At 40.4% G+C, this 494,938-nt stretch overlaps 28 protein-coding genes and 6 long non-coding RNA genes across 62 annotated transcripts in view; 15 read left to right on the forward strand and 19 right to left on the reverse strand.

Annotated features, from left to right (window-relative positions):
- The window catches only part of LOC122410302 (synaptosomal-associated protein 25), a 23,904-nt gene extending 16,061 nt beyond the window's left edge, over positions 1–7,843 (reverse strand). For 3 of the 4 annotated variants that reach the window (XM_043418465.1, XM_043418464.1, XM_043418463.1), the window contains exons 1-3: positions 6,987–7,110; positions 4,373–4,688; positions 3,504–3,545 (exon numbers count right to left, since the gene is read on the reverse strand). In XM_043418465.1, the coding sequence (XP_043274400.1) occupies positions 3,504–3,545; positions 4,373–4,483 (153 nt within the window). In that variant the 5' untranslated portion in view covers positions 4,484–4,688; positions 6,987–7,110. Of the gene's footprint in view, positions 1–3,503; positions 3,546–4,372; positions 4,689–6,986; positions 7,111–7,675 lie in introns of those variants that run through there. The other variant, XM_043418467.1, reaches the window with a different exon arrangement.
- Positions 7,844–10,413: 2,570 nt separating this feature from the next.
- Positions 10,414–21,683, reverse strand: LOC122408968 (centrosomal and chromosomal factor corto). The gene has a single exon (XM_043416115.1). It carries the CDS (start codon positions 18,494–18,496, stop codon positions 16,523–16,525), a length of 1,974 nt encoding a protein of 657 aa, XP_043272050.1. The 5' UTR covers positions 18,497–21,683; the 3' UTR covers positions 10,414–16,522.
- Positions 21,684–30,837: 9,154 nt separating this feature from the next.
- Positions 30,838–34,465, forward strand: LOC122409740 (uncharacterized). The gene is made up of 3 exons (XR_006260750.1): positions 30,838–32,196; positions 32,259–32,461; positions 33,251–34,465. It is a non-coding gene; the product is annotated as an uncharacterized lncRNA (long non-coding RNA).
- Positions 34,466–46,884: 12,419 nt separating this feature from the next.
- On the reverse strand, positions 46,885–51,886 carry LOC122408900 (forkhead box protein D3-like). Its single transcript, XM_043415996.1, has one exon. It carries the CDS (start codon positions 50,307–50,309, stop codon positions 49,086–49,088), a length of 1,224 nt encoding a protein of 407 aa, XP_043271931.1. The 5' UTR covers positions 50,310–51,886; the 3' UTR covers positions 46,885–49,085.
- Positions 51,887–68,115: 16,229 nt separating this feature from the next.
- Positions 68,116–70,779, reverse strand: LOC122408899 (uncharacterized). The gene is made up of 4 exons (XM_043415994.1): positions 70,704–70,779; positions 69,495–70,628; positions 68,953–69,201; positions 68,116–68,713 (listed from the first exon to the last, which is right to left on the reverse strand). Exons 1-4 carry the CDS (start codon positions 70,750–70,752, stop codon positions 68,274–68,276), a joined length of 1,872 nt encoding a protein of 623 aa, XP_043271929.1. The 5' UTR covers positions 70,753–70,779; the 3' UTR covers positions 68,116–68,273.
- Positions 70,780–72,164: 1,385 nt separating this feature from the next.
- Dab (DAB adaptor protein) lies at positions 72,165–87,059 on the reverse strand. 2 transcript variants are annotated; one of them, XM_043415991.1, is made up of 7 exons: positions 86,923–87,059; positions 81,761–81,975; positions 81,523–81,666; positions 80,922–81,065; positions 80,569–80,832; positions 80,191–80,448; positions 72,165–78,816 (listed from the first exon to the last, which is right to left on the reverse strand). In XM_043415991.1, exons 1-7 carry the CDS (start codon positions 86,957–86,959, stop codon positions 74,098–74,100), a joined length of 5,781 nt encoding a protein of 1,926 aa, XP_043271926.1. In that variant the 5' UTR covers positions 86,960–87,059; the 3' UTR covers positions 72,165–74,097. The 2 variants fall into 2 exon arrangements, with proteins under 2 accessions (XP_043271926.1, XP_043271925.1); XM_043415990.1 differs by having other exon boundaries at positions 80,191–80,460.
- A 362-nt stretch (positions 87,060–87,421) lies between these two features.
- On the forward strand, positions 87,422–92,280 carry LOC122408898 (mitochondrial potassium channel ATP-binding subunit). Of its 2 annotated transcripts, none has more exons than XM_043415993.1 (10): positions 87,422–87,541; positions 88,925–89,261; positions 89,349–89,531; positions 89,952–90,365; positions 90,580–90,891; positions 90,988–91,211; positions 91,282–91,456; positions 91,564–91,742; positions 91,886–92,033; positions 92,120–92,280. In XM_043415993.1, the coding sequence occupies exons 2-10, from the start codon at positions 89,109–89,111 to the stop codon at positions 92,198–92,200; spliced, it is 1,869 nt and encodes a 622-aa protein (XP_043271928.1). In that variant the 5' UTR covers positions 87,422–87,541; positions 88,925–89,108; the 3' UTR covers positions 92,201–92,280. The 2 variants fall into 2 exon arrangements, with proteins under 2 accessions (XP_043271928.1, XP_043271927.1); XM_043415992.1 differs by lacking the exon at positions 87,422–87,541 and adding an exon at positions 88,662–88,812.
- Positions 92,281–92,784: 504 nt separating this feature from the next.
- Positions 92,785–98,371, forward strand: Sec15 (exocyst complex component Sec15). Of its 2 annotated transcripts, none has more exons than XM_043416681.1 (13): positions 92,785–92,990; positions 93,496–93,661; positions 94,031–94,317; positions 94,385–94,487; positions 94,614–94,853; positions 95,083–95,250; positions 95,321–95,392; positions 95,474–95,608; positions 95,686–96,056; positions 96,399–96,633; positions 96,994–97,135; positions 97,221–97,407; positions 97,716–98,371. In XM_043416681.1, exons 1-13 carry the CDS (start codon positions 92,923–92,925, stop codon positions 97,837–97,839), a joined length of 2,298 nt encoding a protein of 765 aa, XP_043272616.1. In that variant the 5' UTR covers positions 92,785–92,922; the 3' UTR covers positions 97,840–98,371. The 2 variants fall into 2 exon arrangements, with proteins under 2 accessions (XP_043272616.1, XP_043272615.1); XM_043416680.1 differs by lacking the exon at positions 92,785–92,990 and adding an exon at positions 93,176–93,376.
- A 13-nt stretch (positions 98,372–98,384) lies between these two features.
- On the reverse strand, positions 98,385–104,086 carry LOC122409270 (eukaryotic translation initiation factor 4B-like). Its single transcript, XM_043416682.1, has 12 exons — positions 103,952–104,086; positions 103,572–103,703; positions 103,017–103,198; positions 102,394–102,501; positions 102,057–102,282; positions 100,857–101,207; positions 100,430–100,670; positions 100,062–100,149; positions 99,791–99,908; positions 99,578–99,674; positions 99,420–99,486; positions 98,385–99,081 (listed from the first exon to the last, which is right to left on the reverse strand). The coding sequence occupies exons 1-12, from the start codon at positions 103,959–103,961 to the stop codon at positions 99,013–99,015; spliced, it is 1,689 nt and encodes a 562-aa protein (XP_043272617.1). The 5' UTR covers positions 103,962–104,086; the 3' UTR covers positions 98,385–99,012.
- Positions 104,087–104,503: 417 nt separating this feature from the next.
- Positions 104,504–118,021, forward strand: LOC122410273 (coronin-2B-like). 3 transcript variants are annotated; one of them, XM_043418417.1, is made up of 11 exons: positions 108,118–108,505; positions 108,973–109,223; positions 110,985–111,182; positions 112,078–112,194; positions 112,912–113,226; positions 113,591–113,815; positions 113,985–114,194; positions 114,286–114,403; positions 114,558–114,802; positions 115,221–115,292; positions 115,826–118,021. In XM_043418417.1, exons 2-11 carry the CDS (start codon positions 109,206–109,208, stop codon positions 116,018–116,020), a joined length of 1,713 nt encoding a protein of 570 aa, XP_043274352.1. In that variant the 5' UTR covers positions 108,118–108,505; positions 108,973–109,205; the 3' UTR covers positions 116,021–118,021. The 3 variants fall into 3 exon arrangements, with proteins under 3 accessions (XP_043274350.1, XP_043274351.1, XP_043274352.1); XM_043418415.1 differs by lacking the exons at positions 108,118–108,505; positions 108,973–109,223 and adding an exon at positions 104,504–104,770; XM_043418416.1 differs by lacking the exons at positions 108,118–108,505; positions 108,973–109,223; positions 115,221–115,292 and adding an exon at positions 104,507–104,770.
- bou (boudin) lies at positions 117,315–122,783 on the reverse strand. Of its 2 annotated transcripts, XM_043418419.1 has the most exons (4): positions 122,068–122,783; positions 120,044–120,199; positions 119,264–119,410; positions 117,315–118,823 (listed from the first exon to the last, which is right to left on the reverse strand). In XM_043418419.1, exons 1-4 carry the CDS (start codon positions 122,135–122,137, stop codon positions 118,615–118,617), a joined length of 582 nt encoding a protein of 193 aa, XP_043274354.1. In that variant the 5' UTR covers positions 122,138–122,783; the 3' UTR covers positions 117,315–118,614. The 2 variants fall into 2 exon arrangements, with proteins under 2 accessions (XP_043274354.1, XP_043274353.1); XM_043418418.1 differs by lacking the exon at positions 119,264–119,410.
- Positions 122,784–122,923: 140 nt separating this feature from the next.
- Positions 122,924–130,594, reverse strand: LOC122410272 (cytosolic carboxypeptidase-like protein 5). The gene is made up of 9 exons (XM_043418414.1): positions 130,278–130,594; positions 129,809–129,987; positions 129,005–129,294; positions 128,320–128,930; positions 127,709–127,871; positions 127,060–127,439; positions 126,744–126,951; positions 126,242–126,403; positions 122,924–124,468 (listed from the first exon to the last, which is right to left on the reverse strand). Exons 2-9 carry the CDS (start codon positions 129,921–129,923, stop codon positions 123,746–123,748), a joined length of 2,652 nt encoding a protein of 883 aa, XP_043274349.1. The 5' UTR covers positions 129,924–129,987; positions 130,278–130,594; the 3' UTR covers positions 122,924–123,745.
- Positions 130,595–133,847: 3,253 nt separating this feature from the next.
- nompA (no mechanoreceptor potential A) lies at positions 133,848–148,871 on the reverse strand. 4 transcript variants are annotated; one of them, XM_043416988.1, is made up of 19 exons: positions 148,098–148,871; positions 145,848–145,980; positions 145,251–145,336; positions 144,922–145,183; positions 143,906–144,035; positions 143,683–143,834; positions 143,324–143,599; positions 141,010–141,324; positions 140,734–140,826; positions 139,839–140,640; positions 138,502–139,109; positions 137,708–137,886; positions 137,342–137,481; positions 136,850–136,996; positions 136,687–136,776; positions 136,141–136,498; positions 135,798–135,967; positions 135,028–135,174; positions 133,848–134,920 (listed from the first exon to the last, which is right to left on the reverse strand). In XM_043416988.1, the coding sequence occupies exons 2-19, from the start codon at positions 145,921–145,923 to the stop codon at positions 134,725–134,727; spliced, it is 4,227 nt and encodes a 1,408-aa protein (XP_043272923.1). In that variant the 5' UTR covers positions 145,924–145,980; positions 148,098–148,871; the 3' UTR covers positions 133,848–134,724. The 4 variants fall into 4 exon arrangements, with proteins under 4 accessions (XP_043272923.1, XP_043272925.1, XP_043272924.1 ...); XM_043416990.1 differs by having other exon boundaries at positions 141,010–141,309; positions 148,098–148,870; XM_043416989.1 differs by having other exon boundaries at positions 136,850–136,999; positions 141,010–141,309; positions 148,098–148,870.
- Positions 148,872–151,907: 3,036 nt separating this feature from the next.
- Positions 151,908–185,541, reverse strand: Rpb8 (DNA-directed RNA polymerases I, II, and III subunit Rpb8). Of its 5 annotated transcripts, none has more exons than XM_043416906.1 (4): positions 185,424–185,541; positions 171,707–171,790; positions 165,332–165,512; positions 151,908–152,770 (listed from the first exon to the last, which is right to left on the reverse strand). In XM_043416906.1, exons 1-4 carry the CDS (start codon positions 185,494–185,496, stop codon positions 152,653–152,655), a joined length of 456 nt encoding a protein of 151 aa, XP_043272841.1. In that variant the 5' UTR covers positions 185,497–185,541; the 3' UTR covers positions 151,908–152,652. The 5 variants fall into 5 exon arrangements, with proteins under 5 accessions (XP_043272841.1, XP_043272842.1, XP_043272845.1 ...); XM_043416907.1 differs by lacking the exon at positions 185,424–185,541 and adding an exon at positions 183,267–183,515; XM_043416910.1 differs by lacking the exon at positions 185,424–185,541 and adding an exon at positions 181,834–182,040.
- Positions 157,845–163,543, reverse strand: LOC122409392 (uncharacterized). Of its 2 annotated transcripts, none has more exons than XR_006260673.1 (2): positions 163,038–163,543; positions 157,845–162,782 (listed from the first exon to the last, which is right to left on the reverse strand). It is a non-coding gene; the product is annotated as an uncharacterized lncRNA (long non-coding RNA). The 2 variants fall into 2 exon arrangements; XR_006260672.1 differs by having other exon boundaries at positions 157,845–162,786.
- Positions 167,761–186,838, forward strand: LOC122409391 (uncharacterized). 3 transcript variants are annotated; one of them, XR_006260671.1, is made up of 4 exons: positions 167,761–170,484; positions 170,549–170,646; positions 186,391–186,552; positions 186,743–186,838. It is a non-coding gene; the product is annotated as an uncharacterized lncRNA (long non-coding RNA). The 3 variants fall into 3 exon arrangements; XR_006260670.1 differs by lacking the exons at positions 167,761–170,484; positions 170,549–170,646 and adding an exon at positions 185,435–185,555; XR_006260669.1 differs by lacking the exons at positions 167,761–170,484; positions 170,549–170,646 and adding an exon at positions 185,457–185,594.
- On the reverse strand, positions 185,719–188,171 carry Wdr92 (WD repeat domain 92). The gene is made up of 4 exons (XM_043416905.1): positions 187,752–188,171; positions 187,055–187,555; positions 186,732–186,829; positions 185,719–186,559 (listed from the first exon to the last, which is right to left on the reverse strand). Exons 1-4 carry the CDS (start codon positions 188,016–188,018, stop codon positions 186,352–186,354), a joined length of 1,074 nt encoding a protein of 357 aa, XP_043272840.1. The 5' UTR covers positions 188,019–188,171; the 3' UTR covers positions 185,719–186,351.
- Positions 188,172–190,088: 1,917 nt separating this feature from the next.
- On the forward strand, positions 190,089–194,515 carry LOC122409387 (endonuclease/exonuclease/phosphatase family domain-containing protein 1-like). Of its 2 annotated transcripts, none has more exons than XM_043416904.1 (7): positions 190,089–190,287; positions 190,692–190,933; positions 191,521–191,844; positions 192,451–192,731; positions 192,845–193,084; positions 193,265–193,514; positions 193,600–194,515. In XM_043416904.1, exons 2-7 carry the CDS (start codon positions 190,787–190,789, stop codon positions 193,969–193,971), a joined length of 1,614 nt encoding a protein of 537 aa, XP_043272839.1. In that variant the 5' UTR covers positions 190,089–190,287; positions 190,692–190,786; the 3' UTR covers positions 193,972–194,515. The 2 variants fall into 2 exon arrangements, with proteins under 2 accessions (XP_043272839.1, XP_043272838.1); XM_043416903.1 differs by having other exon boundaries at positions 190,091–190,287; positions 191,503–191,844.
- Positions 194,516–194,825: 310 nt separating this feature from the next.
- On the reverse strand, positions 194,826–203,127 carry LOC122409384 (transcription factor Sp4-like). 2 transcript variants are annotated; one of them, XM_043416896.1, is made up of 8 exons: positions 200,423–203,127; positions 198,758–199,105; positions 198,089–198,506; positions 197,324–197,508; positions 196,818–197,231; positions 196,419–196,662; positions 195,456–196,249; positions 194,826–195,344 (listed from the first exon to the last, which is right to left on the reverse strand). In XM_043416896.1, exons 1-8 carry the CDS (start codon positions 200,453–200,455, stop codon positions 195,183–195,185), a joined length of 2,598 nt encoding a protein of 865 aa, XP_043272831.1. In that variant the 5' UTR covers positions 200,456–203,127; the 3' UTR covers positions 194,826–195,182. The 2 variants fall into 2 exon arrangements, with proteins under 2 accessions (XP_043272831.1, XP_043272830.1); XM_043416895.1 differs by having other exon boundaries at positions 197,324–197,535.
- Positions 203,128–203,264: 137 nt separating this feature from the next.
- Gpo1 (glycerophosphate oxidase 1) lies at positions 203,265–214,741 on the reverse strand. Of its 2 annotated transcripts, none has more exons than XM_043416902.1 (11): positions 214,589–214,741; positions 209,842–209,969; positions 209,410–209,563; positions 209,074–209,296; positions 208,547–208,710; positions 208,289–208,401; positions 207,487–208,069; positions 206,985–207,235; positions 206,507–206,854; positions 206,139–206,237; positions 203,265–205,080 (listed from the first exon to the last, which is right to left on the reverse strand). In XM_043416902.1, exons 2-11 carry the CDS (start codon positions 209,926–209,928, stop codon positions 204,946–204,948), a joined length of 2,157 nt encoding a protein of 718 aa, XP_043272837.1. In that variant the 5' UTR covers positions 209,929–209,969; positions 214,589–214,741; the 3' UTR covers positions 203,265–204,945. The 2 variants fall into 2 exon arrangements, with proteins under 2 accessions (XP_043272837.1, XP_043272836.1); XM_043416901.1 differs by lacking the exon at positions 206,139–206,237 and adding an exon at positions 205,980–206,081 and having other exon boundaries at positions 214,589–214,739.
- Positions 214,742–215,786: 1,045 nt separating this feature from the next.
- Cul3 (cullin 3) lies at positions 215,787–223,212 on the reverse strand. Of its 3 annotated transcripts, none has more exons than XM_043416899.1 (14): positions 223,117–223,212; positions 222,580–222,791; positions 220,798–221,181; positions 220,294–220,497; positions 219,978–220,157; positions 219,510–219,884; positions 219,261–219,431; positions 218,465–218,572; positions 217,933–218,349; positions 217,442–217,611; positions 217,086–217,224; positions 216,872–216,999; positions 216,711–216,767; positions 215,787–216,396 (listed from the first exon to the last, which is right to left on the reverse strand). In XM_043416899.1, exons 2-13 carry the CDS (start codon positions 222,637–222,639, stop codon positions 216,743–216,745), a joined length of 2,361 nt encoding a protein of 786 aa, XP_043272834.1. In that variant the 5' UTR covers positions 222,640–222,791; positions 223,117–223,212; the 3' UTR covers positions 215,787–216,396; positions 216,711–216,742. The 3 variants fall into 3 exon arrangements, with proteins under 3 accessions (XP_043272834.1, XP_043272833.1, XP_043272832.1); XM_043416898.1 differs by having other exon boundaries at positions 222,939–223,182; XM_043416897.1 differs by having other exon boundaries at positions 222,580–223,182.
- A 12,549-nt stretch (positions 223,213–235,761) lies between these two features.
- LOC122409079 (serine-arginine protein 55-like) lies at positions 235,762–237,775 on the reverse strand. The gene is made up of 4 exons (XM_043416325.1): positions 237,733–237,775; positions 237,328–237,456; positions 236,685–237,045; positions 235,762–236,179 (listed from the first exon to the last, which is right to left on the reverse strand). Exons 1-4 carry the CDS (start codon positions 237,773–237,775, stop codon positions 235,762–235,764), a joined length of 951 nt encoding a protein of 316 aa, XP_043272260.1.
- Positions 237,776–240,455: 2,680 nt separating this feature from the next.
- Positions 240,456–300,052, forward strand: LOC122410193 (uncharacterized). The gene is made up of 6 exons (XM_043418292.1): positions 240,456–240,693; positions 285,037–285,724; positions 286,425–286,732; positions 292,899–293,154; positions 294,157–295,611; positions 296,926–300,052. Exons 2-6 carry the CDS (start codon positions 285,455–285,457, stop codon positions 297,895–297,897), a joined length of 3,261 nt encoding a protein of 1,086 aa, XP_043274227.1. The 5' UTR covers positions 240,456–240,693; positions 285,037–285,454; the 3' UTR covers positions 297,898–300,052.
- LOC122410197 (uncharacterized) lies at positions 291,537–297,024 on the reverse strand. Its single transcript, XR_006260874.1, has 2 exons — positions 296,892–297,024; positions 291,537–292,219 (listed from the first exon to the last, which is right to left on the reverse strand). It is a non-coding gene; the product is annotated as an uncharacterized lncRNA (long non-coding RNA).
- A 4,964-nt stretch (positions 300,053–305,016) lies between the features above and the next one.
- LOC122410195 (solute carrier family 52, riboflavin transporter, member 3-A-like) lies at positions 305,017–310,691 on the forward strand. 4 transcript variants are annotated; one of them, XM_043418296.1, is made up of 4 exons: positions 305,017–305,493; positions 305,667–305,684; positions 305,772–306,065; positions 307,047–310,691. In XM_043418296.1, the coding sequence occupies exons 3-4, from the start codon at positions 305,845–305,847 to the stop codon at positions 308,131–308,133; spliced, it is 1,308 nt and encodes a 435-aa protein (XP_043274231.1). In that variant the 5' UTR covers positions 305,017–305,493; positions 305,667–305,684; positions 305,772–305,844; the 3' UTR covers positions 308,134–310,691. The 4 variants fall into 4 exon arrangements, with proteins under 4 accessions (XP_043274231.1, XP_043274232.1, XP_043274233.1 ...); XM_043418297.1 differs by having other exon boundaries at positions 305,017–305,408; XM_043418298.1 differs by having other exon boundaries at positions 305,017–305,305.
- LOC122410194 (solute carrier family 52, riboflavin transporter, member 3-A-like) lies at positions 308,167–313,160 on the forward strand. The gene is made up of 2 exons (XM_043418294.1): positions 308,167–310,414; positions 310,720–313,160. The coding sequence occupies exon 2, from the start codon at positions 310,740–310,742 to the stop codon at positions 312,117–312,119; it is 1,380 nt and encodes a 459-aa protein (XP_043274229.1). The 5' UTR covers positions 308,167–310,414; positions 310,720–310,739; the 3' UTR covers positions 312,120–313,160.
- A 935-nt stretch (positions 313,161–314,095) lies between these two features.
- LOC122410196 (F-box/WD repeat-containing protein 9-like) lies at positions 314,096–317,765 on the forward strand. Its single transcript, XM_043418299.1, has 7 exons — positions 314,096–314,523; positions 314,960–315,119; positions 315,727–315,869; positions 316,152–316,381; positions 316,519–316,768; positions 317,045–317,320; positions 317,502–317,765. Exons 1-7 carry the CDS (start codon positions 314,440–314,442, stop codon positions 317,571–317,573), a joined length of 1,215 nt encoding a protein of 404 aa, XP_043274234.1. The 5' UTR covers positions 314,096–314,439; the 3' UTR covers positions 317,574–317,765.
- A 6,651-nt stretch (positions 317,766–324,416) lies between these two features.
- Positions 324,417–336,268, forward strand: Tnpo (transportin 1). Its single transcript, XM_043416894.1, has 13 exons — positions 324,417–324,603; positions 325,734–325,809; positions 326,663–326,842; positions 326,980–327,924; positions 328,561–328,872; positions 328,996–329,233; positions 329,393–329,682; positions 330,194–330,292; positions 330,419–330,514; positions 332,724–332,799; positions 334,481–334,655; positions 334,752–334,878; positions 336,014–336,268. The coding sequence occupies exons 1-12, from the start codon at positions 324,499–324,501 to the stop codon at positions 334,857–334,859; spliced, it is 2,700 nt and encodes an 899-aa protein (XP_043272829.1). The 5' UTR covers positions 324,417–324,498; the 3' UTR covers positions 334,860–334,878; positions 336,014–336,268.
- Positions 336,269–347,523: 11,255 nt separating this feature from the next.
- Positions 347,524–362,073, reverse strand: LOC122408937 (homeobox protein vnd-like). Its single transcript, XM_043416068.1, has 4 exons — positions 361,628–362,073; positions 360,538–361,008; positions 349,695–349,943; positions 347,524–348,770 (listed from the first exon to the last, which is right to left on the reverse strand). Exons 1-4 carry the CDS (start codon positions 361,995–361,997, stop codon positions 348,424–348,426), a joined length of 1,437 nt encoding a protein of 478 aa, XP_043272003.1. The 5' UTR covers positions 361,998–362,073; the 3' UTR covers positions 347,524–348,423.
- Positions 362,074–368,287: 6,214 nt separating this feature from the next.
- On the forward strand, positions 368,288–379,509 carry LOC122409024 (uncharacterized). 2 transcript variants are annotated; one of them, XM_043416220.1, is made up of 7 exons: positions 368,288–368,477; positions 368,600–369,314; positions 370,300–370,438; positions 370,789–370,907; positions 375,031–375,125; positions 376,382–377,593; positions 379,314–379,509. In XM_043416220.1, exons 1-6 carry the CDS (start codon positions 368,467–368,469, stop codon positions 377,436–377,438), a joined length of 2,136 nt encoding a protein of 711 aa, XP_043272155.1. In that variant the 5' UTR covers positions 368,288–368,466; the 3' UTR covers positions 377,439–377,593; positions 379,314–379,509. The 2 variants fall into 2 exon arrangements, with proteins under 2 accessions (XP_043272155.1, XP_043272156.1); XM_043416221.1 differs by having other exon boundaries at positions 379,376–379,503.
- A 750-nt stretch (positions 379,510–380,259) lies between these two features.
- On the reverse strand, positions 380,260–402,490 carry LOC122409025 (uncharacterized). The gene is made up of 3 exons (XR_006260588.1): positions 401,948–402,490; positions 401,648–401,761; positions 380,260–382,850 (listed from the first exon to the last, which is right to left on the reverse strand). It is a non-coding gene; the product is annotated as an uncharacterized lncRNA (long non-coding RNA).
- Positions 402,491–402,969: 479 nt separating this feature from the next.
- Positions 402,970–407,882, forward strand: LOC122409464 (silk gland factor 1-like). Its single transcript, XM_043417050.1, has one exon. It carries the CDS (start codon positions 404,050–404,052, stop codon positions 405,568–405,570), a length of 1,521 nt encoding a protein of 506 aa, XP_043272985.1. The 5' UTR covers positions 402,970–404,049; the 3' UTR covers positions 405,571–407,882.
- Positions 407,883–465,373: 57,491 nt separating this feature from the next.
- Positions 465,374–466,593, forward strand: LOC122409354 (uncharacterized). Its single transcript, XR_006260666.1, has 3 exons — positions 465,374–465,495; positions 465,673–465,897; positions 466,194–466,593. It is a non-coding gene; the product is annotated as an uncharacterized lncRNA (long non-coding RNA).
- Positions 466,594–483,237: 16,644 nt separating this feature from the next.
- Positions 483,238–483,853, forward strand: LOC122409082 (uncharacterized). Its single transcript, XM_043416326.1, has 2 exons — positions 483,238–483,437; positions 483,511–483,853. The coding sequence occupies exons 1-2, from the start codon at positions 483,238–483,240 to the stop codon at positions 483,851–483,853; spliced, it is 543 nt and encodes a 180-aa protein (XP_043272261.1).
- Positions 483,854–494,938: the final 11,085 nt, after the last annotated feature.

Here is a 494,938-nt window from a genome sequence, read left to right on the forward strand (position 1 = left end):
TGAATAAAAAGTTTTGCTGAAATGAAAATTTGAGACTTTGCTCTTTTTACGAAATATCGATGTCCGAATTTTCTTGATTTTTCTCGAATGTTCAGTTATTTCATTTTGTTTTGTTTAATTCTCGAATTGTGCTCATTCACGATTCGATCGGTGGTCAGCATCATTTCGTAATGTGCTTTGGTCGCGAGCACGAAAGATTTTGAACGGGATAATAAAACGTTGACACCGAAGACTCGCCTGTTTTAAGCTCTGTCTTTAATGCGATTTTTTGTTCCTTCCCGCCCCTCCACCCCCATCCCTCCGATTTTGGGATTTTTGTCAGTGTCCATATTGTGTCGTTTATCTATGCCTACTAATATTCATCGATCGGCACTGCATGCTGCCAACGTTTAGCTACTCGTTGCTTTGCTTTTCGTTATTTTTTTATATTAGGCATCGCAGTTGCTGTTTTTATTATCTCGGGAAAATTGTATTTTCACATAAATCCTGCTGTGCTCCGAGTCTCTCAGGCTTTCTATCGCGTTTTATTTCATTCGGGTTTGCACTTTCAGTGCTTGTCGAAAATTAGACCGAAAATTCTTCTGGAAAAAATGTTGTCATAAAAAAATTCTTTTCACTGCTATTTTATCCTCGGAATATCGGAATAAAATTACCAGCTCGGTTAAATGGACCCACAAGGAAAAAACGAAAAATGAATGTTGACTGAAAGAACCGCGAAAAAATGCGACCCAGTGTCATCGTAAAAATCGTCGAAAGATTATTATCAAATTAAAATCGTTTAATCAAGTCGATAATAAATTTAGAAGAATTTTTTAAAGCGCAGCAACGCCAGACGAGAAAATCGGTAAGACGAACGATTTTTGGGAACCGATCGTATCAACGAAATCCCGAAAATTGCGGAAACAATCACGACCGATTGGATTTCCAGTGGTAAAAGAGACGAAAACACAAAAATGCCCGAGAATTGTTTAAAAATTCAAAAAATATGAAATAAATCAAACTTTTTATCAAAGCGATCGATAAGAAATTTGAAAATAACGAAAAATTCTATGTTCAATCCGGTCGATGTACTTCGCAATGAAATAAGTGAGAAATTCCGATAGTCGAATAGTCGAAAAACATCGCGATGGCTCTGAGACTTTCCAAATTTCATCAACGAGCAGTAGAGATATTGAAATAATTTTGTTTCGTTTAATAATTAATAAGTGACCGCACGATGCACCATTAAACGAGCCAACGAGACCGCTAACACCAACAGCAGCTGTAACAGTCATTAATCACAAACACCGACAACAACAACACATCAACAGCAGCAACAACAACACCAAGGCGTAGACAGCGATGGCAGTATTTTTTTCGTTTTAAATTATTCAATTTTATTCAATTTATTATTTATCCATTCATTTATTTAAGATTCTGGACCGCAGGAGAGTCGAAAAAGTTGTCGAGTCTCGTTCGTTTCAATACTCGAAGAATTTAATCCGTTTTTACGATCATTAATATACACAAAAGAATAAACCGAATTTCAAAGCTGAAGAACACCCGAGTAACGATCAAAACAAAATGGATTATAAAAAATTTTCATATAAATTACGGAACGAAATACAAATTATTATCATCTTAATTCAATTGTCCAAAAAAAATCGATCAAAGTATTGAGATCTGACACCGAGGCTGACATTAATTATTATAAATATTTAGAATAGATAACAACAGTTTCAACAATAAATTATATTTGCCGATCTTCTTTTTTTTTCTTCTTTTTCCTATTCTTATATTTCATTTTTTTCGCCTGGTGTGAACACACCTGCTTCTTCCACTATCAGTTTAATTTAGCGCGAAACTACTGATGTTAATTAATATGTTTTCATGAGCGACGGAGCCCGGTAATGGTTTGAAAATTCAACACCAAATGTCTCAAAAATGTTGTCAGACCCCAATATTGTTCTCGTTAAATGTAAAAAAGAACGAACGAATAAACAGAATGAGAAAAATTCGTAAAAATATTGAAAAATAGCCCGTCTGTAACCGACCGAATAAATGCCACGTCACGTGCAACGTAATTGTACAAAAAAAAAAGAAAGAAAAGAGTCGACAAAAAACCGTCGCACTGTCCGACGACAAAACTGTCCCGAATCCCCCAGACACGAGTCGATAATTTAATGCGAGAGCTTTTTAAAATATTGATTAATTGATTAAAACTACGTTAGAGGAGCTACTGCACGAAAATATTCCAAGTTAGAGACAAATGTCAGCGTATTATCTGCGGAGTGTCGACGAGAGTATATGCAATTGCGAGATAGAGTCGCGTTTGTATTGAGAGAGAGAGAGAGAGAAGAGAGAGACGCGAATCTAAAGAACAAATTAGCCAGACAGAATTAAATCAGATAAGACATAGGAGAGACAGTCACGATACGAGATAAGGTTTTCAGGGTTGAGGGGACTGTCAGAAAGGTTAAGTGAGAGAATATATATATAGATCAAGTTCGAAATATTGTCGAGAAAACCATTTAATGTGCTTATATGGGCCCATTCTCCTAGAGACATACGCATCCTTCGACAGACAGAAATATAGAGATAAACACAGTATACAGAGACGTCAGGTTGAGAGACAATAAATGACATTGAAAAATAAAAAGCATGATTTCGATGTTTAAAAGGTCAAACAGAACAAGAACCATCGAAACATACACACAGCTATGAGTATACTTGATTTTATTTGTGCAGTGCATCGGATGGCTTCTAAATGCATATATATTTATATATTATCTTTAATATATATAAATATTTATATTTATTAATAATAAAACAGTGTTGATGATGAGAAAGCTACGATAGATCGCAGGAGATCGCGAATCGCGACATCAAAATCAAGCTGAATGAACGAACGAACCGGAATGAAACGAGTGACGTCATCACCCGAGCCATACGTGAACGCCACGGGGCGATTGCGATTAACTGAACTCAATGTGAAAAATCATAAAATACATACGAACGTCTAGTTTCTCGGGAATTCACCCACGGAGAGCTACTCTCGTTTATCATCCCCGAGTCCCTCAGCTAGTATCAGGGTCGTCGAGAGTCTCGCATCTTCGGTACAAACGACGCGAAATAAATGGTGGAAACAAAGAAATGGAGATCTCGCTATTCTGCAATGAACTTTGATCGAAAAAAAGAACAGAAGAGAAAATAATTTCCTATCGTCCTCGACGGTCCGTTGCTACGACACGTACCCTGCACATGCTTTCCCTACTTCCTTTTGCATTTTCCTTCCTTCGTAGGGGACTGTGTCGACTCCGCAAGGGATTCTTTATCAAAAAATAACCGTTCCTTTCCCTGTACACCCGAGGATAGGGGCATTTTCTTTTCTCGCTTCTTTTTTCTCATTCGCTTTTTTCCAGATAGACGGATCAATGGGAATAGACAGACGGAGAGATACAGATGGGTTTTCAAAGACAAAGAGTATGAGAACGCGAGGAATAATGGAAACTGGGCAAACTTACCTCCTCGCATAACGCCAACATTCTCCTCGTGCTCTCCAGCGACTGAAAGACAAAATTGAACCCGTTATTCCAGCAAAGCTGTATCGTCGTCGTTCTCGTGGTGAATTAAACTTTAAATCGTCCGTCACGAATGCTCGATAGCTCAAAAAAAGTCGGGAAAAAGTTAATGAAACATACAAATACAAGATTAAACAAATTGATGCGAGTAGTCGAAGCAAAAGTCTTCAAACTCGTTTCGTCCACGGGTTGCAACAACTTCTGCTTCTCAATGGTACTTTTTTACTTATTTCCAATCTGCAAAGTTTTCACAAAATGGAAAGGTACACTCAACATTACTCTCAACACAATATGCCACTGCGACAATTACTTTTATAGCAACATCGTGCAAAATGTCAAATAATAATCGACGTTTTATACTCATCCCATACTTACTATAGCTCACTTTCGGACGGAACAACTAAGAGACATTTTTAAAAATTCCCTACGAACTATTCCTAACTCAAAGGAAGTTAAAGGAAATTCATTTTCTCGTCATTTTTCGAGTTCTTCAACGAATTACTTCAAATATGAAAACTCGAAAATATTATTCGCATCTCCATACTGCACGAGGAAACGTTTTGTTTTTGTATTGGTTTTATCATAAGTTGAGCATACAAACTTGAGCTTGAATAGTTGAGCAAATTTTAGTCTGCGATTTGAAACGATTTTTCTGAAGTATTTAGAGGGTTGAAAATGGAAAAGAATGGTGGAAAAAAGTTTCGTTTAATCGAAAAAAAAAATACAAATTCAGCTGCGTTCGAATAAATAATTATTAACAACGTAATTGTTTATATTTTCAGTGTGAACCGACGATGAAAATGAATGCTCACCTCGTCTGTAGTTTGACCGGCCTTGAGCTGAAGTTCTTGCAGTTCTGTTCGAGGCGGGCCCCCGGCCTCGGGGCCCCCCGTTGCCGCCGCATCGGACGTTGGTGCCGGCATCGTGCTCTATACGAGAAAAAAATGCCAAATCTCCGTGGGATTATCTATCCGGAAATCCTGCCAACTTCGTTGACTCCGCAAAACCTTCGTTGACCTCGAAAAGTCTCGGTGTGGCAACAGACGTGGATGTCGGTCCCAGTCGATAAGAAGAACGGGGGGCGCAGGTTTTTTTCTGTTACGATCTCCGTCTCTGGTACCTGTAAATCTGAAGGGTCACCAAAATTTAAGATCGCCTTTGATTTTCAACTCAATCATTTTTTTTCTATGATTTGACCAAAATGAGCTTTGTCAGCCAACTTTTATCTCGATTTTTCATTTAAGGAGGCTCGATCGCGACGATACAATGCTGCCGTGCTAAATCATGTTAAAAATATTAAGAATTTCATAAGATTTGATAAATGTATTATTTAAAAATATATAAGACGATATAAATTTTTTTAGATTTTTCTACCACCAGCTGTCGAGTAATAATTGAACACTAAAGTTCACGTGTATAAGCATAGAATTTACATATATACAGTTATACATCTCGTGCATAAGAAGTTGGATTTAACGCGCTCAATTGTTCGATAACCGTGTGGTAAAAAAATTTGATGAAATTGTGATTATTTTGATTTCGTGATGCACGCTCCTTAATTTTTTTATCAATTTTCTACTAAAAAATTTATATTTTTTACAATTTATTGAAAATTTTATTCAAATATAATTTTCTATTAAAATGATGCTGAACTTTGCAACGTTGGAGTCCAACGAAATGATCTAAAAAAAACTCTCGAACAATTCCAGTAAATCTCCAATTTTGTTCCCCGCCGAATTAGCAATTCGTAATTTTTCAACCCACATCAATGATTCGTGAAGTTGAAAAATGATGAATTACAAATATTTTTTTCGGTGGAGCCTAACGTTGCGAACTTCAGCGTCGTCTATTAAAAGTTTTTTTATTTAAATGTCAAATCGAGAGGGGACGAAACAATCGGTCATCAAAATAATTAATTGTGCTTGGGTTGTTTAAATTTCACGAAGCTCGCTACGCTCATTAAGGGGGATTCTCTCCGACGGTTGACAGTTATTGCTGTGTCACATTTCCATGCAACTATGTAGCATCGACCAACGCGCATACGACTGACGCCTACTTTTCTGTATACCCAACCCTTTCACCAATATCTATGTATATTCGCGTTGACGTATAGATATATCGAGGATATCGCTGGCCTGACCCCGGAAGGAAAATTCACGACAAAATCAATAGGTAGAATCGCGCGCACTTGTCCACGTGCTTTACGACCCATCCCGCTTCTGCTTGCACTTGAATATCTATATCTCACTTGTGTACACATATATTGACGTTTTGTGTCAAAACGACGTTAGCAAAAATCCAATAAATTCGGAGGGATCGCGAGCCTTACTGCGCCTCGATAAAGACTTTTGGGAAACGCCATTTTCTCGATTCACCACCGCGCAACGCCCTCCATGTCGAAAAAGTTCTTTCCCTTGTTCACTTTACCGCATTTTCGTGTGAGAACGTTTTCGACGGTTTTCAGCTACGCCCTGACGCCCCGACAGGCTTTTGTTTCGTGTTCTTCTGAATATTCGATTTACGAGGGCTACGTAGAAATTAAAATTTCAATACCAAAGTCGAAGCCGAGAATATTTTCTGAGAAAACAAATCGATTGTTTTGACGAACACCCACTTCGTGGTTCACCTACGAAACGTTCGTCGTACCAAGACACAAAATGTGGTGGTACGTGACTCGCGAGGAGAAAAGCGCCCCCTGTGGGGGTTTTAAAAACTTCAAGATTTCGATAATGATCGCACTAGAAGAAGAAAAAAAAATACACGACAAAAAATAATCAGTCGAAAGTAATGAATATTCCGACTCGATTAACGCAATAATGTAACAGTGACATTTTCAAGTTGTCAAGAAAAAAAAGCGCTCGCAAAAACTGGTGAAATCGAGAAAAAATCATCTCTCGTCAGAAATAATGTGAGATCTCGATGCTCGAGAGGTGGCGCGCGGTAAGGAAAAAGTCTGAAAGCTTTGTACCCGGGAATCCAGAGACTTATACTCATGAATACGTCATTGGATCGTTAGAAGAGCGATGGCTGTTTTGACTCCATCAACGATCCGACACAAACTACATGCAAAATCGACCACGAGTGTCTTTGCTTCGTGTTTTTTTACAAAATTGCAAAACCCGCGGAAACGGTTATTAACAGGGAGGATGAAAAGCGGAGGGATGATTTATGGCGCGCTTGCACGCCCTCTGTCAAGTGTCAACCGTTTCCGAGCCATCATACGTTAACATGTACGCTGTAACTACGAACTATTATCGCGGAGCCGAACTGACAGCAGCACGCTTCGAATCAACCGCGCACTTTCTTTCGTTATTTTTTTCTCTAAAACTTCACGAAATACACCGAACGCAGTAGAATCGCAATGAAAAACGCATGAAAATAAATTAACGTATGAAAAATACCCTCGTTCCGAGTGAATATTCTTACACAGTTTAGGCTCTGAGCTTGCGACGAACGAACGAGCCGAGTCCAACGACGACTGCTCGGGGACTGCCCTTTTCGACGACTGACCGAATATAAAATCAATATAAGCGAACGGGCGAGCCGCTGCGTCGGTGCGTCGCGCCGTTCACCACCCACCCTCGACGTTGCGGATTAAAGCGAGGGAAATTTCGCCGCGATTTCGATCGGAAGTAATGTATTGGAAAAATGTTGAATGCGTTTAATAGATTAGAATGATTTGTCATGTTTTTTAACTCGGAAATGTATTCACGTAGATAACGTATAGCGGCGGTACGAATTATTGATTAGAATACATCGTAAAAATGCTTCCTGCCAGTCGCACATGCTAGATAAACGGAGACGATTGTTGGCAGCACTTATCGGGGAGTGAGCAGCGGTGAACTCGATATTACCATGGAAAATAGTTATCTTTGGTCGATACGTCATAACCTCACAAAAAAACACGTAGCCTTTGCAATGTATAGACATAGATCGGCGTATAATAAACGCGATACGTGTTGCATTTGCTGTGCAGATCGCGAGATCAATAAAGCGAGTATCCCATGGAAAGACTCGGGGAAGGAAATCCTTTCACACGGAGTGTATAATCTTAAAATCATGCTGAACGAGCGAAGCCCACATAAGAAAGCATTCTTACAAATTAGGCCACTTACCGAGAGCGAAACAAAATTCCTCGACAACACTGACCGAACGAAGCAACAATAAAACGAAACTCGCGTGTTTTTAATAAACGGTGAATAACAGTTTAAAAATGCCGATGATGAGACAGCACCGGTGAACACGCCTATTCCTCAGTTTGACGGCAACATAATGAGTACGCTAAGCGTGCAACAGTAAAATTGTAATATTGTATGATTTACTATCGCACATAGGAACGACAGCAGCGCCGAACGTGTGGGCAACGAACGAACAGCCACAGAAGCTACGAGCTGTTTTTTCGATTGATCATTCCTCGGAATGTGACTCGGAATGTCGGATTCGCTGCTTGTTTTTATTTCGTCGTAATTTTTTTTATTTTTGCTTTCCATTGGAAATGTCGAACTACGAAGAAATGAACGCGGTCGCGCAGTGTGAACTGTGCGAAAAACCACGATCATTACTATTTTTAACAGTCGGTAATGAAGGAAATTGCTCCTCAGGCGCTGTGTTCGGTGGCGCCCTTCAGCGGACACTCGTCCAATTTATGCGTTGTGCTTTTATGCTTCTTTTTTTCGGAAGAAGCACATAATCATCGTAAAAAAATACCTTAAGAATTCATCCTTCTAATTTGATTACCCACTTACCTCCAGTTCTTTGACGGCCTCAGAGTGCATAAACACTGATAATTTCAAAAGCTCGCTAAATTTATTGCTTCGCGAGCAACATCTATGTGAAACGACTCAACGTACAATTTTTTCCCTCGCAGTGGCTCCAAGATCTCCGGGCACCTGAAAGAAATGACTGTTTTCGCATGGTGATGCACGCGCGCGCGCGCGTATGTTTGGAGAATTTTTTATTATTTCCTGTTAGCATATTGCCGGAGTGTATGCCTTTGTAGAGCGGATGGAGACGGGACTTGGCATATGACGTCGCCAGTATACCTCCCTCGCAACGTTCCCTTGTGTTATATATCTACGCAGAGCTCGCTCTTTCCGTTGAATATGTGTCATTGAAAACACTAACGTCTCTTTCATGTTTTTTTTTTTTCCCCCTGGTGTGTCTGCGACCAGGCTCAGAAGCTTTTCACGCCCTAAATTTTTCTAGCATACGAACAAAATAATTGACGAAAAAGGAAAATACAAATGTGCCTTTATTGGCTGGTGCAATTTTTCTCACGCGTATGAACAGCGCCATTAACGAAAAAAAATAAAAAAGATAAAAAGAAACGAGGCCACGTTATTCGGTGCTGCTGAAACGTACCCGCAGCATGCATCTCAAGTCGCTCTAGTTTTTCTTATTCATAAATGTGTAAAGTGCCCAAAGGCGAATAACGCACAAGAAAAAAAAACGTATTTTTGAATAATGCTCGAACTCGTTAATTTTAACATCAGAATTGCTTTATCTGAGAATAATAACAGAACCCAACGTCGCGTTTTTTCAAGCGAAAGCAATTGTGCTGATCGAGCAAATAATTGTCCACGTGAATACGGAAAATATTGAATCATTTCTCACACGCCATTGACGAAATATAAGAGCCTCGCATATATTTTATTCAGTCCATATACAGTTTGGCCTTCTGGTTTTCATTAGGGACACAAATAGTTTATCTTACCTCGGGCTTTTCAATATCCAAACCGCGCACGTCGTACTTGGAACGAGGAAAACAATATACGCATTGAAATAATCAAGCGGGAGCGCTGTCATCGGTATTTGACACGAGGCGACACCGAATTTGCCTTTTATTGAGGAAAAACTTTCGTCGACAGAAAATACGACGCTTTTACAGTGAATAATTCTCATCGTTCGCAATCTTCGCAACAATGAACATAGCAAAAATTCCATTGACTTTAGCCTTTAAGCACGGGGATTTTTGCGTCAAAATCGACCACGTTTTTTACACAAAATTTGTGCACAATATCGAGGAATTTTTAAAGTCGAGTACCCGATCAAACTATAGTGCTCGATATTTCGAAAATGTCTGCGAATTTTGGAAAATTTTCATACGACAAAAGACGACGCTGCCGAAGATATATTTACCAAGAAACCGAACCCAATGGCGTAAATTCAACTCGTTCGAGCAAATTCTTAGGAAATTCGTGAAATTTTTCTCCAGTCATTTAATCGTCACAATAAATCGAGCCTGGTTCGGGATTTCGGGAAACTTTTCGTTCACAACAATTGAAATATTCCCGAAGGGGGAGGGGCGGGGGGGGGGGGGGGGCCGAGTGTCCCAGAAAAAAGTATGATCCAAATTTGAATAGCAGGGGTCGCGTCGTTAATCCTCACGGCCCAGCGGGCCCAGCACCTAGTTAAATCCCCAGGGTGATTCCAGGTATTGTATTAACAGCCTTGGCGAGTTGTACCGAAGGCGAAGCTAAGTGTACCTACTTTAAGAGTTAAAGCAATGTGAAAAAGAACGGTTTTAGCAGCGGCCATGGACAGCGTATTTCGAGCGAATACCGAGAACCATTTTATTCGTTTTCTGAGGGAGCAGTAGGTGGTGTTTTTCTCCTTTCCCAAATGTCCGATTTTCAAGGAAAAAATGTGCGGAATGACACAACAACAGTAGCACGGCTCTGGAGGTCACGGCGACTTGAGTCGCCGTCGCATGGTCCTCCGCTTCGAGTATGTTTCGAATTGTTAATAAAAACATTTAGTTATTGTAAGAGCGCGAAGGGGTGTGAGAGTTTCGGGAACGTTTTTCGTGGAATTGGTAAAAATATGAAGACGAATATTTTCATCGGGATCATTGTTAACATGAAATATAAATATATTTTGGTGATATTGTACAGTCAGTGAATGTTTTTTTGTTTTTTGCTTTTTTTTCCTCGTTTTATGTATATATACAACAGCTATGTACACGTGAGAGACTTGGTTTCATTGTTTTCCCCGTATCAACGAATTATTTTTCCTCGCTAGAATTATCAAATAATAATAACTTTAATAATAGTAATAATAATAATAATGATAATAATAATAATGATGATAGTATGAATAATAATAATGACGATGATAGTCATCATCTCACCCCATGATCGTCAACAATTGACGTGTCGTGAGAGAGAAATACAAGCCGTGTCCCTCTGACGGACGAATCAAGAACGCACACAGCACACATACGCACTTATACATACTTGCAGACGCATACAATCGCTTATAAGGTGGGTAGGTCAGCGGGGTCGAATTATCGTCGCGAATATACATTTGAAAATGAAATATAACTGGTAAACAAATTCGATAGAGCGTTCTCTCTCTCCCTCTCTTTCTCTCTTTCGCAATCTCACACATCCAATTATTTCTGTTGACAGTCCAATCCTTCGTTTTCTTTTCGTTTTTTTCTCTTAATTCCTTCGGAGTGTCTCTCGCTTTTTTTGCGTTTTTCTTTTTTCGCGCTTAGCCTTATCCGATATTACGCTAAAAGGACTGCAGAATCCGCGGCTACATCCGCATCTCATGACTTGACACTTTTACATTCTACTTAAAGACTATATAGTCGGAGAATAAGCGTAGAAATGTATCACACTAGAAACTTGTACGTTAATATTTAAATGCGCAGGTATTAGGTGATTTTCTTTATTTCTTTTTGTTTTTTTCTGTTTCTGTTTTTTTTTCCCCTCCCTTTCTCTGCTTTCATTTTCCACAATGTGAGGATATAGTTTATGCTTTCTTTTCTTTAATTCTGTATTATTTTTTTCACCCCGTGGTTAGTTTATAGGCAGATGGTAAAATGGCGCGAGGCTCTCGACGAGTCGATGGAAGTACTTTATTTTGCGTTTTTTTTCTTTTTTTTTACTTATTTCTGTCATTCGCTCAGCTGGATGCTACACGATGACTAATGCTAAGCTCCCGTTAACCAATAAACTTGACTTATTTATCAAAGTAGGCTAGGTTACGACACACTCCTCTCAGGCTTCGAAAGCTTTTTCCTCTCCTCCTCCCTCCGCCACCCTCTTCATCACTTTTCACTCCTAATAACACGTGTATCAGGGCTTTACGAACAAGGCCGTCGATTCTTTATTTATTTTTCTTCTCTCTCTCTCTCTCACTCTCTATTTCTTTTACTCTTTGTCTTCTTTTTCATACGCAGCCAACTTCAAGTTAGCACACACAGGCACACACACGCACGCACTCGTCGTCAGCGGCAAACTTCGTTAATTTTTTATATTCGTTTTTTTTATTTTCAGTGATGTAAAACAGCGATGGCATCATCCGTCGAATGATCGTCACGACAAACACGATGAGACTTCACTGCCAATGTGTACTCGGAATTGACAAATTTTCTCGGCAACGTTGAAACAGATGCTCGAGAATTTATACGTTTTCTTCGATACGCGCGCAGTTACGCGGGTCTGTAAACGGACAACGAACAAAAATGGCGGCAACGAATCGCTGCTTCGATGTTGCTCGGTGTGTCGCTTCCAAACTCGACGATCTTTCTCGAATGATGAATAAATCGTGTCATGAAATTCAACGGATTTAACCGTGAATGGATAAATTTTCTTTGCGAATTGAGATTAATCGTGGTAAAAATACGGCGAATATATTTTGTTGAGGTTATGTTCGATGCTGAGTTTTTCGAGCGCGGCTGCTTTCGAATTTGTTCGTCTTTTATTGTTAGACACGCTCAAGTCCTGACGTAACGAACGAACGTCGAAAGAAAACAGTTTCAAAGTGCATCAATCACTGAGTTTGAATAATTTTCGCGATGCAGGATTGCATTGCAGTGAGAATAAATAAAATTGGCGATAATTCAGCGCCAAGAAGCAGCGCGATTTCCTCGTCGCATTGACTGACGTAACGTCGGTGCATTTAGCGTGCAAAATTGATTTCGAATAATCATCGAACGGATGACATTGGCAAAAGCACAATTCCGAAGGACGAACGACGAAAGAAAAGTATGAAGAAAGCAGGCCGCCGTTAGCGATTCGACTGACTTTTTGACACTCCAATTTTTTTTTTTTTTCGCCTTTCGAAGAAAACGAACCTCGCGAAAGAACAACGGTCAAAGTGTGTTTGAAATTCGTAGTAAAATAGAGTGAAAAAAAAAACGATGAAACGACGGTGACACGAAGGCGATTTTACATCACTGTTATGTCTGTTACTCTCTCTCCGTGATTCTCCCTTCATCCGCACGACGGTTGGAGGGGCGGGAGAGAGATATACGTTTTTTTGTACAGTCTGGAAGAGGATAACCTCGTGTCGCGTCAAGTTGCTGTATCCCTCGTACGTAGTAGTACAGTATCAGGTTATAAATTGTAGCGTGGTTAGGACACGTACGTATGTGTGAGTGCGTATGGCAGAATAGTCGGGTTGTGTCGGTCGTAACTCCTCCCCTTGCCCCTCCACGTCGTGGGCAGTCGTTGCGCTCACCTTTCCGAATCATAACCTCTTTCTATCGTTCTCTTTTCTCCTCGCGAGGCCTCCTAATACATTGACACGCTGTCTTGTCATCGTAATTGTTGGCCGTTACATCGCGGAATATTCGATCGATGCTTCAGCACGCGAAGGGCTCGTTGCGAAGGTTCTCGCTCTTTCTCTACTCTCTGGCGAGAAGAGCCTCGATATACGAGCTCATTCGGGTGTGGCCCTTGGCGAATACAGTCGCGGGGCATGCCAATGAGACGATAAATTCTCGTCGAGAGAAGAGCCCAACAGAGATTCTTCCCTTCGAGGACTGTAGCACGACGACGAACAAACGCCGATATAAATGTGTGTGTGTATATATATATATATATATAGACTTTTTCATTCACCCAAGATCGATAAAAACGGCCACCCGGACGTCACGAGTCGAGGCTATAAATGATTGAAAATTTCTAGCAATGAAAATACGATCGAGCATTTTTAGCTCCAGTGAAAATCGACATAAAACGGAATTAAATAGAAATGAAAGAAAATAAAATAAAAAAAATAAGCGGTTTACGACGATACGAACGAACGGAGAACGATCCAGTCTAAATTCATAACGCGTTCTCACTCAAGTCTGTCAATGACGAGTTTGCCCCTCTCTCCTAAATATGCATTCCAAACATAATAGTAATAATAATAATAATAGCAATAATAATAATAATCGTAATAATATACATTCTATGCGTGAGAATGCGTCCGCTAGCAGAATCTATAAAGTTAATTATACAATCCGTGCATTCATAAATCGTAATCTTTTATCATCGCGTATTCTCATATTTGCCTTTGCTATTTTTCTTCATTCCTCTCTCCTTACTTTGTTTCTTTTAAATAAATGGTGGTTATTGTCGCGCGTCAGTACAAGCGTTCGAGCTAAGACCCTGAGCGTGGCACAACCAGCGGAAGACGAAAGTTGTGTAAGTTCGTATGATGTGTATTCGCGTTTGTCCGATCGTTTGAACGCAACTGAGAGAGTTGAATAAATCGTTTGTTCCTCGGGACTCTCAACGTTTCGTAACACTTTCTTCGCCCAAATGAAGTTTTGCATTTATCAATATAATCCCGATCGAAAGAGTGCTTCGAAGTTGGAATCGATTAAATAAAATTTCGTTGCGTCCGATCGATCCGAACTGTGGTGTGTCGTCGCGTAATATCAGTGGCAATTTACTTCTCCGTTATGGCCCTAAGTTCGTTTTTCGTGTGTGTGTGTGTGTGTGTGTGTGTGTGTGTTCCGGTCTATTGACGCGTGTCTCGTGTCAATGTGCGTGCATGTCCTCATGCACGGTGTAGTTTTTCGTGGTGGCTGCAGTCGCGCAGGGTAGCATTTATAGTATGCGTAAGTAATAAATAGTTATTGGATTAGTTCCGTGATTAAGTATCGTAAAAGTTAGGCATGGTAGTCAGTGACACGCTGGGTCCTTAAATCTACAATTACCGACGGAGCTATACAAACACACGCACACACGCGCACACGCATCGTTTCACTTTTAATCCTCTCGCTACGCGTATAATTTCGCTCGGTTCTTTATATCTTCCTTCGTCATCGGCTCACACTCGCGTTCCTTTTTTATTTCATCTTTTCTTTCTCTTTTTGTCTATCTTCTCGTCTCTTTTCGATCTAAGGCTTCTGGGCTGGAGCAGCTGTTTATATATGTGAGTATTGAAATAGAGCGCGGTATATACGTAGTTACAATAATTCAACTATGTAATACGTACGCACAATATACATATGTAAATGGAGCATTCGTTACATATGAATACGCGGCATAGTATAGTCAAAGCAAAGATTTTGTATTTTTATCGTGTTTTTTTTTTCTCTCTCTTCATTTTCGTTACCTTTTTTTCGTTTTCTTTAAATACGTTACTTTAATTTATTATTCTTGTTTGTTCGAGTGTCTTCTTATATACCGCGTCTCTATGCTCAAACACGATATTTCTCTAACGTACGCTGGTATATAGTTCTGCTCTACTGTACATGATCCTTGTTTTTTTTTTAAGTTTTTTTTTTATTTTTAAATGATTTTTCGCATTTTTTTCTTCCAATGGATTTTTCGATCTTTTCATATGTTAATGTGTATGCTTTCGATGGTGTTTATGTGGATTACGGAATTTGTTTTAACCTCTCGAATCTTTCAGTCAGTTGTTGAAAACAATTTAATATATTTGTTTGTTTCTTTCTCAATCGTTTTTGCGTTTTTCGTATATACATATACAAGCTAATCATCGTATTTAGGAATGTCGTTTGGTGTTGTTCGTGAGTGTCTCCGTGTACGTGTGTTCTTTTTTAACGTAATTGTATGAGGCAGTTTGAGAGTTACCTTTCTTTCTTCTTCTCTCTCTCACTCTCTCTCTCTCTTTCGTTTTTCTTTTTTAAGGCCGAGGTAGGGAGGTAGGATCGCGATATCGTCGTCATGTCTTGGCTCATTGTATACCTATGCTAACGTACAGTCGTTGACAAGAGTCCGCAGCTATATTAAAAGTGGTCGTTTCTATTTATTTTCTCATATTTCGTACGGTTTTGTAAAGCGAAGCGATATATTATTCTCTGAAATGAATAAAAATACTTGATCGGGCTCATCGTTTACTGCGGACCCTTGATCTCGAATGCGAATAATACTACTCGTAGTTTCGTTTGTTTTTTCTTTCTTTCTTTCTTTCTTTTATTTTCTTTAAATATTTGTAGGAACTAGACTCGCGGAATCGAGATTAAAATAGTGGCTGTAACGAGGAAAAGAAAATTTCATAAGTACAAACGTCCTTTGAAATAACAAAGCAACGTGGACACGTGCTCGAATGAACAATCAACAGGCGTATATTTATATAAATTTATAAATATATATATATGAGAATATATACGTCGTACAGAAATATACGCAAGCCGAAGATCAACCGAGGACGCAAGTTGATGAAAGATTGAACTGCGGAATCGGCGGTGGGTATGACGTGAACAAGAGTTGGATAAGCTATGGACAAAAATAAAAGAGGGGCGGGGGCGAGGGTGAACCGGGAGGTTGAAGCACGAGCCGTGCGAGCGTCCGACTTTAATACCCAAATCGAGGTCAACGGAGCAGCCATAAGAGAAGCCTGAACAATAAGTTCGGACGATAAAAGCGAGAGGGGCTAAAAAGTTGAGAGAAAATAAGAAAGAATTAGGAGCAAAGTACGCGTCGAAATTTTATTCGAAATCGGTAAATAAAGATTGACCATTTGTTTCATGATTTTCAGGCGGGCTACGTCGACGAGAGGCAATGAAAAGAAAAGAAGAAAAAAATGAGGAAGTAGTCCATGAGCCAAGAAGTGAACGCGCAACCGGGCTACGGGGGCGGTGGAGGAACTGGAGGGATTTATCACGAGCCTATACAAAGCAAAGGGGAGAGTCGGAGGCACAATTAAAATGGGAATAGACGAATGGTGCGTGGACAGGACGCGGGGGAGATTTTGGCGTTGTTCGAACCCTAGCTCTGCGGCAAAAGTGCGTGATAGGCGGGTGCAGCCTCGTAGAAGCCCGCCGCTGCTTGGAGAGCCTGAAGGGATGCTGCGTGATGCCTGTGCATCGCAGTCGCGTAGACACTCGAGACTTCGGTGGACGAGGGTATCCCGGCGGAGGCGGAAACTCCGGTGGTAGTTTGATGCGGAAGATGGGAAGTGGAACGCAAGGAGGATGCGCCGGTTGTTGGTCGTCGATAAGGATGATGCGAGACTAAACCGCCGGTGGTGTGGTGGTGCATCGCGTGCCTCGTCAGGGACGAAGAACTTGTCGAGGAAGATCCGGTCAAAGAAGAATTTCTCGAGGAAGTTGCTGCCGCGGCGGCGGCTGCAGCGGCGGCGGCGGCAGCGGCGTCGTACACCTGTTGATAACTCTGCACCGCGCGTAACGGGGTGGCGATGTTAGTTATCCTCGGGACGCTCGAAGCTTGGCTGGCCGATCCATTAACGGCGGACAATCGATGACTCGGCTGACGATGCGAATCCCCCCCGATTTGCTGTTGGCGTTGATTGGATCGAGTCGGAGGTTGGGGCTGTTGTTGCTGTTGTTGCTCGGGGTTATGGTGATGATGATGGTGATGGTGATGGTGATGATGGGCTCGCTGCATCGCTCTAAAGTAGTGCTGATAAATACCTGATATGACGGCTTTCTCGTCTGCCGTAATGAGGGAATTGGTACTCGCCCCGGTCGCGTTCAAGTGTTTAGCACTGGTAACGGCCGCACTCGGTGCTCGATTATTTTGGGCCGCCGTCGAGTGGGAGCTCGGGGTTGGAGCGACGAGACTCGTCGTCACGCTCGCCTCGATGCTCCCCGTGTTACGAGGGTTCTTCGAGTTCATATCGAGCGGTATGACCGCGTTGCCGCTCGGATTGGAGGTCCTTGCGTCCGTATTAGAGCTCGCGAGCAATGTGTTTGACGTTTTCGCGTTGTACGACGAGGTCAGGGCCGCCGTACCGATCGAGCAAATCGAGATGGCAGCCGGTGCAGGTGGCAGGGCAGCTTGAGGCGCTATCGCGGCGACGGTTGCACAATTAATCATGGTGGATTCGCTCGACCTCAGACTCGACGGCGCAATGGGATTGGTCGCCAAGGCGACCACCGAAGAGCTCGCGTTCAAGTTCGTTCTCGCGCGGCTCGCATTCTTCACCGGGCGCAACGAGGACGAGCTCGACATCGTCGAGTTCGCGGCTAAACTCGAGGACGAGACGCTACGCGGAGCGTGTGTACCGCCGAGAACAACGCCCGTCGAGCCGATACCACCGCTCGTCCCGGAGATACCGGACGATGCGCTCGAGGATCCACCGCCGCTCGATGGCAAGTTATTGACGAACAGGCTTCGTCGCTCGCGCTCCGCACGCCTGTAATAACAAGGATGTATCATTAAGAGTGGCTCACCCCCGCCTGGCGGGGGTTTCGCCTGGCTCGGCAGCTCGTATTCTACGCTACAATCGACGTGCAGCGGCTGAGCGTAATCCTTGAAGCTGCTCACTACGCTATCCTTGTAATCCTTGTACGGGCTCGAGGCTGACATCGGACCGATCGAACTCGTAGGCAATTGAGCCCCGGTACTCACGCTCGTCGGTGAACCGAGTATGGACTGTACTATACCCGAAACTAGCGAACCGGCCGCGCTGCTGGGCTCTTCTTTGACGATGGAGTTACTCGGTGCGACGGATGCTGCGCCTCGATGATGATGTACATTGTGCAGATGGAGCTGCTGCTGCTGCTGCTGCTGTTGGGACTGTTGTTGTTGCTGTTGCTGTTGCTGCTGCTGCTGCTGCTGGAGTTGTTGCTGCTGCTGCAGCAAGACTTGATGACGTGTCCGAGGCGGATGGTGCTGTTGTTGCTGGTGGTGAAGATGATGATGATGATGATGCTGATGAAGACTGCTCGGGGCTGGAACCGCGGCGATTTCTTTCTCGTAGCATATACTCGCGGCCATTTCGATATCGTTATCCCGATTCCTTTGATTGTTATCGTTATCGCATATACTATTATTATTATTATTATTATTATTGTAATAAGCGTTATTATAGTCGTGGTGTTTTTGATGAATGGAGGCCGCTCGTTGTATCGGTGTACGAGCGCATGCGTCCCACGTGACGGACAGCCAAATAACGAAAATAACGTGAAACGTGAGGAGGCTTGAGACGACGCCCTTGGAGGCTAAAAAACCTCGGCGAATGCGTAACGCTGCGCTATCATCGTTACGTTTGCAGGAAGAGCGTAGCTGCTCTTGCGGCGTATTAAGCAGCAATAGCAGCACAAGTGACACAAGGGACTCCGTGGTAGAGGAGCTTCGTTGTCACCGTTGGTTAAATTCTTGCTGCTGCTCTCCTTCCTTCTTTCCTAGTTTCTCGCTCGTTGTTGTCGTCGTTCTTACTCCTGATTCTTCTAGCTCTATTGTTACCGTCGTTACCGTCGCCGTCGTCCTCGTCGCTGCTTACCGACGACGAGTTCGCCACCTTTCTCACAATCTTAGCCTCTCAGCGGCTCTCCTTTCGCGATCAACGCTTAGCTCTGTTGCACAAGACGGAGAAGAAGACGAAGAAAAAATGAATTCTCGGTCTTATCGACGATCGCGCCAGCCTCTTGCGAATACGATCTCACTGCGGGATCTTCGCCTCTCCGGTGATCCAGCGAAATCGATTAAGCTTACCCACCACCACCACCACCACGGTTAAGGGGGTTAAGACACTAAGAGTGAGAGAGAGAGAGAGAGAGTTTGAAAGAGCGACAGAAAGAGGCCCTTCTCTCTTCGAACGTGCCGGAACACAAAGAATAATCTCGTGAGAAAGAGAGCCTCGCTCGGGAAGCCCGGTTAGGGTAATTTCCGCTAGGCTTTTGCACACGCACACGCGCTTACTCCTGGTCAGTCAGGGACACACACATACATATGCACATACAAGGTTCGTTCGGCTTCAGTCTTCAGGATCTCTCCTTTTACGTTCCTCCCTTCTTGCTTCTCCAGTCTCGCTCTCCTCAGCCTCCAATTTTCGTATTCTTTTTATTCAAAATTTCCTCCTCGTACGCACAACACGCTCGCAACGTCTCCGAGTTGCCGTGGGGCAATCAACAATGACGTTGGACGAATTAACAAACGCGGTGGAAAATGAACAATTTTCGTTGGTCGTCGCCGTCGCCGTGCTTTATTTCCTCGCTCACAGCTTTCCCTTTCTCTCATTCGGCTTCTCCTTTTCCTTCCCCCTTTACCGAAATGACGTTTCGACCCTTCCTCACGGGTCTGTGCTTCCTCTTCGCGCGTGACGAACACCAATTTTTAACGTCCTTTTCTCGACGAATGATCAACGCTTTATTTCCACTCTCATCGATCGCAGATTTTCCAATGAAAGAGAGGAGACGGGATTTATATCATCACTCGAGATTCCAGAGGCGACCAAGGCTCGGACCAATGTTTTGTATATCCAACGCCAAGGAATGCCTCACTTTTACGCACCACGAAATTACGGGGGCTTGCGTCAGAGCGAAAGAGGAAAGCGATCGAGTGGGAGGGAAAATTAAGGAGAGAACGCGAATTGGTGAGACAGAAAGGACAGAGACAGAGAGCGTGTATGAAGAATGAACGTACGTCGCTTAAGGTATTAGTAACGGCGAACGCAGAGAGAACCAACAGTCTCTCTTCCACCGTGAATCGTACTTCCTCCTCCCTTTCGAGGTTCGTGCCGCTGCTCGATCCTTCTTCCTTTCTTCTTCTTCTTTCCGAAGGGTACACCACCACCGTCCAATTCACACATATAGAACAGCGAGGTAGGCACAGTCGCACAGCCCGGCGACACGCGCACAACACCTACGGGCGAATGGGAACGAGTGAGACGGCAGATAATCCGACTGGCCAACAGCGACGAAGATGAAGACAATGATGGTAATGATGACGATGATTGTGACAATGCTGACGACGACGACGACGACGACGACGACGACGACGACGAATTTTCACGACTGCGAGCCCGTGTCGCACACCGAGACACACCAAACCGCAAACTTCCACTAAAATTCTGTCTCCTTCACCTTCGAGCACCACTCGTCTGATTCACCGTCGCACAATACTAAATTCACACATTGTTAAACTTTTCACCGGGTTGTACACGCACCTCGAGCGATTCGTGACTAAAGAAAAAAAAGGGAGAAAAAAAACGGGGGGAGGGGGGGAGGAGGGGGGGAATGAAGAAAACGATTTAACGAAACCAGAGTTCTCGATGGGAACCGTACGAAATTTGCACATAAAGCCTTCCCCTTCCACTCGCCGATACACGGGCTTCAATCAACGCACACGAGGCTCGCGATCACGGCTGTTCGCATCGACAAATCCATAGTAACTTCGTGTTTTTTTTTTTCTCACACCGACGTACAGCGACTCACTGTATTCCTCGTTGCAAACGAAACGCACACTCGCATTTTTTCATCGCTCAAGTCCACGTACATTTGGGTTAATCTTTCAGTTATTGTTTAATTGACACTTAACACGTCCCTCCGCGTGAACTCGCTTTTTAAACGCACGGAGAGATATACACGCGCAACGAAACGAGACGGGGCCTCGGTGTGACGTTCGATATTTGGATAAAAAGAGGCAGAGATCCTTCCTATTCAAGACATCTTTTCTTCACGTTTCCTTCGTCTTTCTTTCTTCTTTTCTATCCCCCCTCCTCGAGCTTCCAGTCCATTCGATCGTTTCGACTGTGCTCCGGGTTTCTTTATGTTTCTCGCCTATTATTTTTCGAGCTTTAAGGCCATTATTTCGTACGTAGCTCTCTTAGATTTTTCAGCGAAATATATGCTGACACTCACACGACCGCAATTACATCGCGCATCTATGTACACTTAATCACCGATCCGATCGGTTTTTTTACACAGCACTTTTGCGAATATGCTCGAAAGCCTGGACTAACATTAATGTCGAATTAACAAAAAGGTCCGATAACCCGCAAGAGAACACGAACAGTTCGAGCGACAAGGTGTGCCGGGCAAAATGCCTGCCCTGGCCCCTCTCTTTATAATGTTATATGAACTTTCGTTATCGATCGTGCTTGTCGCTCGACCCTCTCGCGGCGGAAGTCGAGCTGCGACTGGCGCTCTCTCTCTCTCACACCTCCAATGTCTGAACGGTTGCTGGCTACGCCTTGCCAGCTTGCGACTGGATCCCGGCTGCTGCGCTCCTAGCGGCCGACGCTAGTGATGCTGCTGCTTCGACTCCCCGTTTCGTCACGAGTTTCTTCCCCTTCTCCTACAGGCCTCGCGTCATTCTCATGCTTCGTGCCGCTGCCGCAGGCTAGACCCTCGTGTATACAGTTTAACCTCCGACAAGTTTCAATTCCTGCACATTTTTTTCTCTTCAAACAAAAATTACGGTGCTATACGAATGAAAGAGGCTTGGTCAACGAACGTTGATTACTAAAGTGTTGTTAAAAGTCACGGGAAACGTGACGGAGAGTCGTCAGGTTAGAATTGTTGACGTGTATTGAAAAAAAAATAATAAGAAAATTTAACTTTTCCATTAACCATAGCGAATAAAGTTTTGATCGCCCGATTAAAATCGGGATCAAAAGCGGATTCGATTAAAATCGTAGCAAGTATTAATGCAATCTCTCCCACCATATGCCGCACGAATTGAGAATAATCGAAATATTAATCCATGGAACAGGGCTCTATCGATTATGACGATTTTCGTACTCGCCAGCAGTATCGTTGCCAACATTTATTTCAGCTCAGAAAAAACGTTAAGCTCCTACGACGGGTGGCATGAACATACGAATATCAGTTTTGCATGCCTTCCGCAATAATCACGAAACAACTGTAAAATTCTTTAATTGCAACGGAAAAGCGAATTTTCAACGTCGAACATTCGCTTGTTCTGAAACGTTCACGACTCCCCCCCCCCCCCCCCACAACGTCATTCCGAATGTTCCCCGAACAGGGAAACCTTCGAGACAAGATACCGTTAAAAAATGTTCTGTCAAGCAGCATTCATTGAGCTTCATTGTTTCGATGGTGGATATAAAGATGCCTGTTATATCAGCCCAAATAGTAGACCACAATAAAATGCTGTTTAAACGTCCGAATTAATAAAATTCTTCATAAGATACGAGACGAAAAATAATCAAGAGGAAAGTTAGCTGATAACTCGAAGGCTTAAAAAATCGAAGCTTTCGTAACTCGTTCGAAGTTATACTGTACGCTACATGCACCGTGTATAGCTATATCCAACGCATATGTGCGCCCCTTGACGTGCTTCCGCTTTTGCTGCTGCTGGCGCAACACTACTACACAGATGAGCGAACCACCACACAGAGACTCGCCCTATGTCAGTTTCGGTCCCTTCGTGGGTAGAGAATTGGCCGCCCTTTTGAGCCTCCCCCTCCTCTCCTGCTGTCTCTAGCTCTCTCTCTCTCTCTCTCTCTCTCTCGCCCTTTTCCCCTCTCTCTTTCTCGCTCCCGCAGTTCAGCAATCTCCGCTCTTCCTCTCCCCTTCCAATTCGGCTCGTCGGTCTCCGTCACACCGAAAACCATTACGCTACCATATAACCGCGATCTGAGGCTCCATCCGTACGTATACCCGCCGTTCTGGGCCTGTGTGTACGAAAATACACGTATATTTTGTGAGTTAGTATACGTGCTCGCAGATATATCTACTAGGTTATAATACATCGTCGAGCCCCCGTTCTCTGTGTTCGCCGCCCCACGGGTATATGCGCCATAGCCGTCGCGACTCGACCATTCTATCCTGGGCCCCCATGTCTCTCTGTCATCCGACGTTTGCTTTGCCCACGTTCAGTAACGTATTTGGCACACCGGCAACGTTGCCTTCCATTCCGCTCGTTCAATCCATTTCTTTCTCTTCCACCTAACCCTTCCTCCCGGCTCGGCGCCATATTAACGATTCTTTCCGAAACATAACCTCCAACTGTCTCCGCGACGACACCGGCTGAACTCTCTAATCTTCGAATAATCCCAAAAATACCCATTTGACTCGATTTCTCAGTAGACACGTTCAAAAAAAAACAACCCTTCTCATCATTCCGCATAAATCTGATGACCAAAGTCCTCATTTTTCTCGAGCAATCGTATCGGCGCGTTCTCGTAAGTACAGCCCTGTCGAACGAACTCTGCTGCTGCCTCTTCGCTGAGCTCCTGAGCGGCTTATACGCGCATTCGTGTTCGTAGATTCGTTTTATACGCTCTATACCTATGTATAGACACTTTCCGCTCAGTTGTATCATCGCACGTTCTATCGTATATGCGAGCACACATAACCATACTCACGCGTCTATAGATATAAGGGGATATCGCGACGATGGCCAACTGTGCCCAATTGTGCCGAACCGACGGGCTTAGTTGCACCCCTGTGAACACTGCTGTAACGACGAGCCAGACCCGCACACAGGCCCTTCTCATATCTCCTCCTCGTACTACGAACACACATCGTGCGGGCACTTTGTGCTTTCATTTTTCCGCCTCCCCTCCATTTCTTATCGAGCGTTTATCGAAATTTTTTAAAATCTTCTCACAAATCGTACGTGTCGTCCTGGCCCGACTCGACGCTGCTCACTTCATTTGTACATCTTCCTCTTCGAGTTCCTCGCCATATACGCTTATTATACACGTACTTACTAATCGGCTCCGTCGACTCCCTTCGAGCTCGGATCGAAGAAACCCTAGGCATACGCTTTAGCGTGGGTGACCGCGTATACATATGCACACGCATCCATCCAGTTATATACGTATATGTGACACTTGTTACCAGACCGTCAACGTTACTCGATTATCAAGCTTCTACGTATACGCACACGAGCAGCTGCTACGCGCTCTTGGCACACGCAGGTTATGTGTTTGTACGTGCGTACATGAGTTCGCGTTTAGCATTGTGCAATTAGGAAATAATAACAGTCGAAGTTGTGTGTTGGCGTGCATTTTGAATTCGGTGGGAAGAAGTCGAATGAATTTCGATTTCATGGCTCTTTCCGTAGTCTAATGAACTTTTCGACGACTCGCGTTCCGTTGAATGCCATTGATCGCGTATCGCTCTACACGCTCTTCGAAAACAAAGGTTTTCGCTCGGTGCCGAGCCTCGATCGGTGTAAATACGATTCTCTACGGGCTGGAATACCAACGACTCGAAAATCACTCTTGTTATTATGCAGAGTTGCGAGGGAAACGAATCGACTGAAAACTCGAGTTTTGAGGTTAAAAAGCGTGACGCACCAGATGAAAACGTACTTTTTTAATCGCTCGAGAACCTTCGTAATGGGTTCGAACGATTCGCACTCATTTTAGGAATGTTTGGTTACTACTACGAAATTTTTCGGGCCGGAGATTTTCGTTTTTTTTTTTTCCTTTTATTGGGAAAATCGTAAGCGTACAGAAACATCTGGTCTCGCACTTAGAAATCGTTTTTCAACGCTCTAAAGTCAAATGGTTTTACAGCTTCAACGTCCGAGGTTTTATTCGTACTTAAAGTGAACAGGTCACGAGAGCGAGAGAGCTCTCAGTAATTTTGATGCTCATCTGAAATTCACCGGCTTTATATCATGTTGAGCACCTCCCGCAGTTATAGGCCCCAATTATATAGACCCGGCCATGGGAATACCGTTATGCCGAATTCACAAAAGTTCGTCGTTCAGCCCATCTTCGAACCCGAGCGCATTGCAGCAACCGTATCGAGGAAAATCATAGCTCGGTTCAAACTTTTCGGGGGGGAATGAAATTTTGGTAGCAAAAACTAATTTGCTGCAGCTCCGAGCTACGTTCGTTTGCCATTCGATGCTGGGATTCCAACACTTTGTCACAACTTGACGTAAACAATGATTGGAAAAAAGCGAAAAGTTCAGAAATTCTGAAAAATAGTCGATTACGCCGAGGACTGGGAAAAAAGTTCATTCGTGCGCTTTCTGCGCTTCGTGACTGCGAACGTCAATAGATAATTATCAGTCACCGCGTATACGTGTTTGGGGAAAAAAAACGGAATGCTCGGAGTGGAGATTGTGCGAGCGAACGCACGACAACGCGTGGCGCACTCTGACGTTCCCAACAATCCCAACATGCTGTTTCTCTCCTCACACTTCGCTCTCTCGACCCCCTCCCTGCCCGCCCCCGCAGAAACAAATGTGCGTAGAGTGTGCGTAGGCTCACAGAATATCGTGTGTGTAAAATAAATATTTCATTTGAGTGGGGAAATACGTGGCTTGGTACGAAAAAGTGCTTATTCGTAAAAACACGAAGCGTCAATAACAGTAACGGCTTTCAAAGAATTCAAATTCACTCGCGCATTTTCGGCTTTCGACGAGGTCCGTTTTCTTACGAAAAGCTTCGACGATCGTCGAGGATCCATTTTTCGATGCGATCGTTTAAAAAAAATATTAAGAGAATTTTCCACGATGAAAAAAAACGCTGTATCATCCGGCCCAATGAGTGGATTCGATCGCACAGGAAAAAAACTCGAACATGCCTGCTTTCGATGTACGGGAGGCTATCTCAAAGTCACAAGAAAATCTGAGACCGCGGGGTTCTGTGAGGTGTCAGTTTTCTGAATAATCACCCATACGTAACCTGTATACACAGACGTAAAAAATGCGCGTGTGTAAGAACGTGACTGCAGCGCGACCACCGAGCTGCTACCCCGCCACGGAAAGCATCCTAAAATACATTTTTTCTGCACGCACCAATGACACCGGTTTCAAGTTATAATTTGTGTAACTCTAGCTTCTTTAGCTACCGAAAAGAAGATGCTTCGAAAATAATGACAACGAGAATTATAAGGGGGGACGGGAAATTAGACCGAAGGCGCATGGAGCACGGCGAATACTAGAGTCACTTCCGTTCGTCCAGACGCGTGAAAGGATAACTATTAACCTCACTTCCATTTCGATGTGGAGATTATTTTTAATACCCATAAACCCGCAGCGGATAGAAATAACATGGCGAAAAAAATCGTCATCGAAGCTCAATAAATTTTTATAGCTCCCTGTGCAGTCGTGGAACAACGAAATCATGAAAAACTTTCAACGATCCGAGTAGCGATGCATCGCACAAAATTTGTGCACGGGGACATTTTTTTTCTCGCAGCACATAGGGGCTAAATGGAAAGAAAAGAAAGGAGGAGGGAAGGGAAAGCGAAATATCAGGCGAAGTACATATGTATGTAGAGAGAGCTTTGTATACATATATTTGTGTTAGGCTTCGTTTCTCGGATGTTATACGTCGGCGAGTGTGTGTAAGAGGATTCGCGTGATGCTTTCGTACGCGGAGGCTTCCCATCCGCAAGAACTCGACGACCCGCTTTTCTCCTTTCGGAGAGCCCCCGGGAGACCCTTGAAAAATATTATCCCCGGTCATTCGAACCTCTGCCGGGGTCTGCTATATATTTTTTAAATTCTTTTCACAGACCTACGTCAGTCAAAGTTTTCATTTCTTTTTTTCCCTCGTCTTTTCTACCTTCGCTTTTACTAGTCGTCTTCTATACAATCGACGATACGTGCGTGTGTATATATAGCTACAGAAAATATTGGACGGTAGTTGGATACTTTATGACGATTGTAATATTACTTTCGTATAAAAATTGTTTTACGTTCCAACAAATATAATATACAAATAAAGAAATAAAAAGGAAAAAAATACGAAAAAATAACGATCGCGACTGTTAACGCGGGAGGCAGAGAGGAGAGACTTCGCAGGGCTTAGAGCACTAACGACATTCGGTGTCGTTTCGTGCATTAATGGCAGTGTACAACAGTTTACTCGGTTCGAAATTAAAAAAAAAAAAAAACACTACATTTCTTTCCACAGCTCGACCGGTTCGAGTGGGATTTAGCTTAACGCTCGCGTACTTACGGCTAAAACGGTCTAATTGCTTTACTTTTTTCGAGACATAACGATATGCCATTTTTAACTACGTCGCTGCTCTCATTCGTTCCACAAATGTTTGATATTGCCATACGGCGCTTCGTGTAGCGAACTGTACGGCCCAACTCTAGCAGGCAGTACACTTGCGATTTTGTAGGTTAGAAAAGTGGTGGGGCTAAGACTCGCGGTTGACTGATGACTACAGAGAATTTCACGGTTTGCTTCGGTCTCAAATATACATTTATCCATGTGTTCGAGTCTCCTACGCACGGATACGTCCGTACGGAGCACGTGTTGAGTTCTTGGGAAGCGAAATTGTTGTATGTGTACACCCGAAAGTGTAGACACACTCTAAAGATCCCGTCCAGCTTCGCTCCGCCACGGCTCGCACAACTGGTGGCTGCTGCCCGAGCAGAGCGGCCCGGGCTTTCAAGACGATCTCGCGGACTTATATTTACCGGCTAGAGGGAGCCATTTAGTATTTGAGAAGGCTCCAGGTAAACCTCGCAGCAGCGAGAACCCCGAGAGCAGGTATATCGTGTACCTGTCTTCTCTATACAATCTATACAATTTACGGATCGTTTTCTCTGGAAGCGAACAGAAAACGAGCGGAGCAGACGGCCCGAGAAAGAGACGCCCTCTTCGAGAGAGACAGCAAATGCTCACGCCGACCCACACGCGCCGACCATAACCTCTCTTCCCCAAATTCGTACCGTACAATGCGAATTAACGATTTAAGGTGGGATATGATGAACAAAAAAGACGACGACACTGTCTCCATCATTTTATGACCGAATTATTCCAATCGATTGTAACCGCGGCTCGGATATAAAACCCCAATTTGCGGTATTTCAGAGACTATGCACATTTTTCACATTTCACTATTATTCATAAGAATCGGCTCTTTCTTAATCGGTTTTGTTCTCGATTCTTTTACGAGCTTAACCCGGTTTTAGGAGAAAATATGCTAAAACTGTTCCTCCCCCATTCTACGGATAACTAGAGCTTGCCCCGGGTAAAAAGGCCAAATTACGGTTTATTTTTGCTAGAGGAGTCGGAGGTCTTTATGTGTGGTCTTGATTCAACTTAGCTCAAATTGGCCTCGAACTTTGTTGGATTGATCCGTATATACTGGAATTCTGAAAATTCAGGAATTTTGTATTTTTCACCGAAACTTCTTTCCCTGACATTTGTACAATTAATACAAATTTCTGTAGCATTTCGTCTTTTGAACGTTGATCACTAATTTTATAACTCATACCTTCAGATCATTGTTTAGTTTTGCTGTCATACTATTCCCACGAATACAGCGAGGCAGTGAAAATTCGTCTGATCGTGATTTTTCATTTGGTGAAATCTTTTTGCTTCCTCATAGAGGAAGCTTTGTGACGATGAAAAATTTTTGTTTCCAGTTTTCAATGTCAACGTGCTCAAAATATTCCAAAACATCGAAAAATCATATCTAGAAAAAATGTCCGGAGTGTGCGCGCGCGCGCGCGCGCGCGCGTGTGTGTGTGTGTGTGTGTGTGTGTGTGTGTGTGTGTGTGTGTGTGTGTGTGTGTGTGTGTGTGTGTGTGTGTGTGCGTGCGTGCGTGCGTATGCATGACACTGCAAAATTCAAACGGTTATAACTCGGAAACGGTTTGAGATACAGGGCTACCGTTTTGAGCGTCAAGGCTCTAACTTTCGAAAATTTAGAGATTTATTAATAATTTTTTTTTTTTTATAAATAGACTATCATAATAGGAAGGTTGGTATTAAATTTGGGGAATATCGGTTGAGCGGTTTAAATTTTATGACATTTCGAATTTTACGAAAATATGAGTTTTTCAAAAAATCGTCTAACCGCTTCAATTTTCGGAAATTTTTTAAAATATTCTGTATAAGTCTGTACTTTCTCTATACTCCCCAGCAAAATTGTCGGAATTATTTAACTTTAATGTAAATAGAAAAACGATGAAGATTGAAAGTTGCAAACTGTTTTTTCTGATGGCTCGTCATTCAGTTGTTTTTTATGGATTTAAACAAAGAATAAAATTAAAGTTCGTAAAAAAAAGTAGAGAAAATACATTATTTCTTTGTATACAAAAAAAATGCTGCAAATTAAAATTTGCAAATTGCTTCCTCAAGATGGTCAAGATGCACGATGCTCAAAGCTTACTCTATGAGGAAGCCAAAATGAAAAATATATCACGTCATAGAGTAAGCTTTGAGCATCGTGCATCTTGACCACCTTGAGGAAGCAATTTGCAGCATTTTTTCTATCAGAAAATATCGAGCGATAATGATGGGGGAAAAAAAAGTTTCGCACGGTACCATTCGCCGGTAAGACTTCAATCAGTTTTGACTTTTTTCTCGAAACGTTTCACATTGATGATAAACCGAATCCCTACTTTATCGAACATGGCTGTGGGTAAATTTTTCGAAAATATAATTTAGATGAAAGCGTGTTCAGATTAAAATTGTCTTGCAGAGATTTCCTTTCTCAACTAAGTATCCAGTTTCTAATTGACTGCAATATTTTGTTGTTCAAAATTGGAATGAATTAGTCGCTGGTATGATTTCTCTCATGATGGTAAGAAGGAACAGAGCAAAGAAATTGTCATTCAATATCCATCGATTAAGTTCTCATCTACGTTTTACTCATCATGTTGTATTTTAAAAGTTATCTAACAATTGAATTGTCTCAGAGTCATTGTTGATAAAAAAAGAACAAATACCATCCGAAGGTAACAAAGTTTCCTCGCAGTACGATCGATAAATACGACTCATACGTCTACACGAGAAAAATAATGAAAAGTTTTACGATTTGAAAAGAAATAAGTCAATACAGCCATTCCGGGGGCGAAGCGATTCGTGGGGATAAATTTTCCCTTGCGTAGGACCACTGCGTACTGCACAGTGCTGCCAAATAATTGTAAGAAGTGTTTTAGAAACTCTGTGTTTATCTGTATGAGAAAAATTTCTACCAAAATGGCGTTTTTATTTTTAAAACTGAAGAATTAAGAAACCTTAATTAAGAAGCGATAAGTCTAGCGTTCTAATTGGGGTTAGTATTTTTGACAAAAGTTATTAACAGAGAAAACTTCCTTACCGGCGTAAGTGCTAGTTGTGTGCTGTCAAAATTAAATTTATTTTTCAAAATGAGTTTTCACATTCGGTAAAGTTGTTACGGGGTAGTGTTTGATGCATTTTGTACTTTAAATGAACAAAAATGTGCTTTACCATCGATCGGCACGATATCGACGTGTTCGATGAAATTCTAGTCGCGAGCAATGACAATTTTTTTTTCGCTGCAAGTTTGCTCGTCACATATTTCGAATCTGCTGTCCTTTCGGTATACAGTTTTCCTCAATGATTGTTCTTCAAATTGCGAAGTTACCTTACAAGAATCTCTTCGTTATCGAATTACGATAAGAGCAGTCTAAAATCGAACGTAGTTATCACACGTGAAGGAATTCAATGCTGAAGGAAAAACGGTGATGATTTTCGACTTCATAGTAGACTGTGAGAATCTGAAACAAAAGGTTAATGGTTAACGACTGCGATACGATGCGCTCTCGTGACGAGTCACGGAACTACGGAAAGGATGAGAACTAGAAAAGAAATGTAAGCACATCGCGAGTGAAAGAAAACTGAGTGTTCTGTTTGTGATTCGAAGGGGGGAGTTGTTGGCTCGACTGGGCAACCAAGTGTTCCGAACAATGCATCCTCAAAACCATAATTAACCTGATGAATGCAGTGAGGTGAACGAATACAACAAATTCTGGTACAAAAGCAAATGAAAATGTTGTTCATGTTGAAGAAGAATATCAACATTGTGCGACTCATGAAACACCGTAATTTTTCCATACAAAATCTTTCTGCTGCGAGTGCTCTACATTTTAAAATCAAACGAACAACTTTGTGTCTCCGCTGGCTCCTTCGTTGGAAGAGTCCATAAAGATCGAGAAAAACGTCGTTAAAACCAGAAAATTCACTTACCATATTAAACCATATGAAAAAACCTTTTGATTAGCACAATTGTTGATACGGTAAAATAATGAAAAAAAGAGGTTATGAATAATTTACAAAATCTGGATCACTTCGATTACTGAGAGGATTGAAAGTTGAAAGTGACAGTCAAGAAAATAGAAACAAAGGTCAACCTCTCGGATGAGTGTAAATTTTGACAGTGCATGTACAAGCTTTCACGAAATCAAAATGAAACAAAAATTGCAGGAGGAAATTTTGTTACATTCCTACAAATATTGTGCACTTTACATCTGAAATTTCTAAAATTTCGAATTTTTTCTACATCACAGAACATTCTTTCTCAATTTTATGAAAATTTGAACTTGGAACAATGAACATTTAGGTTATCTTCAGTTTCCACTGCCATAACCCTAATTTTGACCTTCCAATTCTTGTCACGTTTATGAATTTTATAACTCTAACGATAAGCCCTGAGCCTGAAGCTCGCAAAGTACATACGAAGAGCACTAAAACTGAAAAATTATCGCGTTCTCGAAGAAATGAAGAAAACATTAAAACTTTCGAGATTATTACCAAGTAGGATGAAAACTTTGATGGAAGCAGACGAAATCTCTGTTACGCAACGGACTTTTTCTCGTGCGTCTATAATTTTCTCAGTGCACCCGAATCGATCCGATCAGAATCCAAACATTCTAAGCGAGCTTGAAAAAGTATAATAGAATAGAATAATTTGTTTGCATTCGGGAACGTGTCCATTTTTGAGTGTTGCTCATAACTGTCACTGACATGCGAAAATCATCGGAAGAAACAATCGGTAAGTACACATCGCAGCGAAAAATTTCAGATGCTCATTATTAAATTCATTTCGTCTTGCAGGAAACAATTGAAAAGACGGTCGATTGGTTGACCCCACCGCTCGTCAAACCAAAAGAGGAAAAGACGCGTGTGATTCCTGAGAGACTCTGAGACAAAGCGGAAGTCACGAACGCTCGTGCTGCGTAGGAAAACGCAAATTGGTGCTCGCACACAAATGTATTCGTATGAACGTACACTCGAGGCATACACAGCGCGGAAAAGAGGTAGAGAGTGAGAAGGGAGAGAGGGCGAGCGAGGAAGAGCGAACTGTCAGAATGTCGTTTATTTTCTTGCTATATCGTGGCCACCCGTGCCCCTTTCACGCCTCTATTTATCCACGTAGCGGTATGATATTACACCCTGAGGCACACTCGGGGGCCAACTCGCCGTTCACGCTACCGCGCACACGTAACCGTCAATTTTGCCTCTCCCTCGGTCTCTCTTCTCTCTTTCTTTCCTCGATTCTACCCCCTCCGTCTGCCACTTTCCAAACGGCCCTCTTGTGCTCTACTCGACCGATCGCTTAGCCACGCCCAATAATAGCCCCCAACACTCCGTCAAACGACTAGTTCATTGGCCCACAGTGACTTTGCTTTACCACACAAGCCGCCCACCTCCGTTTCTCTTTCTCTCTTCTCTCTCCTCTCTCTCGCTCTCTTCTCCCCCCTTTTCTCCTTCCCTCCGTTCTCTCTGTCAATCTTTTTGCCTCCTTTCCCGATTTGTTTCTCTCTCTCTCTCTCTCTCCGTATTTTTCTTTGTTCTCGTTCCAGGAAAACAAAAAAATTAGCAATTTTCCCCAAGTGTCATATACGCCCGGATTCAAATGAGTCGTCAAAGATTTTCAAACGGACGTACGCACAATTCAATTTCCGATCGCTTCCCTCTTTCCATTAGTCGCACGGAGCTTCATATTGATCAAAGACGACTGTGCGAGCGCACGTAGAAAAGCTTTTCAAGACTGTCGAATCTCTGCGCGGATCTCACTCATTTGGACAATTTCATTTAATTCGCAGAGTATTCAGCTCCCTGCGACGATTCCACGTGGCCTGAGCCGAGCCTCATTCAGCTCCACGAAGGCTTTCGAAATCCACGGATTTCCGAATTTCAAACTTCAAAGTTCCTGGATCAACGGTGCTTCCAAAGTTTGACGAATACCGCCAAAAAGCCTGGCGATTTTTACTACATCCACGCTCTTCGCTCGCTCGAATGCTCCTTGCCCATTCGAGCCCCGAGTTTATCCGACACTTCGAGTTCCATTGATTGAAACTAACCGATTGTTATTCTGCGCCACAACGAATTGAAAAACGTCACGCTCACGGGACCAAGAACTGGAGAAACAATGATAAAAAAGCAAATTTCAAAAGACGAAACTTACTTTAGAATAATAATTTTATTATTTTAGAAATACAATCGATAGAGAAGCAACATTTTTGTACAAGTAGTAATACTAATGAGTTTTATTTGCACGACCTTTGTGGCCTTTTACTAAATTTACGTCGGTTACATGCATCCTTAATGATACAATAATTACAGTACTTTTCTTCTCTTTTTTATTACATTCTTTTTCTACATATTAATTCTATTTCTCTAAAAAACTGACACAGTTGCGCATTCATTTATCCTCTCAGCGTCTTTATCAACTCTTCCCTGGTACCCCTCCCATCTTTAGCCTCTTTTGTCCATGCCTTCCATATATTCATTCGTTTCCTCTGTTATTGACTGTCTTCCTTTTTCGCAAATGATCAGATCTTCCAGTATTTAATTTTCATGCCTGCACGTCCTTTCTTTCCACCTTTGCCAATATTTCCACCCTTATCTTTGCCCACATTTCTTTATCTTTCTTTATCTTTATACTTGCGAGGTTTTTTTTTTCATTTTCAATTATTTCTTTATACACACTGCTGTATACGTCGAATTTGATTTATACAATTTTATTATTGAAAAAACGTTTGAAGACTGCCGCTGCTGTCGATGTCACGCTGTCAGTTTTGTTTACAAATTTTATAGCTTATGAAGCGAGTTTACTGTCCAAACTAGTATTGCAGTGGATAAAAATGGTCGTTTTGTAAAAACTGACAAAACATGATCAAAAGGTCGAACTGCGAGGTCACGTGTGAACATATATTGAACGCAGCGTTGCCAAACGTTCAAATTTTTCCAAATCTAAAAAAAAGTCATTGGAACAAGGAAATGTGGCAATGAAATGTATGATCATCACTAAACATCATTAAACGACGAACAAAATACTTTTAGATCAAACTGCAGATTCATTAATTTTTGCCCACAAAAAATATCATCGCCTAATCTCGGATAGTGAATATTCTCCCACCTTAATACGAGCAGCATTGCAAACGTGACGGTGAATACAACCACAACGATGATGCCGGTGCGATGAAATACAGTCGCTAATATATTGAGTGCCATCAGGGAGTTCGGTGTCAAATATCTTTTATAAACCTCTTAATGCCGCGCGCATCATTGAATAATAGAAATAATTCCCTCGGCGCGAGGTCCGCACTGGGCGAACGTACGAGCGGGGAGTTATCGGAGCATCTGTTCGTGGCGAGCAGGTGCGCAGCTCAAATCGCTTTTCGAGACCCCAAGTGGATTAAAGAATTGTCAAACGTTTTTGTAGGGTCACGTGCGACGTGTCAAAATAAATCGTAACACAGGATTAGCGATATCGCGAAGAACCTTTTTACCCTCGTATCAATTTGTATTTAGTACGACGGGGCTGAATCAATAAGAAATAAACTTCTGAAAACGCCCGTAAATATTGTTCCATCGAAAGGCACAAACAGCTCCTCGAATATGGCGTGACGAAATCTTTAGATTTCGGTCACCTGAAGTTTTTCACTTCAAGCTGTCAACCTGACTCTAGGGCCAAGTCGACTCCTTTCTCGTGGGCTTTGGAAACGAATTAAAGAATGCGAAAAAATTCAGTCACTTGTGGGTACCCGAAACTTTGGGGACTCTTCATTCAAACGATGTCATCACTCCTTGGACAATCAACTTATGGGGACTGCTCTAAATTTCTTAGACTGTCGTCGATGTTGCACTGACTTTGATGAGGAGTTGGTGACTTTTATGTCCATCGAGGAAAGATTTTCTTGTTCTGTAGTGTTCAAGGAAGTATTTGAACTAGACAAATTGCTTTTTTCTGTCAAAATCAGTCTGGTGGAAACAGTCTGATGAGAATTGAAATGAGTATGATCAGTTTTTCAGTTGATTCGGCGATGACAGTTACCTCAATGGTAAAATTGAGTCCAATAACTCGGTCTCGACTAATCAAGACTCTTTTCGTTATTTCTATCGATTTTGAAGTCAACTTCCCTAGGATATTTTTTACGAAGCTGTTATTTCTTTGCCAAACCTCAAAAATGTGACGTTGGATTATTTCGTGTTCAGAATCAGAAAAGGTTGACCTCGCAAGCGTTTCGACAGAGTCGTTTGAAAAAAAATTGATCGGAATGAAAGTCCTTGAAATTTCTAGCGATGTACTCGATTATCGATCGTGCAAAAGTCTCGAATTAGATATCGCCAAAAGCGTGGAAACTTTGAAAGAAAATAAGGTGGAAATAAAATCCACAAAGTTTGAGGTTTGTCGGCGAGTATTCACGAAACAGGCAAAATAAAATAACTCCGGAAGCTGGAGCTTGTATGTATAAATGAAATGGAGCAGAACTATTTGAGGAACGAAAGAAGCAGCAGCATCTTTTTTCGTCTTATGTTGGAACGAAAAAAAAGTTTGGTCGACAGTTTACCAATGAAAGAAGTTGCAACAGCTTGATATGAATTTTCAGAGATACCAAACTTGGTGAGTGTATATAGAAGGTTTGAAATTTTAGTAAAAGTTAATAAAAATGTTATCAGGTCTTCCATTATCCGGCATTTAAGTTCTCGCCTGGGGTATCCGCGGAGAGTGGCGAAACAGCAATATCCACGTTATATATAAACGGGTAAACGGTTAATTGCAAAGTTTTCTCCATTTACTTCGATATTTCTTTGGAGTGTACAGCAGCAGCAGCGGCACGTATTAAAATACTGGGAAAGTGTGTGCCTCGCAATGAAACCCTTCGAGCTAAAGGAACGAAGATTGAAGAAAAAATAAAAAAAACTATGTCGTCCGAATAAAAGAGGCGAAACACAGTCCAAGAGTCGTCGTGCAACGCCCCGGGATACAAACTTCTTGAAAAAGTAAAAATCCCTCCGAGACTAGAGAAATGCTTATAGTTGAGCCAAAGAGGAGCCAACGATTTACTTCAACCTTCCCTAAATTTGCGCATAAGAAACGAATATAAATGTGCTGACAATAAAAAATATACATTCGCACCGAGTCGTTGATAGCCGCTTCCCTGTACTTTTCTTCCTCCTAAATGGCTCATCACATGTCACGTGCTCGTATATTTTTAGTATTTTGCTTATAATTAATGATCCATTGTTTGACACAGTTTGACCGATTAAAAAAAGGCGCTGTCAGCCCACTTTTGCCAGCGCCCTGCATAGGCTGGGAGCCTCTTTTTAATCGGTCAAACCGTGTCAACTGTGTAAAGCAGCAATTTTCCCATTATTTAGCATCGAATTTTAAATTCAATTTTAGTCACTTCGAGTAGTCGGCTCATAAATAAAAAAAGCCTCAATAGAGATTTATGAACGCAAATTACCAAGACTATTCCAGTTACGAAAGAAATGCACTAGTCTCAGATGCAACGGAACTTGAAATAAGTCAGTCCATTAGCGAACAAATCCTCACGTTGACCTTCGGACGAAAAGATTCAGTTGACTTAGCTAAATATCAATGAAATGTCTGACGAGCGAAACGAACTCTCCTTAAGGCTCGACACACAATCGTCATGCCACTTCATAGCTAGCCATACAAATGTGTAATCATGTAGACAAGGTTATATACCTGGATTACGAGAGAGGAATTAAATAGTTCTGGCAGTCGATCCTGATGACGATCTTGATAACATTTAATCAAGCATAATATCGAAACTTGAAGATGAAACAACTGTTATTTTATTTTTTCGATTCATTACGACAGATACAGAAAGTTCTTCTTTTGAGGATAACAAAAAGACACACAAAATCAAGAAAAACAGAAAACTTGGTAAAACAAGCTCATTTGAATTTTCTTTTGTTTTTTTCAATATTGCCAATCTAAATTTGGTAACTACATTCACTTTCTTTAAGGTGTTCTTTTCGCATGACCGTATTTTTTGGTGACGCTCATTGGGGTACTCTGCTTCTGCCATTTTTCCAACTGCTATCGTTTATATCTCTTTTAAGGATTCGGTAACCCTTTATTTTAATCGTCGCTATGGATTTCTTATATTTTTTTTCTATCTATGAGACAATTTGTATGAGTAATTTAGAATTATAGTTAGTTTATGAATTATTTAATAGAAATGTGGTGATGATGGAATTTCCATAAGCTACCGTATAAATTTTACGATTTTTGAAGATTTAATTATTTATTAAATGTTGGATAACCTGACCTGAAATATGGTCGAAATTTATCAAGAAAAATCGTCGAATTCGATACGAGTTTTCGAAAATAACAATTTCTACTTGAGCGAAAATTTTCTACAACGAAATGCTGACAATTTTTTCAGCATTTATTGTGAAACGAAACTTCAGGATGAACACAATACACAAAGCTGGCAAAGCTGCGTGCCGAGTATACTGTTCATTTGCTATACGATTGACGAAAAATATCCACTCGCTCGTCATTCATTGTGAATCAGATATTTTTCCACCGAATTTTTAACTTCAAATTCATTTTTTAATGATTTTCATCACCGGATGCGAAATCTAAGAATTCCGAATACCACTTATCGGCCCTCGAGCCAAACTTTCGAGAACGCAACCAGCCTGTTCGAATTTGCACTCTTCTTTCTCTGGCACCACCGACAAGAAAAGGTTTCAGAGGCAAAATAGAGCTGCAGTTGAACGACATTGAATATCGAAGTAATACGGGTTGATTGAGCACGCAGGGTTGTTGCGATGCTCAAGTGTGCATCGCACAATCCCCCGAATCGTTTATTCCCCGGATTGCCACCCCATCAAACTCCTTTTTATTTCTCCACTGCCCGCCAGCCAAAAAGATGAGGGCTAAGCGACGATCAGCTGATTTCTGCCATTTCCTTTGTGCAGAGCTTTGTGTTTGTCCATGAGGCAAAAATTACTCGCACTAAATTTGCTGCTCGCGATCCCATCAATTAAAACGTGTTTCGATAATCGAAGACGTTCAACGACGAATAAAAAGGCCAATTATTTTGCAAAATAACTCTCTACGCGTCTGTTATGTATTTACACATTCTTCGGACGCAAAATTATTTCCAGACGCGTCCGCGTTATGTTGGAATGCCTCGCTTATCCAGACTACCAGATCTTCGAGCTCCTATTTCTCGCGTGCTTTCATTCGGTTTACCACACTCGCCATCCCTACAAATTCTCCTCATCTTCCATCGAGAAAACATACTTCACGCATTCCGAGCTACAGTCCTTATCGACGAATTATTATTATTATTCGATTCATATCAAACTACGATGGTCGACAGAATATCAAACTGAGGATATTCTCGTTTCGAACTCGCGTACCGGCGATGATCGCTCCTATTTCACTAAATTTTATTTCAGGCAGAAAGTTTGACCATTTTTTCGGAGGACAAGTTTCAACGAATATTTAAAAACAGTTTTTTCGCCCAATCCAATCGAATTGGGTGAATAAAAATTGTAAATATTTGTCGACCAATTTTTTTCGTTCCAATGTTGCTACGAACGAAAAGCACGACTGAAAAGTTCGTCCTCGCGGCCAATAAATTAAACGCAGAATCTCAGTTTTTCTCACTCCCTAAAATAAATAATTGATTAATCCAAATAATGTAATTTTTCATTGCTAAAAAATGTCTGGTTTCAATAGCGACGAGCCTTAATAAAAATAGTGTTTGATACAAGTATGAGGGGAAATAATGTGAGAGCGCAAACGATGTACAATTGTCGACAAATAGTGGATAGGGAAGGACATGCGTAACCTCCCTCGATCTTGTCATTGTCCACCGGGAATCCTCGTGGGAATGAACAGTGCACAGGAACACTCATTTAGCCATGGAGCCCGCTCCGCTGCCACGCTACACTTACTTACTCAGTGCACGGGCTCTATTTTAACGCAGTGTTTGCTGTTTACACTTGGCACTAATGGCTCGGCTTAGGGAGATTTAAATTTGTCAGTTCATAGCGCTCGAAACACACCGGCGCGCTCGATCCGATTCTGTGACCGAGCAATGAAAAACTTTTTCTCTCTTTTTTTCCTTCTCCGCGTTCGCGCCGGTCTCCCTCGATATTGCTCTATGATGTTTTGTATCGCGCATCGACACACTCCAATTTCACGAGTTAATTTCGTTCCTCGATTTTTTATATCCGTTGGCGTTTTTATCCAACATGCTCAAATTATTTACCATACGCCAGCAGTTTTGCCTCGTCCTATTTATTCAAAAGTACTATATTTTTCTCTCCGTTCCCGAACACCTTTCTGTGCATCCCCGATAATAACCGTCGACGTGATGAGAAAAAATTCATTCAGGAAAAGCTTCATCATCCAGAAAATCGATCGAAAAAAAAAACGTTATTTTTTAAAATTCATTATTACATTTGGTGCAAACAAATTCCCATTGGAGCCGTGTCTCAATGAGAGTGACGAACCTCAGTGTCAGACAAGCCCTATCAAAAGTCGTTTTCTCTTTTTTTCGCAAATGAGTTACAGCTCTCGTAGAGCAAACGAGGTTTCAATCGAAAAAAAGTTTCCAATCATATTACAACATAAATCAAATAGTAACCGAGCATTTTACAAAGCATCGTTTCGACTGGCTCCTTCCATACGATCCATGGATATATTTCGTCTCAACTCCATGGGTTACAAGATATTCATATTTTTAAATTCATGCCATGTTCAGCTACCAAGTTGAATATTTAAGTACAGACTTGATCGTTACAACTGTCATTCGCACGAAAGCTCATGGATTCGTGATTAAGTCTCTAAAAATCAAGGATAAATGAGCTAAAAAAATGATCAGAAATTGGCACAACAGTTTTTTTTTTCATATTCGTCACAATTTTAGTAACAAACGATTAATGAATGGGTAAAAAAGGGGGAGCAACGGAAGATGGTACGTTGGAGGATAACGATGGGCTTGTTAACAACTGGAAGTTTCGTATGTACGATGAAACAGAATGCAGTGAAAGCGAATAGAGCATTTATGTAGTACGTAACATGAATACGCCAAACGTAGATTCTCCTAGCATAGACAAATATGAATTTGCTCGTGTATGTAGAGAGCATCCGGGCATGTACGTGGAGACATAGGCACGAAAATGTGTATATAAACCGAGTGGAACGGTATATAGGTGAGCCTGTGTTGAACGGCGATCTCGACCGTGCTTCGACCATGCGAAAACTTTGTCCAAGAATCTAATATTATCCCTGGTACACACACATTCTGGAGATTCCGGAGGAGCTAAGGTTTTCGATGTAGTGCTTCGGTGTGTATATATCGGCGAGCATGGGCAGCGCCCTCCCTCTCCCGGCGTTTGTACCACGCCCGAAACCTTCCGCACGCATGTTTAACCCCGACGTATATATGGGACATTTCGTTCCAGTTGCAAAAAGCTTCTGAGTCGCTTATTTTTCGCCCGATACTTTTGCTGCTCCTGATGAAAGTTTGTTAAACTGTTGCAGTATTGTTAGGCCCCGATGCTGGCCCATTGGCAGTGCACCGAGACGAAAGCGGACTCGATTTTTGAAAAGCTCCAAAATGTATATTTGGGCCAACGATCTTCATGAGTTTCGGTGGTGCCTACAAACAAAAATTTGTTAAGGATGATCGATCACTTAGTTGTTTTGTAATTAAATTGCAAAGTCGAGCATTTTGAGGCACCGAATATACAGCACGTCGCTTGTGGAAAAAGATCGACTGGAAGTGTCACGAAGACGGTTTTTCTCGCCCACGATCCAAGATTATTCATTAAAAAACCCATCTTAGAATAAACGGGTCACCAAGAATTTGGTAAAAAATTGAAAAATTTTACCTCACCGAGTTTTTGACAAAATAATCTTACAAACAAGTTTCGATATTGTGAGAACGACGAAGCAGTATTCACAAATGTGGGCAACGTAACAACTAACGGATGATGGCGCCAGCGGTCATAACCTAGCTTCACTTCAAACACCAATACAGGATATTACGAGCGCAACCTCGCCAAGTGTCTTTTCTCCACAATTCTTATGGCCGTTTTCTCCGACGCGGTTTAAACTCAGTTCAATTTTTTTCATACAGTTTCGAGATAGGATTAACCGAGTTTAAACTCAGATTAACGTTGGAGAAAACGGGCATTATATGGAGAAAACTATAGAGTCGTTGACGATATATAATCTAAGGCCCGCTACACACAGTCAATAATATTGCACAATAAGTTTGTATGGTGTGGAGTGCGCCATTTAAGGTCCGCTACACACGGTCAATAATATTGCGCAATATAGGTGATTGCATAATATTATTGAACGTGTAGACTGTACTATTGAAACATTGTGCAATCATTGAACAGAAGTTTGAGCGATCTTAAATTTACGGCGCACTACGCACCATACAAACTTATTGTGCAATATGTGTGTAGCGGGCCTAAGATCGTTCAAACTTCTGTTCAATTATTGCTCAATGTTTCAATACTGCATCTACTACACGTTCAATAATATTGTGCAATATTATTGACCGTGTGTAGCGGGCCTAATGCGGAGAATACTGCAAAGTCGACGATGTAACTTTTTCATTTTCCACGAATTACTGTACTACTAAATACTTACGTACCCATAATGACGCTCCTCAAAATCGCTAACACGAATATTCAACACACCGGTAAACGTAAATCGGACCAGAAAATAATTTCGGTTTCTTTTTTGACTCCGAAGTACGTAGTGATCGATCAACTCGTGCAACAACCGCGTTGAAAGGTTTCCTCGACAGGTAAGTTTGCATTGATAATCGAGCTGTTTTCTCGTAATAATTCGAACAGGTTCAATGGACCGGAGCCCAAAATATCGTCACCGTGATCTAACGAAAAGAAAAAGTGTCCCTCCGCAGTCTCAGTTTAATCGACATTTGTTCCTGGCTACTGAAGCTGCATAATAATAATAAAAGAAGAATATAACGAATTGAGGATTATTAACAGAGTGGCTTTGATGCTCGGAGCGTGGGATGGTCCAACAACGCGAAAAAGGCTCGACGTACGTCGAATATGTACAGAGTTGAAACAATTTTAGTACACAACGAGAGAGATATATTTAGGCAGGGCGCCTTTATATTCGAGTGTATAGGCCACTGTCAGCGTAAGTTTTACAATGTGTGGGGATAGGGCAAAGAAGAAAAGAGGGAATCGCGGTCGTATAGCGAGCAGAAGGGGGGAGGGGGGATGAAAGGGAAGAGGGCCGAGGGTGGGGCTGGTGTGAGGGACCCGAGAGAGAGAGGGAGAGACGGTGCGTCTAATCGAGAACGGCAGTAAAGGGAGAGGAAAGGATAGCGGGAGAGAGGGAGTTGCTATCTTAGCCGCCACAAAGCAGTGATAACATTTTCCCTCCCGGACAGAAGCCTAGCAACCCTGTAGGCGACGCGGTCGCCTACCCGCAGATCGATATTTCCGCAGATAACGCGCTAACACAGCGTATCCATGGGCAACCACGTTTATCGCCACGCCTCCCCCCGTAATAAACATGGCCGACGCACGATCAACGAATTCTCTCGCAAACACCGATTCCCACTCACACTCGGACAGGTTTACCTCCATTAATGGAGAATGAGCCGTCGTGTGTGTGTGTGTGTGTGTGTGTGTGTGTGTGTGTGTGTGTGTGTGTGTGTGTGTGGATAAATGAAAAATAAATAAATTTCAAAGATCGGGTTCTCTTAGCAGTTGCCGCTGCAGAATACAGTTCCGCACCGTTGGGACGAGACGCTTCGTATTCCTCGTTCCACTTCAACTGTCATAATATTGCTGGTCATTAGAGGGCGTCCTCGCAAATTACGTCGTGACGAAACGCGCTGTCTGCCGTGCAGCGACCTCTCTCTGCAATCGGCTCTACTAACCGCGCTCTCTTCCATAATTCTTCAACGTTTTTTTCCCCACTTTCTCTCATATTATTTCAAACACTCGCAATTCCGTACCGATTATCAATCCACATTATCCAACTCGCGCATTCTTTCACTTTCACTCTCAATTTTCTCCGGCTTTTAACTCGTTTACGCTGCTTCATCGTCGCACGAGTCTCATCGCCAGCGACGAATTTTCTTTCAACTTTACGCACTTCTTCCTCCAGCGACTCTTTTCACCAGAGAATTTACTCGACTCCTGAATATCGAGTTTTCTCATTCTTCTGCTCCAGTCCCGATTAGCAGCGATCAGGTTTTTAGTGAGCAACGAAATTTCCCCGCGACCGTGGCTCCCCTCGACGGATACCTTCCAAACCAACCGCACTCGCTGACGCTTCGTTATCGAGTCGGCTCCCTCGAACATTGTTACTCGAAGCTTCAGCTTCGTCCGTCAACCGTTGAAATCGATCATCGTCAATTATTACAACGAAATCGATCAGACGACCGTTACCGTTTGAATTAGAAAAATCAATTAGTCGGCAGTTTCACGTCGTTTATAACGCTCGGCATGAGGTCCGAGCGAAGCGAGGGCTCAGCTGTATAGAAAGAATTGAGAAAGTAAGGTGTTTGGTGAAGCTTGTACAAAGTGGAGATCGTTAGAAGGTATTAATTCTCGTTGGAGAAAAAAAATGAGACGACACAATCCTCGAGCTCGTTCAGGATCCTCTATTTTATATACGTATCTCGTGTGATGAGCCAGCTCCGTGTCCCTGTGCGCGAACACCCCTTTAATCGTTCGCTCGTCAAGTGTGTGTGCTTACGGAATGTAATATATCGCTGGATTCATGGCACGTGACTGGTCGCGTGCCGGTAAGTGTTTGTTTCGGTTTGTATTGTCACCACTGCGATATTAAACTGCACGGCTATATCTATAGATATTTATTTTTACTCATGCTTGACTATTTCGAGCTGTTTAGCCAAACGCTTTCCCAGCATACCCGAAAAACATTCTCGTCTCCCCCCGCCCCCATGTAAACAATTTTCTTCTTTTATCTGTCCTTGAGGTAAATAAAGTTTAACGAGGCCCTCCTACAATGCTCGGATTGAGATTTAGAATCAAGGGTCTCGCTTGAAAACTCGAAAGCAGTAAAAAAGTTGAAGAAAAACGACTTTTTTTCGTCTTCGAAAAATTTTCGAAAAATGCTTGTTTTTTTGACAAACAACTTTTTTGCCTATTTTTTAGCTACTATCTAGAGTCGCGGCAGCAACTCGGAGACAAGTATATTTATGTATGACGAGTCGCTGTCAGAGAGTCTCTACAGAAGCGACAGTGTTTTTTCAGCTGTTTTCGACAACATTTGAAATTTATTTCGTTAATAATTTAATAATTACAGTAGTTCAGGGAACACTGCAAGTTGACGTATTTTTTATTTTCCCTTTTTTCGATCGCGACCTCTTTGAACTCTGTAGCTTAACACATTGAAAAAATATGAATTATTTATTTTATAATTTCATGAAAAAATGTTGCATTTTTCATTGTCCCGTCCCTGAGAATACTCGAGGGCTCAGTGGAGGAACTTAATATGATAATATTTCATGCAAATTTCGGAGCCCGAAAAAAATGCTGGGAAGGTCTAATCGGTTGTAAAAAAAAAATATTCATTATTGAAAGAAGAAGGAAAAAGTTCGATTGTTTCATCCGCCGACCCAAATACTTGAATCGTGTGCCAGCAATGTTCTTCGTTTCCATTTTTTTTCGAGATTCGCGCCGAAATAATTGGAAAATGAAACGAAGCAATACAAAAAGGCGAAGAAATAGTGGCACAAAAAATTCAGGCTTCTCGATCGACTGATTAAAATGCCGAGTATTTAGGGACGTTTGGGAACAAGTAGCTGAGAATTTCGTTAGGGTAAAGAATGAAGGAGATGCAAGGATATACGAAAGTCAACAGCTTTGTCTATGGCAGACTCGCTGCTACATGATACAGGGATGCGATTATTATCGAAGTGTGGAGTGGCGCGGTGGGAGTGTCTGTTATCTCCACATCACGATCGAGGAATGCAATATCGTCACCCCATGCGACAAAAGTTTCCTCCGTATCATCACGCTCGCGATCCAGCGGCCCCCTCCCCTGCTCTACAGGATGAGAGGATTAAAGCGCAATGAAAATCCACTCATACTCTTCGCCCTCGTTCCGCCCCATGAAAGAGATCAAGAAAATAGTTTCTTTCCAGCGGAAAGCAACTTTCGAGTCTCGTGGTTTCTGCGACGCTTTTTTTTCCGCTGTGTTGCCGCTTTTTTGCTTTTGAATTTACATGCTCCAAACTATTTGAAAATTTGGTTGAAAAACCCCAAGGAAACGAATTCGAATAACAATTACGAATTTCCGGACTCACCAATTAGAGCTACTACGTGATTATTTTAGATGGGGGAATTTCAGTTTTTTCTTGAGATTGTTACAAAACGTTTTGGTTATAAACAAACGGGGTACTTACCATTTTGACATTCGCTTTTCGACAACGGGATATTACACCTTTTTTGAAAACTGTTTTTCAAATCAATCCTGAGATCGTAACGGACCAGTAGAATTCTCATTTTTATTTCTCAACACCGAAAAGTTTCTTGAAAACTATTTTTTATTTATTGTTTTGAATTTTCCCGCGGAAATGGTAGTCGCCATGCTGTTTCGGTTTGTGACGTCACTCCGTTGATAAACGATACGACTGCGAGAGACCAAGTAACAGGATTTGTGAAAATAATGAGTTATGATACACATCGTTGGTGTCTTGTGCCTGAATGGAATAATACAAGTGTAAAAACGCCACAAAATAGTGGATTCATCGCCACCATCAACGTATTCATCATTGGTAGATTTGTACTTTCTGCTTTTCACAAAACCGCCTTCCACGATGCGATTTTAATAAAATGAATGATAAAAGTTCGCACACGTGATAATAACTTGTAAAATTTCCAAGTAACACAGAGCGCACGATGAAAATCTAGATTGTTTACTACCGGAGTGACGTCACGTTGGAATCCGATATGGCGGATGGCGATTTAGACATTTGAAAAACAGATGAAAAAAGACGATTTTAAAAATTGAATTATAAAATTTACATTGCATTTTTATGAATAAGTATTGACGTTTCTCGTTTACTTTTTACGGAACTATTCCGAGCCTCGATTTTTCAAACTTCTGTCACATTTTCAAAGCTCACGCGGACAACAACCTCGAGAATTGAATTGACTAAGAAAATTATTTCATCATCATCGAATGAGATACTTTCAATTTAAAAACCATGAAAAATGATGCTCCAAGCAAAACAACAGAACGTATAATCAAATTTCTGTCAAAAAGTTAATTTTTCACGTGCGTTAAATTGAAGAGAAAATAAGATTATTTGATTGTGTGCATATGGCTGCGATCGTGGGACCAGGTTCGATCAAATTCGCTAATATGGCAATCGAAGAAAGGAAGGTAAAAGAAATAAACGCTCGCATAGGCATCGAGTGAGATGAATATACACTTAAGTACAATTTATTATAATTTTACTTAATAAATCTATTGTTTTGACACAGAGTATTTACTATACGTTGGAATGGTTGGTGTAGTCAGGGGTAGTATCGAGCCCTGTCCAATCAACGTTCTTTGGCCTCCGTTTATTCGAATGTTTGTTATCCCTCGTGAATAATATCAATCGATATACATATAGAAAGTACGTTAACTAAGAAGAAATTGCACGGTGGATTTAGGACATAATAATAACAGAGTGGCTTTTCGAAGAGCCTCTAGCTTCGTTTCCAATCACATTGGTTTTCATTCTTGCATTCCTTTTAAAGTCCTTTAGTAAATTTCGAACTGTAACACCGGAAAATTACGAAGGGAGCAGTCTCGTGACATTAATCGCTTTTCGTTAAGAAATCTTATTTCGTTATTCTTCGTTTCATCTCGCGTCTATCTATACACTTTTATTCGATCCACAATATTATTCATGTTCCTTTCTGTTCTCCATTTTACTTTCAGATATTTTTAACGTGTGCATAATAAGTGTAGTGAGGGTCGGGTGGGACAAGACGGAAAACGTTCAATGTCACCTCGCACAGGTATTCCGGCGCAGCCGAACGCAAATCATTGAAAAAAAAAAAAAAAAAAAAAAAAAAAATCCTTTTCTCGGTGACTCGTTAAAATGTACAGTGCAAACTTACAAAGTGCAAAAATACAATGAACATCGCAAAGCTTTTTTCATCAACGACAGATAAAAAGAACGAGAAAACTTTTTTTTTTTTTTTTTTCAAAAAAACAAACTCGGTTATTCGACTCGATCGAATTAGTCGTCTCGTCATCTCGACTGAACTTAAATTTATCCTTGTATCAACTCATCTGCAAACTACAAGCAGCAACACACGTTCCTCAGTTTTCTTTCTTCCGTCAGTTTTTTTTTTTAAATTTCTTGCACTTATTCATTCATTCAAATCTTAGTGTAGTTTGACTTTTGTATTATTTATCTTTAATTCCTAGACCTGTACATGTACGTATAAAATACCGCATCATAGCAATGACGAGTTTCGTTTGTTTAATTTTTTATTCAAGTTTTTCATTATTTTTTTTACATCTTGTCATAGCTTCCTGTCGCGTGTCGTCTTGCCCCACCTTAACATCAGTACGTGAATGTTCTCTATGTGTGTGTGTGTGTGTGTGTGTGTGTGTGTGTGTGTGTGTTTCTCGTACGTTTCGTTGTGTATAATAGGAGCCTATGAACTAACGCATCTTCATACCTTATCATCGTATTATGTACACTAAGCATGCTGGCGCAGTAGACATGCCGGTCCGGGGCCTTTTTTTCTTCAGCCGATAAATATATACTCGTACATATTCAAAGGTACGCACGCGCGCGCGCGCGCAAACAACAATACAAAGGATCATACCGGCAACCCTCGGCAACCCCCCTTTTGCCTGAGCTCTTTATTCAACACCAAGGGAGAATGCCAATGGACCAAAGAAGAAAAAAGGAGAATCCTCCTCCCACCCTCAAAATCAAGTGGTATGCACACACACGTGAAATCGTGGTTGCTGTATTTACAATGCTGTTATTGCTCTGTGCTGGCTTCATCGATAAAACTTACGACGAAAATCGAGTAACCTGCTCTTCCCCATCGCTTATGGGTACACGAACCCAGCGGTGCATTCGAGTCTCACGTACATTCTCTATTCCGCTGTCATTTTTACCCTCTAGAAATCCTTTCCATGAATTTTTTGTTGCTTGCCAATCGCGTGGTGTACGGCGAGTATAAAAATGAGGATTCAATGCCAAAGTTTGGGTCAAGTGTTTTCAGTGACCCACTGGAAAGCGAATCTCGCGGTATCGACTTTCGAAAAAAAACCATTATTTGCCTCAATTTATGCTTTCGAGCCAGGGAATATAATATTCAAGGTTTCTCGTCCTTTACAATGCTGTTTAACCTGAATATATCGAGTCGTTTTAACATCTTTGACAACGATGAGGTACAACGAAAATATCATTTTCAAAGGACAAAGGCAAAGACGCGCTTGTCCCCAGGATTGGCCAACTTCTTCTCACTTCAGAGTCGCCATCGGAAGAAGCTTTTGAGAATGCAGTGGACAGTTGTGACATTCCTCACGGCTTGGAGGCCGCCTAGGTCCAGGTGTTCCGATCAGAGTCTCGCGATGGATGATTGCACGGTGGTGGTGGATTAGACGAGAGGAGAAAACGCCGAGGTCTGACTCCTTATTTCGCGGTGCTCCGACGGGCTGAGGTCGAGCAATCCGCCGACGATCGTGTGCTCGGTAGTTACGGCTTGTTTCCCGATGAGCGCGTCTATGCTGAAGCTCTGTTTCTTCTCGAGGGAAGTTGAGCTTCTGCCGGACACGAAGCTCATCCTTCCCGTGGGTGATGCGATGCTCTGTTGCTGCTGGTGATGCTGCTGTTGCTGGTGATGATGATGATGGTCGTGGTAGTGATGATTTTGGGCTTGTCTCATCGGAGGCGCCGCTATGGCGACGGGTTTGTAGAGCGACGGCGGTGGCTCGGGGAACCCGCCGAGTTTGAGGGCTTCCAGGGCCGATGGTGGGAAGTTGAGAAGCGGCAGGCCCGGGGGTCCTTGCTGCGAGAGATAAGCAGCGGCGGCGGCGGCCGCCGCCGCCGGATAGTGAATACCCGCTGAGCCCGGGTGGCCGAGACCGGCGGGGCAGACGCCTCGTTCGCCACCGCCGACGGCTCCGGGACCGCCGCAAATCGCAAAAGTAGCCATTATCGCTCGATCCCGTAAAACGTAGTGAGGCGGTGGCCTTTTGTACCTCTTGCGACGCCTGAGAAAGCTCCCGTTGTCGAACATGTCTTCTGCGAGAGGATCCAGCGTCCAGTAGTTCCCTTTGCCCGGGTTACCCGGCTCCCGCGGTATCTTGACGAAACAATCGTTCAGCGACAAATTGTGCCTTATGGAGTTTTGCCACGCTGGAAATTTGTCGTGGTAGTAAGGAAACCTCGCCATTATGAACTCGCAGATACCGCTCAGGGTTAGCTTCTTCTGGGGCGATTGCAGTATCGCCATGGTTATTAACGCTATGTACGAATAAGGTGGCTTTATGTGTGTGCCGGGCAACTTCCCCTCGTTGGGGGGGTACGAAGAAGTTTGGGGGTTTGCGGAACACTTTGCTCCCGACGACGCGCTCGAGGATGTCGATATCATCGAGTACTTTCTCTTTACGCTTTTGCTACGATTCCGCGGCAGACCCGGCGACAAGGGCAGAATAGGATGCGCCGAGCGTCCTATGTTCACGTGCTTGTCGAGGCTCACGGGATCGACGATCATACCGCTGCTGTCCGAGTCCCGATCACTGTCGGCGCATCCGTCGCACGAGGCGTTAGAGCCGATCATCGAATTTACGTCCATTTTCATTGGCGTTAGATCAAACATTTATCAAGCTTCCGTAACTCGATTCCATTTATTTATCTCACAATCACCCGGTTCACGCTGTTCGCAATGACGATACGCGGGCTCCGACGCGCTCGCGCCAACCTTCACCCCGTTTTATCGATGCGACACCCAAGAAACGACGCTCGAATTAACGAGTCACTGGAGATTCGACACTTTCTTCGATTCGCATTAACGAAATGGTACGACCTTGCTTACGACCTTGGACATTGCCATCGTTCTTGTTAACGATCCCGTTTCACGCTTTAACCGATCGCGTCTACTAAGCACCGGTGTGTCTATTTATTTTTACCAGTATCGAGCACTTCGAACTGCGACTCTCTCCTTGGCCTCGTACACACTGTCGCGATTGCTCTTAATGCAAACTCATTTGGTGTCAGACGCCAAAGTTATCTTCCCACCGAACGCTATCTCGTCTTAGGCTAATAGTTTTGTATCCTCAACCGAGATTGTTTGTTTGTTGTCAAGAGATAACGATTGCGAGCGAGAGTTTTCTTTCTTTACGCGTGACTCTCTCCGTCTCCCTCGCTCCTTCGCTTCCGAGGCTCTTTCATCTCGCACGTTTTCTTTCTTTCCTTGGGCTTCCTCTCGCTCTGATCTGTCACTCAACGACGGAATGCCGCTCATCCGATGCCTCGAAATAATTCTGGATCAGTACACGCTATTTCCGCGTCGTTAATCACCTGGCACTTGTTTGCTAAGATTTTCTCGTACGTTCCAATCACTCTCGCCGCCTTACGGCCAATCAGGAAGCTCCAGCTGATGACGGGGACTCATCGTCGTCATTGGGAGCTGGCGCAATCCCGTCGCAAAGGAATTCTTCTCATCGCGCGTCTTCTTCTTCTTGAATTATTACTTAATACACCACTTTCAGTTAAACCTCTTATTTCAACACAACCGTGACGATTCCGTTTGCCCTTCGCACACGTGCAACTCGCTATTTACCCGATAAATTGCATCTTTGTCCTCGTAGTGTCACTTCATGATGAATTGGCCAGGTAAACGCGGCGACTTTTCTCGGTACATCTCGAAAATTATTCTTATCTCAAGTCCTTCGAGGGAATGAAGAATTTTTACGCACTAAAAACTAAACTTCAGAATCCTAATCCCAGCGAATTTTCACGGAGGTATTGTTCCTCGCTTCGGTCAGCATTGTGCAGTTCTTTCCAGAAAATAATCAACAGACGAGAGGGCTGTCAACGTATTTGTCCCGAGACTCTCTACCGAGTCTTTTGATCAAACTTTTCCACGGGGATTCGAACGTCGATCAAGAGCGGATTCGCGAAATTTTCATTGTTCTCACATGCTCGTAGCTTCGGAATTCCATCCAAGTGGGGACACGAAAGCGCCGCGTTTTTTAGACCCTCGTTGTTTATTTGAGCTCTGCAGAGCGTCATTATTGTTTTTCTTTTCAAATCGTTTTCATTATTGCCACGTAAAAACAATGGTCGAACAGCTCCGGCGTCGAAGGATAATCCGCGACACTAAAAATCTGGTAAACGAACTCGCGTGACTTGATAAACTCGTTAAAAGTGTCAAGTGCCGAGAGCGGCGTCGATGCAGCGTGGCGCGAGAGATGGACTGCCGCACGGGGTCCTCGCGGATTGATTTGGAAGGCTCCTTCGTTGAGGGGGCGGGCTCAAAGGGCGGGGATTTCCCCCTCCAGCCGAGCAACCGCTGTCTACTCGTTTGACGACCCTCTCTCCCGGAAGAGGGCTTTACTGTGGCGCCAGTGTAGTCAAGATGAGTACATTCGGGGTCATCTAAAGGGCATTCCTATGTTTCTCCCGTAAACAAACGTTTTTCGGGAAAACGAAGCTTCGGGTAAATCTCGTTGAAACTCACCAACCTTGTAAATGTTCGATTTCATTTAAACCTTTGACTTCTTTCCTTGTTCAACAAATTATTTCGAAAAACATATTATTCAGCTGTTCTAATGAACTATAAATTACGAACAACTTTTCAAAACGTATTTCAACGCCTACGACACTTCCCATTTACGAAACTTTGATTGTCGAAAATTTTAAGTCGAATGAGAAATCAACATTTTTCCAACTATAATTTGATCAATGTTTATGCTGACCATTTATTGCGTTCTTGGTCTCATAAATTCCGAGAAAAAAAGGTGTTTTAAAGTCATAATTATTGAATAGCTTTTTTACGAAAATCTTCGCCGAGAAAAGTTATTTGTCGTCGCGTAACTAGCGGTAGGTATACAAGAAAAGGACTACAATTTTCATTTTTATGTAGATTTAAATTCTTGTGAACGCGGACGTAAAAAATGGTGCGTTTTCGAAAGCCTTTGCGTAAACGTACTTATTTTTGTGAATGAATGTGGAACTTTGGTATGAGCTTTATTACTCCGGCCTGGAATAAACACGAGAGAATACGAAGGACGCGACAAGAACAAGCGACATTCTCGTTCGGCATAGGAGGAGGAGACGAGCCTCGCTGCACGCCCGAGCGTAGCGCCGGGAGTCCGCAAAATAGCGAGATAGATAAAGGGGCCCAGAATGCCGGAGGGTGAAATTGTAACACTCGAGCAGAGCGAACAACCAGAAGCGCGCGACTTTGCTTTGTACCGGAGTCTCGAGAATCTCAGGAGAGTTTGCCTCGCTCGACGAGCGAATGCCGTCACCCCGTAAGGAGATGTCCCCCCTCTCTGCTCACTTTCCCGAAGCAAACCGCCCCTCTCATCAATGGACGCGTACCACGACCGCCGTGCTGTGGAGAGTCGAACATTTATTACGAAAAATTTCGTATAGCGGATAAACGCGTGTTTTTTTTTGTTTTATTGTATATAAACGATATCGAAAAATTTAACGAGTGGAGTGGTACGAGTTCTTTTGGAAACGACAACGCGATGAAAATTCGACTGAGCGCAAAGTGAGGTTAGGAAAGACGAAACAACGAAGAATCAACGAACAACTCGTGAAACTTCCGTTACGATTCGCAAGCAATTTTTGTTTCGGATTAGCTAAAGAAAATTATTGTTTCGTTCACGCGTCACTGCGATCTTTTTCGCCAGGATTTATGTGTTAAAAATAATACGACGGCGCATTCGAGACCAAAATGAAAGGTCGCGTTCGACTTCGACGAGAGGTTCGCGACAGTGCCGCACAGGAGCCGAGTGGCCATGCGGCGAAAGGTCAAAAAGTCTTAATTTGTCGAGACTCGAGCTCCAAGCGTCGAGATGGACAATAGAAACTAGTGACACAGCCAAGCCAGTGGTCGGACGCTCCGCAGATTTTCATCAATTCCCTTTCTCTCTCGCTCTCTCCTCTCCGTATCTGTCTTTCGGTCTGCGCGAAGGGGGAGCCGAGCATTCTCGTAAACGTAGCCCATTTTCACGCCAATTTAATCACGAGATACGAATGATTCAGTCACGGTGCAATTACCTACTCGACTCTCCGGGGTCCACGGTAGAAACCAACAATGCCAATGACGTATACACACTTCACAAACTGAAAGCATCGTGCACGATTATATTCGATGCATACAAAAACGAAATTATATCGAACCAAATCTTTTCTTTTTTTAAATGCCCTTTTGTCTTTTACTTTTCATCCGCGTACGTAGCTTTCTAGGCCAAATTGAGTGAGGCCTGTCAGCAAAGATCATTTCTCGTTTAATTGCTTTTAACGATTTTTTCACGAATGGGGCTTCATCGGATATTCGTGCGAAATCGTCGTCTTTTGCGTCGATCCAACGAGGTCAATTTTTTCGTGTTTCAACCGCATTTTCCGTGATTTTTCGGCACCACTCGACTTCTTTCCACGCGTTAGATTCAACCTAGATTTTCAGAATCGCATCTTTCATAAACTTGGACACTACGAAATTCGCTCAAGCATCACGCACGTCAGTGTAATTGACCAAGACGTCAAATATCCGGGCTCGGGTTTGAATTTATTCGCCAAAACAATATAAATCCGAAAATTCCATCATTCGAAGTTTTCCCTTAAAGTTGCATCATTAGAAAAATAAGTCGGTGAGCATTGTCAAGAATCGGTAAAAAATGTGCGCGTACGTGACAAAAAATGAGGACGTTACGGCGATACGTTCGAGGCCGGGAAGAGCGAGGGATAAAAAAAAAATTTGAGGATTTCGTGTTATATATACGGTGAAATTGATTCTAATTTCGAACGAGTTGGGAAGAGCCGGAACGGCGACGGGCGGGGATCGGGAATTGCCTCGTAGGTTCACAGAAACATAGCTTCAGCGTACGCATGACAATTTAACGTACCTGCGAGGCAGCTCAAACAGATTCGGTATTACGTGGCTGCAAAGCACACAGGAATATATAGGAGGATGCTGCTTTGCCTGCGGGAGAATAGCGTGGCTCCCTCTGTCTTGTCTGTACCGCGGGAGCCCTCTGTGACACTCGTGTGTTTCGAGTTCTCTGTGTTGTACGGGTTGTATGTAGATAGGCAAAGGACAAAGCGACATTTGAAGAGCGACGGGGAGAGCAGAGGCAATAGGGGGTTCCCAAAAACGCACGAAAGCTTTGTGACGCGGACTAGCGTGGCTGCGCGACATTTAGTCGCCGGGCATGGTTTGGATCTTCGATTTTAAAAAATACTGTCGAATTCCACACTGCAATTGAGCTCGAAAAATAACGCTTCGCGGTGGATCCGATGAATGCGGATGCGACTGATTTTTATTTCGGACTTTTTTTCCGGCATGCCGGAAGTCAATGAACGTATTTTTCACTCTGACCTATAAAATGCGCGAATTTCAACTCGCCCGTGCAGCAGGAAGTGGACGACGGAAATGTATTGGACTTTTTCATCGATTTTTATGCATTCTGTATAGCGATTTGATCGAAAAATGAAATTTTGCTGTCCGGGTATCGAAATATCGTCAGTGAGCAAACTTTGGACCGCTTTTCGCTTCCTCAGAGGAAGCTATGCGACGATGACATTTTTTTTTCCAGTTTTCAATGTCAATGTCCTCAAAATGTCCAAAAACATCAAAAAATCATATCTGGAAAAAATGTCAGCATGTGCGTGCGTGTGTTGTGGCACTGCAAAATTCAAACGCTTATAACTCGAAAACGATTTGAGATACAAGACTACCTTTTTGCATAGATGTTGATCTGAACAAGCTCTTAATTCTCTGATAATTTTGTCAGAATTTGAAAAAAATACGAATCCTACGACGTTTCGAAATTTTAAAAAAGAGTGTCGACGCTCTAACTTCCGGAGATTTTAAGATTTATTACTAATTCTTTTTTTTATAAATAGATTATCATGATACGAAGGTTGGTATTGAGTTTGGGAAATATCGGTTGAGCGGTTTAAATTTTATGATTTTTGTAATTTTACGAAAATATGAGTTTTTTTTAAAAATCCGCTTTAATATTTGGTAATTAATTTGGAAAAGTTAAAAGTCGGTGAATAAGTAAAAATGTTATTTAAAAAAAAATTAAAAGTGACAAATTGCTTTCTCAAGCTTTTAGATGAATGCTTGAAGCTTCCTCTACGAGGAAGCCAAAATGAAAAATATAGCACCTCGCAGAGCAAGCTTTGTGCACCGATCATCCTGACCATCCTGAGGAAGCAATTTGCAAATTTCAATTTCCACCGTTTTTTCAAAGATGATTATTTTCGAAGCTATTTTTCTCAGTTTTGTCGTGCACACCGATCGATCATTGATGCCTCTCCAAAATTTTGCTCTGCCCATCCCGAATTCTCGTGCTCATTCGCCTCGTGGGAATCGCGCCTCCATTTTCATAATTTTCCCTCACTTTCCAAGTACATCAAATCTCCGGAGAGCGCGCGTAACAGATTTCAGGAGCGATTCCGGGGCCCGTCACATCTCTGACTTTATCACCGCGCTTGGTTTACACGATCGGCAAATTTCTGTGTGTTCGCGCTTCCAGCAGAGACCGAGGAAAAGAGAGGAAGAGAGAGAGCCCTCGTATACGCCTGCGTGAGATCGCGTAAAGCGGAGCGACGATGCGCGGGAGTGAGAGAAATGGCGCGAGAGGGACGCTGCGCGCGCCAGGGGTCGGCTCGTATACACATGTTTGCAATCGTGCGGTGGTGGTAAATAGGTGCTCGGGAAACGTATACATATGTATGTGAAGAGGAGCGAGACCGCGAGGGGGGAAGCGCGTAGCGGTGTGCCGGTTGGAATCGGTTCACGGACTTGGCATTCGCGAGGAGAGCGAATATTATGTTTACCCGTACACATGGCTTTGCGATGCAAATAATCCGGTATTATTGCACTTACTCGGCAATCTCGCTCTCTTCCTCGCTGTGAATCTCTCTCGAATCTATCCTGCCACCTGGAATGCTTGCGCGAATCTCGTCACCCGCAGCCACGAGTGAAAACGCTTTCGCGAACTAAAATTCTTTCCACTTGTGTTTCTTCATTTCTTCTCGGCTTTTTCATCACCTTGTTGTATCACGAGACGATTTTTCGGGACTGTTTCTTTGACGATTTTGATAACTTATCTATCCGCTTGCGCGAGAGCTTGCTCGTTCGCTTGTTTACGTAACGCGGCCTCGACGCTTCTTCGATGTAACGTGCGCTTTGACGAACCTTAACTTTCATTGCTTTATTGGCCGAAGTAGTTTTCAACCGCGAACAGCTCCAACGGCCTCTTTTTCCTTATCGCTTCTCATCTCCCGCACACGGACTCTCTTGACGTTGAACTTTTGCCGTGCATCTTCGTTCCTCGTCGCATGTTTTTGAGGCAAAACTGAAGCTTTTTTGTCGTTTAACAAAAATCACCCTTTTCGTCGCTCCATTTTTAATTCCATCATGTAAAATGACGGTTTTCTAGAAAATCATCGTTCCTCGAACGTTCATGAAGCATTGGCACGTGCGCAAAGCTCGCTCGAGTAAAATCTTCAAGGCTCGTCCGAATCTGAAGATTCCGCAATCGCGAATTCAATTTTCCCATCGGCCAATATTGTTTCGTTTAGAGGATGGATCAGTCGGCAGATCCTAACCACGAGTGCGAGAGAGATGTTGCAAATTTCGAAATCGAAATTCTTTGACACAGTTTGACCGATTAAAAAAAGGTTCTGTTCAGGCTGACAGAGCCTTTTTTTAATCGATCAAACCGTGTCAAAGAATTTCGATTTCGAGAATTTCAAGTGGGGTTAGTCGACTGGTTAACGGGTTGAAAACCGTGCCCGAGGAGCACGTACGCAGAGCTCGGAGCCGGGTTTATATTATCCACATTTACCTTTTTATCGTTCTAGCAAAGGAAACTTGGTCAAACGACAAAAGAAACGGCGTGCTACCGTTGAAACAAAGGAGGTTCTCCGGAGGCTGGGACTCTCCTAGCGGAGCGTTACCGCTCCTTTTTTCCCTCCAAACATTCTTGCTCGCCGTTTCTCGAGGTTTCATAGCGAGCGTGAGGCAGCAGAGGGCGCATGCTTCTGTCCCGTGTTCCCTTTAGCCGTCGACAATAGCGGAGTTCGCGAGCGCAGTGAGGCCCGCAATATTACAGAGGAAATCGTGGAGCGCGTGCGGAGTTGGCGGTGAGCGGAAGGGACCGAGGGTGGTCGAGCTTGGTTATCGGCGTACGCGTCAGATCTGAAGGTACAAAAATTTGAAAGATCGCGAGTCCCTGTGGCAATAATCGAAGCCCGATCCGCGCAGGCGATCGGGAATTCTGTTTCGGGGACTTCCTCGATATAACTGGCTCGAAGACTCGAGCCGCCATCTTGACTGTTGGTAAATATTCCGGCAGGGAAAGAGAGCGGCTTGTAAAGCTCCGGAGAAGGGAGTCGGCGGGGCGGGAGGAGAATGTCGCGGCGCGGGGGGTCGTAAGGGAGAGGCCGATGGAGGCGCAAGGAGGGAGACGCGACGTGTGGAAGCGGACGCGAAAGCCGAGGCTCGACCGCGGGACAAAGACTCGGAAGAGAAAGAGAAAAGAGAGTGTGCGAGATTCGGAGGATACGAACACTGACGCGGATGTGTACCGGCAGGCCGGAGCTCGGGCTCCGGGGAGGAGGCCACGGGAGGGGGGAGCTGAGGCAAAGAAGTGCCAAGTGGTGCTCGACGGAGCCCAAGGCGGTTATAGGCCGGCTACAAAGAATACTGTCGGCTTTGCACCTTTCCAAGATGTCGCGTGGCGCCCACTTAACTCCGCGTCTCTCTTTTTTCTCTCATTCTTCTTCTTCTTCTTCTTCTTCGTTTCCTCCTCTGTGCCGACTCGCCGTATAATATATCTCTAAACTGCACTCAAACTCTTCCTTTTTGCCTCGTCCAATGCTTCTTCCCACCACAACTCGCGTTCTCGAGTTTCTTTGCTGGCGCACTCGTTTTTTTCTCCTTTCCCCGGACCAGCAGCTTCTAATTCTTCTCCCGCCTGCCACCCCGGGGACTCGGTTCTCTCATTATATTCGTCAGCCCATGTACTCTCACCGGCAACTGTTAAATATTCATAAATGCTTCATTATCATCTACTATTTCGTAGTCTCTCTTCTTTGAAGTTTGCGTACCCATATTGCCGTTTTTACGCGCTTCAGCCTGCCGCGCGCACCACTCGTCGAACATCCTCGTTTTCCAATTTCAAACTTTTTATTCCTTCAGTTTCATAGAACCTCACTTCTGGCATGGATATTTAGGGAATTCTTTGTAGCGGCGAATGCCATTCGTAATTATGGTGCAACTCGATTATTTCGATCGAAACGATCGATCGCCTGATTCCGCCCATAGTTGTGCTTCCGTCAACCTCCGACGGAACTTTCCTTCGACGTATTTCTCGCCCACGAGTACATCATTCGAGTAGCGATCCAAAATAACCTGTCATTTTCCACTTTTCGCTTTCACGACGATCTCCGAGTCGCTCGAGACGCCGGGAACAGCCGGCGCCTTTCCAAGTCCCCAAGTCCCGAGGCAGTGACGGGCTTCGGGTTATCGTTAAACAGGAAAATTCATTGGCTCTGAGCCCCGTGCAGCAACGTTGCTCGAGTGAAACGAGCAGAAAGTGGAAAAAAATTGCGCTCCCTTCAATTGTACCGAGGAGTAGTCTCTTGAGTAAAAATGAGCGATTTCGCTTCACTTTTTTCCATCGATCGATCCGTTCCCGTCGCCGCGAACAAGTTTTCGATCGCCTCGGATAAATTTATTCAAAAATCGAGAAAAATCCGAGCGTCGACTCAATTGAATTAAAACTCGATAGCACATCTCCGGAGATATCCACGTGCACGCAAGAAGCAATAGCCAGTAAAACGAACGGAAGATCGAGGAGCGTTGACAAGGGAGAGCGCATGATCGAATCGAAGCTCTGCCACGGCTGGTTGCCTCCGAGAATACAGAGCTCGGATACTCTCCTCGTTTGCGTTTGAAGCCGAGTGTTAAAATCGATAACGTTCTCGACTCGACGATACGAGCAGGCTTTTGTACCTACGCCGGTTGATTCGATGGTATTTTTTTGTCGAGCGTGAGCGGTAGCGCGCGGTCGTATCGTCCCGCTGATGATCTCGGAGCTTTAGTTTCTTGCCCAATGAATTTAGTCAACTGAGTTAAAAAACATTGGGCGAACCGTTGCAACTTCGATTTTGCAGTTTAAACAACTTTTGTTTCTATCTACGTTAAAACAAGGAACGAAGCATCGGTTTAATGGCCACAGAGAAGTTTGCAGCATTCCAACGTTTTACCAATGAGAATCCGACGGGTTGAGCACACTCACGGGTTCCCCACACTTCCGGAACTCTAATGGCGTGTCACGTGCGCGTCGACAAAGGCTACCGAGGCGGCACTTTGCATCGCCGAACGGTGCTTCATTTGGCTTACTTGTTTTCGCAGATAAGATAGATTTCTCTTTACCAACTTATGCGATACATTCGCCTGATGTATTTGTTGCGCATGCAGCCTTTCCAGAGCGAAATGCCGCGTTGGCTCGCTCATAATTTATGTCCTTGGAACATTAGGGGCGCATAGAACGTTGATGAAACTATTCATTGCAATTTCCATCAGAGAATTCGCCTTTGCGATCGTTCGTTTTTGGCTTTCGAGAATGTCGAAGAAACTTTTTCAATGGACAGTCCCACGTTTTGATTTTCATTTGTCAGGTTTTTTGAGCAAACATAGCTAATTTGAAAAAATAACTGACAAAAACCTCTTTCTGAGACGATTTTTCAACAAGATCTCAGTGATTGGTCGTCATATTGATTATTTTCAGATTTTAAAAAACATACAAACCTTTTGTCCGAACAACAGGACGAAACTGTTAAGGAGGGTGCATGTTAAAAATATTAAGAATTTCATAAAATTTGGTAAATATATTCTTTCAAAATATATGAGACAATATAAATTTTTTTAGATTTTTCTACCACATAGCTCTCGAGTAATTGAGCACTAAAGTTCACGTGTATAAGCATAAAGTTTACATACATAGAGTTATACATCTCGTGAATGAGAACTTGGATTTAATGCTCAATTATTCGATAACCATGTGGTAAAAAAATTTGAAAAAAATTGTATTTGTATACTTGATGTCAAAGAACGTTATCACGAAATTTGATCAAATTGTGATTATTTCGATTTCGTCATCCACCCTCCTTAAAAACGTCCGTACAGTTAATTAACTGACTTATTTTTCTTTGGTAATTATTCAGTAGAAGAGAAAAATGAATTTCAAACCGCATTTAGTTCAATGAAGCATCGTAAAGTCACGTGCAATAATAAATTTCTTCATTTGATGATAAAATATGTTACAGCAATTTTGAGTGTTAGCTTCCGGAGCACCCGCCTCGACGTCCCATCGTAGTTTAAATCTCCAATTTACCAATTAGAAAAACTTAGACAGTGCGCGGGGGTAATTTTCGTCTATTTTTGTGCGTTTTGCGCAACCTCAACACCGTGAAGGGGCCGAGGAGAAGAAAAATTTGATGAGCTAAGCCAGGAAAATCTCGATCCGGGGATTCATAGTCGCCTATAAGTTTTTTGCTGTTTGCGCGCAGAGTGAAGTTGCTAGCGGAGGTAGCGATCATCGATATTAAAATATTCCGGCGAGCTCTCACGGCGGTTGGCCCCGAGTCTCGGCGACAAACAGCGCCCGGGGAATCGGTACTGTATTAATAATTTCATTTCGTTATGAGCAACGCTCGAAGCGACAGTCGAGTGGGCAGCGGCGATACAGGAACGGAGCGGCGTACAACGTACGGTGCACTTGTTTAAAATTCAATGGGATGCAAATCCGTTTGAGTAGAAGTGGCAGCGGCAGCACCGCCTGCCAGCGGCGCTGCGATCGCCACCACTCCGGCGACGCGCGCTTTATCTGTATATATTTCTTTCCTGCTATCCTATGCATATCGTATTTCCAATAAAACATAATATACTGGGAAGACCGTGGCGAAACGGGCTACTTGGAAAATAACTCCATTTTTTTTTTCATTCCTTCTAATTTTCATATTTTTCCAAAAATTACGAAAACAAAAGAAATTCTTTTGAATTTCTTCTTCTCTTTTTCACTTCTTATTCTCATTTGTCTCAAAACGTTATTTTTCTTCCCATTTTTATACTTTTATAGAATTGACGTTTTTTTTTTATATAATGCACCACTGGAATGCTTCTTGAATTATGCAGTCGAGTCCATTGGTTTACAGTAGTTTATGCACCAAACGATTTTCTTGAAAGTCTTGAAATTTAGTCGACTGACACGCATATTAAATTTTAAAGGATTCGTCATATGGCTATTAAGATAAACGTGTTTAAATATGAAGAAAAACACACAGTCTTGTAGAGACTGTGCGTAAAAAATCGTTCATTTTTCCATATAAGGAATGAACGCCTCTTACGAAGTTTATGGAAAAGTGCACAAAAACAATGAAGTATATAACGAAGATTTGGGAAAATATTCGAGACGATTGTCTCACCAGCAATAAAAATATATTAACACTTTTGTCGTAGCCTTCTGTCTTTTTATTAATGCTTTGCGATTTTAACATAAAAAACTGTAGTATTTTCGCCAGGGACGAATGAAATTTGGCGTTGAGTGAGTGAGAGATCCCCGATTAATCGACGGCTTGTAATTTCATTCGCCAAAAGTTAAGTTGAAAAAATGTATATACTATTTCGAATGAATAAATCTGACATTAATTTAAAGTGATTACATCTGCAGGAAGTTAAAATTGTAATTAAAAAAAAAAGTTGAAAAATTTCTCCAGGGCATTGCCCCGAGAAATTTTTTTTAATTACAAAATTACCGTGAATTTCTTGAAGTTGAAAGGAAAGTAAAATATTTAGGTATTCTGCTTTGCTTCGGTTTCCCGTGTATATGAGGGGGGAGGCGGAGTACGCGGCCCTTCTCGCCTGTAAACACTTGATTCTTTTTTTACGAAGCTTATGGAATATTGATAAACCCCAGTGGCTTATACGAAACCTTAGGTGCAACGTATACGGGCACTTTACAACTCAGCAGCTAATAGTTCAATCATTCGATCAAACTTTGCACTATCAGCATCGTCCATCAATTATCTTTCCTTTTTTCCTTTGAATTAACCGTCATGTGGCTCAGCCGTGAAGCGAATCCGGAAAATGTATGCACGAGAAGTTTTCGTCTAAAAAATCTTAGGGGTTTTGATTTCCTTGATTTTTTATGGTATTTCAGATTTTATTGATGGTATTTGATCGATCGATCGTAACTGGTGAAATCAGTGATGATCGTAATCGCTCGCCGTTCCATCACGGTATTTCGATCAATCCCGAAACCCCGAGGGTGCATTTAATGCTCGGTTTTTCATCGAACCGAAGCAGCTCTCATTCGCGCGTTCGGAAAACAGTGGAAAGTTTTACGAAGCCGAGATTTTTTTTGAATTCCGAAAAGTTGATTGTTCCGTTGAACGAGTGCGGCCTTAACGCGATGGTGTCACGACGTAAATCTTATTAGTACCGTTGCCGAACAAAAAAGTGCTCGGAGGGGTTGAAACACAGCCCAGACGGACTCGAGTACCCGTGTAGCTGATCCACGCAGTCGCTTGATACATTCTGGCTTTGGGAAACATTCGGGCTTACTCCGACAAGTGTGTGGGCCGCGGTTGTACCGACGTTCTTGAGGCTATACGTATGTGCAGAGTATTGCAACAGAAGCGGCCTCTTCCGGCTGTGGACTTTAGTACGTACGCACGTTTCTCTTTCCACCGAAAAGCTCAGTGCATATGCGCAGCTGGCTCTTGAAAAAAATGTGCTCCCATTGAAAGTTCGAAACAACGGAGCCGACAATCCAAATTATAAACACTGCGCGGTGGCCTTTCCGAGCAGTTCCATTTTCCTGAGTGCATCGTTCATTTGCAAATTTTTTTCTCTCTGTTTTTCCCTCGCTCTTTTTCTTTCCCTCCAATCTTTTTGATCCTCCGGCTCTTTCTCTCTCTCTCTCTCTCTCTCTCTCTCTCTCTCTCTCTCTCTCACTCCGCGCTCGTCACCTCGATCGCACACCGCTTTTTTCATCCACGAGCAAAAGTACTCTTCGCGCATTCAAGTGGTACATGCGGGCTAGATCGTCGCTCGCACTCCCTCTACGCGCGTTGCAAATCCACGGGATCGCCCTCGCCCAATATTCTCTCGTTTTTGGCCCCCTGAACTCGGAACCCCAAATTTTTCGGCTACACGTAAAAACCCCTGAAACGTAGCGGGCTCCGTTCACTACCGTACAAAAGAAAACCGAAAGCAAATAAGTAGCGAAATCGCCGAGTCGATCTTCTGTCATGATTTGAACAATTTTTCATAAACGAAGAGAGACAGTAGGGTGTGCGGAAAAAAAACGATATTTTTTTTTTACTTTGCATCCAGCCGAAAAAGGTGATTCAAGGTGAAAAAAAAGAATCTCAGAAGGAGAGCTCACCAAAAATTTTTTTCAAATGGCGCTTCGCGTTTGAAGATTTTCCATAAGAATAACCCAGGAAATTATTGAGACCTCCGATCATTGCATCATAACTCTTCACAAAAAAATCATACAAAAACGATAATTATATATTTTTATAGAAAATCGATTGCCCCACAAAAAAAGTCCTTATGAACATTCAGCTTGGAGCAACCATTCTCGTGCTATCACCCTTCGAAGTTGGATCGATAGAAAAAAAATTTTCATAAAACTGTCGAAATCAAATTTTTCGTTTCACAAACAAACGTAGAAAATTACTTGCTCTTTTAGAAAATCGTTATTAATCTCGAGTAAAATCTAAAATTCTTTCAAAGCGAGTAATCATTGAAAAAAGTGATTACAAAACGTTGCTTTCAAAGGATATAAGCTATTGCGTCACACGAGAATCCTTATTCCTTTTCAACCAAATTAATTTACCCCATGACTAAGGGTAAATATGGACTTATGGCCTGAAAATGCCAGTTATTTAAACTGATTGGATTTTTTTTTTTAATTTGAAAATTGTCAATGACATGGCTAATGGCATCGCTTTGATAGAAGCCTACAACGATTCATTGACCAAAAACGAAGAGCAGTTACAATATTTATTGAAAATAATGCAAGCTCATCGTCAAAAATACTCCAATTGCAATAAACGCACACTTAAAAATAGCAATGGGTATTATTTAATCTTACCTCGTGTAAGCAAAAGGGTTAATTTGTAATTTTATATATACCTCATTTGTAATTTTATGTATGATACCGGGTGAAAAAAAATCATGGCAAAAAGTAAAAACTTTTGAAACCCGATTATTGATAAACGTCGTTTCTTTTACTATTTCGTTTCATACCCAATTCTAATGAAAACGAGATGGAAAGTTTATATTTAAGAGTTTTTTTAGTGGTAATCATTGTTATCCTATGGAAACCAAGCATGAAACATGTTTACAATAATTTAATGAAAATCATAAAAAATGAGTAATTTTATTCAAATTATAAAATTCGAATAATAATAACGATTTTCTAAAAGAGCAAGTAATTTTCTACGAAAAAGTTCGCAGAAGTTTGTTTGTGAAACGAAAAATTTGATTTCGACAGTTTTATGAAAATTTTTTTTCTATCGATCCAACTTCGAAGGGTGATAGCACGAGAATGGTTGCTCCAAGCTGAATGTTCATAAGGACTTTTTTTGTAGGGGAATCGATTTTCTATAAAAATATATAATTATCGTTTTTGTACGATTTTTTTGTGAAGAGTTATGATGCAATGATCGGAGGTCTCAATCATTTCCTGGGTTATTCTTATGGAAAATCTTCAAACGCAAAGCGCCATTCGAAAAAATTTTTTGGTGAGCTCTCCTTCTGGGATTCTTTTTTTTTCACCTTGAATCACCTTTTTCGGCTGGATGCAAAGTAAAAAAAAAAATATCGTTTTTTTTCCGCACACCCTAATGGACAGTGATTTTTGGTGAAGCGAGAACTCGATGAAAATTCATCTGTCATAGACCAAAACAAATTTGCATTGTGCAAGCGCGAATTGAATTGTACCGTATTAGTAAATTTCTTCTCAAATTTTATCGTCGAGTCAACGTAAATTTTACAATGTTTCCTCGGTGAAATTCGAGCTTTTGGAATTTTACTATGCTCAACCGTAAAATAAGCTATTGAGAAATTTTTATTTGGAAACGACACGAAAATTACAACGTTTTAGGTAAAAACCTCCAAAATGGACCCTCAAACTGTGGCGGCATAGTAATTCTTACTATTTTTTTTTATCTCATTTTTTCAAGCCTACTTTTCTGTTTCTGTTTCTTTGTATAGAAGCCTAAACCCCCGGAGCTTTGCCCGTAGGAATTCCAATGAATTTCTGTATCGCCTTGGACGAGGGCCGAGGGAAACTGTGGAAAACACGGTCGCGATACGGGCGACTGGATTTTCTGCGGCGAGTTTTATTTTCTAAGTTATTTTTTTAATGATCTCGCGAATTGAAGCAGTTTTTCGACTGGTGCGAAGTAACTACTTTTATAAATAGGAAGAAAAACGTTTTCAATTACTATTTCCACGATATTATGACCTAAAAAATGATTGGGGGAGAAATTCTTCAGGAACATATACAGAGGAAAAAAAAGGATGATTCGTTGGAATGAAAAGGCGGCCTAAATGCGCGTAATCCTGACTTTGCTTCTCTAGTAAGAATGAGGGGTGGAAATCCATTGTTTCCTTGTTTGCCAGGTGTTTCGAGTGCCCGTACACGAACGGTCGACGAGTACTCGAGATCCATAGATTGAGCCGCGACAGCACACGGCTGAGCATTGTTGCCAAACGCGACGACAAGTCCCACCGAGAACTCACCCTCTAACAAAGGCGGCAATCTAATGCTCTTTTATTGTGCATTGTCCACAGGCCACGTCAAAGCTTGTCCTGCGAGTTTCTTGCCAAAAAGCAGATTCCCGAGAATCCGAATGGGAGAGAGCTTGCCGAATAACATTTTTTAAAAAGCCCAAATAATCGAGCGTCGAATAGAAGAAAAACGTTCCACGCTTGATGAAACTGAAATTCCCTTGTCTCAACGTTCAGATCGCCATTTTAAGGTAGATCATGCCCGTAGGATCGTATTTTATGCGTTTCTTAATTGAATCGATTTTCACTCCCTAATTAAAGATATAATCACTTTAAATTAATGTCAGAGTTATTTATTCGAAATTGTAAATACATTTTTACAACTTATCTTTTGGCGAATGAAATTACAAGCCGTTAATTAATCCATCACTGACCGAACCCCAAATTTCATTCGTCCCTGGCTAAAATACTATAATATAGTTTTTTATGTAAAAAACCGCATTAGAGCGCAAAAGGAAAATACAAAGGGAAATGAATGAAGAAAAAAGTTAATAAAAAGACAGAAGGCTGTGACAGGAATGGCCAAGCCAGGAAGAAACAAAATGCTGAAATAAGCAAACGTGAGGTTGTTACCAATTGCGTTCAATCTTTAAGGTAATATCTTTATTACTGGTAAGACAATCGTCTCGAATTTTTTCCCAAATCTTCGTTACATGCTTCATTGTTATTGTTAACTTTTTCATAAACTTTGTAAGAAGCGTTCATTGAAAAGATAAACAATTTTTTACGCATAGTTAAACACGTTTATCTCAATAGCCAATATGACGAACCCTTTAAAATTTGATATGCGTATGAGTCGACTATCTATTTAAGGAGGGTGACAGTCAAAATAGTTGTAACATATTTTATCATCAAGTGAAGAAATTAATTATTGCATATGTCTTTACGATGAAATACTTCATTGAACTAAATGCGGTTTGAAATTCATTTTTCTCTTCTACTGAATAATTACCAAAGAAAAATAAGATAGTTAATTAACTGTACTCACGTTTTTAAGGAGGGTGAATCACGAAATCAAAATAATCACAATTTTTAATGTATTTAACATGGTTTAGCATGGCAACATTGTACGTCGCGATCCACCCTCCTTAAACTTTGTGTAAATTTGAAGATTTTCTTAAGAAAGTCGTTTCGTGCATGAACTACCTTAAGGAGGGTGGCTACACTCATCAAAATGATAAGAAATTGATCAAATTTGGTGATAATATTCTTCAACATCAAGTGCGAAGACACCATTTTTTTCAAAATTTTCTTCTGCTTAGTTATCGAGTAATTACGCATTGAAGCAGATTTCTTATGCCCGGAATGTATACCTATATATATGGAAACGCTATGCTTATACACTTGAACTTTAGTGATCAATTATTCGATAACTGTACAGAAGAAAAATCTTGAAAAATTTGTATTGTCAAATTTGGCCCTAAAGAATATGTTCACCAAATTTTATTAAATTCTTATCATTTTGAAATTTTTTATGTATTTAACATGGTTTATTAGCATGGCAACATTGTATCGTCGGTAGGCACCCTCCTTAAAGAAGCTAGTAAAAAAATCAGCAACCATGTAAAATTGAAATGATCTTTCTTTATTATTCATTAAAATGATCCCTTTTGTTCTGGAACCGTTCGGAGGGCTGGAATTCCATGGTCGAAAGGCTCGTAAAAAATCGATTTTGTATTTTCAGCGTCCCAATATTTTTCAGCACTTAACTCAACAAACTTCTCAATGTTTATATGCCTTTTTGGTCATCAGCATCGCATAAGGCTGGACGTCGGTAGTTTTGAGATAAAAAACTCCGCTCGTCGGACTTTGATTCGTGTCGCGTCCGCCCATTCTGCCAACCGGACCGCTGCATTCACCGCTCGATAAATTTTCTCCAATTTCGCATCTCACGGCATCGAAACCAAGACTCGGATTGAGCGATTCCGCGAAGAGGTAATAAGCTCGGCCATGAGAACAAGCACCATTCGAGGAAGTGTCGTAGTTTTCACAACCCGGTTGAGACACTCCACCGTTGGGATAGAAGTCCGAATGGCCCAGAGGTTCGAACAGACCCTGCTCGTGTCCATTCGTATGAATCACTTGCACGTTCTTTGCACTCTTTTTTGTTAGACGGTACACGGAATTCGCGTCTTCGAACAATTTACGTGCTGGGTCCAATGCTGAGTCGGGAAAGACGAATGAAATGTTTAGAAAAGAAACAAAAACATTTTTGATGGATTAGAAAAAAAAACAAACTTTTTTGAATTTTATTCCCAAGCCACTTTGAACTCTGATTTCGGTAATTTAAATTCGTAAATGTTGAAGTACGTGAAAAATCGATCAGTCGTCGAATGGGAGTTAAATTTTCACTTCACCAACAAAATCTTAATTGACGCAACAAACTTTATTGATAAATTACCAAAAATTTGTTGAACCTCGCCGTCCGTGTATCTGCCAGCAACTCCCATCACATGAGCACCCATCGAGTGGCCAACGAGCGTGGTAAGTTCGAGCTTCAATTTAGCCTCCTTTTTCAAAAAATTGATCATTCGAGCTATTCGTTGACCAATCACCGAGACTCTTGTAACCGAGTTGTAACGAAGCTTCATATTGAATGGGTTAAAATCCACCATTATCACGTTCACATCCTTCGGGCCTGCCAAGTACGCTGTTCGTTGGAAGGAACAATGTTGATTAACATTTTTATGACCACGCGATACTATGCACAAATTTTGGATATAAAAGGTCAATTTGAACTTGAAAATCCTCGTCCTTGAAAGGTTGAATTTGCTACTCCTCGTTGATTAACTAATCAATTTTATTGTTCATTTTCTTTGGAGCTTTCCATCACGAAAATCGTCGGAGGAATAATTCGAGAATTTGGACTTTAGCATTTCTCTGAAGCTGCTAATGTAAGTAAAAAAAGGAAAATGCGGTGCTGTTGGGAAGCTGGAAACTCACCGTCTCGGAGGGTCGTGCAAGATGCGACACTGAAACCATTGAGCCATCGATGAGTTATGAAGACCGTTGGGTTGGATGAGTTGAAAAAGCTGCGTCTTATAGATTCTGTTGAACCGATCAAGAGTCGTTGAAATTGAGAATAATTTTCTTTCGTGAAGAGATAAAACAAAGCTTCGTTCCGACCAATTTGCTTGACACGTTCATTCGTAAGGTCAAGTTTGTCGAGAACAGTGTCGACAAGTTCGGGGGAAATAACGACTCTCGAGTTTGTCACATTCTGAGGGAGCCAATCCCAACCGTTGGTTTTATTCCCGAGGATCAAACGCGAAGTTTCAGTCACATTTCCATGGGTTTCCGAGAAGCTGTGTTCCCGTGAATCTGCACTAGCTTCGTTGCCACTATGAGAAAGCTGCGGAGCAATACTCAGATCTTTGTCGCTCTCAGGAACTTCCGAGGAGTTGTGTTTCGTTGAATCAGCGTTAGATTTATTTCTGTCAACGGACAATGGCGAAAGAGTCCTGAACGCTTCTTCTTCTTCTTCTCCTTGAGTGGCTATCTCCCCTCTGGGGAATGTGCCATTAGTCCTCAACGCTGTTTCATTTGCATGGATGATCAACGGGTCGTCATATCTCGAATCAGCATGAGCTCCATTTTCATGAGCAAACAGAGGAGAACTGCTGTGGTCTTCTTCATTTTCATCCGTTACCGAAGAGTTCTGTTTCGGTAAATCGGCATCAGATTCACTTTCAGCATTGAAAAACGCTGCTAAATCACTCAGACCAGTCTCATTTTCGTGAATCGCCGACGAATCCTGTTCTCTCGAATCAGCATGAGTTTCATTTTCACGAGTAAACGACGGTGAGGTACTACCGTGATTTTCTTCATTTCCATCCGTTACCGAAGAGTTCTGATTCGGTAAATCGGCGTCAGATTTACTTTCAGCATTGAAAAACGTTGCAAAATCACTCAGATCAGTTTCATTTTCATAAAACGCCGGAATATTTTCTATCGTTGAATCATCACGAGATTCGTTTATTTCAAGGGGAAACGGTGAAGAAGAACCGAAGTCTGTCTCACTGCCGTCGATCAACGACGAATAGTGTTCCGGTAGGCCAGCACCGTCGCTACATAAAGCTGCGGAAGAAGAATTTTTATTTCATATCCGTTGAACGGTTGGATTTATCAAAATATTTCAATTGTTTTACGTACCGAAGTAAACGCTGAGGACGTAACAGCCGATCGACGCACGGAGCTTCATTTCTTGGAGAGTGTAACCTCCGCTAGTTTTTTTCATCTTTATATACAAGTCGCCAAATGATTAGCGAAGAGGCTGCGACGAGTTCCATCCGAAATATTGAGGCCATTGATAAAGGACGTCGTTTACGACAAACATCACGTTGTTAGTTTCGTCTTTTGGGGCTTCCGAAACTTTGAAAATATCACTGTTGACGAATACGTCACATCCAAATCAGCGCAAAAACAACGACGGTGATTATTCATCGGAACACAATGTTTTCTTATCTAATCTAATTATAATCACTCGCACGAGTGTCATACTTTCGAAAAGTGATTTGATTAATTTTTTTCGTTTTATGCACGTACATATCAGTAACGATAAAGCGTGGCAAGAGCTTTGCCTCAAACAACGGTAAAGAGATAAGCACAGCGACGATCGAATTTTTCAGGCTTTTTTATCGAATCGCAAAAAATGTTGATGATCAGCCTGCTCCGAGCAGCTTGGTAGTATTCCTTTTTGGGAAAATAACAAAAATACTTTTCCTGAGCTGTTTTTGGAGAGGCGTACTCGGTTCAAAGAGTCAACGATTCAAAAAAACTGGAGTTGGTCAAAAAATGTTTTATTCGATGAATTTTTCTTCAATTTTTGTTACTTTTGTTGTAGTCTCCGAATCGTTTTACTTGGAGCATAAAATTTGAAATTTTCAATTGAATCGATTGAACGGTTACGATGATAGAGAAAAAAAAAGAAACAAGTTATGCGAGGCATTCTTTCAATTTTTTCGAGACTGACAATATTTTATAAGATTCATGATTCCATGGAACACTGATACTTTCTGCTGTAACTAAAAAAATGTTTGCTTTTCGCGATTTTTGAGGAAAAAACAGGAAAATATCGAAAAGTGGCTTGAGCGCTATCCAACATTTTTTTTTAATCCGAAATTTTGGGAAAATTACTTTTTTTTGGTGTACCATTTCCGTTGGAGCTCCGAGAGAAAAAAATGTCGACTTTTTCACCCTAATCAACATACGTAAAAACAACTTGGCATTCCAAAGATCATTTGAGTAGGAAAAACAATGAGTTGTGACGCTAATTTTGCACAGAAAAACTGCGGTTGTTCCAAAAAAAATACGTCAACTTGCAGTACTCTCTGAACTGCTGCAATTATTTCATTATAAAGAAACAAATTTTGAAAATTTTTCGACTTGTCTCACAGTCGCTGCTGGGACTCTACATTTATTGAAAGAAAAAACGTATAACTGCGTTCGCAATCGAAAAACTCTGCAAAATATGGCAGATCGAGCAAATGAAGTGTCGTAAAAGTTTTGAGGGGATTGGAGCTCTGCGTCGTTCAGAGGGAAGCTGGAACCACGAAGACCCCTTTGGCTTTGACGGCCTGGAATAAAAACGAATGACCACGGACACGGGTGACGTAGACTTTGGTATTTCCTATTTATTCAGTCCAATAATAAACAAATGAGATCAATACAATGGATAATAAATATTAACAGACATTTAGGACGGTCGAGAAACGAGTTTGAGAAGATAAATAAACGCACTCTCGATACCCGAGAACGAAAAATGACGAAAGTGAGTGAATAAAAGGACACTTGAGGCCGACCACCTCTTTATCCTACGAGTAGCATTTGTTACACCGTGATTCAACGAGGTCAGTTAATTGTTCGCTACGCGACGATGGCGCAGGCTCTGGGCCCGTGGGGACCGAAGATTTCGTCCAATAATAAAAATCTGTCTAGTGCATCCAACGAGCATAAATCGTATCGGTTGGAGCACGCATCGTTGATCGTCGGTTTAATTGAAAAACTTGAAAAACCGCAGTAACGTCAACCTCGCCGTGTAAATTCGACTACGTAAGAAACGATAAAATAATCGTCGACGCGATGCAGCATCGATACTCGTAGGATCGCACTCACTCGTTCGAGGATCACAACAAATGCGGCGAACGAACGTAACAAGCTCGAGGAACGTTGACGATCGAGCGGGGGGGAATTGCGTTCGACGACGACAAAAATGAAATACTTTTCGTCAAAAAGTGTTCCCTCGTTGTAGCAGATAAGGAATTACTAACCTAACAATGGTACAGTGAATCGTGTGTATACGGTTTATGCTCATACTACATTATAGTAACGGGGTAAGGAGACGGGGATGAGAGGCAAGCGGGTAGAGGTAGCATCGACGTCCTCGGTTTAACGAGCAGCGTCGGAGTTCCCATAAAGCTTCTGCAAGGAGATCGATCCCCGTGTATCCAAGCGGTGTCTTTACACTCGGTAGAAGATAAACGGACGAGCACACGGAGAGACTTTTATGCGAAAAATTACCATGTTTTTTTAGTAACGTCGGTCCACATCGATTTACAGTAATCATCGAAAAGAGAAAAATCGAAAAAAATCGTCACCAATTTTCAGATTTTTAACTGCATGGTTTGTCTGTGAGAACGGTTTGAAAAACGTCATGACGTCGTAAATCGACATATTCGCGTATATAAGAGTTGTTTTAATAAATACGGTAGTAAATAAGGCGCTGCGCCTTATAAAAAATGGATACCGACGAAATTTCGACTAAAAACAAGGTAAATAGTGAAATGGTTTGATGAAAATTTAGGGGACAACACAGCAATCTCTGTGCTGCGCGAAAAATTGAATTTTCATATTTTCCTTTTTACCACACTGAATTTTGCTGAATAACAGCAAAATTCATGCGCCCGCCAAATGTTTGAGCAGCCGCTTCGTTTATAAGGGGACTTTGTGTTCGGGAATGTGTTTAAAATTTTAGTATCATCGAGGTGCACCGTCCCGGAAAGAAGTAAATCTTTGTCGACAAGAACTTTATTTCGGGCGCGGTGGAGCTCAACGATACAAAGAATTGAAACATTTCACCAATTACTAGTCCAGTCCAATTGAGCAATTTAAAAAATTTCACCAAAGGCACGAGCGACGTTCAGATATCGACGGACCGTTCGATCCAAGAACGTCACAGACCTAAATTTTGCCTGGCCTAAATAGTAAAATTTGAGAGACATGCTCTCCGCGCGTCAATATTTCAATGTACTTCGGTGGAATGTAATAGAACGGCGCTGCTTCATAACATAGCAAGTATTCGTATAAAAGTGTCTCCGTGCAGTGGGCTTTGGTCTGACCTCGAAGAGATACCGGACGCGACTGTACATGCGGGCACGCGTCAGACGGTATCGAGGCGTCTGTCGCGCAGTGGTGAAATTTTGATTAAACGTCTGGCACGTTTATCTCTCGAGGCACGTTCCGTTGGATGAGTGTCGGCGGAGGTGGGTCTCCTCGAAGAGGCTTCGTGGAAGCGAGATGAAGATGAGCCGCGTCGAGCGGAGGGAGATCACTTGAAAAAGTCATCGTCGTCGAACGGATCGCTTTCCCTAACGAAAATATTAACGGACTCAGACTTTTTAATATCGTGGTCGTTCTTAATCTTGTTATTGCCATACTTAATTTGTCTAGAATTTTTTAGGGAGGCGGCACCGGGCGCGCTCGTCGTTTCGGGCACGCTGTCGGCCATTTCGGATTTGAATGCGAAGGCGTCGTCCTCGAAGCGCGGACTAGGATCCCCGTTGTAAAAGGAATCTCTACTTTCGTTGTCCTCGGTGGTCAGTCCCTCGAGGGTGCCGGCCAAGACTTTGTCCACGTCGGGTGTCAAGTCTTCGGGGGTTGATTTAAACTCGGCGGAATTTCTCGCGCGTTCGTTCGGCGGCTCGCTCGCGATGGTTTCGTTGTCGAAGTAGCCGGAGCCGCGAGTCCCGCTCGTGCTTCCCGAGGGCTTCGCGTATCTGGCGAGGCGTTGATCCTTCCTCAAGTGTTCCTTGACGTTCCTCGGGGTCGTAGCCTGCTGTTGGCCCTCCATTTCTGGTATGACGCCGTGGGACGGTTCCGCGAGCGGGGACTCGAAGGCCGCCTCGCTCGGCTCGACCGGCTCCGTGAAATCGTCCTCGAACGGGGAGTTCTGGCTCTTCTGCGAGGCGGGACGATTCGACTTGTGTCGGTTCATCCTACGGCGATGGAGAGTTTCGCTTTTGGCGTCCGGGCCCTCGGACCAGTAGAGGCGCTCGCTCGTGCTCCCGCCGGCCGGCCAGCTCTCGAACTCCTGGTCGCTGCCCCCCCAGTAGCTTTCGCGGCTCCTCGATCTGTAGGGTCGGTGGTAGAGGCTCGAGTCGTTGTCGCTGCATTCGGACCTGGACATGCCGTATTTGAAGCGCGGATCGGCGTAGACCGGCTCCGAAATATTTCTCTCGTCGTTCGCGCTGTTGGGCCTCTTGGGCCAGTGACGCTTGCGGGTCAAGTATCGCGGGGAGTTCTCCGGGCGATCGGACAACGGGAGCGAGTACTCGTCCTCGGGCCAGCAACCCGTCGGACCGAGCGATCCAGGAACGTAGAGATCGTGACCGGCTGGACGGTCCCGCAGTTCCCTGGCGTCGGCGCGACAGTAGTGCTGCTTTCTGTACACGTCGATCGGCGGTCCGTACTCGTTCCTGGGGTCCAGCCTCGGGTCTACCCGCGAATCGGCTTCCCCGGGTATCCTCCTCGGCCAGAATCTCCCTGGAGCGCTCCCTTCGTCGTCCCACCTTTCTCGCCTTCTCTCGTATTCCCTCCGCGACCATCTCTCCTCGTCTTCGTAGGCCATGCTCTCCTGACTGCTGAAACGATCCCTGTCGCGATCCTCCTCGCTCCAGAGTATCATTCTTCTCTTGGTACGATCTTCCTCGTAGAACATGGGCTCCGGGACGAAGTGGGGAGCTTGTTGGAGCCCGGGCTGAGGCGGTTGAGGCTGAGGGGCGTTCCTGAAGGCCTCTCGATCGCCGTTCCAAGCCCTCTGCTTGCTCCTGCACTTCCAGTAGCCCTTGGACGGCTCGTCGATCTCCTCTTTGTACGAAGTAGCCATTTGCTTTCGATTTATTTGATATCTGCTTCGTTGGAGGCCGTGGTGTTCGTCCTCTTCCCTGGACCAGCCCCGGCCCGAGGGCTCCTCGTGCCACGGCGACGAGTCCCGAGTTCTGTGCCCGCTTCCCTGCTTCGGCCAGGCCGCTCCGCGCGGTTTCCGCGAGCCCCGTTCCCGGAAGTGCCGCTCTTTGTCGCCGCGTTCGCTCCGCTCTTCGTAATACGAAATGCCCTCTTCGGTTATTTCGTAACGCGGATGTCTGCCGCACCAGAAATCGCTGTCGCCGCGGAACTGCCTCTTGCCGTTGCTCTCCTCGCTCTCCTCCTCGTCCTTCCACTCGTTGTCGCTCTCCCCGGAGTGCAATCTCGGCTGGTAGTGCTGCTTCGGCGTCAGCTTGACTCCCCCGCCGCCGCCGCCGCCGCCGCCGCTCTCCGTCTGAAAGTCCTTCTCGTCCGGCGACCAGGGCGAGGTTCCGCCCACGGAACCTTGCCCCTCGTACGACGATTTGTCCGAATGAAAGACGACGGAACTCTCGAACTTGGCCCAGTTGCTTTCGTCCTTAACGCTGCCCGCCGAGTCCCGCCCGTCCTTGCTCAGCTCCGGCTTCGCCTCGGGAAACGGGCAGAAAACATCTTCGAATCCGGTACTCGGGGCCGGCCCGGCGTTGCTCTTGGCCAAGCCGCAGCTCACGGCGCACTGGTCGCTCGCGCTGTTCAGCATCCTTATCTCCTCGAAAATATCCGCCGTCACCGCTTTGAGCTCCTCCTCGTTCCTCGTCCCAGCTTTCCTCGGGCTGGGACTATCGGCTCCTGGTTCCGAAAATATCTTCAACAGATTCAACAGAGTTTGCTGTTGCACCGGCGACGTTACGGACGGACTCGGGAGTTTGTCTTCGCCCGTCGTCCCGTCTTTGGCCAACGTCACGGGCTCCGCGTGATCGTCAACGATTTCCCGCAGTGCCGCATATCTGTCCTTCGTCTCACTCGCCAGAGTCGAAATTTGTACAGTCGTCGGTGTCTTCGGGGCTCCGGTACACGGGGGGGCTTCGTCCTCTTCCTCTTCTTCGTCCTCTTCCTCCTCGTCCTCGTCTTCTTCCTCCTCGTAAATATCTTCTTCGCGGTTACCTTGCTCCTCGGCAAGGTCGGTGTCCTCCCTCGCCAATTTGACTCGCGGGCTTTTCACACTTGGAGCAATCTCGTGAGACTGCTTTTCGAATGACTTGCCACCGCTGACCTCCTGCTTGTCGCTTCCTCTCGGATCATCGTCGTCCTCGTTACTTTCCTCAATTACGGCTTCTCTCGGTGAGGTTACCTTACCATCTTTGTCAGCGTCGTCACCGAGGTCCGCGAGGTCCGCTTCGACTTCCGGTCGGGAGAGACGCTCACCCCGAGCGGGTAGTTCCACGCTCAGTTCGCAAGTTGCCAAAAGATTCGTCATCCGAGCGAGTTCGTCTTTGGGCTCGTTGCTATCCGTCTCAATTAAGAGGGGCTCGGGTCCGGCGGGACGATCCGGAGATTCTTGGTGGTCGATCGTTTCGATGGAATCGTTCGCTCGCCCGTTGTCGTCCTGCTTATCTTCCATCTCCAGGAGTTCCCTGAACACCGCGTACTTGTCGTAGACCGGTTGTTCCTCGGATCGCTGGGGTTGGGGTCTCGCGTCTTGGTCAAAGTCCGCCTTGAAGAGCGGTTTGTTCGAGACGAAGCAAGTTTCTGCGAGTTGGCCGGAGGCCGAAGGAATTTTGGGGAATCCGGGGGGCGGGAATCGGGCCACGGGCGAGCCAGCGCTCGCTCGGGGAGTCGAGGAATCGTTGACTTCCCGAGCGGACAGTTTGGCCAGACACTCGGTCAACTGCTGCAAGGTCAAGCTCGTGAGCTCGGACACGCTCATGTTGAGGCTCGTCGCGAATTCGGCGAGGTTCGAAGAGGTCAATTGGCTGAGCGTGATGTCGAGGGATGGCCGAGTCGTCACCGCGGAGTTGGTAGTCGTCGTTACTCTTTTCGACTCCCCGGAAACGTTGCTCATGTAGGGGTTCCGGAAAAGAGTGGAGAGCGTGGTGGGCGTCATCGTTTCGAACCTCGAAGACGACGTTCCCCCGCTGACGGTAGAGCCGTCGCTCTGCCTCAGGGTGAGGGGCGAGGGCGGACTGAAATTGTCGTCGAAACGTTGCTTATTGTCGTCGACGCGAGCCGGGCTCATGGTGCGTTCGCGCTTCGTCGGCGACGGCGAGCTTTCCTCGCGCTCGATGAAGTCGTAGTGCAGGTGGGTGTCCGTGTGAGGGGGCCGCGGCGGGGGCTTGCTCCCTCCTCGGGCGCCTTGTTTCTTCGGGGGCAAAGGAGGTGGATTTATGAGGATGCTGCCCGCGCCTCTGGGCGGCGGCTCCGGCACGATGTCCAACTCGGCACTGGAGCTGGAGAGCCTCGAGTTGGCCTCGGACGAACAGGAGCGCAACGGAGAGCCCGGCGCGTCGTTCGTGCTGGAAAAATCGACTGGGAAGGGTTTGTCGATCGATTTACGGAGCCTCGACATGCTCGACAAGTCCGAATCGAATTCTTTCTTCCTCAGTTGCCGATACTTCTTCGGACTCGGTATCCTCATCAACGACTGCGCCGAATCGTTGGGTTCTTTGTCCATCCGAGGCGTCGATGAAGAACTGGTCGGTGCGGTGTTATTGAAGCTAAAGGATTTCTCGTGAATCGGCGAATCCTCGGGGGGAAGCGACACGGAGAGCGGCTGATGGTGGATCAACCTCTGATTCAGTCTGTTGCTGGCTTGTTGACTCGATTCTATTTTCGACGGTAAACTCGTCGCTCCCGAAGCTCCACTCGATTCAGCTACCTCCCCAACCAACTCATTCCTGCTTTCGAACTTTTCGAAATTCGCGAAATCCCCGTCCTCGAATATCTCCCTCGATTTATGATCCCCTCCGTTTCCCACCTTCATAGGATCCAATGAGTCTAAGCTTATGTCAAAATTCGTTGGGAAAGTCTCCCCTGAATTGGTCGTAACGAGATCCTTCAGTACCTTCTTCGGCGGATTCTTCAAATGTTGGAAAAAGTCTTTTTTGTCTATGTAAGGCTTGCTCAGTCCAGTCCCGAGGGGATCCAATTCCGTGAACACGTCTATCTGCGGACTCTTCCGAATGTTGCCTCCTCCCCCGCTCGAACCCTGCCAATTTCAATTCGTTAGAACCACAGCGACAAGCGTTTATTTAACCCTTAATAGTCACACGGGGTACATTGGACTCCAGCCGTTTTTCGACCGACGATACCAAACAGAAATTCCGAGAAAATGGGACTCTTGGTGCCCTCGGTCGATAGTTCGAACCTTTGAGAAGAGAGCCTCATCGTTATTATTTTAAAGGGCCCGTTAGTTTAGTTTTTATAGTCGATCAAATCAGACCGTGCGAAGATCCGGGGTCCGATCCACCCCAGCGTGACAAATTTAACTAATACTACCTGAAAGCGTGATTTCTCAGGTTTATAGAACGAGTTGATTTTTTTTTTTTTTTTTTTTTTTTTTTTTTTAATTGAAAATTACCATTTCTACATCAATTTTTGTGAAAAAAGTCATTTTTCCTGCCATTCTTTTCAAGTCATTCTTTTCTTTGACATTTTTTTTAATATTAAAAATAACACGAATAGAATAAAATCGTTATGGTCGTTTCTTGAAGGTTCAAAATACATTGCAGTATTTTTATTTTATTTTTTTTTTTTACAGTTTGTCAATTATTTATCGACCCCCAAAGTGAGTGGGGTACTTCGGACCCCGTGTGACTGTTACGGTGAAACTTGAGGCGTGACTAGTAAGGGTTAAGCTACTAGCTCGTGCACGAAACGATTTTCTTGACAAAGTCTTCAAATTTACAGAGTTTAAATGGATAGTCGACTCACACGCACGCATATCAAATTTTTAAGTCCTCGTCTTATTCGTTATTTAGATAAACGATATGAATAAAAATACGCAGACTTTTAGGAACTGTGCAAAAAAAATCGTTCATCTTTCCATATAACGAATGAGCCTTTCTTACGAAGTTTATGAAAAACGTACACAATAACGACGAATTATATAATCAAGATTTAGGAAAAAATTCGAGACGATTGTCTTACTAAATAGTAATAAAGAAATGTTACGTTAAAGATTGAACGAAATTCACGATGAGCGTTCGTAACCTCACATTTGCTTATTTCCCCATTTTGTTTATTAACTTTATTCTTTGTATTTTTCCTTTGCGCCTAATGCGTTTTTTGAGATAAAAAACTGTAGTATTTTCGCCAGGGACGAATGAAATTTGGGTTTCGGTCAGTGATGGATCCCCGATTAATTGAGGCTTGTAATTTCATTGGGCAAAAAAGTAAATTGTAAAAATGTGTTTACAATTTTGAATTAATAACTCTGACATTAATTTAGAGCGATAATATTTTTAAGTGGGAAGTAAAAATCGTCACAATGTAGACACCCATAAAATACAATCCTGCCGGAATGATCTATCGCGCGCTTCCAAACTCGAGATTTAGAACACTAAATTGAGATTCCACTTACGTTTTCCTTCTCATCATCGCCATTTCCAGTGTTTGTTAAACTAGCGATTTCATCGTCACTGAACCGCTTCTCGCTGTCGTTATCCAACCACTGAATGGACTCTTGAGGCGGCGGAGTTTTTGTGCTCAAGGTTGCTTGCGTAGCTGGGCTCGAGGTGACCGACGGTGGGGTGACCGGAATCGTTTGCTGGCGCTCCAGGTGGCCCCTCTTCGAGGTCGAGGGCGGTGGAGGCAAAATAGGTTGAACGCTCGTCGTCACCTGCGGAAAGTCCTTTAATAATGGGCCAATGTAAAGAGCTCTTTGCATCCTCAATATCAGAGTTTGAGGCAGTTATCTGGAGCGGAGTCGAAGAAGTAACTCGAAACGAAGGAGCCTCACCTTGATGTTCGCGAAGGAATCTCCGAAGGGATCAGTCTCGAAGGGATCCTCCGAAGACGGTCTCGGATTCTCCGGCGTTATTTTGTCCATCTGGTGGATTCCTTGCTGCAAGGAGTTGAGCTCGAACTGGAGATCGAGGAGATCGGCTATGACGCCGGTTTGGCTGTCGTTTTTTTTCTCGTTGATGCTACTGATGCTCGGGACCCTGTCAACGAGACTGGAGCTTCGCACGCGTTGGGAACAGCTCTCCATGCCCGCAGCGCCCTGAGCGTCGATCGGAGTGGAAAGACGCGAATAATTGAGCGAATATGAGAGCAGCTTCTTCGAGCTCGCCGTCCGAGTTTCCAACTCACCTTCGTGTCTGGCGCTGGCTCGACGAAGATCCCGCTGATATGAAACTTGATGGCGTTTTGCTCGATGTTTTGTTTCGTCAATTCGATCTCTTTTTTCTTCAACTCGAAAACAACTTGGAAAAGATCCCGCATCGCAATCACCACCTGAATTAAGGGGGACGATTTCATTAGCATTTTCAAAGTGGAAAAATAGAGAGGGAGCTTCTCCCCCTCGAGCGAATCAGTCTCGTCGTCCAACCGACAATAATTCGATCCTCTTGACCAAATGTGTGACCCCGGAGAAACTGGCTACCGTAATACAATTATTCACGTACGACCCTCCGGTTATGAAACTTTGAAGCGAGACCTCGCTTCGTCACGATATCGCCCACCGGCACTCGACTACGCGGGAATCGGCATTGGATCGCTTCACGGAAAACCGAAAAAATGCGATTTCAATCTTTGACCGATTTTATTTTAGGCGAACGCTCGACTCGCAAACTCGCGCAAACTTCTACGAGAGCCCTCGAAAAAGTTCCCTTTACCACTTGTTTTGTTCACCGTGCCAACGGCTTCGCGGTCTCGATGCCACGCTCGAATGTGTAACTCATCGTCGACTTACTTGATTGGCAGCCTTGTCGGTTTTAATGCCAAAAAAGCGATGGCCTGTGTCCGGGGAACCAAAAATGTAACCGAAAGCTCGAGAGTCGCTCATGTCTTGAGCGATGAAGGATATTTTGTGGACCGGATGGTGGTAGAGGCACTCCTAAAATTCGAGCGAAACGAGGATTATAAGAGTTTTGAGGAACGAGGATTTCCGTAGAAATTTATTGATTTTTAGAATATAAACGATCGAGTACCCCGGTCTTTTCGTCTCGCAATCGAAGTCCATCGATGCTGACTTGCACAGCGATCCGTTGTTTGTGCTCGCCGGCCGCTCTGATCGCCATTTTGAGATCGGCAAGAGCAGCTTGGCACATCCGATCGCCACGAGCTTCGGAAACCTCGAGGATGCCGATGAGTTTGGCCTTGAAGGAAACGCCCTCGCCAAGGAATCGTGTCGGCTCTTTTTTGACTGCAACACACGCGCAAACACCTTTTTATCAAATGCATTCACAAAATCGTTTGGCAATTTGTTCGGATACGTTTGGAGCCCGGTACAAAAGACGGATCATGCGCGGGGAACAAGGATTCGTAATGGAGTGAAAGGGGCTCGGCGATCTGTATTCATCGCTCCGCGGGGTTCCCACCCGCAGAGCTAAATCCACACCGACCGACGACAATCGTTTCGAGCGCGGGGGTCCCCGATTGAATTTGTATCTCGTCGCACGAGCTCCAGCCCCGTCGAATGATCCACCGCGCGCGCGCCTGCAAACTCAGCCGGCAGCATCCACTCGAACGTTTCTACAGGACGCCCTAAAATTACGCCGGAATAGTTGAAAAAATTCAACGGAACGACGGGACGAGTCCAAAGCTTTTTTCTACTCGATCCAACGTCGAGAAAATATTAAATTACTGCGACGCTCGTGGGACAAAACGCCTCCGGATTTTCCGCCTTCGAATATGCACCGAGGTCCAAAGAAATTTTGACTCGCTCTGTACAGTTTTTGCTTGACAAACTTCGAGCTCCCTGTCAATCGGGTTTTTGCGTTCACTCTCTTTGCGGATATCAATAACACTTCGATAATCTCGATCCGAAGTAATTGAGTGAATGTTTAACGAAATCATCGAATCTCCACGAGAGTTCGGTTGGGCGGTCCAAATGGACTCGGTTCCGAACCTCCTTTCGTATCCGAGGAGCCTAAATACATCAATCTCGCTTATCGCTTATTTTTTTGTAAACGACTGACATCCGCTTTCGCAACGTCAAAAACCAAAGTTTTTTCATCTTTTCTTTCTTAAAAGCCCCGCAACGTAATGTTTTCTTTTGAGAAACGGAATCTGCGCGATAAATTTCCTTCGCGAGACAAACTTTTCCGAAGCTCGAAATCGCGAATGAAATAATTCCAAATTTTCAAATTTTCCCCCGTAAGACGCCCCGAGCTGTGCTTATCGTTGTCGGGGGACCTTTTAAACTCTCATTCACCGCAAAAAAATTGAACCTTCACTTTATTAGACACTTTATAGAATCGTTGAAAGTCTCAAGTTACTTTTCTCGTCGAATTTTCTAATATCTGGTAACCGTAGTTTGTAATTGTTTAACAAAAGCATGATTTTAAGACAGCAAGCAAACCCGCGGCTGGGTCGAGACCATCAGTGAGCCACCGCAATCCGATTAATCTCTGTGTCTTCGATTAACTCGATTGAGCATTGATCATGATCATGAGTGTGCCATGAATTTTAATGTAAACTTGATTCGTCTTGCTTTAACTTCGTTTCACGAGCTAAACTAGTCAAGCTCGTGCGATCATTCCACAATGATATTTACTTTTGTCCAAACTCATAAACCGATTATTATATTCGTTAAAATGTGCTGGATAAATAAAATAAAGTTGTTAGCCAAAACCAGGCAATATTTGTTCAAACAATCAGGGTGGATTAGAAAATTGGGAATTTGTGTGGCCGAATTTCTGCCGTTATTTGAGGCCGGGTGAGCCGAGCTCTTGAAAAAGATTCGAAATATTTCCAAGTGCTTGTAATCGGGGCATTCTCCTCGGAACGATGCCTCCAATCAGCATCCCACGAACGACAAGTGCATGCAGCAAACAAAATATTCTTCGATTGTTAAGCTTCATTTTTTCCAGCGCGTACACATTGGTTTTCCTTTTTTCTTTGGCCCTTTTATTTCTTCATTGTTGAACGCAGCGGCTAAGCGAAAGTGTACTTTAAGCGATCCAGCCCTTCCATTAATGAGCGGGGCTGTACGACGTTGGGATCGAATCCCGCACTCTCGCCCACTCGAGTGTCTAGCGCCAACTGTCGATACTTGAAAATCAAGCGGCACGGGGGGGCAGGCGGGGTGCGACTGGAGATTTTTTTCTGAGGAGCTTTCTACGCGAAGAAAAAAGAAGCTGGAGAATCGTGCATGAAAATGTGTTTGAGGGTAAAAGACCCAGGGAAACGACGAGTTTCCATAAAAATCGGGAGCTTTGAAAAAAAAAACCTAAAAAAAAAAATACCGGCTCGAGCTGCGAATGGAACGAAAGGTTTTCGCGCGCCTGTTCGTTGATGCACGAAGCCTTAGGATAAAATGAGAAATCGAAATATTGGAGGATTCCGACGTTCATTAATTCTGTGGGGCTGGGAAATTGGGGGGTCAGTAATTTTCCTAGGCTCCAATGGTTATTGCTGTTTGCGGTGGGCCAGCGTGAAAAATGAGGGCGCGTTAGCCCGGAATGAATCGGAGGCAGGCGGGCTCAGAATTCTCGTCTGATCTCAATAAACGTGCAATAAATGCGGGATGAAAATATTTTTACGGGCTCGAGCTGGCTGCGCGGGAAATCGGGAGACGATTTATTTAGAGCTTGTATCTGTAGGTTGAGCTTGAACATTTGCAGAGTGAGTTTCGTCGAATCATCTGTGCAAACAGAAGCATTAGCTCGATCGTGAAATTTTACGAGGGTCAACATCGAGAGCCATCGCGATGGGCAATAAATATGGATTTGTGGAGAAAGTGAAGGATTGGACAATGCCAAGAAATGGGATGATTGCTGGGCTTATGTTCCAGACACGAGTCATATTTTATGCGCGAATTATATAGCAAATGAGAAAACTCATGCCTCGGACGACTGTCCCGCGTGCTTTTGTCCTTGCCCACGAGACTTTTCTGGTGCTGAAAATTCCCTGGGCAATCCCAAATCTATGAATTTTCGATCATTTCTTCCAGCGATCGACGATTTTTTCTCATTGAGCGTGGTGGATCACGAAATAAATATAATCAGAATTTCATCAAATTTCGTGATAACATTCTTTGGCATCAAGTATAAAAATACAATTTTTTTCAAATTTTTTTACCACACGGTTATCGAACAATTGAGCGTTAAATCGAACTTCTTATGCACGAGATGTATAACTGTATATATGTAAATTATACACGCTTATGCACGTGAACATTAGTGTTCAATTACTCGAGAGCTATGTGGTAGAAAAATCTAAAAAAAATTCTATTTTTTATAACCTTTTAAAGAATACATTTAGCAAATTTTATTAAATTTTTATAATATTGAAGTTTTTAATGTATTTAACATGGTTTAGCATGGCAACATTGTATCGTCGCGATTCACCCTGTACTGCATGCTAGTCAAATGAGTGTTAAATTTTAAAAACGCTTTTAGATCAAGTTTAACGTACCGATTAAATGTATTGTTAGTGGATTTGTATTACAGCATATCTCATTAACATGTGAAAATATTAAAAAGGCTAGTTTTGCAAAACCATCAACTGATTAATGCAAAATTCCACGCTGTCACATTTTCACAGATATTTTTAAAAGAATTATCTCCGTTTTTTCATCGATTTTATTGCAACAAGTCTCATTTTGTTGGTCAACTGGTCCTCTATGAATTCACCATGTAGTTGTTTTTTTTAACTCGATCGTTTCACCGTTGCAGCTAATTGTTCATTGAGTGAAAAAACTTTTTCATTCATAATTTCTGAAGTAATGAGTTTAAAGGATAATCTACGTGGTCGATTCGTAGAGGATCAGTTGAGGAACAAAATGAGACTTGGTGCAATAAAATCGGTTAAAAAATACAGATGATTCTTTGAAAAATAACTGTGAAAATATGTCACCAGGGAAATTTGCATCTATCAGTTGATAGTTTTGCAAAACTATCGTTTCAAATATTTTTTCACGTTAATAAAATATGCTCGAATACGTATCTACTAACAATAAGTTTAATCGGTACGTTGAGCTTGGTCTAAAAGCGTTTTGAAAATTTAGCACTCGTTTGACTAGCATGCAGTACAGGAGTTACCTTAAATATCATTTCCTCGTGTCCAATTTCGACCCTGACACTTTCCTACAATTTCAAATAAATATTTCAATTATTCTCCATGTTCCAGTGATCACAAACTCAAAGGTCACTTCGTACGACGATTGTTATTTTCGATAGTTAATTTTGATTGTTATTTTGAGCAAAGTTATTTACGTCGGACACTGTTTAAGAAAAAAAAAACGATTTTTTATTTAAAAAAAAAAACCCTAACTCTGGGATTGGTTTAACCAGCTTCCTCGGGCGCCAATAATTTAGAAATTCTGGATTAAAGTTGTTGTTCGGGTAATTTTGACTCCTGGCGAGCACAGAGGATTAGATTCCCACGATTGGGGACGAAAACGCAGCTTCAAATCGTTTCGTTTCTTCGTTAGAGAAGTTCGTACCAAGGTGGAAAGTGTTTTCCTTTCTGAACAATTGACGAATTTCATGGAGTGAGGAAAATTTGGATTGATAATGATGAAAAAAGCACATTTTCGTTGAAATGCATAAATGATAAGCCGCAAATGCCACCGGATTTTCCGCCTTTTCGAAACAGCAGCCGTCATCTCGACAATTGTTTATAAATTGCTGTGAAAATGCAGAAATTTTGACTCCGTCAAAACGATCGAGCAGAGCCCACGATTCGGGAGGCTTCGGAGCGACAAGTGGTGCCATCTGCTCGGGGGGTGGGAGAACGACGTCGAACGCAACAATAGATCGAACCTGTTGTGTCGACGGCAGGGTTACTCCGAGCGACGGGTTCGAGGGTGAATGGATTTCAATTCGCGATGTATTTAACGTGACTGTAGTGAGTGGAAGACTCCTACAGTGGACGTACCAAAGGATGAAATATGTATATGCGTAAACAACGTTAAAACACTGATTTTTGGTTAAATATGTTCGATGGAACCCGAAATCCCGATTTTGAGAAGAAAAATTGGAGCGGGTGTAAACGTCAAGTGGGAATTAGTGGAATTTGTGCATTTCGAGGGGTAAATTTGTAAAAAAATGTTAAATTTCAAGGTCGTTCGTACGTGCTGATTAGCACGAATGATGAGTAAGAAATTTGGATGGAACGACGGCGAGAAAGTGGTCGGGATACTCACACTTGCATGGGCTGTTTTTTTTGCGTAAGGTCTGCATCGGTGTGATGTAAAGTGGCAAAGCTTGTGGTATCGAAAATCTTGATATCTAGGGACGGCTGAATAGCCGAAATATTATTTCCGGTGGCGGTTGAACGAACGGTGTGTTTTGAAGTCTTCGTCGTCTTCGTCTTTGTTTTCGTCGTTTTCTTCGTCCCCGTGGTCGATCGCGTCGAGGATCTCGAAACATCAACACAGACACATTAGCCTTGGAGGAGCCAACTGACGGGCGTGTATTGCACTATGAACGTTGACTCGCCACTCTCCGGAGACTCAATAACACACACACGGACGCACGCTTTCTCTCTCGCTCTCGCTCGCTCGTCTGCTCTTGCTTCGACCTTCGCTGGCTCTCGCTGCACTAACTCCGTCGATGTTTTCCAGGCGAGAACGCGAAAAGGAACATTCACACTACGCGGACGCTCGAGTTATCGCATATTTTTATGTTTAACACGCGAATGCGAACTGACCGAACGGAATCGGGAAGGAAAAAGGGGAATTTATAATCGTACAGCGGTCTTTCCGGAGTTTCCCTGCCTCGCGTGTGTACGAAAGGACCCCGTCGAGGTGTAAAAATACAGGGGTAAGAACAGCTGCCTCCGCCGGCACAGTTCGCCCATGCCAGCTTCTCTTATTGATCAATAATACACAGTTCCTAGTACGCGGTGGCGTCGCTCACGGCCCACCCAGGCATTTCCCTTTTTCGCTGCCAACGTTTCGCTTCACTCGCCCCACCGAATCGCACTTTTTTTTTATTTCGTTCATCATTCACATCCGTTATTTTCGAAACTTGATTTAAAACTCGCCACTTTTATTTCATTTTTGCTACTTCATTACTTTCGGGAGTATTTTTCAAACTTTGTCTCTCATTCCGTCGGTGCAGAACGTCAGAGTCACTCCTGACGTTTGTCCAGAAACTCTTTCTCGTACTCAACTCCGTTCTCATGATTTTCAACTTTGTGATAATATTTGAAGAGCTCCAACCTCACTTATATTTGTGGAAATGAAATGCTGGTCCGCTCCTGACTTCCGGTCCCGGTCGACGCTCTGCCGGAAAAACTCAAACGATTATATCGTCCGTTCGCTTTCAATTCGAATCCGTCATCATTGTCGTTTGTTTACCCGTGTACGCCACCTATTTTTATCCTTTCGAATATAACTGCCATCCAAGTTTAACTAACCTATCAAAAACGGTACTGCACTTCATTTTTAAAGAGTGTTGAAACATTCAGTTTTCTGTTATTTTTCTTGCATTAACCAAATTTGTAAAAAAATGCATCGATTTTGAAATTAAAAAATCTTAGTGATGTTTCCAACTGTCAGATTTTTAGTCGATTATACACTCAGATTTTTTATTATTAGAGTGACGAACGAAAAATCGATAATCCGTGCATGTTTTTTCAAAATCACTGTGACAAAAAAGTTTGGAGTAATGCGTACGTCCATCGATTCTACATAAAACGAATGGATTCATTTACTCCAAAATCAATTGACGTTAACGTTACTGGAATCTACTCCGGTATTGTCAATAAATATGTTCTCCCGCTCAGTCAATCGTAAAAATGGTTAACGAACTTGAACGAATGATAAAAAAAGTCTCTGCTGATGAAAGAAAGAATTTCAACTCCTGTAATTGTTCATTCGAACAAATTCCTTGGGAATCGTGACGCGGGTACATATTCTCGCGAATAGAAAGTTCAAAGTTCGATCACGTCAGGCGCTGCAGTTACGAAAGCCATGCGCGAATCACGATAGTCAACGACGCAAAGTCAATTTAAAACTAATTAATAAAATGTCTCTCTTACGTTTTGTCATAGCATCTCGATATTCTTTTCATAACAGTGAAATAACAAGGTATTCAAAAAATACGTAGTGAATGATTTCAAGCTTGCAAAACAATGCAAAAATCCCAGGCGTTTTCACTCACTATTTTGAGGTTAAAAGGGACGTGTATATGACATTCCAGGCATTATTCTTGGAGAAACGTTGTCGAAGCAAGGAATAAATTATTGGACACAATCAAACGAAGTCCGCGAATAAATCTGTCAAGATGCATCTATCACACTGCCAAAGCGCCCAAAGGAAAAACGCGATTCCCAGTTCTCGGCAAACTAAGCTTAGCTGCACTAAGCATTACGGGTACTTCTGCCATGCGCTTGTTTTATTCGCGCCCCGTCCTTTGCAGCTCGGACCCTGCTGTCCTCGGAATTATACAAAACACCGCGCCTGAAGAGCATTTTTTATTGCGTCGCCTAATTAAATATCTCTTACCTCATTTATGCTTTTTTCTAATTGCTCTTGCGGTAAGTTGTAGTATATATTGCAATTGGAATTCAATCAATGTTTTTTTCAATGAAAACTCAAAGAGAATCGCATTTTATTATTCTCAGAGTGCTTTTGTTGTTGCCATGTTGAATATATGGATACCGCAATGCGTCGGACAAGTCATTAACGTCATAACCAAAGTAAGACAAGATGTCAAGACTGGCTACGAAGATAGTTATTCCCTGACCAGTGTATTTCAACAACTTGCCAATCCTGCTCTCAAGCTGGCTCGCATGTACGTAGCTCAAGTATGTAAATTATGTATATGTATGTAACTCTCGGACTTTCCTTAAAAGATATTGAAATTTATGTCATTAATGCAATGAAGATGATTTTTTTTTATGTTCACAAACTTTGCGAATCACTCCTAATTTGTGTGCCATTTTCAAATATTAAGAATCATTGTACATTATGCTTATAAATCTTTTGATAGAAAATGTCCTACTTTCAATTTTTATAAGTTTAACAGCATTCCATTTCAACTGAAAAAAGATCAACTTCGGTATATTTGAAAGCAAACTTAGAAATTGTTTCATAACACAATGCCATAGTACTGTAAATTATTCCAAATTCGAGACTAACTTGCAATCAGTCGATTTAGCAATAAAAATGAATTTAATCATTTTACAACTTATCATGTACTGACGTAACAATTGATATATTTCCAGGCTCTCTTCACTTTTGCATACATTTATACTCTCTCGTGTGTGGGCGAAAGGGTAGCAGTGCAATTGCGCCAGGACCTATTCAAATCAATTATAATGCAGGATATTGCGTTCTTCGATAAGCACCGTACAGGAGAGATTGTAAGCCGATTAACGAGTGACATTCAAGAATTAAAGAGTTCGTTTAAAACACTCATTTCTCAAGGTTTACGAAGTGTAACACAAATCGTTGGTTGCGTCGTATCAGTTATCGTGATATCGCCTCAGTTAACCGGGGTCATGGTTTTGTGCATGCCAAGCATTATATTTGTTGGCACTCTGTTGGGAAGAAGTTTGAGGAAACTGTCCAACGAAGCACAGGAACAGATTTCAAAATCGACTGCAGTATGCGAGGAAGCAATTCACAACATGCGAACGGTAACAACACAATATTTTTTTATTCCGCAATCAATCGAGTGCAAGCGAGCTCCACAAAATTAATCGGGAGAAAGGAATATTTTAAAATTTGATGATTGAATCAGTAAACATATGGTCAATTTTAACGAGACAAAGTTACAAACAAGTACATTCCAGGAGAGTGCCGAAAAAGAAGAAAAATCACGAATATACGGAGAAACTTCATTGTTCGCAGGTCAGAGCATTCGCCGGTGAAGAAAAAGAGATGGAATCATTTAGTTTAGAGGTTGAGAAAGCGTCAACGTTATATGAGAGGCTAGGCCTAGGAATCGGTCTGTTTCAGGCCGGAACAAATCTCTTTTTGAATGGAATAATTTTGTCGACACTATATTTCGGTGGTCATTTGATGTCGAGTGGGCAATTGTCAGCAGGGGATTTAATGGCATTTTTAATGGCAACTCAAACGATACAGAGGTCACTGACACAGTTGTCTTTATTATTCGGAACTTACGTGAGAGGATCGAGCGCAGCGTCTCGCGTATTCGAAGTATGTTTGCTCCAAATGAAGGATTGTTCATGTCTCATGTATCAGACGTATTAATCGAATGTGAAAAGATATTTTATAGTGTTGAAACACGTACAGTATTTAGACATGCCACCGGCATCCATGATGGTTGGAGGTCAGAACGTAGACGCCGGTTCATTCGTTGGTAACATCGAGTTCAGAGACGTCACATTCAAATATCCAACTCGACCAGATGTGAGCGTTCTCAGCGGCTTCGACCTTACTATTCCAGCAGGAAAAACCGTCGCAATCGTTGGTTCTAGTGGAAACGGAAAATCTACTGTTGCTGCTTTGCTAGAACGGTCAGTTATGGGAAGAAAATATGAAATTATTTACCGAATTCATTCTTATGCGAATTCCTTCATTTTACAGAATGTACGATGTTGACGGCGGCGCGATTACGATCGACGGCAAAGATATTCGCTCGGTCAATTCAAGAGATTTACGGGGCCGTGTTTTGGGCTATATCGATCAGGAACCTGTTCTATTTTCTACGAGCATTATGGAAAATATAAGATATGGTCAAAACGGAGCAACCGACGACGAGGTCTCAGTTCTCATTTTATTTCATTCGCAATAAACGATATATCATTCAGGTTGCATCAACTAATTCGATAATCTTAATTTCATCATTTCTGTTATATCCACGATTAGGTCATCAAAGCTGCCAAAGAGGCAAATGCCCACGATTTTATCACCGGTTTCCCACAAGGCTACGAAACACTCGTTGGTGAACGTGGAACGCAACTTTCCGGGGGTCAAAAACAACGGATAGCGATCGCCAGAGCGCTCATCAAGAAACCCACGATTTTAATTCTCGACGAAGCTACAAGGTCATTGTTTTCGACGTTTTTCAACTTTAATATTTTACGATTCCACTACTCACGAATGTGCAGGAACCAGAGTTTTCCTATCATACCGATCATACATTGAAACATTTTTTTATTGATTTGTTTTTATTTTGTTGTCCGAACAGTGCCTTGGATTACGAAAGTGAACGAGTCGTGCAAAAGGCTCTGGAAAACGCAACAAAGGGCCGAACTGTTTTAATAATTGCTCATAGATTGAGTACTGTTATGGGTGCAGATATGATTGTTGTTCTGCAGCGCGGAAACATAGTAGAAGTAATGCACTCCCGTTAAATATTTTATTATTAAAATATCAGTTGAATGTTATGCTTTGTTGTAACAACGTTTTTCTTCCTGTTCAGATGGGAACTCACGCCGACCTGATTGAGAAAAAAGGAGCTTATTTTAATCTCGTAAGACAAGAAGAAAATGAGAAACAATGACTGGAACGAATTTGAGACAATAGAGATATATTGTATAAGAATTTGCTATGAGAGAATTAAATCAGCAGTTCAATATTTAATAGATAATTTCCTTATCCTTTTCCTGCACTTACCATGTGGAGGGAGTTAAAATATAAGAAATTTCGGAATATCGAGTTAAAAACCGTTTATATTATTGTAGTTGCAAGTTTTTATATGTATTCATAATTTTTGTTTTTCCATCCCAAATTACAATGATTAATAATGACATGCATAAAACTGCAGTTATTCAACACGTGATAAATAAACTAAATCAAATATAAACAAAAAGTTATTTTCATAGGATTGAAAATATGAAAAATTGAAGAAACGAATTTTTCCAATTCTTGCCTAAGATGTGTGTGATATTGCACCATTTATCGATTAGAAGTAAAAATTAAAATGACCAATGATTTCTTTCGTGATCACAGCCGTTCCTATCGGCCTATTTTTATTTCTTCATATGAGCTACGATACGAGCATCAATGGACGTAAAGTAGCGTAACTCAACCCGTAAAGGAATGTTATTGTCCGGTCTCGCGGCAGTGGTTCTCACTTGGCATGTTCCCAAACACTATCAAAATAGCCGCGCGTACAATTTTTCTTTTGGAACGGATTTATTCCGCGGGGCGTTTTTCGGCAGGGATTTACGCGAGTGATGACAAAAGTAGTCGTGTCGTAGAAAAAGAAATAAGTGGAAAAAAATGCAAAATTACGATATACTGATTCAGGAGATCGAAGCAATTGATGATTATTTGGGTCCAACATTCAGGTGAGATTTAATTATGGGAAATATGCTCAATAACAGTACGTAGGTTATAAGTTTTTGCTTGCTGCTGTCAAAATACGCGGGGGTGGTTAAATAAACCTCTTTACGCAGATGCATCGGCCGCGTGTGCGCAATTCAAGGGTTGTTCCAGTTAGGGGTAGTTTTTCGCGTTCCCGGCAACGTAACAAGGCACACGAAATTTTGTTTTTTTTTTTTTCATTCTTCCAACTCGGAGCGCCCCCGTAAAAGATTGTCATTTGACACAAAAACATGTCAAAATTGACACTTGCTCAGATACAGAATGTTTTGCCAGCCGCTGCACCCAAACACGAACATTTGTTACTCGAAATTGAATCCTCCGACCCTAGTAGTTTAGGCTTGGTTATTAGGTAGCGTTGAAGTTTCTTGATTGCCAATGACATTTTTTGTTATTTTGTCACATGGATAATAACTATTTTTATTTTATTAATTCATCTCGGTGAGAACAATTTTGTCAATTCCATTACAGAGCTATTTACGATGGACACGAACACCAAAAGTTTATGGAAAAATTGGATGAACGGGTCAAAACCCATGACAAGGACATCGAACGCATGTGCAATCATCATTATCAAGGATTCATTGATTCTATACGTGAACTTCTTCAAGTGCGCTCCCAAGCACAAGAGCTCAATGTAAGTTGACACGATACTATATTTTTTCAATGTCACAGTTTTTTCCACAAATAGTTTTAATATCTTACTTTCGAAGATTTGTCCATATCAAAATGCAGGCATTTGCAAATTCCACAAACACTGAAATTATTTTTTTGATTTTTCTCATACGTAACGGTCATCATCTTTGTTTAATCTCTACTGAATCTGTTTAAATATGGATTTATTGTATCTACAATCCGAATTTAGTTATTTAAACTTTTTCATCTGATTGTGAATTTCAATGTATCCAAAATTGATGACAAAATACTCAATAAAAATCTGATTATTGATCTCATTGTGGTTCTGAAATTTTTGATGTTCTCTAATACTACAATGCTACATTTTTAGAGTGAAATTCTCGAGTTGGATAAACGTATCAGCGCCTCGACTACAAAAGTGATAACACAGGGTGAAGAACTTGTAAAAGCTCGAAAAGTTGAAAGCAACATGGCAGCGGCAGTGGATAGTCTGACAATGTGTTTACCAGTTCTTGCTGCTTACGCAAAACTTCAGCGACAGCTGAAAGACAAACGTTACTATCCTGCTCTTAAAACTCTTGAACAATTGGAGAACCATGATTTGCCAAAAGTTACGAATTACAGATTTTCCTCACAAATTACCGAGCAAATACCTTTGTAAGTGGCTTTTATCAATTCAATAAACCTTTTTTGTATTCCAATGATTCCAAGTTTTTCCCTATAGGTTGCGCGAGAATATCAAAGAAGCATCAATGTCTGATTTGAGAGATTTCCTAGAAAATATACGAAAATACTCTCCCAAAATTGGAGAAGTCGCTATGCGACATGTAAGTGCACAAGAAATTTTGCATAATACATTCATCGGAAGATTCAGAATGTTTCAAGAGGGCTCATATTAAATCTATTAAAAATATAGAAACTTTTTTCTGTAACCATAATAATTATTATTCCAGACAGCCGAGCAGCTTGTAAGTGAAGCTGAAATTATCGGTAGAAAGAAGAAAAAGCTTCAGACAAGTTCGTCGACCACTGAAGAAGAAGAATTGAGTGCTCAAGACCTCATGGATTTTAGTCCTGTATATCGTTGTATGCATATTTACACAGTCCTTCGCGAGGGAGAAACGTTCAAAGCTTATTATCAACAGCAACGAAAACAACAAGCACGGTTGGTTTTACAACCACCTATAAATATGGTGAGCTTTCTATTTCGCATAAATGTAAAAATAAATGACAAAGTAAAAAATGAGTGTTTCATTTTTATGCTTTCATGAACATATTTATCTAGTTTCTCCTTTTTGAAGTAAAATTGATTCTTCAGACCAGTTGGTCATCAGATGGATCAAAATAAAAAATCAATGCATTCCTTTCATTTTTCTTTTTCACTAGATACTTGATGATTAACGTTTCTATGTATAATTGCAGCACGAAAGTATCGTCGGATACCAAACTTACGTTCACGGAATCTTGGGTTTTTTTGTGGTCGAGGATCATATCTTAAATACCGGAAATGGTTTAGCGACTCGTTCGTATCTCGAGGAACTCTGGGCAATGGCATTATCGAAAATTGTTAACGCTTTGAGAACGCACTCGGTAAGTAAATACGCCGCTTTTCTGCAAAATAATTCAAATTCCATTTTCTTATGATTTAATTTCTTCTTAGGCCTACTGCACAGACGCTATGTTAATTTTGAAGATAAAAAATCTCATAATGCTCTTCAATACAACGCTCAGGGTTAGTATCTCAAACTCTCGCTTTCGCTGGGAATATATCCAATTACAATCAAACCATTTTTTCATAATTTTTCATGTTTAGAATTATGGGTATCCGGTCGGTCAACTTTGGGAATTACTTCAAGAGATTCGAGTCCATTACAACGAGGTCCTCATGCAACACTGGGTTCAAGTTTTCCGCGATATTTTGGACGAAGATAATTTTCTACCGATTCAAGTAATATTTTATTTTACCCCGAAAGGAAAAATGAATTTTCTGTTTTTCCTGCTGTAAACCAAATAGCCTTTTCGCAGGTTACGACTCAGGCCGACTACGACCAAGTTCTTCAATCGTTTCCTTGTCACGACGAGGAATTGCAAAAGGCAAATTTCCCAAAAAAATTTCCATTCTCCGCCATGGTACCAAAAGTTTATCATCAAGTCAAGGAGTTCATTTACGCCTGCCTGAAATTTTCGGAAGATCTTAATCTCACGCAGAATGAAATTGACGAAATGATTTGCAAATCTACGAATTTGCTGCTTACGAGAACCTTCAGCGGTTGCCTTTCTTCTTTGTTTCGAAAACCTTCGCTGGCTCTCTTACAAGTTGTACAAATTATTATCAATACCGGCTATCTTGAAAATTCAACCAAGTACTTGGAAGAATTTGTCTCCAATATTACCGGGTGAGAAATTTTCATCAACCTTCGAGAAATACTTCACACATAAAGTTCCTAAGCAATAAGTGCTTTGCTGAGCTTGAGCGTTTTGAATTTAAAAAACTTCTTGGTTAGCGATTGCAACACTTTGGAAATGTTTTGGTGGGCGTTTGTTTTTCATCAAAATATAAAAAAAATAGAATGACTGGTTATCCATTTCATTAGTATTATTGAAAACATTGAAGCCAGAAAAACAACGAATATGCAGAAAATGTCGCTCAAGTTCCCAACCCGTTAGAAAAGAAGTGTTGCAAATCGTTAAATATTTTTGGTAAATCAGACGTCTGAAAAAAAAGTGTATTTTAACAGAACTCCTCACGAGGGTCAGCTGAGCTGCGGAGGTGTGAAATCAGCGATGTTTAGAGTAGCAAGGGACGACGCTGAGAAACAAATTTGTGATAAGCTAAAACGAAAACTGGATGAATTTTTGGAACTCGAGAATTACGATTGGAACTTGGCCGAACCACAAGGTCACGCTTCGGGTTTCATCACGGATTTAATAGCTTTTCTTCAAAGCACATTCACCTGTTTCACCAATTTGCCTGTAAGCATCATTCCAATTCAGGATCATTCAGGAATTTTTAATCTCACCATGCTTGCTTTGCCTTAGCGTCAAGACGTTGCCACGTCTCCAATTATCAGATGTGTTAATACCTAAATAATTATTTTTCCGATCATTTGAGCTTCTTTTTGCTTAACTGGTTTGTCATTTCTTGGCAAAACATTTGTCCACGAATTGGTTACTTATATGAATATTTACTGGAATTAATCGTCTTTCGACTTTAGCAAAGAAATTTATAGTGAGAACCTAAAGCTTCATGAAAACCGAAATAAAAACTGGTGGTCCAAACCTCGCTAATTTGCATACCTTTCAAAAATTCTGCAATTCACTTTTTATTTGCAGGCCGAGGTTGCTCAAGTCGCTTGCAGATCGGCGTGTTCCCACATTGCGAAATCTATTTTAGGTATATTAATTAGCGAGGATTTGAAACAAATATCTATGGGCGCCCTTCAACAAGTAAATTTAGATACGATACAGTGCGAACGTAAGTACAAAAAATGAAAGAGGAGAAATCAGCCATTCATAAATTTGGTAGGCATTCTCTTGGAAAATGTATTATTTAATTATAGAATTTGCGGCCTCGGAACCAGTGGTGGGTCTACCCGAAGGTGCTTTATTACAGTATTTCGCGCAATTGCGTCAATTGCTCGATTTATTTATGAGTTGGGACTGGCCTACTTATTTTCACGATTATGGCCACGAATCCAGCAAGTACAACTTAGTGACGCCAAATATGGCTGTACTTCTGCTCGAAAAGTGAGTAACGTCTCTGTAAAAAAATACCGTTAATTGACCTAACGAAAGTATTTGTGATATGATCCATCCGACGGGTTTGGATTTCATCGAGGAATAATATTCAATTTCATTTGGAAGAGAAACTTTTCAAAAATATAATGCGGAAAGAGGAAACAATTTTTACTATTAGTCTAATATTTTAGTATTTTACGGACTTTTTATCTACAATTTCTTAGTGGAATATACTTTTCGTTTCTTTTTCGACAAACTAAAGGTATTGCAAAGTAAAGATTCTATTTTTAATCACTTTTTTTTAATTTGTTTTCTAGATTGCGTGAATCGGACAAGAAGACTGTATTCTCTGTACTGAAGAAAAGCGAAAGGGACAAAAAGAAGTTGCTTGAGACGGTATTGAAGCAATTGCGCCAATTGGCACAGACGACACAGCAGTGAAAAAACTCTAATGCGATAATTCGAGTTTGATCGATTATGAGCAACGATTAAATCAGTTTCATAGTTTTAATTATATTTTTAGTAACACGTTGAAGGATCTTTTATTGGTGAATTATAGCAAAAAGTGTGACATTCGCTGAAAATTCCATAACTTCATAACATACCGTTTGAAAAAACTGACTATCTAAAAATTATCGAAATTGATTTTTTTCTAATAAAGCAAATACTTCAATAAATTGCTTAACGAAACTTTCAATCGTGATTTTTCCATATCGTAAAATTAAATAATTCATTTCTCTTTACAATTAAGAAACTTTTAGCTAAAATTATCCGATGAAAGATCTTTAAAAGAAGAACGTTATTTAATCATGTGTAAATAACTGTAACATATTTTGTGACAATGCACAGTGATAAGTCTCAGAGAATTGAGGCCCATAGATGAATCATTGATTATTCGATACGGCACGAAATGTCTTGTAAAAAGACTGTGAAAAGTATATTTATTTGATTAAAAAAAAAATGGGATAAGTAAACAAAATTTGTCCTTTTTTCCGTTCCTGGTACATTGATCATTTTAATCGTTCGTTTTCGTCGGCATCATTATATTACATTCATATGACTTGCATATTGTACAATATTTGCAGAGAAAATGATTTGTTTTCGATTTTTTTTCTTTTTTTCCTTTTCATTTTATTATCGGTTAAAGTATAAAGTTCCCCAAATGAGTGTGGCCACCACACAGGTTCTGGACTCAAGTGTGTCGCGTTGTTTTTTTTTTTTTTTTTCATTTTTTTTTATTTCGTACTTATATTTCAAATCCCCCGTTTATATACCCTACAATTTGACAAACTTAGTACATCGAGCATTCGAAATACCAAGTGAACATCGGTATGCAGGTAATTAATTATATTAGGAATCGTAAAATTGATTAAATACAAATCAGCAATGTTTCTTCATCTTCCTTCTCATTAAAAAATGGCGCCGGTTATGGGTTCTGTTGTTGTTATTGTTGAGTTTTTTTTTGTTTCATCTCGATAATCGAATAAATCGCCTAAACATTTTTTTTTCACGTAGGTAGAACGAATCGTTAATAATATGTGTGTGTGTTTATGTTTACCAATCATGATGCATGTGGCACAATTTAATTGCAGATATAAATTATAATGAGCGGAACTAATCGTAGCTTATGTCCGTGTCCACGTCCTCGTGTAGCATGGAATACTTGTTGGAAGCTACAAAATTCTGTGGACCATGAAAAACATGAGAATGAGACATTCATTTCTCTTTACTTATCATTGAAAGTAAATTTTACTCGCAAACTCTTCTCAATTAAGAATTTGCAGTTACTGCCCAGCCCGATCCCCAGAGATATTTCAGCTTAAGGTTACAGCCTTCTGCAAAGTTTTTTTTATTGTCTTATAATTGCACAAACACCCCTCAAAATACGAAACGGAAATTCAAAACTTCATCTTCCTAGAAGATCAGGCTAAGCAGCAACCGCAAATTCTTCTCAATCAACTTATCAGCGACAACTTTATTAACTTTGCGAGCTTTTAAAATTAATATACATAGTTTCTTACCGGAACTGGGTCATCGGTGGCTTTTGGCATCGGAGGAACACCGTCCTCCCTGCGTTCCTTGCGTTCCCTGAACAAATGTTATTTTAGAAAACGATTGAAGCCATTTTTAGAAGGATAGTTATATCTCGGGATTCAAGTCAAATGATAAATCTTTCTACCTTTCCATTCCACGAGACTCGCTGGGTTTTGGACCACCGCGTGGGGCTGACGAACCAGTTCGCGCAGACGGAGGCCCGCGCGATTCGTTGCGTCCATCTGGTCAACATTAAAAAAATATCGTTTATTTAGATTCAAAATGAGCCAAAACATCGTGAAGTGATAAAGCTAACTTTCATTTTTCAGAAATAACGATTTTGTTTAAAAATTCTCACCAGAACGTCCAGAACCGGGAGGATGACGAACTCCAGGTCTGTCAACCTGTCGTTCTCTGTCCTCTTCCGAACGCCATGCTGGACGAGGCCTGTCTCTGTCGTTCTCGCTGCGTCCCTCCTGAAACAATTCTTACGTTTTAGCCGTTCGCCAGTAAAAATATGGATGTAATTCCACAGGTAAACATTAATAATCCATGAAAATTGTATGCTTCCATGTTTACATTTTCATTTCGTTGAACGAGTTGCTACTAAGATTATAAAGTACACTCACCCCGTTGCGTTTTACCCAACCTCCCCGCTCTCCTCTTTCCCCTCGTTCGCCTCTTTCTCCTCCTTCCCTTGGCGGAACTTTGCGTTCTCTGTTTATATACAAGAATGTATAAATCAATATACGATTTTTGATAGTACAATATCAATTTTCAAAATACATCATGATATCAAAGATCCGAATTCCTCATTCGTGCATGTATTATCATAAATTATACGAGCCCATGTTTTCGTTCATGTAATTGAAAAAAAAAAATTACGTAAAAATTCAAAATGCTTGCAGACAATTTTTCATCTATAACATCATTAGATCACGTCAGATTTTCATGAAATTGAAATAATATTACTTTTTTTTCATACTGAAAATCATACCCTTCTTCAGCCTTCTTTGCAAGACGTTCTTCAATCTCACGCTCGCGTGCTGTAGTATCGACTGGTTTAGCAGCACCGAAGATATTGGCGGCTGGAACCGGTGTCGGTGCCGGAGCTGCAGCTGGTGTGTCCCCTTCTGATCCTGCCTTTCCCTCCGCCCCATCGTCTTTAATGACCAGTGGATCAATGGGCTTCGTTCTTGGTTGCAAGTTCAACTTTACACGTGTACGTGGTTCAGCAGCTGTGAAAAAAATCATGAGCATTTTGTTCAAAGCTAGTTTTTGCACGTCCCATAATTATTCAGGTTTTTTCGAGGATATCATTTTATTGATCTTTTACAACTATAGCTATAAAGAAAAAGTTAAGCTCTTTGGTAAAACTATCTTATTACAATGATTTTTTAAAAATCGGTGAGTGGCAAACTTACGAGCAGCAGGTTCTGCAGTGGGCGGACGAGATGAGAGTCGGCTGCCCCAATCGGATTCGCGATCACCGCCATAGTTGCGATCTCGATCACGGTCACGATCGCCGCCGTAATTACGACGAGGGCCAAAGCCGCTACCGCCGCCCCGATCACCTCGATCTCCTCCTCGATCGCCTCGATCAGAACCCTCGCGATCTCTGCTGCCGCGATCCCCGTAACGTGAAAATTCGCGGTCTCTGTCGTCACTGCGGAAACCGCGGCGATCGCTGAAAGACGAACCACCGCGATCGGGAAGATCTGGAAGAGGAGTACGACCCTCTCGCCAAGCACCAGGTCTGTTGTCACTCGCGGAGCCTGTGTCGATAAGAATTCATAACGAATAATTTCGTTGGACATTTCATAACTCAAAAAGTCATATCAAATCAGAGATATTCAATAAAAAAAAAAAAAATGACGAAAATTCCTATCTTAGGGACGTTCAAAGTGCAATATCGTTTGAAAATTTAGACGAAATAGAATTTTTCAAAGAATAATCGTTTCATCGCTTATGCAGGATTCCATCAATATGAGCAATCCTTCTTGAACACCTACTTCAAGACAAACTACAGCTGACGAATGTAATGCAGGCAACCCTTTTTCCGAAACTTCAATTAATATGAAAGATCTAAGAGTACTCAATATTATTTGATCGTTTGTCTTCTGATTTTGAAACTCTTTTTCGTAGAGTTATATTTTGTATATTTAGATTGGAAAAGTTATTTTTATCCAGTCTATGAGAGGCTGTGAATGCACCTTGATTCGTTTTTTTTATTCAAGGATTTTTCTTTGTAAAGAGGATTTCGAATATATTCTTTTCAAAGCCTGAAAGCTTAACTGATAAGGTGCAGTCGGTAGCTTTCGTTCAATAAACCTTGAGAATAAATTGCTGGAAAACACACACCTCCTTTCATGTTAAATTCGTGTGTCAGTTTCAAAATTTGCGATCAAGATTAACTCATATTTCTCAAGTTCTGCATAGCAACGCTTTTATCTCAAAACTTAGCCATCGAAATAGATGGAGAAGAACCAAAAAATACTGCACGGTTTTACTTGATTTTTATGAAATTTCTTATATATAAAATGAAATACTTTTGAATCCAAAGACTTCTGCATAATTGACTCTTCGATTGATACTGAAATATGTGTAAAATTCAATGTACTAACTGTCGCGTTCTTCGCGACGATCTTTATCGAAGCCACCGCGACGACTACGGAAACGATCATTGTCGCCAGAGGGCTCGTCACGAGGCCCACTTCTCCAATCCGAGTTACGATCGGCATCGTCGTAATTATCACGACGACCGTAATCTCGATTCATTCCCATACGACCACGTCGATCCTCACTGTTGCTGTTGGAGACCTCGATTCTTACGCGTCTCCCTTTGATGGTCTTAAAAATATCATTTTTTTTTTTATTTTTTACCGATATTTGTGAACTTATATTTGGTCATATTTGATAAATTTTTTCCATTCGTTAGAAAATTGAATAACTGAAAAATACCGTATTTGTCAATGACAGAGCGTCGATCAGACTCTGACGATCCTCGAAATCGACGTAGCCATATCCCTTGGGCCTGTTTGTGTCCTTGGGAAGACGCATATTTGTCACCTGCAATTATAATTAACGTCATCAGTGGAATCAATTGTAAACTAAAAAATTAATTCCCGACCCTCATGTTCTATTTTTCCAGAAGCAAACCTTATAACAAAGTCGAAAAGAACCACAATCTTTTGTTAAATGTAACATTCTTCATGGACAATAACTAGATTTTATTGAAGGCTATCTTTTTCTAGTCATGAAGAAAAGTGTTATAAATCACAGATAGTGAACATTTACTGATAAAAAAATGAATAATAGCTTTAAAGTAGTGCTAGTGGACAGTTTGATACAAAACATATTTGAATCTTTTGTACCCCTGCTGTTGCTATCTTTCCGTTTGAAGTTTCTTTTGAAATGGTATTTCAAAGGTTTTCATAGACAAGTTGTCAATCTGACAAGAACCTCTAAGAAAATTTCAACCTGATGCAATATTACACTTTTTGTCATCATGCGTGATATTGTTTCTATAAAGAATGTTTGGGGACATAAAACCAAGTGCCAAGAATATTTCTGCTGATAGTAACCTGCATATCAGCGAAAAACTGTTCGAGATCCTCTTCGAGCACGTCGTACGGCAAATTGGAAACATAAGCGACGAACGGTGGATTAGTTGGAATATTCTCTTCATCAACGCCAGGACCACGAGCAGCTCGAGGAGCAGTTGGTAAAACGACAGGCTCCTGAGGTTTTCTCGAAGTGTAAATGTCTGGTGGTATATGAAAATTAGTTAATTTAATGATTGTCGTGAGTTTTCTGCAGTTTTTAGTAATTCGTGTATTTTCTTTCCAATAGCATATGTTTTTATGGTTGAATATTGTTCAGACGATTATAAACATTATGCTTTTACATCGATTCTGTACTAATAAACTCAGAATAGAATAACAAGAAATCGATTCAGAATTTTTGTTTGTAAACAAATAAATTTGCTGTTTTTTTATTGCATGCTTGCTTTCAGGTGATATGGTATGTGAAATTTGGGAACAAAATTGTTGATTTGAACGATCTTGTAACATCAGTATTAATTTGAGTAAAAAACAGCACTGAGTGAGCTGAAGCGTTCAATAATGATGAAAACTCACCATTGTCGTCGTCAATTTCGTCGGCCCAGCTTGTAACTTTGATAGGCACGGCAGGCATGCCACTAGGAGTCTCCGATATCAAATCTGTCAGCGCAATCTTTTCCCACCTGCTTTTTTTCCCCTTTTTGCCTTCTGTAAAAAACGAAGAAAAATAATCATTTTAATGGGCGATTGAATGAGAAAAGAAAGAAGGGTTATATTATTGGTACGAAATGAATGGCTGTACTGAAAAAGCATGACCAGTCCAAATGCCATGGGTGTTTGGTTATGCGAAAATTAAAGCGTGAAATCGGTTATAAATAAAGAGCTCTACCGGACAAATTGATCTACAAAATACCGGCGCCATTACAATTTAAAACGTGAACAATGTTATTACTTACTCGAAGCCATGATTTCTGGCTTGAAATTTGAAAAACCCAAACGAGTTCGCAAGTCGGTACTGCACACGACCAACTCCTGGTTCCGTAAGGCATGAATTGCAGCTCGAAAAGAAGTATGTGTCAGATCATTGAAAAAGACAATTTCCTACAGTGTTTATAGGTAAAATCACAAGATGGCGCAAAAAGCAGAAAAAAGATTCGATTATGTTACAACGGAACCTTTCTAGCGAAAGGAGTATCCGATTGGTCGAGAGTGCTGAGAAAGATAAAACACGATCAAGTTTTGGTTAATTTTTAATTCAACAGATGGCGCCATTGGGTCAGTGGAGAAGGTTTTTCTTTATGGAAAGGATTTTTGATCATCGAGTATCATGAAAACTGCGTAAATAAATGAAAATAAAAAAAGGAAGTGCTACAAATGTAAGTATAGCTAAAACCTTAGTAAGCGAAAACAAACGTTTCGAAAACCGGAAAAGCACCAAAACGCGCAAGAAATCGAATCAATCGTCGGACTTTACATAGTGGCCGAGAGAGGGAGTCACGTGGCATCATAAATCCCACGTCCCCGAATAGCAGCGCAACGAGTCTAGAAGCACAAACGAATAAAAAGCCGACAAAAAACGAGCACCCTCTTTTATAAAATTTTATACACTAATATACAGATAAATATTTTTTATGGGATACAGTATTTCTGATTGTGCTATGATACGTATAAAGGAACAATTCGAGGCTAAATTTGGGCTAGAGATCAAGGATGATCCTCACAACTTGTTGAACAATATGGTCGACGCTAGAGCGTGCTATAAACCCAGCGAGAGAGTAAGAACATGCTTTCGACACCATTTTTTTATTTTTTTTTTGTCGGATTATTTTTCGTGTGTGATATTCGATGGCTATTTTTATATTTAGATGTGCATTTTCATTGTCAAATATGACTCTTGAGAAAAAACAGCATATGTCTAGTTTTATTATATTTCTTTTATTTATTTATGCTGCTTAGTATTATTTCAATTTTCTGTACGTTTTTATACATTATGTAGGAAATGCAATTATTTATATAGTTCGTAAGACCGAATTAGTGAATGTTCGCAAATAAGTATACATCGTACGCTGCATCTGGCATATATTTTCTATTCAATTTGAATATTATTATTTCAGCACGTTTCACTTATTATCGTTGATGTCAATATTATTTATGTAAATTTTTAAATACAAGATTTTCGTTAAAAATATCTGAATATTAAATACAACGCTTGTTACGACCATTCTGTCATTATATCCTATCTCCCTTTGTCCCCTGGACAAATAAAACAAATATATCGTATCTGCCATACACACAATCGTTGACTGGCTCGCGTCTTCATAAATTTGTCTCCCAGACTCTTCATTACCGCGGAGTGAACTACCTCATTTTTTTGTTATTTTCCATGTGAGCTTAGAACGAGCTGTACCGACAGTTCGAAGACCTTATTTTCTTTTGTAGAACGTCCATTCTTCATAAGATATTCTACCCTCGTACAGCAGTGTCGTAGACGCGGTCGCCCTTCGTTCACAACGCGTGTTTTTGTCCTTCGATCCCACGTCCTATAAGCGCGTAACACAAGCTGGAAAATAGATACACGCTTCGGTGCTTACAATTCTTCAATCTTTTGTACTCGAATGGAATTTTTCCTTTTTTTTTTATCGTGTCCCCCTATTTCCTTTAATGACCTCTATGAGACGAACGGAGCAACGGATCGGGAACGCGAGTACCGGAATACAGTAATTAGGACGAATTAACGCAGTGGACTTTTAATCAGTCAATCAGTGAGCTCGTCCGAGTGCATCGTACGATAAGGTACGACGTTTTGAAAAATGTGATTTTTCTCCGCTATCGAAGTAACGTTGCGTGTTATATTTACGTTTTGAATATCAACTTGCGCGGTTCGACACTCGATTTGAGTTTTTTTTAGTTGCATCGATTAATTTTCTAAATAAAAGGTATTTTATTACACAAGTGCCGAGGCAATCAAACTTGATATAATTTGATTTTTATTGCTGCCAGGGGAGATTATTTTTTATTGTTTTTACATAAGAGCCCGAAAAAACCGACGCAGAATAACCCGTGTCGTATGAAAACGTGGACAAAATGGAGTATGAAAAATAAAAATTTGTCTCAGTTATGAAAATATGAAAAAAAAAAATAAGAAAATATTGAAATCGTAATTTGACGCCACGTCAAAATTCAATTTTGATCGACCTCAAAACTTTCATTTTCTAACGGAGGTTATTCCATTTTCATTCATCCATCAATAACAACGAGAATCACGAGGACTAAAAAGCAATAGAAAAGGGGCAGAGGATTGTGCTTCCTCAGGTTTCGATCTACTTTCACAATAAAAGGCCTGAGGCATGCGAACTCGATCGATTGATGGTTAAATGCACCTCGAGCTTCCGATCGAGACACACACCGGGCAAAGGGGCTGAATTTCTATAAATATATATAACACCTTCGCCCTCGTTGGCGTAAGTTTCTATCGTTTCGGGGTTCGTGGACCATTTTACGCTTGTTCTGGCTACGTAACGGCAAAATACCTTGACAAACACGCGCACGTGTAGTGTATAATTAAAACGTTTTTGGGACTCGAGAATTGCCGGGATGCGGGACAAGCGTGTGCAATTCTTAGAAACGCCATTCTATATCTGCCGACAATAGCCGTCATTTCGAATATCTATATAAACACCCACAATGAATTTTTCATTTTGAGAAGACCCGTCACGGTGTGTCGAGTTTGACAGTATGTCAAATTCCGTAGTTTTTATCAATTTACATATTGGTATGGAAAGAGTAGAGGATTTCTCGTTGCGTGAAAGTCGTAGCTTTTGTCAACATAACCACACTTTTTTGCCGCTTGCAATTCGCACTCGCGTTTCCCTCGAGTTTCTTTTCAATAGTAGAATTCTTGAGCCTGTCAAAGTTGTGAATTCCTTAAGCAGGAAATCAGAAATGTTTTCTTATTTCCTTCATTTTCTCTGAGGTGAAATCTGTCTCGTACACGCCCGGTAGAATGTCAGTTAACCGAGTTTTTAAGCGGTGAAAATAAACATGATGTGCGCGATTAAACGCATGCTTAGATCATTTGCGGTTCGACCGGTACGAAAAACCGCTTCTTTATCATATTGTATATACACTGCACAACATTTATCGATAATCATGAATCAATGGAAAATCTGAAAGCCGTATTTATAGGTTTCCGGTTCGAATGATAACGCCGATACGATTTTTACACCATTTCTTCAAAATCAACTTCTGTAATATTATTCCGACGCATATAACTAATTGAAAAATTTCATGCCAAACGTTCTTCGACGAGAATATTATGAAAAAATCCACATAATTTATTTCTTTTTTTTTTTAATTTAGTATTCACGGGGAAAAAACTGTTCAAAAATACAAAAGGTTCGCAGGTTTTGGTACATCTCATCAAAATGATTTCAATTAGTCTACTGTTCGGTATCACGAACAATAGAGGGGTACATTAAAAAAATTAATTAATGTCCAGGCGTACGTTTTTCCAGAGCTTGTTATTATGACGTGTGGACAGTTTTATCTGTTCGATACAATGGGAGGGCGCACGATAAGTCGCAACGTTCGCGCCTGCTTCTAATCAAATGAAAACAAACATTATTCTTCGAATTAGTGAGAAATAATCAATCAAACATTACGGATATACATACAATCACGAAACACTACAACAGTAGCGTAAAAAAACACTGAAGCAAAAAAAATTGGTACGAAAGTAAAAATAAAAAAGTGCGTTCCCACAAGCAGTCTCGTCGGTACTCCACTGCGAAAAGGAATTTTCGTGTAACACGTACCATGCACGTAACATGCGTTTTAACGGAGTTTCGAGAGGAAGAAGAAAAAGAAGAGGACGAGGGCTCAAGAAAAAGGAATAAAATCGTTCCTCGACTGTACTCTATACGCGACTCGCTTGGAGGCCTTCTCCGATGCCTCGTGTTTACACTACGCCGCTATAGTGTGTGTCGGGTTTGTGGCGCGTTCCGCTTCTTGCTATAGTCACGTGTTTCTCGTACATCTCTCGTGGTATAAGCGCCGAGCGAACGACGCAAAGTCTTTTGCGGGCTTAGGCTCTTTCAGTGAGAGCTCAACAGCTCGCCTAAGCGCGCGCGTTCTTCTTTCGCGGAATCTTTTCGCCCGTTTATACACGCGTACACAAACATTCGTCTTAAAGTGAATACCCTGCGCGGTGTTCCTGCCATTATTTGTTGTTGTTTTTTTTCCATGAACCACTCAACTAGCACGCACTCTAGGCCTTTGAGCAGTATTTCACGTATTTTCGTGATGAAAACGAAAAAAATTTAGTCTCGTCGAAACGTCGCCGCAGTTTCAATATTTCAATGAAATTCCGCTGTACTTCCGGTTTAATAGCTCGTTATAACGCTACTATTCCCGCTTGGATTCGTTATCGATGGAATGATCTATACGCGTGACATCGCATCGTAATTGTGTAGCGTACACACACGTATATATACACACGTATTTCTTCGAAGGTAGCCTCACTGAACTTCGTATTATCGCATGTTCCCTTCCACAATATACCATTGACTTTTTGTTATTTCAATTTCATTATCGTTATTATTTCCATTTACTTGATTATTTTCTATCGAAGCTCTACAGTTCATTATTCTAGATTACAATTCATTTCGATTTCGTTCAATACCGCTATTGCATTTGGGCCAAGACTTTTATCGTCGTTGACCCTTCGCGGACGGCACCGCTCCGTCGAAGCCTGGAAAGTTCCGATGCTCGCCCTCCTGCTCGCTTTTTTCGGGCCTTTTTTCAATTATTTTCTCATATCAATAAAAGATCGTTAAAAAAGTTTATTGAAACGAGAAGAGGCGTGACGGTTAATTTTGAAGTTGAAATTGCAGACGAGTCCCTCGAACACATTCTCACTTATATTGTTCATCGAATATTTTTAGTTTCACATTTTTTGGTTCTTTTCTCTTCCTTACAGATAAAACGACGATTATTGTGACAGTTACACTGTGACGAATCCGGGGAGGCACACTTTTCAGGGATTGAGTTTTATCTCCTTCTCTGTCTCTTTCTCGCTCTGTTTTTCTTTTACCTCTTTGCATGGACTTGCTTGTCAATTACGTCGGTCATTGTCGTCGCACATGAGCCCCCTCCCTCCCCTGGCCTGCACCTTCTCTACTTCCGAAACCGACGATCGGCAGACAGTCGAACATGACCAACGACAAGCAGGTGAGCGCTTGGTGTTATCGTTTTTTGTTCTTCGCTTCGATTTACGAGAGTATAGTATTCCGGTATTTTTGGACGAGCCGTGGATTTCTCTCGATCTGATGATCGAAAAAACGAGCCACTCTCACCGCGCCCGTGTTATTTTTCAAGGGGCGTTTTAAAAAAATTCTAATTAGAAGATCCTTTTATTTTTGGTGCTGCACGCTTCGAAGGTATTTCGATTAAAAAGCAAAGTGAAGATAAAGAAATGGCAATTAGACACGCATGGACTGTCGTAAAAGTTAAGACGTGTTGTAGATCCGAAGTAGAACTCGAATAAAACAGTGCATACATATATCTACGCTCGAATGTTTATATTCGTCTATCTTTATATACACATATATTTTATGCGTGCGCGGGAGGTCCGTCTTTCATTCGAGATGCACATAATTGCGCGAAACGCGCGGCTACACTTTGCAGCAGTTTCCAGACGCGAAAACCGTGTCTTTATGCAGCTAATATACCGCAAATCCGACGCGAATGGCTCTCACGTTCCACCACGTGGCACAAAAAAATAAAAGAGCGCTCTTGTCACTTTGAAAGCTCGGAATCAGTTTTTCGTTTCATTTTGAGGTTATAAATAAACTTACGACCGGCCGTATCGATTTTTTTCTTTTCCGACTGCGGCGCTATGCACTTTTTTTCGATGTTTTGAGTGTTTCAAATGTTTCGGAACAATGTGAATTTCAGTAGATTTCTGAGAATCGTCACCATTCTATTTTGCACGTTGAAATTCTGATTCACTTATTTACTGGAGGTGACTTGATCACGCCCTTTCTCGGCCTGTCATGAAATAAAAATAAAAAGTCCAGCACCTCATCGATTACGAAGAGATCGATGAAGCGATGCACAATGCTCGCGGTATTAAGTTTTAATGTTAGCCTCCTTTTACCAAGATAGACAAATCGCTGGTGAATCCATTTTTCAACGATTCGCATCCGATATTGAATTCAGTAGCGTGTTCCTTGTACAGTTTTTATACCAGGAAATGGCTCGCGTATTAGCCAGCACTGACGTCATATTTTGGATGAGTTCATGCGACAGACGGTAAAAAAAAAAACACGCGCTTTGTCTTCAATAATAAGCATATATTTTGAAGGAATTTTCCTCTCGCCCACGAGTTACTTGAAAATTTATGAATCCACAGACGTTTTTACGTATAAAAAGAAGTTTTGCAAATACTGGAAAAACTTCATTAATTTTTCCCCAAATAAATACCTATATAAATACACTTCGAACAGCCTCTACATAAGCGTACATTTTGCAATTAAGTATTGTTTGCCGATCGATACGTCTCACCACGTTGCAACAACATGTGAGACTCACTGTTGTGACCCGTCGCGTTATGTCGAACGACCTTTGCAGCTCTATTCCTCGGACTCGTTTTCTCATACGCTTATATACTTTATACAAAACGAAAAGGTATCGAGCGCAGTGGCGCCGGTGGCGGGACTTTGTATTATTGTAGGCGTTCACGGAAGTAAAATTGAAAACTTTCCGTTTTCTTGTTACGAATTCAACGACACAAAAAACAATGCAAATTGCTCAACTGTGAATTGAACAATTACTGCACGTAATTCATTTCGAATTTATTTCATAAATCATAATCTTATAAGTATCTCGTACGATGATTCGAGGTTATGAACATTAATACGACACCATGATTATACTAATCTCAGTTAACTCCCACATCAAAAATATAAGTTTATTTCATTTGTGTTACAGTCATGGTTCCGTGGCGTTCGGAGCAGTAAGTTTCGGCACGTTTACGGTGTACCAGCGAAACGCGACAAATGCTACGACAATATAAAAATCACAAAAAACGCCCACGATTCACAGTTCTGTGCGGTCAATCCGAAGTTCCTCGCAATCGTAACAGAGGTCGCGGGAGGCGGTGCGTTCATAGTTCTACCGTTGGATCACGTGAGTGGTGTTTTTAGGTTAAGTATTTGTTGAACGAACAAAAAAAACATTGAGCACGAGCGAGGAAAACGTGACTTTCGAAATAAACAACTGACTTTCCCGCTACAAAAGATTCATTCCCGGAAATCTTTAATTTCAAACTCCTTCCGGTAAATTTCTCCAGAATGACGAATCCTCGGAAATTTGGATGACAAACGGGCAGCGTCCGATCTTTTACTTTTTCCAGAGGAAAATCGGAGGCACGCTTCCGCGAAACTTCGTATATATTCGTCCCTCGTTAAATGTGCATCGCAAGCGTTCATTACGAGTAACGAATGTGTACGAGAGTAAATGTGGTTTAGATGTGCGGACAAAGAGGGAACTTGTGCCACTGCTCGGAGAGAGAGTATGAAGACGGCTAATGCATTAAGACACCGCCTTACTTTCGCTGCTATTTCTCGATGTTAATTGCCTCTCGTAAATCCGACCGAAACTCCTCCATCATTCTCATTGTCCAATTTCTCAGTAGATCCATTTACACTCAATATAGCACTTTCGTTGCAACTAATGGCCGCACCAGGGGTGCATGAAATTCGTAACGAAACATTTTCAATGATGGAAAAATTATACGCTGATACGCAAAATTATCGAAAAAATTGTTGAGACACCGATGAACTGAAAAAATTTTTTTCTTTATTAAAAATCGAAAAATATTCGAGAAAAAAAAATTCGAGGATCAAAATACTTTCGAAAAAATTTGAGTGACGTCAACCGCGACCAATCCATAGAATTCTCGTTCCCCGAAATGGGGAAAAAATGAACGGGACTTGCTCGAAACACTAAATATTCATGGACAATTTTTTTGTCAACTTCTTTTCCGTCGATTCGTATGTATTTTTAATCTTTTTTCCCGCAGACTGGTAGATTGGACTTCAACGCAAACAGGGTCACCGGGCACACAGGACCCGTTCTCGATATCAAGTGGAACCCGTTCAACGACAACGTAATCGCCTCTTGCTCCGACGATTGCACCGTGAGTTTCGGTCCATTGGTTTTTTCTACGTTTTTCTATTTTTAATTGCAGCTCATTTTTTTTTTAATTTCTTTGAGTGCATTGCTACTTTTATCATGCGACGAAATTCTGCGATTGGAATTCTCCATGTTTTTGCATATTATTATAAATTGAAATCAACGATAGAGCAACTTCTAAATTGTCTCGAAACTTTTATCGTTAAATTGAACCTTTTTTCATCAAAAATAAATATCAAACAAAATTAAACACGATCAATTCGATTTCAGGAATTTAGCCATTTAGTTATTGGAAGATGAAAGTAAAAACCGATAATTTTCTGTCAATTTGTAAATTTTCTCGTGAAATTGAACTTTTTTCATCCGAAATAAATATCAAACAAAATTTAACACTATTAATTCGATTTTGGGAATTTAGCCATTTAGTTATTGGAGGATGAAAGTAAAAATCGATGATTTTCTGTCAAATTGGAAGAAAGGTTTAATTTTTTTACTACTTTGGTCGCAATTCAATTTGAGTCTACAAGATTTCCGAGCATTTCAATCTAAAATGTAATTTCAAAAGATTTTCGAGTCGGTACACCAGAGACTCGGAAAAAAATGTGATTGAGATTGACATCGATTTTGAAATTTTTTGAATAATTTGCTAAATGAATTTTTAAGATTTTTCGACAGCTGGCTACAATGTTTCCGCAATTTAATGGAATCTTTTTCGGTTCAGGTGAAATTATGGCATATACCAGACGGCGGACTTTCCAGAAACTTGACAGACTGGCTCGTCGAATTGCAGGGCCACAAGAGAAGAGTGGCCTACATAGAGTGGCATCCCGTAGCCGAGAACGTCTTGTTCAGCGCTGGTTTCGACCATCTCGTTATCGTATGGGATATCAATCGTGGCGAGGCAATAAGCGTCATCGATCGGCATCCTGACGTTATTTATAGTATGTCATTGAATCGCGATGGCAGTCTATTAGCAACTACTTGCAAGGACAAGAAGTTGAGGATCTTCGAACCTCGTTCGGGACTCGTAGTTGAGGTTCGTTGCGTGCATATAAATAAATCCCTTGCTACCACTCGTGAATTCTCTCAGCGTCTTGTTTATTCCAACGAGAATGATTCGAGTGAAATTCTTTTTTTCGAAAGCTATGTTTTTCATCGTAAAATTTGAACTTTGAAAAAAAAAAAATAGCACAAGCTCTGAGATGATTTTGATTTTTTATCGATTTTATTGGAATGGTCAATAACAGAGGGTCAACGAAGACTGACAGCCAAAATTTTATTGAGAAGATCGAAAAACTAGGAAATTTGCATAAAAAATGGGGGGACACTCGAACGGTGTAGACTCCATCGTCTATTTTATTATCGTTATTGCATTATCCGTATTTTCATATTTTTTCTAGGAAGGCACGTGTCACGCTGGAACGAAAGCAAGCAAAGTCGTTTTTCTCGGAGGCTCTGGGCGTTTACTGACTACCGGTTTTAGCAGGCACTCCGATCGTCAATATGCCGTTTGGAGTCAGCTTGATCTTTCCGCACCTCTTACATGCGAGACAATCGATTCTTCGAGTGGTATTGTCTTTCCCTATTGCGACAACGATACCAACATGGTTTACTTAGCTGGAAAGGTAAAGCACGAGCTTATAAGAATATTGAAAGAAAGACTGTTGGAACGATTGGAAGATTAAATCTTTGGTTACACGTTGAAAAAATACGACAAATTTTTCGACCGCGGTGAGAGAATGACGAGAGGAGGAAAATGAAAAAATTGAATGAGATTGAATTTTATTTTTGCAGGGTGACGGAAACATCCGTTACTACGAGGTCGTAAACGAAGCGCCATGGCTGCACTATTTGAGTCAGTTTATATCAGGAAATCCTCAGAGAGGATTGGGAGTGATGCCGAAGCGCGGCATCAACACATCCGCTTGTGAAGTTTTCAGGTTTTATAAGCTCCATGCGACTCGAGGAATGTGCGAACCGATTTCAATGATAGTGCCGAGAAAAGTAAGTTCCCAGGCTCCGAACACGAGATAAGCTTCGTCAAGATTTTTTAGTTCTTTTCTTAACGTCTTGCTTTAATTGTTCGTATTATCAGAGCGATCAGTTCCAAGAGGATTTATACCCCGACACGGTGGGAACAACGCCAGGACTCTCGGCTAAAGATTGGATCAGTGGAATGAACAGTCCACCGATTTTAATATCTCTCAAAACAGGTTATTTATTTTCCTCGTATTTACAAAAACAAGTCATTCATGATTGTGCAGCCAACATTTTGTTTCGACTTCGGCGAAAACGAGAAAATGTGGAATCAGGAAGCCGTTGCCGAGTTAATTTTCCTCAAATTATTTTTTATTTTTTAATAATTAGGTGGCGGAATAACAACGCACAAGCCCCGTGTTTACAAGCCAGGTCAACTTACGGGGTCGACGAAAAATCAAAATGGTTGTGATGTCAACACTAAAAAGAAATTCGCATTCTTGTCGACTGAGACTGTACCTGATTATCGATCCGTCGATTTGTTGGATATTTCGGAAAAGAGTCAAAAAACATCGAGCAATCAAAGCACCAAAATTCATCAGTTGCAACAGCGATTTGGTCACGTGAGCATTCAGGTAAATAATCTAAAACTTATTCGATAACAGTATATTCATAGGACGAAATAAATGATTCATACATTATTATTTGTAGCGTGGCACGTCTTTGCATTGACAAATTATAGTTCTTTCGAGTTGTGGGTTATTTCATTAATTTTTTGTCGAAAGAATGTCAATAACCCGACAACCACTGTGTTGTTTCTTTACGTTTTTTTTAATCGTTTACTTTAGTTTGATGAAAACGTTAATTAACACGATAAAAATAAATATACGAGTGCCTTGTTGCCTGATTTGCTAATATTTTTTTGATTTTTCATACGCTTTGCATATAACTCGTTAATTCGAAGCTAGATTTTGTTTTTCTTCTTATTCGTGTTTGAAAAATTTGAATAGTTTGTCTATAACACACACTAACGCTTCGCATGGTCCTCTCAAGCCATCAAGATGTAGCACCCAATTCTATGAGCTCGTTTGCAAGTTCGGAACGTATTCCCATTATTACAACAAGGTAGGTATAGTTCGGAAGATCCGTTTGTGGTTTTCTGTGATTTTTCAAGAATATGAGAAAATGGAGTTTTCATGGTTAGAATAGGCATCATTCGCTAAATCCATACGATATCCTTCCAGCTCGTTTACGAGCTCAGACTCTATGCAAAGACTATCCGTGGATGCATTTTCAATGACTGGTAGGGGACGGGATTATGCCTGAGTAATGCATGGTTTTTGGCTCGTTGCTTCTGTTTTTATGAGTGATGAAAGTCGGTGCGGGAATTGCAATATTAAAAGATGAAAAAAGGTAATGTTTTTCAACTCGATAAGAGGAAGCTGGAATTTCTGCATGCGATCGTTCTAGCAAAATCCCATACAAAACTGACGCCTCCGTTAACTTGACGTAAAGAAGAAAATCTTGTGAAAATTCGGTTCAACATTAGCACAATATTTCATCGCTTGCACTCACTAGGAATGGAAATTCATGATCGTTGTATGTAAAAAAAAAGTATTTGTGTTGTTAATGACTTGAAATGTATTCTTATAATTCAGAACAATATCGTCAGCACGACCATGAACGACAATAAAGTCCTGGAATCCGTCGATATTCCAAACAACGAGGCTGAATTGAGGCTCGCTTATGCTCGTCAAACGGACGAACTCAGACTGGTTCGACGTCAACTTGCCAACAGTCAATTACGCGTCAAGGAACTTGAAGAACAACTGAGAAAAGCTCAGAGTCATTAAGCTTCGTGATGGTGTGTGCTTGACAGTTTTTGTCACATCGCAAAACTAAAGTTTTTCATAACGAACATAACGAAAATTCTACGCCACACACGTATAAAGAAACGATGAATTTTTGTCGTTTTATTGGCATCAGCTTAAAAAGTATTATCGTGTTTATATTCAACGCGAAATTTCCGCAACGCCTTTTGGTTGACAGAATGAACAAAAAATACGTTAATTATGCTTCGTAATGCAATTAATGCGAGAGTGCTCGAATAATCGATGCTCATGAGTAGCGCGGATTATATTTTTTTTCGAGTTTAATCAATTTGTCTCGCTTGGAACGATCGATCAATTTTTCATGAGCCTTGACCAAGAAAATTCTGTGATTTCATTCCTGTATTCTCGTATCTTCTCACTATTTGTTTCTTTCCTCATTCATCATTTTTTCGTTATTATAAAAATCTCTTGGAAGGAGCAAAAGTATTGGAAAAACTTTTTGTTTTGTTCATTGACTTTGTTACAATTGTGTTAGAGAATAATTTTTCGATTGTACTATAATCATGTGAACTTGAGACATCATTTGTTGTATAAACGCACAATAATTATGTACCGGGTAAAATTTATGCGTTGCACAGTCAAAAAAACGTTCTCCCGAGCAAGTGTATCGAGCAGAGAAGTCAATTCCGCGTACCAATCATTTCTTCAGTTCGAAGAGGATTTTCAGTGGGAATCTTCGCAATGCTCGACGGGCCCGAAAATCGTACGTTAATTAAACTATCAAAAAAATCGTATTCGTATGGATAGGAAGAAGAAAAAAGTTTAGAAATTCCATGAAAACGAGCGTAGTGAAAATGTTCTACAAATATTCGCTAATGCATGGAGGATTATCCTCCAGGACTGGAAAATATTTATGAAATTATTTGTACGATATTTATATGTATTTTCATACCTCATTCATCCCAGATCTTTGCAAAAGTATCGTGACGCTTAAGAAAAAGACAATCTTGGATGAACGTCAACAAAAAAAAATAAAAATATAACGAAGCAGTTGAATAACGAGTAAAAAGTGATATTGTTCGCTAGCGAACGATCTTTGCTACTCTCTAGGTATAGCACTCGTACAACACTCGCTGTCACTCCGTTTGAGCGTGTTCAGCGTGCTTTTGGAGTAACGAAAAACCACAAAACGAAATAATTCGAAAACTGCCTTTTTCCCCCAGATTTCCTACGAACAGAGCGACCCTAAAAAGAGGAGTGTGCCAGGAACTTAGTAAAAGTGATCGCACCGAGTTGCCAATAACACGAGAGAAAATATTTATACGTAGCATATTTTTATTAAAAAAAACGAATAGCCCCTCTGTTCTTTCCCATTTTCGTTTGATTTCTACAAATATCATGCGAACCTTTGGCGTGCTTATCGCGTACATAAATTTTCGTATTCCGCTCGGAAACAACGGAACAAAATCGTCTTTACGTTTCGCTTGTTCAATCTCATTCCACACAAATTCATACTAGTGGTGCGCTACCAATATTGCAATGTCAATATCATTCGTTTGAAAAGGCAAGTTAAACGATCTATATCTATATACATTCACATACATAAATATATGTATAAATCTTTACGAAATATTAAATGAACAAATCGTTGGTCGATATACCTTAAGATTGCCTTCAATACATATGCGACATATATGTAATGCCAAAGATACGTGCTACGCTGAAATACGAGATAATAGTGTAATTCGAGTGTTATTTTTGTCCTGGTAAATCGAAATATTGTGCCTGCACACCCCGACACGAACGTATTATTGAAAACTAAACGAAAAACAAATTGAAACAACAAGAAAAAAAGGAAGAAACTACCGGAGTACATTTTTGATCGTAATTCGAATCTAAGATGAATAATCTTTGTAACGTTATTTGTAATCGTAGTGGTATACACGTCGTAGGATTGAGATATTTGGAGAACTTTTTTATCTTACTGTAGCTTGTTTAAATAAACGCAGAAATATTATCGGACAATGGAGTGTTTTTTTTCTCGCTTTTCTCCGTATCGACAACACTTCTTCGACTCTTTAAACGTTGATCGAACTTCGGGAGATTTTCGTAGAGTTTTGAGTGCTCGATTTCATGAACAGAAACTTCAAAGCAACTTGTCATAGCCATTGCGACTTTCGAACTTTTCTATTCGTTAAAAGTCATAAATACAATGATCGTTTACGCTCGAACAGATTTCAAAATTTAACGAGGTACTCAAACAAAAATATTTTCCATCGTACAAATAAAAATACATTTAAAAATCGAAAAAGTTATAAATGCGTGGGCTAAGAAAGTATTGCTACTCTAGTTTTAGTCTTATTTTTCTAAAATACAAATACAAAAAAAGATAAAAAAAAAAGCGCTTTCTTTCGCGAGATTCAGGTATTTGCATTACATTGGGACGGAATAATTAGAAATAACTAATACATGGACGTTTGCTTTTTACGATCTACGATGAAAAATCTCGTAATTGGAATGTTCGACTCTTGGAGCCGCGTGAATATGCTAATGGGACGGAATAATCTCTTTGCAAAAGAGAATAATTTACTTTCTTTCGCTTTTTCACGAGTCGCTCATCTCGTCCATCTCAGCAGGAATAACAACGTCAAACTGATTGCTGTCGTTATGGAATTCGGCTTTGGCATCGAGCCTGGATTGCAACCGTCGGTATTACAAGTGTAGAGGCACGTTCTGTAGGGCCTCTCATCCCCGACTTGCTGCACGGTCTGACAGTAATTTCCCAAATCAGCTGACGAACAGAATCTCTTCGTTCCCACGCCATCTAGGAAAATATCGATCAAGTTCGTTTTAAATAAAAACTGTTTTTCTTCAACTCATGAATCATCTACTTTTTGGTGAATTCAGACAAAAATTATTGAGCTTAATGTAACGTAAAAAGCGATTTGAATGAGCGCAGTTGCGAGCACTCATTACACCGTGAAAATGAGACGCTGAAGAGAAAAGTAAAAGAAAATTCTAAAAGCAAAAATGGCATGCTTCGAGTTCGAAAAACATTAAAAACTCTAGAAAGCTTTGGTTTTATGTTTTCATGCTCGTCATTAAACTTGTTGGTTGAGTGACCGACAGATGGTCGTAAAAAGCAGAAAATTTTGAAAGCTTCTAAACACCAAATATTTTTGAGTCAACGATCAGCGAAAAATCATGCACTTCACAACGAGGGACGACAGTTAATTCTCTTTGGTTTTTCAAGTTTACAAAGACCTCCGTATCTCCCGATCGTCTTGATACAGTACTGCGCCTCGAAAACGTGATCGCAGCTTTTCAATTCCAATGAATTTTCCACCAGTTCGCTGTCCATGCATTTCCATTCGTTGGCTGATGTACATTGGTAGCAATTTATGCCCAGCACTTGGAATCCATCCGGGTTATGAGAGGTGATTAGTAAAGCAATTATTGCAATTGTGTTTTTGTAAAAATAATTGTTAATCGTTTTTCGGTGTGACGTTTGCTCAGGATGAGTGTCAAGACGGAGCAAAAAGAGGGTATCCAAAAGGGGATAATTCAGGAAAAAGTGAAAAAAAAATTTTCCAACTTCATGAAATTTCAAAGAACAAGATTTACTGGAATAAAATGCCATGGAAAGGTGCAATTTTGTCTGTGAAATTTCAAATTGTAGCTTGTAATATTTCCTCGTTTACGGGAAATACTTCTCAATAAAATGACGTCAAATTTTTTTTTAAACCAACGAACAATTCTTCAAATTGGATAATTTTTTTTTCGATACCACATTTCGTTCTCTAGAAAAAAATACCAACGAACCGGAGTCAGAGCAACGATACAATTATGAAGAATTGAGTTTAAACAGTTCGAAGCTGGTTAGGGTGTTTGGCGATTTATGAGCTGAAATAAAAGCATTTGTGTTGAGTTCGAGGACAGTTAGTAATGATTCGCAGCTAATTTGTGAAGAAAAAATTATGGCGATGGAGGAAGAGAAAGAAGTGAAATTCGTTCGGACAACTCGTCGATTCTCTCCATTTTTACCCTCGAATCTTCCAACGTGTTTGACGCAAAATTTGGCCCCGTGAACCGCGTCGCACGACTTTGGCTCCATGTCAATATCGCTCGTCAAAAACTCGTTGCACTGAAAGGGGTATTCGTTGTTCGTACTAACGCACTGATAGCAATAGATGCCAGCGGCTAACACAAGAAAAAAAAAGAACAATGTAAATAAAAACATAACGAAGAAAAATAAGTGATGGAAAAAAAGAGCAACAGAAGGGATAACATTTGGCCTGTGCACTCGCTAATCTCATCTACTTCGTAGAGCAGCTCTGAGCGCTCGATCGTTATACGAATTTTGACTGGACCGAGTCAACCGAAAGAGATAAGGCCGGATCGTCAACGTATAAATGATTTCAAAGTGTTTAATCAACCGTGCCACGATTGATGTTCGCTCGAATCGGTTTTTCCAAAACGACGCTGAAGTTTACAACGTTGGAGTCCAACGAAATGAAGGAAAAAAACATTTGACACTGAGAGATTTTTTAATTTCACAAAGTATCGATGCTAGTTGAAAAACTACGAATTGCCAATTCGAGAGGGAACGAAATTGAAGAATTACTGGAATTATTGGAGGATTTTTTAAAATCATTTCGTTGAACTCCAACGTTGCAAACTTCAGTGTCATTTTTCCAAAACAAAGATAACTCGAATAGTCCAAAGCGTTTTTATACATAAAAGGAGAAATGATTTTTTCAAACTTTGACAGTCTGAACGGTTTTTACGATTGAAACTCGCATTCAGCGATAATTCGATATTTTGCTAATTTTTCAACATTTTTTAAATTTAGTCAAATCAATCAAAAAAGAACAATCAGCGTTGGGCTGGTTGAGGGAATTTTTAATAAACGATCAAACGAGTTCTGAAGGTGAGGATGAATTTTGAGAAACACATTTTTAACGCTTGTTCATTTTTTGACTTGAAAAGTAAATGAATGAAAACAATGAGCTTAAAAATAGTAATTATTCAAAAATTAAAAAATTTATTGAGTTTGAGAAAGCTTAAATTTCTCATTGACCAAGGCGGATGGAAAATAAATTTGGATTAGAAATAACTCGAGAATCAAGTGTTCGGAGATGGAACGTTATTGGGGCCTCTCGCTAAAATGCACTTGTCAACTTTCGATGAGCCTGCGTCGATCGAAGCTAATTTCCGCGACTGGAATGTAATTACGGAAATTCCGGCGCGAGAACTGAGTGCTGGAGAAGATGGGAAAGGCAATCCACGAGGGTTGGGTTAATCATAAATCCATCGATGTTCAGGACGAAAGTCCACAATATATACGTAGAGAAAGCTACAATTTTTTTGCTATTAAAAAACCGCCGTTTGTGAAACAGAAATTAGGCATAAAAGTGTAAAAACAATGAATCAATGAATACTTTGGAAGGAGAGATTTTTCACTTTACTTTGTCAATCGACTTGAGATAGGTAAACTGCACGGCCGTGTTATGAAAGAATTCCGGAATTGAAAAAACTTTCGAAAATGCGTCACGAGCTCCCGTGCGATGTTTTTTTTCACGAATATGAGCCACGTTTTCGTAAGAAAGGAATATAGGTCGCTTCTTCTGTGCGGAGATAAAAATAAATGGCATTTTTTACTTCCGCAAAGAGTAACTAGCGCCCTAAACCGATTTCATCGTGATCCACAACAATTCGCGAGCTCCGCCTATAGGGCGAGCGACGTATTAATTGACGTTTCACAATACGAGTCATCCAACGAACAATACACGCGGTGTAGAAGAAACAGTTTACAAGACTCGCGCGCCCCGCCCAAACAGAATGCACGAAGCGAGTTTCTGATTTTCGTTGGAAAAAAAAAATCGCGTTTTGTAACATTTAGTCGATGATTCCTCGAAGAATGTTGGACATTAGTGGTGTGCGGAATAAATCATGAAAGTCCACGAAGGCTGGGTACAATTTGTTCCACTTCAGCGTGGTATACGAACGTTGTTCTTTGGGCGAGGTGTGGAATGAATGTACACAGTGGATTTGGAACAGTGTCTTACCTGGTACGACAAAAAGTGTTGATACGATGAAAAGAGTGAAACACTCGAAAACGATTTTCGCAGATGCCATTTTGAAAAAATCCAAATAGCTCCGTGTCGATGTTTTGTTCTTAATAAAAATGGCGCACACGTTTATTGTAGTGATGAAAAAAACGAAGTAACAACACGCGGTCGTTAAACCGCCACGAGCACACAAACACACCTGTTCAGGTAGAGACGCGGGCGCGTGAGCCGTGGTAAACGAGCTCCTGTGGCGTCGACGTTTCGACACTGCTTAAAGGGTGTGTAGTGTATAGTGCGGCCAGACAACCCAACGAGCAGGGAAGCCGCCGATTCGTGCCCACTGTGACGTCAACGCAATATCGACAAGAGTGGGGCCGATCTCTGCCTATGGCGGTCTCTGTGCGATACGCTTCCCTCCTCAAACTCTCGACGTTCTGTTCTATACTCGCGTCGTAAAAGAGTATAATACAGCATTTTCGTTCTACCTTTTGAATTATTCGTGCCGCAGTGTCCTACGTGTGTCCTACGCTATATACTTTCGACGCCATCTCTGGCAGTATTTATATACTTTTGAATAATATTTCATTACGTAACCATTCCAGCAAGGAAATTGCTTTCTCAGAACTATGGGAAAACTTGTCGCGTTTGATTTTTTATCACTTTACGAAGAAAACGAAATAGCACGAATTTATACGATTAGAAATTGCAGCGTTTTTGAAAAATCGGTCAATTCAGTTCCACTCGACTCGAACGATACCATTAAAATGGCGTTCCAATTAATTTCGCAAGTTTCCTCAGCAGCACTTCTGGACGAGTTCAAGAATATTTTTGGATTGGAAAAACAAATATTTGATTGATTGTATAAACAATTTTATTGCGCAGGAAATGTGCATTTCGAATATTCACTAAAAGAGAGTCACCGATTTTTATCGGAGTCCAGAACGAGTGAAAATCACCTTTTCCGACCACTTCGAATATACTCGTTGCTTCGAAAGTTTCGATAATGAAAAAAGGAAGATTGTAACGATGAACCTTTCAGCTCGCCAGCGAAATCCGATGCTCCCAATATGGCGGCAGGTCGAATTTTTGGATCGAAAAATCTCGTAGAGTTTCACTCGTTTCTGGTCGTGACTTCGTACTTGCGTACTACACGTCGCTTTTTTGTACACTTATAAAAAACGATCATATAGACGTGAGAGAAAAGAATCTCAATTCCATCGCACCGAAGTTTCCACCGATTATATACTAAATATATATATTTATATTAACAAAGTAAGCTATTTGTAAATTCGAAAAAAGTGCTTCCTACCCGAGTCTACTTTAAGTAGCGCACACGAAGCGTACAGTTTCTGTCCAATGATTAAAAGCACCGTGATTTCGATTAAAGTTATTCCGAGATTCGTACTTTACCGAAATTCTCAATATTCGCGATTGACAATGATGAAAACACACGTGAAATGTAAACGATTATCTAATGCTTTCTGAGCGCACCTGTTGAATCGACCAGGATACGTATCACAGTTATCAAACTCCTCTATTATTCGTGTCGACCGAATTAATGATCGGGACGCGATACGGACCGCAAGTAAATAATATCGATGAAAACTATTTGAGAAAAGAGAAACTACGAAAACGAAAGAAGACTATTATAAGCAGCGAGAGACGGACGTTGGGTTTATATTTTCGTTTTGAGTTTGCAACTTTTTCGCGTTTTCGTTTTGACCTCGGTTTTGGAGCTGGGTTTGCGACACCGTACGAAGCCTTTGGTCGTTTGTTTGTTGCGAAATTTAACGATGCCAGCGCTTTCGTTCTCGTCGCTCGCCGCTGTTGTTTGGGTTTGAATGGAAGCTTTTGAGGACTCCCCAATTTCCGGTCGGGTCTTTACGATCCTCGGTGAAAGAATTTTTAGCCGTTTCGAGCCCTGCTTAACCGCGGTCGTCGACTCGGTGTTCGAGCTTTGATCGATCAGCGAGAATTTCGTCGTTTTTTTTTCTTGCTTCTTACCGCGCGGAGAGGAAGCGGTATTGATGTTCTGCAAATTCGTCTGAACCCCTACGCGGTATCCAGTGCTAATCGGCTTCAAAAGACCTGCTTTAACGCCGTGATTCGACGATCTCAACGTCTTCACCATCGGCCCGTTCTCCAGATTGATTTTACGCTGATTTTTCAGGCACTTCCGATTCGCAACTTGACGCGATTTCTTGGTGCTCTTCATTCTCTTGATCGCGGCGTACAAGGAACCCGTACGTCTAACGATCCGTGGCTTCATCGCTACATTCGTCTCGCCACTCGGCGCGTTGTCCTCTTCGCTGACCTTCGTTACAACGTAATTCATCGGGCTCACTATCTCATCCAGACGCAAGCTTTCTTTTACCATTGTTCCACCGACACTATTATCCTGCGGGAGAAAACGCTTATTTGTATATACATTGTATTTCAATGCCTTCATATTTACCTGCTCGCGACGTTGACATTGTCCAACGTACGTGTACCGAGCTAAATACTTTCAAAGCCTTTTTTTCACATTTTCTCTCATTATTCGAGTCGCTCGTTGCGACGAGTGCCAAATAAACTATTAGCGATCGATCTACGCAATTCTCTATGTTTATTGTCGTCAAAAAACATCGAATCTCCAAATAACTGGAATAATTATTCAGCAGAACATTTTCAACGTGATTTTCCACTCAATTCGATCCCGGAAATAATCTCTATCGCGAATTTACGGATTTTTAAATCGAGCACTAAATATTCCCAGCACGAATGAGTCGTAGCTAACAAGCAACTTACCCTGCCGATATACGACGTGGTTAAACGATTACATTTTCGTACACACCCCATTCGTATTATTATTTTCAGAAGGATCGGCCGAGAGGACAAGCGGGAGCAAAAATAAAAAATAAATTGTGTGCTAAAAGACTTTGAATTTATTAACACAGATATAGATATTTATATATTCATATATATATACGTGGATTTGTATATATGAATATAAATAAATTTCATATTTCATAATATTGTACAATTTGCAACATCGTACTACATTGAAATGAATTTTAAATTGTACTCTGATATATCGCTTCATTAAATCAGCGTCGGAAGTATCGAAGTTCAATGATAAATCGCAGTATGAAAATCTTCAATCGTTAACAATTCGCCAGAAGTCAATGTGCAATGGAAAACACACGGATTTCTTCAATGTGCGATTAAGTATGGCAAGAAATGCTTTAGTCTGAGTTAATTCTTACTTCGTCGTCGCACCTCTATGAGATTAGACGAATTTTTCGTTTTTTGTTACTTCCAAATGAGTCACGCACGTCGGGATATGATTCAACAATTCTACATTGAATTTTACGACATTTATGGAATCTGAAAGTTTCTTGTTACGATTATTACATGAATTCTCGTTTGGGCTATAAATGCGATGGGAAAAATGAACGAATAACCAATTATTCGCGCTCGATAAGTCGTCTACCTTCATTTTGTCTCGCACTCGCTCAATAAACGTCATCCTTTTTTTATATCGGTATATACATATATATTTGGACATATACGTATATCTATATACTATAAATCACAACCAGGAATTAATAGCTCTTGACTTGATATAACATCGATCAATAGTTTTTTGTTTTTTTTTTTTTTTTTTATTTTCTTAAGCGCACTTTATTTCTTGTGAAATGCTTCGAAATCGTCAGAGCTCACATTATCGTTAACTACGTTCTTTCCAATTTTTTCACAAATTTACGGGGAAAAATGTACGCACAAGGATCGAACCGGAATTCAATTTGTTTGTCGAAATGAAGTCTGATTTTCTTAAAGGATAATGGAGAAGTAAATTTGAGTTTTGATTTTTTTCTCGTAAATAATCGTAATCGAAGACTGAACGACAGGAATCGCAAAATTGAATGGTCACATTCATCGACTCGCGTAAACTCTATCACTCCCGAATATTATTGTCACAAGTATGATTCGACGACACATTTTCACAATGAAATTCGTTCTCGCCAATACGAATATGAACAAATTCAATCGACAGAGGTAACGACAAGGAATTAGAGAGACTCAATACAATTCATGACTTATGCTGCGAACGATGATCAGTTCTAGCCTCTCAAGACAACGAACACTGCTTTATCTCGATATTTATAAGATTTTCGGTACTGTCATTTACCTTGTTGCGTTGCCTGTTGATCGACGCGCTGTGATTGTTCACGCACGTTAGTTTTAAGAAAGATTTAACTCCTCGCAGTGAACGATATTGGCTGTTTGGCAGACGGCTATTTGGGTTGCTATTCGTCAGATCGAGGATCGATGGACCTAGAGCCGCTCCGACCTGTGTCAAAATTACATTACTCACAAAATAATCGATGTAATTATTCATAATTATCGTAATTCTAAAACTCAACTGAAAAGAAAAAATGTAATGCGTAGATTCACACGTGATACTGGAAAATTCGAAGGTTTTTGAGTAGCTCAAAAGTTTGAGAAATCAACAATGACAGGAGGCCATCGCTCAGTTATTCGTAGGAAATTATGTGTTCTGCAGAGATATACTGAATGTATGCAAGGAAGTCTTGATTCAAATTTAAGAGAAGCCTTACTTGTGATTTGAGGAGTTGAATTTATTGTACCCATGGAGAGAGCATAAAAATATGGGTAAGAATAAATTTTACCTCCTCGAAGACCGTCGGTGTGTATTTTGGTGGAACAAACATGTGGCTAGGAGTTTTGTTGTTAGCATCGCGAAGTCTGGCTGGCAAAGTGTTGACTAAACGTCCAGAATTGTAATTGCATTCGAGAGTGTAGCTACGAACGAGCCCTGTTAATTTGTAAACTGCAACACGACCGGATCCCTCTCGAGACATGCCATCTCTCTTGTCACTAGAATTGGAGGAAAAAACACGAGGATGTGAATTTCCAATTGCATCTGGGCCCATCGAAATTCGTTCCCAATTGATATTTTTGGTGGTTTTCTGTTTTCAAACTTACATTAGGTACATATTTCGCTCGGCGAAACTGCACGAGGTAAAGTGAAAATTCGGATTGTTCATGGACATGAGTTTGGGCAAAAGCATACACATTATTGTGTCCTCGGAATCGTCGAAATAATTTCCGTACATGAAAACGCCTTTTTTCGATGCGTGTCCGTGCATATCAATGTACAAAAACAAACCCGAATCCTCGGAGTTACGGGACAACGGAGAGACTTCGGAATTTCCACGAGTTTTTTTATTGCACGTATCTTCGTTCTCGGTCAATTTTTCGTCGACGTCGAAAATTTCCTTGGTCAATTTTTCATCCGAATCCCCGGACACTCGTTGTGACTCTTGCTCTCGCTTTTTCGTCTCGTCCAACGTCATCGAAGTCACCTAAAGCATAATGAGAAAGGAAATGCCTTTCGGACGGTAAGAGTCAAACGAAAAAATAAACAAGAACAAACATAATTCTGCGAACACAAGTCAACCAAATTGAACTGTTTTTTATTCCCAGACTATGAAAAGTTTTTTCAAATTTTGTTCAAAAGTAAAGGGAAAAAAGTTTTAATACAATCCCTAACATATTGTTCCCTGGAGCATAGAAATCACGTTGACTTGTGTAATTAATGAGAAATGTCAGGAGCAGGCGTCATTCAATGTACCTGTTGCAGTAATTTATTCGTCGTGTCTCTCACGACATTCGTAACTAGACTCGGATGTGCCAAACTAGAATCTTTGCCAACTTCAAGGTTTATTTTATCCGAAACATCCGAAACTTCTCGGGGCGCGACCTCATCCACGATTTCATAGTGATTGTGATAGTATCTGTACAACAATTGGACAAGGTTGAAATACATTTTATTTTAGTATGTGATCATCAATCTCGATATTCATGAATTGAAATTTATCTATCAATACTTCTTTTCACGTGTTTCATATTTTAAATATTAATACTCTCTGCACATCGCAATTGAAAAAAAAAAAATCAGACCGATGTCGACAAAGATCGTCATACAAATTTAAATAGGATCACAAATTTCCAGCTCGAACGATTTGAAAATTTCTGTAAATTCGGTTATCTGCATTCGTTAATTCATCAATTCGTTTAACAATAATCGAATATTGTATCAATTTTTTGGGCAATGGTGAATATTTGTTCGTTCAAGTCTGCATGAAGGACTCGAAATGCAAAATAAAAATGATAAAAATTGAATATCTCAAAGCAAATGGCAATAACGATATGGAAGCGACTCAAAATATGTGAAAAATATACCTGATCAATGATCGTGCAGCAAAAATAGTTGGATGGTCTTTGATCGATGGTTCCAGATAAACCCTGTTGAGATTAACACCCCTGGTATCCATGCGATAATGGCCACGTGCCACACCGTCTGGATTAAGCATCGGTATTAATTTGAACACATAATTTCGTCTGAGTATAACGGCCGTGGGATCATCTCGGTTGAGCAGAAAATTGAGGAAACCGTTGAATACAAAGCTGGACGGTGTTTCGCCGGGATGAACACGAGCGCTCATGAACACAACTTGTTTACCACGGAATTTGAAAGATCTCTCATCTTCAGTGTCAGGGAACATGCCATTCAATCGATCCTCTCTTTCAGTCAAAATATTGTGGAAGGAACTTATAGTCAAAATATCAAGCCTGCGTCCTTCCAATGATTTTATCGCGCATTCGCGATGATAATAGATATCGTCAGGATGCAGAAGAATTCTTTTGGCCATTCGGTTGTCTATTCTGTTGAGATAATTCTGCAGATCTTGGTACGTGAATGGATACGTAAAGGCCAGATAACTAATGGCTTTGGGATTCTCTGGTGTCCGATAAACGAAAGAAAGAGTAAATTCACTGCCTTTTTGATCCATCTGAAATTTTTTTTTAAATGTTAGAGCCTTGAGGTTATCCTCAGAGGGATAGAAGAAAGTTGATGCATCCTTACAGAATACGTTGGCTTGTCACGGATCCTCTCCCAATGCGGATGACCTGGTATTGTTTTAAATACTGGACACATTCCTTGACTGAACATTTTCGACTGACGGTTCAGATTAACAACGTTGAACTTGATGCATACTCCAGGATTATTCGGTTTTATACCAAAGTAAAACCAGGTTCTGTTGTTATTCTGATATTCCGTACCGTGACAGTCGTGTTTTGTCCAGACATTAAACTCGCAGTCCGGCTTCTCCTCCGTGCTGTTGGATAAATATTTAACCTCTCCTTCTCGATTCTCTGAGAAAGGAAAATGCAGTTATTAAAGTGAGGTACAATTTATTCTGGTTCTTTATTCATAGTGCATCATATTTGTCTTGAATAATTTTGTTTTCCATGTGTGTGCAGATACGTTCTCAATACGTTTGAAAAGAATTTTCATTGGATACTTTCATAGCAATACTTTGACAGAATAGATATTAGATAAATATTTATGGAAGTCATAAAAAAATTAGTATATTCTTAATCTCTAGAATCTGCATTGGTATGAATTGTTTTTCAAATATCATTTCTGTTCGCTTACATGTAGAGATACAACAAACCTAAGTAACCCAAAATATTCTCTCATTGATAATCTAAACATTGAAATTTCTATAAACCCAACAACAAATCAATTTTTCATTAAATTTTTATACTTTTCTCAGCATTTGTAATTTAATTTTGAATCTAAATGTGAAAAATGCTGTTTTAATGTATTTGAGCATTTTATTTTCATTTGTAGTAAAATTGCAAGAGGGAAATTGTGGATTTTTACCATTTTCAGGTGCATCGTTGACCTTGACTTGTTCCACTCTAGCCAAATTGGCCGAATCAAAGTGATTGTAAAACACACAGTTACCGCAAGTGACATATTGTGTTGCGGTAGCCATGACCTGGCTCACCGTTTGATTCAACACTTCAATCACTGCGCAGTGTAAATTTTCAAGCGATTTTCTGCAGAAAAGAAATTCGAGGCTACAGAGTATCGTTATGTCACTGACAACAAAAGATTAAAACGATATTGCAGGATATTAGATTGCAGGATAGAATAATTTCCACGAACTCCTGTTATTGATCGTTTGTCAAATCCTTATTGCATCAGGACACGCGACATTTGTCGTGCCGAAAAACGACATTTCGGGGACGTTTGACTGATAGGCAAGGACGATCGCGCTCTGTTTTTAGTCTCTACTCACGATATCAGTGGGTCAATATATTCTGACAGTTATCCGTATAGTTCTTACCTTTGAGTAAACCGAATCCATATTTTTTCTTGTCATTCCAAAAATCGTTTCACTTATTAAGATGGTTGCGAGTTTTTAAATCGCTACAAAAGGTTGTCCTTTACGATTGGCGTTATTGTACATTAGTTGACACTTCATCTCCGTCCTTGGCAAGACACGAGTAAAAAAACAAATGCACTTATATACAACAAAGAGGCACATCAGAGGAGGATCGTGTCGTGTGTGACAACGAAAAAAATACCCTCAAACGTTGGACGTTGGACCACATAACTCGACGTAAATAAAGCGAGAAGCGAGAAGCGCCACTACTCGGTGTGGTTGTCGCCTTCATGAATAAAGCTACAAAAGCTTGAAGCGCATGCGCGGTTCATTGTATTTCCATCTGTATATAGCATCTCTATAGTCACGTTTGTATATTTCTTTACATACCTTTATCATCACAAATGGCTTCAAGCAACCTTTCGGCTAGGGGAGCAAGAAAAAGACATTTTTTTCCCAAAAAAATCATGATAGTATTATAAATAAAGAGTCTTACAAATAAAGGTGAAATCAAAATAGAAACAAAAACTATTCGATGAGGGCAAAACAAAATAATAGCGCCTTCGTGAATTCCGGGAGCGAAGGTACGAGGCTTGCAAAAATGCAAAAATAAATCAGTGCTCGCATGCCCGAGTGCGGACGGGGCTCGCTTTTCATATGCGTCGTAGGGCGGATATATGAGCTTATAATAATAATAATAATTTATTTTAATGAGCTTATAATAATTTACTCTAGATTCCAAAACTGCCCTTCAATTTTCTGTACGAGCAATAGGTTGGCAATAGATGCGGAAATATCGGTGGTTGAAGGGAAAAGGATGCTTTTTGATTCAAAATTCGATATCTCAAGCTAAATAAATAGGCTATTTGACCCACGTATTGGCTTAGCTTGACATTTTTTTTTTTTCATGCTCGTGGACCAAAAAAAAGTCAATGAAAATTTTCGAATTTTTTTCTCTTGAAATTCTCCAAAATTTCGTGACAACAGCAGTTCCAAATTTTTTTTTGCTAAAAGATCTGAAAAGAAGAACCTTCAAGCTACAAAATGCTTTTTTTTTATCGTCTCTACGACCATTTCTCACTGAAATACAGCCCGTCAAAAAACACCGAAAAATTTGGAAATTTTTTTGTTTCTTTAATTTGCCCCTATTGTAGTATCGCAAAGTATTATGAAAACACTGCACTGTTTCAGATTTCGTCGACCCCCGATTGCGTTGAAAATTTCTCCCCTACCCCTACCTTCGGACAATCTCCACCCTACCATAATGATGGACGGTACCTAACATCCACGTGATCCGAACAAACGCTCCATCAACCTGAAGTCCTTTCGAGTCATAGGCTCTCGCTCGCATTTACGTGCCTCGCTTTCTCACGCCTTTCCAGGCATTACGCTCTACTAGAGCACAAGCGTCATTACGCCTTTCTGACTCTCACTTCGCTCAATACGAGCACGACTTCGAAGCTTCTTCACCCAACTATACACGTATATCGCTGTCACTGGGGGGAGAGTACTGTGGGCTCCCCCGAAGCTTCTCATCACCGCCACTACGCGGTAAATCCGTCGAACAGTTTCTCGTAAGCGGATGGTTAGGTCTGCGTTTCAATATAATACGCAAGGACAATCATCGAAGGCACATTGAATGGGGTCCGATTTTTATTATCGCTACCATAGACGTCGCCTACGTTTATCGTAGCCTCGCTTTCTCACGTTAATCGTATCACATTTATAAAGAATATTGTTCACCGAATTTTATTAAATTCTTATCATTTTGAAATTTTTGATGTATTTAACATGGTTTAGCATGGCAACATTGTATCGTCGGTAGCCACCCTCCTTAAAAAAAATAAATTTTTTCCTAAGATGAAAAAGATTTATCTTAAAAAATGTGAGAAGAAAGAAAAATCGCCCTCAGTGCGGAAAGCTATAAGAGCGAAAATGATGCCATGATGTTCCCAACGCATAACAGCTATGAGAGCAAAAAGGACGTCCTATGTCCCCAGCAGCACATAACAGCTGTAAGAGCAGAAAGGATGCCATGATGTCCCCAGCACATAACAGCTGTAAGAGCAGAAAGGATGCCATGATGACCCCGCATATAAGCCTACGGGAGGAAGTGAGGGCGAGAGTAAAACGCGCCACTAACGCCGGCACATTTCAGAACTAACGCTGGGGACATGTCCCCACTAAAGTCGGCAACATAAGATTCTTATGGACTACTCTTCTATGTATGTATACGTCTGAATTCGTTGCTTCAAGTAATGGATCGGTTACTCATCATCCCCCTCCAAATTTCGAAAGTTAAATTTTTCTACATCGTTTGTTCAATCGGAACAAAAAAAAGTTTTAGTCTGACTAAATAAAAAGGGCTTGAATGGGGCGAAACAGTAGGAAAGTTTTCGCTTTCGAAATTTTTGTCGTTCGCAGCGTTATATATATTCACGTAGACTGTGTGACCACCTCGAATTTTTGGAAGGAACATTTTTTATACGGTCATATAACATAAAATAAAGTTGTGGCCCATATATATTTTCCGCGTTGCAGAGAAGAGAACAGAACGAAGATATAGGTGGAAATTTTTCGTTATTTTTGTTCGTCCCATTGTTGCATTCTTCGGTGTCTCGAAAATCGAAACTGCAGTGACCTCAATTTTTAATTGCTTTTGCTGTGATAATTCTGCTGCGATTTAGAAGAACCTCGCTATTTAAGTACATACCGATGCATCAACGACGATTGAGCCGATGATACGAGCTCAAATTTTTTAGTCGCAATGTTTTTGTTTTTCCCTTCACGTGCTGGAGTTGAATGAGATTCCGTGGAAAGTGATAATCGAATATTTGAGCTGAAATTTGATACGAAAGTTGTTTCGGCCGAATCTTACTGATTTATCATGTCTCAAAATCAATGTTTTTGTACACGTTTTTTTATACAATTACAAACAATGGCGACCTTCCGTCTGACACGTTCTTATTTACTAATCCAGCTAAACCAAATTATACGTGCGAGCGAAACCGACGACAGTAAAAGCCGAACGATAAGTATACTTACGATTTAACACGCTGCCACGTAATTATTTCGTGATTATTCCACTCTCACGTTATTTTATCTGCATTACAATGAGTAAAAAAAATGCTAAGAGCATATTTGGGACCGATTTTAAATTGTAAAAAAGCACGTTTCGTCACTCGAATAAATCGTAATGATGAGCTATTTAATTCGTATCCACTTTTCAACGCGGAAAAATCGCTCTTTTTTGAAAATCCCATTTTCCCCCAAATCTCTGTTGGCTACGCGAGCAAAACGAGATTACACCTGGGGTGTTAAAAGACGAAAACAAAATGAGTATTTGAGCGACTCGACACTTTAAATGAAAAAAGCATATTTTGTCATTTTAACGGAAAAATTAAGGACTGCGTTTCTCGTTGTTTTTATTTATAGGCGCCCTTCCGGTTTTTTTTTTTTTTTTTTTTAATGTTCTCAAGGACAAATCCGGAAGAGACGATTATATTTTTGGTGATAAAAATGAAAAATCGATTTGATTTTTGGCATTTCTTATATTTTTATGAAAATCTACATCGTCATAAACGAAATGATCAGCTTCCAAGCTGACAACGATTCAAGAATCGTATATAGCCATATTTTTTGTAAATAACTGACTTGTTCGAACCGGGAATACAACGAGTCTTGTAAACAGGAAATGTGCACATTTATTGCTGGGTGAATTCGTTATAATTATAAAAAGTATAGCTTCGGCGAGCCTCGGACCAGCAGACGACAGAGCTGTCGATGCACCGTCCCGAGACTCTACCGAGTCTCTTGGTCGTGGAAAAATTGAACTACAATGGACGTGGGAAATAAAAAAAATGGCGCAAAACTGTACTTGAGCGACATTTTTAAGCGATAGCGTAACTGAGAAAAAAATTGTTCCGTAAAACAGCACATTTAGAGATACAATCTTGACTTTTGATTCGGCTGGTCGGAAAGATCGATGGGAAATAAAATCATCGATTAGTCGAGGTAAAAAATTCAATGTTTTTTCAAACTCTCCCTTCAAGAAATCACTTTTCATTTAGTTTCTAACGTTAAATACTGTGGCAGTGAATACTAAATTTTCCCTCAGGAAGGAATGGAGTATTACTAAATAGGATTCGCTCAACGGAGCCGTCCGACAGTTGTCAAAATATTTGAAAAATGGTAATTTTTCAATGGAAGAAAATCTATCCCAAACACGAAATTAATCTCTACCGTAGTAAATACTTCACTTTGGCCAGTAGCTGACGTAACAATGCTTTCGACAGACGCGACGCACAAAGTTCGATTGTCATGTTGCAATATTCTATCGATAAAAAATTCCGTTTACGATCGCTTGTCAGTTAATTTGTGAAACATTAATTACAACAAAAAATTGGACTCATATCAAATGAACGTTTTCATTGCGGACAGAATTTCCTTGATGCATCGACGATCGAGCTACCTCGAAAAGCGATGGGTCCGTGTAGATCGGCTCGCTGGGGTCGAAACCGTTTCTTCGACTCGTTCCCTCGAGCCTCATTGCAGCTTCCAATGCTCCGGATGGCATGCGATGCATGACATTACCCAGCGACGACCTGTGGGACAGTTTCACCTTGTTCATTACTTTCGCTCATTTTTCAAGATTTTTTCAATGATTTTTATTCTCTTCTCGTCGATTACAGAGAAAAATGAGAGCACTCACGAATTTTGGAAGGGCTTTTGTAGGCCGGATCGCATGAACGAAAAATTATTAGCTCGAGTGCTGCACGTTCCAACCGGGCTGCTGCTATGGGTCGCCGTCATCTTGTCAACTATTCTGTTCTTCCGCATTATCGAATATCCATATTTTCTGAAATAAACATTCACGCAGTTAGAGGAATCGAGATATTGCCGCGAACATATGAAAACAGGAAAGAGAAGATAGCAATGGAAGAATGTTGGGAGATGGGGGACACACGAATGGAAATAAAAGAAACATGGGCGAGGATGAGGTGTGGGAATTTAGGAAGGGAAAGGCCCAAAGGGTACAGGGAAAGCAAATGCCGAAAATGTGAGAGGGAAGAGGAAACTTTAGCACACATTTGCGAGTGCAGCGAAATAAAAGCGGACATGAGGAAGGCAGAGGTAGAAGGACTAGAAAGATCGCTGGAGAAAACAGTAGGAGAAGGAGTGGAAGAGGTAATAAATAGAGCGCTAACAGGAAAAATGGGTAAAGAGCTGTGTGAGTATGTGAGAGGATACGAATGGATGACGAGGAAAAATGTAAGTGAAAAGAATAATTGAAGAAAAGATAAGGAAAGGAAAAAGAAAGATATCTACTAAGTAAGCGAGGACTTTTGTAAATCGGGGGGGGGGGGGGGGAGGGGGGATTATATAAAAGCCCTTAAGGGTATACTTGGAAATAAACTGCTAATACTACTACAGCTGTTATTGACAGAATTTTTTACGCGCGTTCATGTTGTAATTTTTTACCTATAAATCAGTAGAGAAAGCATAACAACTGATGTGAGAAGTACGACGAGTCCAACAACCGACGTGACGAGTCCGTAATATTCGTTCGGCGTAATACAAACGGTCTCGGGAATCGCTACACGTTTTTCGATGACATTTTCTTCGTACATTTCCATCCTTGAGTCTAGTACCTAGTGTAAAAGAAAAATCGAGTTTATAACATAAGCGTGGTTCAAAATGATTCGAGAGGAGCATCAGAAGACGAAGATTTTGTCATGTGAATTTCATTCTGTTATTTTCAATATTCGATTTTTCGCATGGTTTAATATTTCTTGTGTCGAAGGTAAACTTCGAAGTTATTTACCTCGATCATTTCCCGCACTCGTTCTTCCTCGCCCTCTTCGTCTCCTTCGACCGTGTTCTCCGAAGCATCGCTGGTATTGTTTTTCAAGCTCAATTTTTTAAGTTTTTCAATGTTTTCCTCACTCGTATCAGTTTCGTTGAGTGCCGATCTTCGTCTGCGTTTTCCGAAAGAAGGTTCGCTCCTTCCAGCGCCTCCGGAACAGTAAGCAGGCTGACATCCGTCTCTGCAGGACCTTACTGTGGCTTCGAACACGAGGAAATTCGATTCTGGTATTTTGAAGGCGTTGAAACGGGCCTCCAGACTGTCGCCATCTCTCAGACGATCCAGACCAGGGAACACATAGTTGTCGACGGGGCAGCTAGTGAGAAAGAGCCAAAGTTCCAAAATGCAAATTTGTTTTTTTCATTTTTCGTATTTTCAAATGAAAAGATTTCACGTAACAGCAAAAAATGTGACGTCACATGACGATTCGAAAGTTGGAGAGATAAAAATTGCATGAACAATGATTCGAGTACTGACAAGCTGTGAAAATTTTGCGATCTTTACCCGTAACGATCGATCAGCTGAACGCTCCGTCCGGAGTATGGGTCTCGGGCGATGACGTTCGTGGCGAAGATGTCAGTGGCGTAGTTATACCTGAAAAAAATCGTTTTTCATATCTGTAGGAAACGTGTTCGCAAACGTTGGTCCAAAATTCAAAAGAACTTACCCATCTTGAGCCTCGAGCCTGAAGGTCAACGGATCACCAACAGCGATCGTTGTCGTTGGTCTGCCTTGGTACAGAATCATCAAACGCACTCTGGAGCTCAGGGTGTTCTCAGCTGGGAGATACTCGATCGGTATCGGCGAACCGGATCTGCTGAATTTTTACAGAATTCTATTAGAACTTGAGTTCACAATAACGCATCGAATTTATCAGCAAACTCATTTTTTTCAATCCAAATATCAATCTCCAGCTCACTCGACTTTGATCTTGCCTTGAATTTTTTTTAAATTCAACAGAAAGCAAGAGCCATGGACAACAATTTTTAACTCTGATGAAATATACTCAAAAATAAAAATCGAAATTCGAATCAAATCTGTTTCCAACCCGGAAAACAGGGACTGTAGATTAAAAGTTTTGATGTAATCAACAAATTTGACTCCCAATTGCCCGGAACACAGCACAAAGGTGCATTCGAGTGAAATTAAACTGGCGTACCCCGCACCGATGTAGCCGGAAGTGACGACAGCTTCCCCGGGTCCCCGGAACAAGCACGTCAGATTGAACCGTTTGTCTCTTCCGGTCTGAACGTAATCGGAAAATTGGACAACCACGATGTTCGTCATTGTATCTCCGTACTGGAAAATCCGTGAAATAGTTTTCGTTATTCATGCAATTGGTCGTCTCTAAATAATTGATTATTTAAAATTGATTGGGTTGTTTTGTTTTGTTTGGGTTAAAATTAAAATTGATTAATTAAAATAATTGACATTCCATGGACGATTCGACTGGCCCGAACCCAGAGGAATGGCTTCTAGTTCAATGCAACGATGATTCTGGCTGATGAAGAAAGCTCTGTCTCACCCTTTGCGTACCGCACTCCGGATAACCTTGAGCCCCGCTGATCCGTAAAACGTTGACAGTGCCGCCGTTTCCCCGGAAGAAACAGCGATCGTAATAGCCGTAAGTATAAATTCGACCGATGAATCCGTCCGGAGTTCTCAACGTGAATTCCATCCCGTCTTCACTGCACACTTGGCTCACTGGCGAAAAAAATTATGGAAAAATTGGATTAATCGTATTTTGATTCCGCGTACGGTAATCGTACACGACTATAATTAACCCGTTACACGGAGAGAATTGAATTTAAATTGAATTTTCTTATAAATTAAATAAAATTTATTGTTCCAAGTAGGAACTTTTACCGGAGTATTTAGAAAATTTTGACGTTCTACAGTGCGTTACAGGAATGAATACTTTTCGTTAACTTGTCCCCGGAGTCGACTGTATCACAGTAAATTTTAGAGTGAATTTCACGCTAAATATAATCGGTCAAAAATTCAATTGCTTGATTCGATTAAAAAAAATGTGAACATAATTCCGGTGCAGTAATTGACGTTTCGACGATTCGAATGAGTGAACGAATAGAAAATGGACTCAAAAATAAAAATCTCACGCATACAAATAACGAATTTGTCGACAATACAAAAAATTTTGAATGTTTCTGGCTTTCGAGCTGCCGCAGTTATTGTGAAAGTGTGAGAAAAAATCTCGTGAGACGAGCGCCGAAGGGTTTGGATAATAAATAAAATTGGTAAGACGTTTTCTCGGTGCTTTTGATCGAGCAGATTTTCTGGCAGGAGAAACCAAGATCTCACCATCGAGACACTCCCCATCGGCGCCTTGTCTCCCGTTGTTTCTTTCATAAAAATCATAGTCGGATCCGGTATCATAATAGACGGGATTGCCCATGTCCATATCCCGGGAGTCGCGATCGCTGAGTTCGCAGTTGTCCCGTTCGGCGCCGAAGGGTGCGGCGTAGGGTCGATAATTGAACGATCGACAGACGAAGTCCCGAGCATCGGCGCACTCGCGCTCGCAGGCAGGTAAATTCGAGGCGGTCGTGTACCTCCTGACGAAGGGCTTGCGGACCCGGGTTCTCTGGCCGACCTGACGGAAGTTTTCCTGCTCGTCGCACCTCGAGAGAAGAGGAGGTCGGCCGATAATCGGACCTCCAGCGTTGCCGACAGGCCGTGAAACGTAGGGGTCACCGTCGTATCCTCCGTCCAACATGCCAGGGTCGCCGTACGGCCCCGATCCTGGAGCGGCTGCGACCCCGCCAGCAGGCCCGTAACCGAGTGGCCGAACTGCCAACGAGCCTGATCCGCCGTAGTAAGGACGATCGACGTGGCTGCCTTTCGTCCCTCTCGTGTCATCGTCGAATCCACCGGATGGGTACAGACCGTTGCTACCAACGCTGGGATATCTGCGGTGAAAAAAGTTGAAAATTATTTTATGGATTAAAGTAATTTGCACAGGGGATTGATCGTGGAACGGGGGAAACTAAGAAGCAAGTTGCGAACCGTGAATTTTTAAACTTGCAGGAGATTTTAGTTCGTTCGTAGGAAATCGATTCGATTTTCTCATTACAATTTGATAAAACCCTACAAATTTTCGCTCCATCGGACAATGAACTCGATCGCGATCGGTTGAATCGGCATCGAACAAGGACTCTTGCACAGTGTTTTAAAAAAACATAAAAACTCCCGATTGCAAAACTAACTCCTCCACGTAAGAGAATAGCAGTAAACTTTAAAAGGTCTGAAATAAAACAGATGTCGGGATTTTCGTCGGGAGATATTTTGACTTCTTATTCAAGATTCGATCAGAGTCTCCCCCGACGAAAATCCCGACATCTGTTTTATTTCAGACCTTTTAAACTTCATATGGGGAAAGAAATTCGTACATAAATATTAGTTTTCTAAGAGAGTTCGCCACAAATTTTCACCAACTGTGTCCAAGAACACTGTCCGTCGCTGTGGAAAAGACAAGCATAAATTCGTCAAGACAAATGTGACCGTTCCAGAGAAAATTTGCTTCAAAGAAATCCCCCCGTCAGCTGATCGCAGTGAAACTCATATAAGACTTGACGGAAAAATCGCTCAATCGATCTCAAGTCAAATAACGCAATCCGAGTAAACAGTTCAGGACCAACCTGTCTCGAGTCGGATACAAATCCTTATCGGGATATCTGTCAACGTGCGGATACCTCGCAGGAGCTATGCCGCTGACGCCGGGGACAGGGTACCGGTTGACAGGATCGAGATCAGACGGTGGGAGTGGATAGCGATTGGTGTTGACGTAGGGATCGTCTCTGACGGGATACCGATCGATCGGTGGGTAGCGATTCGCCGGTCCTGCCGGATAGCGGTGCGAGATCGGCGGATACCGACTCGGTCCGGCACCACCCACGGGATAGTGGTCCCCGCCGAGCGGATAGCGATCGAGTGGTGGGACGCGGACGGGATACCGACCTGCGGGAGTGCCTCCGAGGGGGTAACGCTCTCCGCTTACAGGGTACCGATCTCCACCGATCGGGTATCGATCGCTCGTCGGATAACGATCCCCACCGATTGGATAGCGATCCCCGCTCATTGGGTACCGATCGCTCGCTGGATATCGATCTCCATTGATCAGGTAGCGATCCCCGTTTGTTGGATTTGCTGGGTAGCGATCGGGTCGGTCCGGGTAGCGGTCAGGTCGGTCCGGATAGCGGTCAGGTCGGTCCGGGTACCGATCAGGTCGGTCCGGGTACCGATCAGGTCGGTCCGGATAGCGGTCAGGTCGGTCCGGGTACCGATCTGGTCTCGTGCCTGGCAATCGATCTGGTCTCTCCGGATAACGATCATCCATTCCTCCCGAGGGATACTTGTTCGGGTACCGGTCATCGGGGTATTGATCTGGAAACCGATCGCTCGAGCCGCCACCGTAACCCTTGTCATAGTCGTCCGGATAACCTGTAAAACACCCCGAGAAAGTGAATTTTACAATCGACGGACTAAATACTCGATCATGGCATCAACGGCGATGAATTTTTATTGATATTTTACCCGGTCTTCCCACGGGTGGTCCGTAGTTCGTGCCCTGGCCCAGGGGATCGGGTCTGTACGCCGCTGGGTCTCGGTTGCCATCCAAATATTGATCTAAATGAGAATCGTAGTGGAACGTGAGCTTGAATCTTGGCCAAATTTTTATTCAACGCTAGCTTTCGATGTTTTTTTTTTGTAAATTCAATCTCAGCGCGAAATACTCGGCAGTATCGAGTGCTGCCGCGTTCATAGACATTTATTTGGAGTGCCAATGAAATGCGACGAAAGTGTACTCACGCATGAGATTCTCGTAATAGTCGTAATCCGCGTCGTAAATAATTCGGTGTCCATCACGTTGGTTGAAACGACTCAACCGGCAGGTGTGATAGTGCTCGGAATAGACGGCACTCCGACATTGAAAGCTCGTCTGTCTGAGACACTCGTCCAAACACTCGCTCAAACTTCGGCCTGTGATCTCCGAATGGAATTCACCGCTCAAGCGGGAATTGCGGTAACGTTGGAACGCTGTATCCGGGCGACGACCGTCCGCGTAGTGATGGGGACTCGCACTGTTGTCCGGATACTCCGAGCCTCGTGCTAATAAAGTTTGTTCTACTTTTTATAAGCGAGTTGATATTGCGGGATTAACGCTTCTGGGGATCGATCGTTCGGGTACGTTGCACGCGAAGCCGAATGCAAAGTCGAGCAAAGAATTCTGGAGCCCCCAAACTCGATGAGGTAGGTCATGCCCGAAAGATCGTATTTCGTGGGTGTCTAAATTACATCGATTTTTACTCCCTAATTAAAGATACAATCATTTTCAATTAATGTCGGAGTTATTAATTCGAAATTGTAAATACATTTTGTCAATTCATCTTTTGGCGAATGAAATTCAAGCCAATTATTAACGATGTACGGTACAAAAGTCTAAATAATTAGAAATTTATCGAATTTAGTGATAATGCTCGTCAACATCGAGCGCGAAATCACAATTTTTTTCAATATTTTCTTCTGCTTAGTTATCGATTAAGGAGTTTCGGTACAGAAGTCTAAATATTAAGGAATTGAACAAATTTGGTGATAACGTTCTTCAACATCGAGTGCGAAAACACAAATTTTTTCAAAATTTTCTTCTACTTAATTATCGAGTAATTACGCATTAAGGAGGTTCCTCCACGAGACAGTTAAATTAGGAAATCATTTAAATTTGGCATACGTATTGTTTAACATATGAACAACACCTCTACAAAATTTTAACAAGTTTCACCATCCCGAACCCGAGATATATGTAATTGAAGTTGACTCAATTAACACGTAACATATGGACCATGCATAGGCAAACAGCACATTATTAATTCTACCGCTAGTACTAAAATTAGGAAGTTTACAAAAAACGAGGAGGAGCTAGAGCAGGATATCACAGATATTGTGAAAAAAAATCAAGGTGATCGACCATCTAGTTTGACAGATATAGTCTCGAGAAGTACGAAGGTTTAGGCTGCATACGATATATTTTGCAAGCGAACAAGCGAATGTCGTCTGTATGGGCAATCTTTTCTGTGTGTTGAAGCGTAGCCCGGATAGTTCCGTCAAAAAATTTATTCGCGACGTCAGATCAAAAATACCTTTAGAATAAATTTTACGAAAGCAAATGATATTTGTACTATATCTGCTGGCACCGAGTACGTATATATAGGGTCATTACAAAGTTATTGATTACGATCCGAACGAATTATCAACCCTTTTAATATGCAGACGGTACATAACTTTTGATTGGGGTTGTCGTAGGGGATCGACCTTAAAGCAGATTTGGAAACGCTATGCTTATACACGTGAACTTTAGTGATCAATTGCTCGCGAGTTATGTGGGCAGAAAAATCTAAAAAAATGTATATTTTTTTATATCCTTTTAAGGAGGGTGGATCGCGACGATACGATGTTGCCATGCTAAACCATGTTAAATACATAAAAAATTTCAAAATGATAAGAATTTCATAAAATTTGGTAAATGTATTCTTTAAAAGGATATAAAAAATAGAAATTTTTTTAGATTTTTCTACCACGTAGCTCTCGAGTAATCGAACACTAAAGTTCACGTGTATAAGCATAGAGTTTACACAAATACAGTTGTACATCTCGCGCATAAGAAGTTCGACTTAACGCTCAATTATGCGACAACCATGTTGTAAAAACATTTGAAAAAAATTGTATTCGTATACTTGATGCCAAAGAATATCACGAAATTTGATGAAGTTCTGATTATTTTTATTTCGTGATCAACCCTCCTTAATTCGTTGCATGGAAAGATAAACGATTTTTTGGGCATAGTCCCTGCTGCGAGCCTGTGTATTTTTCTTCATATTTAAACACGTTAATCTCAATAACGAATGAGACGAATCCTTTAAAAATTGGAAGTAAGTCTATCCATTTAAACTCTGCACAAATTTCAAGAGTTCCTTAAGAAAATCGTTTCGTGGATGAACTAACTTAAAGCACGGAAAAAAGGGCTTCCGCGACTCGATCGAACGAGGCGATTCACGTCGAAAAAGTTTTTATAATCGTTGGAAACATTATCCATACAAAAAGTATGAAAAAACGTTAAGGAACTTACGGTTGTCGAGACAAACGAGATCGTAAAAGTGGTAACTCGGGCTACTGCTAATGCCGATGTCGTCTTTCTGCGACACCGAATCCTCTTCCGAAATGACGCATTGGCGTGTCTGCTCGTCGAACTCGACGCTCCGGCAGAAGTATTTATCAGCCCGAAGACAGAGCGCTTGACACTCGTCGAGGGTCAAATTCGTGTATATGTCGACTTCGAACGGCCCTCGTAGACGCTTGTTTTCTTCTTTGACGAACACGGCGAGCCCGTCGCAACGTCGTTCCGCTGTTTTTAAAAACGATTCAAATTTCAATCTTTTTTCTCTTTCAATTTTATCACTTTTTTCACGATTTTGGCAAATAATCTACCGTTGAGACAAGTGTTTTCGAGGTAATCGGAATTAGGGTCATCCTCCAAGAGCTCCGGGTGTGTTCGTCTCGTGAACCGACTCAGAAGGCAGCTTCTCGCCGAGGCGTCGTACGTCGCGGAGCGACAGACGAAACTGAACTCGTTCAGGCAACTGCAACATTTTATGACGCTTCGTTTCAGCACTTTTCAAAACTGCGGCAGCACAAATCGTTTTTATTTTACCGATCCTCGCAGACGGTCCTGTTCGCGGCGCTCACTTCCTTCACATCGGTCATCGGTAACTTCAGCTTTTTTCTCGGGTGTCTCTCAAACACGTATCTCCGATTGGGACAGTCCCGCTCGATTCTGTTCGCTGTCAAGTCCAAACAAAACGGCTTTTTAATTGACAATATTTTTACAAACGTTTGCCATTTTTGGAAGAAGCGAAACATTATTTTTTCAGTCACTCAGAATTCATCGTTTCCATCGATAAAAATCTGACAGCGGTGAGCGGGGAATAAACGGGGGCGCCTTGGGAAAAATTGTAAGAAATCTTGCCCATTGCTTTATCCGAATGGCAATTTTTTGCAATTTTCAAAAAAAAATATCTCTTCGTCAAAGCCCTTAAAAATTTGTGGATATTTTTTCCCACTTCAAACCAATGTAAGTAAAAGAAAAGGAAAGGGAAAAAGAAAATATTAAAAAATGAGAAATTTTGAAAGAATTTTACTGTTTTTTCACTTTTCGAAAAATATGGGAAACTGAAAGGAGAACAAATAAAATTTCGTCGTTTTTGGTACACCCTTTACCGGAGACTCAAAATTTGGCCTTCAATAAAACACTGTAAATTGTAAAATCAGGAGGAATTTAAAAAAAAATCGAAGCTGGGGAATCAAAATCTGTTGAAAGGAATTCGACGACGTTTTGACAGGAAAAAGTAAAAAAGTGTATAAAAGAAATGGAAAAAAATATAATTTGATCGATCACTGCGATAAAATATCAAGAAATGAGAAATTTTGAAGGAATTTTACTGTTTTTTCACTTTTTGAAAAATATGGGAAACTGAAAGAAGAATAAAAAAATTTCGTCATTTTTGATGCACCCTCGTCAAATCGGGACGAATTTTAAAAAAAAATCGAAGCTGGGGATTCAAAATCTGTTGAAAGGAATTCGACGACGTTTTGACAGGAAAAAGTAAAAAAGTATAAAAAAATGGGAAAAAATATAACTTGCTCGATCACCGCGATAAAGTGACTTACATGTTAAACAAATTTCGGTGAAGTGAACGCTGTTCGGAACGAGCATGAGATTGCCGATGCCCTCGGGTTGTGCCTGTTCCCGGGTGAGGTAGCACGTGCTTTCCTCGTACTCGGCAGCACCGCTGAACGAGGCGATTCTACTGCCGGGCTGGAAGTCGAAACTGGTGCAGGGCCGAACGAGATTGTTGGCGGTTGTTCTGTCCCGCAAACAGAGATCCTGGCATTTTTCCAGCACTCGAAACGGCGGGGCCGAATCTCGGACCTCCAAAATTCCAAGTTTTTCAAACCGAAATTTCAGCCGAAATGCATCATTTTTTTTCTTCACTTACCACTTCATCGTCGAATCCCTGCAACTGCTGATCGGGCAATCTCTCGTAAACGGTTCTTCCCGTCCCTCCGTTACACGCTATTTGGGCTATGAAGAGAATCGAAGTTGTTCAACGTTTAATTATTCATTGAATGAACGAAAAGCTTTTCATTTCCTCTCGACGTAAAATTTATTGTCGTCCGTCATGAATTCGAATAAAATTTCAATCGATTCTCTGTTCGTTCAAGCGATTTTTTAAATGATAAATCAAGTTTTTGTTCCGTCGACCAAACACTGATTCCGAGGCGACAGATTTTTGCTAAAATAAAATGATTTCAAGCTAAAGTGTTAAAGTTCGAATAACTTTTTCATTCGATACGATCTCGCGATGATAAAAATTAAAGATAAAATCCACGAGTTTCATCAACGGATGCCAAATAATTTTTTAACACAAACAATTTCATGATTAATCTTAACGAGCCAAAGTCCGCGATTACGATCAGCGGGTGCACACCGGAAGTGGCGGCTCCGAGTTGGCTCGACTCGAGTCACGTCACATAGAAAAAAATCATCGATAGAAAAGATAAATAATTGAGTACGCACATAATCGTCGACTTACCGTTTGCGAGCATTTTCAAAATAGTGAGGACCGTTATAGCTTGAACCATACTGAACATGTTATGAATCCTTTTCATTTTGAGCACAGGATGCACCGCGCACTATCGGGTGGTCATACCACTTGACCAGTGTTTCTGAAACCCCACCATTGTGCAAAATTCTTCAATTATATCGAATTAGTCAAATAACAAAACAAGAGGAAGAAAAAAGTTTTTTTATAGTGCTAGTTTTTCGTACAACTGCAGAATTGTTCTGTCGTTAAATTCAAACTGTGCGGAACCTTTCCGCAGAGAGACTGAAACCGTTTCTGTCAGGATGGAACGAAAAGGGCAATCGAAGGATTGACCAATCGTACACGCGCGGTATACCTGAGCTATCCCCATCCGATCAGAAACTACCATTTTTTCAGTCACTGTGTTTGCCTCTGAGTGTACTGAAAATTTCCACCATTTCGTTTGATCGATTCACACGTCAAAATTCAATCCGACTCGATTTTTATCAACAAAATGTTACATAGAGATCATTATTTTTACAGAGAAACTCAAAAAATTCCGAAAGTAAACTCAATTGAAAAAAAAAACAACTGAAAAATCTTTTCCGTTTTGCTAATTTTCATCGGTATCGAATGAAGGCTTGCAGTACTTTCCAATCGTATGTTCAAGCTTTTTTCGAGGGGTGCCGACAAAATACTTTTCATCCGTCCACATTCTTATGTATGTATTTTGTGTCGAACATAATTTTGTAGTTTTTCATTTAAAAAATGACTTAAAATGATTTTGTATTTCTCAACTTTTGAAAATTCCGTTAAAACTCTTTTTATTTGTATACAAAATTAGACACGCAGCCACCGCTCATTTTCTTTGCTTTAAAAAAACACCTTCGAATCGACGATGCAACAAAAAACTTAACCTCATTCCCTCACGTTTTCGTAAGAATATCGGAATTCGGTAAAACAAGGAACAAAAAGTTTGAATAATTTGTGATAATCCCGAGAAAGGTTAATCGTCGATTGTCGATTACTTTGATCAGTACGGAAATTCGTGCCATTTCCAGGCGGTTTGCGAGGTGAGAAAAATGTCGCAATTGATGTGATTTGTGGATCGGGTTAATAACTCGTCACGTTAGTTGGGGTCTGTGGAGGCGCCACGAGCGCGTACGTGTCGCGAGTCGCGACGCCGATGGGGAGCATCCAGTGATGGATGCGAGTCTGGAAGTTGGAACTACGCTCGGGTGGTCTTGCGGGCGTGTGTAGTTAACATATGCATCCGTATTTGACTCGTTTTTATTTTTTAAGGGCAACAGAACGTCGTGTATGTGTGTGCGTGTGTGTGAGTTCACACAGCGATAATACCTGCCGTTGAAAATGTTCAGGGTGAGTGCTCATTTGGAATCCCATAACCCTCTTGTTCCGAAGCTCGTACACGGTGGACAATGTACCAACTACGAATCTCGAACAACAATGTACGTCCGGCTTTCCGGTCGTCGTCGAATCGGTCTCGCATGCTTTTTGCTCGAGCGTATGACTCATCCCGTAGAAATTCATCCCGAAAATCTCGTTTGTTTCAATCTTTTTTTATCACGAAATGACTTCGGATGAAGCGATTTTACGAAAATGTGTGAAAACGAACTGCAGCTCCGTGACTGAATTCGAGAATCTTTTCGAACTGAAAATCCTTTTTCATTGTTATTGAATCTCGATATCTTTCGAACTTTCGATGATTTAAACTCAAGTAATGACAATTGAAGGAGAAAAAGATGGTGATCGACAAGCTAATTCTGAACAGTGGCATCGAAAGGCGTCGCGGGAACCTGAATATTGTTAAGACGATGAGAAATTTCGTTGACGATGCAGACGCAACTTATCGGACGTTTTTATAGGGATGACGTTAAATGGTAACTCGGTTGATACGTAGGAAAAGTGACCAACCGGAGCAAAGTAAAACAGTGCATGACATAAAAGAAGGAAAGAATTTCCAGGAGGTTTTACGTTTTGAAAAAAATAGGATAAACTCGAAGTTTCAAAAACCCCGATGAGAGTCTCTCGAAGGAATGAATTCAAAGATCGATCTTGAATTTTCGAAATTTCGAGATACGAACCGCTGCTAAGAGAAGCGAAAGTGGTTCGCACGATTAATTTCTCCAGAGAAAAAGAGTCTGCCACCAACGCGAATGACAGTGAGTTATTGAGCAAGGGTGCAAAACAGCAAGTGACTAAAAGTGACAGTTGATGCGTGCGAATCGATAAGCTTACCCTGTGTTAGAACGCTGTAGGATAATCCGACGTAACGAGGCAAAATGTTGTCCGACTAATCGCCGTTGGATTCCCATCCGTTTTGAGTAACCGGGTAAAGTTTTTTGGGGAGAAAAATCCCGAGGTTCGAATCAGTGGTTTTTCTCCGGTTTTCAAAAAATAAATATGGGTGTGCGATTGGGGCTGGCGAACGCACGACCAGACCGAATCACACCTGTAATCAAACTGAGGTTGAAAAACGGTGTGAACAGTAATGATAGGGAAAGAGCATTTGTTGCTCGTGTCCGGTGCTCGACACCGAGAGAGCCGGAGTGAGAAAAAGAGAGAAAGAGAGCGTTGGGGTTTGTCGATTCAAATGGAATTTTCATTGGGTGGAAAGAGTGCAGATGTAAATTTGACGAAACAGGCGTTGCGGGGGGGCCACCCGAGAGGCTCCCCTCCCTCAAAACCGAAAAGGTGCAACATGCCCGTAGCGTCACCGTCCTCCCGTTTTACCAGGCTCTAATACACGCCAAGTGCTGCCAGGGGAGGGAGACGGCTTTGGCAATAGGAATAACTTTGCGTAGAGAACAAAAAACTCGATCGCGTTGCCGCTGGCCTTGCTTCCACCAGCGGAAGTACGTAGCGCTCATTGTTTTCAGCTTCCGCAGAGCATCCGGGAAAACGTCAAGAGCGATCGCCGAACAAGAGTTCGAGATGTACAGATATACGTTTGTGTACATTTTGTGCTCGCTACCGCGATGGACGCGGTCGACACTAGCTGACGAAATATCCCGCAGGGGGGCATCTCTCACGCTCCGACGGAATCATGGGTTACAGACTTCGAGCGAGCAGCCTCGTTCCCCTTTTTATCTTCTACTATTTTCATTATAATCGCCGACGCGTCGATGGAAATTCAGGGGGGAGAACGAACCGATTGTGTTCGGATGTATCGTTTAATGTAGCAACGGCACGACCACTGTTAAAACGGAACACAATTTCATCTGCGAGATTTTCTAATTGAAAATACACGGCCCCTGCTTTCGCGCACGTGGAGTTTGTTTCTCAGTGTTCGTTTCGATGCCCCGCTTCTCATCACAAAAAGTAGGTCTCACTCTGTAGATTGTTTATTAAACTATGGAAAGCTGTAGAAATGATTTTTATTCAGAACTGTGACCAACACACTGTGGAGATTAAAAATAGTCACAGTGCCCTAATCGGGACAAGTACCGGAAGCACACTATCGTCGGTCAATGAAAAAACATCGCGTCTGATTTTGAGATACGTGTGAAACCACGCGACTTATAAACCCAAAGGGAATCGGCGCGAAGCATCATTTTTTCGCGTGCCTACACAGCATTTGGAAACTGCTTTATTGCGAGTTAATTTCGTCGGAATAAATACACGAAGGCTCATTCCGTTTCGCATTCGTTACAACGGAAAATTGACTTTCGAGAACACCACTGTTTTTGTAAAAACGGTTGCGCCTTCCAATTGTACGTTCGCCCGAGAGCTCCGGGCCCGAAAACCGTTATTTTCGAAACACGATTTTTTCGTGAAGAAAGTGCTAATCAATTGCCTGTTGGCAGAGTTCAACGATGGGTAACGAAGTATGACAACACTGAAATCGAGTCCGTTAACGAAACACGGGTGGAATGCGAGTTATTAATGATCGAGATCTCGCACAAGGGGTTGAAACGTGAAAGCGCGTGAAAATTTACCGGGTGCCGTTGATAAAAACGTCAGCGAACAGGGTTCGCGGGATAATGACGCTGCATTCGTCGACAGTAGTTCGCGAAGAATCCGCACAGATGTCGCCATTTTACGGTCGCACAAGCTTCGTAGTGTCAGGGATCGCCACCAGATGCCTGGAGCCTCGCGAATCGAAAGCTAAAACCTAAAACTTAGCTGTGCAGACTATTTCCATCAGCAGCAATGAATCGATCACGATGAATAAGCTCATTAATTCACAACGCTAAATGGATAAAACTATCAATTAAGTATGCAGAAGCGTACACATTTGAGAATGCTCGATTGATAGCAATCGCTATAATCTGTCTCGTGTGCACCTTATCTCGACACTATATCAAATTAGGTTGAATCGATCGTAACGACTTGACGCGTGTAACCTGCATTTTTCGTCCCGTGTGAAAAAAATATTTGACAAAATCGAACAAAAAGCTTTAAAGTAGCGCGATGCAAACGATACGAGACGCGAGCTCGAGCTGTGACGGAAAAATTTCGACAACGATATAATCTCATATGGGGGGTTCGTTAGTGCAGATCCGAAATCTGTACACGAGACCCGGGGACCGTTGTGCAATCACGGTGAAGTCACTGTCGTCGTCGATCTGCATAGATAAGAGAGAATAATATGTCATTGGGGCAGTCTATTTAGGATCGGAGGCACTTATTAAGTATCAGAGCGATTTCGATGTTGCGCAACGTGTATAAGTGACGGTTGGGACGGACGAGGCTCGGCCATTTTGTTGTGAGCTCGGTAAATTCATTTTATATGCATTTTATGCACGAGCAGCATCAGCAGCAGTATTTAAAGTTGCATCTTTTATCGGAGCTCGAATATACCGACGGGAGCACAGCAGCCCACGCGTTCGCTGACTAGATGACTACGAGAATTGCAACGCAACACGTGTAACCGTTGACGATATGCACATAGCTAGAGTCATATTAGTGCATATAGATATAAAAGCGTAACGACGCGGCTATTCGTTCAATCGTACAAGGTCACGCAAGTGCCACGAGTATAATTACATAAATTAGCTCGTTCCCCGTTGCCCTCTCGCCCCTTCCGCTTTTCTAGCGTTGAAGCTGCTCTCGCGCGGTCGCCGATACGTTCACGAGGGAGCGCGCGGCGCGTTGGCAGAGTTCCCTTCTTTCGTCGTTCATGCACGTTACCAATGGCGCATCAACGAAAAGTGACGCGCGACACTTAACCGTCTCTAGCATGTATTTCTCGCATTAAACGAGCGCATTGCCGTAATCTCTGAGTCACGTATATTCCGTAGCACATTAAAACGGAGCCCCGAATACGGAAGCTCTCTCATGAATAAATAAATATGCATGCACGTATATTTTTCTTTCGCTCAAGCCCCCTCCCGACCTCCCTCTGCCGTCTTCCCAGCGCCTTTGCAGTTTTTAAGCAAGCGCGCCCTACCGGACGCTTCCCGAATCGACTTGAAAATAATAATCGTACGTTAATAACGCTGCTTTTGTGTGTGTGTGTGTGTGTGTGCGTCGAGCGATATTTGTGCACTGCTACAATCTAGCCGAGGTGTTGCCTCATTCCAACGTCGGGCGACATTCGTTCGTGAGGCTGAGCTCGCGTTGTGTGCCCTGGCTCCTATTTTTAGTCCATCAGGTTCCTATTTAAAGTGAGGCAAACCGCGAGGCACCGTCGCACCATCACACCGTTACCTTTCATTGCATCCATCGGCACACGTATATCCTTTTTACCCCCTCCCGCATCTCGTGCTAAAAGATCGCTTTGCAAGTTTGAAAATCTTTGATACTTACCGTGACTTTGAAAATTCGTGAATTCTTCGATTCCGTTGACGAAATTGGGCTCGAAAAATGAAACACTTCGGAATCGAAATCTCCGGTTCTGCAGTCGCCATCTTGATTTAATGCTGTCGACGACGAGAGTCTGTATTCGAGGTTGTTCGCCATTTTTTTAGGTTATGAAATATTTTTCTCATTCTTCCGTGATACGAAGCAAATTTACCATCGAGTTTCGATCTCGTGAGAGACGAAACAAAACCTAAAACTAGAGAGGAAGAAAAGGTCGAAATAAATCAGACTGACGGTTGAAAATTTGTATTTAAAAAATGCGTTTATTCATTCGTACGGTGGTGAACATGTCGAGATTGCACAATGCGACTCGATTGGCACATTGGCAGTGAAAATGGAGTTTTGACGCGGTCGAAGGAATGTCTTGCTGAAAAGAGGGCGAAGGAAGGGCGTTCGTTATCGATGTAACTTTCTCGCTTGGTGTGTGTACCAAAGAGCGGATCATACGTACACGCTACACAAATAAACGCGAGTTTCGTTCAGAGCGTAGCTTGAATATAGACACGCAATAGTTGTTAGGACAGGGGAAGTGACGTTTCGTATCGGGTCTAACGTGGCGCTGTCTGCACCGTACCACGACGTTGTTTACGATGGAGTAACATCGACGACCTTGAGCGTTTTCCCCACCACGAAAAATTCCAAGGAGCATAGTAACGCCCATTTGACGGTATGCTTTATAGTACACGCTCGCCCGTCGTCAAAGTTGCGTTCTAATCGTTTCTTTGATGAATATCTATCACGCATCTCGACATTGAAATAATAATGATGATAATCCAGTAGAAAATCAGTAACGCTTGCGTGAATAAAGCTTCCCACGTTTTTCAACAGTTTCGAAACCGAACGAGCTACTTTTCTCTCACCCTTTCTTAACTTTCTTTGTAAAAATGGTTTCCGTGTACACGGACGAAATGTATGCAACATCATGAAGTGTGCGTTGACGTTTTTTCTTATCGAACGACCGCGCGCGGGAATTGTACATTAGGCGAGTCTAAAAAGCTAATTTCTTCATGAGCAGGTACATGTGTTGATCGATCTCGAATCCGTGAAGATTGTTGGCGTCGCCCTGCAGCCTCATGAGCAGCCCACCGAAGGAAACGTACGCCGATCTGCAACGAGAAGAACAAAGGAGGTTATGTTAATCCACTGTCCGGGGTTTAAGGTCCTTTTACGAGGTTTCGGGGCTCAGAAAATACTGAAAAACGTTATAAAAGTAGTTGTTAATAATCTGGAAGGAGGAGAGCTACGAATGAGGTGCACGAGTGAGAACAACGGTGGCTGCGGGTCCGCGCAAAGTCGACGGGGACGAGCAGCTTGCGACGTTATATCCCCGGAGATCGTGAGATTGCTTCTCCTGATGATTTTTTGCGACCGTCGTAAATGCAGTGTTGATAGCGGTCGTGCAGAACGTTAAGCACACAACCAGCTAACCACACTGCCAACACGCCGGTCGCCTCGTGAACCGAGAAATATTGGCTGGCTGTTGAGAGGAAAAGAAGAATTTTGATCGGCCGAGAAAGCGCCGGTGGCGCCACGGTCGAGCGTCTTTTGTGGCTTCCCTCCTCCCTTTTTCGTACGATTTGGAAAAACATATTCGAGGTTATCCCATGTTATCGGCGGCACCGTGGAAGGCTTGTGCGCACGGTAAACGGCGGACCCTAAAATGAGAGTGGGACGAGCGCCGCAACGACGGCGGAGGCTCTTTCTCAATCGACGATCAATCCTACGACTCGACTCGTATCTATTCGTCCATTTTTTTGACTTCGCGCAAACTTTTCCCCCCACTTTTTTCCTCCCACAATTCGACGAATCTCCGAATTCCTTCTGCTTCGTCTTGCGGCCTTCCGCGTCTCCGTTTACTCGCTTGATTTTCATCACCTTCGTCGCGTCCATGCGGCCCGCGCTGTGGCGCCTCGTTCGATTCATCGCGATATTTGAGGCCGCCTCGGACGAGAATAATCGGCGGATATTTAGCAACCTTATTTCATCGGGGTTCCATTATGATCGATAGTTAAAATCAAATCGTTCTTCCCCACTGCGTCAAAGTCTAGGACTCCGTTTTGGGAGCGCTTCCAACGAAACCTCGTCAAATTTTTATCATTTTTAGAACCTCGTACAACTCGGACGCTCGTACCCTAATCGAGGTACTTTCATTTTAATTCCGCAGAGAATTTGAATCATGAATATTCGAGGTGAAGGAGACGAGGGATGAAAAATACTTAAAAAAAATGTTCTCTCACAATTTTTATTCGCATCAAACAATCTCGTCATCTTTACAAACACATTTGAAGCATCGTATTAAAACATTCTTAAGTGACTATCTCTGAATCCAGCGTCATCCTCCGGTAGCGGCTGCAATTCCTCGAATCCAGATAGCCCAGCTAGTTGCAGATGACGTGGGTTGAGAAATGCGCCGGGATCGAAACGAAATGATTCTCATAGAATTTAGGGGGGGCGGCCGAGCGAGCACAGCTCTTCAGCGAGCTCTTTCCGAGCATTATATTTTTCTCGTACAATATTATCGAATTAAACGCTACACTTTGTGATTTCAAGACGAAGAAAAACAATGAGTAAAACAATTGATCGACGAGTTAATTAAAAAGTGGGAGGGGATAAAACGAGGAAAGATTTATCCTTTGAAACGGTTTCCCAAGAGTACGTCAAACATGACAAACGCAACAACGCTTTAGCTTGCGGCCGTATCTTTATTTTTTCATTCTCTCTCTCTCTCTCTCTGTCTTGCACGCGCTCTAACGAAACGTCTAAGAGGTTGAACGTTGCGGGTTTATCGGGCAGTCGGAAAACGATGGAGGTGACAGAAGAGATGTCGTACCAGATAGTGCATTTACAGTATTCAGGGCCCGTGTAAACGCGCATCTGGCACGAGCCCCAACTGCCTTCATTTAGATAAGTATATACATATATATGTGGAATATTTCAGTGTACAAACACATATACATATATGCGTATTTATTTTTAAGGCTCTTTATCGCGCGAGCTTGTTCTCCAGTCTCTGTAGTGCGATAATGCGACGTCTGACGCCGCGGAAGAAGACGAACGAGGCGCGAGAATGCGCAAGAGGTTATGTCGGCGTACTAAAGTTACGAGAAAATGGGGACGGAGGTGGTGTCCGCGCGGAGAGCGAGCAGTCACCGAATGCGGGACAAGTTAAAGAGCGACGGCAAGAGCTCATTTCCGCAGGAGCATTCCTCGTTTTTACGGTTCGTTTGACGTTTCAAATGTATATCGGCACTTTTGGCTTAGGAGACTCGATCGTTGCCGAGGTCGCGCGACGCGTTTGGCTCGAGGACCGAACTACTTTTAGGTTATAATTTATAACCGGTAATAGATCGCGCAACTTTGAATTTATTGGCGTTAATGCTCTCTTATATCTGCGTCGATGAAACTTTAATCTTTTTTTTAGTAACGCGATTGAACCCCAGCCCGGTTTACGGCCTTGAGCTTATTCCGTTATTTTATTCTCTCTCTCTTTCGCCGCACGAAGATACTACTTTTGTTGTTCGATCGATTTTGCCGGTCGGGGAGTTTTCGGGCGCGGTTTAATCGGTCGTCCGTGTACACAAAGAGATCGTAAAACAACGGAGAGCGAACGGTTGATCGACGCCGACGTTTGCGCGATCCTAAACCGGTCGAACTACGCTAATGAGGAGAGAAGCGGAGCGTCCGAAGCGTTACGGAGCGCCATCTTTCGTGCTCCTCCCCTTCTTCGTCCGCAAGCTCACTGCAGCCGGGGCGCGCGCGCTTCTTTCTCGGGTCACGTCCTCGGCGCCTATTTAAATCGAGTTACGAACGGGCAGAAAGAGAAGAATCCCGGATGAAGAGATATACTTTCGAATGAAAACAGCGTCTCGCGTTGGAGGAGCGCGGGTCCCTTTGGGCGATTGTGAAAAACTCGGGAGCACGAGAGCGAGAAAAAGGCTCGAGATGAGAACGAGTGGGGATTGCGTAAGAGTCACATTCTGTTTTATCACTCGATAAATATGGCGGTGTTTAAAGTTCTGGTTCGACGACTCGACAACACGCGTTTACGGTCAAGTCCCGTTGCACCGACCGTTGAAGAGGAAGAAACGCGATGAAAAAAGAAACCAATGAATAAAAAAATAACTCCGCGTAACTGCGGCGAAGCACGGGCCCGAGATCGCGCATCGTCGATGAACGATCGCAGCACGAGTTCTACACGCGGACTGTCCAAGATGAAGACGTAAAAAAGCAGAGGCCAAGAGAAAAACGACGAGAGACGAAATACATTGTGTTTCGACGAGAGAAAATACACGAAGCTCGTCGCTCGGTGACTATTCGCTAACTAACTGTGACTAGCTCGCTCTCGTACGTGCTACTGTCCCAACGACGGACGACGCGACGACGTTCATCACACGACTGTACACACGAGCGCGCGTGAAAACAGTGCAACAGAAGCAGCAGCGGCCAACAGTGCGCGCGCGAGACAGACCCGCTGGCCGCTACGAGACCCAATACTAGATGAAGAAAAAAAGGAAAAGAAGCAACAAGAAGAAAAATGTTGAAACGAACACGAGTACGCGCGCGCGTTCGGCTGCGTTCTCTGGCCAAGCCCGAGGCCGTACATAGCCGACTACGTTATTACACAACCCGCGGTTTCGCCTAGGAAAAACTCTTGCCAAGTGTTAACCCTCAACTGTGACAAACTGCCGAGACCAGGTGAGCTCTCCGCGGGCGCGCGCGGCACGTCATCCTACTTTTTATTTCCGGTTGCGTTTCTCCGTGGGAGTTGCAGCAGCAGCGCTAATATAAATTAGGAGGGACACGAAAAAACGTCGAAGAATCCACGGATTCGACGGAAACGCGACACAGGCGACGAGGACGATTTTTCAAACGCTTTCGTCGTTGCATCGACGATTACTCCGACCGCGATCAAGCAACATCGGAACATCGATCACCAGGAATTTTACTGACTTCATTGCTTCACATCAATTAAGCACACACGGACGATTGTACGAACGACCAACCTTTGAATACCGCACAAATCAATCCTTTTCCCCTCCCCGTTATGCGACTGTGACTCCCGACGATTAAAAAATAGTCTCCGATCGAATCCCCGAGCACAGAGACGCGGGGGCGGTGAAAAAAACATGGACGAAGAATCGGGACGCGTGGAGGAGCGACGGCGAATGTGATGTCGAGCTCAAATGTCCTTGCCGCGTGGCGATTCGTATTCGAAGGGACAAGAGTCGAGCGGAAGACCTCGAGCAATGCATTACTGTGCAGGGCAACGACGATGGGACTCTGCTGCTCAACGAGAACTCATCGGTTTGGAACAAAAGCAATTATTCAAGTTCCAATACGTGTATTCGGTCGAGTATGTATCAATCAACAATGTCAATGGGAAAATGAATATTCAAGAAGGAGAGGGGAGCATGTCAAAGGGCACGATGATAAAAAACAAAGGAGCGCTTGACAACGTTCAGCAGGGGGAATTTTTTGTTTTTACAAAGCAAAAATTTCGTCTGTCAAATTCGATAAATTGCGGTACGAAATTGTATGAATTGAAAAGCAGATTGGCAGATCGGTAATCGTACGTGTTCCAAAATTAGCGAGCAACGAAACAGGACCTGTTTGTACGGGCGGAGAGAGAACGCTGCGAAAAAATTGTCGCGTATTGCACAAGGGATCGCGCGCGTCACAGCTGCGAGGCGAGAGCTGGGCTTGCCAAAGCCCAGCTCTCGCCTCCTGATTATAACGCGCGTCCAGACTGTTGCATATTGCCCTGCTGATCTCAAAGTACAATTCGAAATCTGGCCACGTTGCCCACCAACGCGGGGGCACACAGGCGCAGAACCTTGTCGCAGCACACAGCCTCCGTTGAGGAATAAACAGAAATGAAAAAGGAAAAACAGCCTGCTCTTGAAAGCAACGGAGAGCAGAGAGGCTAGGAGAATATCATGTGGGAGAGGGAGATGGACTGGGATTCGATCTAGAGCGAACGTTAGAGCGATCCTAAACTTCTAGCTGCACCAGTTTTTACGGACGAAAATAAATTCGAGCGTTGCATAACCGGGAGACGAGCCACCGACGTTAAGTATATTATACACCAATATATACGTGCTTAAATACGCGTATAAATGCATTCATGCAGCGACAGGGTGTCCTGAGATTCGTTTATTGAATTCAGTCTCGATAATTGTGTACGAGGATCGTCAGAAGCTCATATTTATTATTTAAGGAGGGTGGATCACCAAATCAAAATAATCAGAATTTCATCAAATTTCGTGATAACATACTTTGGCATCCAGTTTACAAATACAATTTTTTTCACGTGTCTTTTACCACATGGTTATCGCATAATTGAGCGTTAAATCCAAGTTTTATGCACGAGATGTGTAACTGTATGTGTGTAAACTCTGTGCTTATACACGGGAACTTTAGTGTTCGATTACTCGAGAGCTACGAGGTAGAAAAATCGAAAAAAATTTCTATTGTCTTATATTATTTAAAAACATACATTTACCAAATTTTATGAAATTGTTTATATTTTTAACGTGGTTTAGCATGGCAACATTGTATCGTCGCGATCCAGCCTCCAATGAACTTTAGTCATTTTTATATTTTTGTGAGGCACCCCGAAAAAGTGTTGACAGAAATGAAATTTGAAAATTTTCATCGCGCAGTGTGAGAAAAACTTGGTCGCGTTAAGAAAGCCCGGGATCGAAATCCTGTTTTTAGGAGAGATACTCAATCCGGTTTTCCGACACGAAAAATTGTCGGTCCGTTATTGCCTCCTCGTCCGACTGAACGTGACTTCGTTCGAATATATTTTTTCTCAGTAGGCTCGCAGGTAATCTGTCACCCATCCAAATACCGGTTACATCCAGAACACTACTGACAGTGTTTCATTCATCAGTTTATTCTCGATTTTGAAAAACATAAATTTAAGTCACGGAGATTCGAAAGGGAAAAGTCCATGGAGTAGGAAAATTTTAAATGACTTTTCTCGTGAAGATTTTCCATGTGACTTTTGGGACATCCCGTACGTGTGATTTTGCCGCACGCGCAGATACCGATTGGTAGAAGGAAAGAATTTCGTGTACGCGTCGAAAAATGGAGGAACTTTAGTTGCGTTATTTTGTAAATAAAAGAAAAAGGTTGAACCTCGAACCGTAAATTTCTGCAGCGTCGCACGCTGCGTGTCCGCTGTGCTCAAAATTCAATGAAGAATTAGTTGCTGAAAGTGAGCGCCACTGCAGTGCCATCAAGTGTCGACGTCGTTTTAGGCTCAACCCCCCCCCCCCCGTGTTTCGCATATTTCTCCGTAATTCTGTACAGCGTTGAAATTGCACTCGAGCACCGGGGCCTGGAGGAAGCGAGGTCGATAAAGGACGACCTTTCGGAACAATTTCCAAGAGCGGCAATGAGGCAACTCGGGAGGAGGCTCTCTATAACCTCATTCGCGCGGGGAATTCTGCTTCAGGAGGGATCGGGAAATCGATGCTCTAATTAAATTCGCAGGATTTCAGCATTGCTCCCATCGAGCGATTATTTTTTTCTTCACTTTTTTATTCCGAGGCGCAAAGAGAATAAATGGCCACAAAGAAAAACAGCGATTGCGACGATCGCGCCCTCTCCGTGCCCCAGCCAAATGTACGTTCCCGAATTTTCAAGGCAGGCGAGCGAATATCTCCGTTTCTTTTTCGGTAGCTATGCCAAAAGTTTCGAGCCAACACCGATAGGTGTCTGCACACGTAAGAGAGACCGCGCCGCGATGTTAGAATTGCCCAGTCTCGTCTCGCCCGGACTAATTTTGATATTTAATTGGCACGAGTTGGAAATTTAAGTTCACCCCGTTACCACTGATAATTGTGCAAGCGCGCGCTACCACATTGTTTTGATCCTCTGACCTCGAGAAGGAACACACCGAGCTGTTGAAAATCTTCCGGAAATATATACACACACATAGTAATATAGCATAGTACTCACGTCACTGGGCACGACTAGAGAATTCGAAAAATAAATAAAATGCGAACATACAAAGATCACTGTGATTCTCACGTCGTGCGAAATGAGAACGAGGAACGTGTAGAACAACGCGAGAACAATGATTTCATTGTGGATGGGAGAATTCGTTTCGAACAGAAGGAGAGCGAAATGAAGAATGAAGAGCGATAGAAGTGATTCCGACGTGAAGAAATAGTGAGTATCGTGTGTGCGCGCGCGCTTGGAGATTCAAGCCTGCAAAGGCGCAAAAAGAGGAATAAACAATAAACGAAAAACGACAAAATAGAGAAAGACGTTAAGCGAGGCTCGAACTGTCGTGTAGTTAACACGATTACAACGCGATTACTACACAGTTCAAGGCAACGATGCTCCCGCGCTTGTAGCGCTCGACTGGAACGGCTGTAGAACCAATTCGCTGCTGCCCCCTCGCGTCTCTCCTGCGTAGCGCTCGCGCCCCTCCCGCCCCGCCGCCAGTGACGTCCTCTTGATGGCCCCGCGCGCAACCCTTTCACGCTCTTCGCTGCCGCCTCCATCGACCCGAGCATCGAATTCGCCTCGATTTTTCCCCACTTTTCCTAAACGCGTCATACATCAAACGAACGCCTGTCAAGCTTATTAATTCGCCAGAAAAAAAAAGCAGAAGTGTCGTACGAAGGGAAGAACGGAAATAAAACAACGGGAAAAAACGATTCCAAATTTTCGAGCAAATTAAAACGGACGAAAACGCCAATTGACCGTTTCGGGAATTTTTCATTACGATTCATGCAGATCGTTATTTCAATGTTATTCCTCAACAAAGCTTCGTCGAGGTTATGTAATTCGTGCGAATTTACATTGAAGCATTAATTTTTCAAATCATCATTAAAAATTACTTTTTTTGTGACGTCCGAGGCGGTTGTTAAATTTTTCGAGCACGCGAATCCACAACTTTACGTAAAACTTCTTTTACCCGGAGAATTTATACTCGAAGAAAAAAAAATCAATTAATAATGCGTAATTAAAAAGGTCGACGTTGAGTATGAAATAAAAGTTCCTCCTTTCGTCGGAGAATCAGACTTGACTTTTTTCCCGGAAAATCGAGCATTTCCGATAAAAATGTGCTCTGCATCACAGCCGTCTTTCAGTCACAAGCTGCTCGCGTCGTACGCAAGAGCGCGGCACGATGGCTAAGCCAGCCGATTCCAATATTTCCCAGAAAAGTTTCGATATTCCAGGAAAAATAAAAGTTACGCACAACATTTAAGTGGAAAAAATTCCAACGCGGAACTTTCTTTTCCACGAAAATCAAACGCTTCCGGAGAAAAATGAATAAACTTGGATGAGCTCGTGGATTATTACAAAACGATTATGAATGGAGAGTGCTAGTGAGAGAGAGAGGAAAAAGGCTAAAAAAAGGGCACAGAATATTGCCTCCAAGGCGCGTCTCTATGAGCGCACTTTTACCGTCGGCAGACCGGAGAAGACAAGTGTCGCGAGCAACACGTGTTTTTACACGCACACAAAATAACAGAGTCCCGAGAAGCAGCGGAGCATGCAACCAAGGCCTCAATGTCACGGCATGAAGCGGGCATGCAACAGTCACGATTCTCGGATCTCCGAGAAAAACTGGCAAATAATGCTAAACACGACGCAAGCTAAAAAGGCTGTTGTCATAATTCGTTTCTTGTCTTCCAGTTATTCGTTCGGAAGTTCGTTATGGCGAACAACGAAATTTTGTAAACTTGATCAAGTTTGCTTCTGAAAATTCACTAAAAACGCAAATTACTGGAATAAATATTCGACATCCAGGAAAATCAGGAGGCAGGAAGATCCGACTTCAGATTGGATCGCCCGAAGCGCGTTCTCATCCCCGAACCGCGCGAGCTTCCAAGTATTCGAATGCCCATAAAATAGAGGAATTTCTGTTTCAATAAAAACCCGAATTCGACTTGCAAACTGCCTACGAGTTCGACGAATGTCGATGGTTGTTTCTCCTCTTTTGTCACGTTAACATTTGTTCGATAATCGAAAGCGGGAGGGTGCTTGGATTAAGCACTTTTATGGGTAGAGGGCAGCACTTGACTTCACTCTCGTTGTTCCCGCACGCCTATATATGCTCCAGAGGTGACCCACATTCAGCGACACCGGGCCTAGATTCAATCTGATTTGACCTTCCCCTGGTTCCCGGATTGCTCGCCCGGTTCTACTTTCACCCCTTTCTTCCTGCCCCTTGTATCGTGCACATGCACGAGGAGAAATAGTCATATTTTCTCCTCGTTTTCCTACAAGTTGACGTCCAGATTATCCGTCAAACCGAAAATTCCAGGGTTCGAAAAATCTCTTTTCCGACATCCGAATGGTCGGAGAACCGACAATAATTGAAACGATTTCTGTCAATAGTCGATCCAAAGATCAGGAACACGAGGATTGAAAATATAAAGAATTTCATCAAATTTGGTAAATTTATTATTTTTAAATATATAAAACAATGTAAGTTTTTTTAGATTTTTCTACCACGTAGCTCTCGAGTAATCGAACACAAAAGTTCACGTGTACAAGCATAGAGTTTGCACATATACAGTTATACATCTCGTGCATAAAACTTGGATTTAACGTTCAATTATGCGACAACCAGGTGGTAAAAAAATTTGAAAAAAACTGTATTCGTATACTTGATGCCAAAGAATATCACGAAACTTGATGAAATTCTGATTATTTTTATTTCGCGATCCACCCTCCTTGAATATTTTCTGGGAAGAAAACTCGAGGAAAAGTTAAAAAATGATGAGCCCCACTTTTTTTCTGTTTCGTTTATCTTTTGCGGAGCAGAGAACCGACGATTCTGTCAAAATTTAACGACAAGAGCGAAAGTTTCGACACCAAAAAAAAATCACCATAAATCGAATGTCGGATTTCTCAACGGTTGTGTTCGATGGATGAATTTCGAGAGGGATGTGGGCGAGGGGAGGGGAAGAGGGCGCGAAGAATATTCTCCGGGCACCCCTCGTTCGGCCTCGACGTAGCGCAGTCATGGGTGACGCAGGTGTCTGTACATGGGGCCGACTACGCAAACTGGGTCACTCCTGGGGTCGAGCAGGAGGATTCCCAGCCCATAAGCGATGCATCCCAGGACCTCGAGGCTCGGAGCGAAGCCTTTCTTCGCGTGTGCGCAATGTCACGTATACAACATGAATAAATAGACGTTCATGAATATGTGAAGGGTCACGAGAGCGAAGTGGATTTGAAAAATGTCAAGAGATTTTTTGAGACGAAAATTTCGGGTTTTTTAAAAATAAATTCGGGAGTTTTTATCGCGGGAAAAGAAACGTGGACGAAAAGAAAAAATACAATGGGAAGGATTGTGATGAGAAATTTTGCGAATAGGTTTCAAATGAAATTCGTATTTACAGCAATGCCCACGAGGCGTCGCGAGCTCAATTCTTTACTTCTCGATCACGAAGCCCCCTCTGCATCCCTGGCGCAAGCGGAGATGTGCCATCGAGATGACGCACGCGAAGTTACCTCCGGGCGGTTTTTTTTCAAGTCACCGTGTTTGCTGCGAGCACACACGCTTCTACCCGACCACCCACCAGTCCTTTGTGCCGTTGATTTTTTTCTCGTTTCTTCTTCCGTCACATCCGTTGCGTAAGACCGCGCGAGTGCGTTGACGAAGGCACGATTATTGCCGAGGCGGCTTTGTTCTCGTTGCTGCTCGCTCGACTTATTTTTCACTGCACTGAAGGTAATTCGAAATGAAACTGAAAAAAGCGCGCTTCCGAGAGGAGAAAACGAATTTTTTTGGAAGGATTTGACGTCCCGATCAAAGCGGAAGAATATTTTCCGGCGAGTGCGACTGAGGGGATTCGAAAAAATCACAAAAGCGTATCTGTGGCACGTCTGAGACACCGCGGCACGCATACCTTTATCGAATTGCTACGCATTCAGCTACGAAAATTGATTTATGCAGGTGGAATGACATATTTTTCGATCTTGAACGAGACTCGCATCAGCTGATCGCCCGAGACGAGCGTCAGCTGATTTTGACAGAAAGTCTCGCGCCGAGACGTCTCAGGCACTCGTCGACGCGTCCTTGGCCAACGCGGGGAAACTCAGGCCGATGCGCGATCCACCAATGGGCGAGCGACTCTCGTACCCGGAAGAAGGGAAAAGCTCCTCGCGCCAGACGCTTCTTCATTTTTCCCCTTCCCTTCCCCACGCGAATCTCGCTCGTCTCCTCCTCGCCCCTCCTCCCTTTCTTCTCTCGCCTTTCCTCCTTTTGGCGTGCATCAACTCGTCCCTCCTCGCTCCTCGTTCTCTCGTGTGTTTTACAAGCTCAATTTTGACAGCGCGTTCTCAGGGAATCGATAAATTCCATTTTCCCCTCTTCGCTACGGTGGATCGACGACTGGACGTTTTTTCGGTCGGCCGGTTTCCCAGGGTTCGATTTACCTGTCGTTTCGCACTGCACAATTCCCATTTTTCATTCACTGCTTTTCGTTTTATCGTGGAGAAACACTTTTGGACCGATCGAAAGCGAAATCGCTTCGGCGAGAACTCACCAAATTATACGATTCCGCTGAAAGCTAGCTTCGAACACGGAAATACGTAAAATGTCAACTTTACATATTTCTGAGACGCTGTCATCGAAGGTACTTTCAAGTTTCTCGTATAAACGACTTTTTCGTTGCGTTTGAGGTTAAGAAATCAACTTGGAACGAAAAAAATGGAAAAAGGTCAGACTCGTGTATCGCTTTGTTTTTTCGAGACTGACATTTTCACGCGGGGGGGAAGAATTGACCGGTAAAACCTGTAAAACAGCTGCAAAAATTCTAGAATGACGCGATGTCACGAAAGATTCACGCCTGTCTCAAAAGTAATTCCGCACTTTTCGGAAGTCCATATTCCAGTGGTTGGGCAGATCGTTTTCCGATTTCCGTCATCCGCAACAGCATCGTTCACGCAGCGAGAGGATTTATTATCCACAAGGAAAGTTGCGTTCGTGGGACGTTCGGCGACTGGGAGTTGCAAAAGCCCTCAGAAAATTAAGTAACCACCAGCTGTGTTCACTCGCTTCTTTACCTACAGAGTGAACGCAGAGTGGCTCCCTGTTCACCGAGAGCTAAGCAAAATCTCTCTTCCCCTTTTTCTTAATCTCTCACAGTCTTGCGGCGTTGTTTCAAAGGATTGCGTCATTTTCTTCAACTTTTTTTTTTCTCAGCGCGATACTCGAGCGCGGGATTGCGAGTGTTTCAGCGCTGCAGAAACTTTCGTTCTCGACGCGGCTTTCGGCGAATTCGTCGGCGAGTGCTGCCATCTGTCCGGGCGGGAGTGGACTCGCGCGCGAAATAATTTAGTTGCGTCGGTAAGACAGGAGTCTCGTGACAAAGACTGGAACTTCGTCTCGTCCCGATTTTTCGTTGACACTTGTCGCAGCGAGTCAACTACAAGGACGGAGAGCTGGGGAAAAATGTGCTCTTTTTCAAAACAACGATGACGGGGCTAATTTCAAATTGAACGCTCTTCGAGGCTGCTCAGAGCCACGAGCGAGCAATTGTGCGGATACGCGGCGAACACGATGAGACAACGGGCAGAATATTTCAACGGGACTTGAGAAAACACTTTTATTATTCCTCCCTCTAACCAGGTGCTTCCGTTATATCGATTATATTTGTATGTAAGAGGAAATGATGAGCTCGACTCACAGTCTACTGCTGGGCTCGTTGCTCGCCTCGTCACCCTCGATCCGATAAACCTTGCCCGACATTACGTACTCGAAACTATCAGCCCTCGAACCACCCTCCTGCTCGATCGCGTTCCAATCCCCACCGTCCGGATATCCATCTTCCCTCAAGGTCGTCGATAACACCAGGCGGAATTTGTCACCTGGAACATTGAATTTTCACCCAAAATATTTACGAACGTTTTTTATGGCGAACGAAACTTGCTTTTTCTTTCTAATTCGAGGAGTTATTTTCGAAATGTGCAAGTGCAATTTTCTGTCACGAATAATCAACGTTCACGCTTCAAGTTTATGCGAGTCAGTTTTTCTTATCACTGATTCCGATTAATTCATTTTTCCGAAGATGTCAATCGTGCCTTGATTGAAGTCGCTCTCAAGATCGGAATAACGTTCGATTGCGATTTATCTAATAATTTCTCTCGACGCATTGATTCTTCGGACCAATTTTCCAAAAATTTATTACGATCGTTATTCGCCGTCGCACTGTTTCTGCGACGTATGCTGACGTCACGAGGCGGATTAAAAATAATTCTGGCATGTCGTTGAGCTTCGTTCGAAAGATCTGAACTCGTGGATGGTTTATAGTTTTTTTCGTAAACATCAATGAATATGCTCAAACCCTTATTTTTCACGTGCGTCGAAATAATTTTCAAAATTAGTCCATCATTTAAGGAGCGTAATCGAAAATGCATTGAAAACAAAAATTGGAGAGAGCGTTTTCGAAATTCGCTGACGCAAATCCTATTCTGGACTCCCAGGGCGAGAGAATTTCCGGGCGAGGGAAGTTTGAGAGGCGATTGGAGTCGCGTGTACGAAAAAGAGTAGTTCGTGGGCGAATTCGTTGAAATTCCGTACTTAAGCGATAAACGGTTTTTGTAATCGCATTAGAGCTCAGCTGACCTTGAAGTTTCAATGCGAGAGGTAGAACAAAAAGAAGCAAATGTTTTTTAATCATCGACATCGTCGAGCTGAAAAAATGTTTTTTCGATCGTGTCGTCTGATCTTGAGAATTGCTCGACTCGGATGGTGAGAGACAGCTGTACGTGTTTGCAAGTGTGTTCCGAATCGAGCGACCGTACGGGACAGCCGGTGAGTGTGTGTGTGAGAAGCGAGATGAAAGAGAGGGAGAGAGAATTTACCCAAGTCGATCGATAATAACGCCGGTCCTGCGGAGCTTCCAAGTAAAAAAGAGCGAGCGAGAGAGAAACAGTGGCGACGAATTACGCAGTATCGCGACCCAGAGACCCCAAAATGGCCGCCCGTTTCGAAGTACTTTTTTCTACACAACAAATGGGCTTAAAAACTCGGGCTTTTCAGCACTTTTTTCGCCATTTTAACAGCGGATAAAAAACAATGCTCGAGCCAGCGAGGGAGGGGGACGGAAAGCTGTATAGAGTTTCGCTCGAATAGAATATTGTATTTTAACGAGTAACAAGAGACGAGAAAGTGAAAAATAGATATTGAAACTGGAGCCGGGTTCAAGTGGAGGAATTTAATTGGTCAAAGCGCCGGTTAGTACGCGACGTTGGTATACAACGTCGTTACGGACGTCGTGACAACCGTCGAGGTATCGATCCGCTCGGACTATCCGATTTAAAGTGGCTCGCGCGACCTTGACGAAGGTGTTATCAATAATGTTGGATATATGCGTGAAAAGCAAGCGTGTTCGTTCGATCAAGTTCGATTGATCGTTGGGTTTGACATTACACTTATTACGGCAGGAATAAATGAAAAGGGGAGGGGGAAAACATCAGATTTTTGCAAATCCAATCACAAGGCGTAGCAGGGATTCAAACATGGCCGTTATTCCCGCCAAAACTTAACCATATGTTATTCCTTCGTCTCCGTTCGGGCCGCTCGCTCTGCCGGCTTATTGACGCTCGAGAGAAAAAAAACAGGTTACGCAACGCAGGCTCGTGCGAGATCGAGAGGAATCGCTTGAGGAAGTTTTCCCCGAATTTTAGTGAGGAAAATGAACAAGTACGAAATACTCACGTGAATGTGAGGCTTGCCGTTTTGAGGAGGAGTCCGCCGTCGAGAGCGGGGATGCGATATGAAAAACGGTCCATTTCCGAGGTGCTATTTCGAATACTTGTCACGTTCTTTCGGCGCGAGAAGCCCGAAAAAATGTGGAAAAACCGGGAAAATCCCGCAGCGCATTTCGGGAGCTCGCGCTGTCCGATTGCGCAATAATACGTCGAAACGTGGATCGTCGGTGTGTCTTCTCACTGATTTTTTCACTCTTTTCGACGATTTTGTCGATCGGGCGGTTGCTCAATGATCGGACGAGATACGAGGGAGCGAGGGTGACACGTAAGCACGGCGATTTCGCAAAAAACGCGGCCGACTGTCTTTATTCATTTTAATATTCTTCGACGTCGTACGCGCCGACTGTAATTTCCGATACGGAAGCGCGAAACGCGAACACATTTCCGACGAGCACGGACTCGGCGCGACACGAGCGCGGTTCGAGGAAACACGAAAGTAAGAAAGAACGAGGAGGAAAAGAAAAAAAACGTTGGAAGAAGGAACGAAACGGAAGAGGAAGAAGAGAAGAAAATACGATCGGTTGACGTATAGCTCCGAGTGTATACGTAATGTAACGAGGAGCAATCGCGTTGTCGGACGACCCGGAGCGAGTACCGCGGTCGACAGCGAGTCGTGCCAGTTCTGACCTTGGCATTGAACTTGCGGCAGCGCCCGAGAGAGAAGGGAGAGCCGAGCCGCACCGAAAAAGAGGGGGAAGCTCCCAACGCGACGCGAGCGCGGGGCTACGTATACAGATATTTCCCGGTACATACATGCAACGCATATACTCTCGAGTTCTGAACGGAAAAAAAGAACAGAAAACACAGAGATATACGAATGTGCCTCGGGGTCTCGAAAATAAAGAAAAAAGTCGGCGGAGGCACAATATGAAATTTCATGCGGACTACGCCATTTTTATTCTCAGTTCCGAACCCAAACAAAACAGATAAATCGAGAGAGAGAGAAATAAATGTGCTGACGCGTATGGAACTAGCGAGATATGGATTTTAAACACACCCGTGTATTTCGTCGGTAGAGAAAACGTCGCAATTCGGGGGACCCAGAACCCGAAACGTAATTACGGCTGTTAGTCGTCAGCGGTTTCCGTAACGTAGGTGGATTCAAATGCAGTGAGAGAGCGATGGAAGTGGTGGAGAATACACGTCGAGGCACACGCATGACAGAAAGGCGTCTTCGTCTCGAGCCTGACGCAGTATTTTTCGGGCCTTTCGTACAGTCGAATATTTATTGAATGAATGAAAAAGGGGAGGGGCGGATCGAGAGGGGCCCTCATGACCGCAAATACGATGGAGTGGAATAAAAAATTTTATGAAATAGAAGTGAGCCTGTGAAATTTAGTGGGTTACGCCTTTTTGCTTGCCAACTGCAGATTTATGTACGGAACGAGAGGAAGGAGAGAACGTTTTGCAAGGTGAAGCGGAGGGGGGAGTGGAGGGAAATGTTGCGTCACCTCGCGCAAGCCTAAACGCCACGCGTCAATACAGCCATGATACGCGCGCGCATACAGCTTTTTCTACTGCCACCGAAAGACCACCACCACCGCCGCACGAGCACTACGATCGGCCATCATCGGATAGGACAGCGCGAACGCGGCTACGCGCAACTGTAACCTTCGCCGTTGCCTGTCGCTTCGATCGACTCGGCAGATTATGCCATATATCGTGCTTGCATATAAATATATTTATACACGTACATAAATATATCGGTGTACCTGGACTCCGCTGCTCACGTACAAACGTATTTATACACCTACGGATAATGCCTATAGATCCATCGACGTGCCTATCTCTTCCATTTTTGAGCCAGCGACGAACGCACACTACGAGCTCGAAAATTTATTCGTACTTTTTTGTCTTAACCTCAAAAATCATGCTTTCGATTTCTTTTTCTTGTCACATGCTCTTCGAAACATATGCTAACGTAAGACGCTCGAGAATACGTGCCAAAGTGCGCTCCCAAGTTGCTCGGAGAACGGCAGCGGGTTGCTTCGTCTCACGAAACTCTTGGAAATTTTGGACAACATTTTTGTGGACTGTTCAACGACTTGGAAGCTGACGCTGTGAAAGTCCGCACACGATAATGGCGGGAAGGGTTTCCCAACGAACTCGATGGGAAAATGAACATTTATATTTTGCTATTTTCTCCATCACGCTCCGAACGATAAAAACGTCCCGCGCTTTATGTTTTCACGTTTTGACGCGGTATTGGTTAACGAGGCTCACCGAACCGGAAACTCTGGGCAAACTTTCAGCCGCACACTATAAAAGGGTCGATTGCTTTTTCAGTGTATATCGGGGAGGAAAAAACGTTGACAAGTGACGCGAAGGCTTCATAAAATATGCAGAGCAAAATCGATTATTCCGACAATACAAATTTGTGAGTGACAACGAAAGTGACGACATCTACCGGCGAATTGTGGAAACTCGTCTCGCTTTTTTTTACTCTCGTGGAATTCGGCAAGTGAATCATTCTTTGTGCTCTTCATTAAGCACCCAAGTTTCAGCCAAGTTTTATTCAGATTTTTGCGTTGTTGTCATTTTTAAAATACAATTTGTGACTCTCGTCAACGCATTATTGAGTGACGTGAATTTAAAAATTTTGTCAAACTTTCGATCGAAAATAAAGAAAATTCCTGAAAAATATTTGACTCAACGGCTTCCCGAGACACTTGTATATACGCTGAACTCCAGCTGCCTCTTACGAAAGCACGTTCTTATCGCTCGGCGAGCTGGTAAAATAAAAACATACAAGAATGCAGCAAGTGGACGCTTTTGTTGGTTTGTTCCATTCGACGCGAGTTCGGAGCAGGATAATTATTGCTCGACTCTGGAGGGGGAAGGAGAGGAACTGAAAATTCGACGTTAGATTTTCTCGCTCGAGTGTTAAACGTTTTCTTCTGAACGAATCGCCGAATTTTCTTCACGGCTTTGCCATCTCATTGCTTCAAGACTTTGCAATCATTGCGAGTTGAACGAAAGTTGAAATTCTTTCGAAAAAAATTGGAATTTTAAGTACTACAAAAGATACTTGGAAATGAGAAATTCTATTTCCTCTTACAGAAATAAGGTACTGTAAAAAAAAAGTTTCTGTACGTTGGAACAAAGCAACGTCTTGAAGTCCTCACTTTCAGTGAACAGCCTCGCAAAACACTTGGAAACTGGATCCTACGATTACGATTTCGTTGTGTATTTATGGAAATGGACGTAAGGACAGGGAAATATTGAATCGGTAAGTGCTAAAAAATCTTTGAGGCCAGAGACTGCCTCATGGTTCGGCACGCAGTAAAAATTCGAAGATTTTTCGTTCACGAATTTTTTGCTGTTGCGCTGTAAAGTGAAGTGGGACGTGCGAGGATGTCTGACTAAAATCTTGACGAAAATTATTCGATACAATCATTTTTAACGTTAAAATGAATTCTTCGCTAAAATTTCTTCACTTTCGCGCCACGAACGATGCTTCCGTTTCCGATTTAAACGCAGCCTCGTTATTTAGAAATAATCGATAATTCTAACGCGCGAAAGAACTTTGAAAGGAAGTTGCGACGATGGCAAATAAAATGTCAGTGAAGTAGAATTTCTAGGAAAAACCGATTGTGATTATTTCGTCGGAGGTCAGAGGCGTGATCTCACTCGAAAAAGCCGATCCCCGAACCCGGGGATTGAAAGCCTTCGGAGTCATAGTTCGAGGATGATATGAAAGAATGAAATGAAAAAGCGAGGAGGGAAGAGGGAAGAGTGTGGAAGTAGATTGGGACGCGACTGTACGTCGTCGAGTGCGAGGGAGAGTGAATGCGAGAGAGAAGGAGAGAGGAAGGGAAAAAAGAAAGAGAGAGAAATTGCGACGAGCGCTCTACAGGCGGACCGCCGTCCCCGGGTATTCTGGCCGTGACCTTGAATCTCGGAATATCGCATGGAGTGGTTTCTCTGCGAGATCAGAATGGTAATTTGCGACTGTTCGAGTTAGATCTATCGCATTACGCGGAGCTATTTTGACGAGACGGAGACGATAATTCACGATTTTCAATAATCTTCCTACGCTCGGTTTATGCTAATGAGTGACCCATTACGATGTCAACAAACTCGTTTTTACCAACACGTGAAACCATTCGTTTCTTCACCGTTCGTTCCAACCTCGTTTATCAAGGGGTTTTTAAACTTTCGCTACGTCAAAATGAATTTTTTACTCGGAATCATAGTTTTTGTTCTCTGTACGAACCTCGTCGAGGCTGATCGATATCAAGGTTTTATTATCAAGCTCGAAAACAATTTTCAGACGATAGTAAACTCACCGATCTCCATGGGATAGAGCCAGCTGTTGATGTCGAGAATGAGGTCCATCTTGAAGGACTCGGACTCGCAGTGAAGCCGACTCACTGCAAAAGAAAGAGGAGAAAAAACGTTGAGACATTTTCGTTAAGGGTTTGGGAAATTCGTAAAAAAACGTGTTCAATTTTCGAGTCTTGAATAATGCGCATCGAGGCAATACAATCGACGGCGTTTACGACTCTTTCGTTTATCGGGGGAAAAAATTCGTCGCCGAGTCAGACCCGGCGTGTGCTCCGAATCTTTCCGGGCTGGACGATAACGTTAATATTCCGGTGACTAAAACCGAAGGTTTTTCGTATTCGCGGAGGATCTTCAGTCTGGGATTTATGAAGATCCCGCTGGAAATGGCTTCACGAAATTCTATTCCTCCAAAATTGACTTTCCAATATTTTACTACGACATTTTCCTTCTTTACGGAAAATATCGAAGTATCTTTACAGCCAAGGAAAGCGTTCAGGCAAATGTTGAAGGACGAAGGGAGCTCAATATTTTCACGAAAACAGTGAGCTCGCTCTCCAAGTCCCCGGACATTTTCAACCTTTCGAATTGAACGTTTACACATGGCGGAATCGTAAATGAAATGAGATTTTAGTGCTATCGTAGATTCGAGCTCAAGTCATCTCACAAAACGATGTGGGAGAGAAAAAATGAAGACGATATATGAAGCAGGAGAGAAAACAATGGCGCGATAGCACATACCCGAAAATACGTGGCTGCTACAGTCGTGGGTATACGCTCGTGAATATACATGTGGAGGGAAGTAAGTGTGGAGTTGAATCACAGAGCACGCGCCGCGCGACAGTGACCTTGAAACGAGTTGAACTACTTTCGTCGACACAGAAGAGAGGGATATTATGAACGTGCCTCGATAATTCCTTGTGCCTCGGTTTCTTCTCTCCGGAATGTTCGCTGTTTAATATCGAGCAGGCTGGCAGTGTAATATTTCATTTTGGCGTTGACTTTTTGTAGTATTTGCGGTGTTTCGTAGCTTAAAAGTGAGTCGGCATAGCGAGTTATTCCGAGGGGAAAGCGTTGGCGAGTGCGTAAGAGAGCCAGTACGAGTCAAGCGAATCGTGGAGTCGGAATATTTATTGAACAATTCTTGGCGGAATCGCGATCGCAGTGTCCCGAGCGCGTACTCATCGTCGCGGGATTTGACACGAGAATTTCCCAGCGTTGTCAGCTATCGTCGAAAGAGGACTGCTTTCGCTCTCCTCTCACGACTTTTCTCCCCTCCATTAGTTTCCCGCGACGAAGCCCTCTGGAGGGACGCCCACGCACGAGGTTCGCCCTCCCCCCCGGCTGAGGAGAATCGAGGATGCGCGATGCCAGCAACTCCTGGGGGATGATAATGCAACCCTTAAGCAATATTTTTCTCTCTCTCTCTCTCTCTCTCCCGCTCAATGGCAAAGGATCCAATTCCGAGCGCATGTCCGCTCGCACACAAAGTGCCCCGGTCACTTTTCCTACTTTTCTTCCTGTTTTTATCTTCCTTCTCACCTCTCGCTCTCATCGACTACCCTTTTTCTTATGCCCATTTGCACTCTCCGTCCCCGCTCGAGGCCGTTGTTTACAGACTCTGAACTCATTCCCCGCCGGATCCTCTGGCCCCGGTAATTCCTCGGGTTTGCTATTGCATTAGCTGGGCGAATGTTCTCGATTACGTGCGCCTGAAAAAAACGTCGGGCTCCTCGTCTCCAACAGCTTTTTTAAGGTCGAGGCTTCTAATTTTATTTGGTGGACGGGAATCTGGCCTCGTTGATCCGGTCCAGGATGCTCGGGCCTCGAAGCCTCGAAAAGACGTAAGAAAGGAGGGCGAGGAAGCGAACCGATATATTTCGGGGAACAAATTGTAACTTGGAGCGCTGTCAATGAGCGGTTGAACGTAGATCGATATATGCTGATTCGAGGATATTAATAAGTCGGTTAAGGGACTCCGGGGCTTTTGGTGCTCGAGAAACGCCGAGCCGAATAAGCCCAGAGCCGGTTATCGTCCATCGCGGAGGATCGTGTGTTAGTGGAATACTCGGAATTGATCGTACATGCAAATGGAGGGAAGCACGGATGCGGACGGTCTCATAAACGCCCGCGTGCTCTCGCTGTGCAATCGGAAGGACTCGCCAATCCGAAATACAGAGTCTAGTGCTGCGCAGTGACGCTGCTCTATTCGGTATCGATCGGGAGCGTGGACTCGCGCTCAGAACACGCTATAAATACCCCCCGAGCTCAAGCCGCACCCCCGATGATTACGACGACGAGAAAGAGAAAGAGGGAAGCAGCGAGGGTTGAGCTGGCGAGAAAGAGAGGCGGCTCCTATCCAACATCCTTCAACTCTCTCGCCGCCCCGCTCCCCGTGTGGGACCAGGCAACGATTCTCGGGGGAAACCGCATCGTCCACCCTTTCGCCGGCTTCCCGCGAACCCTTTCCACCTTTCGTGTGCCATTCGACGTTCCCCGGATCCCGGGAAACCTCGGACAACTTCGCGATCTCATCCCCCCCGGCGGCTCTCGCCCCTCCGGTGGCCGGGCCGAGAGCAGCGGAAAAGTGCATTTTCTTTCTGTTTTTTGAATTTTTTTAACCGGGGAAAACGCGGCCGTTTTTCCTGGAGGGAAAACGGCGGGAACGCCAGCTGCCCGGACGACTCTCGGCCAAGTTCCCCGCCGTTCCAGGGCCAGAAGCTCGCACACGCGAGCTCCCCCAGCGCCCGGAGAGGGGACGCCACGTTAGGAGCCCCCGACAACCTTGACCTTCGAAGAGCAAACGCCGCGCTTGCACACAACGACGACTTCTCCTCGTAGCTTATATACTCCGACGCGAAACTACCCGCCGCGAGACGCCCACCCTTTCACCAGCAACCAACCCCGCCGAGATAACTCCAGGGTTAGGCGGTGCAAGCTCCCCTTCTTTTTCGCCTCGTATCATGATTGGCACTCTCCACAGATCCGGACAGGTGCGCCCGGCCTCGAAAGAACCGGCCCGGCTTTTTATTCCCGTTGATTAACCGATTAATGGAACAGCTTTTACCGCACTCGCGTACACCCGCCGTTTTCTTCGCTAATAAGCTTCCCCGCGAACTCCACTTTTCCTCTCGTCCCCTGTTGATGTCATTTTGGGTCTCATTTATTTCAGTTAATTGCGGCTATTATTTCGCTGCCTGAATCCACATCGAGACCCCAATGTCGACCGAACCCCCTTAACGTGCCCTGGCCATTACGAATTCAGGGTTTCTCGGAAGCTCCGAAATGCTTGGAAGCTTCTTCGTCCTTGGACACGGTCCGCTCCTCGTTTTCAGCGATCAACGATTCCTCGCGATCTTCGCTTTCATTCGAATTACGATTTTCATCAGCTTCAGACTTTGCCTCCATTTTCATCCGCTCGAATCCCACGCTTGTCTTCGAAATTCCCGACGTTACGAGAGGCTTTGGTCGACGAGGATCCGGAAAGTAGAGAAACCAAAAGCGCCGTTCGGCTCGAGGACACAGCGACGAAAACGCCGAAGCGATAGCTCACGCTTATCTCCGCTGTCCCGGCGACACGTGTGCGGAGACGACTCGAACCAGCACCGCTCGCCTGTGCACAACTCGGCCCGCTGAATTTTCCCACCGAATATATTGTTTCCTAGTTTTCACCGAGTCCATCCGCTCCCTCAGGACTCTAAATCCTCCGGAGCACACTTTATTTATTTCCAGCTTTGTCGTTCGTTATCCCAGATGATCATGAATCAATTGACGCCCAGCCTTCCGGCCAGGGGACGAGCTCACGATAACACAAGTGCACGCGGAAAAAACGCCTCGTCGATTGTCCGCGGGCTGCACTTCAAAAAAGTCGAGCGCAGTTGGACTACCACCGAGTACAAACTGGGTACAACAAATTTTCGAATATTATCCCAGATTATTGTGCCATCAGGAGAAAAAATCGAGTTTGCACTCTCGGCACGAATATGACGTTGAATATGACTCGATGGAGGCAGAATATTAATTTTTAGAAACGAACGTTGACAGCTCCCTTCATTCGTATCGTCGAACGTCCTGTTTTTTCACTTTTTCCCCCATCATCTTCGATGGTTTTCTCTGTCCAGTTTGTTTTTAAAAAATGCACTTTTCGAAATTTCTTCAGTTTCTTTCAAAACAATTTTGTTTTTTTGGTTATTTAAGGTTGCTGCTTGAAATTTTTGAGGTGAATAGATGGCTATAAAAATGTTTCTATTTGTTGATGAAAATCTCTTGAATGTACTGTGCTTCAAGAAAAACTGAGGTTACAGAACTCATTTTGGAGAAATTAAATGTCGCGAAATTGAGTAAAAATGTTATTCCATTGCACCGGTTGAATGGAACGAAGTCGTGGCCTTCACACTTTTTTGCTTATATCACTCTTATTAATGAAGAAATTCATTTGAAAAAACGACAGTTCGAATCAGGACGATTCATAAAATGATTAAACTGAAAAGAACAGATAGTTTACCGACTTAAATTACGACAAATCGTCGAAAATATGTGACTGCATCGCGATCACATCGGGTTAACTGAGAACTGAGACTGCGGCGTAGAAATGCGGCAGTGTTGCAATTATGAGCCCAACGGGAGGCATTCCTTGACAGGCAGTTGTTGACATAATAACCTTTAAAAAAGTTGGGCGAGACAAGTAACACGTACACTGAGGCATAGGGCTCAGTGCATTTAACCCAAGTACAAAGAAATTACTCGACGTTGCCAAACTTTGTTTTTATTTCAACGCAATTTTCAATTACCGATAATAAATTTTCCATCAGTCATTAAAATAAATAAATGTATTTCTGAATAATAATTAATATTATCAAGTACAATATTCCTTCGAGTTGCATTTTTGTTCCTTAAGATGATGGATCAGTCGGTAATCACACCTCGAATTTTTGATATTGAAACTCTTTGACATCTTTCGTCCGATTAAAATAATAAAAATGTCATCGTACGCAGCACGATCGCAAAAATCCGATGACATTTTTATTTTTTCGATCAGACGAACGATGTGGACAAATTTCCTTTTCAAAATTTGCAGCTATCTCTCTCGCACTCACGGTTGTCATTACCGACTGATCCATCATCTTAATAGTAAAAAGAAAAATTATTATTGAGACTAGCGTAGTCGTTCCAGTGAGTTTGGCAACGCCGCGACCTGCTCGTAACCTGTGCTGTCTGTATACAGCTGTTATTTAATGGAAATAAAAGAAACATGGGCGAGGATGCGGTGTGGGAATATAGGAAGGGAAAGATCCAAAGGGTACAGGGAAAGCAAATGCAGAAAATGTGAGAGGGAAGAGGAAACTTTAGCACACATCTGCGAGTGCAGCGAAATAAAAGCGGACATGAGGAAGGCAGAGGTAGAAGGGGACTAGAAAGATCGCTGGAGAAAACAGTAGGAGAATTAGTGGAAGAGGTAATAAATAGAGCGCTAACAGGAAAAACGAGTAAAGAGTTGTGTGAGTATGTGAGAGGATACGAATGGATGACGAGGAAAAATGTAAGTGAAAAGAATAATTGAAGAAAAGATAGGGAAAGGAAAAAGAAAGATATCTACTCAGTAAGCGGGGACTTTTGTAACGCGGGGGGGGGGGGGGGATTATATAAAAACCCTTAAGGGTATACTTGGAAATAAACTGCTAATACTACTACAGCTGTTATTGACAGAATTTTTTACGCACGTTCATGTCGTAATCAGAGTTCAAACGTTTGGCATTATTAAAACATACCATAAATGTCTAAAAAAACAAGTTTTTATTAATTACATAAATATTTTTTCACCGGTCCTTCATATTTTGTTGCAAGGCCCTAGTGCGAGTTGCGTCGATCGGAAAACGTAATCTCTGGTTTAAAAAACCGCGCAGTTGCAACGTTTCCATTGTGAAAGTAAGGTATGGGTTAACGTCCCAATAGCCACTATTTTTCGAGAAAAAAATCATTGATTGTGCATTTTATAAGTATTGAATGGATTTTACGAAGTGTCAATGCCTGCAAATTTGATCTATAAAGACGGGAAAGGCACGGAAACCCGTAAGAAACCGTGTCAATTTGGAGAAACCGTCTTAATGTTTAATGTCCTCACGTATAAAGTATCCTCGGGCCTTAAAGTTCTTTAAGGCCAGAACATTTTTTTTATTATTATTCATTACTGTATTCAAATTTTTTTTTTTACCGAAATCTTATTGTTAATTCGATTACCAGACGAGCTTCCTTAAATTCAAAGAAAATTATTTCACGTATTGGAGAATATTTGGATTCTCTTTTATTCTGCAGTGTTCAAGATATTAAGGATATATTGCACAGGCGATACAATGTTGCCATGCTAAACCATGCTAAAAACATAAAAAAATTCAAAATGATCAGAATTTTATAAAATTTGGTGAACATATTCTTTAGTGCCAAATTTGACAATACAAATTTTTTAAGATTTTTCTTCTGTACGTTTATCGAGTAATTGATCACTAAAGTTCGCGTGTATAAGCATAGCGTTTCCATATATATAGGTATACATTCCAGGCATAAGAAATCTGCTTTAATGCGTAATTACTCGATAACTAAACAGAAGAAAATTTTGAAAAAATTTGTGTTTTCGCACTTGATGTTGAAGAACATTATCACCAAATTTGATCAATTTCTAATTATTTCGACTTTTGTATCATTCACCCTTAACCGTTAAAAATACATTGCGGCTGCAGGAGATCGCGGACCGCAAGAAAGCTTGGAACTGTCAGTTGGATAACACTCTGAAATTAGATTCACGACCCACGCGACGAACTTTTCACTCTGAATTACGACACGTGAAACATCTTTGAGGAGAGATCGATGTGGATTCACTGTACAACCATTAAAAAAATCACGAATAAGAGTACACGCAATAGTAACTAAAAAAATTGATCTTCTTGCCCATTGCGTGTTTCTAAAGCTTCGAGGGAACGTTCGTTTGATTGTTCTTTTCAAAGAAACTACCTGAAAACCCTCGTAATTTCTTCGACTCACGGAATATTCGACTTTAAGGATGTACATGTGCGTCGTACTAGTCAGTTTTCGACATTTTTTAAAAATAATTATCCCGGTCACTCATACACAGCACAATATTAGTAAAAAAGCGTTATCTTAATTTTTTAATCGTAAATAATGCTTGAGTTGAGTTGGTTGCAGAACATATTGCATTCCGAGTCTTTCGCATGATTCGATAGTACATTGCGACAAGGCAACGCTCGACAAAGTTGGACGTAGTCAGTTGACAGATTAGATCAGAGACCACCATATTTGTCGGAACGGAACATGAAAGAGAAGACGTATTCGAAACGTGATATGTTCACATTGTAAAAAACAATGATAAAAAGAACAACTCTTGAAGTGACAGTTTTGTTTGTGAACCTCGAAGAACGAAGTCGTTTAAAAAAAAATATTGTAATTCGTTTGAGATTGAATTTGAAAATAAAGAATTTCGAATTTATTGTATCCGATGATCCTATACATAAAATCCTAAAAAGTCCAGCTGTCACTTCCATTAACAATATGACATAAGTTGCGCTATATATTATGACCAGTGACGTATAGGCCTTCAAAATTTTTAAATTCTGTAACCATTTGTCGTCTTCGACTCAATATTTCTAATTCAGGTGGCCGTTGACCCCCCTTTTTTAACAATTCAATTCATATAAGTAAATGATGCTGAAGTTTGCAACGTTGGAGTCCAACGAAATGATGTAAGAAAAGGCCTCCAATAATTCCAGTAATTCGTCAATTTCGTTCCCTGTCGAATTTGCAATTCGTAGTTTTTCAAGCTGCGCCGATACTTCGTGAAATAAAAAATTGGTGAATTGCAAATGTCTTTTTTCCTTCATTTCGTTGGACCCCAACGTTGCAAACTTCAGTGCCGTGTAAGAAATGTTTTTAATCTTTGCGACATCTAATTTAGAAATTTATGAAATTTTGAGTTGAAGATGCTTGAAGGACCGGTAAGCCATAAGCGGCATGTTAATTTCTGTACTTTTCGACTGTTAATATTTCAAGCAAACAGTCGATAAGGAGTCCTGAAATTTCACAGGCATAGAAGTGATTGTAAGACATAAAAAAATTGCGAGTGCTATCTAAAAACAGCCCTCGCGCCTGTACGTCCTTAATATGGTCAGGAATTATTCTGCAGATCATAAAAAAAAACTACTGAAATAGTAAACAATATGAACGTGCGTTATCTCGCTTGGTTCGTAATATGCATGTCCGTAGCGCGATTCGTTTGTGAGAAACGCCTGAACGCTTTGCACCTCACGCAGCGGCGGGAGCGAGAAGCTTGAGCGCGGTAACCCAAAAAGCATCAGCCGCTTGACATCAAATAAATTTTCTAGCCGAAGAGAGTGTAATTTTTGTCGATTCGAAAAATAAATTAGGCCAATGAAGAATCTCCAAAAAAAATGTTCATTTGAGCGTCGAAAATGTAACTCTCTCGAGTGAGGCTACGCGGAAATGTTGTCGATGATGAGGCCGGAAGAATGAATTTAAAAAAAACTATTCGAACAATCGAATAAAGTTGTTTATTCAATTCCAACTGGGGCGGAACGTGCTTCGAATCCTGTTTCTCTGCTTTGCACGATCGGGGCTTATTGCTTTTTAATACTTTTCGCTCTCCTCTAGTTTCACGATCTCTCATGGTTGCTCACATTCCTAATTCACCACGCGCTTCTTTTATTGCTCGCTCTTTCAAGTATTTTTCCGCCTTATCACTCTTTCCTCGTTGACCTATCGATTGTACCAAGGCACTCGAAGTTTCCCGATCTTTTGTGGGCTCGACGCGATGTTTTTTACCTTCAATATTCAGCGTGTAAACTAATGGAATTACGAATGACTGCGAATTAATTGTCGTTCTCAAACGCTCGCTCTATACTTTCTCGGAGACTGAGCGATGGCTCTTTCGTTTCTCAGTCATACAGCGATGTAAACGTTTCGCTCAGTGTGTATGAAACTTAACACTAATAGCGAATCAATTATTCACGAGACAAAGTAGTTTATTCGAACCGGATAAACGGCGAAAATAACAAAATCGTATATTCGAACGTGTTGACGACGAGTGACGAAGCACTATTTTCAACAGTGACCGTTTATAATTCAATTTACTTATCAAGAAGAATCAGTCTCGAGTTTTTGAGAATTGAAAACTTTTCAAAAGCCAATTTCACTTCCGGAAGGAATTTTTTTAAGAATTGCTCATTTTCAGCCGATCAATAGTTGAAAAAAATCGATTGTTTTTTCCGTCGTTGAATAAACTTTGGAAAACGAAAACGATTGGACACCGGATATTAACGAAGCTTTGAAAAAAACTGACGAAAAGCCTGATTTATAGATAATTTTTTCGTGAAAGCTCAAGTTCGATAAAAAATATTAGTATTTCCAGTGTTCCTTCAAATCCGTTGGTCGAAATCCATTCAACAATTTTTCGTTTCCCTGACGCATTTCAATATACGGGGACAAAGAAACGAATTTGAATTCAAGGATCGTGTCGTTTCGCGTTTGAGTACAGAAGACGAAAAACATGCTTACAGATTTATAAATTAAAAAATGAAAAGAAAGATGCGTCCAAGTGATTGGACGAGAGCAAATACGATGAAAAATAAAAGCGTTGATAACGAAACCGGTTAACAACAAAATAATCGTAAATTGTTAAATAATAAAAGAAAATATTTGGTGAGAAGGAAAACTATGAGCGGAGAAACAACGAGTAGAAAATGCAGCGAAGCTATGGTGGTTGTCCGGCCAAGTGCGAGAGGTGCGGTTTGCACAGAGAGCAGCTGCCTGACTGCCTTGGCACTGACAGTGGCCCTCTCGTAGCACGAGAGCTTGGCCTCGCGCCTAGCAACACGAGAGAGCACACTTCGATTCTCTACGACAACGAGACAACAACGGAGCGACGGGAGGACCTGAGGCAACGATCTCCGTCTCGTTTCTGCAATATTTCTTTTCCTCTCTCCCTCCCTTCCGCACGAGCCTCTTGTACAGCTCGAACATTGTTATAACACAGCTCTTTGGAGATCGCGTGATTCATATTCGCTTATCAATATTGTCTGTGCACACAGCCGAAACAAAGCATACTTACGTACTCGACGGGAGAGCAATATTGAGACGTTCCGATGCGAGTATTATTGCAGTTGGAAGCTTTCCAGGTTTCCTAAATTCCCTCACCGTGCGCCAATCCGTCGCAGATTTTCTAACCTCATCAGCGGAAACGTGTCACAAGGCGATCATTTTCGGGACATATTTTTTCCCGACAAAGACCGATTTATCGAGTGATTTTATCATCGACGACGTCCCGCAGTGTGTGAGAGAGAATTTTCAATGCTCGAGATGAGCTATTGCGTTTCAGCGATCTCGAATTTGCTTTATCTAATCCCGTTTCGAAGGAAAAATCGCGCCATCTACGGTTGCGCTCGCAGTCGTCGAATGACGTAAACTCTGCTCGGGCTATCGAATTTCATCCCACATCGTTGCACCAGTTTTCCTCCTCGCCAGTTCCCCCGCCGCTTTTCTCGTTGTTCTTTTAATCAGATTTCCATCGGCGGGCATCACGTTACATGATCTTTCGACAAGCGAAATACTGGAATATTCGGGAAAACGACGATCGAGCACAGAAATACTCGGGTTTCGAAAGGATAAAAAGAGAAGCTCTCCTCGCAGCGAAAACGTAGCGTGACGATGTTCGACGACAAACTTCCTAACGATATTTCAGTGCCTGATGCCTGGCTAAGTTGAAGTTTTTCGCGTCATCGAGTAGAGTCGATTTTTCGACGTGGACGCGCCGCGTACCGGTCACGGGGGAAAATAAAGAGGGCTCGAGCGCAAGGGCCTCTATGGGCGATTGCGAACATTTCGTGCGGACTGGGCGTCCCATCGGTCAGTTCGGTACCGTCAAAAACGAGGCTATGCAAAAAAGAAAACGAAAAAAAGCGTCGAAAAGATGATAGCAAAGCGGTACGTAACCCGAATTGGGCAACTGGAAGCGCGTTTTGTGTCAGTAATCGTTAGTTTCGTTCAAGGTCGTGTCTTCGCGTATACGAATTAGAGGCGCGCGCGTGTGTGCATGTGCGTGTTGAGTTTTGTCCGGGAAGGAGGAGGCGCAACGGAGGCACGTGACTCACTCTCATGCTCTCTCGCTCTCGCTGACGTATTAAAGGCTTGAAGAGAAGGTGGATGATGCTCTCGTGTGTATCGTGGCTGCTCGAGCTTACCGGGAACAAGTAAATTACGACGTAGCACGATAACGTTCGTAAACACACGTACGAATTAAAATCGACATAATCTGTGCGTAGTAAAAGCCCAACGACAGCGGCAGGGTGGGGAGAGATTGTTTTTGACAATTGAAAAAGGAAAAAAAAAAAAAAAAAAGAATATTCGGGGTAAAAACCGATTGCGAACTCGAAGGAAGCTCGATAAAAGCTCGCTTCGTTTCATCGACGCGTAAAACGTAACGGAATTCCATTAAATTAACCACTATTTTTATTATAGTTACGGAAAAAAGAACGGCACACAAACCTATATGTGCAGTAAGTATGTAGAACGAGGGAGAAACGAATGGAGGGAGCGCGGCGCAGCTTTCCCTCGAGATGACATCTCCGTTGGCGACCTTGAGGCCAAGCCTGACCTTGACCGTGTCAGGACTTGTGGCGCCCCTCTGTCGGTACACTACGCGGCGTCATGTTGCGCGACGTATATACTTATATATACATGAATCTTTCTCTTTCTCTCACTCGCTCTTTTCCCAACGTCGCATCCGCCACCAGGCATACCAATGCTGGTACTGCTGGTGCGGCTGCGGAGATCGCTGGATCGACCGGCTGCACCGAGCCCCACCCCCCTCTCCTCCCGCCGCCATCTTCGTCATCGCTCCCCTCCGCCCCTCCGTACGGCACGTTCCTTCGATCCCTCTCACGGCCAACACTTCAGCCCCTCCTCGCCTGGCCTTATCATCCTCCCAACACCCCTCTCGCGACCTCGACTCTTTTCGTTTCTCCCCCTTGCCTGGCCACCACCCACGTCAAAATCAACACACACCTATGTATATCATCCATCTTCCATTACGAAATGTTCGCGAAAAATCTCATATTCCTTTTCCCTATTCTCTCGCCAAATTGGAAAAATATAATCTCACGAGTTTCCAGATTATTCTTAGGCTCGTTTCGGGCTTCTTGTTTCGCTGATTCTTTTTATGAAACGATGATTTTTTTGGCCATTTTTGTAATCCGAGGCAAAATGGCCAAATTTTTTCTATCTGTTTCATGGGGATTTTTAACTCATGTCGACCGCGTGTTATCGATTATTGTGTCAAAATCACGTAGCACGATGACAGAGACCCGCTTGTTTATTTGGATATTTTTTTGTTAATTTGTAGTGTGCCAATCCGTTCGCGAGAAATCTCGGGACGCGCAGTGACATCTGGTGAGCGGATTATTTTGTTTCGTCAAAAACACTCGGCGCTTCGAAATAAAAAATTGAACAAACTTCTCGCATATCATTGGCTATCGTGTGAACAACGATTAGTTTTAGATAAAAATTTTAGATAACCATTTTCTTCCCCCAAGTCCTCTTGTTGATATTTACCTGATGATGAAACACGTTTAGAGAAAATATTGGAGAAATGCCCCAAAAAAATTGAAAACATCGACGAAAGAGGTGTGAAAATTTCGTGTTTTTCATCAATTTCTCTCAACTTTTGTTGAAAAACCTTTGAAAAACTGAATTATTAAAAGAGGAATAATTTTTCACAAAAATACTCGTATCTCAATTTGCTATTGTGAATTTTCAATGGAGCGGAAAAAAATCCACCCAGATTTTCAGTTTGTGTGGGTAACTGGTACATGCGTTGCGTAAGATCGATTGTTTTTCATTGCGATTGCGTCAGGTTTTCAGCGCTGCTCTAATGTAATAGTTCAATATCATTAGGAATCTATAAAAAAAAAACCAGCCAAACGAAATAAAGAGGGCTGAATTACTTGATCCACTAAATTTCATACGATGAACAAGCACGTGTTTTCAAGCTAAGTAAATAACGAACGATATTCTCTATTGAACTGCTTCGGTTCGAAGGTCAAGGGTAAAGTAGGATGAAGGAAGGCATTATTACGTTTGGCTCCGAGTTTTGTTGCTGCAGTTATTCTACCGTGACGCAGGACGGCAGTGCAGTCCTGTTATGCATTGTCCATATGTCAGAATTAGAAACGAAGCTTAATAAAAAAATTCGACGATTTAGTTTCGACACTTTCTAATAATAAATACACGAGGTTATAAATACGTGATCGAAAAATGCCGAGTTCACTGAATGTTGTCGCGAGTGTGCGTGTGAATTGGTAAACGTGCCATTAATCGTGACCAAAATCAACCCTCGATATCTATTCACGTCTTTTCTACTTTAATCCTGTGGAATATCACGCTCAAAGCAAAAGAAAGAAAAATTAAAAATAAAGATGAACTCTTCATATTTTCATTCATGAAACAAATTTGGCGCCATGACCAGCTGTAGCACCATGTGCTTTCCGGTTTGTATGGAGACGCAACCGCCGTAGCCGGCTACGATTTGCAACGTCGTCACTGCGCTTTGAAAATTGATAAAAAATTTCCAACATCTTATCGATTTTTGAGACAATCCTACGGGTCAAATAATAGTTTATGAGATCATTTATCGGATAACCCTACCTCGATCGAACTTTTTTCCCTCCGGATCGGTGTCTTTGACGTTGAAAATATCCTCGAAGAGCACACCCGCCATTTTAACGTATAACACTACTGCGTATGCGGCACTAGCGGCGTGTGGAGTAAGCTTTCTCGGTCAGTAGCGTATCACATTGACGTGGAGCCATGAGGGTAGTGAGTTTTTGTTTAGTGAAATTACGAACAATTCCAGTCTTGCATCATGAAAATACGAGTTTCATTACATAATTTCGAAATCTTGCATCTTTGCTTTCGACAAATAATTTCATAACTTAATGCATTCATTATTAACGTTTCCTTTATTTGTACCTAGTCCGAAATACGTGATCAATTTGCATCCTGTCCATCCTGAACGTTTAACAGTCTCATAAATCTATTTTTAAGGCGATGTTTGAAACTTTTGGCACAAACACAAAAATTCTGTGCATTCAATATATTTTGATAGTTAAATACTGTTTTTATTGTTGCAGCAAGAATTTTATTGCGTCAGTACTCACACAAAGTTATCAGCATCGAAAAAATAAATAACACTATGGAATACGTTTTTATCTCAATACAAATAGATGAAGATAAGAGTAAAAATCGTACTTTTCCATTATATAAATATATTAAGATGGTGATAAAGCTATAATTCATTTCTATCGAAGTTTATTAAATAAGAAATGCTCAGAACATGTTCCGAATCAATTGACTATTCAAACTAGTACTTCCGCTTGGATAAATCAACTATAATTAGCTCCTTCATTGAATATTAAGGTTTTCATTAGATCTACGTTACGTTCAAAGTGGCTTTCAGGACGGTTTATTCTTTAAGCAGATTTTTAGGATGAACTCTTTTAGTCGGAAAATTGAGTTTTTTCTGAAATCAGATTACGGTGCTGAAATACATATATTCCTTATATTTATATGCTAATCAATATGTGTTGAGCTTTGTGGCAATTATAACACGCAGGCACTGGTCGAAAGATGTGCATACGGCTAAACCCTGTTTGTCTGGACTCCAATCCAAAGAGCTGACCGGCTGAGACGATAGTGTGCTGTTTTGTAATAAGCTAAGATTCCCTACAACACCCTGGAAAATTCCTTCTGCATCTGCGAGTCTTCTTTTATCAGGGTAATTGCTGAAATATAACAAACATTTTTTCAAGTTTCGTTTTCTCACTTCAACGTACTATTCGAGTTCAGTCGACGAAACATGAGAAAGTATATAAAAAACATAACAAATGAGTTTTCTCCATTTGAAAAATCTGAATGAATGATTGGTGGATTTTAATAATTTCATTATTTTCTTACTATTTCCATAGACACAGAGAACCTGCACCTCCACAAGTCATGAATATGTCCCGATTTTGGGGCAAATGCCGGACCAACCAGACTGTTGATTTGTGAGCCTTCAAAAAGAAAAAAAATATGACTTGAATTGTTCATATTCAAAAGGAGCCGGATTTATTTGTTGTGATTAATGTTCTCATTTGAGTTAAAATTGCGCCGAGAAAATGACGGATTTCGAATTTTGTTTGCCGTGATTATGAAAAGTTTGATAATTTCAGCCAAATTTTATAGAACTTTTTGGGTAACTTTAATCTATCTATTTTCTCTATCAAGTTTCAGCTGACCTTTTCGTTCAAATAAGCGAATCCTTTTTTGGGATGTTGCGTTCGCAAATCAAAGACATAAAATTTGGATTCTAAAGTTGTGGCAATGAGTTTGTTCATTGCAATGTCTTTCCTATCGAATTCTAAACAACAGACACCATTTTTGAGATTTGTTTCCCATCTCAGAGACATCGCACGCAGGTCAAACATTTTGACATCTCCATTGTCATATCCTGCTGCAACGATTCTTTCTTCAGAGTTGTAGGAATTTCCAAATGCAACGGTCCAACAGTCACGTCGAGCCTCTCCAGCTTTTGGCTCCATGATCGCTACGGGTCGACCTTTCTCACGAGGATCCCATACTTTTACACTTCCATCTCTGGATCCGGTGACTATTTCTGGGGCACCGCAACCAACGCTTTCGCCTGCAACACCATCTATCCCATTGATTATTTCATTGTGCGCATTGGCTGTATAAACAGGAACTGACGGATCTTCCAAATTGTAAATATTCAATTTTCCCTGCAATAAATAAATGTTCAAATGCATTCCATATTTTCTATGGTTTTGATGATTGGAGCCATGGCAATAATAGTTTGATTAAAACAATGTAAAATTATTGTTGATTAGTCATTTTCGGAGATAATTATTTCGGTACTTTGAACCAAATAACATGAAATCAATAGGAAATCGTATATCGAATTTCGTAATCGCAAACCTTGAAATCACCAGTTGCCAAGTGCCGATTCCGGAGACTGGAAGACTTGAATGTGCCGCACTTAATAGGATTCGAGCGTGGAATGTCCTTAACAAGTTTAAGTTCGCCATTTGAAATCTCGTAAACTTGAATGACTCCGGTACCTCGAGGTTTCGAGCCCATAACCACAAATTTCGTACTGCACGGTATCCATTTTGTATCAAAAAGAGAATAATCAACGGATTTTTCAATATGAATTATTATTTGGGGTTTCGACAATTTTTCCATAATTATCTTCGTAGATTGAACTGTCAAATTTCTCTTGGAAATTCTCGTCGTCAGGCCGTGTTTGCTTTCACAGCTCCCTGGGCAACATTCCGCTGTTTTCTTCTTGACCCCTTTTTTTTTTTACTGGTTTCGCCACTTGGCGGCGCTGGTAGTAAATTATCTCCAGCTCTGGAGAAAAGGTTTTTATGAATTTCTCCTAGAGAACGTGGTAAGGTAACTGGGATTATAGAGAGAAAGCTTTGTTGCTTTATATCTTCTATCTTCGCTTCCGTAGGCAGTTTTCTGTTCCGCTCCGGCTCCTTGGGTCGTCCAGCTGTTTATTGGTATAGGAAAGGTCGGTCATGTAGGACTCGCCACAGCTATGGAGTGATAAGAATGGTTTAGGATTGCGTTTCGTCTCGGGTACAGTGGCAGACTCATCAGTGGGGCTGTGCCTTTTGTACTCTACCCCAGACGCTTGTTGATGAAGGGTTTTGGGATGGACGTTGTATATATTTGATGAGAGCCTGTCGAAGTGTATACGAAAAAGTTGTAGCCTCGTAGCGGTTGTTGCGCGAACTAACTGGAACGCCACAGGATCTGGGACAAGGAGACTATAGGGAAGGAGTCCAATCTCCGTATTGGGTGCCTGTTAGAAAAACGTCCGTGAAAATGTCGGGAACCCGGGTTCGAGGAACGGCCACTCGCGTCGCATTGTCGTTTGTGTACGGATATATATAGTAATAAAATCAATGTCGTTGGTGAAACTGACCGCCATGGCGGCGGAATCGTGGATTTAAAGAGCTTTCGCGCCTGTCAAAAATTGTTGAATCAACGATTATGAGTGCTCGTAATCGAAAATACTAATATATATTGTAATAACATTCTCCAGCAACGTAAAACCCTGTGCTTTACACATTCCAAGTATCAGCTTATCTCCCCTCGTATGTCGCGCTGCTAAGAAAACCATAGCATCCGGGAAATTGCCGGTTCACATACTCATGTCGAAAGAAATTTTTTGTCACAAATTTTTTTTTGCATGATATTTATGAATATTTTAAAATTATATTGATAACTATAGCTTTTGTGACCATAGTTACTGTTTCATAAAACCTTAAAATATCAAGCGGCCCGGATGAGCCAGTAGCATTTTCTGCCATTTAGGATACCACTAGCTTACGTGGTGTAATGGTTCAATGACGGGCTGATACTCGTGGAGTCCACGGTTCAAATCCTCCTTTGTTTTATTTTTTTTTTCATCATAGATAGTTATTGTTCTGACTATAGCAGAAATTTAAAAAAATCAATTGATTTTGTTGAATTATGTTTTTTTTTATTCATTCATATAAAAAATAACTGCAATATGTTAATTTATTTTAACAGCAATAGCTACTGTGTCAGTGTATTCCATTTTACAAAGATAGGTTAGACCCACAAAAACTATCAACAGCATCAACAGTGTCAGCTGGCAGCAACGCATGCGCGTATATAACGCGCACATAATGCGCATGCGTTAACCCGTACACTACCTGCAACAGCGCCGCTCGAGAGGAACCCTCTTTCCCGACACTTTTACGGACGTGCCCGATTGCCGAGATTGGACTCCTTCCCTATAGTCTCCTTGATCTGGGATATATCGCTATACGCCCGTGTATACGCCTGCCTAGCCTGTGGCGGAGAGACTAGACTGAGATGGGCAACTCGATGGTGACTCGCGAGCGGTGAGCGGCCCGTTGGTAAGTCAGGAGCTGTGTGTTGAGAGACGCCACACAGCCCGCGCACATTATGAACCATCCGTGGTACCAAATTCGTTACATTCGGAGTATATAGCTTTCAGGCTTTTAGTTAAAAAATAGAAACCCGTAAAACTACCGGATTTGGTCTATTTGCAACAAAATGTTTAAAGCTAAGGGAATATTTTTCAATCAAACCAATAAATTTAAAAAATATACTTTATTTTGCGTTTAACATATATAAACATATATACAGCAGCTTACGTCCCGCAATGTTTCGAGAGCTTTTTTTTCAGTTGATATGAAAAGGAAAATAAAAACGAGAAAAAATTCATGTTACGTGACAAAATTAACAGATGTCGCGTGTGTTACCCAGATTTCGCAAGGTTATGTCGAACCAAAACAATCGACGGCCGTTGTTAGTCCTAGCCATATAAGATTCGATAGTTTTATTTCTAATTCGTGTGACCAAGGCCCTAATCCAGCATTCCAGCGAGACTTGACGAACTTTGCGCAATCACACGTGAATAAGATGACTGAACAAATGATAGAATCGAGTGAGTGTTAAATCTTTTATCCATAATCGCGCCGTTTATTCGGGTTTTTGTGACGTTTTATCAATTAATTTGATCGATTCACAGCATTTACGCTTATTTACACTAGTCTGACGGAAGAACTTCGATATAGTAACCTTGCACTTTGATCTCAGGAGATATAGTACGATTGGCACATTCAAGTATAATGAATACTTTTGTCATCTATAGTCTGTAATAACTTCATTTTTTGCTTTTTTTCGTCTTTTGAATTTTTCTTCACTTGCTCTCTCTGAAAAATAATTACCTCATTATATTAATTTTATGCTGAGACTGCATTTTTTCTGAACTGTGTCAAACGTGTTCTATCTCTGAATATCAGTGGAAAAATACTTAATGTGTCATTTAATTGAAGTCTTCTCTTTCAGCAAAGTCCATAGATGACTTCCAGAATCAAACCACTCCAATTGGCGCTTGATAGCACAACGCATACTCCTGAGGAAAACCTTGGAACGCTTGTAAAATGGGACAGTCTGCCAGTTCACATTCCGGCCACCGTACTAGACGCCCCAGCTTGAAACAAATAACCTTTTCCAGTATGGGTAAAAGAAAGTGCAACAACTCCAAAAATCTTTCACATACTTTTTCCTTTCCTGATGAGACACTCAAGGTATTCTTACTATAATAGTACAAAACATGGGGACTGGCAAAGTTGAATCATAATTGTCTACAATTGTCTGAATTTTGGCAAATACTTGCTTGAATCAATTAAATTTTGAACTTTAAATGAGAATAACTTTCTCCAAACTAGTATTTTTAAGGATTTTTTCAAATATTTGGAACATTTTTATTACGACTTTGTTGGCCTGTCTTAGATATATATGGGAGAAATTCAATTTACTTTAAATTTCATCTCGATACAAGTTGCAAATTATTGAAGTGACAAAATTTATTTGATAAAGAGAAGAAAAATCTTGAAAATATTGCTTTTGGTAAGTGATTTTTCATTTTTATCTTTTTTTTCCAATAGTCTAAAATTAATATTTGAGGTCGTTAATAATGAAAAAAATGAATTTCCATTGATAAAATTTCCTTTCATGCATACCTGATTAAAGACTCGACGATTTACATTCAGATTGTCCAGGATTCTAATGACAATAGAGTTATATGAAATTTTGATCTAGTCCCCATGAATATTATTTTTCATAGTATGGAAGTACATTACACGTGGTGATAAAGTCTTCGCATTGTTACCAGATAGAACAGTTGAACGTGAATATAGCAACGGAAGAGGAATTAATGACTCTACCTGGAATAAGTCGAAATTTGGCATCTAACATAGTTAGTCATAGACAAATGATAGGACGTTTCAATAGAGTCGAAGATCTTGCTCTTGTGTCAGGAGTTGGTGCTCACAAACTTGAGCTTTTTAAGCTCGAGGTTTATGTTCCTTCCACAAGTGCCAGCGGCACTTCATCCAGAGCGTCCATTAGTATGGATTCAGTAGGTAACAGCGAGAATATCGTTGACGTTAATGGTGCCAGTATATTTGCCCTTCAAGGAGTTCCAGGTGTTAATCAGGTGAGCGAGCAGTTGAAATGATATTTTTATTACAATTGTATATCAAACTCAAAAAAAAAATAGAAATAAGCACTACGAAAATTATTAACTCTAACATGTAAAAAAAAAAAATGAACTGCTATTTCTAAATCAGACATTCCACATGAATTTTGATAAATTGCACAACTTTATTGAATTATTCATTTTTGCCTTCACGTTCCGCTGGATCATCGTTGTTTTATTACAAAAATTTTCTCGTTAACTATTTTCTTGGTAGTTTTGCTTTTTTATTATTTACTCAAATACTTTAATAAGTGATCCTTTATTCCAAAGGTTCCAGCATCCTGTAAACAAATTACAAGAGTCCATCTCTTCCCTCCAAATCCAGAAACTACTCGACAATCAAAGTTGGCCGTGCAAGCATTTTTTTTTCACCAGTAAAGAGATATGATTGACATGCTGTGATTTTGTTCAAGACCCAATAATAATTGTACAGTAATTTGCTCGATTCTTTTTGTTTTAATTATAATTTAATTTGATAAAAAGCTCATTTTATCAATTGACATTCGTTACATAAGTTTTTTAAAAGAAAAAAGAATTCTTCAACGTATTTTATTGTGCCCACAGGAATTAGCATCGAAAATCGTTGAGAGACGGTTGAAACACGGACCTTATCGCTCGTTAGACGAGCTGGCCAAATTAGGGGGTATGGGAAAGCATCGTTTCGCTATGATCAAGCCGTACCTGAAAATAAACGGGATATCGAATGGTTCGGTAACTCCAACACCGAGTAATGGAAGCAGCTTGCTACCGTGGAACGGACCGCAGGCTTCCAGTACTCCTAAAGTCAATAATACATCGAGACAGACACCTCAAATTAATCGGAATAAGACGTCACTCGCGGAAATGTAAAAATCTATTAATATTTGAAAGTACATTTACTACAAAATTACATTTTCTTTGACTTTGGTTAATTAAATTCCAATTCTATCAAATTTTCTAACAAAATCGTTGGTTATAGTTATCGCAATGACGAAGACAAGAGAAGTGTCGAATTCAATGCTGGCATATCCGAAGATGAGATTTGGGAGTTGCTCAGTGTCGCAAGCCCACGTCCGAGCGTTTATCCGGAATTCTCGAACGAAACATTCTATAGGTCATCGATAAGAATTGCGACGTGGAACTTGACTGGTTTCAATAGTGACAAAGCTGGTAATCCCGGTGTCATGGAAGTTATTTGCCGAACTATTTTGGAAAATCGGTGAGTGCTTTTTGGATTTTGAACGATGTTTTGCATGTGATCGGAGCCAAAATTTTGATTCGAAAAGAGTTGCTAAGAAATTCTGATTGAATCGAATTTTATACTGAAAAATATTCGTGACACATTCCCGATGAATGATCGATTGAGAAATGCGTTAATGAATTGTCGATTCGTCTTCAGACTGGCCTTATTAGCCCTCCAGGAGGTAAAAAGTCCAGAAGCTTTGGATAAATTGACGAGGGAATTGAACACTCCTAGTTTAAAACGTGTTCGTGATTGGCGAGAAAATCAACGTTCGTGGCGATCGATACATTTGGGCGCAGGTTTAGCTGTGTTGTGGGATTCGAATCCAGATAAGTGTATAACACTGAAAGAACAACCACCTGCGACGACGGTGTTGTTACCGGTTCTTGCCTCTTGCATCTTCCACGTAAGTACTCTCGAAAAGCAATTAATTTGAGTAAGGAGAAAAAAAAATGAATTTTCGTAACTTTTCCTATGCGGATCGATTTCAGGTGAACAAAGTTGATCTGACCCTGATTAATGTACACGTGCACGATATGGAAGATAACAGAATAATCGAACGTTTTACGGATACGAAAAATGCGATATTTCTTGGTGACTTTACGCTTGCCGACGATACTTCGAACAGTTACAACGAGGCACTTAAGGAGAGCAATACCGCTGTGTATTCAGAGAAATTTATCTACAAAGATAAGATTATTTGGGGAAAAGGCTCAAAGAAGTTGTTCAATACCGATTTAGCTCGAGTGGTGAGACTGGGGCTCACACATTTGGGAATTCCATACGGTTGGCGATGGGGCGGTCCTGCCTCAAATCACTGCCCAATCTGGTGCGAAATATTCACTGAACCGATCGAAGCTTGACGGATGCTCTCAACTTAGTACCGAATTAAATAAGCAATCATGTGACGCGTGCAAAGAACAACGAAATGTCAAACATAATCAAGAATTTTTGCACGCTTGATTCTAAGCAATATTTTTTGGTTTGCAAGTGTGTGCTCTATCGTTTGTTTGTTATTTTCTTCCACGGGATTGCGTTGAAAATCCATTTTCTTCTTGAAATTAACAGACTTCTCTCTGTAATATACAATTAAATTTAGAGTTACGCGTGCATCCAAAAGATGATGAATCAATGAAGATTTAATATATAAAACGAATTGATCGTGTAATGTACATAATGTCAGAAATCCACCGTTCACACGGAGATTAACTATGTAATTACAGTCCCATTTGTCTTATACATATTATTTAACGACGACGATGTATACAAATATCTTGGAACAGAATCCTTTGTAGAAGGAACAAGACTGACTACTTCCATTTGTAATAAACGATGCGGTGCTGGCATGTCGCATCGTGAATGTATCCAGTGCATAATAACGTTAAATATAATGAAATATTTTGCGTAGTTCACGTTTCTCGCTTTTTCTTCTTTCTTTCCATTTTTTCAAGCTGAACCTCATTCTTTTTATTTTCTATTCGACCGATGGATATCATCAGATCCTTCATGCAGTAACTCTCCAGTGGCATCTGAAAATGTGAATCTGACAATAATTTTTAACTTTGTTTAGGGAGTGTGCGTACTTGAATTGCATTTCATAATGTTTCAATTTTCGAATGGGCGATTAGATGATATTTTGTGAGAGTGGAATTCCAAATTATCCTGTTTCTTAGAAAACGTGGGTAAGATTTCCCTCCTCGAGTTTTTCTTCATCATATAATGATCACATACTTTTATTGTAACGTTCAAAAACGTTCAAGTGTAAAATTTTTTTTCTATAAAAGTTTTTTTTACATCATATACAATATATACATTTTTACATACGGTTGATAAAAAAATATAGATACATTCGACACAAACTAATTCGCGAAAATTTTCGAGATATTTATCAATAATCATGATTAGATGTAAAATTTATCGTGCGCGTAACACATATCGCAGTTCGTATAATCCGTGGTGAACAACTTTGCGGTATACATTCAAGTGAGTAAGTTATACTTCACTGTTGCGCATCAACAATAAGTCCTTTGTTCTATTATGTTACATAGATTGACAGCATTCGACGTTTCTAAGATTAATCGTTAGGAACGAGAGTTGCAGTGGGGCCCTCGATCGCATCCATTTCTTCGGGAATCACCATTTCCGAATTGTCGGATTCTTTGTGTATAGCTATGATGATTTTTTCACTGGAGGATTGACTATCGGAGGAGCCTTCTTGCGTTGAAGTTGCGGCTTCCTATAATAATTTATAAAAACGTTTTGACGCATTAGTAATTTTCAAGATTTCGACATCTAAGAAACCATTGAGTAGCGAAAAAATAGAAAAGTGTTGGTTCGAAAGACTTACCGTACTGCGAATTTTAGTGTGAGTTTTGATGTGTTTTGTAAGATGATCGGATCGCATGAATTTTTTCGTGCATTCAGGACACTGAAACCTCTTTTCTCCGGTGTGAGTTCTTCTGTGTCGCTGAAGTTCGTCCGATCTCGTGAATTTTTTGCCGCAAAATATCCAACTGCAAACGAAAGGTCGTTCTCCAGTGTGCCATCTAAGATGGGCTCTCAAGTGGCTCGTTTTTCCATAGACTTTGTTACATCCAGCGATGTGACAAACGTGTTGCCTCTTGCGGCTGAGATCGCGATTACGATCGCCTTCGCCGCAATTGGGACAGGTACAAGCGACGCGACGTCGATGTTGTTTACTCGTGTCAGGCTCGCCGCTAGCGCTCGGAGTTGAGGGAGATTGATGTTGATGCTGTTGAGGCGTTGGTGTACTACTCGATAATCCACCGTTCGATTGTATTGTTTGTAGAATTTGCCATTTTGGTGAATCTACGGAATCTATGTGGACGTTTGGCGAAGCGACGATTGGCGCTCCGGGTGTACTTGCGCTCGCTGCCGGCATTGTTTGGACTGCTGGCTGTAATGCACTCGCCGGTATCACTTGGACGTTACCCAAGCCTGGAATATTTTGTACGGGAATCGATTGGAGAAATCCGTTCGTTGTGTTCATCGCGTTCGCCGGTTGGAGCTGCATTATACCACCGTTTCCCACATTTATCCCTCTCATCATTCCACCCTGTTGAGCTGTTATGTTCGCCAATGCTGAAGCTGGTATGAGAGTCAGCTGTTGACCTTGAGCACCTGGAAGAGGTTTGAAATTGAAGAAAATCTTTTTCAAACGACAAATCTTGATTATAAAAACTTCAATTTTTAAAATTATTCCGACTTTTCATTGCTATTTACACGGGGACCCGATTTCCTACGAGAAAGGTTGAATACAATTTGTCAATTGGAACAAAGGTTTATTTACCTGTGATGGTGATGGGTTGTATCGTCTGCTGTTGCGACTGAGCAGCGGGTATGTGAATGACTTGACCACTGGCCAGTTGACTCGCGTCTATACTAGTAAGTTTTATGTCGCCTCCTTCCTCCGAAGGTCTAGTGAGAGCGGACAGGGTTTGAACGTCGATTTTCTGACCGTCTTTTGTGGTAAGAACGGCTCCGCCAGCGCCACCAGCTCCAACGGGTCTTCCGAGTGAACCAATGCCCACGACCTAATAAAATTACGGATTGCAGTAGTGATGATTGTGAAACAGGAATATTTCACATAGAAAAGTGTGTTCGTATCAGAACAACCCAGTATGTGAACAGCGAGTTACAGGGAGCAAATTCGTGGTGGTTATTGTTTTCACGAAATTTTCTTTTGTACCTGAACATTTCCACCAGGCCCAGCGACACTCGTTGTCCAAGTCGTGCTGGACGTTGGTGTCGAAGCAACAACCTGTTGGGCCTGAACTTGTTGCTGCTGCTGTTGTTGTTGTTGTTGCTGCTGTTGCTGCTGCTGTTGTATAACTTGTTGTACGACTTGTTGAACCTGTTGTTGTTGTTGTACCTGAGCATCAGTAACTTGTTGCTGCTGTTGTTGAACGACCTGTTGCTGTGATTGGTGCTGGGCGGCAACTTGCTGCACAACTTGTTGTTGCGCTTGTTGTTGGGCGACCTGTTGCGCAACGTGTTGCGCAACCTGTTGGCCCTGCAAACCTTGCAACTGCGGTAAATTGGCTATTTGTACCTGTTGTATTTGACCATTGGGAGTTATGATCTGAGCCATTTGTGGCATTTGCTGAAACAGTGGAGAAAATAAAGAAAGTTTATTACATTGTTGTTTCTTTGTGAATACAAAATTATTCATAGACGAATCGTTGCAGCCCTTACTTGTGTTATCTGCGGTATCATTTGTGTCGCACCCATATTAAAAACATTGGATAAGGCTTGAATGGGAAAGTGTACGGTTTGGTAAACGGTCTGACCGTTTCCAGCGTTCACCGGTACCTGAACCGGCACAGTTTGCTGCACATGTTGCATTGGAAATTGCAACGGCCTCACCTGTACACTCTGACCTGAAACATCGAGGGTAGCCTTGGAATCTGCCCGTTCGTTTTCGATTTCAGGCGTAAAAGAAGGCAGTGGTTAATCGGTGAAAGCGGTGGCATTAAAAGTTTTGCAGATTCTAAGTAGTTATTGTGCAATTTAATTTTCTCGAAATCTAATCGAAAAATACTACAATAGATTCGACGATTCAAGAAAACCGGCTCAATAGAGTTAAACCCAGTTTAAAAGAAGCGGAAAACTATTAAAATGGTTGTCATTTGGAGTGTTATTTGAGATTATTGAAAGATGTTCCTTAGGATATTATTTATAAATGTATAAATTCAACCGAAAGATTCCTCCGAAGATCCAGCGTCTCAATTGAATCTACGCCCATTGGAAGCGTAGGAATTAGAATCCAGAATAAGAACAACTCAATATTTAAAATAATTCATTTTTAAGCGCAAAATATCACACACCAAATTATTAGATTGCAAAACTAGCGAGTTATAGCACGATGAAAAATGCGTAACATTCACGAATGAATAATTGCGTGGAAGCGAGATTAATGGAAAAAGAAGTATGTAAAAACAGAAAACAATCAATTAATACCTGTTGGTAATTGAACCGTTTGGCCACCGATGCTTTGAATGATTGAAGTTGGAAATACATGTGGCGCTCTTATGAGACTGACCGGATGGGGTGTGATGATTGTTTGACCATTTGAAAGTTGAACTTGTTGACCACCCGCAGCAGTGAATTGCATCGCTGGTTGAGGTTGGTGCTGCGTACCGGTGGTTGACATCGCCGACGACGGTATAAAAAGGGCCTCCTGTCCATCGATATTAACTGTTTGCATTTGCGGTATGACACTGTAACTAAGCTGCTGTTGCTGCGGTTGTTGTTGCTGGGCTTGTTGCTGAACCTGTTGTTGTTGTTGATTCTGTTGCTGTTGTTGTTGCTGTTGCTGCTGCTGCTGTTGTTGTTGCTGCTGCTGCAGTACTGCCTGATTACTGATCAACTGGGCGCCCTGAAATTTTCATTTATTTTTCACTACTTTACTTCTACTATATTTATTCATACTTATTTCATGCCAAATATTGAAATGGGATACAGAAGTTGTTCACAACATATTGAGAATACCGCTCGAAGAATCTTTTTTCACTATAAATTGAGTTAATAAGTTTCAACTCGTTCAATTATCAGCTATGCAGATTTATTGTTCAAAATTTGATGTAAATCTAAATGTTTTACAACGGATAAAGGAATAATTTTTTTCACCTGCAGAAATTGTTGTTGTAACGCCTGAACGGAAATAGTCTGGGTTCTTTGTTGATCGTGTTGATGTTGTTGAGTTGCTTGGAGCGGCATAAAATTTTGTAATTGCTGAAGTGTGATAACTTGAGGTTGTTGATGTTGGTGAATTTGCTGTTGTTGAACATCGTGCTGATGTTGTTGATGCTGTTGTTGTTGTTGGGCCTGTTGTTGTTGCAATTGTTGCAACACATTGGCGCTCACAAAGCGAATTTGTGGTTGAGCTATTTGTTGTTGCTCCAGTTGTTGCTGTTGTTGTTCCTCTTGAACTTGAGACTGATTTTGTAATTGTTCGTGGGGATCCTCTATCTCTTGCTACAATTCAAACATTTCTTTTAGTCAATGGAACTTGTTGAATTTAATGAATAAATAAGTGAAAAGTGGCTATATGGAAAAAAAAAATATTAACTAACGATTTCCTTCCAATTTTCTATTTAATTGAACTTAGTTTATGCACAGTAAGTACCTGACTCCCGTGTCGTTAAGTAGAAAAATTGCTTAAAAACTCAAAATTGAGTATGCGATCGCACCTTAATATTTACAATAACTAGCATCTACAGACGATTATTTTTCTAACTCATTAAAATCAGTGTTGAAAATCATCTTTATTAAATACAAAATAAAAGTAACAAAAGAAAAGAAAAACTGAATGTTTTTCAACCATAAAAGTCATGTAAGTAAAATTCGACGTCGACAGTCGATGAGAATTGAGAATAGGATAGTTCCAATGTCACGTGGAAAAGAGATTTTCGCGCGTTAGAGAACAGAGGCCCAGCCTCGAGGACCCAAGAAGAGAACCGCCTCCTACGCCCCTGAGAGCCGAGCCCCACCCGCGGAGTTTTCGCCGTGAGCCCATGAGATGGCGTGTGAGTATAAATAGATTGGAAAGTTAAAAGCCAGAAGGGAGTGGGAAAATACAATTAGAAGGGTAAATTGAGAAAAGCTACGCCTTTATGTTAAAAAAGTGTTGAAACGAAAGGGGAACATATATTTGTATATAAATACATGCATTTGAAGTCTATAGGTTAGAGTTTAGAGAGGATGCGCGGACAGTCTCGTGAGCGCGTAACAGGCCATGGGGCGAACTCTGAAGCGGAGAGAAAGAGCGAGAGAATGTACAAACGCGATAGAACGACATCGCCACACCCGCCCACTCGTGTGGCTCACGCGGCCTCCTCGAGCCCGATATAACCGCGCGTCGGGTTTCTCTTTCTCGCTCACGAGCACACATACACACAGGGTCGTATCCCTTGGTTCAGCCTCCACCCACTTTGATGCTTCGGAGACTCCACCTAACGCGAGCACGTTGTAACCGTACAAACACGTGCTTACTATCCTATCTCTCTTTTTCCACGATTTCTGTATCCCCCTCTGGAATCTTACCCTTTAGCACACCTTGTCAGGATTCCTCCTTGTGCTGGAAACACGAGAAACATGCTTCCCCTCCTATTTTTCAACGCAAATTGTGTGGCTTGGCGCGTTTTGTGTGTGAACTTAAGCTAAAACTTCTCTGAGCTCGTCTCTGAGATTTTAGTGATTCTCGGAGCGCCGCGAAACAACGTTGAACGCAAAAATGCGGTTCACGCTTCCGGTGGTTGCTTTGGACTCATAAAAATACAATTTTTACTGTACCTTGGGTTCTTGGAGGATCTTCGTATCAGCCATAGCCCAGAGCTGATTCGCCTACGCTTTTTTCCTAGTGCGATCGAGAGCTCTCCTCCGTTTCACTCGCTCGTCGTGTGGTCCCTGAAATAACAACTCTCTCCCCCGCTCGTCTCGTCCGACAGGCGTAACTTTACGCTACCCGAATATTTTCAGTAAAAAAAAACAATTCGTTTCTATCTTTTTATACTCCGTTATTTGTTACCACTTCACGTTTTGTTGGCAACGGCAATGTCCAAACGGCCTCGTAACATCGTTCAAGCGGGACCGTTTACACTCCGTCGTATCGTATATATCTGTATATATTCCACCAAGCGGTTTACTGTACGCGTCTTTCCCGAAGAACGTCTCGAAACATTCGCTCTTCGTCGGAGACGAGAAACGATGGAAACAAGGACGCGCGGGCGCGAGAGAGAGTTGGCTTTGCACGCAGCCGAGCGTGTTTTCACTGTATGTGTACTCGAAAAGTATACATACGTGCAATGTACACGTACATATATTTGGATTCACGATTTGTGGTGTGTAGTATATATGATAGGAGATCTCACGCCCGCGCACTGAGGTTTCACGTGTTATATACGTTTTTATTCGATGGTATACGACGGCTTTTATTCACGTCCACAGTCCTTTCGTTTTTCGATCGATGCGGTATATATGTGCATATTATATATGTGTGCGAGCGTATACATTGACTTCAAGTTTATCGTATAAATTGTATGCTTGATCGTTACGAATATTCACTTAAATTTGATCTGGCGCACACGTTGAATAAACACGCACACCGCACTTTCGTTCTCTTTATTTCTCTCTCACGTTTAGAGAAACACGCTGCAGTGTCTTCTCCCACTCCAGTGCTTTCGTCAGCAGTAAAGACAGTTCAGAGCGTTGCTCGAGTATGCTGGTACAATAACTACAAAAATGCTTCTCAGTAAAGTGAACTTTTTTTAATTTTCGTTTCTGTCTTGTAAGATTCCCTCCTTATTTTATTTCCGTGTGTGTACGTTTGAATAATAACAAAGGAAAAAAGGAGTGCGGTGAGTTGGCCGTGATAAAAGAGAGCCGGGGCCGATAGAAGTTTGGTAGGAAGATCGCGGCGAAAGCGCAAACACACGCCCAGTTGGGCGAAAGAAGCGACGAACGGGGCGCGCGCGGGGCGAGAACGCGAGGAAGATAGCGCGCGGAAGAGGCGAGATTTCCCACCGTGTGTCAAAATTCCACTCGAACCGTAGATAGGCGTCCGCGAGGCGTATACACGGATATCGCGCACTCTTCGGGGGCTCTCAAGGTCCGCCTGTAATGCCTTTTCGCTCTGTACCACCACACATATAACTCCACGTATATATATAGGCTCTTTCCTTTACAAGTATACGTATATACTGGTATATACACGGAACACGGCTGAATCGAGAGCTCGTAAAACGTACTTGTAGACTAGCTCGTAGCCAACTGATTGCTCGTAGTGGGGCGGTGCGCGCGACGCCACTGAACGCGTTCCCTTCTTCCCCAAACCCCCCTTTACCGATGCTCAACCTCGCGGAGGATAATCGTCAAGCTGCATGTCCTCTACCATTGGTCGCTCCCTGTTACCGCGGCCCGGCCTCGGTTTAGCAGGGGCGTACGCGGGGGCTGCTCTCGACCTAGCCGCCCACCCCGTTGAACGAGAGAACCCCCTAATCTACCCTTCTCCTACTTTCCTATATATTATATATAATATCTAACCTTTCTACGGCTATATACATATATATAAGTGATGTTTGATGCTACACTGTGGAGAAGCGATGCGCGTCCCTCGAAACAAAACACTGCTGGGTCTTGATATTTCCTCAATATCGTATTTTCGATTTCGAGCCCCTATGCGCGCTCCCCGCTGGATGTTTGATTCATCGGCCTAGCAGCAGATGCTGCTATAGCCGGCCGCCCAAACTCCACGAAAAAAAATATATATATAACTACCGTTGCTGCAGGCTTGGACGACTCGCTTTACCCAAAAAGGGGGGAGGAGCCGCTCGCCAACGCCCCTTCGAGGGTCGACTTTGTTTGAGGATTTTATGTGTGCGACCCGCCGCTTCGTACCATCTGTAGAACAGGCATTCTGTACACGAAATTTTCGCTGCAGGCTTCCGAAAAGTTTTAAAACTCGCTATTCACTTCTCGATTCTCAACGTTAGGACTTCAGCCCAAAATTCCAATATCAAGTTTTTCACAAATTTTCACGAATAACGAAACGACCGATGGATTTATTGATGATTTTTTTGTCACATCGACTTTTGGGACGCATCAAACTTAATCCGGAGAACGCTCGAATTCGAAAAGTACTTTTTACCCAAGATTTTGAAGACTTCCAAGGTCGATGTGCATTGGCGTGGAACACGCTTGACCAACACGGTCCTCCAAAGTGACCCGGAGCCTTTTTATTAGGATTGAAAATGTGGCCCACCGATAGTATACGAAATTTCGTATTCAAAATGAAAACTCTAGGAATTTTAACGGATACCCGAATTATTGTGCTTCACTATATCTTTATATTTACTGCCGGCTCGACTCGGTCGGTCAAAAAATTGTACCGGTAAAAATCTTCCCCACAACACACGAATTTCCGAAAGATATCAGCCACTTATCTTAAAACGTCAAAAAAATCAAAAACGTTCGACAAAAGTACGTGAAATGTTATTTCGTCTCCTGGAAAAAGGATTTGTGAGGGGATTTACATATTGTTGAATTCCGAAGCATTATTTTGTGTTTTAAATTCGACTACTCGTTGAAATGAATTAAACATTTTAAAACTGGAAGATTTGCAGCTTTTCATAGCGTGTTCGGAAAAAAATGATTTAATGACAATTCCATTTTTGTACAATTGTTACTGAGAAGTATATCGGCAGTACAAAAACTCCACTCTCCATTTCTTCACTCCATGTAACCCTCCTCTCGAATATTTCTTGCGGCCCTATTCTACCGTGTAACTGACAGCACTGTCAGTAAATACCGAAACACACCCAAATTTGCACTTGCTCTTTTTCTGATTACAGTATTTTTATTTAAAAAATAAGCACTCCAATGCACTGGTCAAACGTTTACAAATGTTCACTTCCATCGAAATCTTAATCATTCACGCAGCTAGTTTCGTACACGCAACATTCTCATTTTTTTAATTTTGACAATTTGTTTTTTTCAAGGGAAGTATATGTTGGGCGAAAAATACGAATGTTAACGTTAACGAAAAAAATTATAGTCATTCTGAAGGGAAGAGTCGTTCCGGACCAGAAAAACGGGGAGTAGAGTTGTTGTGCCTTGAGCCGAAAAATTCTACCAGCTTCTCAACGAGTAGATTTCCCCATTACATTCGTTTCAACCGAGTCGAGTCTAATAGTTCGAATCAAAATTGATACAATTTTGATATATTTTCTTAAGAGTATGGATCAGTCACACTTGAAATTTTCAAAAACGAAATTCTTCGACACAGTTTAACCGATTAAAAAAGGCTCTGTTAGCCCATGCAGGGCAGTGGCAAAAATGGGCTGACATTTTTATTATTTCGATCGGGCGAAGGGTGTGGCAAAATTTGCAGCTATCACTCTCGCATTCACAGTTACGATATACCGACTGATGCATGCTCTTAAATTCTTTTTTGGTCCGAAAGAAATGAGAAGTTGTCAAAAAATGTTCGAGCAGAAAAATATAATGGTTTCTGTCGATAAAACAGATCCTGAGATGGCCAAGCGTGTAATAACGCGAATGATACATATGAATATTCGAATATCTCTTCAAATCGTTTATTCATCCGACACGATTGATAGTTGAATAAATAAATTGTAAAATCGACGAGATGAATAATATTGAGATAGTTTGGTGAGACAGCGTACGATGAGATTATTTACACATTCAAATTGTCTATTCGTAGATTGAGATTTTATAAACGTCTTGTTTCTTTTGTTTTGTTATTCGTCGTTAAATCGTGCGTCCGGTGTGTGACCTCGTGTGTAGCTGGTAAAAATACGCAGAAAACGAGTATTTCGAAAAAACGCGTACAAATATTATCCCTGTGCAAACGCGGGTGGGTTTTGCGCCGTTGACTTATTCGCATGATTTTAAAAGTGACAGTCGCAGTACCAGACTCGTTCGAAAGTCAGGATGCTGATTAAAAAAAAAAAATCAATTAAATTAAGATCGAAATCAGATTCGGTGACACTGCCAGAGTGTCTTATCGTTTGCCATTTCGTGGCTTCGAAAATCCGACGATAATCGCGTCGATTTTGGAGGCTGCTTTCTTCTTCAAGCAATTCGCTACGTGGAAAGCGTCTATGCTTGTAACGAGTGACGAAATTCGCTCGTGAAAAAAAATTAATTAGTTCCTACAATGACAAATAGATCGTGTATCGAGGGGGTGAATTAGCTAAAAGGGGCGAGGATGCATTTGCGAAGAACGATCTGTCATCATGACTTGCTTCGCGAGGACTCTTCTTTTTTCATAAATCGTATGATTTTTTTTGTGCTTTTTAAAGTCCACCACCGGATCTGTCGACGCTGATGTGTTTCTTAAGCACGTCTTTCTCGTGTTGAGCCTCCTCCATTTCCGCCATTCGAGCAAATCGCGAATATGCTACGTGGCCAGATTTTATTGCGGACATCATCTGAAAAGGCAAATAAAAATATAAAAATTAGGTTTTTGTATGAATACGTTTTGAAATTTTCGTAAACAGATTTCACCACCTCTCAATGTTACACATTGTTACCAATGTTACATTTTACAGTAGTATCGACTAGTTGGAAATATTATCAAATCAAAGACACTTATGCACGTGTGAAATAATTTTTCAACAGCTCGAGCTTTGAATATTTATTTTTTTACTGACGTCAACAGTTTTCCACATTTTTCGTCTATTATTGAAAACTTTAAAGCTGTTGAAATTTCATCTTTCACGCGTGCTCAAGAGAGCGAAGTTTCTTGAGACGAAGATCGTCTCAGTAAAACGAGATTATTGGAGAAAATGTTGAGCTTTTTTTCTACGGTATTAGCAATTGACATGCCAAGTGCAAGTTCACTGGGCACCATCGAAAAGAGCCAAGGATCGATGGTTTGGTCTACGAGAAATGTTAACGTGTAAAAATATTTTTTTTCCCCGAGCACTGTCGAATGGCCGGTTCTCGGATGTAACATGCGAAATCCGAAGATGATAACCTGCTTACAGGGTTTAAATCGAGCTATGGATGAAATAGCTTTCGTCACTACTGCAATAACGGTGTTCGTGCTGTTACCAAAGAAAAGCGTAGCGTCATCGAATATGCATTGAGACAGAAAGCAGTAATTCTGTGTAGCAAATTTCTGCGTATTCTGTGCATACTTCGTGCCACGTATTAGCGAAAATTAATAAACGCACAATATAAATCGAGCACGAGAGACTCTCTGGCAAAATAATATCAGTATAAGATGCAGTTTTAAAAACGAAACGAAAAATAAAACAGAATCAAAGTGGTGGTCGGTTCAGCAAACAAACTCTTGAAACTTGGCTATAATGTTTGTCCGACAGACCTGAAGATATTCGTCCAGTTCGACCTGACCGTTCATATTAGTGTCGATTTCACGAAGAATTTCGTGAAGTTCCTCACCCGGAACATCCTTGTCACCGAAGAGCTATTTTCGAAAATCAGAAAAAATGAAATTCGATTAATATTGAAACGATTGAATTACCTGCAAATAATCTGGGAGCTCCATCTGTCCGTTGTAGCTTAGATCGATTTCGTTCAGTAAGCAGTGCAACTCGTTCTCGTTCAGTTTTATACCGAGAGCCTGAATAATCATTGACGAGAAATAAAAACAAAAAAAATACGAGACAAGAATAAGGTCCATTAATTGTCAAGTCGCTGTCGTTGAATGTTATGCTCGGTCTAATCAGTTGTAGATATTATAAGTGGAATATTTTAGCTCGGATATTTAGATCGGTAATTATATAATTCTGTCTTTTTCAATGATGTCAATATAGTTTGTAATATAATTCATGTTTGTCGATTTAGAAAAAAAATGTTTGAACATTCGAAGCAAATGGAACGAGTCCAAACCTTGAGTCCTCGTCGTATGTCGTTGATCGAAACGTATCCCTTGCGATCTTTGTCGATAATCGTGAAACGCTTGATGTAAAGCTGTATTTCATCCTTGGTAAGATTGATCGGAATTTTGTCGCGTGACGCGCGGTTCACCATCTGTCCCATCTCGTTGGCTAAAAATTCACTGGCCATTTTGTGCTGTTTCGCTTTCTCGTCGGCCGACCAGTGAAGCTCTTCGGCCATGATATCGATTATACCAGGAAGAGCCTCGTTAGCGGCTTGAACGTTGAGGAAAGCGAGCCTCAAACGGCGGGCGATCATATCGATAGCCGTTCTCGCATATTCACGGCATCCGTAACGAATCTGAAATTCACATGGACATTAGAGAAGATCTCGTGGCTGTAAGCATCAAAATTCAGTCTTTAATAAGACTCGACGGAACATTGGAACACTCCTGTAACAAAATACTCAGAAAAAAGTAAATTTTCAAAACCTCTGCATCGATGTACGGGAACTCGGGATGCACTTTTTTTCCAATTATCGGCCACCTTTTGCCAGTGAGTGATGCCATTTTTGCAACAGCGAAGGCACGATCCCCGTAGCTTTTCGCTAGATGCTGAGCAACTTCGCACTCCAATCCAAAATCTTGTACCAAACGAATGTACATCGTTGGGCTCCAGCCATGAGCTCCTTCCAAGAGCATACCGTCGGTCTGACAAAGTGATGTAGGCTCGAGTCCACAAGCTATCGAAGAAAATGAAAATTTAATGAGCCGTATCGTTTCTAGTGGTTTATTTACAATAAAAAATCTTGCATCGATGCCTACAAATCCGAGGAAATCCAACGCTTTGAATAAAATTGTTCCAACTCAATTTTTTAATGAATCTACGAATAATTCTAAAAGATTGTGTCACCTTAATCGCTACAATCCCCTCACCAGGTTTTGACAATCGGAAAATATAAAAATATTCAGAGCGTGAAGAAAAATTACAAACCATTAATGGCTGCTTCAACAGCTTCTTCAGCCATGGCACGATAAGTCGTCCATTTGCCACCAGCAATGGTGACGAGATTCGTAGGGCTAACGTGAACGATGTGATTGCGAGCGAGCGATTGGGTGTTCGGTTTGTTGGGATCGGATACGAGTGGTCGAATACCGCTCCAAGCGGACAGGACATCGCCGCGACGCACCTCAACGTCGGGATTGAGATAATTTTTGACTTCCTGAAGGATGAACATGATTTCGTCCTCGGTAGGCCTTGGATTGTGGGTCACCTGACACGGCAAGTCCGTCGTACCGGCGATCGTTTGTTTTTGCCAGGGTAAAAAGAAGATTACACGACCATCGCTGGTCGCTGGATCAAGAAGACCCATTTGATCCGGACTGTAATAGCCTGGTAAAACGATGTGTACTCCCGACGAAGGGCAACATATTTCTTGGACATTTTGATCGTCCATTTTGCGAATGCTGTCGGTGAATGGACCCGTAGCGTTGATTATTGCTTTCGCCTTGACGTCCCACTCCTCGCCCGTAAGCTCATCGCGTAAATGAGCACCGGTAAGAACGCGTTTTCCATCCTTCAAATAAGCAACTCATTCAAACAACATTCTATCGATTTATAGCTTGTCTAAAATTCATGGGTATTTATACAAATTCGACTTAACGACAGGCTCTACCAACTCTGTAATCTTTCAGTAAATTGAATTGTAAACGAAAAGACCCAAGAATTTGTAATTCAATTTGCAAATGAGAAAATTTCCATTATTTGGGAATATAAATTTTTATACCAAACGTACTTTGTCAAGACCTTTGAGGAGATTAACAACGGTCACGTGATTTGCCACCGTTGCACCTAGTCGCGAGGCTGTTAATGCTACTGCCAAATTCATTCTGGCATCGTCTTGCTGTCCTGCAAAGCGAATTCAAAACAAAGATCAGTTTTGCACTATTTTTAATTCGAATAATCTGGACAGTTTCAGGTTCTTGCTCGAAAAATTCAGGATTTAGATGAAAAATCACGAACGATTGGAACAAACGAATTTGGCGAAACTCACCGTCGTAATATACAATAGCGCCAGTAAGTTTGTCGCCCTTGAGCATGGGGAAGAGTTCAAGTGCGTTTGATTTGCTGAGGTAGTACGACGACTTGACGGTTTTGCTGCCAGCTACAAGGTCGTACATCTTAATACCAAACCAGTAATAAGGTATTTGCCACCACCTGTAAAAAAACGATAATGAAAAATCTTCAATAATAATTTAAAATTGCCGAATAAAGCACAAAATCAAGAGATGAACATAAAATTAAAAAAAAAAAAGCAAAATATTCATTTCATATTTTCTAGCAGTTGCAGAAATTAAGATAAAAAAAATCTTTCCCTGGACGACAGAAAATTTTTGTTGCACTAAAAAAGACTGGAATCAACGATCATGCGTAACAGAAGGGGGCATAAAATTGTGGCTCTATTTCTTAGAAAGTGCAGCACAATTGTATTCAGGACATCAAGGTGCAGATGAATTATGGAGGAATCACGAAATAAAAATTGTACGTGCATTCAGCATGCTCGTTATTACAGATACGTACGTGTAAACAGGTAGCATAATGGGAAGCGGATGAGCCAGGTGAGGAGCACTGTGAAGCATCGAAGCTCTTTCGTGCAGTGCTTCTTTCACCATTTTATATTGCTCAACATCGAGTTGCATTATGGCTTTTTGAAGATATCTCACGCCTCCGTGAATCAGTTTTGTACTTCGTGACGATGTGCCCGATGCAAAATCGTCGCCTTCGATGAGCGCCGTCTTCAGGCCTGTTTCATAATTTCAACATTTCAATGAATATTAGAAATTGTAGAAGCAATTTCAATCTAGGTGCACATTGATTTTAACTAATTTTGGATTCTTGAAAAGGAAATTTGTTTACCCCTTGTGCAAGCATCCAAAGCGCATCCTGAGCCGGTAGCGCCACCTCCTATGATGAGAATATCATAATCCTGACTCTTGAGAGCTTTAACTTGATCCTCTCTCGAGGGTAGAGGTCGTTTAACTGGTTTGACGACTGCCTTATCAGCATATACCTGAAAAAACAAGAGGATTTTTGCTTCTTTTTCTTGTTACAGGGGGTGCAACTCAGATTTGTCATTCAACGCATCTGTCAATAAATTTCTCCATCATGAGATCCTTTGAATCGACACATCGGATGATAAGAAAAAAACTTTAATCACTCAGGGCTGATTTTTTTGCATATGTGAAACAGCTGAATTGAATTCTTACTAGGCATGAAAATCTGAATACATGGGTCTACCAGATCCAGTTTGTCGTTTAATTACAACGTCATTGACAAATAATAACTTACAGTCGAGTCCGAAAGCATAAGATAGGATGATATGGCACCAGCTCCGATAGCACTGGCTCCAGCAGCGAGATATCTGAGCGACGCCATCCTCAATCCTTGGTGATTAACAGTCGATCTTCTTTAAAAGCCTACAATGATATTGAAGATTATTGTAAGAGATTGTAACTATGTTGTTGAATATTAGAATCAAAATTGCAGAAATTAGAAAAAATAGTTCATAGTCATTGAATAAACAGGGAAAGCAGAATTTCATCTTTCTTTTTTTTTAGCCAAAGATGACAAAATTCAAAGACAAAAAATACATTTAGTTGACTATTTTGAACGTCATTTACTTAATTTTATCACATATTTTAAGACAGCTAAAAAAAATATTTCATACATTTTGAAACTCATAGAAATACTAACGGTTGATGAAAAAAAAACAATTTTTTTTCAAACGAGTAACGCAGCGAAATAGAATGAAATGACGGAGATAAACAGTGTGAGGATAATCTCACTATTTTTAGAGGTGAGAATATATAATCATTGTGGAGACTCTTAACAATGAGTAACGACATGATCAATGATGCAACATAGAATTACGACTGGTCTACGCATACTATATGTGTGCAATGATTAGAATGGTATTAGAGCCTTACAAGCTTGCACATACCAGGGACGTCAAATCTATTATACACACATTGTATAACTTGTTATGCGAAATAGTTTGCGAAACATTTGGGCACCTGCGAATGAACGAGTTGAAGAATAAATTTGTAGGGGTCATTTCACGTTTAATGAATTGTCATTTTGATTATAGAACTCAAAAAAATGTAATTCATTGAATAAGAACGCTGTTTTCTTGTTTTTTTTTTGCTTTTTTCCATCTATATTGTCCATGTGTTGAACCTTGAGGTTTCACGAGCTCTAGTCATCATCACTGTCCTCCCTCCACTTCACTGTTTCTGATCCTGTAACACCCCCTCGCGCCCCCTAACGTTCAGTATTACCCACACATTCTTTCCGAACCACTGTATCGCGTATCGCGTTGGCTCAAGGGCCGAGGGAAACTGTGGGATACCCGACCGATATGAGCAGCTGTATTTTTTACTGAGTCAGCTTATAATATATAGTCGGGAGCATCAAAAATTCAGAGAAACTGTTCCTTCGTACGTGATAGATGCGCGCGCCGGTGCTTGGCCCAACGGTCATCCATTCGAAAATTCGCATCGCCCGATGCTACTGGACTTCGCAGATTGCTGATGCCGTATAACGTAAGTTCACTCATCGCCATCGGTTGTTTTTTTTCCATAAAATTACTTCAAATGATTGGAGGGCAATAATTATGCTTTTATGGGCAAAGTTCGTATCAGGTCAACTTTAAGTAAATTGAGTCGAATCGAATGCAGTTGAACGGGTTAAATCTAATTAAGTTAAGAGGGTGAAACATGGTCAAGTTAAATAAGCTAAGGCACAAGCCCGGTTTATTCTCAGCGGCGAGATATATATAAACAACTCTTCACTCATGCGTCCGAGACCTACAGAGGACAATGGCCTCGATTCGGGATTTCTTGCACAATAGTCTTTTTTCAAACAGCCCGATGGGCTTTGCACGTACAACGTTCAATATTTTCCCCCGAAAATAACACTTTTGGAGCGGGCATCGTTGAAACGCTGCATTATTTCGTTTGGACCTATCTCGACTTCCATTTTTTAAAAACTTTTCTTCGAATTACTCGAAGACCTAAAAAATCAAAAAATTGGATATTCCCAAATTTTTAAACTAATTTCGGAATCCAGAGACACTGCGCTGCTCTCGCAAACACCGACTCTGCGTCTTCTTGAGCTGTCGTCAAATCATAATCGCTGTACCGATCTGGTGTTGAATATTTACAGTGACGATTTGAAGAAAAAAAATGATGTCTGCGGCCGAATTTCAAAGTTTTCGACATATTATTTACTCTCGTTAGTAACTCGAATTTCTTACTGGGCACAAAAATTCGTTCCGAAAATACCGAAATACGAGCCAAGTAATGCGAGAAAACTCATTAAAAAGTATCGCAATCTGTTATTTTCCACAACGGATATAGTTTCCCTCGTCCCAAACAAGATAATACGAAAAAAATCCATTTTTTCTCCTAGTACACACGAGTTGATAAGATAGAAGCAGGGAAGTTTTTTAAAAACTGTGAAAATAACTTCGGAAAAGTGAAAGAAAAACCGAAAACGAGTAATTTCGCATTATGTGTTTTGATATGATAAAAGTTAAAGAATCCACGCTCTTCATTTTTTGCTCAATTGCATTCCACTTATTTAGTGGTATAAAGGAAATGGCTGAAAAAAGTGAGACAAAATGTGGGAATCATGAGCTCTAAATAAAAAATTCCATGCATTACTCAGCATTGATAAAAATTCTTCGGTGAAGTGAATGGTCGTTTGATTCCCGCCGAGATTTCAAACCGCAAAGCGATTTGTACTCGATATCGTACGAGATACGAGTACGCGTGACAAAATACGTGACCACGAGTATACGCGATGAGTGTCTGATACGCGGTCTGGGGAAGACCTTGGCAGCGACAACATCGAGCACGTGGAATTACGTAAGCCGATGCTCTCCCGGAACGTATGACTATCCCGGTGCCAAGTCTGCCAATTTAGCTTGCAGTTTCACTAACACGTGTCACATTTCGCCAAGAAAAAATTGAACTTATCGGCCACCAATTCCATTTTTATTTGCGAAAATTCCTTTCCAAAATCCCGTTCGATATTCTTGAATAATTGAATTTTAGAAAAGTGAAAAATACCAAAAATTCGAATAAAGATCTTTCGATTTTTTGTTTTTTATGTTTGACGTTCGACAGTATCGAAACGAATTAACATAAACGTAATTTAATGACGAAATTGACCACCATCCACGACCGTTCTAACCTTCAACACATCGCGGCATGTGAATGCAAAACGAGTTTTTTAATCGTTCTTAGTGCTTCAATTTTGTCCGATGTTCTCGTATTACGATACGAATTAGACATGTTCAGAGTTTCTACATCGTACGTTACAACAAAAAGGACCCAAGTCGTTTTCAAAAATAGAGATAACCTTGAAATCCCACAAGCGCTCAAATCTGCCAAGACATTATATTCCCGCCACTAGAGATTGTTGTCTGATTTATGCTAGAACCTCGAACTACGGTGCTTCGAGTTTATAGAGCTCTCGCGAAGCCCCAAGGATTCAAATTTTTCAAAATGGCTCATGTAAAATTATTGAAGTTCTAGACACCATTGCACTTTGCGAATAAACAAGATTCGGAGGAAATGATGGAAAATGGTGGGAAAAATCGAGAATGAAAACATTTTTTGTTCGAGGCTGCACAAAAGACAGCGACACCCTGTATTTTCGTCCCAGATTTGCTACAAGAGCAAACTTTTTGCTTCACATTCCAATGGTATTTATAAACTGCGTGAAAAGTTTCAAGTGAGGTAGTAATTTAGTATTTTGTAGTTTGCCAGACTCGGGAGAACTTGTTTCGTCGGGGTTTGCAATATAATGTGTATACACATTAGCTCACGCGACCACATTTATTATTCGAACTCATGTTTATATATAGATATACGTATTTTAACACGCGTAGAGACAATTCGAAATCGTCGCGTGTGACGCAACATTGGAGGGTTTAAAATAAGAAACAAGCCCGTGCGCCAAATGCCTTCAAATGTCACTCACACATCGGAAACGAGATCTCGTGATTCGTCGACATTAATTTAGGATATGCCCAGATGGTCGGAGTATCGAGTATATTGCAGCATATTCGGAGGTATTGCAATTAAGGATTTCCCGGATCTGACATAACCTCAAAAAGGGCAGATTTGTATACTGCATCGATTGTGGTCGGATTAACTCAGTTTTTATTCACCGAAGGTTCAATCGTTCTTCTCTAGCAATCGATAAATTTTTTGAACGCGAGGTGCAAATTTGAATATGGGTTGTCGACAACTGTTCAACCTTTTTTTTAAGAAAATCAACATTTTGAACAAAAAATTCCGATGGATTCGTAAAATGGTGGAATCTACATGTGTACAGACCATTGTCAATCTGTAATTTGTGAACGAAGTGTCTTGAGAAGATAGAGCCAAAAGGGCCGGGATTGAAAATTTTCGAAATATATAGTTGCACCGTTGGAACATGATCGGGAATTTCATTGATTTTTTTTTCGTTGAGTTTAATGATTCCAATAGTGTAGTAGATTTCCCAAGAAGCGTCAAATCTCGAAGGATGGAAAAAATGTCACGATAAATCCGTGCACCCACACTCACACACGAGAGCTCGATGTCATCGAGAGACTCGGCAACACTTGTTATTATGCAGGTACGATGCGTGCACGTCTCGTGATAGTAGAGAAAAAAGATGGAGGGAAAGTAAGAAGAAATCGTCGAAAGATTTACGAAGATTGAGAGTGATGACAACGAGCTTTATTCTCCGACAACTTTTTTCATACTTTTCATTCAATTTTCACCTCTAATCGTTGCCGATATAAAACCGCGCAACGATAAAACGAGAGCGAAACTGAGAAATCACGTTTACGAACACACCCCCGAGTTTGTAATCATTCGGTAATAATCACGTATATACACATCGCCCCGCGTGGTTCGTACATTAGTTAGAAGATCTAAATAGTGCACATATTCACCGATAATGTTACAATCGCATGCACAAGTTTATCGTTTTTTTTCTTTCTTTTTTCAAATGACTATTGCTGCGCTAGTGTTTTTACCGGACAGCCCGTGGTGCTCGGACGATGCGATGGCAGCCAGGCAACGGGAAAGACACATAACACACTGCCGAACTGTCGACACGACTGTCGTACACGCAGAGCGACAGGCGTTTGCGCGAATAAAAAAACTCCTCAAGGCGGCTCACCCGAGTCACCGGGTGAAGCAGTGCCTCTACAAACCTCGTAGTGGGAGGGCACCGTGCTAGCACAGAACGCGTACAGTAAAAAACACAAGAGCTTTTGTCTGCACGGAGGGAAAAAGGGGAAAAAGGCATCAACCGACACGACTGTCGCGCCAATTTTTTTATTCTTCGTGGTCCATCCAAGAAATGGAACTCAAGTGCAAAAGCTATTAAGTTGAAGGTCGTTCAACGTGCTCGGCAAAAAATAGTTAAACGCGACTAGACAACGATGTATTGTTGACAGAAACATTCGTTGGGGACACCGCATTTGTCTGATATTTGAACAAACCAAAATCGGAATAGCTCAGCTGATTTTTTACTTATCATACTTGCGGTTTTTCAAATTTATGTGCCATTTTTATTTGCACCAAGTTCGGATAAAAGCGAGGGTTCGAGAGAAGCTTTGTCTTTTATTAGAAATATCGAAGCTCAAAAAATATAGAATCGAGGCATTATGTAAATTCTCGGGAATTTCGTTCTTCTGGCACATGCATTTGGATCGTTGGGTGCTCCTCTCTACCTCTTTTGAGACAACAATGAGCGAAGTTTACCCTAACGAATGACATACTTGCATTTCCATGTGTTTGGGCTTCGGTATCGTGACGCTCGATCCGAGAAAAATGTTGACCAGCACCAATAAAGACGGTTATTCCCAAAAGTTATTCGAAACCTGCTAGAGAAAAAAAAAATCCAGAAGGCCTCGTCGCTGCTAATCATATCAGTCGTCGTGACGCTGTCGATTTCGATTGCCTCCATAAGCTTCGGTAGTCAGTCATATTATGTTGAATCTTGATTGTAGTTTTATCTCAAAATAATTTTATGATAGTCTGGAAAACTAAAATCTACGGGGACTCTTGACATTGAGGAAAATAGATCAGACTCACGAACGAAATTTTTGAGTTCAGCTCCCGGAGGGTGAACTATGAAAATGTACGTAGGGAAATACATGCATGAACGACCAAAATTGGTAAAAATGAGAACAGGAGTAAAATGATATTTTTATAAGAATCGTCCACTTGCGGTCTCATTTTTTTCTTTATCAAGGTGAACTCGAATATATGAATACACTTATTCATACATATTTATAATTTTCTCGCTTCTTACAATGAATACGAAGACTCATTCTTAATTACTCGTTCCTTCATTATTATATTTGTTTTTGTTTCGTTCTTTCACGTTTGACAATAATTCAAACTATACCGACACATTCTTCCTAGCACGAACATACACATGCACACGCTCGAGCAACCAAAAAATCCTCACTCACTTATCACCCTAAATAAATTTTTAAGTTTTTTTTTCTCATTTAAATTTTCTTATTTCTTATTTTTATCTTTTACCGCGAACAAATTGAACGGCGAGTATTCTCGATCAATTGATGATGTTCAGGCGACTCAAGTTTTCTACTATGTATATTAAGTGGGACGATCAAGGAATCGGGGATTACGGATGTGGAAGGGGTAATAACATGTAAAAAGTATATATTTGTCAATAGGTCTGGAATAATTTAAATCTGTTATAATATTTACTGACAATATCTTATTTTTTTCTTCGTCTCATCGCTCTTAGAACTTATCGTAATGCTACGCGCGGACCAAGATTACTACGGTCCATACCTGGCAGATTCTGAAAACAGATAAACAACCGTGAAGTCATTACTCGTTCGTCATTCGTTTCCTATTATTTGACCAATCATTTCTGACAACTTTTTTTTAGAGAAAATTTCCATTTTCTTTCGTTTCGTTAATTGAGGCATTCTAAATTTTGAACTACAGTTTCATTCATATCATTTTGGAAACTAGACCAAAGTTGATTAAAATTCATCAATTCAAATACCGAATGTGACTTTGAGTAAGCAAAATGGCATAAAATTTACAGCTTTCGACTGATCGGTAAAAAGGAGTTTTCGGAATGTTTGAAATTCTTTGGTTTTCACTTACATGTTTGTACAGATCCGACTCCATTCTCAGGATTAAGCAACGTACGTGTACACTTTTCTGTGAATGTGAAGAAAATGGTAAGCGCATAAAAAAAAGAGCTGGAAATGTGAATAAGTAATGTATCGCTGGAGAAATTCAAGTTGGAATTATTAGAATCTTACCGATCCTCAGGCGTTCGGGCCAAGTACTCGCGTTCGATCAAGCCTTCGATACGCTTCTTGATTATCACTGGCGAAGGTAGAAAACGAACTTTCAATTGCTCTGTGACTTCGGTGACGAGTATGTTGTGCTGTTGGAAAAATATCCGTAAGATTAGTTCATAAAATTCTAGGATGATTGGATAAAATCATTCTTTTTATGATTAAATATACTCACTGCCATGCGTTTTCGATCTTTCATTATCCGTACGATAGCCGCTTCGATCTCGTGCTTTCTATCTTCGTCGACCTTATTTCGCGTTTCCCTTCTTTCAGGTTCCGATTCACCTTTTGCTGCGACCGTTTGAATTTTCACCCTTTATGAGAAAAAGGGAAGAATAATTGTGAATAAGCGAAGTAATTGAAATTCATTGTTGAGTTCTATCTCAAATTCTTGGTTTTTCGTACACGTTTTCAAAGAGTTTACACAATTGATCATTGCAATCACAACACAAGTAGCGAATATTTTTTCTGTTGTGATGCAGGTGTGTTGAAAAATTGAGATTTAAAAAAAAATTCTTTGTGAAAGCTTACCTGTGTAACTTGCTTGTGAAACTATCGTTCACACAAAAGCAGTGAGATGGTTCAATCTCTTTAGATCGCGGGTGCTTCAACAGAACTCTCTGTGCGGCTTTGCCCATAGCAAGAGATTGCAATGCTCTAACTAAATCTTTTACCGGAATGTCCGTTTCGTTTTGAATCTCCTGTAAATAAAAAAATGGCGATTAGAGTTTACGAAAATTAAAAACATCAAGTGGTCATGAAAGAATTAATTTTTACATTATTGAATGTTTTTTCATAAAAAAGAGGCCGGGACATGAATGTGCGATATGAATTTTCGATCTTTTGCTTTGGACCATTTTGACCGTTGACCTTTTTCATTTATATTCACCATTAAAATATACTAGGGACGTGTGTTTCTACCTCTTCATTAAAAACGATAAAAGTGAATGAACTCGTGGGACCTCAGGCATGCGTTAAAAGTTCAAAAAATGACAAATAATATCTGTCATCGAATTCCATACCTCGTACGTGAGTCTGTCCTTGTTGTTGAACAACATGAGAACGCACATTTGGTATGTGGATACTTGAATGATGTGTTTCCTCGCAGAGGCACTACAGCTACTACGTTGGCTGAGGAGACTTCCACTAGCGCTGCCACTTCCGTTGCTTATTGAACTTGTCGACGATGGTGTTTCCATACCAGGAGCACCGTTGTCTTCTCTACGTGGTCCATGAAATACGGCATTGAGATCCGCCGAGCCTAATTGCGGCTGTAACGTCAATTGACGACCGGTGTGTTTGGCAAGATAGAAACGTCGAAAAGTGTCGAAGGCATTTCGAGCTGGTAAAGGTATACTGCACTTCGGTGTTGCTGATTGTGTCGGCCAGAAACCGGTGGTAAGTACCCGAACACTGAGATCCACACCGTGAACATTCATCTTTACGAGTGGAAAAAAAAAAATGATTACAACAAATTTTAAACGGTTTCAATAGCCCATGAGCAAGCTTATTTTGAAAAATACATAAATTGTAATTAGTAATGTGATTCATTACCGAGGACGCAAAAACGTGATCCTTAAACTCGTCCATTATTGTATTACTGACAGTAATATCTTTGAACATTCCTTCGAGTTTCGATGTAAATTGGCATCCGCATTCAGTCTGTAAAATAATCAAGAAAATTCTCGGTTATCGTCGCTTCATTCGTTTTTTGCTTACTGTTTTTTAGTTAAAATTATCATGTGCCATGAAGTCCTGCACTAGGATAAGGTCAAGTGAAGATGGGAACGTTAGTAACAAGTCAAGTGCCAGCCTCGATAAACCATGGCGGAACTTCAAGGCATACATGAACGAGGAGGGAGGCCTGGCGAAATTTTGAATCGTTAAACGCGCTGCATCGATAGAAATTTACGTTCCCCACATGGTTTACAGAGCGTACCACTCACTTTGTCGGAAAACTTGAGGAGTATTGGACAGGAGATTATTTAGGGTTGCTAGATGATTGTTTCTTTGGGTTTGGGATCGGTGATTCGAAGAAATGGGATCTCCGGCTTATGCGATCGTCGAACGATCCTTTTTTTCACATTCAGCAAATCCATGTCACCATTAAATGCACCCTGCGACTGTTAAAACTATGGCTTTTAGGATACTTTCTTTCAATTCGTTCGATAATTGAGTAATTTTTTTTTTCTCATTTTCATAATGTACTTCAGTTGTGTATTCGCGTGAGCATGTAAAACGATAAAAATAAAAATACTCTTGTTCCGAACTGCTACTTTTTTTCAGTTTTTCATGCAACTGTGGCAGTGAACAATTAAAATGGAAGAGGAAAAACTGAAATTCGACTTACCTTCAGTTTCATAATCATATTTTTCTCACTATCGTCAGACACGGATTTATTCAATAACAGGCGTTTCGCTAAGTGTTGTTTGTAATACCGTTCAAAAACGTCTTTCTCCTGTAGAAATCTGAATAGTACCATTGTCTTGTCGAGTATACCTTCGATTTCTTGTTCCGACATCTGAAATTGAAAAAATAATGGAATAAGAGGGGAAAAGTTTCAATCGATTGAAATTCTTTATGGGAAGATGAAATTTACCCCTTTGACACCTTTCTTCAATTTATCGTCTATGAAAAGCGAAAGATATTCGGGACTTTTCGGATTGAGATTCAGAAAATATTCGAAATCCGAGACGATCATTTGTTTGAATAGTTTATCGTTGTGGAAGGAATGGTGTAGAAAATGATCGAAGCGCTCTTTGAGATCGAGAAGATTTTGAACAAAGTGTACGGCGTTTGTGTTGGATTCTTGTTCCTCTTGGACCATGGCGCGACCCTGCTCTCGTAGGAATTGCGATACGCACTCGCATATCGTGCGTAAACCGTCGGGCACTCTCAAAAACAGTTTGCACATACAGCCAAGATCCACGGTTTTCAAATTTTTGAGCATGTGGACAACTCCACTGTTTTCCATCTAAATTCATAAGAACGACCCGATATTATATTGTATTTACGAAGTGAAGATACTATTAAAAGGACGTTCGAGCTGAGATTTTGCGTTTCATACCTCGACTATCGTTTTCATGTGTAATTTAATGAGTTCGACTTCCACAACCTCAACTATTCTTGATTCGGTCGATTCGTCCAGATAATGTTTCGCTCTCTCCGATTCTTCAGCGATCCTTGCTTCCACTTTCTTTATGTATACCGACGCACTGTTTTCTGCCAGGAACTTTTGCGATTCCATCTTCAGGTATAAAAGTTACATATTAATTTTAAATGGAAAATAAAAATCAGTTGACCGTGTAATAATCAATCCTCATCGGTTTTGGTATTAACTGTGATCATTATTTTTTGATTGATTCAAATATTTATTCTCGTACCCTATAAAATTCAGCGCTCTCTTGCAAAAAAGGTTTTTCAAAATCCTCTTCGTAGACCAATCTGCTATTGATACCCAACATCATCAACATTTGGCAAGCATTTTTTATTGCTATACGATCCACGACTTCGCCTCTTCTTTCACGCGCAACCATTCCTAATAATGTTTCGCGTAGATGATCTCGCACGCAACCGTATCTGACAACCTGCAAAGTAAGATATTGGTGAGATGCAAAAACCTCGTTACCGCATGTCCCGGATGATATTGAAAGTAAAAATCTTGACTCGATTTTTCAATATCAACTATATCGAAGTCATTGAAAAGTATCGATTTTAATTACGACCAAGTCAAAGTCTTTCTGCAGTCATTGCTAGAAAAATTTTCAAAAAAATACTTATTACAACGCATGAGAATTTCAAAAACTGTGATTTTGCTGTCCAATTAGACAGTAGTCCAGAACGTATCATAATTTTCAGAGTACAAAAAAAAGTGTAAAAAAACTAACCAAATCTCTGAATATGATGAGACCAAGATTGTAGACGTTGTCAACGTCGTTCTGTTGAACATATACTCGATCCATATACATAAGAATATCCCTGATCATGACCATGGAAGTTGTGTGATCGTTCCAAGCCTGATTAAGAGTCGGTAGGAAATTATTGTGAAGGGATTGTAGGACATCCTCGCGAACTTTATTCTCAAGATGTTGGGTAACAACTTCTTTGAGACCGGTGTACAATCTTTCTCCATATTTGTGTAGTACCATGGTGTATGCATTCCTGTAGAGCTCTTCGAAGCTGAGACCCGAATTATTCTTTTTCTGGATCTCTTGAATAGCATTTTTAAGCAATGCCCAAATGCTCTCCACATACTTCTCATCCATAGTCATCTGTAGGGAAAGACATGAAAATTTTTATCTGTTCAACAACAAGAACGTGCTGTATGATAGTGGATTCGATTGAATATTAGATCAAGTCATAACCATTATTAATGAATGAAATTTTTTGTCAATATTACTCAGTGCCTAGAAAATACAAGCAGATTTTTTAGTTATTGCATTCTGTAGATAGAGCATGTATTCTCAATGCAAGTTGGTAGAATGATCAAACAATATGTAATAGTTGAAAATTTTTGTAGCAGAATTTGTAACTTAAGAAAAGTTTGCCAATAGAATCAATTTTAGGGATACCAAAGAAGGCTGTGTTTTTTTTTTTTTTTTCAAATTATGTGCTTTTAGTTAACTTAGATTTAAATTAGAATAAATATTAAAAGCAATGGCCCTCACAAGAGGCTGGGGGATTACGAAGATTTTTGAACCCGATTGACACAACCCAGTACCGGGGGTAATCTCACCCGGCAATATCAAATGATTCTGACCCAAAATTCCACCACTCGTGCTTGTTTCCATGATGGCTTATGAAGTTTTCTCCAGATCGGACAATTTTTTCTGTTTTTATGGTTGCATGAAATTGCAGTGGAAAAATTGGACGGTGAGAATTAATATCGACGAGGCACTCGCGTTGTCTTTGGCATTGCTAAACAAACCACTGACAAACTTTGAGATAACCTAGAATGTAGAGCTTCGCAATGATTCGACACTGCAAGAAAACTCTGCGGCCATCGTTACTCGCGAACCCGTCAACAATTTGGCACTGTTTTTAGTTACATCTCAGACTGAAAGATTTTGGCTAACGATTTGGATCAACTTTAAAATTTAAGGTAAAAAAAAGGAGGCAAAGGGAAGAAACAAAGAAAAATTGAAAAAAGCTCTTTGGTTCATCTATCTTTTTGGCTGCTATGGCAACCGTCAATCTCATTTTGATGAGCTGAATCAGAGTGGTTCAGGTTTTTACATTGATGACAACCGACACTTCCCAAAGTCTGGACTATTTGGTCTCACCGTTATTGAGTGATAATCACAAGTACGGATTACTTATAGACATACATCTTCGACCAGTCCTCTAACAGTAATCAACAATGAAAAAAAATTATCTAAATTTTACTGTTTGTTTTGCGGATTGGTCTGATATGAAAAACAACGTCAATGATGACAGCTGAAATATTTTTTGACACGCCGTTAATAACGTGCCTGAGTTTATTCGATAATCGTAAAATTTTAAGAAAACAAAAGTAAATAGGATAAGAAAAGTATGATGAAACTTGAAATGCTGTCGGCGTACGTGCAGAGAAAGGCAAAACAATGTTGAGGAAGAGCGCGTAATCAGTAAGAGCCAGAGTAACAGAGGGTGAAGACGAGCAGAGAGCGTTGTTGGTTTCGAACACTCACCGGAAAAGCACGTATGCGCATTTTGTTTTCTTTCTTCGGCAGAGCGCTGCTCTTCATCATGACGATTCAGTGGTTGCAACGAGATTTTTCGCACTTAATTGTTTCTTTTTCTTTTCTCTTATTCTTCCTTTTTATTCTCACTCTTTCGAGTTTTTCTCGCTTATAACGAAACACTCGTTAATCCCGTCGCGACATAAAGGAAAAAACAAAACCTAAGAAAAGAAAGGGAAAAAAAGATACCAATTCAGCCTGTGGCACACATTGACAAAAACACCGAAGGGGCTACCCAGAGAACGTCTCAAGTCAACGATCTTGGACGGAGGTCAGATTTGCCGTAAATCCCAAACCCAATACACCACCGATGCACAATCTTGAACACAGATAACGCGAGATGTTCGTTGATGACGGATAACTTGCTTTTAATTCGGCGAAACAAAAACGCGACATGAAAATATCTTTTCGTGTGCCCGCGACGGGCCGATCGGGGGGGATTAGGGGCTGGGAAGGGGGATCAAGGGTGCCAAACACTGTATGTACTTTATATATTCAAAAGCACGTATGAAACAGTGCTAGCGCGTCAAGAATTGAACGAGCTCTGGCCGCCATCTTAGACACAGATTTGCTGCTTCCCCGAAAGTTGAGCAACTGGACGTTGCGCCATCTTCAATCTTCATAACAGCGCCGTGGCTCGAGTGACATTATGATAATGCCGATATCTGAAATCACTCGGTAAATTACTGAACTTTTAAATAGTTCTCGTAATACAACTATTCAGACGAAACAAAAAGAAAAGCATACTTTCAATCCTATTGGAACGTTGGAACGGATTCTGTTGGGATGATCGGACTGCAAATTCAATGTGTTATTCTATATTCTCGGTTCTCGATGGAAATGAAAAAGCAACAGTATGATGAGCAGGTATAGTGAGAATTTTGCTCTCTCGAAGAGCCATACCACCAGTTGATTCACTGGTGGATTTGGCCCTCTGATAAGGATTTTTTCAAGTATTTATAAAACTTCAACCGATAATTCTCTGGGATATATAATACTGTTAGAATAAATACGTCACTATACGATCACTACCTCACTTTTTGTTGGTAAGGTAGATTTTCCAGGTTAACAACTTTAATCAAAAAATGAAAAAACAATATTAACCTCGCAATTAGATCGCCAGAAATAATAATGTATAATTTTGTGGAATGATGATCATTTTTTTTACGGTTCGGTGCATACATTTTTGTACATTGATTAAATTACCGCAATCGGTCGGTGTAGAAAAATTTGATATCTCAAAATTTTTTCGAGTGGATTTCAAAGAATTTGTTCGGTTCGTCGCGTGTTTACAGTTCTTGGCTTCCGAATCTCTCATTGATTGAAACACAACCTAAAATCCGAGTTTCCTCAAAAACGAACGATTGCACGATGGAATGAATGTCAGAAATAAAGATTATTAAAAAAACGCTCTCTTTTTCAACGCTCTCGACGCGATGAGCACGGTTGAGCTGCTGTTCCCGCATCTGGAAATGCTATTCCGCAAAACCGCCAAAAGTATCGGTCTCTTTCGGTAATTATAGTCGCCTCATTAACCAGGGAGAAATAAAATTTGAAGGAGGGAACACGCGGTGCGCGATGTGAACCAAGGACTCGAAAACAAAACGGGCAATTCGCCATATTTACGAAAAGGGCCTTCGCGTGTGCGGAATCTCACATTATATGCTTTCGTCCAGCTCCCTTCCGTTAAGCCACGCTCCTTCAGACCGTATTTGTCGTCTTATCTATCTTACTTACGTACATTTCCCACCAAAAGTTTCTCGTGATCATAATATTATTGAAGTAATCGAAAAAAATCACTGCGTTTCCATTATTTTTGGTGTGGCGAAAAATATTTATTTATAAAGACCATTTCCACAAAAATATCATTCTACATATGCAAAGTTACTGGGTGTGGCTTCCGGATGGATGCCGTGTGAATTATCAGAGCGTGTTGCCGACCTTTTTCAAGCGTTACAGTTTGCATCATCAGGGCTGGGGGCCCCGATACTTTGTTTTCTCATATTCGAGGTTGATCATCATTTTTTTCGGAATTTTTCAGTGCGCTCGAACACACGAGAAAGTAGAGTTTCAGTCGAGGCAGGCCGAGGATGAAAAAAGGCTGCAGTATTCCATCTCGATTGGACGAACGTTGTGAAAAGTGTAATTTTCAATTGCGGCGAGCATAAAGAAGGACCGATTAACAAGCCGAATCGTTGAGCACTAAAACGACGATTTGTGAACGTTTGAATTAGACGAACAAAAAAAAGACTCTTTTCACGAATTATTTTGACCGGTATAAATTATAAACATCGATATAAAAAGTGTTAAGTCTAAAAAATAGAGAAAAAATTTGGTTTACAATTTTGTGGAGAAGAAAAATGGTTTTAGATTTAATGGGTAAATGGTCATATCATACGATTTTTCATTCCTTCAAAAATGACAAAATGGCGGCAATTTTTCCAAAAACTACGAAAAAGCACGCTTCTTTTCACCGTTTTTTGGAAAAAAAGAAATAGTTCGACACGAAATTTCAAAATTCGTATGACACGCGTGGTAAAATTTTGGCAAGGATCGGTTCAACAGTTTCGGAGCTTTTATCATCGAGCCGTCGAAAAACGTAATGTTTTATAAAAACGCGTAAACGTCGCTCAAAAGTACACTCGGACTGTTCAGATCTTTATAAAATTTTAGTACGATTCTCTCAAATATGCGCAATTTCGAAAAGTGCAATAGAAATAATCGACAGTGACGAAAAATCCAAAACTTGGCAATTTTATGCTCACAAATGACTTAACCTCGTGATCGCACTTTCTCAAAAAACATAAGGAAACTCCGGCTCAGGGAAGACTTTGAAAGAAATTTTCAAATGTTCTCTAACCTGGATCAAGGATTCGTAACAGTATCGACAAACTTGGGATGTTTCTCGTTCGAATTTCGACCCAAGCAGAAGCATATTAATCTAGAAATAGTTACGGAAGTTAGTTTTGTTGGCGAGTGTACGAGTGATGCTTCCGTTACGAGCTCGTATAACGCCGAAGGAGCCTCTCGTTTTTTACGAGCAAGCAAAAGTGGAGGCGGTCCAGGCTACCCACTTCCGGTTCATTCGTTTATAGAGGGAGGCTCATTCTCTCGCATAACGTAATGACACTTTGACGTTTCGTATCGGCGCACATCAGTTTTTATACGGAGGAGAAAGATCGTATTGCCTTTGGCACACATATGCAAAATAACAAAATAATATTGATCGCGTATCGTTGCGGAGATTACGAGGTCGTTAAAGGTCTTATTTGACATTGAATATTCTATCGAATGTATGGTCGTTATGATATCGAGGGAAATTGTGGTCGCGTACGGCTGCCAGTGGTTGCGGAGAGGATAAAAAGGACGTTGGAAGGGGAGACCTTGACCCATTTTCCTGTTCAAATTGAGGCACTTCCGTGAACGATTGCGGGCAATATTCGAAGGATCGAAACGCCCTGCATTCGTCGAGGAATCTGAGCTTTGTTTTGTTTCGTCTTTGACTAAAACAGTGAAACGTTTGCGGAGCGATTCGAGCTCGAGGTCGATGACGGAAAATAGAACTAGTGCGGTCCTTAATTGTTCCACAATTACATCCCAGTTTTTCAATCCGATTATAAGGTTTCTCAGAAGAGCTAATCATTCGGACGAAGGCTGAATTTTAGCTGATATTCATCGGTTTTTTTCCCCACGCTTTGGAACGAGCTTCGTTCAATGAAAAAACATTCGCTCTGGAATGTTGGCTGGTCGACCGGTTGGATTTTTTCTCATCGCGAGTCTACACGAGCCCTTAATCGCATCCCAAAACGTGCCCAGAGCACTGTCAGCAAAGTAGTTTTCCATCCAACGACCTTGCGAAGCTTGCAAACTTTCGTTCAATGCCCATTTTCCTTTATTATTATAAAATATCTGATTTTAAAATGAGTAGCATTGTAGCTGCTCCAATGAATTTCATTTATTGACGCAGGTCCGCAGAGCGGAGCTTTTTTACTATTTCTCCTTTCGCGACGATAAGGAATTTCCAATTACTTATTGCGAGAGGCTCTCTCGTTTTGCCTCGCCCTCTTTCATGTGTATTACCAACTGAACTTGAGACACACGCTGCGATAGTAATATAAACGGGCTTATGCAGGGATTCTATCATTAAACGCGCGAGGCATCGTAATTTGAAATTACCGGTTAACGATGCGGGAGCCTCGCAGTCTCGTTCTACGTGTCATCCCGAGCCCTCAGGCGGCTTCGTTAACGCGTTTTCGGTTGCGCATAGATCCCCGCCCTCTGTCCTTCTCCCGTGCATAAGTTCGGCGATTAACGTTATCGCGTTCAATGACAAGGCTCACGCTCGGCGAGGTTGGATCACTAAAGAACGTTATTTTTGTGTTCCTTTAATGAAAATCGATGGGAAAAGTCGCTCTGAATAATGCCAGCGTTCTTCGTGAGTTTCGGACTCTTGAGTCGAAAAAACAATAAAAAAATTGTAAATTTGAAGCCGCGGGAAAAATTCGAGTGGCACCGCACATTCCGACTTTGAGTTCGATGAAATTTATTTTGCATTGGGAACTTCAAAGCTCCGGTGACGCGTGCGAATATTTTTTCAGTGCCTCGAAACTTGGTACAATTATTGGACTACTTGTGTCGACGACGCGTCTTGAAAGAAATCGGAGAAAAAAATGGCGGCCACCCCAACGTGGATGACCCAGTCCCACAATCAAAAGGTCCTTCGTCCTCAATTTACGAGGCTTTCCTCCTCCTCAACGTTGTGGCAAAAACTGTTCGGACGGCCGCACGGAAAATGCTTATTTCCGATCTGATTTTATACATCGCGTCAGAGGATTTTTTCTGAAGTACAGGAAATTCCGAAGCCCGATGAATCCGAGACGAAGAGAATTGGAGAAAAAATTCTATTCGTCAAAGTGAAATAAAACTAAGGGGCTTCTCTCCGTCGAATCTTCTCCGCGTAATACCGCTTTTATACGAAAGCATAAAGCACGCGGCTGTGTAGCGTCCTCGCCATTATCTCATGTTCTCTTTACGACGATGGAATACTTTGATACGAGTGCTCTTGCTTCTCTACTTTGCCATACGAGAGAAATCTGAAGAGACTTAAGCAGGTGTCAAATTTTCACGTACTCGATTTGTACGTCGGTAATAAATCGGTCCCTGAATCGCACATACTCTCGGCTCGATCAACGACTACTTTCGCAACGAATCTCTGGCGCGAAGAAAAATATTGCCGAGCGTTCGAATATGATTGAAAATAAAAATAGCACCGCGACGTTGATTTTAATTGGAGACTTTGACGAATTTGAACTCGGTATGGGAGGAGCAGCTCTATGATTATTTTCATTCGACAAGCCGTATTGTCCGGCATACATCGCACGAGACTTTGAACACGTTCTGGCGAGGTCGTCGACTCCGAGCGAGTGCGATGTGATTCGGTAAGTTGGTGAAAAGGCAAACAACATTTCGGTCATGGCCGCGCGCTCGGGCGACGGAGATGATAAACTATTCAAAGGGATGATGGCACAGGGAGGGGAAGGGGAAAATAAGCACATTTGGCTGAGATAATAAGAGAGTAAAAATGGACGTGTGGGGGAATTGAGGGCGGGGAGGGGGCTGGGAATGTCGCTAGATATGTATCAAGTGTATAAACGGTTCAGGGACCTCGGGGAAATCACTAGCGATGTTGAAAAGAGGTCGTCGCTCTCCGGGACGAGACGTCGATGACTTTCTCGCTCAGTTGTACCCGCACCAGCTACGCTTCCTCCGTCTCCTGTCCGCCTTTCTTCCCTAGTCCAGACGCACTACCGCCTTAACAAAGAAGCAAAGAAAATTCGTTTACCGCGAGTAGATGACATGAAAAACATTTCTTCTCCATCTTTTGGCTCCCATCGCTCCCCCATGGGAAAAGCTTTCTCTTCCTTTCTCCGTATTTCTTCAGTTCTCAAGCTTTTTCTTTCATTTTATCATAAAAAATATTGTGCAACTGTATTTTTGGTCAATGCGGTCGAGATTTCTGCGCACACAGTGAAAATTCATTTATTCACGTAGAACAAAAGGAGTGGGAAATACAGTTCGGTGATTCCATCGAGGAAGCTTTTGGCATCGGGGCGGCGTCGCACGACGTGAAAAACATCTCTGGAGCACCGACACCCCGCTCTTACCTCCGGATTTCTCTTGTTAGCACAGCCTCACCGCGTTCTTCGCGTCTGTTCCTGTTTTCTTCATCTCCCTTGCACATCCACGTACTTTTTTCATCTTTCGTCTTGTCAAAACTTTTGCTCGTACAGATAGTACGATTTGCGCTCGCGAGAGGACCTTAATTACTGTGATACTTACGTCGGAGCGCCTTTCGACACAAGCTGCTTGGATCCAATAATTATTACGATATTTGTAACTCGAATAATAACGGTAGCATGTAAATTGTAAAGAATGGAAAATCACGAAAAACCGCATTGTGTCGATGGTTTAATTGAATTTTTATGAAATGCTATGCATTCCGAAGCGATTCTGTTGACAGAAATAAATTTTCTTCGATTCATTCTTAATGTGATATTTTCTTGCGTTGGCATATCTAGAATTCATGAATTTTTCCCTAATTTTGTGAGAACGAACGGTGTTTACCCTCTCGAAAGAAGAATCCTCGTGGGACTGTCACGATGGTCTCTGTACATGAGGAACCGAGGCGTTCGGCTCTCGCCGGGAACATGGTAAATAACACGTTTTTCTACAAAGGCGTTAGAGATTCGGTTTCGGTAAATGCCGAAACGAAATCTGTCGCCATTACGAGTAATCCACGAGTGTGCCAGGAAATGGATGCTCATGAGGTAGTACTTCAGATACGTACCGAGGATGCTCGAGTGTTGATTTAATTGGAAATCTTCCGAGGCAGCAGCACACTCGACGTCAATTAACAAGGAACGATATTTTCATGATCGATTATTCCCCTTTTATTTATTCTCTTTCAGTATTCACTCAATATTTTAATAGCCGAAATAATCGAACCTCGTAGAGTCAGGTTATCCTTCAGGTTAACGTGTAATTCATGCACGAAACGATTTTCTTAAGAAAGTCTTGAAATTATTGGGTATTGAGATAAACGCTTTAATATTACGAACAATACACAAGATTATAGGGACTATGGGTAAAAAATTGTTTATCTTTCCGCATATAACGAATGAAGTTTATGAAAAAACATACAACAAAAATGAAGTATAATAACGAAGGTTTGGGAAAAAATTCGAGATAGTTGTCTTATTAGTAATAAAAATATATTACGTTAAAAATTATTATAAACGAAATTGGCAATGAGCACTCGTATAGCCTCACATTTGCTTATTTCGGCATTTTTTTTCTTCTTGGCTTGGCCCATTCCTGTCATAGACTTCTGTCTTTTTATTAACACTTTTTTTTAATCCATTCCCCTTTGTGTTTTCGCTTTGCGTTCTCCAAAGCGATTTTTTACATAAAAAAAACTGTAGTGTTTTCGCCTGGGACGAATGAAATTTCGGGTTCGGTCAGTGATGGATCCCCATTCAATTAATGGTTTGTAATTTCATTCGTTAAAAGATAAGTTGCAAAAATGTATTTACAATTTCGAATGAATAACTCTGACATTAATTTAGAGTGATAATTAGGGAGTAAAAATCGATCGAATTTAGACATCCATAAAATACGATCCTTCGGGATGTTCCACCTTAAACAGCTTGTGTGCAGTTTAAATACTGTCCAAATAATTGTACGGTTTTAAAATGATCTTGCAGTTTGAGCAATTGGAGAGCTTTTTACGACGATGATAATGTTATAAACGATTAAAAAGTACGGGACCGAGGGCCAGCCTCCCTTAAAAGATTTGCGAGGTCTTAAAGTTATTTATTTGATTGAAATACAGTTTCGCAGTCGAGACAAATGGAATTTTAAGTTAAAATTTGTTTGAAAAATGAAACGAGTAATACTAGTCAATTGAAATAGATTTAAATCGAACGAAACGCTTTATTGCAATGTCACGTTTTGGTTTTACTCACTAAAGATTTCTTTAGTAAATGAAGGAAAATAAAGAGACAATTTTTTTAGATTTAATACATGACTAACTTGCTCTGCTCAAGGGGAACTCCCCTCAAACAGGGAAACACGTAGGTTGCTCGTACGCTGTGCTTGCTGTATTTACCCCCAGGCGATTTCATGAAGGTTCGAGCTAACTGGAGCGATCGCATATTACACGAGAGAGAGAGATGGACGAAGTGAGGGATTTGGATGTTAGAATGTAGTAGACTTCAGCAGAGAAACACGTGTATGACGTTGATGCGCGAACTCGAAACCGCATGGCCAGTGAATTTCGTATCAGAGGATTCAAATTAGTGGAGTTGATGTTACCAACTGGAATCTGGAGCCTGCTACATTTGGCACAGAGCACGACGCAATATAACATTCAAATTCATTTTGTATGAATCAAAGCTGAACCGTGATTGACTTATAAACTCGATATCAACAGGCAACGAATATTATCCAATCGTACGTAATCGATACTCGATAAATATTTGATTATTTGTACCTGATCGATGAAACGTTCGTTGAAAATATTCCATAAAAAGAATCCCGAAATCCTCTAGAGCTGCAGATTTCGAGGTCAGCAACTAAAAATATCGAAGACTTTGAAAAGCGGTTTTTTCGCTTGAACCAACTTGCTTGGAATCGTTGCACTATTGCGAGAAAAATGGGATTGTTGTAAAAACAAAATCCCAGAAATCCTAATCTTGAAAAAACTTCTGCTTCATGCACGAAACGATTTTCTTAAGAAAGTCTTGAAATTTATACAGAGTTTAAATGGCTACTCGACTGACACGCAAATTAAATTTTAAAGGATTCCTTTTATTGGTTATTGAGATAAACGTTGGTAAACTTGAATAAGGAAAATACACAGGGGACTATGGATAAAAAATCGTTTCTTCTTTCCACATTACGAATGAACGCTTCTTACCAAGTTTATGAAAAAGTACACAATAACAATGAAGTATATAATGAAGGTTTGGGGAAAAAATTCGAGACGATTGTCTTACCAGAAATAAAAATAAATTACGTTAAAGATTGAACGAATTTGGTAATGAGCACTTTTATAACCTCACATTTGCTTATTTCGGCATTTTGTTTCTTCTTGGCTTGGCCCATTCCTGTCATTTTATCAATACTTTTTTTTTTTTTTCGTTTCGCGTTCTCTAAAGCGATTTTTAACATAAAAAAACTGTAGTATTTTCGCCAGGGACGAATGAAATTTCGGGTTCGGTCAGTGCGGATCCCCGATTAATTAACGGCTTGTAATTTAATTCGCCAAAAGATAAGTTGCAAAAACGTATTTACAATTTCGAATAAATAACACTGACTTTAATTTAGAGTGATAATATCTTTAATTAGGAAGTAAAAATCGACTCAATTCAGACACTTATAAAATACGATCCTTCGGGCATGATCTACCTTAAATATTTTATTGGTTGAGCGAAAAATTGTATTACGTGAAAGGGGGCAATGAATAATCAACGATAAACTTATAAGAAAAACCACTCGCGGAAGCATTCTATTCTGATGGAAGATTGGTATTTCATGAGGTTGAGACGCAGACGCGCGCGCGCGAGAGTAAAGTTGATTCAGAGAATACACGTTCGCTCTGGGAAAGAAATTGGAATAATGGGGGAACCGGGTTCGTTGCAAGTGATCTGCTAGTGCTTGAGAATAAAAAGGAAGGACGAGAAAAACAGCCCTTCGAATAATGAACGTCGAGGAAGTGCGGAAGCGAGAGAAAGATAAAACGAGAGGGAGAGAAAGAAAAAAAGCAGAAAAAAATGGATGGGGAGTAAGAGGAAGAGAAACCGAAAAGGGCGGAAAAACTATATCCCCGAGGATCCATTCTTCCGTATGACCGAGCAAGCCCCAGCCCGACTCCTTTCTTTGGCTTTTCGCTTTCCTCGCGCGCAGTGCTTCCTCTTCTCTCGTGGTCCTCACGTTCCTCGGCCTTGAACGGGTTTTTGGTGTTTCTAACCACAGGGTGGAGGGCTATATCGGCGAGACCTGATTCAATCCAAGTCTCGCGGCTCTCCTCCCTTCTCCCCCATGCACTTTTCGAGAAAAGTCCTTCCTCCTCTTCGTTCTCTTGGTTTATTATCATTAGAGCGCCCGCTTTACTCGCGACACACGTATATCTCGATCTTGCAGTTATATTGAAGGAGATTTGGAGCTGCCGATTCTTCTCGGTTCCTCTTTCGTCGTTACGGAGCATTTCCTCCGGAAGCTTTTCTGTTCTTCCGATTTGGAAAAAGAACACAACAAACGAGAATGAAATTCTCGTGCCTCAGCGGAGGTTCCAGAGTTTATTATTTCACCGAATTATCACCGATCGAAGAAAATGCATTGCCTCGAAAGCAGTGACGTTTTTGGCTCACCGAGTACGCCCCGGGGTCGGATGCGACGTAACCCAGGGCGCAGTTGCCGCGACTTTCATCTCCAGTCGAAGATATTTCGTTGGACCAATCACCTCCGCAATTCGTAGTAAAATATCAAATCTCAAAGTCCTTTCAGTTTTAACACTTTTTCGAAGTTTCCAACGTTCCAGTCCAACGAAATGAACGAAAAAACATCTGGAATTAACCAATTTTTTTATTTCACGAAGTATCGGTGCAGTTTGAAAAGCTACGAATTGAATATACGGCAGAGAACGAAATTGGAAATCTACTGGAATTATTGAGCGTTTCTTGCAGATCATTGCGTTAGACTCGAACGTTGAAAACTTCAGCGGTGAAATCAACCACCGGTTGGTCCATCGATTGCACACTCCCTGTTAGCTTTCTTAAAAATAATGACAGTCTGGTTCGTAAAAAATTAGTAATCGCTGCTCAAAGCCTCCGTATAATACGATGAGCTTTTCTGAATGATTGCTCAAATAATCTGTTCATATATCCTTGGTTCATTCTACCTCGTTGACTCGATTTAGAAAGCCCAATAACGCCCTTGCATCCCCAACGGAATACATGGATTCGCAACGCGCTCTGATCCATCTCTCGATAATTCATACCAGTATATTCTTCCTGATCTCTCAGTTCGCGAGCACGAGTACAGCGCTCCGGCCACACACACACGCAGGCGAGGGCCGTCGAGTTATTCCCATGCGGACTATCGTCGAGGAACAGAATATACAATCGAACGACGTACATTCGCTCTGATGTACGCGTTACGAACGAGTCTATTCCCAGGTGAAATACCGATTCCGTGGCCGGCTATATCGACCTCATACGTATATAAAAAAATTCTGGTCTTTTTGATGAACGAAAATCGGCTCTGCCATTTTTTCACTGCGACGTCATCGTTCTTGTGCATTCTTTGCAGAGTAATCGCGAGACCCTTAACGGAACAATACGCTGACAGTTTTTTCGTGGACCGACCGCGGTACCGGAATATTTTTTAGTACCTGAGAAGGGGAGCAGGAAATGCGCGTCTGTGACGGGCTCGGGCGAACATGGAGAGAAAATTCCAGTAAAAACTACTACGGTGCATCGTAACATTTATTAATTCTTACGAACACAATAAATTTCTAAACACTTTGGCGGATCGTCGATGCTTGTGTTCAGCTCCTCAAATTTGGTAAAAAATAGCACAGTTTAAACCTTTGTCAGAGCAAAATACGCAGTTTACTCGGAAATTACAATGTTTTTGGTAAAAACCTCCAAATATTTACAATTATTTTTGCTCCGTGGATATTTTTTATAATTGGAATTGCACTGGGAATATTCGGTCCCCTTTCATTTTGAATTTACTTCGTTATTAGCCGAGTGCAGTAAGTTTATCATTGCTTTGCGATATCGACTTGTGTTCTCGGCTATTTGCAGCAAGAATAAATCGTACCGATGGAACGTGTCGACAAACACGTAGAAATAACACGTCTGTTTGGCTCAACTCGAGCAGGGTTCTCGCAAAAAAATAAGTGCTTTTTGGAAACGCTATGCGTTTGCCTTTGACAGGAGCCCGTAGAATTCAATGAGCCGAAAATTGTGCGGGCCACTAATAGGGGGAAAAAGTACTGTACAGTTGTGGGTTGTGTGTATGAATTATTATTGAGGAGAAACTAATGAAACGATGAATTAATCGAGTGGTATAGTGAGGGCGGATCAAGATGAAACGGAAAGCAATTGAAAGACGAAAATACCTCGAGCAAAAGTGTCGTGCGGATACTTTTTTTGCGGTCTATACATTTTTACGTAATATCGATCGAGTAGGCGCCATATTGTGATTATTCCAGTGTGCCGGAGAGTAAAAAGTACGAGGACATTCGTATCGCCAACACGTAAAAATCTATTTTATTACGTGTCGTCCACAAGCTGACGTATCTCGGTGATTGTTCGATGAAAAAAAAAGTTGCCACGAAAACTTTATTAAAGTTCGAAATTCATTCTACCGGTTTTCGCGGCACACCCAAGCCCTGCTCCTCACATTCTCAAACTTTCTCTATTTTCTGTAACCGTTACTTCGGCAAGCTTGTTGTTGCCGCGACAATAATTTTCTCATAAAGTATCGATGATGGAATGCCAAAGTTTTGTGATTTCGGTACAAATGAGTATAAAAATTGTATTGTGCCGAAGTTTATCGAAAGTACCGAGTCTAATGAATGAGATCGTGACAAGAAATCGCCTTGGGAAGGTTCAGTGTGTCTGCCCATGTGTTTGAATTAGAAAAATTGCATTTAAAAGAAGCTTCACGTGAAACTAAATTCTACACGAGAAGATTGTCGAGTGAAAAACGAAAAAATCACTCCTCATATTGTGCTTGATGCATCGGAACTTGGAACAAACGAATTTTTCGTCAAATTGGGTCACACGTGCGCGTGACTATAGCGAAACTCTATTTCGTTGGTGAAAGCGATTGCGAGCCTGTGAGATTCGAATTTCTCATGGAGAAAATTGTCGGTGCGTTCCACAAAAACGATATTTTTATTCAGGCAAGTACACATAAAAATTCTTTTGCTCCAATCACGATGAAATATTCTCTGTACAAAATAGCAGACAAAAGTTTAAAAAAACGGTAATTCTCATAGCAAACATTGAAATTTCCATTCAAAGGCAGATTCGAGGGGTGAAAGGTCAACGAAATTGGTCAGTTTTCAACGTTTTGTTCCTCGTTATTATCCGTTGCGTCTTCCTCCGCGGGCATCCCTTCTGGCTGTTCCTGATCGTCGGGCTCCTCGTCCTCTTCGTCTCCTCCTTCCTCGCTCGATCTTTCGTTATCCGAGTCCTCTTTATCCTTGTCCTTTTGCTTTGTGCTCGTTGTGGAATCGTCGTCATCTGACTTCGGTGCGATCGAACTCGGTCTCCCAGCAACTGGCAATTTCTTGTTCCCAGCATCGTTTGAATTTTTATTGTCATTATTCTCAGTGTCGGCTTGGTCGTCCTCATCCTTGCGATCCTCCGCGTCGTCCACCGCGTCGTCGTCCTCGTTTCTTCTCGTACGAGGCTCGCTCTTAGCCTCTGGCATTCGTTTCCGTTTCTGGATACGGACTTTCACCTTTTCCCGGCTGTTCAACCCAAATTTTCAAATAAATATATGCTGATTTACGAGACTTTATTTTCCGACTCCCTTTCGTCTTTGTGTTACGAACGAGATAAATGAACGTCGCTTAACGCCTCGAACGCGAATCCCCGAGCTTCGATTGCTTATAAATTCTATTTTTTCGTTCCTCGTCCTCCAATGCTAATGCTACTTTTTTCGCGATTTCCTGTACGAGCTACCGAGCCAAGGAAAAACCACTCTCTTTGTCCTTCACGGTCTGAAGCTTCAACTTTTTTCCCTGACGATTTTAGGCCGTTTTTATCGTCAATTGTGTTTCTCGTGACAGTATTTTTATAAATTTTTCGTATTTGAAACGCAAATTGTACGAAACAGTGTTCCGAGGGGGCTTTTCCATTGTACGGCCTTGAAAATCCACTCAAAAGTTTATTCGAAGAAAAGATTTTTTCTCGCGAAGCATTTGAAATTGAATGAAATAATTATTCGTTCGAAAGGTACTCGAAAAAACGTACCTGCCACTGCGTTTTCGTCTTCGATTATTGGGAGCTGGTCTATCCGGACTTTTAGTCTTCGTTTGTATTCGCTTACGATTGTTCGCACGCGCGTTTTTTGAGGCGAGCCGTTTCACTGTCGCTTTACTGCCACCACCACCACCACCACCCCCACGTCCGCCACGATTTCGTGCTTTCGTCAAACTACTGCTGTCCAGCTTTTCCTCACTTCCGTTTCCGTCCTCGACGAAACGACCGAATTTGACTATGTCAGACGCGACCCTCAGTACTTGGCTCTCGGAATTATCGTCAGGTATCAAATACCCAGTCGACAGACCCAGCTCGAGAGCTTTTCTTATGTATGTTTTCGTTCGTAATTCATCTGAAAGAAATTTCATGAATCTCTTCATGTTTTTCAAGTGAATAAATATGTCGCCGGCCCCGATCACGACCATGAAGGCTTTTTTAATTATCAAGTTGAAGAAGGCACTGCTCGAAAAGCTGAGCTGCTCCATCCGAAATGGAGCGTGAAACACCACAAACATCGACTAAAATCATTCGCAGCTTACAGAGTTTTGATTATAACCTGATTCGGCTGATCTCCGATTATCTTCTTTCCGTAGCCTGGAAAAACGAGCAATTCCCATTTTTCGTGAATTCTCACCGTTTCTGTTCCGCCCACCGTACAATTCCAATTTGTGTCCAGTTACTTTTTTACGGATTCGCGAACTATCCGAACCGGAATACTTGTAAGCTAAGCGATCTAAATTTTTGCCACGACGACGAGCCGCTGCTGTAGAATTATTCGAAAATTAGGTTAAAACTCTTCACTTTTTCATTCGTTGGCCAGTCGTTCGCTGTCTTTCTCAAATTTAACGAGATACGAATGAATTCAAGTCAGTAAAAATGTTTTATTGTTCCAAATTTCCGATCCCTTTTCGAATCGATTAATTTTCCTTAAAAAATTCAACCTTGACACGATTTCTTCAAATTTTCTTGATTCGTCAACGAATCATTTCCGGAAAAATCATTCATCAAATTCATCTCCAAACAAAATTCTCGGACTTACTTTTTTTATGGTCTCGGTTCCGATTTCTGTTCATGGGCGCCATGGACAGTTTTGCTGAATATCGGGACCGTTTTTGTGATTTTCGCGCGCTCTCAATGCTACATGAATAAATTGGATTGAGAGCTTTGGCTATACCGGGATTGAGCTTCGCGACGAAAAGTCATTCACGGGCGAGCGTGGCTTCGACAATTTTGACGTAGCACTATTTTCCCTCTTTTCCACGAGTCAGTCTGCACAGGAAATTACGACATGTCCGACGATCGCGCCGTTTGCGCGTCGATGCGATCAATAAAAACAAAAATAATTTATTATTCCCCCCAAATGCATTCATTCGATTGTAAGCAACTTCGCACTCTTTCAAAATCTCTGAGAAAATATCAACATATCGCCAGTGGAAAAACGTAAAAAAACTAGAAACCAAATTGAAAAATTCATTCGAATCGATTATTTTGGAAAAAAAAATAACGTACAAAAATATGCATTTAATCAGAAGGTTGGGAAATGTCAAGTGACGAAATTCAGCTCACATTTTATATTTGTACAATATAACACAGAGCACTTATACAGTGTGTTGATTCATGAAAAATGAGAAACTGTACTGGAAAATAGACGCAACGATTCGCGGTATTGCTGACCCAGTGAGTCTGTAGTGCATGTTTTTTTTTCTTAAATAAACAAGTATATGAAAAAAATATGGAACAATGCGACCTTGTTCCATGTTCTCCGTTGGCAGTCACAAAATCGTAATTTATCGTGTATTTTTTTTTCCTTCATCAGAATGTTGTTTATATCAATTTTTTTTTTTTTTTTTTTTTATTCAACTAAAGTCATTACTAGAATTGCATTTTTGCGTGGAAATGATTTCTTCGATGCCATAACTGGTTGGAGATTGAATCATATGATTGCGACGTTGGCCTAACCTCATGCACCACCTTTTGACCTCCATCGTGTAGTTTCACCACTGCCCGATGACCTTGCTACTTATCTCTCTCTCTCTCCACTCTCTTTCCGTTCTTCTCCTTTCACCCTAACGCTCTCATCCCCGGCGTCGTTTCTCTTGTAACCTCTCTGTCTATTGCTTCTCCGCTTTTCCGGAGCATACGGCAACGTACAATCCTATTTGCTCGCTTCGTATATACCGCTCAGGTCCTTGGCGATAATCGTGGCACTCAGCTTCCATCCGCGAAAGCCTCAGAGAAACCCTGAAATCGCGAGTATTGCGGTGGTTCATCAAGTTTACTCTTGAGCCACTTTCAAGTACGCTCGGGTGCTTCAAACCGCCACACCAAACGATTCAGTTGGTTGACTAACGTTTCTGCCTCGAAATTTTGTTGAACATTCTCGAAACAGGCATTGTTTATTATGATTATTATTTCCTTAAGATACGATTTTCTTAAGGAAATCTTGAATAGAATAAACACGCATATCAAATTTTGAAGGGTTCGTCTTATTGGTTGCTTAGATAAACGTGTTTAAATATGAAGAAAAACACACAGGGGTATAGGGACTTTCCGTAAAAAATCGTTTATCTTCCCATACAACGAATGAACGCTTCTTACGAAGTTTATGACAAAAACATACAACAACGATCAAGTATATAACGAAGGTTTGAGAAAAAATTCGAGATAATTGTCTTATTAGTATAATAAAAATATATTACGTTAAAGATTATTATAAACGAAATTGGTAATGAGCACTCGTATAGCCTCACATTTGCTTATTTCGGTATTTTCTTTCTTCTTGACCTGGTCCATTCCTGTCATAGCTCTCTGTCTGTTTAATAATACTTTTATCTTGATCCATTCCCCTTTGCGTTTTCGCTTTGCGTTTTCCAAAGCGATTTTTTACATAAAAAAAACTGTAGTATTTTCGCCTGGGACGAATGAAATTTCGGGTTCGGTCAGTGATGGATCTCCGATTAATTAACCAAAATATAAGTTGAAAAAATGTATTTACAATTTCGAATTAACAATTTCTGACATTAATTTAGAGTGATAATATCTATAATTAGGGAGTAAAAATCGATCGTATTTAGACACCCATAAAATACGATACCTTAAAAGTCTTTTTTTTCGAAGATAACCAAGAAATTATAATAAAATGTTTTCCCAGTGATTAAACCAACTTCACGTGCATCAAAACTTGACTACCTAAAAGTTATGTGGACACGCACAAAATCCAACTTCAAAAGTGAATAATTCGTAACGAGTTATTTGCTTCCCAACGAATATGCAAAATCGTTTTCTGCTTCACTATACACTGCGGAATTTTTCAGTGGAATTGTGTTTACTTTCGGTTGAGTTTTCTACTTTGTTGAAAATCCATTTTTAAATCGTTTTTTTCGTGCATGCTTCCTTCAATTCGAATGCTCAGTCCGAACTTTCCAATGACGAATCAATGAAAATATGATGAAAAATTTTATAAACTGATTTCAATACTAGAACTTTTCTGAGCGTTATAACGACTCAAGATCAAATTGCTTTCGGTACTCTGTTATTGCTGTTTTCGTAATGCACACTTGGTCAGGAATTCTTTCCGTCGTTCATGTTGAGCAGTGTGCGAGAAGAGCGTTGTACGCAGAAGGGGATTGGGGGTGCGAAAAAGAGCCAGCCGAGTGGCGCGAAGAGGGGTTTGCGGCGCGCCGGTCGTCTTGCCCGTGCTTCGGCGATCGACGAATAGGACCGTTTAGTCGGCACGCGGTAGCGCGACGTAAACGACCGTAATTCGTGTTATCGACGTCGCGGCAAACTCCAAATTCGTGATCGATTCGTAAAGAGATTATTTTCATTTACATTTTCATCACTTGTTTTCAAGAAAATGCGAAAAAAACAATGAACTTTCGACGTTTTCGTTTCAGTGATTGACTTTTCGAATTGGTGCATGGTTTTGAGACTCGCAGATTATAGTGAAACGTCAAACTTTGCAAGCGCTCGATGTTTCGAAGTCTCCGTCACGTGACCGGTGAGTCGTACAATTTTATTTCAACTTCCGATTTTTATTTATTTTTGAAATTTTACTCAAAGTCAAATTTTACGAACAATTTGGTTTTGTTGGATGATAAATTGTGCCGTGTCCCACTCGTGTTCGTCCCATTCCTCGTTACGGATTATTTTTTCGTCTCATTTCATAACGATCGAAAGGATAAAAGAATCAAAAACGAAAAATTCGACGAATATAATCAGTGATTTCGTACCAAACATTATTTCCTCCTTAATTTCTGGATTATATCTCACGATTAAGCAGACACGATGAAAACAAGTTTGAGCGGTTCGTCGGGGTGTAGAACGTCACGAGAACCGAGGCGTCTGACGCTTGCCAGCTTTTACTACTTGGCCGGAGAAAACTTTTTCTACTGTCGCGCGGCTGGATCGAGCTATTTGCAGGAAAGTCGTATTTTTTTCTCATAACTGTCATCGCGATAAATTTGCACCCTCGTGCGACGGAAAATCTACGGGAACCGTTGCTGCTTACGTGGAAAAAGTCACCGGTTGAAATTGCCTTTCCTAAAAAATGTGGCGCTCAATGTAGTGCGAGTTCGTTGTCAATTCTGGCTCATTTATTTCCCGAAACGCTGGCCGGTGTACGAGCTCTTTCACTGCCTTCGCAGCTACTTCGCTTTTCCTCTCATTCACCTTAAAATCCGTGTCCTTTATTCGCTTCCCGGTTCTCGTTCAGATTGCTCCGTCGTCCACTCTCATCTCGGCGGTTCTCTTCCCTCGATCTCATCCAATTTTTCGAGTTATCGCTCTTCGCGTTTTCACATTCAACTTAATGATAATAATTCTCGCTTAAAGCTACGATAAAAAGTGTTTGAATCGCAAAATGGAAAAGCATTGTTACGTGTTATCGCGTGCGCGCGCGCGCGCGCGGACTCCTATTTCCAACGTAATTTCTCGTATAACGAAGGTTACGACATCGGAAGCGACGAAAAATTGTTTTCTTGTTCTCAATTCCCTCGCCGCGTTTCACATCGCGGAGCGCTCATCGGACCACCGCTTTTTTTACCGTTCACATCCCATTTATTAAACGACCTTTTCACCAGCGGATACCGGCTCTTTATCGTTTTTAACCGGTTCTTTTAAAACATTTATTGGCACCGATAAATAAAAAAACGAGTCGTTATGTAATGGAAAGAGCAAAAATACCGAGCATAAATCGTCCAAATTCATACTATTCCGTTGAATCTTTTTTTCCACGACTACGACACGTTCTATGTACGCAAAATTTCAATAAAAAAAGAAAAAAAAAACAATTAAATTTTCTTGATTGTAAGCTTGCACAACGATGTCGGCGCAGGGCTGCAAAAATGAAAGATAAATAAACGAAAAGCACACTCGTGTTCCGACGATTCACGGTTCACCCTAAATTTTGAATCAGACTTTATCCCCAAGAGAATCGTTTATTTTCAAATCCCCTTCTCTCAGCCCCTGTGATTTTGTTTTTAAGTCGGGCACTGCTCGAGATTGAACTACTAAAATCTGTTTTAACAAACGACCCCTGTCGTGCTTCAATTTCTCTTCGCTTTTCGTTAATTCATTTTGATAAAAGGTGAAAAATTGTGAGTAATTTCATTACACTTGGAGATTTTTCTTATTTCCGAATGGAAAGTGGTCTCATGGAGAAGGAAAAATGATTTTTTACAAGTCTCTTCTGCCACCTTTTTTCAGTTGAATTTTCGAATTTGCCAATTCTCTCGTGAATCGTCAGTAACTTTGTTAAACGAAAATTCGTGATTCCTGCTCGAGCTTAAAAATATCTAGATGAAGATATACAAAAATGAGTGTTGAACATTCTGGAAGTGCATTACGGGATTTTGCAGGGTTTGGGGAAAAGCTGTTCGAAGCTCGTGAATAGAGTACGAGAATTAAGGAAGCACAGTCGAAGACGCGCGATATCGCGTTCGCTCGGTTTCCCCCGCTGTAAGCGAACGTCGATCTCGGATTGATCGCTTTCGTGCACACGGGCAATTTCAACAAAGATCCTCCCGGAGAAATCTTGATGTATAAATCGCATTAGGATGTAAGGGAAAACGAAAATACGACGGAGGGGCGAAGAGCATTTTGAAACGTCGTTCCAAGTTTACTATTAATTTGAAATGTCATTCTCTCCGCTCCGCTGTTCCATAATCGATGCCTCGATTTCTAGATTCAACGACTAAACAGAATTTTCAGTCAACAATTCCCAGTTTTTTTTTTTATGGCTTTCCAAGTTATTCGCCGTCCTATTGAACTCAATTTCTCCCACTTTTCTTGCATTTGTTTTCAATAGCCAACATTTTTTCTCCCCCCTACTGCAATGATATTTTTTAACGCGAAGTATCGATCCGATTTTTATAAAATGGACAAAAATATGAATGACTATGACGTCTGAACATTGCGGTAAAGAAAATAGGAAAAAAGTTGCTGGGCTTTTGGGGAATTGGGGAAAAAAGTCGTCGAACTCTTAAACTTTTCAAGATGCTTTGAATCGTTAAAGAAGCTTCGCTTTTACAAAGTCAAGAAAAGTAGATGAAAGCTTTTCAAAACTTCGATCAAGATCTGTCTGCAAGTAAAGTTAGAGAATTTACGAAATTGTTTTTTTCCCTTTTTCAACGAAAAAGGTATATGCAAAGTGAAAAATTATCGCTACAGCAACAGAAACGAGGAACAGCCTCAAATTTCCGTTACTGCAAACAGCCAAAATGTGAAGTTTCGTAAACATGAAACAACATTATTTGCAAAACAAACGAAACTTTATCTCCTCTTCGTCATAATTTATTTATTTATCGTAAAAACGTTAATTTTGTGGCACTGTGTACAAGAACTTTGAATATATCAATAGACCAAGTACAGCAAGCGTGTAATACGGATCTTTATTACCAATATACTGTGGGCTGTCAGTCGGACTAGTCGTGTCAGGTAAAAATAGAACGCGGTATAAATACCAATACGATATACCTCTTTCAGAGAGAGAGAGAGAGAGGATAACATTATGAGTGATATGGAATAAATAGCGTTTCATGGCGCTCATCCATTGAGACTCTTTTCGATCGATGGAATCATTTTTATTCTAAAACGCAAATTTTATTTTCATGCGGACTCTCAAGAAGTACATTAACGAGCGTTTTTATGACCGCTGTCTCGTTTTTTTTTCTTTCTTTCCTCTACTCGAGAAGAAACGAGGCTGGGAAAAAATGCGAGTCTATACATACAAGTACAACAATCGAAATCGTAAATTCGAACGAAATAACGAGCACTCGTAAGGACGAGTAAGGTGCAGTAATTGAAATGTAGAGAACGAGATAAAATTTGATCTGTGGCTCGATCGAAAACGTGTCTATTTCATCAAAAATTCAATTTCGTTTTCATGAATTACGAGATTTAATGAAGTTATGAAATATATTTGTCCCTATCACTGCCTCGGGACGCGGTAGATCTTGCGGAAATTTGGAAGGTTTGGAGCCCTTGATGAGCTCTAGAAATTTCGAGGCTGGCTGGCTTCGAGTATTTTCTGAGTCTGACTCGTTGGCTCTCATATCGAATCTCCTGCTGGAAGGGCTCGTTCGCTGCTCGAGACTGCGGTCGCAGTATGCTGTTTATAACTTCTTTTAATTAATCATTTGTGTATAGAAAGATTGAGGGAAAGAGCAGGGATGAGAGAGAGAGAGAGAGAGAGGAAAAGGGGTTGGAGGGGATTGGTTAGCAATGTTAATATCTCGAAACCCACCACCGAAATGAAAGTTCAGGATTGAAGCGCCCGGCCTGACGGCGTCCCTTCATTTCCATCAACCGTAGATATTAGTTCCGCGCTTCTCATGTTTCCACATAAAAGCTCCTTCTTTATCTTTCCTCCTTAAATAGCTATATATTTTTGGAAGAGCATTCAAATGACCGAATCTCCGTTTTATGCCGAATCTCAATGCCACGTTGTACGTGTCTCTCTCGACCGTTGGCCCGAGAGAATATAAACATTAATGTCCCCCCGTTAAATATTCATTTGCCACCGGCACTCTCCTGCTCGCTGGTAATTAAGGAAAGAAACTCACACTTTTTATAACCAATGTCCTCGTAGCAGAGAAAATCTTCATTTTTGTGTACTCAATGTGCTTGAGCATCTTCCTCTTTTACACGTTCACTTTGGCAGCTGCAAAAACTCATTCAAAGTTCAGACATAATTAGAATCATCGATTATTTTAATGCCACAAAATTTAAAAAGTTAGTTTTTTGAAAAATTCTTAATAAGTTGGACAAAAAAATGAAAAAATAATGCGAGAATGAAAATATTTGAATTTTATTTCTACGAATTATTTGCGCAGTTAGAAAATATTTAAAGAAAGCGACAAATACTGTAAGCATTGCAGATTTGTATTTACCTTTTGATCGCTTTATTACGACTTTTTTTCTCATTCCGTTCAACATGCATTCGTCCCAACACTGTTTTATTTTGAATAGAATATCAACGAAGGTGGAATGTGGAGTTCGAAAAATATGAAAATCGTCTTCTACTTTCTCGGTTTTTTCCAACTTGGCCCTCTCTTCGAGCGGTTTGAAGAATTAAGCTCGAAATTATTGTTTTACAGTACACAAGAAGCTTTGCGCGAGCTTTATTTTTATTACTCGACGATGAGTCATTACTGCCTCCTTTGACATGCCGAATATGATGGTTTACATACTTTTTCATTTATTAAACCCCTCGGACGAAGGAACGGGTCAAGTAGAGGCCTATAAAGGGACTTTTTTGTTTGTTTTCTTTATCATTCGCCCTTCTTATAATTCAATTCGTTCACCAAGCCCCGAGCTATCTCAATTTTGTTGACTAAAATCCAAAGTTTCGGGATTTTGAGATCGATTGAAAAATTATGAAGACAATAATTACAGCATCTCTGACATGAGAAATGCATTGCATTATGAAATAAAAACAGATTTTATCGATTTTTTGCAAGAGTTTTGCAAAACAAATAACGTGAATTCATAAAAGAAAATTCTGCTCATTAAATTCCATGGATGCTGATGATAAAATGATAAAGTATGTCGTGGAATTAACGTCGAAGATAAATCCAGGACGAGAAAAACTTTCAACGTTTATTCGCCTTTCATGTGCCGCGGAACTGTGCTGGGGATTCATTTGAATGCTGCAAGAAAACGAAGAGAGATAGAGGGCGCAGGTAAAAAAGGAAAATAATGTCGAAAAATCATAAACTTAAACGGCTCGAACGTTACTCGCAATAGAAAATGAGACGGAGATTGTGCCATGAAATATAATAAAAAAGTTACTAATTTATAAACATGGCGATTGAATAATTACCCACAAATATCAATGAAACGTTACGTGAACTAAGTTCGTAACGACGTACAGTTGCTTTCATTTTCGACGAATGATCGCTGACCAAGTTCATGCGAGACACTGATCATTTTTATTCAAATTTCATGTGTGACTCCATTTGTGGCTCCATAGAAACTCCAATTTCTTGATGACAAAGTGACGCTTTAATTACTTCGAATTTCGAATTTGTCATTTCACAGCTGCACCGCGTATGCCAGTTCAATCTTTTATCAAAATATTCTTCAGATAAAATGTGCTGCACACGTTGTAACGTAAATATTAGACGAAATGGAGGCGGAGGTGTGAAAATTCCGGTACGAATGGTGTCTAATTTTGTAGCAAAAAGTACGAGGATTCAGGAATCGGTTTTTTTCGTTCTCATTAATAGATTAGATAAGCAAATTCTTATGAAATCACTTTCGATGATATTTTCAGACGGTTTTGAGGCTATCCAGACCCGGGAATTCTGTACGGTTTTTTTCAATTCGTTTGAAGCCTTCGAAACTACAGATTGTGCGGAAAAATTCTTCGCACGTAAGCAATCAGCTACAATTCTCTTTTTATAGATTCGTTAAAAATGTTTGCATAATAGAGACAAAAAAGTGCTGCAGCAATGCGGTGAATGATTTTATTTTGAAGCTCGTAGGAATGACGAAGTGAAAATGGCCAAAGCCAGTGTCTCTGTCGGAATCAATATAAATTCATCAGACTGAGAATATTGCGCTGAAGCAAACGAAGTCAGAAGAAATGTCAGCCCCGTTGAAATAGAACGAGCGAAAAATGAGATGTAAATTCAAAGTAGAGTCCATTCATAGCGCTTAATTTCCGGACTATTTTTATTCGGTCTCCCGCATTCGTATACGCGGAGGGTTTTCATCACCCGCCGAGCCCACGTGGTGTTTCTCTTCATCTCCCTCATTTGCTCCTTGCTCTTTCTCTCGCATTTTCTATTTTGCACGTGACTTGTACGTTGAATTTAGTGACCTGCGGAGTTGCCTCGAGCGAAACTTCATCCGGTGTTCTCTATTCTAGAAATTGTATGGCTACGTAGAGTAAATGCGCGCTGCATCTTCGTGCTGTTCACCGCCTCGAACGAAGATTAATTTGACGCGCAAATGTGACTGTTCGCACTCGCGTATTTACGTCTCGTGTCATTCATCGTACCCACACATTTCCATTTCATTTTCGATTTTTCGTAACAAATCCTTATTTCGCAGCTCGATACCGAGTCAAGAAGCTTATTGCGATCGCCTGCTCATTTGCTGATCCTCCACAAACTTTTCTTATTGTATATACTCGAACACCAAATAAATTCAAGGTGGAGACCCAAACGCGAAGAAATCTCAAAAGTCGTCCCATTTAAACGGTCGATCAAAATGGCATAAAAGAATCCCAAGAATTCGTTGCGCAACAGCACCATTATATTTTCCACAAGAAAACTTTGCCTCACCGCACCAGCAAATTTTCTGCTCGCCGCACAAGCTCCCCCCCGCGACTCCCGGGGCTTATTGCGAAGAAAGGGTTGAAACCCAGGTGGGATTTTCTGCGTCACGTACAATCGGTAGAAACGTGGCGTTTGGCTTGTGCCCTATAGCGACGGTTCGCGTTTACAAATGCGTCCAATCAACTGAATCAAGCTCGGTCTACACATCCGCAGAGACTGTTGGATGCATGCGATATTCATAGGGACACGGATACTATGGGCGCGCACCCCGTGAGGTTATTATAGTCCATGGCGAAGAGGCTCATCTCGAGCCAGCACGTGAATCGATCACAGCAAGCGAATTGATGCCGCACGAATTGTCATTCGTCTCCTGCGGTTTGCTCCATGTTCTTGCAGTATTATTATCTCCCCCGCGGCTCCGCATTCCAACCCCGTCTTTGTCATATTATCTCACCTACGTTGACATATTATAGCAAATCATTATACTCTGTGATCCCCGTATGTTCGTCGTGCACTCATCACCTTCGCCCCTATTACACGCCATTCAACAAATTACTAATTGTTCTCATCCGAGCTCTGTGCAATTAAGTGTCTCGCAGCCTGCGAATATCACATTGATTAGCATCAGCGTACACTTTGTTTTGGTGCTTCGCATCGGAACAATCGTGGGGTAGCTTATTAACTTTGGTGGACAAATTATCAAATTCATTGGTTAGATTCGCGAATGTCGCGAGTCTGGGATCAGCTACGTTGTCATGGGAACAAAACTGTCTCGAATTCTCGAAGCACTGGATATGCTGCATTGAAGTTCTTCGTGGCACGGGATGAAACATTATTGAAAATTCGTCGGTCCCGGGCCCTTTATCGACGCACTGAGAAATCTTGTTTTTGTGTGGATTCTGAACGATTGTGTTTACACACGGCAACCGTTTTCGAGTGACCCAATTTTGGTTGCGTTCGTTATCAATGCAACGGACCAGCGCTTCATGGGAGTCTCGAAATAAATTGTTAATTCTGTTTTCATCCTGCGTCCGGGCGTTACGTGCTACTTGCGCAATTCCCTGTTAACCCTTTTGTCTCGCAAAACTCGAGCCCGGCACAAGAGATTTTGGTGCATCGTTATAAACCATTGTCGTTTGTTATTATTGGATTCATTCCATTGTTTTTTGAAAATACGAAATCTCCCGCATTCTGCACACGTTCACCAACACTAACGGCCTCGTTTTGACGGAGAAATTTGGCCCAATCATCGGTCCGAACACTCTGCCTGCCACAATTCAAGCGTCGCGGGTCTGGTTACTCTCAAACCACAAAATATCGAGTCTATTTATATGTTAACCTACAAACACTTGTCCGCAGATCATATTTTCATGACAAAATGTATGTTTTTGTTTATCCAGCGAAAATCGATAATTTTTGACGCATTCTCCCATTGCTTGGGAGATTCTTCGACGTTAAGGGCTCGAAATTTGAAATTTCGTCCGGACCCGGACTCGAGTTTCAGCACAGTGATCAACTTGATAAACGTCGGCGTGTTTATTTGCTTCAATGTAGTTCCAATGGGTTTTCAAAATGTTTAATGTTCCGTGAAAGACTTTATCGGACTTTGATTATCTGCAATTCGCCGGAGCTTTTTGGTATTTTTTAATTGACCTGCATGGCAGATTGCCGGAGCGAGCTCGTTGAATTCCGCGTCCACGTTTCAACGATTTCCACTGTCAAGAACTTTTTGGCCTAGCGAATGAAAGCAACTTGACGTACGCAGGGCCAATCAGAGTTTTTGATTCCTATTAAAACAGGTTCTCGAGTGACCAGCGTCGGTTTTTAAGTATCGTGACCGAGCTCTGAAAAGTGTTCTCGAATTGATCACTTCCTAGCGAATCCGACGATACGATCAATTACCATAATTCACACTTTACACTGTCGCACACAGTACAGACCAGGTAAACGCACACGGTCAACGAACGAATGCGTGCCGTCGCTTTGAGAGCTCATTTGTGTCTGGGGAAACCACATATGGACGTCAAGTTTTGTTCGAATTATTTCAGCGCCTTCCATTGTTGAATATTGTGTGAGCAGCGAGGCGATATTCAATTCGAACTGACAACAGACTCTCTTCTAACTATATTATTCATGACCTCAAAAGGTACTGCTCCGACGAAGCTCAGTCTTATTGATTGAAGGTCTTTCATCGCAAATAATTTCACAAATAACGTCCCACGATCATGTGACAACCGTTATTCGAAGCCTGAATACTGATTACTATTTTACTGCGTCATCAAAATGCTTTGACGTTTATCGTTTTACATAAACGCTTTATTTCATCATATGCATGTTTTATTCATTTTTTTAAACCATTGAATATCAAGTCTGTAGATAAGTGTGTGGGACTGTGATGGCTGCGTACATCATATTCTACTCGATGAATATTTTAGTAGTCGATGGATGAGTATTTCGTTTATTTTGCCACCCCTGAAAACGTGGATCATCGTCTCAGGACGAACCAGCATAGACGATCGATCGGTTTTAATTATCGTCTTTATTAGAAATTTAGCCCTAAATATTACGGTCGTTGGTTAACTAAATGCTTCAACGAATAGGTTCTAAGAAGGTTTTTTCCACTTTTTTGAATTCACTCAAGAAATGGGTTCGGATACAATCGCTCATTTGCGTTAAGGAAGTTGAGGCATTGGAATGAAAATGATGTCATCGCTTTTGAACCGATTGCATCTTATAAAGTGAAGTGTCAAAAAAAATCAGTTAAATTTTCAGACAGTTTAGGAGCGTCGTTGCTGAGAAAAATCAATAACAATTTGGGCCAAATAACATGTAACCTTATGGAAGTCAAGACACATTCAGTGATATCTCCCTTAAAAGTGATGCTAAAAATATGAAATTTTTTGGGCAACATGAGCAAGGCTTGCCGAATAACGTCAATTTTTTTCAGATTTATTAGGAGATTTGCTGAGATTATATTAATAATAATCTGTTTCCCGTGCAGTTTTTGAGGCTAGGATCGTCACCGTCCGTATTTTCGACTGAGCTTTCACCAGTTTTTCGTCTTCTTTTCCCCAACTCTTCTTTAAAGTGTATGCAACATTGTCAAATTGTAAACTGGCCTAACTTTTGAAAGGTACAGGTCATGACTTTTGAGTAAAAAAAGTGACTGTACAGCCTCAACTTCCTTAAAGCAAAGAGTTTTCAATCGACTTTTTTTCCTGTTAAAAAATGAATTTGAAGCGGCGGAATGTTGAACGATTAATTATTTTCTCTATTTGGCAGATTTCGTTATAAGTTTCTGTACCATTCCAACTGAAAATGACTATTTTGAGGATTCTTAAAAATTGAAAAACTTTTCGCACAATATTCAGTCAACATTTGATGAGGGGTTTTGGGAAGAAACATTTTCGAAATGAAAAATCAACAGGAATTCTTAGAGCTCGTGTGGATTTGTTTGTTTGTAAAGCGTTTTCAAAAAAGTCTCCATTTTAGAGCATGTTAAACTCGAAATGCGATCAGAAGATAAAAATAGTCAAACCGAAAGAATCGAATTTGAAAATTCGTAAAAAGTTTAGTGCAAACGTGTTGTTTGAAGTGAAAAACTTCGGTTTTCGCGTAACTTTCTCAACATCGTGGTACGCCCCGCGTGCTCTTCGCAGTTTCGAGTCTGCTCCCTCGACGCATATTGCATGTCTCATGAGAAGAGCGAATTTAGGGGATGCTTCGCAAAATGTGCTTTCGTGAACAAGTGGTTGAACATGCAGGCCAACTCTTTCGGAAAAAACGAGGAAAATTCAATTTTGTTTATCTTTTCCTCGAGGAGCGATTTACACTTTTTTGTTTTGGCGAGTTCAAGATGCGACTGGGGATGAACGGAGTTGAATAGCAGAATTTTCAAGTTCGAAAAACAACGAAAGTTCGTTGTCGATACAATTGTGGAAAAATGCAACTTTTTACCTTCATTTTTCTCGATATTTTTTCTTTATTCGCGAGAGCCTCTTAAAAATAGTTAATTTAAGGATTTCTCAAAGTTTTAGAATAAAAATCAAGATTCTTCGTTCAAAAATGATTCCACAAACTGCAGTTTGTGGCATTCGACGACGTTATTAAAATGTGCCCAATCCAGTTTCGATTTCCCAGTAGAATTTCTTTTGCGGTAGAATTCGAGATTTGCCCTCATTCAAGTTTTTTCATTCCTCGCGCGTACCGTCAATGCAGGGTTTCGAGATAACAGCTCATGGGAATCTCGATAACCGCATACTTTATTATTATATTGAAGAAAATTTCACGTAATTCATCATCGGACACGTCCAAGTTTCCTTCCACACCCTAATACTGGCTTTACCAAAGCTTCGTAATAACACGAGTTTTCGTATATCATCCACTCTGGACGGGGAGGGAAAAGTGAACTTAGAAAAAGTAACAGTGGGAGAAAATAAAAAGTTCACAACATCGGGCGAGCATGTAATATCTCGGGATTCATCCACCATCTACTGACAGGAAATAAAACGGTTCAGGAAACGTGATATTTTTTTCACAACCCAACGAAAATGAGCCTTTAAATAATATCATTACGTGCGTTTGTGTCAGATATTGGAAAAACGAAAAATTTTGATATTTAACTAATCAAAACGAATGTGACGCAGCGAGATTTGACAATATTACTTTCTCATGTAAGCATCGGTAATTTTTTTTTAATTATTATTTTTTTTAATAGTTTTAGTTCAACGTGAACTTTTAAGTGATAAAAATATTCGAAAAATTGTTCATGAAATTTCATAATGAAAGTAATTCAGTGATGATTGGCGATTACGGTGATGACGTTTGACAGAAGCGTTTGGATCGCGGTACATTAATGATTTACAAACTGCGTAGTATCAAATGGCCTTCCGTTAACATTGCTCTGGTTAAAACGGAAAAGAAAAAGAGCTAAATGAAATAAGGGAAAAAGAAGCTGAAAGGTAGTTACGAAGTTAGTTGACGAGAGTTCTTTTTGTGTGAAAAGTTCTCGACTCGTAGCCCGGGGTACCTTTTCCTCGCGTACAGCTGTTTTATTCAACCTCTTTACCTTTTGTTCCCTTTCATTTTCGTGTCGTTTTGGCTGGCAAACGGAAATTGTCTTGTTTCACAACTTCGTTTTTGCCTCTTCAACGCTTTCATTGAAATTGTCGATACAGTTGTGTAGCGGTGGAGAAAATTCCGGGCGGTTCTCATGGACTTGTAAAAACGTTGGATCGAATGAATCATGCGAATTTATTGCCGCAATAACTTAGCAGCGACAGTATTTCCTTGGGCTGCTATTTTCGTGTCGTGGAAAACCGTGGACCCATCGATTCAATGCTTCGCTCTCTGTTTCGCTCTTAAAGTCCGTTCCATCGTTGCGAAGACTCGATTTCCGATCAATATCTTACTAAAAAATTATATTTTCCCTTCTCACCTTTGACAGGATTTGCAACATCGTCTTGCTTGTGCAATTGTATGCACAAGCTCCCCCTCTTGTAAATCCCTTTCATACACAGTAGGATTGTGAAGTTCGAATGAACTATTCATTGTCATCCCTTATTCTCAGGGTTCCTCGTTCCTTTGCCTTGAGGTTGCACGTGGCCTGCATCTTTAGTGAAGTTCACATCCCTGAATCACGACCCTGAAATTATTCTGTTTCCTCTAAAATCTCGTTATTATCGGATTCTTCAACATTCATACTCTTGCACAATTATTTTTCATGCACAATCCCTTTGGCAACTCCATACTCATGGCTCCAACAGTTTTTCAGTTTGTTCAGAGATAATTTCGTTTGAATAGTTATATTGCGCTGGAAGCGGGCTTTTGCGCCGTCTCGTAATGCCCGAAATGGTAAAACTCATTGTCAGTGAGGCTTTGTAAGCACGAGAATTCTCGAAATTTTCATTTATCTACTTGGGTTATTAAATCGAATTTCCATGTGACGATGAAAATTTTGAAGATTTTTCAAGTTCCTGAATCGAGGAATACCGGACGTACCGAAAAAAGTTTGGCAGAATTTCATAAATCATGGCATGCCCGCGATGGGAAGACCAAGCTGGACTTCTCACGTTATCTCAAATACACCCACGACCTCACGGATTACAATGTTTCCTGGATCGCGCTTCAAGCTGATCGCAATTTCTCCAGATTTGTGTTTAGTATGAATAACTGCCCACATACTTGTGTAGTTTAACGCTCGTGTGCTTGCGTACGATTCGTACAAAGTGGTACAACTAACGCTGAGAAAATCCCACGCATTCTTTGACGTGGATATAACTCGAAAAATATGCATACCGAGCTCTGAGGATCCGAGCCAAAGGAATTTCATTGCATAGTTTCGTGCATACACTCGCACTAACCACGTAAAACAATCCTCGAACAAATTTCTCGTGTCGAAGAAACCACCTTCGTGTAAATTAGCACAACATTAATGGTCGACGATCAAAGAAAAGATGAATCGCTTGATTCCGCAGTCGGTGAAAGACGGTCGGGGATGGTACTTGGAAATATTTCTCCACAATCCGTCATTAGCCACAGTGACGATGTGGGCTTTAAACGAAATTTCACGTGAAGGCATCGAGCGAAATTGCATCTTATTTATTGTGACTCCGCGGATGCGTTTTTTTCTGTTCCGGATGAAATTATTTGTCGAATAAATTTCTAAATCAACGTCCTTCTGACTTATCTCGCTGTGATGACGTCGAGAAGAATGAGGTTTACGATGTCAGAGGGCAATCCTCGTAAGGAAAACAACGAGCGACTTTTATTATCGTACGCACCCAACGATAACGGCGCTTCGATAGATGGAGCAGGGAAAGCCATCCAAAAACCTTTGGATGTTTTCTCAACATAAAATGTAACGTGAATAGGGAAGCCTGCAAGAAGGTCAAGATCTCAATAGTTTTACCGAATTTTTATGCCTCAACCTTTTTCATTCGAGGATCTTATCCCAGCATTTTTATCTCGACAGGGATTTTCATTCATTGAATCGAATATGAGAACTGCGACTCGATATTTCGAAATGCCAAATTTAATATTTCTTGTGTGATAAAGTTGAATAAATCTTGCGTGATCAAAAAACAATTAAAATTTATTCTCGCAATTATTATAATTATGTGTAACTTATTTGTTGAGATTTGCCAATTTTTAGTATTATGATAGCGGTTAAAATACTTTCGTAGTAAAATCGTCAAATTAAATGTGACCACAGCCATTTTTTATTTATATGCGTATGCATATCCATATTTTAAACCAGCTATGGCTCATGGTGTTGTCAAACCTTCCACCGTTTATGTCGTTATTACTCGTAATCTCAATAAGTGTTTTTCTTTTTCCATTCCCAAGTGATTTCTCGTTTCTGGCTCTCTGAAGTTGGGAGGATCCTGTTTCATTAAATCCAAATCGTCGCACAGGGAGCCTGCCTTAATAGCCTATGTATAACCCTTCAAAAAATGTGATTTTCGTTAATTGTTTTCTTGACAACTGGACGGTAGATCCTATAAAAATTTCGAGAAATTTCAAACTCTTAAAGTTGGAATTTTCGAATTCCATTAGATTCGCGTGAATTTCGTTAAGTTTATCCGGCTGTCCAGATTATTTCACGTGCTACTCGTAATGCTAGGATCACCATACGGCTGATGTCAGTAATAAATAAAAATGAGATGGTTCAAAGATTGAGATTTATCGGAATCGATGCGCATGTATTGAGTATATCGCAATGTGTATTGTACCAGAAAATGTTATTTTTGCCCTAATGTTCCTCTCGGCAGATATGGGAATCGTCGTCTCAATTCCATCCCACCCTTCCCCAGTACGTTTTTCCATCTCGAGGATCGTGCACCGAATCTCGTTTGCTCTATTGAATAAAAAGCGTAGGAAAAATCAAAATCCTCTTCAATAGAGTTCGCATATACATGACGGCTCGATCCGCGCGTGCTCCCATATTTGTAGTCGGGAATAAGAAAAACCACGAATGTATAGATTCGTTGTGAAACGGAAAAAAGTATCGGAGATTTCGGTGAGTTATTATTTACAAAATCTTTACTAAACAGGGAAAAAACAACACGAAAAACAACACGAATTATTTTTTGAACGAATATTCCGGTTTCGGAGTCACGAAATTCCTGCACCGCAAAGTATTGTGGCAAAATTCATTAAAATCTCATGCCCCAGCATCCTTTGGATCAATTTTCCCAGAGACATTTTTTCAGGCAGTTTTGTACAATTCCTAGTAATCTATGACATTTATTTTCAGTTTTTAAAGGCAGATTTTGCAACTCTGTTCAAAGCTGCAAATCAGGGGACTGCGGTTGCCCGGATGGCTGAGCTGCAGTCTCCTTTTCCTTTGAACTGATAATCCGTAGTATTGTCTGGAATAAGTAGGACAAACTTCGACAAGGTGGAGAGTGTATCGAATTATAGTAATCCATCATGAGCACACGCGTGACCCACATTTTACGATTTAGCCTTGAATCAAACGAGTATCCAAGAAATACGTAGACTCTCTGGCTTCATTCAAGGGAGGACATAAAGCTCTCCTCCGTCTCGTCTAACGCCGTGACATACGAGAGGCAGACGTGTAGCACCCTCACACATTCCTAAAAGTCAGGGTGGAAATGACAATCTGTGGGATATTTATTTGCGGAATCCCCTGGGGACATCCAAGCTTGAAACAAAATTTTCCGCGCGCTCGCTTCTCTATCTGATTTGTTGCATTTTCATCAGTCGATGTTTGATCATCCGATTCCCGGGCTAAAGCAACACCATTTTTTAGCTTATGAAATTTCAGATGTGTTTGGCTCTCGGAAGCGTTTTTTCTAATGCATTTTTGTACATTTTTTCTTGAGCATATTAAATTTCCGTGAGATCGGAAGCTCCCACGATGAACATCATCGTTCACGGTTCTCAAGTGACGATGAGTCGACGTCGACGTGATGAGCGATCTTTCGATTGACCGGACGCTTTGCATGCCTCGCATTGACACTTTTCGAAAAATCATGCCGAAATTTCTCCACCTTGACACGAATTTTCAACTGTTTATAAGTTGGCATGTAAGAATTAAACTCCTTGTTTAACCCAGAAATTATTTTCAAAATGCCAATTAAGATGCAAGTCACTGAAGTTGACGTTTCTGTAACACGATGAAAATCTTTTAATCTCTCTCTGCGACGCAGATAATCCCAGATTCTTGGTTGAGTAACCCCCGTTTTCCGTTTTCCTTAGACTCCGAACGAAATTGTCAAGATTTGTTCGCCCATCGTTCGACCTCCTTCCCCCATGTAACGTTGATTAAGAGACGTTTTCTCCCCGAGATCGCTTCGAATTAAATCCTTATGCCGCATCCTTGGCGGCTTCTAATCGCATCCGGGGAGGTTCAAAGTTGTTTGCTTCGCTGCTGGATTTCATATACGAGAATAATTAAATCTTCATCAGATCCTCTCAACCTTATTCAGGAACCTTGACTTCGTACTGACTACTCGAAGCATTATCCAGTGGACGATATCAAGGGAATTGTATTTAGGAATAATTCCATTGCCCCAATTGCAATAACCACGATTCCTATCGATTTTTTAATTTCACTTCAACATACGAAAAAATTAATTTCACTTGTTCCGAGTCCTGTTAAGGAAATTGAGGCTGTACAGTCATTTTTTTTACCCAAAAGTTATAACCTGTACCTTTCAAAAGTTAGGCCAGTTTACAGTTTGGCAATGTTGCATACACTTTAAAGAAAAGTTGGGGAAAAAAAGACGAAAAACTGGTGAAAGCTCAGTCGAAAACACGAACGGTGACGATCCTAGCCTCAAAAAACTGCACGGAAAACAGATTATTATTAATATAATCTCAGCAAATCTCCTAATAAATCTGAAAAAAATTGACATTATTCAGCAAGCCGTGCTCATGTTGCCCAAAAAATTTCATATTTTTAGCATCATTTTTAACGGAGATATCATTGAATGTGTCTTGACTTCCATAAGATTACATGTTATTTGGCCCAAATTGTTATTGATTTTTCTCAGCAACGACGCTCCTAAACTGTCTGAAAATTGAACTGATTTTTTTTTACACTTCACTTTATAAGATGCAATCGGTTTAAAAGCGATGACATCATTTTCATTCCAATGCCTCGACTTCCTTAAAGTTTTCCAAATTACTGAAAACCGGACCGATTTGCTGACCACGAATGTGGATAACTTTCGCTATTTTCATTATCCAAAATTGGGACACAACAATTTTTCGAATTGCAGAGTGAAAACTGGCATGAAATCGTAGCAGTCACGAAAATCCCCAGAAAAAATGATTGTGTATTTTGGTAACTTATTTCGTGAACGAGTGTCATGCTGATAATCTGCTGTCAGTTACCGAGGCTTTTGTAATTTTACTTCGATGATGCTCTGAAGTGAAAGTTTGTGTCATTCACAAAACGAGACTCTCCAGACCTTCTACTGTTTTTTTAAATGCACTATCTTCCATCTAATTTCTCCACATTCGTTTCCATTTTCCAGAAGTTCTCGATTACTATCCCGAGGTCTGCACGAACACTTGGAAATCCGATAGCCCGCACTATTACCGAGGCAGCATTATCACGGAGCGAGTAAAACTCGATTCACTGTATTTACCGTGCGACGTTGATGTTTGCGACTGATGCTGCATGTTACGTTACTTAGACATTTGTTCGAGCATTCTGTATTAACTGCATTTCCAACTCTTTGCTGAGTTCGTAGCTCCCTCAGCCGGTGGTGAATCGTTAATGTCGCGATTTAACTCTTCCTTTGAAAGTTATACGCCTGTGGTTCGAAGCTTCATTTCGGAGGTTTTATTTCAGAATTCCTTTGAAATAATAACGATATCGAAAACAATTTTCTCTTCCAAATCTTCAACGAACTTTTCCAAACCGATAAATCCATCATTTTTTTTCAAAATCCAGAAATATTGCGAATGAGTATTGCAAACAAAATTTGATCCCACGCAAGATTTTAGCTTTTCCCACGAGATCTGTAAATTCTTCGTGTTTTCCAGCTTTTTAAAATCCACAAAAATCAACGTATAAAAAGCCATACCTGCAAGTTCGTGCGCCGTTCCTTTTTGAGATGCGTCAGGAAATACGTTTAAAGTAAAATACTGAATAGAATGGACCCTGCAGTTGTTGCATCCGTAGAGGATTATTGTTTTCGATCGCGTTTTCAACGAAACGAAAGAAGAGACTGGAAAAGGTAACTCGCCTGTTGAAAAACATGGTAGCATTCGAGCTCGCTATTCGTCCGTCAAATGGCGCGTAAAGTGTTTTTTCTTCTCTCGGCGTTCCTCCCTCATTACGCAAATTGCTGCGAGGTGAAAAGCAGCGGGGCATAAAGCATATAATCCATAATATCTAGCTCGTTGTACGACCTTCGATACGTTATCGCCAATTCGCTCTCAGTCTCGCCGTTTCTCTGCCTCTCTCTCTCTCTCTCTCTCTCTCTCTCTCTCTCTCTCTCTCTCTCTCTAATGCTTCTTGGAACGACCTTGACATCACTCGGATTATGAATGAATTCACCCCCCTGTTTGGAGGAATAACTGCGCGAGTGAGGGAACAAATCTCTGTCTTCCCCCCTCCCCTCTCTTTCTCCCTTTCGTCAACCTCGTTCCGAAGCACGAGACTCACTGACTCGTGCTCGCAATCAATCACTTTTCGCTCAGTTCCAAGCCGCTTTTTCCATGTGCTCTTTTATCCCAGGAGTTTCATTACACAAAAATAATGATTACGCTACTCTTGTATACTGGCCCTCATTCGACACCCGAATCACCGAAAAACGAATAAAACTCAAAGAAACATCGATTCGTTATTCCCGAGACAAATTCGCCCCAAACGGGTGCCGGAAATCGAACGATTTACGATCATTTATGCCTGATTATCGGCGTATATATCACCTGGGATTGCGAAAAACGACTGGAATCCCTTCTCCGAAGCGATAAACTGCGTACAAACAAGCAAATCTCCCGCACCCGAACCGCAGATTCGGGTCAAGGGAATTCTTATCACGTCCGAAACGAGAAAACGGAATTGAATCTCAGTTTATCAGAGTTCGACGTTCCTTCATAATTCTCGTTCGCATGAATCCTTGTTCATCGTACAATGGCCACGCGACTATTTCAACTCGATCGCTGAATCACCAAAAATGTAACGTTTTTATCGTGCAGCCAACAAATTGACAAAGAACCCGGAAGCTATGAAAGTTTTACATGTGCCCAAATCGTTCTTAAAGGGCAGACGAGTGAACTTACACGTTCAGAGGAAACATGCCGGAGAGGAACAATCGGACCCGCATCCCTGACGAGCCAACACGGTGACCCGCATTGCTCGAAGTAGCGGGCGGTCTCGTACACTTCTCAGTGTGTGCTGTGACCTTTGTGCGCATGCGGACTGCTTTATCCACTCTTCAAACCCACCGGCATGTTTTTTCGTTGCTAGGAATGCTTAATAGATAAAAAATATACTCGCGAGGGTAAGACGTGGACAAGTGACAAAAGGAAAGGGGCCTGCGGAACGGCACTGAATTTTATTGCCGATCGATGCTGAAAGTTGTTTAGAAGGGTGGATTTGGAGTGAGGAAAATTTTCGGATGCTTCAGGGGGGTAACCCCAAAACAGCTGCTGTCGTCGGCGTGTACATTTTCGGGCACAAGCAGATCAGGTTTTATCACGATTTTTCGTATTAATCTTGGAATAAGTTTGAACATTTTTTTCAGAATGATTTTCGTGTTGGATGGAGCGAAACATTTCATACACTGGAAACGAAATTTTGTTGAAACATTCTCAAAACTTTGATGCTTGAATCAAATAAAATAGATGGATACGTCGGACAAAATATTACGGATGAAAGAAAAATCACTGTGCACATGATAAAATATGCTTTCGTATAAGGAAGAACCTTTTTGTTTCAATAGCACGAACAATTTAAGTTACAAAAGGTAAAAATAGTCGATGGTTGGATCAACGAAATAAATTATTGTGACCAAATGATTTTTGTCGCATCAACAAAATTCCGTTTTCAGTGTAGAATACGCGGTGATCATAAAAAAAGGAATAAAAATATCGCTAATTTCTTGAGACTTGAGACAAAAGGGCCCAAAAGTAGCCAACTTTGGGACTTTATTCCTCCAAGATTGAGCTAAGATGTTCGGCTACAAAGTGTCTAAAAAACGGTGAAGGGTCTCCAGATTCCTGCGATATTTTCCAGAGTTAAAATATGTGCTGCGCTTGAAATATCCGGCAAACGTCAAAGCGTCGAGCTCGTCGTTTTTCGATAGAATCAAGATGACACTTTCGAAACGTCGCTTATCACAACGAGAGTTAAAAATGGACCTAGCGATATCTTCGCCCCCGCTCATGCCTGCGCCCTTCAACCCACGTGGCATGTGTCATTTCTCTTTAAGATTATGTAAGATAGACATGAGTTTGATAGACCCAACAGCAACAATGCACAGGAAAGGGGGAAAGCCAGTAGCTCCATAATAGTCTATTCGCATCACGTTAGAACGAGGCTAAACATACGAGACGATCGATCGGTACGCGAGAGATAACACTATTAAGGTAATGTTGAAAGAAAAGGTTGTTTAACCTTGTTCCAAGGCTAAACCTCCATTTTTCGAGGGGTTTTTTCATCAAACAGTAAGCGACACACTGATCACGACAGTTCCTCATTGCTTGTACGTTTATTAAGGTATGCTGATAATTCAAAATTTACAATAAACGTTGAAAGCAGTGCAGCGGAGAAATGAATGTTTTTTTCAGTGAAAAATACATTTTTTTTCAACGTCAAAAGAATTCAGGCATCTTTCGGAAGAAACATTGAATTTACTGAATTTTGCTATTTTACTCGACCCGAATTTCTAAACAACTCTGTGCGGATAGAAAAAGTGCACGTGAAAGCGATTTTTCGTTTAACTCTCGAGTGTTATTTTTCATTTAGAACTTAGTAATAAGTAGAAATGTAAAAAAAACGCTATTTCTGACTGTCAGCATGGGAAATCCTGTGATAAAAATGCCTGCTGACTGATGCACAGACGAATCTTTCATACTGTACTTTTTTTTAGTTTAATTAAGGAAGTGAATAAAAAAGTAACTATAAACCTTCGTCAACGATAAAGCAATTCTGTGACGGAATGAAAAGTCTCGAAAAAATGGGAGCTTCGTTCGGTGATTTCGTGTCTCATATTACTGAGGATAATCCCAATTGGAGTCTGTCTTCTGGCATTAATCGTGCTCTACAACGCGTGTAGGTAAGTTCACCAAGACAAACGTACCGTCTACAAAAGGGGAGGTAAACGATACGGTTGACAATTGAGTACGCTTTACACATGCTATGTGATCTTGCGAGATTGCAGCGAAGTCGAACAAAGGCTGCGTGGGTTCACCGCCCGAAGCTTTTCCTCCTCAAAAGAGGCACGCGGAGCCGCGTAAAAAGACGGAGAGCAAGAGAAACAGAGGAAATGAGAAGAGGGAGGCAAAAGCAGGGGAACGAAAAAGAAGGGAACGAACGAAAGGATGGCGAATGAACCGAAGGCAAGAAAGCAACACACATCGCTAAGGAGGAAAAGATAAGAAAACGAGGGATTAAAAATATGAAAAAAGAAACGGTTTTGCGAGGAAGAGTGAAAACAAAAGGAGATCGGAGACGGTGGATAAAGGGGATAAAAGTTTCAATGAAGGAAGCAAAGCCTAGAGAGAAAGCGATGCAAGAGAACAGAGAAAAGCCTTTTCTCAACTTGTGACGTTGTACTGATACTCGTGCGTACTTCCACCCCGAGGCCTCTCGCTAATTGGACAGTCCCGACACCGTTGACTGCTGCGAACCCCGTAACAGAAATGGAACGAAGAATGACGTCTTCGTTGTCTAAAAACGTGAGGTTAACCCGACCACGGACGAATGAAACTACGCAGCTCGCGATTATACCCCGTTCGATGATGGTGCGTCATGGCCAATTGGATAATATTGTATTCTGCGTTTGTAGCAACTGATTACTCATCGTTGAGGTATTCTATGGCATGAGTGTATTTTTTGGTGGCACGAATTGGGGCGCTCGAAATTTGGACTGTTTAACCTCTGAGAAGTCGCGGTTACATAGGAAGAGCTTCTGCTTCTGCCATTTTTCCAATTTTTATCGTTAATAACTCTTTTAAAGATTCGGTGACCCTTTATTTTTATCGTCGCTGTGGATTTCTCACATTTTTTTCTATCTGCGAGACACTTTGTATCAGAAATTGAGAATTATATTCGGTGTATGAATTATTGAATGGAAAAATGTGGTGGTGATGGAATCTCCATAAGCTCCAGTAAAATTTTACGATTTTTGAAGTTTTCATTCTTCATTAAATGTTCGATAATTTCACTTGAAATTTCACCAATTTATCGCATGCACTTTTAATTAAAATCAGTCATTTGTAGAATATTCGGGTTCGTGGAAGAAATACCTTAAATACGAGCTTCGTTACCTCAGTCGACAATGGTGGGTCGAGTCCCTCATTTATTCGAGCTCTGAACATTGCTAACGACGATTAAGTTCGAATGAACTAACCTCGAACTATTTTGCTTTGAAATGCTCGTAATCGAGTAAAAATCTATCAAAAATTGGTGTACATTTTATATCGATAATTGGAAAAAAAATGTTACGAAAATCGGATTTATTTATTTCGCTCAATCCTATAATAATATACCTATGACACTACCGTGCTGGGCTTTGTTATCGAAGGGATCAATGCGTTTCACTGCACGAAAAGAAAAGGATTTCAAACAAATCGCCCGGAGCTCTGTAGCTCGGCAGATGACATTCGAAATTTCTTACCATTTTTCACGCTGAAATTCGACTCATTTTTTTCACCTAATCCTTTTCCAAGCAAAATGTATACATTTTGAAAATGGTTTTGTATTTCATGAATTTTCGTACAAAATACACAACGAAATGTTAGCAAAAAATTGGATTTTCCTAGTAGGTTTACATAAAACGCATTTTTTAACATTGACCTACATTCGAGAAATACACTTTTCAGATACGACGTATTTTCAGTTTTCTACAATGTACAGATAAACATTTTTCAATCATTTGTAAATATTTATCCGATCGCAGAGTTTTCGGTTCAGATATTTTTCTCAATATTTGTAATCTCGTATATTTTTAAACTAGCGTTGAGCTACTTGCGTATCTCGAGGCAGTTTATAAATGGTCGGATAAAAATTATTCCAACAAGGACAAAGTGAACTGCTGTAAGTACTCGGTCCATTACCGATTTTATTGGTCGCCGAGTTACGACGTTTCGTAGAGATTTTTATAATATTTTTAGAATTTGTGTATAAAAAAATATCGAATTTCAAGGATCCTTTGATTTTTCGTCACCGTCGTAAAGATGAAAAATGTTCTTGTGGGGAAATTGTTTATTGGAAAGTGTTTTGGCTGCAACGTAAAAAAAGTATCCGCATCGAAAAGCTCTGGAGGCTGAATCTTATTGCAGATTATAGGCTTTCTGTCTCCAAGAGATTTATTGAAATCCGTTCAATGGTTCTCGAGTTATAAGTGTTCCAACGTACATCCAGACCACATTTTTTGCTGCAGATTTATATTCGAAGATACAGATATATTTAGGGCTCGTCGAAGCATGAGTTTTTTAACGTTTCAATGTTGGGAATTCCTCTACGTATAAAAAATTGTGGAATCACTAGAGATCGGGTTATCCCATTTGTTCACATCATTCCCATGTTTGTCTGTGTATTTTTCGACGCAGATTCGCCACTAAGATTTTTACGGGTCTGGCTTTTGCAATAAAATAAACAGAAATCATTTTTCATTGTTTTTTCCACCAGCTACTCTGTAACAAGATCTTCACACATCGGTGCAGTCGTGCCCCGTTGCCAGTTGAACACGTTTTCAACAAGGATTTCACGACAAGGATTATTCACAATAATCTTATCGATTGTGATCGAATTAATTGATTAGCTATGTTGATTACCGTATTTCCATGGAGGATTGAATAACGAGGGAATCGATGCGTGTTCGAGAAGCTTTAATAAAGTACAACTTTCAAAAGTTACGCAAATCCTTTTCGTTCGTTTCAGGCTGCTTTTTCTTTCGTTACGTAAAGTATTATGGCTTCGATTTTCTCATGTTTCTCTCCTTCTCTTTCTCTCTCTCTCTCTCTCTCTCTCTCTCTCTCTCTCTACCGTTTTTATCCTGCTCCTGACACTGTATCGGACACGTGATTCGACTCTGACCATGACCAATTTTTTTTGTTCTCAATGATATTTTATATACGGCGTACTATACTCTGGGGCTGAACGAAAGCTTCTCTGCAGGAAATTGCACAGGGGTACATGAATTTTTCAGCGGACCACTCCGCGCTAACTTATTTCATTATTTAAAGCTGAAGGCTCGCTCGTTTTCGACTCGTCATGGGAGCCTGAGAATTATAATTGCACCCCGATGAACAATTTTTCAAAATGATCATAATCTTCGAATGTAAAATAAAATATAAAAATCCATGTTTTTGATAGATTTCGTAAAAAGTAAACGAGAAACGTCAATATTTATTCATAAAAATGCAATGCACATTTTAATAATCGTCTTTTCCATATTTTTTTTCAAGTATCTAAAACACCATCCGCCATATTGGATTCCAACGTGACGTCACTCCGGTAGTAAACAAGTTATTATCACGTTTGGGGACTTTTATCATTTATTTTATTAAAATCGCACCGTGGAAGACGGTTTTGTGAAAGCACAAAACCTTCTTCACAAAAAATCTTGTTACTTGGTCTTTCGCAGTCGTATTGTTTACTAACCTAGGACGTCACAACCGAAACAGCATGGCGGCTAGCGTTTCCACGCGAAAATTCAAAATCACAAATAAAAAATAGTTTTTAACACACTTTTCGGTCTTATAAAATAAAAATAAATATTTTACTGGTTCATTACGATCTCAGGATTAATTTAAAACAGTTTTCAAAAAAAGGTGTAATACCTTATTGGTTACTGCAGAAAACGTAGAAGGGGTGCCCCGAAAAATTTCATGACGAAGTCATATGAAACAAGCTGTGGGTGTAAAACTTCGATATTTAGGCCTTCCACACAATTTTCTTTGTACTTTTAAATATTTCGAGATGAACCCTTTCTCTGATAGGAAAAACAGCAAAATTTTTCTTTTCTTTTCTTTTTTTATACTCTTGATCCTAAGAGATATAGTTTGTGTACACGACTGCGTCCCGTTTTTCCGTCTGAGTCAGAATACGTTCGAATAAAGTTACACCACTTTTTTTGTCATGCGAATTGCGTCTGACAGATGAAAAACATATAACCTTTTGCGACCCTGATGTCAAGGCTAAGATATCCAGATGTCAGTTTATTTTCCAACGAGCTGTATTTTCCAACAAATCCTCGAAAGAACTGTAAAGACAATTCCACAAGGCTATCATTTTATTCTGTTTCATTTTTAGCTCCTTCTCTCTCTCTCTCTCTCTCTCTTTTTCCACGTGCGAATAGTACTCAAGCGGAATTCCAGTACCGAATACGAGCTTGATATGCTGCGTTGAAATTAATTAAGGTCCTGTTAATGCTGTTAAGGGAGGAATATGTGGAGTCTGAATAAAATAGTTGTGGAAGGCACGTAATTCGATTTTGTTTGACACGAGAAACAGTCAAATTTAATCATTGAATTTGCCCTACGATAGAACGTGAAAGTTTTGAGAAAAGACACTTCTGAGGTGCAAACTATTATATCTAAGCAATGTCCATTTCAGCTTTTAAAATGTTGGATATTCATTTCCAAACTTTGCTCCAAACGTGTGTTGGAAAATGTCTCAAGGTTGAGTGGACAAAAGGGTTCCTACAAACAAAAAACGTGGAATTTGCTTTTCGTCCATTTTCAGAATTTCCCCATGATTGATGATGCAGTCGAAATAGTGGTTTTTCAAGAGAAAGCAAAGGACCGATTTCGTTACTTAAATTTGACACGCGGAGCGGCCTTGATTTTCGATATTGGATTACTCATCGCAATAATAATGCGTTTCCGTCTGAATGCCGAGTCATAACACAAAATCTATAAATTCCCTTCAATGCTGTGCACAGCGAACGCTAATTGGGCGTTCATGGCGGATTAGCCAGACAAAGAAATGTAGGTCATAATAATAAGCTTAATACACGTCGAGAGAAAAAATACTCTCGTTGTGCAACTCATCGTTAAGCGTACGATCGCGCCGAAAGGAAATTTTCATGCCAACGAATCCAGTTGATATAATTTTACTTTTGGCATCCTCTTCGGAGCCACCAGAATTTTTTTTGCAATCAATAACCCTTAATTAAACAAGAACTTCCGAACGGAATTCCGGGGTGTCACAAAGTTTTGATTTCACGGTTTCGTGATACGGTTGGCTGCGAATTTTCATGCCTCGCATGAAATTCCGCACGACGACTAAAACAAATGGCGTGGCCTGCTCTCGACAGGATCAAAACTTCCTGACATTCGCACCACGGTCAAGCTCGTTGAAACGACGACCGACGAGAGGAAATTTATTCGATGCGTGTATGTATTTTAATCTGTTTCAGACACAGGTACATTCCTGGCAAATATTTTCATAAACTTTCGAATTCCAATAACTCGGTGAAAATCTACGACAGAAATTCCAAATTTATAATACGAAATCGGATTGTTGGACTTTGAAAAATATTCGAACTCGCACGACGAAGTGCTCGAATCTTCGAATCAGTCGGAGGAAACATGAAATTCAATATTTTGCGAACGCACGCGCAATCGCGATCGAAACTTCGAGAGGTCGTGGGCTGATGATTCATTTTTTGAGGAAAACCATTGAATGCAAATAGCCGGATGGCCTATTTTTAAACGAGTGGCGAAAAAGAGGTTTACACCAAGCCATTTGATCGAATTGATAAACAAAATATCGAAGCGAAGCTAAAAGTTTGAGTCTGCGTTGCTCTGATCATCGCCTACTTTTCTTACCACGTGTGCGAGCATCGAGAAGAAAATGAGAGGGACCGCGGGATGTGACCTCGAGTCAGGAAGAGCTGCCGGTATGGCATCCCCTCTTCGCATATGTGCTCGAGGGATCTGCACTTCGGTCTAATCTTAAAACTATCTCCCAGTACATTTAGATAACCGAAAGACTTTCCATGCCCGTGTCCCAAGGAGCATAGAAACCTGAAGAGAATTTCAAGGGTAAAATATCCTGGGAAATAACCGATTACAGTTTCGTGGAATCCAGTCAAATGTTTTTGACGAGAGAGCTCATTTTAGCGATTCGAGTTTTTTAAAAACTCCGATAACCTCAAATCACTGATTCCAGTAGTTCAACAGCGTTACGAACACAAGAATAATTAATGCTTTGTAATAATTGTGACGAGTTATGCGCACCACGACGAAGAATTCTTATCTAAAAGTGTTTTTCACGAAACGAGGGTTCGTTGGGAGAGGACCGAGGGACGAAAATAGTAGTACTTCGAAGGATATCGAGTCCGGATTTTTTTTCGAGATATTATCTCACCACGGGATACTCGGAATAATAATTTGAATAAAAATAGCACGACGAGGGGAGATAAAAAGACAAAATCTCGACGAAGGTTGAGCGCTGAGTTTTAGTGTCGTCAGCTACACATCAGCCATTCTGTGAGTGACTAGCTCCGGCGGCATAATTTACCTTTGCCCACGGTATCTCTTTGCATGTGTATACGAAGCTATGGAGAATTATATTCGTCATCGCGTCCGCACCCTCCGAGCAATTGTAGCATCGTATAGTATACGAATGTTAGGGTCTTGGCCCTTCTCTCTCGGCATGACGTTAAATGCAACGATGCGTGACGTCGACGTTATTGCCGATTATGCAAATCGGATCAAGAGCAGCCCACACTGAAATTACGATCAAGGTCGAATGATGTATTATGCATGTTTCTTTGTCAAAAAAAAAAAAAAAAAAAAAAAAAAACGAAAAACATTCATTTACTTTGCCTCTCAACAAATTGTGTCGATCGATTGAATTTTCTTTCCTTTTTTTTCCCAAGATCTTGGATAACTATTCAAACATCCAGAGCAGACTCTTGGGGTTTTTTTTTCTCGCTCCAGCTGCTTTTCTCAATGTACTCCCGAGCGCTGAACGAATTGAGTGAAGGTTTTATCTCCGATGGATTTTCGTAATACCCTCTTTGAACCAATCGGGCTTTTCTTTAACGTTTTTATCATAAAATAATGAAGTTTTTTGTTTCGCCTTGTTTTTAAATTGGTTTTTGTGAAGTGGGAAAATCGAAACTTGAATGTTTATCGGTGGAAAAGGAAATTTTATTGGTCATTCACATCGAAACGGTAACGAGCACTCATAAAACAATGAACGTCAACGCCTTCACCGTTGCTGCTATCGATTACCAATCGCATTAACGATTCTCATGGAATCCACCGTCGTACTAAAAAATCAAATATTTTGTGTGAAACAAGAGTTCCCAATAATACTCTTGTTATTCGAGTAAACCCGTTATTCTACAACTGGAACAATTCGAAATTAAAGAAGCTCAGAGAAAACATGATTCAATTGAAAATTCGACAGTGCAGATTGTTTGCTCGAACGGTTTCGACAGTAGCATCCGCGGGGTTGGTGACCCTTGCCGCTGCGCGGTGCGTACGCACCTTATTGCGGTAGGACAGACGCTCCGACTCCTTTGGGAATATCCCATAGAACAGGGACAAATTCAATCTTTGCTGAGATGTAGACGCTTTGTCCTGGTCTAGCTACCGAATTCCCGGATGCTTCAACGGAATGACGCGAGTGAGAGTGGGAGCCGAGGAGATAAATAGCGTATTGTCTAGAGGAGACGCAGCTTTCCCGGTCCCGAGGCAGCAAAGGAAGCGAACAAAGCTCGTGGAAGCAGTAAATCAAGGAGAATTACGGAGGTGACGAAGTGTCAGTCTAGTGCCTCGGACCAACGAGGCCCTCGATGCTTTTTTTTCTTCAAATTCCAATGTTTTGTTATCGATTTTTTTTATGGAATGAATCGTTATGCAACATGGAGCGAAGCACTTTGTAGTGGCTTGCCAACCGGAGTTGGTGCTTCCAAAAAATATTTTGGGGAACACAGAAAAGGAGGGAACGAAACTCAACAAGTTTCGAACAAAACGTCGATCGAAATTTGATTAATAAAATCGATACGAACTGAGAGATCAGCCTGGAAATATTGAAAAACAACATTTTCCTGGAAAAACGATATTTTGAGGGATGATCAGCCTCGTACGACCCAAAACTGGTCAGCATTCGGTAACCGTTACAGCCAAACTTGTCGAGCCTGACAACACATCGAGTTTCTCATCTTATTTTGAGGGAATAAGGTTGATAAATTTCAACAGAAACTCAATACGTTGAACCGTGAAGTCTGAACAACAGTCGGTTATTCGTTTGCTCGAAAATATTCATCCTGAACCACAAAATAACTGATTTTCAAAAAAAATCTCTGAAAAGCAGGGTTTCAGAGATTTCAGGCTTTTCCACAAATTGTGCAAGTTTCCATCACTGCAGACACGTGCGACAGGGACCAATGAAAGGTAGATTAATTCGTGCTGTTTTTCAGCGATGCCCACTCCGATAACTTTCAATAGTTTGCCAATGATAAATCAGCCCTCACTTATGATGCCCTCGCTCAACTTTTATAAAATATTATAACAAACTATTTTTGTAATAGTAATACGACTAGCATTCTTCTCGAAGTCTCCCATATAGTTGAAAGGTCACGATGGAACGCGAGGCGTTTTCTCGTGGTTTGTTTTTCTGCAGTGTCGATGAAATAAAAAAATCGATGAAGCTAATAATATTTATCCATTTTATTGTCGTAGAAACGTTGGATGGTCTTAATGGGATCTCAATTAAAATCTGGAACACAGTGCGCGTTATTTTTCAATGGCCATTATAAAAATGAGGAAGCACATTTCGTCGTAGAATTGAACGCAAACATTTACCGTGCGAGTCGCGTATCTACGACTCATATAAGTCCTCGTCGTACAAAAACGTGGCTGCGGGGATGATTAATGTCGTATAATATTGAATAGCTTTTTCACCGTTTCCTCTTTCACGTCGACTTTTCTCTACCACTCCTTCACGAACGCGTCAACATAAAAAATCGTCGGGAAATGTGAAAATGCTCGTTCATCAGATCGCTTACTCGCGTTCTCCTTTGACCGAGCAACAGTCGTAATTTTTTCTTTTTTTGTATTATACGAAAAGGCAGAATCGTTGGCTCGTTAACTTGTATAAAATCCCTCGCATAAAAACTACACCCACGCACGTACTTTGTTCATTGCGAAACACTTTGAATAACAACGGATTGGAAAGCATGTTTCGCTGTTCCTTCAACGTTTGTGGTGAAAGGTAATCAAATTTCTGGAAACTCTTGTTATATGAGAGTGACTTAATTCCCAATAATGTAAAGATTTTTATTCAAAATTGATCAAATTTAATTGCCGAAAACGTCAATTTATCGAATTGGAAAAAGGAAGAAAAGAATGTGGTGACCGAAAATCATTTTCTTCGAGCGACTACGTGATTCCCAAAGTTTGAAAATGCTTTCATACACCCACTCAATTTTCGGCAGAAGTTTAATCACGCAAACAAAAAGTCGATGGAAACGACTCGACGCAACTCACCAAAATAACATTTAAAAAAATGATATTTTGTCTTTTTGCACTCGTGCAATCGTCCGAACCCGTGGGAGGGGCGCGTTGATAAAAGCTCTTCAGCAATCTTTCCCATCTGGTTTTCACTCCCAAGCTATGAAATGGACCGACGAAATGTGTACGTGCCTTATCGTGGCTTAGCGCCAGCAAAAGTTTCAGTTTCGATGCCTCGACGTCCAAATATCTGCACAGTTGTACTTGTACAACGTACCGCGTTTTGTACAACGTACCGCGTTACGACGCTTTTGCGACCTTTACCCTTCGTCCTCTCAAATATAGCCGAAAATTTCGGTGCGACGCAAAAAAGTTCCGTCCTTGTTCACACTTCGGAAAATTTATCAAAATAATTGAAATGACCCGGAAATTTGATTGGAAAACTGATTCATTATAAATTCGTTCATTTCTTCGTTCGCATGCATTTTTCCAAATTCATTCAAATTACGAAACAAAAGAATTCAAGATTTTATCAAATATCTTGATTCAAACTTGTATCCATAAGCAACAAACACTAAAATTCTCCTCTGAACGGTGATTCAGTCGAGCTCTGCTCAGTGGGGATTCCAACAAATGATTATCATTCGCGGTTTTGGAGCAATGCCAAATTCCCACCAACGACGAACTGCCTCACTTATGCAAAGTTCTTTGCGAGTTTCTTAAGCTTCGTCATCCGTTATTAAACCCAATTTCACCGCTTTTCCACAACGGCTAGAAATCCTAAAAATCGTTTTTCCACTCCGCTGACTACTTTTTACTGCTCGTCTTCCTTTTTTATCCCATAACTTATTATACTCTCAGCTCATGCTTGAGAACGTTATTATTCTTATTTTTAATCCCTCCGTTATTACGGACTCTACGCTTCGAGAAAGAATCTGAAATCATTATTCATCCAAACACTTTGTGCGCATTGGTCCACGAGCCTTGCAAAGAACGTATTTTCAGCGTGGTCTGCGGTACGACTCCGGATTCCCGGCTCTAAAAATCGAAAAATCCTGAAACGAGATTTTCATTCCCGAAATGCTACCTCGGGATTGCAGAGTCAAATTCATTTTTCATAAGGCTCAGTAGAAAGGACCGAAAAAAGTCGGTCGACCCTCATATTCGAGTAGGAATTCGACGAAGCTCGAGTTGATTCTTTTAAACACTTGGCGCCGAGTCGCCACAGCGAATCTGAATAATAAACGAGGATTTCTGTGCAGTTCTATATTCACAAGGAGGATGCACCATTCAACCGGATATTGGCTCGTCTTTGACACCTGCGCCACCCAGGGGAGTTCATTGATGAAATTCTTGATACTTCAGGAGCCAGTGACGTCGGTAGATTAGCATATTTATAGATGTTCGATATATGTGTATGCATTTGGGAAATAAGAACGAGCGAAATGTTCAATACGAAGAGAATACATTTTCCAACAGTAAATGCTATACGTCCGCGTAAAAGTGTTACGACTCGCCACGAATCAGCCATTGCCCAAATCCGTTTGAAAATCGAAGAGAAAATTGAAGAACTTTTATGAGAATTATCTCATTCGATTGAATTACCGATCAGAATATTCCGCGTCTACAGCATCGTCATATTTGGTAATAAAACCCCGAGTTTTTTTTCCTCGAATTACCTCTCCAGTTGATAATTTATCAACTGCCAAGCTACGAAAAAAATTATTGAAATATCGCATCACGTAAATTTTTTAAGATAATTATTTTTTTTTTTTCATTTTTTTTTTAAATATCGCCACGTATTAGCAGCGTTAAAGTCCGTTTTCTTCGAGAATAGTGCATGCTAGTAGTACTAATAATACTCAAATATTCATCTACTCTCATTAGTCATTGTTTGTTGTGATTAAAATCATTTTAAGCTTTACGTGTGTCGATTGTGGTACGACATTTTGGTGATTTTTTTGTGGTAATTAATAAGACAAATGGCTTCTCGCAAATGTGTTAATTCTCCTGATAACTTCTGTTATATAACAAGAAATAAGTGTGCCGCATAAAATGTGATCAATTTTTTTTTTAAACTTTTATTTAAAAACTCCAATGACTGGGACACGGAACCGCAGAATCATACAAACGATTGTTTTTGACTAATACTGTTGACTTTTCAGGTGAAAATTTAATTTGTAATTCATTAATTGTTATTTTTCGTGAAAATTATTAAAAAATTCTAAAATACGCTTATCATCGATAAAAATGAATTTCGATGTGCTAAAAAAAAAACGGAGCTCTATTTTAATTTGACGTATTGAATATTATTCAAAATATTCAAGTTCAGAATAAAAAAATTCAGAATATTTAAAAGAATAACATTATTTATTGACAGAGGGGAAAAAGTTAAATGTCGCAAGCCTGTGTTATCGTTCGTTAAATTTAATCATTGAGATTTGTACGTCGTTCTAAACGAAATAACGAAAAAGTGCGCGAGTGAGCAAATGAATAACGCGCAGCAGTTCGAATAATTTGCTATTTAACAGAAAAATTTGCAGGTTTACCAAATTTTTTATCAAGAACAATGGATTTAGTTAAATTTAAATGATTTTTCTCTCAGTACGATTTCGCAGCATCTACGCAGTAAAATTCCGAAACGTGGCTAGTCCGGGCTATAAATCTCCGGTCCCGAAACGCCCAGTCTGTTATCCAATAAAACATCGCATGACAAAGAATGTGGGCGCGATGAGAAAAGATCGTGTCGTATTCGGCGCAGGCTTCAGGATCAATCCTCAGTCGTAGAGTTCTTATATTCCTCCGTAACACTCCCGTCTGCATTTTCTTTCTTATCGAAAAACAATGAAAGCCTTGACGTCAACGCGTAGAGGCATGTTATCAGGATCTCGTTCCACAATTCGGTGCCTTGACGACAGACACAACAGTTCGTCAGTCCGTCGCCAAGAGGTCCGCAAAAAACATCGTTTCGCAACACTGAGACGAGCGAGAGTAACCAAATACATTTGTTTTCAATAAATATAAATGTTTCGTGGATCCACTGATAAAATCTACTCCAATCACGAACTCTCGACTTCGGAATTGATAAAGAACGGCAACGTGGAACTGAACCTGGAATCGTTCGAGTGCCAATAAAACGTGGTTCGATCTTCTCAATCTCTCAGCAACAAAAATCTTTAACGTTTATTGTAACCACGCTGTCACCGCGACTTAAAAAAACCAATCGCCACTTTGACTGCTCCATTTGAGCCAAGTCGTCCAGTCGTGCCGAATTCAGAAAAAAAGACCGCAAGCCCAGGCTGGAAAAATGGCAATCCCGAAACGCAGTGCTTGGTGGCTCGATGCAGACGCAAGTTGGTCGCTAGTTTGAGGAAACAGAGGAATCAATGCGGCGATGCAGTCCGGACATATCGTTTAAGGAATTTAAGGCTCGGGCCGCGGCACTTCGCCGAATTGGTGAAATGACCGTGGATCGTTGGTCCATAGAGCGGAGGTGAATGCCGCGCCGGTTAGAGCCGAGCGCTCGCGCATTTCGTTCTTCCTTGCATCGCCGGGGCGTGGATGCCGCACTGCACGAGCAAAAAGGTTCCATGGCTTTCCACCTATGTCTATGTATGCTCGAAGATATACGTGCATTTATTTGTACACATACGTAACACACGTATCAGGCATTCCGAGTGAAATGAACAGCTCGGTGACTGCGCAGTCCTGCAACACTTGATTCAACGTTCTCGGTTCGTTTATTCCGTTTCAATTATTTCCATCTGATAGTAAATTACTCAGTTACTACCATTTCGTTTTATTTCGATTGCATCTCTCGCGCTTCTACTTTTTATTTGACACGTTTCCGTGTGAGCTTTCCCAAAGTCGCCGATATTCGTCCGCATATTGCAAAAGTGAGTAAATTTTGCTTTGGAGTACGATTCGAAGAATTTCACTCTCGCGAAATTGACGAAGAAATTGACTCGAGGGTGGCCGGAGTGTCGCGATACGTCACAGTAAGAATGGATACTCATGGATCCACTTGGTTCACTGAAGAATAATCATTTTGGAGTTCAGACTCGATGGATATTGCGAAAAATAACGAAACATGGAACGTAGACTTGTCGTCTGACTACTATTTTCCTCGAAAGTTGCAATTTCGGATTGACAGTTTTAACGCAACGCGAGAAATAGCTGATGCGATCGACGAACCTAATTTCCACTTCTCTCTCGCTCTCTTGAGCTTGAAAATCAAATCTCCAAGTTTTATTACCGTAAACTTATTATTTACGATAAAAATGAATTGGTTTGAGGCTCTTTTGAAAAGTGAGTGTGAAAAGTACGAAATTATCTCTGGCTCTCCGCAATTCCTTCACGCCCAATGAGTTTGGTTCCATAGAAATTCGAGACTGCGTTGGGGACCTGGGTTTATGAGGGTAAGGAAAAAAAAGTATTTGAAGAGTTGGTGCTGGGTGCGGATCGTGAACTCGCCGATTCGACTTTGATTTCCGCATACATTGGGTGCACGAGCCGGAAACGAGGAAGCGTGGAATGAGGAGAGCGAGGGAGAGAGAGAGAGAGAAAGAGACGCGTCGCGTACTATAAGCGGGGATACCGAACGACCGTGACCTTGAACGGGGAAGAGGGTAGGGACGGGTTGGCTCTGCACAAAGTTATATAGCGCAAAGTCGGGGTCGAGCGGGTGCAAGTGCAGGATAAGGGGAAATGTCCGGATAGCCAATGGGCGATCTTGCTCCATTACCATTTTTTGCCCCGCAGCCCCCTCGCCGTTCCGCTCGCAGCGAATATTCTTTCTTGCATTCCCGCATCGACCAGAAGACTCGTCTTATTTCTTCGAAAAAGTAGTAAAACCTCGGGAGCGGATTTTATGTTTTATCCATGGAGTTCTACTTCATCCCATGAAAATCCGAGTCGATATTTTGTAGTGTTTTTTTTTTCATTTCAACGCACCAGTTAATTCACTACTTCAAAGTTTACTTCGAAAAGCTTCTATAAGTACGCCCGTGCAGGGCTGCTTGAAAACTTTACTCGCCAATGCGACGGTTGAAACGTTTCTTACCGAACTCTGCGAGCGTCGAGTTTTTTCAGTAAACATTAACAATTTCACTTAGTGAACTTATTTCCACCATGCGAGACCCAATAATCTCGTGACGATTCCCAAGACAATTTTTCTCCATTTTCCAAAAACAACGGGAACCAAAAATCGTAAATTTTCACCCAACTTAACATATTTCTAGGCTTCTCTGTCTCATACAAAAATTTCCCACATAATGTTGTTCCGAAAGCCTTTCGCGAGCTTGGGCGACTGTGGCAAGACTCGACGAGGTCACGCCCCAGTCAAAGTACTGAAAGTGCAAAAAAAAACAGAACGAACGTTGACATTGAGAAACGGAGAGATCGTAAGATGAAATTATTGTTTATTCGCACGATGGAAAAAAAGTGCAGCATAAAAACAATATTTGTTTCGAGGCTTCGATTAAATTAATTCGTCACGTAATCTCATCGATTTTAATGCTCCTTTACATATATATCCGCACATGCGATATCTTTTTCGATCGTTTTTTATCGCCTCGACCATTCCGGATGTGCAGTTTTACGATCTTTTTTCTTGGTTTCGGAATGAACAGTACGACCTTGGCCTTTGTCTTGGGTTGGGTAGAACAGGCGCGAGAGTTCTTCGTACTATGCGCAGTAGTGAAGATTGCACATCGCGAGTCAGTAGTGCAAGCCCACGTGCGGGCTGGCTCGTTTCACGTTCGGTTCAAGGACTACGTCGCGACAGTCTCTCAATGATTTTACCGTAAGTGTGTTCATGCACATGTGCACATAAAATATTGCTGTTTAACCTGCTCGCGGTTTTTGACCTTTGATCCCAAAATTCACAAGGCAATTTACGTTGGTTATAAAGTTCCGAAGAATCTTCTTTTCCTCGAAATCGTGCTTGAATTTTCGTCACCTTTTCGCTGAAAGACTTCTTCCTCCAGGAGTAGATTCGGGCTCGAACGAGTGATTTTAGTGGGAAGAAAGTGATCGGCTCAAATCAGTCGGAGTCGAATGATCGCTCTAACTGAATAACGCAGAACCGAGACCTGAATAATTGCCTCTAAAATGCTGAATGTGAAAAGAAATCTCGCAACATCCCGACGAGTCGGCTTAATTTGTGTCGCGAAACAAATATTATAGAGCGAAGCATAATTTGACACGAGAAAAAATAGTCCGAAAGCAAGGCTGTTGAGAGAACGTGCGCGGTGCCTATTTGTTCGGTATACGCTGGGGAAATATGGCTCGCATAGCGGCTCGCACGCGCGTGCCGCGTCAGACAAACCACGAGTTCCCGAATACAGAGGCTACGGTAGAACCAACGAGAACTTTGGACCGCGTTCGCAGACGAAGCTCATCAGCCCGGGAACAGAATTTTGAAAAGATCCCTGGAATTTTTCTTGTTCTCCGCACCGCCGAGGAAACATAAATTTTATTAAAATTCGCCAACCCCCGCGGTGCACCGATACAAAGTCATAAAAAGCGAGCGCCTTCATCCTGATTTTTCCTTCGAGATCTCAACGTCAACGCTCCATCGCAGAATCAAGTTATTTGGATTTTTCTTTCCGCGGAGTTTTATCGCCGGTTTATTGACGAAAACTGGTTGTGAGATTAGCGGAAGTGAGTTTTGAAAGATCCCGTATAAATAAGTCTATGCGAGGCTTATCATCGCGACGCAAACAAGCGAGCAGCAAGGTAAGTTTTAATGAGATGTGTAACGGTAACCGCGGTGGAGAGTCCCCGTGGGATTCATGACCGGTGGCTAAATTACAAAAGGAATTCCCGAGCACAACATCCTCAGAATTCACTTTTCGTATAGTGCGAGCGCGCTGTCACCTCGCTTGATCTTTGGACGATCGATGACGTTGCGAATCCTCATTGAGCTCGCTGTCATATTCTATTTCGTGATGCCTCTCGTATCGAGACTTGTTGTGACTTCGTTTCATCGATCTTTGTTGATTTGTCGATCCTCGAGAGATTTCACTAGCGAAACGACTCATTTTTAAAGTATTTTTTCGTTGATGAAAAAATGAAGAAGTTCCGTTGAATTTTCAGCGAATAAATTTTTCGGAATTTCGTCGAAAGTGTATTACGAAAGTAATTTCGTCGACTGTGACACTTTAATTAAACATGGGACTCGAGGGACCCTTTGTAAATCATATCGCCACGGTTTTTTACGAGCTGCCACATTTTTTCAGGTACTTTGGCACGCTTCGAGAGAAAAGTTGCCTTAAACTTTCCTTCACAATTTTTATATTCAACGTTACAAATTTATTTGGAAACGCGTTTTAAATGAAACGCGGAAACTGGCAGAAAAATTGGCCCAAATGGATGAAAAGCTCATTTTTTTTCACTGAACGACGAAAACCAAAAACCATAATTCAAAGAATAATTTAACCTCGAAAATGATGGTGGATTCTTCATTCCAAAAACTCCCAACCGAAATACATCGCCCCGACATCAATTTTCGTACACAATCGATAGAAAATCGTCGAAAAATTTGATCTTTCGAAGCGTCGAAAATGAAAATTCATTCCGAGTGTGAAACCGAGTCAAATACAACGATGAGATTGACTGCGACGGTACGTAAGATTTCATGCGTGTATACGGTATTGATTATTCTGCGTCCACCTGATTAATAAAGTATGAAAGGTGTATTAATAATGAACACAACGTCGCCCAGCAGTCACGATATTGTGACGCTCTTTAACGTGTGCACATATTCGTACGATATCGTGTAAACATCGATATTTTCTCGAGTGTAATTTAATAAAAAATTTGTTTATCTCACCGCGCCCTACTGTAGTCTGTCACGATAAAATAATGCACCAGAGTTTCGATTCGGTATGAATGTAAAATGGTGCGAGTGTGAGTTCGGACTTGAATATTTCATTGACAGCTATTTAGAGCTCATTGGACGCGTGCGTTTTACGACTTTTTGATATTACTTTCCCTGCCACACCTTCGTCATGCCCTTAACAACCGCGATCGAAAGATAATTGTGTGTTGACTTATCGGATGCGCAGTTATCGTGACGCTTCGTCCGTTTTTTCATGAATCGAGAAAAATTGGATTCGATCAAGATCGACATTTTGATAAAAACGCGAAACAGAAAATTTGTATTCTTCCACCAATGACGGAGGATTGAGGGATGAAAAGACCTTTGTAATTTTAACGTTTCTGGCGCCATTGAAGTTTTTTCGTTTACTCATCTTCTCACTCTTTTACTTTTCTTGTTCGACCGGATGCAGCTTGAATCTGGCGCCATTGTGGCTTCGCAGCCTTCGTAATGTTCCAGTCTCGCTGTCGTGTCATGGCTGTGGGAATAACTTTAGCTGGATTAAAAGAGATGGGATGGAAAATGCTCGACCTTGATAGTTCAGTGTGAAAAATTTTTTGACTTGCGGACTACAATACAACGGAAACCCTGTAGCACTCTCTCTCTCCCGTCATTTTTATTGTTATAAAACGAGACGTACTACACTGTATCTCGAAACGTACGAAACACTGTAGACGAAAAAAAAACCTCTCACTTTCGATCCCTCAAAAGTGGACCACGGATTTGGCTGCTATTTAGTGAGACGCGTTTGTATAAGAGCAATCCTTCCCTTGGCTTCGTTTTCTCGGCTCTCCGAGTCAGTCGCTTTCTCTTTAGCATTTGACAATCCTTTGGATCGTCCCTAATCGACGCCCTCCTACCAAATCCTTGCTCGTTCCTTCCTCCCCATTCTTCGCTCGCTCCGCGTTTACGCCCTGCTCCTCGGAATCGTATTTTTTGTCCCTCTGCTCAATTCGTAACATCTGCGGCTCTCTTCTTCTCCTCCAGCCCCATTCCTTTAATTATTTTTTTCTTCTACCCCCGATAACTCGTTCCAACTGTCCCATTCACTCCCAAAATCTTCATCTTTATCGTCACCCTTCCTCGCCACTGGCTTCTCATTAATTCCCATTGATTTTTCCCCCCGAATTTCATCCTCGACGGACGCTTTCCTCTTTTCTATTCCACTTAACACAAGTTATTCGTCCTTCGTTTTATCGCTTCCCGTTTTATCCTGGCTTCCTCGGAAGCGAGAATTTTTTAACTCTTCCTGCTCATATCGTAACTGTCACCACACGTCAGCCGTACCAAGAAATTTTCTTAGCCCCGCCTAATTCGCTCGTCCTAATCGTTTCCACTTCTTTTCTTCCACCTTTTAACCTTTATTTCTGAGTATTATCCAACCGCTTTTTTTTACTTGTGACTTCTTCGATCCCATTGCCACACGAGCCTGCACACGCCCTGCACTTTTAGCCCCGCTCCCATCCTCTTACAGAGGACAAACCTTCCCGACAAAGCTTCTTGTAACCTTCAGACACGTCCGACTCGCACTCACCACCGGAAATGAAAGTCTAGACTACTTTATTCTTATGTCACAACTTTTTTTCCTTCTCTTTCAATCCTCCCTCGACTGATATTGTATGTCACGTGTCTTGAGAAAATATCGCGGCAGTTCCGACATTTTATTGAGCGTGTACGAATCCGTATGACTTTCACAATTTTCGATTGATTTACACTAAAAATCGCACACTAAAATCGACGAATAGAGAGAAAAGAAAAAACGGAGTTCTTATGGAACTAGAATATCGCTTTTTGCTTTCTATTGGTGCTATTTGATTCGTTGTTTGTGTTGGATCACTCAAACAGCGTATTCAGCACCGATATAAATAAGATAACGAGCTTCAGCTCGAAACGCCTGTCGCTCCCTCTTGACCCGGACCAATCAAAATATGCGCACATGAATGTGATGCGGCGGATAATCCTAATCCTGGGATAAAATGGTGTCGCGAGGGACACGGCTGCCACGCCTGAAACCTTAATATTCTCGTTTTTTATCGACAAACGTGACGCAGTTCCACGCGTATAATGCAATGCATTATTCATGGCTGGCAAAGAATTTTTTAAAAGCCGCCGCCGCCGCCGCGCGCTCTACGTAGAGGATTTTAAGGATTCGCGGTGGTGTGCGGATCGGGCCACAATTTTCCCGTGAATAGTGCTTTTTGCGACTCGCCAAATTGTCGACGCTTTTGCCCAAACCTTTCTATGAGGCAACTCCGAGCGAGAAATTTCTTAGGCGAACACGAAGCGCGGAGTTCCGAGTGAGCAATGAACGAAAATGTCGAAAAAGTTTAAAGCGTCGGAGAATGTCGAAAATCGCATAAGAAAAAAAATCGTGGATCGAAACAAACTCGTTTGGCACAACGGAAATGCTCAGTTCGATATCGAGAGCAAAATATTCCCGAGAAATAACATATAATTTGCAAACACTAGAAGAAGTCGCGGGTCGAACCAACGGAGCTGCCACTGATCGAAAAAATGTTGGATCTACAAACCGAATTCCAACAAAACGCATTTTGCTTCAACGAACTATTTTTTTCCTCATGGGAAAAAAAATTTAAAAATTAACATAAAAATAGATTTCAGTCCGAATCCATAGAATTTGAAAATTTTATCCACTTCTCCGCTAAAAAGATGGCGCAGACTGGCTCAGAGGAATCGAGAGGCGCGACGAGCGATGGGAAAAGAGCAATGAAAACGCTCGTAGAGAGGGAGAGAGGGCACAAAATGAGTTGCAAATTCTACAGTGTGGAAAGCGCACCCCGCTCCAACAGTATTTACATGCTAAGGGTGGATTAATTGAGAATGCATGAGCTGGACAGAGAACTGAATATTCATGCGAGCACACCCGATTCTCAATGTATAGTTATCAGATATCCACGTCCCCCCGTCTATGTGTGAGTGCAAGCAATATTCATGCCGAATCATAGGGCGTTATCCCAAGCCTCGAACGCTTCGTGTACGCCCTTCTCATCTCGGGGATCGTTCTCTTCGCGACCGTGTTCCTTTCAAAAGCATGATTCTCCATATCCTCGCATTGCACCGACCACATGACACATTGCGAGTATTACGTCGCAGACGATACGTTTCGTATGATATGCTCGTCGGACACTGTGCTTATGTGAGGATGAAGTTTCTTCGAGCCCGATCCGAGGCTCATTCTTCTTCGGGCTGGTAATGACGGAGGCGATTTTTTCTTGTCGTTTATTCATTGAAAATATGAAATTTTGTTTCGATTTTGAAGAAGCTGCTGCTACCGTTTGAGTAAGTTGACGAATTTCCGTTGGGCATTCATCACTTTGTTCATTTTCCAAATCCAAAGTGAAGCAAACAACTTACAAATGCAACTGGTGGTCAGACTGAAGGATGCAAAAACTTTCCATCCGTCTTATCTCGCCTCGTCGGACTAAAACGCGCACATAACCGTATCAGGATCGTGTGCATCATGGAATTTCTTGATTAATACGAAATTCACGAGGTTCTGAGAATCCGATACTCACCCACGCTCACTGCGGTTATTATGACGCGTTGTTTTCCATTGGATTAGAAAATAATTACATCGAAAACGATAACTTGTTTACAGACATTCACGGCAACGTCTCCTCACTTTTCCTCTCCAACAAATTTGTGAATTATTAATTTATTGGAAGGGGCCACGTTGTTGACTTACCATCGACTTTTTGTTCTCGGCTCCCCCTCTCCAAACACCCGCATCAAATTTTCACTGTAAATCAACGTACAATCAATGTAAACGTCTCTGCTCGTGTTTATGGCCTTATCGCGAGTTAACGGAGCTTCCGATCGCCCTTGAATCTTGTCCCAAGAACATTGCGATCGCAAAGAAGAACCAGAAGACTCGGCATTTCAACGAAAGGACCCAAATGACTGAATTTTTTGAAAAATCGATCTAAACTGCAGTCAATTACTGAATACCGTTCTCGAACATCTTCGTCATTTTCAAAATCATTTTTTTATCTTTATTTTAGTAAAGATGGCGCCGAGGCATAATCGCGATAAACGAATGCCCAGGAATTAATTGACACGAGGATAAAGTTCAGCACCGATTCAATTGAGTCGAGGCACAACCGCTTCAAAATTCACAACGTTTTATCTGCCTCACTGTAATGAAAACAATGACAGAACGTTTGCAGGTATCAATATCGCGACGAAGGCAAATTTAGTGACGTTGTATCCGCTCGCACCCTCGATTATTTGTTAACGTTGATAAAATTTTCTGCAGTATGCAGATATTCTCATTTCACAAGCGAATCCGCGGGAGAACAAAAGATAAACGTGTTTGGAGTAGCGTTCCAAGGAAATTCATTCATCGCGTCGCATCGTTGTATCCCAGCCCTTCAACTGTGTACTGATCGCTCTTGAATGAAAAGCTTTCAATCCTCTTTCCATACTCCACGGATTCCCGGCTGTCGGGAAAGTCCTCTTGAACGATCTCATTTAACTTCTAGCGTTTTCAAGTTTAATCCATTGAGCGATACGAAAAAGCACTGAAATAATCTTTTATTGCTTCCCCTCGAAGGCGGAAGCGAGAAGTTAATGAGTCGATACGCAGTGCATATCGACTCGTTAACTTTGCACTCGTCATCTACGAACAATTTCCTACTCCGAAATCAATTACGTTAAAAGCTGTGAGACCCTCGTTTTTCGTTTCGCGAACTATCAAGTTTGCAGAATTAAGTTTTTTTTCTCTCCATTCGCGATCGTATTGCTTCCGAATCCATTAATTCCATTCACTTCGTTGAATTATATGAGACAGGAGTACGAAATTTTCGTTTAGGTTCAACATTCTAAAGAATGCTACGGGCCAAAACCACCTTAACGGCCTCAAAGAATGCCTTTTTCCACAGTTTTTTACGGTCGAGCGAAAGCTAATGGAATCATTATTTTCAGAAAGTTATCCAACGACTATTTGAATGCACAGGAGAAAATTACGATTGAAAAATATTTTAAAATCACAACACCAGAACCATTCCCGCGAGGCTTGCTGAATTCGAGGTCCCCGCGGCACGCGGTGTAAAAAAAAATATGGACAGTAAAGTGCACAGGGGATTTTGACAAAAAAAAATTCGTATTATTGGCGGATGTTTAAACGGAAAGGTTCGATTTTTTGCCTCGTATTGTTGAGGACTTCAAGTATATTTCAAGCCATTAGAAAAATAAATCGATTTTTCGAAAATTCTACAGGGGCCTCAACCCTTAAAGCGATTGAGAAAACATTGAAAACCCACCGATAAAGACGTATGCTCTATTGAATATGGACAATATTTTTCCAATAATTACTATAAATAAGATAAAAGTTTGAATCATTTGTTGCTATATCGAATATAATGACGAAACTTAGGAGAGAAGACGACGATAATCAAGGCATGACTCGAAAGTCGGTCACACAGTTGTACGACGGTCTCTAGGGGGTACTTTCGAAACTTTAAGACCGCTGCGACACGAGAGACTCGGTGCAGCAGGAATAATGAGAAAGTTTTCGAGGAAGAACAAGACAGGGGATGCAAGGTCCACGACACATGGGCAACACGAGTCCTTTCGTAAAATGGCTTTTCTCTAACTCCCTTAAGAAGTGTCTTCTTCACAAAGCGAGCCTTGCTCGTGTGAACAAACGAGAAAGTAGAATAACAAAACACTCGACTGGAAGATTGCTTAACGATATTCAAAAATTTATTGGACTCGCGTGCTCAAGCAGAAAGTGAAAAACATTTTGAAGGTTTTGAAACGCTAAGACGAATGAAATCATTTCGTAAGCCAAACAAATATTCAGTAGATTTTCAATTAGAAGTTGCAAAAACAAGAGAAAAATTAATTCGTTTAAAAATTGAATAAAACTTTTCACATTTCTGCATCCCATTCATGAACGATACTCTGCAATGAGGATAATCAAAAAGGCTTGACGAAAACCTCCAACCAATTCCGTCCCATGCATGACGTAAAATCACAAGTTCCAAAAAAAACCAACCGAATTCAAGGACTTTTTTGAAATCTGTTTCAGAACGATCGCACAAAACGAGATGAAAACTTTGACGACGTCAAAGTTTTTCGGCAAGATGACGCGTCATGGGCTGTTCCGGAAATTCAACAAGATCAACAACGCCGAAATTACGGAGTAGAAACAAAACCGGAAGTAGGGGAGAAAAAAGGCCGAGATAAATTGGATGTCCTTGAAAAAAGTGATCCTCGCAAGCCAGTCATATGTATATAAAGTTCAGTGGTTCAATATACAGCGAGTGAGAGCCACGAAGTAAAAAGATGTTTTCGTCACTTCCGGACCAGACTTGACTCCTCCGTTGAAGATAGCGTCGAAATCAAAACGCCCACAAGTCGAGTGAATCTTGAAGGATTCGAGGGTGAATAAAAAGCTGCGGAGAGGGAAGAAAACGTACTTTTTGTGCGTTTGTTCCAAGCATATCATGTCTACTCTGGCATCGGAAGCTCTTGGAATCTCCGTGAGGGGGGATATTACGAGCAGCAGCACGACCCTCATGCCAACAGTGACGAGGGTAGAACCGCGGATCGATGTCAATCCTGTCTCAGTCATATTAGCCATCTCCATTGTCTTTATACTTGCTCCAATCACCATTAGCAGTAACGCCATGATTTTAGCTGCCTTCTATCGTTACAAGAGGCTCAGAACAGCCTCAAATTGTTTGCTCGCCTCTCTCGCAGTCAGTGACTTTGGGGTAAGTCGCACTTCCTGAAACTTTCGTCTCTTGCGAGTGCTTATCCTAATAAGGAGCAACTTCGAATCGAATTTGGGGAACTTTGTTGAGGAATCCCAACCTCGTGTGAACCTGGTGCATTTCCATTACTGAATAAATCGTCAACATCGAAACAGACGCAATTCCACCTTAATAAAGATCTTTGAAAAAGCCCTTTGGAGCAATTATTTCTCTCGAATTGTATGCTAACGAATATCGAATCACGAAATCACATGCGAACACGGTGAAAAGTGGACAATCTAAGTCACGATTTTAATTTGACAATCAGCTGTCGATCCCCCTTGAAAAATGAACAATTTCTCATTGAAATCGTTCCATTGAATTCAAGAAAATTTTATATTTTTCCAAACATCTTGCACGTCGCGTCAATTTAAATCGAGTATGATGACACCGTTCGAAAAGTACATAAATAATAAAGACGAACGAATAATTAATCTTTGAAGGACAGACTTGGTCGAAATATCGAGCCCTACTCTGGTCGCGGGCACTCCACTTGAAAAATTGATCGATATTATGCACAAATTTCGTGTAAAAAAGGTCCGCCGTTTCAACGTGAAAATCCCCGTCCTCAAAAGCTTAATAATCCAAGTACTTAATTATAGATCTTAATCGTGTTATACAAGTACTAAATATAAAATAAATGAAAATGTCTTTCCAACAGGTCGGAGTATTCATGCCATTTGGTATGCACTTGGAACTCTCGGGACTTCCGAATAACGTGGAAGTCTCGAGTGTCTGTATAGTTCCCTATTGCATAGTCATAGCTCTGTGCAGCGTCAGCGTTCTGGTAACCGTCGCTATCGCCGTCGACAGACTAACTTCTCTGGCTCAACCACTCCGTTACAAGAATATCATTACCCACAGCAGCGTCGAGAAATATATCGCCGTTTTCTGGCTCTACTCTATCGCTGTTGGACTCTCGCCTCTTATTTACGGCCACACAATGGGGTTCGCACAGTCGTCGCACAGGTAACGAAATCCCTCTCTTGAAAATTCCCCTTAATTACACCCCGTGCACATGAATTTTCCTGTTTATCATCACGCTTTTTTAACGCTCCTTCTGTGACGTTTGTACGCTTCTAAATGTGCTGAGGCTCCTTATTTATTGATTGCATATTCAGAGCGAAATTGTGAGTCTCTCGATGCACGTTGGCAAACACGTGACCTCTGGATTCATTATTCCCCTCTTTCTCGTTGTTTTTTTTATTTATTTTTTTTTCATTTTCATTTTCAGCAACGCTTCGTTTTTGCGAATGTGCCCGCGGCTATGCCCGCGTGAAAACGTGCTTTTAGAATATGGAATTTTTCAAACGTTACCCATTTATAAAATTAGTCCGACGCATGTGACGAAGATGGGATGACACTTCTGTGCAAAGCTTCGTCCGAAACGCAGAATCATCGAGGCCAGGTCTTATTGGCATATTGAAATGGAATTTCGTGTGAAAATTTCTTGGATCCTGAAATAACGGAGACGAAATTTTCCATCGTGCACGTTTCCAATCGCATTGATTCCGAGCGCAATTTCATAATTTCACGCTTTCTGCTCGCTACGAAAATGTGTCATCACACCTTCGTCACTTGAGTGTGATATCGCGAGAATTTTAGACTAATTTTATGTGTGGCAGGATCAGATGATCACAGAAATATCCCTCCGGATTTATCCCTCGGGAGCCTTGCATTTTTCTTGAATATAAAGCACGGTCCTTCCGGCACATAACATTTCTCTGTGCAAAAAATCACGTCGATCCGTTGCTCCGTTGCTGCTATTCACGCATCCCAGAGGGAGCACCGTGCATTTTTCGGGATAAAAAGGATCTTGCGTGTTGTTTCAACGCTCGAGGCAATACAAAATTTCATCTAAATAATGTTCAACCGCTTTAACATGAACAGGTAATTACAAAATTACGCTTCCGATGGAGGCCAGAGGAACTGTGCATTTTTCCGGAATGAAAAGTACCCTCTACGGGGTGCTGCGTTTCCTCCGGATCCGTTCAACGGCTCATCCGTGATTGAGTAACAAACATGCAAACTTTCTGGTTTATAATATTAATCGCGCGTTTATCTCGCGCGTTGTGGAATTCCGGGATTCCATAGAAGTTTGGGTTTGCAAAAAGTGTGCTGTTCGAATAAATTTCAGAAATTCTTTGTTTTGGGAGTGATACAAATACTTGCGTTAATTTGTGGCCGGAAGAGCCTTAAAACTGGCATTCACGTGTCGAGTTTTTCACGCCTGGATTCGGTGTGGAATGAAAATGCTCGTAGAATTAAAAAAAAATGAAAATACTGATCCAGTGAAAAGATGTACGTCGTACGGGTTTTTTATCTCGACATTTACACGGGCTTTTGGCTCGTTACTCTTTCCGCAGCGTGTATCTTTCCAGACGAGAGAGATCCAGGTGCGCGCGGACAAAAACAAAAAGCTCGTGGAAGAGTAGAAAATGTAATTTGACTCTTCGAAAAAGTTTCGTTCCTCGAGGGAAAACGCATAGACCGTAAGAAGGGGCTGAGAAAACACATTATTATTAAAACGCCGTTGGCTTGTATGCACAGCAGCGTCGATTTCAAGGTACCGAGGGTAAAACGCAAACTCGTTGTATAACGCGCACTGAAAAAGGCTCGATAGGTCCATGTCGCGATAGCGAAATTTTTCTCTGCAATTATTTCGCCTCGGGACGAAAAAAACAAATTATTTTTAACTTTCAAGCTACCCTTTGCAAGCCTCGTACTTTGTCGATGACTTCTTGCTCGTGACATATCAACCAAATTGACACGGAAGTGTTTGTCGTTAGGGAAAATAGATTAATTTTGGAGCAACGATCTCTCTAAAAGATTGCAAAACAATTTAGAGATTTTTAAATTGTGGTTTGTTAGGATAAAATTAAAAAAAGGATCAGCATACCTGGTAAGTCGTGCCAATGAAAAATGCAGCCGCACGAGTTAACTTTAAGCGATTTCTTGAAGAAATACAAGGAATGTTTCTTCGAGCAGTGGCACGACGTTGAAAAAACTCATGGAAAAAAGGTCAAATAACATCTGTCTCGAAAGTTTCCTTCCAAGTTTTTTTCATCGATTCGAACCTGAAAGTATGTGCATACCCAAGTTTCGAACATATTGGAAGTACGTCGAAGCGTAAGCGGCTCGTTTACCATATTGACGTATTTGGGTCGACGCTGAAAACCACTGAAACAGAGACGGACATTTTTTTTGACGTTTATCTATCGCCAGAAACTTTAACGAATCCATGCTGATGCCAGCTCTCCAATTAACGGGGATATATTTTCGAAAAAACACAGAATTAACAAATCATTTTCCACTCGAGAAATTTACGACTTGAAGCACGAACGCGTACGAATTCCGAAGGCTTTACCGAGTTTAAGGGGCTCTTATTATAAGAGCTGGATCAAATTTAAATTGACTTTCAACTCTCGTGCCATAACTTTCGAGGCACCTTGCGCTCACCGACCCCAGAAACCAAGTTTCGAGATAGACTCGAGCTCTCATTTTCAAAATTCCATTTCGATCACCTCGACATTTTCAGACCACATTTATCGTGTATCGTGTTAACAAAATACGTCTGTTTTCAAAGAGGGATTCATTGACTTTAACGATTGAATACAACTATAAAGAGCCAGTGAATTTTGACATATTTTGATGACGTTTACGTGTCTTTTGGCAGCTCGAAACCACTCCAAATAATAATATCTTCTGTCATCGTCAAAGCGTAGCACAAATGTGAAGCAATTGTGTCCAACGAAGTGGACGACGTGACGAGCATAAAAATTTAAGGATATTTGGTACAGGCTTACAATGTTGCCATGCTGAATCATGCCAAAAACATAAAAAATTTCAAAATGATCAGAATTTTATAAAATTTAGTGAACATATTCTTTAGTGCCAAATTTGAGAATACAAATTTTTCAAGATTTTTCTTCTGTACAGTTATCGAGTAATTGATCACTAAAGTTCACGTGTATAAGCACAGCGTTTCCATATATATAGGTATACATTCCGGGCATAAGAAATCTGCTTTAATGCGTAATTACTCGATAACTGTAGAGAAGAAAAATCTTAAAAAATTTGTATTCTCAAATTTGGCACTAAAGAATATGTTCACCAAATTTTATAAAATTCTAATTATTTAGACTTAATTATTTAGACATCGTTAATCTCGTTTTCATCGATAAATTCGATCGTACAACATTGTTCTTTAATATTTGAGGGCAATTGAGGAGACAAAAGTGTATCTCTGATTACGTGTGCTGCAGCGAAAAGTCGAAACGACGACTTAGAAACCGTTTTTGATAGGTGCCATCAAAGAAATTGCGTTTAAGGAGGTTGAAGAGTATCTTATGTTAAAACTATTTTCCAACTTTGCACATTAAAATTTTTAAAACAGAAAGCTTAAGACAGTATTAAACTTCTGGCGGGATATGTCGATGATTCACCGTCGTGAAATTGAGATATTTATTGTTGAAGTTTGCAATTTTTTGAAAGCTTCCATAAGAGCCCATCTTTAACCTTGTTATTTTCGACAATGAATATCTCGATTACTAGACGGTGAAACCTCTTCAAATTTTTCACACATAATTAAGCGCTATTCAAGAAGATTCACGTAAATTTTCAATTCATTATTTTGGAATAATAAAATCTAATGTATTTTTCGTATGATGTCCTATATATATCGCTTCAACTTCCTTAAAACGATGAGGGGATCAGGATTGTGTGAGAATCCTCACTGGGATCACGACCCCTCGACCCTGCTGCTGACGACGAAGGTTCGAGCCGAGATAGGGTCGAGGGTTCGTCATCCGAATCCTCGTGCAACACACATTCCTACGTACAAATGACCTTTTTATGGGACGCATGTGGCACACCTTGGCGAACAGCGAAGCATTTCACGTCTGGGCACTAAGACGTTTTTTCCAACGAGGACCGAATATTTTTCTGCTTTTTCTTCCTCGTACGTTTATTCCTTTCAGGCATGTTTTTTTTTTTTTCTCGAATCACTCCCTTGGCGTTTGAAAAAGTACAGACAGAAACATCAACAGGTTCATTGTTTTCACAATAAACTCAGTTCCTAATGGAATTTTCTGAGTTTTTCCATGAGAATTTATTGGAGTTATATTAAAAGATTCATGGAGCCATCGACGAAAACAAATTTGATTTTTTCCCCCTTTCTTTATTCGATCCCACTAAGCCGGCATTCTTGTTGCTCCTTTCGAAACACTCTCAAAGTTTTAGATTTACTTTGCCCATAAATGTTTTAAGCATGTGAACTTTCTTGCATTCAATCATTTGTAATTATTTTTTAAACTTTCATGTATCGCACAAACCCATGAAAATTCAATGTTCAAGTCATTGGAAGCCTCCACATTGCCTCGAATCAATCTTCCACGGGGATCGGACGGAGAAAAAATTCACGATAATCTCGAACACCTGTCCCTTCGTTCTCTCTCGTTTTCTTGATTTTTTCTCCTTTAATAGAAGAAGAAAAGTAGTTTGTAAAAGTGTACAAACATTCTGCCACCACACCAAAAGGAGCGAAAAAAGTACGAAGATTCTCTCGTCCACCCGCTCAAATCTCGACTCTTATTTGTTTTTCTCTCCACACACATCGGTCCCAATTACCTCGACGTCTTGGTGAACTCTTACTTTTCTTCTTATAACCAAAAAAAATAAAAGATTAACTCGTTCAATCTTAACTTGTTAACTTGTTTAAAGTTTACTTCGTTCGTCAAGAAGAATTCGAGTTCGAAAATAATCGAGAAATAAATTCGAGAAAAACAATACATTTTTATACTCCGACGACAGCCAACGCTTTTCGCGTCGAAGTCGATTTTTCGTGGATTCAATTCGGAAATGTAAGCAGAGAATAATAGCGGCAAGGGCTTGAAGAAAGCAGATCCAAAATGTGTGAGTGGAGAGAAAAATTTAATGCACAAATGTGAATCCATCCCGGCCGGGAGGGGGATGAATTTACTGCACGGGGTGGTCGGTGATCTCGAAAAGTGGATGGATACAATGCGAGGAAAGAGCTCGAATTTAATATTAATAAAACATTAGGAGAAAGATACCCAACCGAAAGAGTTGTGCAAACACGTGAGAGCGTATGATGAAAAAAATTGTAAACAGAGGGCACGAAATATGGGATAAGAAAGGAAAAGCCGTATAAGAAGAAAAGTAAAAAAAGGAAGTGCGGTTGGCGGGGGCGAGGGGGTTGAGTAACAGCCCACGAGGGTATATGCGAAATAAAATGACTGCTGCCCCTAAAGGAGAGCAGTTTGTCTGGTTGATGAGGGCTCAGTTCCCATCCTGCGGGTCCAGGTTCGAATCCCGGCCATAAACAGCAATAGCAAATTGGAAATTTTGTGAAGGATTTCATCTGTAGTCCAGCAAACGGTTGAGGTTCCAACGACGACTGAGTCGGTGGAAAATTGTTTGATTTCTGTCTTTCACCTGTAACAATTCATCGATGCATTTTAGGCTTTCGTACAAGAGAAATTAGTGTTTCAATTATTTTTATAAACGATCAAAAATTTGTATGAACGAATTTTATTGATAGTCCAAATATTTTAGTTGTCAGCGTACTTGATCAACAATGACATGAGCGAAAAGGGTCGCGACGTAATCGCGTGTTTCATCGAATTCAAATAAGCTGTCGAATCTCCAATTGAGTTATTTCGTCTTCGTAAAATTGATAGAGAGCGATACGTATCTTTCTTTCTTTTTTTGTATACGAAGATTTTGAGAATACGAGGGATTTTGTGTACGAAGAAGGTGCAGCCGCGATCCCCCACTTTCTTACTTTCTTTAACAAATACGAAGAAGACGCAAAATTGAAATTTGTAAAACGCTTGCTACACACCAATCTCGAGTTGTCGAGACTTTCAACGTTGCTGCAAACGCACGATTCGGTGAAACTAAATTGTTAAAAATGTTCAAACTCTTTACGAATATACGAAATTCATTTCTCAATAAAACTATTCAGTCAATGAGAAATCATTTTCGAAAGTGGTATTTTTTCGGTCGGTTACATAAGTTTTACTTTTTCGAGCGAATAATAAAAATTGGTAAATCCATTATCTCTGTTACGTGCACAAGGACACGTGGAGCATTGAAATATTTCTTGTTGCAGCGGAAATTGTCGTTTCAACGCAGCCGTTCGACCCCCCGTGCAAGTGTTTCTCGTCCTGGCTGTATGGGCACCGAGTGCCCTTGTATTGTTGGGTTGTTACATGTACGTTTATCTCGTCGCTCGTGCGCACGCACGAGCTATATACACCGTTGAATTGTCCTTCAGGCACCAGACCCAAACCATGGCTCTTCCACGTTATGGTCAAACACTGGCTCTCACTGTCGGAGCTTTCCTCGTGCTCTGGCTACCGTTCCAGGTGAATAAATCAACTTGTACATTTCGGGCGCTCGATAAATAAATCCGAGAGTTTCGATCACTGTATCGAGACCATTTATATTTCATAGTGTCAAATAAATTCCGAAAATTTATTAGCTTTTGCAAGGGTGAGAAAAATTTTCATAATTTTCAATCTGAACACTAAAACGCTTTGTTTTCTTCGAATGCTATTCACGAAAACGCTTGACACTTCGACTCGGGGACTGAACTGTAACGACATTGCTGATAAACGATACAAAGAATTTTCACAAATTAATCAATCAGTAACGTTGTCGAGTTTGAGTTCCAAGAAAATGTTTTTCAGAAAATATGAACTTAGCTACCTTGTTCCTTGTCTGTAAATCTCATTATTTTCATTACAAGATACAAAGAGAATTGATGAGCTCATAAAGTCAGAATCTGATGAAGATATTACTTTTGCTTGGTAACTTACATGAAATATAAAGTAAGAAGTACAATAAATTGCATAAAAGAAGTAAAATGCTCCAGCAGCGGAGAAACGAACGTTTTATCGGACGACCGGGGCCTGACGAAGCGTTGATTTTTCCACTGCTGTGCAGACTGATTATCGGTTCGTTGTTCTCCGACTTCGTAATATTGCTTTTCCGCATGAAAGCGGCTTACAACAACAAATCCTTTGAACTCGTCTATTTGGCTCCGTTAAAAAAAAACGTTAATCGACTGATTTGTCGAGTTTATCATCAGCATTTATAAAACAACGAACAACACCACGAAAATCCGGAGACAACGATTTCACATGACTCTTTTAAATCAGAATTAAAACGAATGAAAAATCATGCGAAACTAAAATGACGAGAAACGATATAAACGCAATCGTAGCTTCTCGGCTGCACTCCAGTGCAGTCAAACGTCCAAAAAATGATGAATGTTTTACAAACGAAAAATACAATGTTCGGTAGACGCAATTTGTGCCGTTTTCATGAAGAATAAATGAGCAAATATTTGTTTTCCTGATTTTCAGGCTTGCATGCTGCTGGATGTATTTTGTGGTACGAAAATACTCTCGGAATGGGTGGTGGTATGGCTAGGATTGCCAATACTGGGCCACAGCGCTGCAAATCCTTGGATTTACGCGTTTCATCACGGGGAGATGCGCGTAGCTGCGGCCAAAATAGCCGAGGACGTGGTTACGCGTTTCGGAATACATCCGAGTCGTTACGGTTGTTCGCCGGTACGTCGTGGTTCGAACACGAATTTCGAGCTGGCCGAGGTGAACAAAAGTAACGAAATACGCCCGCCACCCGTCGAGGATTGTTTCGCGGCGAAGCATTTAACGACGTTTTATCAACGTGAAAAAACAAAATGCTCGCCCGGTGAATTATTCAGCAGCGACACTGACATATCGCCGGAGGGGATCGATCCCACCAGACGATTTTCCATCGGCAGCTTGACCGCCGATATCGTCGAGGAGGATATCCACGATTTGACAAATATGCTCAAGCCTGAATACGCGATTGACCGGAACCATTTGATCGACTCGAATCACAACATCGACAAAATAAGACATTTGAAACACCTCTTAGATCCAACCTTCAACAAGATACGCCAGCTCAAATGTCTGAACAGCAAACGTACTGGCGCCAAAACCCTCGACCATCGACTCGACGAGCCCAAATTCATTTCCTATCAGAATCTCAAGAGCGACGAGGATGCCAACAGAATAATTCGCCAATTGAACACCATGTCGGATCCCACTTTGCACGCTGACAATTCTCATTCCATCGACTGCAGCCAAGTTCTCACCGAAGGACTGTGCGACGATGCGCTACTGTGTCGACGGAGAAACTCCAATCTGTCCTCCATGTCGGATCCCAATCTGAAAACTGCGCAGGCTAATACTCCGGCGATTGGATCGACCAAAATTGGGAGCCCGCGAGACCGCAACCGGGACAAAAATCACGGCTACTCCGTGCACAGCCTCGAGCATGAAAACTCCACGGGTAAATCGACTCTGCAATGTCGTAGAATCGACACGCTCAGAAAAACCTGCGATTCTCCGAACTCCGTATCAGCCCTGAGGACCTTCGAACTGGAGGCTCCGCCAAACGCGACTTTATTCAAAATCGCTGAACAACAAAACTCTCACAGGAAATATTCCAACAGGCATATTACTCTCACTACGAACAAGCTCGCCAATCTCAACTCGGACGATCGGAAAGCGCGAAGAGCCATCAAACATTCGGCTCTCTCGAAAAACGGCAACGCCAGATTGAGACAAGAATTTTTGAAACACTCCGAATCTATAAGCGCCATCGAGAAAAGCTTCCATGCCAAACTGCCTGAACCTGGAGGGTTCATGGACAACCTCGCTGTGCCGACCATTCACTCCGAACCTTCCAGCCCCGTTCAACCACTTCCCCTTGACTCCGTTTCGGAGGGAGAACCACTCGCCATATTTTCTCACACTGAAAAATATGTAAGTACACACTTTGGCGGATGCTCGCTCCGGCCGAAAAATCTTCTCAACCTCGCCACTCTGGGGAGAAGATTTTGGGCTGCGCGGAGAAAAATCGTGCCTGTACCTTCCCTCGTGACTGTGAACAATTGAGTTTTGGTTACAAACTCAATTGAATTTTGAAACATTTTTTTTCGCTTCTCAGAAGTGCCACTTTAATCGAAGATTTTTCTGTTCGCTAACTCTGTATTAAGGAGGGTGGCTACATTCGTCAAAATTATACGAAATTGATCAAATTTGGTGATAATGTTCTTCAACATCAAGTGCGAAGACACAATTTTTTTCAAAATTTTCTTCTGCTTAGTTATCGAGTAATTACGCATTAAAGCAGATTTCTTATGTCCGGAATGTATCGCTATGCTTATACACGTGAACTTTAGTGATCAATTACTCGATAACTGTACAGAAGAAAAATCTTAAAAAATTTGTATTGTCAAATTTGGCACTAAAGAATATGTTCATCAAATTTTATTAAATTCTTAACATTTTGAAATTTTTTATGTATTTAACATGGCTTAGCATGGCAACATTGTATCGTCGCTAGCCACCCTCCTTAAATGGCATTTAAGTTGCCGACGAAGAGTTCGAATACCGCTGTCGAAAATTTAGCTTCGTAAGACCGTGAATTACTGGAGTTTTCAATATTAATATCTCCTCTGAACATTAATTTACCCCAGTTTTTCATGATAAATTAAAAATCCTTGAAATTCCAATGATAATTCGAACTTTTAGTACGCAATTTGGCTAATAAAAATTTAAAATATTTCTTTAACCGGTTGACTGGTGAGCTTTTTTCCAGTTTTTGTGCCAAAACTGGTACGAGCCAATATGTTACCGAAAATCACGATAATTTCATGTCATATAGCATGAAAATCCATTGAAAAAACGAAAAATTTCATCCTCAACCTTCAATTTTCCCTATTTCCAAGGGTAGTGAGGTGAAAATTAAGTTCAAAAATCGACTCAGCGACCCAAAAAACCATTGTATACCAATTTTTGTCCAAATCAGTTGAAAATTGAAAAAGTTATTTCAATATGTGCACATATGATACAAAACCAGAATGGGCCCGACTTTTTTTTGTACATATATGATCCAATACCAGTCAACCGGTTGAAGAAACTAACGTTGTATAAGGTGACTTTTAACTTGGAAAATAAAGGCCCCCCGATTAAAATAATGCTCCGATTGTTTTGTGGGGCTCCTAAAAAATGCCAAAGCTTTAGAAATCGTTAAACTCAACATTTTCCATTGTCGTTTGCCCCGTACGTGAGCAGGTTTCATCGAGTCCAACGACGCGGGATCCATGGGCGTCGATTTCGGTGACAAACAGAAGCCAGCATCGCGAGACGTTTGTGCCAAGTCCATCTCGGCTCTCGAACCCGATGCCCCATGTGCTATTAAATGTTGGTGAGAAGCAGGTTGAGTCGAGGTCCGGAGCGTGCCATTCGCCGAGTAGAATCGAGGACGCTTCACGAGCCCGATCCGGTGGATTGGTGCCCGAGGAATTGGCTGCAGCGATTCTTCTCAGCGCGGAAAAGGGCCGCGAGAGACGTCCCTCAGGCACGGTGTTCTCGGAGCACGATTCAACGAGGTTCAGCTCACGACGACCGTCCGATCTCAGGTGGTCCGAATCGTCCAGGTCGCAGGAAGTGCTCTCGACCGTGAACGATCGTCAGAAATCGCCGTCCTCCTATTCAGTGAATAATGTTAAAAGCTGCACAAGCGGAAGTGACTTTAACGACGTTACGTGTCTCGGGTCATTCGCTTGTCCGGACGCCCTGACCTCGTCCTTACGGGAATCCTTATTCGAGCCCCAGTCCGTACCGAATTCCGAAGTATACACGTCGCTCGAAGACCTCGAGAATCCGGAGGGCTTCTCGCCGGTAATCGAGCACGGAAAAACATCGGCGTCTTCGGTAATGCCGATGGTACATTACTCCGTATCTACTGTGAATCTGGAACGACCGAAAAATTACTTGAACTATTGTGACGACAATACCCAGAGCAAGTCCAGCGAATCGGTACTGAAAAACCATCACCGTGCTATCCTGCGACTCGAGGCGTCCGTACATCGAAGCAGACCTCGTGTCCGCCCTGGTAAAGACTGCATTATCCAAGATTCACCGTTCAAGAGAAATTCGAGACTAGCTCCACTGGCTCTACCAACGCCAATGGAAATTTGCACTCCGACGTACGACGCAGCCACTGAAATAAAAGGAACTTCCGGTGTCGGTGTACGGGTGTAAAGTTCTCGTGCCGTACAACTTCCGTATCACATTTTTCTTATCATTTGAACCTCCAATTAGGCTTCGAATTGAAAGAATTGTTGTTGTCTACTTAACTCGAGATGCGCGTGATTTAACGACAGCGTTTTCAGCATAAGATTCTGGAAAAAGAACTTCCGGCTCATTTTTCATTCTGATGCATCACGAAGAAAACATTTGAAGGCTCAATCTTCTAGGAGACGAAAAGTAGCCACCCCTAGCGGATTTTGTGACCAGTTTTTTGTGGTCGGAATCGAGCAAGTCGATTTTGCATAAAAATAGGCCCGTCATTCGTCGTCACAGTCGGAATTCTCGAGTTCCCACTACGATTTCTTGGTCGGAAGGAGCGACGTGAATGCCCGATGTCCAGCTCAGTCCGACCACAAATTACTGGTCAACCTTTGTACAAAAACGAGCAGAAAACGGTCACAAAATCCGCTGGGACATGATGATTTGTTTATGAGAGGTCGTTCATGAAATTCACAAAATAGCAAAAAATAGGGAACAAGAAGCAATGGGTGTTGACAAACGATTTAATTTTCTGGAGTGCGCGACAGTGGACACTTCGGTTTTGACTTCCCATCTCAAGTCCACGAACCCACCGAATCGAGTTACCAAATAAAAAACGTGTCGTTAACGATCACCGACGTTTCAAATCATTTTATGACCAATCAGCAATCGAAGGCACAGAGACTCGCGTACTCCCGATTATAAGATCGATGCAACAGAAAGAAAAATGCTCGAGACATCGATGGTATACACTGAGTTTATTAAAAAAATCGTCTGTCAGACTGGCGCATGGGCGAATAAATAAAAATAGGGACGAGCCCGATGAACAGGGTTGGTCGCAGCATTTGAAACTATCAAAAAATATAGTTCATACTCACGAATTGTTCATGAGCCAACAATCATTTTTAAAATATCATTTTCAGTACGTTATCGTTTTCTCCCAACTTCACTCGACTTGTACTCGATCCACAAATCTGCCCTCCCTTATACCGACCTGAAAGAAATTCGTTAATTCGGAAATAATGATTAAAAGTGAACGTCAGTTGGAGGAAATTTCTATGAGAGTTGTTAGAAGTTGCACATTTTATGAAATTTTCACGAAACTCTTCGTTCTTTCATGACATGCTGTTCGATGCATACGAGTTCGTTCCATGGCTATGCGAAAAACTATTTTTCCACGAAGCAATGAGTATTTCATTATACTTTTAAAGTGAACAGTTCATATTCCCATTATTCAACATGGTTTAGATAAGAATTCAAAACTCAGCACCAAACTTCGTATTCTGGATTCATTGGCAGAGCAAAAAGAGTGGAAAAGGTAGCATAAAGAGCTCGTTTTCAACGCACAAAAAAATTTTTCCATCCAGACGACCACGTTTATCGCGATCACAGATTACTCTCAATCGTATAGCTTCCACGAACTTAATTTAATAAATAAGAAACGAGCACGGCGAAGGAACACAAACGTTTCATTATTTTACAGTTGTATACATTTACGAAGTTATGAAACACTCGTTTATCCAGGCAAAATGAAGAGTACAATTATAGATTAGTAACACGAGACAGACCGAGGAATAAATATTCAAAACAATTCTATTGCTACCACAATCAAATATCGAATTTTCGGCGTTCCGCGTACGTACGTTATTATTCGCGAGAGGCTCGTTTATCTGTGTCGTCAAATTGCTGGACTGTGATAGGGTATGAGAAGGAAGAAATGTAAACAAAACATAAATTATATATTTATACTACGATTGGTACGGACCGGTCTCTAGTAAGGGTTTCAATTCCTTACCCCATCCGGAAAAAAAACTCAACGAAATAAAAGAGAGAGAGACGATGATGGGATACCTGAAGCAAGTAATTTATAGTTGATGCCTTAATATGGTTTCATCTGCGGATATTCATTTGACGCATGAAATATTTATATTACATTAGAAAAAAAATATGGTTGATAGATGCAGTGTTCTCGATAGTGCAAAGGCGAATCTCGAAGATTCTTGTTCGTAAAGTCGTTAGGGAGGGTGAATCAAGAAATAAAAATAATCAGAATTTTATAAAATTTGGTGATAACATTCTTTGGCATCAAGTATACAAATACAATTTTTTTCAAATTTTTTTACCACATGGTTATCGAATAATTGAGCGTTAAATTCAAGTTCTTATGCACGAGATGTATAACTGTATATATGTAAACTCTATGCTTATACGCGTGAACTTTGGTGCTGAATTACTCGAGAGCTATGTGGTAGAAAAATCTAAAAAAATGTATATTGTCTTATATATTTTTAAAGAATACATTTACCAAATTTTATGAAATTCTTATAATTTTGAAATTCTTCATATTTTTAACATGGTTTAGCATGGCAACATTGTATCGTCGCGATCCACCCTCCTTAAATAGTGCATTGAAAAAATGGTTGGAGACAGAAATTTTTTATATTTGCAGCTAATTCTAAGGTGAACCCAAACGGTATCACATTTTTGTTTGTATTTTTGAAAGGAACAGAAAAAATTAAAATCAAAATTCCGTAATTTTTCGAGTACCCCGGGTTTGCCCCGGTTTTCCCGATTACTACAGAAGAATTATCGTTTTCTACCATAATTAGTAGCTTTGTATGGTCAAAAAATATTCATTTTTTACCATAAACTTGACGAGTTTCTATCCTGAATAACTCTGTCCTAATCGTTCTACCTTAATTATTATTAGTCGTTAGGTTCGCATATCCAAAATCGCATGGTATGTAGGTCAGGACGTGCAAAGACGAGGACCATGAGGACCAATGTTTAAAAAGTTGAAGTAGGTTAAGAACGAACCAGAGAAATGATCGACTTTTTTTCCAAAATTCCGCAAAACAAGAATCCTTCCAATCCGATTATTCGTTTTTTATTTCATTCGTCATTTCACACTGTTACACTCTGATCACCATTTTTTTTATATCGATCGAAAAAAAAACTCATTAAATTTGCTGAATCGTCGTGATGTATTTTTGAACAACGCGTGTACTCGTAAGCCCAAATTATAAAGGTTATGAACACTACGAACAGATTTCTTCTGTACTGTTAATCGTGGGCATAGATATATGTAAATTAATAACCTATAAAAACAGATAAAGTGAAAAACCTCCGGTGTCGAACGACGTTATAATATGTCAGAGGTTTTATCATCCTTATTGTACATCAATGCCAATGAATGAAACTACTTTTTATACATAAGTCGATGAATAACGTTCTCTAATAATCGTAATTGAAATACGAATATAGAATAGAGGAAAGGAAACTAATTTGGAATACAAAAAAACGTGTATAATGCTATCCCAAATTATAGCTGCACTTACTCTACATATATGCAGATATATATACTTTGTATAACATTAATGTTTCTCATACCAAAGTTACCTGTAATAACCTATAAACTCGTGTACCTAAATGCGGTAGCTTTGAACTCATGAGTGTGAATAAACGAGTGTGTAAATATATGTACATACGTATGGAACTGACATTTTTCAGGATAATAAAAAAGTAATGAAGCAAGAAAAAATCTTATTGAGATGCTAAGAGGACTCGAGCTGCTGTGACGTGTATAAATTGAACGGTGAGGAGAATTCCCGAATCGCGTGATTTTATCAACGTAGAGTCAAATCAAAACTGATGCGAACGACCCTAACGAGCACGAAATGCGCTGCTAATGAACGACGTTATTCTCGGTTTGCCGAATATTTTATTGCGAATCTTTACTTACATAACAGGGAAGATAAAAACTCGGCGCTCGGACTCGCGAACCTCTTTTTCTTGTAATTAATGCTGTCAACGCTAGTGGCTCAAGTGGCTGGCGCGGTCACGAATAGTACTACAGTACTTCTCATAAAGAACAGCTGTTTCCGGTCGTTAATCCGCGAAAACAGTTCATTTCGATCTTTGATGCCTATCATTTTTGCGTTGTTGAAAATTACAACATTTGTGACTTCCGACGAGGTTTGAACTCGGTTCAATTCTTTCATGTAGTAGTTCCGAAATAGCATGGACTGACAATGAGTTGATTGACGTTGGAGGCATTGTAAAATCTGAAGTAGTGGTATATTAGCGCTTGTTGTAGCGCAAATACGATAATTATCGTTGATTATCGAAAATTGAGTCGTATAATTCGATATATATACTCAGTTTGAAAATATGGTGTCCTGAAAACTGAGCCGTACATATATACATATATATGAGCATGATAAAATATACGATACAGAATATATGTGGCGGTATAGGTGAAAACCGAACTGAAAAACTGTGCTTTTATCATTTTTTCTGATCATTTTTGAATAAGTTATATTTTTTTGTTTTTTTCTTACTGATTATGTATGACTGGAAATAGGGAAATAAGATTCGAAGAACCCATGAAGTGTTATAATTGTCAGCAGGTGATTCAATTGACGTGTCGAAATAATACAAAGGTCCTACATTTGTCTCTATTGTTCGATGAGTTTTAATGGTGATGTAACAAAATGTTTGGAACGACACGCTATGTTTTATCATTTTAAAAATACGACTATGATATTTTTCCTCCACCTGTCCGCCAGCTACCATTGCCATCTTGAAAAAGATGGCGATAACTTTGTGTAAGAAATCGAAAAATAACAAATCCGTCTTCGGAAAAGAAAACCGCCACTCATCGAAAGCTCCGCATCCACAGAAAAAAAAATCACTGTACCATAAATCATATTAAGAAAATCGTAAATGATTACTGTGAGTGGTATATATTTTTGTGGAATATGAAAATATTTACTTATGTGCAACGGATGTGTGAGTCGCTAGATTCATTAAAAATGTAAAAATTCTGTAAATGGCCATTCAAATTTTATCCAATCAATCCATAAGGGTTGAAGACATGCCGAAAAATGTTTATTGTTATTGAATAAATTATAAGTGAATAGTAAAAGGAGAGGTGGAATATTTTTAATCATAACTTTTTTAATTATAACTTCATTACGGGTGCTTTTGAGATCCTTTGGATTAGAGGTTATATTCCATGTGAAAATTAACGAGTTACCTCATGCGAAGACTCGTCGGTCCAAAATGAGATTCAACATTCAACGAGAATAGAATTTCGTTAGAAGTGAAAAGTGAACAAGGATGTGGTTAACGCCGAAAGAAACTACAACGAATCAAGGTTCTTGAAGTTCGGTTCTACACTTCGTTACAAAGAACTTTCTTCGCTCTGTCTCTCTCATTTTCTCTGCTCGCTGACTCGGAGTCTTGAAATGCGTTATAACTCGAAGGAATTCCGTGCCGAGAAGAAATAAATTTCAATACTGTAAAATCGGTGACTGTTTATATGTAATTTATTACCAAACTTTTATGTTGAACCTTGTTTGCTCGTATTGTGTATTTCTCGCATATATTTACATCTCGTTTCCTCCACTCTTTACTTCAGAGTTAGCTACAACTCATCATATCCTATATGTATATATTATTGTGGAAAATATGCAAACATAACCTCTTCGTCGATGTTGTACCATTGAAGCTCGACCGAAAAAATATTACAAAACTTTACAATTCCTTTTGCGGGAACGATTTTTTAGGGTTAGAAATATCGTCCGAATGATGTAGCTGCACGACTGTGCCTCGAGTTTCGAGTTTTGTCTAAAAAAAAGTGAAATCCCTTGCGACTCGCACGCGCTTCATCTTCGAATCGTCATTCACATTCGAAGCGATACAAAACACATCTTTCAGCAGTCTGAGATTTAAAACGAATTTATTACTTTCGAGCTATAAAATATTCCTGTTTTTCATTTTCCGAAAATTTATCGTTAAAATTTTCAAAAGATGTAAACGATTCAAGTATCCTGGAACCCGAATGAATAAGACAGTATTTACATAAAACGAAATAAGGCAAAAAAAGAACTGCCTCAACTGGATTAGGGAAAAAAAGCGTAGTACAACGAAGTCTACACACCGTTGGACGCACGAGCTGGGTCTTCGAATACGAAAATAGGAAGAATAAGAATCCTCATAATTAATATAATTAACAAAATTTAGACAACTTGACACCAATAGTTTGTGAAATGCATAAATCTCTGCAGCGCCGACTCCCTGAAAGGTAAGTGAAATTGTGATATATTCCTCGACTCACTCGACTGGCGAGTAAAAGGGGAAATCGAAATGGGGCGGCGGGCGGGTGGAGCGAGCGAAGAGGATTTTCGCAGACAGGTGTCATCGTTATCGTTACTGTTCATAGTGTTGATGGAACAGTCAATCGCATTTCGATTCGTACCCGTCATAGCCGGAACTGGTAAAGATAAATGAACGTCATCAGAAATGTTTCGTCAAACACGTTATACATGTAGATTTTATGCGAGCGAAAACCGCAGTACGGCTCAATTTTGTAACTAAATTTTATGTTGATTGAAAAGCTCGTTCCGACTCAGTGCGTTTGACCTATTTTTTCCCTTTCAAGCGAGGTTTTTGTGAAAACAATTGTCGTAAATATCATGTTGTTTCATTGTCCTCCGTTGTCGCAGGCTAAAAGAAACGAGCGCCGTGTGTTTGGATATGTATTGCATTCATTATTTATTTATATTTTGCGGCGATTCATGCAAAATAATCAGTTGAAGTTATTTTCCAAAGTGCTCTATGGCTATTCAGGGAGACTCAATTGTATTATCACTATAACTCAATTTCCGTGGACGTTCATTTTTATCATATCGTAATTCATATTTTTTTGCTCGTTTCTAACGTTTTAAAAAGCGAAGCAGACTCAAAGACGCAGCCCTGCCATGTGAGTTATCGCGGATCAACTATATAGGTATTGTAAATGTTAATTTTAGTGGAGGCGGAAAATACAAAATGAATTTTTTGAACGGTTTACCGCGATATTAAAAGCATGATCGTTACAAAACGTCGCAAGGATTTATTCACAATGTATTCTCGAGTTTAAAAACTCAACACTGATATTTTAACCAGTTTTTTTTGTCAAAAATGCAAGAAAAAATAAACACAAGCAGTTTTGCTGCTCAAGTTACAAAAGACACTCAAATCAAGGTCACCACGCTTGCGCAAATATCCGATTATATATTATGACGATTATGGCCACAACGGTTATTAAGTTATATTAACTGTGACTGTGCAAAACTCTCTAGTATATATATGTATCGGTATATTATCGTTCGCGTCTACCATCGAGAGATGAGCCGCTGGTGTTCCGAAGTCATAGTTCGAGCTCCGAAGTGTGCGACATATGTTTGAATTCAAACCTCAAACCGTCTCTGACGCTCCGAGCTCCGACCATTATTGGCAAGGTCGGTGAGACGTGGTTGACGTGTTTTTTTCACAAGTGATTTCTCTGATACCGCGAAAGTCAGAGTCGATTTCGCAAATTCGTCACCTAAATGTGGTAATTGGAAACATACGTTGATGTATTAGCAGTATTAGTGTTAGTGATGCTGGTGATGCTAACGAGTAGATCATCGGTTGACACCATCAAATTTTTTCCAAAAGTGAGCACATAACCTCGCGAAAAACTTCGGAAGGCTGTAAATTGGTACACGTTTCTATCATGTCGTCTGCTGAATTGTCAAAACTGTACGGAAACATTTTAAGAAATATAACAAAAATATCGAGTTTGAAGAATTAGAACTACGAGAAAATATTACTATAAACTTCTGATATTTTGTGTGTCCATCGAAACGAAAATCTAAATTCTCCCGCAGTTACAGATGTTGTATAAAAAAAAACATTTATTTAAAAACCAAAAGGTGATCATATTTTAGATGGTACGTCACAAAAACTCTTGGTTCAATTCCGTATCATCAAAGAATTCTTTCAAGCCGTTCTGTGATGCAGTAAGAAACTCGTTGTAGAGTTTCAGGTACAATTAGCATTTAACCAACGTTGATAGGCAATAAAGGAAGATACCAAAAAAAAGGAGCAAACATGAGCAACACTCTGTCACAGCGATTGAGCAATCGACGATTAATCGTCGATGTACTTGCTCTTATGTTTGGGGTCGGAGCCTGGATTGGTGTTAATGGAATTTATGTACAGTTACCTTTATTAGTCAATACAGCACCCGAAGGATGGGGTTTACCAGCTCATATGGTCATGCTAGTACAGATTGCTAATTTGGGACCCATTTTATACACTCTTTATACAAAGTAAGTATTGTTCGAGGAAAGCAAATACTTAACCTAAAACCCAATAATCTTATTTCTAATGTGCGCTTCACACCGGGTTAATCGTTACTTATATTTGCTTTCAACCATGAACTTTTTCTCATATGCCGTAATGAAGTTTAATCAAATATCGTTCCTGATGATAGTAAATAGTGGACGATGAAGTGACATTTTGTGAATTCTCAATAGCGAAACAGTTCAAGATGAGAAAGTCTTAGTAAATCGGTTTGGAAATAGAGTTTATATTTTTTTTGTAGGAAAATTAATTATTATCTAATAGAATCTAATAGAATAATTTTGTAACATTGGGATGATAATAAATACAGATTAGTAGGATTAGCTTTCATATTAATTCATGAATATTGGAAGCTTGCGTAAAATATTCAACAGTACAATAAAGGGTGTTGCGAATCTGTTGACAATGAAGTTTTTCAAAAGATATCAAAATTATTGTCTTCCCACATGAATTTCTCTGCTCATATGTAAGTGAGAATTTTTCTTTTTAGAAAATTTCAAATGTTACCACTGCTTTTAAATCAAATGTTGATTTATTTCACATACATAGTTGTAATAAATTTTTTATTCGATTTTGAGATTCTCTGTAAGAAGCAAACCAGAAAGTATGAGTCTGTTTTCATTTCATGTACTTTTCTAACCAGTGAACTTTTCACATAATTTTAAATGATAATAAAGAGCATCAATGTGTAAAATGACTGACCATTGAATTTGGCTCGATCATCATTTGCTAATGTGCTCAGAAAGTTTTTGAGTCCATTTTCCCATCCCTAAAAAATGATTAGTTTGCATTATTTAACACCCATTTTCACAGAATCTTGCATAGTTATTGGTAAAGTGAAAACCCTAAAAAAAAATATTCATTTCCAGATGATTTTGTATTGAATGATTATAATTGTTCTTGTGAGATCGATACTCATTCTTGAATAACATTTTTAATTTTTCCAGGTACACATCATGGGTCAGAGATCATTACATAATATATGCTCTACTGGGCATGGCATCAGCGGCAATATTTGCAATGGCGTTTACTTACGACAAGACATCTGTGGTATTCGGAGCTGAGCATTCAACAGCATTGCTCGGTTTGATGTTTCTAACGGCGGTGGTGGGATGCACGTCGTCAGTGTTATTCATGCCATACATGAGAAATTACCGAGAAATATATTTGGTAACGTATTTGGTTGGAGAAGGACTTAGTGGATTCGTGCCGAGTGTAGCAGCGCTTGTACAAGGAGTTGGCGGCAATCCGGAATGTGTGAACACTACGAAACCAGACGCGGAGATTCGAAGTTATATGACAGTTTATCCACAGCCGCGTTTTTCCATCGAGATATTTTTTACTCTCGTCGGTACATTGTTGTTTTTAAGTTTTCTCGCGTTCATTGGCTTGAACAAGCTCGCGGTCGCGCGGGGCGAGAGAGTCAAACAACCGGGAAGCACTGAAACTTTGCCGACCGAAATGAACGCGCCACCCAGTTACAAAACTACCGCTGGTTGGACGATGTCAAAACCTTTGTACAATTATCTCTTGTGCATGATGGGCGTCATTTGTTTTCTGGGCCACAGCACCTTGCCCAGCATTCAATCTTATTCGTGTTTACCTTACGGTAACGTCGCCTATCATCTCACAGTCACTTTGGCCTCTATGGCAAATCCTCTAGCCATGTGCTTAGGCTTTGTCCTCAAAGATCCAAAGTCTCCAAACTTTCTCACTTGGCTCACAGGCGCTATTCTCATATTATCGAGCTTCGTACTTTATCTCGCTGTGCAATCTCCGACACCACCTTTCCAAGGCTCCTGGATCGGTGAATTTCTCGTTGTCATTTCATGGGTCTTGGTCAATGGTCTTATAGGCTTTGTCAAAATGGGCATTACCACGCTTTTCCGACCGGATCCTGGCCGAGGACTCTATTACATTGGCGTTGCCACTCAGGTTGGCTCTCTCGCAGGTGCTATCATGATTTTCGTCCTTGTCAATCATGCTGGAACTTTTAAATCTTACGAACCCTGCTCAGCACTCATGGCACACTGAACGAACTTCTTCCAGCGCCCGGGGAATTAAATATTCAATTTTTGAGATGGCAAAGAGTATCTCTATTTTTCATTCGATATGCTTACTTCGTTTGAACAATGAATTATGGAGAACTGAGGAACACTAAAAATTGTAATTTTCTTCATACTTACGGAAATTCATTTAGTCTGGTCAGGACGAATGAAAATTTAGTACAAATTTCAATCTGCATTAGTACAGGGTGCCTCATCACTATTAAATACGAACAAACAATAGCGGTTGGGATAAGCATTCTTTCATGAGCATAAAACGTCTCTTTATAAAACAATTCTGCAGACAGAAATTCATAACATTGAATAAATGAAGACGATTAAGTTTGTTATAATGACAGAAAGAAGAAATCAAGTCTGTGAATAATTTTCATTCGAAACTTTCAATTCGCAAGATTTTTTTTGCTAATGCAACCAACCACCCCGTACTAATCGGTTTAGGAAAAAAATTATGTAAAAGACAATTGTTCCTATTTGGACATTCCCTGCGAATTATCGATTCTGGGAACGCTCAATTTATCCGCGACATGCCTACGGCTTGAAATACTTATTTCTTAAATGGAGTTATTAATATTTATCGGTCAAGAACTCTTCAGGGTATCGAGTCTTCAAAAGGCAGAATAATTTGTTAATTGTCATCAACTTTTTATTGCGATTTCTCGTCTAGACGTGGCACGCTTTATCGCGACTCCACTCGTCAATCTTCTGCAAGTGTAAATATTGAAAATATAATTGTATCGTTTGAAAATAAATCATAAATAAGTTCGATTCTTTGGGCAAAAATCGGGCGCAATCACGAGAAAAACTCGATCAAGTGTTTCAATAGGAACCAACTAATCGCGTTCAAGGCAATGTTATTTGCTGCAGTGTTTTAGCTTCAATCATATTAAGTGGGATCAATTGATTGATTTAAGGTTGCTCCGTACAGTCTCATTGGGTGTGATCATGTACTTATACAAAACTCAATAGCAATCAGGGGACATATTCATAAATTTATATTCTTTTCAATTATCATTTCGTATTAGCGAATATTTATTTATTTTTAAATTATACTTTTTTTCAATGTTTTAAATACCAATTTCGTGCAAAAAATATTTGTTTTTTTGTTGTTTTCAAAAATTATCTTATATATTTACTATTTATTTGACTAAAATGGCATTTTTGGTAAAATGGTAAAATTCGTTTGGCTACAAAATCTGCTCCCAGATTTATAAACATTGAAGTATGCTTTACGCTGCTCTTCATTTGAAAAAAGCATTCAAACTGACACTGTTTCGAATTTATTCACATACTGAAACTCTTAGTCTCTATAAATTAAAAAATCGTCCAATTTCAGTTGGGGAACGAACTCAAAATTTCTGGAATGAAATTTTATAAATAGTCTTGGGGGTTTTCAGGCTTGTACATACTTAATTCCACCACGAAAGCTTCTGAACTGATCTACATTTTATCAACTTGTACGATAAAAATCATTCTATAAAAAAATATTCGTTTTTGATCACCAAATTTTCTCGGATTAAAATGATACAATTATTATATGATGTTTCGCTGTATCTTAGTTTTGTGTAGAAAATTCTAACAACTAATGAAGAACCGTTTATCAGTTCGTTTTTTTCCATCACTAGAAGCTTTTGGTTTTATGGTCTCATGTGTCATGATATGATGACACTTGTCTATTTCCTTATCTCTACCTTTTCAAACGAGCATCGAATGACTAGATATTGAATAAATTCAATGAAATGTTTACCCTTGCAACATTCATCCTTATCTCTGATAATTTTCAATTGTGAAAAAGAACGGAATTTATTTCGAACGAGTAATGGACAAAGAAAAGCAAATTGTGAGAAGAACTTTTCTTACAACTTTAAGTTCATTCCTCCGTATGTTTTAATATTAATCTACACGAAAACAACACCCAAAAAACGTATGTTAAACAGTGTCGCACTAAATTGAACGACATGCATGATATCTCAAAGAATATGCGCGCATATTATTGCGGGAAAAAAGTTAATTACAAAATTACACAATGCTCGTTTCACGGTGACTAAAATAAAATAAAATCCCAATCGCGCTTTCACTACGAGTTTGAAGTTTGGGCGTGAATCTGTGAATACGTGTGGTGGAGTCGGTGGAGTCCTCGTCGCGTGATCGTTAAAATTTTTTGTTAATGATCTTTCGCGTGAGCATAAAATACGTCATTGAACTTATAGGTTGAGTTGTGAAAAATAAGTGACTGAAGAAAAGCGACGCGGGTAAACACTTGAAAATACGTTTATTGTATAAATTAGGAATTATAACCTTCAAAATATTGTAAAATAATCGTGTCTATTATCATCACCAGTTGGTATTCATGATAAAACGTTGATTAAGTTATGATGTATGAAAATGTGTATTAGTTGAATCCGCTACTTCTTTATTTTTGGGACTTAAGTTGAAACTGAAATCGAAGATCATTGAAGATCATAAGAAGTTAGCATTCGTAATGCAATAATACAGTTTTTGTAGGAATAAATAACGCTTTCATCATCACCATCAGTGTAAACAAATTTTTGCTCAGGGACGAGAGGATACGTCATCATGAAAGTAAGCATTAGAACGTACGTGACGAATGGACAAAAGTATTTGTTGTCCTATCCTTTCGTGGTCCATTCATTGGTTGTCGTCTTTGGATTATCTGCATGGATCGGTGTCAATGGAATCTTCGTACAGCTACCTTTGTTAGTACTTTCTGCGCCAGAGAAATGGGACCTGGCAGCTTATGTGGTGGTAATAATACAAGCAGCAAACATAGGCCCGATAGTTTACACAATAGCGAAAAAATGCTGTAATCTGGTCAATGAAGCAATCTGTATTTCTGTGTTACTATTCATGGGAACTTTGGCCATGGGTTTTCTAGCATTTTATTACAACCAAACACTTCACATAGGCAACTCGAGGTACAGTGTAGCTATGTTCATTTGTGTTTTCCTAACGGCTCTAGTTGGTTGCACTAGCTCCGTCCTATTTATGCCCTATCTTCGTAACAGCAATGAAAAATATTTAGTCTCTTATTTCATAGGAGAAGGTCTCAGCGGCGTTGTGCCCAGTGTAATAGCACTATTTCAAGGTGTTGGTGGCAATGCTGAATGTAGGGATTACAAAAATGGTACTGTGGTAGAAATAACTGCAGATCCTAGATTTCCACCTAAGGATTACTTCATTATTCTCTTTGTAATTCTCCTCACATCATTCTGTACCTTTGGACTACTACGGTACCTCCCTTCTATCAAAAAAGAAGTGACAAAACCTGTCGATACTAATGAACTTGAAAGGCAAGAAAAAATAGAAGGCCAATGCAATTTTAGCATGGAATTTAAAGATTCAAATTTTCCTGACAATGTAAGGATAAAATCATCCTCAATTGTACAGTCATCCGGCTGTGTAGATAAAGAAGAAATGAATCTGTGTCGTACAATTTATTTACACGTTCTTCTTAGTTTCATTTGTTTTTTAGGCAATGGCTTTTTGCCCGGTATACAAACTTACTCTTGTTTACCATACGGTAACGTAGCATTCCATTTGACAGTGACCTTAGCCAATATCGCCAATCCTGTAGCTTGTCTATTTTCACTATTTTACGATTCGGTCCAAATGAAAATCTTAGATTTATTGTCCGTTGTTGGGATGCTAGCTACTGCTTATGCTATATATTCAGCAGCTGCCTCACCAACTCCACCCCTTCAAAATTCAGTTATAGGTGTTGCTATCATCGTCTCTGTTTGGATCATCTTAACTGGCATTATATCTTATTTGAAATTATCTATAACTTCGAAAATACGACAAAAACTTGGCCCAAAGGCACTCATTGATGCTGGAATTGTCATGCAATCTGGTTCAGCCTGCGGTGCTGTTCTTTCTTTCGTACTCATTAGTTTTACCACCTCCTTTCAACAACACAGATCATGTATACTGCTGTGATATTTAAACTTTCAGTATTTCGAGGGTGACTGCAGTGAATTATTTTTGGATCTTGACACCAAGTTTTTGCTTTTGCATCAGAAACTTTGTAAAGTTGTTTCAGTATCTAATCGTTCTATCAAAATCAATAATCGGTATAAATATTCTCCAAGTAATCTACGCCTTCTAAAACTTTTGAAGTTTGAACAATGGAAAAAAATAGTTCACTACAGCCTACTCTCAATCCGCGATTGCAAGCGGCAATGTGCGAATGAATTTCAAGCGCATACTGAGCAACGAATTATTTTAATTTTGAGTAATTGTTCATATTGATCATTGGGAGAACACAAGAAGCTTGACAGCCTATCACTTGAAGACTTGATTTAGCATTGCATTTCGAAAGTCCAGCTTTGTTGAGTCCAATAATCAATATCACTTGTCTGTTTTTTTAAATTGTTTAAAAAGAAGTCGAAACTTTGAACGTTGATCGTTCCCTGACTACGAAAAAATAGCATAAATTATTTTGTTATCAAAATTTTTCAAACATCATAGGTAGAAAAAAATGATAAATTTATTATAACAAAGAATGAATATACATACAGCTTTAAATTTGTATACTTGAGGTGAATACTGAAACATTTTTCACTCATTTCTGTCAGTAAAATCGAAAATATGACGATCTTCGTTTCAATTGGGTTTATGTGCAATTTGAGTGTATTGCGAATGATTGAAGATATTAAACAAATAGTGTTGGACTCCTGTATGTACATTGCGATGCTGAACTTACCGAATGAAAAATAATTTATTACAAAAATTATCAGTAGCAATCACAATTATAAATATGACAAATAATGAAAAGAACAATTTTATATATATCAAAATGGTAGAATAAATATGGGTTAACAAATAATTAGTGGGCCTTGTGGAAAAAATGTAGCAACCGATGAGGGTTTTAGTTTGATAAGTAATGCCTGTGAGGCGTGTAAAATGTTGTTATTGAGGATAATCGAATTTGTAATCGATTTTTGCAAATAAAATTTATTACATTCGTTACAGAAAAAATCATATCTTAAATTTTTTTTGCTTATAATTTCGAATATCATTTCATTATTGTGCAAGAATATCAAAACTCAAAGTTTATGAACTGCATCAAAATATTAATGAAAAATGTTGAGTTATTGTTGTTGTCAATAAAGAGAATTTTTTTTAATCTAATTTTTTCAAATCTAAATTTTATTTCAAATAATCTGTCAAAATTGACAAACTTCTTTACTGCTCTTGATTACTGATATAAAAATAGATGAGATAACGAAAGAAAATATCTTTTCGACAAAAATAGCATCGATCAATTCTAAAACCTAATATTTTTAGGTTACAATAGCAAACAATCGAGGTGTTTTCAAAAATTTTCAATTTTCAATCAGGTCTTTTCGCAAAAAGTGCACTTGAGCACAAAGTTATTTTTTACTTTTTAAAACGTTTTAACGTGGATCATAATAAAATATTGTGATATAGCATTCGAAAAAGTTATTCAAAATTCATATATATTTACATTTATAAAATTATAAAACATTTGCAAAATACAGCATGACATCATAACTTGAATATAGCAGATATTACAATAGTAATAAACATCGAGCAACAAGGAAAGTTCATTTTCATGCACTTAAACACTTTCGAAAAATAATAATTATCGTGAAAATGATGAGTTAATTCAACAATGCGATCATATAGGCTTTTCAATTCTATATCCATCTCAGCGTTTTGATTGAGAAAAGTAGTTGCAACGAAGCAGGTCACAAAATTTTAATCCTTATTCAGTAGGATAAATGAAATGATTTGTAACGGCCTGTAAAATTTTTATAAAATTCTTCTGAAAGATATATTCAGTTATACTTTATCGTGAACGGAAAAAATTATATCTCCCTCCCTCCTTCGTGACTCCTTTATTTCGTTGCCCTCAATAAGCCGCCGGCCCTGCTTGAGACGCACGACACGAAGTACACAGCACAGCACACCACGACACACCACGAGCCACGAACAACGAGCGACAATACTACAGTGAGTGTGAAAGACAACAAATCTCGGTCAATTTTTATTTTTCCGACGATATGGGTTGAGGCATTGTGCGATGTTGTATATACGTTTAGCTTATCGAAAGTTTGGAACATCAAGTGTATTTTAAGTCTCGTGCTCTATCGAAGTGTCATTGAAAAACGTTGGAAAATATAACGTTGAATTTATACGGAGGATTTACAAGCGAAGGTAAAAAAACGTTCTGTACTGTCGAATGACAAGGGACACGAAACATAAATAACCTTGAGAACGGAACTAAATCGAGATGTCTATGGAAAATTCTAACGTTTTTTCCAACCGACTTTATTCAGACAGTTCGGCTATCACATTTTTGGATCTTCCAGTTGAGGTTCGTACTTGGAAAATCAATAGTTTTCTTTTTCAGAAACAATTGCAAACGTTTCTATCATTCGCATAGACCGCCATTTCATTGTAATCAATGTCAAAACGAAACTTCAGTCAGCTGTTGGCAGCCATCTTTAAATTACTAACTTGCTTTCACCGTCAGTTCGTTGCTCTCGCATTAAAAAGTTTTCTATGAAAAGCAGTCCATTAAAACTCGTAAAAAACAAACGGAATTGAACGACTGTAACGATAATTTTTTTGGTCCAAATTTTTTAAATCCTAGTTCTTGATACTAACGTATGCAAATTCTTAATTGTTTATTCTCTTATTGTCTTAATAAAATTGTTTTCCAAAATATGAAACACAATCAGATAGTTTCTATCTGCTATAGTTGCTGAGAATTAATAAACTTATGCTTGTTTTTTTTATCATTTTTCAAGGTATTCCTACACATATGTTCGTTCTTGGACACTAAGACTCTTTTACATGGTCTCAGCTGCACCTGTAAACAGTTTTATGAGATACTGAACGATGACTCATTGTGGAAAGTGAGGATTGGCCAAATTTGGCAAAACGTTCGGTATCCAGTCTTTCCACCTGGTTAGCTCAAATTCGTAGCACACTTGCGCTCGTGCTTCTGCACAAACAATAATTCAGTAAATACATCATAAAAATTCCATGCTAATATTAATTGATCCTCTGAAAATAATTGAGGATGAATGGGTTCTCAAAAAAACCATACCTCTTCCTCACATAGCGCAGTAATTTTTTATCTGATAGAACTCTTTTGACACCAAATTTTCAAAATTTTTTTGGAACCTTTAATTACTGTGATATTAATTTTTCAATACTTTAACTTTTAATACAGAGAATTTAGATTTTTTGAGGTACCATTCATATTTCTCATCGCACTGACAAAATGAATTCGAAATGTTTCATTGGTTCAAGACTCAGAAAATTTCGTTTTGAAACGGTAAAACTTTTCAAAAATTCTTAGAAGAATATGTCCATCCCGATGCACGCTTGTTTGAATCTAAAATCCTTTTCTGACGTAATGTGAAATAAGTAAAAAATAATGAAAGCAACAAAAAGTTCAAGCTTTTAAAAAATCCTTGCATATTCCTTCTGCCTTTTTAATACGCCTTTTTGCATTTTTTATCTGAAAATGGATGCTCGTGTATTAATCGATCTCATGCTCATTTTTCAGACGAAGAAGATGATTCATTCTGGAAACAGTCCTGTGTTAGAATTGAGAATCATGTTTCCTTCTGGAAAAATAAACAAGGGGTTCGAGAGATTAGCCTGGCAGAAGGTCACTTTACTACCGTTGATACGCTTATGCTCATAGAGGTATGTATTTGGCATAAAAAATCCTCATTTTCCCTTTTTTTTCATTCATTAAAGAAAAGGAATATTGATTAAAAAACCAATTTTATTAAAGGCCTTTTCAAGATTCAAGGGTCTTCCGCATGGACGTGGAGTTTTTTCTCATGTTTGCAAGATGTGATTGATTCCTGCAATTCGCTTATAATTCTTATTCTTACAGTGCAACGGTGAAATAAGAATTGATCTGGAAGAGAATTTTTTCCACCTCTCCAAGGCCCCGATTGAATGTGCAAATATCTGTTACAGAAAGGACAATACCTCATATCAGGTGGAAGAGATCGTACCTTATGTTGCTGGGATTTGTGTTCAGGATGGAATACGAATACGCAATACGAAACGAACCAAATGTCACACGACGGATGGATATGGGATTTGACAGCTGTGGATAAAACATTTTACAGTTGTAGTTGGGACAAATCGGTCAAATCGTGGCATATAAATAATCTCCACCTCATGCCAATTAGAAAATTTGAGATGTACATTCAATCAAGTTTGTTATTCTATTCAATTTTGAATTTCTTTGTTAGTCGTAAAACAGTTGTCAACTAATTATTCGTTGCTCGATTCGATTCGAGCTTTAGGTACTCAAAATTATTTATTTTTTTTGTTACAGGGACGTTGCTGGTGCGTTATTGTGCATCACTTCCTATCCTGGAGTTAACCTGTTGGCAACAGGTTCGCAATGCCGAAGTGTGATATTATTCGATCCTCGTGTTGGCACCGAATCAGCCTTTCGATATCGATCTCACAAAGGAGCCGTTCTCAAGGTCGCCATGAACGAAAATTATGTACTCTCTGCTAGTGAAGACAAAACTGTCAGTGTTTGGGATCAACGAGCTGCTAAAACCCTGACGACCATCGAGGTGATCATCAATCGTTTCATTGACCCATTTTTTTTTCAATATTTGACTTAGTCAAAAGATGCTCCAATTCAATATTCATTTTTGATGAAATTGTCGTTAAAGATTCTAAAGTATTTTGGGACTAAAGTACTGCTAAGAGACTCGCGTTATTATTGTTGAATTATTTAATGGAGAATAGATTTTCTAACCATTAGAGAACAAAAAAGTTGCTAATTGTACAACTGAGCTTTGTATTATTTGAACACTTTCTACTATTTCTAACTTTTCATTCTGCAGATTGCTAAAGATGCTTTTCCAATGAGCATGGCAATGGACAAGAGAGCAGTCTATGTTGGCGACAATAGCGGACGATTGCATATCCTTGATTCTCGGAATAGGTTTGAAATGGTTAAATCTTATGATACTGGTCATACGAAGGGAATCAACTGTTTGTGCGCGACTCCTGGTGGTTTAATCACCGGTTCACTTGATAAAACTGTGAGATTCCTCAGCCCAACCGATCCTCCGCAACTGATCACCAGATTGAGTGGTTCTGTCGGCGAAATAGCTGGGGTAAATTTTCATTCATTTTTTCTATTAAGATAATCTATAAGTTACTAACGCTCTTACTCAAACATGTTTTAGTTTGCACTGTTCGAATAAAATTGCAACATTTCCAAGACCCTTTTTCATCCTCCATGTTTATTCACAACTTTGTTACGAGGAGTGAAAAAATATGTTTTTCATTTTACAGATGGATTACCAAAACGGTGTACTTGCTATATGCGGGTCTTACATTCAAGTCTGGCGACCAAGGATTGATTAAGGTTTAAAACAATTTGACGTGTGTTAACTTAATAATGATATTAATATGTGTATCGATATAATCGAACAGTTCAATGCATCTCCCAAACTAATTTCCTCGATCAAACAGTTCAATGCATCTCAAAACTCATTTTTTTTACATACATGTAGAATTTAAGCAAATGATTTAATAAAGGCTTTCTTAACAAAATTATTCATTGATTTTCATTCATACAAGGAGAACAATTCCATAAATCTTTGAACATTAAAAGCACAGAATCATAACATTTGCATAGAATTATATTTCTTTTGATTCTCAAAAACTTTTCAGGACTTTGCTTTTATTTCGTACGAATATCGTTCATCTCTGACACACAAAGAACATTTTTATGTAATAATATTAGTCAAATTTATTTGAAATCGATTGGAGAATAATTTTCAAAAGAATATTCAAAAATGTTTTCACAGACGATGAAAAAATCAGTGAATTTTCAAAAAATCTCTTGAATTTCTATATAATTACAATTATCAAGATAAAATCTCTTTTGAAAATATCCTTGAAAGGAACATTTTTCGAGAGTCTTTAAAACAGCCGATGGACACGTGATGGCCAAATGACAGGGCTCTTCATTTTTCTGTCTCGCGGAGTACGCGGGTTTCAAGGGTTTTTCTTGGGAAAAATCCTTGGAATAGACCGAAGGGGTGATCTCATAAAAAAACGAGGCCCTCGAGTGGACTCGGGCCTCTGGGGTCAGAGGATACGAGCGAAGACGAAAAACGGGCAGTCTTGCTTCACCGGACAAACCCTCGGGACCTTCCAACTTATTTTACTGATCAGAGTCTACTATCGTTTTGCTTCAAATCATATCTATCTTTGTATTTTCTCATTTACTAATAGAAGAGTGTACTGTTCGTAGACCGGATATATTTTCTTTTACCGTTTGAATAAATATTCTTCCTACAGATCAGAAGTGGGATACACTTCAAGCGCACAAAAGTGGACAGTGAAAAGTGAAAAGAGAACAGTGAAAAGTGAGCAAAAGGAAGGAAAGAATTCAGTGCTGTTTACGGATAATAATATTGAAGAATAATTATTATCAAGCCCATTAATTAGTGTTATAACTGACGCATTGTTGTTGAATCATCAATCGATGAACAACCCATGGTCAAAGCTGTTAGACTGGGCACAGTGGACTGCAACGCTTGCATAGCGATGATGACGATCTGCGTGGTAGGGATCGCTGTTGAGGCCCTCAATTTGGTTATCGATAGAGATAACGTGCGGCGCGGACACAAGGCAAGAAACACAAGGGAAGAAATCAAGGCGCAAGAAAAAGATCAAGCGACGGAACAGGGCACATTGAAAAGGTGTAGCTCGAAGGAATTTTGACTGGAATTAAACACTGGTACGCTGAGGGTCGCAAGGATGATGACTCGCTCGAACTCGAGTAACCTCAATGTCATTTAGCTTCCGGATAATACTGGCGAGTATTGTATAGAAATAAGCTCTAATGGTCAAACATTTTGACTCTTTTTGTCTTGAAACTGGTCTGTTGACTAGAATCTAGTGCTTGGTCGGTTAGTTGAAAAGACATACATATGTTAATACCTATTTGCCTGCGTCTATTGAGAACACCAAAAATGGTCAAGAGTATGCCAACTCAGTGGTAATAACGAAAAATGGCGAAGCTAAGCGTATGAGATAGGTTTATTCCAAGAGCTAGTTTGAGCTTCAGATTCCAGGGACAGTTTAGAGCGAAGTACGCCGCCTGTTCAAATCGTTTTAAATAAATTTTGTTCAAAGAGAAAAGGAAAGAGCACCAAGTCATTAAGAAACGATGACGTGGAGAATAAAAACGAGGAAAAAAACGGGAAATTTCATGGGCTGATTTCTTGTAGCGTAATATCTCTATTTGGGACGACGCTATGGATTCACTGAGTATCGAAATCAAAACTGTACCTTTCACAACGCGTTCTGTAGCCGTGGTTCGATTGTTTGAAAAAAAAAATCCAAACAGGTAGAGGAGGACGAATTGAAATCGATCGCGGCACTCAATAACAAATATTGTGTCCAGAAAACGGGAAAACAATAAAGGGGACTTTGGAAATAAAAATGTTCTGCCGGTAGAAAAGGCTATAAACGGCCCATAGGTCCGACTACGCGAAGGAATGACCTGGAAAACAGTAATTAGCAGTTTTGCGTTCAAACCAGTGTCAAACATGAACTACATCAAGGAGGAAGGAGTTGAAGTATTTAGATATACAAAAGGAATTAGGCTCGAAAAGTAAAAGCTATAATCGATCATGCATTATATTCTATCGCTTGTTGTGGAGTGCCAAGATCCTCCAGACTGCGCCTCGACGGGAAAATAAAAAGGGATTCGAGCGTCGGTTGACTCGAAAAAAAAAACGGACAAGATCGCAATTGTAAATGTAACAAGTGGAAAGCAAGTCAAGTCGTTCAAATGAATCGTGCAAGGATAGAAACGGTCGTAAGTTTTTCGGCCGGTGAAGTTTACTGGGGGTGGAGAAAACGTATTCGGAGGCGATGGAAAAAAAAAAGCAGACGATGGCTAGGCGCTTAGGAACACGTGTGTCAGTGTCACTCTTCGAGGGTTCTTTTTTTGGAGAGATGTAGTATGACGAAAATCAGTATTCGACTCTGGCATAGATATTTAAGGTGATGGAGCAATCGCTATCTCGCCACCGTGAGTGCGAGAGAGATAGCTGCAATTTTCGAAATTGAATATGTTCGAGACGGTTTGATCAATAGAAGAAAGCCCCTGTCAGCGTATTTTTGCCGTCTTTCCGCGTCCGCTGACAGAGCCTTTTTTTTGATTGGTTAGACGACAGCGGAGAATTTTCATTTCCAAAAATTCGAGGTGAGGTTGGTCGACTGGTTCATGCTCTTAAGGTAGATCAGGAGCATCTTGATTTCAATGGAAAGACCAGAACCATAAGAACGGAAGGGGGAGAAGGGAAACTTTAAGGCATTTTCAAGTCAAAAGAAAAATAGTGAGAACTACACTATACAGTTCGACTATGAGGGCTTATGCAAAAAGGAAAGGGGGTCGAAAAAGCGGTAGCTCGAAGAATTTCAAATCGTTTATAACCCCGGTAATAACACTGAAAGGAAAAAGCACTAAACACAAAAATTTTGTAACGAGTGTTCACAGAGTAACGTGTGTCGGCTAAAGCCGTCGGTGCCAGAAATGCACAAAACACCAATGATGAAGAGGGGACTTATCAAAACGCAACCCTTCAAGGCAACTATATGGGGTGTTGTTCCACGGCGGCTACAAAGAGAGTTTTTTTTTCCTGTGGAAACCGTGAGAGGTTGTGGGTCAAAAGGCCTCGCCCCGATAGATAGCTTCCAGATGCAAATTACGTCCAATGCATCTTGGCGGCACATGAGGTTTGTTTGAAACATTCGAATTTCCACAATTTGTGGGGGTACCGTTGTCTGTTGTTTTTTCTTTTATTGTTATCCAGATTTACTCTCGAACGAGGCTGTGGTCGAGCTATTAATGAGCTCGAAAACGATTTTTCGAATGAGATCGTGAGCAGACATGTACGTGAGAACGAGCCGTTGCCGAAATACCGGTTATGAGATAAACGATGTTCTCGAGATTGTTCCATTTGAGAACCGATCTGCATAAAGGCGGTGTGGCAGCCCCGAAACTATGATCTGTGATGTTCAAGACAGGATACCGGTGGTGCTAATTTTGTTCGATATGAAGAACAAACCTCGACCTGATGCAATAGTCCAGGACCTAAACGTGCACTCGTGTGATTTTGGACAATCGTCATGAGAGCGAAGGCAGACCGAGGAAACGAATGGCATATATGCTGTCGTGGACGTTTTAAGGATGAATCCTTAAGACTGAACAATATGGACTGTATCGTTTCCTGCATGCTGCTACTTATCCGCATGTTCTATATTGTTATGGAAATGGCCAAGGTCTTTTATCGTCTTTCTGTCTATCTCTTCCTGTCTCTGTCTAAACTTCTTACTGTCAGCACCCATGTCGCGAGAACACCTCTGAGGCATCACGCACACGTTAGAGTTGCGGCTCCGAAACCTCTGAGGCGTGATGCACACGTGGTAAACGACCTCTGGGGATATGTTCTGATTGGTCAGGACGGGCTACCTCTGTGGCATCAGCGCACACGTTGGAGTTGCGGCTCGGAAACCTCTGAGGCGCTGGTGCACATGTAGAATGCTACCTCTGAGGCATCAACGGACACGTTAGAGTTGCGGCTCGGGAACCTCTGAGTCGTTGGTGCACACGTAGTGGGGAACTTCTGGGACGTGTCCCGTTGTTCGGATTTGAGCTACCTCTGAGGTATCAATGCACACGTTAGAGCTGCGGCTCCGAAACCTCTGAGGCATTGATACACACGTAGAGTACTACCTCTGAGGCATCAACGGACACGTTAGAGTTGCGGCTCGGGAACCTCTGAGTCGTTGGTGCACACGTAGTGGGGAACTTCTGGGACGTGTCCCTTTGTTCAGATTTGAGCTACCTCTGAGGTATCAATGCACACGTTAGAGCTGCGGCTCCGAAACCTCTGAGGCATTGATACACACGTAGAAACCTACCTCTGAGGCATCGCGCACACGTTAGAGCTGCGGCTCAAGAACCTCTGAGGCGCGATGCACACGGGGATAAAGGATCTCCGGGATGATTGCGTCCCGGTGATACAAAATAAACTCCAGTTACCTAGAGAAGCTCGAGCGCCTATCTGGTGGTCCAGGGGGACTCGAGGTGTCCTTACCAAAGTACCCATCCTAAAGACTAACTATTGTGATGCAGCGAGCCGTCGCGAGCGAACTTGATCACTTGGTTCGAGATGGCCGAAGCGGCAGCTCAGCAGTTGTCTCTCTCTCCGAAATGGAATCTCTTGAATTTATCTAATTTGAGGAAATGTGGTGTCCGACGGGTTTTTTTTTTTTTTTTTTTTAGAGTTCACCACCAGCTTTTTGGGATGAATCGAAGGAGAGTCGAGGACGACTCATGGTCAGGGAGGCCGAATGAAAGGAACATTTTTCGAGAGTCTTTAAAACAGCCGATGGACACGTGATGGCCAAATGACAGGGCTCTTCATTTTTCTGTCTCGCGGAGTACGCGGGTTTCAAGGGTTTTTCTTGGGAAAAATCCTTGGAATAGACCGAAGGGGTGATCTCATAAAAAAACGAGGCCCTCGAGTGGACTCGGGCCTCTGGGGTCAGAGGATACGAGCGAAGACGAAAAACGGGCAGTCTTGCTTCACCGGACAAACCCTCGGGACCTTCCAACTTATTTTACTGATCAGAGTCTACTATCGTTTTGCTTCAAATCATATCTATCTTTGTATTTTCTCATTTACTAATAGAAGAGTGTACTGTTCGTAGACCGGATATATTTTCTTTTACCGTTTGAATAAATATTCTTCCTACATCCTCGAAACCATTTTTATATGTGATAACGTTACTCGAAAAAAGGTTAGTTCAATTTTCTAGCAATTTCGGAAATGTGATGCTAAATCTTTCAAGATCCGAAGCGGTTCAAAATGAATAATTGCCAACGCTTGAGATTTTTCGTAAACATGTTTGATATTCATGAGAGTTCAAGGTTTCGAAGACGGAGATGAACAGATGAACTGGCGAGAGTAGTGACGCTCTTCTGGATAATCGAGAATAGGGCCCATCGTTCGTAGGCCAATTGCTGGTGTCACTCCGCGATTTCCGCGAAGCGATAGTCGGGCGAAGAGCCGGCGTATGGCGTGTGTCGTCCATCGAAGACGTAATGGAATGTTTGAAGATAGCTGACTCGGGATCGCTTAGCGAGAAAAAAGATAACGATGCTGTGCGCAGAATATGGAGTGGAAAAAAGTTGACACAAATATCGAGATCGAGTTGCGTGTAGGGTTTTAGGTGTCAACGTGCAAAAGAATTTCTATACGAAACTGAGATTCTACGGAACATTGAAATTAAAAATTCGTCATTTTCTATACCATTTTTTGAAATCACATAAAAATCTGAAAAAGAAAGAGAAACTTCGTACGTATTTAGAAATCCATCAAGTTTATTGGACGTGAATAAAACGAAAACTTTTCATTATTTGTCGAAGAAATAATTATTTCATTGTTCATCACAGTTTACTTTCAGAAATAGTCATTTTAACCTTGATCCCTTAAAATTCAAGAGTTACAAAAAACATTGCTTATTCCTTTGTCAATTCAATATTTTATGAAAAAAATTTCGAAATCCTTTTTCAGGAATCAAGGTTAGGGGACGATTTTGGCGAAATAACAACGGCAACTGAACTCAATTTTTTTTTTTTCAGTAACGAGGCAAAAACTGAAAAAAATCAAGTATTGATTTTAAAAACATAAGGAATATTTCATCACCTTATTCGTTCAAAAGTTCACAGTTTTTGTTCACAAAAGGAAAAAAAAAATTCAAAATTATTGTAAAGAATTTTCATGAAAATAAAAATTCATGTTTTCCTTTCATTATATTAGATTAGCATAATTGTATTCGTATTAGTTTTCGTTGACGGAATCCGGAATCTTTAAAACAGGTTTTTACAAATAAGCCCGCTCACCGGAAATGTAAATATTCGCGGCGGGTCGGGGAGAGTCGATCGCAGCGCTCAATTGTCTGACAACGCGAAAAGCACGACAACATTGGTCAAAGTTTCAATGAGCCACGTGACAATAAGTAAAAAAAAATTAAAATAAATATCGGATGTATGAAATAAGATAAATGTTACATGATTTTTAGTAATAATATTGTATCGTTAGATAGTTGCATATCTATAATTCCGTTAAATCCAAGATGGTCTCGTGTAAAATAGTTGGGTGGGGATAAAATGCGCGGTGTACTTCCGGTTTGTACGTGAGACGTGAGAGAGGTCAGAGAACAGAGGCTGCGTTCGGTGGTGCTATTGGGAAAAAACACGATGAAAATGGCGTGGCAACCGCAGGAGGAAGGACTAAGACAAATTTTGACGCTTCTCCAAGAGTCTCAAAGTCCAGATACTGCGACGCAGCGTGCTGTACAACAAGTATCCTTTATTTCATTGTATAATTTATTGTGTCTTCGTTTTTAAAAATTACGACGAGGTTAAGACGAGTAAGTAAAGAAATCGCGTAGTGTGAGCGAGAGAGAGAGAGAGCTCGATGAGGCAGGTCGATGCGCGGCCAAGGGCGTGCTTTTATTGACAAAATTTCTTGGCCCGGGCAACTATGCCTGCCGGGTTAAATCTTTCTTTTGCGATTCTATAGAATTGTTGATATTATCGATATCTTTCATCGCCAATCCCTTTTTCCCTTCTTGCGGCCAAACATTTTTCTCGACAATCTGTGTAAAAAATGGTTAAGTTTTACCGCCTCCCGAATTGTCCTAACGTATATTTGGCATGTCGCGATTTCTTGAACGCTCTTTCAAGGCCGAGTTTTATTCGTATAATGGCTTTTTTTATCGGTCACGCTTTAAGATTGATGAATTTCCCTTAAAGAGTTTTTTCGTTTCGAACCATTGTCAGCCTCGTTTGGACATTCCATTTTTTTTGTTATTCTTGTCTCCAATCACATTATGTTTAACTTTAATAATATTATTCCATGTGTATCCATTTTCACATTATAATTTATTATGTCCTTTTATACTGTGATTGCATTCAAAATGATTGCCAATATCTCTGTCGTTAACGGAATGTTTCTTTCTAACAAAATCCTACAGGAAAAAGTAGTCGCCGCAGATTATGAATCTATCAAATTGTACCTCACTTTGCCAGCTTCAAATTCTATTCAATCGCAGCAATCGTTTCTATTGTTCTCAACATATTAAATGTGTTAGTTCAACGTATAGTTCAATGAAACTAGACTTGTATCAAATAACAGCAAAAATAAAATGCTGTGTAGGCTCTTACAAATCCAAGAAATAGGTTATTCAGGTTGTCTACCGAACAATTAATATTTGGATTTTTTAGGATTTTAAAAATTCTTACAATCCTTCATTTATGTGAAATGGTTTACAGGTTGGGAGACAAATTGAGTGTTTTTAGTTTTTGAATGCTCACAGCCTTAACAATGTTTTGCTTGTTTCAAAAACTGTATTAAACAATGATTGAACATTACTGTGATATATATATGTTTTCTTGGCTTTGTATTTTTTCCTTACAATAATGATTCATAGAAATTGGAAGAACTCAACAAATTTCCTGACTTCAACAACTACCTTATCTTTGTACTGACAAAGCTAACATCTGAAGGTGAGCTTGCATAAATGTTATTTCACTACAATCTCAGTATTAATTTTTCTTGTGTTTAATTAGTCTAATTTCATCCAATGATTTCATATGACTCTGTTTTTGCTCAATTAACAGAGCGATGATAAAATTTATCATGAGTACGTCATGTTTAACGGTCGAACATTTAACATTTGACAATCCAAGAAGTATTTGATGCTAATGAATTCATTGATATAACAGTAGAATAAATAAATGTTTTGTAAAAACAGTGATATGCTTTTTGTTTCAAGAGTATTTTTTTTACCTTGTTTTGCTCTTGTTGAATATTATAATCAATCACAAAAGGAGAAAATACTTTCAATTGCTGCTTTGGCAAATGAGTATTTTTTCTGCGCTATTAGCTCAAAGTTGTTTACAAATAACTCAGGTCAGTGTTGTGAAGAAGAGTTGTTAATTTTGATAACAGCGGTAAAGTACATGATAGAAAGGAATCTCAGAGGATAATGGCAGAAAACACAAAGGATAGAAACAAATTCTGATAAAAAAATTACATGTGAATGATGAAATATTTTTGACATAAACAAATACTTCCTTTCTGCTCCATTTCTGTGCTTTTGCTCTTAAAATTGATGATAAATTCATGAATGTTGATTAGAAAATGAATTATTTTTATCAATCATATCAGAGTTTTAACGGATCCAGCTAAATTATTCTTCTATCTCGTTCTTTCACAAACCAAGAACACCAGTAATGAACAGGAAGCAAGTATTTTCATTCAAGATTCCTTGGGACATATGTAATGATAAAGATTAACATTCAATGATGTCGATTATTGTTAATGGTATTAAAAAAATAACATTTGTTTATTGTACAGCGGTACCAACGAGATCTTTGAGTGGATTGATATTGAAAAACAACGTCAGAGCTCATTACGACAAATTTGTACCCGAAGTTTCGAATTTCATCAAACAAGAATGTTTGTCAGCGGTTGGAGACCCTTCGGGGATGATACGTGCGACAGTCGGGATTCTTATAACGACAATCGCATCAAAAGGTGAATATCGAAACTCTATGTACAGTAAACCTGAAAATTGGATTGAAAAACCAGAGAATCAAAATGTGAATAACACATGTTTTATATGTATGCGATTTCGAGCTAAACTATGCATAATAATCTGATTTTTTCAATAGGTGAACTGACAAGATGGCCAGAATTATTGCCGGCGTTGTGTCAAATGCTGGATTCCCCGGATTACAACGTTTGCGAAGGAGCATTCGGAGCGTTGCAAAAAATATGTGAAGATTCGTCGGAGGTATTGGACTCGGATGCTCTGAATCGACCTCTGAATGTTCTTATTCCAAAGTTCCTTCAATTCTTCAGACATTCGAGTCCGAGAATCCGGTCGCACGCGATCGCGTGCGTCAACCAGTTTATCGTTAATCGTACACAAGCGCTTATGATACACATAGACAGTTTTCTTGAAAATCTGTTTCACCTTGCGAACGACGAAGATTCAGAAGTGCGTAAAAACGTGTGTCGTGCCTTGGTGATGTTGCTTGAGGTACGAATGGACCGTTTGATTCCTCACATGCATAATATCATTGAATACATGTTGACGAGGACACAAGATCCAAATCCGGACGTTGCACTCGAAGCTTGCGAATTTTGGTTGTCTCTTGCCGAACAAGAGATCGTGATTGAGGCTTTGGGTCATCATTTACCGAGATTAATACCAATCCTTGTGAGCGGCATGAAATATTCAGAAATCGACGTCATCCTTTTGAAAGGCGATGTTGAAGAGGACGAAATGATACCCGATAGAGAGGAAGATATTAGACCGAGATTTCACAAATCAAAAACCCATCACACTCTTCATCCAACGATGAATAAACACACAGAAGAGAATGGCGGTTGTGATGACGACGACGTTGATATCGAAGACGGCGCTGACGATGAAACGTCTCTCAGTGATTGGAATCTGAGAAAATGTTCTGCCGCCGCCCTCGACGTCCTCGCGAGCGTTTTCAGAGAAGATCTTTTGCCTGTTCTCGTGCCAATATTAAAGGAAACTTTGTTTCATCAAGAATGGGAAATTAAAGAATCTGGAATTCTTGCTTTGGGAGCTATCGCCGAAGGTATGATCTCATTCCATTATTTTTTCGGAATATGAATAAACATTCTTTTAAAGTATTTGCTAATTTTGATATACAATGTTGTCATATATTTTTTTCACTGTTCATAGTAATTTTAATTATTTGGAAAAAAAAACAAAAATGGAATCGTAAAGTTTTCTTAAAGTCGCTTAATTTCCTGAGTGCAGTGCTCAATTTTTTACTCCACACAGTGTTAACGGTTATGCGAAATCAATTAATCAATAGCGATGTCATTTTCCTAGCCACTCGCTTTTCAAGGCTCGTTTTATTTTGTCGATTTTTCCTGAATAAAGCAGAAGTCTATGAACTTTTTTTTATCTATTTTTTTTTTCGTATCGTCATACGTTCTTTTCTTTCATAGAGTAAAACAATTTTACTGCAATAATTACTGGTTCATTCAAAAAGAATACAGAAAAGGAAAATAAGAAAATTCAAGTGAACCGAACCAAAAATTTCGAGTGCCACTCAAATTTAGACAAAATAGAAATTGTATAATATTTTTTGTCGTTAATATTGTTAATATTTTTGTCGTCAGGCGTATGTATAAGTTGTTAGGCAATTAATAGTTATGATAACCAAGTTCAAACCTTTGTATCTCGATTGTTTTATTGATTCCAGGTTGCATGGACGGTATGATAACCCATTTGTCGGAGCTTATTCCATATTTGATTGGCTGTCTAAGTGACAAAAAAGCATTAGTCCGTGCAATAACTTGCTGGACACTTAGTCGCTACTCGCACTGGGTTTGTGCCCAGCCACATGACACGTATCTCAAGCCCCTTATGACCGAATTGCTGAAGAGGGTCCTCGATGGCAACAAAAGAGTACAGGAAGCTGCATGTTCGGCTTTCGCTACATTGGAAGAAGAGGCTTGCACCGAATTAGTTCCGTATCTTGGATTTATTTTGGAGACACTCGTTTTTGCTTTCGGTAAGTTTATTCGCTAGAGTGAATATTTATTTCGAGTTTATATCATAAACCACTGTGTTACTAATTCAACACTATTTTTTCGACGTTTTTTTATTAAAAAAAAAAAAAAAAAAAAAAAAACAGGAAAGTACCAACATAAAAATTTATTAATACTGTATGACGCGATCGGCACACTCGCCGAATCTGTGGGCAACCATTTGAACAAACCGGAACACATTAATCTTTTGATGCCTCCGCTGATCAACAAGTGGAACGTTTTGAAGGACGAGGACAAAGATCTCTTCCCGTTGCTCGAATGCCTCTCTTCCGTTGCCACAGCATTGAAATCTGGATTTTTACCCTATTGCGAACCTGTTTACAGGTAAAGTAGCTTGTTTCGTTTAGAAAAGAAACAGAGTCAAAGATATTTGCATTAGTCAAGCAATGAACCAATTTTTTATCGAAAGAACGATTTTTCTCGTTCGTAGACGAAAGTCAATATTACGTTGGACTAAAAATCTAATTATTGTTTTATTTTCAGGCGATGCGTTTCTCTTATTGAACAAACTCTTAATCAACACATAGCAAACACTCAAAACCCGGAACAGTTTGAAGCTCCTGACAAAGATTTCATGATCGTTGCTCTCGATCTTTTAAGCGGACTAGCCGAAGGACTCGACGGACACATGGAACGTTTGGTCATGAACAGCAACGTTATGCAACTTTTATACCAATGCATGCAAGATCCGATGCCCGAAGTCAGACAAAGCAGTTTTGCGCTGCTCGGCGACTTGACGAAAGCTTGCTTTCAACACGTTTTACCGTGTATACGTGAGTGTCCATTCTCTTTTCACATTCGAGGAACTTTCGTTAGCGCAAACAATTTAAAAAAATATTATATTGGAGCAAAATCGTGGAAATGACAATCCTATAGGAATATTTTTAAGTCTTATCCATTGCACTTCTATTTTTCAAAGAGTGATCGATTCTCGAAAATTAGTATTATTGGTTAAAATCGTTTTGTTCGCATGTAAATTCAAGGAATGCGAGAAAAAAGAACAAAAATATTCTCAACATTCTATAACCAAACGAATTAATTGTCCCAATAGTCATGGGAGCCTTTTGAATCGAAAAGAAATTAATCTTAATTGGCTTCAATTTGTACCTAAGTTAAAAGAATCATTTATTAAACTCGAAAATATTCGTTAATGGTTCTTAGTTTTTGAAGAGGCACAGCAATTTGCTCATAAAAAAAACCTGTAAATCAACATAATTTTACATGAATTAAACGTCAAGGATAAAAAATTTACATATTCTCAATCTACCATCATTCTGTTTGCAGCTGACTTCATGCCGATTTTAGGACAAAATTTAAATCCAGCATTCATATCGGTATGTAACAATGCGACGTGGGCGATAGGAGAAATATCGATAAAACTCGGTGAGTATATGGATAGCTGTTTGTTATTATTATTGCTTTTACTGATACATAAAAAAAATGATTTCGATCAAAATGGATTCTCGCATATTACTAAAACGCAACTTTTTCGTCGGTTTGTTGTTTCAGGGATCGATACGAGTGCGTATATTCCATTGGTACTGAATCAATTCATCGATATAATTAATTTGTCGAACACACCAAAAACACTTTTAGAAAATACCGGTAAGTCTTCGTTGATCAATCAGAAAATTACCAATCAAGTGTGACTATGCGCGTAGCAACAATGTCAGAATTCGTTGGATATTTTGTTTCGATTTTCCGCGGGCGAATTGTTTCATGATAAAATATCTTATCTTTTAATTCAAGCAATGAAAAATGAATGGAAGTGTATTTTTTTTTTTACGATATGAGTTCGTAATTTCAAATCGTTTCATTTATTTTGATGATGAACGTGATCGTACTTGTTTATTTAATTTTCAATAGTATTTTATTGTTGACTCGAAACTCGAAATTTGTAATGTTCCCTCGAAACTGAGATTTTTATCTGGGATGCCGAAACGTTTAAATAGACTAGGGACAAAAAGAAGTTACGATAGGTCCTTCGGTGATAATACTTCTCTCGTCTAAATGAACGAGAAAAGGGGAGAAATACATAATTAATATCGATTTCTTTTTCTCGCTCTCCTGGCCTTTTAGTAAGAGTTGCGGAATGATTCTAGGATTATTCGTCAACGTCTGTTATATACCGTCGATTTTTTTTCAAGGGTTTAGCCAACTCAACAACGTCAGAGTTGTCACTAAGCACTACGAAACCTCATGCACGACTGTTCATTAAGTTAGACACCCTCACGAAGAAATCAGCGCAGGCCGAAAAAAGAAGTTTATTTTTTTTATCAAATGATTTTGATCACTGTAGAGAATTTTGGACGAGGGATTCATTCGAAAAATCTTTCCGAGTCTTTTAAACTCTGAGTGCATTTTATTGTTCCTGAAAATTAGGACTGGGGAGAAGTGAAATATATTTTCGACGGTGCGGTCGGTCCTGCGATCAAGTAGTCTTTAGTGAAATCTGTTTAAGTAGTTGCTACTTTCGTTTGTATTATCGCACCTTAATTTTGATTTATCGGTTACTCATTAAATCAACGGTATGAAAACAGTATGGAATTAAATAGCCCTGACGACGATCGATAAGCATGAAAAAATCGTCCCGATCGTTCACTCGAAATTCGTCTGGTAAATTTACGAATGAGAAAATTAGGTTTTCAACAACTTTACTGATAGAAAATTCAGCCGTGTATGTGCAGTGGTGTGCGATTACCATCAGATAACTTCATCGCCCATAATAGATTTGCCCTTGCGAAATAATCGCCTAGGTTTTGTGACAGAAAAAATAGATAATCATTTCCCAACGAATACACAAGTCTCGTTCCGAAGATATAACGAAAAGTATTGAAAAGATTATGAAAATTACGATCATAGACAAGAATGGATGAGTTTTCAAGAAGCTGCTTTTACTTTTTAGTGAAAGGCAAATAAGCTATTCACTTCATTCGGGGAAGAGGATTGGATTTGATAGAATAAACCCACAGACGGTCATACAATTTTCACAAGTCGTTTTAGCCCGAATTATTTTCTTTCTCGTAGTAAGTGATTTAAAAATCTGCGGATAAATAGGGCTCGAAGCGTAAAATTGCAGTGCAGGGTGTCACCGAAAACTTTTTTTTAAATATCCTACACAGTAGAATAAAAGTATTTTCGTTGAATCAATATTTCCCATCCAATTTAGACTGAAAAGTCATTATCATTTTGGTGCATGCTTAAGACGAATTGACGATCAAAAAACTATTGTCCGTTCAATATGAAAGACGAAAACGATTACGAAAAAAATGCGTCATCTTTTGGACGTGACTATCGGGCGATACATTTTAAATAATACATCGATGTTATTACGTCTTTGTTCACTATTTTGGCAATTTTTTTCCTTCCCCTTATGAATTAGAAAGCGAACAGTATAGATTTATTATTAAACATTATTAATAAAATCGCACGCTGCTATCTAATTTTGTTATTATCGTTTCAGCAGTTACGGTAGCACGAAAAAAAAAAACAGAACACAGTATATGCATAAATTGCCTATGTTGACCTGTCGGTATCCCATACGTTTACCTGTGTTTCACATTATATTTGTCGATTGTTACTATTAATTGATTATTTATTCTCATTGAGTGGATTATTTGGAGGAAGAAAAAAAAAAGAAAAAAGAAAACAAAAGCAATCAGCAAGAGAGAAAATTGATTGAAAATGATTTGAAACAGCAGCATATTCAGCCTGATTTGTTGGTTCGCTATCAGTTTGTCTTATTGTTTGTGTTTCCGGTCACTTCACTACACTTCACTTGTCTACTTACCGCAATATGAAAATGATACCGTAGCCATAACGATCGGTCGCCTAGGTTTTGTGTGTCCCCACGACGTCGCCCCCAAGTTACAGCAGTTTGTCCGACAGTGGTGTGTAAATTTCTTTATTATTATATTCTATTAATTATATTATATTCTATTTTTATTAGCACTTTATCATACACATCATATATATACATATATTTTTCTTATCTCTTCCTCTTATTCTTCTTCTTATTTTTACGAATATGCGAGACGAGACGCTTCTTTAAATAACGAGAAAGCAAATGGATTTGATCTATTTGGTACGAATGAATTTCATCACAAGTTTCAGTCGAAAGATATTCATACAAAGAATATAGTCTGACACTATCCTTTTGCTCGCTCGTTAACGACGTTATATTACGTACCATTCGTTCAAATGTCTAATTGTTATTTATATTTGTTATTGCGCCCATTTGTTCTACTCTTGTTTTCATCTCTTTACGATTGTTTAACAAAAAAGAAAAACAGCAACGATAACACTCAGAGTTGAAGCTTTTTTTCGTGAGGCGCGAGAAAACGAACATTCGCTTTTCGATCATTCGACGATTTCATCAATTTTTCATCACGTCGTTTTCCTTTTTGTTTGTTCGTTTGTTTGTTTGTTTGTTTCTTTTTTTTTTTTTTTTTTTTTTTTTTAATGCTTTTACGCGCATGCTCCGTCCTCGATATTTTCCCGATCTCATTTATATTCCCAGTTTAACTATCAGCTTATCTCAACGAGGGAGGACCAACGAATTTTCAACGAGAAATTATTCGAGATTAGTTCTTCGCTATTAAAGTGTGACTAAGGGATTGATAATAGTTCGTTTTCGATCTACATTCATCAATGAGAAAAAAAAACGTTTTTTTTTTATCTTGCATTTTAAATGTCATCCCTTTGCGCTGTTATTCATTCACACCCGGATCTCGGTTCCGTTATTTAAAAAACTGATTGACAACCTGCTTGATAACGTTCGATAATCATATTTATGGTTGAATTAAGGTTTTTTTTTGAATAATTTCTCATTTGGTTTGTTCTCAGCTCTTTTACCCGGATGAATAATCGATAAATGTTGATCTCCAATTGGTGAAAAAAAGTGGAATGAATCAAGTTGCTTAAGAGTTATTTTTTGTTTTTAATTTTTTGTTTTTATTTTTTTTGTTTTAATTTGTTCGATATTTTCATTTTTTCGTTTTCGTTTAATTGTCGTAGTTAACTTGCTACATAGCTAATAACGCCCGTCAGATGAGGCATTGGCCATGGAGAACAAGATATACATTCGATAGATGTCAGAGGTGTATTCGTTTCACAATGAAACGACGATGCAGAAGAACGAACTTGAGATTTAAATGAATATTACAATTACACATGATCTGGTGAACGAAATTTAGGGGAGAAAATGGCCCGTTTACTGATATTTACAATTCATCACATCGAAAATTTACAAGAACAGAAAAAAAACATCATTTTTTGTGAATTATTGTGTGATTGAATGTTAAGACTTGAAAGGCTACTTTTTCCCTTTCTATCACGGCTATTCTAGTATATATATATATACCAATCCGACGATTTGTCTCGTGAAGAAGAAATTTCGAAGAAATCCACATTTTCATTCACTGTTCCAATTTAATTGTCCATTGAAATACAAAAAGTTCGTTAATTTATTCTCACATAATAAAACTTCGATGATTTCTTCATGAATTTCGAGTTTTTCAGATAACTAATAACTGCCCAGCCAACTTTCTCATATTGTTTATTTATCGATAGGTGTATATCACTACGGAATATACGCGACAACGAAGAAAAAGATTCGGCTTTCCGTGGTATGTGTCAGATGATCACCGTCAATCCAGGCGGTGTCGTACCGGATTTCGTATTTTTCTGTGATGCCGTTGCATCGTGGGTCACACCACGGGAGGACTTGAAAGACATGTTTACAAAGGTAGCTTAATTTTTAATAGCAAAAAATTTGTACCTTTTCCGTTGTTCATCTCATTGGCAGCCACTTATTTCAAAATATTCGTTTATCAATTTTCAGATACTTCACGGTTTCAAGAATCAAGTAGGCGCGGAAAATTGGAAACGATTTTCCGATCAGTTTCCGCCGCAACTGGGCGAGAGGCTGCACACGATGTACGGCGTCTGAACAGCCCCGCCTACTTATCGTGAGTATTTCCATTTTCTTCAGAGCTGTCGTTCACCTTGATAAAAATTCATTCGGGGATTTTCGATTATTGAAACGTTGAGAATTGAACGCGCTTCAAATTCTTTCTCTAAATAAATGTCCATTCCATTGATTTAAACGATGAAATATGTAACTGTGCGCTGTTACTTGGTTTTCTTTCTAAACAAAGTGATTCCGATCTCTTTGAATAAAACACGAATCTCACTTTTTTGTAAATATATTATTTAGGATTCATCATAAATTGTTTAATCTGGTGAAATAAACTGTTTTTACAAACGTCATTTACAAAAAAAAGAAGAGAGAATGAAGTTCTGCAGGAAAAGTTTTAAGCCGGCAAGCTCCTAATTCGGGGAGTTCATTTTCGGTATTTTTCGTTTCGTTTTTGCCATTTTATTTCCGATCTCCAAACCACTTTTCTCGACGATTTTTTTTTCAACAATTGATCGGTTGTGTCTTACGAATATATTTCCATTGTTCGAAAATGTGAGGCTACAGGATTTCTGTATCGTGAGGTCAAACATAAATCACGCAAAATTCAATTTGAATCAACATCTCACTATCGAATTGGTTGTTAGCTGAACAGTTTATTTTAATTATTCAACATATCACTCGTAAACTCAATCGGTGACATATTAATCCTCGAGCAGACGCCGGCGCAAAGAGTATGTGACAAAAATACGAAATAATTCAATATTTTGACGAGGTTTGGCTTATGAATTCAGCAACTTTTGTAGTCTAATACAAAAAAATGTCTCGAATTCAAGGCTTGAACTGGAATAATTGAATTATTTAACTCCGAGCGATAGAAAAGGTGATTCTAATCCACAATAACGTCGCCAGTGCGTCTCCACGTAACAAAAATCATGCTTTTCTTCACTTTATATGGACTCCGACTTGTTTTCCCAATAAAAATACATTTTTTCTCATTCTCAACTTTTATCAATGATTTCATAAAACTTTCAACTCGAAGTAACTCGGCCTATAAAAGGATATTCGATCGATTATGTGAGAGTTTGACGACGCGAAGTTCCTAAGTGCACTAGTGTGTTTATCAAAGTTTAAGAAAATAGTAAAAGAAGTCTGTCATTTAACTGACGATGGATGGATTGTTTCAGACGGCCGAATCAGCGGGCAGGCCGAACGGGGATGGGCGGGGAAAAATAATGGGTGGACAGGGTGGGTGGGTGAAACCACGGCCTCTTCTCATCAAGCATCGTCGTCGTTGTCTTCGCATCGCCGTCGTAATCGTGTCATGGTCATCGTCTATCGATTGTCGAATGTCCAGCCCACGGGGAACCAAAGTAAGCGAGTCTCAAGCAAAAGACTTCAAAAGCAGGTCGTGGCTAGAGACGAGGGGGTAAGGGAGGGAGGGGGGAGGGGGGGGGGGGGTGATATAAAAAATGATGAGAAATTGAAAACAAAAACGCAAAAACCGACAAAATAACGTAGCGTGAAACGACTTGAGATAAAAATTGATAAAAACAACAACAACAACAACAACAACAACAACAACTGGCCGAAGAGAAGATCGAGTATGATGGGTGGGGTGGGATGGGAGGGAAGGGTGGGATGGGTGGGAAAAAAACAAACATTATTTGTGGATAGAAAAAAAGCCAGCAACGACTTTTTTCGATGGAGGTATCACGGAACGTCGGATTATACGGTAAAAAAAAAGAATAAATCGATGACAAAAGTGTGAATACACGGCCGCGATACCTCAAAATACACGCTGTAAACTCTATATTTTCATTATCGATTATAACAACCTCGAGTGTCGCGTCATAAGCTTGCGGTCTAAAACGAATGAATGATTAACATTCATTGCGAAAGAATAAAGATAAAGGACGAGAATCAAATCTTGTAATGAAACGTAACAAAAGCCACGCGGCACTCGTGCGTAGCATAGCTACATTTTCCACTGCATTAATAGCTTCGTTAAGTCGCTAGTAAGCATAGATATCACGTTATAGAAACACCCTGAGCACTCTGCCGAAATGAAAGTAAATGAATGAAAAAGAGAAGAATAGGACGAGCGCCGGAAATAAAAAAATCGATCGACTTCCTTGTCGCTACGTTTGAGAAAAAATTCATCAAATTTAGATGCAAACATAATGCAAGTGATTAAGAAATACAGAAACACCTAACTTCCTTTCCGTAGTGCGAGTCGTTATTTATCGGTCAATAGTTCGTAAACGTATTAATCAATAACTTGGACCATTTAAGGTGTTTCTTTTTTAGGTTTTTTTTTTAAGAAAAAGAATTAATAGGAGGAATAGAATATTCGATAATCGAGATTCGACAAGTCCGTACAGTGCCATTCCGTTTGTTCTCAGCAGAAATTCTTACTCCAATTATTGTGATATTAGGGTACTCGCGACGTCGTTGCTCTTTCTAGTATGAAATCCATGTAATGTATTTTTTCCATTTTTTAATTTTCTTTTGTTTTTGTTTTCTTTTTTTTTTTCATTTTTTGTTTTTTAATCACGCAATTTCGTATTTGCTCCGCACTGTTCCCCGTCGAACTTGTATTATTAGATGTGCTTTTTTTTTTAATTTTTTTTTTAATAGGATCTTTACTAGTTGTATGAAACAAAAGAGAAAATCAATTTTTTCATTGATAGACGAGAAATGAAGATTTGAAAAATGTACCAACTTCGCCAGGGACACAGGGCTTTTGAATCTATGACGTGAAATCTATGAAAATGTGAATTTTACTCGCGTAACTACGATGTTCAGTTGAAAAATCGTTTATGAAAGATTTCGGATGAAATAATAATAATAATAATAATAAAACTCAAGGAACGAGGAAGAAGTCATGATGATTCGTAATAATGTTGAAGACGCGCGAATTCTGAGCCGATCGATTGGTGGGTCATGCGAGCCGCAGATAATCATAAATATTGTACCTGATGCTATAATTCTAGCATCGATTTATTGTTTCTTCGATTTAAAGAGAAAAACAGGAGCAACGCTTTTCGGTATAAACGTATGAATTTTCATGCTGAATAAGAAACAACAAAAAAGAAAGAAACAATCAATGAATAAAAATAATTCGAGATAATGATGAAAGGCCGAGAAAATAAGACACGGAGCCTTGGCAGCAGATTTTTCTGGAGAATTTTTTAGTATCTAAAAAAACATACGACACGCGTTATATAATTTTTCATTTTTATTTTATTTACTTCTTTTTTCTCCAACTTTCACAATATGGACGCAAGAAGACTTGAGTAGGAGATGAAGATAAAGTGCATAAGCGAGATGAATGTGAGGAGCGTTATTGAGCAAAAAAAGAGAAAACATTGTAGTAGATTTTTGTGAAATTGATTGATGAAATTGGTTAATCAATTTATAAAAGCCTGAAGAAAATTATGAGGACGCGAGAGCGAGAGACCGAATTGTATTGAAAGAAAAATCATAATTCATGGCTGTAATTTCGAAAACGGAGGAAGAAAAAAATACACATTCGTTATAATTTTCTGGCACTCGATTGAATCCCAGAGAAAGATTTTGTATTCTCCGTTCGGAATATCCAATGTAATTAATAACTTGCCTGAGTAAATTTTTATTAAAAAAAAAAAAAAAAAAAAATAAACAATGAGAGATCGTCTTATACTTTAAGGATTTCAAAACAGCTGAGAAATGTGAAATGTTTAGTAACACCCAGCGAAGAAAAATAGAAAGAAAAAATACTGTAACATGTGGTCGCTCCTAAACTTAATCCAAGCTCGTCAATCGGCAATAATACGTGTATTGCCAAAAACTTATCCCAATCTGGTCCTTTTCTTGCCCCCTGCCTGTACAACTTTTGTGATATTACTATTTTTTATATTTCATAGGAGGTCAAGGGCTTGTAAAGAGAACAAAACACACACACACACACACACACACACACACACACTAAAAAATAAAAAGAAAATGATAAAACTAAGCCACGTGATACTTAAGGACGTTGAAGCGTATCTTATGTTAAAACTATTTTCCAACTTTACACATTAAAATTTTTTAAACAGAAAGCTTAAGACAGTATTAAACTTCTGGCGGGATATGCCGATGACTCACCGTCGCGAAATTGAGATATTTATTGTTGAAGTTTGCAATTTTTTGAAAGCTTCCATAAGAGCCCATGTTTAACCTTGTCATTTTCAACAATGAATATCTCGATTACCAGGCGGTAAAACCTCTCCAAATTTTTCACACATAATTAAGCGCTGTTCAAGAAGATTCACGTAAATTTTCAATTCATTAATTTGGAATAATAAAATCTAATGTATTTTTCGTATGATGTCCTATATATATCGCTTCAACTTCCTTAACACGTCAAGAGTCAAAAACGTTCGATTTATAGTGAGGGACACAAGGAACGATAAATGTGAGGGCAAATGTGAGAAAACTAGCATAACAGCATCACCTCAGAAATACTTTTTTCTTTTCCTTGTCGCGTTGAACAAACAAAACGAAGCTATTTTCGTCCGAGTGCGTAAAAAAAGAGAAATTTGTAAATAACGCTTCGTGCTCGAGTCGTCTTGGAAAGTTCCCTTCATTACGCAATTAAATATAAATCACCTAAGGAATTTTTCTTTGAAAAAAACAAACGATAGGAAAATTGAAGTCGTAGCAGCAATGAAATGAAAATAAAAGTATGTACGCGCGCGTTCGTGTTGACAATTCATTAATTACATCATGATGTATTATATTTCCATAGTTCCTAAGTCAGATGTAATGCTTTTCAGTGTTGTAGTGTGTGTGCATAATTGCTCTCAGGTTCGCGTTCATCAATTTTTTACTCCAGTCGAGGAAGCTACGGAATGGAAAAAAAATCTTTAATTATAACAAAATAAAATCAAACAAACGAGACTCAATAGGCAGGAGTAACGACACTTTTCATGCATTTCTGTAAATATTTTAATAAGACCCATCAAAGAAGTGGTAGCATTGTGAGAAAAAGAAGAAAGCAAACAAAAAATACACACAAATGTATGAATTCGTTGAACTCTGCGGATTCGGTTGATTCCATAAAAGCGAGGCTTTGTTCACTTAAATCTGTGATTCCTATCGTCGTGAGTACATGTGGCTTAAAAACCGAAGAAGATAGAAAAACAAACAAACAAACAAACAACAACAACAAAACATTGTTGAATCAACTAGAATCTTCGAAAGGCGAAAACTTTGATTTGCCCAACCATCATAACGAAATCAATGAATCCAAAATAATACGATGTAAACGCGCGGCGTCGTCTATTTACCGTGAGATTTAATCTTGCAACGAAATTCAAGACCGCAAAAGTAAATCCGCTGTCGAGAGAATTCATAAAAACCATAAATTTCCAGTCTTTTTTTAAAACGGAAACTCGTGTAAAAACATAATGAAGTATGTATGAGGGTGTGAGGAATAAATGCAACAAAATAAGAAACTAAAACAGTATGCGAATATTGAGATGATGAAGAAAAACATGAAAAAAAAAAAACAAAAACAAAAACAAAAAAGAAACCACAAGTAAATATATCATTGTATCATTGTTGTTATTATTGCATGAGACTATAGCGCAATAGACTGAGCCGTAAAAGTGGTTGAACGACTATTAACGTAATGTTTCTTAATTAATGCTATATTATTGTAATTATTATACGATCTGTATTATATTTAATCGTGATGTTTCGTGCTGGCAGTGGTTCAAGAGAGATTTTTGACACTTTGGGAATCAGAGGGGCTCGGCAGCGGGGTTCAGGGTTTGGAAAAATGAGAAATTGTCATGGAGCTTTGATCGGGAATGGTCAAATTGTCGAGGCGGAAAACCCATGGGACATCGCACAAGCCTCCGGCCCAAATAGTCAAAATTCTTACGAGGGGCTGTTCCTAGTACCTGATTATCCTATCCTTGCGGCCATTTTGTTAGTTAGATCATAAAAAAAATGAATTAGGAAACGACAAAGTGGGAAAGAATGTTGAAGGCAGTTGATAATTCCGTGACTAGAGGTCTCTCTTCTCCACGATCTCTCGCAAGCGCTCCGAAGTTGCAACTTTCTGAATAACCACGCATGAAACACGAGCGAATTGTTGTTCTCTACGTTGAACATTACTACACCCGAATGATTTTTTGTAGTAAAACGACTAGTGTGTATGAACGATGATTTTCCTTTGAAATTGGTACAAGGAAATTAAGGAATGAATAGAAAAGGAGAAACGGAGAAGAAAAAAAGGAATGAACGAAATATACCGGAAAAAAGCTTAAATGTCTTTTCATCATTCGTCCGAGTTGCGCGGACGCACGATTCTCTTATCTTTTTATCAGGTTTTACAACGAGCCGAGCACAAAGTAAAAGTCTCCGGTGAACGTTTTCATCTCAAGAGTTACTAAACGATCCGGAGACTAAAGTGATTGCTTCTTTTCATTACAAAAGCTCTTTTCTCCGTTACACAAACGCTCTGTGTCGTCTCTTAAGGCGTCACGTATACACGTGTACACACCAATACCCTCGAAACTCGAGGGGCAGGTGCGGTAATGGCCCATAGCGAAGAAACGGTCACCCTTGATGCACATTGCGATGTATACGCCACGGCGTTGCCCCTTTTAGCTTCGTGTCATTCCTAAACTCGCCCCCAAGACCCTCCACGCGATACTCTCTTCGACACTATTACGCGAATTGATTCAGCATCGGTTTTCCCCCTCTGCTTTCTCCTTCTGTCGAGTGAAAAGATCGTTTAGCTCCTCGTTTCTTCGCTTGCTCGGGCTCGCCCATACAAGCGTCGACGCTTACGACTTTCCCGGACTTTTTTTCTTCTGTCTCGGGAATTGGTTTTATCGCGGGTGTGTGCTCTGCACGCTTTTCGTGGCTAATTTTATGTTCCCACGAAAAACGATTATAATCATTCGTTCGTACTTAATTATGTCGTTCGTACATAATAGTAAGGGTTCATGAAATTTTCGGAAAACATTTTGACGTCAAAACGCTGCCGCGTCTCTAGATAATCGTCAACTTGATCAAATGGCTTGAATCCTGGATCTTGGGTATTGAAAGATTGTGGATTTTTTTTTTCAGTATCCATTTCTTAGATTATCATTCGGAGTTTAATTTTAAAATGCGTTGATTCGATGGACAATGCTTGAGACACGGATATCGCCGATGGGCAGAAGAGAATGCCGGAAAAACTTCCCTTGTCAACGTTTTCCCGACGAAAATATGATCCGCCGGGGACACACTTTTTATTGGAAAATCTACCAAGCACTATGAAAATTGATGGTCCACGTTGGGAAAACTTGCTCCGGAAAAGTAGAGAATCATAGAGTTTGCAGGAGATGAAAAATCGATTGTTATTCAATCATTTTCATTCGCTTTTCTAAACGGCGCTCTAGAAAAAATGACTCCCAATGCGTTATGCGTATAGAAACTTTGTGCCTGCAAATGAGAACGAGAGAGAACCAGAGAGAGAGAGAGAGAGAGAGAGAGAGAGAGAGAGAGAGAGAGAGAGAGAGAGAGACAGCGAGGAAGGGAGAGAAAGAGAGAACGATGCACCAAATACGCTTCTCCTGCCAGTGCGCCTCCCTTAATCTAATCCGAGAATAATCTAAAATTCATGACACACATAACTGCCAGGCGATGATATATCTGGTCGGGCAAAAGTCGAGGCGTTTGCGTTTATCTGTATGTATGTACGTACGCGAAGCTCTCGGCTCTCTCCACCCCTGCTCTGAGACTCGTGCACGTTAGCCAGTGCACAGATCTCTCCGCTGCCGGTAGAAATGGTACGCCACGTTTTCCCCAACGTACATTTACCATCCGCAGCAATCGGTGCTGCGTATTATTATTTCATGCCCAAGAAGGAGCCCGAGCTTATGGTGAACTGCCCAAAACTCAGCCACGCGTATACCAACCTTGCCGAGAGCACTCTAAATCACAACCGGGGAATCCCGAATTGAAAAACGCATATTCCGTCGTGTTGAATATCTCAAACGATCATTTCGTTATCAAAAGTTATCGAGCGAGGAAATTAAGAGCGCTAGGCATTCGTTGTCATTGAGCAGACATCAGTCAGCTCAGATTTTTGACCCTAGGACCTCAAGATCCATGTTTTCGACGGATGGAGTCGAAAACTCCCTCAATCGTCAATTCTACAAACATTTTTTAATGGAATTCTGTACAACGGAGGAAAAAACGTCCACAGAGTGTGCCACAAGGGAGTTTTTCATGAAAAATTCGGCTATTTTTTATCTCGAAGAGGTCAAATGTCAACGAACAAATGATATTTAAAGTTTGGGCTCAACATTCATGTCACAAATTTCTAGACGATTTTCTAATCGCTATGCAATCAAGGAATACAGTTGGCATCGAAAGAATGATCGTCATTACAGTTTCGATCGACTTCAAGGTCATCTAGGTAGTTCAAGAAACCACAATAAACTCCATTCATTTGCAGAAGCGTAGAAATGAATTTTAAACTAAAGAGGAACGTTTAATCGAATCCTGGCGCAGTCTCATCCTATAAATTTCAACGAAAATATTTTTTTTCTTTGTAAGAGTTTGTAACAAATCGTCCACAGCTCGTCCCATCGTTTTCGCATTCGTCGTACGAAAGCAAAAAGCCTAAAAGTGCATGGGAGCAGAGTCTGAGCGATGATTTGTTTCTGTCTGAAAGTTGGGATAGTTGTACAGCGATAATTATGAATTTCGCTGGGTTTTCACGGTCTGAGCTCCCTTTTCCAGTGGCGTCTCGAGACGACTCGATAATTAATAGTCGTGGGTGGTTTTTGTGGGACATCATATCGCCGTTACGAGCCAAAAGAGCTGTCGTCGAGAGTGTAGCGAGGACTAAATACTATTCAAACATAAACGCCCACACCCATACACGGGACACACGAGTGCGTGGCTCTGTGTGTATTGCGAGCCACCCTTAGTGGCAAACTCATTTCAATGCACCGCGCGAATAACACGCTACGGTCGACGGAATACGGGGTCGTTTACCCCGCTCCCTCGTACCTTGTTTTTTTCACCCTCTTCCCATTCGACGATAAAGACCTGCTGCTCTCGGGAAACCCCCGGGACCAAGAGGAGAACCGACAAACGACGGCCAATTTACCGACGATAGAAAAACTTCTTAAAACTCGGATTAAAATAAACGGTGGACCTCTCTTCCCCCATTTTCTTCTCTCACTCTCTTACACACTCTTTTTCCATCTCCGTATTTTACATTCCCATACTCCATCTGCAAAATTATTCGAGACGGAGGGGTGGTTTATTTTATTCAGGAGTATTTCGAAACGAGAGTCGAAACTGTACGAAACCGTTCTTATACTCTCATTTTTTTTTCTTATTCTGTTCCAGAAATACAGAGAAAGAGAGGGAGCTTGGAGGGTAAACGAAGCGAAGAAGGGCTCGCGAGTTTTTCACTCCTACGAACACATAAATCTCGCTATTTCTTTCGAGGGAATTTGACAAATTTAGGCAATACACATCCTGACCTATACGAGAGTAGATCCGTTCCACCGTATCCTCGCGATGGAGATTTTAACGAAAATCTAGTCTTTGCCCCGATCCCTTACGTCGCTTCGATCTGCATATCGACTTTCATCAATTTTACTCCAAAGAGCTAATTAATTCTCACCTTTTCATCATTCGTCGCATTTTTGTTTTATCAACAACTTCCCTGCTGTGTGAATGATCGGCCAAAATTATTCAAAAACCGAAATTATTGAAAAATAGAAATTGAATTGGAAAGTGGATGCTCGTTCAAAGCGATTCAATCTTCGTGCATTATGGGGGTCACCCCGTGTGGCAGCCGCAGGGTTTTTTTGCGGCGTGGAAAAAAAACAGACTTTTAAAATTTGAAGGGTTTATTTATTGGTATTTCAACTCTATGATAGAATTTTTCAACTCTAATGTTTCGGGTAGATTCGGTTTAAAACTACTCCACATGAACCCATACTTTTCTCCACGGTCTCCACGATGCCGGAGGATTGGTTGATCTGAGATAAAAAAACCAAAGAGCGTTTTGATTTGTAAAGCACTGGCTATCGCCTGAACTCGAATCGTACAGAAATATGAAAAATTGAAGGATTTTCGCGCTTTGAAAGACGAAATTTCAGCTTTAAAAATGTTTCAAGGCCCGAATTTATGCCCGGCGTTCATCAAGCACGACCCTCTCGATTCTTCCTGTATAAGCAAAACTCCCAGGGCATGATAGGGACGCGTTTGGTTTGCGAGTGCGTATCAGAGTTCCGTCAAATCGGGCGTGGCGGATAGTTAAACAAGAAAACGCGCGTATATGCGAACCTATACACTTCGTTTAAGCACAAGGACCTCGGATTCGCTGTATAAATAGTCTGTAGCCGAATTACGTCGAGGCTTGTGCACATACTATATCGAGTTATCGTCCTGCGCCAGTTCGACAATTGGTGTACGAACAGGACGTACGAACATTCCGAGCTGCTCGGCACGTTCATTTACATAAATGTACCAATGTATGAGGCATACGTACATAATGTACTGTAATACATACGAATATATGTAGAATGTCATGCATGGGTGGAGGGTATACACGGTGTTCCGGGCTGGGAGGTTCGGAAGTGCAAATCCCAGTCCAGTTTCGATTTTCCTGTAGAAAACTCTGATAACGTTATTCAGTGGGATATTCTGCAGGGAGGGTTGAAGTTGGAGCAAAAATCCATGGGACCAATGTTGTGGAGCGTCCAATTTCTTACGAAAAATCCCTGAGAAGAATTTCTCTATCTTCGGTACTTGGGTCTGGAGAACGAATCGAAGCTGTGAAAAAAGTTTGTCCTGAGTGCATGGAAATCAGCGACTTCGACTCGCTCCGAGGACCAAGATACCGAAGATAGAAAAATACGGTCAGGAGGATTTTCGTAGGAAATCGAGCGCTCTACAAAATTGGTCCCTCGCTCTTTTGGCCCATCTTCAACCGTTTAGCCGCTAGACGCGATTGAAGAACAGGCTTTCTACAACTTTGATACTGTCAAAAAGAGATTTGATTAAAAAATAAATACAAACGGCAGTAGATGTTTCGATTCTCGAAATTACGATTCTGAACTTCAGAGCACGTTTGACCCCGCGGTCCCGGGACACCCTTTACATCTTTACGTACCCATATCAATGATCCAGTGCTCAAAAGGTTCTAATTTCTGTCCGAAATAGAACCGCTTCCGCCCTTCTGATTCTTATGCATCGAATACACGACTATCTGGCTACATGCTTCGGTGGTGTGAGTTCGGGTGCTCGGATATGTGTATAGAGAAGATATCACGTGTATACTGGACCAATAGAGCGATATAACGGCGCCCTAGGGACGTCTCGTAACGCGATTACAAACTGGTGTGTTGTTGCTGTGCTAACCGTGTGTTTCTCGATGTTTGGTGCAGAGGTCGGTTCGTCGGTTCGCTGCTTGATTTATCCGCGCGGCGTTGCGTTATTGCATTAGCGCCCCGACGCCGTACCGTACAGCGTCCTTCCCTACATCTACTTCTCCTCGCTCTCTGTCTCTGGCTCGTTTTCGACCGCCCTATCGAAAGCTGCGCGCGGAATCGACCACGGTTTCTCGGCCTTATTGTCTCCTTGTGATTTCTCCTGCAAGGAAAGCGACTTTCCCGACTGCAACAGCAGCGTTTTATTCAATTGCTACGCGAGCGTCTTGTACACTTTGGCAGTAAGACTCGTACATGGTGGTCAAGCTTTTCCTTTCTTCACTTTCTACCAACCGAATCATGTTGCGTTTGATGCTTTGGGGACGAGCGTTTCTCATTTCTCATGCACAAATATCTTCGTCCTGAAAATAGCATGAGGTGACGTTGTCCGCTAAATGGTTCGACGAATTCAAAGGGTCGCCATACCATTTTTCACGAGCGAGACAAATCACCTTCACGGAGAGAATTAAACGGTAATATTTGGCGTGAAGTTCACTGTAAAATTTACCGGATGCGTTTGACTGCGGGGACAAGCTGACGAAAAATATTTAATCCCAGTAACGCACTGTAAAATTTTCAATATTTTGCAGAATTTTCAGTTTTATAGTAGTAAATATTGCAGATAGCGAAATTTATGGTACGTACTCGAAAGTTTACAAAAGGTTTAGTAAATAAATACTCCAACGTACGTATCGATCACTCGTTTCTCTGCATTTCGTAGCACCCTAAAACGGTGATTTACACACTTCGACGAAGGGCTGAGCATAATAAAAAGAATGGAGAAATAGGCCGATATAGCGACGAGATACCCCTACGGTGTCCTTATCAACGCCGCATCCTGGCATAAACATTCGTGCGTAAATTTTGACAGTACACTGCGGTAAAATTGACCGTGACGTCAAAATTGACGGAAATTATTTTATTTATAGGAAAATTCAATTTCTTTCGTTACTGGACGGTCATTTTTCAGATTTCTCTCCGCGCCTTCAATCCCAAAAAACATGGAAGTTTTTTTACTTATTTTGAAAGAAAGGAAATCACATAAAAATTGTTAATTTTTTTAAAAATCGTTTCCCGCTGCGTTCTGCGGTTATTAATGAAATTGGTCTCCCTGTTTTTTTTTCGAATTTTGCAGCCTTCGCTTAAACCTTTTTGTCTAAAGACATTTCAGCAGAATCATAACCATACTTTTTATGGTTGCGACACGAAAAAAGAATTCAACAAACGGTTTTTCGACTTTGTGTCTCGGCACGACCGTTCAATACCTCGTAAACCGTTTTTCTCAAGCTATTGATTAAAAAGAAATATAAACAAAAAAATAAATGAAAATGAAGAGATTTGTGACACACGCATTAATACCAAAATCGATTTATTAAAGTCAGAATGTTTTTTCTTTTTGGTTTTTTTTTTTTTTTTACTTTCGAATTACTCCACTATTCAAGATTGTTCAATGATTCGTTGAAATAGTTGTTTAACGTAAAATCGAATGAAGTATAGGAAAAAGAAATAAGGCGCGATTACTTTCAATATCCTGAAGTCAATTATATAACGTGGAGATAGAAAGTCTCTTTTTTCCCCGGAACGGCCGTGGCGCGTATTATCCTTTTTTTATTTTAATAATATACTATTCTCTATGTATATTTATATATATATATATATATTTATTTATTTATATATTTATATTTGTATATGTTCTAAATTTCGTCGTAGCATTGAAGGAGGGCTAATCAAGAACACTGATTCGAATATTTCGTTTGTCTTTCCAAAAATTTCGTGATCACAGTTTCGTATCGTCATTTATAACGCAATAATAATACTTATGAAATATTGTAGGAAGTAATAATGACAGTCGCACTCGAATTTTACGATTTTGACACTTGAGAAAATCGCGTTCGAAGTCTCACTTTTTGTTTCCTTTCACAATTTCACTGTCAAGTTCATTTGTAGTCATTTTCATTTGTACTCCTCAAAAGAAAAAGAAATGAGAAGAAAATAACAGAAACGACACTCGCATCACCGGAGATGCCGCGTTCTGCTAACGCAATTGAAAATAAAAATAATGAAAAATGAAGAAAAATCGATCACTTCGTAGTCACTCAACGCACTCAGCATCATTACGCCGGCCTATCCAGTCCCAACGCCTCCTGGTGTCTCCTCGCTTTCAGCCTGAGATCAGCGATGCTCGAATTTTTCGAACGCGCTGCCGCAGCCGCCAACGAAGCCGCCAAACTCAATGGATGAGGATGGTTCGTTGGTGGAAGACAAAACAATCCACCGGCCGCTGCATAATGGAGAACCGCAGGGTCGAACGCTGAACCTACCGTCGAACCCGAAGTACCACTCGCGTTCACACTCGCGCTTGATCCTAGAGGCGGATGCAGCCGCAGTGCTGGCAGATAAGGCGCCACTCTGCACGGCTCCAAAGACGTCGGAGGACTCCGCGGCGCCAAAACCATTCCACCTGGAATTCCTCGTCATGTACAAGACAAAGTCAACGGAAAATCAGTTTATTCATTCATTCGTTTTTTTAAGTCTAACTTGAAGACATCTTTAGGCGCATAGAAATCGGCTAACGTCGAAAAAACTCACGTTCCACGACCCACGACTGCAAAAGCACGGGGATTTTTTAAGGGGTTAAACTAGAGTGTTCATTTGATCCTCATTCGTTTTCTTTCGAACTTATTTTAATTGCGGGGACCATCAAAATTCGATTCGAATCGATTCATCGAAGGAAACTGAAATAAATTCGTGCTGCGAATTTTTGGAGAATCCTTCAATTAACGTGGCCCCTTAAAATTGCTTGGTAAATATTTGTTGAGAATTCTCGATGAAACATTAATATTTCGGAATGCTGTATTAAGGAGGGTGGATCGCGACGATGCAATGTTGCCATGCTAAACCATGTTAAAAATATTAAGAATTTCAAAATTATAAGAATTTAATAAAATTTGGTAAATTTATTCTTTAAAGATATATAAGACAACATAATTTTTTTTAGATTTTTCTACCACATAGCTCTCGAGTAATTGAACACTAAACTTCACGTGTATAAGCATAGAGTTTACATATATACAGTTATACATCTCGTGCATAAGAAGTTCGATTCAATGCTCAATTATTCGACAACCCTGTGGTAAAAAAATTTGAAAAAAAATTGTATTTGTATACTTGATGCCAAAGAACGTTATCGCCAAATTTTATCAAATTCTGATTATTTTCATTTCGTGATCCACCCTTCTTAAGAGCCTGCGAATCTATCGATGTCGACATTTTTCTTGGCTCTCATACGAATCAATCGTCGATCCATTTGATCAATGTCTCGAACTAGGGAAAATTTATTTGATAAATGTAACACTTGTTTGACGTAAACTTGAAATCTGCCTACCTTTGTGAAGTTGGCTCTCGTGTTTCCGACATTTGGCTCTGCGATTTTGGAACCAGACTTGTACTCTCGCTTCGCTGAGGCCCAATCTCTGACTCAGTTCTTCTCTCATGAAAGCGTCGGGGTAATGAGTCTCGTCGAACAATCTTTCGAGTTCAGCGAGTTGTTCCAGGGTGAAGTTTGTTCGCGACCTTCTTTGCTTGCCATTCCCTGTCGCGTTGCTGTTCGAGTTTGATCCGCGACAGCTGGAAACTGAAACAAAATATCGTGGTATCTTATGCTTTTGTGAAAACGTAAGCTCGTAACGTAAGAAAATGCACGGTTCGATTACGTGAGCATGAACATTGGGCAAAATTTGTTTCCCCCCTCGAGCTTTCCGTTTCTCCTCACACGCTCATCACACGATAAATTTGAACTCGAAAGTTTCAACGGTTCTTGAATCATTTCACGGCTCATTTCCCCGGGATACGCGACGATTGCGTCGTAAATTATAACAAATGCGTTCAACCACGGGTGCGCAGCTCGAAAGTTAGGCGAACGAATAACTTGGATGCGTCATTGCGGAGATCGGGACACGGTTTTTAATTGGTTAACATTAGCGTTTCTCTTCGCCGCTTCTTTCTTTTGCACTTACGCCTCGCGTAATCCAGCAGCCCGGCGCGTGGGTGAAAAAAAACCATTTGAAAGAAACTTCTTGCCCACGCGAAGGGGAAAACTTGAGCAAAAAATTGCGGCGAATAGCCTTTAGTGATTCGAATCATTCATGGAAAAAGAAAAGCACTGGAACCATTCAAGAAAATTTACAATATTTTCTAGTCAACGAATTCTACAGTGCTTTCCTCAGAGCCGAAGAGGTGCTGGAAAAACGAAAGATTAAGGAGTTTCGGTACAGGCGATACAATGTTGCCATACTAAACCATGCTAAAAATATTAAAAATTTCAAAAAGTTCAGAATTTTATAAAATTTGGTGAACATATTCTTTACTGCCAAATTTAAAAATACACATTTTTAAAGATTTTTCTTCTACACAGTTATCGAGTAATTGATCACTAAAGTTGACGCGTATAAGCATAGCGTTTCCATATACATGGGTATACATTCCGGGCATGAGAAATCTGCTTTAATGCGCAATTACTCGATAACTAAGTAGAAGGAAATTTTGACAAAATTTGTGTTTTCGTACTTGATGTTGAAGAACACTATCACCAAATTTGATAAATTTCTTAATATTTAGACTTCTGTACCGAAACTCCTTAAGCACGTGCCCGCATGTCAATGGATGATGGAAAAGGAGAGTGAGAGAGAGTGAAATGCGATCGTAAGTGGCCCCAGAGTCAAACATAGTCGACAATTAACGGTGTAGATAGCGAGTTAATTAATGGGTACTTAATGCAAAGTGAGGATAAAAGCCTAGTGTGAGTGGAGCAGAGTGAGCTTCCGAGCAAAACGTAGACCTATTTACATGAAACTTGCGTAGTTGAATATAACGTGACTTATGATTGTGTAAGTGCGCGTGGAGGAGGAAAGTGAGTAAGAAAAGGTGAGCTTTGAGTTGGTTCAAAGTAAAATAGCGTCTCGGAAGGATCAGGAAGAGAGGCTTCCCCCGGAGCTAAATCAGTGCGAGGTAAGACTCTCGGAGGGGCCTACGATTAAGCACCTCAACGCCACGCTCAGATAAGATTCGCCATGCCCCTTGACGAAGGGACGCTGATTTATATAATTTGGTAAAGTGGCGAGAAGTTCATCTCCCCCTCGACTTCACCTTGCCCCTCTTTATCCCGCCCTTTTTATACTCTGCTATAGTGCACTCTTGTATATACGGTGTTAGTCAATCTTTTGGGAGTAATTCTATGTTTACTTGGCTTGGCCACTTTTGGTCTAAGGCGTCGACGAAATAGCGAACATGGTTTGGTAGCATCTCGGTATCGTTATGTTCGAACTATTCGAATGGAGCTTCTCATTAATCTGTTACTTTCTCAAATCGATTTTATGCTCTCGAAAATAATTTTTTATTGGTATATGTGCGCGCAACAGAAATGAACGGAACAAAATTCAATGGATGGTGCGCATTTTTGTGTGAAGTTGACTGAATAATTGCAATGAATTTATCTGTTAAGGAATCTAACCTAATTAGACGGGCAAAAAAAACTATTGAATTTTTTGACCGGTATAAATTATAAATATGGATATAAAATGTGTTAGACTTTAAAAATACACTCTTAAAATACACAACATCTTTTTTTATGTTTATTTTACTCCGTTTTCGTACAGAAAATGGGGGAGAAGACAGGCCCAAAAAAAGATGGGTTTGTTGATAAAATCTCTGGAACGGATGATCAGAGAAAAAAAATAAAAATGATTTTAGATTCAATAGGTAAATGGCTGTAGCGCATATCGTACGATTTTTTATTTTTTCAAAAATGACAAAATGGCGGCGATTTTTCCAAAAACTACGAAAAAGCACGTTTTTTTCATCGTTTTTTTGCAAAAAAAAAATAGTTCTACTAAAAATTTCAAAATGCGCTACAGTCATCTAGAACACGTGGTAAAATTTTGGTAAGGATCGGTTGAATAGTTTTGGAGATTTCATTAACGAGCCGTCCAAAAACGTAATTTTGAGAAAAAAGCATTTAAACAAAGGCAGGTATGCGGTACCGCAGTGGGCGGTGCGTATCAATGCGCTCAGACGGCCAAGTAAACATCGCTCAAAAGTACACTTAGACGGCTCAGATTTTTATAAAATTTTAATACGATACTTTTAAATATGCATACTTTCGAAAAATGCAATAAAAAAATGGATTTTTTGAAAATTCTAATTAGGGTAGACCCCTTAATGCTGCAGAGGGCGACAAACCTGACGTAGAATAATTGCTGCGAATCATTCGAAATTAGTCAGAATCGTGTTTATCTGATTGACTTTTGATTTATAATTAGAACAAACTACGTGGAAGAACGTGTTCAATAAAAATAAAGTTTCCTTCATCAATTATTCACAAAATGTTCGATTCGTATGCGAGTTTTTTGCGATCGTCATCCGGAAATAACGAACGAGTCGCAAAGGCATGTTTACCCTTCGAAAACATTTCGATACTTCATAAAATTCACGAATCATTTTTTATCTCGCAGAAGAGATTTTAGCCGTGAAATGCGAATACGAGGGTGTTCGGGGAGCTGCATAATGCACTCGGTTTTAATCAATTAGCGATAGTCGCCCGGGTAACGTGCGTAATCCAATCGAAATAGCGGCTTGGAGGTTCCGAGGGTTGGACGGATCGACCGCGCCCACAGCCGTATGCGTTCCAGTGGTTTAAAATCCCTCGCGACCCCTTCCCAATATTCTCCATCAGAATATCGTCAAACCATATACTCGATGAGATTCTTAGGGCCCCTCGAATTTTCTTTAGCTCTTGAAAATATTTATCCCACAGTGGAATCCTGAAAATGTGACTTAAACGGAGGTTATTTTTTTTCTCACAATGAAACCACGATAAACTGCCTGACCGTTTACTGATTAAGTTGGTAACTTTTTTCATACCGTGCAGTTTGAAATCCGTGCTTTTTCGTTGATAAATAATAAATATTGATGTCTAAAACATTATTTTCCCTTGCAATTCTAGAGAAGCACAATAAAATTACATTTTTGACATGGCATAGAAGAGGTTTTGAACTTTTTGATAATTTACTTGAAACGAGCGAATCAAAATAGCATAAATAATGTGATTTTCATTCTGTCGACTGATCGAGTAATTCCAATGTGTATAAAACGATCTCCTTTTTTCCAGCGCATTAAAAACAATGTCGTTTTCGTTGTTTCTTTCTTCAGGTTAAGAGGATGGATCAGTCGGTATATCGCAACCGTGAGCAGTGCGAAAAAGATAGTTGAAAATTTCGAAATCGAAATTCTTTGACACAGTTTGACTGATTAAGTCGATTTTTGCCATCGTCCTGCGTAGGCTGACAGAGCCTTTTTTAAATCGGTCAAACTGCGTCAGAGAATTTCGATTTCGAAAATTCCAAGTGAGGTTAGTCGACTGAAAAAAGCACCTGAACTTTTTTGCTCTTTTGATGATCGAAGAAACGATTAAAATTCATTCTCGCAATTGTTAAAATTATGTCTAACTTGTTTGTTGAGATTGATAAATTTTTAATATAATGATAGCGGTTAAAATACTTTCGTAGTAAAATCGTCAAGCAAAATGTGACAACAGGCATTTTCTATTTGTATGCGTATGCATATATATTTTTTAAACCAGCTGGCTCATGGCGTTGTCAAAACTTCCTCCGTTTGTGTCGTTATTACTCGCTAACCTCAAGTGAGTGTTTTTCTTTTTTCATTTCCAAGTCATTTTCATCGGTAACCAGGCTTTCTCAAGACATCATTGATATCTAAAAACATTATATTTTCTTATTCTCGTTTTTGGCTCTTCAAAGTTGGCAGAATCCTGTTTCATTGAATCCAAATCATCGCACAGGAAGTGTCCTTGCTATAAGATTCAATGTATAACCCCTCAAAAAATGAGACGTTCTTTGTCTTCTTCACAACTAGATGGTAGATTCTATGATAATTCCGGGAATAAATGCGTGGTGCATATTTCTAGCATATTTCCAAATTTCAACGCTTAAAGTAGGAATTTTCGATTTCCATTAGATTCTCGCGATCTTCCTTAATAAAATTGCTTTTTCTCTGTACGGAGGTAATTTTTGTAAAAGGTTTTTAATTACAGCACTGCAGTGAATGTGAATTGCAGCTCCATCGACTTCAGAAACTAATTGATCCTACAACGTATGTTCTCAACTGTATAAATGGTTGTTGCTAATCTTGCTGTTTCATAATTGCTGTTTCAACAGACTTACCGAAGGCACAGGTAAAAAATGACAACGTCAGGAGTTTCACCCTCTCGATGAAGCTCTTCTCAATGAATTATTTTTATTTCTTTCAATTTTTCGAATGATTCACCAAAAATCGTTTTGTTTTTCCGATAATGATACACAGCAAATCTGGAAACGCAAAAAGGAATTTTCAATCATACCAAAGGTCGCGTGCTCTATAAGCGAGAGTGACAGATCACTAGGTCGATTGATTCGTCCTCTGTTCGACTAGAACATGTATTTTTATCGACGATTCAATATCGCGAATATTAGTGTAACCATCCCGAATGATCCCCTAAGTTCGTATCAATTTAACACCTACGTAAATCGATACAAATAATATGTGATATCCATTTGTTAGAGGGAAGCTTCCGAGGTCACCTTCACTCCGTGAAATAAGGCTGGTGTGGCAAAACGCGTGTGCATTTGTCTCGAACCCTCGGCGTTGGATCTGAGATCCGAGGAGCAATCACACTCGGACACGAGGGGTCGCTAATTCGATTACTAAGAGCCTCTCCCCCCACCCCCCGGACCCTTCTCGCTCGCTCTCTCCTCCACGCTCGGTTTCTTTTTCTGATTTTATTTTACTCACACTTGCACAATTTTCTTTTTTCCAGCCTGCATCACCCTCGCCTGGATCGACCCTCAAACGATTCCCAAACAGTTTGTGCTCGAACACTTTTCTTCGTACTCATGCACCACGCGCACCCTTCGCTGAGAAAAATGTCCCGCTTAGCCACCAACAGGAGCACTAACTTCCCGAGAATATTTAACCCCCGCATACATATGCTGCTCGATCGTTTGGGCTCATGAATAATCAAACGACGAGAACGAGCGAATCGCGACTCTCAGTATTGTTGTGAAACAGATATACCCCGAAGCTCGAGAGCTTTCGTATATGCTCTAATCCTCTGAATCTCCCGCGCTTCACACTCGTGTAATTTGATTGAGGCTAACTCCGCACTGTTCCGTTACGCAGCCTCAAATCTCTTTCGACTCCCACTAATCTCTTAAGATTTACACATCTCGCCATGGAACTCACGCAATTCATCTCATATTCGATATACTTAATAAGACTTGATCGCCCGTTGAGTCACTCGCTTTCTCAGTGATTTATAGATCGTTTTTGCATAAAAAATACGAAAAGAAAAATCGTACAGCTGCAAATTTTGAAATCGAGATTCTTTGAGACAGATTGACCGATTAAAAAAAGGCTCTGTCCGCCCACGTAGGGCGATGGCAAAAATGGGCTGACAGAGCCTTCTCTAATCGGCCAAACCGTGTCAAAGAATTTCGATTTCGAAAATTCCAAGTGAGGCTAGTCGAGTGATACTTACTCTCAATACGTCAAATTCTACGAATCATATATTCGTTCCGTCTTTCCGAGATTTCCGGAACCGAATCTGACGCAGATTGATTTTTCATCTGTGGGATTTTGTAGAATCGAGCATGCGAGTTTCCATTTTTGTTTTAACGCTTTCGACCGTTTTTTATTTCACTCTGTATTTTTTTGATTCTGTTATTTTTCATATTGTAAAATCGATGAAATTTTATGAGAACTACAACTCCAATCTGTTTTTCGATAAAATTGAAATTTCTTCGAAATTCAGTGTTCAACTTAAGAAATTTACGGGAGTAATGTAAACTCGCGAATGGTATCGGGACACCGAAGAACTCATGAACTTAACAAGTTACAAAATGATTGTGCAAAGTTGATATTAGCGAAGTAACTTTTTTGGAGCGAGATCTTCCGTTCGAAATATGATTACTTTTATTCAATAATTCAACGCACCGTAACTCCGTTTCGAGTTCTGTTCAAACGAAGGCAAACGTATAATTCGTGTGTGAAAATAAAACTCGATCAGTGTTTTGTTCGGTTCATATTCGTTTTGTGAGGAATCTAAGAAGATTTATCGGGGCCAATACAAATTGAGTAAACTGCAGAGTGGGCTTAGTCACAAAAAGTGGCAGGCACCAGAAAAATAATCTCAGAAAAACCAGTTTTAAAAAAAATTTTTTTTATTCCGTAGCCAAGTCGTAGATCAGTTTGGAAGATGCGATATTTCAAAAATTTACCCCATCGCCCATAAAAAGAGGGAATACGAGGCTGCTTGACCCGGGGATGATCCTGGGTGCTCATAGCTCATGATTCGTGTCTGTTGGTCACTGCTATAACCATGTAATATGTATAAAAAAAAAACTCGTGCGCGATAGGAGTGACTGACTTTTCACAGTTATTCTCGAGGAAATTTCGTTCCAGTGGAAAAGCTACTAACTCGGGGAAAACGAGGGGTCGCGCGAATATCCGAGCACTGACCTAAGGGTTTTTTCTGCTCGCAAGTCCGAGGGATGTGCTCTGCCATAAATACATAAGTTTTGTCGGTTCTCGTGAAGAAATAGAGTAGAGAGAAAAGTGCTACTTTTTCCAACGATATCGCTCTCTTTCACGCTTTTCTGACCAGTGCGCGGAGGGTTGTACATCAAGGCTTGATCTACTACAGCACTTCGCAGCCTTTATTCGCGAAGGACCAAGCCGGAGAAAAGATTCGAGCAGATATTCCGGCTGTGCCTCTTTCTCTTTGAACTTGTAATCTTCTGCCTTAATATTGACGACCGTGCGAGACTTTTTATGTGGAGTTTATTTTCCGGAACCCCGATCGCTGGCAACCACTTTCGTGTTTTCATTTTTGTATATTTGGGCCCATCGATTTTCCAATTTTTCTAAATTATTTTAACTTTGAATTTTTCCTCCAGTACGCTAGACGCTCACTATTATGAAAATATTTCATTCAATATTTCGAATGAATGTGTTGCGGGGTTTATAAAAAATTAATCGTAGCATTTTGATATGGCTGCACTTGTGAGCTTTCTGGAAAACATTAATCGAATATTCGGCTGTTTTGTTTGTTTTTGACAAAAACTTTAATATTTATTTTAGTAGATCCATTTTCAATTATTTACTTCGTTTCTTTAGGGATGATCGATCATGGCTTCGGAGCCAAAAACGAAGCCAAAATGATTTGACTCATAGCTGTTATGATTTACGTTTACCGGTGTTGAATATTCGTGTTATCGATTTTAAGAAGCATAATTACTGGTACATTAGTATTTCATAGCACAGTAATTCGTGAAAACTGAAAAAATTATATCGTCAACGATTCTATAGTTTTCTCCATATAAGAATTGTAAAGAACCTGGTGAAGTGCGATTTTTAAATTTTTTACCAAATTCTTAATGACCCATTTGTCCTAAAATAGGTTTTTTAATGAATATTCTTGGATTTTGGCCGAGAAAAAGCGTGTTAATGGCACTTCCGGTCGATTTTTTTCCATAAATGACGTGTGTTCAGTGCCTTAAAATGCTCGACTTTGCAATTTAATTACAAAATAACTAGATGGTCAATCTAGCCTAAATTTGGCTAATCGTCACGTAAAATATTCATCTACATCGTATAAAATTTTCAGTTCAGAATCTTGGATTCGACCTGGTGATAGATCATCCTTAACTCCGGAATAAAACGAAGGAGGAGATTGGATGTCAAGCATCCGAGTAAAGTTCCGTCCATGCTATTGAGAAATATATGAAAAATTGGGCAAAGAGGCTTTAAGACATTTTCGTTTCCATACTCAGTCTCTGAGAGTTATCGCAGTTGGGAACCGGAGATCGATGGAGGAAGGATTTAATAGTTCGATTGGAGCTGACACTAAAAAAGCAGAAAAATTCAGTTTCACAGTTTAATCGGATGGAAAAACGTACTGAAAAATCGTCTCCATAAAAAATAGCGAGGCCTTCGGTATGGGAACTAACTTCATGCGCGAAACGACTTTCATATGCAGGAAAATGTACAGGGCGTTTTAAAACTTGCGTCAAAGCCGCAGAGGACAGTAGAGTGAACATTTTTCGCGAATAAAGTATTGATTCGATGCAACGTTTGTAAAATATTAATGAAACATCGGTCACCGAGTCTCAACGTCAATGAAAACCATGCAAAACCAAACAAACCAAAACAAACCTAACTATTATAATTTCAATTATTGCAATGCTTTTTCTACCCAAAAATTTATCTTCGAGCATGATTTTCGTCGGAATTTCAATATTCTTTCGGCTCCATAATTCGGGTGGGAATTTCAGGAGGTTCGGTATTATTTTATTCCCATCTATAGCATACCATAATAAAAGAATCGGAACCCCAAACACTCGAGCTGCATCGCTCGATATATATGTTTACAATCCTGTTGGTTCGTGGCTCAGGCCAGATTGCTTTTTGATTTGCGCTTAATCGGGAAAAGTTATGGACCCGGGAGAAATGACGTTTAGCGTTTAGAGGGATGGCTCGGCGTCATAACGCCGGAACACACGAGCTTTTCGCGCCATGGGGTTCCCCATCCCAGCACACTTCTATACGTGGGTATTTACACTTATACGTACACACACACACACACACACACACACTCAACTTTCGCGCTCGTATTAAACCATAAATCTATACGAATTTACAGGGACTTGCGAAAAAGTTTTCGCCCGATGAATCTGCTCGCTACAACGCTGCGTTATATAAAACTTTTGTTACACAATTGATGCACACCATTTCGTCGAAAATTGTTTTCGTATTTATCTTTTTCATTTTTTACCGTTACCCGAAGCATCATTTCGTTTTCGTCTTGCTTCTTATTCCAATAAAAATTAGAAGAGCCGACAATCTAATTCTCTTTATGAAAACTCATTCGTAAATACACAATACAAATAACCGAAGAAACTTGACTGAGAAAGTCATTGGGACAACGAAACGTGGCATTACACGGAGTGCCAATAAAATAATGATCATCACAAGGTTAAACATGATTAAACGAATAAAGTAGTTTCAGATCAAACTGCAGATTCGTTCCCTCCGAAAACAATGCAGCTAAATGAATAAAATTCTTCCAATAACATCAATTGCTGTTGAATCAACAATTTTTTTATCGGTGTTGAAGGCTCAGAAAATGCGATATCGACTGTGAGAGGAATAAATCTGAGCTTAGTCACGTGAAAGAACATTTGGTAGGTCATCTGACATGAAATATGTATAAAAAAAGATCAGAGGCTGTGTCAGACCATAATTTGATAAAGATCTATTCATTAATTCATTAGGCCAATGGATTCATAAAAAATGAGCATCCAGGCAGCAATTGGACCAAAAAGTGGAATCTTGAAAGATCGAATCGTGGAATGCTCTCGATCCGTTGTTCTGATGAAGAATGAACGACAAAAATAACTCGAATCGAAAAATTTCACTGCGTAAAAATCAATTTGGATCTAGTGTATTCAAATTTGATACAAGTCTAAAAAAATGGAGCAAACCTGACACAGAAAGTCGGAATTTCTCGTAACAGGTCATTTCGGGATTATTATTATGTTGTAATGTGTCTAAATAAGAAGGAGGGAGCGTCTCGGGATTCTTGTTGTGGTCAAACGGTGAGAAAGCAGAATGAACAAAAGTGGATATACGAAAGGGAGAATCACTATATCCCAATCACTTGTGAGCTTTATTGGACGATCAGCGTGAATTATAAAAGAGTTTCCCGACGGTTTCATCGCAACCCTCCTAGATTCCCCCACAACCGAGGGATGTGCGATGCTATGAAGCACGCAGAGATCAGTATGAGTTTACCTCGAAATATCGTACAAGTCAGAAGGAGTTGGTTTGGCTTCGAGTGCACGTCGAAGCATATTTTTTCAACGGCTGCTTTCCGTGTGGATTTTTCCCGACGGCTAACGCTTCCAAGAGTTTGAAAACACGTGAATTTTCTCTTCAATTTATACTCATTTCGAATGAAATGAGCTTGAACTAAGTGAGAGGAAAGGCGTCTCACTGGACGCGGATTTATTATATTAGAGAATTCGGCAATTTCTGAGAAAGGCCAACGCATTTTTGAAATTCTTTCTCTCGCTCCGACGCCAAACTTCACACTCCCATTTGCTTCAAAGGTTGCTCACCTTTGCTGCTGCTTTCGTCCTGGTTCGTCACTCCATGCCTCGACACACTGATGGACACTTGATTCTCCGTACATTTGGTTTTGCCCTCCTCCAGAGTCGATTGTTGAGTTTTGATTTCCGTGAGTCTCGAATTGATCTCGGGACTCGGATCGTCCCTGATCGCGATGGCAGTCGGGGGTGGTGACGGACATCCCAACAGTTTTCTGACAGACAGTTTGAGCTCGGGCGTTTTCAGGGGGAAGTGGGTACTCGATGCGGATTTTCCAATCCCCGAGAGCGTCGTTAATCCTTTCAGAATCTCTGGACTCTTCCGATCCTTCGTTGTTTCTCGACACGTCTTTTTGTTCTTGGTCGTCGTTGACAAATCCTCCGGTTGCAAACGCGCTTCCGGCGACGATGGAGGATTCTCTTCTTCTTGGGAAGTTTCCCTGTCGCAGGAACCATCCCGATTGACCCTCGCTGCGTTCCCATCTGGCAAACGACACCAAGCCAAATATTTTTTATTTTATTCCTATTAAGGGTGTATCACCGTTCCTCAATCTCGATTTTTACAGCTCGTGAATGCATCGTATCTGATCAGTGCGTAAACAGCTTTTTCGAAATACTTTACAGAACTCTTGCGGCTCTACTGATTCTAATTACAGAACATTTTTCTCAATATTCGCATACTCCGGTGTCAGATTATCAACAGACATGAAAAAAAAAAACTGAAAAATTACGCAATTCTTTGCCAATCTCAAACCCAGCGAGGGTTAAAAAGCTCATTTTAGGACCCTTAAACGATAACGGACGGCTTCTGGAAAGAACTGCAGAAGCCAAGAAAGGGAGTGAGGCAAACCGAGTCAAAGTTCCCGTGCTGAAGGTTACGAAACTAAATCGGTCGATTCATTCCGGTACGTTCCGATCGGTAATTCACTGTTTTTCGATCGTATGGTCGCAAGGCTTAAAAAATCACTGAATAACTCTGTGAAAATTTGGCCGAACTGTCGAAGTACTTCCAAAAGCGTTGATGCACTGATGAGGATTGAGTGGTTCAACGGCATTGAACACCTGTGACGAGGGTATCAAAAGAGATTAAATCACAGCCTACGAGTATCGTTGGCACTCTCGACACTGCTGGCAGATCCAAGGAGATGTGCGACGCTGAGTGTGATCGCAGCGGTAGCAGAAGTGGTCACATTGTTGTTGTTGTGAGTGGAGGAAACAGTAGAGTTAGCACCGGAGCGAGTGCCTTTGGTAATCACAATGGGACGGTCACTCGACGCTTTTTCAAGAGCGGATTGTTGATAGTGATGATGCTGATGATGTTGGTGGTGATTGAGATGATGAAGATGAGGATTATCAATCCTGTCAACCGCGGCCGAAGTAACGATGGCTTCACGAGTTTGATTTTGCGAATGATTTGCCGGTGGATTAGCGTGATCGAAGCTTTTGGAAACGAATTGAGCGAGTTGTTCCATATTAACCGATAAAATATAACTGGACCGACGGTGAGCGCAGCAACCGTGGACCAACACGGGGTCTTTCCGTGCTGGTTCGGTGGCCGCGCGACGGCAGCTTCTCCCGGTGATGCTCAAAAACGCTTCCTCGTAAAGCCCCTTGACACATACATACACGGACTCTCGAGAGTGGTTTGCACTGTTGTTACAAAAGGAGCAGGAGAACGCTGAGGCTTCTGCCACACGCGCTTGCCTCCTAATACTGCCGCCATTTCATCGCCGGCCAATCCGAAGGAACGTGGGCGGGATTCGTAAACGCCCCGATTCTCATCCCTTAACCAAATTCACCAGTTTTTTCAACGTCCCCCTTCGGCATACACACTTATCCGGCATCGCCACCAACCGCAATTTCCCCCTCTTCCTCTAATGCCGAGCTGTGTTTGGACTCGCGCAAACTCTCCGATCTCTCATTAGCATTTCACCCCATTTGCAGACCTCCCTCTCACTCGCTCTCCCGCTCTCTCCCATCCGCACTCCGCCCATCCTCAATTCCATCCTCCAGACAAGGATATACAGCTCCTATGAACGTCACCACCATCCTCAAACCGATGGTTATCCATCCACCGTTTTCCTATACCGAAACTCGTTACGACATGTTACTCGTATATATACACCCACCATATCGAATTAGTCCTATCATCGCGTTTGCCAAAGTTCTTGCCATCAAATACCTTCTCCTTTCATCATCCTATATTCTTTCCGTTTTTCTCCTTATTACTTAAGCTAAAGAAACAAACGGGGAGTTTCCAATGTTTATGATGACGTTTAAAAACATTTGGACGTTCATCGGAATCATTGATTTTGAAAATTAATTACTCACGAGACTTTTTATGATGTAGAGATTCAGATTTTTTAAATTGAACTTTCATTCCAATCCCGCAGAGTATTACATAATCCGGAGCGTTTCGAATCGCCGTTTTTTATTCCCTGGATGGAAAAGTGGAAAAGATCCCACCGCCTAAAAATTTTAAAAACAATTTCACAAACTGTGGTAGTCAGGAGAGTTTATGAAATTTTGTTTTATCAATGGCTCTCCACGTATAGAAGAGAGTAGCACAAAATTCAGATATTGGAAAAAGGGGTGAAAAGCAAGCATCTCAGTAAATAATCATTTTTTGCTGCACATTTTTAAAGCCTGTCAAAAATCGAGAAAAAGTCTGTACAAAAAATTAAGGTTTTCGGTCAAGCCATTTTTTGTGAGAGCGATTTGAAATCGTTGTGACGTCATAAAACCGGCGTATTCGCGTATAGTATAGAGTGCGGTAGGCCTCGCGCTGGCTGTTTTTTAATCTTTTAATACTTGGCGTCTCTTGATTTGTCATTTACGAAAATGTTACCAGCTCACGATTTTACGTCCAACTTCGATCTCGGGAATTCAAACGGCGAAAGTCGCCTGAATCTTCCAACCCAGCAAATTAAGGTAGTTTTCTAAATCCGTTTAGCGTCGGTAATAAAAAATGTAAAGAAAGTACTGTCCAGTGACGTGTTAGGTATAGGCATCGCGTACAAAATGGCCCATTTTTAATAGCGAATATCTCGAAAACTAATCGATTTGAAATTTTCACAGTCGGCCCACGAAGGCTATCATTACACTATATTTAAATTTCAGCCGGCACGTAAAGATTTCAACAAAAGTATAGAGCTACCTTAAGGTTCTTCTGAACCCAAACAATATTGAAGTTCATACGATTCCAAGATGAAGAATTTTTATAAAACGAAAAAAAAAAACAGATTAATTATTATCGATGTAAATAGTCTTGCACATTTTCCAGGCAAACACGGTACTGTCGTTTATCACTCTTGAAAGGCTTTGGAGAAACACGCGAGTGCGTAAAGTGAAAGTTAAAGCTGAAAACGAGGTTAAAGCTTTGCAAAATGGACGTGGAAATCCAAAAACACTGTTTAACATAACTTTATACTAATTTCTCAGTATTCGAACATTTCAAAGAATCGTTTTGTCTGATTATTTTATCAGCGCACCACTTCCTCCCACGCGCAACTTCAAATCTACAACTTCGAACTTGGAAAACTTGAACAAAATCGATCGCTGTACCTTGAACCATGGAAGTTCGGTCTTCCAAATTTCACTGTCTGGAGATCGATTCCCCCTACCACGGTCGTTTCCCATTGCAGTAGCATTCTGACAATCCTCTGATCTCCAAATCGCGGTTTTATTAAAAATAAAATATCACGTTGCTCTTCATTATCAATTTTCTTAAAAGCTAAAGAATTTATAGTTACACGAAAAACCTCTGGGTTCAGAGCTTGAAAAACATGTTGAAGGGACTTCAGAATTAGACTGCCACCATATTGGAACTGGCACTTTGAATTTTCGAAATCTAATGCCGAATTCGTAATCGGCTTTTCAACCCTTTCAGTCCCAACTTTTTTTACAGTAACGCAATTTTCCTCGATTTTCGTCAATGCACTTAGAATCTTATCTGAAATTTCATGCACCGTATCCGCGCATATAAAAGCTTCCCACACTCGTATATTAGCTTTCATACAGATTTTGTTTACAAGTATTTCGAAACGCTCGCAATACAGAAAAATAAAATTTCCGGTTGTGAAGATGAAATTCTGCAGCATCGAAAGGCATGTGCACGCTCGAGAAGTTAATTGGCCGAGCACACCTCGCACTCGCGTCGTCTTCAATTCAGAGCTCCGTGACACGTCATCCTCTCCGTCTATTCCTCGCGGCAGTTTCGGCTGCATATTCATACGAGTGAGATGCCAGGGACGTTCGAAGGCTCGCACGATTCTGGTTGCTTATGAATAGAAGCGAATCGGCAGTTTAGGCGTTGCTTATGAGGTTAAAGGAGCCAGAAGGTGAGAGCTCGTAGGATCAAGCAGGAGAGTAGATTCTGATGCGTTCTTCGGTACATCAATTTAGCCAGCGCATATACGGACGACGCCCCTAACGATTTTAACTAACATTTGCACATATCGTATTCTCGGATACGTAAGAGCTCAACTAGCTTGATTTCACACGTAAATCCAAGTGGATAAAGCCCCTTTGTTTGGCAGTGGCCGATGTGTAGTTGGCTATGGATGAAGGAGAATATACAGGCTGTCATGAGAGTCGAGTTTTGGGTCGGGAGAATTGTTCAGGTCGTACCTTCCTCGAAGCAGTTTCTTCGATGAAGCAGCATCAGTTGGCTGGACCAATTTGAACGGTGCGGACGATTTGAATCTGGATGCTGGAGAGCCCCAACTTCGAGCACTCCTCGACGATCCATTCCATGAGCGATACGGAATTGAGAACCGAATCGTTGATGATTCATTTTAAGGGGGTGATGGACAATCGAATGGATAAGAAGCAGGGGACGCTTCGTCACCAGAGATTTTCATCTCCGACGCGGCTTTTGGGACACTTTATAGAAGTGGTTGTAGAGGAGGAAAGGTAGGTAGGAAAGCCGAGGAAAACGAACCGGTGGCCCGGGATATAGGGAATGACGAGGAGAGCGTGGTTCTCTGTAACGTTGGCAGACGGAGCCAATCAGGACCCAATGCGATTACCTTAACGAGAAATCCGATTACTTATTCATTCCCCCTAACTCGAAATCAGTTTAACTAATCGTTTAATTCGGTCGCTTCCCTTTCTCCCGGCCTCCTTCTCTCTTCGCTTCTCTTCGGCTTTCTCCTTTCGCGAAAACGCTTCATCGTGGAAACGGGCGATACGGAAACGCTCGTGTGTGCGTCCATGTACCGGGAGAAAGCTCTCCGGAACGTACCATCTCCGAGGTCGTTTTGGTACACAGTATATCGTCGGTAGGGTAAACGTCCACGGGGAATAGCGATGGGCGAGCGAGACAGAAGGTGAACCAGAGTGGGGCCATTCGAGGCAGCGAGGGATGGAAAAACTTGGGAACGGGGGAGATAAAAGTCCGGGAGAGGGAGAGACGAAGGCCTCGTTCAATTCAATTACGTAATGAATTGTCGTGTCTTGAGTAAACAGCCTTCCTCGTCGCGTCTCTCGCGTTGGATTTGAGGCGCATATATATGCTTAAACCTATGTGTGTATATACGTGTTTAGGGATGAGAGAGAAACGATGCTGAAGCTGCTGCGGAGGTGGAAAGGGACGGAATTTAGATGAAGTGAGAAAGAGCTTGTATTCGAGCCAAATCAATCGGCACGATATACTGCTGGGCCTCGTGGTTTTTCTTTATTTGAATATTCCTCCGTTAAGATGATGGATCAGTCGGTAATCACACCTCGCGAATTTTTGAAATTGAAACTCTTTGACATCGTTCGTCCGATTAAAATAATAAAAATGTCATTATGTACGCAGCACGATCGCAAAAGTCCGATGACATTTTTATTTTTTCGATCAGACGAACGATGTGGAAAAAAATTTCCTTTTCCAAATTTGCAGCTAACTCTCTCGCACTCACGGTTGTGATTACCGAACGATCCATCATCTTAAGGAGTTTCGGTACAGGCGATACAATGTTGCCATGCTAAACCATGCTAAAAACATAAAAAATTTCAAAAAGTTCAGAATTTTATAAAATTTCGTGAACGTATTCTTTAGTGCCAAATTTGACAACACAAATTTTTTAACATTTTGCTTCTACACAGTTATATCGAGTAATTGATCACTAAAGTTGACGCGTATAAGCATAGCGTTTCCATATATATAAGTATATACATTCCGGGCATAAGGAATATGCTTTAATGCGCAATTACTCGATAACTAGGAGAAGAAAATTTTGAAAAAATTTGTCTTTTCGCACTTGATGTTGAAGAACGTTATCACCAAATTTGATAAATTTCTTAATATTTAGACTTCTGTACAGAAACTCCTTAAACTCATCTGTCACATACTTTCGTGGTAACAGCATTCTTTGAGAATTTTTATCTCGATTAATATCTTGAAGATTCGAACGATTTTATTCAAACTGTGCAAACAATTTTTTAGTGTTAATTTCCTTCATATTGTGTTCGTTTTGGAAAATTTTGTGTGTTTTTATTTTTTGATGTTTTCAACTGTTCGATTGAACAATCTGATCACTCTTTTCATAATCATAATTTCGTATTTTCCCTATTATTTATTTCGCTGGTTATTAAAAAAGTAGCAATAATTCTTACGACACTATTCGATATCGTTATTCAATAAAAGACTGACGGAGAACTATCTCAATTTCAAACTCAGGCTTCGGGATAGTTTTTTTGTGACTATTTGGGAAAGTATTTTTTAAAAAAGTCTCCAAGTTTATTGGTCACTTTTTTTGGAATCACGCGAATCTAATGAAAATCGAAAATGAAAATATGCTAGAAATATACAGCGTGCATCTATTCCCGAAATTATTATAGCATCTACCGTCTAGTTGTCGAGAAAACAATTAAGGAAAATCACATTTTTTGAAGGGTTATACATAGGCTCTTGTGGCATTGGATTTAATGAAATAGGATCCTCCCAATTGGAGAGCCAAAAACGAGAATAAAAAAATAGAATGTTTTTAGATATCAATGATGCCTTGAGAAAGTCTTGTTAGCGGTGAAAATCACTTGGGAATGGAAAAAGAAAAACACTTATTTGAGGTTAACGAGTAGTAACGACATAAACAGTGGAAGGTTTGACAACACTATGAGCCAGCTGGTTTAAAATATTGATATATAAATAGATAATGTCTGTTGTCACATTTTGCTTGACGATTTTACTACAAAAGTATTTAAACCGCTATCATATTAAAAATTTACAATCTCAAGAAATAAGTTACACATAATTTAATAATTGCTAAAATAAATTTCAATCGTTTCTTTGATCATGAAAAGAGCAAATAGTTCAGTTACTTTTTTGAAGTAACGCATGATCTTTTATTCCTAGTTTACACATGATTTTGTTGTGTTTGTTTATTGGAAAGAGTTTTAATAACACGTAACATTATTTTCTGATAAAAATACTGTTGAGATCCTTCGGGAAAGTACGAAAGGTTTTTTCCCATCTAACTATACCCGTAGCCTTGCGGTTAATTATTTACTCAATTCTAGGTTATTGGTGTACAACATCCCTCTGTGATCACCATAGAAAAACACTTGTGATCACCGTTAGTTGTTAATTACGAAAGTCCACGATGATCGATCGATAAAATAAACAACCGGTTTTGTTTACTATCGGTTATTCGATACCGGTAGAGCCTGTTTCATGTAAACCTGGTTTGCTCCTTGTAATGGCGTATGGCTAGATGGCAGCACCGATAGATTCAAAAATCTGCATACATAGATAAAATCATGTGAGTCGGACTATCTCTAGTATTCTGTCCTCGGCGTTCGTTCCTGGTATATATACACTTTGTAGCAGTTCACGACGTTCTAATTGTCAACTTGAGACTTGACGTTAAAGCCTCGTGAATTGACAATAAGAAAGAGTTGGTAGTGAGTTTGATTGATCAGTGTGCAGCGTCGGCGGGGCATTGTGGATCGACGATGGAAGAGCGGTAAGTACCATGAGAGGGTAGTAGAAAAAAGAATGATTGAAAAAAACGTAGATTTTACAACGTTGACACGGCAGGGGGCTGGGAGGGAATTGAAGAAAGAAATAACACATGAAATTTGTCAGATCGGAGTTGTCCAAGTCAACGTCGAGGGGGCACAAAAGTACACCGGGTCATTCCCGAAAGAGTAGCAATAAGAAACGTACAGGACGGAAGGGTACAACGAGCACAGAAAATTGGGGCGAGGAAACGTCGCCCAGCCAAAACGGTGGTCCCTTACCGAACATGGATTATCGTCAAATATTTTGGCCGCAACAAACAGCCGTGCCACAACACATACAACCACCGCACAGCGGCCAAAGATTGTTTGCAGCAATGTCAGATCCCAGCGTATGCAGATACTCCCCGTTACCAGTAGCTTACACCATGGAACCAGTCCCACCGATGTATCCTCTTTACCAACCAATTTCAAGGCCAAATTATAGAACCTTCAGAGGAAGACCCAGGCGACACGTAGCTCAAATAAATCCCATGATGTCGCAGCCTCATCCAACCCTTACCAACGGCTACTCCAGCCTCCAGGAAAACCGATCTAATTATTCAAACCCTCTAGCCTATCAGAATGGCGATTATGCATCTCTTCCTCCGAATGCTAACACCGATCGATCTAACAACTGCGACGAGCTCAATTCTGAACATCGACGATACTCTGATCCTGGCCTCGGTCCCGCCGACCTTACTCGTCCTAATGACGGTGAAGATTCTGACAGTGCAGAAAGCGGCAGCTCTATCACCACCATAGGAAAGAATAATAAATTGGTTCTCTCCCTCGTTGAACAGGTATTCTTGAATTGGTTTTATTCCATTTGTTTTTCACGAGTATGACTAAAGAGGAGAGGATGATGAAAGAAAAATCAGAGTTTCGAATCATACTTTGTTACTTACTCACATAACAATGAGCCAACATTTTCTTAGAGTTACAGAAAATGTCTGATTTATTCCGAAAACGTCTTTAGCTGGAATTGTCAGTCAACCTAGAAAAGCTGGTTGAAAGTTTTATATTGTTGGAACCCGCATTAATGGTTTTAAACGAAATCACATTTTTTCTACTTTCTTTCATCCATATTTTTCATTTATTAGCTGTGATCATTGCTGTCATATTTAACAGTTTTGTTCATATACCTAAATGAATATAGTAAAAATTTAATAAAATAATATTTGGTGAAAACCAACAATATGGAGCACTGTTTTTCATGCATGAAAATGAACTTTTTCATTCCAACCATCTTTAATTGAGAATGAAATTACAAAAAATATCAACATTATTTTTGAAAATGGTTTGTTGGAAGTGATTATAAAATAATTACTCTTGTGACAGATCAATAATGTCGTAAATTAAAATTTATACTCTCCATCATATAATGTGAAACTTCAAGGTCGTTAACGTACGACTAACATTTTTAACGATATCGATCCTTGTATGAGCGAGGTCTTTATGAACATTTTTTAAATCGCGACGAGCGAAAATTGCTTCACAAGATCGTTACGTATTTTATAAAAAATATTCAACATTTTTCAGTTCTTCAGAAACAGCAAAGAATAATATTCTCTATTTCGTAGAACCATTTCTTTTCATTCATTTCGAAAAATGTCGCATGAACTAGTATAATTTTTAATAAAATTATAAAAGAATTTCAATACGATTTAACTAACTGACATATGAAATAATATAATCCTGGTTATGAACGGGTTTCCGTTTGAATTTATAAATAGGTCCGATCGTTAAAGTCGATTGGTTGTTAACGATGTTTTATCTTCTATTTAGATGACTGCACTCAGAGAGGTGAATAGTCAAATGTTCAAAGAGTTGCACGAGACGAGAACAGATCTGGAAAGTATAAAGAGCGAATTGGCGAGACTAAAACGCGGTGGTACGTCCGACTATCAGCCCGGAATGTTATCAGGTAGGAGGATGGTTTAATGTTTCACATCTGCAAACAGAAATAATGCTTTAAGAATACGACGCTGAAGTTTCCAACGTTGAAGTCCAACGAAATGAATGAAAATAAAATGATTTATCCATCAGTTTTTTATTTCACGAATCATAATTGTGTAGATTGAAAAAATACAAAGTACAAATTCGACTGGAAATAAATTGGAGAGTTACTGGAATTATTGGACAGTTTTTTAGATCATTTCGTTGGACTTCAACGTTGGAAACTTCAGCATCGTTTAAGAATCTTGTTTGTTTGTATCCATCTCATTTCGGAGTGAAAATAAAAGAAATATAATTATTGTGCATTAATCTCAACAGACATCGTACGGGACATGAGAGAAGCGAACAAAGCCCTTGATGAAGCGATGATTACGAAGGTCAACGCCATGGTGGACGAGCAAAACAGACAGAGAACTATGGAGTTTGAAAAATTACGGGTGAGTCATTGCCTCCAGAATAATGTGAGATTATTCGTTATTGTTAAAATTTACAGATTTTTTTCAGTATTAGAAGGAAATTAGTATTTTAACATTCAGAGCTTTTGGAAAACATAATGTTATCTTACAGACTGATTGTTAAATCAGATTTCGAAGGTCGCTCATACTCTCATTTTTGACCAGATTCTATCTCGTGATCAATTAGTTTTGAGAGGCTAAACCGATTCATCTGAATATTAAAAAAAGTAAAATGGACTTGTTCTGGAGTTGAATTGGTTTGAAAACTCATAAATTTGTTTGGCCCATTATTTTTTCAAATTTCTTATTTTCTTACGTTGACGGTAGAGTTACTTCATTTATGTTTTTGAACGCGATGAGAAACTCTTCCTTGAAAAGAAACGAAACAAGTGGATTCCTAATTTATTGCTTAGAACGTTCTGTCGATTTTTTTCTTGTTTTCATGGCACAGAATGGCCTATTCCATGCAAATATGCGAAGAAAAAAATTTAACGGTGAGGGAAATCGAATGAATTCATTAACCGCAACAAGTGTGAAAGGGGTTAAATTTTAATGAAGAATTTGCAGCGAATTAAATCAATTGACATATGACTGTATCGATGACGTCACGAAGGAGAAAAGATTACTGAGCCATCATTTGCGTTTCGGATTTGTCTGATTCGTTGTTTACGTCCTACTTCGTTTCTGTTTTCATTTCTTCCTGTATGAAGTAGTTCAATGACGAATCGAAGTCGTGACATCAGTTAGCAGTTGAAACCTTTTGTGGTTTCCTCCAGGTATAATCCACTCGACGTGACGAATATTCATCGGATCGACCTTAATTTTGAGGATTAAGGATTAGGCCATTGACAATTGGTAGCCATTGAAACTCAACGACAGATGACAAAGTTTGATGATTATGTCATCGTCCAACGTAACCGAGTTTTTGACCTCGTGTATTGGGAAGTCCCCGTAATTTTACAACTATTTGCCATTGACACCGATCGTCACCGCAGCGGTGAAATTTCTTCGAAAGAATGACGTGCCATTTGGAGAATTGTACTCTAACGAAGATTTTTATGACGAGTTGAAATTCTTTCTTCTTGCATCACATTTTCTATGTATTTTTTACCAACAGACACCTATTTTACGGGAAGAGAAGAGAGAATTGTAATAAGCAAAGAAAAGAAAAATGGCGTCGCGGACTAAACGCTTGTGTAAAAAGTCTCCATTCGAATCCCTCGTGGGAAATCGACGAGTGTAAAAGGAACGATAAGAAAATCTCACGCGGTCTTCGAACTCGTTGTTATGGAAGATGTGTGAGAATTGAAAACAAAGAAACGAGAATACGAGAAGAAAATTTGAAGAGAAATATGAACGGGAAAGGTGGAGAGCAGCCTCGTGGACTCAACACGATTATTCTCTCCTTTTCACCGTGAAACTTCAGATATACTCTTCGTTATTTTACATATGGGGCACGTGAACTTGGATAACAGACGCATCAAACTTAACGGAAGAGAGTGAAAGAAAGAAGAAGAAAAAAGAGCTCTTTCGGAGCTTTCAGAGCATCCTGACCGGTGGAACATTTATGTTTGCTCGACGTTTTCCCGTACCGTTCTCTGTTTGATCAGGACCACCGGGGCCAGGTGATACGAGCTACGCTACCTCGCCTCTCATCATTTTCTCCTACACACTCTTTAAGGCGCCCATGGCTCAGTTCATAGGGATTGCTCGTACGAAGCCTCTGGTTGTCGGCTCGAAAAAAAACTATCGGTCTCAACATATACGAGTAAAATTTACCTTTCTATTTACATCTCCGAGAACTCGATCTCGAATGATTTTCAAACCTTAAATACGTTTCTTTAAAAAATACCCACTTGTTACACAAACGCTTTCGGTCACGTTTTCCTCTACCGTTTTTCCATAAATACATTTTTCTTCTTTTGAGTGATAACTCTTCGATACAACCGATGAAAGAATCGAAATTATAAATGCTGTAAATTCTTTGTATAATCGGAGGGACGCGATTCACGTTGGTTTGCCAACATTTTTTGTCTCTGTTTTCGATCGTTTCCATTCTGAAATATTTTGTTACGTACCATTCGTGATTAGTGATCGGAAATTTGGAATTTTTTGAAATTTCTACTGTAACACTATTCCGCGAGATTAAAATAATTTTGTACATTTTTTTCGAAAAATAATTCGTTTCACGTAGTATCGAAAAGCTATGAGAAATTCTAGTTATTTTACGCTTGAGCGTTGATTAAACTTTTGCAAAGTCGAGTTGTTACTGAAAATTGAAGGTCATACTTCACGTTTTTACTTTGGTCGAGTGCAACAAATCAAATTGTCAGAATTCATACTCCGAACAGAATTACTGTTACACGCAGTAAATTTTTTCAAGAAAATCACTAGAAATATTACGTTCGCAGTGGCAAAATCGCCAGAAGAAAATTTATTTACGAATAAAATATTCTTTCACACACTTACACACGAACGGTTTGCATAGAAATTAGTTGGCTCGTTTCGTAGACGCGCGCGTGCCTTGCATGATTGATGAATTTCTCAAGAGGCGAACCTTCGGCAATAAATATGTGACATTGGTACGAGTTTCGAATGAGCGAGTATCGTCCAAGGTCGTTTCGTGTGACTCGATACGCGCGCATGTTATTTCTCATGAGAGACTCGTCACACATTTTATCGTTTTTTCGAACATCTTAGAAAAAGGCTTAATTGCACTTTACCAATTATCCTCGAATGGAATCCTGCTATATTTTGAAAAATGTGGCTCCATTACGATATGAATATTTTGCCTGATCGATAACGAACTACCGACTTTTTTTTCCAGCTCTATCGTCCTGATTTATCAAACAACGTGTGAAAAAATTAATTGGATCGTCTTTAATTTTCTCTCATTTCAACTTCAATCATTTTTTAAGCCTCATAGTAGAAAATATAAAAAATCTAATCACATTATAGTCAATGAGGATTAAAAGAATTCGATCCCACCGAGTTTTACATCCAATTTGAAAGTGAGATCGTGCATAAGCCAAAATTTTTTCAATTTAACACCTCCGATGAAATATCGTTCGGATGATTTGATATAAAGTAAGTGCATCTGCAAGCATCAAATATTTGATTTTACGGGACTGTATTAGAAAAGTGGATCCTTATTTTTGGAGCGAAGTTGTGAAATTATATAACGAATTTTTCGAGAAAAAGATATTTGAGGGTAGTTAAGAATAAAGTCAGTAGCTTTAGCATTGGGATCAAGACAACTGTCTGGTTCAACAAGGCATTAAGAGGTAACCGAGGATTCAGCTTTTGAGCACGATATATACATCGCTAGAAACGTGCACGTTTGAGAAGCCCTGAACGTGCGATTTGATAGCGTTGGTCTTCGGAGGTGGGGGTGAATCGAGGGCGTTTGGAGTCAACGATTCCATACGCCGAGAACGAATACAATGAAAGAGATACGAAATGTTTTTTTGTGACGAGTAAAAGTGATTAGGTTTCACATGAGGGGGTGGGAACAGGGGTTTTCGGAAAGAGTGTGGAACGGAGGATGGTCTGGAAGGGAAAAAAGGGGGAAAGTCTATAATAGAGTCGATCTCGTAGAGACGGGAAAGAACAACTAGGGTTGAGGCACTTAGCGGCTGTCAGAAAGCCTCTTTTTTCTTTGTCATTCTCTCTATCGTTTTCCTTCTCGTTCATATTCTTTCTGCCCTGTACCTTCTCGGGTTACAGCCGTCCATTAGCTTCATCAAGAGCTCAGCAATGGCCGGCGACCATGTAACGCCATCGCTCTTCGTAAGATACGTAATTTCGTAATTGAACCTTGGAAATCGACGTTACGAGTTTGACAATCCTCAACGTCCAATGGGCGTACTAAAGATTATTATCTACATGAAAATTAAATAAATTTGAGCGTGAAAAATGTGAAAAATCGTTTTGAAAAGAGGCGATTGAGAAGACACATTTTTATCGTAATTCTGCTGCTAAAAATGGAAAATTCATTTTCCTCGATCAGCAATTTGATTTGAGTCCAAGTCTGATTTAGCTCGATCATTTTGTATCGAATGAAAAATTCTCAATACACCAAATAAAATGTTGATTTTCGTTGCAGGAACAACTGACGAAAATAACTGTGGAGAAGGAAGACAATTGCAGACGCATCGTTGAGCTCGAAGAGACAGTAGCTGCTCTGAAATTAAATGCAAAGTAAGTATCGTCAGAGGTTTCTGGGATTATTGCAAATTTTTTTTTTTATCACTTTTACTAATGAAACTTGCTGTAAAATGAACGTACCAATACTGACCCATTGAGCATTGCCTAATTTAAGAAATAAATAATCAAAAGGTTGTCATCGACTCTTTGAATTCTTTGAATTTCCAGCTCGCGACGAACTTGACTGAAAATTCCCCGGGATAAATTCATATTATTAAACACATGCTTTTTTCAAATGCTTCGAGCGAAAGCCAACATTTTAATATTAATGACGAAAAAGTTACAATCCCGGGCTGCTTGGATCGCTTTTGGTTTCTTTGATAAAACCATGAACTTAAGCTTTGCGTTTACTTTTTTGCCTTTTATATTTCTGTCGGTGCATTGCGAAGCCCAGGTCGTCCAGAAATGACGTAAAGTTTCTTTTTATCAGTCAAACTAAATTTTCTTTACCCTGCTGGTGTTGACTTTTATTGAATTGCGAAAAATTTCTCCACGCGTGCATTTCAAATTGATCATTTGTCAAAAACTATTTATTGGGCATTTTAATTAAAAAATGCAACTTGGTCTTCACAGACGAAGAGAAAAACATTTTGAAAATTGTCATAATCGATGTCAAATAAACAAAATAATTTGGGATTAGATTTTAATGAGCTCAGTGCTTTCACGAAATTTGGCACCATTTGAATAAATTTTGAATGATTTTCTCAATTTTAATAATTTATGCATTCTCTTGATTTTTTTAGTATTCAAGCTGTATATAAAAATGCTAAGATAAATGCTACCGCGATAATAATAATAAAAAAATGAATTTGTACATTGAGCAGTTGGAAGTCTGAAAGTATCGCAGTATGGCAGAAAGTCGAACGACAAAATCGGTGAAATAAAAATCTCTGTAGTCAGGAAAATTTTGAAAGATTCACTAAAATGATGAAAGCGGGTTCAGCGTAGAGTGAAGTAGGGTTCGAGAATTGAAAAGCAAAGTTTTGCGACCAAAATCCTTTTTATTTGGGCATGCAACACGACATTAAAATGGCGATTTTAAGTTGAGCTTATTTGAGGCTTTTTTGCACGTAAAAATTTCTAGTCATTCATTCACAAGCGCACACTTGCACACATACCCAAGGCATAATTGAATTTTTGAAATAATTCCATCTGGCCTCGTTCGTCCTCCCGCCCTCCCCTCGCGTAAAGGTTAAAAAAATGTGAAAATAACATTTGAAGAAAAAAAATAAAAAAGGTTTACGTGTTAGCAACGAAGGCCGAGAGATCGCTGCGTTCGAGGAGGAGACCCTGGCGCTGAGACGAGAGCTACAGGAGGCGAGGGCATCGCGGAACATGGCGGAGAACCACGTGGCAAAGTGCGTAAGGGCCTTATCGAGACCAATCACGCCTGTAATATTCGAAACACCTTGTATAACGAGCACCCCCGTGCGTACCGAATTCCATAATAATCCCTATCTTTCCCTGTCTCGTACTGGTTCGATGAATGATTTTTCGGAAATATCAGCGAGCACCCACGCAACGAATCTCGAATCGACCGAGGGAACGAGTTCATTGCAGCCTGACGACAATACCTTCAGACGATTGTCATCGTCCTCAACCTCATCCTCGACATCCTCGTCCCCGTCGAGCTTTTCTCGATGCGAGGATAGAGCGGCGGAGATCGACGAGGAGTGGCGGTGGAGAGCAACGAGGCTGCAAGATACGATAGTTTCTTCCGAGGTTCAAGAAAAAGAGCCTGAGATTTCGACAAATGGCATCGGTCTTGAAGTAGATTCGGAAAGAGCGAGAGAACGAGAGGGTGCGACGCGTGATTACGGAGTATCAAAAGCTCTCAGAAGTATGCAGAGCTTCTCGAGAGCACAGGAAAATATCGAAGAGAATGAAGCGAATGAGCGTTTGATCGTTATTCCAAAAAACGATGACAAACTTTTGGCTGATGATGGGAAGCCTCGTTCCAGAAGGTCCACTGATAAATCCTTGACCAAGAAAGACTCTGGGAATTCCATTGGGATTTGTTCCTCTTCGAGCGCGACCTCGAATGCTTTTTCCGAAGATTCGATCGAACGTCGCAACGACGCACCCGATGTTCTCGATGAGACTCCGATCGCCGTCAACGATGATTCCACTTCAGGAATCGTGCGAAACGACGTTGCTAATAAAAAATCTCGAAAACGGGCCATTACCGAAGTTCCCGATGTCATTGTCGTTGCCGGTAAACCTGTTGTACCGAAAGATTTGTGCTCGACGAGAATCCTGACTTCCAGTGTCCTGACACGCGCCACTTACACCACCGCCTACATCTAGGTTACGTACGGGGCCCACAAAAGAAAAAAAAAACAACCATTTTTTTTGACAAGTGTTCACCATCATCATCGAGCCAAAAAAAAAAAAAACAAAAAAAAATCCACGGGGCTTCACGGGCTTACTTAGAGGCTACTTCTGTACTTGTCGAATGTCACGTAGGTCTATCATTCACTCGTCACGCATGCTTCGTTTTGTAAATTTGTATTTTATTTTTATTTTTATTTTTTTTTATTTCAACGTTGTCTCAAAAGGCTTGTTCGGCTTTGCCAGCCTAACACTCCCATTCACTCTGTATCTCTTACAACGTTATCCGTTACTTTTTCATTTCTACTTTTCCTTGGCCTTTACGAATAATGCTTTTGTACCGTTTTTGCTTCGATTCCTTTCCACTTTATTGCTGCTTGGTAGACTTCTAATGGCTTTTAGATCTGCAACATTGAATGTGTTTTTTGAACTTTCAGGAGCTCAGACCATTTCAAAACTAGGAAACGAGCTTTGTACATTTAAAAACGTATAGTTTTATTGCTTTTTGATGTAACACTCGGTAAATGGGATTCTTTGGGCTCCGTTGTGCAGATTTCCTCCTCTTTAGAATGCTCGAAGATTTTCATTCCACGCATGCTTCCTCCATACGCAAACCAATGATGTAATTTCGAGGAAATTCACAGACATTGAGATAACTTGGGAAATTGAGATTGAATAAATTTTTTTGGAATATTGGTTTTGAGTAATGGAGCTATGCAGCAAATTGTTTGCTTGTTTCAAATTCAGGAGGTCTAACAAAACTAATGAAACGAATGATTTTATCTCAATTTTTTCATCCTCCTTTCCCTTGGATTTTTTCCTCATCGAAGTTCGAACTTTTAGCCTAACTCTAATTTAAGGCTGACTTAACAATTCTGTGATTAATGAAAGTTATTTAAATTCAAAGAAATAATCTTTATTCGCGAGAACTAGAAAGATGAAAATATTAAGGCAAATCGTTGGGTGCGTCAGTATCAATCGATCATGAAGTAATGTGACACGTTTTTTTCTGAAATTTGGAAATATTCGGAAAAAATCGAGGTTTTTAGTTTGGTCTCGATCAATATTCCTCTTTTCATCTTTCTCTTAAAAATGCATCAACTGGTGCCCTCTGTAGAAAAAATGCAATATCAGACTACTTTTTCTGTTGGGGATACTTTACTGATTGACGGATAGATTATTTCTTATGAATCATCTTGAACTTGAACGGTATGAGAGAAAAATTGGATGCTAATAACTTATAACTATTGAAATCAGCTGTTTCGTGAAACATTCTGGCTTCGGGAAGTTCTCGTGGAAACGAAATGCCATTGCTTTTAAAGTTTGAAAATGATCGATTTTTATTTTTTCGGAGAGGAGTGGATTTCATTTTGGCGTTTTGAGCTTTCGAAATAATAATCATAACTGCACGTAACAGATTCGGCATGGAAGTTTCCGATGGAATTTAAGCACGAGAACTGCCTTGAAAGACATCACTCTGGAATCTTGAAATCATCGACGTTATTTTCTGTTGTGGGAATGCTATGGGTGTTTATTTGTATAACTCGTTGAGCAGTAAAATCCTTGAAATATCATAATTGGAATAAAACGAAGCGGAATAGGAAAGGGGTCACGAAAACTCTTTACTTTTCGAAACAATGCAAATAATCGGTCTGAAGATTAACCAGCAGAAAAAAATCGATGATTGTAAAATTTTCCAGTAAAGTTACTCGAGTGCAAAGGAAACCACGAAAAAATCGGGAAACGCCCGAATTGTTTGTTTCTAGTTCGCAGCATGGCTTTGCTCTGAAACTTTCGCTTAGCACGCTTCTAAAGACTGTCTTACAAAAGTTTCTTTCGACCGATTATTAGACGTCGATTGGATTGGGAGTATGGGCGAAAGAAAGCGTAACCGGAAAACCGTGATTTGTCAGACTGGAGAAGCTGGTCGAGATACTCCGTAAAAAGATGAACGGAGCGAGCGACGAGGAGACCGTGGCGCACATAAGGGAGCTCGTCAGTTCGGGCATTAATTACGTCCCCGGTGCCAAATTTAGTCCTGAGAAGATCGAGGAAGTGCTGAGAACAACGATGACCTTGAGGGCCGATCCAAAGGACGAGATTGATAGGAAGAGGATCAACAACGGTGAGAACAACGCCGGAGAGGATGAGGACGATGCTTTGTCGTCGTGCGACCCGGAAACCGGAAGTTCGACCGGGAGCCATGGGAGAAACAACGCTTTGGCGAACGATTCGGCCTGCAGCAATAATAGTCTCATTGGTCCGGTGACCGACCTCTGAGATACTCGCAAGATCGTGCCTAGCGAAAACGGTAAAGAGTTTTAAAACGAGAAAAAATAAACGAAATCACAATTAATATTAACAAATAGCAATATGAAAATTGACAAATTTGTCAAACGAACAAGCTGCAGTTGATGCGATTCAGCATCAACGATCGAACGATTTTTGCGATCACTGCCCGATCGTAAGAACCAGAAAAACCGAAAGAACTGAGCAAAAGATCAATTGACGATTTGTAATCGTTTTGTGAATTTGATCGACGAACTTTTTTGTACGAATTTTTGGTCGACTCTCGCACCTGGATTATCTATTTTTCCGAATAAATTGTACATACGAAATACGTTGACGCGATCTAACGAATATACACAAATATGTTTTTACAATATATTTTCGTTCGATTAATGAAATATAATAGAACTAGCCAAATAGCGAATTTAATTATACACACGGAGTAAAGTTATACATGACGCGTGACACGAGTTTATTTATTTTGCCGTCAATCGTTGTAATATTGTCGCATTCAAAACGTTTTTTTTTTTTAACAAATCATAGATTATACACACGGTACTTATGATACGTAGAGTTAAGCAAAAACGGAGAGAGAAGAAGGAAAAACAATCGCGAAGGTAAAATCCTTCTGTTGTAAGGACCACCTTGCGCTTAAGAATCTCAAGCAAAAATGATCCGATTGATGAATTTTTGAAAATTCATTAATTATTATGCAACAGTTCAGTGAAATGACTTTTTATAGTGAAGAGACGATGCTTAGTGAAAAAAAAAATTTTAACAATAAAAAGAAACTGTGAGTAATTAAACGAATCAGTGCGATTTCAAAAATTCAAGAACTCATTAATGAGCGTTTATCGATTCAACGATAGTTGCCTCTGAAAATTTCATACTCACATGCACGATTGATAAAAATCGTTTTCATACATCAGTTATAGCTCGTTGCTTCGAAAAAAGCAAAAAAAAAAACATCGGCCATTTAGTTGCACAAACGTTTATACTGTATCGAGCTGCAAGTCTTCAAAGCCAAATAATTTCTAAAATTATCAGAAAAATCGCACTTTTCATTATGATTATTCGCTCGTGTTCATCTATCAAATGATTGAGAATTTGAAAATATTTCGTCGAAAATTTGACAGTATTTCTGAAGATTAAAAATTTTTGTGAAACAGTTGACAACGCAATTTTTATAGAAACTGATTCCCCTGGAATGACAGCCAAAGGAAACCCATCAAAAGTAAAATACTGCAAGTTTTGTCGCACATCTATATTTTAGTTTCATAAAAGGTTCGAAAATAATAATCACGATTGGGCGACATTACGTTGTTTGAAAAATGATTGTGTAATTTTATCAAATAGTTTTAATCGACTTATTTATGAATTCAAGAAAAATTTCTTTCCAGTAGAAACTCTATCCGGATTAACACCTTAATCGATAGGACTATTGCTTGAATCTGTCAGTAACGATTACTCGTGGCAATTTCGAATGCGTATTGTACGAGAAATTCTTTAGAATCTTCGACTTGCCTTCTGAAAAAACTTAAATTATTGATAAACTTTCAAATGCATGGCGTGCATCATTTATATAAATAAATGCATAAATTTTTCAATCCATGAAATAAAAGCACCTTTTTAAAAGGGACAAGCACTGTCTAAGTGTTTGAAGCTTCAATAGATGCGTAAAAAAAAAACAGATTGAGCTTTAATGGAAAAGCAAAGGAAACGAGAATAAGGCTTAAGGAGTTAATCGATAAACATCGAGTCGAATCGATCGTTTTCATTCGCTTAGAATCTCAAAGTGCCATTAAAAATCAACGATATCATGCTCCGAACGAGCCAAATATTCGACGCTCCTCACACAGAGCCCTCAGTTTTCTTTTTTACTTCGTATTAAACGTAAACGAATAACACGAATGAGAAAAACACTTATTTTTCCGTGCACACGAAAGAATAAACGAGTATTGATTCCTAAGAAAATGAAATGGAGTTACGTTTCGACGAGTCGAGGAAATATATATTTTACTACGTTACGTTTAACTCGTATATACAACACACACACACATTTACAAGTATACCGATCAAAATTCACATGTTATCGACTTTTCGGAGTAACCGAACGTTTTTCAAAGTTGATATACACAACAAAATACACATATACCACACATAAATATGCGTACTTGAGTATATGGAAAATTATTTATGATTGTAAATACACATTTTGTAGACGGCATTTTGTGGAACGAATTTAATATAAATATACTATACATGACAACTTTTTTCAATCACAATATTCAGAGTGTCACTTTGTCCATAACTTCTTCTCGTTGTATCATTTTTAATCGTTTTAATTTTAGGCATGGCGAATGACGTAAAGACAACGGGATCGTTCGAGTTTCGTACGTCTCCATGTAAAATTGTTTGGACTTTTTAAATGTTTTTTTTTACGATTTCCGGGGGTTTTTTTTTCAAATTGCTCTCACGAAAAAACGGCTCGAGTAAAAAATCTGAATGTCGAGGAGCTTTTTTCTCGATTCCATCGGTCTCTGTTAAATAATTCATCCACGAAATCTTGAAATTCGATGATTTTGTGTGCCTCTAAATTGTATGTTTCGGTTTAACTGATTGTTCAACGGCGATAAATTGTTCGATTGGATGCAATCGTAGTGAAACGCTGTGGAAAAATTATGCAAAAACTCCACTCACCGTGCTCGAACGTTTTTCTTCGTCTCGTTTCGTGAATTCGTTCGTATTTGATGAAAGTTTTCAAAATCTTCTCATACAAAATTATTATTCATTAATTCTCAACGCATACGGTTTTACACACGTGAAAATAAATTGACGTTTGATTCCTTCAAATACTTTTTCAACAATGTGAAAGCGTGATGAAAGGCTCCTTCTTAATCGTTGTCTCTCCCCCGCCTCGTGCCGTTTGTGACCGAAGTGATATTTTTCTTAAGCCCATTCGCCTTTCCTCCTCCCCCTTGAACTCTCGTACTTCATCAATCGCGACAAAGTCGAACGGTATCGAGAGAATCCTGGACTTGTTATTCTTGCGTATGGATCTCTGTTTTTTCGAGGTGTTCAGCCTCCCACGAGGATCTTCTGAAACAACGTCGATGACGGAACCGATGTAGCAAAGATAACGAAATATATATGTGTCTATTAGTGAGAGCACTACGAGAGGGAGAGTCTCGAGCAAACATTTACCTCGTTTCTCTATATGGTACGCATGATATAGTCGTCGTACGAAAAGTATTATCGTACTTTATCTTTCTCGCAACGACTCGCATATTCAATAAGAAATAAAAAAAGGGGAAAAAAATTAAAAACGAGTAATTTATCGCTTTTCAACTCTTCTGACTTGGAACTCCACTCCACGGGAGCCGGCTCTAAAAATCGCCCTTTGCGGACGTAAGGTTCTATGATTTTTTACACAATCTTGGTTTCTCGTACAATGCTTCGATGTTGAAAACAAAGATTTTCGGATCATGCGATATATTTGACGAAATGATTTCACTTTCGTTGCAATATTGCGGTGGAACTTCCGGTTGAAAGTATTTAGAAATTGGCATGAATTTAATCGGAATTTGAATTTTTATCGTGATTTAGTCGCTTCGATTTGAGGAAATTTTCGATATCCGACCAAAAGATGAAGGTTCAACTCTCGCAGTTTTCTATTCGAAATTATTGAGAAAAGCGTGTATCGAATACAGACGCTCTCGCGAGCCAGCAATTTTGTTTTTGAATCGAAAAATATGTTACAATAAAAGCCAACACGCGTGAAGCGCTTTGGATGCTTATGATTTTTTCGTATTTTATCGGTTGCGTGATGTGCCACGAAAAAATGAGCTCCAATATCGATCGTTTTTGTTATCCGTAAATTATTTTTCCACCAATAATATTACGAAACAAACAGCTGCTAAGAGGTTATTCATATCAATTTTATAACGCTTCGGTTAAAAATATTTTGAGACTAGGTGAGTTATCGTTATGGACGTTGCTGAACGTAAGTGTCATGGAACAATATTCGACGATTTCTATCGTACACGTGAGCATCTTGGAAGAAGTTTTTTCGTCGCGTAAATAGCTGAATGGGGGGAAGAGAATAAAAAATGATGGGTTATTCTAATAACGTTTCGCCAGAAGCCGTTCTCTAATCGTTAAAGTAGTTCGTCGGCTGTTCGATAAAGTATGGTGAAGGTCTACTTTTTTTTTGCGGTAAATGATAGTTTAAGGTCCCCTGATAACGATGAGCACACAGTTCCGGGACCTCTTGCGGGGAAAAATTTTGAATTATTTTATTTATAATTTTGAGTTTTTAACATGCTACCCTACGGGAGAACTCACAATAATATTAATTGTGAAAAAATTGTACGGTGTTCGAGCTTCGGAAAAGTTTCTATCGTGAAGAAAATTTATCACAGATTCCGTTTCTTTAAAAAAAAACATTACCTTACGGGGCTTTTAAGAAAGAAAACATGAAAAAATCTTGAGTTTTTGACGTGGCGAAACCGGATGCCAGTAATTACGTTGGACTGCTGGTAACAGCCGATTGAACTTCGAGCAAATTCGGGAATCGCGGGAATTTCATCAAATTTATTTTTGAGACTGACTCACGTGCTTTTATTCGTCCAGTAGCTTCGCTTTTTTTTCACGAATTTACCATTCCTTTTTCTCGGTGCCGTAACACCGATATAAACTTTCTTTCGCAGAATAAAAATGTTCTCTAGGTTATTTGTATTTCAAGTATCACCGGTATCGACTCGATCACTAACTAGTCAATTTGGAGTATAAATTTTATCTTTTATGATATTTTTAAAGGATTTTATTATATTTTTATGATAAAAATATTCTCAGTGTAAGTATTTATTAATTTGATTAATAATTTAGACGTAAAATTAATCAACGTGAAGTCGTTGCAAACTTGACTAGTCATAGAACGACCGAACTACTTTAAATTTCCGGGCAATAGAGAGCTCTCCTGATCTATCGCAGACACATACCCAAACAGCTGCTCCGAACAAATATTTTTGACGATCACGTATCATGAAGTATGCTAATTACGCGATATATTTTCGTAGTTTATTTATTTTTCACAAGCGATGTACGAACAGATTTTTTGCGCGTGTAACGATTGAAAACAATCCACGAGTTTTAATGCTCCTGTATTTTTAGTGTCTGGATGAAAAATAGTATTTCTATTAGTTCCGAAAATCTGAGTTCGACTTATCCAAAACACTGTAGGATGAAAAATGTGTTTGATTTTATACTTTTTCGGATTTCGTAGCAGAAATAATGTGTGACAACATGCGGAGGAATAATCGTTGGTACACTTAATACGTTGGAGAACCACTGTATTCTGATGTTGACACAATCGACCCCCTCGCGTCGCGACGCCCTAACGTTCGCCTGTTTCGTGCTGTATATTCCTCCTCGAAACGACGGCATTTCGTCGAGCTTTGTGGCCGAGTACGGCTCTTCTTGCCATACGTAATTCGCGAATAAATATGTGAAGGAACGATTGCCTCAAGACGATACAAAATGTTCTTTATTTTTTAGCTTTTTACCACGAAAAATGACGGAACGAAGGCGACCAATAATTCATCGCTCACGTACCTCAAGACAATGCGCGGTTGCTAGTTCATTTACGAAAATATGTCAAACGGAATATTCGTTCGTGTTATATTTTTGTAGACGGCTTAACAGAGTACCATGGAAATACGAATTCGAGTTAAAATTTCATCATTTTTCGCTCGATCAAATAGCTGCTCGGTATTACAGTTTACTTTTGTCCGAGAAATATAATTCTGAGTTTCGTTTGGAGCGATTAAAGTCGTAAGTTTTCATTCTCACGGTCAGATCTTCTATCAAAATAAAAAATTAAATGCGAGTCTACGTTTCCAATAATTTTGTCCTTTTCCCAAAGTGTCTTTGACGTCCTGAGTGTACTTAATTTTAATTAAATTTAATAATTAATATAATAAAATAAATAAAAATAAATTAATATAAAAAAATAATAAAAAACCATTGAAATTATTAAAAGCTGTCGTTTTCACCACACGGCTTGAAAAAATGGAACTGAGCAAGCGTTGCGGGTTACATTTCCACGCGATTTTTCACCCACTCAATTGTTTTTTTAACGTCAAGAGATAATGCTTTGGTAAAAAAGCACAGTGAAGCTGATGGTCTCTGATCGATTTGTATCAATAACGAGCAAAAATTGTGATCTGAAAAAAAAACTTTTCTCATATTCTGCGAATTGCTGGAGCTTTACTAAAATTAACTTCATTTAGAGGATGAATTTTCACGTGAAATGAACGCGTATCGCTTCCTTTTTTCGTTTCGGTGGATTTTTCAAGCGTTAAAAACGAGCGTTCCTCGAGTTTCGTACCGTATTCTACTCTTTTATTGTGAGAACGTTCGCGGCGAGCGAAAGAGATATCACATTAATTGTAGATTTTGGTATTTAACACTAGCGGAACGATGGGAAAGGGAGATAGAGGGCGAGAAAGGGAATTTCTTTTTTGGTAATAGTGGATGGAAAAAGAGGAAATGCGTAGTACCAGGTAGCATGGGAGTTGCGTCGGCATCGTACCATTTTCTTTGTAAGAGAGCGCGCCACGGTCATAAATCGATTATTATTTTACAGCAGCGACGGCCGGATCCGGCATCGTCTGCCGGGGGTGGATTTGCAGTTGTAAAGAATAAAATCGTTCGGTTTTCTTTTCTTACCTTTTTTTTTTTTTTTGTTTTATTTTTCTGTTTCTTCTGTCGTAATCTTCCGTCGTAATGCTCGACCGAGTAGTCTCGAAGGAAGACAGAAAATATCTGGTACATGCCCGTTATTGGCAGGGACATATAAGACTGAAAAAAAGGATCCGCCGAGGACGCGCTTGCTCGCTGCACGATAACCCAAGAACTTGTACGAGAAAACACGTAATACCGGGACGAAGATAATCCCAAAATGCTGAGGGGAAAAACCACGGAAGATCCTTGGGGTCTCCTGTCCTGCACGAATCGGTCAGAGTTTTCGCAAGCTTTAGCTACACAAAGGATCGACACGAGCCTCGCCACATGCACGTTGCATTTTGAATGACAAATTTTTATCATCCGGATTTAACCTCCACGCACTGCGGAGAATAAAATTTCCCATTTTTTTTCAATTAGTTTTATCCACATGCGATCATCAATTATTCCAAATTTTATAAAAACCATCAGTGCCATAGTGATTTTGATTTTCGTCCGTTGTTCGGGTCACATTAAAACGATCAAATCGAAAACAGAATATCAGACAAATAAATCGATTAAAAAATCACATTTCTCAAGAGAAATAATATTTTGCTTGTGTTCATTAACTCAAACTGAATTCACCCGAGTTACACGAAGCAAAAAAATGAAAGCAGGGTGGCAAAAAAATGAACCTCCAATCCCTCGGTGATCATCAGGTTTATAGAATTCCAATTATGATTTTCAGGCTTGAGCAATCGCTTCTCAAGCCATTCAAATCTATGTGCTTAAATAAATGCTCAGCATTCAAAATTCCATGAGTCGATATCTTCGGGCACATTGAAAACCTTAATGTTGAAAAATATTCGACGCTCGCTCCTACGTTTTTTACTTTTTTTTTTTTTAAATGCATAATTTCAACGCTTGCTACACAAAAGCCATAGAGAAAAATGAAGCATTTTATGTGATTGTAAATTTTTTAATTCCTTGATGACTGTACAATTTTGGTATTTCCATGAGCAACTCTTTTTATTTCTAGAACAGGTGGCGTTATATTCCATTCGATGGAATGAAATAGGTCAATCTTCTATGTCAAGGTACCTATGCTTTTGAAATAATTGCATTGCGAGCCACGAAAATATGAACGTAAAAACGTCAAAGCTCTCACGAAAGTTTTTGTACGTGTGTTTCAATGCTCTTTTTATGCGTTCTAGTGGAATGTGTCTACAGAAACAGGAGTAAATAATAAAAGGCAATTATTTTATAGCAAAAAAATTAGCAAAATTTGAATACAATTTTGGGAATTTTGACAAAACAACGTAAATTGAGTCGTTGTAGTTGCTCGAGTGACTAGAACGTGCTCGAATACCTAGAAGATTGATGGGTATTCGAGAGAGTTTATTAAAATGGGATAAATATATAACTACAAGTGAATGGACGCAGTTTGACTACGACACTGTTTTGGATGATCAAATAAAAGCTGCCTGCTGTTGGTTCATGTTTTTTCAGTTATTTCTTATTACTGTTTACAGATTCGATAAATTTATATCGTTTCGGAATTTATGTTTCGTTCTATCGTTATGTTTGAGTAGTTTTCAGAAGGGGCTACCGAATTTCGATCGATATCACGAAATATAGTATGTGTGAGTGTAGAAAGAGAGGAGGTTGAATACAGAACGAGTTTGGTAGTCCGTGGGAGCAGGTCGTCTCGAGATAATTGAAACGAGCTGTCGTGGTCTCGTCCTCGGTGGCAGAGAATAAAACTGCTAGTCATCGTGTGAGCCACACGGTCGCCTCTCGAAGCATGCCCACCAAAGGGTAGAAATTATTAAAATTGACTCGTGTCAGAGCGGGGGTGCATACTTATATAGTGCATATGCGAGGTGGGCTTTAGTGGAAAAGAACGAGCAATTGGAGGGTCACGAGGAGAAAATCGCTGCTAATTTGAGGCGTTTGATCGGCGGACTCATCTACCACCTGCACGAACTCCTCACACCTTTTATCATTGATCGATTTTCGACATTCTGCCTTTACAACAATATACTCGTTCGTTGGATATTCCGTTGCGTTATTCATTTGATTAATTTAATGATATTATGATTATTTTACTTTTGTCACGTGAAAAGAAATTTTATGAAAATCAAATGAAATAAAAAAGTCTATTAAACTTCAACTTTTTTTATTCTCGATCGGCGTTGCGTCGTCTGTCAGGACTCTTAATTGTAAATTATTAAAAATTGTGTATTTTCAATTAAAATTCATTCAAATTTGTCTGTCGATAAAGCGCGTTGAGGTAGATGGGTGACGGTTACGTGATCTTTGCACCAACTATATTTTTCGAAAATTTCAAAAGACGAAGCTTACTTTAAAATAATAATTTTATTATTTTACATATATCGTCGGTAGAGAACCAACACTTTTTTTTACAATTTTATTATAAAAAAAAAACGGTTGAAGCGTTCGTTTTGACCTTGATGTCACGCTGTCAGTTTTGTTTACAAATTCTATAGGTCAAGAAGTACTGTCCAAAGTAGTATTGCAGTTAAGGGAAATGAAAAAATGAACGATAAAAAAGTTTACCGGGATAAAAATGGTTGTTTTGTAAAAACTGACAAAAAAACGTGGCGCGAGCAAACGAACGACAAAATATGACCAAAAGGTCGAACGGACGTCATACGCGAACATATATTGAATGCAGCGTTGCCGAACGTTACCAGGTTACCACGTTAACTAAGGAAAAAAATTAATAACTTCTCACGTGTCTACGACTTTCATGTGCCAGAGTGATAAGTGCAGAAAAAAGTCGATATTCAATAATTAATTTGCTGTTAAACTGCATGGTAACTACCGTCCAAATTTTGCAAATCTATCCAGTACGTATTTATTTTTACCTACAAAAAATATCATAGAACATTCACTCATCTATCTTGAGTTTCATGGACGGTATAATTTGGGATAGCGAAACTTCACTTTTGATGTTCTCCTCTAATCTTAACCCGTAACAAACAACGATGAGTCATTTCAAAGTCGTAGAGAGTGAGTCAAATTCGAACTGAACTTTGCTCACTGTTCAAAAGGCAATTCGATGCTTCTTTTTCAAATTTATCGGGATACTCAGTATTCTCGCAGTGTTTGCGATTTCTTTTCGGGCTTTGTTTGCCGATACCATTTTTTTGTTGCCTCTGTGGGACACTTAAGCATGGGATTTCAGGGTACGATTTTCTCCACGTGACTATGACCGAGTGTTCGTTGTGACAAAGCTTAGAAAAATTGAGGATCTGGAACAATAACGAGTGCCAGTGGCCAAAGTGACGCATCATCGGTGCTTGCAGTCTGTAAACACGGTCGTAAAATCGTCACTGCTGAATTCACCAAACATCGGAGGATAAAACATTAGGAATTTTGACAGGTCCTCGCGTGCCCCTCCCCCTGAGCTTCTTGTACCCAGGAGATTCGACGACGAATGACTCATCCTTCAAACTTTATGGCCTTGTTTTTCAATTTGAACTTGGAATGAAAAGAAAACTGCTCTCTATAAATGACAGCTGACTGATCGGTGATATTCTTCGCGATGTTTGTCGACCTACGAGTTTCTCAAATTTTTTATACCGATGCAATAATCTCCTCGGAAAATCAGCTTTCACAATTTATCGTATAAAATGGTGAGCGCTGATTTTGCACTTATTCTTTCAAGAGACTACTTTTTGCACCTTCTTCTGTTTTGATTATACTACAAATTTTTGTATTAATATGTATTCGAGGAGAGAAATGAGCAAGGTCGTTGCACCCTTATTTGTTTTTTTGCCCACTCAAATATGCGCACACAACGTCGTAAAATCCGAAAAAAAAATAAAAAATACGTCAAATTGCAGTATTCTCTGAACTACTGTAATTACTAAATTATTAGTGAAATAAATTTCGAAAGTTGTCGAAAACAGCTGAAAAACACTATCGCTCCTGTAAAGACTCGTCATACATAAATGTACTTGTCTCTAAGTCGCTCTCGCGACTCTAGATCACCGATGAAAATCTCTGTTATTGATGAATGCAAATTCGGACGATCATTCAAAATGTTCCCATTATTCTTTGAGTCAATACATTTCACGTTTCACGAGATGTATTTCATAATTTTCATAATTTATCTCGTCATTTTATCGTGATACGCACTAACAACTTTTGTGCACAAATCATTTTTTTATCACAACTATTGAATTTCTCGTTCACAGTTTTACGAAGACGTGAGATGTGCAAAGTTCGAGGGTCGAACGTCACTCTCGGTCTATTATTTTTGCTTCGGTATACCCAAGATTCCAAGGGGGTGGATGGATACATGTATATCTACGGTGATGTGTGTGCGACCTGGTTGCAAAAATACAGTCGAGAGCGAGAGAGAACAACGCTTGGAGGGCTGAGCGATTCGGGGGCTGCAAATCTGGGAAAACCTCGTCGAGGCACGCGTACGACGAGATATAACCCCTCAATGTGCTGGTCTCTGCGTCTTCTTGGGGTTGATAGAGCACACTCGTATCATCGCTTTTTAAATGGCCTTCTATCGATCTTTTTCGTTCCTCATCCCTTACTCGTAATATACGAGCTGCGTAGGGACCGAAAATATTTCGTTCTTGTTTCTAAAATTTGATGAGAAAAGCGAATTGAAAATGGAGGAATCTTAAAGGGCGTATTGTGCTGGGAGAAAATCCGAGAATTTTTCGAGGTTTATCATATTTTTTGGTCATTACAACAATTATATTCGTTTGGAAGTTAATCCGACGTGATTTCATTTTGAGGCTCCTTTGCCTTCTTTCCTCATGGGCTAACCCCCATGGAATGACGGAGACAAATCACTGCGCCTTGCATTTGCTTTTTTTTTTATCCGTTATTTGCAAATGGAAAATGAAAGATTCGTGTAAAATGATATTTTAAAAATTAATGGTCTCAAAGTTTATACAATTTCGATTAGATAATTATTTGTCGAAAGGATTCTCGACCGTGTTAATTAAATATTCGTTCATTCATCCAACTCTCCGATGCTTACGGCCCCGAAAAATTCTCGCGCTCACGTAATTTTTTCGTGGAATCTTGAAATTTTGCACCAAGTGTGCTTCTTTGATGAATATTCGATCGAGCTGTGTCGTGCTTGTATTTCGAATCACGGGGTCGAGCATTTTTTAATTATATTTTTTCTTGCAATGTTACGCTGCTCCGTTCCCAGGAAAAAAAGCCGTGTCACACCTTTTTTTCCAACGAAATCTCCATGTATTGTGAACGTGTTTGCGGTTTCACGCAATTTACTGTAATATCATCTCGTTTGTAGAAATTGTCAGCGACGAGGCATGCTGGGTTCGAAGATTGTGGATTATGGCACCGGTCTTTGGATTATCCTCGGACCGAGCAGGCGTTCACAGATTTACCGTTTATGCACACCATAATTGTACATATCCGGGCTGAGAAAATAGCCTTAATAGAGGAAATAATGCTGGCGCGAGCGTGTATTACGTGTCGTGTCGTTCGTCGCGCCATGCCAAGCGAAAAAAAGTCGATTAGTTCGAAGAGCCCGTGCGGTGTTGAATGATTTAAAGTACGAAATTTGCTCTAGGTGCGAAAATACCATGGGTTTTTCCAACCTCCAGGAAAACTTTGTCACTTGGTAGTTTTCCCTCATTAAGTATCTTAAAGAAAAGAAAGTACCAAAAACAGCGCGCTTTACCAAATCGCACAGCTTTCCTTTTCCGGGCCTGTTGCTCCGGACAAATGTTGTGACAGCGCATTACAGAGTCAAAATATCGAGGATTTACATGACTTTCGTTGCTCTATCTTGCTGGTATACGAACATTTCTCGAACAAATTTTGAGATCATCTGGTACTGTTTAGGATTATGTAGTCCAGGTCTTAATCCTTTACTAGGTCAATTTCAAGGATGTTTCGAGTACACTACAAATTTTCGTGGTCAGGCACATACGGTGAGGGAAAAAAATTATTCGTTAGCCAAAATCTTATTTATTTAGACGCAAAAATGATGGATTCAAATTTTTTCCATTGTCAAATAATCCCAATCGCTCGTGATCCAACAAAAAGGAGTTGAATCCGCAATTTTCTGTTCAACCAAACCGTCCCTTTTTCAGCTCATTTAACTAATCTAGAATTTCGGCGTTCTCCGCAGTCGCCGCTGACTTGTTGACCAGTGCTAAAATTCTTAACGAATTGATGCAAACGTGCTAAACCTGCGGAGTACTTAAAATCGATGTCCACTGATTCGACCACTGAAAAATCGAATCAAGGAAAAACACAGAGAAATGGCGCGTTGTGAAAACAACCGAAGGACATTGGCGACCTGAAAAAAGTGGTTGAGAGCTTTTGATGACGGTAGAAAAAGGAGATCGATTTGCTCCGAAGAAAAATAATTCAGGGATGTTTTGGTATTTCAACCGGCGAGTATGTGCCCGAAAAAGCAAACCGGTATCGTCAGACACGTCGCTGGTTTAGCTTTGGAGGGTGGAAAAAATACCTGTCACATGATTACGAAGGTCCGGTCGGTGGTTTGTGAAAAGAGGACGCACTGAAGAGGCCGTCCAAGGAGAGCCAGGGAGGCTGATGCGAGATTTGTTGTTTCAGTATTCAGGGACAACAAACGTAGCCGTTTGCGGTCCAAATCTTACTGCATACAGAATTATGTAAATACGTATGAACGTGTGCGTGCCGTGTGAGCGGGTGTGTTGAAGCGTCAAGAAGTCAATTCTTTGATGGGCTTTTTCGAGAAAATCCGCATTTTTCCCTTCTACTTTTTCAATCTTCAGTTCGCCAATAAACACTTACCAACGAAATCAGGTGCGAGGCTCTCTGGGTCACGTTCGAAAACACACGAGACTCGCTTTTGGGCGTATTGTATATAAATGCGAAACCGAAGAAAAAGAGTGAAAACCCCTTTCGTCGTCCTTCGGAAAAACGAAGAAAATTTAGTCGTGAACTATACTTTTGTCGCACGCTCGAAAACTCGAGAGAAAAATCAGTTCTCTCTATTTACACGAAATGACGTGGGCTCTTGGGATTCTCGTGCTATCGCATAAATTCCAAGCTCACGGGAATGCCGCGATTAGACCCTGACACACATTGCAAATGTTTTCGCACGAGTATACGCATATATAGGCGATTATGATAGTTGTAATAATCGTGGAAACGCTTCGTCGCCACGACGTTTTTGACGTTTCTCGCAAGAAGAACATTGCTGCAGGCTCTAAACCAATCATAGAAGTTGTCATTACCGTTATGTGGATCACCGTATTTCACATTCGTTTTCTATGACGTGTGCGCACTGTCTTGGGGGTGACTAATGAACAACGAAATGTGGCATTAAGCGAATAAAATAGTTTTAGATCAAGCTTCGGATTCATTCTCTCCGCAAAACATTGCAGTTAAATGAAGAAAACTCTTCGAATAACATCAGTTGCTATTGAATCAATCATTCTTTTTCTCAGTGCATTTTACAGCATTGGGCACGAGCGGTATTTCGATTCATTTTTGTATGTTTCTGTGTGTGTATGTTGATAATATGTTCTTAAGTGGGCGTAATAAAATATTTTTGAGAACCACAATGTGGTGCATCCATAAACATCCATTGAGCCATAAAATTCCTGTCTCGGAGAAAAAAAAGTTAGGACAGAAACATTGATGATCCCTCGTTGTCACATTTTATCACAAAAAGTGTGTGAAAATAATTCCATAAAAAAAAATTATGAAGCTTACTGATAATTATTTCAATACAATTGAAAAAGAAAATTTACAAATCAGGAATCACACCATTGAGGTGTGATTTGCTTCAATAATTATGAGACATAATTGCTATTTAAAAAGAAAATTTAAGGTTATCGGTTAACGAACGCATTTTTCCCGCAACTGAGTCGAATCCATGAAGCTCCATAAACTTTTTTTTTTGGCACTTTTTGTATTTTCCATCAACTTGATTGACGATGTACAAGAAAATTGAGTATCATCAATAGTAACAAGAGAGATTTCTTTCTTATCCGATCAAACATTCAATTTCTCCGATCGAAGAAGCAGATTTGTGTCTGCTTTCTTTTTTTACCTGAGTGATTTCACACGAAAGGAAACGAGCCTCTAATACGATTAATTCCGAAAATATTGCGTTCGTTTATTGATTGTTTTTAATTCCACTGTGAAAGTGTACCTCCGGTCTCTGCGTTTAAAAAACCCGTCCGAATTTTTTCAGTAAAAGAAAAAAAAACGACTTCTCGAGTCATATTTCAAGAGAACTCGTCAAAGTTTTTCCCTCCACCATCCAATTCGTTGCACGCTTTTACCGAACTCCTCTTTCATTATCTAATATTTTCGATAATAACGTGCGTTTTTTCTCTAACGAATAATTTCTCTTTCCTCACATTCAACGTGTATTGTTCCTACAGTCTTGAGAGAGGATCGAAATAAAGGCAAAGGAACTCTAGGCTCTTAATATATAGTCGTCGTCCGACTCGCTTCTTTCTCTTGTGTGACGAGTTATCATCGGTGTTAATATATACGAAGTGCTAGTGGCGGTTGGACCACCCACGTGGTTGTATATGTTCACAGCTAGATGCATATGTAAATGTATACGTATATATGGACACGTATACATATACATTCACAAAGTTATACAGAATATTCTGAAGGATCCACTCTTACAATATTGGACAAGCCCAATATACCCTCGCCATATACTCGCTACTCCATCGTTTCATTCTATCTCTTCAAGTCCGTACAACTCGTTCTGGGCTGTCTTATAAGAAGATGAAATACTTCTATTTTGGGCAATGATACGCCACATTTACAAGCAAGAAATATATTTTTTTAATGAATCAAATTTTTTATTATATAAAATTATTCATCATCGTATGTGTGTTCGAAAGCTTATGCCATACTTCCCTGTTGGTAATGTGCGTTTTTGGCACCTTTTTTCCACTGAATTACACCGCGTATGCGGATGAAAACAAGGATTGTAGTGGCGATAGCAGCGACAGGGAATTGAAACAGGAATTTTGGGTCGAATTGCCTGTATACCAGAGACTCTATCATTGCTGAAGTTTCTTCGGGAGCGTTTCCTTCAAATACTGGCATCGTCACTGCTTTGACACGGGACATAAGTACGGAGGAAAATATTGATAAAGAGCATTATCTGTTTTCGTTTATCCAATGAGTAGTGGCGTGAAGAAACTTTTATTTATATATAACTTTATAATTCAACGTATATAAAAACGAATCGACAAGTTCATGAATTTAATTTTAATTTATAAGTTTTCGTTGGGGTGATCGCTGGAATATTGAATCGTAGCTTGGTCGTAAGCAGGTTGACAGGTTATTGATTTTTATCGTAGATTCGTTCAAACATATGTTTGACTTTTGAAATGTGATATGTTTCGATGCGGAACTTCGATTCAGTTTAGTTACCGAGGATACCACTGGCCTGAATTTTGCAAGTGTTTGAAGTGCTTTCGAAATGACGATGTATGCAAAATTTGTATAGCGACTCTCATAAACCACCTTGTGAACTCTATTTTTGAGAATCCTTTTTATGAAATGTTGCAAAATTCCAACATTTTCTAAGATTGGATCGAAAGCATTCAGGCGACCGGAGCGAACCGAGTTCTGAGAATTCTTGCCCACTGTTTTTCATAATGTGAATGAGCTAGGACTTACTGCGATGACAAAACATTGAAAATGGAATCTCCAGGTCCAAATTGAGTGTCATTATCCCAAGAGAATGGTGTAAAAATAAATTTAAACTACGAAATTACTCAGGAGTTTTGAAAAATTGATGAATTTGGACAATCAGTAACCATATTTTGTGATTTAAAATTTTTTATTTAAAAATTTTAAACTAATTTTTTTAATTTTTAAATTCTAACATTTTTCTTCCAGTCATTTCAAATATTTTTAATTATTCGCGTTGAAATAAAATCTGTTTTGAAACTTAGACGAGTGTCCACAAATTCTGAGCAGAATCGCAATCGATTTACCGGTCGAGCATTTACAAACACATTAAATTTGTTATCGGGATGTCGTGTGAAATATTGAGACGATGATTGTGTTCTGATTTCATTTGTGATTATGATAAAAAGTCTTTGTTTGTAAAATACATCGTGAGACTAGACGCAGAGCGATTTCGACCCTCTGATCGATTCGGAAGTGTGATATCTCCGTTGAAAAAAATAATCGTTCAATTTCTATTCGTGAAAAAAAAAATTGTGCCCTATGCATCGATCATCGATGGATGACTATCACTTATAATCGCTCACGAAGCCAAATAAACAAGGTACAGTATTGGCAATCAAAAATATATATAAACGCACGTAGAAGAATGATCGATCTTGCATCGATTTTTCCAATCGTGATCTCGACATAATCGCGATCGATCCTGTTGATAAAAAATTGTGTGCTTTTCACAGAAAATGATAGTCCGCCAAGTCTTTTCCGATATCGCATTTTCTAAGAGGCACCAAAACTGATTGAATTTTATAATTCAAATGCCATGAAACCTTCCAATCTCGATGAGAGATTAATCGTTGGAAAGGAAAAAGTATTTTACACGAAAAAAAAAAAAAAAAAAAAAAACCCTCGGAACAAAAAAGTTCCAGGACATCCAACGATTCACCATCAAAGCAGCAGACTCCGTCCGAAATATCGAATCGGCTCGAACCGGTAAAAAAAGTAGGCCAAACACTGCTCCGTTTTTCATTCTGCTTGCCAAGGAATTAGAAAATGATAACCCAACGAAATGGGAAATGACAATCCCGAATTTAGTACGTTGATGATAAATACACAAAAATGAACGAAAGGGCTGGAACGCTTACGATCTTTAATAAAAGCCCGGGCCCACTTGTAGTAAATGCATTAGAGCCCCACATATACTGTTTCTCCGTTAGATATATTCACGTTAATGTGTATATATGTGCACATGTAGAGACTCCAACAATCGGCAATATACACGCGGCGAGAGGTAGCGCGAGAGATGCATCGTCGCGACGCTTTGTTTGCAGAAACAATATTTTCATTGGGCAAACAATTCGTGCGGCTCGATAAAGACGGCGACGATGATACGTTCTACTGTATTACCTCGCGTGGTCCGCGCGGGTGATAATCCTGACTCGTGTACACCGTTACAAAATATGTATCATTTCATAATCTTCACCAAATCTGTTTTTTTTTTTGTATTTTTTCTATTGTATATCATCAAGATTTAATAATTGTTGAAGCGATAACACTTTTGGATTCAGAATTTTAGATATTATGAACAGGATCTTTGTTACGATTATTTTTCGGCAAATTCATAGACAAACCAACAACGCGAAAGACTTTCTGGGAGGATTTAATCGTGCGTGGCTAGTCATTCGTACTACGATATTCGGAGGGAACGTGGCGAGAGAGTTCAGTGGCTCGAACGAGCCCTTAAATACAATTGTCAAAATAATATTGAAGTTATGAAAATTTACAAGAATGATTATGCGAGCAATCTCATCGTGGAGATTGTAGCGGACGCGAGCACGATTTGAAACGTCAGGCCGTTCGGGACGTTGAATTTTTTAATGATCAATTAGATTTCCAATGCTTGGGGCGTGTTTCGATCGAAACATAAAAACTGGATCGACTATCATTGGACATACGAAGCGAACGGAAAATGAATAGCGTCCACCGTCGTTCATGAGTTCGAATACGATGATTTTTCGAGCGCTAACCTGACAGTTCGGAAGATCGAATAAAGCGACGTCACGCTGTCTGAAAACGTGATAAAATGGTCGCGGGAGTAAGAATGAAGAGCGCAATGGGATTGGATTTTTTTCGGTGTGCGCGAGAGGTCTTTTAAGCGGTTATAAAACTGATATATTTGAGAGATAATGTAACAGTTAAAAATAAAGTTATCGCGCGGGTATGAAGAGATCGTCTTTCGACTTTTTACAGCCATGACATATTCCCGGGAGAGGAAGGTGCGCTAAGGGATGGTTGTTAATTCGTACGGCTTCGTGGAAGAATGGGCTTGCGGAGGTAGGAGATGTAGGAGGGGGTGCTAATTTTGTGCCGGACAGTATATACGTATAGGCGTGGGGACATTCATTTCCGGACTCTCTTGCGGCACGTTTTATGGCGTGTCCGGACGGAGGCGCCTCTGCGGTTCAATTACTCGAACGAACCCAAAAGCTCCCTCCTTCCTCCTCGCCGCTTTCTCTCTCTCTCTCTCTCTCTCATTTTTATTTTCTCCTATGCCAATGCGCTGTCTCGTTCGGGCATCGTATAACATACTATTCACTAATACCATCCTTACTATGTCCATAGACGGACCGTGTACACCTCTATCGACTGAATCGAGGCGGACACCAGGCTCGTCGGAAAAAAAGTTCTGCGATATTTGTCGAAGCTTTGGCGCGCTCGCCATATCCCCGCTATATCAAGCTGTCGCGGTTTTTTTACTTTGAGCTTTCGCATGCTTTTTCCCTTCCCCAATATATACCTGTATTCGTTCGTATTCGTTTTTTTCCTCGTTTCTCTCTCGCTCTCTCTTCTTCTCTTTCCAACGTGCTATTCTTGGCGTGGCCTCTCTCTCTCTCTCTCTCTCTTCATAACTCTGTGACGCTCAACTAACTTGGAAGCCCGTTTCAACCCCTGCCCTCGATGGCGCCCTGTATTACGCTGCCTCCGTCTCTCTTTGTCTTACTCGTGTCCGGCACGTTGTTGATTTTTTTTCTCGTACTGCCGCCGTTGCCAGGGCTTTGTGAACCCAGGGAAGGGTGCAAAAAATATATATTCCTTTTCGGGTCGTGTCCTATTCAGTGAATCGGGCGATACTTAATGTGTGCGAGAGAACAAAAACAGACAGAGACGTAGACCATAGATAATCCCACGGGATACTCCACGTAATACCAGATTTGTTTGAGTTCCAAAACCACAAGATCGAAAAATGCTCATAAATATATGTTTGTATGTGCATTGTATGTAAGTACCGGAAGTACCGGAACAACGATCACTGGCCTCCTAAATGCGAGGGCAATAAATGGTATTTTGTGCTTGTATTGTAGCACGCAAATTAACAGGGAGAAAACGAGGCCGAAAATTCTAGAGGAAAGTACTAGGAATATAGTATCTCGAGGACAGTACATACGTACTGGATTGCAGCATCAATTCGCAGTAATAACAATTGTTCTATCGACCATAGTAAAAAGACCAATACTCATAACTTTTATTCATCAAAAAAATCAACAGTGTTTTTCTCTATAAGCATTGTAAAAAATGTTTTCAGTCACTTCAAATATTGTTAACTATGCTCCGGCAATCCTGAATAAACACTACATGTATGGTAAAATGTCACACGTATTCGGTGTATATGTTAGTGTATTTATCGTAGAATTTACTATGCTGACTGTCAAAGTTTGTGATTTACAATACATTTGCACTTATCAGCAAGTGTTAGTCTGACATGATGAATAACATTCGAAAACAAAACAAAATACAGTTCTCACGTGTATCATTTTTTTCTATCCACATGAAGCTGTTTAGAATTGAAGGGACGAAAAATTGAAAAATTCATAAAATACTACACTCTTTGTATATTGGTGCCTCAATACTCTCAAAATTCTTGATAAATAATATATTCCTCACCGCATTCAAAACGAATTCGTTTTCTCTGTGTGGAAGAGAATCCGAGACAACGTTCAATGAATTTTCTGTCGAAATTTTTTTCTATGCGCTTTATTTTTCTCCGGATTGAACACATTTTTTATAGGTTCAATTTAATTTATTTCTAATTTACTGAATTTATACTGACAGCGAGCACAGGCAGGACGACCATTTGGTAATAGTTACGAATTTATGTGGCATCATGGGATCACGCGACATTTCAATTGCTTTTTTTAACGCTGTATTGTGACGACTTTGAGGAACAGTTGACTCGATTCAAATCGGATCAAATTACGACTCTTTTTTATTATTCTGATTTTCTAAGATTTCCAGTATTTATAAAAACTTTTGATACATACAGAATAATTCACATCGGCATGAATCGCTGTGAATTAGAAACTGTTTTTTTGCATTTTTCGAATACACAAAGTTTTCCAAATGAACAAAACCGAACGACTGACGAATTGATAACTTTGCACGGATTTTATCTCTTCATCGATAAGAATACGAATGTGAACAATAAATAGGAAGTCCATTCGGATATTTAATCAATATGAACGTACTTAGTTCAACGAAAAACATGAAAAATGTTCGCATTACGCGAGGTTCACATTGCAAGAAACACCAGTCGAATGTAAGGAAGCCGTGAAAGTTTGCTTAGAAATAAAATTTATAGCGATCCATTTGAAGCGTAATAAAATAAAAATCACGCATTTTATTACGATAAGACTCGAATTTATTTAGCCGAAAATAAATTTATTTTCCTTTCATTATCAATGTTATTCTATTGACCAAATCATCATAGACTGATACTCAAGAGCGGAGAATAAACAGTGCAAAAATAAAAACACTGTAGTCTGAAATTTTTCTCTCATGCAAATGCTGAAAAATAATAGAACAAGGAAAGCGAGAAAGATCGGTTTATATACACGACACGAGAGACGCGATTGAGTTCGGATAAGCTCACGAGTGTTTGTTCAAGTACACAATTTGAGAGCAACTAAAGTATAAGTAAACAATCTATATTGACAGATAAAGATCGTAGCATTTAGAAGGATCCGTTGGAGCTGATCTATTAACGTTGCTGAAGGCGGGAAAGAGAGAACGATAGCGCGGCCAGCTATCAAGCGTTATCTCGCTTTTTTTTAAGTCAAAAAAAAATACGAACGAATATTTAAATTTTTCCTTCGAGTCTTGTAAGTTGAGAAAACCAAAGTAATTCTGCATTATGGCGGGGTGAAGTATGAAATATTCAAATTAATTCAAAACTTATAGAAAATTTTCGCAGAAAAAATGCGCTCAAAGAGCTTCGTTAAGGCCGTAAAATGAAAAGGCTTCGGAAATTGGGCTCGGTGAAAAAATAAAAAATACTTTTTTATTCGTTAATTTTTATTCGTTCGAGACGTGAGGATATTAATGGAGAAAAAATGGATGGAATAGGGGGAAAAACTGCGGTCGATCGTAGAGAAAAAAGATATTTGTATATTTTTGCAAATTCCAAGCGGAAAATTACGACTCACCCGCGGCACGTTGTTTCCTCGAGTTTCTTCTTTCCATATTCATCGAGTCATATTTCGAGAAAATTGCAGCTGTGTCATATGTGCTTATCGAACAAAGTTCTTCAAAACGAGTATCTGAAAGGAAAAAAAATAGAATTTAAAAATGACTGTATAAATGGAAACACCTCACGTGTATCAGCGACGAGTATATACGAAGAAACAGGTTTTCCTCTTTCATTCCTGTATTAGCAGCTATTTTTTTCCCCACTCGCACGTGCATCAATCGTTTCTTTATATTAACAACGCAACAAATTTTCTTACTTGCTCGCGCGTGTGCGAGTATATTTATGTTTTAAATGTTTTAAAAATTTTAGCCGAGGCGTTCTTCGCATTTCTGCATAATGAATTGCGCCTCGGTACGCCCCGCTGGAGTCGTCGTTGAATGGGCTGCGTCGTTGCAAGGAACAAGGGCGACGCGATTTTCGAGCACTCGACCGCATCGCGGGCAAACTGAATTTTACAGTTTAAACGATATTCGTTATTGTTTATTGGGATTAAATAAAAAACTCTCGAGCCACGGATATCCTTGTTGAGTCATGATTCGAAAAGGGTGAAACGAAAGGAATCCAATTTATCCGAGAATGAAAAATGTGCAATGAGAAAATCGGAATGGAATCGCAGCGGCGATGCAAAATCGCGCGAATATCGCGAATCGCGGGGGCCTCGAAAATTGTCAAACGTCGATGTCAATTGACATGATGCGGTGCTGAACAACGACGACGAGGTTGAACACGAGGGCGATGATGAGAACGGTTTCATCGACGACGTCGCCGGATACCGGGAGGATCGTACGACGGCGGTGCAAAATTACGCAAGCCAGGCAAGCGCGAGTCACGAACCCAGGGACGACGCGATCTCCGCTCTCCGGCGTAAGCCATCTTCGTCTTTCTCAATCTGTTTCTCTCTCGCTCGCTTTCTGACGCCGTCTCCCGTCTTATTATCTCCATCTCTGTCCGCCGTCCGCGGAGCGGTGCCGGTGGCGATTTGACGCATGCGCGAGGAGCTCTCTTTCGAAAGCCTTTTGAGCGTCGCGTCGACGAATGGGCGTTGCTCGACGGTTCGCCTGGGGCTTCGACTCACGCCTAACTCGAGCTGCGATTGGCGGAGGATCAAGGGTTGCGGGGATTCCGGCGCGTTCAGTGGAGGCGGCTTGGGGTCGTAGGCGCGGCCGGAACACGCACGAAACCCGACGTCCCTCGGTGGGGAGTGTTTGAACAAGACTCGGCGACTCAAGAGTACCGGAGTACACTCGCTAACCGGCCTCCATCCACACTACACACAGAGTGAGAGAGTGTGAAGAGAGGGCGCGCGCGGGAGAGAGCTTGCAAACAGGCCAAAAACGCGTATACGACGGTTGTTGTCCATCCTGACAGAGACCCGGTGTGTCCTCTTCCAAGCCCGACCGGGGGCCCTTCTCAATCCGGTGTCTGAGCAGCCAAGTGTGTGTGACTATAGTTGGTGGTATCGTGTTGGGATAACAATTATTCCTGTCGCAGGGCGAAACGTCATCGAGGAGGTTGGTCCGTAACCATCATCGGAAGAACAACGCACGCTGTGCGTCGGGGAAAGCTATCGAATCGCGGGGCTTCAGAGGCCGCTTACGCGGATATTAGCCACCGTTAGCCACTGAATAGGGTAACTGGTTGTAACTCGCGAGTGTGTGCTTCCGCGTTGTTCTTCTTCAATTGTTGTTGTTGTTGTTGTTTATTGGTGCTTCGTAGGTTTTGGTGATTTGTTCGGGTATTGTTGATATTTTTGTGCGCGGTTAGTTTCGCGGCTTCGAGACGTTCGTCCAGTTTGCGGAGACCGATGAAATGAGAGACAATTATTTGTCTTTGTCGTCCAGTGCTGTTCATCTTATCGGAGTTGAAGAAACGAATGAAGGCTCGAGAAAGCTCATGTCTGTCGGGATCGCGGCACGGTGTGACGCGAAGTAGACTGTGTCGAGTGCCGGAAGAACACTCGTGGTGTTATCGTTGCACAGTTCGTGCGAACGGTTAACAAGCGCATTGTTCAACGTTGTAAAACTCTAATTGTCGTTCTGATCGGGACGCTTGGAATGACGTAACGGTGGTAAACGATTATTCGGTGATAGTACGTCTACGCTGAGAGGGATAGCTCAGGCGCGGAAGTTTCATGGAAAATAGGACTTGAGCGTGCAATCGTGAGAATCTTGTCTAACGATCAGTCAGATATAAGGGAGTAAGAGAGAAATAAAAGATTTGATAAGCGTGCCGTTATAATCGGCGTGCTTAGCTGGTCGCACCGATGACTCCAGTTTGACGAATAATCACTCGGAGGGACAAGGGAAAGAGGGAAATATTGTTCTGACGAGAGTGTGAAAGATAAAAAAGTGATTCTCTATGACCATGTTACAGTCGCAGAAGCTGTACAGCGAGGCTGGCAGCCTCGGTGGAGCTATGACAAGCGCTGCCATGACGAGCATGGGTAGCATGGCTCCGACGTACAGCTCGATTAATTCCATGGGTTGCGTATCGATGGGCATGTCGATGGGTGTTGGTGTTGGACCAAGTTGCAGTCCCCAGGGTGCCGGTGGCTTTAACATGAGTTCGATGGGTTCAATGGGAATGGCATCGATGGGTGGCGGTGGCATGGCTGGATACGGTGGTGCATCGATGGGCGGAGGTGGAGCTTGCATGAGTGCGGTCAGTTATGGTCCGCTTACACCGAGCGGCGGAGCTGGGGTTACGAGAGATTCGCTGTCTTTGGCCGAGCCGGATTCGCCGAACTCTGCTCTGCAGCGTGCACGGACCGATAAATCGTACAGGAGAAATTACGCCCACGCGAAACCACCGTATTCCTATATAAGCCTCATAACGATGGCGATACAGAATGCTCCGACGAGAATGTTAACGCTCTCGGAAATCTATCAATTTATCATGGATCTCTTTCCGTATTATCGACAAAATCAGCAGCGCTGGCAGAACTCGATAAGGCATTCGTTGAGCTTCAACGATTGCTTCGTCAAGGTGCCAAGGACACCGGACAAGCCGGGCAAAGGTTCATTTTGGACGCTGCATCCGGAGAGCGGCAATATGTTCGAGAACGGTTGCTATCTTCGTCGGCAGAAAAGATTCAAGGACGAGAAGAAGGAAATGTCGCGACAATCGACGAAGCACCAGCAGCATCAGCAGCATCACACGCCGGCAAGCGCAGGTGGTCATAACAGTCCAACATCGCAGCACGATCACATGATTGCCGCGGGGGCAGCCGGTAAAAAAACGCCATCTTCGTTGCACGCCCACGGAGCCCAGCAGCAAGACGACAAAGATCTTCACTCTCTCGTTTCGTCGCATCACCATCATCACCATCATCACGGTTCCGGTTTACATCAGCATCATGGCAGCCTGAAGAGCGACACGACGGACATCGGCGGTATGCTCGGACCCGATCTCGGCGCTACTCACGACGAGCTCGCAGCGATGGTAGGTCGGAGCCTTCATCCCCATTTACTCTCGGACCCGGCGGCCCTTCATCACGGGATGACCGGTAGCTTGAAACAAGAATCACCCTATACAGCATCGAGTCATCCGTTTAGCATCACGAGGTTATTGCCTGGTGCGACGGCAGGTACCTCGCCCGGCGCACAAGATACCAAACCACCCGATCTAAAGATGTACGAACCGTTGCATCAGAGCTACGCCAATTACGTGTCCTCGCATCACCCTCATTTGCACGGAGCTCCACCGGGACATCACCATCACAATGGCATGCACTCCGGGCCCAACCCAGCCGGTGCGATGCACAATATGTCGAACCATCATCAGGATTATTATGAAAGTCCGTTGTATCATCATGCCAGTAGTGTAACAACTTCGAGCGCACCTCCACCACCTCCGTCCACGGCTGCACCAGGATTGTGACATCACGCTACTCACCCGTACGCACTTGCCTGAGCCGCTGCCGCTGCGGCATACAACGCCGCGACGTGCAACATCAACAACACCGAAAATACAATGCCTAGCGGGAACGTCGCCCAGCTGCAACATCACCAACATCACCTCGCTCATCATCATCAGCATCAGCATCATCATCAGCATCAACAACGACAACAGAACGAGGTGCGTGGTGTTGCCGACGACGATCAGCGTCAACGCATCGGCACGATAAGGCCCATAGCGAATAACAGCGACGTATTCGTCGGTCCAAGTGTCGTGCATCATGATCAACGTCATGGGAGCACTTGGCACGTTGTTACCGGTGTTCAAGATCCTGAAGATGACGATGACGATGATGACGACAATTCTGTTGCCTATAGAGAAGAACAACGAATCTGAGATTCTCCGGACAATGAAGTCTACGGCTGAATACATTTTTCTTCCAATAATTCTTGCTCTCCTGGTACTTTTGTTTATTTTTATTTTTATTTTTTTTTTCATTTTCAATCGTAACGTTGCCCCTAGCCCTCGGGGAACCTCGAGCAACGAATGTTAGAACTACGGGCGACGTGCTGCAACTTTACAATGAATTTTCAATGGCTAACGTTTTTTTTGTCAACTCCCATTTTAACATTTCCTTTTGTGCCGAGTCTCGGGTATGAGTTTTTAATGGCACGATGAAACGCTGGGTAACTTTAGCGGCTCTTTTCATTTTGTACATTGCCGGGCTGCTGATAACGCGAGGACTTGAACGAAATACTCGAATTGAAGGAATGAAGAAAGTCAAAAGATATCGCGTTCTAGCTTGAGAGCACATCTATGGAGAAGGCAATCGCCAAGTTGACGGTGGCGAGCCATCGTACTGATAACACGCGCCCAAACGGCGAGCAAAAACACATTCGGAACTTTCTCCCTCTCTCTCTCTCTCTCTCTCTCTCTCTCTATAACTTTGTATGACTGTCTACAATTCTCATTCCTTCCCGTGCCAAAAGACCCAGGAAAAATGATAGCCGTTAGCAGTGATAATAAAAGCGATACGAGATCGAGAGTGGTAGATTCGATATCGCGTCGCCGCGTAGTTCTATACATCGATGTAAGAAATCATCAGTAAGGCTTGATACCGCTTTGAAAAACGTTTCCTACGGGGCGGCTCCGTCCGCGGTTTCGGCGAGCATCCACGCGGCCTTTATTCGCGAATTTTATAATTCTCCCAAACTCCCGGTCGTCGAGAAAGCCGGCTGTATAAGGGCGAGAGCGTTGGTGCGATGTGTAATACACACACACGAGGATTATCTGTGGCGTTCGTCGACGAGAGTGAATATATATTGTGATAATAATTCATGAGGATAAATGTTTAGATGGGAGTCACATAAAACTTAATGAAATATTGAAGAGATATGGCAGATGCTTCCAGCGTATTATATTCATTGACAAAAGTATCCTTAGCGAGGGTTGTGTATGTAGAAAGAAAGAAGGAAAGAAAGAAAGAAAGAAAGAAAGAAGGAAAAAAAACAAAATGGGCGCGTTGCAACCACCAATAAGTATAATACGTTGTGCATTCGATTCAGTGTACCATTGTTACTCCGATCTGTGTGCAAGCAGTTTTAATTTGGGCTATTTCGTTGAAAATCTAACCATCCAAATGTGTCCTCAACGCTTCACATTTATCAACTGGTTTAAAAATCCCTCGAAAAACATTGATCTACGTTTTATCCAAATTTATATTATCAAGAGAATATCAAATTGTACTGCGTTGGAGAACACCTCCGGTGTGTTTTTTCTTTTGTATCATACGTGTAGATAGTCGCACAACGTAAAGTGTATAATGTACATTTCTATATGTTATAAAGAGCTATATATATATATATATATATATACATATGAGTATAAATATATAAATAAACATATACATATATATATAAATAATAAAAAATATATATATATGTAAATGGAAACTTGAACGATACATTCTATAAGGCGTATATAGAGATACGTCATAAATCTTTATACCGCGTGTCTCAATTGCGTCGTCGTGATCTCTCTCTCTCTCTCTTTCCCTCTAATATCTTCTTCATTTTAGAGTTAAAATAATATTCATAGCTGAAAACAAAGAAAGAAATAAGCATATAAAGAAATCGGTCGAAATTGCGCAATTGAAATATCTTGCACATTAATACGCACACGATTTATTGTCAATTGCGCGATAATTGTCGCACTCGTTAGACGCGCGGTGGCGCCACTTGGAAAATAATAAAAAAGAATAAAATAAAAAACTAAAAAAAAAAAAAAAAAAAAAAGAAGAAAACATGTAAATAACACTAGTATAACTAAATGCAATGCCGTGAGAAGAGGTCACTACCAATTCGAAAATTATGATTAATTATGATTATTATTATTATTGAATTATTATCGTCATTCCGAAAATACTTTTGCATCAATTTTTGTCTTCTGTTTTCTTTTTGCGTCGATGAAAAGTATCGACGTATTTATTAATTTTATTCTCAGTATCGTGAATCTTTACTTCTCAAGTCTGATGTCTCGTTCCTGTTGTTTTTTTTGCATTTGATTCGCTCAAAAAGACACATGCATACAGGCGATGAGGCACGAACGAATGCAATTCGCGAGTGTAATTGAATAGTATTTTGTTCGAAAAATCTCAGAAGCTCGTGATTCACGTGATTTCTAGAAAATTATTGCTAAAATCTCACTTGTATGAAGGACGTTCAGTTTTTATTTGTCACTCCCATTCGCTCATGTCAATCATCCACAAATTCGACAGAGATTTACACTTATTTTTCAATGATTTCGATGGCTTATCCTTGCAACGTTCGGAAATCACTTACACCCAAATATTCGCACGTAAATCATCGTACGTCAAAGAAACGGGATGAATGAATGAACAAATTTTATCGTCCATATAAAATTAAAGAGTTTAATGGAGAATAACTATAGGGGCGATGAGTAATTATCGTGAGGAGGAGATGTACATGTTTCAATAAACCCACGTATTTCTACGAAAAAAAAGGACTACGAGAAACCGTTTTTCAAATTTTTATCATCCCCGCCAAATCCCTCGAACAATGCCAACAACCGAATTCTCATCTCAACGACGATATTTCACTACACAATAGTGCTTTCTTTTTCTTCACAATCACAAAATACAGTACGTAAAAAATAACGAAGAATAACGTGTAGCCCACAAAATTGTGTGTCCGCTCTCTTAAATCTTCGTCCATTTTGCATAATACTTGCCGCCAAATTCTATTGCCAAATCGGTTACAAATACTTGTGATCGAAGGATTATAAAAAAAGTGACGAACAAATATATCTTTCCAAGTTTCTGTTAAAATATAAAATAAAACGACAAAGTAATGCAGCGAACGGCAATTGAAACATTTGCAAAAGTAAAAGCTTGATTCAACCTTTGAATATTTTACATTTGAATTCAATATTTGAGCATAAAAAAACGTGTTTAGCCGAGCATTGAGGACTGTAAACGAGAAAATATTATTCGAACGAACAATCGGCAACGGATCCGCTAAAAAGTACGCGTTGAATGGGTTCTGGATTGATCGTAGAACCCGCAACGGGATATAATTTTGGATTTCATACTCATTTCCGGTAGGAGTATGACCGGATATGGATGTGGCAACACATACACACGGGAAATTCCTGCGCAGGGATTCGATTCACGTGAATTTATAATACACACTATCGTTGTTGGAAACTCGCACACTTACGTGTCTCTGCGTACATAACACACTCAACGAGTCTTACTTAACGAGTGGACAATCGGCGCGCAATCTCCGACGGATTATTCGGTATGATACATAGATGGATACACCCGAGAGTGAGGCTCTACAAAGCTGTGTATCTCGCCAATATTTGACTAAATCATGAACAATGTTTGATTGTACACACTCGCGAATGAGAGGGAGAGAGAGAGCGCGCGAGAGGATTGGATGGGGCGGACTGAGAGGGAGAACAAAGCTCGTAGTAGTGCACGAACCAGGTAGCTGTCTCCGGGAAACTCTCGCGTCTCTCTATGAAAGTCTGTGTTTGTATGCGTCTGCATCGGTGATGGCACATGTGCAGTTACACCGAGCGAATATTTTCCGACGCGATCTATATCGCACGATGCACTAGTCGACGACGAATGCTCTGCTCACACATCAAAATGCATACAATTATGCATCCGCTTATGTAGGTACGAACACGTACAGGACCTTCCAGAAGCGACTATTCTTCAAACACGTCAAACGTTGTCCTAGGAATTGGGGAAACTGCCAAAATTCCGCGACGTGCTATCTCCTCAGATTTTCTGAACGGGCCTCGAACGAGCCTAAAATGTTGCGAGGAAATTGGAGATGAGGAGATTTTTGTCATGGTTTATATAATCAACCGGAGTTTTGAGGCTTCGAAAATAACTGAAATATTTTCATCGAAACACGTCTTATAACATTTTATCTTCGATACGGTCGATAATTGTATGGACGAAATCTCTCTCTCTCTCTCTCTCTCTCTCTCTCTCTCTCTCTCTCTCTCTCTATCTCTCGTATCACCAAATACACGTTTCACATTCCCGATCACAGGACTGAAACTCTCCGAAACTTTTTCGTTTTACAGACATGTTTTTTGGCACCGTTGCCGCGACTGATATTAAGTCTCTGGGCACCATTCATTCATTTAAAAAACATCTTTAGAATTATCGATTCTGAGCCTCACAGTCTGGATCCTTGTTGAGCTCGTCAAATATTTTTTGTACTATTATTCTGTATTATTTAATTTTTAACTACTGCATTAAGTGTCACTCCAAGCTACGTTGAGTTACTCAAACATCCAAATTCTATTTGCCTTACTTTGTATTATGTTTATTACATCTATGATTTTTTATTTCATTTCATTTTATTTTACGTTATTTTATGATTAAACGAACAAAAGAGCTTTAGATCAAACTGCAGTATCATTCTCTCCGAAAACATTGCAGCTAATGAAGAAAACTCCTCCCATAATAACATCAATTGCTATTGAATCAATAATTTTTTTTCTCAGTGTATCATTTTTTACTTTTATATTTTATATTATTTAATTTTGTTTCCTTTGGTTTGGGTCATGCGCCCCAAAGGCCATTAATAAATTGTGATCAATCGATCGATCAATCCCTCTATCAAACTGCACGCGAAGTAACGATTATAAAAAATGTATGGTCGATACACACGTGTGCGTGTCGATACTTACGGCAAAATGAGATCGCTCTCGCTCTCTCGAATAACGAGAGTCAAGACAAGAGACGGATGGCAAAAGGAGTCTGAAGGGATGTAGCGGTGGAATAATGGCTAGGCAGATCTACATATGTGCGTGTACGTATGTTGGAATACACATATAGTACATATAGTACATGGATTCGCGGATGAGAAGGAGCGAAACGATGAGGAGGTTGAGCTTGCGTATGTACAAAGTGAAGGACGTCGATATATCTATACGAAAATGTCGGTATCGAGCGCCAGTAAATGGAAGGGCGTAACGGGAGTCAATTTACGTGATGAAACGCCCGAGTTGCGTCTTTCGTTTTGTCACCGCAGACGCGCGCGATATCTACGTATTTAGCGATAGATACGAGTGCACACACAGCAAACACGGTTAAATACTGAGGCGTTTATTCGTGTTCGTGATAATGCTTGCTCGTGTATAATTTCTCGTTGTTATATCCCAGCTGCGTTTCTAATCGGCCAACGATAGGAGCCCGAGGGCTCGGAGAAAAATTCTCCGCGTAATGCGCGAACTCAGTTTACTTTGGCGAATAAAAAAAATCCCCCTTTTCATCCCACCGGATGAAGAAATGTTGGTGAAACTCAAACAAAATTCGCCGACTTTTACATGCTCTGGCTACACGGAGCTCGCAAAATCAATGAAAATGTTTTCATCTTTTGAATATACATCCGAGTTTAACTAATCAAACGTGCTATAAAGATGGAAACGAAATCTGCTTTTTTCACCTCGACGAATTCTGCCGGAAATGAAATTCTTTTCTATATTTTCATCGAACTTTTCCAATCGCTTGTTTATATTTTTTTCGAAATACAACGAAACGTCCACCACGGTTTTTCTATATTTGAAACTCACTCGCGCGCTTCAACTTGAAAATAGATAAGAACGCGCGATGAAATTAGATAAACGAGAAGTTTCACGAATCGCTTATTCGAAAATACTGGGGGAATGATACACCACGGGATTTCCATCATCGATTATTTCTACCTTCAATTAAGCTCATAAATTTGTTAAGCAGAACCGTCTGAAAATACGGTCTGAACATTAGAAAATCTTGATGTATCTTTTTTGTTTACATTGCAAAACCAATATTACGATACTCAAAATATTATCAAAGTTCAATTAAAAATAGAATTTATAACGAATTCGCGTGCTGGATAACTCAAATAAAAATATTACGAGAATTCATAAAAGTGATTAACATAAATAAAAAATTTGGTGAAATCGTCCCTCTTCATTCGTATCACCACGTATACAACAAAACATTCGTCAACATTGAATAATCTCTTTTGTCAGGGTAAATAATATATCGCAAGTACACGAGGACAGAGTGTTATAAAGTTATATTCATGAGCCTCGAATTTGAGCACCACATTTTCGATGCCTACACGTGTTTACCCCGTTACTAATGTAAACCGAATAAATTATTTCTGAATTTAATCAGGCACGGTTTATATCTACCGTCTAGCGTGGCTTCGACCATGTGCTAATTGAGGAGCAATCGAACGACTACTTAAGTATGTCAAATTAAAATATTCGTGTGGCGGTTTATATATCACGATGCTGATTATGTACACTTTTACATGTGCGCGAACTAGTCGAAATAAAAAACTCTGGCAGCCCCAATAAATTTAGGCGTCACATTTTACACGGTTGCGTTCCACCGTCGGTTAATGCTTCTGCCAGGTCAATTTCTCGTGTTCGCAGACTCACGTCCCTCTCAGGTCTTCGAATCCGAATGGTGAGGCGAGTTTCATAGTTTTATGCGTCTAACCGAACGCAGCGAAGAGTTTTTGATCGGATCGAATAAAGATTTTGATGAATATGATGAATTTAATAGACTGCTTTAAGAAAATTCGTTGCTTTCGTCAGCGGAGCGTGGAGTTTCGAGGTTGAGAAAGTCCTTTTTTATGTTTTTCATTCGAGGATCCGTTAAGGTATGGAGCCAATGCGAAGTCGATCGCGAAGAGAATTCGGGACCGAGTCGAAACGCTGCGCTGGATGTTTGCCACTCCTGTTTCTGCTAACAAATGTTCCCGATTGGCTAATACCGATTACGTAATATCTCATAAACGATGTAACCAAGGCACAAATGAACGAGTCATTTTCACAATTCTATACGAGATATTCGTCTATCGTGCTGGTTTAGGTCTGATAATTGGGGCTGCTGTGCACTGCAGGAAAAACGGAATTTCAACATCAATAGTTTCGCTGCATGTCAGTGCTGCTGATACGCGCGTAATGATCGAACTAGTGTACGATACACTCGACGACGATACATCGAATCGTAAACCGTTTCGTGGCAGTTCGGTTTACTTTGTGCAGCATGATAAATTTAAAATTTTCGTCAAAGGATTAGAGAAGCGGTCGATTCTCGACACTGAAACCGCGTCTTCCTTTTCTTAATTATAATATAATCCTCCTCTTAACGGCACGTCCGTTGGAAACGAAAATACATATCGAAAGAGCGATCGCGGGCGTATCTCAGATTTCTATAGATATCGTTTATATATGACGCTCGCGTTTTCTGTGTGTGTGTGTGTGTGCTTATATATATGTGGCATATCATACGTGCTGTCTAACTTAATCTTTCCAAGAACGGAACGATGGAAAATATTATAATATCATGATGAGCTTCCGACGCTGAGTAAATTCAGGGAGGCAAAGAAGAGCAAATTCTGCGAAAATCCATATGAGGAAAAGCGTCGATTTCGTGGAAAAATAATGAGAAGAAATTCTACTCTCTCGTGTATTCCATGAGGAAACTTTCGGCCGGAATTTCAAGAGAAAAGATGGAGAGAGGGAGAGAGGGCGGTGAAAGCGTGCGAATTCATCATTTTTCGCGAAAGATCGCGGCGACAGTGACCCGAGGGGAGAGAAGTCTCCCGGGTGTTTTAATATTTTACGAAGTGCGCGAACCCTCTGGCACTCTTTTCCACTGAAATGAAGAGCAGCCTCGAGCAGAGAAAAAGAACGAGGCTGAGGGAGAAAGAGAGAAAGAGGACGCTTCTTCATCGCGATACTATGCGAGAGCGTCGAGTACGGGCTCCAACATTTTTCAACGGACACCGCGTCGTTTCGATGTCCCCTTTTTTCTAGTGTTAGAGAGAGAGAGGCCGATTGCAAGCTAAAGAGGTGAAAAGGGAGAAGAATTAGGGAAAAATAACGCAACAGTCGATGTCTGATGAACAGTCGAACATTTGGGCGCGAGGGATTCGAAGCAAAGTCGTGCATCACTTGCTGGGCGTACCTCGGATTTGATAAGTTCATATTTGAAAATTACTGTCAATTTATGATGTTGGAAAGAGTTCCAAAATCATTTATTGATGAGGAAGCAAAGCGAGTCGATAATTTCATCACAGAGAAAAACAGAAGGATCCTCTCTCAGTTGAACTGTTTCGTGAACTTCTCGATTGATTTAACATTGACGGGAATGAAAATTGGGTTCACAAAACCGCTGATATTGTGTCTTCTAGTTTCTCTAATATTTCTACTTTTTCAACAATAGTGTTATTTCTTGTGTTGATGGTTTCTCCATTCGTTCGACTATTCCGCCTCCTCTTCCAAGTGAAAAACGAAGATGAGGCGTCGCCTAGTCGTTGAGACAAGAAAGAATTCCAACATATACATGCACGAGTGACAAAAGGCTTTTCAAGATCCGCGCTACGCGTCCGGTGTCAAGATTTCGCCCAGTTCGTTCTTCCCTCTTTTCGCAATCTCTCCGCCGCCGTTTCCCTTTTTTCCCTCTTTCTTGTTGTTCGCCTTCCTCCCTCGGATATCCCCGCGTTTCTCCGAATCCGGACGCGACGAATGCAGACGTCTGAGAAGGAGGAGGAGCGGTGTTCTGCTCCGGGAAGGATCAGAGCCTCGGAGAAACGGAGCTCCGGCTGGAGCGATAGAGATAGAAATTAAACTCGGCATCTTCCTTTTCCTTCAAGTTCCCGACTCTCTTTTCACCCGTCCCCCCTCATCGCCCTCCCCCGTGCCCCTTCTCCTCGCTCTTTTCCCGTCAAAAGCGTGCGTTTCACTATCGTAGCGAGTCCGCACGAAAACTTCGTACGAAGGGGAACTTGTCTCTCGCGAAGCCGCGAAGCCCATCAGTGCGAGAGCGAGCGATTCGCGCGTTGGCGTTAACACACGTATACTCGCGTTGCCATCGCTACGCCGCTCATGGGGCCATATGACGACGAGGCTCGCGGCCACGGGTTCTGTATCAGCTCGACAGCTGGTTGGCGGAGACTCGAGCCTTCCCCTCCGTTATCCTCGTGTAGCGCTATCACACTCACACTCTCTTCTCCTATCGTATTCGCAGTCGCGCTATCGCCCTCGTCTTTTCTCCCCTCTCTCTCTCTCTCTCTCTCTCTTCCTCTCCGTCTCGTTCTCTTTTTGGTGAGCTGCAGATTCAGTGGGGCCGAGAGGAGGAACGCCACAGCAAGATATTGACGCGGCGGTAGAGGCGCGGGCGAGCTGGGAGGAAGACAGAGAAAAAAGGAGAGGGAGAGCGAAGGAGATGGGGCGCTGGGCAGTTGTGGGGGAGGAGAGAGACACGGGAAAGAGCACGATAGGGGCGATAGAGAGAGAAAGATACTGAGAGGGAGAGCACACCGAGAGGCACGGAGAGAGAGATCGTGCCAGCCCCACTACGCAGGCTCGTTCAACATGGCCGACTTTGGTACCGGCAACTATATTTATGTACGTGTACGCGGGGATATACGTGCATACATCGCTTCAGGAAGATTACCAATACGATCAAGAGTCACGCTATCTCTGCGTACGTTTTATACACACGTAGACTCACACAGTGGGTCTCAAAAGATACGGAATTTTATAGGTTTATTGTAGTACGCTCTTTTGTATGCTTGTACACTTGTCAGGGAAACCACGAAACCGGCCTGCAGCGCGAGACATTTTTCTTCGATGGCGTAACAACACGGATGGAAGATCGAGACAGTGCTTTTGGAAAAAGCAACTAAAACGTATGTGAACAGACTTTTTTTTAGAGCTACAATTATTCTGGTGCCTCGGGACTAATTGTCCGCTCAGTCTCATTGCCAGGGACAATTTTAACTTCGTCGACATCATTTTTCGTAATGTTGGTTCGAAATACTTTTTCTGCTGGAAGTTAAACATGCGGAGACCGTGAGAATTCTGTTGGATTTACCGACCCACAACAATTCAGCTGAATCTCGATGCGTTCGTTCACACTGGCTATCAAAGAAAGACTTTGAAATAGAAAATTTAACGAGAATAAAAGTACACACCTCACATTGCGCAGTTCTAAACTGTTTTCTCGAGTTCATAACAAACTCTGTTTACATAGACACTGAATTGTAACGCATGAGTAACCAAAAACGTGTTTGATTAAATTTAGTTGCATATTTCTGAGTCTAATTTTTTAATCTCAACCAAAGAATTTTCTGGGGTAATAAAAAATATGAAATCATATGAAAATAAGTAACATTTTCGGGCCATTTGAAAAGATGACACCGCGACATTGATTGTGAAATAATCACTTGCAGACGATATGCCTCGGGTCATTCGGAGGATCGCCAAATCGAATCGGGCAAATGAGATTAAGCAAGGTGCAGACAAGCCGATTAGTCTACGACCCCCTTAATTCTTAGGTTTTTAAAATTCATCGTTCGCACTCGTGCCTCGTACGCATATATCTCTGGGATATTCGCGTTCACAATTCATTTGTTATAGAATAATTTTAAAAAACTGTAAATTATTATCATTCAACATTTATTCGCAGATTTAGGCTAACAAGTTTCTGCTCATCTGTTTCATTCTTACGATTTGTTCAATCGTATTATTCTTTTGATCCGAGATAAATCGAAATAATAATAATAATTTAAAGTTGTAACCAATGGAAAAAATCAAATGGATATTTTGTGAACGGAAAAACGAAAAATTCTAAACCGTTCCACATGCGTGGCTTAATTATTTGAAAAAACATGCTTTTGTTGAATAATTGAGGTAATTTGAAGTCCTGAGAAGTTGAAGCAATTGATGCGATTACGTTGAGACGAAATTTTCATGTTGTGAAATTAAACACGAGAGACAGGCGATCAGGTGGGCGCCGGGGATCGACGCAAACGGAATAGACGATTCTGTGCACGCACATGTTGCTTTCACGCGGTTTGACGATCGCGTCAAATCTTCTACCCCGAGAACCCTCACCGAGCGTCCGACGATCGCGCTGAAGACCCTTAAGCCCTGCACCGTGCCCAATTATGCTCTATTATAGTCCCTAATAGGATCAAGACGCGGTGGTGCAACATGTTCACGGATTGTCATGGCATAATACCAAAAACACACGCATCAGCATATCCCCAAAAATCGAACTGCATTATGACGTTTTGCCTCGTTCGCTTTTTTTCTGTTTTGTTCCCAATTTATTCGCCGCTTATCGAAGATTTACTCGATCATATGCAAACACAAATAAACCACCCAATGATTCGGACGAAAATGCACTTGTGGTGTCAACAAATCATTTATTCCATCCAACCTTTTTTTGCCTGCGGTCATTATTCATTTGGGAATCTTTTATTGACGAGGGAGGTTACGGACAAAAATCCAAATGTACAGTTCCGATTGTGTCAATATTTTCTATCTGTAAATGATACCGCGGTTCTTTAACGTTCGTCTATACCGAGAAAACAGATTCATTTTATATAGTGAGGAATATATTATTTTTCAAAAATTTTCAAAGTATTTAGACACCGATTACGAACAGCATAGCATTTTCTGAATTTTCCAATTTTTCGTCCCTTCAATTTTAAACAGCTTTATGCGGATAGCAAAAAGTGATACACGCGTGAGAACTGTATTTCGTTTTTTTTTCGAGTCTTATTTATCATGCCAGACCAGCACTTGCTGATAAGTCGAAATTTATTGTAAATCACAAATTTTCACTGTCAGCATAGTAAATTCTATGATAAATCCGTACACCGAATACGTGTGACATTTTACCATACATACTTAACAATATAAACATTTGAAGTGACTGAAAACAGTTTTTACTATGCTTATAGAGAAAGACACTTCCGATTCTTTTGAATAAAAGGTATGTGTATTGGTCTTTTTATTATGGTGTATAGAACAATTGTTATTACGAATTGTCTCATCCAAACAAACTGATAACCTTCGTTATCAGTTTCATTTTAGCTCTATTTCACAGTCATTTCGACCAACGTTTTTTCCTTTTTCGTTACTTTTTAACGTTACTTCGATTACGCACTGAGAAAAAAATGGTTGATTCAATAATAATTGATGTTATTGAAAAACTTTATTTTCTTGCTCCCCTAGCCGAAAGTACGCACTTTCCGGCCGCATTTCAGGCCGGGAAGAGCATTTTTCGTGGCCGGCTAACTCGGCTAACTTCAGTGTGCTCTGACGATATTTTTGCGGCCGGTGATCCTTTAACATTTCGATATATGAATGTGAAGCCTGTATTCGTTGCCATGATTTTGTTTATTCGTTGCCAAGCATCATTATTATTTGCTTCAAGCGGGCGCGTATAGCGTAGCTTTTATCATTCATGTTATGCGCTATACTGCCATAAACCCGGACGAATAACATACATTTGTTCGTTCAGATGCGAAAATAGAAAATAATGTAACCGAACTAATAAAATGAATATGGTCGTCCGGAATAATGTTGTATTTCCAAATTCCAGGTTCATAGGAAAGCACATATTCATATAAATTGTCAAGTATAACGGGAAATATTCATATATAAAAATTGTTAACTATCATGGGACTTTGAATCAGACATGTATCAACGAATTATTTATTTGTACTAATAATATTGTTGTATCATTGTGTGATATTTTGTGTGTGTCTTTTTACTTTTTGTTTATGTTTTTAATGCCCGCCCCGACCAGCAAAACCTCGGCTTCGCCTCGGTCCTGCAAAAGTCGGGCGGGCATGCCCCCCCCCCCCCTCCTCGCAATTGCTAGTAATTATTGAACGTACTTTCGGCTACGGGATCAAGAAAAATAGTATACAACCCACGGCCCAAATGTTAGATGCCCTGGCATGTGCTATATGAAGGCCGAGGCGAAATCCAACTTTCGGGCCTAGGGTCGTAATATACTATTTTTCGGAAAGAATGAATCTGTAGTTTTATCTAAAACTCTTTCGTTTGTTTAATCATATTTAACATTGTGATGGTCATATATTCCATAATGCCACATTTCGTTGTTTCAATGACTTTTTTTTTTTTTAGTGCGTGAGTTTTTCAGCTTTGTCTAATCGATCATGTTTCGATCCGCACCTTGGAATCGGCTTTACGTCGATGTCTTTATCGATCAAATTAAGTTGATCAAATATCTTCGTGATATGGGCTTTTCTAAAAGAGACGCAGAGAGCGAGAGAGAGAGGGGGAGGGGAAAATACGCACGTTCGTCATCACACCGCTTGCTGGAAATATTGCGATACATTGGAACAACAAGCCCTCTCGATGGTAGTGAACGCATGTACGGTGAACGGACAGTGGTCAGTCCAAATCCGGGAAACTGTCGAACGATCACGTCCTCCGAATGCTTATATACATATGAGTTTTATGAAAATACACGAGAAAAGGAGAAATGCACACGAGGTTGTAATACGTCGCGTGTGTGGTATGACCAGCTAGTTTATACAAAAGTACAAAATTTCAAATAAAACTTGACATTATGCCGCAGTGCAAGAATGTACGATGATTTTTATTTCGCAATTTTGTACTCGAGAAAAAGATCGGTTCACTAAAAAACTGAAGTCTCGGATACTGTGCGATCGGAGTTGATTGCGACATGGTCCCCAAAGCAAAATCGCTTATTCCGATGTCAGTTGAAAAGTTCAGTTTCAAAAATTCTGAAAAACTTTCATTTCAGCATGATTTTTGATTATCCAAGAATATTTATTTCCATTTTTTTTTCAATGGATGTTTACGAATCTCGAAGAAAACGATTTGCTTCTATTTAATGCTTCGATCTACTCGACGAAACAGTTAATCTGCTGGAACACTAAAAAATGGTGTCCAACGTGTCTCATCGCACACACTTGCGAGTGAGAACCGAAAGCAAAGCAAAGGAGCAAGTGGATTACAAAGGAAGGCCACTAAGAGGGACGGTGTAGAGCCTCTTTCATTTTCGTTGGCTTACATGTGTGTTGAGTTTATTTCGGGGTGCTGAGGCAAGCTTTTGGGTGGAGGCAGGCCCGGTTAAATATACAAAGGTACGTGAAGTAGGAATATGGATGGAGTAGATGATAGCAGGAGGAGGTCGTGGCTCGCGACGTGGCTACAGCCATAGAGGCGAATTGGCGGTACGAGGGCAAGGACAGCACATAATTAATCACCGTCATCCATCACGGTGAAATGACACGCGGTCAGGCACTTCTGTCGTCCTTGTGGATTATGGATTCTGTTATCATACGTGGCACGGTCATCGTGGGTTTCTTTTTTTTCTACCGGATTATAGAATACTCTGAATGATTCGCTGCACTCGACAGATAGAGGAATCGAGTTCGCATTATCGATCAATTTGCTTTTTATACATGAATATGTTGGGAATTGATATTTATTTATGCAAATAGAGATTACTCGTGTACGCACTGCGACGACTCTCGAAAATGTAGATGAGAAAGTTATTGTGGTTTTTTGGTACCGGAAAAAACGTATCCGCAATCCAAAATGCATGGTTTTTTGTCAAAGTTTTTTAGAGAGTTCAATTTCGAGAAAATCCATTGATTTTCGACTCGCATTCTTCAGTCTTCGAATCCCTCGTACTTTTTTTTTTCAAGTCGGTTAAAAAATAGGATGTTGAGAGTGTTACAACATTTATTTTCAATTGGATGTGCGATTTATATAGTAAATGCGGTCTGGAACGATCAGTATTTTTACTCTGACGGTGGAGAAAGAAAAAAAGGCATTTAACGAGATGCAGTCCAGCAAAATTGTTCATTCAAATTGCAATTTGATGCTTTTTACTTTTCGTTGCGAGTTAGTTACGAACAATGTTTGCTTGATAACGGTCGGTCGAAGCGGCCTGGTGAATAACGTCGAATGTTCGTCATGCATTGATATTATTACAGTTGAATCGGTTGAAGCGCTCTTCCGGTTCAATCGTTCGTTCTTCGCTACTGGCGCATGTAATTCGTCCCGTGTAAATTTCACTCTGTTAATTCACGGTACAACTTCGTGGTGATGCCATTCAATCTACATAACAAATTCGCATTGATAGTCTGATTATTTCCACGCTATTTCGTTCCTTTTTAAAATCTTTCAGACGTTTTTAAGGTTAAAAATGAAAGAGAATAGCATATTCGAATTACTACAGCACGACGAATTTAACATTTTAGTGAGTCCACAATCTCATTTTTCGAACTCACTATAAAAGCATGGCTCTGAGGAGAAACCAATGGTTGTTGAAAGTTAGTCTTACACACTCGCAACTCGAATTCCATTTCGTTGAAGAGACAACAACGAATCTTTTACTGATTTCTTGTTCTACTCCCGAACAAGATTATTTTCCTGATTCTGTTTGTTTTACCAAACCAGTCGAAAAAATGACGATTTGAAAAAAAATTCGCTATTCTATTCGGTATTCTAAGGAACTTACATCAGGATCGTCGTCATCGTTTTGCTCAGAGTTACCGACAGTCCGATATAGCAATATTGTCTTCACTTTGGATGTCAAGTGCGACGAAGCGAAAGATTGCCCGAATAGATTCGTCGAGGCGTGTACACGTAAGCAAAAATAAAATGGAGATGAATGGAAGAAGGAAAAGAGAGCAAGGGATTTGGGAAGGAGTGGGAGAACTGGACGAGGTAAAAGGGTGGCCCCCGTCGTTTTCCGCACACTCTGAACTATCCCGCCACACGTATATAATAGTCGGCATTTCATGCTGCTCTATCGTTTTTATTCGGGGGTGTTACATGCCAACTACGAGGGTCGAGCTGGATAGACAAGTACACATAATACACTACCATTTGTGTACATATATGCGTGTATGCACGAGTACTGCGGAGGAGTAAAATTCATATGGTACAGTAATATAGCATATCGATGTAGGAAAAGCTCCCTCAGGGGTCCAGACTGTTAAACGGTGCGATCTTAAGCCGGATTTCGACCGATTGGCACCCTTCGTCACACTTTCAATGTGAACTGTGTACGTGGACCAGTAATGAGAGGGTGTGACAGCTTCATTCCTTCTCGGAGGCACTCTTTATTTTTGTGAAATCAATGGAACGAAGGCTTATTGTTTTTACGAATCAACAGTTTCTTTGGAAAACGCTCGTCGCACCGCAGTCGCTATTGAATAACATTTTTGGAGTGTCTCTGCTTTCCACAACTTCTCAGAGCTCCATCCTTCTGGGTCAATGAAATTGGTGTTCGAAACTGCATAAAAAGAGTGGCTCGAAATGAATTCAAAGTTGCTAGCAAAAAATTGAAAATGATTTATTGAGTTATGAAATTTAACGAATTTCTTGTAAAGTAGTCTCCGAAATGAGAACTTCATCGGATCGTAATCGTAATTACATTTTTCTTTACGTTTTTTTTTAAATCTTAGTTTTGGCGATATCGAAGAGTTTCTGATTTCATATAACGGAGTGAAATCGAAGGGAATTTTTCAACTAAATTTTGACATTCGATGAACGGATACGCCGGGAAGATATGAGATTTGTGAAAAAAATATGAAGAGCATGAGAACGTGAATGTACGTGTCGGCGCGATAATGAACGACGGTATAGAGTGGAAAAAAAATGTTACGAGCGAATAATATCCGGGGATGAATGCGGGGTGTTGGCGAGTGTGACTCCGCGTAGCGACCGAGAGATGGGCGCCAGGTTACCACAAGCTCTCGACTTATCGTTGTTCAAACAGCCGCTATCGTCACGCGAACCCCGTGCGCGAGACCGAGTTTTCTCAACTTTTCACGTATCGCGTCGTGAACGACGGTGGATAATGCGTTAGTCTACATATTAGAAAATACGCCGGGGCCCGTGATATACCAACGCAGCGAATCGATGCGTTTTTTTTTTTCACGGCATTCTCACGATTGAATTCCCTTTCGTACATTAAAATATGGAAGTTATGAAAAACATTAGCAGGCACAAATTTCTGCGTAAAACAATCGTGAAATTGCACCTCCGTGACGCGAAAGTGCACTCGAAGCACTCCCTTCGCTCGCAAATTTTATGGCCATCGACTCGTTATGTAGCAGCACGAAAAAACACTGTAAAAAGTCATTTACTATTTCTAGTCGTAACGAATGTTCATTTTCTACTTTCGGATGGCAAAATGTGGCATGGAGTATGGAAAATACTGAGGTACGTTGAGGACTCAGTTCTGAAACTCGTATGAGCATAATATTAGGTAAAAATGACGTCCACGAATAATAAAAAGCGATAAAAAGTCCTTCGCCAGACGGTGACAAATTTTTTTGGTCCAGTCATACAAATATTTTCTATGATACGATATCACTGTTGTGACGAGATGAAAAGTCCCGGATTTTTTCACTGACATACGTTTGGATACTCATTTGGGAATGAGAAGAAATAAGCGGAGAGAGATAAACATTGAGGAAGGGAGCGGAGGGAAGGTTCTTTGAAAAAGCCGCTTCTCAATTTTGCCCACATACGTGGAAGCACAGCCCTTTCTCTCGGGAGAAAGAGAAATAAAGTGAAGTGCCAAAGGGGCCTTTTCCCTCGTTCAAATGTATTTGGGCCCTCGTCACAGGTACTCGTGGTTCCATATAGCAACGCCATACCCGCGGATGTGAAAACGGGCACGATCCAATGTTTGCACCGTAGCTGGACAAACAGCGGCACTTTCTGAATTTTTTTCCTCCTCCAAGGGTCTCTTATTTTTTCTCTTTCCACCGCCGCGATATATACGAGAATGAGAGGAAGCATGGAACGCTTTGCGTTTTCTCAGGGCGCGCACCGCTTTGTAGTGGGTGGATGCGTGCCTCTCGCATTGAGTGTACACGAGGCTTTAGTCCTCTCCTCTTTCTGCTCAATATTTAAACATATTTCCACAGCCTTCATTGCGTGTTCCCGAAGCTGGCAAAGCGGGCATCAAGTGTCGAAAATCACGAAACAGAAAAGCTCGCATTTGCAACTTGGTTTTTTCGTCCGGCGGAGAGCGCCGGACGAGCAGTTCCATTTACGTCACTCTTTCGCAAGTGCGCGAGAGTTCGAAATCGATGTGGCCATCGGAGCTCGGAGCTGTGCACAATAATCGTCATTGCAATCGTTTTACACGGGCCCGAAGGGGAAAATCTGTAATGAAAGAGCCCCGGAAACAATAGCCCCTTCTATAATTTCTGCGTAATCTTCTTTCGAAAAACTTCTCCTTTTCCCTTTCTTCACTTCTATTCATTTCCACAGCGAGCTCGAGATCCGTCACTTCGCTCGTAAAAAAAGGCGGAAAAAAGAACGAGATGAAAAACGATCGATGGAACGATTTGTCGAGATGAAGAAGAGGGAGAGAGCGAGAGAGCAGGAGCATTGAAATGAGAGGAAGGGGGCGATCGTACCGGCGTGCTTCCTTTGTTTTACGTAATTTCCGCGCCAATATTAGCCCGACGAGTTCCGTCGTTGGCGTCGTCGACGACATCGACGTCGACGGCGTTCAACCCTCGAGTTTTCACGTCTTCTCTCGCCGCGCGCACTCCGCATCCCGTTCTCGTTCGCGCGCTCTTCCTCCACTTCTATTCCTCCATCCCCTTGACATCCTCCCCCGTGATCCGGACAACCGCCTCATCCACCCCCTCACCAGAGCCCCGTTTACTCGTATATATTGGTTGTATGCTCTTCGCAAACAGACCAATCAATACCAATCTCTTAACTCGACGTATTACGCACGCGTAAAGGCAACCGGTGCACACACTTGTACAGATATATGTGTGGATTTGTATTATGTCTACGCGCCACGTCCGTGCGTGTAAATATACGTTTTTTATGTCTACATTCGTACATATACGTACGAAGATTTGTCGCGATATGAATTTGCGGTGTATTTTACCTTGACGGTTCATTGTTAAGGTATAATTACAAAGCGCGGCGAGGATAACCGGTAGAAATAATTGAGGATGTTATAAGCGTGGAAACTATTGCTATTTTATTGCCGAAAGTTTTATATTCCGGGGGTATGATTTTGCTGAACTCGAGGGGTCATTTTGTCTTGAAAAATTGCACAAAAATCCATGCACGCGACTGTGTGGGTAATAAAAGGGATTGCCGCAGGGGACATTTGGGGCGAGATGATTTTCTTATTGAGATCGAAAAATCGTGGATTCGTTCGCAAGAAGAAAAAAATTCTGGCGAAAGCGATTGTTCCATGAGGAATAAGAATGTCGTTTTTTCGAATGTTTCCAGTGAGCGGGAGAATAAATAAAACTTTGGCGAGAGAGGCAGAAGGAATAAAAAGAAGTAAGTTGGTAGGAAAATAAAGCGTTTGTGTAAGGTTTTGCAAAGGTGAATATAACGAGCGAGAATATCTCGGGACGATGGTGCGAGAACTCGACGGGACGAGATGAGATGCTGAATGAGAATGGTGAGCGAAGAGCAGCGGAGGGGTTGAGGCAAGGAGGGTGGAAAAGAAGCCACCCATGACGATGGCGGAGTCCGACAAAGGCTTCGCCACTTGTCCGATCTTAGATCTACGCAAATAGACACCCCCGTTCGTGTGCTATATACCTCTTAAGCATGTTCTCGGAAGGGGTCACCGTCGATGCCCGTTTCTTCTGGCTTTTAACGTTTTCAGACCTTCCCAGCCCCGAAAGCCTCTCTTCTCTTATTCTCTCGCTTTTTCTCACTCTATGTGCATTTTCTTCGCATTTTTATTTCATTTACCTTCGGGCTGGGGGATCTTCGTCGTTCATCCTGAAAGCTGATGATAACCAAGGCTAAGCGGAGACTTCCGGTTTAGAAACTTTACAAAAAATAGTTTGTTTACGAAGCTGCGAATAACAATTCTGCTTCTAAATGCTCATTCCTTCGATGAAACGCGTGAAAAACGCAGCAGCAAAGACAACCTCTAAAAACATTTTGTTTCCCTGTTTCATCAGATTCGATATGTTCAATGATGTTGGAACGAAAAAATGACTTACAATCAAATACTCACAGCACTGAAATTTTATATTTCAATACCTACAAAGTATGCAGCACTCATATTTCGCCAACGTATATATTCCCGGAATAGGCCCGATAATTTTGTTAAGACACGAGTGCTAATTGCTTGATTAACACTTCGTGCAAGAGTCCACATATATACGGTGGACTCGCCGTGTGTGGCCCAATTCTCACGCGTTTTTCAGAAAGTTTTAGGCTCTCCCAACTGTACACACACCGCTCATTGATTTCTCTCATTAGTCAGTCTCGTATTGCATGCTGTTCTTACACTTTGTTGTACTTTATTACTAATTATATTGGCTATGATTCGTACGACGAATATTTTGAGTATTAAAAATGTGCGTACAAGAAATCGGTAAAGCAATTGAGCAATGAAACAAACAGTGATAAATTAGTTGTAAAAAAAAAAAATTATTGTTTAGTTACAGTACCGGAGGAAGTCTCATCATTTTTGGGATAGAAATTAATGTTGGAAGAGTTTTGTCGATTGAATTGCGCAACGCCCTCGGGATGTTGCAATGAGGAAGCTACCGGCTGAAACGTTCATCAGATAATTACATGAAATTGCAATTAGCTTCGCGTCCTCAAGGAGCCAGCCCGATCCTAATTATCGCTCTGGTTTAAATCTCGACCAAGATTCTAACACGGTGCTTCGTCTCCGTCCTCGTACATGTACAAACAACAACGATGTTTGCTGTGGGTCACGTCTGAGCAAAACCGAGGGATCCATCGGATACCCTAACGCTGGTTTCATTGAAACGGTGTGAAGCAAAAGATATCAATACGGATTCCTCGTGGGTTTGTAATCGAATTGGGAACAAAAATAAGCGTGGAGAAACTTCTGTCTTTTCGGATGTCATCGTAACGATGTGACGAGAAGAATTCGTAGAAAAATTATTGTTAGAGTGTAAAAATGATTTTTTTTTTTCATAGTTTATTTTCGGTCGAAGTAGCTTAAAGTTCGAATTGTGTCGAAAAATCAATCGAATATCTGCATTTTTGATTTTTTTTATTAACGTGGCTATTCATTTTCTTCGGGGTAAAACCGATCATAAAATTTCGTACATTTTGATCTTGTTTTTGCCTGTACGTTAAGTTGATCGAACTACGGGGAATAAACGGTTTCAATGTTATCAAAAAAATGAATTTAATATCCTTATTCCATATCAGAATCATCAACGCAGTTCAAACTTGGGCTTACTCTACTGTTTTGCTTCCTCATGGAGGAAGCTTTGTGACGATGAAAAATTTTTTTTTCCAGTTTTCAATGTCAATGTGCTCAAAATGTTCCAAAACATCGAAAAATCACATTTAGAAAAAATGTCCGGATGTGTGTGTGTGTGTGTGTGTGTGTGTGTGTGTGTGTGTGTGTATGTTATGGCCTGCAAAGTTCAAACGCTTATAACTCGAAAACGATTTGAGATACAGGGCTACCGTTTTGCAGAGATGTTAATCTATACAAGCTCTTCATTCTCTGATAATTTTGTCAGAATCTGTAAAAAAATAGGAATCCTACGACGTTTTGAAATTTTCATAAAAAGGGTGTCGACGCTCTAACTTCCGAAAATTTTAAGAATTATTACTAATTTTTTTTTTCTAAGTAAATTATCATAATAGGAAGGTTGGTATTGAATTTGGTAAATATCGGTTGAGCGGTTTAAATTTTATGATTTTTTGAATTTTACGAAAATATCAGTTTTTTTAAAAAATCGTATAACACTTTTAATTTTTGGAAATTTTGTAAGATATCGTGTATAAGTCTGTACTTCCTCTATACTTTCCAGTAAAGTTGTCGGAATTTTCAATTTAAATGTAAATAGAAAAACGATGAAAATTGAAAGTTGCAAACTGTTTTTTTCTGATGGCTCGTCATTCAGTTTTTTTTTATGGATTTAAACAAAGAGATAAATTTATGTTCGTAAAAGAAGGTAGAGAAAATACATTATTTCCTTGCATACAAAAAAAATGCTGAAAATTAAAAAATGCAAATTGCTTCCTCAAGATGGTCAAGATGCACGGTGCTCAAGATGCACGATGCTCAAAGCTTACTCTATGAGGAAGCCAAAATGAAAAATATAGCACCTCATAGAGTAAGCTTTGAATATCGCGCATCTTGAGCACCGTGCATCTTGATCATCTTGAGGAAGCAATTTGCAAATTTTAATTTTCAGCATTTTTATTTGTATGCAAGGAAATAATGTATTTTCTCTACCTTTTTTTTTGGTCATTACAACTCTGTCTCATTCGACTTAGAATCGCGCGAAACATGTTTCGAACCCATCGTTGGAGGTCATTTTTTCGATTTCCGAAATTTTTCGAACCTTGGAATTTTTTTGAAGTCTATTGCCTTTGAAAATTTTTTTTTTTTGGTCATTACATTTTTGTCTCATTTGACTCAGAATCGCGTGAAACATGTTTCGAACCCATCGTTGGAGGTCATTTTTTCGATTTTTGAAATTTAAAAAAATTTTCGAACCTTGGAATTTTTTCGAAGTCTATTGCCTTCGAAAATTTTTTTTTATTGATCATTACAACTTTGTCTCATTCGACTCAGAACCGCGTGAAACATGTTTCGAACCCATCGTTGGAGGTTATTTTTTCGATTTTCGAAATTTTTCGATAATTTTCGAACCTTGGAATTTTTTTGAAGTCTATTGCCTTCGAAAATTTTTTTTTTTTTTGGTCATTACAACTTTGTCTCATTCGACTCAGAATCGCGTGAAATATGTTTCGAACCCATCGTTGGAGGTCATTTTTTCGATTTTTGAAATTTTCAAAAATTTTCGAACCTTGGAATTTGAAAAAATATTAATTAATTCGAAAAATTTCGCAGTTTGGGGTGATTTCGAACGGCTAGTTTGGCGGAATTCCGGACGTTCTGCTCTTACCCCATATCGAATTATTTTTTCCAAATTTCAGTAATGTCGTAAATACATATGAAAGAAAACACCAACGTAAGATATTGAGTTCATAAATGTAGCAGTGAACTATGTGAAAACAAAGAAGTTGTTTTAGTTCTGAAACATATGAAAATTCACCATCCCAAGACTGAATTATGTGAATCGAGTGTGAAATGTGAGCTCACGAAATTGCACAAGCAAAAGTACGAGTCGAAACTATGTTTACGATACGTGTAGCAATTTCTAATGGAATTTGGATTCAGCCCAAGGGCCGTCCGGAATTACCCCGGAGCTTCGGGGTAAATACGAATTTTACGGAGTATTGTTTTTGCTAAATATCTAGCAATTTTCCATCTATTTGTTAAAATTTACATTCGGAATCATAAACAAGATATGAAGCAATAAAATAGATCGAAAATTTATTTTATAAACCCATCGTGTCGTTGGTTATTAATGAATTTCTCTCAGGTGGTTGGAATTACCCTAATTTCCTCTACTTATAAATTATCGAAGAATCTTCGTCCACTTCATACATTTTGGTACATTTGTGTAATAAGAATTTCAGCGAGACTCTCAATCATTGATAAATGGGAACTATTATTAAGAGTACACAAAAGTCATCACTTTTATTGAGTATCGTACTACATCAGTGTGTAGCCTGAGACGCTCCAAAATGAAAGTAGCTAGTGCAAAAGCTCTGCCAACTTATTTACAAGCTGTCATTAACGTGAGGGCGGAGATGAGGGAAAAGCAGAGAGACTGAGAATGCGGGCGCTTGAGCGATATTATCGCGCAAAGTAATGTAGGTCAGGCGCAAACAAAACGATGATGCGTGTGTTTATCGATTAATTATTATCGATAAAACTATTCGCAATATCTCGGGCTGGCTCGAGCGTATCGTCGAGTGTACAATAACAGCTCGCGTGTGCGCATGTATGTGTGTAAACATTTGTATAATTGTGAGTCCCTGAGGTTGTAACAACGGTGCTTCGGGGGTTTTAAGATGTCTCAAGACGCCATGATTTTTATTTTTATATTGCATTTTTTATCTGCTCGGAGGTCGAGGACCCTTTATCTGTAAACAAGTGCAGGAGAAAGAGATGACGAGAGTCATCGCAACAAAACAAATCGACGAATGCGACGTTTTTTTTCTCTCCATTTACAATAGCGACGATTACAACAGGACGGAACGGTAGCTCTAGCTCATAGTTGGTTATCTGATACATTTCAGTGCACTAATTCTCATCAATTGCGAGTCAATTAATCATTTTTATACACTTTGTAGTCTCAGTAATTGATGAATACATTTTTTTGTATGAAGCGATGTGGAAAGTCGTTTCGTTCATTAGATTCGAATTGAAAGTTTAATTCTCTTCGATTCTCATATATTCAACGTAAAACGAGGTGCACGAAGTTCGCCATGACGTTGCTTAGTTTCACTGAACCGTAATGAGAACACGAATTAATGAATTTGTTTTTCCTCGGCAACTCTAAAAATTGTAGACGCTCGTGTTGTTTCCAAAAAAATGTATGCCAAGGGACGTACTTTGAAACAAATATCAGGATGAATTATTTTGAACTGCTGTCACGATATGGAGTGAGTAATCATTGATCAGCTTCGATTTCTAAAACTCGATTAAAGTATCAAAACTATCGCGTCAGTTCTTTAAAATTGGGAAGCCTCGATATCGAGGTCAGGAAATTGTTTGATCCTGTATTATCTGAGGAATTAATTTTTTCAAGAACACTTTCCATTGCATTCAGTCATTTGAATGTGAGTCCGATTAGTGGTCGCGCCTTGTTTTCAGAGTGGATAGAAAAAAACTGTCGACATTGTAAGATGTCAAGTAATAGATTCGATAAATTCGAGCAGTGCCCGGAGCAACCCTAGTAAAATATTCCTCCGGATCGAATCCGATTTTATATACGTCCTATAAGTTCGATTGTTCGCTAGCTTTGCTCTAGAAATCCGATTCGTTCGTGGCGTCTGTCTTTGTCGTTTTTTTCTCTCCTCTATCCTCGCAGTCGGTGTTTTCCTCTCTTTCTTTCCGCTCTCTATGTCTCCCTGATTTTCCTTTTTTATATACCGTCTCTCTTTTGCTTGTGCCCACAAGACGAATAGAAAGAGAGTGAGAGAGAAAAGTAGAGGGAGATCTTACTCACGAGCCATTATTTGGCCGAACAAATCTTTACCTTTGATTCAGGAGTGGGAAGTCGCACTCGGATGGTTGTTTGAGTTGGTAATATTTGGAGTAACGCTCTCGGGGACCTCGTCGGTCGGTTTACTGGATTTCGCTGGCAATATTGTTACACCGACATTCCGTTTGCCTCTGAACTCAGTTAACTCGGGAGCTCGTGTCCCGGCTTCGTACAAGGGAATTATTCGACTTTTCACCTCTTTTCCCCACCCTTTAACCCCACTCATTGTATGTCTATATGCTCAAAAATCCTCCTATCTTTTCATCAAACCCCTATTCAGGACATTTACACGTGTGCAATGTCTATCAACGTTCGATCTGCTTCATTCTTTTTACTTTTCTACATATGTGCTCTGCCCCACGCCGTTCATTCCTTGGGCAATTCGTTTACGCAGGCTTTCATCATTTCGAAAGTTCTCCAAAGTGCAGTTCTATCTTGTTCAATGATTCGTTGAACCAGCCACGTTTCAAGGGGCTGGTTCAACAACAACTTTTCGTAGGACATAATTTTTCAACAGTGGTGTTGACTGACTGGATTAATGTAGAAGGAGGCACACATCTATGCGCATTTCCATAAATCATTCGTCCGGCGCATAGCCAGAGCATCAAAGTTTAATTTACTCCAAGCAATTTAGTGCGAAAACAATCGATAAATTTCCCCACACTTTTCCAAGTTTCTTCAATGAAAACGAGCCTCGAGTTTCAACAATGGATTCTTTCGAATCGATAAATAGACTCGAAGATAATACGTCAAAGGAGATTACAACCGATTGCTTTCTCCCCGTGTCTCTTTCTCTCGGTGAAAAAAGCTTGGTGATACGTTTCCTCACAAAGAGACACAGCGAAGACGAGATGAGATAAAGGGTCGATCACATTAAATCGATTGCAACAATCGCTATAATGATAACAATGTAATGTTAATGTTTGAAGAATGCCAGAGCAGAGTGCGAGACCGAGTCACCTGTTAAAGGATCAAAGACCTCTGTATCAACGTGTGTGTATATGTACTTGCTTTATTTGTCACATTATACTTGTTTCGTGTACACACACGTGACGCAATGGAGAAATACGTACGTAAATAAATTGTATACGTGGCTCTGGATGAGAGAACTCTCTTCAAATACGCGTGTTTTCACTCGCAGAAATAGCGAATAGATGTGCACATGTGACAAATGATTTCGTTATATTTATTTCAGTGTGATTGTTAATTAGCGAATAGAGCGGCTTTATATACATGTAGACAGACTTGTACATACATATTTGTATGCAAACGAGGAAAGGCGCAAGCACAAACGTCAAGAGAGATAGGCCAACAGATTGACTTTTTTTCTCTCTCTTACTCTCTCCTTCTCTCACTCTCCACTCTTACTACCCCTCTCATAGTTAATACTACATGCCGGTATGAGCTCGCGTGCGGTTAAAATACAAAATGTGTATTATCGGGTAAATAAATAAATATTTGGCTGCAAGCAAGCCAGAGCAGCTCAAATATGTTTAAGCGATGTCAGCAGCTGCATCTCTCACTCATGCTTTTTCACTCTCCCGCCCTCTCTCGAACTCCTGCTCCCTCGCGCAGAGTCCTCTTTTTTCGTACTCGCCATTCTCTCTCTCTCTCTCTCTCTGTCGTTTCTCATTTTTATCCATACATGCATTTTCATACTTTCACCACCTTTTTTGTGCTCGCCATTTTCTCTCGTCTAACTTTTCCCCTATATATACGTTATGAGTTTCACCATGTTTTTATCTTTCGAGCAGTCACTGTGAAATCCAGTCTTTTTCTTCGCTTACACGTTTTTTTTTCGATTTTTCGTATCGATCAGTCGTTGAACTTTGTCTGCATACCGTAGGTTATTCGTTCTCATAAATCCACACCTTTTCATTGGTATTATTGCATTTTTTGTACGAAAATTTCTCGCGCCACCGAGATGATTTTTGCATCTCGCTCTGCAATTAAATTAGTTCCTCTTCACACACTCCCTATTCAAACTCAAGTACGTTCTTCGTACGCAAGTGTCAATCTTTGACTGGAGCGCGGTGTCGTTACATATAAATAAGAAGGTGTCTGTATATATTTGCACGTGCATCGCGAGCATTCCGAGACGCTGCATAATTAACTACCGTTTACTCGTGCTCTTATTTATAAGACGCTCGTCGGAGCTCCTTTCAGTGGGCGTTGAAAAATTTATACGTTGGAGTAAACGATGAGAAAAGACGAGCAGTTCACCAAAATCATTTTTTCTTTTCTTTTACGAATTTTCCTCCAGTTTAAAATAAAAACAATTTGGATAAATAATCCATAAAGTATGATTTTTTATTTAATATTGACGCAATGTAATCCCTAATGCAATAAAAAAAAAGTTTCATATTTACTTATAAATATTGATTCATTTATTTCCCAGTTTGCTGCACCTCAGACCCTCCAATTTTTATCGTAGTATTTTAATAATTAATCAATTGAGCTTTCATTGCATCAGCAGAAGCTTCAGTTCATTCTCTATCGAATAGTCGTCTCAAGCTTGATAATGATAATGTAATTGTCTTAGTTGAATAAAAAAAAAAAAAAAAAAAAAAAACAGCAGCAGTACACTGCTTGTTCAGAATTCGGTAAACTAAAAATGGTTTGAGAAATATAGTTTTGATAAATTTGTTAATTCATATTTGTATCGATTATTTTTTATGAAAACAGACTTGGATCGTTCGAAAGGATACAGAGGGCATCAATAAGAGGAGAAGAAAGGGAAGATTTTTTCCCTTTTCTCTCATTTCGTTTTTGTATTGCTCTCTGAAGCTCGATAAAAAATCTATCAGTTACGATCAGAATCTGTGAAAATGATGAATTCTTGATATACACGGAGAGACTTTTATACGAATATTTTGGATGAATACATAGAAAAATTTGCTATGTTTTATAGCAGCGCTGTTCTATATCGCCATTCTATTTTACATTTTACCAAAGTGCATAGTAATTTTGAAGCCGAAAGCAGGTGGCTCAAATTTTACTATATGTACGACGGGAAAAATTTAGGTCTGCGACATTCTTACATCGAACGATGTATCGATATCCGAATGTCACTCGTGTCTTTGGCGAAATGTTAAAAATTGGTGAATTGGACTGGACAAATTGTTTGAAATTTTACTATGTGCCACTGGTTAATTTTCATGTTTATACTCGCAACGCCTCGTATAATTGGTGCAATTTTTCGCATAGCACAGAGAAACGACTGCTATGTTATCTCCTAAATTTTCATAAAATCATTTTATTGTTTACTATGTTTTTGATCAAAATTCGCCCGGTGTTAATTTTTGATATTTATTTACTATGAACTGTGGTAATGGCTCCCCAAACTTTTGCATTATTTGACACACTCATACTCGTAGCAATTTTGCTATAAAATTATTAATTAATTTTGCTAATTTTTGCTATAAAAGTCTCTCCGTATACCCATTTGAAAATCACAGTAAGAAATTATTCGATCCAGCTTACAGTTTTTTTTTTAAATTTTATCAAAACGTTTCAATAAGCAAAAAAAACGAAGTGTATCAGTACGAGGTACGCGAGCAAGTGCATACCTACATGTTTGCTAAAATATGTACACAGTCATCCAACATCGTTGACTCTCGTTCTATTTGGTTCTTGAATCATTCTGTATGTACTATGAATATCGCGGCTAATCGGGGCTTAAATATTTTGGTTGCACCGTGTACTGTCTCGCTGTCCTCCCGAAATTTCTGTCGCCTGAATATGCATATGATCAGAAGCACATGTGACACGTTGAATATTACAAATGGAAGGCGTTGTTGATTGTACGAAGTAATGACCGATCGTTTGGATTATAATCTGGGCGAGCTTTTTCGCCGCACCATTGTTTCATTCGCCAAATTCAAATTGCTGTAAAATTATTAGTTGCTGAGAGTCGAGACGGATTTCCTTGTTTCGTGGTTTTCTTTTTCACGTCAATTCACCAATAATTAGAGCGATGTTCCACGGCACATAATCGTTGCCAATATTTGTCGTTTTCTCGCTCCAAAAATTCGCCTCGTCGTTCATGGCCAACCCACTGTCGATTCGTGCAAGCGTTATTTTGCCTTCAGCCCGAGGGTACTGAAGCTTCAGCAATCGTTCGCGATGGACAAAGTTGTCAGGTGTTCTCCGACCACGGGGTCGACGTTGCACACCGATATTTTGTTTAGTGCACGTTTTGTTAAGTGTATTTTCTTACGAAATCGCATCCTTTATGGAGATCGTTGTTTGTCATTTTGGAGACAAATTCAGATAGAAAAAAATCGTATTAACCACGATGGAGCCATACATTTTGTAACGCCAAGCCTGATAAATATTGACGATCCGATATCGATTTTCTATCACATTGTTAGATGGAAACACGATTATTGGCTCTCTGTGGCAAATAAGAAAAACAGCGATCAACAAACTCTGCATGGAAAAAAAAACATGAATACAAAATCGAAAATATAAATTTTTCTTAAACTTCTAACAGGTCTTAGACTCGTCGAATTACCATGAAATACCATATCAATTCCCAAACTACATCGTTAACATAAGATCGCTCAGTTGAACTCGAAGTCAAGATTTATAACGTCGAATTAGAATGAAGCAAGAGAGAGAGAGAGAGATCCAGATCGTCGCCGGAGTAATTAACGGAATGCTATACACTTGTGTAAACGTTGCTCTCTGCGAGACGTCGCTTTTCACGTGGTTAAGGGACTGCGGGAGGGGATGCGAGGATACGTCGTCGAAGACGTCGTCCGACTTTGGGATATCGCACTCGCTTTTCGAGACACGACGATGAACAGACGATATATATTTGTGACGCCAAGGGGAAGACGAACCTGTTACGTGACTCCTCGCGGTCGACGACGACTCCAAAAGACGAAGATACATACACGTGTATACGAGATACGCACCGAGCAGGCTCGAAGATACTCTTATTTTAGGTGACATCCCAAGAATCCAAGACGATGTCGACGAGTCACGAGGTGTTCCAACAAACGTTCTTTCGCGACACATTTCATCACCAGAATTTAAATTCTAGATATATACAGGGCATGGATTCGTTAGAGGAAGCTCCGACTAGCCTTTCGGTCGGTACAAAAGCACTTCGTATTAAGGATTCTTGCGAAATTACTCAAAATGTATTAGCAATGCTTTTTGAATATTATCGGAACTGCAATTGAGTGATTGAAAACAAATTGTTTCGAGAAAATACAAACTCATGAAGAATTATTATTTTATTGCTAATCTCATCGAGATTGGCTGAAATTCCCATTGATTTTTGATATTTTATAAGTTTTACAAATGTCGGGTGGGGGTCAAAACAACGAACGACAAAATAGCGAACAGGGCATTCAGTATATCTATATATGCATATATAGATATACAGAAAGCCTGTTCGCTATTTTGATCGTTCGCTGTTTTGACCCCCACCCCAAATGTCGTTTGGGGAGCTCCTGGGTGGGGGTCAAAACAACGAACGACAAAATAGCGAACAGGGCATTCAGTATATCTATATATGCATATATAGATATACAGAAAGCCTGTTCGCTATTTTGATCGTTCGCTGTTTTGACCCCCACCCCAAATGTCGTTTGGGGAGCTCCTGGGTGGGGGTCGAAACAACGAACGATCAAAATAGCGAACAGGCATTCTGTATATTTATATATGCTATTTGATCGTTCGCTATTTTGATCGTTCGCTGTTTCGACCCCCACCCGAGCTCCTTTTTTTCAGAAAATTCATTCATTTATTGGAATTTGGAATATTCACAGCTATTTTTTTTTTTTTCTAGGACAGATTAAGATTCAATACATTTGACAGTGAATTTGCAAGAGTAACGTTTGCCACAATATCAACGATAAATCGTCTATAAAAAAAATATTAAGGTATGATCCAATTAGAGGCCAGGCCGAAGTCTGTAGAAACGGTAAGATAGTTCTCAAGATTTGACATGTTTGCGCAGGCAAACTCGTTATTATCGACACGTGTAATATTTTAAGGTTGCGTCAAAATGCTCACTCTCTTTCTTTCCTTATAAATTCCATATTCATTTATCTACGGGGAAAATAAATTCAAAATTTTTCGAGGTCAAGTATTGGTTTGCTTAAAAGCTGCTATCAATTGCTATTTACGTCACTGGTTGGTCTTCTGTAGAGCATGTTTTTTGTTACCGTGCCATTAAACATCATTCGGCGTGTTTTGAATGTGACATTAAATTTTAGAAGTTCATGAGAACGTAAGAAAAGACGAATTGTCTTGAGTAAGTTTTACATAAGCGATCTGGACAAACAACAATGGCTCCAGGGGTACCTAAAATACTCTTTTGACCAAGCGCAGGCATACGTTCGATTCAAGGTGAACCTTGACAAGTGTACTTGGTCAAGGACGAAAGGTTTTTTTTTCATTTTTTTGTCACTCAATTGATTCGGAGTGATTTCGATTATAAAATTCTTCTGTATTCGAGAAATAGTCTGTTCTGCATGCCGAATTGATGCATCGCTATTGACGCCCATAAAATGCTTGTCTGATTGCAGAGCTGTTTTACAGATTCAAGACAAAAGACAGCACACCGAGAGAGGAAAATCGCATTGAATTTTTGACACGGCGATACTTATCGATAAACCATCGCGTCGAGTTGTACCATAACCACGTGAGAAATTTTATCGGGAGTATCATCGAGTCTCATGGGTTTGAAAAAAATGTTGGGCATCACTTTTATCCTGGTTCTTTGATTTCGTGTGATATTATGTTGGCTCTGGTTCGTTTATAACTGAAGGGAGTGGTTGAATACTAAAACGAAAAATTTACAAGAAACATTTCGAATCTCAAGTTCCCTTACTCTGTGCGACACCCAGAATTTTTAAACGCTTATCGCTCTTTTTCCCTCACGCATTGGATTATGCTTTATTACTGCACTCTTCACACTTATCATTTGCAATAAAACAAAACGGAATTCCAAATGAAGTCGGCTCTGTTCTGAATGCAGCGAGATTGGAGTAATCGTCTTTCCACTCGTCACATCGAAATTTGTTTGTTAAGAATAAGCAATTATTTTGTATAAAGTTACATTACTCTTCAACGTTCCATCATATTTTCTGTTTAGAGAAACAACGTTCGTATATTTTTTTACAGTATAAATAACTGTGACCAATGACGAAAAAAATTATATTTGTTGGTACTCTCAGCTTAAGTGCAGTAATTGAAAATAATTTGATTTTCATGCACAGCCATTTCAATGATCGTATCACAAAGCAGATGCAATTTTTTTTTTTAATTAAAAAGAAAAATTTTTTATTGACAGGGAGGATTTGATCAGGTATCAGGTCATCTTTTTCAGGAAAACATGTTTTCCTATTTTAAATGTGCGTGATTTATTTCTTGAGAAAAATATACCAACACGGGGATTGCCGGTGATGTTTTCCCTTCATCACTGTGAATGACGATTTTCTCATATGTGAAATACCCTGTAGACGAAGAAATAGAAAGTTCCTCATTTTAGTTAGAATCGACAGAGAAAATTAACAGGTACAAATATCGAGAAAAAAAAAATTACACGAAAATATCGATTGTGAAGCAAACGAGAGCCATTAAAATCTATTCCCTGAGGTCAGTCTTTAAATATTTACTTTCCATTCGCCCGGCATAATTTTACTCCAAATTCGTACTTTTTTGGTGAAATTATGGAAAAATGGGAAATTATAATTGAACTTTTCATTCGACATGGCAGTTGCTATGTTTTTTTCTGAGAAATCTCATCGCATACCGTAAACTTCGTCAAAGTTTTCCTCAAGTGTTTATCTTGAAAATATGGACTTTTTTTCCTCATACATTAAATAGTGCAAGTGACGACCTGGCGACGTCGCTTTGAGGAAAAAATTAAAATATTTATGTATATAGGAACTCATGTGTATGCGAGATCGTAGATGCTCATCTTTACGTGTTGAGAAGGTGGCAAAGGTATACGCGACGAGAAGGCAAGCTACGAGAGTTTCTCCGTCGCGATATCTCCGGTTCCTATCCTCTGGGTTCGTATCCTACCCCATAAATACATTCGACTGATAACGCATGCGGCGTCGAGACCTCTGATAAGATATCCAGGAGAGCGGAGAAATAAGCGTGAGACGCGTTGTGACAGTATCGCGCCAAGCTCTAGCATAAATATCTCGTTTGTAATGCAATAAAATGGCCAGACATTTGGAGCAGTTTTATTTTAAAAATAATATGTCAGCGCGGCATTATTTGTTACATTTTTCTCATTCTTCGCGTCTTGACGTTTCCCGCGGGTGAATCGAGCGAATAATTATGCTAATAAAAAACTCTACATCTTGGTGGAATGCGCAGATCGCGTTCAATTCACAGGTCTTCACTGACGATTAGAACGTTAACGCAAAAATTGTCTGGCGCTCTTTTTTCGTAAAATAGCTTCGCGCCAATTGGCGTGGCATTGAAAATAACTAGATTGGATAATTTATGTTTGCCATTGTAGGTTTTCCAGTTTTTTCGATCAATTCAGAAATTATTGTCTCGAAATAATCAACCATATTCGTCTGCACTTTAAATATTCTCAAAAATCTGCAAATTCGAACGTAGAATTCTTTTCGAAAATTATGGTTGACGCGAAACTTTCGGCAAAACTTTCACTTCTGAGGAAAGATTCGTGAATGAAGGAATGCGGAAACGATCGGGACATTTGAATTTGCATAATTCTTGAAATGCATCTCGGATGTGCCACTTTCTAGCAAGGAGAGACAAGAGCAAAAATCGAATGGTTCCTTTCCCTTTATTTTCAGCGGCCGATGTCCATTCTTTTTCTTTTCCCGCGCACATCCTCAAATTTCTCGCGTTACTTTTCTCTGCGGCATACGTTCATTCTTCCTTTTAAGAAAGCGCGCCCGTGTCTTCGAATGGCCACGGTAGAATTTTAAAACTGTGCAAACAGTAAGTCAAAGTCGATCCATTAGCCTCGATCTTTCTTTCTGCTCAATTATATTTCTAAGTCTCGTTCTCGATGATAGATATATGTAGTCATGCTTGTCATGCTTACTTCACAACGTTTTTTAAGTGAAAACAAGAAAACGAATCCGCCGTGTGCCTTCTGTTTTAAACTCTCAACCAACTTCATATTGTTTTGTTGTGCTGACGCATCAACACGTTTTTTATTTCTTCGCCGTTAGAATATGTCCTCAGACAAAAAGAAACGATCGAGATCACCTTCAGAATCGAGATCAAGATCAAAAAAGAGTCATCGCAGGGACAAAGATGACAGAAGATTCGACAAATTGCAAAACCAGATTTCCAATCTCACGGAAGTGGTGGAGCTGTTGTTGGAATCTAAAAAAGAAGTTCCAGTACAGCCAGCAATTGACGATTATAATAATAAAGAAATTACAGGTAAAGTATACGTATAAATAGTAATCTAAAGACGATCTCAGTTACTCTATCACTCCACACGAGGTTAGAGAGCTATGAGTCCACACGACTCTAGCAGGGGGTTTTGATTGTGAAGTTCAATAAGAACATTGGTCACATCATACACAATAAGTGTCCCTTATAGAATGATCTCTTTATAGTCTTCTTGGTTTTGCGCCTTTATCCTTTCAGCTAAGGATATAGAGGAAAATAATAAGGAAATTATTCCGCAAACGGAAGATGAAACTGAGGAATCGTTACAAAGTCACTCAAGAGATATTGTCTTGAGAGCTTTGGGAGTTGATTTGAGTGAATCTAAGTTTAAAGAGACAAAATATCACCCGGAATTGAAAAATACATGGGGTAAATGGGTGAAGCAAGGTCTTCCTCAGAAAAACAAGACGGAAATCTTGGAACTTTACAATAGGAAAGCAGAATTGCATGTCGAAGCTCCTAAACTCAATTTGGAAATCGTGCCAATGTTGACTGACATCGCTAAAAAGCGAGACCAGCATTTCGTGGATACCCAAAACTGCGTAGGCACAGCCTTGACAGCCTTGGGAGCGGCAGTATCTATGATTATAGATCCTCCGGAAGATGGAATCGATGAAGATATCTTAATCGATTATCTTAGTCATGCTGGTCAAATTATGTCTGACGTATTTTTTCAGCAGTCGGTCGCTCGTAAATCTTTCATCACACCCCAAATGGACAAAAGTATTAAACCGTCTGTGGAAGAAATGGTTTCAGATGAATGGTTATATGGAGACAATCTCGTAGACAAAGTAAAAAATGCCAGAGAGATCGAAAAAGCCTGCGCGCAAATTAAGGACAAGTCCAAAAAAGATAATTTCAAGCCTCAGGGAAACGCCAAATACCCGTCTGCAACTTACAAGCAGACGGGTCAATCACAGAAACGTCGTTTTTTCAAGATAAAGAGGAAATCTTTCCAGAGAACATTTCAAAATTTGTCTCAACACCCATCACAAAACGCAACACAGACCAAAACAAACTCTCAGACGACGAACCAGTCGTCGTACAAGAAATGAATAAGGTACAAAAAATAGCAGGTAGATTATTTCAGTTCCGAGAAAAATGGCAAAATATTACCGACGATAAATTCATATTGAATTGTGTAAAAGGGTATAAAATTCCTTTCATTCAAACACCGATACAAAAACTTATTCCAAAGAATCAAATTTTTTCTAGCAAAGAACAAGAAATAATGGAATCAGAAATTAAAAAGTTATTAGAGAAAGGTGCAATTGAAGAGTGTCTTCCACACAAGGATCAATTTATTTCTCCCTTTTTTCTCGTCCCTAAACAGGACGGGTCTTTTCGATTCATTTTCAACCTGAAAAAATTGAATGAATACATAAATCCTCCACATTTTAAACTGGAGGATATAAAAGTTGCCCTGGGTTTGGTTTCTCGAGACGATTTCATGGGTTCATTGGATTTGAAAGATGCCTATTTTGTAGTGCCAATATTTGAGGAACATAAAAAATTTTTGAGATTCAAATTCAAGGAAAAACTTTTTCAATTTTGCTGTTTGCCTTTTGGACTGTCAATTAGTCCATATATTTTTACAAAAATTATGAAACCCGTAACGAATATATTAAGGACAAAGGGTATATTCACAGTGGTTTATCTGGATGATTTTCTATTCACCAGTAATACAAAAGATGTATGTGAACGAAACATGAGACAAGCCGTTCATTTATTGGAGAGTCTTGGTTTCATCATAAATTTTGAAAAAAGTCATTTAATCGCAAATCAAAGTTGTAAATTTTTAGGGTTTATCATTGACTCTGTAAAGTTTACTTTGAATCTTCCAGATAAAAAGAAAAATCAGATAGTGAACTTATGTAATCACTTTAAAATAGGCAAGAGTTACAAAATCCGAGAATTTGCGAAATTTCTTGGAATTTTAACAGCAGCATGTCCAGCGGTAGCGTATGGCTTAATTCATACCAAAAAATTGGAACGAGAAAAATTTTTAGCTCTAAAATTGAATGGAGGAGATTACGAAGGGAGATTATTCATAAAGGAAAAATTGCGAGACGACATTGATTGGTGGAAAAATAATGCGCTGATTGGATCAAATCCTATTAGAATTCAGAATTTTATACGCGAAATTTTCTCTGATTCATCGTTAACGGGCTGGGGTTCATTTTATGATGGGCAAAGTACCTTTGGTTTTTGGAATGTAGAAGAAGCAGGGAAACACATCAATTTTCTTGAATTACAGGCAGCCTTTTTTACTTTAAAGTGTTTTGCTTCGGATTTGTTTGATTGCGAAGTGTTACTTCGATTGGACAATACCACAGCTATTGCTTATATAAACAAAGCTGGTGGAATTCAATATCCACTTCTCAGTGAACTATCACAGAAAATATGGAGGTGGTGTGAAGACAGAAAAATTTGGATAAAAGCTTCTTACATTCGATCAGCCGATAATGTAGAGGCAGATGCAGCTTCTCGATACACGAATATTGATACGGAGTGGGAACTTGCTCCTGAAGTTTTCACAGAAATCGGAAAGAAGTTTGGTTCTTTCTCGGTTGATTTATTTGCAAGTAGACTCAACAGAAAATGTCTTAGATATTATTCACGATTACCTGATCCAGAAGCAGAAGCTGTGGACGCCTTCACAAGATCGTGGTACAAAGAAAAATTCTATGGTTTCCCTCCTTTTTCTGTGATTCTAAAGACTCTTCGGAAAATCATAAATGATAAAACAGAAGGAGTATTAGTGGTACCATTTTGGTCCACACAACCATGGTATCCTCTCTATACATCGCTTCTCAGTGAACCACCCATCATATTTAAGCCTAACCCGTTTCTTGTTATTTCTCCGTTCAGACAATCCCACCCATTGTCATCCCACCTTTCCCTGGTGGCAGGCAAATTATCCGCTCAGCTTTCTTGAGAAGAGGAATACATGAGGAGTCAGTGGGAACTATGATAAATTCAATCGCTACATCTACCCTTAAACAATACGAAAGTGCGTTGAAAGCATGGTGGAACTACGTCCATATAAACAAGTTGGATATGTTCAATGCTAAATCATCAGATATTATTAATTTCTTAAATAAAAAATTTCAAAGTGAGGTAGGTCATGGCACAATAAACACCTTTCGTTCTGCTATTTCTCTCATTGCGGGATATGATATACACAGGGATGGATTGATTTCTCGATTTTTAAGGGGTGTTTTTAGAGAAAAACCAAGTAAACCCAGATATTCTACCACCTGGGATGTCACTCCGGTGTTAAACCACCTTGAAAAAATTGGTCCTCTCAGTCAATTAAAATTGAAAGAACTAGCAGAGAAAGTGTCATGTCTGATGGCTTTAGCCACAGCTCAAAGGTTACAAACTCTATCAAAAATTAATATAGATAATATCACATTTGATTCAAAGAATCTAAGTATCAAAATAACAGAGAACATAAAAACATCAAAACCGGGGTCTTTTCAACCGGATTTGATATTACCTTTCTTCAAAGACAGACCCGGATTATGCGTAGCATCTGCGGTTATAGAATATTTAAATGTTACGAAGCGGTTAAGAAGTGAAAAATCAAAAAGATTGTTTATCACATCTGTAAAGCCGTATGGCCCAGCTTCATCACAAACTATTGGACATTGGGTGAAATCTGCGCTGTCTAAAGCTGGTATCGATACTAATCAATTTACCGCATACAGTACTAGACATGCAGCAGTGTCTGCTGCTCATAATCGCGGAATAGATATAGCTACTATCAGACGAAGTGCTGGGTGGGCTCCGGGGTCTGAAATATTTTTCAAATTTTATAATAGACCCATCCAGGCACCAAATGATCAATTCGCTCGAACTGTTTTCCAATAATTTTAAGTTGTTCATATGTTGATTATGTTCATAAATACATACTTGTATTTAAAAATTAAAGGAAAAAATTATCACTATAAAAAAGAACTCTGAAGAACTACATATATCTATCATCGAGAACGAGACTTAGAAATATAATTTGAAGATCGAACGAGCCCGCCGAAGGCGGGCGAAGTTCGATCGAAATTATATGAGAAGTCTCGTTCGAAGATGATAGTTTCCCACCCCGGTTCTTCCCTTACAACTTTTCCCTCTATCATCTTCATTGATTGTGTGATAATTTTGAATTCGCACAAAAAACAATATGAAGTTGGTTGAGAGTTTAAAACAGAAGGCACACGGCGGATTCGTTTTCTTGTTTTCACTTAAAAAACGTTGTGAAGTAAGCATGACAAGCATGACTACATATATCTATCATCTTCGAACGAGACTTCTCATATAATTTCGATCGAACTTCGCCCGCCTTCGGCGGGCTCGTTCGATCTTCAAATTATTCGGAGTGCCGTTTCTCGGAGCGAGCCATGAAAACGAAAAAAGATTTAAGTTTTGAGTATGTACGGTTACCTGAATATATTATGATTATATCGAAATTTTAAGTGACGATAAAGGTGAACAAACACGTGATTTTATTGCATTAAAACTGATGAAACAAAGTCGTGAACTGGTTGTTGAAGCGCACGGAGTAAAATAAAATAAAATAAAAAAAACAAAAAAAACAAACAATGAAAAGCCGATGGATAATGACGGTGAAAATTGAATTTCATTGAAAACTGCAGCTCGCAATTACAAACCCATTTTATCGTGATATATCGCGCCTTTTTTTCTGTTGAATCAAAATTCCTTCCGGCAGTCTCAAATATTTGACTCTACAATATTTGTCTCGTTCGCGAGATAAAAAGAAGAAAAAAACGTAAAATTCACCCTCTTAAATAATGTCCGAGACTATGGAACTGTGAGAGAGGCGAAGGTGAAGAATAATGGAGAATTAAATGAGCGTGAATCGATTCTCGTTGAGAAAAAGTATAATAAAAAAAAAAAAAAAAGAAAAGAAAAAACGTAGGAGTACGAGGTCGCGACGAACCGGGGTGGGCGGAGGTACCGAGAGGAAAGAACGTGGAAAGAGATCGGTAATCGGGGAAGAAACGTGACGAGTGGAATAGAGAGGACGAGAGAGAGCAAAAGAGGGTGGGGGTAGGTTCGTTAATTTAAGAATTTTGCCTCGTTAGCCAAATTACGTTCGCCTCGTTGCTTCCACCGACAGTTGATACAATTAATTACGAAATCTACGAAGCGACGCAGTCTGCTACGCTTCATCGTCGGAATACACACGTACATTTATAGATATATGATCCATGCAACGAGAGCGATGGACGTAGTTTCCGTCAGGACGAAATACCTTCGGAGTTTCGGCAAATCGAATTAAGCAACTGCGGGAAATAAAGCTTTTCGCTTAATGCCATTTTCTCTAATCAGCATCTACTTTTTCACGGATATCGATGAATCAATTAATCAGTCAAATTAATTAATTGGTCGAGCTATTAAATTATTTCTTCAAGAAAAGAAGAGAAGAGTGCTCCCCTCTTTAGAACGTTTTAACCAACAGGATTTAATGGAGGAGAAACAACTTAAGGTAGATCATGCCCGAAGAATCGTATTTTATGGGTGTCTAAATTGGATCGATTTTTACTCCCTGATTAAAGATATAATCACTTTGAATTAATGTCAGAGTTATTAATTCGAAATTGTAAATACGTTTTTTCAACTTATCCTTTGGCGAATGAAATTACAAGCCATTGATTAATTGGGAATCCATCACTGACTGAACCCCAAATTTTATTCGTCTCTGACAGAAATACTGCAGTCTTTTGTGTAAAAAATCACTTTAGAAACGGCAAAGGAAAACACGAAAGGAAATGGATCAAGAGAAAGGTACTAATAAAAAGACAGAAGGCTATGATAGGAATGAGCCAAGCCAAGAAGAAACAAAATGTCGAAATAAGCAATTGTGAGGTTATACGAGTGCTCAGTACCAATTTCGTTCAATCTTTAAGGTAATATATCTCCATTGCTAGTAAGGTAATCATTTAAACTGTGTAAATTTCAATCCTTCCTTAAGAAAATCTTTTTGTCTATCAACTATCTTAAATTATAATTTTCACGTGATACAAACTTTTAAGGTATCAATTATATACGAAAATACGATGCAAAAATAAGAGATCGACATACTAAATTTATTACGACTCATTTGTGTTTGTTGTCGTAATAACGGTGACATTAGTGTACGTATATGAGGTTTATAATTTCAATGTGAGACGTGTGGTAAAACCGCACTTTTGTATACCTTTCTCATTAGCAGAGTAGCGCGACGGTCCTGCTACGAGGGCAAATATAGTTATCGCGGCTAAGGTTTTTTACTTCGCTCTCACAATTGATATTTTGTATACATATAATACTATGTATGTTTAAGCATTTTGACTATGCGTGGTGCGAGGTGATGTGACCTGAAGCGACTCGTCACGAGAAAGCTCCGTTTCCGGCATAATCATTTTCTCGCGCAAGTCAAAATTTTACCGTATAAACTTCAACGTGCGACTAGCTCGAAATAGTGGAGCCTCACGAAATACCGAACGAGGATTCGTCGTTCGGTGACAGTTGAATGAAAAATATTTCATGATAAACGTGTACGTACGTTTCATATGAAGTTTCTGATGATACACGAGCCGCTTTAATTGTTTTCGAGTCTTGAGATGATTTCGTCGAATCGTTGTTGTTATTTTAAAATTGAAAATGGCTCTTCGCGTTTTAAATTATTGATTTTATCGCGCTTCACGGCATAGAAAAAGAAGTCAAATAGAAATGATGAAATTCTTAGTTTGTTCAGCCTTCAATCCAGCTCATCAAAATAAATGAGTTTCTTACTAAAAATTGATTCGTTTCTACGATTCCTTGATTCGAGAATATTCATTCTCGTTTTCATACATCGCAGCAAAGATCGATCGTCCGTACTTTTCGACTTAATAGCCTCCAAACCGTTGGGTTCTGAATTTTTTTTTTTTTTTCGTCAAATAATTGAATTTTTCATAACTATCGAAGCCCAGCATATAATGGTCAATTCTCTGAAATAAAGTTCCATTTTTCGTCTAATAAGATTAGATAACAATGCGCATGTATTATATCGTGAGGCAAAACATTAATTCAAGTGTTTGAAAACAATGCGCATATGTCATATCATCAAGGTCAACAAACATATAATGTTCGACAGAATTCGTTTGTACATAATTCTTGATAAAAATGTTTTTATTGTACAAATTGTCAAATTCTCAATATGGCTTAATTTTTGTAGAATTTTATTGTTATCGTTGCTTTGTGAAAAAGTCACTCAGCCTTAAAATTTCAAAGAATTGTTATTCCGATGAAGGCGAGTATCTTTTTCGTATGTTTCAACAGCTTTTAATATTTATTCGTTTTCAATTGTTCTCAAGTCAATGTCGGCCTACGTTTTCTCATCTCACCACATTGGATGGAGTACACTACGCGGTATTCGAGGTCGCGTCATCGTTGTCTTCGTCGTTGTCACTCTTTCTCAGAAGAATATAGTTTTATCTGACGAGACTCACTGCGTACTTGTGTGGGAACGCGGTTTGGTCACAGCGTGCACACATTTTTACGTCCCATGGGAGCTTCCATGCTAAAACAGTATTATTTGAGATTGGAAGATGATTTTTTAGCTTCAAAACGCGAGAATGCGAAATGCTGAAAGAATGAGCCCAAAATCATGGGAGTGCACACTTTGGTACTCTTCTTATGGTTTGTTCATGTGGTTCAGTTTTTTTCGAATACTTTTCATAACTTGTGGCAGGCATTTGAGCCCAGGTGTCCTCATGCAGTCCTTGAGTATTAGTATATGGACTGAAATTATTTTCTGTTTTATGCTTTTGGAGCTTTGCACGAAATGTTACTTTGCCGAATCGAGAAATGGAGTATTTATTATGATAAATCCCAGAAAATATTGAAAAATCATTGGTTTCAATCGATTTTCATGGATTTTCTTATTTTTTGTATAAATATTTTTCAATTGAGGATTAATCTTTTCGAAATATTGAAGAAAACGTCGCTGTGGTTTGAAGCAACTCGATGGAAACTTATTCTCAATGTTTGTTTGGCCCAAGAAAGCGTGTGGTGGAATTTAGACCCGAAAAAAATGAAAAAGTTTCAACTACAGTAGAAAAAAGTGGTTACCACTTTTTAAGACTTGAACAGTTTCCAGGCATCGAATGCCGTCTGTACAATCGAGGTTAATATTTTCCTGTAAAACGAGAAATTGAGTAAATACGAACGTGGTCGTTGGCCAGCCGTGTCTTCCGACGTGGCGAGAGCTTTTCTCTCCAGATTTTTCTTACTCCCTCGTCCTCTTCATTCTTGATTTTCCTATCCTCTCCTCATATTTTCTCTATTTTCTCGAGATACGGAAATTCTGGGTTTGTACTCGCATGTACCCGATTACCGTCCCATGGGCTGTTTACACGTGACTGGAATATCGATGTACGAGCCGCCACAGCTTCTACGTTGCAAAACGTCTGCGCGGTTCGAACTTGTTTTATTTCAGAATTTTCTTGCTCGCAGCTCGTATAAAAAAGAAGGAAGCGAGGCAATGCTGTGCTGTAAGCTTGACAGTCATTCAAAAAGGTACGATAGCAACTGAATTTGCGTCCGGCTTTCCAAAAAACGTTCAAGTTTTGATGTTAACGAAACAATTGGATCTACTCAATAAGTTTCTCAAGTTACTCATCGGTTTAAGAATAATAATCAAACCAACTCTATTCTTTCTTCAGAAAGATCGGAGGATCAATGGATAAACGAAGACTAATTTTTTCTTATCTCGAATGTAGATTTTTCCTCGAGCGTTGCGTCATCAATTGGTTTGTGACACGAAACAAGCTTTGATTTAAAAATATGGCACTATTCGGGGTTTCTTCGATCGTTTTAACACGAACGAAAGCCCACCGCAGACGTTGAAGCATTGAAAGACATGCAGGATTTTCCAGAATCGTTGAAGGTGAAATGTGAAATTCGCGATAATGAAGATTTAAAGAAGAATCGGCGTAGTGAATGAACGAATTCTTTCGTCACACTGCGTTCTTCCATTTGATCCGATGCTTCGGATCACTGTAATACACCGCGTGCGCGGGCGTGAAGAATCGCACGGTCCGGGGCTAGATCGCGGGGATATGATATTGAAGGCTCCTCCTTCCTTTTCTTCTTCTTACTCTTTAGCCATTTCTTTCACCGCTTTAACTCGGCGCTGCTCTGCGAGGGCAAGAGGTAACATTTTTGCAGCGAGCTCTCCGAAGGGTGCACGTAATTACACGCGCTGTCGATCGATTATTTCTCGGATGGGTAATGAATTTTTTACGACTTTGAGTGTACGTAATAGTGTTCACGTTCGTGAAAGTCTTTCGTGATAAAAGAGAGATGATTCGCGGGTGGCGAAAACAATCTCAAAGTGTCTTTCCGCCATGTCCGATCGCGCGGAATTCTGCTTCAGAAAGCAATTCCCGTTCTGGCTAAATTGGAACGGCACGATTCGGGAGAGAAAGAGACTTCCTCGTATCGAGAGTTCTTTGAACCATTGAACAAGTTGAATGCGTTGTCACGAGGAATCGATTATTCAATTAAAACCTCATTGAAAAATCGATTGATTACAAATTTAGGGACTGCTTTTACGCGCTTGGTGGCGCGAAAAATCTTCAAAGAGAAAGAATCTCGAAGCGTTTCCAGCTCGTTTTGTAACTGCGTCGGAAATATTCTCCCACTTTATTTCGGACATGGCCCAAAGTGTTTTTGCGATCGATTGAAAAAAGCTTTGTAGGGTACAAATATTGGAAGGACTTTAATCCTTCCCATTGCCCGGCTCTCTTTGCTCGTGCGGCCAATGAAAAAAGAACTGCTCTCCCCACGATTGCACGTTCACCGGCCATCCAGAAACGTTCATATATATCCAAAGAAAATCTCGACAATTGAAACAAAAGGACGGACGATACAGAGTCCTCCCGTTGTCGTGCGATCCAGACACACTGAAGAACAGACCAAGAGTTTTCCCGACAAGACCGACCGAGAGACAAGGGACAAAGTTGGAGGAGACACTTGATGACTAGAGGGCTGAAGCCTTTTAATATTTTATGGAGAAGACGTAAGTGGTGTGACGAAGTCACCCTAGGAAGGGCAAACATACGACTCTACCGGCACACCGGCCGCTGGAAAACTTACTGAGGGAGCTGCGAAAAGTCAGAAAATTGTCAAAGACGTTGTTTTGATGGAAAGGTACACTCTTGTTCCGCATGATCATAAAATGTCTTCGAAACTTCCGTTTCTTCATATTTTCACTCCAATTCGTGAGTTCGAGTTTAGCCAAGAACTCGCGTATGTTAAAACTGATGTCCGGCTTAAATAAACTCGCTCAAAATAACCCAGTCAAACAACCATGAACAAAAAAACCGATGAACAGAATAACCACGAGGGTGATAATCGTCATTTGAAATGAAGCGAAGTTCATTAACCACTGAAATATGGAAAATAGTTGAAATATTTATTTGAAATATTGATTGTGGATAAATATGTTTGGAATTCTTGATTATAAATTTATTGTATTTAACACGTTTAAGATCTCGAGATGTCTCGACAGCAGCCTCTCTGCAATTTTTTTCTTACGTGTTGGTAAGTTCGTGTATGCGTTTCTGTTTGTTTGTTAGTTTTGGGATGTTACAGTTATTTTGTATGTCGAACATATTAATTACGGTTATTCTGTTCATGGGTCATATCGTTCATCGGTTTTTTGTTTGTGGTTATTTTGTTCGTTGGTTATTTTACCAGGTTATTTTGAGCGAGGCTATTTAGGATGGGAACCGTCAAAAGTGCTCAATGATGGTAATTCGAATCTAACGACAGTCAGTCCAGTGTGGGAGATGATTTTCCTTCAGAAAAACCACTCTCGTGAAATCAAAATGAAGAAACACGAGTAAAAATTGATTTTTACATTGAACTAAGTTGAAAAGAGTAACGAGAAAGCAATTAAAAGATTACTGAGCGAAACGATGCTGACCCGCCTCAAAAGCTAAAGATTTGGAAGCCCCATAATACAGCAGAATGTTCCCGCTGCTAATATTATCGCGTCGTTAATGCAGTAACCGTTTCAGGCCAAGTTTTCGTGCCTGGTCATAATCACAAGTCGATCTCCTCGGAGTATCCCTCTCTGAATTTAACCTCTCTTGCGCCCTTTCTCTACCTCGTTATTTACGATAGCAGAGTCACCCCTAATAATCTACATCGCAACGTTTCTGAGAGGGGGGCGGAGGAGCCGGGGTTGGGTATTACGCCGGAAGTCCGAGGCAGCCAAGTCTGTTTGTGGATTTCTGGGCTAGTGGCCCTCGAACATCTAGATCGTGCCTTTTTCGCGATTGACGCGTGACTTTATATTTATAGACATCAAACTGGGCATATGGCGTATAAACAAACGATGAGAGAAGGTGAACAGAGTGAAAATGAACGATGTATAAACACATGAGTGAGATGCCAGGGGGGCAGGGCAGGGTATTTAATATTGCCACTGTTTCGCTCGTTTGTGCCTTTTGCCAGGGCAGTACACACTGTCAGGTAGTTTGTACATTTCGTGAAAGTTTGCAGAGTTACAATTGTACATAATACACACACACACACGCGTACCCATACACGTGGCAACTACACGAAAATACTTGTGTGTGGACGTGCGAGTATGCGCTATACGTTAAAGCACGAAAGCACACGAAGGCTCGAGTACATGTCACGTTATTATCCTGAAAGTCACGCCTGATTGTTTGAGGCCTGCGAGAGCACGAGAGCTCTCTCGCCTTGGCATATGTTACTTGCGACCCCCGCGACTTTTTTTCTTTTTTTTTTCTACCTGTTTATATACTCGTATATGCACGAATTGCACATATTATGCAACACAGAAATCGAGGCACCTGACTACGTTTTTATATCGTTTGTACATATGTCGAATAAAACTGATTCAAAGGTTATCGCAATTAACCTGTCCCTAAATCTAAGCCCCTATGGCCCTCGATTGCCATCGCATATGTGTGTGAATGAAAAAACGTTTTTTTATTGGCTTCCATTGAAACGAACCTCGTGCTATCGCACCTTGAGATGGCACGTTCGAAAGGAACAGAGTTCGTGCATATGGACTCTCGTTGCGCGTCTCCCTCTCGATGACCCCTCATCAAATCTACGATGAAAAACAACGTCATGCTGATCCTGGCTTTTGATAACTCGTTATTTATCATCGTTATGTCATCGCTGTATTTGAGAATGCTTTATTTCTCATTATATTTTCACGTCGATTTTATAGCTCCAATTATCCTGTTTCTTAAACTTGTTATTTTGTTGCACAAGTAGGATTTTCGATCATCCAATGTTAGAGAATCTCTCGAGTACATATTGATAATATGTGGGACATTTTGGGAATCGTTTGGGAAGATTTTTTTCCATTGTTCGTCGAAAAATTTCAGACGACGGAAATGAACTTTGTGCGGGTCAGCTTACTCTCGTATGTTTATCTTCTGTTTGAAAAGTGCGATATCGCGTCGTTATCATTGGCTCATTGTTCCCCGAACAAAGCCGAAGAGGTCATCGATTGTTAGACTGCGGTTATCAGGACCGAAACTAGAATTCTTTGAAAGTAATATTCCAATTTTCTCATGACGCATTTTCATTTATCTCCGATCTCGGAAAAGTTCAGTTTAACGATACATCGAGTACGTTTGATTGAAAATATATAATACGAAATTCCATTTTATTACTTTTTACACAAACGGAGAGTAATTAGGACCAAAATTGATGAAATTTTTCTGTCTCACCACAGAAAGAATAGAGTTGAACTCAACCTCCGCTACCGTTTTTACCATTATTTTGAGTTTCCTCAAACATTTTGTATAGGATTTTGTGCATAACGTAAAATTCATTTCACACGCGACAGAGAGCCTCCTCCATCTTCGTGTTAACGCCGTTTTCGAGTGCTCGAAGCAGGTTCCATCAAAGTGCGTGCCCACCTCCGAATCTCGTAAATGAGTTTCCCTCTTGAGGAAGTACAGAAAATCCTGAGGCATATCATTACGGCGTTTTATCACGTACATTTATATATCCATATACGTAAAATATTCCGTAGGATCGCGACGTCGGCCACACGCAAGTTTCCGAGCGCGCGAGCTTGCGAGCAGCAGTTATGGAGGGCGCATGTCTGCATATTTCATGAGCAAACAGAGACTTCGCCTCTAGACCACCTACACATTCATCGCCCTCTATTCCATATTCTTAACCAGAACCATCGTTTCCATACAAAATGTATTGAGTCTCGTGACGAAAAGGGCGTAACTCTTGTGGAGCTGCTCACGCGAATGCGTGTTACGCTCGTTGTTGATTTCGCGTATGTCCGTCATCTCTGCAAACCTTTTTCGTTTCGTCGTGTGATCGTTCGTATGAGGCTTAAATCATCGGTCTGTAACTAAAGTTCAAGATTCGTTTGATTGAAAAACGTATTGGTTTCGTAAATGGGGAGAAACTCGAAGAGTTTTTATTTTCAATTGCGAAACCCCTTAATAATTTCCCTCGAATGTGGCCTCCTTCTGGAAAACTTTGAGGTCGAAACGCCGGTGAACGTGAGGGTACGAAATATCGAAATTTATGATTTGATACACCGCATGAGCGGTCATAACCGTGGCTTCATTAAATCCTTGACCAACTGAACTACCACTTAAGCGAAAGGGCTGAGCCTGGCGGAGGTCGCGAGATTGTGGTCACCACAAGCAAGTTGAAGATTCAACGTGTTCTTTGCCTTCACCACGAGAGCAGTTTAACCAAACCGATGGCGGGCACAATCCCTTCCTGGTTTCTCAAGGGTTGGATCAGGCTAAGAGCACGTAAAGATGTCACACGATTCATAATCTTTTGACGATTAAACCCTCGCGATTTTGCATGCGTAAAGGTTAATGGAGCTCGTGGGGCTTTTGGTGGTTTGTGTTCGCATAGTCGTCGTATCTAAATATACTTTTATGGAAAGATTATATCCCCGGAGGATCACGCATGAATCGTCGAATCAGTAATCGAGGGTAAATAATTCAATCAGGGAAACTAGAATTTTGGTGGAAAAATGTTAGAGAAAAAAGTACATTGAGCGATTAGAAATGAACGGAAAAATTAATGATGATGAAATCTCGGTGGATACAAAAGGATGGAAAAAGTTTTGTGGATAAATAATTATTAATAAGGTCTCGATATTGATTTGAGTGGTTTCAATTTCAGCAAGAGTGTACAAAAATATTTATCTGGCAAAATTAACATCCGGTTATGAGGCGATGAGCTTTTAAACAATCGTGAAAATTCATGAAAAATTGTTGGTTAAATGAATTTCATTTGAGACATTGAGCTCGTTCTGAACTCCAAACGAGTAAATGTCAATTTTTCAAGTTTTTTACAAAAATCCTGTGGAATGACGTTGTACCGTGTGTACGTGGACTGCAGTTTTATGGTCGGTGGGTTGAACGTCGACAAATTTTATTGGGCCCTGAGCATATATAGGGAAAGTACGGTCACCGAATTTCCATAACGATCGAGCGATTAACCAACGTTGAGTACGCTCGATGGCAAATAAACGATTAATAAATATGGTCGTTGGGGAGAGGGGGAAGAGAGACTTGCTAAATATAGTGCAGGCTAACGTGTCGCTGGGATCAAACAGGGGCTCGAAATCGTTGTACGCACACAAACACAACTCATTTCCATACGTCGACTCGATAATCATTTACCGTATGGTAAAACTCGACGAACAGAGAAGCTTTCTCTTCCGCACGTTCGTGTTGTTGTTGAATTTTCCCGACTAATACGAAACGAGCAAAAACAGAGATGGGGGAGAGGCAGAGAGAGAGAGAGAAAGATTCGATCATTAGTTAATTACTCGTTGTGCGGGCTTGAACGTTGTTGCATTACTCGAGGTAACGCAGTCTATAGATTTTCTATGAGCAAGAGAAATTTACATTTTTTCTTTCACCGAGTCGAGCTTCAAGTCACCAAATTACGATGTGAATTAATACGACATACGAGAGACAATATGTGCCCGCGTACTTATGACAATAAGTTTCGTATTTACATCGATCAATGATAAATAAAATGTTGTTTGCTTCGAATACAAAGCTTTGTTTGAATCGGGTCAGCATTATTTCTCGAAAACGAATACAAACAATAATTATTAATCGACCGTCATTAAAAAAGTAAACGATGCGGTAATTCTTCGATTCATCTTCTCGATTTGTTATCATTCAATTATTTTAGGGATTCGATGAATTATTGCTCGCTTGCTTGTTTCGCTTCGTTACTGATTCGACGAGACTGTATCGAATACTTTTAATCTAATGATCAGGACGCACCTTTACTCTTTTTTCATTGTTTTCATTCCATTTCACTCCATCATTATTTTCGTTTAATTTTATTTAGAATTCGTCATTAGTACAATGATCGAGACGAATTGTAATTCGATATCAAGACGAAGATGTACTTCTCTCCGTTTCTAGAAGTTTCAATATTGCACATTCCTGCATGCCCATGCACTGAGCCTCCGATGATCCCACGAGCGTTTAATATCAATCTCACTGAACCAAGAATCCGCTATAAAATAATAACGGTAATCGAAACAATTCAGTCAAATGAAACCACTGTTTATTCTCTTGTCACGAAATGCTCGCGAGGGCTAATATTTCAACACGCTCTTCATCGGACGTCGATGGCGCTTGAAAGCATAAAATCGTGGCGAATTCGATGAAGAATGATAAAAACGTGATGTGTGGTGCGATATATAGTGTTGGAATACCTACTCAATAAAGTTCATACAATAAACGTGTGTGGGAGATATTATACAAAGTACAATGAATAAGGGGCTGAAGGGCTATCGTTAACCGGCCCTCGAGCCGCAACAATGGCGAACGATTGGACATTGCCACGTGGCGATTTCGAAAGAGAGAGAGAGAGAGAGAGAGAGAGTGAGTCTCGCTTAAATATCCAGGAGGCCCGCACTTTGGAAAAAAGGAGCCGTCCATGTTTTACAAACAGCTAAGCGCCACGTGCGTCTGCCGCCCTGTCAAAACATCCAGAGTTTCGTGATGCACATATATGGAGCTATGGGATAAGTCGCACCAAGAGAAATCGAGCGATTCTCGCTGTCTCTTTTTCTCATCATTTCTTTTCATGTAATGCGCGCGCGCGCGCGCGCAAAGTACAAAGTTCTTTTTTACGACACATTCATCATGTGTTGCGAGAGCATTAAGCGCGAGTTTAAAAGGCGCGGTACTTTATTCTCTCGTGCATCGTGTTATATGGAGCGTTACACGGAACGCTTGGCTAATACTGTGAACTTTTATACCGCTATGCGACGGTACGCGTAATTGATGGAGAATCGGGTATGCGCGTGCCAAAGCATCTTGGAGCCTCGACCCTTATCCGCCTTGTAGCTCCTTCATGGATAACATTTACATTATAAATATCTTTGAAATGCTCGAGCATTCGTATCGTTTTTTAAATCGATTGCCGGTCAAATGTCTGTTTTGTTTTCAACTTTTGTTTTACATGTTCTCCATCAACTATTCTCGTAGCCACTTCAATAAAGAGTTTCGAATAACTCCGCGGACAAATGACGTTTGGTATTCGTCGTTATGTTCCCGAGCCAGAAACGAGAGGAACAGTTTTCTCAATTTTTTAAAAGAGTTTCATTTTTCATTACTTTGGGAACAAAATCGATCGACTTTTGGTCACCGTCCAAAAAAATTTCTCCTCTCTTCCAAGATAATTTAGAGTGAGCAATTGTTGGATGGGATGACAGATCTGTTTGCTTCCTCACACTCCTTCCACGCTGCCCATATATACACACATATATGTGAATAATATTAGTGCACAATAATAGTTTCTGCGATCCACTTAACATAAAAAAGAAGACATACGTCCGGCGCATGGGAAATTACGGGAGTTATATATATGGATACGAGTGTAAAGTTCATATGGGAGCGCCTTTCGTGTCCGACGCCTCGGGGAATTGGTACCTATCATTCAAGCGCGCATATATACAGCAACTACAGCACGCTCTGGTGAGCAATCGAGTATACATTCCTGGCGTACTATCCAGTTCGATCGCACATTTAATTGGCTCTTTTATGGCGATTATTTTTTTTTTTCTTTTTTTTACTGTGTTTTATTTATTTATTTATTTATTTTTTATTTTTTTAATTACGGAACCGTGTTTGTGCAAATATGATAAAATTTACTACCACAATGGTAGAAAATGACTTTAAAATAGTGGCACAATTCGTTCTGCTTGAATCGAAACAGGGGAGAGCGTCGATAATGAAGTCTTAATAACCTCGCAGTTCCACCGTTTCTTGTTGTTTCTATCTTCGATCACTCGTAGCTTTTACGCTCGTTTATATACTCCTATCGATGCACCCTTATTGCGCCTCATTGTTTGAAAATGAATGCAGCTCCGTGTCGAAATGATCTAAGACGAGCGGTTCGCTTGCTCCCGGAAATGAGCGTCCTCATGGGCGAGGATTTGCTCCGAAAATGCAGTCCGTCAACATCAAGAGAGAGGATCGAAGGAGAGAGAAGAGCATGGGCAACCCATGGGAAAGGCAGAGGGAAGCGAAATCGTGGGAGAGAGCGACCAGATTCACAGAGCCCTTCTCGCATTGCCTGGGGGAATTGGTCCTCGGCTTTTTCGGGTACGCTCCGACCGATGAGAAGGACCATCGAAAGGTGGTCGCTGGTGGTTTTCATCGGGCACTTCCTCTCTCTCTCTTTTTATCTAGCTTTTCCCCTATCTCTGCTGATACCCAACGAACGTGCTTGCAGCGGCACCACCCTTATTTGCGTCACTATACACGATTGCCTTTTAAATTTGGAGCTACCGAGCGAGCCTCGAGTATCGTGGGATATATAATTATGTGGTGCAGAGTGTGAACGAAGAGGGAAGCACTCGAAAACTCATCTTCAATTTTCACGATGTATCCCGCTTTACTCGTTTTATAAGAACGCATAAAAAGCTGGAATGGGCGTGTGCGAAAATACTTTGGTTACAGACTGCTTAAGGGCCTACGCCCAACCCGAGTCTACGTCGAGGGAGAAACTCATTAATTTCAATTTCATACGAGCAGTGTTCGCATCAATTGCCAAAGCTTCAGTTATTCGACTGACAAAGAATTAAGCACGAAAATTACCGATTAAGATACATGTCGTTCAACATTTAACACAGCTGCGTAGAGCCTCGCGTGCAGAAGTAGCTCCGCGCGAAGATTTATCGCCAAATTTGAGCACATTTAAACGAAGGTTTGCAACACCATTATTCACGTGATAATTACAATCCTAAAACTCAAAAATATCGACAATATCAAATCATCGAAAAATTAGTCATTTTTTATTGAATAATCTCTGTAGAGCAATCTTGACCAGGTGATATACATCACAAAAATTTCAAAATTCGAATTCCCATCATTTTCTTCAATAGGCACTGCAAACTTTAGAAATATTCCATCTACAGATCGAATAGGTAATCAAAGCCCAAAAATTTATCCGTCCTCCGAACCCATCGAACAAGTTAACCGCAATTAACATTTTCAATTAGCAGTAAAGCAAATTGTTGTAAAAGCTGTCAGAATATTTTCCACTGCTATTTTTCTCTCCTATATTAATTGGATCGTCATTCATAGAATATAATCATTAGCAAAAGAGGGTGGTAGTATTTCAGGGGTGGATCCCAAGAATTAAAGCGGTTTATCAAGTGAATCTTACCAGTTCTGGGCGTCGTTTTTGCGGTCATCCGAGCCCACATGTACGCCACGTAATTGAGCGATATTTTGGCCTACGGTTCCTATTATTATATCATTATTATTATTTTGATAGATTCAGCATTACTCGATGGAGTAGGCAGAATGAAGAGACGCATATTCGTCGGTATATTAGTACTAAGTACTCGTGATCGCTCGAGCCGAACAGGTGGCAAGCGCTCAGTAAGGGGTAAGCTCGGGTCGAACCACCCCCGTGGGGTATACATGTCATGCACGAGAACCAGAGACACACACCGTGCCACCAACAAAACGTGGTTTCTTCCTCTCGTTCGAACTTGGGGTTCTCGCACGCGGGGCACAGCTGGGTGCCGTGTAAACGGCCGCAACCCCCTCGAATGTTCCACCCCATCGTATCCGACCCTCTCTCTCTCCTCCTCTCTTATTCGCGACGTAGGCATACTTGAACGTTGTGAAAAACGATTGTAGAGCAAAACGCTTCGATCGCGATTCCGACGGGGGGGTTGCTGGCTTTAAGTCCCGGCGAGAAAATCACCCGTGGCAAATTTCCGGAACGATTTAAAACGTCCCTTCAACACGATTACAACAAATAACATTGATTCGTGGTGTTTCGGTGTTTTGTTCGACCTTAAAGTAATTGACTTGAATTATTTGCATTTGAGTATTGGATTCTGTATGGAGTATTTCTATTATTGTGTCTCCAATATATTTTGCGAGTTTTGCAGAGGGTTCTGCAAGCGTATACCATAGGATTATATTTTATATTTAACTTTGAAACACTAGGAATTATTTACAAGAGTATCGATCATTGTTTCGGTCCACTTTGGTAATCAGTGGACACTGAATTGTCAATTATCTTGAGCTCATTTTCTTATCACTCGCTTAAGAGTACTCGGGGCGTTCCCTTCGGAAGACAACTTTCTCTATCGTAAGTATCATCATTTTATGAAATTCGTGTCATTTCACTTGATGTGAATTTTACATCGACTTGGGCGTAATCGAGGCGGCCTATTTGGCCAACGATGATGGAGAATTTTCAAAACCGTCCAGAGCAAAACCCTCGATGTATGAAAATCCGTTGGTCCAGGGGTGCGAAAGAAGTCTCATGCCTTCTCCCGCCTCCACTTTTTTCACTCCTCCCTCTCTCTTTCTCTCTCTCTCTCTCTCTCTCTCGGTGGTCCCTCTCTGCCGCTTTTTTCGCGCATACACCTCGACTTTATTCCTATTCGGTGGAATTTTTCGACACACCGACACCTCGATCAATATTTGCGCAGCCGGGGTACTGGGTGGGCAACCACGTCACTCGACCTTCCGCGGCCATATGTGAATGCGGTCGAACGTCGTGCTCGTTTTTTTCGTGTACATGTGCCCGTGTGGCTTTCTCGCGAGCGTCAACGCACATGAATTGCTAGCAAATCCGAAGGGGCGTAAAATTGCGTAATTCAAAAGCGCACAAAGTCTTAAGGTACGTCTTTTTATTTGCTAACACTCGGGAGATACCGAAAAACCCAAAAACATGCTTCAAGTCTCGTTTGGCCTCATATTTTCATCACACGTTGCTCGCGAGTCCTCGCTCTTGATGATCAATCTGTAATTCTGCGCAACATGCAATTCTTCCATCGTCAACTCGCCCTAAAAAATTCTATTCAATCGAAAATTTTACGGAAATAGTGTGCCGTCGAATTCGTAAGTTACTAGCAGCAAACAACTTTTTCTCTAATTTACACGGCATTTATGAATATGTCGGGCTGTTCATGTCACATTTATCAACATATTTCAGCTGCACATTCAGTATGCTCGATTTGGATCAAACCAGGGATCGGCAAAAAAAAAACGTTTTTCAATTTTCATTCTTACGTTGATCGAAAATGCACAATGGGGATAATTGATAATATCAATTGATTGATACTCAGTAAATATTTCATTATAAGCGACCCAAACAACCTCAGTATACCAATTTTTGTTGAACTCGGTTGAGAATTAAAAACGTTATTTCAATATGTATATGAGCCCGATTTTTGGCTGCAAATGTTTCGTCTATTGAAAATTTTATCGTCAATTGGTTAAACATTTTCTATCAACGGAAAAATTTTCGTCAATTGGCAATATCTTGTCCATTGATTGCCAATTATTTCCATTTCTATCAAATTACTAATTTTTCGAATAATTGACATCATGTGGAATATCAATGATAATTTTTTGCCAATTCACAATAACTATCAAAATTAGTGGCGAAAAAATAATTGATGCTAATTTCTGGCTCAAACTTGCTGGTGTTTTGGTAAATTTTGTATTTTTTCGAGAGCCCGATGAGACTACAAAACTTTTAATCCAGAGGCACTATTTCCAAAATATATTGAACAATCAACCAGTGCAATTTTTTTCATTACTTTAATTTTTATCATACTTCTACAATCTATGCAAATGTATTTCAATAAATCGAGTTACGTATCAGAGCCAGAAGCCTGATGTCGCATGACATCGTTCCAAAAATACTTGATGGATTTTCGAAAAACTGTTTCAGTGAAATATATCGCTTTGCGAGTGGAATATCTTCATTTATTTCCACACATATGCTGTGCAGGAGGAGAAGCAAGTTAGGATAATAAAAACTTCCAGATCACTTGCTAACGAGAACGGTCTTTCGAATCGACTCGGCTGTTTGCCGAATAAATCTGCACTCTTACACCCCGTGGCTCCGCGTCGCGAGAATCCGTTTTATGCTCAGTACATGGAATATCGTGTGCTCAATCTATGGAGACTGGTACTGAGAGAGAGAGAGAGAGAGAGAGAGAGAGAGAGAGAGAGAGAGAGAGAGAGAGAGAGAGAGAGAGAGAGAGAGAGAGAAAGGGAGAAAGACTCTGTCATTCGTCGTTCGTCCTACAAGTTTCCTGCTAAACGTTCGTAATGAGTGATTATCTTGGTTAGCCCAGTTAACACGTGTGGCATAGTCTAAGTAGGCAGCTTAAGCTACGATCGCTGCGGTTATGCGTGTACCTTTTCCGTATTAGTTTCAGTAAGATGACACGTGCCTTCTTGAGACGTCGACAAATCAACGAATATGCGTATAAAATATTGCTGGTATATTAAGCAATTGCAAGATCCCATTGCGAGCGGGCTCTGCACTGATATTTCTGCGTCCTCTCCGTCGCCAATGGTTTCCCTATTTCTTTTCACTTCTCTGCGTAATCTTTCCAGCCTCGAAGCGAGAATAAAAGACACCTTGGCTTTCCTTATCTCACAACTTTATATATCTCATTAAATTCTAAAATTCGTGTACGACAAACACTTCCATACGATTAATTTATCATTTAGATCCCAACGTTCGCGTTGCGTTATTATTTGTTCTTCCAGGCGTCCTCGATACCGAGCGCGACGGCGTGTCACACGCGTTTATTGCGCCACCGATAACTTTATTACCGGACACGTTTATAATTACTGTATCATGAAAAATAGATAAGCGATTCTTTGGTTATTCAAATTTCGTTTCAATCGAAGCATGAGCTGAACGAAAAACTTCAATTTTGCTTCCTCATAGAGGAAGCTTTGTGACGATGAAAATTTCTTTTTCCAGTTTTCAATGTCAATGTGCTCAAAATGTCCCAAAACATCTAAAAATCATATCTAGAAAAAATGTCCGGATGTGTGTGTGTGTGTGTGCGCGCGTGTGTGTATGTTATGGCACTGCAAAATTAAAACGCTTATAACTCGGAAACGGTTTGAGATACAGGACTACCGTTTTGCACAGATGTTAATCTATACAAGCTCTTCATTCTTTGATAATTTTGTCAGAATTTGTAAAAAATTATGAATCCTACGACGTTTTGAAATTTTTATAAAAAGGGTTTCGACGCTTTAACTTTCGAAAATTTTAAGATTTATTAATAATTTTTTTCATATCATAATAGGAAGGTTGGTATTGAATTTGGCGAATATCGGTTCAGCGGCTTAAATTTTATGATTTTTTGAATTTTACGAAAATATCAGTTTTTTTAAAAAATCGTATAACACTTTTAATTTTTGGAAATTTTGTAAGATATCGTGTATAAGTCTGTACTCTTCCTCTATACTTTCCAACAAAGTTGTCGGAATTATTTGATTTCAATGTAAATAGAAAAACGATGAAAATTGAAAGTTGCAAACTGTTTTTTTCCGATGGCTCGTCATTTAGTTTTTTTTTTATGAATTTAAACAAAGAGATAAATTAAAGTTCATATAAGAAGGTAGAGAAAATACATTATTTCCTTGTATACAAAAAAAAAAAAAATTTAACAAAAAAATATGACCAGTGTTCTGTAACCTCCCCGAGATTTCTAAAGCAATAATTATTGAACAAATCTTTGATAACGTGGCTCGAAATTTATCCAATCCATTCGCTTGCTCGTTCATCGTTAGTAAAAATATACCTCGATGCCGATATTTCGATTTTTAAAAAATAAAAATCAAAGAAAAACAGTTTTTGACAAATTTTTGTTAAATTTATTTGAAAATAGTTATTGAAATCTTTACATATTTGATAAAACAGCAGAATCCACACCGTACATCACATCCTACGATACCCCTCAGCCGGTAAACAAGTGCTTCGAACTGCGAATAAATGTATTTAAAAAAAGCTCATTAAGCCGCAGAGTGCAACAATTCACGTTATTTTCGTGTCCCAGTTCTGGGACACCCAGTACGTATATATGGGCATGGTTCTATGGATACTAGACTGTACGTAACGCGCGGGCGCGTTTGCTGCTCGACGAAGGGACTCTCAGGATCCCTGGCTGTTTGAGCGACAAATATTTTGTCGTCAAACTTCTACTCCGGTTATATACGAAGTGAACGTGTCTATATGTGCAGGTCTAATACAAAGCGCTTCGCGGGACGTTTGCTAAAATCAAATTATTCCTATTTCTATTAACGTCGCGCGCATCCGAGCCCACCGCGCGAAGCTTTATGCATATATACACTGAGATATGATCACAATATCAGATTGTATTGTGTACCTCTGTAGGTATTGTGCAATAACGATACCACAGTTTAGGCAATGAATTATAGGCAGCTTCATTCAAATTAGTGACTTCCGTATGCGTCTGCTTTAGGATTTTGATCACGGATTAATAATATACGTTTGAGCTAGGTAAGATTAAAATTATTCTCGGGATAAAGATAGGGAAGGGAGTTTTCGATTATGAAATCGAAGAGCCTTATTTTGACGGTGACAAATTAACCCACTTCCGATAATTCGTTAAGTTCTTGAAAGGGGAAAGTCAAACTCGATTTTACTTTTAGTGGTTTTGGGGATTCGGATGAATCGCCAGATGTGGGTAATTAGAATTTGTAATCTTAGAGGAATTAAGTCGAAAATAGATTCCATGATACGAGCATTTATTGTCTCACGTTTCTAGAAGTTTCACAGTTTAATTAGGCTTTAAAAAAAATTCACTATTCACTTTCATATTTTTTTTGGCCATTTAATCTATTAACGATGATCTAGTTGAAGGGCCGAGTAATTTTGAAAATATGGACGCGATACCAAAAAATTTGTTGAGAATCCAAGTTCGATCACGGATTAAATTGGTATTTGGATGATTTCTGCAATTTTTTAGTGAACTTTGCAAAGCCTCTCGAAACTCTGACATCAAAACTACAGAAATTAATCGAATCGTGATTGTCGGGTTGCCCCAACATTTTTTTTCAACTCAATCACATTCGGCAACAAAAGTCCAAAAGCATTCTTCGAAGGGTACAATTTGTCTTGACTCGTGACAGTGAATAAAAACTACGAATTGCCGCAAAAAATAAAATATCACATGTTTTTTGATTATCCAAAAAAAATCTGTATGAGTTACAAAAAGAAAAAGAAAAAATGTCGAGAAAATAATACGACTCTGCCCCCACTATATACGTCAGATTAGCTCGAAATTCTAGACACTCGAGTTCATTCAGTAGTTTAAAGAGTACCTTCGCGAGTTTGTGTAAAGGCCAATGGAGCGTGTGAAAGTGTTGTAAAAGTGACGAAGCAGGCAACAAGTGAGGGTAAAAGCGTTTGATACACATACACGTAAACACAGGGAGACTTGAATAGTAATAGCGAGGAGAGTTTGCAAACCTGTCGCTACATCGCGACAGGAAAGATAGTGTAGTATAGTTGAACCGTCGGGGAACAATCGCGCGAACAATCCTATGAATTACCGCAAATATTTGCCGGGCGTCAATTGCGCGCGATGTGTGCACGTTCTGCGTATATAAGAGTGTTTGTGTGTGTCTTCGTAAGTATTTGAAGCTTGGCTCGTTGGCGTAGAATAGATGGGATGATCCTTTACATTTTTTGAGTGTTTGGCTTAGAAATAGTAACAAATTTACATTGCGAGAGCACAGGTGAGCACAAGCCTGCTCGAGAAGTTTGACTCGCGAAAACACACCGATAAACTTGTATCATTACACAGGCACGTTCGCTATTATTTGCGAAGGGTACACCTATGCCGCGATTATCATAGGCTTCGAAAAACGAAAATTCTTTCCAAATAATATTGGCGTGAATGGGATTCAACGAATAAGTCGTATCAGCAGCACTGGAATCGCGACGAATGATGGATGGAAGAAAATATATAATCACGACGAAGGAGCGCTGCGCGTGGATATTTCTAGACTTCATTTCAGAATGGACACACGTACGCACGCACAGCATATTAATACTTGATTATTATTTCTCAGAATTTTCTTGATAAATATTGAGCTTTCGAGAAAAGAAGAGAACTCCCGATGAGTTATTAATTCACGCCGCGTGGCAAAGTAGTTTGAGCCTGTGTGAGCGCGGTTCAGTAGAGATGGGCTCGCACACTAATTTTTGACGAAGCTGCACGTTCAAATGCGCCTTTGCATACACGCGACTTGCACAAATGTGAAAAGCGAGGGTTATGCGGCGTGCGAGTGTAAAGTTCTCATACGTATTCATATTTCTCGGTAGATTTTTAAACCGGAGCCAGAAGTAATATGGGCACAGGTATGAGCATAACAGACAAGAGTGGAAACGGAGAGGCGCACGAGAGCATCTCTTCTCCGGAGATTCTGGTCGTGGTACCGCGAGGGCTCCGCCGTGATGGATAATTAAGTGCTAACAAGCAGAGAAATCCCCGTACTTCTCTCCGTGACTCGAGTTAAATACACACGCGCGTACGCACATGCACACACTCGCGCAGACTCGCCTATAAAATAAAGAAGCGTCTGTGGCAGCATACTCTGTTGGACGATAAGGAAAATCTCATTTTTCATCTCTCTCTTGCGTCATGCCTCCTCCAACAAGTTATCCAGGATCGTAGAATTTTTTCTCATCACCTCAGGCAGTACCGGATTCGAATGGTGATCGTGCGCGTTGGCAAAAAAATGTGGACAGCAATTCTGAGATTCGTTTTGACAGCTAACTACGTTTTTACGTTTCAGTCGAATTCCTCTGGCCCCTGTAAAGTAGGAAATCATCATTTTTGTTTCATTCTATTTGTTTTGGTTAGGTGAAGAAATAAAATCGGGAATAGGAAAAAGAACTTTATTTATTTAATGAACAATATTAAATTGATGTGCTCACGGAGGAGGCAGCGGAGACAAAGTGAAAACACTGTTGACATATATCAATAGTCAACTATCACATCGTCATAGCAACGACCTTCATGTCCGAAGGATTGTATTTAATGGGTGTCCAAATTGGGTCGATTTTTTACCCCCTAATTGAAGATATAATAATTTTAAATTAATGTCAGAGTTAATAATTCAAAATTGTAAATAAATTATTCCAATTTATTTTTTGGTGAATGAAAGTACAAGCCATTAAATAAACGGGGATCAACAACTGACTGAACCCGAAATTTTATTCGTTCCTGGCTGAAATACTGTAGTTTTTTTATGTAAAAATCGCTTTTGAGAGGGCAAAGGGAAAACACAAAGGGAAATAGATCAAGAAAAAAGTACTAATAAAAAGATAAAAGACTATGACAGGAATGAGCCGAGTCAAGAAGAAACAAAATGCCGAAATAAGCAAATGTCAGGTTATACGAGTGCTCATTGCCAATTTTTTTCAATCTTTGACGTAATGTATCTTTATTACTAATAAGACAATCGTCTCGAATTTTTTTCCAAACCTTCGTTATATACTCAGTTGTTATTGGGTATGTTTTTCATATAAACTTCGTAAGAAGCGTTCATTCGTTATATGAAAAGATAAACGATTTTTTACGCATAGTTTATATACTTCTGTGTATTTTTCTTCATATTTAAACACGTTTATCTAAATAAGACGAACCCTTTAAAACTTGACATGCGTGTCAGTTGCCTACCCATTTGAACTCTGTAAATTCCAAGCCTTTCTTAAGAAAATCGTTTCGTAAATGAACGACCTTAATCACGATTTGAAATTCTGCATGCTTGCATCGATGCAGCAAACGTATTGCTGAAGATCGTGAGCTCCACGAATCTCGTACTGAAATCTTCAGCGCATGAACTTTGAAATTGAAGGCAACGTCGTTTCGTGGATGCTAATACTTTTTTTTCGAAAGTTCATTTTCGTTACAAAGAGTCATTTTACTGAAAGATTCATAGATGTTGATGAGTCGCCGACGTGGGATTGAGCCTCGTCACACAATGTGAAGTTACAAAAGCTTTTCAATTATTCGGATTTGCTTTGAGTTTTATCAACATATCAATCTTTGGTAAGCATTCAAAGAGCTCAAACAATTAGACACTTCCACAGTCGTTCACATACCTCTCCGTCTTAAAACAAACGATCGACGAAATAGTTTGTCATACATAGATAAGAGACTACACGAATAATGAGTGTTCGATGCGCATAAAGCCGCCAATAACTAGCCCATTTATAAATTTATCGTGGCAGGACTTAACCCCCATCTGACCCCGGTTTTGTGTCAGATCGTGCGTGTCTGAAAACAATCGTCCAGATTGGCCAGATCCCTGGGGCTGGTTAAGCCTCGACGACGTAGCTGTGTGTGAGTCGTAAGTTCGTCTTTGCCCCTGGCGCCGCACAGTGTTTCTCGTGGCAAATATGCAGGAAAGAGAGGAACGGAGAAAGAGGAAGAAAAAAGAGAGGGAAGCGGTATCCTCGTGTATGTGTTAGTCTGAATCCGGAACGCCACACGAATATAATGTGAGCAAATCAGGGGTAAGCCTGAGCGACAGGGCGGCTTAGCACCCTCGGGCAGCAAAAGCTACCCCCTCTTTTCTCTCCTTGTAATTCAGGCTCCATCGCCAGCGCTCCAGACTCCGCGGACGTTGGGCATTCGTGATGAAAATATTGGGAGAAGGACTGAGAAGAAATGAGGGGGAAAATTGAGTGAGAGAAAGAGAAACGGACAGCGCCCCCGAGCCGTTAAACATATGACCGACGAGGGGAGTTTTTACTCCACTTTATCCACAGCCTAGCAGTCGGATATAGAGAAGAGATGCAAAAAGAAGTGAGACAAAACTGCGACAGGGCTGCGTGCATTTGAACACGCATTGTCCTAGTCTCGTCTGGATCGCCAACAAACGCAGCTTCGTAATTCACACAATGTCGGCCCGAATGACATGTGCCTTAGGCCCTTCTGTATCTCAGAAGAATTCTCTATACACACCGCACCGTAACCACCCCCGACAAGCCGTAGCTTTTCGGCACCCTCCTCTCCTCTCGCGATCCCATTCTCCGGACTACTCAAAACAACCCCCCTGAGAGAACGACCCGATAATACTTCGGCTAAATGCTACATATTGCTCGGTTCTCGCACTAAATTTATTCTCGGATTTAAATAAGTAGCTTCACGTTTACTGTATTATCCAGAACTGGGGTTATCCAGGAACTCAATTGACGAGTGACGAATAAGAACGATAGTTTCGATACGGATATCGTTTATTTGCGTGTATGCGCACCGCTCAAATGTGCAACTTTGACATTCACGTGGCTCGTACGTGCCAAACGTGGAAATAATTCTTCCTTATGTCGCGTTTCTACTCGCACACCAGAATTTCATCACTTTATTCGAGAGAAAGGCTTACAGAAATGTTTGAATAGAGATGTCCAATGTGGAGTTTTTGATGGAAAGTTGCTTGGACATCGTCGGTGCGTTCAAATTGATTCTTTCTTGGTACAATTGTTGAAAGCTTTGATACCACTGCGCGGAATTTTCACGAATTAAAAAAAAAAAATTCAATTCTTCCATTTTAGGTACGAATCAAATGCGCGGACATCGCGTAATTTGGTACAAAGTTATGAGCAACAACAGCTGTAATTTGAATTGAAATTTTTAACAGTGTACCTTCATCTTTGACTGTAAATTGCATCAAAGTGCGATGGAAATACAAAATGTTCGATTTTAATGATGATCATTGGAAGATGGAACCGAAAACTCGATAGCTTTTGAAGCATGCGAGAAACGCTCCCATTCACCATCCTTTCGAGAGCTGCTATTCAAACAGTAAGCGAAATACACTCGAAGTTTGATGTAAAACCGCAGCTTGCAGCGACAATTTGTAGGACTCTTTTGGGTCACTTTTGTGGCACGTACGGACTACTTTAAGTACGCTTTCGGGAGTGCGGTACTCGGGTCCCCGTTGACAACAAAATAAACGTTGTTAGGAGCGTTATATTCGCAGGTTAAATTATGTTGGATACGCCTTTTTATTGTCTAGCTGTATCGCAGACACGGATACGTAGAAGCTTGGAAGAGAGCGACGTCCCACGTGGCCTTTGAAGAGCCCTCAACGTCATCGCTACATACGGTATAACACTGCAAGAACACACAGTCCAGACACGTCACACGCTGTGTATAAACTCGAGGAGAGTCTATTTTTGCGAGGCCAGAAATTATGATAAGTTTCGATGTTTCTGTGCGGAGAAACTCTCGAAAATGTGATTGCGTTTGAAGAAGCGCATTTCCAATAAACACATTCACTCGTGTCAATGGTCCATTTTCCCAGAGCGCACGTTCGAATTTTCTCGAATTTCCCAAACGAAAATATCACTTCGCAGAGCAACGTCGTGGTCAGTGACAAGGACTCTTGTCCAAATATTTGACACGCGACGAATCTGCGCGTGGATAATGGAAAGAAAATAACGGTACCGATTTCTGGTTAAATCACGCTTCGGATCAATGAGATTAAATATAAGGCGAAGAAAAAAAATCGTCCGTAAGCCTCGGAAAGTTTTTGAGGCCATTATACAGTGGTAGAAAGCACTAGATAAAAGTAAAAGGGGGCGAGAGACGAAGCGTTGAAAGACTTGCCAAGTTTTTATTCTCCGTCCATCTCTCTTGCGCCCCATGGGCTACTCACGCAGTTCCCCAGGATAAACTTTTTCATATATTGTAGAGCAGGAGCGTGCGAATAGAGGAGAAAGCGAGAATCTGTGATAGGAAAATGGAAAGAGAGAAGGCGAGGGCGGGGAGGAGAAAATACCAAGGGTTGTTGAAGGTACAAGTTTCCCAGTCGCATTAGACTGGTAAATTCCGAATCCGAACGAGGCTCTACCGTCCCTCTTATGCCCTCTCGATTTTAACTCTCGTTCTACTGTGGCATTCTCGTTTTACTCTTATACCCTTGTGGACCAGCTATATGTCTTCTCGAGCACGAGAGAAAGACTTTTAGTTCGTTTTCATCCCTCCGGGAAAACTGCGACGGAGAGAAAGCAGAGAGAAAGAGAGATCCACCGAGCGGCACAACTCTCGGAAGCTTCAACTCTTCTCTTCGCTTTTTGCTTCATCACCGTCTTCCAGAGCTGCTTCATCTCCTCTCTTTTTACCGGTCTCTCTTCCTCTCACCCTCTTTTATTTCCTCGCTCCTCTTTATCTCTTCTCGTGTGCCGGAGGAAGGTTAAATTTTATACTTCCGCCGAGAGTAATGGTATGAAGAAGGGCTCAGAGGAAAGTCTATGTGCGTCCTCGAGCAACATGAATCTCCAAGATTTCGTGTTCTACATGCCACGCCTAGGATCCGGAAGCTCTCCTATGCTCTTCTGCTCACCGCCCCCCGCCGAGCCACGGGGTTTTATTAATTTCAAAACTTCTCAAACTGATAATTAGATCCAAGGTAGTCTGTGTATACACCCCGAGGACTTTCAAGAGACGATGAGATATTATTTTCCTCGAGAAAATCCACATCTCCACCCCGATACAAAGTATTTCGTGCCCCTTTGGATACTATCTGCTGCCACGATCGCTTACAATGCTCCCTGGCGTTGGCCAAATTTTCAATTAACCAATGCCTCTTCCTGCTTCTTCAAAAATCTGACGTAGTTCATCAATATAGAAAGAGTTTGCTAAATTTTGCAAATATACTCACGCCTGCAATATTTTCACGAAATCCGGGATCTTTAAGACGCGTTGATTTCGTTGTTGCCGTCCGGTTTCATCGGTACCAAAGTAATCGATTTCAGAACCGGAATGCTCTGTAATTTTAAACTCCACCAAACGGCTTTTAAAAATGGCTTCCGTCGAGAGTGTTTCTTTTACAAAATCCCATTAAGTTCATTGATTTATCAAATTTAACACTGCTTACTGATTCATGCGCGAGTAGCTCCTATCATAACAATAATTTTATTTACAAAATGACGGAAACGTCAAATATAATTCTGCATGGAAAATAATCTGAAGATTCTTCCGTCTGATCTAACTGCCCACGAGTGAGGCGTGTGTTTCTGGCGATTTCGTTCATTCCATCGCCCACAAATCCTCCAATAATTAGTGTTAAAAGTTTCGTGAGTAACAAATGGCCAATCCATTCGCCACCATTCTAATAAACGGTTTGAAACCTTTCTTTTGAAGTCCCTGGGCTATGCGAAATCGCGGTACACCGATGGTGCAATATATTGAGTGCCGACACATCGTGGATGACAGGAACGATGGTTTCGTCTGTTCCGTCGTTGGCAAGCGTGCTCTCCCGTGCTACTCACCATTGCTAGGCAAATATACTCGTAGTCAACACGCACAATGTCGACACAGAGAAACCGGTGGGGCAAACGGCTAGTAATACGGGGATTCAAGGCTTCGCATATATGCCTGCGATTCGAACTCGACTAATACCTCGTTGGATTTGTCGCAAGAGTACGCGTCACTCTAAACACGTTATGTCTGCGTATATGTATATGGCTGTTGGTCTTGTTTCACGAGCCAACTAGCATTCGTCCATCCTCACAGCGAACGCACATATGCTCTCGTTTCCGGTGTTTATAGCCACCCCGGCATGCGCAACCGCGAATTGCCAGTATGGCAGATCGACCAATTTACACGTTCCATTATTATTTATTTTTCACTTCCTTCAATACCGAAGGTTTTTAGTATTTTAAAGGCAGTCGCTGCGTAATTCAAGCTTGAATATTTGGGTATTGCGGTTTGAGAAAAGATTGGAAAAACGTTGAAGCTTTTGAATTAGGACAAGCCTTAAATTTGGAACGAAAGATTCGTCCGTAACAAAAGGGTCGTTGGCAAAATATGTTTGATCGTTACTCGTGTATTCACCGTGTATATTTTTATTGCTTGTTTTATCTGTCAAGTTTGTATGCTCTCCAAGGATTTTGTAACACGATTGTATAAAACGCAGTAAAGTAGCTTTGCACCGAGTATGTATGCAGAGCATACAACGTTATTCGAGAGCGCGAACACACTCGCATGTAGACCTGAGTCTAAATATCACACTCTAATCGAGCCAAGATAACTGAATAAGCTTCCTTGAAAATTTTAGGCCTGAGTCGTCAAAAACAAATAAAAATTTAGTAGTCGAGTGTCGCGTAGTGTTATTCAAACAGCAAATAAAAAAACGATAAAACTCCCCGCTAAAAATGAGCTATCGAGCTCATTAGAACTGATCATTTGAGTTCCTTTTTGCAGGATACTCGTTCCATCCAAATCTAGAGAATGAAGAGCAAATTTAAGGAAGTTCGAAACATCTTCATTGCACAAGTTTCATACACGTACGTGTGTGTATATTATATTAAGGATGCGAAAGCGAGTCGTATTAGTCAATGGACAGCCTTTGAGCATATTTTTTCAAGGAAATGATCACGGCCGCAATCACACATAGCACAATATTATTAAGATATCTTGTAATGATTTTTTAATGCTAAATAATATTTAAGTTCATTTCATTACGAAAAGGATTTTATGCAGTCATTAACATGACTCGGTAGTGCAGTGTCAAAAGTTTACGTCTGACAACATCCGACGTAGTCAGTTGACAGCTGAGGTTAGAGCTTATTTTATAATCTCTAAAAAGTTCCATAGAGCATTGTACAGATGTATAAATTTATAGGTTGTGCGACGTTGCCACAACTTCACGGGCGGTTATGGAATCCTGAGTTTCCGTGAGCATTTGTTGTCTTTAAATTTATATTTCTAATTCAGATGTTCGTTGACCCCCCTTTTTTAACGAACCGTTAGAATCCTCAGGGCTTAATGCATATATAATAGACGTTTTTCATGATTAGCATCTGATATAAAAATACATCAAATTTTCAGTCATACAGGCTTCGATGTCATTGTGGCTATAGATGACACGTCAATAAATTGTGCTCTTTTCGACTTAAAATATTTCGATTCAACAGTCGTTAAGAGACCTTGAAATTTCACAGAGATTAAGTTTTCAGCTTGGACTATAAAATACAAAAAGTTAGAGTGCCATCTGAAATCGAGCCTAGTGCTTATATACATCCTTACCGTCTAATTTTGATGGATCGAACGAAAACATTCTGCGAATCTCGACTGATATAGCTTCAATAATGTATACACATTTAGACGTGTATCTACATATATTTATGAGTAGTTGGTAAAAGGCGGAGTCTAAACGAGCCAACCAGCAGCCTGCGTTTCCATTCCGGGCCCGCTGACTGCTGTGTATGCCTTCATCTCTATTTCTCTTTCCCTCTCTCTCCCTACCTCAGCGTGGTAGAAGCTATAGATGATGCCGAGCAGCACTCATCCCTAGGGGCTACTCGTTCAACCCTCTTGCGCCGCGAAAGTCGACCACCTCGTAAATATAATTCTCATATACACAAAGCACACATGCGCATGTATATGAGAATTTTTTTTTTTTTTATTTTCGAAGACTGACCAGTTTTAACAAAAAGTATTCGCTTTGCTTTGGTACCTTCGAAAAGAACTACGTGCTGTTTCAACTATTTGGATTCAATTATTGTGTAAAAATATTGTTGAGTAAACAAACACCCGAGTGTTTTTTGGTTCGAGCGATTTTGCAAAAACTCACTCGTCCGTTGGTGCGCAAATATTTCATATCTTTCCGAAAATCATCCGGATATTGTCCGGCTTTGCTTCATTTTTTTATTCCTTTATTCACATCCAATTTCCGGGAGAATATCCGATTCTTCGGAACAGACGTTTGCAGCTTTTTGAATAAAGATTCTCAACGCGGTGCGCGCACGATGCAAGCGGAAGAGCGGAAGGTTGATATTGCGAATCTTCAAAACCTTTCCTTTTTTTACACTGGTTTATTTGTATCCATTTTTCTTCTGCGTAATTTTTTTTCTTCTCTATACCGGGTGAGCTGCTGTGCTCTCGACGATTTTCTTATTTTGTCCTGGGAATTGCTCCGTCTATCCCGAGGGTGTACTCGAGGCAATATCGCGAGACTGCTCGACGAAGCGTATCTTTGCAACTTCACTTCTTCTTCCTCGTCCTTGTTTCTTCCCGTCGTTCATCGTAGACGCGTCCTCGTTTTGCCGCTCATGCTTTCCCGCTTTTTATCTTTCTTTTGGCAAACTTCGTGTTCTCCCAACAAGTGCATATATATTACAAAGCATTTTGAGTTAAAGTCTCACTCTCGAGCTCCGGCGTCGTTCCATTGCGTACCAGAACAGTATTTCGTACGAGAAATTACAGTGATCATGTTTTTTGTTCAAAACACTCTAAACTATGTTAGAGTAGCGCCACGCTTTTACAAAACAATGTGTATTTTCGAATGACGCGTTTATTTCAGTGTGTAATAACAAAATATTCAAACACGATTATTTCATTTGGAAGTTATATCAAAACACTCTATCGCTGGTATTTGTCATTGTCGTTACGTAAATTCGGGTCCCTCGTCAAGCGATGTCATAAATCTTTTGTCCCTGCGGAACCAAAAAATATGTGCCTCGTGACTACCAGCTCTCAATAATGGCGGGCCTCAAATATGTTTGATAGCGTCACAAAATGCTCTTAATGTACGTGTCCCCCAACGAGCAAGAGGTTTAGAGAACGGAGGAGTGAGAACGACAGAGATCGTATTTATCTACGAGCGAAGAGATGCCGATAGAAATTGGAAAGAGCAGTACGTATGACGGTGTTTAAAAGCGAGAGGAAGAGAGCAAAGAGGAGCGAAGTATTGAAAGGCGAAAACAGGCCATGGCAGCTGAGTGTACACAGGGCTGTTTCTCTCTTTTCTCATTTCTCGCCCTTCCCTCGCCCCCCCCGTAGCCAAAGTTCTGTTTCTCATTCCCCACCCTTGTGTCAAACGAAAAAAATCTGAGTTTCTCTGTCTCCCACCTTGACTACCTCAGCACAAACGATTTGCTCTTTCACTCATGGACTGCTCGTCGTTGTTTCGGTTATCCATTCGCTGTGCGCGCCTTAAGCGTGTTTCCAAATCTGCCCCCTTCCCGTGAGCCTTCTTCCCCATCAACGTCCACCTCCTCGTCGCATGTGCCATCCCTTCATATCGCAGTTTCGCGTTCATTGCACCTCCACCGGGACCTATGCAAACACTTGGTCGCATTCATTGTCCAACGTATCTGCGTCGTCGGGGCCGCAGCAGGACGAGACGGAAGCCAAATGCTCCTCGGGAACGTGTCCGCCTCGGTTCCTACACACAAACGTACATCATTGAATGAAGCAACCGCACGAGTTGTCAGTATTTCACATCCATGCACAATCGTATATGTTTCTATGTATAAATAGATCCGAAACTAATTCAATAAATAATTGTGTACCTACAAATTTAAGCTGAACGTTTAATTATCTTGGCGCCTCCTCGAGGCTTGCTGCAGCGCCTTTTCATCGCGAATTAGCACACTCCTCTACTTCCATCGTGTGTCTGATTGTGTGGCACAATGCATATTGATGAAAGTTCGTTGGGTGTTTTGTTAGTTTAAACAGTATAAAAAATTGCTAAACTTTTAAATCAAATGGAAAAGATGATTTTGTAGTTTCTCATTTACCGTTTGCTCTACTTTTGAGATTCATATTTACCCACTACTCTTGAAAACGTATCGGTTCCTTGATTGCGAATAAATGTTTCTGACACATTTTCAAGTCGACAGTCCACTCGGAAGAGTCTCGCTACAATGGTGAAAAGTGGGATCCTCCAGATATCCGAAGTATCGAATGAAAAAAAAAAGGTGCTTCGAAAGAGTGAAAGTGACGAAGAGATTTGGGCTTGGCAAGCCGTTGCTTTAAGGATAATAATGTTCATAGCCGGGAGATATGCTCAGGACCGCTTTCCCCGGGATAAAGCTTCGCCGTGGGGTTGTCTGGTTGTGTGCTTGTACGAGCGATGCTCTCGAGAGCGGGAGCTGCTCGAGGGTGGCGGCACATGAAAATCCAGAGAGGATAAAGGCGAGCTTTTGCACCAGTGCTGGCAAACCGGGGGTGCAGGAGACTGAGAAAAGAATGGAGGAGCACCGATGAAAAGAGAGGGACAGAGGCTCATAAGTGAATTTTATTGCGCGATTATATTGGATCCCTTGCGCACAAGGGGGTGAAAACGCAATACCAAAAGCTCTGACTCATATATATATGTGTGTAGTAAGACTAAAAATATATAGATATTTGCCCGGTGTAAAGCGGACAAGAGCAGCCCCAGAGATTCCTTTTAGCTCCCACTCCCGGTGGGACCACGTAGCTCAAACATCAGAAGCGCTAACTTGCGCCATCGTCCTTGTATTTCTTTGGAAAGTCTCTGGTAGGCTAACACGCCGGTGTGGACTTTTGGTCGTACAAATTTTTACATCCCTCACATTTTTCAAACCTTTCAAAAAATTAATTCGACGGTTGGACGAATTGCTGGGGGGAAGAAAAATTAAAAAACGTTCATCCGTGGGCTGTATTTTTGGTGCGAAATCCGCAGTGAATTTGCTCACGGAATCGGATCGTTCGAAAGGATTTATTTGTCGAAACAAGTTATTGTATATTTGACTAGCGTTTGGTACTTTGACATATTTGGATTACGTTTTTTTTTCTTTTTTTTTTTTTCAATATGGAGTTATAAAACGAGGGAACGAACGACAAATAATTCACCTACTGCATTTTTCTTTATTTGATTAAATCATTGGAAAGCTTTTACGAAGGATTGTGGTCGCATACTCGAATGTTTTCTCTCCGGGAAAGTGTATATATAAGAACACATCAGAGAACACTTTTGGCTTTACATATTCGTGAACACCGCTTGGAATCCTCCAGAGAAGGCCTGCTCTCGTCTCTTTGTCTCTCTTCCGTTCTCATCGAAGAGTCGATTGGCCTGCGGTAGCGGGTACCAGATCGAAGTCGTGGCCCACAGGCTTGTTTGCTCACAGGATCATACAACCCCATGACCAAATTCAGCGTATCTCTCCTGTCGATGTATCGATCTATACACACGCACGATGCACACTCGCTGAGCGTTTACACACGAGAAAACCCACGCACATTCACCCACAATGATGTCGTTGCTGTACAGTTTAACAGCACAGTCGAACACACGTGTGTGCGTTCAATACACTCTGGGTTCTGGCTCCCGTGAAATCGCTCTTATTCCAGCCAAATTGGAGTAATACACTCGATGTAAATATAAACAATTTTTTGTCCGTTTTGTATTATTCGTAGAAAGCGGATGTGTGCCGGATGGTATGGAATCAATAACAATGGAATGTGTTCGACTACCGTCATTCGCTGAGCAAATTCGTTCCGAAATCTCTGGTACCGCACGCGGAGTGGATGCGAAGCAAGTGAAAAAAATAGATTTGGCAGCTAACCGTTAGTTTATGCAAGGGCTGAAGTAATGCAAATTCGTGAAGCCAAATGAGCTGTTACTGGCTAAGGTTCAAATAATTTCGGGATTGACTCTTGACAAATGGAGTTCTGTTGTTTTTTAACTGAATATTGATTTGACTGCCTTTGGATAGGAACGGAAGGTGAACTTTTGACTGCTGCGAAAGAATAAACAAGTATCGAGCCCGATGTTATACGCTAGGCCAAAGTTTCATGAGCGTATTGAATGAAAATTGACGAGTTGAAAAATGCTGCAGGCTAAATTCAGGAATTAATTATCTTTCCCTTCTTCGAAGGTTACGCATTTGTACTGAGAACCCTTAAGGATATTTCTGCCTAGGACCCAAGGGAAAAGTCCGTCTTACGATTGCCAAACATTTCGTGTATATAACGACGCTCGCAAACCAATAAGATCGCTCCAAGAGAAACTCTCCCTTGTAGTTGTGCTTCTCGTCTGTTGCTTCGGCCTTGGACCAAGTCCCTCGAGCTAAGAAGCTTGTGATGCTGTAACCATTCTGCAGCAGTATGTATACCTTGGTTACATATACTATATATGTGTATATATGTAGACAAATAGACACGGGAAGAGCGAAAGCAAAGTTTAAGATCTTTTCGCGAATGACTGCTTTTTATTTCTTCCATCAGCCCAGCACATCGGAAACATTCAACCAATCACGTCTACCCTCGAGTAGCTAAACCTTTTAGCCGGAAGGCCGAATCTGCGGGTTTCTCATTCTTCCCCATATTTGTGGCTTCTGAGGCGTATCAAATACGGAGAGTTATAACGAAAAACATCTTCAATGGATGGAGCGTGTTCGTCAACGATTAGAATGCCCAGGAAAGTATGCGAAACTATCGTTTCTAATATAATTGTGACTATTACTTTTGTCTATTATCTTAGATCGGGAATTTGTTGTTGAAGTACGAAATTTGGAGGAGGAATGGAGGCAGAAAAATTTCGTTTAAGCTATTGCGAAAAGCAAATGACGTTTTTCTGGGATTTTCTACAAAAACGCTAATGCTATGGAAAATTTGTCCCTGACAATGAGTGGTCCCTGAAGCAGTTGATTGAGATTGAGTTGATTGACACTTCGAAATTCTGTCTCGGAGACAAGCTAAAAAGAGACCTTGGATGATTCTCAAGTATCTTGCTATTTTTATGAACTTATTAAATGAAGAGTGCTCCAGCAATAGGAAATACGTTTTGTTATATATAGAGGAATCAGAAAAATGAAGAATGGGAGAAGAAGCAGTTGGTGGAGATAAAAATGAAAATAAAAATCATCGGTGGAGGCCGATTGTTTCGTGTGACTTTTGATAATCATCGCATTCAGAAGAGCCAGATGTAGATTCCCTTGGCTTTTGGGCCAAGAGGCACTTGATTCGACATGGCCATTGAGAATTTCATACTAAACTGGAGCGAGAGATTTCTCTATTCGCTTTATATCAGCTTACGTATGTTTTCCATTCCATGTTCAGCTCTTGTCTGATGATGATGAGGGGTTTTGATCGACTGGAGCACTCGATATACACAAAACTGTCGAAGGGCCAGAGGAATAGAACTCTTCACCTTAGCATACCTTCTTCATGTCCTCCTAGTACAATAACGCTTTAGTACCAGCGATGTTTCGTAGTGAATCTGTAACGACGATAAAAGAGCGTAAATCATGCCGTCATGTGAGTTGATTTGCATTACCTGCGCCCTTTCGTTTCTCGATGGTTGATATACGTGAACGTATATAATAAATATAACACAGTGCTGATATGTAGGTATATACACGAAACATATTACCCTCGGTGAACGTATCGAGGGCGGAACAAAGCGACGTCCATTGTTTTGCGCCCTCAATAATCCACTTGCCCCGACCTCGAGGACCTCCCCATGGGGCTCGACTCAATTGGAAAAAAGCTGGAACGAGAGACAACCAAGGGCGAGAGCGAAAGAGAAAAAAGTTGAGAAAGAGGGAGAAAGAGAAAAAAGATTCAGAGGAAATAGGAGGAAGAGATCGAGAGGATGACGCTTAAGTTGCGAGGCCGGAAAATCTCTGTTCTCTTTGATATGCCATGCTCATATCTTTCCTATCATTCTCAACCCCTCGAGAACTTTATTGTCGATAAAAAAGTGTACCTATACATATTTTTAGCAAGCACTGTACGATGGTAGCAAAGCGGAAGTATTGAGAGTGGCATTTGAAAGTGTTTGCTGTATTTTTTTTAAATTAATTACACAGCACTACTACAATTACGATAAATGAAGAGGACAATCGAAATAATTGTTTTCAGCAGCTTGACTACCAACAAACCTATTTTTGTTTGAATGAAATCATTGAATTTTCTAAAAACGAATAAAATAAAATAAAATAAAATGCTCTCCGGTAGACATGAAAATAATTTGAAAAACGAACTTGACGCAAAGAAAATTTGCATATTCTTCAACGAATGAAACGGTTTAGAATAACACCCACCAATTTAGGCGTATGATTCGATGGTTAAAATTCGTGGAATGGGACACGTAACATGTATATATTTACATGTAACTCCGATACGACTAAACTGGATGGAGAAGTTGGGGAATCAAAGCAACGGCAATCAAATGATTAAAGGGTTTCTCTGTCTCTTTCTCTCCTCCTATCCCGAGCAGTGGCTCTGTTTGGGTGTTAGGAGATGAGAGAGGCGACCAGACTAGGCGCGCGCGTGAAACTCCCGACGGAAATCAGCGTCACTCCGAGCTGGATATCCAACCGGATTCACACACCGCATACATAGTCCATGCATGTATACACAAAGCGAGAAACTGTATCTTGCTTTTGCAAGAGCTCTCCATCACTCTGCTCTTTCTCTCTCTCTCTTTCTCTCTCTTTCTCTCTTTGGTTATTCCTCATGCATGAAAATCGTATACATAACTATCGACTGCGCTGTGAAAAGGGCGTGATCGATGCTTTTCTACATGTAAAATGTTGTCGGCTACGTCTTTGTAGCAGTGTGCAGGGCTGGAGGAGAAAGATCGAGAGCGAGCGAGAAAGAGCAAGAAAGGAGAGACGAGAGGCAGGGACTAATGGAGAAAGAGAGAGAGAGAGAGAAGAGAGGTGGAGGAGGAGTGAATGTTTCTCGAGAGAGTCGAGTTATCCGGAAGAGGAGCCCTCAAAGCCCCACAACCGAGCAACTTGGCGCGGAAACACCACCCACGTATAAACCACCCGTGATGGCGATGCGGTGACGTTCGTGCGGAGGGGCTGCATCACTTCAAGGGGATGAATCCAGCGACGCCAGGAGGAGGGAAGGGTGTCTTCGGCCCAAGAGGACTGCTGCTGCTTCTGCCGCTTCTAAACCCTCCAGCATCCAACATTTCTCCCTTTTGGCAAACATCGAGAGAACCCCATTCCAACTCTGCTTTTCCGCACTCCAATGCTAGCCAGCATTGAAATCGTGGCATGTACCGTGCTTATGTACGTTACTCCGGAGTATTATTGATGTACCATTTATATACTGCGAGGCGTTCCAAATTTTCGAGTTTACGATAAAACGAAATCGTTCTGTATAATCAACCAAAAGAGATTCAAAGTTATTGAGATCCCCAATTCTGTTGTTTCTCTAAACAAACTTCTCGTGAGTAAAGTACAACAAGTATAACAAACTGCTCTTGTTTATCTGGAGCTTTATTCTGTTTATTTTCAACATTATCATTCCACCATTAAGGTGGAACGGTACCATATATCAAAAGGAGGAATTTTTATGCAAATTGGTAGATACGTTTGGAAGCTTGTAAACTATATTTGCTCCCGAAATTTTAACGGGTTCGAACATACCGCTTGTGAGAAAATTGAATTAGTTTTTTACATTGGATTTACAAAAAAACATTGAAAAACTACTGTTAAAAAAAGCTTGTTAATAAGCTGTTAATAATTCTCGCGAAATTTACAGTCATTTCGCCGTATCGTTTATCTGCAATGTGCAAAAGAAAATTAATAAACGAAATCCGTCTCTCTCTCTCCCTCTTCCTGCGGACACAGCTTCAAACGCGGTAACGTCGCATTGATCAACGCACTCTCGCATAACTGTATATAAACAGCGCGACTTACAGCTTGCCCTCGAGCTTGAGCAGAGCAGCCAACAGTCAAAAACTGAAACCATAACCCTGCTTTGCTGCTGTCAAAGCAAATGTTTGATATTTTGAAATATAAAACAAGAAGCTTTTTTTCGACAAAATTAGGAACATTATGGTTGAAATAGTTATTTTTTATTTATCTAAAAGTACACGATTATCATTTTTTCGTGTAAATTGAAAAGCGCAACCTAAATTCACGCGCAGTTGGTAAGACGAGAGGCTTTCCATGTTAAAGCATAGAAGTGCCTCTCTCACCACCTGCCCTGCAGAGGAGGTACCGCTCTACCTTAATTTTAAGAGAATTTTCAAAACCTTCAATCGTCTTCTCAATGAGGACCTCGGGTGAGTTCACGTTCGATAGGAACGAAATAGAATTTTTTCTTCACTTTACCCGCGAATTTATCAATCCGAGAAAATTTTCTTTTGCAGAATCAATATTCATCCAAGAGTTTTTTCCAGTGACTTTCGAATGCGGCTCAATCGTACATTATTTAAAAAAGCTCCAATACTTGCGATTCGCAATCTTGGCTACGTGCGAACACACCGAAGATTATACACCAATTTTGGTGACTCGCAGAAACTTGCAGTAAATATTAGAAAAAAGCCCCCGTTCTTATCTCAACAATCACGCCAACAACTACGTATGAAAAAATTGAAAAAACTGAGGGTAAATAAAAAGTTTGCCATGAACAGAGAGCGAGTTGGAAAAATCGCTGACAACTTCATCGTGGATCTCATCAGGCAGCCGAGCACTTTGACAGATCTATCGTTCGATACTTGTTTTCTTTTGACGTAATTTCATAACAGTGCAACGAATTACAGTTATTTCCAGTTGATGTAATAGCGGTTTCAAGAAAATGTATGGTGTCCAATGAAATTATATCCACGTGCTCATTACCAAGGATAACGAGGATTGTAAAATGGTTCGCCGTTCGAGCATGGTCTACGAGCTGTTGAAGTCTGAGACGAGAGATGACGGTTTCACGCCGAAAGAAATCATCGATCGCGTCAGCCAAACTTACGACATCACCGCGGGGAAAGCGTTGCGCAAACAGGTTGCAGTTGCTCTCAGACGTGGCATTGATTTTGGCATCATCGCCAGGAAAAATAATAAGTACAAGTGAGAACTTTTGTGTACGGATTCAATGGAGGCTTCACGAATTCACGCACAAAATAAATAATGAATTCTGCAGATTCGATGTCAGCTCGCTGCCGGCCGTAACTCAGTGGGTTCCGCGAAAAGCCATCAGAGCGGCGAATTATACAGTTGGAAAAGGCAACAACGCGAGTAAGAAAAAGAGAGCCGGAAGAAAAATGAGGCAACGGGTATCGGGACAAACGCCATCGAAGAGCAACAAAAGTGGCGTCAAACAACAAAAACGCGCGAGATCATGGAATCGTAAACCTGTTGGGCCGTTACCACCGAGGCCTAAGGTGCCAAAGCCGCCGAATTGGAGTCCAAAAAGACGCAATTTATCCGAGGAGCCGATACCAAAAGTCGTGAAGCATTCGTCGAGCAACGAAATCTCGTCGTAACATAAACGAAGCGTCAATCCCGAAATCATCCAATCCCAAAAATGTCTAATAAATGCTTTCTTTCGTTTATCAAAAAGGGAGAGAAAAAAGACGAATTTACTTTTCAGAAATTTAGAGATAGAAATGTAATACGTTTTTCCCATAAAATCTGTTCTTCCGCTAACGAAATTGAAATCCCGTTATGCGAGACCCGCCTAGTTTTTCATTCGTGTACAACTGCGGTATGTGGGGATTGATGAAGGGATCCTAAACCCAATTTCACCTAGAGTGCTTTGACGGATTGTCTCGTTGGTCGGCGCCCGAGGCTAGCGGCGAAGCTCTCACAGCCATTAACCGGCTAGCGCGTTCACGGCAATTTCGCAGGTTCCTCTTTCCTTTTTTCCTCGCTTTTCTCCACTGTAACATCACCGAATCCCGTTTCTGGCGTCTCTCTCCTCCATTGATCGTCGATTATAGAGATTTCGCGGATATGTTTCGGTAAAAGTGAACGAAGAATAAACGAAAAGAAAAGTTTCTAACGCGAGTCTCTGTGGCAGTGAAAAAAAAAAAAAACCAGAAGACGTTGAAGTTGTTCGAGAGTTGTTGCTAAAAAGGATTCATTGAATTTTACGATTTCACGGTGCTGGTCCACGATGCGTTACTCCCTTTGGAATCGGGCTCGATATTAGGCCGCTGGAAATAGGGGAGTGAGCCTCGATGATGCAAGAATGAATACCTTGCTGCGGGGCAAGCTTGACCAAGGATAAAGAAAAGTAGCGAGTGGACGAGAAAGATAGAAATAGACGAAGACAGTTTTCTTCCGCTACGAGCGAGGGCAGACCGTGAAATCGGCGAAAATGGAGCATGGCGAATGTAACAGGAGGTAGCCCGGTAATCCTGGGCATCCTGGCACCTATTATCGACACCCTGATTATCGTAACCAGATTCATATTTATCAAAACCATAAAACTCGGTTCCCACGAATTTTTCTGATTTTTCAGGAACATTCATCCGGGCTTCCGGTCATTCCCTTTTTACTGGGACTCTCAAGACTTCCTGAAAATTTGAAAATCGAAGCAAACGGGGGAGCAGGTGGATAGAGAGTACAAAAAGTGTTAAGAACACAAACGTAAGCCAACTTTTATGAGAAAAATACTAAAACGAAGTGAAAAAACTCTCCCAGAATTCTCAAAACAGAGAGTGAAAGTTGAGAGCTTCTACGAGAATCACGATAAAATGTTCATTTATTAGAATACTCGCAGAACGATGCGAGTAATTTAATCGTGAAACTGGGAAATCAGTTACAAGAGAGTCTCTCCTTAAAGAAATTAAACATAATCCTTGAGTGTTTTGTGCACTTTTTACAGTGCACAAAACAAGCTCAAAAAAAGTTGAAAAGAATTAAGAAAGAAAATAAACAGCACGGAATCCGAATGATCGTATTAATAGAATTGAAGTACGAAAAAGGAAACGTTGTTCACAAAAATCTCCGAAGACGAGGCGACTCAGCAGAGCTTTAGTGTCCCCGCAATATTTTATTTAATAACGATAAGTAGTATTTTGCTACGTTCTCGTTTCGTAAATGATTTCTGAGTCACGTTAACAATTCCTGGGAGTGGATAATTAGAGGATGATTGATGTTTGAAAATCGTTCGGTGCGTACGACTCTAGAACGAGCTTTCGGAGGGGCCTGTCCATGTACGTGTGCGCATACACGCTTGCGCGAGAAAGAATAAAATAAAATGAGATAGTAATATGGCGAGAAGAGTGTAGTCGTCTCGTATAAATATTTCATGAGAAAATTGGCTCGTAAAGAGGTAGAGCAGGCGTACGATGTTTATATAACGTAAAAACATATACATATGTAATGCAGTAAGTGTACATACGTAGTTGAACGTCGACGCGTCGTTAGGTTGACAATGCTCGTCGTGTGGACAGTTGAGGGTTCCAACAATGCAGCTTGTACGCGTATTTATATATATATATATATTACACAGCCGATGGTCACCACCCCCGCACCAGAGAAAAGGCATTGTGCAACAAATTGCACGTTTGTAACGTGACGTTACACAATGACCGGGTACAAACCGAGTTTTTCCCTTTCTGTTATTTCGCGCCCGATGCTCGCACCCTCCGGCGAGCATGGTGAGATTAAAGCCGTGCCACCGGTGGTCTCCGCAACCATTATATGGATAGATGAGCCCATATACATAAAAAGTTACCTTCACGCGAGTGCAATCTGTATACATATTTGTTATTATCTCTATATGGAGGTTTGTGTATGGATAAGTGCTACTGGTTGTATACAGGAAGACCATGCACCATATGCTCAAAACTATTATGGTACAAACTTATTAAGCACTCAAATTTTCGAATGCGATAATTGAGCTCGTTAAATGTCCGTGGACTCTACTAATAGATGGAGCGATGATTCTTCATTTCTCTCGACCAAGAGCAATTTTGAATGGTTGTTACAATAATGCACTGGGAATTTATTTGAAAGTGAAGTTTTTACAAATGAGATCTTTTCGAACTCTGAAACTCGAAGGACCTTAAGGTATTCCTTTCGTATGACGGTATTTTTTGGTGGCGCAAATTAGGGCACTCGGAATTTGGACTGATTGTTAACCTCTGAGAAGTCGAAGTTATATAGGAAATGCTTCTGCTTCTGCCATTTTTCCAACATCTATCGTTAATATTTCTTTCAAGGATTCGGTAACCCTTTATTTTTATCGTCGTTATAGATTCCTTACATTTTTTTCTATCTGTGAGGAAGCTTGTATCAGGACTTTAGAATTATTTAGAATATGAATTATTGAATAGAAATTTGCTGATGACAAAATCTCCATAAGCTCCCGTATAAATTTTACGATTTTTGAAGTTTTAACTCTTCATTAAATGTTCGATAACCTGACCTAAAATATCGCCAATCTATTCGCATGCACTTTTACTTTACTGTAATTTCAAATCACTTATTTGTAGAATATTCGAGTTCTTGAAAGGAATACCTTAAATATTATGACGTGACAAGAAGGACTGTGTAGGTCAATGTCACAATGATGTTTGAAGTTTTTTCGTGAATTTGTACTCTTCGTATTCATTTAAGGCTATTCGAGTGAGAATATTGTGAAAATTGGTTTCCAAAAGGCTTGAAAACGTATTTTGCATCTTGAAATGTTGGGTCCAAAATTGTCTGGAAATGTTTTTCGCTCTTCGCTTTTGTCGACAAAGAAATACAATGAATCGGTTTTTTTCTTTGTTCCTGAAGTGGAGAACGAAATTGATTTTTTTTTACTCACAGCACAGTGTTGGAGCTTTCTCCTCGGTTTGCTTTTTCACCGATCGCTGTACGATTTTTTTATAACGTTGCGACCTGTCAAAGCAACAAGCGCAATTTTTACTATGAATGTCTATATAACTCGCGAGCGAACAATCACTCAACGCTCGCAACGGGTTCGTTATACAGCTTCGAACAATCAAAGTGCTTTGAAAAAGTAACAAAATTTTGAATGCACGTATCTTGCTTAGTTTCAGGCGACCAAAATATCCCGAGTTTTCATACTCATAAATGGAAATCCTTCGATCGTTTTATATTTTACTTTGTTTTATTTATTATTTCATTTTATTTATCTACGATTGCTAGTAATGCATTAGAAAATTAATAAACGAGGCATTAATTTGGCACTGAAGTTTTCTTCTTCGGACGGTGAGTTGAAAAAAATGTTGAAAAAACGAAAAAAATATATGAATGTTGTACAAAAGTGACCGGATTATAGTGACAAAAGATTCAACTGAATAAAATATTATGTGAATGCATTCCTGCTGGAGTGGGCTAAAAAAAGTGAATCGATGAATAAATGAATATGAAATCAACGAGAAGAAGGTTCGCTTTTTTATCTCCCTTTCCCTTTTCCTTATATTACTTTTTCAATTGGTCACTGCGTCGAATAGTTTGAAAAATATGTGAAAATTCGTTTGTATGGAAACTCAATTCGTGTCGCTCGTCGACTGGGGTCTCATTGTACCTTCATCAGACGATATTTCATTCACCTCTGGAATTTTTTTCACCATGAATACGAAAGAGAGACCTTAAAAAAAGGAACTCGAAAAAATGTGATAGCCCACCGATCCTCATACAAAGTACTGGATCCAAGAATTTTATGATATCGAGAAACACTGTTTTAATGACCGACTTCACGTCTCGTCGAGCTCAAGATTCGGGGTAAACTCAGCGGCTACAAATGTACGACAGCATATGAAATTCCGTTTCTCTGACTATCAGGCACTCCGTGTGTTTCCACTTTTTGATGTTTTTACGTATGCGAGGCGCCACATGCGATTGCGACACGTGTGAGACTCTCATGATAAAGTTTCATTAATTAGCTAGACTGTGGAACTTCACGTCGAAAGAGGTAGCCACTGTTTAAATATAACACAAAATGTTTGTAGAATGTATCGAAGCCATAGGAAAATAATCAACATTTTTCGAGTGCCAAAAGTCAATTTTTCATGCTGTCGTTTACAGAATTTCCTTACAACTTGCAACGAGCGTGCCTTAACTGAAATAAAAAAGAAATAGAGTGTCAGAATCGAGTTGATTTCACGTTTTTCTCCCGTGATACATTATTTATACAAGAGTATAGAACTGCGTCGGTTCTGCAGGGAACCCGCTGATGATCATTGTGCAGAGTTACGGATACGTTGCTTCGCGGCAATGGAGGCTGTAATTATCGTTAAATGTACGTGTCCGAGGGCTCAAACGATCGGCTCAATATAATGGAAATAAACACGAGTCAAAAGGGTCAGGGGTCTCATTTCTCTCGATTTTGGTTCTTCCACAAAGGGGCGAGTATGCTGGCACGTTTCACAGTTGTGTTTCACGGATATTTTCTCGTCCGTGCGACCAATTAGGAACATTATTGTCGTACACGGGGTGAGGAGAGGCTCTGAGAAGAGAGGGGAGAGGGTCTGCTTTCATTTAGAGGCGTTTCAACTTTTGATATATCGCCACAGACTTGGCTTTCTCTCTTCTTTTCTCTCTGCTGGAATTTATATACACGTGTCTCACAATATACAAGACTGTATACCAGTTTTGACACTGAATTACTCGCGTCTTCGTCACTCGATACGAATATAAGACAGGCAACAAAAAACTGCTCGCTTATCTGTTTTTCATTTCTTTTTTGTCGAACATACTCCGAGCGGTGCTGGCTTCGTCAGAGTTTTCGGTGTAACAACGACTCTTTTGTGTTCGGTGCGCTAGACTAGGAGGCTTTTTCACCAGGACAGCAGGAGCAGTGCCTACCAAATCTTCTATACGTTCTCGTTCTCTTATCTTTTCTCCCATGTACGTTATCATGTTCGAGATTAGTTTGGAGCCGCTTAACGTTTGCTTACTCCACCTCATTCGCCATCACGAAACTCACATCCTTACGGTGTGTAGCCTTGTTACAGTGCACAATGTTCTTCCAGAGACCTTGATTTATTCCCTTTTCTCCTGTTTCTCTATTTCAAACTTTTAATCGAACAAATAATTTTAAAAAACACTGTAAAAAACACTTTGCCAAAACTGAAGAATCCGAAAATTCTACGATTCGATGAAAAATTCTTGTTCAAAGATCCCCATTTTCCGAAAGCAAATTTGTCTTGCTAATTCAAAATAGTAAACAACATGAATTTTAATCCCATTTTGGTTACTATTTTTCATGCTCTCCAACAATCATCGAATTAAATCACATTGCGGAATCAAAAACTGTTTTGTCTGTGATAGTAATCAACGAAAAGATAGAAAGAATGAGTGAGCGGTTATTAAACATAGAATCCTTGAGTTTGTTCTAAAATCACTAAAAATGCTCCGTCATAGTGGATTTTGTGGTACTTTTTATCACTTTTATCAGTCGTCCCATAACGAAGGATGTTACAAATATCGAGACAGATAAATATAAAGAAGATCAAGTGAGAATTAGCGTGCCATAAATTCATCCCAGAACAGAGAGAAAGATTGATTGATTGATTGATTGATTAATATATTTATGCCCTAGCATAGCTTTGGGGCACAGGGTACAAAGGATACAATAGCAAAATGTAGAAAAGTAATATAAGAATAAGTGTAATAAGTAAATATTAAATAGAAAGAAATTAGAAAGAATAGAAAATAGAAAGAATTAAATAGCCTAGCATAGACTATAGTGATCGAATAACAAAATAATCGAGGTAGAAGCGAGGTACAAACTAGAGAACTAAGCTGAACAACAGTCAAACAAGATAGAACAAAATAAGCAATTGTGTAGAAATGCGTAAGAAGACAAATAATAATATAATTACGCAAAAGTAACAATAAAAATAAAAGTAAAAAGAGAGAGAGAGAGAGTAGAAAAAATAGAAAATAAAATGGAATATAAGCGGAGGTATTGTGCGATCCATCTTCACCTACATGCAAAAGGCGAGAGAAAAAAGTCGAGAGGGCTTTTATGTTCGACCGGGAGTGTGCAAGACACATATAGATCTTTTTGAGCCGCTATTGGCGTCGACAGCTTGTGGACAATAGAGTGGCTATAAGGTTAGCTAGCACTGAGCGATCTCTGGGCACAGTATCGACCGTTTGCAAGCCTAAAGGTCTTGCTTGTGACGTGTTGTATGGTTTGTACTGTTTGGGTTACGCCCTTTCAGTTTATATTCAATAATATATACACACATTTGTCTCTTGATCGGCTGGTACGTATACATACATAAAAATGGCCACGGTGTGTGTGGTTTTTGGAAAAACCTCATGGCAACAAGCGTAAACGAGGGGTCTCTGCACGAGAGGGTTGCCGGTGCGCAAGAAATTCGTGCGGAATGCTTTCATCACGAGAGTTTGCATTCTACTGACTCGATCTACCGTAAAATCGTGAGCGCAGCTCTGACTCAATGCTGTGGATAGAAATCGAGGTAAGGACTGCGATTTCTTCTCAGTTCTATCTCTTTTGCTTCTTTTTTCAATACTTTGGCAGATCAAACCGGTGTAGTGAGTGGCAGGGGTGGTCACTCGTACATCAAGTGCATTAAACCCTGTCAGCAGGTCCCTATAATGCCTTCTAGTTGGGCTGTTGATGGGATACTCGAGCTCTAAAACCTGTGCGCTGCAGAACCATTCATTTTTTCCCCTCACGCCACAACGACTCAACAAGAATATCTGACTTTTCAACTGGGTTTTGAAAACCAGTGGCAAGCCCTACGAAGTCTTTAGGAAAGTACTGTGGAACAGGTTGCCCCTGGCTCTTCATAATTTTCTCAACTGTGACTGCTGAGATCATTGTTATTGCGAGAGAACAAGTGGGGCTTCGGACGAATGTTGATTAATTCAAGGCAACAAATGCCGAGTGCAGTTGTTCCAGGCGAACTGAGAAATTCTCTTCTTTTGTGTTTGTCCCCATTTTTTGGGTCATATTATGCTGATTTATGTGCGGTCGCATAACCTGGACGTCGGAAAACAATGGCGGAATGTTTGATTGTTTGGGAAGAGTGAGAAATCGCAACACTCATTAATCAACGGGACTTAAACGATGATCGCTACTCGTGTATTTCCGTGGCTCTACATTTGTAACGCTGAGGACACGCGGATATGAAATATCACAAGCGATATGATACAATAAGCGAATATCGCCGGAGCGAGGGCTGTTTTTTCTTTGGTCGATGACGCGATTGTCGAGAGCCGATGCCCCGAACCAGGTTCTTACTCCGTGACAGTGTCGTATCAACGAGATGCGAGAGGGCTGAAAATAAAGAGATGGAGAAGAAAGACTGTCAATAAGCGAAAAAAAGGAGGAGACAGGGAATAAGAGTGACGATAATGCGAAGGGTGAGAGAGAGAAAAAAACGGGAAGTGAGAAAGTGTAGAGTCGCGCGGAGACCAGCGGGACCAACAGCTGAGTGAGAGAGACTGAGGCTAGGAAGAGTGCCAGGGTGAGTAGATTGGGAAGAGAAGAGTAAGAGAGTGAGAGAGGGAGAGCAGTAGAGAAAGAGACACGAATCAGGGATAGTCTTTGCCAAACACCAATATTTGCGACCGCCCTGTTGGTACTCCTGCTCGACTCGACTCGACTCAACTCAACCGATCCGGCCGCAACCATCCAGCTAACCCGCCCCTAACCAGCCCTCTTCTGAAGCTGATATGTACCACACCACACCGTGCGGAGTTAGGTATAACCCTTTTGCTTATTTGGTCGCAAAAGCGCGACGAACTACCGCGAGTACCGCCATTTTCACCGAGCTACTTGCATCTGTTTGCGTTGAAGGAAGAGTACGAACTGATACAAACGAGCATCACGGTCGCGACACATAAAACAGCTGTTTGCATATATTGATTTATGTATACTCACTAAACCCAAGTTACGCTGGCTCATTTCAATTTCTTTTCAACACCCAGCAAGTTCGTTTTCCTTTGGTTCTGCAATCGAAGCCACATTCTGTGCGACACGCGTTCTTATTATCTGTCGCCTTTGAGACAAAACATATTATCAATTGGTCCTTCATTGATCAAGCATCGTTCGCGCACTCCCGAACTTCCGCAATCATCCTACCTCCATCAAACCGATTGCTTCATTTTCCATGTAAATTGAATTTCAATGGAAAGCAACACCGCCGTGGGCCAGTGGAACATTAGCAATTCGTTCAAGTATACATGGACGAAGGATACTTTGTTCACGTAACGCAAGATCGGGGGTGGGGGCCAAAAGTTAGAACGACAAAATAGAGAACAAGGCATTCTGTATATCTATATGAATGAAAAACTAGATTATGACAATTTAAGTAACAGATTATAAAATTGTTTTATTTTGTTATATAAAATTGATTTATAAAAATATTATAAAATTATTTAAAAAAAAAGAAATTGACGTTTAAGGGGAAAAAATTATAAAGTATTAGTAAATATAGTAACTTATAAATGTATCAAATATTAAAAATAAATAATTTTTAATAGTGAAACTAAATAATTTTTTACTGAAATTGAGCAAGAATAAATTTATATTTATTTTTAAAATTAGATACTTTTGTGATAATATTGTTAGAATAAGGATAAACATTGAGAGATTTTTGATGAAAAATGATAAATGTTGATCGAAAAAGTCAATTTGATCCGTGAAGTGAAAAAAATTGAGTAAAGGACAAAAAACTTAAGATTTCAATTTTTTTTCAATTTCAATCGTGAATAACTCGGGAAGAAGTAAATTTAGGGAAAAATACTAAGAGACCTTTTTTGTAGAGCATCAAATTTGCTTCAAGAATTTGTCTTGGTTTCATTTTTATATTCATTGATTCGTTAGTTAGAAAATTCCAAAGTAAAACAGTCAAATCGAAAAAACATATCGATGTAAAAAGCTTAATAACTCGGAAACGGTTCGTCTGAAGAAAATTTTCAATCAGACCTTTTTTGTAGGGAATTCAATTTTATATAAAAACAAGTACAAAAAAATTCTTTTCACTCCAATCTCCTAGCAGTTTTGACGTAAAACATCGAATCATGCATAAAAATAAAAAAACGGCATTGATATACCTCTTAAAATTAATATTAAGGGCTCTAACTTTCATCAAATTTTTTTTCGTCATTCTGAAATGATATTCTCGATATATTTTTTAGAAAAAAAAATATTGATTTTTTTTGGCCCAGTCTAATAGATATACAGAATGCCTTGTTCGCTACTTTGTCGTTCTAACTTTTGCCCCCCACCCAAGATCGGTACCCCCATTTTCTAGTGTTAAATTCATTCTTACAGAAACTTTTGTTTTTCCAATTACCAGAGTCAATGGAGCATTCATGTACGGAATTGTAACACACGAGCGTCGTAACAGAGTCCCTCGCCATGACGGCTATATAATATATATATATTCGTACATAGACAAACGTATCTACATAATACTATATACATCTCTATAGAATTTAGACCTATGGAATATATATACATATCGTGAACTCTCGTATAACCGGGCTCGTGCAATAAATAATAATTAGGCGCTAATTAGCGGACGGCCATGTTGGCCGTGGCCCGGCTGGTTTAATCACGTCACACACTGACACACCCCGGGACGCGAGAGATGCGAGAGCAATATACGTACATAGAGGACTTGACTCCGAATGCTTGCTCCCCTCTCTCCTCCTCTCTCTGCTTACCCATCTCCGCACCCCCGGGCATGACCTCTATCCCCCTAGAACAACCCTAGGCTACCTAGCCATCGCGTATATGCCATACCTAACCTATAATACGAATATATACAGGCGTATACGAGCAGGACTTTGCCACTGAACATGCCACCTAAACCCTCTCTATATATGTGCAGTGTGGACTAAAACGGGCAGGGACAAACGACGATATACATGGGAACCCGTCCACGGACATGTTGACGATGTAGGGGCTAGCCTGTGTGGCCGTCCGATAATACGAATCACTTCTCTCTCTCTTGCTTTGTTTCTTTCGCTCTCTCTCTCTCTCTCTCTCTCTGTCTCGCTGTAACGATCCTTCCCACTGGCTACCAAGTGCTTGTTACAGGTATACCAAAGTACATGCTCTTCGAAACGGATCACCTAAACCAGACAACCCCAATTTCGCATACAGCTATACCAGCTGCCGTCTAACCGAACCGGCGTAACGTCCATCATTCTGCGTTACGATTTGGCCAACTTGAAATCGTTTTACTGGTTATCGAGTGCAGCACTTGGTTAGGGCAATCCTGATTTCCGCTCATCATATTGTTCACATTGGCAATGAATCTTCTGCACCACGATGAAACGCGATATCGCATTCCCCATGATTTCGTTCTCCAAACTATCTGAATTCGATGAAAATTGTCGTTACAAGTCGACTTCCCATGCGGAACTCCTCGGGCTTTACCTGGACGAGCTTCCCACAGGAAGATCCTGCAAATTGCTCACTTCCACTCCATTGACACGACCATCTCGATTGATTAAAAACAAACTAGGGATTACAACGCTCAAAGCGAAAACCATTTACATCATAGTCATTCAGAGGAAAAAATAGAGTTACTCTGAAGTCTTATTTACCTCTGTCATTACATTCGAAAATTACTTAACTGATCATCCGGGCTTACTGAAATTATTCGATCACGGAA

This window comes from Venturia canescens, chromosome 4 (assembly GCF_019457755.1).
Source record: "Venturia canescens isolate UGA chromosome 4, ASM1945775v1, whole genome shotgun sequence".
NCBI classification, from domain to species: Eukaryota; Metazoa; Arthropoda; class Insecta; order Hymenoptera; family Ichneumonidae; genus Venturia; species Venturia canescens.

What these genes read in the sequence shown, in the direction of transcription:
- LOC122408968 (XM_043416115.1), bottom strand. Translation starts at nt 18,496, where the DNA reads ATGGCCGCGAGTATATGCTACGAGAAAGAAATCGCCGCGGTTCCAGCC.
- LOC122408900 (XM_043415996.1), bottom strand. Translation starts at nt 50,309, where the DNA reads ATGTTTGATCTAACGCCAATGAAAATGGACGTAAATTCGATGATCGGC.
- LOC122408899 (XM_043415994.1), bottom strand. Translation starts at nt 70,752, where the DNA reads ATGAAGCTCCGTGCGTCGATCGGCTGTTACGTCCTCAGCGTTTACTTC. An exon ending in CGTCCTCAGCGTTTACTTCG is followed by an intron (nt 70,629 to 70,703) that starts GTACGTAAAACA and finishes CTTCTTCCGCAG; the next exon opens with CTTTATGTAGCGACGGTGCT. An exon ending in CGAGGTTCAACAAATTTTTG is followed by an intron (nt 68,714 to 68,952) that starts GTAATTTATCAA and finishes TTCCCGACTCAG; the next exon opens with CATTGGACCCAGCACGTAAA.
- Dab (XM_043415990.1), bottom strand. Translation starts at nt 86,959, where the DNA reads ATGCAGACCTTACGCAAAAAAAACAGCCCATGCAAGT. An exon ending in AAAAAACAGCCCATGCAAGT is followed by an intron (nt 81,976 to 86,922) that starts GTGAGTATCCCG and finishes CGTGTGTTGCAG; the next exon opens with TCAAAAAAGAGCCGACACGA. An exon ending in ATTCCTTCGCGAACATCAAG is followed by an intron (nt 80,461 to 80,568) that starts GTGAGGCTCCTT and finishes CCATTATTAAAG; the next exon opens with GACTTTCCGCAGGTGACGAC.
- LOC122408898 (XM_043415992.1), top strand. Translation starts at nt 88,751, where the DNA reads ATGTCTCTCTTACGTTTTGTCATAGCATCTCGATATTCTTTTCATAAC. An exon ending in TTTTTCTAATTGCTCTTGCG is followed by an intron (nt 89,262 to 89,348) that starts GTAAGTTGTAGT and finishes TATTATTCTCAG; the next exon opens with AGTGCTTTTGTTGTTGCCAT. An exon ending in CAATTCACAACATGCGAACG is followed by an intron (nt 90,366 to 90,579) that starts GTAACAACACAA and finishes CATTGTTCGCAG; the next exon opens with GTCAGAGCATTCGCCGGTGA.
- Sec15 (XM_043416680.1), top strand. Translation starts at nt 93,258, where the DNA reads ATGTCAAAATTGACACTTGCTCAGATACAGAATGTTTTGCCAGCCGCT. An exon ending in ATTACCGAGCAAATACCTTT is followed by an intron (nt 94,318 to 94,384) that starts GTAAGTGGCTTT and finishes TTTTCCCTATAG; the next exon opens with GTTGCGCGAGAATATCAAAG. An exon ending in ACGCTTTGAGAACGCACTCG is followed by an intron (nt 95,251 to 95,320) that starts GTAAGTAAATAC and finishes ATTTCTTCTTAG; the next exon opens with GCCTACTGCACAGACGCTAT.
- LOC122409270 (XM_043416682.1), bottom strand. An exon ending in CTCTGTCATTGACAAATACG is followed by an intron (nt 102,283 to 102,393) that starts GTATTTTTCAGT and finishes GATATTTTTAAG; the next exon opens with ACCATCAAAGGGAGACGCGT. An exon ending in CACTGCAGAACCTGCTGCTC is followed by an intron (nt 100,671 to 100,856) that starts GTAAGTTTGCCA and finishes TTTTTTTCACAG; the next exon opens with CTGCTGAACCACGTACACGT.
- LOC122410273 (XM_043418415.1), top strand. Translation starts at nt 104,627, where the DNA reads ATGGGATACAGTATTTCTGATTGTGCTATGATACGTATAAAGGAACAA. An exon ending in TGGTTTACTTAGCTGGAAAG is followed by an intron (nt 113,816 to 113,984) that starts GTAAAGCACGAG and finishes TTATTTTTGCAG; the next exon opens with GGTGACGGAAACATCCGTTA. An exon ending in ATTCCCATTATTACAACAAG is followed by an intron (nt 115,293 to 115,825) that starts GTAGGTATAGTT and finishes CTTATAATTCAG; the next exon opens with AACAATATCGTCAGCACGAC.
- bou (XM_043418419.1), bottom strand. Translation starts at nt 122,137, where the DNA reads ATGGCATCTGCGAAAATCGTTTTCGAGTGTTTCACTCTTTTCATCGTA. An exon ending in AACACTTTTTGTCGTACCAG is followed by an intron (nt 120,200 to 122,067) that starts GTAAGACACTGT and finishes TTCTTGTGTTAG; the next exon opens with CCGCTGGCATCTATTGCTAT. An exon ending in ACACGTTGGAAGATTCGAGG is followed by an intron (nt 119,411 to 120,043) that starts GTAAAAATGGAG and finishes ATGGATTCCAAG; the next exon opens with TGCTGGGCATAAATTGCTAC.
- LOC122410272 (XM_043418414.1), bottom strand. Translation starts at nt 129,923, where the DNA reads ATGGCTACCGCAACACAATATGTCACTTGCGGTAACTGTGTGTTTTAC. An exon ending in CACCGACGGTCTTCGAGGAG is followed by an intron (nt 126,404 to 126,743) that starts GTAAAATTTATT and finishes ATTTTGACACAG; the next exon opens with GTCGGAGCGGCTCTAGGTCC. An exon ending in TCAACAGGCAACGCAACAAG is followed by an intron (nt 124,469 to 126,241) that starts GTAAATGACAGT and finishes TTTCTCCCGCAG; the next exon opens with GATAATAGTGTCGGTGGAAC.
- nompA (XM_043416987.1), bottom strand. Translation starts at nt 145,923, where the DNA reads ATGAAAAGGATTCATAACATGTTCAGTATGGTTCAAGCTATAACGGTC. An exon ending in CACCGAAATTTGTTTAACAT is followed by an intron (nt 144,036 to 144,921) that starts GTAAGTCACTTT and finishes TGGACTTGACAG; the next exon opens with CGAACAGAATCGAGCGGGAC. An exon ending in GAGTGCGGGAAATGATCGAG is followed by an intron (nt 135,968 to 136,140) that starts GTAAATAACTTC and finishes CTTTTACACTAG; the next exon opens with GTACTAGACTCAAGGATGGA.
- Rpb8 (XM_043416906.1), bottom strand. Translation starts at nt 185,496, where the DNA reads ATGGCGGGTGTGCTCTTCGAGGATATTTTCAACGTCAAAGACACCGAT. An exon ending in GGGAAAAAAGTTCGATCGAG is followed by an intron (nt 171,791 to 185,423) that starts GTAGGGTTATCC and finishes TTTCTTTTGCAG; the next exon opens with TGAGTCGGCTTCACTGCGAG. An exon ending in GCTCTATCCCATGGAGATCG is followed by an intron (nt 165,513 to 171,706) that starts GTGAGTTTACTA and finishes TCAATGTTCCAG; the next exon opens with GTGACAAATTCCGCCTGGTG.
- Wdr92 (XM_043416905.1), bottom strand. Translation starts at nt 188,018, where the DNA reads ATGGAAAAATTGTCGAAACCCCAAATAATAATTCATATTGAAAAATCC. An exon ending in TCGCTTATTTGAACGAAAAG is followed by an intron (nt 186,830 to 187,054) that starts GTCAGCTGAAAC and finishes TTCTTTTTGAAG; the next exon opens with GCTCACAAATCAACAGTCTG. An exon ending in TCTCTGTGTCTATGGAAATA is followed by an intron (nt 186,560 to 186,731) that starts GTAAGAAAATAA and finishes GTTATATTTCAG; the next exon opens with CAATTACCCTGATAAAAGAA.
- LOC122409387 (XM_043416903.1), top strand. Translation starts at nt 190,787, where the DNA reads ATGGGACAGTCTGCCAGTTCACATTCCGGCCACCGTACTAGACGCCCC. An exon ending in CGAACTATTTTGGAAAATCG is followed by an intron (nt 193,085 to 193,264) that starts GTGAGTGCTTTT and finishes ATTCGTCTTCAG; the next exon opens with ACTGGCCTTATTAGCCCTCC. An exon ending in TTGCCTCTTGCATCTTCCAC is followed by an intron (nt 193,515 to 193,599) that starts GTAAGTACTCTC and finishes GATCGATTTCAG; the next exon opens with GTGAACAAAGTTGATCTGAC.
- LOC122409384 (XM_043416895.1), bottom strand. Translation starts at nt 200,455, where the DNA reads ATGGCTGATACGAAGATCCTCCAAGAACCCAAG. An exon ending in AACGGTTCAATTACCAACAG is followed by an intron (nt 197,536 to 198,088) that starts GTATTAATTGAT and finishes ACGAACGGGCAG; the next exon opens with ATTCCAAGGCTACCCTCGAT. An exon ending in TGATACCGCAGATAACACAA is followed by an intron (nt 197,232 to 197,323) that starts GTAAGGGCTGCA and finishes CCACTGTTTCAG; the next exon opens with CAAATGCCACAAATGGCTCA.
- Gpo1 (XM_043416901.1), bottom strand. Translation starts at nt 209,928, where the DNA reads ATGGCGTCGCTCAGATATCTCGCTGCTGGAGCCAGTGCTATCGGAGCT. An exon ending in TTTGGATGCTTGCACAAGGG is followed by an intron (nt 209,297 to 209,409) that starts GTAAACAAATTT and finishes ATTATGAAACAG; the next exon opens with GCCTGAAGACGGCGCTCATC. An exon ending in ATTATGCTACCTGTTTACAC is followed by an intron (nt 208,711 to 209,073) that starts GTACGTATCTGT and finishes GTTTTTTTACAG; the next exon opens with GTGGTGGCAAATACCTTATT.
- Cul3 (XM_043416899.1), bottom strand. Translation starts at nt 222,639, where the DNA reads ATGATGAAGAGCAGCGCTCTGCCGAAGAAAGAAAACAAAATGCGCATA. An exon ending in AGAGCGCTGAATTTTATAGG is followed by an intron (nt 220,158 to 220,293) that starts GTACGAGAATAA and finishes TTATACCTGAAG; the next exon opens with ATGGAATCGCAAAAGTTCCT. An exon ending in AGGACAGACTCACGTACGAG is followed by an intron (nt 217,612 to 217,932) that starts GTATGGAATTCG and finishes TTTTATTTACAG; the next exon opens with GAGATTCAAAACGAAACGGA.
- LOC122409079 (XM_043416325.1), bottom strand. Translation starts at nt 237,775, where the DNA reads ATGGCGCCCATGAACAGAAATCGGAACCGAGACCATAAAAAAA. An exon ending in GAACCGAGACCATAAAAAAA is followed by an intron (nt 237,457 to 237,732) that starts GTAAGTCCGAGA and finishes ATAATTCTACAG; the next exon opens with CAGCGGCTCGTCGTCGTGGC. An exon ending in CGGTGGGCGGAACAGAAACG is followed by an intron (nt 237,046 to 237,327) that starts GTGAGAATTCAC and finishes AATTTCTTTCAG; the next exon opens with ATGAATTACGAACGAAAACA.
- LOC122410193 (XM_043418292.1), top strand. Translation starts at nt 285,455, where the DNA reads ATGTCTACTCTGGCATCGGAAGCTCTTGGAATCTCCGTGAGGGGGGAT. An exon ending in TCGCAGTCAGTGACTTTGGG is followed by an intron (nt 285,725 to 286,424) that starts GTAAGTCGCACT and finishes TCTTTCCAACAG; the next exon opens with GTCGGAGTATTCATGCCATT. An exon ending in TTCGCACAGTCGTCGCACAG is followed by an intron (nt 286,733 to 292,898) that starts GTAACGAAATCC and finishes TTCTTGTTGCAG; the next exon opens with CGGAAATTGTCGTTTCAACG.
- LOC122410195 (XM_043418296.1), top strand. Translation starts at nt 305,845, where the DNA reads ATGAGCAACACTCTGTCACAGCGATTGAGCAATCGACGATTAATCGTC. An exon ending in TTATACACTCTTTATACAAA is followed by an intron (nt 306,066 to 307,046) that starts GTAAGTATTGTT and finishes TAATTTTTCCAG; the next exon opens with GTACACATCATGGGTCAGAG.
- LOC122410194 (XM_043418294.1), top strand. Translation starts at nt 310,740, where the DNA reads ATGAAAGTAAGCATTAGAACGTACGTGACGAATGGACAAAAGTATTTG.
- LOC122410196 (XM_043418299.1), top strand. Translation starts at nt 314,440, where the DNA reads ATGTCTATGGAAAATTCTAACGTTTTTTCCAACCGACTTTATTCAGAC. An exon ending in GTATCCAGTCTTTCCACCTG is followed by an intron (nt 315,120 to 315,726) that starts GTTAGCTCAAAT and finishes CTCATTTTTCAG; the next exon opens with ACGAAGAAGATGATTCATTC. An exon ending in AAACCCTGACGACCATCGAG is followed by an intron (nt 316,769 to 317,044) that starts GTGATCATCAAT and finishes TTCATTCTGCAG; the next exon opens with ATTGCTAAAGATGCTTTTCC.
- Tnpo (XM_043416894.1), top strand. Translation starts at nt 324,499, where the DNA reads ATGAAAATGGCGTGGCAACCGCAGGAGGAAGGACTAAGACAAATTTTG. An exon ending in CGCAGCGTGCTGTACAACAA is followed by an intron (nt 324,604 to 325,733) that starts GTATCCTTTATT and finishes AATGATTCATAG; the next exon opens with AAATTGGAAGAACTCAACAA. An exon ending in TTTGGGAGCTATCGCCGAAG is followed by an intron (nt 327,925 to 328,560) that starts GTATGATCTCAT and finishes TATTGATTCCAG; the next exon opens with GTTGCATGGACGGTATGATA.
- LOC122408937 (XM_043416068.1), bottom strand. Translation starts at nt 361,997, where the DNA reads ATGGAACAACTCGCTCAATTCGTTTCCAAAAGCTTCGATCACGCTAAT. An exon ending in CGAGAGTGCCAACGATACTC is followed by an intron (nt 361,009 to 361,627) that starts GTAGGCTGTGAT and finishes GTCGTTTGCCAG; the next exon opens with ATGGGAACGCAGCGAGGGTC. An exon ending in CGAGAGCCAACTTCACAAAG is followed by an intron (nt 348,771 to 349,694) that starts GTAGGCAGATTT and finishes GAGGAATTCCAG; the next exon opens with GTGGAATGGTTTTGGCGCCG.
- LOC122409024 (XM_043416220.1), top strand. An exon ending in TTCTCTCCCTCGTTGAACAG is followed by an intron (nt 369,315 to 370,299) that starts GTATTCTTGAAT and finishes TCTTCTATTTAG; the next exon opens with ATGACTGCACTCAGAGAGGT. An exon ending in TCAGCCCGGAATGTTATCAG is followed by an intron (nt 370,439 to 370,788) that starts GTAGGAGGATGG and finishes TAATCTCAACAG; the next exon opens with ACATCGTACGGGACATGAGA.
- LOC122409464 (XM_043417050.1), top strand. Translation starts at nt 404,050, where the DNA reads ATGACCATGTTACAGTCGCAGAAGCTGTACAGCGAGGCTGGCAGCCTC.
- LOC122409082 (XM_043416326.1), top strand. Translation starts at nt 483,238, where the DNA reads ATGGTTCGCCGTTCGAGCATGGTCTACGAGCTGTTGAAGTCTGAGACG. An exon ending in AGGAAAAATAATAAGTACAA is followed by an intron (nt 483,438 to 483,510) that starts GTGAGAACTTTT and finishes TGAATTCTGCAG; the next exon opens with ATTCGATGTCAGCTCGCTGC.